Source organism: Pseudophryne corroboree, chromosome 1 (assembly GCF_028390025.1).
Source record: "Pseudophryne corroboree isolate aPseCor3 chromosome 1, aPseCor3.hap2, whole genome shotgun sequence".
NCBI lineage: Eukaryota > Metazoa > Chordata > Amphibia > Anura > Myobatrachidae > Pseudophryne > Pseudophryne corroboree.
The window spans coordinates 343,698,326-344,275,041 of NC_086444.1; the positions used below are offsets into that span (position 1 = coordinate 343,698,326).

Below are 576,716 nucleotides of genomic sequence, written 5' to 3' on the forward strand. Positions count from 1 at the left end.
AATATTAGAACCTACAAGAATGCATCCCTTTCTATGGGTTGTTTTTTGTTTTCTTTTTCTAGAAGTGTTATACTCAGAATGTTTTTTAAAGACAGGCCACATTATGACATAGGCGGTGGGGAGGGTGGACCAGGAGATGATGATGACAAACCCTATTATTGGAGGTAAGCAGTAGCCGTATCATGCACCCTCTCACCCAGCATCTCACTAATATTCAGCAGGCTCTGGATATGAGATGTTGTGAGTCTGCAGTGCTTCCCTCCAGTGCAGGGTGGGCTGGGGTCAAAAATGAGGTCGACAGCAGCTATGCCCTCCATGGGGCTAGTCACATGCCACCCCCCCCCCCCCCCTTCCTGTGCAGACCATGCTGATCGCACCCACCGCAGCAGTACACAATAGGCCCTTCTTAAATTTCAGCTCCAGGCCCATGTGGACCTTAATCTGGCACTGTGTATAGACATGTCTCCTTTAAAATTGTTGTTAACTGTGTATTGACTTTTTTAATATATACTGTACCATTAAAAGTTGCATTTAAATGTTGATTTGAACATATATTGCACCTCCTAAAGAGTACTTGTACTTTGCCTTCCTTTGGCTAATTCTAGATATACTACAATTTACTCCAGGGATCACCATCATCTACTTTATTATTAATAAAATTACAGTTGATTATTAGGTGGTTAATAATGTATGTTGCCTCAGATATACTATATGCACACTTTATTGACAACCAGTCTAAAAACCTATTTGGATATCAACGTCCAAATATGCAAGAGATCTCCCATCCCTGTAGAACAGTAATAAAAGACACCTACTGTACCACACCCATAATTACCACCCTTCAACTTCTGATAGGTCAACTCAAAACATTCCGTAACAACTCTGTCCCCTTAATGTAAGAAAATAACTTGAGAAAGGCCAAATGAGTTACTGAAATGATTGTACATTTTACCTGCAGTTAGATGTTCTGTAAGCAGAATGGCACATTCATAATATGGCTGACTACCATTGCTGTGCAACAGAGCAATGCAAAATTGGACTTTGGGACATCAGGTCTGTCCTTCACAGCCTATTAACAACAAGTAACTTTGTACGCCAGTGAAGCTGTCCATCACTTCTGTTTTCTCACCACATATTCCCATTGTCGGAATATGACTGTCTTGTACAATCCTGCAACTGCTCTATTGTGCCAATAAATGGAAAGCCAGAAGATTATTAGGCAGAAGGTTTGTAAACATCTTCCGCTGTTTTTTTTTTTCATTTTCAACTGCAGGCTCCAGCCTTTTTACTCATCTGATTATATTTCTTCTTTACAATTCAGATCGGGAATGAGATATAAAGAATGTGCTCTGAATAAGTAGAAGGAAGTAACAGTGCTATGAATACTAAACCACACAATAATGGGAAGTGTGTAGCAATAAGTCCGAGGGAAAAAAATGCCCATAAAATCTGACTAGGTAAGCAGCATTCTAAAGAGCATCTGCTGACATTCTCCACGTTCTTGAATAGATAAATGCCTTTTAATGTTCGCTGTCCTCTGAAAATGATGGCTCGTTGGGTCTTCAGGTGCTAAATATAAATCACTCAGGCATGGGATTCAAATATTGCTATGTGTCTGAACCTGCCATCTGTGGCTCACAATGTAGTCTTCTTCATATAGTTTTGCTCTTAAGTTGATGCAATGCTGCATAGTCAATAAGTCACTACAGTATGTGCTAACTGAATGTTGTCACTTTTGGGGTCAGCCAGAAGGTATAGATGCCGCAACATGCTGTACTGTTGTACTGTATGTAGTTTTCCATCATAAGTATGAAGTTTCCATTATGAAGTTATAGGAAAAAGGTGACCTTGTAATTTATGTACTTCGGCTCTTTTCTACCAGAAATATTTATCTTTGTTAGAAAAAAAAAATGTCTTAATCATATTTTAATGGTGGAGTGCTGGCTCTATTATTGCCATGCTAATCCATTTGTGTCCAACAGTTCCATGAATTTGGCTGAGGATTTTTATGACAAACAATGAATCCACTACATGAGACATACTGTACAGCAGCGGTGGCCAATCCGTGGCTCTTGAGCCGCATGTGGCTCTTTCTTTATTCAAATGTGGCTCCTGACACTCGAGGTACACAACAGTTCCGGAAACCGCTGCACTCCAGCCAGACACACAGCAGCACTATGGGTACTGACAACTGAGGGAACCAGATACTAGAAGTGAGACACCCACCGGCAAATAGAGGACAAATAAGGTGCTGCTGCAATGGCAAGAGTTGGGGGGCTGTAGTGACACATGAGAGTGGGCTGGAGTGACACAGGAGGGTCCTGGCAGGAGTGACACATGGGGGAGCTGGCTGGAGTGACACAGGAGGGTCCTGGCAGGAGTGACACATGGGGGAGCTGACTGGAGTGACATACTGTAGGAGGATCCTGGCAGGAGTGACACATGGGGTAGCTGGCTGGAGTGACACAGGAGGGTGCTGGCAGGAGTGACACATGGGGGAGCTAGCTGGAGTGACACAGGAGGGTGCTGGCAGGAGTGACACATGGGGGAGCTGGCTGGAGTGACATAGGGTCCTGGCAGGAGTGATACATGGAGGAGCTGACTGGAGTGACACAGGAGGGTCCTGGCAGGAGTGACACATGGGTGAGCTGACTGGAGTGACATAGGAGGATCCTGGCAGGAGTGACACATGAGGGAGCTGGCTGGAGTGACACATGGGGGAGCTGGCTGGAGTGACACAGGAGGGTCCTGGCAGGAGTGACACATGGGGGAGCTGGCTGGAGTGACACAGGAGGGTCCTGGCAGGAGTGACACATGGGGGAGCTGACTGGAGTGACACATGAGAGTGGGCTGGAGTGACACAGGAGGGTCCTGGCAGGAGTGACACATGGGGGAGCTGGCTGGAGTGACACAGGAGGGTCCTGGCAGGAGTGACACATGGGGGAGCTGACTGGAGTGACATACTGTAGGAGGATCCTGGCAGGAGTGACACATGGGGAAGCTGGCTGGAGTGACACAGGAGGGTGCTGGCAGGAGTGACACATGGGAGAGCTGGCTGGAGTGACACAGGAGGGTGCTGGCAGGAGTGACACATGGGGGAGCTGGCTGGAGTGACATAGGGTCCTGGCAGGAGTGATACATGGGGGAGCTGACTGGAGTGACACAGGAGGGTCCTGGCAGGAGTGACACATGGGGGAGCTGGCTGGAGTGACACAGGAGGGTCCTGGCAGGAGTGACACATGGGTGAGCTGACTGGAGTGACATAGGAGGATCCTGGCAGGAGTGACACATGGGGGAGCTGGCTGGAGTGGCACAGGAGGGTGCTGGCAGGAGTGCCACATGGGGGAGCTGGCTGAAGTGACACAGGAGGGTGCTGGCAGGAGTGACACATGGGGGAGCTGACTGGAGTGACATAGGAGGATCCTGGCAGGAGTGACACATGGGGGAGATGGCTGGAGTGACACAGGAGGGTCCTGGCAGGAGTAACACATGGGGGAGCTGACTGGAGTGACATAGGAGGATCATGGCAGGAGTGACACATGGGGGAGCTGACTGGAGTGACAAAGGAGGGTCCTGGCAGGAGTGACACATGGGTGAGCTGACTGGAGTGACACATGGGGGAGATGGCTGGAGTGACACAGGAGGGTCCTGGCAGGAGTAACACATGGGGGAGCTGACTGGAGTGACATAGGAGGATCATGGCAGGAGTGACACATGGGGGAGCTGACTGGAGTGACAAAGGAGGGTCCTGGCAGGAGTGACACATGGGGGAGCTGACTGGAGTGACATAGGAGGATCCTGGCAAGAGTGACACATGGGGGAGCTGGCTGGAGTGACACATGGGGGAGCTGGCTGGAGTGACATACTGTAGGAGGATCCTGGCAGGAGTGACACATGGGGGAGCTGACTGGAGTGACATACTGTAGGAGGATCCTGGCAGGAGTGACACATGGGGTAGCTGGCTGGAGTGACACAGGAGGGTGCTGGCAGGAGTGACACATGGGGGAGCTGGCTGGAGTGACACAGGAGGGTGCTGGCAGGAGTGACACATGGGGGAGCTGGCTGGAGTGACATAGGGTCCTGGCAGGAGTAATACATGGAGGAGCTGACTGGAGTGACACAGGAGGGTCCTGGCAGGAGTGACACATGGGTGAGCTGACTGGAGTGACATAGGAGGATCCTGGCAGGAGTGACACATGAGGGAGCTGGCTGGAGTGACACATGGGGGAGCTGGCTGGAGTGACACAGGAGGGTCCTGGCAGGAGTGACACATGGGGGAGCTGGCTGGAGTGACACAGGAGGGTCCTGGCAGGAGTGACACATGAGAGTGGGCTGGAGTGACACAGGAGGGTCCTGGCAGGAGTGACACATGGGGGAGCTGGCTGGAGTGACACAGGAGGGTCCTGGCCGGAGTGACACATGGGGGAGCTGACTGGAGTGACATACTGTAGGAGGATCCTGGCAAGAGTGACACATGGGGGAGCTGGCTGGAGTGACACAGGAGGGTGCTGGCAGGAGTGACACATGGGAGAGCTGGCTGGAGTGACACAGGAGGGTGCTGGCAGGAGTGACACATGGGGGAGCTGGCTGGAGTGACATAGGGTCCTGGCAGGAGTGATACATGGGGGAGCTGACTGGAGTGACACAGGAGGGTCCTGGCAGGAGTGACACATGGGGGAGCTGGCTGGAGTGACACAGGAGGGTCCTGGCAGGAGTGACACATGGGTGAGCTGACTGGAGTGACATAGGAGGATCCTGGCAGGAGTGACACATGGGGGAGCTGGCTGGAGTGGCACAGGAGGGTGCTGGCAGGAGTGCCACATGGGGGAGCTGTCTGAAGTGACACAGGAGGGTGCTGGCAGGAGTGACACATGGGGGAGCTGACTGGAGTGACATAGGAGGATCCTGGCAGGAGTGACACATGGGGGAGATGGCTGGAGTGACACAGGAGGGTCCTGGCAGGAGTAACACATGGGGGAGCTGACTGGAGTGACATAGGAGGATCATGGCAGGAGTGACACATGGGGGAGCTGACTGGAGTGACAAAGGAGGGTCCTGGCAGGAGTGACACATGGGTGAGCTGACTGGAGTGACACATGGGGGAGATGGCTGGAGTGACACAGGAGGGTCCTGGCAGGAGTAACACATGGGGGAGCTGACTGGAGTGACATAGGAGGATCATGGCAGGAGTGACACATGGGGGAGCTGACTGGAGTGACAAAGGAGGGTCCTGGCAGGAGTGACACATGGGGGAGCTGACTGGAGTGACATAGGAGGATCCTGGCAAGAGTGACACATGGGGGAGCTGGCTGGAGTGACACATGGGGGAGCTGGCTGGAGTGACACAGGAGGGTCCTGGAAGGAGTGACACATGGGGGAGCTGACTGGAGTGACATAGGAGGATCCTGGCAGGAGTGACACATGGGGGAGCTGGCTGAAGGGACACAGGAGGGTGCTGGCGGGAGTGACACATGGGGGAGCTGGCTGGAGTGACACAGGATAGTGCTGGCAGGAGTGACACATGGGTGGAGCTGGCTGGAGTGACAGAAGGATTCTGGCTGGAGTGACACATGGTGGAGCTGAAGTGTATTATGTGAATCTTTTTCAATATATTTTATGTGGATCTGGTTTTTAAATGTATTTTATGTGGATCTAGCTTTTTCAATGTATTTTTTTTACCAGGGGTGTGGCCTAGCAGGCACAAGGCCACACCCCATTTTTGTACACGCAAGTTTGGTTTGTTGTCGGCTCTTAGATGTACCTAACCGGATTTTTGGTCTCTTTGTCTTTGACTGGTTGGCCACCCCTGCTGTACAGTATATAAATGGTTCTCAAGAAACTCACGTGACTGTTCTTTAAACTGAGGAGGAGGCTTGAGGCCTTTAATTGCTTTAATAACTAAACACAGTGAACTGGTTGTTCATTGGTTAATGCAAGTAACCAGTGAGGAAGGGAAAATTTCATGCAAAACAATCACTGATTTATGAATCAATGGGAAGTTTGGATGTGATAGAAGGATTTTGACACCCATCACCGTGATCTACTATTAAATCTACAAAAAAGCTACATCATCCTAGAGATTGGTATCAACCATTTAGTATCTCTCTCTCTCTCTCTCTCTCTATCTGTTTATCTGTTCTCTTATATATTTTTCTATGTTTGACTCTTCTCTTCCTTCTGTCTTTATAGTCTGCCACACTGCCACCTTTCTGGCTCTTTCCTCCCCTCTTTCCCCCTCTGTTAATAATAAAACTGGTCACTATAGTGTAATCTATATTTCGATTACTATTACTATTTATTCTTGCATATAATGATGTTTTTATGTATCAATGTCTTTATTCACTGTGACCTTTCAATAAACTTTATAATTAAAAAAAAATATCACTGTATCATATGAAGAATAAAAGTATCTAAATGAAACCTTTTCCTTAGTCATCCAACGTACTGCTCATTTGACTCTTAGTTATTGTATAACTCATAAAAGTAACGGGTCCTCTGGGCTGACTTTATTTCAAGAGTAATATTTGATTCTCAGCTCTTAAATGCATTGATTTGAGTCAACCTAATTATGTGCTTACAGTACATTATATTACGCACCCGGAAGGAGCAATTAGATTCCCAGTGAGTGTTCTGTCTAAGGTAAGGATAAAATGCCTTCATGGTGATAGAAAAATCTGGGCTTTTGCACATTAAAAAGCTTTGTGGCTCCCCACAAACTGGAAAATAATTCCAAATTTCTTGACTTTGCCTTGACTACTGCAAATTTATCCTACCTGGCTTTCCCCACCTATCTGTCCTCACCGCATGCCATTTCGAAATGCTGCAGTAAGCCGTATCAACCTCTCTTCCGGTTCTACACCCGATGCATCATTCTGCACATGCCTTCACTGGTTACTGACATTCTACAGAACTACAGAATCTGTTTCAAATCACTCACTGTCATATACAAAGACCTCTCTGACACTCCTCCTTAAATTAACTCTACATACTCTCTTAGCTTGGCCTTCCATTAGCCATCTATGACATCAATACCACACCTGATCAAACTGTCCCCTAGCTTCCAAGCAGTATAATTAGGAAGCAGAAGCCAATGAGTTTGACCTCAAGATTTAAAATGCAATTAATAATAAGTGCAATGACTGGCGGGGTTTTCACTTAGTGCCATTTTAAATTTTGAGGGCATACCAGCTGCTCTGTAAATATACTGCAAAGACTTTCAACTCTCTAAAAACTAATTTTACTAGACCCTCCCATTCCTACTAGTCACACTAGTACACAATAGCTGCTATTCCAATAACTACAGGTCTTTGAGTCATACCTGCTCCACTTTTATCAGCTCTGCCCTCTTCCTGCTAGGGTTTAAGCTCACACAAGCAGGGTCTTATCTACTGTTTATTTTCATGTCTGCATTTTTTGACTACCCTGTATGCCCCTGTTTTATGTGTGTTCTATATCTCCCATTATGCAGCTCTGCGTTCTACTATAGTCCCTTAAAAATAGACAACCATAATAGTAATAATATTCATAATAAAAGTACGTGGCATATTCATCCCTTGCAGATGCATAAAAAAACATATTTTATTATGGAAGTATTATGGATGTGATTAGTAAAAGTAGGAGACATATTTTATTATGGATGTGATTAGTAAAAGTAGGAGACAGAATCAAAAGTTACACTAAACATACATTCTGCTGTATCACTGGTTCTCATCTCCAACCATCAAGCTCTCCCAACAGGTCATGTTTTGAGGATTTCTGTCTGTGGAAGCAGTTGGGATAATTACTGACCCAGCAAAATGGATAAAATCATCTGCGCATGATTGATGAAACCCACAAAACATGAATTACCGTATTGGGGAATTAGAGGACTGGGGTCAAAAACCACTGAACTACATATGTTTAAAGTTTGCTTAACATCCCCATTAAACAGAAATCAACAATCATCCTGAAGAACAAAATCTTCTTTTCTGAAAGACTCAGTCCAGTTAGTTGGATATGACATGTATAGCTCTAGCCATTTCCTAAAGCAGTGGGGACACAGCAGATCATTACAATGGTGCTCCTGTGCACGAGCCATTACATACTGTATATGGTTCATCTTGAATATATAGTAATTTGGTCAACAGAATGCCTTGTACATATTATGTTAACTCTTTAAGGGGGTATTTATTTGTCAGAAGATTAATTTCTCTGCCCAATGTAAAAAAAAAATAGTTTGATGCCTGGAATGTTAGTATTTATTTTGGTAATATTGGGCGTGCTAATTCTAAATACAAAAACAGTTTTTCTCTATCAGCTATACTTTGTGCACATGCGCAGGCCGTGGCACATCACCATCTGGGTGACCTTCAGTCTGAGCAGGATGTCATTCATCCTGGTTGTCAGAAACTTTCTGGGCAACCACAAAGCTCAAAACTATGCTAAGCTAAAGTAGTAATCAACATGCTCATTAATTTCAGAGACCTTGGATGTACTATGAGCATAAAAGTTCATTACTTACACAGCCACTTGGACTGTTTCCCAGAAAATTTGGGTGATATGAGCGAAGAGCAATGTGAAAGATTTCACCAAGACATTAAAGCAATGGAAGATCACTACCAGGGAAGATGGGATATACATATGATGGCAGATTACAGCTGGAATTTACAAAGAGACTGTCCAAACAAAGTCAATTCAAGAATGTCCCACAAAAGAAGCTTCCTAAACTTTTTTTCCCCATTTTATTATTTTGAAGAAAAAGTGTTATTTGAGTCACTATAGTGTTACTATAATGTTAGTATGTTTTATTGATGTCACTAAAATATTCTAGAAAATATATTTAACGTTTTGTGTTTTATGTGAATCATAGGCCTATATGAAATAGGGTAACTCAAATCAAATTATGTTTATATCTCAAAAATTAGAGATGATATGCAAAAAATGTATGTTATGTTTGAAATCAGCACACCAAATATACATAAAATCAACTCAAAATCTTCGGCACCAAAACACGTGTTGGGCTGTGTTATCTATAGAGTAACAGAAGTTGACCTAAGATTGTGTTATGCTGACCTACATTGGTGAGATATCCGATTATTCTATGTGAGCAAACATTTCTATTTTTTTTTTTAATTCTTTATTTTTGCGTGGTTAAACAGAGTGGGCAAACAATACAATAAGAAAAGGGACAAGCGGTCTAGAAAACCAGCATCCAACAAAAAACAAATTTTTAGAATAAAGAACAAAAACAATCAAAAGTAAAACATTGGTAACAAAGTATCAAATATGGGGGGGAAGGGGGAAGAGGGGGATAAGGGGAGGGGAGAACCACGGTGTAATCAAAGCACAGTACATATCCTGGAGATAGTTAGATCAGAAAAAGAGAAAGAAAAGGAGGGCAAGGGAGAGACGAGAGAGGATAAGAAAAAGAAAAAGAAGAAGAAAAAAGAAAAGGAGAGAAGAGATGGAGGAGGAGCGGTAGTCGAGGCCCATGGGTCTGCGGATGGAGCTAGGAACAAGAGGGGAGAGGCGGCGATCTACGTTCAGCAACGAGCCAGGGGGCCCAAACCTGCTCAAAAACGTGACCCCGATCGTGGAGATAATATGTAATCCTCTCCATTGATGCAATATGCCAGATTTTGGCTTTAAGGGACGGGAGAAAGGGGGGAGAGGGGTTTTTTCGAATTAAGAGCTATCAGCGATTTTGCCGCAGTTAGAATGTGTGTAGTCAGTTTTTGGGAGAATTTATCAAGCATCTTTCAGCACGGGGGATTCCAGAAGGGAGTTAAGGAGGGAGTGGTCTAGATTCCAGAAGGAAACGATGATTGGGCAGGTCCACCATATATGAAACATAGTGCCTCTACATCCGCAGTTCCTCCAGCAGTTAGGGGAGGAAGACGGAAATAATTTTTTATCAGGGGTGTAGTACCAACGGTAGTAAATCTTGTAAGCCATCTCTTTGAAAGCAGTAGCAATAGAGCACTTAGCAATCCCCTGTCTCATGTCCTCCCAGTCTTCGCACTCCGGGGGAGGCCCAAGATCACGCTCCCATGCGAGTTTGTTGGACCAGGAGGAGGGAAGGGAAGAATCCAGTAAAAGGGAGTAAAGTTGGGAAATTAAGCCTTTGGAGAGGTGGCAGTTTATGCATAAACTTTCAAAGGGGGTATGGTCACGGAGCAAAGCGGAAGAGGGCAGGGAACCTAAGAAGTGACGGATTTGTAGGAATTGAAAGGGATTAAGTGAGTGCGAGGGGGTCTTCTGTTGGAGATCAGATAGGGACAACCATTGACCCCAGTCGGCAAAATCAGTCGGGAATTTGAGGCCCAGCTATATCCATGTACGGAACCTCGTAATCGAGAATCCAGGAGTAAACATAGGGTTCTGCCAGACAGGGGTCAAGGGTGAGGGGGTAGTGGTAAGACCCATCTTCAGAGAGTGAGAATCCCAAATTCTAAGATTAAATTTAATAGTGGGGAGGAGTTTGGAGGTTGGGGGTCGGGAGGTAGAGGGCAGCTTCGATATCCAACCAGGATACGGACCCCAGAGGAGCATAAGAGGTGACAATAATGGAGAGATGGGAGGCTAGGTAATAGAGTTTGATATCAGGAAGACCCCTACTGCCAGCAGAGGTTGGTCTTTTCAGAGTGTTGGCAGCGATGCGGGGGGGGGGGGGGGTCTGTGGTTCCAGATAAAACGCACGAGCGCTCACTGGATAGTACGAAGGAAGGAGGCCGGGACAGCCACAGGGAGGGTCTGAAAAAGATAGAGCCATTTGGGGACTATGCTCATTTTAACCGCTATGATCCTACCCAGCCATGAAATGAAGAGACTGTTCCAGGACGCCAGGTCAGCGTGTGTTTTGGTGAGAAGGGGTGGAAAGTTTTCACGGAAGAGAGAGTCGCAATGGGAGGTCAGGTAAATCCCCAAATATTTGATCTTTGTAGGCTGCCATTTAAAATTGAAGTTGGCACGAAGGGATTCAGCTTCTCGGTGGGGGACATGAAGCAGCATAGCCTCGGACTTGGAATAATTGATCTTGTAGCCTGATATAAGGCTATAAGAATGCAAGACTGAAAATAAATTTGGGAGCGAGATAAGGGGCTGGGTCAGCAAAAATTTTTAAGTCCAGGTTCAGGAGGGATATAGGTCGGTAGCTAGCGCAGTTAAGGGTGTCCTTGCCTTCCTTAGGGATCACAACAATTCTGGCCTCTAACATCTAAGGAGGAAAAGAGTCGCCATGGATAATCCTATTAAACAGGGACTGGAGGTGGGGGGAGAGAAGATCGGAATTTTTTTTGTAGTAAAGAGCTGTGAACCCATCCGGGCCAGAGGATTTACCAATCTTTTGCATGAGTATAGTTTTGGCAATTTCTTCCACTGAGATCTCACTGTTAAGATGGTCCATGGCGTCCTGAGGCAATCTAGGCAAGTTAGAAGCTGAAAGAAAGTGAGAGACTAGGTCAGAGTGGGACGGAGAGGAAGAACCAGGTGAGGGGGGTGGCAGGTTGTACAAGTCAGCGTAGTAGGATTGGAAGGCAGCCCAAATGGCGTTAGGGTCATGAACTAACTGATTGAGAGGGTCTCTAATAGAGATAATATTAGTTTTGGCTCTCTTGGAACGGAGTCGTGCCGCCAGGATCTTGTCTGCCTTATATCCTTTCTCATAAAAAGACTGGCAAAGCCATTTGAGACGTTTAGCCACCCATCTAGAGAGAAGGAGATCGAGTTCTGCTTTGACAGTACGGAGTTCAGACAAGATAGCCTGGTCGGAGGACGCCTTGTGCTGGGCTCAAGGGTGTGGAGTTTAATAGAGAGTTTGTTAAACTGGGTGAGAGACTGTTTTTTGGCTTTCGAGGCCAGGCTGATGATGTGCCCACGAAGAACTGCCTTGTGTGCCAGCCAGAGAGTTGACCTAGAAATGTCAGGGGAGTCGTTCAGGGTAAAATAGTCAGAAAGCTTGTCCCGAAGATAGGAGCCTATCTCCGGGTTGTGAAGGAGGGAGTCGTTAAGACGCCATGTCATGGGGCGGGGGCAAGAGAGCAGGCCCGAGAGGTTGCAAGAGATAGGGGCATGGTCATACCAGATTAATGGGTGTATATGGGCAGCGTGGAGATTCAGGGCAAGTTCATGGCTGAGCAGGACCATATGGATGCGGGAGTAGGAATTATGAGGAGCAGAATAAAAGGTATAGTCACGTGCAGAGGGATCTTTTATCCTCCAGGAGTCATAGAGAAGCTGGGATCACATGAGACGGATGAGGGATCTAGAGCGGAGAGAGTCTGACGGGGAAGCAAAGGGCAGAGAGGGAGAGCGGTCTATATTTGGATTTAAAACAGAGTTAAAATCCCCAGCAAGTATGAGGTCGCCTTGCCAGACTTGAGTAAGGAGGGTATCTAGTTTTGCAAAGAATAGCTCTTGTCGTTGGTTAGGGGCATAGATGTTAGCTAAAGTGCATAATTTGTTGTTAAGTTTCCCCACCAAAACAAGAAACCGGCCATCCTTATCGGCGTGGGAATCTAGAAGCTCAAAGGTGAGGTGACGGGCAAATAAGATCGCGACCCCCCGTTTTTTGGCCGAATGATCACAGGCATGGAAAGAATCAGGGTATGGTTTACATTGTAGCGTAAGGTGGGAGTTATGTAGGAAATGAGTCTCCTGGAGAAAGACCAGGTCGTCCTTATGGAGTTTAAGGGAGGTAAAAAGCTTACTTCTTTTTTGAGGGCTATTCAGGCCCTTCACATAAAAGAGAGTACCCGAGGACCCATGGGCAAACAGCAAAGAGGTAGGCAGAATAGAAAGAGTGTAGAGCTCTGAAAGTAGGGTAAGGAGGAATAGAAATAGATGAGAGGGATACAAAGTGTAAGATAGCATGGTCAGAAAGGAGGGAGGAAGGAAAGTAAACCAGAAGGGAGGGGAGGGTAGTTGGTCATCCGGCGGTAGGGGCCAGGACCGGTGGTGCTCACAGGGGGAAGGGGTACTAGGTGTCGGGAAGGAACCTAGGTCAGCAAGAGGGCTAAAAGCCCTAAGGGGGCGCAGCAAGGCATCCAGGCGATGCATCACAAACCACGTAGCAATGGGTAGGAAACAGACCCCCCCCTGGAGAGACCTGAGGGGAAAAGCTAGAGAGAAAACAGGAATGAGGAACAGATGGAGCGCCAGCTCCAGAGAGAAATCGAAGAAGAGAAAAACAGAGCATGAAAAAACAGATTATCACATTGTAACAAGGGGTAACAACATAACAGTTGAGAACCGACTAAGGGATCGGGAAATCAGGACATGGAGGATCTAAAGTTAAACAGCTCCCCGGCTAGGGAGTACGACCAGGGAAGGTCGACACAAATATAGATACAGGACATCAAATCAGAAAGCTTGAAGTCCATCAGGGAACTGGAGGTGGAGCCGGAGAGGCTGTAGAAGCTGGAACCGTGAACCACTTTGAACGGGGAGGCGGAGGTGGGTTCCGCTGTGTCCGCAGAGGCAGGCATGGAGCAGAAAGGTCCTGTTCAGCGGTGTGGATACCCGGCTTGGAGAGCAGCGATTGAGCCTCGGGTAGGTTTCTGGCCGTGAGCAGCTTCCCTTGATGCCAAACCAAGATACGGAAGGGGAAACCCCAGCGGTACTTAACATTATGTTTGGAGAGCAGGGAAGTGATAGGCTTAAAGTCCCTACGTTTGGCCAGAGTAAGCGGGGATAAGTCCTGGAAGATCTGCAGGGAGACATTCTGAAAGGACACAGACCCAAGTAGCCGGGCTTCTCTCATAACGGCCTCTTTCGCAGTGAAGTAGTGCATTCGGAGAATGACATCCCTGGGCTGGAAAGAGTCTTGGGAGCGAGGTCGAAGGGCTCGATGTGCTCGGTCCAGGAGAAGATGGTCTTCAGGGGTGTCAGGTGATAGGTGGGCAAAGAGGCGCTTAAGGTAAAGATCAAGATGGGCTGCTTCAACCTCTTCAGGAATACCACGAATCCTCAGATTATTTCTCCTCGCCCTATTGTCCTGGTCTTCATGCTCCTCCCACAATTGGGCAACATCTTGGCGGAGTTGATGGAAGTCGGTCTTGACTGATTGTTGGAACGTCACCACCTCTTCTACTCGCCGTTCAAGTTGATCAGTTCTGGAGCCAATTTTGGCAATATCGGACTTCAGGGAGTGGAGAGCCTGGACAGAGGTCTTAACATCCCGCACCTCCTTAAGGAGGGAGAGAAAGTCCCTGCGGGTAAGGGGTGTGAGATTGTCATCTTCAGGATCAGAGTCGGAGGGACCATGGGGGTGTTCAGGAGCATCGGACCTGTTCTTGGCTGGAGTGCTCTTTTTAGTAAGGAATGGTGTAAGGTCAGATCCCTGCAATTTTTTGCCACCTCTGGGCATCTTGAACAGATGAGAAAGGGGGTAGTCAGCAGAATGGGAGGTAGAGAAGGCGCTCCAGCAGTATGGCTCAGGACCAGGGGGGGTAAGGCGGGGGTTCTAGAGAAGTGTCATGACGTGGCTAGCAAAGCAGCATAGGTGGGACAGGGCCGGGGAGCTTCGGCAGAAAGAAGGGTCCACGTGGTCCCGGAGGGGAGTCAGACAGTCAGAGGTGCAGGAGATGGGCTGGTGCACTCTGGAAATCCACCCCTATCCACGATCTGCGGGGATGAGGCCCGGACACGGACCAGCCAGTGACCGGGGCAGTACCAAGATCAGGCGGCAGGAAAGGGGTGTCTGGTCCCAGCAGTAGTAAGGGCCCTCAATGGGACCAGGAGAGGCAGGAGCCTGTAGGGGGGCAGGAGTGTGCAGGGCCAGAGCAAGTGCTGGGTCCCTCAGGCAGGCTGAAATACAGGCTCCGGAGGGCCACAGCAGGGGATCTCCAGCGTGGGGTCCAGGGCCGCAGGGGTGCTGAAGAGACACAGGCTGCCAGGGGAATGGGGAAGGCAGCGCTAGGCAGGGGCAGCTAAGGGCCCGCACGGAGTGATATTTTGGGCAGGGTCTCAGCTATAGCCTGCAGCCGAAGGGTCCCCACTCAGCCTCCAGATAATATTAGCACAGGGGGGGGGGGTTCGGTGAAATGACCCAGGAGGGGCAGGTTATATAATGCAGTCCCAGGGGAGACTAAAAGCCAGCCCCAGGATAAGCATGCAGGAGGGATGGGACTGCGTTCAGCCTGGCGTCTCAATCAGGGCCCCTGGCGGCTGCTGCGCACAGGCAGTAAGTACAAGGCTGCAGTGGGGGGGGATCACCGCTGGGCCAGGGGAGCAGCTCACATCGGCAGGAGGAAGTATTACTTGGACCGAACGTCTCCTGCATCCCTCTCCGGCTCCCGAGGCTTAAGATGGCCGCCGCCGGGACTCCGGACCTCCCGCACCTGCATTTGGCCGGTCTCTAAGTCCTCCTGCAGCGCCGCCGATCTCAGCAGCCCAAGCGAGGTGGTCCGGTCTCAGGGGTTCAGAGCGAGGGTCCCCCATCAGGCGCTCCACAGGTAAATACTTTGAGCGGCTGGCAGCGCCGGTCCCAAATCGAGGCCCTGGCTTCTGGGTGGTAGACAGGCCTCACCCGCAGGAGCCAGTAGACCGGCTCCCCGATTCTGCAGCACTAGTCCACCATGGAGAGGGGTCCCCACAGCTGCAGGGGCTGAAGTTAGGAGGGTTATTAGGCACAAGGGGAGAAAAACGAGGGTATTTTCTCCTCAGCTATAGTGGAGCTCCCTGCTCGTGCTGCCACTCAGTTCGGCCTCCAGGCCATGCCCCGTGAGCAAACATTTCTGATACAGTCTGTCCCAATAGCAACAGCTTACATGCACGAAAGTTTTCAGAAATGTTTGAGCATGCGCAGTTGTAAAAAGTCGTTCAACTATGAATTGCATGCAACTCACAATCAGGGCCAGTACTGTGCATGTTAGGGAGAAGTTGTGCTCAGTAGTGATGTATTTCACCTCAAAGGTAGGTTTGCAATAAGGTGGCTTAGAATAAATAACAAACTTAAGCCCCATAGAGAACTTGCTACTTCTCCCTCTCTATAAAGTTGCCAGCTAAGCTGCTTGCAAGTTTTCCCTGTTGCAACATACAGTAACACACAATTTGCAATCATTTTCATCCCCTTGTTTGCCTTGGTTTCCTTAGAGAGTCCTCCAAAACTCCAAAAACACACTGGTAGGTTATTTGGCTGATGACTATAAATGTGCCCCAGTGCACTTGTGTGTTATGGAATTCAAACTGTAAGCTCCAATGGGGCAGTGAATAACAAACATTCTCTGTACAGTGCTATGTAACAGATGGAAGACAAGAGGTGGCAGAGGAAAAAGAGCAGAGTGCTAGTAATAGAGAAGGAAGAGAGTGATAAAGAGGCATGTCATAAGGAAATTGACGATCGAACAAATTAGAGTAAGAAGAGGAGTAATAAATAGACAACCCAAAAGGAATAAAAACATGTTGATAGGAAAATGAGTGGATGAAAAGAAAAAGCTGCAAAAAGTGATAGTTGTAAAGAGTAGAGTTTTGGGATGCAGGGAATAGATAGGAAAGGGGAAAGATAGAGATGGTTTAGAAGTAGAAGTGACAGGGAGGGGGGGAGGTTCAGGGGAAGTTTGAGGAAAAATGAATTCACAGAAAGGGTAGTGGACAAATGGAATAGTCTCCCATCAGAGATTGTAGAGGCTAAGACAGTAGAGCAATTTAAACATGCATGGGATAGACATAAGGATATACTTACAAAGAAATAAGGATCAAATAAGGTTTAACGTAAAAATATGGTAAAAAAAAGGGGCAGACTAGATGGACCAAGTGGTTCTTATCTGCAGTCAAATTCTGTTTCTATAACAGTAGTTTCAGATAAGGGGATTCACTGTGAATTCTAAGGAGATAGGAAGTAGAGACAGAGAAGCCATCTTCCACTTACTGCGAATCTTCAGGACCACTGAGAGCAAGAAAAGCATCTGGGCCAGGAACACTGCCATGTATTATCCGCCTGAGATCACTTGTCCAAGTGAATAGAACACATTTATCTGACACATTCTTCAAAGTCAAGGAACTCTCTACAGCAGTATTCTTAGCAACTAGGGCTTCTGAAGCCTAGGATCCTACAACATAGTAAAATTATACTATATTCTGCTACAAAATATTCATTTTACATTTTAAAGAAAATTAAACAATAATTAAGTGTTAGATACACTGATACTGATATACTGATATTGTAAAACATGATAACAATATATTAAGAATCATTTACAACAAATATATTGATCTCATATTGGAATACTAGATTGTTAATTTACAGTTTCTCTGCATTTTACAGCAATAATAAAAAATATCCATTCTAATTATTCTGCATTTCTTCCACCTCTTCCTTACCTACCTTTCTTTAATAAAAATCTTGACCTTTTAAGGAAAGTTTTTTTGTGGTCTTGCCTTGGTCAGGGTACCAGGACACTCTCTGTGCGTGGATGGAGGCGTCCTCTCTACACAGAAATAAAGAAGTGTCTACATAGGAGAACCTCCTCAGAATGATATACCCCATGCCCTGAGCTCCACATGCTTCCAGTCAACATTGCAAATATAAATATATGAAAATACACTAATTCAACCCTAATGCATGCGATGGGTATGTCTACACAGTTATAATTACTAATATACAAAATAAGAAAAATATAAAAGTAACACTATAGACAGTGAGTAGCACCCTTCCACATCTCCTGCCCCAAGGACCATGTCTATGCAGTCTTTTATTAATATCTGGGATTGATATCTTGAAAGCTTGAAATGTCAGTGAGATAGAAGAAGAAAGGTCAGAAGACCTGGTCATGGGAGTGACATTCAGAGTATATATAGGTAATGTTCCATGTATCAGATCATTCAACTTAATCATTTCTGTGATGGCGCACTCCTCTACAAAATGTGAAAATAAATGTCCATTGAAGCTAATGCTTAATAAATTACTGCATTTCAATTACAGTGACTTTCTCCCAAAGAAGTTTAAGTTCACTTTTCTCTGTTTTGCATATGCCAACTTTTAATGGTGTTGTAATGAGCAATTAAACCCAAATGATGGAAGACTAGCTTAGATAAACAGCCCTTGTGTAATGAAAGTAATGAACTAATATTTATTATGAGCTTGGTTATTGCCTCTCAGCTCTGTTATTTGCCGCACTGATATATGAACTAAGGACAGATGATGTATGAGGTTGGTTTATTCTCTTCCCACATTGGGAGCAAGATGTATCAGGTCCATTTAACTGTCTGCTCCTGATAATGTCAGAGGATCTGCAGAGCTGGGCTTTGTGCACACAATTTCACAAACTCTTTAGTAAAAAAATGAAATAATCTTTCAATTTTGGTTTGCAGGTTATGGTCCATGAGTCTTACTCCTTAACTGTGCTGTCCTTTAAGAAATCATAAAAAATGTTGCCCCATCAGAAAGTAAATTGTCTCGTATAACATGCATGGCAGTAATGTAAGGGTATCACTTTCAGGGCCTAATTCAGCATGGATCGCTAATCAGAGAATTCGCGAACAGAGCGATTATTCAATGACTGCACCTGCATAGTGTTCACATTGCGCATTCGCGTGGGGTAATAGCAACAGAAAATCGCAATATAGCCGCTGTTTGACTGACAGGAAGCTGGCATTTCTGGGCGAAAACCTGCCATTTTCTGGGTGTGTCAGAAGAAGTGCAGGCGTGCCTGGGTGTTTTTACGGAGGGTCTCTGATGTCAGCGCAGACCAATTCCTTCCCGTCTCAGTCGCGGATTAGTTGCAGCCTTAGACTTATTTACATTTGCTCAGATGGAAAAAATATCTTCAATGCTCCAGAATTTGCATATGCATTTACGAATGGATAGCGATCTGTAATGTATTCGCAAACTTACACAGGGATTTTTTTCTTCCTGTCGGGGCGCTGCCTTTCTACTCGCAGACAGTTGCAATTTCTCAGAATAACGATCCTTGCTGAATTAGGCCCTCAGTACAGTATTTTGTACACTAACATTTTCCAATAATTGTAAAAGACTAGCATGAAATGCAATGCAGCCATGTGATCAATACATTTAGTGATATTACAGTGTAGTATTAGAAGTGAAAACACCAGATTTATAAATACCATTACCCATCTGTTATGATTGAACACATTATGGTGATTAAATTGGTGAGTTATTTTTCCTAGCCTTATGCTACAGAGGATGATCACACAGTCACAATAAAACCTTAACAAATTTGCACCTGGACAAAGCATTTAACAATGCCAGGGAGCAGATGCAATTTTATTTATTTTGCTTGCATACAGTGAATATACTGCAGGTTTTTGAATGTAGTGCTGGGAAGCTTTGTTTTTACATTACTGTACGGCTTAGACCTGTGCTAGCTTGTCCCAACTCTAAACCTGTATGCACCCTTTAAATTCCAAATGGGAAAAATTATTCCCATAAAAACATTACTCATCCACACATTAGTGCCAACTTCCACTAAACGAGGAAAGAAGGAAGACTTGGAGCTCCCATGCTGCAGCATCCAATAACAAGCTTTCTCCCCACACAAGTCACGTTTGATTTGCCTGTTGATTAAATCAGGGTGGAGTACTTTTTTTTTTTAATGCCAACAATTACTAGATGTAATATTTGAGTTCTCTGTGTAGCCTGATAGAAGACTTTTGTTACAAAAGTACAGTAATTTTAGGATTGTTAGTCTTTTGAACATGGATAATAAAACTTTTGTTGAAACCTTTGTTGAAACCTTGGTTTTACTGTACATCTTGGTTTATTTGTCCTCACTTGTGTATCAGGAATAAACTTTTTCCATCATGCCAGACCTTCTAAAGTGGATGTAATGTTGTTGTATATATTTAACACAAATAACATTTAGTTTGACACAATCTCCAGTAGACATTTTAATTGTGTGCAGAGTTTCATGATTTGAAAGGTTTACTCAATTAACATACTGATTTAAAAGTACCTCTTGTAAGATTTATGTCAGTCCAAGCAATATGAATCACAAGGTTTAGAAAAGTGACAAATGCTTTGTTTTTGATGATAACACAATAATCTCCATTGGACAAGTGTATAAAGGCAGGTTAAGATACTGTTGTAATTGTATGGTTGAAAAAAAAGCAGAAAAACTGATTTAAGTGAAAAATATGTTCTATACTGTATGTGGTGCTACAATGTTTGTTTTAATGAAACGCCCTTGGCATCCAATACAAATGTTTCTCTTTATTTGTGAAGGAAGCAGCAACCATCGCTTGATGCAATTTGAAATTTGTGGCCATATTTATCTCAGTACTAGAGAATGATTAGTCTCATTTCCTTGGTTGTTTGGTGTTTTTTTTGTCCCACTGAATGAGTCTCTTGCTCCCGGGGTAGAGCAACTTCTTACATGGGATTCACACTGCTCACTTTCAGTAGTAAGATTTAGATGACATGAACAGTGTGTTATGCAGGGGTCTTCATGCAGCTGAGGGATGTGTAAGCACAATGACACTGCCAATCCCTGACAGATACGGCTAGCCGGTTCCTTCACTAAATAACTACTTATTAGGAATTAAGGGGACAGGATGTGGCCCTGCCAGATAATTTTTGTATGTACAGTATTGAGCTGTTCTTATTTTCTTATATGACACATTAAAAATTTACATTGCGTTGTGATTTATAAATAGTATCTTTAACAGCTCACTGCATCAATATTGTCTCATATTAATAATACGGATTGATGCTTTATGTGAGATGACTGGTGAATAATCCGACTTGTACTTATTAAGTGGTAAATAAAGTACTCCCTACTACACTGATGAAGATGCTGGTGTTTATGAACCTATGGGGGGAGAGAAAGAGAGAGAGAGACAGGTAATGTGATTGTATATAGCAAGTGTAAGCATTATCTCATAGAAAACAATCTTTACTTTAGAGTAAATCTGTATCTGAGGGCACAAATATGTTTTGCGACTAACTGCAGAACATAAGAGGATCTCCGTTCTCTGTGTCCTAATTATTTCTGAGCACTGTCTGCACAATTAACACTTGCAGACATTTAATAAAACTCTGGGGTATTAACAGCAAATAGATTCCTTGCCCATTGGTGATTATTGCTTACTTACATTTGCATCTTATTTACATATTATTTAGCACAATAAATCACACATGCTGATGCGAGGGATGCTCTGTTCTTTTGTATAGGAAGTACAATAAAAAGGCACATGATAATTGTAGGAATTGTGCACCAGTTCGTAACACAAAATCTACCAGCAGAAAGAAGCTTTTCACTTATATCCTTCTAAAATACAAACATAAACTCTTCTGTCTACTAAACCTCCAGCTGTGAAGTGCTCGGCCCTTCTCTTCCTTTTGGTATTTCCACACATGATCCATGACAGCTAATCCACTTAGTGGAGGAGCTAGTATCATGTGATGTTCAGTGGTCCATGAACAGATGGTGGAAAATGTCCTCTTCTCTTGTGTTTAACCAAGAAGGTTTTCTGTATGTATAGTCCAGGTCTAAATGGAACACCCCTTTTTTCCATAAACATCAATTCCGACCATGTTTTATCCAGTTTCTTATAATCCATTTCTGTCCTGAGCATCGCTGCACCACCAGTCTAAGTCCAAAATTTGCATCCTTGGACATCTCGACCTCTAGACAGCGACCTGTGTCTCTACTGACAATGGGGCTATTCTGTATACAGGAGAGAGAATAAAGGCTGTCATTATTCTCATAAAACTACATTCTGAGAGAATTAATTATTGGAAAATGAAAGTATAAGTAATGCATTTGTAAAACTTGTATAAAAGAATTAGTAGCATAAAACATTTGTATTTTATTTTCTATTGTATGTTGCTTAATTAATCTTGCACTGAGACATGCTAATTAAACTATCCACGCACAATGTCATAAAACAGTGCTATTATATGTTTATTAAGAATTGTCTACAATGGAAACAAACCACCTATACAACATTAAGAATTCAACCAGAAGCCTTCTCTTTAACCCTCAAGATCTACAATATTTGTCCTTTCGACATCATTATACCCTCACAGTTTTGTGAACTAATTCATCCCCCACAGTCCAGGAAATCATGAAACACTTAAGTGCTTTGAGGATAGGTTTGGCAGACTCTAAGGCAGTGTTTCCCAACTCCAGTTCTCACAGAACCCTATCTGTGCACGGTTTGTCTCTCCTTGCTGGAGCACAGGTGTATCCATTGGTAACTGACACACTTTAAAGGGGTCGTATTCATGTGACCGACGGTCGGGAGACCGACGGTCACATGACCTCCTCCAGCATCCCGACCCCCACTATCCCGATGGTCGGCATGCCGACCAACAGGGACTATTTCCACTCGTGGGTGTCCACGACACCCATAGAGTGGGAATAGAACCCGTGGCGATCGTGGCTTGCTGCACTCGCCCCTCCCCGCCGGGATCCCGGCGTCGGTATGCTGCCGGGATCCCGGCGTCGGTATGCTGACCGGCAGTCAGGAGACCGCCGGTCAGCCATACTACACCCCTTTAAAGATACACAAATGGTACTGATTATTTAACTTGTGATCATGAGAGGAAAACATACAGTGTTAGGGTACCCCGAGGACTAGGGTTCTCTAATCAGAAGAACATGGAGGTACCTTTTTCCCATAGATAGCCCAGGCTGCTTTACCTTGCGGCTGGCTGAGGGGTTGTGTGGAAGGGTTGGGTACAGAATTCCAGCGGTTTGGATCCTGACAGAGTACTGTCAGCGGGGTATTAGGCGGTCAGAATCCCGGCAGATCGAGATAAGTATTTTTACCGTAACTCTTTCCATTAATCCTACCCCTAACCCACCCCACCCTCAGCCTAACCCTAACAGCCCCCACCCCACAGCCTAATTGTAGCCTCCCGCACCCCACAGCCTTACCCTAACCTCCTCCACCCCAACAACCTATCCCTAACCCTCCCCTAGTGCTTACTCCTAAGCCCCCCCCCCCCCTCCGGGCTTGCACTCGAGTTCCATCAAGATTCTGACTGGTGGAATCCCACTGTCTGTATTGTGCTGGATTTCTGACTGCTGGGATCCTTATGTAATTTCGTGGGGAAACGCGGAGCAGAGTTGCTGTTTTTAACGTATTTATTTTTCATATAGGGCACTAGACATTGAGACTATTTTATCACAGGTAGCAAGTGTGCCTGTAACTGCTAATCTGCCAAACAGGACCACTAAATGTATAGAACTTCAATGGAGTAATACATTTCTATACACCATCCAAGCAATGTAAAGAAAAAAACTTTATATACATGAAAATGATGTCTGCAATTAAATACATGTCCACTCACTCTCATAGTTTATTTACTTTATAAAACTTTATACTATCGAAAACAATGGTAGGTACTAAAGGGGTAGGAAGTTGAATTTTGATTTGATGCTCAAAGTGCACCTTCTAATGACTTTTCTGTATCTCTGCCAATAATGGAAGACTTCTAGGGGGGAATTCAATTCTTTTAGGCACAGCTATAATTAATGGGCACCCAATGATGCAATTCAATTGTTCCAGATGCCCATTAATTATTGCACTGTTCAAGACCAAGTAGCCGGGTTTAACTGCCATTTGGACCCCCGAGCTAAGAACATTTTATATATTTCTTCTCGCCATCCCAATAGGCTGCGAGAAGAAATGTGCCCCCACTTGCACCTGAACAGAGCAACAGTTAAATAGCTCTGTCCGGCGCTAAATAATAGTAGCATGTAATGAGGTCCTTTGTACCAAAACAAACGTATCTCTATTGTATGGATTTCTATGGAAGATGATCCTTTGAAACAGATGTATAAAATACAGTAGCTGTCCATGAAATAGGCCAGTTACGGTATATGTACAGTATAGTACTGCTCAAGAACTTAAATAATTACTATTTTTTGCTTTCCGAATAATTTCTTCATGTGTAACAACCTCTCACCTGTGTAAAATCCCAAAGTTTCTGTGTCGGTCTCGGGATGTCTTCACATTTCTTGAGAGTGGGGATTCTTCCTTTGCCGTCATCAATCAGACACTTTGTATCAGGTAAGAAGGCAGTAGAGCCCAGGGGACCTAACTGCAGCAGACCCTCTGAGCTGTAACGTACCAGCTGCACCAAAACACATGGAGAAAACAAGTCACAGTCTGTTCTGCCAACTGTCAGCAGTGAATGTTGTATCACATTGGTGTTCATAAAGCAAGTACATCTGCAAAATAATTATTTTACTTACTCTGAAGCAATGTGTACATAATATATTTATATGCGTAAAATAAAATGTATATGTGTGAGTGTGTTTCACCACAATTACAGAGAGCACATCAGGTGGTGGTACAACAGTCTTTTCTCCTTACATTGGGTGCCATGCAGTTACATCCATTGGCACAGTAGACTTGTCACAACTTATATGGTTAGATATTATGGAGACTTAGTATCTAGAAGCTTTTACATTAGAATGATTACAGTAAAGGTTTGTTTATGCACAATGCAAAACCACTTTATCTATAATTTATCTATAGTCTGTTTTCTTAATACAGATTTTGATAGGAGGTAGGAGCATTCTCCTCAACTGACCTTGCAAGACAGTTTGGGGCAAGTACAGTAAATGTGTTACACCAATACCAAGTGTGGTTAGAACTACTGTTTTGAAGGGGCATTGATTACTCTATGAACACACTGTTCTGTCTTATACAAGTTTGTTGGTTTTATGCTTCCTGTTGTTTGCTTTGAAATGCCACATAAAAAGTTCAAAGTCCATATCATAAAGTAATTCAGATCTTTGCATAGTGTGATCAAATTTCTGCTTCTAAAGGGCACATCAGAAGCTGAAATTCATTGCCAAGGTTGAGGTGTTCTGTTCAGTGATAATGTCATGTCACGGAAACAGGTTTGGGTTTGGTGCACTGCCTTCAATAATGGCAGTACAGACGTTCAAGATGAGCCGTGATCTGGACGGCCAAGCACAGCCGCCACAGGCGATGAAATTCAGCTTTTGATGTGCCCTTTAGATGCCAAAATCTGATCACACTATGCACCTTAATGTTTGACCATATTTCCACCATCCCTCCCATCTTACAACTGATGTTGGGACAGTATGACTGATATGAGATGCAGTCTAATGGCTGTGAGGGGAAGCAGCGGTCTACCTGCTCTGCCCTGGTGGGAAATTAAATGAAAATGAAATAGAGAACATTATACACATGATAGGTCTTGTTACCTTATGTATTGAACCACCCCCGTATAATAACTGTCCGTTATCAGCACACATTGGGCCTAATTCAGACATGATTGCTAGGGTGCGTTTTTTGCATCCCTGCGATTAGGTAGTCGCTGCCTAAAGGGGGAGGGGGAAATCGCTGTGCAGGGGTGCGATCGCATGTACAGGAGAGCTGCACAAATGCAGTCTCTGCACAGCCCAGGACTTACTCTTCCAGTGCGATGATTGGGGCCTGAGCTGACATCAGAAACCCTCCCTACAAACGCTTGGACATGCCTGGATTTTCCGGACACTTCCTGAAAACGGTCAGTTGCCAACCACAAACACCCTCTTCCTGTCAATCACCTTGTGATCGCCCGTGCAATCGCTTTTCTCGTACATCCCGTCGCTGCCAGGCGATCCCCGTCACTGAGGACCGACGCGCCTGCACATTGCGGTGCATATGCATGCGCAGTTCAGACCTGATTGCAGGCTGTACGAAAACGCAGCAAAGCGATCAGGTCTGATACTTACCATAGGGGATAAGTCCGCACCAATCACAGGACAGGACATCACCAAACACAAGTCAGTAATTATTGTAGTCTTTCTGAAGCTTTTAAACACAGCAAAACATGGAACAAATAGCATTATGAAAAATGCCAATACACACCCCTCAGCTACCTTGCTTTAGGCAAAACAATCCTGTTTTTGGGAGATTTTACCAGCAGTCAGAACTTTTGCCCAAATTGCTGTGACTGTTTAGTAGTATGTCCCAATCACCGACATCTTGCTCTGGTGAGTATGCACCTGCCACTGGTTTGCTAGACAACACGTGGGTGCTCTTAGAATAGGAGAGGATGTTAGGCATGCCCCCAATGAGGTGACAAACTGCGGCCCACATGCAGTGTACAGCTGAGTTGTTAAAATGTAAGGAAGAGTGCTACAAAAGGCAAAGGTGCATAAACTCAACTAAATGCACCAATGGATATGAAAATGCTTGAAGCATTTTTATATCCATTTACATACATTTAGAAAATGCTAAAATTACATTATAAAAAATAATGTGGGTATGAGGGCTTATGCCGCAAGCAGGCCAGACAAAAATGGCTTTGTATTTTAAGTATTAGTGGTCTTTCCTGGGCTCCCAAACTTTTCATGCAAAGCCCCTAGCCACAAATGCCTCATACACACTAAATAATTCGTCTGTATTGTCCTATCCATGTACCCAGTACAATTTTTCTGGAGATATAGGTTAAGGAACTGCAGGTCTGGTGGTGGAGCTATTGAAAAAAAGTAAGAAATAGATAGTTCTTAGAAAAGTAGGCACTCAAAATGGACTTTAAAATAAAACTTATCTTATAGAAAATACATTTTGGACCAGGACAGGTTCAGGAACCCAGTTCCTGGTTACATCATATTTAATGAGAGGTTCAGTAACTGAGTTCCTGCTGGTTCCTGCTGAAAATTAGCACTGCATGTACCCTACAATGCTACCATAGCTTTCAATGACTATGGGGGTCATTCCGAGTTGATCGTAGCCCTGCAAAAATTTTCAGGGCTACGATCATGTGCATAGACATGCGGGGGGACGCTCAGCACAGGGCTATCCCGCCCTGCATGTCAGTGCCACCTCCCCCCCACAGAAGTGCAAAAGCATCGCACTGCGGCGATGCTTTTGCACTTTAGGACTAGCTCCCGGCCAGTGCAGCTTTAGCGTGCTGGCCGGGAGCTACTCGTCACTCCCCAGCCTGCAGCGGCTGTGTGTGACATCATGCAGCCGCTGCGGCCCACCCCCCGCATGGTGCAGCCATGCCTGCATTGGCCGAACCGCGCCCCCTAAATGTCGGCTTAACGCCGCCGTCCAGCCCCTTCCCGCTCAGCGACCGCCTCTGCCTCAGAGGCGATCGCTAGGCAATGAAGGCCTTCGGCCGCCTGGCATGCACCGGTGCCCTGTGGCGCCAGCGCATGTGCAGTTCTGACCCGATTGCTGCGCTGCGATAAACTGCAGCAAATGATCGGGTCGGAATGACTCCCTATGTGGCTACTAATACCAATGTATCCTGTCTGCATAAAATAAATATATAAAAGTAACTCAGGATAAAACTTTGGGGTCTATTTACTAAGCCTTGGATGCAGATAAAGTGGATGGAGATAAAGTCCCAGCCAATCAGCTCCTTACTGCCATGTCACAGGCTGTGTTTGAAAAATGTCAGTTAGGAGCTGATTGGCTGGTACTTTATCTCTGTCCATGGCTTAGTAAATAGACCCCTTAGCCTATGGGCAAAAAAAAATAAAAAAAATGTGCAAAGTAAATACCTTTGGTAATGCAGGCATAGAACAATGTGGTCTTTCCCCACATCTTGGCTTGTGTATCTTCAGCAATTTGTGCAGAACAATAAAGATAAAGTAGGTGCAGGCAATGGTCATGGGCCATCTGCACTCTGACTCTTTTATGGGGAGGCAGTAAAGACAATATCATAACTGCCAACCTTCTCAATTTCAGCAGGACAGTCTTAATTTCAGGGCTCCATCTCACTGTCATGATCAAGACTGCAGTGCCCTGATCTGCCTAGCAATTAATAGGAATGGCACAGTCACTGATGGCCTGCATAGCAGAACAGCGGTGAATGGGTGTCACACACAGCAATGAAATAGTGATTGCATGGAACAAAAAGGGAAGGAGGGGCACTTTTCAGTGCTAGACATACCTCTGAAGGCATGACCAAGATGGACTGGAACGCTTTAACGCCAAGTAAGAATTTAAGTTAGTATCCGGCTGTGGTTGCAACATACCCAATTCCTCTCTCCAAGTAGAAGTAATACTACAGAAAGTTTCCTAAATATGCCTTACCACAAGTTCAGATTTGGGTGTGGAACTATCATAGATTGACTGTGGTAGCAAATACCATCCGTGCTGAAGTTTCATTTAGTCATATTTTTCTTTCAGATTATATAAGACTAATAATACAAAGATTTGTATGTGAGCAAATACTTAAATACTTCCAAATTCGCTAGTTTATGACCTCTCTCCAACTCACATATGAAAGCTAACCTGTAAATCTGGTAATAATCTTCCCTTTTTTGCTTACTTTGTAAGAACCGGACAAAGCATGGCTTTCTAAGTGATCCTTCAACATATGCCACTGATTTATTCTTTGTGGGTGGATGGGAATTGACAATACAAAGCTGCAATACTCAGTCTAATCCCCAAGCATTGCATACAGACCAGGATCTTAAGAAAATATGGGCTCAAGAACTAGTGGAGTGGATCAATCAAGATAAATGAGTCACTGGCTGCTTGAGCCATGTGCTCAAGAAGGGATTATGGTAGGACTCTTGAGAGTACACTTGGTCACTGTAGGTTGACAGGCATTCTTTAGCCCAGCTCAGGCACAATATCTGCAGTCCCTCACTTTGCATGATGCTATGGCTAGATCTGAGAACCACATCAGCAGAAAAATGCTGTAGGTTACAGTTTCACTATGACTTGCTTCTCTGGCAAGAAATAGTCAAACTCTTCTATTTTCTCTGATAATATTCAGCTAAACATGCAAATGTAACCTCTCCAGTATCTGTCAACCTGAATTTCCCCTCAAAAGGAAGAATAAACAACAGCGAGAAATTTCTTAGCTGAGAAGACGACACTCACAAATAGCCATTATGAAAACAAAGTGTTCAGCTGAGCGTTATCTTAAATTTATAGGGCAGCACTGCTGTTGGTAATAGGCCAATTTATGCTTGGGTAAATATAGCTAAACAGACAGCGAATGCTATTAAGATATGTTGTGACAATAAACCAGAGGAGAGAGTATTATTTTATAGATGCTGAAATGCCCAAGTTGGTATTTTTCATGTCTTAATTATATAAATACACATATCTTTTCATTGCCTGAATAAAATATTATCCTTTAAGTTATGCATAAGTCTTTTTAAAGTCATATTCCATGATATGTTACAATTATTGTTGCCTGTGTGGAACACAAGTGATCTTAATTGGAAGATTTTAAGTGAAAAGATCTTTCAGCAGCATGATTGTACAGGTTTAAAAGACGTGATCACCCAAAGCCCGAATACAGTTGTAACTGTGTGCATGGGTAGAGTGAGCAATCCTAATATCTTTTCTTCACTTGCTGAGTAAACTTTATCAAATGTAGATTGTTCTAACTGCATACAAGTTGTTCAATGTAAAGACTGATTGCAGAGGTGTAATTACACATTTGTTTTCCAATAAAAAGTTTTGTAAGGAGAAACATTCCTAGCCAGCAGCTAAATGTAATAGCCTCCGAGTTTTGGAGGGGCAGGAATTTTGTGCGAGTCTGCCTATTTTTTTTAAAACCGCAATCATTTACAAGGCACAGTGTTAGTAGTTTTAACAAACATTCTGCATTTAGCACATCTATCCAACTTCTGTCACCTTAAAAAATCTGCAAAAACATACATATGTTTAGTCAGATACATTTCACAAGGGATGTGGTTATGTGACAGACGGCGGGATCCCTCACGATGAATAGCCCGCCAGCCGGCATGCCGACCAACAGGGACTGTTCCAACTCGGGAGTGTCCACGACACCCATAGAGTGGGAAAAGAACCTGTGGCAAGCGCAGTGAACCACCGAGCCCACTGTGAGGCGAGCATAGCTTGCCCGCAAGGGGCTTTGTTGCGCTCAACCCCCGACCATCTAACATTCAGGACCCCCCATGTCGGTATGGTGACCGGCGGTCTCCCGACTGCTGGTCACACGAACCCAGCCCTTTCACAGTGTATCCAGCTCTGGAACGCTAACAAAGGTGCCGGGTTTTCAGTAGCATGTACATACACACTATGATACTGTAGAGGGAGCATAGCAATGTGCTACGACAGTGATAGTAATAGATTTGAAAGTCACATTACCCTATTTGTACACTACTCAATAATGTGATGAAGTATCACAACAGAGAATATAGGGGGTCATTCTGAGTTGATCGCACGTAGTAACTTTTTGCTGCTCGTGCGATCAACCTGACGGCGGAGTGTATTTTAGCATAGCAGGGCTGCGAACGCTTGTGCAGCCCTGGTATGCTAAAAAGTTTCACGTAAAACAAGACCAGCCCTAGACCTACTTACCATTTGCGATGGATCCATCGATACAGGTCCCGGATTTGATGTCAGATATCCGCCCTCAAAACGCCTGGACGCGCCTGCGTTCGCTGGACCACTCTCGGAAAACGGTCAGTTGATTCCCCCAACACACCTTCCTCCTGTCAATCTTCTTGCGGTTGCCGCTGCGACCGCTTTCCTTATTCCCAGCATTGTTGGCCGGCGACAGCAACGACGTGCGTGCGCAATGCGCACGCCGCACATGCGCAGTTTCGACCCGATCGCACCGCTGCAAAGAAGTACAGCGTGCGATCGGGTCGGAATGACCCTCTTAGTCTTGCCAGTGTTACAAATACATTCAAAAGTAGCATTTTATGTATAAAATATAATTCAATACAAGTACAATCCATACATACAAATTAAATTAAATTAAATTAAATACAAACATCAGTTATAGTCCCCTTTAAACATTCTCTTTTCCAGTCCAGTTCAAGTAGAAATATCACTTAAGAAATGTACAGAGCTGGCCACAGCTCCATATAATATCACAGTTAATCTCATAAAATAAGATGGGGAGGTCAATCTGAATTCAGGCAATCAGCAGCAGCTGAGCTAGTGCTGCTAATAGTCATCATTACCACCATCCTCATTGCATGTGGTTTCCCTTGGTTGCCCCATCCTTCCAGCATCCAGACAGGTATATACAGTATGTATACAGTATGTGTCATATTTACATGAACAAGTCATTACTGGCTTAGCCTACATTCACCCACCATTATCTCCCCATTACTGCATCAAACTATGCATAGACATACATGTTTCAACCTTCTTGGTGCACATATGCAGTATGGAAATGCCTATTTTATGATTACATATGTGTGAACATAACAGTTGTCTCTGCAATTTTACACAAGCCCCATAGCGCCCAGATTTTAACGTTGTGAGTGTTATCTGCTGACTGTCTAGCAAAGGCTGATACCCTCTCCTGCTGCATCATCAAGGACCATCGTTACTGCTCCCAGACAAAGCTGTCCAGGTCAGTGTCATCTGATCAAACAGGCACGTTCTTAGAGGGGAGGAGCCATATTCTAGGGCACAATCAGGGTGTTCATAATCTGGATGAAGAAACATTACAGCTGCATTGCATGATCTAAATTTGTATACGAGAAATGCAGTGGAACATATACGTTGTTAGGTGGGGTGTGACTAGAGACATGGCATTTGTGTGAATATTTTGCGCAGATTTGCATTTTTTTCAGGTTTAGAAGGATGGGTGGCATGCAGTATAGTGGTAATATGTGCAATAAAGATAGCCATTAGTGCACTTAAAATCCAGATACAAATATCCAAATATGAGATATAATAGGAAGTCTGGAATGCTTACTAACTGTACGATAACCCCAATCATTGTTACCTGTGAGGACATGCCATGGCAGGGGTACAAAATGGCTTTATTGTCATCTTCAGAGCCTTGGTCCAAACAATAACCCGTTGCTTTACTGTTACGAAGCTGAAATTGATTAAAATAAACATTTTGAATCAACTGTTACCAGTTGAAGTAATGCAAATAATCTGAAATGATAACCAAAAAGATAACGAAGATTTTCAAAAACTTTCATTCATTTTACAGTTTTGGGTTGAGACTCTTCTACTAAATATGTAGAATGATACCTGAATGACAAAAGCGGAGAAGTGGACCAGTGGAGAAGTTGCCCATACTGTAGCAACTAATCATCCTTGAGGTAACATTTATCAAGTACATACTATAGAATGTTAGGTCGAAACTGACTGGTTGCTATGGGCAACTTTTCCATTGGTCCAATTCTCCATTCTTTTCACTGCTTTGTACATAAACCCATAGGGGGGAATTCAATTGTTTGAAAAGTAAGTTGGGTGTCTGTTTTTTCCTGTCTATTAGATAGGAAGAAACAGACACCCAACCGACTTTTCAAACAATTGACTATCCCCCATAGTCCTTTACATCAATTGACATTACCTGACCATGTCCAAGTAAGACTGAAAAATATGTATTATGTAGCAATGACAAAGAACAAAACTGAGTATGGGAATGATGTTTATGGCACAATGCTCCTTCTGCATTAATTCTACTAAAACAATGCTGAATTATTCACGTACACTTTCCTTTTATCATACTAAGACACACAGCATATAATATAAATGGAATATACTGTATTTAGGGGGTCATTCTGACCCGATCGCTCGCTGCAGTTTGTGCGCAGCAATCGGGTCGGAACTGCGCAGTCATCGGTGCCCAGTGATCGCCTCTGAGACAGAGGCGGTCGCTGGATGGGAGGAGGCTGAACGGCGGCGTTAAGCCGCCGTTTAGTAGGCGTGGTCCGGCCATTGCAGGCGTGGTTGGACCGTTGGGGGGAGCGTGGCATGGCGGCTGCATGACATCTCACGCAGCCGCTGTGGCCAGTGGCAGCGGCACACAACTCCCGGCCAGCCGCAGGAGCTGCGCTGGCCGGGAGTTACTCCACAGATACAAAGGCATCGCCTCTGTGCGATGCTTTTGTATTTGTGCGGGGGGGGGGGGGGGGCGGCACTGACATGTGGGGTGGACTAGCTCTGTGCTGGGCGTCCCCCCGCATGTCTGGAAACATGATCATAGCTGTGCTAAATTTAGCACCGCTACGATCAACTCGGAATGACCCCCTTAATACAGTGCGTTGAGGTGTACACTTATTCACAGATATGATAGTATGATTATTTTTTTGTTGGAGGCCAAAAAATTATAGTTATAACAAACTCTTAATAAGATGAATTTGCTTAGTGATTGTACTACAATTGATCTTATTTTGCCTTCTGTCGTCCAAGAAATAGACTTCTTGAACAAATTATGATGATGAAAGGTAAAATATAAAATGCTACTGTATAAATTTTTTTAAGACATACATGAGAAAGGAACTCTTCATTAGTATCAACTAGGGGCTAACTGACATGGACCAAGAGTTTATTAACTCTTTCCCATCATCTAATGGTGGTAGTTTCCAAAATAGTGGTAACTGATTTATTTTATTTCCCAAGCAGATAAATGTTTGGCTACTTCAACCAATCAGAGAGGAGTAAATCAGACTATTGATGTCATTTTCAGTGGTAGCTGTTTTTACTAACCCCCTCCCTCAGTGTAAACCACAGACACCCTCCCTCAGTGCAGGGGCGGATTTAGCGGGGGGCGATCAGGGCGAACGCCCCCCCTAGATTTACCGGCAGCGGGATGGAGGCCGGGTCCCGCCGCGGTATTGGGAAGGGGTTGTAGAGCGATGTAGAGCGATGCAGCGCGGCGGCGGAGGAGGAGAGAGAGGAGCGTCCTGACGCGCGTACAGTGGCCTCTGTTGTGAGCACGCCCCCTCCTCCCTGTACGCACGTCAGGACGCTCTCTCTGTCTCCGTTCCTTGGCGCGCTGCACAGCTCTCCAACCGTTCCGAATACCGCAGCGGGACCCGGCCAGGTCTGTACGGAGGAGGTGTGTGCTATGCTAAAAGGTTGATTTAGGATCATTTACTGTGCTGCTCTGTTTTTTTTTTTTTTTGCCTTATTCAGTGTGTGCTACAATCTGAGTTTTGGATCATTCCGTGTGCTATCATGTTAATTTAGGATCATTCCGTGTGCTATCATGTTAATTTAGGATCATTCTGTGTGCTATCATGTTAATTTAGGATCATTCTGTGTGCTATCATGTTAATTTAGGATCATTCTGTGTGCTATCATGTTAATTTAGGATCATTCTGTGTGCTATCATGTTAATTTAGGATCATTCTGTGTGCTATCATGTTAATTTCGGCTCATTCGGTGTGCTACAATGTGAATTTCGCCTCATTCTGTGTGCTATAATGGGAATTTCGGCTCATACAGCGTGCTATAATGGGAATGTCGGCTCATTCGGTGTGCTATAATGTGATTTTCAGCTCATTCTGTGTGCTATAATGTGATTTTCAGCTCATTCGGTGTGCTATAATGTGATTTTCAGCTCATTCAGTGTGCTATAATGTGATTTTCAGCTCATTCGGTCTGCATTATTTTGTCTCATACAGCGTGCTATAATGTGCATTTTGCAGCATTCACTGTGCTAAAAGGTGAATTTCGGATCATTTAGTGTGCTACAATTTTATTTTGGCCTTATTCAGTGTGTGCTACAATGTGAGTTTTGGATCATTCCGTGTGCTATCATTTTAATTTCGGATCATTCAGTGTGCTACAATGTGAATTTCGCCTCATTCAGTGTGCTATAATGGGAATTTCGGCTCATACAGCGTGCTATAATGGGAATTTCGGCTCATTCTGTGTGCTGTAGAAACAGAATTTGTCGGCAGATAAGAACCACTTGGCCCAGCTAGTCTGCTCCTTTTTTTTCTTTCTTTTTTTTTACATTATTTTTTATCTCTAACCTTATCTGATCCTTATTTCTTTGTAAGAATATCCTTATGTCTATCCCATGCATGTTTAAAATGCCCTACTGTCTTAGCCTCTACCACCCCTGATGGAAGGAATGGCGATTCGCCAGTCTGTATCACCAGTGCGCAGGGTTCTCTCCACTAACTGGCAACATTTTATTAGTAATGGCAACAATAGGAAATTTTAGAAGCGAACGGGAAGGGCATTACTAAGTGGGAGGGGCTATGATTAGGGGGAGGAGTCATAATTCTTAAACCGCCCCTCCTAAAAGTTTAAGTCTAGATCCGCCACTGCCTCAGTGTAAACCTGCTGACCCCCTCCCTCAGTGTCAGATCAGCACATCAAGCTAACGCCCTATGGCCAACTGCTTTTTTTATTGTGGTTAAAAAACATAGTTGAGCCATTCATTATTTTGGACCACAGTGAGTAAAAACATAATTCTACTTTTCAATACAGAATTTACAAACATGTGTCATGGAGCCTACGTTTTTAATTGCCCCCACCTCCAACCCACACTTACAAACATGATGTTAGTATGACAGCCAGGACCTTTTTTAAATTACAGACAGTTTTGCCTTGGACAACATAACCAATATTGCAACATTCACAGAAACATCTCCACAAAGAAACATTCTGAACAATAGCCAAATGCTGTTCACACACGCCAAGACAGGTCACCACAACACACTGTGGATCTCATTTCGAGTTGATCGCTAGCTGCCGTTGTTCGCTGCGTAGCGATCATTGAAAAAAAATGGCAAAACTGTGCATGCGTATGCACCGCAATGCGCATGCGCGATGTACGGGTACAAAGAGCATTGTGGTCTTGCACAGGTTCTAGCAACGCTTTCAGTCACACTGGCGAACGCAGGGAGATTGACAGGAAATGGGAGTTTCTGGGTGGCAACTGACCGTTTTCTGGGAGTGTTTGGAAAAACGCAGGCGTGGCCGGGCGTTTGCTGGGCGGGTATCTGATGTCATTACCATGTCGTAGCAATCAGCGCACAGAATAAGTAACTACAGGGCTGGTCTTGTTCTGCACAAAATGTGTTTGCTGCCACTCGGCTGCACAGGAATTTGCACTCCTGCAAAGCGAAAATACACTCCCCTGTGGGCGGCGACTATGCGTTTGCACGGTTGCTAAAAGTAGCTAGCGAGCGATCAACTCGGAATGAGGGCTTGTGTACAGTATAAAATTAACCAGGCAGTGTATGGTTTTTGCCATTTAGGCTCTTGGCTAAGATCAGAACGGTGCACTAATTGGAGTTCCTGGATATGTCATGCAAAAAAAAACTATACCAAAAACATGTAAAAATATCATGTCGACCTTTTCATGTGTCGACACGTCGCGTGTCGACCTTTTCAATGCGTCCAACTTTTTTCCATGTCGACCATGTTCATGTCGACCAATAGTGGTCGACCTTATCCAGGTCAACCCATTGATCCATAACCACCTCGGTTCTGGTCTCTGGTACTTTTACATGCTATGAATAGTTAAACCAGTTTTCAATGTTCTATTGAATTTTTTTGTAATCTGTTGACAGTTACTTATTCAAAAAGCTAAGTGTTTCAGTGAGCAACAAAGTGTGAACTGGAGTCTAAACAAATCTGTTTGAAAACAAAGTGATGGACATATGTGTTAAATGAAATACACAAATAATTTCTTAAAACCGTTCCATTTACAATGCATCTGCTCATAATTCCATTTGCAAGTCAAGATCCACTGTTATGTGACATTTTGGAAAGTTTATTGTACTTTTTCTGTCATTTGTTTGCCATCATTGCACTATTGCATAGCATGGAGTAAATTATATATAACTAATGTGATTTAAGGCTCATCTTTAACCCTAATCTTGCAAAACATGTTGCAATATTGGTCAATTGTGCTAATATTGCAGCATAAGTCATTCTAGAACAACTCTTCTGCCCTGTAGTAATCCAAATGAAATGGACTGAACCATTATCAGACATGTTGGTATATGGCTGGTTACCTCTATAGTACTTTGGGGGTCATTCCAAGTTGTTCGCTCGCAAGCTGCTTTTAGCAGCTTTGCACACGCTAAGCCGCCGCCTACTGGGAGTGAATCTTAGCTTATCAAAATTGCGAACGAAAGATTAGCAAAATAGCGAATAGACACCTCTTAGCAGTTTCTGAGTAGCTCCAGACTTACTCGGCATCTGCGATCAGTTCAGTGCTTGTCGTTCCTGGTTTGACGTCACAAACACACCCAGCGTTCGCCCAGACACTCCTCCGTTTCTCCAGCCACTCCCGCGTTTTTCCCAGAAAAAGTAGCGTTTTCCGCCCAGAAACACCGACTTCCTGTCAATCACATTACGATCACCAGAACGAAGAAAAAACCTCGTAATGCCGTGAGTAAAATACCTAACTGCATAGCAAATTTACTTGGCGCAGTCGCACTGCGGACATTGCGCATGCGCATTAGCGACTAATCGCTCCATTGCGAGAAAAAAATACTGAGCGAACAACTCGGAATGACCCCCTTTATTTGCTATGATTGCACAAACAAGACACAGTGACACTGGAATAGACTTGGCTATACAACCTGAATATTGAATGCCCATCACATTATCAAGCTGCAAGATCCTACTTTAGGTGGCACCATTACACTCAAACTAAAGCAGGTGGTTGAGACTACTTAGATACAGGTTGAGTATCCCATATCCAAATATTCCGAAATACGGAATATTCCGAAATACGGACTTTTTTGAGTGAGAGTGAGATAGTGAAACCTTTGTTTTTTGATGGCTCAATGTACACAAACTTTGTTTAATACACAAAGTTATTAAAAATATTGTATTGTATGACCTTCAGGCTGTGTGTATAAGGTGTATATGAAACATAAATGAAATGTGTGAATGTACACACACTTTGTTTAATGCACAAAGTTATAAAAAATATTTGCTAAAATTACCTTCAGGCTGTGTATATAAGGTGTATATGAAACATAAATGCATTCTGTGCTTAGACTTAGGTCCCATCACCATGATATCTCATTATGGTATGTAATTATTCCAAAATACGGAAAAATCCGGTATCCAAGATACTTCTGGTCCCAAGCATTTTGGATAAGGGATACTCAACCTGTATTGTTATTGTTGGGGATACTCTGTGCAACGGATTCGGTATGATATACTGATGGATGGGATGCCGGCGGTCAGAATAGCGACAGCGGCATCCCATCCATCAGAATCCCGAAAGCCCCCCAGAAAGTACCCTAACCCTCCCCTGCCTCCTACCCTAACCCTCCCTTGTGGCTGCCTAACCCTAACCCTCCCCGGTGGTACCCAACCCTAACCCTCCCTGGTGGTGCCTAACCCTACATTCCCCGCTGCCTAAACCTAACCCTCCCCGCTTGGTGCCTAACCTTAACCTCCCCTTCTGAATGCCCAACCTGAAACCACCACCCTGGTGCCTAACCATCCCCTTCTCGTTCCTGCATCCTAACCCTAACCCCCCTTCTAATGCCTTAACCTAACCTCCCACCCCCGCGGCAGGACGCAAATGCATCCCGCTAAACGAACGGTCAGGATTTGGGATTTTGATGCTGGCATTATGCCACCGTTCGGTTATGTAGATCGCCGGGATCCCGTCCGGCGGCATTTTAACTACATCCCCTGTGTAACAATATTGATTAGTTTATATAATTGTTGCATCTATCTTGAATTAATATTCCAGGCACTGGGGTTCATTCAGAGTTGATCGTAGATTTGCTAAATTTAACACATCTGCAGTCAGTTACTCTGGCATGCAGGGGGATGCCCAGCACAGCCCCCGCCCCCCCCCCCCCCCGCACAGGTACACTAGCAGTGCACGGCGGTGATGCTTTTGTACCTGATGAGTAGCTACCTGCCAGAGCGCAGCTCCTGCACTCTGGTAGAGAGCTACCCACCGCATCCCAGGTCACAGCGGCTGTGTGTGACATCACGCAGCCACCATGGCCTGCCACCCAAGGGTCCGGACTTCGCCTCTGTTGTCCGAACCACACCCCGCCAATGTCGTTCTAACGCCGTTGGCATGCCGTGTCCCGTCCTGCAACCACCTCTGCCTGTCAATCAGCCCAGAGATCCTCATAATATCTCACTGGCTTCCCAGGGTGCACACGGCTGCTGCGTGTGCGCACTCCACAAAAAGATTCAGACTGCGGCGATCCAGTCTGAATTAGCCCCACAGTTGTTTGCATTTCTCCCTTCACTTAGTCTTGAGCTACATTATTATACGCTGTGGAGTTGATGTAGGGACAGACAAATTTTTATTTAAAAAAAAAGCACCTTACACAACAGAATACTTCTCAGGATGTGTTCAACTCTGCACCAGTTACTGATGCTAAGATAATGCTGCAATTGGGACATATTAGGACACTGGGAGTGTGTCGTTAATAATATAATTGGGATCTATGGATACAGGTGTGGAGACTAGAGGTATAATGCTTAAATGGGCATCAATAATACAGTCTGGGGGCATATGCTACAGGGAAGGGGATTCAATTACAACAGGAAGATCTAAAGCGCAAGGGTAATGGGAAAATGCTATAGGGGTTTGGGGATAATGCTAATGGAGTCTGATAGACCTAGTTGGTTATCATCACTCTTTTCTTTTTTTTCTGCTAAAATAGTACTATAAGTTTTAAATACTTTTTTTTTTAAACTTAAATAATACAATTCTGAGGACATTTGTCTAAAAAAATATTTGTCAGTTAAATGGTTAATGAAGTGCCATATACATACATATATCCTGTCTGGACAGTGTTATTAATAAACAATAAAATTGCTTTAACCATGCAAAATACAATTAAGTACAGACACAGGTACAAAATAAAAGTCATAATTAAGTAAAAATAAATAAAACAGTTGTCTTAAAACAAATCAGTAATTTACTTTCCTGCTGTCGACTGAAAACAAATATCAATTAAATAATGTGAATAGACACCGTAGCGTCACTAGGGTGTGTAGACCGCATCAGGTTACACCAACCGTGGGGATGACACCAAAATAGCAGAGATGCTCTGCTATATTGGTGTCATCCCCTCAGATGGTGTCACTGAGCAAGGGTGATAGTCTATACCCAATGAGCTATGAAGAATAGTCATACAGTATGTGTAGGCCTATTACTTACCAATACTTAACAGACATTTTTTGGTAGGCAAAGCTAGAGGTTTACTGCTGTTTCACGAATTACATTACCTTTAAAAAGGGCGCTTAGTGTCATGTGCTTTATAATCTACTGTATGCAATTTGCCAATGGCAAAGCATCTTCGAACACAGAAATAGCAACAGTGACATCTACAGGTTTTAATGAATGTTATGTAACATGAAAAAGAATATACTCAACACAACAAACAGAAGTGATGCAAATATTATTTTAACAATTACTATCTTAATCCAGGGTAGTTTTAGTTTTTCAAAGTGCTAAATTTAAATTGTTTTTGAATCAGTGAAGTAATAATTGTATAATATTGAACAGCACATGTATAATTGAACATGAGAATAGCATGTTGCATCTCAAATACTTCTAAACACTCAAAAGAGCTCAATGTAATTTACACATCTTTAGGTCCGTATGTTTTTAAGTACACTGGAAGTTGGTTGGCTGGATAAATAGAGCCAAGACTGATAATCCCTGACATGCCTGAAGTCATGTACAATTACAATGACTTTGGCAATAGCACTATGGGACAAGTATCTTTGTCGCTGTCAGGATCTTTGGAGTAGACTGTCATACAGTAGCATGCTGAATATAATTCTCTTTGCAGCCTGAGGACAGGCACAGAAAGGGGGATGATTGTATCATGTAACCAAGTAACATTACATAATGATGAACTGTAATACTTGAGAAATCTAAGTGGACAGGTCTTCTGTGAGCCTTTAGCTACAACATAACCCTTCTACTGCTACAAGTGACTGTGGTGAACATGATGTCCAACCATTTAATTGTCAGAACTGTAGTACTTAGCTCTACTATACTAAAAGCTAGAGAAAGTATTATTCAACAGTTATATGCTGGAGAGTTTCAATGATATTTTATGCGAGTCTGGTATGTTTTAGCCATTTTTTTTCTAGTATAATGTAGAGGGCTCCTTAAGGTTCTAGAAATCATATCAACAGAGTAATGGTCAGAAGAATGATGGAGAATAGTACCAAGGATTCTTGGTTACATTAAGTTTGTGTTGGTCAGCAACAAACGTGGAGTACAGTTATTTAAGTTTTTTTGAAACATGTCTAACAAGGTATTTGGAAAGCCATTTATGCATTTCAAGTTTATATTAATTATTTGGGTAGAAATGCCAGGATTATATGTGTTATAATCTTGTTAATTTGGGCAGTCCCCAACAGCCCAGGGGGTTCAAAACTTATCCAACACTTTCCATCATGGGGCTAGTAACCTTTGGGAAGAGGACACATATTTTTTTTGTTTTGTTGGTTTGTTTTTGAGGTCCCCACACTCATACACAGAGACACAAGCCCAGGGCTAACCAGTATCAGGCTAATCCTCATTATGAATAAGGGACCTTACATTAGTGATCTCCCTATTTTAGAGAAAACTACTCCACGTCAAATAATTGGGCCCTCGGGGCTGGATCTTGTGGTCAGATGGCCTCTGGGTACAAAATTAATGACTGCCATCACCCCCCTATTTTATTATTTTAATTATTAGGTTATAAGGCCTAATTTGCCAGCATTATATAATATATAATATAATAATAAAACAAGCCATGAGCTATGATATTTCTTGATATGTGTGCCACTTGCTGAGGCATACTTGTCAACTTCCTGGCTACACCCTCTGTGAGGAGGCAGCCAGATCAGCTCAGTGGGTGGAGCATGTCACAGGGGAGTCGGCAGGACGGTGGGTGTGAGTACTCGATTGTGACCCCTGCTACATAATGACACAATTACCGGCATTGTGAAGCAGGGGACAGGGCCACAATGATGTGGTTCAGCACTAATTGCATCATTGGCAACCTGGAATACCTACTTTTGCTTGGTAAGTGGGTAGCTGTGGGTAGATTACCGCTGGCTCCAGGAAACTCGCCCACTCTTCCAGGGGGCCAGGAGCACCACATTATTTTCAGGAGCCTCCTAGCCATTCCAGGAGAGTAGTCTAGTATGTGCTTGGAGTAAGGCAGCACTTGTTCTATTACTGTTATTGTAATAAAACAAGCTGATACTTGGTGACAGTCAGTCAGTTTAAATTTGCCAGTGTCTATAAATTATTTACACTGTACTATACACTATCTACAGTGGAGTGTGCACAGGTCATGTATCCCACTGCATCTGCAACTCAGATGCATCAGATAACTAGGCAGCCATCAGCCAGGTATGTCTGCTGATTGGTCAGCCTCCAAGCTGGAGTATATGCCAGTGGCAAACGCAGGATTTGCATGGGGGGGTTTCCAGAACTGGGCGGAGCCAATCACGGGGGTGGGGACTGAGGTGACCCAGTATATGCTGGGTCCGTAAAACTAGTGTGTCTGTGTGTGTGTGTGTGTGTGTGTGTATATATATATATATCTACACACATATATATATATATATATATATATATACATACACACACACATACATATACACGGGTGGTCTTCAGTATGCCGGCGGTCGGGCTCCCGGCGACCAGCATACCGGCGCCGGGAGCCTGACCGCCGGCATACCGACACTTATTCTCCCTCGTGGGGGTCCACGACCCCCCTGGAGGGAGAATAAAATAGTGTGGCGCGCGTAGCGTGGCGAGCGCAGCGAGCCCGTAAGGGGCTCATTTGCGCTCGCCACACTGTTGGTAAGCTGGCGGCCGGCCTCCCGGCGCCGGTATGCTGGTCGCCGGGAGGCCGGCCGCCGGGAGATCGTAGTGAACCCATATACACATATACATAGCATATTAAACATGCATACATATATATATATATATATATATACACACACATACAGTACACATATATATACACATGTATATATATATATATATATATCATATGTGTGTGTGTGTGTGTTTATATGTATGTATGTATGTATGTATGTATATACATGTGTATATGTATGTAGGCACATGGATATATATGTACTATAATTAAAATAAAGTAAACTTTTATTGCACTTGCAAGTGCCACCAGGAAGACAGCAGGCTGCAGAGGACGCTAGACAGTCATTAATAATACTCATGCAGCTAAAAAAAAAAACAAAAAAAAAATTTTTTTTTTTTTTTTTTAGTGGAGGGGGGTTTCTGGGTACTCGGAAACCCCCCCCTGGGTGCGCCACTGTATGCTGATTGGTCCATCCATTTCCCAGCACTACTAAATATTTCTGCTGTACCATAATGAACACAATCTTGAGTGGAGTGTGCACTGGTATAAGATGCGCAGATGGTGTACTGTACAATATAGTAAAAATATTTTGTAGTTAGAGCTTCCCAGGTATAGATCAGGAGCAAGATACTGTAGCTAGATGCAGTGGCGGAATTCCCATTAGGCACGTGACGCACGTGCCTAGGGGCGGGACTTGCTGGGAGGCGGCACAACAGACTAATAAGGGTCAGGTGAATCTTTTTTTCGTCATCACAACTTATTTTTTAAAATATTTTATTTAGAAAATGACAGGGGTGAGACAATGGGCAGCAAATTGTGCTTCAGGAGTTGGTAGTAGGGTGGGACTGGGGCTGCTTTGGTCACGAGGCATCCGGACAGGCACCCGAAATGAAGTGGGCAATGACGTGACAGGCGGTGGGGGGGGGGGGGGAAGCAATAATGTGCCTAGGGGTGGCCTGACCCCTAAATCCGCCCCTGGCTAGATAGCGCTGGGGGATTGGATCACTTACTTGACTGGTAGTGGCCACAGTCCTACCTGGGGTTGGACCCTTGTTGGAAGCAGGTCTGCAAAATTGAGGTCATTAAAAATTTTCTTACGGTGTTTGGCATGCTTATATCAAATATGAACACCAAATGTCTCTTTCACCCAAGGTTTTTCACATAGTGAAAGCAAAAATATGGGGAAATAGCATAATAATATGTATTCTGATTAAAACATATTATTAATATGTAAAGAACATTAACAATAGTTATATGCACATTTACAAGTGCTTATACTGTCTTTCCTTTTCCCCTCAAAATTCCTTTTGGCACTTTATCTCTTATAGACAGCTTGCAACTCTACTATTACCCCTTTTTGTTCCTAGAATGCTCCTTCTTCAAAACTTGATCAAGTGATAGTATAAAAAATGTTCTCAAAGCGCTATAATACATTTTTAATTTTAAAGCTTAATGCAGTATTTCTGGAAATAACGAAAATGAAAATTTGAGTTTGCAGAAAAATGGTATGCAATGGAACTTTTTTTTAATGTTTTCTGACAGTAGCACTCAAAAACCTTTAAAAATCAGCTATCAGACAGTTTTCCCATTGCAGGCCTGTGTAATCGCATATGGCTGCTCATAGGCAACCCCATGCACATTCAGCATGGCTGTGAGAGTCTAAAACAAAATGTAAACATTATAGTCAAATCTCCTCCAGCTGCAAAGCAGGCGAAAATATGGTGCTCACAAAAGATTTATGGCAATACGGATACACGGACATTTGAAGTGGAGGAGTCTGAGTTTGAACGCCAAATTTAAAAGTGCCTAAGCTCCTCAACCCAAAGTCCCCCAGTGGATGAAGGAGAAATAAGTATAATATAATAATATTATATGAAATGTATATGTTTTTTCCTGATGTAGTTGTCTGGGGGTTTCAGTCATTGATGTAAAATAGCCATGGGAAGAATCATGCACAGAAATTATGTTTTGCTTTTTTTAAATACATTTTCCTGTTTTCATCTATCTAATAAGTGTTAGAGTTCTTGCAGGTATGCAGCAACTACGGCACTGGAGGTGATGGAGACCCAGCAATGTTGGGTCACTATACTGAGACCCCTGCAACTCATCTGAGCATTGAAAATGGAGCATAAGTAGTGAAGCCCCAAACATCATTGTACAGTACATGGACAGGTCCATGAAGATGCTCTAAAGAGCCAAGCATGGGGTTCCACAGGGTGGACCGGCACACAAATTTTGCTTTGAGGCCCAGGAATGCCGTGTTCTGTATGTAAAACAAACACAAATATAAATACTATGACTATACTACTAAAAGAAAGCATTGTCTTTCCTGATAAACACAATGTGAGATTTAGTTGGGCATATAAAGCAATGGAAAACCTTGTGTATATAAAGAAATGTTAATAGTTCCAGACAAAATGCTGAAAGTGCAGTTTAATTACGGGAACCAATTGTAAGCAAATAGTGTTGGTTTAACAAGTACAGTACAATGCATGTTGTTTCTCACAAACCATAAGAAAATTTATGAAAATACAAGAGTTTCTTACCTCTCCATAAGTAATAGTGTTATTGTACACCCTCATTTCTGGGTAAACATTTTCCAGATACCACTTAAAATTACGACACTGCAGTTTGTGACGGAGAGCCAGCCTCTCAGAGACATCACCAAAATCCACCCCTGGGTTCTGTCAAGAGAACATAACATTACATATTACTTAAGGGAAAGGGGTTCTCTTACATGGCTAGGTTTCTGGAAAACATTATAACATACCTACAATCTATAACTTACCTTTGTCCTAATTCCAAGATAAATGTGAGATAGGTCAGGGTGATGGATGCCAAGTGCATCTTCTGCTGTTGATTGCATCATTCTGATTTTAGAGCTGGGGTTGTGGGAGGCCCAGTGCTCTATCAGAGCTAGGCCAGTGGCGTAACTACAGGGTGGCTAGACTGAACAATATCCACAAGGTGAAGGGGGCCCACCCTGAAATCAATCACTAAATACTGTAGACTAAATACATTATTCGGCAATTAATTTCTGTGTACACGGTACTATTCAGTTACTAATCAGTTACAGTTGTGACTTCTAACAATACGATGGCCACTGCTACACTCAGGATGTTACAGCACTCAGCTTCTGCTTCATGTGTAAGCCCGCCCCCAGACTCCTGTGCAACTAGCCAAGCCTTGGAGAGTGATAAATAGCACTGTGATAAAGTACCAACCAATCAGATCCTTACTGTCATTTTTCAAATACATGGGTAAATGACGTATTATAGCTGCACGCCTCACTACTGAGACGAGGCAGGAAGGGACATCGGCAAGATGTAAGAACATTTTGTCTGCCAAAGTGGAGGAATGAAAGCTCGCCCTTCCGGCGATGTTTCCTGGAGCACACAGCGCATCAGCTCAGTGCTGACGTGATGTGTCTACTTTCCAGCCGGCTCTTGTGCGCATGCGTGGGATCTCGCTACTCACGCCACAGGGACAGCTGCACCATGCAGCTACTGAAATAGACAGCTGCAGGTGTAGGAACGGTCAGCGATCCTGACCGTCGTACATTGCCTAAGCATATCAACCTGCTATCTTACAGATAGCAGTGCCGATGTGGACAGGGGCGCATAGTGCCCCTATCACTGAGCCGGAACAGCTGTCATCATACATGGGGGAGAAGTGGTATAGCGCACATAACATGGGTGGCACGAGAGAAGGGGGTGTGAGGACAAAGGGGAGTTGAGGGTGAAGGGGTGAGGAATATGATGCGGGAGGTAAGAGGGGCACAGGTCTGGTCCCAGATCTCGCAATAACTAGCCACTGTAGGGATTGGAGCTGGGTGCAGGTGGAAGTAGGGCCCTGGAGGCAGACAGAGAAGGGCTGTGGGGAGGGAGGAGGTGGAGCAGCCAAAAAGGGTATTATCTCCATCTTGACACTGGCCATATTAACTGTGTATGGCGTCAGCATCGCACCCCGCAAGCCAGTACTAAGACTAGCTCCTCTCAAATATTTTTTGGGGAGAGCGAGCTACCCCCTTATCCCCCCCTGTTCCAGCACCTGTGGGTTAGCAGCTGCCACTGATAATGACAAGCAGCTGTGTAAGCGTTGCCGGGATGCGGTCAAGATGCCGCCGGCCGGAATCCCGGCGGTCGAAATACCGACGCCGGAATCCCGACCGCCGCGATCCCGACCGCCACAATCCCGACATATTCTCCGTCTGTGGGTGTCCACGACACCCACAGAGGGAGAATATAATAGTGTGCCGAGCGTAGCGAGGCACAGTTCCCGCAGCGTGGCGAGCGAAGCGAGCTCGCAAGGGGCTGCGTTCCGCTCGCCACCCCTGTCGGGATTCTGTGGTCGGGATTCCGGCGTCGGTATTTCGACCGCCGGGATTCCGGCCGGCGGCATTTAGTACTGATCCAGCGTTGCCGATATACTAACAAAGCTTTTTACACTATCTTACTGCACTGCCTCACTTAGGGGGACATGTACTAAGCAGTGATAAAAGTGGACAAGTGAGCCAGTGGAAAAGCTGCCCATGGCAACCAATCAGCTGCTCTGTATACTTTTAAAGTAGGCAAATTATAAATGTTACGTCAATACTGATTGGTTGCCATTGGCAACTTCTCCACTGGCTGACTTCTCCACTTTTATCACTGCTTAGTAAATGTTCCCCTTATTTCTACTTTGCAAGATACAGAAATTATTCAGATATGAAAAAACATGTACGGACCCAGGGATTCTTCACTCACTATCACTTCTATAGCTGAATGAAACAGAATAGGAAGTCTATTTAAGATGGTATGTTGCCCATAGCAACCAGTCAGATTCTACTTCTCATTTATCTAGCACCTTCTAGAAGATAATACCTGGAACCTGATTGGTTGCTATGGGCAACATCCCATCTTAAACAGAACTCCCATCTTTGTAAAGTTACCCCAAGGACTTTAATTTTTCAGTTGCTACATTCATAGCTGTTCAGTAATATTATACAAGCAATCTGTTATTTTAATTATAATGGGGAAAATGTAATGGGGTCTGAGTTTGCCAAGGTCTGGGATTTTGGCCAAGATTGCCCATGTTTTAAAGTGGCAAACATTAAGAATGCTAACCCAACGGGCAGAGAAATAAGTTTTCCTGAGCAGGGAGAGATAAACAGTTTAAAATGAGCAAATTAATTAAGTAGAGTATATTTTTCTTTAATAATATTGAAGCATACAGTAGGACTTTTTCATGCCATTATTAAATAATTTAAAGGATAAACAGAACAGCTTACATGGCAAGCTACCGAAAACCATTTATACAAAGTGACTGACACACTACTCACCGCCATCGGTATGTTCCACGCCATGTAGACATGGGACTTGAACTCATCCATCCACACCTCAGCAGCTCGCAGGGCATTACGCTTTGCATAGTAATCAATGTCGTTGTTGTAAGGCTTCTTTGTGCGTTCAATGTGGGCAACCCTGGAGCAAGGCAAAACTTCCATACTTCCCCCACACTGCCAAACCTAGGACGCAGAATAGTCAGATGCTTTTATTCCATCCTTCAGCACAGCAAAAAGTGCAGTCCCACAAAATGACATGAGAGTGACTTAAAAACTTCACATTTTATATTAATAATGTGACTTTACTCTCAGTTGTTCTTTTCTGACTCCCCTTACTTACATGGGGTACTGATTGCAGACAAGTAGGAACATGATGAATAAAGTTATGGGGGATTATGTAATATCCTACGAGGTGCAGACATGAGCGTGATTCCAATTAATTTTACCTTATTTTTGTACTATAAATAATTTAAAAGGCAGACCCATCCTAGTTTACAGGAAAATTGGAATCACAACCCCATGCCTGCATCTAGCAGGCCATTACATAAGTCCCATGAGTTAAAAATACAGCAGCTGTTTATGTTTATTACAAGGGAATAAGTGGTTAGTGCACTAGTATCTCAGTTATATTCTGAAACTGATCAACAGAAAAAGTATTTGCCCTGAATGCTCCCTAAACCAGCCCTGCACAGCCAGGACCAGAAAGTAGCTTAGCTTGGTCTAGGCAATTTCAGGTGTCACAGGGAAGTGACAGTTCCATCCCCTAGGCCTTGCAAAATGAGCAGCGGCACCGCTTGCATACTCCTAGTTACTAAGGGGGACATGTACTAAGCAGTGATGTGTTACATTCAGTGGTTTCTTTGCACCAGTGTCAGACTGGGGCATGTAGGGCCCACTGGGGGAATGCTGTGGTAGGGGCCCATATTTAGGGGTGTGGTCAGTCCACAGAGGGGTGTGGCCTGCCACCTTATTGGTTTGATTAACCATTAGAGAGTGCAACGTCTGGGCCCCTTCATAAATATATACAGTAAATTCATCTACTGCATGCATGATAATGTACTAGATTAATAACAGCAATGCACTGTAGAAAATACACCATAGTCCAGTATAAGGTAACATATGTATAATGTATAATTCAAGTGCACAGTCTAGAACCTGATCCTTAGAGCAGGAGGTGGGCGCCCAGGCAGTGGGGCCAACCGGTGTTTTTCCCTGTACCCCTGTAGGTCAGTCCAAGCCTGCTTTGCACTGACTAATAATGAATACAATATTTTTCCCATGTATTACATTTACCATTCTTCTTCTGCAAGCATCAGTTCAAAACACAAATGGATTTATCTGTACAATGCTTTCTCCAGCACAGGGCTTAGGGGGGCACGTACTAAGCAGTGATAAAAGTGGAGAAGTGAGCCAGTGGAGAAGTTGCCTGCGGCAACCAATCAGCATTGACGTAGCATTTATAATTTGCATACTATAAAAGTATATAGAGCAGCTGATTGGTTTCCATGGACAACTTCTCCACTGGCTCACTTCTCCATTTTTATTACTGCTTAGTACATGCCCCCCTAAGCCCTGTGCTGGAGAAAGCATTGTACAGATAAATCCATTTGTGTTTTGAACTGATGCTTGCAGAAGAAGAATGGTAAATGTAATACATGGGAAAAATATTGTATTCATTATTAGTCAGTGCAAAGAAACCACTGAATGTTACACATGTGTGAAGAGGTTACTGTGAATATTTTGATGACACTATGGCAACAGAGCAGGATACATTTATGTGTTAAGGATTTATCTTCATTCACAGTATTATACTGTAGATGATGTGACCTTTAATATTCCTGTGTACTTGATCATAATATATTGCTAGTATTGCAGTTTTATATTTACAGATTGCAGCAATAGGAAATTAAGGAGTGAGGAATACAACAATGTCTGAGCGTTCCACTAGCAGATCAATCAACCAGAAGAACAAATAGAGGATACGGCTTGCAAAGATTGTGCATCAGGGGCTAAATTTGCATTAAGTCCTTTTGGTGATGCCCCGAGCCCAAACTAAAGCTATCATCAAAAGAGCATTCAGCGTTTCCACCTGCAGCTGCTCCCTCCTTCCTCCCTGCAGGAGGCCAGCAATGTACAGCAGACAACTGCAGGCTTCTCCCGCAGCTCAGAGATTAACACAAACTTGTTAAATCAAAACATCACCATTAAAAACAACATGCAGTTTAGCTGTTGGTAATTTGCCAGCAAAATAATAATGTCTTTCTCAAAGATGCAAATAGGATGAAGTAGATATGTAAGACGGTAAATATAATATTTTGTGAATAGAGAAACTATTTATAGATGGATACAAATGCAGGCCTGCCTATGTTGACTTTCGTTAGAACAGCTATTACTAAATCTCAAGCAACCAACCTTTAGATGAGGGTAGATGCTAGAATCAAGTGGGCTAAGGGACCTTTTCCGTAAGGGGGAGGAGTTACGACACAAGGGGGAGGAGCTAGGCCAGCGGGATAGTTCCTCTACTATCCACGCCACCAACTATTACCTTTAGTAATTAGGTGGTGAGCGGAGCGGAGCGGAGCTAACCACCGTGCCCGAAGCGTGGCGAGCGAAGCGAGCCCGCGAGGGTACTTTTCGGGTACCCTGTTCGCCCGTAGCTCCTCCCCCTGGTGACGTAGCTCCTCCCCTCAATACATCACAAGGTCCCTTCAGCCCCTCCGATATAGAACCAACCTTTAGATGAGATCTTATTCAGAAATGTTTTACTGATTTACATAACTAACTATATACAGGACATTTCACCCATTCTTATAGTTCTCTAAATTAAGTGGATTCCACCAACAGCATCCACCATATAACATAATCAGTATTGTATTTCATTTTTATTTATTATGCCTACTGGGATATATTTACTAACGTATGATTTTCAGTTTTGAGGGGTTTGGCATTTGATTTCCATTCGTTTTGACTTTGGAGATTCGCTAAAGGTAAAATCAAATGTCAAATCAAACTTAAAACCGAATTCAACTCAAATCCCACTCAAAATCGAATGTCTGAAAAATATTGATGTTTCCCATAGTCGACTATAGGATCTCCTCATTTATTAACATTTGATTTGCAAATCTAACGCAAATTAAACTGAAAATCAACCATCAAATCCCCAAATTAATAACGAAAGACATCCGATTTGAGCTTCTAAACATCATTCTATTGGGTGGAAATTGATTGTGATGATTTTAAAAGTTCCCATAAGCTTGTGGGGCTGTTTGGCTGTAGGATAATGGATTCTCAATGCTATGCTATGATGTGCACCTACCTGTGGTATGAAAACTATCACCTTAGAGAACCCAGGAGCATCAATCAGAGCAACATCGGCAGCTTCATGAGGTACCACACAAACTACGCAGGCCTAGGTTCTTTCATTGTCAGATAAACCTCAATGCATTTTCTGCTGGTGAGGTCATACAGATTTTCCGCCTCTCATGTTCCAACATAACGATGCTGTATGACCCCTTGAGTCAGACACTTCATGGTCACATGCCATAACAGGCCTGCACAAGCTGCTGTATGCTTTGCATTTCTTTGCTACTGGCTCCTTTTAGTCAGTTTCAGGTAGAGTGCTCGGTATTTCCCAGCCTTCCTTTAGCAGGCACCTGACCTAAGTAATGCAGACACTGATCCCCCTGTGAAAAACCTACATCTGCTTTCCCAGCCAGGAGTCACAGTGGCATGAACTTAAGGTAGCTTTGTATAGTTTCTCAGGCATGCCTTATGTTCTGGGAGCTATAGATTGCACACACATTGGGCTGAGACCACCCATGAGTACTGCACATGTCTAAATAGGCATCATACCTATTCCATAAATGTGCATGTGGTCTGTGATGCAAAACTAAAAATCATGAGTGTTGTCACTGGCTATCCTACATCCTCAGCAATCAATCCCCGTCTGCAAAATTTGAGGCAGGTCAAATGCCATACGGATGGTAGTTGGTAATGAAGAAGACAATAGTACTTGTATCTTTATTGTTTTCATTTGTCCCCACCCCCCAACAGGTGATTTAGGCTATGGCTGTTGCTCCTGGCTTCTGACTCCATTATCAGATCCGTAAACTCCTGCTGAGCATAAGTATAATGAGGCATATATAACGAACCAAATCCATGACAAATCCACTTTTGGGCTATTAAAAACAAGGTTGATAAATCACCACAAAAAGTGTTCATGTACAAAATGGGTGTGGATACTAGGTCGACAGTAACTAGGTCATTAGATCGACCACTATTGGTTGACAGTAACTAGGTTGACACCTGAAATAGGTCGACACGGTCATTAGGTCGACATGGAAAAAGGTCGACGTGCATTTTAAATATTTTTTGTGCCGTTTTCTTCAGAAAGTGACCGGGAACCCCAATTAGTGCACTGTGTCCCCTCGCATGGCTCGCTTCGCTCACCATGCTTCAGGCAAGGTGCTTTGCTCCGTTACCACTGCACTCGGCACAGGTTACTATTCCCAATCGTAGTCCACATAGATCATAAAGTATGAAAAAAGTTCACTTTAAAAACAAAACCTCATGTGTCAATCTTTGCCATGTCGACCTAGTGGCCATGTCATCCTAATGACCATGTTGACCTAATGCATGTCAACCAATAGTGGTCAACCTAATGAGTGTCGACCTAGAGACCGGATACCGTATAAAGCAATGTAAAGAGAGTTTTTCCCCTTTAATTAGTGTGCATGTGATACATTTGGCCCAATAGAAAGTAATGAGGATGTTGTGTTAGATTTTGCATTCAGTTTTGCATTACATTTTAATGGGGATTTGAGATTCAATTTTGGAAGGGATTTCATAAACTAAACACAAAATCCCTAATTAAAATCAACCAAAACGGATTTCGATTTGAAAATCGAAAGCAAAATTGATTATTAGTAAATGAAGGATTTTTAAAGGGATTTTGTAGTTCGAAAATGGTCAGTTGATTTTTTTGATTCATAAAATAGATTAGAATCCCGTATCAAACTTTTGTAAATATACCACCTGGAAAATGCAAAAGGGACTGGATTTCTTGGTAACTTCTAAGTCATCACAAATGGCAGTGGTTTTCCAGTGACTTTGGTCTCCAAATTGCTCATTGTAAAGACAATTTGGAAAATGCGTATATAATTATACATTATTTGGTTGTTGTCCCCAATTCTCATGAATCTGGAGTTATTCTTACTACAAGACTGGAATTATGTTCACTCTTCTTTTGTATAGAGATAAGCGGTTCGGATTTGGGGATTTGCGGAGGGTCCCGACTTCCCTGCTGTGGATGTTGGGAGGTATGTAATATGAACTATGGCACTGTGGGATATACCACTACTGACATGGTATTAGGGCTTTTCACATGTCTGGAGTAAGCTGAAGCTAGCTAGGTACAGATCAAAGGATATTTTTTCAGTATAGCCTAATCACTGGTATTAAATACAACTTGATGTGAATAGTTACCTCTTTATTTTTCATTGTGTGTCATTACCGCAATACAGCAGAGATGCAAAGTAATAATTCTGACACCATTGCATCACTGCAAGGAGCTCATATATAAATACCATATTTTTGTTATTTATAAGCACACAGGGAATATTAACAAGGAGTGATACTCACATATACTATAACCTCATAAAAATGGATTATAAAAGAGCATATATAGCACTGCCCAGGCGACTGGGACCGCCCGACCATTCCTCCCTCTCCACCCTTCCCAATCCTCCCTCCCTTCTTTTCTCTTCCCACTCCTTGCCTCTTTTCTCTTCTACCTCTAATCTTAAGCTTACTCTTTGCTTTTCTTTTATAAGCTATAATGCTTCATTAAGAGTTATTCCTTCGCCCTTAGCTACGGTACACACCAAATGTATTACACTATCTATTGACAGCTTTCTATACATCGGCATGCATGCCTGTTTGATTCTTCACTCACTCGATATTGTATATAGATAGATATCCTGCCACTGCTATTTAACAGTTAACTGCGAGATGTACCAATGTGTGATACCTGTAATGTATATCTTACGAATATCTTGTTAAAAGTATAAAATTCAATAAAAACTTTTTCTCAAAAAAAAAAAAAAAAAGAGCATATATAGGGGGGTAAGTAGAAGCCAGAGGAGCATAAAAAACATACAACGTGTGAAGAATGTTAAAAATTATATTAATACAATACCATAACTAACGATATATCTATCTGTCTATCTATTTCGAGTATATACCTATACCCATCAAGATGCTGTGTGTAGTATACAGTGGTCACTGGTACTGTCTGTAGTATATGAGGGTCACTGATGCTGTCTGTAGTATATGGTGGTCACTGATACTGTCTGTAGTATAAAGAGGTCACTAATGCTGTCTGTAGTGTATATGGGTTACTTATGCTGTCTGTAGTATATGTAGATCACTAATGTTGTCTGGACAAGTACACTGTGGTCATCATGCTGTATGTAGTATATGGAGTCACTAATGCTGTCCATAGTATATGGGGTCACTAATGCTGCTTGTAATACACTGCAGTCACTGATACTGTCTGTAGTATGGTGTTCATGTAGTTAAAGGGTTACTGGTATCCACTACGATGGGTGTCGCCATAATGAGAATTTGCTAGAAAGGCTAGCTTCACTTCAGGAGATGAGGTCAATGAGGGACCCCCTCCCCTTTACTTCCATCATTTCTCCAAATCTCTATCTCTTTCTCTCCATTCCGCTAACAGGCAGTCCCACTCTTGCCATCAGGGGAGGAGAGGAGGAGACACCTCCATGCGCTGCAGTTCTGGTGTGTACTCAGGTAAGTAAAGACCCTTCAGAATCTAAGTCCACCCTATTCACACTTCTACTATGCAGTCCAACCCATTCCCTACATACACAGCACTCACTCCACACAGGGTATAAATATTATCCAAATATGATGCAAAACTATCTTATCCTGATTTGATAGAAGACTTTTTTGTACTGTACATGAATAATACTGATACCCGGTGTGCAATGTGGCCATGCCCCTTCCCAGTTTGGCACACAAAAAAGTCTCAAACTTGGGGTTCAAGGTTATGGCCGGTAAACCCAAAGCATATTGTTGCACCTGGGCCCACCACTGGCAAGTATGTCTGGGAATGTTAGGGTTGTTAGGTTTAGGCACTGGGGGGTTAAGGTTAGGCTGCAGGGGGAGAGGGTCAGGCTGTTGGGAAAGGGGGTAGGGTTTAGGCACCACCAGGAAGGGTTTATGTTTAGGCTGTGGGATGGGGCGGTTGGGTTTAGTCACTGTTGGGGAGGGTTAGGCCGTGGGAGGGGTTGGGTTAGGGTTAGGCTGCGGGAAAGGGGGTTGCGGGGGAGGGGGGAGGGTTAGGTTTTGGGGAGGGGGGTTAGGTTTAGGCGCCACCAGGAAGGGTTAATGTTAGGATATTGGGGGGGTTCAGGTTATGCTGCAGGAAGGGAGGGCTAAGGTTAGGCTGCATGAAGGGAGGGTTAGGATTAGGGGAGTAGAGGGAGATCCCTGTCGGGATTCTCACCATCAGGATGCCGCTGTCGGTCTTCTGACTGCCAGCATCCCGACCGTGTATGTATTCCTCTTAATCAGCTGGCCTGTACCTGCCATGGACCTGATGATGGGGTGCCCTCCACAAAATGGGTCTACCCGGCCCCATGATTTCTGTGTCCTGGACACTAATGTGAACTGGGGACACTACAGTGTAGTATAATGTGAACTGTGGATATTACAGTGTGTCATAATGTGTGCTGGGGGCACTACAGTGTGGCATAATGTGAACTGGTAGCACTACAGTTGCAGAAATACATATTTCACTAAAATCATTTGGGTGGGACCAATTTTAAATGTAGCTATGGGGTCCACAAAGTTCTATTTATGCCCCTGGCTCTTAGTAGGGAATTCAATTGCTGGTGAAGGGTGCCCATTTTGCACCCTTCGCCCGGCCGACCGGATGCCTGATCCACTGCCGTACAGCACCATGCCTACCACGCTGCTTCTTGCAGAGCGAATGCATTTGTCTTAATTTAATCCCCCCTGTTAAGTATGCTCTACCACTCATCGATGTTGTTACAGTACAGCCAACAGCAAGCATACTAAGCATGCCATAATATCTGCTTTGCCTATCCAGGCCTTAGATTAGTTACAGCTCAAAAGAGATATCCACTCTCAAATAAGAAAATGGAATTCTCATCATGAAGAAAATAGAATCCCTTCATAATAAATACTATATGAATATTCATCAATTGTTAATGGAATTCAGTGTGTCACAGTCACCCTGCAGAGTACATTGCAGAACAGATCAGTTATTAAAAAAAAGATCAAGTACTACTCACAGTGACACAAGGGACTTTGTCCTGACACCTTGCAAAAAATATGCCACTTATGCATTAAACTTGTTTGGTAACATGGCTGCCTGTGAATATCACTGCGCTAAAGAGAGGTTTTTAGCATCCGTTCACACACCTACACAGTCCCATAGGGCTGAGACAGAGATGGCAGGTTATAATAGGAGCTGGCAAGGAATTCTGATTTAATTTGTCTAAAAATATTCATGACAAGAGACATTCACCTTCCGTGCATGATATTAAGAGGCAGATTAGCAGCAAGCTTATTATTACAATGACAATTTCTGGCATGAACTTGCCTCACTCAAGAGTCTCAGTCCAGACAATTGTGTGACATTAACCCCTCGTCTTCCATTGCAATTGTACCTGCATGGACAAATCAAATGCATGTACACACAGCATCCTCTCACTTCAATTACAGCCCATTACAGTAATAGCGTAATCATTCATGTTACGATTCAAAATGAAACCAAATGAATCATATACTGTTGCGGTAGAAGGGAAGAGATACCCCGCACAGGTTAACACAATGTTTATATCAGTATATGATACAAAGTTCTCTAATTATTTGCAAAATATACCACACACCACAATTATCTGCAGATTTTAAACATGCCTGAGTAAAGCAGCAATTATTCAAGCTTTTCACGTCTTTTTTTATTTTTAACACTATGAAGTTCACTTTGTGTTTTGTGCATTGTATTGTGGCCCTCATTCAGCTTCATAAAATCACAGGCTGGAGGCCACCCAGCACAGGGAAAGGCCGCCCAGCATGCAAATACCTGGCAGTGATGCGATTGCAATGTAACTGTGATCGCATTGCTGATTTACGGAAGCCCCCTGCCTCTGCACTCAGGCTGCGAAGGCAGGCGAAGGGCAGCTATTTTTCAGGTCGCAGCAGCTGCGTGTGGTGTCATGTGACCACCCCGAACCCGCCCCCATTTTGGGCAACACGCCCACCCAAAGCTGAGTCGACACCTCCTCAACACTGCCCAGTACCACCATGGGAATGCATTTGCCTGTCAATCAGGCAGAGACGTTCGCATCAGTGAGATGCGACCACATCTCCCCGGTCCATGTATGCACAGTGCGGGTCCCAAGCATGCGCACTATGGTGGGACATGGGGAAATGCGATCGCAACGCAGCAGCGTCTGCTGCTGAATAGGGTCCAGTGTGTATTGCAGAGATCTGTCTTTTCTTTGCCACATTCATTATTAACTGCATATAGGGGGTAATTCCAAGTTGATCGCAGCAGGAATTCTGTTAGCAATTGGGCAAAACCATGTGCACTGCAGGGGAGGCAGATATAACATGTGCAGAGAGAGTTAGATTTGGGTGGGGTGTGTTCAATCTGCAATCTAATTTGCAGTGTAAAAATAAAGCAGCCAGTATTTACCCTGCACAGAAACAAAATAACCCACCCAAATCTAACTCTCTCTGCACATGTTTTATCTGCCTCCCCTGCAGTGCACATGGTTTTGCCCAACTGCTAACAAAATTCCTGCTGCGATCAACTTGGAATTACCCCCATAGTTATGTGTTATATAATCTCAAAGATAACTCAACCAGCACAATCTACATTGTCACCCGGAAGCACCATTTGCCGTGTCTTTTTTTTGTGGTGCTTTGATAGCGCTAATTGTAATTGACAGTGCGTAACGTATGATTTGGCTGAAAGGTAAAACACCCAGCCGATTCCTATGCTTTTTGTGGATGACTAGGAAAGTTACTGGTGATGGATTTTATGATGCATGACTCCTAATAGGGTCACTGAGAGGTTGGATTTGTAGGTTTTATTCCATATAACTGTGCATGATTGCCACCATCTCCTTAATACACGGTCAGGCAGTCATTGGACGTTTATAGCATTTAGAAGTGTAATCTCTTGCATAACATGTCAGCTCACTGCTGTCAAGCCCCTGAGCTGCATTATCGCCCCCCCCCCCCCCTCCTCCCCAGCACTGAAGAGTAGAGTGGAAACACATGAGCGCAGTCTAGAACATTGCATGCAGGGTACTGAAATGAGAGCAGTGAGTTATGTAGCCTGTGTCTCATGCACCGATGGGCAATAAATCATAAGTAGCCCAGGGCTAAGTAATTCTTTGTGCAAAACAAATTACAAATTAGAACGGATTTTGATGACATTTAACAGTTTGTATTGCTTTATAACTTCACAAGCTGTAGTTTGTATCTTTGCTATGTACAGTACATTTACTTTATATGTGACTGTTTTGAGGCACTTTTACATGTATTTTTAGGACATTTCAAGAAACACATACTGTAAGTAGCCATTTTCCCTAAAATAATCAGGTAGCTCTTAAAAAGGATCTACACACATTAGCATACTTGCCTACTTTCCCGAAATGGACGGGAGGCTCCCGAAAAATCGGGTGATCCTCCCGGCCCCCCAGAAGAGCAGGCAAGTCTCCCAATTTTTCAAGAGCCCCGCTGCCCGGCCGCCCACTTAGTGAGTAAAGTGGGCGGTCCAGGCAGTCGATGACGCGATTATCGCGGCATTACAGGGCAGGGGCGTGGCTTAAATGATGTGCAGCAATAACCCCACCTCCATCTGGCCCCTGTTCCGCCCCCCACTCCACCTCTGCCCCACCCCCTATGCACATCATAGCCCTGCCCCGCTCCCCTGCTGAGCCGACCTGGCTGCTCTCTCCCGGAGAGAGCAGTCAGGATGTCACCATTTATGCATAAGTATTTTTGAAAAATAAATAAATGTTTATCTTCATTCCTGTAGCAAGTATTATTGTTGATTTCTATGTACAGTAGGCAGAATTCAGCTATAATGCTTGCTATCGATACATATAATAAAACTGTAAGGGTTGTATCTGCACATACTGTACTGTGATTATTATTTTTTTTTAAATATACTTCTAGGGACTGTTTTTGAATTATGGAGATAAAAAAAATATTTTCAGAATTTTCTTCTGTTTATCTGTCTGTTTGTTACGGCATCATGCGAAAAAACTGGATAAATTTGGATTGTGTTTTCACAATTGTATAGCTTAGTGACCAAGAAAGAAACGGAGGTATGTACAGTATGATCTCCATGTGACAGCTGGGAGAGGAGCAATAAAGGAAAAACCAAAAACAAACAGACGCTTGATACTCGTCGTACTGAGAATTGGTGTGCCCATCATGCTTCTGCGGAACTTGACTCCACCCAAGTTATGCAACAGAACTAGTGATGAGCGGGTTCGGATCCTCGGAATCCGAACCCCCCCGAACTTCACTCTTTTTACACGGGTCCGAGGCAGATTCAAACCTTCCCGCTTTGCTCGGTTAACCCGAGCGCGCTCGAACGTCATCATCCGGCGGTCGGATTCTCGCGAGATTCGTATTCTATATACGGAGCCGCGCGTCGCCGCCATTTTTCACTTGTGCATTGGAAATGATAGTGAGAGGACGTGGCTGACGTCCTCTCAGTTTTATTCAGGTGGCTGCAAATATCTGTGCTCACTGCTTTATTGTGGGGACTGGGGACCAGCAGTATTATATAGGAGGAGTACAGAGCAGAGTTTTGCTGACCAGTGACCACCAGTATTATACGTTCTCTGCCTGAAAAACGCTCCATATCTGTGCTCAGTGTGCTGCATATATCTGTGCTCACACTGCTTTATTGTGGGGACTGGGGACCAGCAGTATTATATAGGAGGAGTACAGTGAAGAGTTTTGCTGACCAGTGACCACCAGTATTATACGTTCTCTGCCTGAAAAACGCTCCATATCTGTGCTCAGTGTGCTGCATATATCTGTGCTCACACTGCTTTATTGTGGGGACTGGGGACCAGCAGTATTATATAGGAGGAGTACAGTGCAGATTTTTGCTGACCAGTGACCACCAGTATTATACGTTCTCTGCCTGAAAAACGCTCCATATCTGTGCTCAGTGTGCTGCATATATCTGTGCTCACACTGCTTTATTGTGGGGACTGGGGACCAGCAGTATTATATAGGAGGAGTACAGTGCAGATTTTTGCTGACCAGTGACCACCAGTATTATACGTTCTCTGCCTGAAAAACGCTCCATATCTGTGCTCAGTGTGCTGCATATATCTGTGCTCACACTGCTTTATTGTGGGGACTGGGGACCAGCAGTATTATATAGGAGGAGTACAGTGCAGAGTTTTGCTGACCAGTGACCACCAGTATTATACGTTCTCTGCCTGAAAAACGCTCCATATCTGTGCTCAGTGTGCTGAATATATCTGTGCTCACACTGCTTTATTGTGGGGACTGGGGACCAGCAGTATTATATAGGAGGAGTACAGTGCAGAGTTTTGCTGACCAGTGACCACAAGTATTATACGTTCTCTGCCTGAAAAACGCTCCATATCTGTGCTCAGTGTGCTGCATATATCTGTGCTCACACTGCTTTATTGTGGGGACTGGGGACCAGCAGTATTATATAGGAGGAGTACAGTGCAGAGTTTTGCTGACCAGTGACCACCAGTATTATACGTTATCTGCCTGAAAAACGCTCCATATCTGTGCTGCATTGTAGTATATAGTAGGAGTACAGTGCATAATTTTGCTGACCACCAGTATATAATATATAGCAGTACGGTACAGAAGGCCACTGCTCTACCTACCTCTGTGTCGTCAAGTATGCTATCCATCCATACCTGTGGTGCATTTCAGTTTTGCACAGTTTGCTGACCACCAGTATATAATATATAGCAGTACGGTACAAAAGGCCACTGCTCTACCTACCTCTGTGTCGTCAAGTATACTATCCATCCATACCTGTGGTGCACTTCAGTTTTGCACAGTTTGCTGACCATCAGTATATAGTATATAGCAGTACGGTACAGTAGGCCACTGCTCTACCTACCTCTGTTTCGTCAAGTATACTATCCATCCATACCTGTGGTGCATTTCAGTTTTGCACAGTTTGCTGACCACCAGTATATACTATATAGCAGTACGGTATACTATCCAGAGGCGGAACTACCGCCAGTGCGTTGCACTGGGGCCCGCCTCTGTCCAGGGGCCCAAAGCATGTAATGAGTCAAACTGAGTCATTACATGCCGCTGTGCGCTGCGGGCAGGAGGAGGGAGCGGGGGGGGGGGGGAGCCGCAGCAGCGCTTTGTTACCGGTGGAGGGGGAGGAGGAGGAGGGAGGTGGAGGAGGGAGCCGCAGCAGCGCTTTGTTACCGGTGGAGGCGCTGTTGCTGCTGCTCCTCTGCTTCACTATAGGCTGTCTTCCGAGAACAGCCTATAGTGAAGCAGTGGGGCAGCAGCAGCAGCGCCTCCAACAATAACACAGCGCTGCTGCGGCTCCCTCCTCCACCTCCCTCCTCCTCCTTCTCTCCTGCCCGGGAATCGTCAAGCTGCACTGAGGAGCCTGTGCCAGCGGAGAGGGTAAGTATAATTCTTCTTTCTTTCTGTCTCTTTCTTTCTTTCTTTCTTTCTTTCTTTCTTTCTTTCTTTCTTTCTTTCTTTCTTTCTTTCTTTCTTTCTTTCTTTCTTTCTTTCTTTCTTTCTTTCTTGGGACTGCCTGCCGCAATGTGTAAAAATGGGGGACTGCCTGCCGCAATGTGTAAAAAGGGGAAATCTGCTTGCCGCTATGTGTAAAAATGGGAGACTCCCTGCCGCTATGTGTAAAAAGGGGGAATCTGCCTGCTGCAATGTGTAAAAAGGGGGAATCTGCTTGCCGCTATGTGTAAAAATGGGGGACTACCTGCTGCTATGTGTAAAAAGGGGGAATCTGCCTGCTGCAATGTGTAAAAATGGGGGACTGCCTGCCGCAATGTGTAAAAATGGGGAATCTGCCTACCGTAATGTGTAATAAGGGGGACGCTGTCTGCTGTAATGTGTAACAAGGGCACGCTGTCTGCCGTAATGTGTAAGAAGGGGACGCTGTCTGCCGTTATGTGTAAAAAGTGTACGCTGTCTGCCGTAATGTGTAAAAAGGGGATGCTGTCTGCCGTAATGTGTAAAAAGTGTACGCTGTCTGCCGCTATGTTTAACAAGGGCACGCTGTCTGCCGTTATGTGTAAAAAGTGTACGCTGTCTGCCGCTATGTGTAACAAGGGCACGCTGTCTGCCGTTATGTGTAAAAAGGGGACGCTGTCTGCCGTTATCTGTAAAAAGTGCACGCTGTCTGCCGTAATGTGTAAAAAGGGGGACGCTGTCTGCCGTAATGAGTAAAAAGGGGACGCTGTCTGCCGTAATGTGTAAAAAGAGGAATCTGTCCGCTGTAAGGTGTAAAGGGGTCTCTACCTGGTGTAGTGGTGCTACTGTGCGGCGTAATTTGAACAATGGAGACTACTGTGCACCGTTTTATGAATTGGTATTATTTTGTGGCCACACCCCTTCCCCACGAAGCCACGCCACTATGTATTTTTGCGCACGCCTACGGCGCGCACTGCCCCTGTTTTGCATGCAGGGGTGGGGCTCCGATGCCGTTTCTTGCACACAGTGCTAAAATGTCTAGTTACGGCACTGTTGCTAGGTATCCATTTCTCTGGCCCTGAGCAGGTCCCCCTCACCAGGTCCTCTCCAGGGGTGAGGGGGTGGACTTGGATGGGATGTGGGGGGGGGGCAAAGCATTTTGCCGCACCTGGGCCCACCGCTCGCTAGTTCCGCCACTGATACTATCCATCCATACCTGTGGTGCATTTCAGTTTTGCACAGTTTGCTGACCACCAGTATATAATATATAGCAGTACGGTACAGAAGGCCACTGCTCTACCTACCTCTGTGTCGTCAAGTATACTATCCATCCATACCTGTGGTGCACTTCAGTTTTGCACAGTTTGCTGACCATCAGTATATAGTATATAGCAGTACGGTACAGTAGGCCACTGCTCTACCTACCTCTGTTTCGTCAAGTATACTATCCATCCATACCTGTGGTGCATTTCAGTTTTGCACAGTTTGCTGACCACCAGTATATACTATATAGCAGTACGGTACAGTAGGCCACTGCTCTACCTACCTCTGTGTCGTCAAGTATACTATCCATCCATACCTGTGGTGCATTTCAGTTGTGCGCAGTATATATAGTAGTAGGCCATTGCTATTGATACTGGCATATAATTCCACACATTAAAAAATGGAGAACAAAAATGTGGAGGGTAAAATAGGGAAAGATCAAGATCCACTTCCACCTCGTGCTGAAGCTGCTGCCACTAGTCATGGCCGAGACGATGAAATGCCATCAACGTCGTCTGCCAAGGCCGATGCCCAATGTCATAGTAGAGAGCATGTAAAATCCAAAAAACAAAAGTTCAGTAAAATGACCCAAAAATCAAAATTAAAAGCGTCTGAGGAGAAGCGTAAACTTGCCAATATGCCATTTACGACACGGAGTGGCAAGGAACGGCTGAGGCCCTGGCCTATGTTCCTGGCTAGTGGTTCAGATTCACATGAGGATGGAAGCACTCATCCTCTCGCTAGAAAACTGCAGTGCCACTCCTAGATGGGCCAGGTGTTTGTGTCGGCCACTTGGGTCGCTTAGCTTAGTCACACAGCTACCTCATTGCGCTTTTTTTCTTTGCATCATGTGCTGTTTGGGGACTATTTTTTTGAAGTGCCATCCTGTCTGACACTGCAGTGCCACTCCTAGATGGGCCAGGTGTTTGTGTCGGCCACTTGTGTCGCTTAGCTTAGCCATCCAGCGACCTTGGTGCACCTCTTTTTTTCTTTGCATCATGTGCTGTTTGGGGACTATTTTTTTGAAGTGCCATCCTGCCTGACACTGCAGTACCACTCCTAGATGGGCCAGGTGTTTGTGTCGGCCACTTATGTCGCTTAGCTTAGCCATCCAGCGACCTTGGTGCACCTCTTTTTTTCTTTGCATCATGTGCTGTTTGGGGACTATTTTTTAAATCTGCCATCCTGTCTGACACTGCAGTGCCACTCCTAGATGGGCCAGGTGTTTGTGTCGGCCACTTGGGTCGCTTAGCTTAGTCCCACAGCTACCTCATTGCGCCTCTTTTTTTCTTTGCATCATGTGCTGTTTGGGGACTATTTTTTTGAAGTGCCATCCTGCCTGACACTTAGCTTAGTCATCCAGCGACCTCGGTGCAAGTTTTAGGACTAAAAATAATATTGTGAGGTGTGAGGTGTTCAGAATAGACTGAAAATTAGTGTAAATTATGGTTATTGAGGTTAATAATACTATGGGATCAAAATGACCCCCACATTCTATGATTTAAGCTGTTTTTGAGGGTTTTTTGTAAAAAATACACCTGAATCCAAAACACACCCGAATCCGACAAAACATTTTCAGGTAGGTTTTGCCAAAACGCGTCCGAATCCAAAACACGGCCACGGAACCAAAACACAAAACTCGAAAAATTTCCGGTGCAAATCACTAAACAGAACCTGATTTAAAGTGACTGTAGTGCAGAGGAACCTAATTGAGGCAGAGATTCTAACAGGGATATGGCGCAGGTGAGACTGTGTTTATTACCAACAATTTCCCTTTTCAATTTAAGCTCCTACAGTTTCCTGTAAGCATCTGCTTCTCTAAGACAATCAAAAAGTTGCAGGGTCAAATGTTCAGGGATGTCAGGACCAGCTGCTTCTCCTATGGGTAACTTTACGTCGTTTGTTAAGGAGTTAGTATCCCCAAGCATCTTTTTGTGCTAATCCCTAAGGTAAAACTGCAAATATTGTTTATACAGAAATTTTGTGATCAATGTGTACAATATAAAATATACATCACAATATTAGATGGCAATACTGTCTTTGTGAAACTAGTATAACAGACATCCATGTGAGCGAAGCGCAGGCAAAAGCTAGTTATTATTATTTTGATTATAGTTATACACTGTCCATACTCTCATTTGCATATATTGTGGCTCACATTGAGGGTCAGTTTGGCTACAAGGGGAGATGTATCAAACCTTGGAGAGAGATAAAGTACCAACCAATCAGGTTCTTGCTACCATGTTACAGGCGTTGTTTGAACCATGACTGTTAAAACTGATTGGTTGGTATTTATCATACTCCACTTTATCTCTGTTAGATTTGATAAGTCTCCTCCAAAGAATGAGAAAATACAAGTCAAACAACTAGAGCAGTTAACAGTTATGGAAGGCTATACATGATATATAATTTTGTATCCTACTTATATTGCTCTACTAATAGGGAGTTTTTGTAGTTACATATAACATTTAAATTAAAATAGTTAAAAATTGTGTTTTGGTGAATCTTTAAATTCTATACTTGTCTACTCTTTCCGGGTCACTGATGAATTTTGTTAAGTTTTCCTGGAAAAGCAGACTTACCTCTGGACTCTGTCCACTTCCCAAGTGAAGAGGGTGGTCCAGGGACTGGATGGCGCTATTCACAGTGAATTATGTCATTAAGTCCCACCCCCTGCTTCAAAATGCCCCTTAAAAATATAACTTGGACCTACCCTCAAGGGTCTCCCAGCGGGGAGGCATACACTGTTGGTAAGCAGGCTGAGCATAAGTTAAGACCATATTAGGAGATATTTGCAAATAAAATAGAAAATAAATAATTTTATATATTACAGGGTATCAGCTGCATGTTAATATAAATCCCTTTGTAGCAGAAGTTCTGGAACTTGTCATTAACAGCACAGCAGTTGACAGCTCCCAATACACTAATTACAGTAGTTAGTAGCTTGTAGCTGCTTATGCAATGGACTGTTGCTTGTAACCTAAACAATACATGTCTGCATCTAAAGCATAAGCAGGTATCTTCACTCCCATATGATTAGCTCTAGCTTCAACACTATATATGTTTTGTCAATTGATGAAATAGAAAAAGATGGTGCTGCAGTCATAGAAGCACCAGAGTACAAATACATACAAATAATAGTGCATCCCAGTGTATAAAAGCATACTTAGGGGTTATCCTATCAGAGATAAGCGGGTTCGTTTCTCAGAGAACCGAACCCTACCGGACTTTGCCTTCCGAGTTCGGTTCCGAGCCCGGCTCAGGTTTTCCCGCCTAACTCGGAAACCTGCACGCAGCAAAAAGTCATCATTCCGCTGTCGGACACTCGCGGGATTTGGATTCCATATAAGGAGCCGTGCGTTGCGGCCATTTTCACTCCAGTCTCGGAGAGTGTATTGAGAGGACGTGTCCTCAGTGTTCAGTGTCTGTGTGGGGGCGGAAAAGTGGGGTGGCGACTCTTGCGCTGTTTGTGCTGTCCAGTCCAGTGTACTCAGTGTATTGTGCTGCATCAGTCCAGCCAGTCACAGTGTTGGTGTTCGCTGCTGCCATATATCCAGTGTAGCTGTATAAAGTGGTGCTGTGTTGTGCAGACCAGTCCAGTGTAGTCAGTGTATTGTGCTGCATCAGTCCAGCCAGTCACAGTGTTGGTGTTCTCTGCTGCCATATATCCAGTGTAGCTGTATAAAGTGATGCTGTGTTGTGCAGACCAGTGGTAGTGTCCTGTCTCATCAGTCAATCCAGTGACGATATACGCTGCTGCTATATGTCCACTGCTGCAGTATAATAATTATAACAACAACCTATTATGCTGCATCAGACCAGTGGTAGTGTCCTGTCTCATCAGTCATTCCAGTGACGATATACGCTGCTGCTATATGTCCACTGCTGCAATAAAATAATTATAACAACAACCTGTTGTGCTGCATCAGACCAGTGGTAGTGTCCTGTCTCATCAGTCATTCCAATGATGATATACGCTGCTGCTATATGTCCACTCCTGCAGTATAATAATTATAACAACAACCTGTTGTGCTGCATCAGACCAGTGGAAGTGTCCTGTCTCATCAGTCATTCCAGTGACGATATACACTGCTGATATATGTCCACTGCTGCAGTATAATAATTATAACAACAACCTGTTGTGCTGCCTCAGACCAGTGGTAGTGTCCTGTCTCATCAGTCATTCCAGTGACGAGGCAGTCACAGTGGTATACGCTGCTGCTATATATCCACTGCTGACGTAAAATAATAATAACAACCAGAAGTCCCTTAGAGTGTTGTTGTGTTGTGCTGCATCAGACCAGTGGTAGTGTCCTGTCCACCAGTCATTCCAGTGACGAGGCAGCCACAGTGGTATACGCTGCTACTATATGTCCACTGCTACAGTATTATAATAATTATAACAACACTCAAAAGTCTCTTACAGAGTTGTTGTGTTGTTCTGCATCAGACCAGTGGTAGTGTATTGGCCATCAGCCATCAGTCATTCCTGTGCCGCATATTGTGTTATATAACTCCCCAAAAAATAATGGAGAACAAACATTTGGAGGATAAAATAGGGAAATATCAAGAACCACTTCCTCCTAGTGCTGAAGCTGCTGCCACTAGCCATGACATAGACAATGAAATGCCATCAACGTCGTCTGCCAAGGCCGATGCCCAATGTGATAGTAGAGGGCATGTAAAATCCCAAAAGCCAAAGTTCAGTAAAAAGACCCAAAAAAAGAAATGTAAATGGTCTGAGAGAAATGTAAACTTGCCAATATGCCATTTACGACACGGAGTGGCAAGGAACGGCTGAGGCCCTGGCCTATGTTCATGACTAGTGGTTCAGCTTCACATGACGATGGGGCCTTGACACTTGGTGTTAGACGTGTGCCCGTTATCCACCATTAGTGCAGTGGGATTTAGACAATTGATGGAGGTATTGTGTCCCCGGTACCAAATCCCATCTAGATTCCACTTCACTAGGCAGGCGATAGCGAGATTTTGCCAATTAATTCCAGTGATTTGGACGTATAATTAATTACAGTGATTTTGCCAATTAATTTCAGTGATTTAAAATTAATAATTACAGTGATCTTTCCAATTAATTCCAATGATTTGGACGTATAATTCCAGTTGGAATTGTTTGTGTCGCTTGGCTTAGTCATTCAGCTACCTCATTGCACCTCTTCGACATCTTTGCATGAGGTGCTGTTTGGTGCCTAGTTTTTTAAAAGAGCCATCCTGTGTGACACTGCCGTATGAGTCCAGGGGTACTGCTGTATTAGTCCTGAGGTACTGCCGTATAAGTCCACCAATTGCAGATTTTTTTTAAAAGTGACTGGAGCGTGCTGGAGATGCTGTCAGTGGACCGAACAATTGCGGCCCACTCTCGACATTCAGCCACTGCGTGACACTACTAGATGGGCCAGGTGGTTGTGTCGCTTAGCTTAGGCCTACAGCAACCTCGGTGCACCTTTTTTTCTTCTTTGCATCATGTGCTGTTAGGGGCCTTTTTTTGCATAACTGCCCTCCTGTCTGCCACTGCAGTGCCACGCCTAGATGGGCCAATTGTTTGTGTCACTTGGCTTAGTCATACAACTACCTCATTGCAATTCTTTTTCTTCTTTGCATCATGTGCTGTTTGGGGCCTTTTTTTTTGCATGTCTGCCCTCCTTTCTGCCACTGCAGTGCCACGCCTAGATGGGCTAATTGTTTGTGTCGCTTGGCTTAATCATACAACTACCTCATTGCAATTCTTTTTCTTCTTTGCATGATGTGCTGTTTGAGGCCTTTTTTTTATATCTGCCCTCCTGTCTGACACTGCAGTGCCACTCCTAGATGGGCCAGGTGTTTGTGTTGTCCACTTGTGTCGCTTAGCTTAGTCATCCAGCAACCTCGGTGCAACCTTTTGGCCTAAAAACAATATTGTGAGGTGTGAGGTGTTCAGAATAGACTGGAAATAAGTGGAAATTATTGTTATTGAGGTTAATAATAGCGTAGGAGCCAAATTACCCCCAAATTCTGTGATTTTAGCTATTTTTATGTTTTCCCCCCAAAAAATCATCCAGATCCAAAACCAAAACCAAAACCCGAAAGGGTGGTTTTGGCAAAACCAAGCAAAAACCAAAACATGAAAGTGGAATTAGAGCCAAAACCAAAACACGAAAAGTGCCAGCCGCACATAGCCGTGATATCGCAGTTCCACAATAAATTATCGCAAATGCGATAATTCAGTATCAGTATAAGTTATCGACGATAAGTCTCCATGGGGTCTATCACAGATTCTCTTCACAATCTCAGAGCTGGTGGTAAGTAGTGCAAAATCGCTATTTTAAGCTAAATAATGTTGGCATCTGGTTCAGAAATCCTGGGACAACCTCCCTAATAACAAATTGGGCACTTAAAAGTTTTTCATTATTTTTAATTAGCCAATAATGACATGTCATTTTTCGGGTCTAAAAATGCAAGTGGTGATAATTGGGGTACCTCGATAACACAATTTTTTGGCAGATAGATGTGATAACATTAGCCACAATCATGTATCGTGTTATCATGGCTAATAAGATACCCCCCTAATTCTGGACATTAATCAGAAAGCAGGAAAAGTGAAAGAACAATAATATTAGAAGAGGAAGAGCCAACATATTTTGCAACTGGAAAGTTGCTTCATCGGGGCATGGCACCTCGCCATAATGACCCCATATTTACATAGTTCTATTAAGGGTATATTAACTATTCCTGTAGTAGGAAAACATCAAATGAAAATATTGTATTTATCTCTGTTAGGGACATTGCAAATGGTATCAAAGGGAAAGTATGCCTCTTTGCAGATGACACAAAAGTATGCAATAGGGTAGACACACCATGTTTTTCAATATACAGTATATATTCTTTTTCATTATTATCTGTGTGTTGACTGTTGGGATACATGTAACTCAGTGAGAGGCTAATCATGTTTTCCAATATCTTTTAACGCATATCAATGAAATATAATTTTAATTAAAAGAAGTGCCCCAACAAAAATAGTCTCCTTTTCCTCTCATATGTCTAGATACATTGGGGTCTATTTACTAAGCGTCGATGGAGACAAAGTAGACAGAGATAAAGTCTCAACCAACCAGCTCTTAACTGTCATTTTTCAAACACATCATGTGACAATCAGTTAGGAGCTGATTGGCTGGTGCTTTACCTCCGTCTACTATATCTCCATCCAAGGCTTAGTAAATAGACCCCATTGTACACTTGGGAGCACCACCAACTATGTAATTATATTTAGAATACTACTATCAAGTCTATATCCTAAGATTATGTTGGTTTACCGGTATCATGTTTTATAAATAATTGTGACCACAAGGACCTGATCCGTGCAGAAACTCCTCTATCTGTATACAAAATAATATTTGAGATACTACTTTTAGGCAATTTATCAAAAAATTTGTAGGTACTGTACAGCCACAGCCGCACATGCCATCCGGGAATTCTGGTCTGGTCATCTGGAGGCCTGGCTGAGCAGTTCTGCCTCCTGACGCTCTGCTTGCAGGTGTTTCTATCAGGCGCAACTAATGTCATGACATTGGGGCAGATGTATGAAAGTGCGCTGTGGTTTCCGCTGACCACAGCGCACCTTAAGCCTGCATTTAGCACTTCCTCTTAATGTATGAATGGCGTGTTAACGCCGTATGGCCTCTCCGCCGCGCGCCCCCGCCACTTACCGCTACCCCGCTGAAGTGAATGGGAGACGAAGAGCAGAGGCAATGTATGATTGCCTCTGCTGTCACTTTTCGTCTCTTGTGAACGCCGGGCGTAACGCCTCCCCCGGCCAGGCGCTGTGTGTTACCATCAATCATGGATGTGCTGTTGTTTTTTTTTTTAAATGAAATTGAGATGAAAAAACTTTATTGTTCCTGGACAAACCTCCGGCGGCGCATGAGCCGGAGGCTGCTAGCAGTGCCTGCTGGAAGGAGGGGAGAAGGGCGCATGCGCACAGACTGCTGCGCCGATAACAGCCTCGCCGATGTGGAAGAAGGCATATCACACTACAGGTGACATAACGCCCTCCCACATCGGCAGGCATGCAAATAATACATTGTGGCGGCGGGTGGGGGCGTATCACCACGATAATGTGGTGATACGCCCCCAGGCACATAACGTCCGTTAGGACGTTTTTCATACATCACCCCCATTATGTCATACAGCTGCATAGTGGGGAGTTGCTCGAAAACAGGATATGACATGTGGCCACACCCCCTTTCCTGTGCATGTGCAGGATGAATGCTAGGACCGATTGCTAATACCAGTCCTTCCCTGGGTACAGCTATCATTATAATTCCAGAATTTCTCTAAAGCCTTTTAAATCATAGAACAGTGTATGACATTTTTGTAAATATCAGATGCTGTCAGGAATCAAGATGTTTTATATTGTACATAACCTTGTTATTGAGCTCACTGCTAGTAACTGTCCTCGATCATTTTAAGCTTAGACTGACTGACTGTAATGTGCTTTATTGGTATACTGATGTGCCTTACCATTAAAACCTTATATGATAGGTTTATATAACTCTCTCTCTCTCTCTCTCTCTCTATATATATATATATATATATGCACATGTACATTTTCTCTTTATCTAACTCTCATAATATCAGGATAAAGGGGGTAATGTATTAAAAACGTACTAACGGACGTTATGTGTCCATGGGCGTATCACCACATTATCGTGGTGATACGCCCGCAGCCGCCACCACAATGTATGAAGATGGCCCCTGCCGATGTGTGAGTGCGTTATCATACCTGTCCGCCGATAGAGCACTTTCCACATCGGCTGGGCTGGCCTCATCGGCAGCATATTTCTGCGCATGCGCTCTTCATCCGTTCGGCCTGCTCGCGCCGCTGGCAGCAGGAGGCGCATGCGCATATAGGCTGTGCGCTGTTCGGCGCCGGCTGTGTGGTGGGTGTCGGAAGTCAGCCTTAAGCGCGCAGGGGATTCATAGAGGAAGCTGGCAGCCTGCCAGTGAGTGTCGTGGCTGCTGCCTTTAAAGGGGGGGGGGGGGGGGGTTTGCCTAATAATGGGGGTTATGTATGAAAAAACGTCCTAACGGACGTTATGTGTCCAGGGGCGTATCACCACATTATCGTGGTGATACGCCCGCCCCCGCCGCCACAATGTATTATTCAGGCCCCTGCCGATGTGGGAGTGCGTTATCTTACCTGTTCAGCGATAGCGCACCTTCCACATCAGCTGGGCTGGTATCACTGCTGCTGGCTCTCTGCGCATGCGCCCTTTTGCCCTTCGCCCGGCTCGTGCCGCTGGCGGCCGGAGGCGCATGCGCTCGCCGGCGCCGGATGTGTTTGGAACAATAAAGTTTTTTTTTTTAAATTACAAAAAAAAAAAACACCCACTTTTTAGTACCTGCAGTGCTGTAGCGCCAGCCCTGACCTGGCGAAGCGATGGAGGGGACTTAACGAGCGGTGAGTGACAGTCCCGCCGTTAATACATCAGGGAGGCAGCAAAAAGGTATAGGCACAGCGCTCAGGACGAAGCGGGACCATGCACAATGTAAATTCGTTAAAGTGCCGCATCATACATCGTGATGATGCGGTACCAGCAGCAGTTAGCGTGCGCTATTTGCTGAATGCACATAGCGCACCATGGGCCAGATGTATGAAAGTGCGCTGTGGTTTCCGCTGACCACAGCGCACCTTAAGCCTGCAATTAGCGCATCCTCCTAATGTATGAACGGCGTGTTAATGCCGTATAGCCTGGTCGCCGCGCGCTTCCGCCACTTACCGCTACCCCGCTGTAGTGAACGGGAGACGAAGAGCAGAGGCAATGTATGATTGCCTCTGCTGCCCCTTTTCGTCTCCTGAAGCCGAGTGTCCAGAACGCCTCCCCCGGGCAGGCGTTGTGTGGCTGTAGTGTTTTCTTAACAGAGCTCTTGAACACTAAAGCTTTATTGTTACTTCACAAAAGCAGTTTTAACTCCCAGCAGCGTTCGAGCTGACAGCCTGTCATTGGCAGTTTATGATGGCTAAAGTTGAATGTGTGAGAAAGTTTGCACAAGGTAGTTTTTAGTGTGTAGGGGCAATCACTGTTAATACCTGTGACACACCATTATATTTGTGTATATTGGGGCAGATGTATGATGGGGGCAGATGTATGAAAGTGCGCTGTGGTTTCCGCTGACCACAGCGCACCTTAAGCCTGCATTTAGCACTTCCTCTTAATGTATGAATGGCGTGTTAACGCCGTATGGCCTCTCCGCCGCGCGCCCCCGCCACTTACCGCTACCCCGCTGAAGTGAATGGGAGACGAAGAGCAGAGGCAATGTATGATTGCCTCTGCTGTCACTTTTCGTCTCTTGTGAACGCCGGGCGTAACGCCTCCCCCGGCCAGGCGCTGTGTGTTACCATCAATCATGGATGTGCTGTTGTTGTTTTTTTTAAATGAAATTGAGATGAAAAAACTTTATTGTTCCTGGACAAACCTCCGGTGGCGCATGAGCCGGAGGCTGCTAGCAGTGCCTGCTGGAAGGAGGGGAGAAGGGCGCATGCGCACAGACTGCTGCGCCGATAACAGCCTCGCCGATGTGGAAGAAGGCATATCACACTACAGGTGACATAACGCCCTCCCACATCGGCAGGCATGCAAATAATACATTGTGGCGGCGGGTGGGGGCGTATCACCACGATAATGTGGTGATACGCCCCCAGGCACATAACGTCCGTTAGGACGTTTTTCATACATCACCCCCATGGTGCGCTATGTGCATTCAGCAAATAGCGCACGCTAACTGCTGCTGGTACCGCATCATCACGATGTATGATGCGGCACTTTAACGAATTTACATTGTGCATGGTCCCGCTTCGTCCTGAGCGCTGTGCCTATACCTTTTTGCTGCCTCCCTGATGTATTAACGGCGGGACTGTCACTCACCGCTCGTTAAGTCCCCTCCATCGCTTCGCCAGGTCAGGGCTGGCGCTACAGCACTGCAGGTACTAAAAAGTGGGTGGTTTTTTTTTTTGTAATTTAAAAAAAAAAACTTTATTGTTCCAAACACATCCGGCGCCGGCGAGCGCATGCGCCTCCGGCCGCCAGCGGCACGAGCCGGGCGAAGGGCAAAAGGGCGCATGCGCAGAGAGCCAGCAGCAGTGATACCAGCCCAGCTGATGTGGAAGGTGCGCTATCGCTGAACAGGTAAGATAACGCACTCCCACATCGGCAGGGGCCTGAATAATACATTGTGGCGGCGGGGGCGGGCGTATCACCACGATAATGTGGTGATACGCCCCTGGACACATAACGTCCGTTAGGACGTTTTTTCATACATAACCCCCCATCATACATCTGCCCCAATATACACAAATATAATGGTGTGTCACAGGTATTAACAGTGATTGCCCCTACACACTAAAAACTACCTTGTGCAAACTTTCTCACACATTCAACTTTAGCCATCATAAACTGCCAATGACAGGCTGTCAGCTCGAACGCTGCTGGGAGTTAAAACTGCTTTTGTGAAGTAACAATAAAGCTTTAGTGTTCAAGAGCTCTGTTAAGAAAACACTACAGCCACACAACGCCTGCCCGGGGGAGGCGTTCTGGACACTCGGCTTCAGGAGACGAAAAGGGGCAGCAGAGGCAATCATACATTGCCTCTGCTCTTCGTCTCCCGTTCACTACAGCGGGGTAGCGGTAAGTGGCGGAAGCGCGCGGCGACCAGGCTATACGGCGTTAACACGCCGTTCATACATTAGGAGGATGCGCTAATTGCAGGCTTAAGGTGCGCTGTGGTCAGCGGAAACCACAGCGCACTTTCATACATCTGGCCCAAAGTACTGTATAAAACAAGAATTTGAAATAATTTGAGATGTCAATAGTTGTCCTGTATTTTCCAAGAACAGTTTCGGCTACTGGAGATCTATGACTATGTTACTGAATGCTTATTTTCCTACAACCAAGGAACTTAGATTAACAGAATGTGTTTCATTTATAATTCTGTTTTCTATAGCTGTTTAAATACTCTAAGTAATGTCCTAATGGGCTGAATAAACATCATGTTATATGGATTCACAATTTCCATAGAGTAAATATTGAAGCCAGGAATTTGAGTAACTCTTACACATACACTCTTCCCACATCTTCTCTGAACACACAAGATATTGCAGTCACTTGGGACATACATGCGCAGATAACCCATAAAAACAAATCACATGGACAGAGGTAGCTGACAATTATGGTTGCCAAATCTTGTAACTAAAATCCCCAGAACCTTTACTAATATACAACATTTTTGTATGTCTCCTGCCTCTCCTAAGATAGTGCCCTCTGAGATTAGGTTTTCTAAGGAAAATGCAAACTTGCTATACACAGTGGTGCAAGTAGAATTTTTTTCTTAGTGGTACTGATAGTACAAATGTGTGTCATGAATGGGCGTGGTCACACAGAACTAGGGGAGTGGCTACATGACAATAGGGGCATGGCCACATTATGCCACACACCGTAAAGCCCCTTACACATTATGCCAATCACCATAATGCCCACTACACATTATGCCACACACTCTAATGCTTATTACACATTTTGCTACACACCGTAATGCTTATTACACATTATGCCACACACCGTAATGCCCATTACACAATATGCCATACACCGTAACACCCATAACACATTATGCCACACACCGTAATGCCCATTACACATTATGCCACACACCGTAATACCTATTACATTTTATACCACACACAATTATGCCACTGACACCATTTTACAAAAATGCCCCTTATAAATTACCGTATGCCCCAGCAGTGGGCTGGTGGTACTGCATACCACCACCATATTTCTTAATGGTACTCCGTACCACCCTACTTTCACCACTGGCTATACCACAAACATATTTTGCACAATGATAAGTCCCCAGTGCAGTCTTTTGAAAGACAATAATTTCATTTAGAAGTCTTCGGGTTTTGTTTGTGGGCAATTTGTTTTAAACTGTAATATGCACTAATGTAGTTCTGGATAGTAAATCTGTAAAATATGAAGGAATCAATGAAATAAGCATCCTAATGTCAGTCTAGAAATTGGTCACTAGAGATGAGGAGAGTGTCCCCCCCCCCCCCCCCGATTAATGGCTGCTAGGCTGGCCTCCTTTCACGGATCACAGCCACACAATGTTAACAGTATAAAGGTACATGTACCTCCTCTTCCTGCAGCTTTCAATGACAGTCACCATAGCCAGGACACCTACCCAGCCAATTTTGTCAGGAATGTGATATGCGAGCATTGCAGACTATGCACATGGAGACAAGCACTCATGTAGTGACGTGCTTACATCAAACCAGCATATGTTAATGCAGTCCACTGGTTGTATTGTTCCAAAATTACTTTTGCCTATGTGATACATGGGGGAGAAAGCATGGAGGAGGGCATGAGGCTATCCAGACACAGAGGTGGCATAATGCTGGATAGACACAGGAGGGAGCTTGAGGCTGCAGAGACATATGGCTGCATGAGGCTAGAGAGACACAGGCAGGCATGAGGCTGGGGAAGCAAAAGTAGGGGGAATGAAGCCACAGATGGGGCATAAAGCTGGAGGGACAGAGGGGCATAGGGCTGGAGAGACATGTGGTTACATAAGGATGGAGAGACACATGGTTACATAAGGATGGAGAGACACATGGTTACAGACTTGAGAGATATAGTGGACATAAGGCTAGAGAGACAAATGGAGAAATAATCTGGAGAGATATATGGAGACAAGAAGCTGGACAGTCATGGGAAGGCATGAGATTGGAGGGACAAAGGAGTACATGAGATGAGAGAGATACAGGAGGACATAAAGCTGGGGAGACATGGGGGACATGAGGCTAGAGAAACATGGGAGGCATGAGGCTGCAGAAACACAAGATGGCTGTGGGAGATACTGTGTGTATGAGGTTGGAGAGGTACAAGGTAGCATTGAGCTGGACAGACACAGAGGGGCATGAGGCTGGGTCACACAGGGAACACATGAGGGTGGAGAGACACAGGCGGCATGAGACTGGAGAGACAGGGGGCAAGAGGCTGGAGAGACATGGAGGGAATGAGGCTGGGGAGACACCGGAAGTAAATGAGGCTGGAGAGACATAGGTGGTATTAGGCTGTAGAGACACATGAGGACATGAGGCTGGAGAGACACAGGTGGTATTAGGCTGTAGAGACACATGAGGACATGAGGCTGGAGAGACACAGGTGGGGCTTGAGACTGGAAAGAAAATTCAGGCATGGGACTGTAGATACACAGGATGAATTAGGCAATATGGTGGCTACAACAGCTAGCAACCTGGTGAATAACAGGTTGAAATGCTAGTATAATTTATGGGTACTGTAAGGATATCTCTAACACCTATCCCTGCACCTTCATCAACTAACTTGATAGTAAACTTGCATGTACAGCAACAACATTTAATTTTAAACCTGATAGGATGACATGGGGATAATTGAGCTAGTTTGAGACTGACTGATCCAGAGGTCAATTAATATATATAGTATAACATGGAAATACAGTATATATTGTGACAAGATCACAGGAATAATGATGGAAGGCAGGAATATTTGCCCCAGGTTTATTACCTACAGTATGTGTTTTAAAACCCCAGTAATATTGTGTCGGTTCTGCTGAAAGCTTTTGGTAAGAACCAGATAAGGGTCCTATTCCTTTCAACACCTCTGATTGTACAGTGATACTACACCTGTGTCTGCATGCTAACCAAGGAACCTGTCACCAAACCTGCATGTGCAGGCCAGGGCCCCTGTTCACTCTGAATCCACCAGAACTGAGATGAGGAGAAATTAGTTTGCCTGAGAATGACTAATTCACAATGAATAAAAAACGGAACACTAAAACAAGCAGTAAATTAGATAATATAATGGACAGACTAAATGAATAGTTGATTATTTTCACAGCTAATTTGAATGTTTAGTTTATTTCTCTCTTCTGGTAATAATGATAAGTAAACACAGATGATTATGTCACGTTTGGCAACTAAACAAACATTCAGTATTTAATTAGAGTTTTTCCATACCCACTATGCTTTTATAGTGGTTTATGTAGAGTACATAGCGCCTCTCAGCTCTACCTCTAAATATATTTTCATTCAGTCTGCTTAGCTTGATGTTAATGTAACCACTAAGTCCAAGCAGGATTTAAATGATTAACTTAAATATCTATTGGAAATATGTTTAAGAGTTATATCTGGTATTTTTTATGAACTTTACTCTTATTCACTAATTCATAGGAAAGTTTTTCCTGCCTAAAAGTGAAATTCTTCACACGTCTAGTTTGATGTTCCTAAAGACAGTACATGATATCAAGATCCTAACTGAGCCACTTGTGCTGCCTCCTCTCTCCGCCATACATCACATCCATCACAGCAGAGATCTATAGTAACAATCCCTATCACATCCCATCTGTATAGAAATAATCATTTCTTAATATGGGGTATTATGACTGTTTACAAGCAGCCTCTCTTTCTAGTATGTTGCTGCTGTAGACCCTAGACCAGTGTTTCCAAACTCCAGCCCTCAGGGAACCCTAACAGTGCATTTTTTTCAGGTTTCCTCTAGAAATGAGCGGGTTCGGTTAACCGAGAACCTAACCCCTCTGAACTTCACGTGGTTTACACAGGTCCGAGGCAGCCTTGGTTCTTCCCGCCTTACTCGCAAAACCCGAACGAGGGAAAATGTCATCATCCCGCTGTTGGATTCTCGCGAGATTCGGATTCCATATAAAGAGCCGGGCGTCGCCGCCATTTTCACTTGTGCATTGTAGATTGAGCGGAGAGGACGTGGCTACATTCTCTGCCTGAAAAGCCCATTATCAGCTAATATCAGCTCAGTATCTGTGCTCAGTATCAGTGCTGCATTGTGGTGACCAGTATACTGCAGTACAATAGTCCATTGCTGTATCTTGCTGCTCCGTGTCAGTTCTAGTATCCTCAACAGTGCTCAATATCTGTGCTCCGTATCAGTGCTGCATTGTGGTGACCAGTATATAATACTGCAGTACAATAGTCCATTGCTGTATCTTGCTGCTCCGTGTCAGTTCTAGTATCCTCAACAGTGCTCAATATCTGTGCTCAGTATCAGTACTGCATTGTGGTGGTGACCAGTATATAATACTACAGTACAATAGTCCATTGCTGTATCTTGCTGCTCCATGTCAGTTCTATTATCCTCAACAGTGCTCAATATCTGTGCTCAGTATCAGTGCTGCATTGTGGTGACCAGTATATAATACTGCAGTACAATAGTACAGTGCTGTATCTTGCTGCTCCGTGTCAGTTCTATTATCCTCAACAGTGCTCAATATCTGAACTCCGTATCAGTGCTGCATTGTGGTGACCAGTATATAAAACTGCAGTACAATAGTCCATTGCTGTATCTTGCTGCTCCGTGTCAGTTCTGTTATCCTCAACAGTGCTCAATATCTGTGCTCAGTATCAGTGCTGCATTGTGGTGACCAGTATATAATACTGCAGTACAATAGCCCATTGCTGTATCTTGTTGCTCCATGTCAGTTCTATTATCCTCAACAGTGCTCAATATCTGTGCTCAGTATCAGTGCTGCATTGTGGTGACCAGTATATAATACTGCAGTACAATAGTCCATTGCTGTATCTTGCTGCTCCGTGTCAGTTCTAGTATCCTCAACAGTGCTCAATATCTGTGCTCAGTATCAGTGCTGCATTGTGGTGACCAGTATAGAATACTGCAGTACAATAGTCCATTGCTGTATCTTGCTGCTCCGTGTCAGTTCTATTATCCTCAACAGTGCTCAATATCTGTGCTCAGTATCAGTGCTGCATTGTGGTGACCAGTATATAATACTACAGTACAATAGCCCAGTGCTGTTCTCGCTGCCCAGTGTCAGTTCTATTATCCTCAACAGTGCTCAGTATCACTACTCATTGTCTTGTGCTGCATTGTGGTGACTAAAAGTCCAGTGTCTTGTGCTGCATCTTGCTGCTGTAGGGTGCTGTGGTAGTGTCCTGTCACTGTGCATAGGTCATCATCATTCCAGTCACAGTGGTATCTGGTATCTGTCTAGTGGTATCTAATTCCAGACATTACTGCCGTCTAATTCCAGATATATTACTGGCATATAATTCCACACATTAAAAAATGGAGAACAAAAATGTGGAGGGTAAAATAGGGAAAGATCAAGATCCACTTTCACCTAGTGCTGAAGCTGCTGCCACTAGTCATGGCCGAGACGATAAAATGCCACCAACGTCGTCTGCCAAGGCCGATGCCCAATGTAATAGTAGAGAGCATGTAAAATCCAAAAAACAAAAGTTCAGTAAAATGACCCAAAAATCTAAAAAGCGTCTGAGGAGAAGCGTAAACTTGCCAATATGCCATTTATGACACGGAGTGGCAAGGAATGGCTGAGGCCCTGGCCTATGTTCATGGATAGTGGTTCAGCTTCACATGAGGATGGAAGCACTCATCCTCCCACTAGAAAAAGTAAAAGAGTTAAGCTGGCAAAAGCACAGCAAAGAACTGTGCATTATTCTAAATCACAAATCCCCAAGGAGAGTCCAATTGTGTCGGTTGCGATGCCTGACCTTCCCAACACTGGACGGGAAGAGGTGGCTCCTTCCACCATTTGCACGCCCACTGAAAGTGCTGGAAGGAGCACCCACAGTCCAGTTCCTGATAGTCAAATTGAAGATGTCACTGTTGAAGTACACCAGGATGAGGATATGGGTGTTGCTGGCGCTGAGGAGGAAATTGACAAGGAGGATTCTGATGGTGAGGTGGTTTGTTTAAGTCAGGCACCCGGGGAGACACCTGTTGTCCATGGGATGTATAAGGCCATTGACATGCCTGGTCAAAATACAAAAAAAATCACCTCTTCGGTGTGGAATTATTTAAACAGAAATGCGGACAACAGGTGTCAAGCCGTGTGTTGCCTTTGTCAAGCTGTAATAAGTAGGGGAAAGGACGTTAACCACCTAGGAACATCCTCCCTTATACTTCACCTGGAGCGCATTCATCAGGTCATTAACAAGTTCAAAAACTTTGGGTGACAGCGAAAGCAGTCCACTGACAACTAAATCCCTTCTTCCTCTTGTACCCAAGCTCCTGCAAACCACCCCACCAACTCCCTCAGTGTTAATTTCCTCCTTAGACAGGAACGCCAATAGTCCCGCAGGCCATGTCACTGGCAAGTCTGACGAGTCCTCTCCTAACTGGGATTCCTCCGATGGATCCTTTAGTGTAACGCCTACTGCTGCTGGCGCTGCTGTTGTTGCTGCTGGGAGTCGATCATCATCCCAGAGGGGAAGTCGGAACACCACTTGTACTACTTCCAGTAAGCAATTGACTGTCCAACAGTCCTTTACGAGGAAGATGAAATATCACAGCAGTCATCCTGTTGCAAAGCGGTTAACTCAGGCCTTGACAACTATGTTGGTGTTAGACATGCGTCCGGTATCCACCGTTAGTTCACAGGAACTTAGAGAATTTCATGAGGTAGTGTGTCCCCGGTACCAAATACCATCTAGGTTCCACTTCTCTAGGCAGGCGATACCGAGAATGTACACAGACGTCAGAAAAAGAGTCACCAGTGTCCTAAAAAATGCAGTTGTACCCACTGTCCAGTTAACCACGGACATGTGGACAAGTGGAGCAGGGCAGACTAAGGACTATATGACTGTGACAGCACACTGGGTAGATGTATTGCCTCACGCAGCAACAACAGCAGCGGCGGCAACAGTAGCAGCATCTCACAAACGCCAACTCGTTCCTAGGTAGGCTACGCTCTGTATCACCGCTTTCCATAAGAGGCACACAGCTGACAACCTCTTACGGAAACTGAGGAACATCATCGCAGATTGGCTTACCCCAATTGGACTCTCCTGGGGATTTTTACTAATATCCACTAATATTGTGCGTGCATTACACGTGGGCAAATTCCAGCACGTCCCATGTTTTGCACATACAATGAATTGGGTGGTGCAGAATTTTTTAAAAAACGACAGGGGCATGCAAGAGATGCTGTCGGTGGCCTGAAGAATTGCGGGCCACTTTCGGCATTCAGCCACCGCGTGCCAAAGACTGGAGCACCAGCAAACACTCCTGAACATGCCCTGCCATCAGCTGAAGCAAGAGGTGGTAACGAGGTGGGATTCAACCCTCTATATGCTTCAGAGGATGGAGGAGCAGCAAAAGGCCATTCAAGCCTATACATCTGCCTATGATATATGCAAAGGAGGGGTATTGCACCTGATTCAAGCGCAGTGGAGAATGATTTCAACGTTGTGCAAGGTTCTCCAACCCTTTGAAGTTGCCACATGTGAAGTCAGTTCAGACACTGCCAGCCTGAGTCAGGTCATTCCCCTCATCAGGCATTTGCAGAAGCAGCTGGAGAGATTGAAGGAGGAGCTAAAATGTAGTGATTCCGCTAGGCATGTGGGACTTGTGGATGGAGCCCTTCATTCGCTTAACCAGGATTCACGGGTGGTCAATCTGTTGAAATCAGAGCACTACATTTTGGCCACCGTGCTCGATCCTAGGTTTAAAGCCTACGTTGCATCTCTCTTTCCGGCAGACACAAGTCTGCAGATGTTCAAAGCCCTGCTGGTGAGACAATTGTCAAGTCAAGCGGAACATGACCCGCCAACAGCTCCTCCTTCATTTTCTCCCGCCACTGGAGCTGCCAGGAAAAGGATAACATTTTTAAAACCACCCGCTGGCGTTGATGCAGGGTAGTCAGGAGCGATAGCTGACATCTGGTCCGGACTGAAGGACCTGCCAACGATTACTGACATGTCGTCTACTGTACTGCATATGATTCTGTCACCATGAAAAAAGGGTGGAGGATTATATGAGTGACAGCATCCAAGTAGGCATGTCAGACAGTCCCTACGTATACTGGCAGGAAAAAGAGGCAATTTGGAGGCCCTTGCACAAACTGGCTTTATTTTACCTAAGTTGCCCCCCCTCCAGTGTGTTCTCAGAAAGAGTGTTTAGTGCAGCCGGTAACCTTGTCAGCGATCGGCGTAGGAGGTTACTTCAAGAAAATGTGGAGAAGATGATGTTCATCAAAATGAATTATAATCAATTCCTCCGTGGAGACATTTACCAGCAATTGCCTCCAGAAAGTACACAGGGACCTGAGATGGTGGATTCCAGTGGGGACGAATTAATACTCTGTGAGGAGGGGGATGTACACAGTGAAAGGGGTGAGGAATCGGATGATGAGGAGGAGGTCGACATCTTGCCTCTGTAGAGCCAGTTTGTGCAAGGAGAGATTGATTGCTTCTTTATTGGTGGGGGCCCAAACCAACCAGTAATTTCATCCACAGTCGTGTGGCAGACCCTGTGGCTGAAATTATGGGTTTGTTAAAGTGTGCATGTCCTGTTTATACAACATAAGGGTGGGTGGGAGGGCCCAAGGACAATTTCATCTTGCACCTCTTTTTTTTATTTATCTTTGCATCATGTGATGTTTGGGGACTATTTTTTAAGTGCCATACTGTCTGCCACTGCAGTGCCACTCCTAGATGGGCCAGGTGTTTGTGCCGCCCACTTGGGTCGCTTAGCCCAGGGTCGGATTAACAATGGGGCGGATTGAGCTGCAGCTCCAGGCCTCCCCATGAAAATAGGCCCACAGGAGATTGGCAGCTTTGACAGGAAAAAAAAATTTCTATCACAAGCTGCCAGCAGCCGGCCTCCCAGGCCCCCATGCAAACCCTGCAGAGCCACCACCTCCCCTACCTGCCCGGGAGAATACCTCCGTTCGCTTGAAGCCGCGTCCCTGGCATTAAAAACAGCGGAGCTGTGAGGAGCTCCACACTCAGCCCTGCCTGCACTGTATGACGTCACATAGGGTCCACCCCGGGGGCGGAGATAGCAGGGGAAGCCAGAGTGGATGGAAGAATGTGCACAAACGGCTTAGCAGCAGTAAAGGAATGATGAACTTTCAACTCTGCACTGTGAGCATCCGTGCAGAGAGGACACTCACTGACACTGGACACAGAGTGGAAAGAGGGAAGTCATTTGTCCTCTGTACTACCGCTGATTTGATTATTTTATGGTTGTAAAAAAAATGCTCTAAGATGGGTGCAACGCTGGGGACTTACAGCACTGCACACATAGCTCCTACCTCCTCCTGGTGGCCCCCATAATAGGATTAACATGATCTTCAACAGGTGAGGGGACTTTAATAGAAAAAAGCAGCAGTTTGTGAGCACCTGAGTGGGGGTGGAGGGAGAAGTATAATAAGGGAAATGCTATTGGGAATAATGGGGTTAGTTAGTTATGGTTAGACGCTCCCGGTATTATATGGCATCACTGACGCTCTCTGTATTATATGGCGTCACTGATTCTCTCAGTATTATATGGCGTCACTGATTCTCTCTGTATTATATGGCGTCACTGACGCTCTCTGTATTATATGGCGTCACTAATGCTCCCTGTATTATATGCATCACTGACGCTCTCAGTATTATATGGCGTCACTGATTCTCTCTGTATTATATGGCGTCACTGGCGCTTTCTGTATTATATGGCGTCACTGGCGCTCTCTGTATTATATGGCGTCACTGGCGCTCTCTGTATTATATGGCGTCACTGGCGCTCTCTGTATTATATGGCGTTATTGACGCTCTCTGTATTATATGGCGTCACTGACGCTCTCTGTATTATATGGCGTCACTGACGCTCTCTGTATTATATGGCGTCACTGACGCTCTCTGTATTATATGGCGTCACTGATGCTCTCTGTATTATATGGCGTCACTGATGCTCTCTGTATTATATGGCGTCACTGATGCTCTCTATTATATGGTGTCACTGATGCTCTCTGTATTATATGGCGTCACTGGTGCTCTCTGTATTATATGGTGTCACTGGCTCTCTCTGTATTCTATTGTGTCCCTGATGCTTTCAGTATTATATGGCATCACTGGTGCTCTCTGTATTATATGGCATCACAGATACTCTCTATATTATATGGCATCACTGATGCTCTCTGTATTATAAGGCGTCACTGGTGCTCTCTATTATATGGCGTCACTGATGCTCTCTGTATTATATGGCGTCACTGATGCTCTCTATTATATGGCGTCACTGATGCTCTCTGTATTATATGGCGTCACTGACGCTCTCAGTATTATATGGCGTCACTGATTCTCTCTGTATTATATGGCGTCACTGGCGCTCTCTGTATTATATGGCGTCACTGGCGCTCTCTGTATTATATGGCGTTATTGACGCTCTCTGTATTATATGGCGTCACTGACGCTCTCTGTATTATATGACGTCACTGACGCTCTCTATATTATATGACGTCACTGACGCTCTCTGTATTATATGGCGTCACTGACGCTCTCTGTATTATATGGCGTCACTGACGCTCTCTGTATTATATGGCGTCACTAATGCTCTCTGTATTATATGGCGTCACTGGTGCTCTCTGTATTATATGGCGTCACTGACGCTTTCGGTATATGTCGTCACTGATTCTCTCTGTACTATATGGCGTCATAGATGCTCTCTGTATTATATTGCGTCAGTGAAGCCCTGTGTATTATGTAGCGGTCACTGATGCTCTGTGTTAAGTGAGTTAGTGTAGTACAGGCAGCAATATTTACCTTTGAGTTTTGAGACGGGTGTGGTATGTTAGGTAGATTAGATTTAGGTCGACTGTGTCTAGGTCGACATGGTTTCCAGGTCAACAGGGACTCTAGGTCGACGTGTACTAGGTCGACATGAGTTTTTTTACTTTTTTTGTGTCATTTTCTCTGTACAGTGACCGGGAACCCCAATTAGTGCACCATGTCCCCTCGCATGGCTCCCTTCGCTCGCCATGTTTCGGGCAAGGTGCCTCACTCCGCTACCGCTGTGCTCGGCACAGGTTACTATTCCCAATTGTAGGCCACGTGGATCGTAAAGTATGAGAAAGTTTAAAACAAATGAAGAAAAAAAATCTGAAAAACTCATGGTGACCTTTTGTCATGTCGACCTAGAAACCATGTTGACCTACTTACTGTCGACCAATAGTGGTCAACCTACTTACTGTCGACCTAAAGACCAGATCCCCTTGAGACAGTGCTGACCGCAATGTTGCATTTAAAGAGAATACACCCTGGAATCACAGAATAAGTGCACCAGATTCTGGCACCTTCATTTAATACCCTCACTTAAAAACATCACAATGTAATTGTCTTTATGCAAGGTAACCACTATCTACAGGGAAAGGGGGGCGCAGCCCAGACTTACCAGTGGCCTGAACACTGAGGACTAGGCTGTCCTCCTTTCTGCAACCACCTCACCTTAAGCTGCTGCTGCCACCAGACACTTACGTAGTTTGTTTGAAACAAGTAAGTGCGCATATAGCGCGCCAACTACATAGAACTGCTGCTACGCCCAGTCCACATAGTCTGCAGTCCAGCTACACATGATCGCCGCAACGCCAATACAGTAGTTCAGAACAATGGTAAGAAGGGGTTTTTCCTACCTGCCACAAAAGGGACTCCATAGAATAGAAAGAACACTTGACTGGTATGTTCACGCTGCTTTCTATTTTGTTACCCTGTATGACCAGCACTCACAGCTGCCGATGATTTAAAGCTGCTGTCCTTACTACTGCAATTTACAGTACTTCAGGAAACTGCGGTGATCTTTTTCGGGTGAATGGCTCAACCCTAGAATACTGTAAATGCAGGTTAAGCGCTTTGTATGCCATTAAACATACCAGGACCCTATATTCATTGCTTAAGATGGTTGACATTTTTTGAGATTAAAAGATCTATTTTTTACCACTTTTATGACCAAGTTTTATTTTATTTGTTTAATGCAGTATGATGTCATAGATTTGTTATTACTGTTTGCATTTAATTGTAAAATGTTATAAACATATGTTGTACTCATATTACTGTATCTGACATATTTAATTTTCAGTCACGTTAACAATCGGCATTTACTTTTATAGACTCACATTACACTGTTGATTTAAGGCAATTGAGGTGACTGTAGAAAGGTACTAGCCACAGTCCATAACTCAGACCACACCCCCTTTTCAGACCACATCCCCACAGCACTGGTCATGTCCCCCACATCACTAGTCACACCCCCTGCAGCAGCACAAAATAGGCCCTTCAGAAATTTCAGCTCCAGGCCCATGTGGACCTTAATCTGGCACTGGCGCCTAGTCATCCAGCGACCTATGTGCAAATTTTAGGACTAAAAATAATATTGTGAGGTGTGAGGTGTTCAGAATAGACTGGAAATGAGTGGAAATTATGGTTACTGAGGTTAATAATACTATAGGATCAAAATTACCCCCAAATTCTATGATTTAAGCTGTTTTTGAAAAAAAAACACCCGAATCCGACAAAAATTTTTAAGGGAGGTTTTACCAAAATGTGTCCAAATCCAAAACACAACCGCGGAACCGAATCCAAAACCAAAACACAAAACCCGATAAATGCCCGCTACACATCTCTAGTTTCCTCACAGAATCACTAGTGAAGTCATTAATAGCAGTGGATCTTTTAACATGCATCAGTCAGTAATAAATACACCTGTGCTGAGTCGAGGAGTATGGAAAATATGCACTGTTAGGGTTCCCTGAGGACTGCAATTGGGAAACACTTTTACAGACCCAGGCTTGTATGCTCATTCCACAGTGAACAAAGATTCTTCAAGGCTATTTATCAATTTATTTATGCCGCGACAGCTTAAACAAAAATTAACAACTGTCCCAGTGACTGGTAACCTGCACTTTAGCCACTGGCATAACTAGGGGGGTGCAGACTGCCCCGGGTGACACCCTCTGAGGGGGTAACACCAAAATACAGGCTCCACCACAGTGACTAGGAGCCAGGTGCTGTAATGTGATATTACTGTGTAGCACACAGCTCCTGTCACTAAGGAGGAGTTGGCAGTGCAGGAAGAGTCTCTGAGGGAAGCCCAGCATCTCCAAGATTGCTCAGAGTGATTCAAATGGGGCATGCCATGGCCCCTTTTTTGAAGCAAGGCATAAGGGGAGCTTTCGGCACACGAGATGACACCGACTTCAGTGATGCCTCTTCTTTAGCTATTAATCAACGGTTGCGCATGTGCAGAAAAAGAGTTGGAAGGTACAGAGTGCTCTGAAATGACCCTTGTTCATAACTCAATAACTGTACATTCCTGGCATTCGCTATCTAAGACAAGCTCTGAAAAGCTACACTTTTTTGAGGCTTGTTTAATTGGGGCAGGAAGTTATTTCTGCAATGAAACATGTTGGATGGTTTTGTGATGCTGTCCAATGGTTATCTGTCTGGAGTCCACAAGCTGGCTGGGAGCTCATACTTGCCAGATTGCTTCATTGGATGTGGGAAGATTTCATCCTCTAGGAACTGGTGAGCTAATGTAATATGTGCATTAAAAATGTTTTAATATTTGAGGTTTAAATATTTCTGTATTACATTACTCAGACTACAACACTAGAAAGGGACATATTATGTGTCTGGTGCTGGGCTTTAAACCCAGATCCTAAATGATTAGAAGTTCAAAATTCTAGTCCATTGCCGTTGAGAGAACAATGATCCAGATGCTAAAGACGTCACAGAATTCTTAAAGTTTGTGATTAAATCTGTATGTTACTCTACTCAATGTACTGTAGTTCCATTTTCACAAAAATACTATGCTAAAAGTACCCTCCAGCATTTGTTCTTCTTTTCCAGATCCTATCCAGGCATGTGAGAGGTTTTTATGTTCCTGCCAAAAACACTGTATTTGTTTTAGTAAGTGACGAAGCACTGCAAGGTATATCTTTATATTTGTTTCTATGTTGTAAGTTTCTGTACTACATTATTATTTGTATTGTACTCATTTTTTTAATGTTTTTAAATTATTGTTTAGTTTTAAACAGTCTTGGTTCACTATGTTAATACCCTTAGTTCAACCCTCAGATTACATTCACTAGTCCTATACTCATTGTCATTATTTTAAAGTATCCTCATATCAGTAAAATGAAGTCAGTATGTGTTTCATGGTAATACCACCCGGTGTACTATGAGTGCTACAGTATGTGCTGTACAGATGGGTCAATGGTTATCTTGACTAGTTTTCTGCACCTAGGCACAACATGACTTATTAGCATAAACCCTTCATCTACTGTTCTCAGCTGCAATACAATACAGAGAACAATACAGCAGGGGATTAAGTAATTACAGCAAAGGATTAAGTCCGATTGGCCAGTCTCAGTTAATCCTATTAAAGGTCAAGATAAACGTGGACCCATCTGTATGCACAGCGTGAACTTTGCTGTTCAAGGATCTCATCTGCATACCCACATTCTGAGCAACAAGGTCCATTGACAACATGGATAAGAGTTTTGTGCTCTCTGTGCAGCCACTGGTCGGGTTGAGTTTAGAAGGGCTTGGAGAAATGATGGGAGAATAGGATTGTGAGCTACTGTTTGTAGCTGGGTCACAGTAAGAAGAAAGGAAAGGCAAAGATACTCAAGAAAGTTAAACCTAACCTAAAGCGGTGGACAGCGAAGACTGAATTACTGGAAGGGCTGCAAACAGATACACTGCATGTCCATCAGTTTGTGGCTGTTCCTTCTATTAAGTGTGTTTGCGGTTTTCAGAATCACCTATTGCTAACGGGAGCATAAACTAAAGCATACAGCTATACAATATCTACAGTCAAACATTAGCATTAGAATGAGTCAAGACTTTCAATGTGGCATACAATAGAACATAGATGGCTTGTGTTAGAAATTGAGGCTATGAAGACTTGGGCTTTCTGGATCAGTGTAAGTAATGAAATCACATCTGGAACCCAGAAATGGAAGGGAGTGGATCAGTGGCCTGCAGACACAAAATCATACTATTGGAAGACAGGTGAAGTCCCCATCCCCCATTCTAGAAGAGGCTGCTGCATGCAGGCAGTGTAGATGCTCAGACAAGAAGAAATAATTTGAAAAACAAAGAAAACTGTCTGTGTTTTTCCTGTGCTGGAATAATAATAGAGGATCCAACAGACCCTGGGTTATTGTACTAGTACTAAAGCAACAGCAAATCTTCCCCTTCAGTGGTCCCAATATTGTAATTGACCAAACTCTCAGCCAATGGAGTTCCAGTAGAGACCTATAATCTCTTGGAGATTGGAAGAACAGACTGATACAGTATGTGGTTCTGATTCCATAGACAGTACTACCAACTTTGGACTATGCAAAGGGGATACCATGCTCATAGACTCCATGCAAAAGCAGCAACCATATAGATAAGGTTGAATGTTCTGGGGTAGAACCTGCCCATTTTGTATTTTTTAAGCACTGCACTGTTCATGGGGACAGTTTTTCTGCAAAACAGATCCAACTAGGAATTTTGGTCTTTGGTGAAGAAACACACTTCTCAGGGCATTCTGTGCAATGTAATAAAAAGCTTCACACATGAAAATAATGCATGTAATAGAAACAGTTCTGATGTTCCCCAGCTATCATGATTTATTCAAAAAAGGAAACAAGGTTACACTGACCAGTATTTTAGGAGAAAAATTGAAAAACTTATGTTCACTTGAGGTTAGTAGTAAAAGGATAGTAGGTTGGAATTCACAATTCCACCGTGTACTTTCTAAAGATGTTTTTGCCTCTTTGCTAGTGATGTGCATCGGAAATTTTTCGGGTTTTGGGTTTTGGGTTCGGACGCGTTTTGGCAAAACCTCACCGGAAATTTTTTGTCGGATTCGGGTGTGTTTTGGATTCGGGTGTTTTTTTCAAAAAACACTAAAAAAACAGCTTAAATCATAGAATTTGGGGGTCATTTTGATCCCATAGTATTATTAACCTCAATAACCATAATTTCCACTCATTTTCAGTCTATTCTGAACACCTCACAATATTATTTTTAGTCCTAAAATTTGCACCGAGGTCGCTGGATGGCTAAGCTAAGCGACACAAGTGGCCGACACAAACACCTGGCCCATCTAGGAGTGGCACTGCAGTGTCAGGCAGGATGGCACTTCAAAAAAATAGTCCCCAAACAGCACATGATGCAAAGAAAAAAGAGGCGCAATGAGGTAGCTGTGTGACTAAGCTAAGCGACCCTAGTGGCCGACACAAACACCTGGCCCATCTAGGAGTGGCACTGCAGTGTCAGACAGGATGGCACTTGAAAAAAATAGTCCCCAAACAGCACATGATGCAAAGAAAAAAAGAGGCGCAATGAGGTAGCTGTGTGACTAAGCTAAGTGACCCTAGTGGCCGACACAAACACCTGGCCCATCTAGGAGTGGCACTGCAGTGTCAGACAGGATGGCACTTGAAAAAAATAGTCCCCAATCAGCACATAATGCAAAGAAAAAAAGAGGCGCAATGAGGTAGCTGTGTGACTAAGCTAAGCGACCCTAGTGGCCGACACAAACACCTGGCCCATCTAGGAGGGGCACTGCAGTGTCAGCCAGGATGGCACTTGAAAAAAATAGTCCCCAAACAGCACATGATGCAAAGAAAAAAAGAGGAGCAATGAGGTAGCTGTGTGACTAAGCTAAGCGACCCTAGTGGCCGACACAAACACCTGGCCCATCTAGGAGTGGCACTGCAGTGTCAGACAGGATGGCACTTGAAAAAAATAGTCCCCAAACAGCACATGATGCAAAGAAAAAAAGAGGCGCAATGAGGTAGCTGTGTGACTAAGCTAAGCGACCCTAGTGGCCGACACAAACACCTGGCCCATCTAGGAGTGGCACTGCTGTGTCAGACAGGATGGCACTTGAAAAAAATAGTCCCCAAACAGCACATGATGCAAAGAAAAAAAGAGGCGCAATGAGGTAGCTGTGTGACTAAGCTCAGCGACCCAAGTGGCCGACACAAACACCTGGCCCATCTAGGAGTGACACTGCAGTGTCAGGCAGGATGGCCCTTCAAAAAAATACTCCCCAAACATCACATGATGCAAAGAAAAATGAAAGAAAAAAGATGTGCAAGATGGAATTGTCCTTTGGCCCTCCCACCCACCCTTATGTTGTATAAACAGGACATGCACACTTTAACGAACCCATCATTTCAGCGACAGGGTTTGCCACACGACTGTGACTGAAATGACTGGTTGGTTTGGGCCCCCCCCAAAAAAGAAGCAATCAATCTCTACTTGCACAAACTGGCTCTACAGAGGCAAGATGTCCACCTCATCATCATCGTCCGATTCATCACCCCTTTCACTGTGTACATCCCCCTCCTCACAGATTATTAATTCGTCCCCACTGGAATCCACCATCTCAGGTCCCCATGTACTTTCTGGAGGCAATTGCTGCTGGTGAATGTCTCCACGGAGGAATTGATTATAATTCATTTTAATGAACATCATCTTCTCCACATTTTCTGGAAGTAACCTCGTACGCCGATTGCTGACAAGGTGAGCGACTGCACTAAACACTCTTTCGGAGTACACACTGGAGGGAGTGCAACTTATGTAGAGTAAAGCCAGTTTCTGCAAGGGCCTCCAAATTGCCTCTTTTTCCTGCCAGTATACGTACGGACTGTCTGACGTGCCTACTTGGATGCGGTCACTCATATAATCCTCCACCATTCTTTCAATGGTGAGAGAATCATATGCAGTGACAGTAGACGACATGTCAGTAATCGTTGGCAGGTCCTTCAGTCCGGACCAGATGTCAGCACTCGCTCCAGACTGCCCTGCATCACCGCCAGCGGGTGGGCTCGGAATTCTTAGCCTTTTCCTCGCACCCCCAGTTGCGGAAGAATGTGAAGGAGGAGCTGTTGACGGGTCACGTTCCGCTTGACTTGACAATTTTCTCACCAGCAGGTCTTTGAACCCCTGCAGACTTGTGTCTGCCGGAAAGAGAGATACAACATAGGTTTTAAATCTAGGATCGAGCACGGTGGCCAAAATGTAGTGCTCTGATTTCAACAGATTGACCACCCGTGAATCCTGGTTAAGCGAATGAAGGGCTCCATCCACAAGTCCCACATGCCTAGCGGAATTGCTCCATTTTAGCTCCTCCTTCAATCTCTACAGCTTCTTCTGCATAAGCCTGATGAGGGGAATGACCTGACTTAAGCTGGCAGTGTCTGAACTGACTTCACGTGTGGCAAGTTCAAAGGGTTGGAGAACCTTGCACAACGTTGAAATCATTCTCCACTGCGCTTGAGACAGGTGCATTCCACCTCCTTTGCCTATATCGTGGCCAGATGTATAGGCTTGAATGGCCTTTTGCTGCTCCTCCATCCTCTGAAGCATATAGAGGGTTGAATTTCACCTCGTTACCACCTCTTGCTTCAGATGATGGCAGGGCAGGTTCAGGTATTTTTGGTGGTGCTCCAGTCTTCTGTACGCGGTGCCTGAACGCCGAAAGTGGCCCGCAATTCTTCGGGCCACCGACAGCATCTCTTGCACGCCCCTGTCGTTTTTTTAAATAATTCTGCACCACCAAATTCAAGGTATGTGCAAAACATGGGACGTGCTGGAATTTGCCCAGATGTAATGCACGCACAATATTGCTGGCGTTGTCCGATGTCACAAATCCCCAGGAGAGTCCAATTGGGGTAAGCCATTCTGCGATGATCTTCCTCAGTTGCCGTAAGAGGTTTTCAGCTGTGTGCGTATTCTGGAAAGCGGTGATACAAAGCGTAGCCTGCCTAGGAACGAGTTGGCATTTGCGACATGCTGCTACTGGTGCCGCCGCTGCTGTTCTTGCTGCGGGAGGCAATACATCTACCCAGTGGGCTGTCACAGTCATATAGTCCTGAGTCTGCCCTGCTCCACTTGTCCACATGTCCGTGGTTAAGTGGACATTGGGTACAACTGCATTTTTTAGGACACTGGTGACTCTTTTTCTGAGGTCTGTGTACATTTTCGGTATCGCCTGCCTAGAGAAATGGAACCTAGATGGTATTTGGTACCGGGGACACAGTACCTCAATCAAGTCTCTAGTTGGCTCTGAATTAACGATGGATACCGGAACCACGTTTCTCACCGCCCAGGCTGCCAAGGCCTCAGTTATCCGCTTTGCAGCAGGATGACTGCTGTGATATTTCATCTTCCTCGCAAAAGACTGTTGGACAGTCAATTGCTTACTGGAAGTAGTACAAGTGGTCTTCCGACTTCCCCTCTGGGATGACGATCGACTCCCAGCAGCAACAACAGCAGCGCCAGCAGCAGTAGGCGTTACACTCAAGGATGCATCGGAGGAATCCCAGGCAGGAGAGGACTCGTCAGACTTGCCAGTGACATGGCCTGCAGGACTATTGGCTTTCCTGGGTAAGGAGGAAATTGACACTGAGGGAGTTGGTGGTGTGGTTTGCAGGAGCTTGGTTACAAGAGGAAGAGATTTAGTGGTCAGTGGACTGCTTCCGCTGTCACCCAAAGTTTTTGAACTTGTCACTGACTTATGATGAATGCGCTGCAGGTGACATATAAGGGAGGATGTTCCGAGGTGGTTAACGTCCTTACCCCTACTTATTACAGCTTGACAAAGGCAACACACGGCTTGACACCTGTTGCCCGCATTTGTGTTGAAATAATTCCACACCGAAGAGCTGATTTTTTTTGTATTTTGACCAGGCATGTCAAGGGCCATATTCCTCCCACGGACAACAGGTGTCTCCCCGGGTGCCTGACTTAAACAAACCACCTCACCATCAAAATCCTCCTTGTCAATTTCCTCCCCAGCGCCAGCAACACCCATATCCTTATCCTGGTGTACTTCAACAGTGACATCTTCAATTTGACTATCAGGAACTGGACTGCGGGTGCTCCTTCCAGCACTTGCAGCGGGCGTGCAAATGGTGGAAGGCGCAAGCTCTTCCCGTCCAGTGTTGGGAAGGTCAGGCATCGCAACCGACACAATTGGACTCTCTTTGGGGATTTGTGATTTCGAAGAACGCACAGTTCTTTGCTGTGCTTTTGCCAGCTTAAGTCTTTTCTTTTTTCTAGCGAGAGGATGAATGCTTCCATCCTCATGTGAAGCTGAACCACTAGCCATGAACATAGGCCAGGGCCTCAGCCGTTCCTTGCCACTCCGTGTCGTAAATGGCATATTGGCAAGTTTACGCTTCTCCTCAGACGCTTTTAATTTAGATTTTTGAGGCATTTTACTGATCTTTTGTGTTTTGGATTTTACATGCTCTGTACTATGACATTGGGCATCGGCCTTGGCAGACGACGTTGATGGCATTTCCTCGTCTCGGCCATGACTAGTGGCAGCAGCTTCAGCACGAGGTGGAAGTGGATCTTGATCTTTCCCTATTTTACCCTCCACATTTTTGTTCTCCATTTTTTAATATGTGGAATTATATGCCAGTATCAATAGCAATGGCCTACTACTATATATACTGCGCAAAACTGAAATGCACCACAGGTATGGATGTATAGTATACTTGATGACACAGAGGTAGGTAGAGCAGTGGCCTACTGTACCGTACTGCTATATACTATATACTGGTGGTCAGCAAACTGTGCAAAACTGAAATGCACCAAAGGTATGGATGGATAGTATACTTGACGACACAGAGGTAGGTAGAGCAGTGGCCTACTGTACCGTACTGCTATATACTATATACTGGTGGTCAGCAAACTGTGCAAAACTGAAGTGCACCACAGGTATGGATGGATAGTATACTTGACGACACAGAGGTAGGCAGAGCAGTGGCCTTCTGTACCGTACTGCTATATATTATATACTGGTGGTCAGCAAACTGTGCAAAACTGAAATGCACCACAGGTATGGATGGATAGTATCAGTGGCGGAACTAGCGAGTGGTGGGCCCAGGTGCGACAAAATGCTTTGCCCCCCCCCACACACACACACACATCCCATCCAAGTCCACCCCCTCACCCCTGGAGAGGATCTGGTGAGGGGGACCTGCTCAGGGCCAGAGAAATGGATACCTAGCAACAGTGCCGTAACTAGACATTTTAGCACTGTGTGCAAGAAACGCATCGGAGCCTCACCTCTGCACGTAAAACAGGGGCAGTGCGCGCCGTAGGCGCGCGCAAAAATACATAGTGGCGTGGCTTCTTGGGGAAGGGGTGTGGCCACAAAATAATACCAATTCATAAAATGGTGCACAGTTGTCTCCATTATTCAAATTACGCCGCACAGTAGCACCACTACACCAGGTAGAGACCCTTTTACACCTTACAGCGGACAGATTCCTCTTTTTACACATTACGGCAGACAGCGTCCCCTTTTTATTCATTACGGCAGACAGCGTCCCCCTTTTTACACATTACGGCAGACAGCGTGCACTTTTTACACATAACGGCAGACAGCGTCCCCTTTTTACACATAACGGCAGACAGCGTGCCCTTGTTACACATAGCGGCAGACAGCGTACACTTTTTACACATAACGGCAGACAGCGTGCCCTTGTTAAACATAGCGGCAGACAGCGTACACTTTTTACACATTACGGCAGACAGCGTCCCCTTTTTACACATTACGGCAGACAGCGTACACTTTTTACACATAACGGCAGACAGCGTCCCCTTCTTACACATTACGGCAGACAGCGTGCCCTTGTTACACATTACGGCAGACAGCGTCCCCCTTTTTACACATTACGGCAAGCAGATTCCCATTTTTACACATAGCTGCAGGCAGTCCCCCATTTTTACACATTGCAACAGGCAGATTCCCCCTTTTTACACATAGCGGCAGGCAGTCCCCCATTTTTACACATAGCGGCAAGCAGATTCCCCCTTTTTACACATTGCGGCAGGCAGATTCCCCCTTTTTACACAGAGCGGCAGGCAGTCCCCCATTTTTACACATAGCGGCAAGCAGATTCCCCCTTTTTACACATTGCGGCAGGCAGTCCCCCATTTTTACACATTGCGGCAGGCAGTCCCAAGAAAGAAAGAAAGAAAGAAAGAAAGAAAGAAAGAAAGAAAGAAAGAAGAATTATACTTACCCTCTATGCTGGCTCAGGCTCCTCAGTGCAGCTTGACGATTCCCGGGCAGGAGAGAAGGAGGGAGGTGGAGGAGGGAGGTGCAGCAGCGCTGTGTTATTGGTGGAGGCGCTGCTGCTGCTGCCCCTCTGCTTCACTATAGGCTGTTCTCGGAAGACAGCCTATAGTGAAGCAGAGGAGCAGCAGCGCCTCCACCAGTAACAAAGCGCTGCTGCGGCTTTTTAACCTCCACATTTTTGTTCTCCATATTTTTGCGCACAACTAAAAGGCACCACAGGTATATAATGTAGATGGATGGATAGTACACTTTATGGATGACGAGTGACGACACAGAGGTAGGTACAGCAGTGGCCTACCGTACTGCTATATACAGTATAATGGACCTGGTGGACACTGTCAGCAGACTGCTAAACTACTAGTATAAAAAAAAAGTCACCACAGGTATACAATGTAGATGGATGGATAGTATACTTTATGGATGACGAGTGACGACACAGAGGTAGGTACAGCAGTGGCCTACCATACTGCTATATACAGTATAATGGACCTGGTGGACACTGTCAGCAGACTGCTAAACTACTAGTATAAAAAAAAAGCCACCACAGGTATACAATGTAGATGGATGGATAGTATACTTTATGGATGACGAGTGATGACACAGAGGTAGGCACAGCAGTGGCCTACCGTACTGCTATATACAGTATAATGGACCTGGTGGACACTGTCAGCAGACTGCTAAACTACTAGTATAAAAAAAAGCCACCACAGGTATACAATGTAGATGGATGGATAGTATACTTTATGGATGACGAGTCACGACACAGAGGTAGGTACAGCAGTGGCCTACCGTACTGCTATATACAGTATAATGGACCTGGTGGACACTGTCAGCAGACTGCTAAACTACTAGTATAAAAAAAAAGCCACCACAGGTATACAATGTAGATGGATGGATAGTATAATTTATGGATGACGAGTGACGACACAGAGGTAGGTACAGCAGTGGCCTACCGTACTGCTATATACAGTATAATGGACCTGGTGGACACTGTCAGCAGACTGCTAAACTACTAGTATAAAAAAAAAAAGCCACCACAGGTATACAATGTAGATGGATGGATAGTATACTTTATGGATGACGAGTGACGACACAGAGGTAGGTACAGCAGTGGCCTACCGTACTGCTATATACAGTATAATGGACCTGGTGGACACTGTCAGCAGACTGCTGAACTACTAGTATAAAAAAAAAGCCACCACAGGTATACAATGTAGATGGATGGATAGAATACTTTATGGATGACGAGTGATGACACAGAGGTAGGTACAGCAGTGGCCTACCATACTGCTATATACAGTATAATGGACCTGGTGGACACTGTCAGCAAACTGCTAAACTACTAGTATAAAAAAAAAGCCACAGGAGTGTTTTTCAGGCAGACAAACGTATACTGGTGGTCACTGTCAGCAAAACTCTGCACTGTACTCCTGCTATAGCTGCTCCCCAGTCCCCACAATTAAGCAGTGTGAGCACTCAGCACAGATATATCATGCAGCACACTGAGCACAGATATGGTATGGAGCGTTTTTTTCAGGCAGAGAAGAGAACGGATAAAAAACTGGTGGTCACTATCAGCAAAACTCTGCACTCTACTCCGAGTCCTAACAGCTGCTCCCCAATCCTCCCCACAATAGTAAAATAAACAAGCAAAGCAATCAGATCAACTGTAGTGTCTTGTATAAACGGAGAGGACGCCAGCCACGTCCTCTCCCTATCAATCTCAATGGACGTGTGAAAATGGCGGCGACGCGCGGCTGCTTATAGAATCCAAATCTCGCGAGAATCCGACAGCGGGATGATGACGTTCGGGCGCGCTCGGGTTAGCCGAGCAAGGCGGGAGGATCCGAGTCTGCTCGGACCCGTGTAAAAAAAGGTAAAGCTCGGGTGGGTTCGGTTTCTCGGAAACCGAACCCGCTCATCACTACTCTTTGCCCATGAAGACTCACTTTTCGTTTGCGGAGGCTGTTGCTGAGAGGAGAGAAGAAGCCTCTGTACCCTGTCTTATGCAGACCACCAAGACACGAATGTGTAATATAAAGTTGTTTTGGAGCCCACTATGGTGCACTTTGCTAATTACATCCATGCTGCTTGAGTACTAATAAATGTATAGTCTATGTCATATTGCTCAGTCAGTAGTATAAAGAAGTCACTTCACAGCTAGAAGAAAGTTTGGCTGGCGACGAGAGGATGGAGGGAATGACATAAAAAGTCAAGCTAGGTTGCTTTGCTGTAGGGAATTGTCTGCAATTACCTGCGCCATATATGAATAAAATAAATCATAGTTTGCATTTCACAGTGCTTTCAACGTTCTTTTATTGAGCACTAAACACACTAAAGGAAAATTTAAATGACAATACAGTAGAATCTAACTATGTATGGCTGTTCATTTCCATACTATGCAAGCATTATCAACTCACTTCACCAGCAAATCCAAATAAATGAGAGATTTTTTCCCCCCAGTCAGATTACTTAATTTGCACTGCATCTAAGAGACTTAATTAAAATATGCTAATTAAATTGTTGCTGGCTAAAAATCAGCATCTGAAATAGAGTGGTGGGGGGGACAGGACCAATCGGTATGCGAGAGGAAATCTTTTCACAAACCGGCTAATTGGAAATTAAACAGAATGTGTTGCAGCTCAGCTGGTAACAACAATTAACTTTCAATTACAATTTGTGAGTTTTGTGTAGGTACAGTACACAGAGGAAGCGCAGAACATAGAGGAGACAGCTTCGAAGCATTGCGATAAACACAGATCTGTCTTTCCATCATCTCCTATTGTGGACAGTTGATTCTGAAAGATTATAAATGTTTGCCACTACTGCATTCCAGCGCCAATACTGTTGTACACTAATTATCCAGGCCAGTCTTTCTTCCTCTACTACAACAAATTTGCTGACACAAAGCTGAGGTTTAATGGATTAACTGGTTTCAGTTTAAACATGATCTTACTTGAAATATTGTACATTATTGTTGCAATGAGCTTGTCAAATACTGTCAAATACTTTACATTTTATTAACCTCAATGTGTTTTTACTGTGGTGAAATGTTGCAGAATTATATTACACTTCTTTCTTCTTGTTCATGTGTAAATTCAGGTAATGTTGAGGTCTCCTTTTACCAGTTACAAGTTGAGGATAATGAAGAAATTAGAATGACTACAGCAATTCTTCGTACCTTTTCATAACATACAGTATGTAAGCGTTATGGGGATCTGGTTGTAGTGAGATTGGACAAAGGACAAAAATGTACTGTAATGGCTATTTAATTAAGATGATAATATTTTCAAAGCCTCCTCCTGTATCTACTGGCTCTTTTTTCTGTTATTATTATTATTTAATAAAATTACAATATTTGTAACAAAAGTCAGAGAATTTCATGTGTGCATTTGTGTAAATTAAGCTCCAAAGCAATTGTCAAACCACAGAATAATGCCTATATTTTATTTACACTAATTAGCAAAGGGTTAACTGCGACGATAATGCAATTACCTTCTCCATGAATACCTCTCTCACACAATATCGCGCTGTAGTGAGCAAGTCATTGCTCTGTACAGCTTTAACTTTTTCTGATATTCAGCAAACAAGAAGAAAACACCATCTCAGAATGGTGTTATATGAAGATAACCCTTCACTATATGAAGTTATATGAAGATAACCCTTTACAAATACTGCAGGGACAGAAGAACATTTCACCATCGGTCCCTGCAGGATATTGAAACCCCTGCTACAGCGCAGTATCCTTGTTTATATACTATCAAAATACACCAATTTGAATATTGAAAATAAATATATATATATATATATATATATATATATATATATATATATATATATAACTGTCCCAAATATACAGCGGCACTCAGAGACTCATAATAGGTGAAAAAATGTGCCAAAATTTATTCCATGCTACAAATTGTTCAGGCCTGAACAATTTGTAGCATGGAATAAATTTTGGCACATTTTTTCACCTATTATGAGTCTCTGAGTGCCGCTGTATATTTGGGACAGTTGGATATCGATTACTCACAGAGGGCACCGGAGCAAAGTATTTATGAGAGGTGAGTGCCGGTCCTATACGACACATATATATATATATATATATATATATATATACATACAGTGGCGTATCTATAATAGGTGCAGAGGGGGCCCACACCATACACAATGCACCCATTTCTTTTATACTTACCTTCCTGGTGTCCATGTGTGGGCTCCCTCCTCTCCCGAGTCCCGTAGCCGGTAGTGCTGCTAGCGCCCTGAGTGGGGTTCACTACGATCTGCCGGCGGCCGGCCTCCCGGCGACCAGCATACTGGCGCCGGGAGGCCGGCCGCCGGCTTACCGACAGTGTGGCGAGCGCAAATGAGCCCCTTGCGGGGTGGCGCGCTACGCGCGCCACACTGTTTTATTCTCCCTCCAGGGGGGTCGTGGACCCCCACGAGGGAGAATAAGTGTCGGTATGCCGGCGGTCGGGCTCCCGGCGCCGGTATGCTGGTTGCCGGGAGCCCGACCGCCGGCATACTGAAGACCACCCCTCTGAGTGAGCACTAAAGACTCAAGCACAGTGACAGAGTGTACAGCGCATGCGCAGGTCTAAAAAAAAAAGGCGCAGCGCCCATTTCTTGTGGAGACCTGCGCATGCACTATACACTCTGGCACTGTGCCAGAGTCCCTAGCGCTCAGAGCGCTAACAGCACTACCGGCTACGGGAGAGGAGGGGGCCCACACACGGAGACTGCACATGGGTCCCCTCTTCTCTTGATATGCCCCTGTATATAAACAAACACATATATATATATATATATATATATATATATATACTGTATATGTAACACTGCTGAAAAGCTGGGCAATTAGACTGCACATGACTGACTAGAAGTCAGAGCAGGGGCAGGATAAAATACAGGAGTCCATCTTTTCAAACTTCCTAAAACAATGCTGCTGAAAATTTCGGAGGGACAGTGTGTTAACACGACCATTGTCTTTGCATATTTTATTTTATTGCTGAATAGGGGAGAACGTATTGAGATTAAAAAGAAAAAATATTGGGCTCTATTCTGGAAGTTTATTTTCACAATAAAAATGGGAAAATTAGTGTTTCTGCATTTTTACGTAACCCCGTTATTCAGCAAAGGGTTAATAAAGAAGGTAACACAATTATTTTCTCCGTCCATACCTATCTCACTGTATATTGCACAGTAGGGATCAATCTATTGATCTCTATTGTGGTTTAATATTTTACGCTATTCAGCAAGCATTAAAACGTTAATCTGCGCTATAAAATTTTACTTTATATAATGTAATTTCAGAATGGCGTTATATAAAGAAAATCGATGAATCTGACAAAAAATGCAGGGATAGAGGGACATTTTCCCATGAGTCCCTGCTAGATCTTGATACTATGCCCAGCTCCAGCTTCTGGGCTGTTTACCCTGTCACCTGTTTGCGTTGTCTCTATTGTGTTCCTATTGTGTGTGAGTTAATTCATAGACACAGCTTTATGTAGCATTGTGCTCGAACCTAGTGACACAGAGTTTTGGGTGTCAGTCAATAAAGTATTACTGTAAGGAAGTCCCTATACACTGTATTAAATATAAGGGTCAAGGTCATTAGGTCGACAGTCATTAGGTCAACCACTATTGGTCGACATGCACTAGGTCGACATGGTCACTAGGCCGGCATGGACATTAGGTCGATATATACTTGGTCAACATGGAAAAGGGTCGTCATGAGTTTTTCACATTTTTTTTCTTAATTCTTTTGAACTTTTTCATACTTTACGATCCACGTGGATTACGATTGGGAATGGTAAACTGCGCAAGGCACCCTGCCCGAAGCATGGCGAGTGAAGCGAGCCATGCGAGGGGACACGGTGCACTAATTGGGGTTTCCCGTCACTTTACGAAGAGGACGACACCAAAAAAAGTACAAAAACTCATGTTGACCTTTTTCCATGTCGACCTAGTACATGTCAACCTAATGGCCACATCGAGCTAGTGACCATGTCAACCTAATGCATGTTGACCAATAGTGGTCGACCTAATGACTGTCGACCTAAGTCTTGTCGACCTAATGACCCATACCCAGATATAAAGCCCTGCACTGAAGTCTGTATTGGGTTGGGTGCTCTGATAGTAAGTTACTATATACTATATTGAATACATGACTCTGTCCTTAAGTCTGTATCGGGAGGGGATGGGGGGTATAAGTTCCCATACATATTAATTTGTTTTTTTTTCTCAAGGAGCAGGGGGAGCCAGGATCACATTTTTTTTTGTCAGGGGGCACATATAACTGGGAGGCACTCTTCAAGATAGAATTTTTAAAAAACTTTTACAGGCTTTCTGGCATTAAATAATACTACAAAAAGAAAAAATACCTATCAATGCAGCTGTCCAATTGCTAGCATAGAGAGAGGATGATTTTTTTAAAATCTTTTAATGCAAACTATACTATTTTTTTCTGTTATCTAATATTCCTATAGATTGTAGAATGTCATTTTTTTTAAGGATAACAGATTGAAGAACATGGACATATTTTTTCTTCATAGCTATTTTGGTTATTTGTACACTGAGGTATGCATATGTTTTAATTATTGTTAATCCTGTATACTGTATGCTTGCCACAGTTTTACATCCCATTTACTGAATATATATTCTGCTCAAGATCTATCATAAGTGAATTTTTATTAAAAATAAATAAATATAGTATGTTTTCCTTTAAAGGGTACTCATTAGGACTGGCCAGTTCCTGTTTTAGTGTTCATAACTCATGGTTAAATAAACTTCTTGGATTTAAATCAAGTAACCTGGCATTTTTATATCTTTTTATATAGAAGTCTTTGCAGATAAAAAAAATGCAAACAATATATTCTGAGCACTGCAATACCAGATCCATGTCCTATGAAGCCATTCAGGGATGATACAAATCTCATACAGGTGCTTATCTATGGCTTATTCGGGTGGTAGACTGCTGACTACATGCTGTCAGATTGCCAAATCTTTATGCAATAAAAGTGACCAAAGGCTATTCAAAGTCATTAGATGTTACATAAGAGTCTTCCTTTTTCAATGAAGTTACATACATGTAATAGTTAAGATTATGAAGTTTCCATAGTGTATATTTTCACTTATGCCGCAATTTAGTAATTCAGTAAATAATCCCAACAAAAGTATAAGGTTCCTCCATGACTGTTTTAGCCATGGCGGTTGAGCCACACTTCTGAGATATTGGATGTAGGCATACTTGGATTAACGGTGACAAAATCAAGGAGTGCAGTTTAAGGTGCCCCCCCACTCCCCTTCACCAAGAATCAAATGTTGCCCATAGTAGCAGATGAAGCCACCCTCTCTGTAGTAGCCCAGAAAGGATGCACCCCAGGAATGGTACAGAGGTTTGCTGAAATATAAATTCTTCAGTCTGCAGTATGGATGATTCTTCCTAAGGTATTGCAAACTTTTCTGAATATCTCATTCATGAAGTTTTGGAAAACATCTAGATAATTGCTTAAGTCATTGCCATTACTATCTCCATTATAAAATGCTGTTTTCCACTCATTGTTAAGTCTGATGTGAATGAAATTATAGGCAAGCTGCACATCCAGTTTAGTACAGATTTTGGCCCCTTTTAGGCGGTCAAAAAGTTCAGAGATAAGACTACAGTAGTTCTTGATGGTGGTAACATTCATGCCCCTGTCTTTTTGCAAGTTGAGTACTTATGAAGTTACTGACAGCTCCAGAATCCAGGAACACTGAATGTACAGAGGTTAAATTGGGTATAACCAAAGATATCCAGGCAGCAAACCGAGAAGATACATTTCATTGTGTCTTATTTGCAAAAAATATAGCAGCGTTTAAAGTGTCTACTCACAGTGTAGAAAATATGTATGCGTAGGCCACAGAAAATAAAATAACTTCACTCAATGTGAAATTTTCACCTTTTGGAAGGCTACCAGGGGTAAGAGTCTAGAATGGGTCAATTCCTTTCCTTACAATATCCTCTTGAGCTGAAGGTGTTCAGTGGAGTAGCTGTTGGGTAAAATTCTTTAGTTGTGAACAGGAAGTCCCAGGAGAAAGATCCCCCCTTTATTTCTATAAGGGTCTTCTAAATAGGAAGAACTTTTCTCTGAGCTCTAAAAGGATGATGATTGGACTGAATAATAGAAAACCATTTTACCACTAGAGGTTTCAGAAGGAAAATGTGGAATGAATTGGCAATCAATAGCGATTTGTGCAGTTCCAGGTAGATTGCTCACCTGAGGTACCTTGAATGGCCCAATAAACCAAGCTTAAACTTAATGGATGAAACTTTCAAATGAAGGTGACATGTAGAAAGCCAGACTCTATCACCAGGATTGTGTTTCAGAACTTCCTTCTTTTCTTATTAGCAGAGGTTTGTAGTATTTAGATACTATAAAAGGATTATTTTTACCTTGAGCCTAACTACCGGAGAATTTTCGGTAAACTGGTTTACAACAGGAACTTCAGGGGTTGAAAATGAGGATGGCACCAACAATTGCGGATGCATACAATAAACACTATAAAATGGGACATATTAGATAATGTGAGATAATGGTTGTCATGAGCAAATTTTGCTCATAGTAGCAGATGTGGCCAATTTCTCTATAGTAGCCCAGAGAGGATGTACCCCAGGAATGTTACAGAGGTTTGCTGAAATATAAATTCTCCAGTCTGCAGTACAGAAGATTATTCCTAAGGTATTGCAAAACTTCTTGGGTAGATCTCTAAATATCTCATTCATGAAGTTTTGGAACACATCTAGATCATTGCTTAAGTCAAATGCCATTACTATCTCTGTTACTGTATAAAATGCTGTTTTCCACTCATCACTAAGTCTGATGTGAATAAAATTATAGGCAAGCTGCCAATCCAGTTTTGTACAGACTTAGAGATTAGATCTTGATGGTTGTAACATTCATGCCCCTGTCTTCTTGCAAGTTGAGTACTGATGAAGTTACCGACTGCTCCAGAATCCAGGAACACTGAATGCACAGAGGTTAAATTGGGTAGAACCAAAGATATCCAGGTAGCAAACCGAGAAGATGAATTTCAATGTGTCTTATTTGCAAAAAGTATAATTATAATAGCAGCATTTAAAGTGTCTACTCACAGTGTAGGAAATATTACGTATGCTTAGACCACAGAAGATAAAATAACTTCACTCAATGTAAATTTTTCACCTTTTGGAAGGCTACCAGGGGTAAAAGTCATGTTGGGTCAATTCAATTCCTTACAATCTCCACTTGAAATGAAGGTGTTCAGTGTAGTAGCTGTTGGGTAAAATTCATTAGTTGTCAACAGGAAGTCCCAGAAGAAAGATCCCCACTTTACTTCTACAAGGGTCTTCTTAATAGGAAGAACTTTTTTCTAAATAAGTTAGATAAGCAGCAAAGCTCTCTTTTTATCATAGGACATCTCACTAAGGTCAGCTGCCAGTAATTAGATAACTAATTATAAAAGAGGTGCTCTCCAAGGTGCTTACAGAAACTTTGCTGGATGCACTGAGGATTCTGGCGTCCTTTTCACAATCAATGACACTTTGTTAATAGGAGAGCATTTTTAGTATCCTAAGTCTTTAACTTGGAATTCCCAGTTAATTTTATTAAAGTAGAAATACTATAACATTGACCAATGAAAATCACATTTAATACTGTATTACAAATAAACTACCAGCAAGTAATTCTATATTGCAAGTCTCAACATTGATTTTCTTTGTTTAAATATACAAATATTTTGGCAATTTACCGTAAAATGTATGTTCAGTTATTCTATTTATACAGTATTCCTTTGTATTAATATTAACAGTGGGAAATTTTTTGATAGGAAATATTGTAATTATTGCTATTAGGTAACTGTCATGTCCAGGTCAGGAGCTGGCATTAGATTTCCTTTAATTAGCTTTACAATCCAGCTCATTATTAGTCAAGCTTTGAGCTTTTTTATAGACCTAAAAACAGTCTGAATAATTTTAATGAAGCTGTTTTAATTAAGACAGAATGGAGAGGTCTCTGCGTGTGACCACACGGACTCAGGGGTAGATTTATTAAAATGCTGATAAGGATCTTTATATGCAGGGTCCCACTTCACATTATCGTGGTGAAGCAGGACCTCATTTATTAAGGCTGCTTTGTTCGTTATGGGAGCGCGGTATCTCACGCCTCTGGGGATAGGCGTCTTCCCATAATGGCTGTCATTCTCGGCAGCATTATCTACATCTGCGTCTGCGCCATCCCGTAACTCCCAGCCTTCCTTTCGGGAGTTATGAGAGGTGCATGCACGGTTTGAAAGCGTATATTAAAACAATAAAGTTTATTGAGAGAAAATCAACAAAAAAAGAGTAACTGTTTGGAGACCCGCAGCATCGGATCTTAGAGGCGGAGAGGAACAGGGTAGGAAAGACTAGCGTTTGGGCACACTGAACGTTCATAAGTGAGCAGGCTTATCGGTGCTTTGTCTAACAGATAAAGGCGCCGATAAGGCAGCGGGCGCAAGTACAGTAATGCAGCCTTGTTAACATGTCCTACTATTACCAGCTGCAGATTAAAGCAGGCTCCATAAGCACCTTATCAAATGTAATCTACCACTAATGCTGCCACACTAGTCCAAGTACCAGCAACATTATTGTAGTTATTAATTAAATGGTTCAAGCAAAACATAATAAGAACACACAGAAGTCAATCAGACGATCTTGGATTGATTGTTGTTGGTAATGGAGCATCACTGCTCTTTGTGATGTGTTAGTAAATAAGCACTCACGGTCCCTGCTTTCCATGAACTGAGTGCAATACCATCCAGAAATGCCAGTTACTGGTTACCCTGTTTTTCTCCTTCATACCTTACTATCATGCCCAGATTAAGGGAGAGGCAACAGGGGCAGTCGTACCAGAGCCCTCTTACACAGAGGGCCCCCCACACATTATTGGTCCGCCGAGAGCTGTCTCTGAATGCATAGTGTATACATAGCAGCAATATGTATTCAGAAGCAGTGGAGTGGCTGGGAGCCTGGCCCCCAAACCCCTAATCTGGGCCTGCATTCTATATACATTCTACTAGACTCAAATGAAGTCTCAGACAATTTCAAAAGAAACAAAAAAACTGCAGCAAATTCAGAGGTACACTTTTATATTATTTGAGGCAATGGAATAGGATTTACCTGTGTATTAAAACCCAAAGTCATCTACTCAATGAACTTTTTTTTTCATATGTATTATTGTGACAAGAAAAGTCAATGCAAGGTAATATAAACCACAGGGGTAAAATGGATTTCCAATATGAGCCAAGCAAACTAAGCTCAGATCCAACATTCTGTCACTCGTTCCACCAAGGGCTGCCGTGTTTATGGTATATCATTATTCAGCCACCCAATAGTCCCAGGGATGCAACTTTTTCTTATTACCTGGCATGACTGGAATCATCTCACACTCTCATGGATGGTAGGAAGAAGTGGTAAAGAGAGGTTCCTAGTCTCTAGGGAAATCACTGTCTCATTTCAAGGAATTTCTGATGGCGCAATACTACTAAAGCACACATGTCACCGACACTAAGTAATAGAAAGTGACAGTTAGAGCTATTTAATGCAAAGAAGTCACTAGGATGGAACATTCTTTGTACCCAAATCATGCTACCTGACAGTTTTCTGCTACAGAGTAACACAAAAAAATAGGAGAAAGGATTGAGTAAAAATACATCTGAAAATTGTATTCAGTTATTGGTATAGAAAAACCTAAAATATGCTGCTTTTTCCATGCACTCCAACTTATTGTAAAAAATAAAGATGAAATAATGCCTCTCTTAGACTTTTTCTGATGAAGTACTGTTTTTGTGTTTGCGAGCTGTGTTCAACTGTTCGCTACTTTAGCTTATATTGTAGGAAGTACTTTCTTTTGCATTTTTTCTAGTACAGAATTAGCTTTGACTGCCCTCAACAATGCTTGTAGGACTATATTCAAAATACAAAGTCCTATGGCCAAGAATGAATGAATAAAGATAGTCAGTAAAGAAAGATTTTGCCTGAAGATGCTTGATTTAGTGCTTGACCTCTTAATTGAAAAGACTGTAAGAGTGCCTGTCAGGGAAAGATTCAAATCAAAATTCATACAGTGCTCAGTAGAAAGCTGCCAAGCGGGTTTCAAAGAAAATTGCTGTGTAAATTGAAATCTTCAAAACAGATCAGTTTTCAACATAACAACAACTAAAAAAAAAAACAGTCAAACCCTGTATCCAGAACCACAAAATGCAATTACTTCTGGTGAAGCATTTAGGGAAGCCAAGCTGTTAATAAACACCACTTATTAAGTTTCATAAAATAATTAATGTGTTCTTTCAACACATATAAAACAAATCCAACAAATGTGATATTCATTTTTAATTAACATTTACATAGATAATAAGTATAACAGTAATGAGTGTATGCACAGCAAGGGTCTTATCTAAAAATAAAAAAAAGCTTCATAACATAGTGGGTAGTAGCTAAATATCTATGCAGCACAAAACTACGTGGTCCACTAGTAAATAAATAGACCAAGCATCTGTCTGGTCACTTCAGCCGATCCACCCCCTCCCATCCCCCATCTTGTTATACTCACCCAACTTCTTGGTCCTTTTCTATCCCATCATGAATTATAGGTGTATCCAGGGGTACCACAGTCTTTTTGGTTGTGGGGGGGGGGGGAGAGGTTATATAATTAAATTTTGGCACTACTAAATTGATGATAGCTGGACTTACTTACCACATCACCTACCTGATGACAGAGATATCTATCTATCTATCTATCTATCTATCTATCTATCTATCTATCTATCTATCTATCTATCTATCTATCTATCTATCTATCTCTGTATACTGTACATACACACATATTTACGCACACATTTATGTAAAGAACAGCTTAGAGGACACTATACGGAATGCAGATAATAGTGTATTAGAAGAAAAATGTAACAGTAAAGGCCCATTTACTGTTCATTAAGATTTACACTCGATAAATAGAATTTCTTATTTCCACTATTTGAGCAACAAGAAATTAATTTCCGCCGAGATGAATTAAAAATCACAAGCAGGGACAGGTGCTCCAATTGGAGCACATCCCAGCAATGTGTATTGCATCAGGGATCACTTTACTTTATGCTGCAGGCCTACTGCACAGGCATGGTCATTAGATAGACATAAAGGGTGGAATTCAAATGTTATTCCCACCGGCAGCCACTAGGTGGCGTCGAACTGAGCTTTTCAAATGCAGCTCCCTTTGTACACGATCGGTTGCCGGCGTCTACATTTCAACTCGCACCCGCTAGGGACGTGGAGCTGAAATGTGTGAAAAGTGATATGGTTGGGCGCCCAAAAGGCACTTTTCCTGATCGCACCCGTTAGTTTAGTTGGGTTAAGCCGCTTTATGCACTAAACCCAACACTAATGGGCGTGATCAACGCGATAGGAGACATCAATTGTATAGCACCCCCTGCGATCTTCCATCACTTTAGATGGGAGATCAGGGGCGATAAAATTTTAATTCCTCCCAAAATCTCAAAATGGTGTTAAATGAAAAATAATCCTTATTTCAGGTGAAAACTGCAGGGACAGAAGGAATTTATCCAATCAGTCCCAGCAGCCAGCTGGAATTCTGCTCACTCTCTGACACTGCCAGTGTTCCAGCAGTGCAATTACACAGCTTTGTAAAAATTAGATAGATATATATAATGTACAGATTTATTTGTTCATTTTATATATATAGCATCTTCTCTGACTTCATTTCATATTGTGGAATCTTATAACAGTCTTGGAGCTGATTTAAAGACATTAACAAACAATTGTATGTACTAACCTGTAAGGTTACCACTTCATTGCCAATTAGCAAGGTAGAGATTTGCAATAAGACAGGCTAAACTGATGGAAGGATTTACGGAAGGCAAGGGGTCTCCTAAGTGTATAGTAAGTTTTTTTCCAATGCTTTTAAGATAGCTAAGTAGCTTAGATGTCAGAGAGATTTCTGCCTTTTAGAGGGAGTCAAAATAGATCCCTTATCAAGAATGAATCAAACATATCCATTTCAATCATTCCCCAGTACTTAGAAAAATCACTAGCTTGATTTAATAAAATTGCAATTTGGCATAGTTGTAAATTAGGGAAGGCCAAACCACTATCTAATTTGGGTAAGGACATGATTTGACTGGTGTTTTGTTGACTCACATAATTATGCATTTAAAAATCATATAAACAGTTTATATAAAAAAGTGTAAGCATAGGAATGGCTCTAGCGGGTGGGCTGGATACTTATTACCTGGGTCTGTCTGAGGGACCCACCTAGCATAGACCTATACCAGCCATTCAAGCGAACAGACCCCCCCCCCCCACAACGGTGCATGCAAAATTCACAAGGAACTTAGAGCAGACATGGCTATACTACAATCATGCCACGCCCCCTCCTTTAGCACCTGTTCTGTAAAATTTTGCGCCAGCCGTGTCATTAAGGACATTATTTCAGGTATCAACACAATTTTTATTGCTGCCAAACGACTTAGACTGCAGTTAATTTGAAACAATAAAATTAAATTTTTGGGGGTTAATGTATTTAAGTATACTATTGTGAATATTCTGCATTCCATGAGGAGCTATTTGCTACACAACTGTGAATGCATAAATACAGGAACAAAGGTGAATGTCTATTAACTAAAACAATACTTTAAATGCCCTGTATTCTATTCAACGATAAGGCAATTTTTGCCCTTTCTCTAAAAGAAAAGTGCTCCATTTTTATTATACATGTTATAGAAATGGCCATAATATTTGGCCTGATTCAGATGTGGTTGAAGAGTACATCACTGCGGCTTACATTACATGGAAGCAGCAGCGATGCTCAGATATGATAATGCAGCAGGAGGCATCTAATATAAGTACACGCCTCTTTCTTGCAAGAGGCCAGGAAATCTCTGCTGTAAGATGGAGATTCTGGTCTCGGCACTCCCACAAAATGGAGGCGACACACCAATGTTTTGTGAAATGGCTACCATCAGTGCACTCTCCCCGTCCCCAAACAGCTGCAGACTGTCAATTACTTGACGTTTGCAGCTGTAGTGCATCCGACGACTCAGGGCCTATAGTGCATATGCACAGCATGGGTTCACTACGATCTGCCGGCGGCCGGCCTCCCGGGCGACCAGCATACCGGCGCCGGGAGGCCGGCTGCCGGCTTACCGACAGTGTGGCGAGCGCAAATGAGCCCCTTGCGGGCTCGCTGCGCTCGCCACGCTACGGGAACGGTGGCGCGCTACGCGCGCCACACTATTTTATTCTCCCTCCAGGGGGGTCGTGGACCCCCACGAGGGGGAATAAGTGTCGGTATGTCGGCTGTCGGGCTCCCGGCGCCGGCATGCTGGTCGCCGGGAGCCCGACCGCCGGCATACTGAAGACCACCCCACAGCATGAGTCTAGCACATGCGCAAAGTAACGAACATCAGTACTTTGTATCTGGAGCAGCAAGAGCATCAGGACCTGAATCAGGCCCAATAAGCCTTAGTGCTACTTTTTTCAAATTATGATAGAACTAATACTTGTTTGCTCCGTTCTCTTGTTAAATAGCGGATTGTTAGGTTACACTACAGAACCACAAATCCAAATCAGTATTTAGCCCATGGGCCATCATATGAATGTCCAGAATACATTAATACTTTGTGTGCCTTGTAAAGTAGAAAGCTAAATTATTTTACCTGTTTAAGCCAATATCAACTATAAACAGATCAATGAACTATTTACATGCATATTGTATAATTAATGCACTAAAAAGATTGCAAGATTAGATAATTCCCTAACCTAACTCATATTTGCTTTTTATTGAGCATTCTAATAATTCAGTTTGGGGAAAACAGTTTAAAATCCCAGTTACATAGATTTTATAGAAACCTAAATCCAGCACTTTATGCTATCACAGCAACTTAAATCTATAACCTAATTGCTTTGGGTATTGATTAGCCATAGCTTTCTAGAGCTCTTACATTATAACAGCAGTGGAATGGCAATGGATAGAAGGGAATGAGTTCTCTAAAGTGCTTGAAAACTAAGCTGTACAAAAATGCAATATTATATAGTACCATCTATATTTATACCACAACTAAATGCATTTATACATTTTTGCCCAGCTCATTCATGCCTGGTCAAGGTAATGAGCAACCTAATTAAAAGTATCAAACTGACTCCTTTTCTTTGCTCGCAGAAGTCTGTGGACTGGACTTTTACAATGTACAGTATTAAATTTATATAGCTACATTCTGTAGAAGATAAGACATGCCAGATTATTTTAGTCTTGCCCAGGGCTACTATCTCAGACTTGACATACGTACAAGAAGCTTTTACTTGAAATCAGTTCCTACTATTGACAAAAAATAATTATGTCCTTTCGGTGCTTTACACCCCAGTGGATAATACAAGTGAACAATATTTATGCATTTAGAAGTATGATATTAACTAGATTCCACAATGTTCATTAGAAGCCCTCAAACTACAATGCATCTATAAGCACTATAATGAGAAAACAATACTTATTTGTAGTTTAGCCACTCCAATCTTCTTTTCCAATATTCTGCTTAGGTTATTTATCAGTAAAGGTCACTGGGGCATCTGAGCCATGCTCAACTTCTGATGACCATAGGCACCAGCTGCCTGAGCAGTCATACTGCTTGCCAGGCCCCATGACTCCAGTTGCAGAATCAACAAAAAAAGTTATAAAAATAGAAAACAAATAAATAATACAAAAAAAAGTGTTCTTTATTTTAATCAAGCTCATTTTGTTCCTGTGGACACCCTCAGCATAAAGACATCTTCAGATGGATTAGCAATCAAAAGCATAGCGCAATCCATGAAACATTGGGGGTTGTTATAGAAGACCTACAGTAATTAGATAGACAGTCATTAGGTTGACCCCATATGAATGACATGCATTAGGTTAACAGAGTGAAAAGATTCAAATATTGACATGGAAAAGATAGACAGTAGAAAATGCTGATAGGCACAAAAGGTTGAAAGGGTCATAAGGGCGACATGGAAATGGTAATAACAAAAAAGGTCAACCCAAGTCTTTTCAGCTTTTTGGGTGTGATTTTTTTATGTTTCCTCATATGTAACAACAATTATTGCAAACGTGTACACTAGCGGGCTTGCTTCGATTGCCACAATTCGGGCAAGGTGCCTCGCTCTGCTACAGCTGTGCTTGGCACAGGTTACTATTTTCAATCATAGCCCACATGGATGGTAAATCAAGCAAAAGTTGAAAAATATGTACAAAATCCCCCAAAACCTTGTGTCAAAAATATTTGTTTCGACTAATTTCATATAAACCTTTTGAACCTGTCGACTTTTTATACCTGATGACCTTAAACACTGTCTAGCTTTTACATGTTAACCTTTTTACCATGTCAAAGATATGGTGATGACCAACTGTCTATCTATACACTGGAACCGAAAAATTGTCTACCTGCAGCAAGGTATTGATAAACAGGCAAAAGATTTAGATTCTACCAAAGTGGTATTTAGGGTTTTGGGCCCTTAATAAATAGACTCTTTAAACATCACGGGATTTCATACCATTATGAGTCTAATAACATATAAGCAAACAGTATTCATCCAATCATTCAAACATTATCTATCACTGTTAGACAAATATTTTTTTAAAACAGCATATAAAACCCAAGATAAAATGTATGTCATTTTAAAAGTTTGTATAAATTACATTTTAGAAACATGTCCACTTCTGATAAACATCTGGTGTAACTTTATTTTGGCAAGTTTAGTCCCTTTTCTGCATACAGTAGTGGGGCAGATGTACTAAGCCTTTGAGAGTGATAAAGTTTAGGGAGATAAAGTACCAGCCAATCAGCTCCTAACTCCCATTGTATAGGCTGTTTGAAATATGACAGGAGTTGATTGGTTGGTACTTCTCTCTCCACTTTATCACTCTTATACCCCTTTCACATCGCACAAATAACCCGGTATCGACACGGCAATATTGCCGTGACGACACGGGTCAGTGTGCGATGTGAAAGCACTTTCGGCGAATTAGCGGGTCGCCTGACCCGGTAATTCAACCCGGTATAAAAGAAGGATTATACCCGGGTTGAATACCGGGTCAGGCGCAGTGTGAATGGGAGCCGCGTCGATGCGACACGGTTCCCATTCACAGCATAGGGAGAGGCGGCCCCCTGCTGCTGCTGTACCCCCCCCCCCCGCTGCTATGGCAACCGACCCGGTATATTGACGGGTCGGAAAGCCATCAAAGGAGACCAAATGCCGGATTCCACCCGGTAAGGACACGTTTCTCTTACCGGGTGGGATCCGGCATTTGCGATGTGAAAGCGGTATCAAAGGCTTAGTACATCTGCACTAATTAGGGCTAAGACGCCTAGAATTTTGCTTTAATTTGCTAACTACTGTCATTGACAATAACAAGCAGTACACTTTAATGTGAGTAAAAATTAGTTGAGGCTGCATAAATAATGAGGTGGCATATTTAAAAATTATATAAGTGGTGAATTTCTGCATTGAAAAGAAAATTAACATTATGTGTCTATTTACAAAAATTTTTTTTGTGTAGTTTGAAAACATAAAACAGAAATACTTGTTACTTTGTTATAAAATAACAGCAAAGGAGCGCTAATAAAATGCTTAAAATTAGGTTTAATTACATACTGTAATTACATATAAAGATTGCAATATAACAATACATTCATTAAAAAAGCATATATAAACAACCTGTCATATAGGCAGTAGCAATATTTGAACACAAGCAGTTGCCGTTTGTAGATATAAATAACCACAGTCAGTATATAACTGGTTTTGTGTCTGTTTGGTTAGAATGATTCAGTTTGTAACAATATATCCAATAAGTCTTAAACACGGTCTCAGACAGCGTCCGCAGCTGTATTGGAGTCCCAGACTATTGTTTGTTGTCTGGCCAGGTACGCTATGCTTCTACCCCTATAAAAACTGATATTTTTCTCACCTACCCGGTATAATGCAAACGTGGTCAATCAGTCCTGTCGGTGGCAATGGGGCTCAGTCTCTTGTAGCGCTTGCAATCTGACAGTGGTGGCTGTTTAGAGCTCCCACGATGGCTTGCCGCCCAGCGTGGAGGAGTTTCTAATGACAGTAGTGAGATAGCTTATTATGATCCCGGCAAAGTTCACCGGAGGGGGAGGGTGTACCTGTGCTTGACGATGCTTACACTGGTTTGTAGTGATGGACAACGGCTACTGCTTGGTTAGCTCAGACTCAATGCATTTCTCCGCTAGTTTGAAAACACTGACCAGATTTACAGGACAGTGTTTAATGCGTTCAGTGGAATACCCGATCAACTAAATTCTTTGGCACTTTTAAATGCTCCAACATAAAGGGTATTGTTTCTTTATGGTTACGTATTATCAGTGACTATAGTTGTGAAATTGTGACAGAATCCAGCAGGTTTTTAGCATGATTCTAAATAAAATGATATTTACTAATTGAAATAAACGAGGAATAAACATTTGTATGACATACATATAGCAGATATAATGTATCATATTTTAGACAGAATGGTGGCACATTATTGTCTCATAGTACTGGGGCCATGAACTGTATTTCCAATCAGAGGGCCAGGGACGTGCAGTCAGGAGAGGCAGTGCCTCCCCTGTGATTAATTATTAAAATAATAAAAAGAAGATACTTATGCCACATATTCTGGATCTTAAGGATCTTCTTTATTTTATTCAAATTATTTTCCATGTTTAAATTAGTTTGGGAGGCACTGATAGCAGTGCCTACCGTGGATAATGGGAATGGGGACAGAGCAGGGGGCGGGGCCAAGCACTGGGCTGTAAAAGCCCATTAAAACAGATCAGGAAAGCGGCACTGAAACAAGTGCCTCGCTGACAGTGACACCACCCCCATGTCAGCGAGGCACCTGTGATTGGACAGCGGATCCAGGGCTGGATCCGCTTGTCCAATCACCCACACGCGGCGCTGGAGGCGGCGGGTCCCGGCGGTGTTTGGAGTTGGAGGGTCTGCAGAGTGTGCGGCTCTCCCCCGTCCAGCTCTCCCTCGTCCTCCTCCGCCGGCTTCCGCAGACCTTGCAGCCAACTGTCATGGCCCTGCGGAGTGTGCGTCTCTCCCCCGTCCTCCTCCGCCGGCTCCAGCAGCAGCAGGTTAGTTCATCTCTCTCTCTCTCTGTCTCTCTCTCTCCTTTCTTCCTCCTGTGGATGTGTAAGTGTAATGTTCATTTTTACAGGTACCCCTACCCTATTGGATTCTACTGGACAAGTAGACGTGATCGGCGTGGGATGTAGGTAAGTCATCTGTCTCTCATTTTTACAGGTACCCCTATTGGATTCTACTGGACAAGTGGACGTGACCGGCGTGGGATGTAGGTAAGTATGTGTGAGTGTGTAAGTGTGTTTTAATAAAATTTTACTTTCACGGTGTGTGTGTTGTGTTTTTGTTTGGGTATTTTTGTTGTTGTAGAACTACAGGTACCAGCGAGCCCGTTATTTCCCCGCATGCTGGTATTGAGGTTCTTCAAGTACCAGCTAGTGGGGGAGGCTTGCTGGGCCTTGTAGTTCCACAACAAAAAACAATATTCTTTTTTTACACACATGGCTATCAGCCCGGCACCCACCGCCCATGGGTGCTGGAGACAGCCTCAGGCTTCACCCCTGGCCCTTGGGTGCCTGGAGGGGGGGACCCCTTGATTTAAGGGGTCCCCACTCATCCAGGGAACCTCGGCCAGAGGTGACTAGTTGGGGGGGGGGGCAATGCCACGGCTGCAGGGACCTGCATAAAAGTGTCCCCCAGCTGTGTCATTATCTCTCTGGTTAGTGGAGCCTGGTGCTGGTTTTAAAAATACGGGGGACCCTTACATCTTTGTCCCCCGTATTTTTGGAACCAGGACCAGACTAAGAGCCCGGTGCTGGTTGTCTAAATACGGGGAACCCCTGTACAATTTTTTCCCCAGTATTTAAACAATCAGGACCAGCTCAAAGAGCCCGAGGCTGGTTATACTTAGGAGGGGGGACCTCACGCATTTTTTTTATTTTTTTTAACCCATTCAGACCCTTCTCCATTAAGTTAATGGAAGCCCTGGAAAACAAAATTGCATTCATGTCCTCCTCCCACTCCCTTCCCAGTCCCAAACACTAATTTTTTTTTCTATAAAAATGTACAATATATCACAAGTATGATGAGAAGGTAGGCAGGGGGCATTGGCGGTATCGGACTGAGATGCAAATTAGTGGCGGAGGGCTGGGTCAGTTGATGGTGGGAGAGTTTGTAAGCCATTGGCGGTGGCAGCAGGCATTGGCTCAGAGGCAGTAGCGGGCATTGGCTAGGGGTCATCGGCAGGATTCGGTGAACATTGTGGCTGTAGTGCCTCACCAGCCACTGACCTCACTGCACACCACTTTAGAGGGCTGCATGTGTTTGTATGTCCTTCTATTGTTTGAGAAGGTTTCCTTCCAGCACTCCTGTTTCCTCCCATATTCTTAAAGCATACTGGTAAGTTAATTGGATGCTGACTAACATGTACAGTAAAGTATGTGTACAGTATGTGTTGGTGCATTTGTGTGGTAGGGAATTTAGGGGCAGGTGTATTAACCTGGAGAAGGAATAAGGAAGTGATAAACCAGTTATAACTGCAAGGTGATAAAGGCACCAGGCAATCAGATCCTAACTGTTAATTTACATATTGGAGCTGAGTGGCTGGTGCGTTTATCACCTTGCACATATCACTGGTTTATCACTTCCTTATGCCTTCTCCAGGTTAATACATCTACCCCTTAGGGTGTGTACACATGGTGAGATTCGGGCTATGCCTGATTCTCACTATGCGACAGGGGCCGGATCGGCACATAGTCAGTATCGCAAGCACATAATGACTGTGCTTGCGATACTGGCTATGTGCGATTTTGGCTAAGTGTCAATTTTGACTATCTCTTCTACAGAGATAGTCAAAATTGACTTGCCTGCACAGTCTATCTTTTCTTTCAAAGCCGACCGCGCGGGGCCGCGCATCGGCATCGAATCGGGATCGCAAGATGACTGTCACCTTGCGATCTGCACTAACTTTTCTTCCGATTCTGACTATATAGTCAGAATCGGAAGAAAAAATCTCACCGTGTGTACACACCCTTAGACTCTAACCACCAATGTGGCAGGGACTGGTCTGAATGACAAATATTCTCTGTACACAGCTTTGTACTGGTGAAGCTACTGTACATAAATGTATCCTGATAATAAATGAATAAATATTAAGATATTAATAAGTGCAACACAGTTATATATATTCAGTATGAGCAATGTGAAAGCACACTTATCACTTTTTTTTATTTTTACATTTTATCAGTTATACTCATTTATGTAAATTATGATAGCTCACTGATACATTTGCATTCATCACATTAATTCTTCTATGTTAATAAAAAGCTAAAATATCCTGTTTAAATAATAACTAATAAAAAGAAGAAAATATTCCATTGCCATACCCCTTTTACACTCGCACTCCCGGGTCACTCCCGGGATGCTTCCCGGGATGCGTCCCGGGATGCATTCCCGGGACTGACCCCTTTCACACTGCACTAAGACCTGGGATCGACCCGGGACAGCCCCATTTACACTGATCCCGGGATATCCCTGCAAATGCATATGTATGTCATTAGGAATGGCCTTTTTCTGGATCACATAGATGAGGTCACACTAGTCAACAAAGGGAGGGGTGAAGAAGAATCAACACAACATGTTTGGCAAATTATTTTATTTTTATTTTTATAGGGTTTACGGTGTATCTCTGGGTGTTTTGCGCTGTGTGTGTACTTTGTACCCCCAGCGCGGCGTTTGTACACAAAGTCCGTACACGGTACGGGACTCTGTACGCAAACGGTGTACAAAGTACGTAGGTTGCGTACAGAGTATAGCGGCCGCAGCGGCTTTCTCTTACGCTTCCTGGACGCTCCCCAGGGCTCAGAAAGATGACATTATCTTTTCTGAGCCCAAGAAAGCTCCAATCCGAGGCCTTTTAACAGTCCCGGGATAGTGAATCCCGGGACGGACCCTTTCACACTACACAGCTTCCCGGGACGGTCCCGGGACCAACCCTGGTCGAGACCTGGGTTGAAATCCCGGGATGCTCGTCCCGGGAAATTGACCCTGTACCCTTTCACACTGAGAAAAATCCCGGGATGATGCGCGTTCACGTGCAAAATCCCGGGATTTTCATGCGAGTGTAAAAGGGGTATTAGTTAGAGTATAGTTGTTGAGTGCGTGTGCCTGTTGTGACCATTAGTGAATGTTGCCACCAGTTACTTTAAATCTCAGGCCACAAGAATAAACAACAGGTTACATGAACATTATGGATACTACAAAAGAAAAAAACGAAATAGACATTGCGCAGTTCAGCTTTAGATGGATTTTAATATCAGGTTTTACCGCTGCAGTCATCTACCCAACTGGATCACTGTAATCATGTTTAGATTTGTTGTGTTTTGAACCTACTGAGAAATCCATTTATGGATAAATCAACAGCCTAAGGTTTTATGAAAGTGGAAACTGAAAAAGCTTCCCACATCACATAATTCATGAAGATATCAGGTTCCTTTTGTTCATTTCTATACACTTCAGGTCAGTAATTTTGTGTGTATGCTGCACCCAGGGAGACATGCACAAAACACAAAGCTAAGTGACAAAAGAGCTAAGTTCTGTCAGAATCTTGTTGACAAATCAGGAGCTGAGACATGAAAGCTGAGACAGTTTTTTGTCTACTGAGACAGCTTGTCTTCAAGCGTCTAATGCTTTATCTTTCTATCACCATGTTTCCTTGTTTATTTTATTGTCTTTGCTCCCTTTACAATCAACTTGATGAATCTGGTCTTTTCTGTGCCTGGGCTGGGATTTGTAGTACGTGCAGTACTTTAATTGTCACTCCTCTCCTTTTTAGCATTTGAATACTTAAATTAATTGTGGGTATTATCCCCACTGCCAATTATTACCTGTGTTGTAATTTGTTGTATGAACATGGTCAGCCTGATTGCTAGGGGTTAATTATGGGCTAATCAGACAGGCTGATTAAAGTGATTACTTACACTCGCTTGTGATTATCAAACTGTAATCAGTCATAAAGTCAGTTAATCAATACAACCAAATAGCATACCATTACATCTTAAAAATACAGGTCAGCTAAACCTTGCAAATATTATCAGTTAATGATCAGTTTATATTTTGAAGGAATCATTTACTCCCAAAGAATTGGTGCAGCATTTGCACTAACTAACTCATAGCAATGCAATCAGTCACTGCCTTTCATTGTCTAACTCAGAGATGTGTAAATGTGCATACACAGTGAGATATTGGCTAAGGTGGTCATTCCGAGTTGATCGCTCGTTATTTTTTTTCCGCAATGGAGCGATTAGTCGCTAATGCGCATGCGCAATGTCTGCAGTGCGACTGCGCCAAGTAAATTTGCTATTAAGTTAGGTATTTTACTCACGACAGTGCGAGGTTTTTTCTTCGTTCTGTTGATCGTAGTGTGATTGACAGGAAGTGGGTGTTACTGGGCGGAAACTGGCCGTTTTATGGGTGTGTGCGAAAAAACGCTGCCGTTTCTGGGAAAAACGCGGGAGTGTCTGAAGAAACGGGGGAGTGTCTGGGTGAACGCTGGGTGTGTTTGTGACGTCAAACCAGGAACGAAACTGACTGAACTGATCGCAGTGGCAGAGTAAGTCTCGAGCTACTCAGAAACTGCTAAGAACTGTCTATTCGCAATTTTGAGAATCTTTCGTTCGCAATTTTGCTAAGCTAAGATTCACTCCCAGTAGGCGACGGCTTAGCGTGTGCAATGCTGCTAAAAGCAGCTTGCGAGCGAACAACTCGGAATGAGGGCCTAAGTGCCGAATTTGACTTTACGATTTCCCTTGAACTCCCCGGAGCCCTGAACCACCGATATTGACTACTGTTACTTGCGATTTTGACGAAGTGTGATTTTGACTATATACAATTTTGACTATACTAGAAACTAGATTGTACACAATATAGCCAGGATTGACTTGCCTGCACAGTCTATTTTTTCTTACAATACCGATCCCGCGGGACCGCGCATCGGTATCGCAAGCTGTGTACACATGGTGCGATATGTGCTAACTTTTCTTACGATTTTGACTATGTAGTCAAAATCATAAGCAAAAAATCTCACCGTGTGTATTCACCTTAAGATGTGGGTCATGAACAGTGGTGGCTGCTGCTCATGGGCTGCAGCGCAGACCACACATTACATGGGTTAACACATATAAACATATATGTAATGTATGTAATATATGTACCGGCTTCCTTATCCCGCTGTGTTTTTCACTGAACTGCCGGTGCACCCGAGACACACCACTCAGCTCGTCTTTTCTCTATAAGCGTGCCCCCAGACAGGGGTGTATCTAGGGGTCCGGGCACCCCTGGCAAAGTAAGGGACTGGCACCCCCCATATTTGAAATAGGGATGGTGCATGCACAAAAAAGGGACATGATCTTGTGGGAAAGGGGCATGACCATATAATAGTACCCCCGATTCAAATTACGCTACACGGTAATAACTCTTATACACATTATGCCCACACAGTAGCAGTTCCCTTTACACATTATGCCCACACAGTAATTTTTATAACACTGAGGAGACATCAGCAGTGCATGGCCTGGCTGAGGAGGCAATGCCACCCAAGGTCAGGTAGTATAATCAAATAGTAGTGCAAAGAAGTGCAGTGCAGCGCACTACCCAGTGGTGCATGTAGAAAATAAATCTTAGTGGTACTGTGTGCTCGTGCCAAAAATGGGTGTGTCTACATGCCACATGGGGCGTGGTCAATGAAAATGTGGGTGTGATACACATATGACCCCCATAGTGCCAGTTACACATATGCTCCCACAGTGCCAGATACACATATGTCCCCACAGTGCCAGATACACATATGCCCTCACAGTGCCAGATATGCCCCCACGGTGCTAGATATGTCCCCACAGTGCCAGATATGCCCCCACAGTGCTAAATATGCCCCCACAGTGCCAGATACACATATGCCCCCAAAGTGCCAGATATGTCCCCACATTGCCAGATACACATGCCCCCACGGTGCCAAATATGCCTTCATAGTGCCAGATATGCCCCACGGTGCCAGATACACATATGCCCCCACAGTGGCAGAAAAGCCCCCACAGTCATATAGTTATAGTCCCCATCCCCCTCCCAGCATATAGCCATAGTCCCCTCCCAGTAAATAGCCATAACCCCCACCTCTCCAAGCAATAGCCGTAGTCCCCACAGCACAAAGCTGTAGTCTCCACCTTTCCCAACACAGTCATACAGTAGTCCCCACCCCCTTCCCATCACATAACACTAGTTCCCTGCCAGCATAGATAGCCCCTCACCTCCCCAAGCACATAGCTATAGTCCCCATCCCCCTCCCAGCACATAGCTGTAGTCTGCCCTTAGCACATAGTAGTAGTCTTCCCCACTCCCAGCACATATATAGCCTCCTCACACAGCACATAGTTCTAGTCCCCACCCCACAACATCCCAGCAGATAGCCCTAGTGTCTAGCAATACCTGCTGTGCCGAGCTGCCTGGGATGGAGGGCGGAGGATTGCTGAGCAGACAGGAACTGGCGCCGGTGTCCGGCACCGCACCAAACTACGTGAATAAACTGAAAATAAACTACAGCTCCCAGCAGCCCTTCCCGCTGGGACGTCCCGACAGGAAGGGGTGCTGGGAGTTGTAGTTTATTTTCAGTTTCTATAGTGCATTCACTTCCCTGTAGTGTATTGTGGTGCTGGACACTGGCGCCAGCTCCTGCCTGCTGAGCAATCTTCCGCCTTCCATCCCAGGCAATACACAGGTAGCTCGGCACAACAGGTATTGACAGACACTATGGTTTAAGAAATTCCACCCATTGGCCGAGGATGGCACCGTCGGGCGGCGCCCCCTGCTTGGCTGGTGCCCCTGGCGAGTGCCATCCTGGCCAATGGGTAGATACGCCCCTGCCCCTAGATTCCTGTGAAACCAGCCAATGGGAGTCTGGGGGCGGTCTTATACAGGAGAAGTGAAGCCAAATGCTGTGTCCTGGCTACAGCAGTGGTTGTAAAACGCACAGCGCTGCTGATCCCAAAGGTCATGACCCTAAATGAGAATCTGTTTGGGGTCTCCTGACTGCCAGCTATGGAATATATTGTTTTGAAAATCACCTCTTTTGTGCATAGCAGAATAGTGCCATACTGCGGAATGATAATGACTCTCTGTCACTAGGGGGGGGGGGGGGGGGGGGGGAGCTGAGCACCATTTATGTAACTTGCACAAGACAGATAAGAGCTAATTGCTGTCTGTTGTAGTACAGTGCACATGTAGCATCTTACTCCAATGCTAGTAAATGAGCTGCACAATTGAAGTAGTTCCTATTTTGGGAACATAGTCACAAAGGGGTTTATTCAGATTTGCATGCAAGTTGGCCGCAAAGATACTCACACTGCATACACAGACAGAACTAAATGAAGATATTTGTCTATACAGTATGCCAAGTTGTACCAGTCTTTATGATGACACCAGCCCTATACCTGATGTAAGAGGTTCAACTGAAATAAGATGGATCTCAGCGTGTGTACAACTCAGCATAACCCTCAATTCCAACTACACGCCATCCCCCCAACCTAGCCTATATGCACAGGTCACATTGCCAGCCAATTATGCCTATTCAACCACATGTGAATGATGTGATATATATGACCCTGAATCGCCTGTAGATCTGTCCACAAATTGGACTTGCGTGCAACTCTGATCCAGCATCATACTAATGGTGTGTGCACACGTTTTTTCTTTCGATTTTGACTATATAGTCAAAATCGCAAGAAAAGTTAGTGCAGATCGCAAGGTGAAAGTCACCTTTCAGTCACGATGCGATACCGATGCGCTGTACCACTGGTTCGGTATCGCAAGCCTAGAGAGACTGTGCAGGCAAGTCAATTTTGACAATCTAGTATAAAAGTATAATCAAAATTGACACTTAGCCAAAATGGTACTTAGTATCGCAGCACAGTCATCTAGGCTTGCGATACTGACCTAGTCCCTATCGCACAGTGAGAATCGGGGTTAGCCTTAAGGCCTGTGAATGTGTAATATACCTACATAGAGTAAATCTCTAGTCTCATCTGGACCCCATACAGATGGAGCCTCCCTCATCATTGCAGTTTTTCCACCTAAATGGAGTATTTGTCGTGACGAAGCTGCTTGTGCATCCTATTTAGAGATGAGCGGGTTCGGTTCCTCGGAATCCGAACCCGCCCGAACTTCATGATTTTTTACACGGATCCGAGCGACTCGGATCTTCCCGCCTTGCTCGGTTAACCCGAGCGCGCCCGAACGTCATCATGACGCTGTCGGATTCTCGCGAGGCTCGGATTCTATCGCGAGACTCGGATTCTATATAAGGAGCCGCGCGTCGCCGCCATTTTACACGTGCATTGAGATTGATAGTGAGAGGACGTGGCTGGCGTCCTCTCCGTTTAGAGAAGAAATAGATAGGAGAGTGAGAGTGAGACAGTGACACTTCATTTACTGGAGCTTAGGAGGAGTACTCAGACAGAGAGTGCAGAATTTTGCTGATAGTATTAGTTAGTTATACTAGTGACAGAGTGAGACAGTGACACTTCATTTACTGGAGCTTAGGAGGAGTACTCAGACAGAGAGTGCAGAATTTTGCTGATAGTATTAGTTAGTTATACTAGTGACTGACCAGTGACCACCAGTGCAGTTTTATATTATTTAATATAATCCGTTCTCTGCCTGAAAAAACGATACACAGTGACTCAGTCACATACCATATCTGTGCTCAGCCCAGTGTGCTGCATCATCTATGTATAATATCTGACTGTGCTCACACAGCTTAATTGTGGGGGAGACTGGGGAGCAGTTAGGTTATAGCAGGAGCCAGGAGTACATATTAAAATTAAACAGTGCACACTTTTTTTCTGCAGGAGTGCCACTGCCAGTGTGACTGACCAGTGACCTGACCACCAGTATAGTATACTATATTGTATTGTGATTGACTGTCTGCCTGTAAAAGTTAAACACACGTCGTGTGACTTGTGTGGTGTTTTTTTATTCTATAAAATAAAAAACTCATTCTGCTGACAGACAGTGTCCAGCAGGTCCGTCATTATATAATATATACCTGTCCGGCTGCAGTAGTGATATATATATATTTTTTATATCATTATTTATCATCCAGTCGCAGCAGACACAGTACGGTAGTTCACGGCTGTAGCTACCTCTGTGTCGGCACTCGGCAGTCCATCCATAATTGTATACCACCTACCCGTGGTTTTTTTTTTCTTTCTTCTTTATACATACTACATCTCATTATCATCCAGTCTATATTAGCAGCAGACACAGTACAGTACGGTAGTCCACGGCTGTAGCTACCTCTGTGTCGGCACTCGGCAGTCCGTCCATAATTGTATACCACCTACCCGTGGTTTTTTTTTCTTTCTTCTTTATACATACTACATCTCATTATCATCCAGTCTATATTAGCAGCAGACACAGTACAGTACGGTAGTCCACGGCTGTAGCTACCTCTGTGTCGGCACTCGGCAGTCCGTCCATAATTGTATACCACCTACCCGTGGTTTTTTTTTTCTTTCTTCTTTATACATACTACATCTCATTATCAACCAGTCTATATTAGCAGCAGACACAGTACGGTAGTCCACGGCTGTAGCTACCTCTGTGTCGGCACTCGGCAGTCCGTCCATAATTGTATACCACCTACCCGTGGTTTTTTTTTTCTTTCTTCTTTATACATACTACATCTCATTATCATCCAGTCTATATTAGCAGCAGACACAGTACAGTACGGTAGTCCACGGCTGTAGCTACCTCTGTGTCGGCACTCGGCAGTCCATCCATAATTGTATACCACCTACCCGTGGTTTTTTTTTCCTTTCTTCTTTATACATACTACATCTCATTATCATCCAGTCTATATTAGCAGCAGACACAGTACAGTACGGTAGTCCACGGCTGTAGCTACCTCTGTGTCGGCACTCGGCAGTCCGTCCATAATTGTATACCACCTACCCGTGGTTTTTTTTTCCTTTCTTCTTTATACATACTACATCTCATTATCATCCAGTCTATATTAGCAGCAGACACAGTACAGTACGGTAGTCCATGGCTGTAGCTACCTCTGTGTCGGCACTCGGCAGTCCATCCATAATTGTATACCACCTACCCGTGTTTTTTTTTTCTTTCTTCTTTATACATACTACATCTCATTATCATCCAGTCTATATTATCAGCAGACACAGTACAGTACGGTAGTCCACGGCTGTAGCTACCTCTGTGTCGGCACTCGGCAGTCCGTCCATAATTGTATACCACCTACCCGTGGTTTTTTTTTTCTTTCTTCTTTATACATACTACATCTCATTATCATCCAGTCTATATTAGCAGCAGACACAGTACGGTAGTCCACGGCTGTAGCTACCTCTGTGTCGGCACTTGGCAGTCCGTCCATAATTGTATACCACCTACCCGTGGTTTTTTTTTTCTTTCTTCTTTATACATACTACATCTCATTATCATCCAGTCTATATTAGCAGCAGACACAGTACAGTACGGTAGTCCACGGCTGTAGCTACCTCTGTGTCGGCACTCGGCAGTCCGTCCATAATTGTATACCACCTACCCGTGGTTTTTTTTTTCTTTCTTCTTTATACATACTACATCTCATTATCATCCAGTCTATATTAGCAGCAGACACAGTACAGTACGGTAGTCCACGGCTGTAGCTACCTCTGTGTCGGCACTCGGCAGTCCATCCATAATTGTATACCACCTACCCGTGGTTTTTTTTTTCTTTCTTCTTTATACATACTACATCTCATTATCATCCAGTCTATATTAGCAGCAGACACAGTACAGTACGGTAGTCCACGGCTGTAGCTACCTCTGTGTCGGCACTCGGCAGTCCATCCATAATTGTATACTAGTATCCATCCATCTCCATTGTTTACCTGAGGTGCCTTTTAGTTGTGCCTATTAAAATATGGAGAACAAAAATGTTGAGGTTCCAAAATTAGGGAAAGATCAAGATCCACTTCCACCTCGTGCTGAAGCTGCTGCCACTAGTCATGGCCGAGACGATGAAATGCCAGCAACGTCGTCTGCCAAGGCCGATGCCCAATGGCATAGTACAGAGCATGTCAAATCCAAAACACCAAATATCAGTAAAAAAAGGACTCCAAAACCTAAAATAAAATTGTCGGAGGAGAAGCGTAAACTTGCCAATATGCCATTTACCACACGGAGTGGCAAAGAACGGCTGAGGCCCTGGCCTATGTTCATGGCTAGTGGTTCAGCTTCACATGAGGATGGAGGCACTCAGCCTCTCGCTAGAAAAATGAAAAGACTCAAGCTGGCAAAAGCAGTAGCACCGCAAAGAACTGTGCGTTCTTCGAAATCCCAAATCCACAAGGAGAGTCCAATTGTGTCGGTTGCGATGCCTGACCTTCCCAACACTGGACATGAAGAGCATGCGCCTTCCACCATTTGCACGCCCCCTGCAAGTGCTGGAAGGAGCACCCGCAGTCCAGTTCCTGATAGTCAGATTGAAGATGTCAGTGTTGAAGTACACCAGGATGAGGAGGATATGGGTGTTGCTGGCGCTGGGGAGGAAAGTGACCAGGAGGATTCTGATGGTGAGGTGGTTTGTTTAAGTCAGGCACCCGGGGAGACACCTGTTGTCCGTGGGAGGAATATGGCCGTTGACATGCCTGGTGAAAATACCAAAAAAATCAGCTCTTCGGTGTGGAAGTATTTTACCAGAAATGCGGACAACATTTGTCAAGCCATGTGTTCCCTTTGTCAAGCTGTAATAAGTAGGGGTAAGGACGTTAACCACCTCGGAACATCCTCCCTTATACGTCACCTGCAGCGCATTCATAATAAGTCAGTGACAAGTTCAAAAACTTTGGCCGACAGCGGAAGCAGTCCACTGACCAGTAAATCCCTTCCTCTTGTAACCAAGCTCACGCAAACCACCCCACCAACTCCCTCAGTGTCAATTTCCTCCTTCCCCAGGAATGCCAATAGTCCTGCAGGCCATGTCACTGGCAATTCTGACGAGTCCTCTCCTGCCTGGGATTCCTCCGATGCATCCTTGCGTGTAACGCCTACTGCTGCTGGCGCTGCTGTTGTTGCTGCTGGGAGTCGATGGTCATCCCAGAGGGGAAGTCGGAAGACCACTTGTACTACTTCCAGTAAGCAATTGACTGTCCAACAGTCCTTTGCGAGGAAGATGAAATATCACAGCAGTCATCCTGCTGCAAAGCGGATAACTGAGTCCTTGACAACTATGTTGGTGTTAGACGTGCGTCCGGTATCCGCCGTTAGTTCACAGGGAACTAGACAATTTATTGAGGCAGTGTGCCCCCGTTACCAAATACCATCTAGGTTCCACTTCTCTAGGCAGGCGATACCGAGAATGTACACGGACGTCAGAAAAAGACTCACCAGTGTCCTAAAAAATGCAGTTGTACCCAATGTCCACTTAACCACGGACATGTGGACAAGTGGAGCAGGGCAGGGTCAGGACTATATGACTGTGACAGCCCACTGGGTAGATGTATGGACTCCTGCCGCAAGAACAGCAGCAGCGGCACCAGTAGCAGCATCTCGCAAACGCCAACTCTTTCCTAGGCAGGCTACGCTTTGTATCACCGCTTTCCAGAATACGCACACAGCTGAAAACCTCTTACGGCAACTGAGGAAGATCATCGCGGAATGGCTTACCCCAATTGGACTCTCCTGTGGATTTGTGGCATCGGACAACGCCAGCAATATTGTGTGTGCATTAAATATGGGCAAATTCCAGCACGTCCCATGTTTTGCACATACCTTGAATTTGGTGGTGCAGAATTTTTTAAAAAACGACAGGGGCGTGCAAGAGATGCTGTTGGTGGCCAAAAGAATTGCGGGACACTTTCGGCGTACAGGCACCACGTACAGAAGACTGGAGCACCACCAAAAACTACTGAACCTGCCCTGCCATCATCTGAAGCAAGAAGTGGTAACGAGGTGGAATTCAACCCTCTATATGCTTCAGAGGTTGGAGGAGCAGCAAAAGGCCATTCAAGCCTATACAATTGAGCACGATATAGGAGGTGGAATGCACCTGTCTCAAGCGCAGTGGAGAATGATTTCAACGTTGTGCAAGGTTCTGATGCCCTTTGAACTTGCCACACGTGAAGTCAGTTCAGACACTGCCAGCCTGAGTCAGGTCATTCCCCTCATCAGGCTTTTGCAGAAGAAGCTGGAGACATTGAAGGAGGAGCTAACACGGAGCGATTCCGCTAGGCATGTGGGACTTGTGGATGGAACCCTTAATTCGCTTAACAAGGATTCACGGGTGGTCAATCTGTTGAAATCAGAGCACTACATTTTGGCCACCGTGCTCGATCCTAGATTTAAAGCCTACCTTGGATCTCTCTTTCCGGCAGACACAAGTCTGCTGGGGTTGAAAGACCTGCTGGTGAGAAAATTGTCAAGTCAAGCGGAACGCGACCTGTCAACAACATCTCCTCCTTCACATTCTCCCGCAACTGGGGGTGCGAGGAAAAGGCTCAGAATTCCGAGCCCACCCGCTGGCGGTGATGCAGGGCAGTCTGGAGCGACTGCTGATGCTGACATCTGGTCCGGACTGAAGGACCTGACAACGATTACGGACATGTCGTCTACTGTCACTGCATATGATTCTCTCACCATTGAAAGAATGGTGGAGGATTATATGAGTGACCGCATCCAAGTAGGCACGTCACACAGTCCGTACTTATACTGGCAGGAAAAAGAGGCAATTTGGAGGCCCTTGCACAAACTGGCTTTATTCTACCTAAGTTGCCCTCCCACAAGTGTGTACTCCGAAAGAGTGTTTAGTGCCGCCGCTCACCTTGTCAGCAATCGGCGTACGAGGTTACATCCAGAAAATGTGGAGAAGATGATGTTCATTAAAATGAATTATAATCAATTCCTCCGCGGAGACATTGACCAGCAGCAATTGCCTCCACAAAGTACACAGGGAGCTGAGATGGTGGATTCCAGTGGGGACGAATTGATAATCTGTGAGGAGGGGGATGTACACGGTGATATATCGGAGGATGATGATGAGGTGGACATCTTGCCTCTGTAGAGCCAGTTTGTGCAAGGAGAGATTTATTGCTTCTTTTTTGGTGGGGGTCCAAACCAACCCGTCATATCAGTCACAGTCGTGTGGCAGACCCTGTCACTGAAATGATGGGTTGGTTAAAGTGTGCATGTCCTGTTTATACAACATAAGGGTGGGTGGGAGGACCCAAGGACAATTCCATCTTGCACCTCTTTTTTCTTTTATTTTTCTTTGCGTCATGTGCTGTTTGGGGAGGTTTTTTTGGAAGGGCCATCCTGCGTGACACTGCAGTGCCACTCCTAGATGGGCCCGGTGTTTGTGTCGGCCACTAGGGTCGCTTATCTTACTCACACAGTCAGCTACCTCATTGCGCCTCTTTTTTTCTTTGCATCATGTGCTGTTTGGGGTGGGTTTTTTGGAAGGGACATCCTGCGTGACACTGCAGTGCCACTCCTAGATGGGCCCGGTGTTTGTGTCGGCCACTAGGGTCGCTTATCTTACTCACACAGTCAGCTACCTCATTGCGCCTCTTTTTTTCTTTGCGTCATGTGCTGTTTGGGGAGGGTTTTTTGGAAGGGCCATCCTGCGTGACACTGCAGTGCCACTCCTAGATGGGCCCGGTGTTTGTGTCGGCCACTAGGGTCGCTTATCTTACTCACACAGTCAGCTACCTCATTGCGCCTCTTTTTTTCTTTGCGTCATGTGCTGTTTGGGGAGGGTTTTTTGGAAGGGACATCCTGCGTGACACTGCAGTGCCACTCCTAGATGGGCCCGGTGTTTGTGTCGGCCACTAGGGTCGCTTATCTTACTCACACAGTCAGCTACCTCATTGCGCCTCTTTTTTTCTTTGCGTCATGTGCTGTTTGGGGAGGGTTTTTTGGAAGGGCCATCCTGCGTGACACTGTAGTGACACTCCTAGATGGGCCCGGTGTTTGTGTCGGCCACTAGGGTCGCTTATCTTACTCACACAGTCAGCTACCTCATTGTGCCTCTTTTTTTCTTTGCGTCATGTGCTGTTTGGGGAGGGTTTTTTGGAAGGGACATCCTGCGTGACACTGCAGTGCCACTCCTAGATGGGCCCGGTGTTTGTGTCGGCCACTAGGGTCGCTTATCTTACTCACACAGTCAGCTACCTCATTGCGCCTCTTTTTTTCTTTGCGTCATGTGCTGTTTGGGGAGGGTTTTTTGGAAGGGCCATCCTGCGTGACACTGCAGTGCCACTCCTAGATGGGCCCGGTGTTTGTGTCGGCCACTAGGGTCGCTTATCTTACTCACACAGTCAGCTACCTCATTGCGCCTCTTTTTTTCTTTGCGTCATGTGCTGTTTGGGGAGGGTTTTTTGGAAGGGACATCCTGCGTGACACTGCAGTGCCACTCCTAGATGGGCCCGGTGTTTGTGTCGGCCACTAGGGTTGCTTATCTTACTCACACAGTCAGCTACCTCATTGCGCCTCTTTTTTTCTTTGCGTCATGTGCTGTTTGGGGAGGGTTTTTTGGAAGGGACATCCTGCGTGACACTGCAGTGCCACTCCTAGATGGGCCCGGTGTTTGTGTCGGCCACTAGGGTCGCTTATCTTACTCACACAGTCAGCTACCTCATTGCGCCTCTTTTTTTCTTTGCGTCATGTGCTGTTTGGGGAGGGTTTTTTGGAAGGGACATCCTGCGTGACACTGCAGTGCCACTCCTAGATGGGCCCGGTGTTTGTGTCGGCCACTAGGGTCGCTTATCTTACTCACACAGCGACCTCGGTGCAAATTTTAGGACTAAAAATAATATTGTGAGGTGTGAGGTATTCAGAATAGACTGAAAATGAGTGGAAATTATGGTTTTTGAGGTTAATAATACTTTGGGATCAAAATGACCCCCAAATTCTATGATTTAAGCTGTTTTTTAGGGTTTTTTGAAAAAAACACCCGAATCCAAAACACACCCGAATCCGACAAAAAAAATTCGGTGAGGTTTTGCCAAAACGCGGTCGAACCCAAAACACGGCCGCGGAACCGAACCCAAAACCAAAACACAAAACCCGAAAAATTTCCGGCGCTCATCTCTAATCCTATTACAGTACTTTGCGTCTAAGATGTATTTTCACGGGGAAAAAACAAAGACGAAATACGATCAGCGCTACCGAGTCCTTCCGCGGCATGGTGTGACTTCAAGGGCTGTTTAGCGTGACTGCAGCAAGGATGTAAGAGGACACATCTGTAAGATGTATTTACAGCAAGAAAAGATGCCCAACATTAGCAGAGCTGCCCGGCAAATGATGGCTCACCTAGACGCCACAGAAGGCACATTCATTTGTAAAGCATGTTAGCATTGTGCATGCACCTAGAGATCAAGAGATGCCTGGCACGAGTGAGTCATCATTTGCTGGGCAGCTCTGCTGACCTCACGCACGCGCAATGGGGATTTTCAAAAGCGACATCTGGTGGATGATTACTGGTATTACACTCACTGGTAACGTCATATGCCTCTCTAAGCTCTATGCGCCACCCTGAGACAAAACATGCTGCCTTGCGACCAGGCACACTGCGACTCCGTGATTGGGACAAACGCCATAGACAGTATAGATGAGCGAGGCTCCATCTGTATCTCTCCGTTCCTCTTTCCATTCATTATCCATTCCAGGGGGATGATGCTTTGTTTCTTTAGTGTTGCACACTAGCCTTGCATATGTTAAAATGATGAAAGTGTGAAGAAGCAAGCATGGTCCTATAGATGAGCCAAATAAATCTCGTTTTATCAGGATCTCCCACTGATGAACATGTACTGGTATCATACATAAATACATAAACTGTTCTGTTTCATGTGATACATTCAGATAACTTTTCATTTTCTGTTGAATGTTCTGGAAGAGTGGTGCGACATGTGCCTCCGCACATTGCACCTTTTTGGTGTTTTAATTCATCTCACTTGAAAATTCCTCCTTGTTTATCCCCTGAATCACCTAGCTGCTCACATCTCCCCCGCTCATCCCTAGGCACCTTCAGTCACTCACTCCTTTATTTAAGGTACACATTTTAAAATACTCTTATACTGTACTTCCCATACAGGAGCAAATAGTTCCATAAGTAAGGTGTCTTATTGCAATATGGAAGTTTATGTGTTCGAATCCTGGGTATGACAGCATTTTGCACCAAAATGTCTAGTTACAGCTCTGTGTTTTGGGAATAAGAGTTCATAGCATTGTAATGATTAACTATGACAACAATGGATTAAATCTTACTATACACTGCATGACCAAACAACTGGTCTGAGCGATTATCATTCAGTGGGGGAGATTCAAATGTTTCAAAAGTCAGTTGGGTGTCTGTTTTTTTCTATCTAATAGACAGGAAAAAACAGACACCCAACAGACTTTTCAAACATTTGAATTCCACCCAGTGAGTGCAACTGAGCTGTGATTAGTCATAGCCTGAAACTGACAAACAGTCTGGACTGTTCGCTGTGGTTTTCAAATATGTTGAATATACCAGACAATTGCTTAGCCAGTGGCATTGAATGGAGATCATCATGTAGTGTACAGTATGTACATGCTCCAACTATCTGGCAGTCATCTCCTCCCCTGTCCCTGTCAGTTGGTCTCCAGCATAATTGTGTATGGCCAGCTACAAATGCATTCTGTGTTCTTTCAATTGTTTACAAGTGAAACAGCAATATTTCATGCAACATATTGGGGGGATTAAGATGTGGTTGGATTGAGCATTGCGGCTGCTTACTTTGAAGCAGCAGCGATGCTCAGATATGTTAATGCCGAAGGTGCAGAGCCGGATTATAGGCAGGGCGGACGCCATGGTCATCCAGGGCCCCCACACTGCGGAAAATATTACCCCGGCCAACTATACCCTACCTGGCCGACTCCCGTGTCCTGGCAGCAGGGTATTGCAGTGCCGCAATTTGCAGGTGAGAAGGGGGCAGAGCTTAATGATGTGAACTGCCCGTCCCATCAGAGACCTGTTCTGATTGCTGAAGCCTAGACAGGCTGTAACAGGTAGTGTCTCTCCCGCTCGCTCCTCCTCCCTCTCGCTATCTCTCCCCCTTTCTATCTCCCTTACACACACTTTCTCTTGCTCCCCTCTCTCTCTCACTGACATCCTCTCTCTCATCCTCCTCTCTCTCTCTCTCTTTCGCCATCACCGTACCTTTCTCTCTTTCTCCTCTCTCTCCCCTTTCCTTCTCTCTCTTGCTCATCTCTCTCTCTCTCTTTCTCTCTCTCCCTAACACCCTCTCTCTCTGTCTCCCCTCTTCCCCTCATTCCCTCTCTTAACCTGACATCCTCTCTCTTTTGCTCTGACACCTCTCTTTCTCTCCCTGACTCCTCTCTTTCTCACTCGTCTCTCTCCCTGACACCCCTTATCTCTCTCTGATACTCTCTTTCTTGCTTTTCTCTTTCTCCCTAATACCTTTTCACTCTCTTTCTCCCTCTCTTCCCCCTCATTCTCTCCCTTGCTTCCCCCTCTTTCTCTCTCTCTCTCCCTGACACCCTCTTTGTTTCTCTATCACAAACCTCACTCTCCTTTTTCCATAACAGGCAAAGTAGTGACAGCAGCAGGGAGCAGTATAAATTTTATTAGTGCCCCTTCCCTACCTTTGTTGCCCCACTAGCCTTAATCCAGTCCTGAGGAGGCGTCTGGAATAAGTAGATACCTCCTGCATGCATGTATGATCCACTGCACTCTGCGACACCACTGAGTAACACTGTCACGCAGATTAGCCACCTCAGCTCCATCCATGAGGCCAGGAAATCTCCATGGGAAGATGGAGAGCCTGGTCTTGGCACGCCCTCAAAACGGAGGTGACATGCTTCCATTTTGTGAAATGGCTACCATTGCCACTCCCAAATGGCTGCAGACTGTCAATCATGTGTAAATCACTTGAAATCTATTCTACAAGTTATTTTTTGAGAAAGTTACATTTTTCATGGAGGACAGTACACAGCACTGTGTGTTTTTAGTACAAAGTATTTTGATGGCTCTATTATTTTCTCTCTGCATTTATTTTGGTAGGTTTTAGTAAAATAACAGACTAAATTATTGTTTTCTGTACTTCCTTTTAAATTGTTCTTTGTTACTACTATGACAAAGATGCCATCCAAAGTTATTATAACAATTGCAATACACTCTAAGGCATAATTAGGAGAGAGCATTAATTGGAATGTTATTATATTATATAATCTATGCCATTATGCTTGAAATAATAAGTATAAGGACCCACATGCTTGAGGAACACAGTTGAAAAGATACTATTATGAACAAATTATTATTGTTGTATGTGTTTCATTATTCACAATTATAAATATAAATGAATTTCTATATTCTATTAATGCTTTTAACAGAATTGCCCAGAACATGTTTTTCACAGCTAAACAATAGGCCTATGTGACAGTACTGCAGCCATTGCTTGCGATCACACTTGGAATTACACCGCTATGCCCTCACATTCAGGAGTAGCCCACATCTCTTAGCTAATTCATTTTGTGTAGGAGTCTAGCAACAATGAATATTTACTGTAACCTAATACAGTATATCATTGTCAATTTCCATGGCAGTCAATTATATTGGATTTAGGCAGACACACACACACACACACACACACACACACACACACACACACACACGGACTACATTTAATGTAATAGATAGATAGACAGACAGACAGATAGATAGATAGATAGATAGATAGATAGATAGACAGACAGACAGATAGGGAAATCACTCGTTTTTCCCCACCGTCACCACTAGATGGAACACGTTGGAGCAATTCAATTGTTTCTTTGTTTGGGCATGATTAGCTGCAGAGAGACACATTTCAGCTGCCAAATCCGTTTGATTGTTATAAAGAAATAGTCATTTTAGAATAATCACGTGTATGTGTGTAACACAGAATGTAGCAGTGACGTAAAGGTGGAGAGGGGGGGGGGGGGTTACACGCTTGTTCACCCCAACCCCTCCAGCACTCACTGACAACAGCACCTCCACCACTCACTTACCCCAAGCGACTGCAAGCTCCGGAGGGGAGGGGGCGCGTGTGTCGGTACCCGTGGCTGCAAACTCCATGGGGTTGGGGGGGAGATCAGGCACCAGTTCCTGCGGCTGCAAGCTCCAGGAGGTGGGCAGGTATAAATACCCGCACCCGCGGTTGCAAGCACCAGGAGAGGGGGGTGTGAGGAAGGGTAAAAGTTCTGCAGCTGCAAGCCCCGGGAAAGGGGGGAGTCAAGGTCATTAGTACCCGGCGGCTGCAAGCTCCGGCGGGAGGGGGAGGTCAGGTTTCCGTACCTGTAGCTTAGCACAGTGACGCAGGGTAGGGAGAGAGACAGCTCAGTGCTGTCCAATCACATCTGCCTGACTGACAGGGGCATGCTTTCATGTGGGCTGAAGACACGTCCCTGTCACTGAGGCAGATGTGCTGGTGCCGCTTCTCATGATTTTTTGAATGGGCTTTATCTGGCCGCAGCTTAGCGCCGCCCCCTGTCCACCTCCAGCCTCAACCATTTTATCATTGTCAGTGGGAGGCAGAGCTCTCCCTGCCTCCCACCATCATTTGTCTCTGTTTTCCACATCAAATAGGGTTGGAAAAATACAAAGAAGATATTTAAGACACAGAACATGTGTTATAAATATCTTCTTTGTATTATATTAAACATTATGACAGGTGAGGCACTGCCTCCCCTGCCTCCCCTGACTGCACGTCCCTGGAATGTAGTGTATGAAAGTGCAAATATTTTTATTTATCTGAGCACATACTAGATGTACAGTGAGTCAATGACCTGCTCAAATCATTAAGAAAATCTGAAAAGATAAGATGGATATTCAGGGTTGTTCTTAGCGGTGACAGTTTTATAGACCCATTGACTATATATTCTTGCACTATAAAGCAATTATAAAGCTCAACCGAATATGCTGTGCAATATAAGAAACTGTACATAAATAAATGACATACAGGTGCGCATCTAGAGAGGAGGAGGACCGTGTGCAGACTCCATCTGGGCCTCCTCTTCTATAGCTGACAGCGCTGTAGACTTAGGGCACTAGGGTTACTAGGGGACCCTAGCGCTGTCCCAGAGTCTAGAGCGCGGCTGCAATTTTCCCAGTGATTTTCTTACAGCGCATGCGCAAAATCGCCACCTCACCATTTTCCTGGTGATTTCTGCAGTGTAGCTGCTACCTATATGGGACTGCGGAGGTTAAGTATTGAAAAAAATATGTCACTAATGAATGGACCACTGGTCCTATAGATAGACAAAAAGACCCAATTAAATGGTCTAATTTATAATATGTATAAAATATACAGTATATGGTGGTCAGTCAAACCCATGTTGTAGTCTCATATATCCCCAAAAATCAATATGTGGAATTTATGGGCCAAAAAATGTAGCTGTAATCGTCAATACATAATCTTTTCACTGTCAGGGAACTGACCTGTGAAATACTTAAATAGTATTGATTTTAAACATATAACATATATAGCAATGAAACATAAAATCAACCATAGCATGCGGTATAATATATGCATGTAATAATTTGTAGAGAGAAAATGTGATAAGTTATCCAGTCCAGTCTGAAATGGTGGAAAAAAGGGTTTATATAGGAATGTCTTAAATTCCAATTAATGATTAATACATGCATGGAGGGTGACATCACACTGTGCTTCAATGTGAACCTGACACTGCAGTTTTTTCCTTTCTTCACTCCTCCTCCACCGTTCCCTGTCTGATAACAGCTTCATGCTTTCCACTAATGGTACAAATGGGACCCAAAAGAGGCAGAAATGTGCAAAACTCTGGGTAGAATTATTATTTTAATATATGTTAGTAGTACATAGATGAAATTTACATGCTTCTACTGCAATTGTTTAGATCTAGTCTCTTCCTCAATAGAATATATACCTACAAAAGGGCATATCTGTAATGGGTGCATGCTGTGTATTGCACATGTGCCCCGGGGTTCAAGGAGGCTCACATGGCACTTATTTTAGTTACTTACCTATGCTGCCTCAAGTGCCATTATTTCCTTGAAATCTTGGTACAGTAGGTGCACACTAGAAATATTACGCTGGCACCATATTTCTGAAGACAATACCGGACTGTTGCGCAGGACCGTAACTAGGTGTGTGCAGAGGGGGCACTGCACATAGCGCTGCAGTGTAGGGGGTGCTGTTGATGGCACTTGTCAATTATCTGTTTTAATTAATTTCAGTTTCAGCTTCCCCCTTTTTGAAGCACAGCATCTCCTGACCACCCCAGTCTTCTACCCTGACCCCTTCTGTTGCTAATACCTATACAACATTCATGAACTCAACTTTAGATTTCTTTGTTATTCAGTCACTGTTCTTTATTACATTTCAAGATGCTGACAAACCCATGCTGATTCAAATCCATTGCCTGTGGCATTGCAGTCAGACAATCTATTCATTGAGCTATCTGCCCTAGCATAGAAAGGTAGATAATGCTAATAATACTAAAGGCCAGTACTCACTGGCAAATGTGGGGAGAGATGTGTGCTGAGCAGACCGCTCAGCACACATCTCTCCCCCCGCTCAGCACAGAGCGATGTGTGCTGAGCGTGCAGGGGGAGCCGGGGGGGGCGCTCATTTCACCCAGCGGGTGAAGTGAGCGACCCGCTAGATTGGCCAATCTAGCACCAGCGATAGCGATGCGCGGGGCTGTGCATCGCTATCGCTGTGGAGGGTACACACGGAGAGATCACTGCTTAAAATCTAAGCAATCTAATCAGATTGCTTAGATTTTAAGCAGCAATCGCTCCGTGAGTACCCCCCTTAAGCTAGAGAATTTTAACTATTTGAAGCTTTCCTGTACTTTGTGAATAAATGATCAGGATTGTAGCTGAGCAGATCTATGTAGTCTGTGGTTGGAAGGGATTGGATGTGTGGCTGCACACTACATAGATCTGCTCAATTGCGATGCTGACAGACCTTGGAATACCCTTGGTAAAGACCAGGGATGCTGACTCAGAACACCTAAATGCTTGGTGTAAAAACAGGATTTTGATACCTCTACCGGTAAATCATTTTCTCCTAGTCCGTAGAGGATGCTGGGGTCCACTTCATGACCATGGGGTATAGACGGTTGCGCAGGAGCCATGGGCACTCTTAAGACTTTTCAATAGGTGTGAACTGGCTCCTCCCTCTATGCCCCTCCTCCAGACCTCAGTTATAGGAACTGTGCCCAGGGAGACGGACATTTCGAGAAAGGATTTACTTTAATACTAGTGGTGAGATACATACCAGCTCACACCTCAACTATGCCGCACAACATGGCATTCAACATAACACATGCCAACAGGCATTAACCAATTACAGCAACATGCTGAAAACTAATATAACACAACATGTGTAACCTAATGAACAAAAAACTGCAGGTAAAGTACGCACTGGGACGGGCGCCCAGCATCCTCTGCGGACTAGGAGAAAAGGATTTACCGGTAGGTATCAAAAGCCTGTTTTCTCATACGTCCTAGAGGATGCTGGGGTCCACTTCATGACCATGGGGTTTATACCAAAGCTCCAGTACGGGCGGGAGAGTGCGGATGACCCTGCAGCACCGATTGACCGAACTTGAGGTCTTCATCGGCCAAGGTGTCAAACTTGTAGAATTTTGCAAATGTGTTTGACCCCGACCAAGTAGCTGTTCGGCAAAGTTGCAATGCCGAGACCCCCCCGGGCAGCCGCCCAGGATGAGCCCACCTTCCTAGTGGAATGGGCCTTCACCGATGTCGGTAACGGCAATCCAGCCGTAGTATGAGCGTGCTGAATCGTACCTCTGATCCAACGCGCAATAGTCTGCTTGGAAGCAGGACACCCAATCTTGTTGGGAGCATACAGGACAAACAAAGACTCTGTTTTCCATATTCGAGCTGTTCTAGCGACATAAATCTTCAAAAGCCCTAACCACATCTAGAGACTTTGACTCAGTGAATGTGTCAGTAACTACTGGCACCACAATAGGTTTGTTTTATGTGGAAAGATGAAACCACCTTTGGAAGAAAATGTTGACGAGTTCTCAACTCTGCCCTATCTTCATGGAAGATCAGGTAAGGGCTCTTGTGAGACAAGGCCCCCAATTCAGACACCCGCCGTGCGGATGACAATGCCAAAAGCATCACCACTTTCCAAGTGAGAAACTTCAACTCTATCTCTTGTAGAGGCTCAAACCAATCAGATTGAAGGAACTGCAACACCATATTAAGGTCCCATGGTGCCACTGGAGGCACAAATGGAGGCTGGATGTGCAGAACCCCTTTCACAAAGGTCTGAACCTCTGGAAGAGAGGCCAATTGTTTTTGGTAGAACACTGACAAGGCCGAAATCTGGACCTTGATTGATCCCAATCGGAGGCCCGCCTCCACACCAGCCTGCAGAAAATGGAGAAAACATCCCAACTCAAACTCTTCCATAGGAGCCTTCTTGGATTCACACCAAGACACATATTTTCTCCAAATACGGTGGTAATGTTTCAACGTTACTCCTTTCCTGGCCTGAAAAAGGGTGGGGATGACTTCCTTGGGAATACCCTTTCGGGCTAGGATCCGGCGCTCAACAGCCATGCCGTCAAACGTAGCCACGGTAAGTCTTGATACACGTACAGCCGCTGCTGCAGCAGGTCCTCGCGAAAAGGAAGAGGCTGAGGATCTTCTATGAGCAACTCCTGAAGATCTGGGTACCAAGCCCTCCTTGACCAGTCTGGTGCAATGAAGATTGCTCGAACTCTTGTTCTTCTTATGATCCTGAGCACTTTTGGGATCAGCGGAAGTGGAGGGAAGACATACACCGACCGGAACACCCACTGGGCCACTAGCGCATCCACTGCTATTGCTTGAGGGTCTCTCGACCTGGAACAATATTTATGAAGCTTCTTGTTGAGACGAGATGCCATCATGTCTACTTGAGGAACTCCCCAAAGACTTCTCACCTCTGCGAAGACTTCTTGGTGGAGGCCCTACTCTCCTGGATGGAGATCGTGTCTGCTGAGGAAGTCTGCTTCCCAGTTGTCTACTCCCGGAATGAAAATTGCCGACAGAGCTCTTACATGTCTTTCTGCCCAGAGGAGGATCTTCGTCACCTCTGCCATTGCCGCTCTGCTTTTCATTCCACCCTGCCTGTTTATGTACGCGACTGCTGTTACATTGTCCAACTGGATCTGCACGGGATGATCTTGAAGAAGATGTACCGCTAGTTGAAGGCCGTTGTAAATGGCTCTCAATTCCAGCACGTTTATGTGAAGGCAGGCTTCCTGACTTGACCATTTTCCTTGGAATCTTTCCCCCTGAGTGATAGCTCCCCAGCCTCGGAGACTTGAATCCGTGGTTACCAGGACCCAGTCCTGAATCCCGAACCTGCATACCTCTAGTAGGTGAGAACTGTGTAGCCACCGCAGGAGCGAAATCCTGGCTTTTGATGACAGGATTATGTTCCGGTGCATGTGTAGGTGGGATCACGACCACTTGTCCAACAGGTCCCACTGGAATACTCTGGCATGGAACCTGCCAAACTGTATGGCCTCGTAGGCTGCCACCATCCTCCCCAACAACCGAATGCACTGATGGATTGACACACTTGATGGTTTCAATATCTGTTTTACCATTTTCTGGATTTCCAGAGCCTTTTCCACCAGAAGAAATACTCTCTGAACTTCTGTGTCCAGAATCATTCCGAGAAAAGACAATCATGTCGTCGGTTCCAACTGTGACTTTGGATAATTTATGATCCAACCGTGTTGTTGGAGTATCGACAGGGAGAGTGTGATGTTTTGTAACAACTGCTCTCTGGATCTCGCCTTTATCAGGAGATCGTCTAGATAAGGAATTATATTGACTCCTTTTTGATGCAGGAGAACCATCATCTCCGCCATCACCTTGGTGAATACCCTCGGTGCCGTGGAGAGACCGAAAGGTAACGTCTGGAATTGGTAATGGCAATCCTGAACCGCGAATCTTAGATAAGCCTGGTGAGGAGGATAAATGGGAATATGCAGGTAAGCATCCTTTATGTCTACAGACACCATGTAGTCCTCCTCCTCCAGACTTGAAATCACTGCCCTCAGTGATTCCATTTTGAGCTTGAGTCGTTTCAAGTAGAAATTCAGATTTTTTAGGCTTAGGATCTGTCTGACCGAGCTGTCCGGCTTCGAAACTACAAAAAGGCTTGAATAAAACCCCTCCCCTTGTTGTGACAAAGGTACCAGGACTATGACCTGATCCTGACATAATTTTTGGATTGCCGCTGTTACTGCTACCCTTTCCGGAAGAGAAGCTGGCAAGGTCGATTTGAAAAATCGGCATGGAGGAACATCTTGAAACTCCAGATTGTATCCCTGGGACACTATTTGCAACACCCAGGGATCCAGGCCAGACAGAATCCAACCTTGGCTGAACAGTTTGAGACGTGTCCCCACCTGAGCGGCCTCCCGCAAAGGAGCCCCAGCATCATGCTGAAGATTTGGCAGTAGTAGAGGTAGACTTCTGCTCCTGGGAACCTGAAGCAGCTGTGGACTTCTTTCCCCTTCCCCTACCTGCAAAGAAGGGGGAACCTCTCGCTTTTTTGTATTTATTGTGCCGAAAGGACTGCATGTGCGGGTGATATGTCTTTTTTGCCGGTGCAGGCGCAGAGGGCAAAAATGTCGACTTACCTGCGGTAGCCGCCGAGACTAACGCATCCAGTCCATCGCCAAATAAGGCCTCACCTTTATATGGGAGAGCCTCCATATTTCTTTTGGAATCTGCATCCGCGTTCCACTGGCGAATCCACAACACCCGCCGAGCCGATACTGCCATGGTAGCAGCTTGTGAACTCAAGAGTCCAATATCTTTCATCGCTTCTAGCATGTATGCGGCAGCGTCTTTGATATTCCCTAACTTAAGGAGTAATCTCATCTTTATCAATCATGTAAATTTCTGATGACACGCTTTCTGACCATTTTTCAATAGCGCGACTCACCTACGCGCAAGCAATTGTGGGCCTGAGCAGTGTACCATTGGCAACATAAATGCATTTCAATGTAGTTTCCATCTTTCAGTCTGCCGGCTCTTTTAGTGAAGCCGTGCCAGGTGCAGGGAGAATTGCCTTCTTTGTCAACCTGGACAGTGCACTGTCTAACACAGGGGGTGACTCCCATTTTTTCCTGTCCTCCACCGGGAAAGGATAAGCTATCTGAATTCTCTTACAAAATTTATTTTCGTGATTTACCCACATCCCTTCAAAAAGAGTATTAAGCTCGTGGGAAGGAGGGAAAGTGACCTTGGATTTCTTTACTTTATATAAATAAGCCTTCTGCTGACGTACAGGAGTGGCTTCCGTGACTTCCAGAACTTCCCTTATAGCTACAATCATATATTGTATATTTTTTTCCAATTTATGATCTATTTCTCTGGAGTCACTATCGTCGACACAAGAATCAGTGTCCGTGTCGGTATCAGTATTCACAATATTCGCAAATGGTCTCTTATGTGACCCAGAGGGCTCGCCTGTGGATGGAAGAACAGAGCCCTGAAAAATCACATCTTCCACAGATTTTCTCCAGCACTCAGCATGAGATTCAGACTTATCTAATCTCCTATTGATATGATGCATACTATCACATATTTCTTTCACCCATGCAGGCTCTTGGTGTGCCGGCAGCGCCGGTATCCGTTCACATGGTCGACCATGTTATGGTCGACAGTCATTAGGTCGACCACTATCGGTCGACATTGACATGGTCGACATGGACACATGGTCGACACATGAAAATGGTCGCCACATGAAAGGTCGACACATGGAAAGGTCGACATGAGTTTTTTAACTTTTTTCTTTTGGGGAACTTTTCCATACTTTACGATCCACGGGGACTACGATTGGAACGGTAATCTGTGCCGAGCGAAGCTAAGGCACTATGCCCGAAGCATGGCGAGCGAAGCGAGCCATGCGAGGGGATGCGGTGCACTAATTGGGGTTCCCAGTCACGCAAAAAACTACACCAAAAAAGTAAAAAAACTCATGTAACATGGTCGACCATTCATACCGGAACCGGCAGCGCCACCACATTACAACTCTGTGTCCCTAAAATGGTTTCCTCCGGGGAGGAACTCCCTGCCTCAGACATGTCACACACGTGTACAACACCCACACAGACACACTGGGACTTATAGGGGACAGACCCACAGTAAAATCTGTCAGAGGGACACAGTTTAAGAGCAGCCAGTTCACAACCCCAGCGCCAGTATCTAATGCCTGTGAACACAGAATGCCCACTGACATGCAGCGCTTTTTACACAGTAAAACACACTTGTAAAGCACCAAAACCGCTTGTGCCCCCCTTTATGCACCCTGATACTTGTAGTCAGAAGTGGAGGAGGACCAGCGTTGTCTCTGCAGCCTGAGGAGAGAGAGAAAATGGCGCTGAGCAGTGTGCTGGAAGAAGAAGCTCCACCCCCGCAATGGCGCGTTTTTACCTCAGAGACTTTGCATAATATTTATACTGGCGGGGGTAGAGCTGTGCCTGGGCATCTTATGCCCCCTTTTTGACAGTTTATATAGGTATTTTGCTGCCCTGGGAGCCCCCCCCCCCCCGCGCCCTGCACCCTGCACCCTGCAGTGCCTGTGTGTGTGTGGGCAGCAATGGCGCGCTGCACTCCCGCCAGCCGCGCTGTACCTCAGCCGTCACTTTACTTGATAGAAGATCTGTCTTCTTCTACTCACCTGTCTTCTGACTTCTGGCTCTGTGAGGGGGGTGACGGCGTGCTGTGGGAGTGAGCATCTAGACACGGCTAGCATTCAGCACCCTTCAGGAGCTAATGGTGTCCTGTCAGCCAGAAGCAGAGCCATGAAACTATTCAGGAAGTTGGTTCCTACTTCTGACCCCTCAGTCCCACGAAGCAGGGAGACTGTTGCCAGCAGTTCTCCCTGAAAATAAAAAACCTAACATAAGTCTTTTCAGAGAAGCTCAGTAGAGCATACCCTAGAGTGCATCCAGTATGCCTGGGCACATTTCTAAAACTGAGGTCTGGAGGAGGGGCATAGAGGGAGAAGCCAGTTCACACCCATTGAAAAGTCTTAAGAGTGCCCATGGCTCCTGCGGAACCGTCTATACCCTTTGGTCATATGAGAAAGGAGTATTAGAGACATTTTGGGAGAATCTGTCTCTGATATAATAAACAGCAAAATAATTCAGCATAAGCTACTGTAGGTTATACAGTGTGGCCTTGTATGTTTATTTACCAAACAACTAGGCATACAATTAAGACAGTTATGTTCCCATTGTGGGCGATGGCCATAAAATGTCTTTGAACAGTTTTTGCAGGTAACCTTTTTCTTTTACTGAAATATGTCCGAATAAAAGACTCAATAAATAGACCCTACCCATCCGTGTAGCAAGACTCATTTTGCAAACCTAGGAATAAGAATCACTTCTTGTAAATAATTTGCACAGCCTAATATTTACACCATCCGAGAACTATATAAACCCTTCTGGAAGCTGCACTCCGCTTTGTTTCTCCATTGTAGAATAACAGAATGAATAATAACCAATATTTCACACTTCTAAGAGCTCTGGATGGAGGATAGATTTAATACACATATATTGCATTCAGTAATATTTTTTCTGCTTAGAACTCAATATCTCCTTGAGAATGCAACACAACTTCAACTGCTTTGCTTTAGAAAACAAACGTTCTTCAAAGTGAGAAGGAGTAATCATATGCTTACAGCTCTGTGTACTGAGAAAGCCAACAGTATCTTAATCATTTCATGATTCATTACCAGCCAAACAACTGCAGCTCCCAATCAATCAATAGCTTTGCAAGGGGAATCAGGCCATGCCTGGCACACTCTCTGTATAGAACAAAAGGAGTCTATACTACTATCCATCACTACGGAGCCTCAATATCAAAATTTAAATCTCATTCCATTGAAATATCTCTTGGCAGAGGATTTTATTTTTTATTTTTTTCAGAAATGTCCTTCTTTAACATTTGTTTTTTTGGATTCAGTAGTCCACTTTATCTGCAGGACCTGTCAAGACCAATTTATTCCTAAAATCTTTCTGTATTCAAAAAAGTGACAGATCAAGGGCCCTCATTCCGAGTTGTTCGCTCGGTATTTTTCATCGCATCGCAATGAAAATCCGCTTAGTACGCATGCGCAATGTTCGCACTGCGACTGCGCCAAGTAACTTTGCTATGTAGAAAGTAATTTTACTCACGGCTTTTTCATCGCTCCGGCGATCGTAATGTGATTGACAGGAAATGGGTGTTACTGGGCGGAAACACGGCGTTTCAGGGGCGTGTGGCTGAAAACGCTACCGTTTCCGGAAAAAACGCAGGAGTGGCCGGAGAAACGGTGGGAGTGCCTGGGCGAACGCTGGGTGTGTTTGTGACGTCAAACAGGAACGACAAGCACTGAACTGATCGCACAGGCAGAGTAAGTCTGAAGCTACTCTGAAACTGCTAAGTAGTTAGTAATCGCAATATTGCGAATACATCGGTCGCAATTTTAAGAAGCTAAGATTCACTCCCAGTAGGCGGCGGCTTAGCGTGTGTAACTCTGCTAAATTCGCCTTGCGACCGATCAACTCGGAATGAGGGCCAATATACGAGAGAATCCTTGACATTACTCAGGCACCAGCAAAAATACTTTGCCCTTGAGCTATAGGGGCATAAGCTGGACTCTGCATGTTATATATAAGATCAAATGTAGCTACAGTGGGGGTAATTCCAAGTTGATCGCAGCAGGACATTTTTTAGCAGTTGGGCAAAGCCATGTGCAGTGCAGGGGAGGCAGATATAACATGTGCAGAGAGAGTTAGATTTGGGTGTGGTGTGTTCAATCTGCAATCTAAATTGCAGTGTAAAAATAAAGCAGCCAGTATTTACCCTGCACAGAAACAAAATAACCCACCCAAATCTAACTCTCTCTGCACATGTTATATCTGCCTCCCCTGCAGTGCACATGGTTTTGCCCAACTGCTAAAAAATTTCCTGCTGCGATCAACTTGGAATTACCCCCAGTATGTGTAACTTTCTAAATTAAATAAAATACACAGCTAAACTGCTGGATTACATGGATTTCTATTGGTGTCACCGTAAACTGCATATTGCAGTCACTATATACAATATTTCTTGCATAATAATCAGGGACATGCAGTCAGGGGAGGCAGTGCCTCCCCTGTCATTAGTGGCTAAAATAATACAAAGAAGATACTTATGACACATACTGTATTCTGTGTCATAAGTATCTGCTCTGTATTATACTAATAATTTTTACATTAAAATTAAGTTTGGGTGTCACCGATAGCGGTGCCTCCCGTTGATAATAGGAAAGCTGCGGGAGTGGGGGGTAGGGCCAATCCATGGGCAGTAAAAGCCCATTGAAAATAACAAGAAAAGCGTCACTGGTATAAGTGCATCGCGGGCAGGGATGTGTTTTCACTGCACCTGAAAGCACGCCCCTGTCAGTCAGACAGATGTGATTGGGCAGCGAATCTGTCACTGGATACAGTTGTCCAGTGATGGATCCGCTGTCATCACTGGTTGGACAGCGGGATGTGCAGCGGAGGTGCGGGCGTTTGCGGCGGCGTGACCCAGCAGCGATAGCTGGCATGACGGCAGGCCTGGATCCAGTCCCTTTTGCAGAGTTAGGCAACAGGATGGAGCGGGTCCATATTCAAAAATAGCACCATTAGCTTTATTTTTTAAATGTAAGATGGCCACTGGCATCGCCACACCTCTCGGGGCAGGCTTATAGATGTCAGCGCGAGGCAAGTACTGTCAGTCCGTCGGCAGGGAGAGAGCATGCAAGAGCTCCCGAAGCTAGAAGATGCTGGAAAGCTCTGGAGAGGCGGCGGCCATGGAAAAGAGCTGCCCAAAGGGTGCCGCCCCCCAGGTGCAGACACAGAAGCCCTGGGGGGGCAGCAGACCCCGAGGTGAAGATATAAAACTCCAGAAGTCCTGGGGATGCGGTGGCCATGGAAAAGAGCTGCCCTAAGGCCAGGAGAAGACCCTGTGCAATAAACTTTTTTTTTTAAATGTGTCATTTATTTAAATATTTTCTTTACAGGTGGACTACAGGTGCCAACGGGCATTGAATGTCCAGGCATGCAGGCACTTGTGGTTCTCCAAGTGCCGACATGCTGGGGCAGGCTTGCTGGGACCTGTAGGCCACATGTAATGAACAATATTAGGATGTCATGAACCCCACACCCACCGCCACCAGGGCTGCGGGGCATAGCTGGTTGTTGATCGGGAGGGGGGGACTCCATTTATTTTTTTCCGGGGTCCCCACTTTCTGAGGAATTCCAGCCCTGGACTGACTGGTTTGGAGGGAGTTTAATGTGATGGCAGGGGGACCCCACAATGAGTGTTCCACCTGCTATGGCATTACTCCCCCTGGCTGGTTCAGCCTGGTGCTGGTTTTGGTTAAATATGGGGAGCCCCAATTTTTTTTATTTTTTATATATATTTATGGAGGGGGTGGGGGGGGGGATCATCCCCAGCGACGGTCCTCACCGCACGTCACTGATTATAATGGCACATAGAGGTTGTTCCTCCCATATTTCCGTGTAGTTGCAAGAGGGAGAACTATGGTTATAAATGTTTTATACTTTAAATAAATATATATTGACTTTCCAAGTAGAGTCCTTTAAAACTCTGAGCCGAAGAAACATTTTTTTAATATAGCATTGAATGCCTGTGTGGATTCTGTTTAAAGATATTTCCTCTGAAAGAGCTACTGTATCATTTATTGTGATTGTCCATAACAAACAATATGTCCATCACAGTGAGCTTTTTAAGTCTTGACTTTGAATTATATAATTGTAAAAAATGACATGAACATGCACATTACACACAGCCCGAGGTGCGGAAGCACTATGTACACACAGGCCTGTCATAATATACCATTTAATCCAGGACACCTATGATTTACACAGGTTCTGTGGTTGACCAAATTCAAGACTGCATTTCACCTGATTTTAATCAGATACAGAACCTGTGTCAATCATAGGTGTCCTGGATTAAAGGGATATTATGGCAACAACTGTCTATACTGTATATATCATACCTCCTGACTGTCCAAATTTTGGTTGGACAGTCCAGTTTTTTCGTACAGTTTTTGGGCACCATCACGCCCATCCCGAGGGTCACTGTCACTGTTCCGCAGTGGTGGTGGTGGGGAGGCCCCCTCTCACAAGCAGTGAATACACGCTGTGTGCATGTACATAGTGTCTTTTCACCTGGAGAGAGGGACTGAGGGCAAGGTCAGCAGCTCACAAATATAATTGGTATCCATTTTAGATTTAGCTGCCTTTCATTTACTGCTGTGCTGAATCCTTGGGGTCTTAGAGCTGTATTCAATTAAAGTCGGAAGTTCTGACAGGGTGGAAAGCCGACACTTTCTGCTGGAGATTGGAACTTTCCGACACTTCAATATTCAATTGAAGTGCCAGTTTTCCACCCCGCCAGTAATTCCGATAAGTTGAAAAACACATGGATGAGCGCTGTTGAAAATGGGCCGTTTTTTACCATTCATTTTCGCCCATAAGAGATGGCAGAAATTAATGGTCGAAAGGGAGGGGGAAACGAGCAGAAATGACCCGCTACTGAATAGGCTGCAGTCGGATCCTCTCCGTCGGAGCGGATCCGACTGTAATTGAATATAACCCTTAAGGTCTCATCTATCAGGATGTGAGATGGTTAAAGAAATATAACAAAAACAAATATGAAAGAACATTTATAAATACTTATGCATAATTTTAATATGTCATAAAGTACTTATGTGTGGTTTTATATGAAGGGAAGTGGCAAAATAATCGAGAAATATGGATTTGCTCTGTACTACTGCTTCAGTTAAGAAGAAGTCTGCTAGACACATTGTATAGCATTTATCTGTCAGGCCTTTATGCACCATGCCTTGTTTAACACGTCTACTTTTATGAATTTTATACTCCCAGCTGTAAACGAATACTCATATGTGGGACATGACCGTGAATTCAAGCAGGTGAAGCTTGGATAGAAAACGTGCATCTTAATTGAACTTCTGAGATACTTCAAATCTTGGCTGGCAAAGCAGGGCGTGAATTGAAATTAAAGATGCTTCAACATAGGCGCAGGCACCTGCAGTAACCACTTAGCTGATTCACTCTGCCTGCAGTGCGCTCAGAATCATTTTTCTATTTGACTGAACCTGAACAGGCAGACAGAGAAAACTCTTGTTCCCTATCGAAAAAGCAACAGCAATTCAGAATAAAGCAACACAGTACTGGTCCTACACTGCTGAAAGCTGCTAACACATGGAGCTGAAATGCTTTAACAAAGAAACATAATATTGTCATTCAGTCAGTTTTGTAAAGAGAAAATCCACTTATACTAAAGTTAGAGGCAGGATATACTGATTATTCTTTCTGGCAAGATGCAAAGTACTAGTATTCTGTACGCAGTTTTTAGGGTAATGTCTGGATGTAGTTAAGTGGAGGTGCCAGTAAGAAGGTATGCAGTCAAAAGGGCAACAATGACATTCATTGGGGGAGATTCACATGTTTGAAAAGTCGGCTGGGTGTTTGTTTTTTCCTATCTAATAGACAGGAAAAAACAGGTACCCAACTGACTTTTCAAACATTTGAATCTCCCCCCTTATTATGTCAACACCACAATTTCGACAGTTATCATGTCAAAATTGCTACCAGGCAACATGTGAATATTCTCAGAATGTCAACATATTACATGATGACTGTCAGCATGGTAAATGTCAAAATTATGACAATGTTGACATTCCCATATTGACATGGTGACTGTCCTACTGTCAACATATTATATCACACCGAGAATAAAAAATCTTATTTTTTATGTAGTGTTTCCAGAATAGTTTGACACCAGTGTTATTTCTTTTAATATGAATTGCAAAATGTAGTCACAATGTCAGCAGTTATAATGTCAATATTGTTGAAATGTCACCATTCAATATGTTGACACCATGCGAAATGTCAACACTGCATGAACCGGCAGCAGAGGGTAAAAGTTAGGCTACGGAAGAGGAGGCTTAGGGTCAAAGCCGGTTATAGACTAAGTGGAGCCATAAGGTGAAACTTTTCTTTGTTGCCCCTCAGGCCGCCGCTACTTAGGGTTAGGCATTATCGCGAGGGTTAGGGTTATGGTTTAGGATTAGTCATACCTCCAGAAGCTGCACAGGATGTTCCAGAAGTCATCCTTACAGATAGATCCACAGTTATCTTGGCTTCTTTGCTGCGCCTAGGCACACCATGGTTTCATCTATTATTCTCAGCTGCAATACAATACAGAGAACAATACAGCAGGGGATTAAATCCGACTGCCAAGTCTCAGTTAATCCTATTAAAGGCCAAGATAAATGTGGACCCATCTGTATGTCACTACTGGAATCGCTGTACCAGGTAAGTCACTACTAGAAAACTAGGGATGTTTTGTCAACTTTCTGACATTTTATCAGTGTTGAGATGATGACTATCAATGTGGTCTGTGGTCAACGTCGACATGCTAAGCTAGCATATTGACATTATGACAATGTTGATATTCTCATGGTGACATTATAATTGTCTGCAAAATATATCATATCCTGCTGTAATCATGCAGTTAGCTATTTAAATATTGTCTAATGAAGCACATTCATAAGGTAATAAACAGGCAAAGAGACAATCTTCATTAAACTTGCAGACCACTTTAATATCACATGATTAACACTTGGGTTCTATAAGTTTGACAGACATATAAGACAAAATTTATGGTATAGAATGCTGGATGTATACCTGAATAGTTAATACACTACAATATAATGTTGTTTAAAAAATAATTTTATGTTGGAATTTTTCCATATGTTTATTTTCCATGGTAAAAAAACCCAATGTTTTGTAGACCTTTAATATCCAAATTAGAAATGTCCTACAGATTTTATTATTTAATTATGTATTTCCGCTTGTTTGACAACCAAATAGAAATGCAGGAGATGCCAAGAACAGCATAGCTGTACACATGAAACATCTTGGTAATGAGCAGACACAAAAATATCAATTAATATAAAAGCTGTTTTCTTCCAGACCAAACACTCTCTAAACTAATGTGTGTGTGTATATATATATATATATATATATATATATACACTGCTCAAAAAAATAAAGGGAACACTAAAATAACACATCCTAGATCTGAATGAATGAAATATTCTTATTAAATACTTTGTTCTTTACATAGTTGAATGTGCTGACAACAAAATCACACAAACATTATCAATGGAAATCAAATTTATTAACCCATGGAGGTCTGGATTTGGAGTCACACTCAAAATTAAAGTGGAAAAACACACTACAGGCTGATCCAACTTTGATGTAATGTCCTTAAAACAAGTCAAAATGAGGCTCAGTAGTGTGTGTGGCCTCCACGTGCCTGTATGACCTCCCTACAACCCACACAAGTGGCTCAGGTAGTGTAGCTCATCCAGGATGGCACATCAATGCCAGCTGTGGCAAGAAGGTTTGCTGTGTCTGTCAGCGTAGTGTCCAGAGCATGGAGGCGCTACCAGGAGACAGGCCAGTACATCAGGAGACGTGGAGGAGGCCGTAGGAGGGCAACAACCCAGCAGCAGGACCGCTACCTCCGCCTTTGTGCAAGGAGGAACAGGAAGAGCACTGCCAGAGCCCTGCAAAATGACCTCCAGCAAGCCACAAATGTGCATGTGTCTACTCAAACGATCAGAAACAGACTCCATGAGGGTGGTATGAGGGCCCGACGTCCACAGGTGGGGGTTGTGCTTACAGCCCAACACCGTGCAGGACATTTGGCATTTGCCAGAGAACACCAAGATTGCCAAATTCGCCACTGGCGTCCTGTGCTCTTCACAGATGAAAGCAGGTTCTCACTGAGCACATGTGACAGACGTGACAGAGTCTGGAGATGCCAAGAAGAACGTTCTGCTGCCTGCAACACCCTCCAGCATGACCGGTTTGGCAGTGGGTCAGTAATGGTGTGGGGTGGCATTTCTTTGGGGGGATGCACAGCCCTCCATGTGCTTGCCAGAGGTAGCCTGACTGCCATTAGGTACCGAGATGAGATCCTCAGACCCCTTGTGAGCCCATATGCTGGTGCAGTTGGCCCTGGGTTCCTCCTAATGCAAGACAATGCTAGACCTCATGTGGCTGGAGTGTGTCAGCAGTTCCTGCAAGACAAAGGCATTGATGCTATGGACTGGCCCGCCCGTTCCCCAGACCTGAATCCAATTGAGCACATCTGGGACATCATGTCTCGCTCCATCCACCAACGCCACGTTGCACCACAGACTGTCCAGGAGTTGGCAGATGCTTTAGTCCAGGTCTGGGAGGAGATCCCTCAGGAGACCATCCTCCACCTCATCAGGAGCATGCCCAGGCATTGTAGGGAGGTCATACAGGCACGTGGAGGCCACACACACTACTGAGCCTCATTTTGACTTGTTTTAAGGACATTACATCAAAGTTGGATCAGCCTATAGTGTGTTTTTCCACTTTAATTTTGAGTGTGACTCCAAATCCAGACCTCCATGGGTTAATAAATTTAAATTTCCATTGATAATTTTTGTGTGATTTTGTTGTTAGCACATTCAACTATGTAAAGAACAAAGTATTTAATAAGAATATTTCATTCATTCAGATCTAGGATGTGTTATTTTAGTGTTCCCTTTATTTTTTTGAGCAGTGTATATATATATATATATATATAAAATGGTCACAGAAAAGAGATCCGGGAAGCCGCACTGACACTCTCAGAAATATGTCCAAGGTGTCCGGTCAATAAGTTGATATAGCATCACATGTCCATCCCGCAACAGAGTCACTAGTGTAGACAGGACCAGCACACTGTAGTTTAGTCAAAGTGCAATATTTACTCCATATGCATGAATAAAGATACAAGGCTCAACGTATACTCATCGTAAGCAAGTACAAAGAAACACAGTAGACCTCCTGAACAGCCGTTTTCGGACTTAATCCATCATCAGGGGAACAGTCATCCAAAGTGCCATAGTGCCTTGTGCAAAAAATGCCTGTATAAAGTGCCAAAACCAACCTCACTTGTGTGCTCTATTTAAGCACACCTAATGGCGCTTACCTGCCGCACCTGTGATCTCCACCACCGCCCCTTGATGATCAGACCCACCACACTGCCTGTCCGGGTCCCTCGCCGCTGGAACGCACGCCGGCGCACCACATGGCCGGAAGTCCGGGTTCGTGATACACACACGTGCGCGTTGCCTAGCCGGAAGTCCGTACCCATGGACCGCATCCTGTGCTCCACCAGCAGCGTTGTCACCCCTTATGCAGCATAGCAGTATTACAAGCACCCAAGGTGCATGTCCGAGATCCGGTACCCGCAGGCTGTGTCCATAACAGTATATCAATGTTATCCAACATAAACATAACAAAACGGTGCACACCATATTAGTGTATAAGTGAATACCCCACAATGCTGTCATGTATCTAGTTGAATAATCAATAAAAGGTATCACCCCTCAATCTTAAAAACGGGGGAACCAGAATGATACACCACGATACCAGGCAGCATTGATGAAGTTAACTTTTAACATTATATACAATCTAAAAAATAGAGAATGATCTCAAAACAACCTATTAGTTAAGCCCAAAGTAAACACATGTACTTATTGTATATAGCGATCTATCATTTGAGGGTCAACAATCTATCACCAGTGCCAGCCCAATAGAAAAGAAGCAAATGAACATTCCTCATTTAGTCCATTAGGGACCATCGCATCCAGCATGTAAATCCATCGACATTCCTGTTGTAATAGAAGTCTGTGTCTATCCCCTCCTCTTCTCAAAGGGGGTACATGATCTATGGGCATGAATTTAAATTCGCTTAACTTATGTCCAGTGGTTACATAATGTCTTGCTACCGGTGGTGTGCTTCCAACCATTTTTTGGTACGCCTTCTTTATGGAAGATCTATGCATGGTGATCCTCTCCTTTAACATACGTATCGTTTTCCCTATGTAGATTTTCCCACAGGGACAAAGAATCATGTATATCACAAACTTAGTGTCACAAGACATCCGGAATCGTAACGGGTACACTGTCCCTTTAGTTGGATGACTACACGTTTTTCCTGTCATCATGAAGCTGCGATTCACACAGCCATGGCACTTAAAGGCACACTTTTGTAGATGCAACCATCTGTTTCCCCTGCCCACTCTGGGGCTAATGTCAGAAAAAGTCACCTCCTCTTTCAGATTATGGCTACGCCGATAGCCAAATAAAGTTGGCTCTTCACAATAGTGCTTCATCACTGGGTCAGACTGCAATATATGCCAGTGTTTCAAAATAGATTGACGAGCCTTGCCTGAAGAGATCGAATATGTGCTGGCGTACACCAACTGGTTACTCTTAGATTTCTCTTGGGGTTTCAATCATTCTTCCCGGGGTAGTTGCAAACAACGGTTTATGGCCTCTTTCACCTCCCTTGCATCATAACCCGTATCAATGAATTTGTCCCCCATCGATTCTAAGGCTTCAGGTAGTGCAGCTCTATCCGAAATAATTCTTGCAACACGAATCAACTGAGAGTACGGTAGTCCCTTCTTTAATGCTACTGGATGGAAGCTTGAAGCGAGCAAAAGAGAGTTTTTGTCAGTGGGCTTCCTGTACATGCCAGTAGTCAATGTCTCATTTTGTATATGCACCAAAACATCCAAAAAACTAATCTCAACATCACTGCTGGCACTGGTGAATTTGGTAGACCCCGGTAATTTATTGAGCTTATCAATAAATTCATCTAATAATTGCTGGCCCCCAGTCCACAGCATGAATAAATCGTCGATAAAATGTACGTAAAATTTAACATACTGTGAAAACATAGGATCACCCATAATATGCTGTTGCTCATACTCATACTCATATGAGCAACAGCATATTATGGGTGATCCTATGTTTTCACAGTATGTTAAATTTTACGTACGTTTTATCGACGATTTATTCATGCTGTGGACTGGGTGCCAGCAATTATTAGATGAATTTATTGATAAGCTCAATAAATTACCGGGGTCTATCAAATTCACCAGTGCCAGCAGTGATGTTGAGATTAGTTTTTTGGATGTTTTGGTGCGTATACAAAATGGGACATTGACTACTGGCATGTACAGGAAGCCCACTGACAAAAACTCTGTTTTGCTCGTTTCAAGCTTCCATCCGGTAGCATTAAAGAAGGGACTACCGTACTCTCAGTTGATTCATGTTTCAATAATTATTTTGGATAGAGCTGCACTACCTGAAGCCTTAGAATCGATGGGGGACAAATTCATTGATACGGGTTATGATGCAAGGGAGGTGAAAGAGGCCATAAACTGTTGTTTGCAACTACCCCTGGAAGAATGATTGAAACCCCAAGAGAAATCTAAGAGTAACCGGTTGGTGTACGCCAGCACATATTCAATCTCTTCAGGCAAGGCTCGTCAATCTATTTTGAAACACTGGCATATATTGCAGTCTGACCCAGTGATGAAGCAGTATTGTGAAGAGCCACCTTTATTTGGCTATCGGCGTAGCCATAATCTGAAAGAGGAGGTGACTTTTTCTGACATTAGCCCCAGAGTGGGCAGGGGAAACAGATGGTTGCTGTTAGGCGCGGCGGTCTTCGGCCGTGCCCTTACTGAGCAGCGGTCACGGGCGCCGCGCCTCTCTCCTTCCCTGTCCCCCGCACGGCGCCTAGCAACGCCAGGACGCCGTGCGCACGATAGCCGCCAGGTCCCTGGCAACGCAGGACGCCGTGCGTGCAGGACCGCCGGGTGCATAGCAACTGGGACGCCACAGGTGGACCGCGTTCCCCGTTGCTAAGAAAAGTTAATTAGGTTGCTCGTGCAGCATGGCAGCTGCACGACAACTAGTAATTAGGGTCTGGGGGCTGGTCCTGCTGGCCCTCCTGTTATTGGCCAGCAGGGCCTTTTTATGTGAGCCAGCACACTGCAGCCCCGCCGGTCATAGCTTCTTGTATGCTGTTCCTGCCTTGCAGAACTCTGTTCCTGTCAGCCGTGTTTGGTGGATCTTGCTCCCTGCCCTTTGGTACTTTGGAGGTCCGAAGCCGGTCCTGGGAATCCTTCTAGTCCTTGCGAACCTGTTTGTCATCTGGGGTTCTCACCCGGTTTCGTGAGTAGCGGCTTCTGCCGCGTGTTGCGTCCTATGCCGCTTAGTGTTTACTTTACTGTGAATTGGTGCATTTGCGGAGGTTTCCGCTTTCACTGTCCTCCCCGGAACTCGGCGGTGCCGTGTAGGGGAGTGGACAGTGGTTTCTTTGTAGTTCTTTTCCTTTGGCGGCGTGCCGCACATACGTTTAGTTTTTAGGTAGTTTATAGCCCCTAGCGTGGTTGTTTCAGTTAGAGGTCCCCTTGTTTTTACCCTGTCTCAGTTCACGCCTTGTCTCTCTTTAAGACCTGAGGGGGCATCGGAGTTGGGCAGACCTAATCCGCCCTTCAAACGCGGCTGCCATGGGCCCAAGAAACCATAGTCGTTCAGGCGTGAATTGATAACACGGGTAAGACAACGGAGGTAGGGTGCTAGGGGCTATTTCCTTCCCATTTCCCAATCCCAGCATTCCATCTTGGTGCTCAGGACTCACTACATAAGATCTCCCCTGTCCTGAGCATCAGGATCGTAACAGTTGCAGCTACATAAAGGTGCCTTTAAGTGCCATGGCTGTGTGAATTGCAGCTTCATGATGACAGGAAAAACGTGTAGTCATCCAACTAAAGGGACAGTGTACCCGTTACGATTCCGGATGTCTTGTGACACTAAGTTTGTGACATAAATGATTCTTTGTCCCTGTGGGAAAATCTACATAGGGAAAACGATACGTATGTTAAAGGAGAGGATCACCATGCATAGATCTTACATAAAGAAGGCGTACCAAAAATGGTTGGAAGCACACCACCGGTAGCAAGACATTATGTAACCACTGGACATAAGTTAAGTGAATTTAAATTCATGCCCATAGATCATGTACCCCCTTTGAGAAGAGGAGGGGATAGACACAGACTTCTATTACAACAGGAATGTCGATGGATTTACATGCTGGATGCGATGGTCCCTAATGGACTAAATGAGGAATGTTCATTTGCTTCTTTTCTATAGGGCTGGCACTGGTGATAGATTGTTGACCCTGCAAATGATAGATCGCTATATACAATAAGTACATGTGTTTACTTTGGGCTTAACTAATAGGTTGTTTTGAGATCATTCTCTATTTTTTAGATTGTATATAATGTTAAAAGTTAACTTCATCAATGCTGCCTGGTATCGTGGTGTATCATTCTGGTTCCCCCTTTTTAAGATTGAGGGGTGATACGTTTTATTGATTATTCAACCAGATACATGACAGCATTGTGGGGTATTCACTTAGACACTAATGTGGTGTGCACTGTTTTGTTATGTTTATGTTGGATAACATTGACATACTGTTATGGACACAGCCTGCGGGTACCGGATCTCGGACATGCGCCCTGGGTGCTCGGAATACCGCTACGCTGCATAAGGGGTGACTACGCTGCTGGTGGAGCACAGGATGCGGTCCACGGATCCGGACTTCCGGCTAGGTGACGCGCACGTGTGTGTGTCACGAACCCAGACTTCCGGCCATGTGGTGCGCCGGCATGCGTTCCAGGGGCGGGGGACCCGGACAGGCAGTGTGGTGGGTCTGATCATCAAGGGGCGGCGGTGGAGATCACAGGTGCGGCAGGTAAGCGCCATTAGGTGTTCTTAAATAGAGCACACAAGTGAGGTTGGTTTTGGCACTTTATACAGACATTTTTTGCACAAGGCACTATGGCACTTTGGATGACTGTTCCCCTGATGATGGATTAAGTCCGAAAACGGCTGTTCGGGAGGTCTACTGTGTTTCTTTGTGCTTGCTTACGATGAGTATACGTTGAGCCTTGTATCTTTATTCATACATATGGAGTAAATATTGCACTTTGACTAAACTACAGTGTGCTGGTCCTGTCTACACTAGTGACTCTGTTGCGGGATGGACATGTGATGCTTTATATATATATATATATATATATATATATATATACATACATACACATACACTGATTTTCTGGTGTATATGTGCAGTTAGTGGTCAAAACATTAGTTGGAAAGTAGTGAACATTGATGAATCTGGTACACAAAAAATATATTCCGATTGTGTGCAATGTCATTTACAGTGACTATGTGATGGTTTCTGCTAACCTACACCCATCATATCTCCCAATACTTAAAAGCCAAATTCAGAACCAAAAAAAGCCTCACCTCTGTTCTACCCAGATCAAACTTTCCAATCCCAGTTTGGGTGAAGCCTGATCCATTTTCCAATTAGGCAAACAACTTTCCAGTTCCCAAAATCGGAACAGTCCTGCAAAGATTAGGACTATTTTATGTACATCTTCTCTAGAAATCTCTAACCCTGTGTCTGGTCTAACATGATGGGTCCTGTGCTATATTCCTTGATCTATATCGCTATAGCTCCTCAGCATTTCAACAAAGGAAGAACACAACATGTCTACTTAACCATCTCTACATTCAGAGAATAGAATTTTTTTCCAATGCAACATTAATTTCTTTAGTTATTCAGTTGAATCTACATCTTACAGTATATATATATATATATATATTGTGTATATATATATATATATATATATGTCTTTGCAACTTATTATCTGTTATCCTATCCAGCTTCCAAAATGTCAGTCATATCCCTAATTCAGTAACTGGGGGTTGGTCTTCAGTTTTATGGCTGTCGGGATCCCGGCGCACAGTATACCAACACCTTTTCTCCCTCTTGGGGGTCCACGAGAGAATAGATAGTGTGGTGCGCGTAGCATAGCGCGCCACCGTGCTCGCAGCATGGCGAGCGCAGCAAGCCCGCAAGGGGCTCATTTGCACTCGCCCACCTGTCGGTAGGCCAGCAGTCAGGATTCCGGCACCGGTATGCTGGCCGTCGGGAGCCTGGCCGCCGGCATACCATACTACACCCTAACTGTGTACAAGCAGATTACATCACAATAACATATTGGCCTTACTATGTGATCTCATCATCCAACAGTCATGTGACAGAAATTCTTCCCTTGCAGTTTATATAGAATACTACATATCTTAGTCTCACAAATGCGGATCATCTCTGCAACTTCTGACTGTTCACATAATATAAAAGAAATCTGATCTCCATAGAGAGCCTATGTAAGTCGGGCTCTTGCCCTGACTCAATGCTCATATCCGTTAGGTGGATCATCCTGTTGTTATCCTCCATTGTGCAATGAATTCTGGACTATTGTTGCCGATTTATAGTCTTGGTTTATAAATCTATGCATGTGACAGTTAATCCTTAACTACATTTATTGACAAGTCTGCTTAATGAGGACAAGTCAATCTTGGAAGAGCTGTATTTAATCTTCTTAATAGTGGTGAAGTGGTCAAGTGGAGAAGTTGCCCATAGCAACCAATCAGCTTATACAGTACCTATAATTTTATAGAATGTACTTGATAAATGTTAGATGTCTATTAGTTCATATAGGCAACTTAAGCACTTCTCTACTGTTTAGAAGGCTTGATATATTTCCCCCTTTGTACCTTCTAGACCAGTGTCCTATTGTGCTGTATGCAATAATTTCACCAGGTATGGCAGTGCTGATGGTTTTTTTTTAATGAAGCAGAGATATGGGTTATTAAAGTTGCTTTCCTTACTCAGCTCTGTTGACTGCACTAATTCAAAGAATTGCCTATCCCATCATGCCTTCCTTTGAGTTTGTGCATATCTGAAGGCAATTATCTGGGCTTAAGTACTGATATGGAGCACAAATCATGCTTAAATAACCATTCAATTATTCACCTACAAAAGCACATTCTTTAATCTTATTAATATTTTTTTAAATACAGTATGTGTTAAATATTGTATTTTTTCTCTCTCACCTTCATCCTCTTCTCAATGTCATTTGATATCATTATCATAAAGACTTTTAATCATTTGTATTTTTTAAAGCTTAGACTATTACAGTACTTAAAAAGTCACTATCAAGACCCATGACTCACTCGGGGTTCTTACTCAGCTCTGGAACATCAAATTCAGCATATCTGCACTGTGCAGATGACTTTGATATTGGATTAAGCTGTTTTCTGAAACCTTTGTCGCTCATCATTTTAGGATCAGTCAAGTGGCTTCAACCTACACAAATATATTAGGATAGAAAAAGCAAACAAACCCTCTAGCTGTTTGGTGTAAAATATGTCTTTCAAGTGAACTACTGTAAACTTAAAAAATATTTATGCTCTATTAAAATTTAATAAAGGAAACATCTTCATACAGTGAAAGTGATACTTATTTGATTATTATGAAATTTTATTCATTCTTTAAAATACATGGGGGTACAAAATGAAAAGATGGAAGGAAGGAAAACATATGGGAGGGTACAGGTATGACTGAGATATATCATTAAGAACAAAGAAGCGCCATTGGCTAAAACAAGAAAGAATATAGCAGGCAATGCTAGTGGACAGGGGAGATTGACCGCATTAATGGCTTAGGGCAAGGGGACCCTTGTAGAAAATTCTGAAAAAATGACCACTTTATCAGAGAGAATTTAGCAGAAGAAGAATAGGAACAGTTCAAAGTTCCCATAAAAATATGATGGAGGCTTATCCTATTTCAAGGATTGGGCAATAGCTACCTAAAAGGTACTGTATCTGTGATGTACTGGGACATATTCAGTAAAGATATATATAAGGGCCATGGTACTATTAAGGAGTTGGAGTCAGCTCTTTCAGCTACAAGCACGGGGGAGAAGCCCAGGACCCGATGGATTCCCAATAAGTTATTATAAAACCTTTCGTATCTCTCTTATGCCTCTTTTTCTGAAAGCATGTAATGCGATTTCTGATGATGTGTCTTTTTCACCCCAGAGCCTTGAAGCACATATCTCGATAATCCCTAAGAATGGTAAGGACCCAGCTCAGTGCTCGAGCTACAGGCCAATTTCTCTCCTGAACACTGACTTAAAGCTTTTCACCAAGCTACTTGCCAATTGCCTGGTTTGGTGCATGGAGACCAGGTGGGTTTTGTCACTGGCAGAGAAGCCAAAGATAATACAACCAAAATAATTGATTTTATCCATCTCTCCAGACTTGGCAGATCCCATGTGGTCCTCCTATCCACCGACGCAGAGAAGGCATTAGACAAAATTGATTGGCACTTCAAGGAGGTCTTTGCACCTGGGCTTGGGTCAAAACTGTCTTCGATGTATTCTCGCTTTATACTATGCTCCCTCTGCTTGAGTTCATATCAATGGGGCTATTTCAGATGCTTTTCCCATTTGGAATGGCACCCGCCATTCTGTTCTCTGTCAAATGATAACATCTGTCTGTTATCTCCAATATGAAAAGGCTGGGTAGGCACTGGCTAATAACAGGGTTGGATTTACACCAATGTACAGTGTATGAACTTGATGGTTCTGTGGGCATTTTGCAAAGGTGCAATGGATGGTATTTGATATGCCGGCAGTTGTGTCCACGACCTCCCTGGAGGGAGAATAAATAGCCGTGCCGCAGTGTGGCAAGCGCAGCGAGCCTGCAAGGGGCTCTTTTGCGCTCTGCTCGCAGGTTCGGTCTGCACTGAGGGCACTATGGCCCGGTAGCGGGCACTCTGTGCCAAGACCCCTGGCAAAGGAAGCCAGAGCAGCGCAGCAGCCCCCTCTGACCCTGGCAGCGGTCATGTGACCGGGGAGCCAGAGGTCAGCGCTGCACCGGGAGCTGTCAGGGGCTAGTTGGATATCCCCCTTAGACATTTTGAATACTGAAAGGAATATTCACTAGGTTCCATGAACAAATTCAGGTCTCATTCCCATTTTAAGTAAGAAGGAGTCTTGTCGGGTTAGTTTGAGTACAACAGTAGAAAATACCAAAAGTATATGCCACCTTTACCTTTAGCCAAAAATAAACTAAAGCGGTGTTGAGCAGGAATAATACCAAGGGACCCAGGGCCTAATTCAGCATGGGTTGTAGATGTGTGAAAAATCGCACATCTACAACCAATTACACTGACACATGCGGGGGGACGCCCAGCACAGGGCAAGTCCACCCTCCATGCTGGGTCCAGACCTTCCCTCCTACGAACATGTGAGCGCATAGCACAATGACGATACTCTCACATGTTTAGGGTTGCCCTCTTTTGGGTCACATCGGCTGCGCATGACGGCATGCAGCCACCATGGCCTGAGACACAGCTGCTTGTCCGGACCCCCCCCCCCCCCAACTCCGCCTACAAGACACCAAGGCAACTGACTATGACTTATGTAAGGTATGTTCCTGCGCACTCTGGATGCTGCCTTTAGTGGGATCCTACCCTAGTGTGTCACCACACACACCTGGGAAAACTTACAAAAACAAACAGTGGGATAGGAACCCGCTGGTGGCGCAAACACTGTGCGGTTACCGTGATGAGTTGCCGCAATGGTCAAATGTCCATGAGAGAACGTTGGGAAAGTCCAGAAACTTCTTATAAGTGGTTCTCATATAGATCCAAGTCCATAAGGTAATATGTAAAAAAACACAAGTGGTATACAGAGATTCAATTGAGATCCCAGAGTCAATGGATAATAAGGAGGTGACTTCTTCCAGGATTCCTTATTCTGTAGTGACTTTAGGGGTGTGTTTCTATCTGTAAAGGTTCACCCTGGTGTTGAGGGAAAAGGAGGCTCCTCACATGTGTGCTTACTTTAAAGTACCCCAGAAAAAACATATAAAGGTTTCTTTAAAGCCTCTGAAAGTGAAGTCTCTTCCACCCGGTACCAGTGTATCACGGATAATCTCGTGCAATCTTTATAGAAACAAATGCTCGCATTCGTGCTTTCTTTGAAAGACGCCGTTCTTCCATATAACGGTTTCTTTTTCAGTAGGCCATCCTTCCGTCTTCATACACTTCCTGGCTTCGTATTAGGCTCGGTATTAAGCATAAACACGAAGGGATGTGTGAAGATTCATATAAATTTATTGTAAAATTACTTAAAAAGCCAATTTTGGTAACTGCCTGTCAATCAGGTATGAAATGTATGAAACGTCGAGCGCACGCAGTGTTAGGTCTGAGAGATCTGCGTGAGCTTAATAACTGTTCTAGAATTAAAAGAAAGTCAGACAGATAGTGTACAGCATATGTACTGCACCTCTCCAAAATATCCAAAATATGTCTAGGGAGTATTTCTGGCTTAATGTCTATAATTATAAATAAAAATATGCTTGTTTCAACACATCCGGGGCTAAATTTGTGGAGAATTAATATGCATCTTCTAAAGCAAGAAATAGTAACTGAAAAACAGATTGTGCTGGATGTCATTTCTTAATTGACTTGCACTAGTATTTAAATCTATATTTCTTAAGTTATTCCGATAATGTAGTGCCAATTTCTGACTGTTATTTTTTTTTTAATCAGCCAATTCTTTTTAATTTATTATGCTGCATTCAGGAGTAAAGACAAGCTATTTCCTGTCTATAGGCCAGGGACACCACTCTATAAGGAACATGTTCTTTAAAGGTGAGGCTTTGCCCCAAGCTCTACAATCCATTTTAGTGCCATTAAAAATAATTCTATTAATGCTGCAGCTTAATTATTACCAACCTTGAATTATATTTCTTTTTCATTAACATTAAGAAAATAATAAGAGATTTATAGCAGACAAGTTTGAAATATTTTGAGGAGAATGAATACGATTTAACAATCAAAGTAAATGACAAGTTAAGAAAAATATGAAATTGAAAAGAAAAATGAATTTTTGATATGCGCCAGAAAATAACAAATTAAATTAATATTACATTAATATTATATTAGTGATTTACAGAGATCATTTATATAAAAAAGGTGATATCTGGTGCTTAATGGCAAAACAATGTGCTGAATTAAATCTGTGCTATTCAAAGGGGATTGATATGACCTTACTATATGGTGAATGACTATTCCAATGTTCTGCTTGGATCTTTATACGCAAACTAGGAAAATCTACCAATCCCCCCATTTAAGGTCCATACACACTGGGCATTTTTGCCCAACGTGCATGAACAGCGATGATCGCTGACATCGCTGGGCTGAAAAGCGCTCAGTGCATACACACTGAGCGCTTTTCCCCCCTGCCCAGCGATGTCAGCGGGGGTGAGCAGCTTTCCATAGCAGGACGCTATGGAAAGCCGCTCACCCCGCCGTTCATCTACTAGTAATGGCCCTCATTCCGAGTTGTTCGCTCGCTAGCTGCTTTTAGCAGCCGTGAAAACGCTAAGCCGCCGCCCTCTGGGAGTGTATCTTAGCTTAGCAGAAGTGCGAACGAAAGGATCGCAGCGCTGCTACAAAAAAAAATTGTGCAGTTTCGGAGTAGCTGCAGACCTACTCCTACTTTGCGATCACTTCAGACTATTTAGTTCCTGTTTTGACGTCACAAACACGCCCTGCGTTCGGCCAGCCACGCCTACGTTTTTTCCAGCCACTCCTGCGTTTTTATCTGGCATGCCTGCTTTTATTCACACACTCCCCGAAAACGGTCAGTTACCACCCAGAAACACCCACTTCCTGTCAATCACTCTGCGGCCAGCAGTGCGACTGAAAAGCGTCGCTAGAGCTTCTGTAAAACTACATTGGCTTTCATGAAAGTACGTCGCGCGTGCGCAGTGCGCACCATAAGCATGCGCAGAAGTGCAGATTTTTAGCCTGATCGCTGCGCTGTGAACAACGGCAGCTAGCGATCAACTCGGAATGAGGGCCAATACCAGTAGATGAACGGCGGCTGCCAGCGATGAAGCAGGAGCGCACATCAGCGCTCACCGCTCATCGGTCATCGCTTGCTCATACACACTGGGCGGCTTTGAGCTGAAAGCAGCTCAAAACACCAAAAGTGAGCTTCTTTCAGCTCAGAATCGCTCAGTGTGTATGGGCCTTTACAGTTCCAGTAAAATGGAAATTTCAAAGACAGATGAGGGCACATAAACAAACTGAATTTCAATGATTAAAGCTTTATTAGTTCTTTTTAAAATACTATGATTAAAAAGTGAAATATTCAAAATGATAATGGAAGAAAAATTATTGTTTTAAAATATTGAAAAAAATATGCAAAATCATTTTGCCATGCCCGAAAATTGGCGGACGCTCACATATCTATACCTGCGTGAATCTGACACTTGTGCCTGCTTATGCTTGAAGAGGAAAGGCATGGAAATCTGTTAACTTAGTGTTATATTTAAAGAATAGAGAATTGAACCTCTGCTTAGAAAATGATGGCTTAATGTACGTCAAGTACAGCTCATGCTTAAGTGTGCCTTTTCTTAGCGTACACAACAGTCACTATGCATTCAACTCCATATTCAAGTGTGTTTTTTAGATTTTGATTAATAGAAAAAATATATATTCTTTGCCTGATCTATATTGGAGCTACCTGTCCTGTGGCATACCACTTAAAGGAGACCTATAGGTGAAGGTGAAATCGGCTTTAATACTTTAGCAATACAGGTTGAGTATCCCATATCCAAATATTCCGAAATACGGAATTTTTTAAGTGAGAGTGAGATAGTGAAACCTTTGTTTTCTGATGGCTCAATGTACACACACTTTGTTTACTGCACAAAGTTATTAAAAATATTGGCTAAAATGGCACTCAGGCTGTGTGTATAAGGTGTATATAAAACATAAATGCATTCTGTGCTTAGTCTTAGGTCCCATCACCATGATATCTCATTATGGTATGCAATTATTCCAAAATACGGAAAAATCCCATATCCAAAATACCTCTGGTCCCAAGCATTTTGGATAAGGGATACTCAACCTGTATTAATAAAGTATACAGAGAACACTATATATTGGGGGTAATTCCAAGTTGACCGCAGCAGGAATTTTGTTAGCAGTTGGGCAAAACCATGTGCACTGCAGGGGAGGAAGATATAACATGTGCAGAAAGAGTTAGATTTGGGTGGGTTATTTTGTTTCTGTGCAGGGTAAATACTGGCTGCTTTATTTTTACACTGCAAATTAGATTGCAGATTGAACACATCACACCCAAATCTAACTCTCTCTGCACATGTTAAATCTGCCTCCCCTGCAGTGCACATGGTTTTGCCCAACTGCTAACAAAATTCCTGCTGCGATCAACTTGGATTTACCCCCATTATTTCTTGTCCTTTCAGAAACACTTATACACAGGACTATTGTTTGGCTTTAGTATTTTATAAGTCATTAATAATTAGGGTATTACTTGCATATAGAAAAACAGTAGGAATCACTTTTACTCTGCCTAGCTAGCTGTACTATAGATTGAGATAGATACAGTAAGCAAATAATTCCAGATTCATCCAAATACTGTATAACAGAATTAATAATGTTCCTTGGAGAATCAGGCCAACCAAAGTGCATGTAATGAATCCATTAACAAGGATCAACAAATGTCACATGCCTATAGCCTTATAGCAGAAAATGCAATCAGAGCAAGTGCATGCAGATGGAGTGAATACTTTAAATATGCTAGTTATTAGCAATGACCATATAATGTAGGTCTAATGAAAACGTTAGCGTATATGATAAAACTATAAACTGTCTCATATGTGCATATATGACTATATGTGGCTAAAGTTTGCAAAATATACAAATATTACACTTCAAGTTATCACTGTAAACCAAATATAATCAACATACAAAATGTATCAAATCTCTGCTCACAAAGTTCAACTGATCCGGTGATGGACAGACTCCGTATCATAAATATAGTATGACCAGCTGTTATGTAACACACCATATGTATAAGAACAAAGAACTGTAGATTTCAGATCAGGTATCCGTACAGATCAATAAACAGAGAGGATCATGTGCTGTACATTTATTGTATAACCATATATACAGTGAAAACTTTTTATCTTTTAAATAAAATGGAATAAATTAATGTATTATTTGCCTCCTTATGTAGTTAAACCCTTTACTTAAAGCCCTTCTGTTAGGCTGGGTACACACTTGCCAATGGCACATTAGATGTGACATCGTGCAAGATTCACCCCCACCCCGCAAACAATATCGTTCATACACACTGAACATTATAGTGCTTCTTGTCAGTGACGGCATGCACCCAAATCCAGGTGCATGGCGTTCTGTACAATGGGGGTCATTCCGACCCATTCACACGCAGCGGTTCTTCGTTGCGGTGCAAATGGGTTGGAAATGAGCATGCGCGGCGGATGCATTGCGCAAGCATGTTGTTGCCTGGCGTCGTTCGTAGCCGGGCAACGCCGCCACCAGCGACAAATGTGACCGCAGCGGCAATTGCAAGAAGATAGACAGGTGGGAGGCGTTCCGGGGCGGATACTCACTCTTTTCCAGGCATGGTGAGTCCAACGCAGGCATGTCGGGGCGTTTGGAGGGCGGATGTCTGACGTCAGGACCGGGACCTTCATCGCTGGATCCGTCGCACAGGTTAAGTAACTCTTACCCTGGTTTTGTTTTGCAGGAAACTTTTTTAGCATAGCAGCCCTGCTGTGCTAAAATACACTCCCCATAGGCGGAGATTAGTTTATCGCACCATCAGCAAAAAGTTGCTTGGTGCGATCAACTCGGAATGAGAGCCAATATCTTTAGATTTCAAGGTGAAAACTAAAAATATTGTACAGATGGAGCCACGCTCATTGAGGGTGGCTACATTGCAGGCTGGGTCGAGCGACGTGCCTAGACGCGCCTCAGCCCGCCAAGCGCACACAGACGCTCCTATTCACTTTGAATGGGGCGCGTGCGTCTAGGAACAGACGGAGGCACGATTAGCTGTCATTGTTAATGACCAGTGTCTGTACATTGTTAATGACCAGTGGGAGCGTGCATCGTTAACGATATAGTGAATACACACTGGACGATGTAAACGATATCTCGTCCAATCCGCTGGATCGAACAATATATCGGGTGCATATCATCAAGGGTATGCGGTCAGCATACCGATGGATGGGATCCCGGCTGTCACAATACCGACGCGGGATCCCACCAGGTGAGGTCGGTGACTCCCCTTCTGTCCACGACACCCATAGAGGAAGAATAGAACCTGAATAGAGCCTGAAAGGGGTTTCGTTGCGCTCGCCACCCTGCCAGCAATCTAATGACCGGGATCCCGATATCAGTATAATGACTGTCGGGATCCCTGTCGCCGGGATCACATACTGATCCCTCTACAAGTGTGTACCCAGCCTTAGCTCTGCCGTCCTGTACTGACAGTCCTACTTGCAATGCAGTGCATATAGACTAAAGGACAGATAAACCATGATATGGGTCTGTAACTGAGAAGATATGCCCCCAGTGGGGTGAACCAAAGCCCTAGTCCATAGAAATGACTGGCATGTGCCTTAACCTTAAGATACCTGCATATAAATGCAGTATGGTGCTGACAGGCAGAATCGGCAGATATATGCTTAGTTCCAGATGCCAGAATTGCAGGTGAGGATGACTGCTGCTACTCTGGGGAAATAGATTCATGTATCTTAAGATAGTTGCCACTTTGCATATGCATGAAATTGTGGCTTTTTAATAAACGCAAAGTGTGCCTGTGATTTTGGGAGCAGTTGTGACCAGCTCTACTAGGTACACATAAGCATTACCTGATTTAACCAGTGGTGCATGCAGGCAGGGACGGATTACGGCTTGTTGGGGCCCAAGGACAACGAAGTTGTGGGTGTCCCCACTAATAAAGTTGCTGCCAAATAGCCCCCCCTCCCTCCTGGTGCGTGATGTGACTGCACAGTGCGGTCTCCATACTTACAGAAGAGGTGTCCATCCGTGTCTCACGCAGGGTCAACGAGGCCACTACAGTGGCTGCATGGCTGCACAAGGACAGGTGAAAGAAGCAGCAGCAGCACAGGTAAAGGATGGGAGTTGATGACAGAGCCCATGATCAGGGAGCGGTAGAAAGAGCACAACGGACCTTTGCGGCGGTTGCGGGCAGCTCTGGGTCACTGTCTCGCAGGATTTCACTATCCTGCGAGATAGTATATGGAGTAGCTTCTCAGCGGCCGCTGTTATGGAGCAGCTGAGCTGCCAAGGAGAATGAAGAGTGCACACTGCACCATTTTAAATAGCAGTGTGTGAGTGCCCTTAATGTGTGGTGGTCCCGGGACAAACACCTCTGTCGCCCCTCTTATAAGCCAGCCATGCATGCAGGAGGGGTTTTAGAACCTAGAACCACCCCCCTCCGACAGATAATTGTTTTACACAGTGACCATGATATGAGCCTTGCGATTTGTGTGTCAATGGGTAGGGGGGTGGGGCTAAATATGATACAATTTCATTAGAATTGCATCGTTTTGTCCCTGCCCCCTCAAGATAGACCTGTGAATCACAACATTTTACAGTAAGTGGGCAGGGCCAGCTGCCTCCTTATTTGTACCAAGGATTAGCACACATAAGGAGTGCACAATAGGGGGTCACTGAGAGCGGCTTGTTTAGTGGCCAACAGGCATTCCAATATTGCAGCTGTAGAGTTCATCCACTGCACTGCCCCAGCAGCCAGCTCTCACTAACTATATGAGAAGAGCTCTTCCAATTGGAGCTCAGCGCACAATGCTCCAATGCTCTGACAGGACACATGAGCCAAGAAGGATAATAGTATAGTAAAAGGGATACAGAAGGATAAAGGAGGGAAAGGTCCAGTGTAGAGAATGAGGAAAAAGAAGGAAGAGAAAACTGAGGGATAGAAAAGAAGGAGGAGGACAGAGAAAAGTGAAGCAGGCAGAAGGAAGAGATGGAAAACGTATCCATTGTATGGAAGGACAGAGGTGCAGTGGCAGCATGTTACTTGGTTTCGTCCCTATCTACAAACTGCTCCTGCAGGGATAAATGAGGGAAAGGTCCAGTGTAGAGAATGAGGGAAAAAAAGGAAGAGAAAACTGAAGGATAGAAAAGATGGAGGAGGAGGACAGAGGAAAGTGAAGCAGACAGAAAGAAGAGATGGAAAAGAGGGGAGAGGGCTTTCTGTACCCATACTGAGACTAGGCCTAAATGAGCACTATTCTTGGTGTGAATGAAGAACCCTACAAACGTATCCATTGTATGGAAGGACAGAGGTGCAGTGGCAGCATGTTACTTGGTTTCGTCCCCATCTGCAAACTGCTCCTGCAGGGTAAGTGTTTGTGTCATGTATGTGTGATATTCAGCATTGTCTTACACTGTAAGTCACTGTTTTCTTGTTCTGATCATTTATTTATGTTAGGTGATGCAGAAGCCTTCTGGCACCCATGGCTGTCTTAACAGCAGTGTACAGTAGGCCACTGGACAAAGCAATGCACTGAGGCCCCAACCCATCTTCCAGCATAGGGGTGGGGGCAGATTTGATGTCCCATGGTAGGGGGTGTTCTCTCTTACTCCTTTACTCACAGATGGTGGGAGATGGGGTGGCAGGGAGAAAACAAAACTTTAGAAGAGGACATTTGGCTGAATGAAGGGGCACCGGAACATAACTTCCAGGGAGGGGAAGGAGTGTTTACTATATAGGGGAGGAGTGAATAGTGGAGTGGGCTTAATATTCATCATTTTCAGGTGAGAGGGAGGCATGCTTGACTGCAGATATCGCCAGTTCCTGGAAATAGATTGCTTAGCAATGGGATACAAAACTAGAGTCCCACCTTTCAGGAGATATTGGGGACTTGGAGATGAGAGTTCAGGCGCCAGAGCAATCCACTGATGAAAATATAAAACTGCATACAAGGCGTGTGGAGCTGGAATAAGGACCAGTTGCTGGAATGCTGATATCTCTGGTTGTAGGCATAGAAGAGACAAGCTGCCAGTATTGATTAAAAGGAGAGAGTCCCAGCTTTTGGAGTATGCCTTCAGAAAAATTCAAGGTCAGAGAAAACCCGAGATATCTGGCTGGGAAGAGCAATTAACAGGCTCGAATGAGGACCTCTGCTTTTAAGTTGGATATATCCCTTTCCCCAGTGCTAATTTTCAAAAACCTGGAAAAAGGGGACCCTCAGCTATCAGCCTAGGGCCCTTATACTCCTGGGGCCCTTGGGCAACTGCCCATTGAGCCCATCCGAAAAGACAGTATGCTGGCACCATAAACCCCCCCTAAAAATTCAGCATTTGCTCCAGTTACATATTTTATTACTACATCCTTATTCTTATAGTGACACAAAATATATTAGAGTATTTGTGCAGGGTTTACTTCCATTATATAATTTGCTCAGATTTTCTCCCTCTATTATATTTTATTTAATTCAGTACTGAAACCCATTGTTGCTGTACTTATTGCAAATGTAAGTGTTCAATTATCCAGACAGCAATTTATTGTTTACAAATGCAAAATGCAAACACAAATTGTATATTTTCCAGTCACTTTCACTAGTCAGTCTGTCCATTCCTTATACTTGAAGAAATTATTGTATTACGAAACCTCTATATCCAGTTTATTGTGTTGACTGTAACTTACTTTACAGTAAAAGTGTTAAGGACATTTTTGTACCTCTAGCAACTATTATGACCTTCCCTTAAGCCTAAGTGTCACTGTTTTATATATGTGTCATACACGTAACATTATGGACTAGTACACATTGGCAGTTCAGATGATAACGAAATTTGTGAATCTCTATAGTTCCCTTTATAAAATTGTCATGGAGAGCTTTTTTTTTTTTTGGTTAATGTAGTTTAGCTTTGAAAATAATGCCTTTTATGTTTGTTGACATTTCAGGATTTAATGATTATGCATAACGAGATGTCAAGTACTTAGTCAGAATTATTTTCCAAAGCTCTACCCATTTTATATGCCAGTACTAAAAAAGCCTACTATTAGACACCCTACAAGACACCCTATATGTACAGTGGTTTTCTATAGCTCTATGTCACTGTAGATGGCTGAAGTAGTTGGGGTGAGTCTGTGGTCAGATTTAGGAAATTTAGATGAAGCTAAGCAAATCAAAGTGAATAGTAATTCGCAGGCAGAACACAAAACAGGTATTCAGTGTTTTTTTCAAATTTGGGGTTGAAAATCATCTGAATAACAGTGAAAATAATTTCTGGTTCTTCATACAACCCTTACCCTACTTAAGAGTTAAGAAAAATAAGGCTCAAACTTAAAGAATATCATCGACTGGCTGGCACGCTGTTACCAAATACTGCTGTTAAAGGGCCCCATACACTTATCCGACCGCATGTCGGAGGCGATCGCAGGCGATCACCCCGGCAGCCTCCTGGGAGGCAGGATTGGCAAAGATACATCATATGCTGCCCTTTTGCATCCGATGTATCCTGGGAGATTCCAGCCATGCCCCCAGTTCGGACTTGATTGAATGTGCAGCACATTGAATCTGGAGGATCCAATCCGATGCTCACGGGAACGCGCATCGGATCAGATCGGACCGGAGACACCTCAAAAATGCCAGATTTCACCCAATATATCGGGCCGAATGCCCGAATTGGGCTGAAATCAGTCATAATCGCTCTAGTGTATGGGGCCCTTAAGATTTACGGGTTGATGTTTCAAGCAGTGAAAAGAGTGGGGAGTGGACCAGTGGAGAAATTGCCTATAGCAACCAATCAACTTTTACCCAGTGTCAGACTGGTACATGAAGAGCCCACCCAGGAATATAGTGGTAGGGGCCCAGGCAATAGGGGTGTGGCCAGATAGCAAAGGGGGTGCGGCCATCAACCACAGAGAGACGTGACTAGCCATTAAAGAGAACATGCAAATAACAGGTCTATTTACTAAGCCTTGAACGGAAGTAAAGTGGACGGAGATAAAGTACCAGCCAGTCAACTCCTAACTGCCATGTTACACGCTGTGTTTGAAAAATTACAGAAGCTGGTTGGCTGATACTTTATCTCCGTACAAAGCTTAGTAAATAGACCCTAATAAATCCCATTATTCAATAATTGCTCCACTTGAATTCCTTAATTGGCTACAACAGAAATATGTTGATGACCATCCTTGGTCTCAAGAGTAGCGGGTAAGACTAAGGGCCTAATTCAGACCTGATCGCAGCAGCAAAATCATTCTCTAATGGGCAAAACCATGTGCAGTGCAGATAAAACATGTGCAGAGAGAGTTAGATTTGGGTGGGTTATTTTGTTTCTGTGCAGGGTAAATACTGGCTGCTTTATTTTTACACTGCAATTTAGATTTCAGTTTAAACACACCCCACCTAATTCTAACTCTCCATGCACGTGTTATATCTGCCCCACCTGCACTGTACATGGTTTTGCCCATTAGAAAAAAAGTTTGCTGCTGTGATCAGGCCTGAATTAGGCCCTAAATTCGGAGCAGGAGAAGATTTCACAAGATGACCTAACCTGACTCCTCCATTACAGGTTAGGACTTGAGCACAGGTTTTAGTGTCTGACTGACACTAATACCCCTTTCTCACCGCAAAAATAACCCGTATCAACCCGGTCGACATGGGTCGCTGTGCGGTGTGAAAGGGCCCATGGCAAAATCCCGGGTTGCCTTACCTGGTAATTCAACCCAGATTATAAAAAGGGTTTTTCTCAGGTAATTACTGGGTCAGGCGCAGTGTGATCAGGTTAACCGGGTCCATGCAACCGGTACCCATTCACAGCATAGGGAGAGGCGGCGCGGAGATGATATCATCTCCAGCACCGCCTCTGCACCCACCACTGATGATGACGCAGTCCCCGCCACCGGATGGCAATCCGATCCAGCATATTGCCAGGTTGGGATTGCAGTGTTTAGGGTCCAATGCCGGGTCCCAACCGGGAAGGATCCATTTCCAATTCCCGGGTGGGACCGAGCACTGTGATCTGAAAGCGGTATAAGTATGTTAATATTGATGCCGTAGCACATTGATTAGAAATAGCTTCACATGTTTACAAAAACTTAATGTGAATATGGTAGATACACTAATGGAAAACAACCTCTGTAATGTTGTCATCTATCTTAATAAAATGAACCAAAATAATATGAATCTGAATACTGTACATATATATTTCTATTTCTATAATAATAATTTTTGACATTAGAGCTTACTGTATCTATTATGGACTGTAACATTATAAATTCACCACAACTGATACACATCTTAACCAGTTTTATCAAGCAACACTTCAAAGTGAATGATATGATTTAGGTGACTGTTTTTGTTCTTCTTAAGTACAGCTAACAAATAGATCAGTTATAATGTAAAACGAATGATTGCATAAACAAATACATACTGTATAAATAATAATAATAATAATAATAATAATAATAATAATAACAACTATAATAAATATGATTATTATTATATGAGCAAAGTACATTTCCCATATTACTTCTGCACAACACTATAATCAATATAATTAACAAGATTCGCAACCCTCTTGTGACTTTAACACATTGACTTATATGTGCTTTTGTGCAATGTTTACAAAATGCCTTGTTTTTTCTTTGTAATTCATTTACTTTGCTTTAAATAATATATTCATCCAATTAGACAGATTTTTCTATTCCGTTAGCCTGGTATATGATACAAAAATGGCCTCTGTTTGCAACGTTGCTGAATGTAGTGGGCACAGCAGACATGGGTCACATCCCAGAGTAATGAAAACAAACATCAGTACCTAATATTATAAATGTATTTCTGATAAGCACAGAGGGAAGCTAGCTAGCTTGCAAAAGGCATGTATAACCCAATAAATTAAAGTCACCTGAAGGTAGAAAACTAATTTAGGGGGACATTTACGAAGCAGTGATAAGAGCGGAGAAGTGAGCCAGTGGAGAAGATGCCCCATCAACCAATCAGCAGCTCTGTATCATTTTATAGTATGCAAATTATAGATGTTACTTCAGTGCTGATTGGTTGCCATGGGCAACTTCTCCACTGGCTTACTTCTCCGCTCTTATCACTGTTTAGTAAATATTCCCCTTAGTTTGCTAAAGCATTGCATTTTAGATTGTCACTGAAATGATCACTGATTTCTAATATACTTATAATCCACAGTATAAAAAACGTTACCACCTATATCGTACAGGGAAGCTTTTAGTATGCATGCTCATAAAAATCTCAGGTACACATAATGACAGATACTTACATTACACATAAAACATACCTACCAACATGACCCTCTCCAGGAGGGACAAAATGCTCTGCTTATGGACTTTTCTCTTAATTTATGATTGCCAGCAACCGTTTTGAACAGGTTAATGGATAAGAAAGGTGTTTCAGCACAGGTGATGGCAATCATACATTAAGAGAAAAGTCCAGGAGCAGAGCATTGTGTCCCTCCTGGAGAGGGTCATGTTGGGAGGTACTTTATGCATAAAAGTAGGAGGGGGTATGACTTTTTTATTAGGTTTAATCAACCACAGTTCAGGGGATTATGTAATATGATGAGTCACACAAAGAGACTGAAACCAAGCTGAGCCATATCTAATTTACTGAATACTCAGATGACTGTTAGGAAGTCTGAAGCTAAGTACACACTATACAATCATTGGGCTGATCTATCAATAATTAGGACATCGGCCAGATTTATCGTATAGTATGTTGGAACAATTATTTTGCCGATAAATCAGGAAAATCATGCCCAAAAACACTACCGATTGATTTTCCAATCTGTTGTTCCAAAGCAAAATTCTCGCCCACAATCTCCCGGTAATTCTCCCATAATTCCACATAGAGGAGGGCCAAGCAAGTATAACGATTATGGAGGGGGGAGATGTTAAATCAAGAGTTTTATTTTTGTTATATTTTCACTGCCACAAAAGTTGATTCCTGATGTATAATATCCAACATTCTTTACCAGCAGAATATATTTTGACTAGATTTCCTTCAGGGGAACTACCCATTAATACCCCTTTCAGAAAGAAAGTGAAATTACCGGGTGAAGCAGTTCCACCGGTAATTTCATGAAACACGCGGGTCCTTTTTCTGTGTGAAAGGGTCAACCCGTGTTGTAATTCCCGGGACTTCAACCCAGGAATTTACCAGGGTCGGAGACACGGGACTTATGACACGGGTTGACCCTTTCACACAGACAAAATATTCGTGCTGATCTGCAAATTACCGGGTTGAAATTTTCGACCCGGTAATTTGCATGTCTGTCTGAAAGGGGGGTTCAGGCAGGTCCCGGCAAAATGACCCGGCACTGAAATACTGGGTTATTGCCGGGACTTTCAGACTTTTCTGTCTGAAAAGGGTATAATAGAGCAACTGCAGTCTCTATGGCTAAATGCATACGTTCCAACATGACCCCCTCCAGGAGGGACAAAATACTCTGCTTCTGGACTTTTAACGTATAATTGCCAGCACCTGTTTTGAACAGGTTAATGGATAATAAAGGTGTTTCAGCACAGGTGACGGCAATCATAAATTAAGAGGGGAGTCCAGGAGCAGAGCATTCTGTCCCTACTGGAGAGGGTCATGTTGGGAGGTATGCTAAATGTAAGTGACAGCGTAAGTATGTTTTTCTCATACCTCTCATTATCAGTTAGTCACATAGTTCATCTGTCTATAAGCATAGGAGAAAGACCAATCTACCATTTAGCAAATCGACAGACTCTCCACTACTATAAATCTGTGTAGTGTTAAGCTGCTTGCAGTGAGTTATATATTAAAATCGGAATCATTCCACTGTGTTCAGTCATTATGCCCATATTTTACCAAGAACAATGCTTATACTTAGAGAGGAGATCTCAAAAATGACACTGAGATAATGCTGAAGTCTGCTGAGCACTTACTCTCATGCCAAGCTCAATATTCTCCCCTCCATACACCTCCATTCCAGGATCGAGCAGCCCAATGTCTCCAAAATATGCTCTGTCCACCACAAAGGAGCAGCCAATCATTGCCGGAGTTCTGTGGGAAGAAACACAGCACACCATTGCTGAATTACATGATTGCATAATAATAAAAATTATAAAGTCTTTGCAAGGAAACAAACAGCTCAAATCGCACTTCTAAAGTTGGATTCTGTTCCTGTACCCAATTTTGTGCATATTTAATTCAGAACAAATGTTTAATATTGCAATATAAATAAAATGGACATAATTATATGACAGCAAAAGTTTTATCTGTTACATAAATGTATATTTACGCATTGTCAGAAGCGTATCATTTTACTGACAAACACTGAATTTATGCTGGACAGTTGAATAGAGCATTCAGTGTTTCCTCCTTGTACACCAGTAGAAAAAGTATTAGAGCATTATGCAGAACAGTGCCGCAGTAAATCATCTGCTATCCTTTTTCAAGGTCACAGTCAGTTTGCAGGACTGTACGCTGCATTATAGAACTAAAGGAGGCAGATGTGTTTTATATCTGACTTCCTGTAAGCATTTGTTTCACACATCCTCAGTATGAGCTGTGAATTTCTGATGAGCAAAGGGCACTGATATAATGTGTGTCTGGCCTGCTTGTGGTCCCCTGTCAATTCAGGACTAATTCATCCTAGATCTCTGTTAGTTTTGTAATAAATCATGTTATTTCAACCAGCAGCATGGTAATACTTAGGCCAAAGAATCAAGGTCAAAGTTTAAATATTCAAAGGACTTGGATACAGGTAGAAAATAAAATAATTTGGATGCTAATATAGATTATATTACGTTATTTATATTGCACCTGCATAGTATACAGTGCTTTAGATGCAATATTGAATCACTCACTGTGGTTACTGCAACAGTGGAGTCAACAATCTATGGGGCAGATGTACTAAGCCTTGGAAAGAGAAAAAGTCGAGATAGAAAAGCACCAAGCAATCAGCTCCTGACCGTCGTTTTTCAAACACAGCCTGTAATATGGCAGTTAGGAGCAGATTGGCTGATACTTTATCTCTATACACTTTATCTCTCTATGAAGAGACATGGGGGGTCATTCCGAGTTGATCGTAGCAGCAATTTTGTTAGCAATTGGGCAAAACCATGTGCACTGCAGGGGGGGGCAGATATAACGTGCAGAGAGAGTTAGATTTGGGTGGGTTATATTGTTTCTGTGCAGGGTAAATACTGGCTGCTTTATTTTTATACTGCAAATTAGATTTCAGTTTGAATACACCCCACCCAAATCTAATCTCTCTGCACATGTTATATCTGCCCCCCCCTGCAGTGCACATGGTTTTGCCCAACGTCTAACAAAATTGCTGCTGCGATCAACTCATAATTAGGCCCATAAAGTGGAGGGAGATAAAGTATGTTACAGTTGCATTCACAGTTACTACATATGTGGCCGCTCTCAGTGTACCTCAGAACGAGTCCTGTGAATGGCCACATCGTGATTATGACTAGCACACTGTTACCTGTTCATGGGAGCGTATGCACCATGCAATCCTATGGATCGTGGGTGCGTGTGAAGTGCATTCGCACACCCACAACGGGCACTCAAGTTGTGGCAAATGAGTTGCGCTTTCCACGAATAGAATGTAAAGTGACAGAGGACAGATCTGTACATCTGCCCCTACTGTATATCCCCTACTGCACACACATCTGTGGTTTGCATATTGTCAGAAAACAAGTAATCTAGCAGTGGATTTTTGAACTGTGGGAGGAAACTGGAGTCCAGAGAAAACTCATACAAACATGGGGCGAACATACAAATGCCACACAGTGCCTACAGAAAATCATCACATGCTGTAAAAATCCTTACATTACACCCTGAAACACAAAATAAATTAAATCAAACCTTTTCCAGCTTTATATACACATATCATAATCCTCAACATAGAATTACTAAAATGCCCGGTTTGGATAACTGATCACACCCTTAGGGCAGTGTTTTTCAATCATGGTCCTCAAAGCACTCTAAAGGCCAGTACTGACGATGGAGAGATTTCCCCAGAGATGTTTGCTGAGCGATCTGTCACAGAATGCTCAGCACACATCTCTCATCCCGATCAGCACAGTGCGATGTGTGCTGATCGATTGTGGGTGGGTGGAGGGGCTGCTCATTTCACCCAGCGGTGAAATGAGCGACCTGCTAAATTGTGCCTGCATGCAGGCCAATCTAGCACCGGCGATAGCGACACAAGGGACCGCGCATCGTTATCGCTGTAGGGGATACACATGGAGAGATCCATGCTTAACTTCTAAGCAATCTAGTCAGATTGCTTAGAATTTAAGCACTGATCTCACGTGTGTACCCCCCTTAACGGTGCAGAGTTTCAGAATAAAGGGGCTAATTCAGATCTGATCGCTGCTGTGCATTTTCGCAGAGCGGGTGATCAGGTATGAACTGCGCGTGCGTATGCACCGCAATGCGCAGGCGCGACAGTCCGCAGCAAGGGGGAGCACCGGGAAGCAACGGGATGGTGTGAAAAATCCCATCGCAGCAGCGATCGCAAGAAGATAGACAGGAAGAGGGCATTTATGGGTGGCAACTGACCATTTTCAGGGAGTGTCCGGAAAAATGCAGGAGGGACTAGGAGTTTTGTGGGAGGAATCGTGACGTCAGCTCTGGCCCTGATGATCAAAGTAGCTGAGTAAGTCCTGGGCAGTGCCGAGACTGCACAAACTTCTGTTTGTGCAGCTATCCTACACTTGAGATTGCACACCTGCACAGCGAATTCCCCCTCCCCCTGTAGGCGGCGACTACCTGATCTCAAGGATGCAAAAAACGCACCGTAGCGATCAGGTCTGAATTACGCCCAATGTCTGTCTCACAAACTTTGCACAAAGCTGACCTGTAAGGCAAGTTGGCAAGAAAGTGATCATACACAGTCTCATTTGCTGTTCGGAAAAAAACTCAGAAAAAACATTAGGAAGATTCTAATGCCATGGGCTGTAATAGAGTTCGAGTTTGCCTGACGTGTGGGATGCTGGACATACTCTGACTTTTCTTAAAAAGGGGCAATCATTTACAAGGCATAGTTTTACGTTGTAATTGACTGCCCCTTTAAAAAAACTCGGTCAGTAACCCGCACGTTGACCAAACTCTATTACATCCCACCCCATGTGGCAAAAACGTTGTATGGTCAGATGAGACTGATGAGTTATATGGTCTGGATTAAACTCCAAGCACTATGGCCCTCATTCCGAGTTGTTCACTCGCTAGCTGCTTTTAGCACAGTGCACATGCTAGGCCGCCATCCTCTGGGAGTGTATCTTAGCTTAGCAGAAATGCGAACGAAAGATTAGCAGAATTGCACGTGAAAAATTTCATGCCGTTTCTGAGTAGCTTCAGACCTACTCCTATCTTGCGATGAATGCAGTCTGTTTAGTTCCTGGTTTGACGTCACAAACACGCCCTGCGTTCGGCCAGCCACTCCCCCGTTTCTCCAGGCACTCCTGCGATTTTGCCTGGCACGCCTGCGGTTCTTAGCACACTCCCTGAAAACGCAGAGTTGCCGCCCAGAAACACCCACTTCCTGTCAATCATACTACGATCACTCGAGCAACTGGAAAACGTCGCTTGAGCTTCGGTAAAACTACAAAGTTTTGTGTGAAAGTACTTAGCGCATGCGCGCTGCGTACCATGCGCATGCGCAGAATTGCCATATTTTCACTTGATCGCTACGCTGCGAAAGTCGTCAACGAGCGATCAACACGGAATGACCTGCTATGTTTGGTAAAAACCAAACACACCACCCAAAACACCCCATATCTACCGTGAAGCATGGTGATGGTAAGATTAGGTTGTGGGGTGCAATGAATTGGTCAACATTGAGTGGAAGATTCATGCTGCCAAGTACACCCAAATTCTTGAGGGAAACCTACTAGACAGTTGAAGACAGACAGGTGGTTCACCTTCCATCATGACAATGACCCTAAACATACTGCCAAGAAAACAATGCAGTAGCTGAAGGATAGAAAGGTGAATGACATTGAGTGACCAAGTCAGAGCCTTGACCTAAATCCAAATGAAATCAGTAGATGGATTTGAAGAGAGGGGTCCAAGTACTGCAGTACAATGGAAAGCTGATTCAATGCAAGATCACTGAAACTCTGTTCTTCTAATACAGCAAGGTCTTGCGATAACCCTATGCAGCCCTTATATTGTACAATTATTATGGAGAAAACATTTACAAAATAAAGGGGAAAAAAAACGTGTACAAAAAATGTGCATCTTGTAAATAATCCCAAAATGTCGAACATTAATAATAAATTAAAATTAAGGTTGACTAATTGGAGCCATTCATTTGAGTCCCTAACATGAAATAATTGAGAAGAACCTCTCTCTAATGGTACACAGTGCACACTAGAAGATATATCCAGAGGTGTAGCAAGGTGTCATGGTGCCTGGAGCAAGGTATGTTTCTGCACCCCCCTCTCCTGTACTGAATTGGGGAAGTGGCCAGCCACCTGGGCCGGTTCTAGACCTTGTAGCACCCAGGGCGAAAGTTTCCTTTGGCAACCCCCCCCCCCACACACCCCTAGGTCAAACATAGTGCGCGCCGAAGGCGCTCTGCAAAAGATAGGAGCGTAGCTTCTTAGGGAAGGGGCATGGCCACAGTTATGCCCCCTGTAGTTATGGACCCAATAGTTGTGCCCCCTGTAGCTGTGCCCTTGTAGATTTGCCCCCAGTAGTTGTGCCCCTGTAGCTGAGCCCCCTGTAGATTTGCCCCCAGTAGTTGTTCCCCCTGTAATTGTGCTCCCTGTAGCTGTGCCCTCAGTAGTTGTGCCCCTTGTATCTGTGCCCCCTGTAGATTTGCCCCCAGTAGTTGTTCCAGCTGTAGCTGTGCCCCCTGTTGCTGTGCCCCCTGTAGATTTCCCCCCAGTAGTTGTGCCCCCAGTAGCTGTACCCCTGTAGATTTGCCCCAGTAGTTGTGCCCCCTGTAGATTTGCCCCCGGTAGTTGTGCCCCCTGTAGTTGTGCCCCCTGTAGCTGTGCCCCTGTAGCTGTGCCCTCAGTAGCTTTGCCCCAGTAGTTGTGCCCCCTGTAGCCGTGCCCCCTGTAGCTGTGCCCCCTGTAGATTTGCCCCCAGTAGTTGTGCCCTCTGTAGCTGTGCCCCCTCTAGTTGTGCCCCTGTAGCTGTGCCCTCAGTAGATTTGCCCCCAGTAGTTGTTCCCCCTGTAGCTGTGCCCTCCTGTAGCTGTCCCCCTGTAGTTGTGCCCTCAGTAGATTTGCCCCCAGTAGTAGTGCCCCCTGTAGATTTGCCCCCAGTAGCTGTGCCCCCTATAGCTTTGCCCCCAGTAGTTGTGCCCCCTCTAGTTGTGCCCCTGTAGCTGTGACCTCAGTAGATTTGCCCTCAGTAGTTGTGCCCCCAGTAGTTGTGCCCACTGTAGTTGTGCCCCCTGTAGCTGTGCCCTCAGTAGATTTGCCTCCAGTAGTTGTGCCCCCTGTAGATTTTCCCCAGTAGTTGTGCCCCCTGTAGCTGTGCCCCCTGTAGATTTGCCCCCAGTAGTTGTGCCCCCTGTAGCTGTGCCCCCTATATATTTGCCCCCAGTAGCTGTGCCCCCTGTAGCTGTACCCTCAGTAGATTTGCCCCCAGTAGTTGTGCCCCCTGTAGATTTGCCCCAAGTAGTTGTGCCCTCAGTAGATTTGCCCCCAGTAGTAGTGCCCCCTGTAGATTTGCCCCCAGTAGTTGTGCCCCCTGGTTTGTGCCCTCTGATAGTGCCGCTTACATACACTAAAGAAAAACAACAACAAAAAATACTCACTTGCCCCGCTCCTGCTTGCCATTGCTGCTGCTCTATCTCCGCAGTCCTGTGGAGTCTGGCCGTGTCTCCACCCATCTGGCGTCTGACGTCAGACGCCCGTGCATCATGGAGCACGGGGGGGTGGAGGGAGGGAGATAGCTGACGCTGCTAAGACTCGCAGCTGTCAGTGACTGACAGCTGCGAGCTCCATACGGCCAGGCGGATGTTCCGGCGGAGTCGAGCTGCGGCGATCTGTACTGTCTTGGGCGCCTGGAGCTCGAGCTCCACCGGAACCGCCCTCCCTATGCCCCTGGATATATCTACTAGAGATGAGCGGGTTCAGACAGGGCACCCCTGGAATTATACAGCAGCACCTCTGAACTTATACAGCAGATAGGCAGCACCCCTGGATTTATACAGCAGATAGGCAGCCCCCCTGGACTTATACAGCAAATAGGCAACATCCCTGGATCTATACAGCATATGCAGCACCCGCTGAGAATTACACAGCACAGCAGCCAGGCAGCAGAACCCCTGTACTTAAATGGCAATGGGGCAGCACCCCTGGACTGATAGGGCAGAGAGGCAGCACCCCATATAGGGCAGCACCCCTGCAATGATGTGGCAGACAAAGAAAAGACATGCAAGATGGAATTGTCCTTGGGCCCTGCCTCCCTTATGTTGTATAAACCGGACATGCACATTTTAAACCAATCATTTCAGTGAAAGGGTCTGCCACATGACTGTGGCTGAAATGATTGGTTTGTTTGGGCCCCTACAAATTAATAAGCAATTAATCTCTCCCTGCACAAACTGGCTCTACAGAGGCAAGATATCATCCTCATCCTCCAATTCCTCACCCCCTCCAGTGTTTACATGCTCATCCTCACAGAGAAATAATTCCACAACGAAGAGGTGGATTTTTTTGGTATTTTGCCCAGGCATGACAATGGACTTTTTCATCCCATGGCCAACAACTGTCTCCACTGCTGCCTTATTCAAACAAACCACATCACCATCAGAATCCTCATCATCAACTTCCTCCTCAGCGCCAGGTACACCAATGTCCTCATCATCTTAGTGTACTTCTACAGTGACATCCACAATCTCAATATCAGCAACTGGACTGGTGGTGCTCCTCCCAACACTTGCAGGGGGCATGCAAATGGTAGAAGCCTCCTATTTCCATACACTCTTAGGAAGGTCAGGCCTAGGCATAGCAACCACGGACACACTTGGACTCTCCTTGGGGATTTGTGATATCTCTGAACGCACAGTTTTTTTTTTCCTGTGTTTAACAAACTTTATTTTTTTCAATTTTTTGAGAGCGAGGAGGGCTTCCATCTTCATGAGAAGCTAAATCACCAGTCATGAACATAGGCCAATTTTACGTTTCTTATCAAATCATTTCTTTTTTTTGGGGGGTTATTAAGTTTTACTTCTTGGATTTTAAATGCCCTTTATGACATTGGGCATTGGCCTTAGCAGACAACGTTGATGGAATTGCATCGTCAATGTCATGACTGGTGGCAGCAGCAGCTTCAGCACTTGTACTAGGAAATGGAAGTGGTTCCTGATCTTTCACAATTTTTTCCTCCAACTTTTTGTTCTCCATTTCACAGGACAGCACCCCTTTATTGTTACAGCACACAGAACAGTGCCTATTTATTTTCACAGCACCCCTGTATTTTAACAACACCCCTGTATTTTTACAGCATACAGGGCAGGGCCAGTGTATCTTTATTTTAACAACACCCCTGTATTTACAGCATACAAGACAGGACCAGCACCCCTGTATTTTAACACCAACACCCCTGTATTTTTACAGCATACAGGACAGGGCCAGCACCCCTGTATTTTAACAACACCCCTGTAATCTTACAGAATACAAGACAGGGCCAGTGTACCTTTATTTATACAACACCCCTGTATTTTTTACAGCATACAGGACAGGATCAGCACCCCTGTATTTTCACAGCACCACTGTATTTTTACAGCATACAGCACAGGGCCTGTGTACCTTTATTTTAACAACACCCCTGTATTTATAGCATACAGGACAGGACCAGAACCCCTGTATTTTAACAACACCCCATTATTTTTACAGCATACAGGATAGGGCCAGCACCTCTGTATTTTAACAAAACCCCTGTAATTTTACAGCATACAAGACAGGGCCAGTGTACCTTAATTTATACAACACCCCTGTATTTTTTACAGTATACAGGACAGTGCCCCTGTACAGCACAGTGACAGGACAGCGACACCCATGAACAGCACCCCTAGCAGCACAGAACACCACAGAACAGTACCCCTAAGAGCACACAGGACAGCATCCCTAAAGAGCACACACTGACCCCACCCAAAGCCACCACCCACAGAGAGACAGAGGTCTGTCTCCCTCACTCTCCAATATTAATATTTAACACTATAGATGCTCTATAGTATAGTCTGTATCAAACATATTTGAATAATATAAATAAGATAAGTGGTCAGGAAAAGATTAAACATACCATAATAAATATATAAATACATAAACATAATAGAATCAGTACTGCATTTTCTAAGCATACATTCTCCCACCACATAGTGAGGCTCCTGTCTCTTCTTCCTGGTAGCTACTCTCTGGCCCAGTGCACTGATTGAAGACTCAGATCCACACACACACACACACACACACACACACACACACGCACACACACGCACACACACGCACACACACGCACACACATGCACACACAGAGCAAACTTGGTAGAAGAAGCTCTGCTCTGTCCCTTAAACTGCTTGATGTGGTGGCAGCTCTAGTAATAGTATTACAGTATATACCATTGCTATTGTTGTCATAATTTGAGCCACTTAACAAGAAAAGAGGGGTTTCCGGGCAACCAGAACTCCCCCTCCTGTGTTTGCCTATGACATATATGGGGACAACATTTACCAAATATATATATTTAAAATCTCGATCTGGCAGAGGAAATAAGAGCCAATTACTGCTATCAATTACCTTACAGCTGCTACAATGTAGTACTGTTTGTAAGAAAATGTTATATATATATATATATGTGTGTGTGTGTGTGTGTGTGTGTGTGTGTGTGTGTGTGTGTGTGTAAAATAGGACAACTACATAATTAGAAAGTTAATAAGTTGATGAAAAAGGGGTTGACATAATGACGCCATCATCAATATGTGGCTTGCGTCGCATGAACTATAACGCCCAAAAGGACAATTGGATCAAAATTTGGATTGCACCTCCAGTGTGTAGAATGTGATAAAACTACAAATATGGTCCTGTCACTTTTTACTGTATCTGCTACAGGTGCTCCTCAGGTGACGCCAAGAACAATGGATTAATATTTACTTACATTAAGATGTCTCAAATTTACATCTCTACAGATTTACCAAATTTTTACACTCATTTATATTTACAACCGTGAAAATCAGAAACTCCCTTGCTAGGAACGGGAAGAACAGCTAGTGTATGTATATATATATTTTTATATATATATATATATATATATATATTTATTTATTTGTGTCTTAGCTATTGTACAGTAATTACTGTATATATGCTGTATATATATAGAGAGAGGGACAAAAGATATTAATATTTAAATGACAAGTTCCTTACATTACATATTAATGTTTGTTTTTTTCTAAACATCTGACCTCTCAATAATACCACCCATTTAACAGAGTGAGCAAACATGTTTAGATTTATATAGTGTAAATTGCAAAGGTAATGAATAATCCTGTATTTGGATATTTCCATAAACCCAGCACAATGTCACCCAGTAGATTCATTAAACAAACCAATGCTCTGGAAACATGATGTATGTCCCATCCATACAGAGAGTGCAGATGAGGTTCTCTTGACAGGCTCTTAAAGAGCATCATATCCTTGTAGCCAGATCCAGCTACAGGATAATTCTACAGTAAAATCAGATTCTCTCATGATGCTCGGTGTTGTTCACAAAACAAAATGCTTTTTTATTGACTATTTACAGAAATAATGATGGATATGAGATAAGCACAGGACCGTCTATTCAGTAAATAGTGGGATTGATGAATTACATTAGATGTCTTTATAGTCTGGCATAGTGAAGCGTGGGAGTTTTACAGTGTCACTCTCAATACATTGATTGATAGGATATATTTTATGTTTAGGTGTAAGTACTGTACTTTATTTGTGCACCCTGGAAAGCCTGTAGAATACAGTGGGCCTGATTCAGAGGTGTGGGCTGCTGCATCCGTGCTTGTGTGGAAACAGGGGCGCCGACATCTCTGCTGGGCCCTGGTAAAGGGAGAGGGCATCGACAGTGTGGAGAGGAGTGGCCACACACCCTACCCAAAAAATCTTTAAAACCTAAAGTTATGTTCATCCACAAAGCAGCCACACATGCCGCATGGGAGGGGGGGGGGCACTGTGAAGGATCCAGTGGGCGGCGGGGAGAGGACTGAACACTTGCTGCTGCCTCTCTCTCCAGCGCAACACACATCAGCAGCATTTGCTGTGTACTGAACCGGACTGAACTGAACAGTTCTCTCTCTGTTTGCTGTCTGCAATGTAGATGGGGAAGGGGGGGGGGGGGGTAGTGGGAGCCGGGCCTGGGTAAAGAGTACCCGCACCCCACTCTCTCTGCACCATTGTGCAGAAGCAGTAACATACAAATGCTAGTTTCAACCTTTCCACAGTATACTACTGTACCTGGAAGTGCTGACAGTGAGATGTCCTCTTTCTGCCCCTCTGCATGCTGTAACACCACCGGTGATTCAGGACATGCTGCCATTGGTGCACTATCGTACGCCTCATCGACACTTGCACCAACCCTAAATTGCAGATTCTCTGTCTGAACATGGCCTCTACGGAAGTGGCTGTGCATCCGATAAGGCAGACACTTTTACTGACATACCCCTGACACTCCCATAAAGCACCCACAAGACAGACTTTTTCTTTAGTGTTCACTTTAGGCCACCTCCCAGTCACCCCCCAGGAATGCCCATCATTTTGCTGCTCCATTTCTGATAACTTTTTATGTGTTTGGCATAATCAACAAAAAAAGAAATGCAGAATACCATGGAATTAAATTATGTAATTTACAGTACAAACTGAAGAGCTGATAAATCTAAAACGTTTCACTTAGACGGCTATACGGATGTGCAGTAGGTTTGAGCTTTTTAAAGCTGTATGCTAGTTTTTTCCTTATTCCTTCCTTCCTTCCTTCCTTCCTTCCTTCCTTCCTTCCTTCCTTCCTTCCTTCCTTCCTTCCTTCCTTCCTTCCTTCCTTCCTTCCTTCCTCTCCCTCCCTCCCTCCCTCCCTCCCTATTGTGTATACCCATTTATTGAGATAACACATTTAGGGAAGATTTATCAGTTTGGAGAGAAATTAAGTGGAGTAAAATAAAGGGGGTAATTCAGAGCTGATCGTAGATGTGCTAAATTTAGCACATCTACGATAATTTACTCTGACATGTGGGGGGACACCCAGCACCGGGCTAGTCCACCCCGCATGTCAGCCCCCCCCCCCCCGCACAGGTACAAAAACATTGCACGGCTGCAATGCTTTTGTACCTGACAAGTAGCTCCCTGCCAGCGCAGCTCCTGCTAACTGCTAACTGCCGCATCCCGGGTCACAGCGGCTGCGTGTGATGTCCCGCAGCCGCCGCCCTGCCCCCCCAATGGTCTGGACACACGCCTTCATTGTCTAGACCGTGCCCCGCCAATGGCATTCTAATGCCATTGGCACGCCCCCTCCAAACCCGCGACCACCTCTGCCTGTCAATCAGGCAGAGGCGATCGCACCAGTGAGATGCTGATAGTATCTCACTGGCTGCACATGCGCAGTGCGGCCGCTGCGTGTGCACACTGCGCATAGTAATTCAGACTGCAATCACTGCCGCTGCAGTGATGCAGTCTGAATTACCCCCAAAGAACTGACCACTCAGCTCCTAACTGTCATTTTATAGGCTGTGTTTGATAAACAACAGTTAGGAGGTGACTGGTTGGTACTCTCTCCACATTTTGGGGTCTATTCATGTCTGAAATGAAAACTGAATTGATACTTATCACTATAAATCGCATTGGTCTGATGCGATATATAGCTGTTATAGATAGCAATTCATGTATACTCACCCTTCCGGCGAATCGATGCAGTATCCCGGGGTCCAGCGACGCTGTGTTCTCTAGCAGTGCCCCTCAGCTGTGTTGAAGTCAGCAGGGTGGTCTCTCCCAGGAGGCTGCAGTGGCTGATGGGAGGTCAGGGAGGAGAAGCCAGCACGGGTGCCGAACGTAGAGCAGGGAAGCATTGAGCTTCCATGCATTTACTGCACCACAGTTTAGGTTGCACCATTCTGAGATAGCGGACCTGAACTGCATGGTGAAGTGGAAAGAGGATATTTCCATTGCATCATGAATCGCACTGACCATACTAAAGTATTGTTATGCAATTCAGCCACGGAGTGGGGGCGCCGCTCGAGAAGTCAGTAACTTCTCCACGTGAATGGCACAAAGCAGAGAAAAGCCCTGTTTTCTGCGAAACAGGGTTTTTTTCTGATAAATGAATAGACCTCTTTATCTCTCTCCAAGCTTTGATAGATCCCCCCATTAGTGGGATATCTCCTAAGCAGCAGTTGTCTGTGTTTTGTAACAGATTTTCTGGAGACTGAACACTAAAACCGCATGTGATATGTTGTGGATTGAATAGCAGTTTAGTCCAAATTGTACGGGGCTTTAGGGCACAATGCATTTGTGGATTTGGTAACTGGCCAGTTATGGCAGTTATGACGGCTTCACTCTGCCATCGGGGCATCAGGATCCTGCCATATCTGGACGACCTGCTTATCCTGGTCAATTCCCAGGAAGTTCTTCTCCGTCATTTGGATCTGACGGTCCAGTTTCTGCAAGCCCACGGGTGGTTCAACTGGAAGAAATCATCCCTGGTCCCTGCCCAGAGCATGGTGCATCTGGGAGCGTTGTTGGTCACTCACAAACAGAGGTTATTTTTGTCACAGGAGAAAGTCCTGAAGCATCAGGACAAGATACGTTGCTTCCTCTCTCATCCGCGTGTGTCGATACACTCGGCGATGCAAGTACTAGGCCTCATGGTGTCGGCTTTCTAAATCGTGGAGTATGCTCAATTTCATTCCCGGCCTCTGCAGAAACTGATTCTTGCCAAGTGGGACGGCCTGAATCAGGTCTCAAATGATCTCCTTGTCTCCGGAGATCCGTCTGCCACTGACCTGGTGACTGCAGGACCAACGATTGAGCAGGGCTCGTCCCTTCTGGATCTCTAACTGGTCCTTCTGCTTACGGGTGCCAGTCTGAGGGGTTGGGGCATGTTGTTGGAGCAACACTCTCTTCAGGGTCGGTGGACCAGGGAGGAGTCTCTCCTACCGATAAACATTCTGGAATTGTGGACAATGTTCAATGCTCTGAAACTGGCCCGGCATCCGGTACTGAACAGGGCTGTTTTAGTACAGTCAGACAACGCCACCACAGCAATGTACATAAATCATCAAGGCGGCACTCGAAGCAACATGGCAATGATGGAAGTGTCAAAGATTCTTCAATGGGCGGAACGCCATCTGCCAGCCATATCGGCTGTGTTCATTCCTGGGGTCCTCAACTGGGAAGTGGACTTCCTCAGTCGTCAGGACATACACGCCAGAGAGTGGAGCCTTCATCCAGAAGTATTTCAACTCCTAGTGGACAAGTGGGGCCTACCAGATGTAGACCTGATGTCGTCTCGACACAATCACAAGGTTCCGGTCATCGGAGCAAGAACAAGGGATCCTCAAGAGGCGTTTGTGGATGCACTGGCAATTACTTGGAACTTCTGGCTGCCGTACGTGTTCCCTCCGGTGTCACTCCTGCCCAGAGTAGTGGGGAACTTCAAGCAAGAAGGAGGAATCCTTCTTCTAATAGCTCCAGCGTGGCCCAGACGGCATTGGTTCTCAGAACTACAGGGTCTCTTGCTAGAGCATCCTCTTCTACTTCTGCAACAACCAGACCTCCTCATTCAGGGCCCTTGTGTTTACCAGGATTTGGCCCAATTGGCTTTGACGGCGTGGCTCTTGAAGCTTCCGTACTGAGGACCAAAGGATTTTCTGAGGCGGTCATTCAAACCATGTTGAAAGCCCGTATGCCGGCTTCTGCTTGGATTTACCATAGGCTCTGGAATGCTTACTTTACTTGGTGCGCATCTAACAATCATGATGTTTACAAGTTTAGTACGGCCAAACTTTTGGGCTTCCTACAATAGGTCCTGGACTTGGGCCTTTGGCTGGCCCCCCTCAAGGTTCATATTTCTGCCTTGTCGGTATGGTTTCAGAGGAAAATTGTGACTCTGCATGATGTTCATACATTCACTCAGGGTGTTTTACGGATTCAACCTCCTGGGATTTGTCGATGGTTCTGGAGGCTTTGCAAGAGTCTCCATTTGAACCTCTTGCATCTGCGGACCTTAAGTGGCTTTCCCTTGTTTGTACTAGCTATTGCCTCTGCTAGACGGGTATGAGATTTGGTGCCTTGTCTTGTAGGTCCCCCTATCTGATTTTTCACCGTGACAGGACGGTTCTTCGAACACGCCCTGGTTATCTACCTTAGGTGGTGTCTTCTTTCCACCTTAACCAAGAGATTGTGGTTCCGGCCTTTGTCTCTCCGGATTTATCCTCCAAAGAGTGGTCTTTGGATGTGGTACGGGCTTTCCGTATCTATGTGAAGAGGACAACCTCCGCTAGGAAGTCTGATTCTCTCTTTGAGCTGTTTGGTTTTCACAAACGTGGCTGGCCTGATAACAAGCAGACCTTGGCCAGATGGATTAGAATGGTGATGGCACATGCTTATGTACAGACTGGCCGTCCAGCTCCTACTACCATCAAAGCCCATTCTACTCAGTCTGTTGGACCTTCTTGGGTGGCACGCCGTGGTGTGACCCTTGAACAATTGTGCAAGGCAGCTACATGATCCTCAGTGAACACGTTCATAAGGTTCTATGCCTTTGATACTTCCGCCTCCCGGGATGCTTCCTTTGGACGCTGGGATCTTCTGCCTGCTACAGTGCGTCCCCTCCCATAAGGAACTGCTTTAGGACATCCCCGATGTTATTCCCTGTGGAATACCAGTGTACCCCGCTGCAGAAAAGGAGATTTATGGTAAGAATTTACCGTTGTTAAATCTCTTTCTGCGAGGTACACTGGATACCACAGGGTGCCTACCCTGACACACTTAGCTTCTTTGGGTTGGTATGGCATTAGTCTCTGATACCTTCTCCTGTTGTGAGAATGTGGTGTCTGTGGCTACTAACTGTTGTCGTCTCTTTTACCTGCTACTGCATTGGATTAATTAACAAAACTGAGCTCCTGTGCACGGAGGCGGGGTTATAGAGGAGGCGGTGCTCAGCATCTTGGAAACAGTCAAAGATCTTAGGGGTACATTTACTAAGCAGTGATAAGAGCGGAGAAGTGAGCCAGTGGAGACGTTGCCCCATCAACCAATCAGCACTGAAGTAACATCTATAATTTGCATACTATAAAATGATACAGAGCTGCTGATTGGTTGATGGGGAATTATCTCCACTGGCTCACTTCTCTGCTCTTATCACTGCTTAGTAAATGTACCCCTTAGCCTGTTGGTGCCTCGGATCAAGATCCTACTCTACACCCTGATGTTATTCCCTGTGGAATCCAGTGTACCTTGCAGAAAGAGATTTAACAAGGATAAGTTCTTACCATAAATCTCCTTATATATATATGTGTGTGTGTGTTTGTGTGTGTATTATATATAATTATATATGTGTGTGTGTGTGTGTGTGTGTGTGTGTGTGTGTGTGTGTGTGTGTAATTACACATATATAATTATATATAGTGCAGCTAGTTCTTATAATCATACAGGCAGTGGCACCATACCAATATGTTGCAGCCAGGCAGAATTGACTGGGTGCCTGCTTCTGTTTTCTGTTGTTGCTCCTATTGTTTCTAGCAGGGTAGGCTGAAGGTGGAGCCATTAGTCACAGGCCAGGCTCTGTAAGCATAGACTACCCTGGAAGCTGCTGCGTCAACCAGACCAGCCAACTAGGATCTGGTCCGGAGTCCCAGCATTCCAATCGACCCCTGGGTGTCACTGGCCCCAGTGATGCTCCTGCCCAGAACCACTTCTTTGTTCATTTTTATTTTTCTGATGGTTGATGTATGATTATACTGACTGCAGACTAATGCATTGAGTGATTTATAGCCATGTGTAAGCATCAGAATAACTATTTAAGAACTAATACTTTGAAATAATGTGGTTTGATAGATGTTTTCTTTTTAATAAATTGCATAATTTACAAGACATGCATAAATCCGCCAAAATATGAATTTAGTACATTTCCCCCTCTCTGTCTTAGTGCCTGATTCAGGTTTGTTAGCAAAGAAGCAAAAACACACACAACTGGGTAAAACCATGCTGCACTGCACTGCAGGTGGGGCAGATGTAACACATACCTCCCACTATTCGGACACTGTCCCGCTGTCCCTCTTGCGGGTCGCAGTGTCCCACGGGCGGGGGAGCAGTTGGGGAAGGCTCTGATCACCCGCTGCTTTACTCTGCAAAGCAGCCGGTGATCACTGAATAGATGCCATACGCACGCGCATGCCATCTATTCAATGCTGGGAGGGGAGCAGGGGGCTGGCCAGCTGGGTGGGGAGCGCTGGGCACGCCCCCAAAAATGGGTCCACGGTGCTCGGCCACACCCACTCGACTGAGGCCACGCCCTCCTGTCGTAGGTCACGCCCCCTTTTCTGGCCGAACGCTGCTACGCTGCACAAGCGTCCCGCCTTGTTGTTATGATAAGTTGGGAGGTATGGTAACATGTGCAGAGAGAGTTAGATTTGGGTGGGGTGTGTTCAAACCGAAATCTAATTTGCAGTGTAAAAATAAAGCTAACATTTTTGGGCTACATGCAAAAGCAGCCAGTATTTACCCTGTACAGAAACACTATAACCCATCCAAAACAAAATCTCTCTGCACATTACATCTGTCCCACCTGCACTGCAATATGGTTTTGCCCAGTTATGTGCTTTTTTACTTTGCTAACAAATCTGACCCTTCGTCTGTATCTTTTAGGATAATTGTGATTCAGCAGCTGTTGCTGAGAAACATTTTTGGCATGTTCTGCAGGCTAGTGGTGTTACAATGTAATACTTGCCCTTTGGTTATGCTTAGTGAATGAAAATAACATTTTTGGTCCTTTAGTAATGAATCAATGTAATGTGTATTGTTTTTGTATCAACTGTATAGTGAATCACTGTAATGTTTCCTTTGAGGGCAAATATAGATAACCACTGTGACATTTATGTGCTTATATTGAGAGCCAGTGTGATATTTCCTCTGCTGGTAAATAAAAGAAACACTTTAAAGTGTTTCTACTGTGAACAATATTAATTTTGTATCATGTTCTTAAACTTTTGTACTTTGTCTTTTAAAATCAATCAGTGTCCCAGGCATGGGAAGTCAGTGCTAGCCACTGTTTCGTCCCCTTTTCCCAAATATTTATTGGCTGGCAGTGTCTTTAACATTACAGGTGAAACTCAGAAAATTAGAATATCGTGCAAAAGTTTATTTATTTCAGTAATTCAACTTAAAAGGTGAAACTAATATATTATATAGACTCATTACATGCAAAGTGAGATATTTCAAGCCTTTATATGTTATAATTTTGATGATTGTGGATTACAGTTTAAGAAAACCCCAAATACAAAATCTCAGAAAATTAGATAGAATATTTCATAAAATCAATAAAAAAAGGATTTTAAATACAGAAATGTCGGCCCTCTGAAAAGTATAATCATGCATATGTACTCAGTACTTGGTTCGGGCCCCTTTTGCATGAATTACTGCCTCAATGCGGCGTGGCATGGATTCTATCAGCCTGTGGCACTGCTGAGAAGTTATGGAAGACCAGGATACTTCAATAGTGACCTTCAGCTCTTTTGCATTGTTCGGTCTCATGTCTCTCATCTTTCTCTTGGCAATGCCCCATAGATTCTCTATGGGGTTCAGGTCAGGTGAGTTTGCTGGCCTATCCAGCACAGTAATCCCACGGTCATTGAACCAGGTTTTGGTACTTTTGGCAGTGTGAGCTGGTGCCAAGTCCTGCTGGAAAATGAAGTCAGCATCTCCATAAAGCTTGTCTGCTGAAGGAAGCATGAAGTGCTCTAAAATGTCCTGGCAGATGGCTGCGTTGACTCTGGACTTAATAAAGCACAGTGGACCAACACCAGCAGATGATATGGCTCCCCAAATCAACACAGACTGTGAAAACTTCACACTGGACTTCAAGCATCTTGGATTGTGTGCCTCTACATTCTTCCTCCATACTCTGGGACCTTGGTTTCCAAATGAGAAGCAAAATTTGCTTTCATCAGAAAAGAGAAATTTGGACCACTGAGCAACAGACCAGTTATGTTTTTCTGTAGCCCAGGTAAGACACTTCTGACGTTGTTTGTTGTTCAGGAGTGGCTTGACAAGAGGAATATGACATTTGAAGCCCATGTCCAGGATCTGTCTGTGTGTGGTGGCTCTTGATGCACTAACTCCAGTCTGGGATTACTGTTCTGGATTGGCCAGCAAACTCGTCTGACCTGGACCCCATAGAGAATCTATGGGCATTGGCAAGAAAAAGATGAGACCGAACAATGCAGAAGAGCTGAAGGCCGCTATTGAAGCATCCTGGTCTTCCATAACACCTCAGCAGTGCCATAGGCTAATAGAATCCATGCCACACCGCACTGAGGTAGTACTTCATGCAAAAGGGGCCCTAGCCAAGTACTGAGTACATATGCAAGATTATACTTTTCAGAGGGCAGACATTTCTGTATTTAAACCACAATCATCAAAATTATAACAAATAAAGGCTTGAAATCTCTCATTTTGCATGTCATGGGTCTATATAATATATTCGTTTCACCTTTTAAGTTGAATTACTGAAATAAATGAACTTTTGCACAATATTCTAATTTTCTGAGTTTCACCTGTAGAAAAAGTGCATAGACTGCTAACAGAAACAAGAGTTTTTTTTCTAATGGTAGTCACCGGTGGATTTGTAGACGTGTCCAGAGCTACTTTGGATGAGTGCAGCTACCCTTTTTTTCTGAGTATAGGTACATTTATCTACTGTGTGTAGGTACATTTATTCTGAGTACCAGTACCTTTTATCTGAGTACTGTTACCTGACGTTTTGAGCACTGACACCTTTTTTCATAGAAAAAGAACTCTGGTAGAAACAGTCAAAAGACTGTGGGGGGAAAAATGGGTAAAATCCTTACATTCTGGAAGTTAGGGCATAGTGAAATTTTTTACAGCCCACTCCTTTGAACCTTGCTTGTGATGACCAAACTGAGATGGGATATCACAAAGGGCCATACTGGTCAAGATTCCAGTTGCCAGAGTCACCAGTTGAGAGACATTGGATTCTGCCAAACTCAGTCACCCACAAATTTAATCCCTTGTGGGTCCACTGCTGCCTTATGTCAGAAAAAACTCTCCTAACATTCATTACCCCAGTCTTGCCTTTTGACAAGCTCAGGAGCTGGGCAATATCACAGAACTTCCATTATGATGTAGCCCTGAAGCAGGGACGTGCAGTCAGGGTAGGCAGGGGAGGCAGAGCCTCACCTGTCATACTCAACTGAAAAGAACAGATTTTCCCACTAAGCTATATCATATTTACAGTATTGTGTGTATATATAACACAGTGATATTATCTGAAATAGTTGCTTTCCTTGATCCTCATGGGTAACCCACAATATGGCTGTACTTATACACTGTATGGTGCAGGCTTACCTGATTGGAGCTGACTCATCCCCCTTCTCTAGCCAATCCTGTGGAGGAGTGATGTACATGCACCACAAGCCCCAGTTATAGCCATGTGCAGCATTTGCGTATTGCTGCACCTCAAATGTGTTGTACTTGATGTTGTCAATTGCTGGTAGAAGAATTCGTCTTCTGTCTTCTTTGATTCTAGTGATGACTGGTTCAGCCCTGCATACAAAAGAGTGTGTCAGAGAAGATTCACATGTTACCACACTTTTTCCTAGACTCTGTTAGATAATGTATGCCAGTCTTACTATAGACTAAACATGTAACTGGTGCTTACCTTCTGCAGAGTGGCTGTACCACAATACATGATACTGTACAGTAGCCTGCTGATTTACTAGGAACTAGTGACTTGAGACATGACACTGCTGTGCTTTGTTTTATTGGAGTTTCCAGTTAATTGCATCTCCCCAGTGTAAACAGAATATGTGTATACAAGTGGTGCATATGCTCGGTGAGTATATAGAAACCCATCGCTGAATGACAGCAATGCAAGGCCCACTCCAAGCAGAATAATGCTGTGACTTGCAGAAAAGTTGCTGTAATAAATAACACTTTTGGTGTTTGGAACCGATCCTGGACAGCCACTCCCATGTTCATAAACAACAACCCTGGTGTCTCCGTAGGTGCCCCAAGCGGAGCTCCCAAATAAATAGTCAGTGGCAGCACTCAGGTATAAAATCAGGACTCATGTGCAGGGATTATTGAGCATTATATATATATATATATATATATATATATATGTATGTATATATATATATATATATATATAAATAAAATGCAGATCAGTCCGGCACTCTTCTTACTCTCTTAAATCTGGCCCTGGTGCCCTCCATAAATGATATGTTACAGGATTAAAATAGATAGCGGCACTAAGGGACTTCTTGTCGTGGAAAATGTATTACAAATATGTCACATTACGAATCCAACATTTTGGGGCGCGTAGACCCTTTGTCAAGGTTCACCTTGACAAAGGGGCTACGCGCCCCAAAATGTTGGATTTGTTATGTAACATTTTTGTAATACATTTTTCACGACATGAAGTCCCTGAGTGCTGCTGTCTATTTTATTCCTATGAACTATATATATATATATATATATATATATATACACTGCTCAAAAAAATAAAGGGAACACAAAAACAACACATCCTAGATCTGAATGAATGAAATATTCTTATTAAATACTTCGTTCTTTACATAGTTGAATGTTCTGACATCAAAATCACACAAAAATTATCAATGGAAATCAAATTTATTAACCCATGGAGGTCTGGATTTGGAGTCACACTCAAAATTAAAGTGGAAAAACACACTATAGGCTGATTCAACTTTGATGTAATGTCCTTAAAACAAGTCAAAATGAGGCTCAGTAGTGCGTGTGGCCTCCACGTGCCTGTATGACCTCCCTACAATTCCTGGGCATGCTCCTGATGAGGTGGCGGATGGTCTCCTGAGGGATCTCCTCCCAGACCTGGACTAAAGCATCCGCCAACTCCTGGACAGTCTGGTGGAAGGAGCGAGACATGATGTCCCATATGTGCTCAATTGGATTCAGGTCTGGGGAACGGGCGGGCCAGTCCATAGCATCAATGCCTTCATCTTGCAGGAACTGCTGACACACTCCAGCCACAAGAGGTCTAGCATTGTCTTGCATTAGGAGGAACCCAGGGCCAACCGCACCAGCATATGGTCTCACAAGGAGTCTGAGGATCTTATCTCGGTACCTAATGGCAGTCAGGCTACCTCTGGCGAGCACATGGAGGGCTGTGTGGCCCCCCCAAAGAAATGCCACCCCACACCATTACTGACCCACTGCCAAACCGGTCATGCTGGAAGATGTTGCAGGCAGCAGAACGTTCTCCTTGGCGTCTCCAGACTCTGTCACGTCTGTCACATGTGCTCTGTGAGAACCTGCTTTCATCTGTGAAGAGCACAGGGCGCCAGTGGCAAATCTGCCAATCTTAGTGTTCTCTGGCAAATGCCACAAGTCCTGCACGGTGTTGGGCTGTAAGCACAACCCCCACCTGTGGACGTCGGGCCCTCATACCACCCTCATGGAGTCTGTTTCTGATCGTTTGAGTAGACACATGCACATTTGTGGCTTGCTGGAGGTCATTTTGCAGGGCTCTGGCAGTGATTCTTCTGTTCTTCCTTGCACAAAGGCGGAGGTAGCAGTCCTGCTGCTGGGTTGTTGCCCTCCTGCGGCCTCCTCCACGTCTCCTGATGTACTGGCCTGTCTCCTGGTAGCGCCTCTATGCTCTGGACACTACGCTGACAGACACAGCAAACCTTCTTGCCACAGCTCGCATTGATGTGCCATCCTGGATGAGCTGCACTACCTGAGCCACTTGTGTGGGTTGTAGGGAGGTCATACAGGCACGTGGAGGCCACACACACTACTGAGCCTCACTTTGACTTGTTTTAAGGACATTACATCAAAGTTGGATCAGCCTGTAGTGTGTTTTTCAACTTTAATTTTGAGGGTGACTCCAAATCCAGACCTCCATGGGTTAATAAATTTGATTTCCATTGATAATTTTTGTGTGATTTTGTTGTCAGCACATTCAACTATGTAAAGAACAAAGTATTTAATAAGAATATTTAATTCATTCAGATCTAGGATGTGTTATTTTAGTGTTCCCTTAATTTTTTTGAGCAGTGTATAAAGTCTGTGGCAGGTACACATTAAATCTAGCAGGCAGATGAGTTGTGTAACAGCAGTGAAGTAGTCAGGTTTTAAGACTCTGTGATAGTGTAGGACCTGCATGAAGGTGGGGTACCTTGAAAATCGGTATGCAGGCTTCCGTGCATTGGTCAATCCACCAACTAAACCCCCATCATTTATTTATTGAATTGTTGAGGATAAGTGAGTTTACTTTGGTGAGTGCTGGGTTCTTTGTTTGTATTTATTAGAGCGATGTGGTCATGGGCTACATGCACCCCACCCTGTGAGTGGTAAGTACAGCTGTGTACCCCGCTTTTGTGGTGGAGAGTGCTGTGTTACATGCACCCCACCCTGTGAGTGGTAAGTGCATAGCTGTGCCCCGCTTCTGGTGTGGTGAGTGCTGTGGTTTTTTCTCTGTGTGTATACGATGGGGTTAATCTATGGTTAGCTCTTATTAACCGTGGCCACTAGCTTTCTCATGCACCCCTGTGTGGACTTTATTATCCTGAACCTGTCTCAGCTGTTTCTTAGCAATCATCTTTGAGCCAGTGCAATAGGTGACTAGTGTGCCTTTAAAAGCCATAAAGTCTGTGGCAGGTACACATTAAATCTAGCAGGCAGATGAGTTGTGTAACAGCAGTGAAGTAGTCAGGTTTTAAGACTCTGTGATAGTGTAGGACCTGCATGAAGGTGGGGTACCTTGAAAATCGGTATGCAGGCTTCCGTGCATTGGTCAATCCACCAACTAAACCCCCATCATTTATTTATTGAATTGTTGAGGATAAGTGAGTTTACTTTGGTGAGTGCTGGGTTCTTTGTTTGTATTTATTAGAGCGATGTGGTCATGGGCTACATGCACCCCGCCCTGTGAGTGGTAAGTACAGCTGTGTACCCCGCTTTTGTGGTGGAGAGTGCTGTGTTACATGCACCCCACCCTGTGAGTGGTAAGTGCATAGCTGTGCCCCGCTTCTGGTGTGGTGAGTGCTGTGGTTTTTTCTCTGTGTGTATACGATGGGGTTAATCTATGGTTAGCTCTTATTAACCGTGGCCACTAGCTTTCTCATGCACCCCTGTGTGGACTTTATTATCCTGAACCTGTCTCAGCTGTTTCTTAGCAATCATCTTTGAGCCAGTGCAATAGGTGACTAGTGTGCCTTTAAAAGCCATAAAGTCTGTGGCAGGTACACATTAAATCTAGCAGGCAGATGAGTTGTGTAACAGCAGTGAAGTAGTCAGGTTTTAAGACTCTGTGATAGTGTAGGACCTGCATGAAGGTGGGGTACCTTGAAAATCGGTATGCAGGCTTCCGTGCATTGGTCAATCCACCAACTAAACCCCCATCATTTATTTATTGAATTGTTGAGGATAAGTGAGTTTACTTTGGTGAGTGCTGGGTTCTTTGTTTGTATTTATTAGAGCGATGTGGTCATGGGCTACATGCACCCCGCCCTGTGAGTGGTAAGTACAGCTGTGTACCCCGCTTTTGTGGTGGAGAGTGCTGTGTTACATGCACCCCACCCTGTGAGTGGTAAGTGCATAGCTGTGCCCCGCTTCTGGTGTGGTGAGTGCTGTGGTTTTTTCTCTGTGTGTATACGATGGGGTTAATCTATGGTTAGCTCTTATTAACCGTGGCCACTAGCTTTCTCATGCACCCCTGTGTGGACTTTATTATCCTGAACCTGTCTCAGCTGTTTCTTAGCAATCATCTTTGAGCCAGTGCAATAGGTGACTAGTGTGCCTTTAAAAGCCATAAAGTCTGTGGCAGGTACACATTAAATCTAGCAGGCAGATGAGTTGTGTAACAGCAGTGAAGTAGTCAGGTTTTAAGACTCTGTGATAGTGTAGGACCTGCATGAAGGTGGGGTACCTTGAAAATCGGTATGCAGGCTTCCGTGCATTGGTCAATCCACCAACTAAACCCCCATCATTTATTTATTGAATTGTTGAGGATAAGTGAGTTTACTTTGGTGAGTGCTGGGTTCTTTGTTTGTATTTATTAGAGCGATGTGGTCATGGGCTACATGCACCCCGCCCTGTGAGTGGTAAGTACAGCTGTGTACCCCGCTTTTGTGGTGGAGAGTGCTGTGTTACATGCACCCCACCCTGTGAGTGGTAAGTGCATAGCTGTGCCCCGCTTCTGGTGTGGTGAGTGCTGTGGTTTTTTCTCTGTGTGTGTACGATGGGGTTAATCTATGGTTAGCTCTTATTAACCGTGGCCACTAGCTTTCTCATGCACCCCTGTGTGGACTTTATTATCCTGAACCTGTCTCAGCTGTTTCTTAGCAATCATCTTTGAGCCAGTGCAATAGGTGACTAGTGTGCCTTTAAAAGCCATAAAGTCTGTGGCAGGTACACATTAAATCTAGCAGGCAGATGAGTTGTGTAACAGCAGTGAAGTAGTCAGGTTTTAAGACTCTGTGATAGTGTAGGACCTGCATGAAGGTGGGGTACCTTGAAAATCGGTATGCAGGCTTCCGTGCATTGGTCAATCCACCAACTAAACCCCCATCATTTATTTATTGAATTGTTGAGGATAAGTGAGTTTACTTTGGTGAGTGCTGGGTTCTTTGTTTGTATTTATTAGAGCGATGTGGTCATGGGCTACATGCACCCCGCCCTGTGAGTGGTAAGTACAGCTGTGTACCCCGCTTTTGTGGTGGAGAGTGCTGTGTTACATGCACCCCACCCTGTGAGTGGTAAGTGCATAGCTGTGCCCCGCTTCTGGTGTGGTGAGTGCTGTGGTTTTTTCTCTGTGTGTATACGATGGGGTTAATCTATGGTTAGCTCTTATTAACCGTGGCCACTAGCTTTCTCATGCACCCCTGTGTGGACTTTATTATCCTGAACCTGTCTCAGCTGTTTCTTAGCAATCATCTTTGAGCCAGTGCAATAGGTGACTAGTGTGCCTTTAAAAGCCATAAAGTCTGTGGCAGGTACACATTAAATCTAGCAGGCAGATGAGTTGTGTAACAGCAGTGAAGTAGTCAGGTTTTAAGACTCTGTGATAGTGTAGGACCTGCATGAAGGTGGGGTACCTTGAAAATCGGTATGCAGGCTTCCGTGCATTGGTCAATCCACCAACTAAACCCCCATCATTTATTTATTGAATTGTTGAGGATAAGTGAGTTTACTTTGGTGAGTGCTGGGTTCTTTGTTTGTATTTGTATATATATATATATATATATATAGCATGCAAAGTCCTGCACTCACATCAGAAAAATTAACAACAGTGAGGTGCTCCCTAGTGCGGATCTCCCTACACGGGTAGACCCACAATATTTAAACAAAGTCCAACAAAGTGGAGGTGCACTCGTCGAATTCAAGCAATCGGCAACTTCATTTTGTTCACAATAGCTTTATTTCTGTCGATATTCGGCTCTTTAGGTCGACGTTTCGATCCTCATTCTAGGATCTTTATCAAGACAAGCTTCCATTTATACACAATATTTTGAAAGCATCATATATTGATTACTACAAAGAAACAAAAGATGAATGGAATAAATACATACATAAACAAAAAACAAAAAGTGTATGGACTACCTCGCCCTTCAAGCATTTTTAGAACAAAACTCCATTAACACCATGTGTGGTTGAAAGAACAACACCGCGTCTCTGTCCGTAGTGTCCAATGGTGAATACCAGCACCAAAACATTAGTCAGCCTACACCAATGTAAGGTATAAATATCTCCAGAATGTACTGGAGCTGTTGGACAAAAGAATGTCAGTAACATCACACACTTACTCAAGAAATCAATATGTCATGTTCAGACAGTATCAAGGCTGCACGGTTGATAAGGCTTTATTCAAATGAGTTTCTGTAAGAGTGAATCAGAGAATGTAACTGCATGTACATAGCCACAGACACTTACTAGGATGAAAAATCACACATAGAGGGGACCAACAGTGAGACAGCACAGTCTGTAATACTTACATCTATATTTACTTAAACTCTCAATCAAAGAGCAACTCAGACAACCCGGGAAATCACTGTAGGGAAAATACCAAAAGCTCATATTTCCATCCGTTGGCTACCCAGATGTGTAAACATTATAACCAATACTAGACGCGTGGTTCAGTACTCACCCGCAGTGATGAGATCCTGACAACCTCTACAGCCACACAACCTAGCAGCTAATGGAGTGTCCTTATATACCCCTACACAGGAAATCGGTGGTGCACGCCCCTGTAGAGACCCCTTTCCACTTTCCCACTCGTAGATAAACCTGCCAAGTGCACAAATATACCCTCAGAGTCAGTCACGCGCAGAGCCGCTATACACGCAATCCGTGCAGTTTAAACACAGCGCGGACGTCTCACTCCGCTGATCGCGCCGCCCGTGGAATGCAATGCGTTCCACGGCCCGGAAGAGCGGAAGTACTATGCACTACAGCATTTGACTCAACGGAGGCCGCTGTAAAACAAAAAGCTAATGCTAAATGCAAACAGACTACACACCGCCAACACAAATACCTATATTGGCAAACACAAGCAGAGATATATAGGCATACATCAGCCACAGTGTAGTGGAACAGATAATTAAAAATATATACAATAAAGTACGGTGCCAGGTGAAAGTAGGTCACTTAATTACACCTCTGTCACATTTGGATTACTACATTCCATAACATAGTCAAAGAGACATAACCATGCATTTCAGTGCCTGATCAAAAAGGAGTACAAAAACAATTATAGGGAGTACAGAAACAATTATTCATATGAACTGGCTCATCTACCAAATCATGCCGGTACTATCACACTCAGGATCAATACGCTCAGAGACAAATATCTAAATTAATGCTATTAGGGGACGTGGTCATACTATACGAACAGGAATTCACAAAATAGTATATTTATAAAAAATATAGAATTAATGCGGCACAACACGGAACACTGAACCTAATACTCCATCTACAATCGATACCTGAACATCTAGAAAGTAAACCGAATGGTGGGAGCTTTCACAAGTGAATTTAACCGGGCTAGATGGTTCACAATATTAATATGCTCAATAGCCCGGTTAAATTCACTTGTGAAAGCTCCCACCATTCGGTTCACTTTCTAGATGTTCAGGTATCAATTGTAGATGGAGTATTTGTTACATCTGTATACAGAAAGCCCACTGATAGAAACACTACTTTATTGACCAGCAGCTTCCATCCCCCCTCATTAAAGGATAATTTACCCATCTCGCAGTTTTTTGCGGGTAATGCGCATCAACAATGATGGAATAATTAGGGAGAAACAGATGGACCAAATGAAGCAACGGTTTAGTGAAAGAGGGTATTCAACTAAAGTGATCAATAACAGTCTCCATAAAGCCAGGAATATATTTAGCGGTACAGTATCTAGGGTTGCAGCTAATGATAACCGTATGGTCTTCACCACGAAGTTCGACAATTATGCACATTTTACGCTCAAAACATTGCGCAAACATTGGCCGATTCTAAAATCTGATCAAGGGTTACCCTTTACACATATGGATCCACCAATGATGGCTTATAAACGGGGATCCAATCTTAGACAAATGCTGATGAGGCCTACAATGGTACCAGAAACTAAACTTAATTTTCTCCAGATTATGAGTAGTAAACCAGGTTGTTTTTCATGTGGGAAGTGTACGACTTGTAGATCCCTACTTACAGGCTCTACTTTTCCCCACCCACACTCTGGCAGGAATATAAAAATAAGGTACCATTTGCATTGTAGGCTTGACTTTGTGGTCTACACTCTCACATGTCCCTGTGGACTGTGTTATGTAGGGCTCACAACCCGGTGTTTTAGGGAACGGATGGCAAACCACCGGTTATCTATTAGAACAGCGATCCAAACAGGTATCACTGACAAGCCTGTTGCTCGACACTACCTCCAAAGAGGTCATCAGGTGGCAAATCTGAAATGCAGGCTAATTGATTGGGTTCCACCACTACCTAATGGTGGGGACCGGACTTTAGCCTTACGTAAAAGGGAAAGTTTCTGGATCACACACCTCAACACTGTCTCACCGAAAGGGCTTAACGAGCATTATGCTATGAATGCCTTTTTATAATTTATTCCTTTATGAGCCACCTACTTTAATGGTTCTATATTGGGTCAGACCCTGGTATTCTGTGACTATACGGAATTAGATTTACCATGAATGTAGTTTTGTGCGGCACATCTTGGACCACAGCCTGATAACATCTATGATCGTAGATTGCATGATATATATTATATTATGTTATGGTTCATTCAGTTATTGAATTCCTGTTTGTATCTTATACTACCCGGAGGATTAGGTTCAGTGTTCCGTGTTGTGCCGCATTAATTCTATATTTTTTATAAATATACTATTTTGTGAATTCCTGTTCGTATAGTATAACCACCACGTCCCCTAATAGCATTAATTTAGATATTTGTCTCTGAGCGTATTGATCCTGAGTGTGATAGTACCGGCATGATTTGGTAGATGAGCCAGTTCATATGAATAATTGTTTCTGTACTCCCTATAATTGTTTTTGTACTCCTTTTTGATCAGGCACTGAAATGCATGGTTATGTCTCTTTGACTATGTTATGGAATGTAGTAATCCAAATGTGACAGAGGTGTAATTAAGTGACCTACTTTCACCTGGCACCGTACTTTATTGTATATATTTTTAATTATCTGTTCCACTACACTGTGGCTGATGTATGCCTATATATCTCTGCTTGTGTTTGCCAATATAGGTATTTGTGTTGGCAGAGTGTAGTCTGTTTGCATTTAGCATTAGCTTTTTGTTTTACAGCGGCCTCCGTTGAGTCAAATGCTGTAGTGCATAGTACTTCCGCTCTTCCGGGCCGTGGAACGCATTGCATTCCACGGGCGGCGCGATCAGCGGAGTGAGCCGTCCGCGCTGTGTTTAAACTGCACGGATTGCCTGTATAGCGGCTCTGCGCGTGACTGACTCTGAGGGTATATTTGTGCACTTGGCAGGTTTATCTACGAGTGGGAAAGTGGAAAGGGGTCTCTACAGGGGCGTGCACCACCGATTTCCTGTGTAGGGGTATATAAGGACACTCCATTAGCTGCTAGGTTGTGTGGCTGTAGAGGTTGTCAGGATCTCATCACTGCGGGTGAGTACTGAACCACGCGTCTAGTATTGGTTATAATGTTTACACATCTGGGTAGCCAACGGATGGAAATATGAGCTTTTGGTATTTTCACTACAGTGATTTCCCGGGTTGTCTGAGTTGCTCTTTGATTGAGAGTTTAAGTAAATATAGATGTAAGTATTACAGCCTGTGCTGTCTCACTGTTGGTCCCCTCTATGTGTGATTTTTCATCCTAGTAAGTGTCTGTGGCTATGTACACGCAGTTACATTCTCTGATTCACTCTTACAGAAACTCATTTGAATAAAGCCTTATCAACCGTGCAGCCTTGATACTGTCTGAACATGACATATTGATTTCTTGAGTAAGTGTGTGATGTTACTGACATTCTTTCGTCCAACAGCTCCAGTACATTCTGGAGATATTTATACCTTACATTGGTGTAGGCTGACTAATGTTTTGGTGCTGGTATTCACCATTGGACACTACGGACAGAGACGCGGTGTTGTTCTTTCAACCACACATGGTGTTAATGGAGTTTTGTTCTAAAAATGCTTGAAGGGCGTGGTAGTCCATACACTTTTTGTTTTTTGTTTTTTGTTTATGTATGTATTTATTCCATTCATCTTTTGTTTCTTTGTAGTAATCAATATATGATGCTTTCAAAATATTGTGTATAAATGGAAGCTTGTCTTGATAAAGATCCTAGAATGAGGATCGAAACGTCGACCTAAAGAGCCGAATATCGACAGAAATAAAGCTATTGTGAACAAAATGAAGTTGCTGATTGCTTGAATTCGACGAGTGCACCTCCACTTTGTTGGACTTTGTTTATATATATATATATATATATATAATACTTAAAGGGCGCAAACAAGTGTTATGTTTAATACAAACTGATACAGTTTATTACCAATATACAGTATATTAATAAAATATTGATAAAATATCAGTAAAATGTTCAGAATGGGGATACCACTGAAATCTTTCAGCAAATATTATTATTGGAGAATTCTTCTGATATAGCCACCAAGGTTCTTTATTCAATCTGCGAGATGTACATTCGGTTCTGTGAACATGCCCTCTCACCAAGAAAATCACCCAACGGTATGACCAATGGCCAGATATTAGTACTTCAGAATAGTTTTATTCTGGATACAACATAAAATTCTAAATTAAAAGCAATTGCTTACATCAAATATGTAAAAGAGGTGTCATTGGTAATGTCATTAATGAAATATAAATTAACCTGATGGTTATCCATTTGATTTTTGGAATCCAAGGTTGAAAATTAACATCAACATGGACGTAATGAGCAGCACCCTGACCCTACGCATTTCATCCTTGGATGTATAAATCCAGGGAAAATGACAGCAACACTAATAGATGGTGCAAACAACCAGAGTCAACTGTGGACATGGCAAACACCACAATATCTCAGGGAAGCCCAATGTGTAATGGTATGGGCAAAACTTTCACATACAGAGGTCTTGAATTTAGTGTCCCACACTTGGACCAGACAAAACTTTAGAACTTCTTTGTGTATGGGTCAAAGATAGCACTAAGGGGGTAATTCTGAGTTGATCGCAGCAGGATTTTTGTTAGCAGTTGGGCAAAACCATGTGCACTGCAGGGGAGGCAGATATAACATGTGCAGAGAGAATTAGATTTGGGTGGGTTATTTTGTTTCTGTGCAGGGTAAATACTGGCTGCTTTATTTTACACTGCAATTTAGATTGCAGATTGAACACACCACACCCAAATCTATCTCTCTCTGCACATGTTATATCTGCCTCCCCTGCAGTGCACATGGTTTTGCCCAACTGCTAACAAAGATCCTGCTCTGCGATCAACTCAGAATTACCCCCTGAGTGCAAGGCAGCTACCAGAATAAAGAACCTTGGTGGCCATATCAGAAGAATTCTCCAATAATAATATTTGCTGAAAGTTTTCAGTGGTATCTCCATTGTGAACAATTAACTGATATTTTATTAACTGATATTTACTTGTTAGTGCCAAGAATGTTCACTTCCTTCTCAAACTCATTATGGAGCTTAGTAGAGGCCACTGGAGAGCCATGACCTTCTACTACTACAAGAGCGGTTAGTGACAGCAAGAGAGTAATGACCAACTGCAATCTGCTTTTGGTCCCTGGAAGAGGAGGAGTGCTGCATCCGACCTGTGTTCACCATCACCGAAGACAATGTTGCTGTCATGCAGGTCACAGTTAAGATGGATGCAAGGGTGACCATGGCCCACTTAGGGAAGGAGATATGCATCTCATAGGGATCCATCTGCTTGATACTTCACAGAAAGCTTCTCCTGAGTAAGGTTTCTGCATGCTGGGTGCCCCATCAACTGACTCAAGAGCAGAAGTAGACCCGGGTCACTTAGTGCTGGCCAGGTGTTATGCGGACTACAGTGTGCTATGGGCTATCTGATGGTTCTTGGTGACGCTCATGCAATTACCCTTGCCCAGCAGTCTTTTAGCCTCTTGCAGCCAAAGACTTCACCTATAGCAGCCGCCTTTCCTGGGCGGATTAGGTCCACCCCATACTCAGATGCCCCCAAGTTTTATGTGTAGACAAGGCGGCTATTGGAGGCTGGGCAAGAGTAGGTTACAGTATGGTGAGACATACACTGAACCCTATCTAGATACCGCTGCACAACACAAGGGCAGAGAGAAATACCCAAATGCACATGAGTGCAACAATGCACAGGTTGGAATATAATCTTAAATAATTTAGCAGTGAGTTCCTAAAGGTACAGATAACAAGATTACTTAGCTGCAGGAGACCCCTGGATTCCAAGCAAGGCAGGATAAAGCAAGACAAGGCAAGGTGAGGCAGGAGCTGTCTGAAAGTACTTCCATGCTAGGTCTCACATGCACAATCAGGAACTCAGGTGACCGGTAATGAACTCAGGATTCTGGCAGGACTGAGAATACAGGATTCTACCTGAACTGGGTATCACCAGTGATCTAATAGCACAACTGTACAGATTCTAGATTCACAAAGGAACAGGGACCGGACACAGGTACTATCAGGAATCATAAGCTTCAAGCTATAACCAAAGGGCCGGTGACAGGGGGGTCAAAGGGTACTTCCGTACCGGGCCCTGAGGTTCAGAGTGCCTGAGATTCAGGAGGACATAAACAGAGACACAGAACTTTTTGCTTAAGTAAGCCAGCAACCCGGCACTCTAACCCCTCCCCTTAATACCGTGGTCATTTGGTCCTGTCCAGGCGTCTGTACTGACTCGTGTCAGTCATATTATGAATGATGTTGTGGCATAGCAACGTCATTACACATGATTCTGCACATCTTCCATCCACTGCAGCCAAAGCCAAGTAAGCAGAGGAGTAGCACAGCAGAACACAGAGGCTATTTCAGGTAACTGCAGCCTGATCACTGTACCGCTACTTACAGACACTCTTCTTGTCTGGCCTGGCAGTCCACTGTTTCACCTTTTATGAGGCTGGCAGCCTGTCTGAACTAAGTGGTGTGGCACTGTAAGTCACAGTGTAATTTTTTTAAAACTTTATTTCATTATTTATTACATGTAGGGCAGGGATGTGAGGGGAGGGTTGAAGGGGGGGGGGGTGCGTTTGGAAGGGGTCCCCCAGAGATATCAATGCATGGGGCCCTAAAATTTCTGTTGTCGGCACTGTATAACCGGCATCAGATTCAGGGCAGGCTGGGTAATATTAGGAGCAATTGCCAATCAGAGCAGCCAGGAAGACTAGGCCCTCTGATGAGGAGCCTCAATGCATCTGTTCAGCTACAAACACACAGACAAAACTGCTAATTATACTGCAGCTGAAGCTGAACACACAGGGAACCTGCAGGGATATGAAATGCACTGAGAATGCAGGAAAACATGGCCTAATTATCTGACAGGTCAAACTGCACAGACCACACATACAGAAGACAGGCTGCAGTTACACTTAACACAAACAAGTACATAAGAAAACCTGGAAGCTAACAGAAATACAACAGACTCACAACATAAAAACATAAACAGGAATGAGCCACAGCTGTGGCTCATGACAGTAACCCCCCTTGAGGGTGGACTCCGGACACCCCATCAGGGCCAAGGGGAACTGAAACAAAACAAGTACACTCAAGATCTCCGAAGAGACGTCTTCTTCTTTTTACGTCTCTAGTGGTCTGACCAAGGTAAGTCTCCAAACATTATCTGAACTGATAGTAGCTTCCAGCAAAGGAATTTAATCGGCTTCAGAATCATAATCCGAGTTGGAGTCTATGTACAGTGGATGGATCATGGTGTTCCTCTTGGAGACAAATGATACTGAAGAAACATGACTTAATTGAGCATAGGCAGACCGGACATGTACTGAATACAGTGGATCAGGCTTTTTCACAACCACTTTACAAGGTGCAGACAGTGAGGCAAAGCCAACTGTTAACTTCCGGATTGGAGATCTTAATGAAGATGAGCTTGTGTTGTGATCAACTTCAGACAGAAAGTCCTCAGAAACCTGGTTCTTAGGAGCTCAATCCTTTTTGTTGAACACTGGGTTCTTGTCAGAACTTGCAGGAGGCTCCAAAGGAACAGCCTCCAATCCACCAAATCTCTTGACCACAGCATGGGTGAAAGCCTCCAAGTCCTGCATAACAGAGTCTCTGGATGCAATTAACTGGTCAGCCCATTTCCTAGCTTCCCCTCTAAAAGACATGGGGAGAAGCAGCAGCAGCGATTGAGTACAGAGTGAAGCTGCATCTAAGGACTGTAACATGAGTTCATGAAATTGTACTATCTTCCCATGGAAGAGAATCAGCTCTGGATCTTGGTGGGTTGAAAGAGATTGTGAACTCCCCCTTGAGGTAACTTGTTGGGATTGTTCCCTGGATTTTACAGGGTCAGAAGTTCTTTCAGAAGCTGAGTGTCTAGAAGTCTCTTTAGGGGACACGGCATGAACAACTTCATCTGAGGTCATGACTGGACTCTCTCCTTCTGGAGACATGACATTATCTACTCCTCCTGCGGTCTTGACAGAAATCTCCTCTACTGGGAAGTCAGCAGTATCTGATGCTCCACAAGGAGCTACAGGGATTGAGAAACAGAGACAGACACACCTCCTGGGGCTACTGGACTTGATACTAAGACAGATGCACCTCTTCAGGCTACAGAACTTGACACTGAGACAGACGCCCCTTTTGGGGCTACAAAACTTGACACTGAAACAGATGCCCCTCTTGGGGCTACAGAACTTGACACTGAGACAGACGCCCCTCATGTGGCTACTGGACTTGATATTAAGACAGACACCCATCTTGGGACTACAAAATTTGACACTGAGACAGATGCCCATCTTGGGGCTACAGAACTTGACACTGAGATAGACCCCCCACCTGGGGCTACAGGACTTGATACTAAGACATATGCCCCCCCTAGGGCTACAGGACTAGGGACTAAGACAGATGCCCCTCCTGGGGCTACATGACTTGATACTAAGACAGATGCTCCACATGGAGCTACAAGACTTGACATGGAGACAGACGCCTGTTCTGTTGCTTTGGAGTCAATTGTCCCTCAAGGGGATGCAGATTCAGATGATCTTTCCAAGGCCACAGATTCAGAAGATCCTTCTGGAACTGACCCATTAGCCATTATATCCGATGCCCCTCCTGGGGTAGGCACCTCGGACTTCCCTATTGGGGTAGGCACCTCGGTCTCCCCTCCTGGGGTCAGCACCTCAGACTCCCCTCCTGGGGTTGGCACCTCAAACTCCCCTCCTGGGGTCGGCACCTCAAACTCCCCTCCTAGGGTCGGCACCTCAGACTCCCTTGCTGAGACCAGAACGTTGGACTCCCTTGCTGAGACCAGATCGTCGGACTCCCTTGCTGAGATCGGATCATCGGACTCTCTCTCTGGGACTGTATCATCGGACTCTCTCTCTGGGACCAGATCATCAGACTCTCTCTTTGGGACCAGATCATAAGACTCTCTCTCTGGGACCGGATCATCAGACTCTCTCTCTGGGACCAGATCATCAGACTCTCTCTCTGGGACTAGATCATCGGACTCTCTCTCTGAGATCGGATCATTGGACTCTCTCACTGGGACCGGATCATCGGACTCTCTCTCTGGGACCATGGCTATCGAGATCCCTTCTGGATTTATGACCTTTGAGACCCCTTCTGGGGCTAAGGCCTTTGGGACCCCTCCTGGGGTTATGGCCTCCGGGACCTTTGCTGAGGCTGTGACCTTCGGAATCGCCCCTGAAGCTGTAGCCTTCAGAACCTCCGATGAGGCTATGCTTCTTGAGTCCTTTCCTGAAGTAACTGCTTCTAGAACCCTTCCTGGAATTGTGTCTTGAGTGCCCTCCTGGAGATGCAGGTTCAAAGTCCTCTCCTGGAGCAGTGCCTCTTGAGTCCCCTCCTGGGAATTTGGCATCAGCGACCCATCCTGGGCTTGGCAGCTCAGGCACCCCTCCTGGGGTTTTGCCACCCAAGACCCTTCCTGGTGTTTTGCTACTAGAGACCCCTCCTGGGTCTTTTGCTATGGTGACATCTCCGGAATCTAAGACATCAGACTCCCCATCTAGGGCCGGCATCAGAGACCTCCCCCCTGGGGTTGGCATATTGTACACCCCTCCTGAGGTCAGTATATTGGACGTGGGTCCTGTACTCAGAACATTGTACGCAGGTCCTGCGCTCTGAACATTGGACGCAGCTCCCGGACTCTGAACATCGGGCACCGCTCCCGGACTCTGAACATTGGACACCGCTCCCAGACTCTGAACATCGGATTCTGCTTTTGGAATCAAAACATCGAATACCCTTCCTGCGACTTGAACATGGATTATTTTTTCAGAAGCTGAAACATTGGATTCTGCTTTGGAATAAAAACATTGAATACCCCTCCTGGGACTTGAACATAGAATGATTTTTTCAGAGGCAGAAACATCGGATTCTGCTTTTGGAAACAAAACATCGAATAACCCTGCTGGGACTTAAACATCAAATGTTTTTTTCAGAGGCAGAACATCGGATTCTATTTTTTCTGTATTAAGAGAAATAAACTTCCTTTTCTGATTCCCAAACCTAGAATATGACCTTACAGGACCCCAATTCTGAATTAAGAGTTCTTTTCAGAGCAAGTTCAATAGCAAGTTCCTCTGTCACAGTGGAGTCTGGAACAAATTGCAGTGTAAAAATAATGCAGCCAGTATTTACCCTGCGCTGAGACAATATAACCCACCCAAATCTAACTCTCTCTGCAAATGTTATATCTGTCACACCTGCAGTGCACATGGTTTTGCCCAACTGCTAACAAATTTGCTGCTGCGATCAACTCTGAATTACCCCCCCGAATGCACATGAGTTGGAATATAATCTTAAATAATTAAGCAGTGAGTTCCTAAAGGAGCTTGGCAGAACAAGGCATGGTACAGATAACATGATTAATTAGCTGCAGGAGACCCCTGGATTCCAGGCAAGGCAGGACAAAGCAAGACAAGGCAAGGTAAGGTTGGAGCTGTCTGAAAGTATTTCTAGGCTAGGTCTCACATGCACACTCAGGAAGTCAGGTGACAGGTAATGAACTCAGGCTTCTGGAAGGACTTTAAAGGATTCTACCTGAACTGGGTATCACCAGTGATCTAATAGCACGACTGTACAGATTCTAGATTCACTAAGGAACAGGGACCGGACACAGGTACTATCAGAAATCATAAGCTTCAAGCTATAACCGGCATCATATTCAGGGCAGGCTGGGTAATATAAGGAGCAACTGCCAATCAGAGCAGCCAGGAAGACTAGGTCCTCTGATGAGGAGACTCAATGCATCTGTTTAGTTACACACACACACAGACAAAACTCCTAATTATACTGCAGCTGAAGCTGAACACACAGGGTACCTGCAGGAATATGAACTGCACTGAGAATGCAGGAAAACATGGCCTAATTATCTGACAGGTCAAACTGCACAGACCACACATACAGGAGACAGGCTGCAGTTACACTTAACACAAACAAGTACATAAGAAAACCTTGAATGCTAACAGAAATACAATAGCCTCACAACATAAAAACATAAACAGGAATGAGCCACAGCGTTGGCTCACGACACTAGGTTTGATAGCATCGCTCAAACTCTGTCTGGGAGATCATCAGTGGTTATGAATCCTGGATCTACAGTTTTGACCCAGAGACCAAACAACAGTCAGGCCAGTGAACCCCAGTTGGAGATATGCCACCACAGAAGTTCCGCCATGAATGCAGTGTGGTCAAGCAGATAGTGGCTGAATTTGTGACAACTGTACAACTCGTGTAGCAGTGCACCCTCACTGGGGAGTGGTATGCCAACCAATGCCTACCGCAAGTGCTGGAAACCATTTCCAGATGCCATCCAAGAAGTTTGTGCTTATGGTGCCCTTATCCATCACAAAAATGCACCTGCCCTAAAGTCCAGGAAAATGGTGGATTTTCTGTATTTAATTAAATACAGTTACGAGTGTAACGAGGTAAGTGCAGAGCATGTATGATTTTTTTTTTTAAATGGTGCGATCACATATCTCAGGCACCAAAGATAGTTGAGTAGCATGGATTAAAGCTTATTGTATCAGAGAGAGAGACCCCCCCCTTCCATACACACACACACACACACACACACACACACACACACAGTGGCGTCATGACGGGGGTGCGGGGGGTGCGTCCCGCACCCGGGTGTCACCCTTCAATGGGGTGACACCAAAACGAGCCGCATACAAGGTCCGCGCACCGCACCCCCTCCTCCTTTTCACAAAGCGCCGCACACCCGCCGACCCCATGTCAGTCCCACCCGCCTGTACAAGCAGCAGAACGCCGCTGCGGGAGGGTCCGGACTCTGTAGAACAGCCGGGCTGTTTCAATAAATAAACTCCCTGGATCCCGGGCGCTGTGACGTCACCATGAACTTCAGTGCCGCTTGCAATGCTGGGAGGGAGAAGTGGAGGACACTGCAATCTGTAGCACTGCCGCTGTTTTAACGGAGAGGATCTGTTCTGCAGTGGCGATTGTCTCCTGCTGCTGTCACACCCTGGCTGGCTGCCAGTCGTTTCACCTGCCAGTGTGGTAAATTTTATCAAGTAATTTAAATATATATTTTTGTATATAAGCGGCTCCAATAAATAAAAGCAATAATAACATTTTCAATAGGAGCGCTGAATAGATATGAAAGTGCTAAAACCTGTGAATAAAAACGGTGGTTAGTAAAGCAATGTTTAACAGCCCTTTTAGATGCAGGTGTTTTGAGTCCGTCATTGATCCGTTTTTGTGTGTTTAAGGGTTCCGTATATTGCCGGGGGTCAGGACCGCATGTAGGTAGTAGGGACAGAAAGTTAGGATCCCTTTGCTAACCTCTGCATACTACCTACATGCGGTCCTGACCCCCAGCAATATACAGAACCCTTAATCACACAAAAACGGATCAATGACGGACTCAAAACACCTGCATCTAAAAGGGCTGTTAAACATTGCTTTACTAACCACCGTTTTTTTTCACAGGTTTTAGCACTTTCATATCTATTCAGCGCTCCTATTCATATTTTAATATATTTTTAACCCCCTCAGTGCTCGAAGTGGGCCAGTATATAACGGTATGGCATACCGGCACTTCGAGCACCGACCCCCGCTGCCGCCTTTCAAATTCTGCGCTGTCAAGCATTGGAACTGATCTGCGGGAGATTTCAAATGGTGGCGCCACGGTCATAGGGACCGAAGGCCATCTCCACATCACTGCTGTTCCCCCGGGCTTTCTGCCCTTCGCCGCTGCTGCCCACATCCTCCCCTGCTGCAGCCCACGTCCTCCGCTGATGCCTGCCGCCGACGTCATCCTCCACACCGCTGCCCAGGGCCTTCTCCTGGTCACCGGCGCTGCCCAGGTCCTTCTCGCCTCCGCTGACTTCAGCCTCTGCACCACCGCCGAGTACAGCCTCATCCGCTGCTCATTAGGTACTGTCCCTCTGTCACTGCTGTCACTCTCCCTCTCTCTGCTGTCACTGTCTCTGTCACTCTCCCTCTCTCTGCTGTCACTGTCTCTGTCACTCTCCCTCTCTCTGCTGTCACTGTCTCTGTCACTCTCCCTGCTATCACTTTCTCTGTCACTCTCCCTGCTATCACTTTCTCTGTCACTCTCCCTGCTGTCACTCTCCCTGTTGTCACTCTGTCACTCTCCCTGCTGTCACTCTGTCACTGTTACTGCTGTTACTCTGTTCCTTCTGTCACTACTCTGTTCCTTCTGTCACTTTCCCTGTCCCTATGTCCGTGCTGTCACTCTCCCTGTCCCTAAATTTTGGATCATACGGTGTGGAGTAATGTGAATTTTGGATCATACTGTGTGGGGTAATGTGAATTTTGGATCATTCTGTGTGTCGTAAAGGGAATTTTGGCTCATTCAGTGTGGCATAATTTATAAGGGGCACCAGTACTAGATAGTATAAGGGGTCCTACTATTGTGGTGCATAATGTGTATAAGGGGTATATGGAAGAGGACATAATACAAATTGAGGATTCGTGTGTGGAAGTGGGACAGGATGAGGGTGAGATGTGTGTACTATCGGACAGTGAGAATGTTGATGATGATATTGTTTGTGTAAGTCAGCCACCAGTGGCTGCAGTTATTGACCGTGGTAAAAAGAAAGACATTGGATGCCAGGGCATGAGACCAAAAAAGCCACCTCTTGGGTGTGGGATTATTTTTACTCCAATCCTGACAATGTTTATGAAAGCATCTGCTCCATTTGTGAGGCCAAATTTAGTAGAGGTAGGAACGTTAGCCATCTAGGCACCACCTCCGGGTTCACTACGGCTGGCCGGCGGTCGGGCTCCCGGCGACCAGCATGCCGGCGCCGGGAGCCCGACCGCCGGCTTACCGACAGCGTGGCGAGCATAAATGAGCCCCTTGCGGGCTCGCTGCGCTCGCCACGCAACGGGCACGGTGGCACGCTACGCGCGCCACACTATTTTATTCTCCCTCTATGGGGGTCGTGGACCCCCACGAGGGAAAATAAGTGTCGGTATGCCGGGTGTCGGGCTCCCGGCGCCGGTATACTGAGCGCCGGGAGCCCGACCGCCGGCATACAGAAGACCACCCCCACCTCCATGTTACATAATTTGCGGCGAAGACATTACATTTATTATACAATATTATAATGCAATTAACACCTCATCATTAACATCCTCAGAGTAATTACTTAAAGGAGGAAGTCCTTCTAAAAAATTGTTTTGTGGGGGCCCAAACAAACCAATCATTTGAGCCACAAGTGACGGTCCCTGTCGCTGAAATGATTGGTTTGTTAAACTGTGCATGTCCTGTTTAATATATACAACATGGCAATTCCATCTTGCACCTTATTTCTTTGCATTAAGTGCTCTTTGGAGCATTTTTTGGGCATAGTTTCTAAAACTGCCATCCTGTCTGCCACTGCAGTGCCACTCCTAGATGTGCCAGGTGTTTTTGCCGCCCACTTCTGTCCCTTAGCTTAGTCATCCAGCTACCTCGGTGCAACCTTTTGGCCTAAACTGGTTAAAAACAATATGGTGAGCTGCGAGGTGTTCAAAATAGTCTGGAAATGAGTGGAAATTAATGTTATTGAGGTTAATAATACTGTAGGAACAAAAACAGGCCCAAATTCTTTGATTTTAGCTGTTTTTATGATTTAAAAAAAAAAATTAGAACCAAAAGCAAAACACACAAGGGCGGTTTTGGCAAAAATGGCAAGGTGCACATATCTACTAAGTATTCCATGGGGTGTGAAGCGGAAGGAGGTCCATAGGGGGGGAGGGGGGTGACACCATGAGTTACCACACCGGGTGACACCAACCCTAGTGACGCCTCTGCACACACACACACACACACACACACACACACACACACACACACACACACACACACACACACACACACACACATTCCTTTCAAATACTGCATTTGCCCCTGTACACAACATAGAAATCTCTATGTTGCAGGGATTTACTACGTATGTCTTATCAAGTATATGGATTTGCAATGAACACCCTACCCCCAGTACCAATAATGACATGAGATGAGCCACTCTTACTCTGATGCATGCAGATAGAGAAGCTCAATAAATAAACGGAGACACATCTATTCTGACTTTAATTCAAGTGAAATTGATTTCTTCTCTGTAGTTTTCATAAAGCAGAGTATTACCTATAAATGTCCTAGAGGTTAACAGAGCTGAGCTTTGCTTTATGATCCCAATTTTGCCCTATTATTATTTGCATTTTGCCCATATAGCCTCTTCATACTTCTTATTAATATTTCAAGGAAACATCTCTGGCACCACAAAATGTGACTGCAGAATGTGACTGACGGAACATTAAGCCATGCTCTAATGGGTGTAATAAGCTGTCACATCTAGGACATCCAAAGTAAGTAATTATCTCGTTCTCAGCCTGCTCATTCAGGCAACGGCAACTTCATGTTCCATACAGAGAATGAGATGCTTTGGTCTGTTTTATTGTAATTGTTATGTGGATTTTTATCTCTGCAAATGCTATATGAAATCCTTTATTTAGGCATAAAGTGTTAACTTCGTCAGCCAATGGTTAGCAAGTCTCTGCATGGTTCTGTTGGATGCTAAATTGGAAATGCAAACTGTTTTGTGTTTCCTTTGTCTGTTAATTAAACCAATGTCAGTAGTATATGAATGCTATTATAGAAGAATGGTGATAAAGTCTGTATACATCCCCTTTTAAACAGTAAAGGTCAGATAAACTGCAATAATGCTGTTCCTGATAAAGACAAAATAGTTATACTTCACCTCCAGGCAAACAGATGGAAGGACATATGTGAGGACCACCAGGGACCCTAGCAGCTACCCAATACTCCTCTCAATTAGTTTTCACACCTTGCATTAGGGCTGTTGGGAGATGAATTTTCATTTATCGGTTGAGAGATGGAAGATAGTTTCCAGCTAAGTGTACAATTAGTATTTGTGCAGTTTTAGGTCTTTTATTTGATATTCTGTCTTGACATAATTGCAATTCACCAGTATGAGTAACAGTTTATTAATTCTCTTTTACCATTCACAAATATTTTTTGTGTATTTTTGCAGGCAGTATATTAATGATAATTAAATGTATTATTGCCCTTAAATAATAGAACTCTGTATAAAGAAAGTGAGTGTCTCTCAGGTGTGTCTTTTTATGGATTATGTTTCATCTGAAGACCAATTAAACTCAATATTGCATGATACATAAGCAATTTCGTAGTTGAAATGCAAATAACTCAACCTTCATTATTTGTATTCAGAATTCCTTACTACGACAAATGTAGTTAAATAAATGTAAAAGCAACAAAGTGCTTTGAAGAAAATACAGGTCGACTATTTACTGTATGCATTTTACTATAACCGTATCTATAAAATAAAACTGATGAAAGAAACATTTTAAATAAAATTTCCACTGTGAATGTTTGCTCAGGAAACAATGATGTATACAATTTATTGTAATTACTTAAACTGGCATCTATACCTAAAATCCCAGCTTATGACCCATACACACGCTTCTTGCAAAAAAAGATTTTACATCTTTTAGTCATGTATTGTACAATACTTTGGTTGCTCTCTGATATTACTAGTTAGAACAAGCTGACAGTCAGGACCACATTGTAAAGTGCATACTTTCCTAAGCTCTTACCATCCGGTGTTGAATTCTACATGAGCATCAAAAAAGCCAACAATTGGTGCACTGGCCGCCTTCCAACCTTGTATCCGAGCTCGAATTAGTCCTTCTCGCCTGGTATTACGAACAATTTTCACAAGTCCCGGGTACCTCTTATTCACATATTGGTCCAAGTTAAATTTTAGTTCAACTGTTAAGCAAAAAAGAGAAATAGTTCAATGATGAGGTCTGTTTTAAGGTTTTTATGAAAATATTGCTACTGTATTTGAGTGTATTTTGTAATTTTTTAGTTTTAGATAAACATTGTTCCTTTCTGCAAATTTTAAGCATTTTGGTTTATATGAGAAGGTAGTAAGTGTTGACATGTGGATAAATCGTTTGTAACAATTCAGTAAATGGCAAATTGCAAGTACTGTAAATCTAAAGCTAAATACATTGATCTATATTACATTAAATATAGTGGTCATCACAACTGTACAGATTTCAGTGAGTAAACATGCAAACAAATGAACACTTAGGTTCAATATTAATATTGATTGTCAATTAAATTCTGAATTTATATTGAGAAATACTAGCAGGATCCTTACAGATACATATCCTACAAATTGTTAATGGTATAGAGACTCAACATGATGGTCATCAAAACATATCGTTCATACAGCGTTTAGTGAAACATCACTCTTATACCCTTCCATCAAACTCACATCACACCAACATGTCCTGTAGAATCTCAATTCCAAACTCTGGGACTAATGTAGAGTTATGTTGGAAATTGGGATATATTGCTTCCAAACTGTGTGCCCAAAATGAGTATACTCGCAGTATGAAGAGCTGCCGCGGTATGGCCTGAGAGGAGTAGCATACAATATGTTTCATAAAATTGTTCATCTTAGTCACATCGCAGTCTCCAGAAAATGTGGCTCACAGTGTACCAGAGATGCCGGGCTATGAATTTAATGGCACAGGAATTGGTTTTACATAGAGATGAATGGGTTCGGATTTAATGTCAGAATTAATGCCAGTTCGGTTTTATTCGGATTTTTCCTATTGGCTATCCAAAACACGTGACTTGCGTGAGCTAATAAGATGCCGTTTTGAGAACCGAGTAAATCCGAGTAAAACTGAAACCGATCATCTCTAGTTTTACACACATACTCAGTCACAGATGAAGCACAATGAAGCTCTGTGTAAGGAAAAGCAGCAGCCTCTTTTATTTGTGCCCTTTTTACACAGATTCGGACTCAGTCGCACACAGATTTACAAGTGTCAGTGCAGTCTAGCTACGTAGTTTGCTGCTGTACAAACTGCATCCATCTTTGGTTCAGGCCCAATATCAGTCACAATATTTTGGAATGTTTGTTCTTTTAATAATCCTTTTCCCATCTTTTGGGTAATGTACAAAGTTTGCTTTTTTCTATTTTACATATCGGAGAAAATTTTTTCAGTAAGGACCATTTTTCTCCATCAAGATTATACAAGACTTCTCCTTATACTGGCCTTTATAATTGTGGCAGTGGACTTTGTGAACTTTTAGAACACTGATTATCCTTTGCGCTCTCAGATTTCAACCACCTTTTGCTTCTCTATTATAAAAGTGTAGGACACTCTTTTAGAGAAATTGCAAAGAATACCACGGTGTCAAAGAGTAAAGTTTCCTAGACCATCAAAAGGTACTTAGACTGGGAGCCGCACCGTCTCCCTGTGGAGTATCCACCATACCTAAATATGTTCTTGAATTAATTACTAAAAAGGATAGTAGGGGGTGTATAACACGGTGGTATAACCTTGTAATTGGATCTCGAACCCCAAATAAATTCTCATCTCAGGTTACATGGGAAGCTGATCTAGCCTCATAGGCAAATGCAGGGGGAAGGGGGGGGGGGGGTTCTGGTTGCACAGAAACCCCCATCCTCTTGGCAAGTGGCTAAAATTATGACAACAATAGCAATGGTATATCATACGATTACTAGAATTGCTGCCACATCATGCAGTTTAAGGGACAGAGCAGAGCTGCTGCACATGCCTAGTGTGGCAGCTTCTTCTACCAAGTTTTCTATAGGTGCGGATCTGATAATCAGTGCACTGGACCAGATAGTAGCTACCAGGAAGAAGAGACAGGAGCCTTACTATGAGGAGGGAGACTGTGTGTTTAGAAAGTGCAGTACTGGTTCTATTATGTTTGTGTATTTATTTCTTATGGTATGCTTAACCTTTTCCTGACCACTTATCTTATTTATATGATTTAAATATGTTCGATACAGCCTATATACAGCCTTCGATACTATAGACAATCTATAGTTTTAAATATTAATACAGCATTTTACACAGTTATCAGTATATATAAAAAGACCATTGTTTACATTAATATCCATGGTCATTACTGGGTTTTTCTACCACTCCCCCAGACTCCCGCTCTTGCTCTAATGTTCCGCAGAGTGGGAGATTATGGATTGCATTTAGAAACCCCCCTCTAGAAATCCTGCGTTTGCCACTGAGCCTGTACTATTTCAGATGAGGACTGGAAGTCAATATTCCAAACCAGTTTTTGACTATCAAGATGTTTGTCCCGTTCTCAACTGTTTTACAAACTTCTCCACCATTTTTATTTAACGCCTGCTTGCTTACATGCCATGCAACCCTCTACCTCTAACCAATGTTGGCAAAATTGTGGCAATCACTAGTCTATGGAACTCAGTATTTATTCTTATAACAATAGTCCTAGGATTTCCGATGTCGCCTCATCCAAAGTTAGCTATTCTCCATGTATAAATTGGTGACCTTTCATCCAACGACCGATACATAATGGGCCATATACTTATCACAGCTAAACCCTTGATAGCCCATCACTGGCATACACCAATGGTCCCGCTATTGAAGCTATCGAAAATATGATCCAATCCCACTATGAGTTTGAAACAGCAGAGGCAACTTATTATTCTTCAGCTGCTTGTCCCTGGCTGCGTTGGTTCTTGTGGAGCAGTTATTGGCAAGCGAGAGCCCATAGGCTAGATGTTAGAACCCCCTCACCAAATATGAACCCGTAATTGTATACTTATTTGTGTATTCCCGGGATCAGGCCGGCAACTTGACATTTTATTATACTTTTACATTATGCGAAACGATTTGTATGTATCTCCATGTGATTCTCATTTTGGACCTGGATGCATTATGTATGATTTTTTGTATGTATCTTTTGTACCTCCCAACTCCTTCCCCTCATATTCCCCTTCTTATTTTCTGTATCCCTCCCTTCCCCCTCCATTACTATTAAAATTCAATAGAAAGTATAATATGAAAAAATAAAATAAAAAGGTGTTTGGACACTGGAGGAAACTCTGACAAAAAGGAAGTCTGCCCCAAAGCTACAACAAAATCAGAAGACAAGTTCCTGCGAGACAACAGTCTGCATAATAAGCAGCTCACAGAACAGCAGCTTCAAGCACAGCTTAATTCTAGTCAAAGCAAGCATGTCTCAGTTTCAACTGTGAAGAGCAGACTTCCAGCTGCAGGCTTGACAGGTCAAGTGACAGTCAGAAAGTCACTGCTAGGATAGCAAAATGAGGAAAAGCGACTTGCCTGGGCAACGAAGCACCATCAGTGGACAACAAAACACTGGGAAAAGGTCTTATGGCCAAATGAATCAAAATTTTACATCTTTGGCTCATCATACATTCAGGGTTCTTCTATCAAGTAGACAAAATGTTAGTTCCTCAGTGTGTGACACTAACTGTCAAACAAAGAGGAGGAAGCATGAGAGTCTTGAGCTTTTTTGCTTTATCCCAATTTGACGACTAGCATAGAGTGATTGGCACTCTGAACTAAAAAACTACCATAGGATTTTGCAGCACCATTCAAAATGCTTGTCGGTTAAGTGTTTATTTTATAGCATGATAATGACCCAAAACATACAGTGCCTTCAGGCTATTTCAGAGCTACCTACAAGAAAAAGAACAAGACGGTAGGCTTCAAATCATGGAATTCCAGCACAGTCTCCAGACTTACAGTATTTGATTTCCACTGAAGAAAGAATTCCACATGTGTGTTCAGTGGTTGTATCGGCAAAACCAGGCTACTTTGATGTGTCCAAAATTTTGATTACATTTTGTTGAACAAAATGACTCAATTATTTCTTTTTTTATCTCCAATTGTGTGTTCTGTACTTTCATTTCAGAGTACATTGAAAGAATAAACTGTGTCAATTTCAACACAAACACGAAAAATGGGGCTGTTCTAAAACTTTTGACCAGTAGTATACACTGAGTAATCTGTAACATACATGCAGCAAATGAGCCAGCATCTCCGTGCCACATTTTTGATAACTTTTTGAATTCTTGTCATCACAAATTTCTACTTATCCTATGTCAGATGGGGGAGTAACTGGTTAATAGCTGGATGTGCTCAGTACAGTGACCATGTAGCTTCATAATGCTTCCGTGACGTATATATCTTGCCTTATTTTGGTGTACTGTATTTTAAGTAGATATGAGCAGGTTCGGTTCCCTGAAAACCGAACCTCCCCGAACATCACGTCACAAGCCCAGATCCGAACCGGATCCCACCAGACTCGGAAACCAGAACGAGGCAAAACATCATTATCCCACTGTCGGGAACAGCCATGCGTTGCCGCCATTTTCACCTTGGACTTGGAGAGTGAGGGAGACAGACCTCTGTCTCTCTGTGGGTGGTGGCATCGGGTGGGGTCAGTGTGTGCTCTGTAGGGGTGCTGCTGCAGTCACTGTGGTGTACCTGTGCTGTGTTAGAGGTGCTGTCCTGGCTGTCACTGGTGTTTCATGTGCTGCAGCTGTACATGCTGTCCTGGCTGTCACTGTGTTGTACAGGGGGCAGAGGCACTGTAGAATATAGACTGGCCCTGTCTGCTATAAAAATTCAGGGGTGCACTTCTTACAAATTAAAAGCACACTGCTCCTGTATGCTGTCAAATATAGGGTGCTGATGTCTTAATAACTTTACACTGGCCCTGTCTGCTATAAAAATAAAGGGGTGCAGTTCTTACAAATTAAAATCACACTGCTCCTGTATGCTATCAAATATAGGGGTGCTGATGTCTTAATAATATTACACTGGCCCTGTATGCTATAAAAATTCAAGGGTGCAGTTGTTATAAATTAAAAGCACATTGTTGTATGCTGTCAAAGGGGTGTTGCTGTTCAAATAACATTACACTGGCCCTGTATGCTATTAATATTCAGTGGTGCAGGTGTTAAAAATTAAAAGCACTTTGCTGTCTGCTGTAAAATATAGAGGTGCTGATGTCTTAATAACATTACAAGGCCCTGTCTGCTATAAAAATTCAGGGGTGCATTGAAAATCAATGTACACTGGCCCTGTCTTGTATGCTGTAAAAATTCTGGGGTGCAGTGAAAAACAATGTACTCTGGCCCTATAATAATTCTAGGGTGCAGTGAAAATCAATGTACACTGGCCCTGTCTTGTATGCTGTAATAATTCTAAGGTGCAGTGAAAATCAATGTACACCAGCCCTGTATTGTATGCTGTAATAATTCTAGGATGCAGTGAAAATCACTGTACACTGGCCCTGTCTTGTATGCTGTAAAATTACAGGGGTGTTGTGAAAATACAGGGGTGCTGGCACTGTCTGCGGTTACGATGTCTAGGCCTGACCTCCACAATAATGTATGGGAAGAGGAGGCTCCTACCACCATTTGCAAGCCCCATGCAAGTGCTGGGAGGAGCACCGCCAGTCCAGTTGCTGATATTGAGATTGAGGATGTCACTGCAGAAGTACACCAGGATGAGGAGAATATGGGTGTAGCTGGCACTGCAGAGGAAATTGATGGTGAGGATTCTGATGATGATGTGGTTTGTTTGAATAAGGCACCAGTGGAGACAGTTGTTGGCCATGGGATTATAAAGCCCATTGTCATGCCTGAGCAAAATACCAAAAAAGGCACCTCTTTGGTGTGGAATTATTTCTCCACAAATCCAGACAACAGGTGTCAAGCCATCTGTTGCCTTTGTTAATCCATAATAATTAGGGGAAAGGACGTTAACCACCTAGGAACATCCTCCCTTATACGTCACCTGCAGCGCATTCATCATGTTATTGTCAAGTTCAGAAACTTTGGGTAATAGCGTAAGCAGTCCACTGACACCTAATTGATGTGGTTTGTTTGTTTGAATATTATTTCTCTGTGAGGATGAGGATGTAAACATTGAAGGGAGGGTGGGATCTGAGGATGAGGACGACATCTTGCCTCTGTAGAGCCAGTTTGTGCAAGGAGAGATTAGCTGCTTCTTTTTTGGTGGGGGTCCAAACAAACCAATCATTTCAGCAACAGTCGAGTGGCAAACCCTGTCGCTGAAATGATTGGTTTGTTAAAGTGTGCATGTCCTATTTATACAACATAAAGGTGGGTGGGAGGGCCCAAGGACAATTCCATCTTACACCTCTTTTGTTTCTTTGCATGATGTGATGTTTGGGGCCTAGTTTTAAAAACTGCCATCCTGTCTGACATTGCAGTGTCACTCCTAGATGGGCCAAGTGTTTGTGTTGCACACTTGTGTCGCTTGGCTTAGTCATCCAGTGACCTTGGTGCAACCTTTTGGCCTAAAAACAATATTGTGAGGTGTGAGGTGTTCAGAATAGACTGGAAATTAGTGGAAATGAATGTTACTGAGGTTAATAATACAGTAGGATCAAAATTACCCCCAAATTCTGTGATTTTAGCTGTTTCTGTGTTTTAAAAAAAAATCATCCAGATCCAAAACCAAAACTCGAAAGGGTGGTTTTGGCATAATCAATCCAGATCCAAAACACAAGCAGGGATCCAGATCCAAAACCAAAACACAAAACACGAAAAGTGCTCGCCGCACATCTCTACTTTTAAGTATGTGATATTAAAACAACTGGACAACAAACATCAAACACAGTTAAAAGTAACTTTCTAGGTTATGTGTAATATGTAAGTGTGATGTATGAATAATAATAAGTTATTATTGTATTACTCAGATGTTCATGCCTGGTGTATTATACTGTACTTCAGTAATCATTAAATCAAGATGTGATAGCACAGGAAAGCCTGACTAGTAGTATTATGCACAGCTATACAAACAATGCTTTCATTAACCTATACCTGGAGAAAAATTGAAAATCAAGACATATTCCTTCACAAATCCTGAAAAACTCATAACTTATAATAAAACAAATATTTTAGGCATTATAGTTCTTTCAATAACTACACTACAAATCCAGTGCTGTCAACAATTTTTCATATGTATATAGACAATGCGCAATGTTCTGTGACTGGAATGGGAAAATTAATTTCTGTAGAGTAGTTGGAAATTCTTTTGTGTTTTGTAGCAAAAGTTTCACTTACCATTGTCACTGTTGTCATCTACTAGTATGATCTCTTTCAGGAGATGAGATGGAGTGTGGTTGACCACACTGTGCACAGACCGTAGGATGACAGACAAAGCTTCATTTACAAAGATGAAGACTACGGCAATCTGAGGCAGATCATCAGGGTAACTCATCAGCTTACATCTGTAAGGATGAAATGAAATATTATAAATTAACAAATTAGAACAGGTTAGTAATAGAACGCATGGTGCCTCTACCACAGACTTTACTGATGACCTCCAAGTAGGATTCTATTGTCTCAGAGTAAAAGTGTCCCTATTCCAAGGAACCTAAACTCTCTAAAAGTTGATTCACAGCCCAGTAGACACCTTAAAGATCCATCAGATAAACAATTACAAATTTTATTTTACGTTTGTATATTTTAATGTTACATGTTAAACTTGGTATACTACAATATGCAGTTATGGATAAACAATCAAGTTACCATTCCAGTGGAAACATATGTGGAAAAGACTAGTAAACAGATAGATATAGATAAGCACACCTGCACCACTTAATAAAGTATTATTATTATTACATTGCACTAGTAAGCACCTGGATTATCTTAATGCTATAGATTGTATATTACCTGATCACAACAGGCAGTTTGAGGCCAGTAACCACCTGACCACATCACATTACAAGGAGTCTCACTGTATCACATACAGTTCAATGTCACAAGTAAGGTCAGCACCACTAATATTGCCCTTTACAGTATATGCAATATATATATATATATATATATATATATTAGTATATTGGTGATGTGATGGATCACTAGCACTGACAGGTCCGTGACATTGTTTTTTTGTTAATGTTCTCTCCCCCTTTTCCTCTACCTTCCCCTCTCCCGATATGTCCCTTGTCCCCCCATTTCACTCTTACTCTTTCTGTTTCTACCCTTCTCTCCCCCATCTCCCTCTGCCATTTTCTTTTTTTCCTATGTTCCCCGTTTTTTTCTCTGTCCACTTCTTTATTGGCAGCACACTTGTGTATTACACAGTCAGAGGGTAGCTGCTGGGAAAGGGGGCAACTGCAGTGCATTCCTACCTCTGCCTGTACCCCACCACTGCATTCCTACCAGAGTCCCCCCACAACCATATCCCCAACACAGCCTGCCCCCACAACACCACATCTCCAACTCAGCCTCCCCTCACCACTGCATCTGAACCACACCCTGACCTCCACCACTGCATCCCAACCACCGATTGACCCCAACACTGCATCCCCAACACTTCAGCCTATTATTTAACAAAAAATAAATCTACCAAGCCAACACACCAAAGATATATGCAACAAGAAGAATACAATATTTATTGCCACACAGAAGTATGGCTTAGTATCATTATACTCTACAGAATCAAATGAATCATTGATATTTATGATCTGACAGCTGTTTTGGTGCAAAAGCATCTTTCTCAAGGATACCATACTGTACATATAATCAATAAATTAACTGCATCCATAGTGGATGCAGCCTGGACAGGCCTCTCGTCTATAATCACTAAGACACATTGGGGGAGATTCAAATGTTTGAAAAGTCGGTTGGGAGTCTGTTTTTTCCTGTCTATTAGATAGGAAAAAACAGACACCCAAATGACTTTTCAAACAATTGAATTCCACTTATTGTCTCCGTATTATGATAATACCTAGGAAGCTAAAGAGTAAAAATATAGAACATGCTCAGGGGCATCTTCTCCATGGCTTCTAAACAACACTTATAAATGGCAATGAAGAACATTTTGCTCGCTGCTAGATTCTTACAAACATTCACAAAAGTATAGTTCAGCTTTCCGAGAGACCTATCATCTCTTTATCTCACTTACTGTGCTAGCTGATGTCACAGTTTGTTGAATTTAGAGACAACCTATTGCACAAAAAATTAGACATGTATTCGATATACCACTGTTTTCTTAAACCACCTTACTGACTAATATTCCTGAAAATGGTTTGTTGCAGTGTTTCAGCTTTGTATACCAACGTTTTCCATGATTTCTAATCTAGACAGTGAGGGAATCCAGTTCCAAAAGTGCATTTTATGAAAGCCCCCGTGTTGACTATTTAATATTACTAAGTGATGTGATTTTCAATAACCCTCTTTTTTTTTTAAACATTATTTTTATTTACAGTCACTGGATAAAATATGGCCCTAGATCACTGGTGTATCTATAATGGGTGCAGTGTGAAGGGACCCCCACTGTACATGCTGCACCCATTTTTTGAATACTTACCCCTTCGGAGTCCCGTGCCAACATCCGCAGGGATATGAAATCACAGTGAAAATGGTGCAGCAGACATTTTTACAGTGTTCTGCGCATGCTTAGTAGAGAAATCACTGGGAAAATGGCCGCTGCAACATTTTTCTGGTGATCTGCACATGCACATTAGAGTCTTAGCCCTCTAGTGCTCAGAATCTCCAGCGCTGCTGGCAGAGAGGAGGGGGTCCAAACGGAGGATGCAGCACATGGGCCTCCTCCTCTCTTAAAATGCCCCTGCCCCAGATATAGTCATGCATTAGTTTGAAACTAAAGACATTATGGATATTTTTTTTATTTCTCTGGGTAAACTCTTTCTTACGTGAGATTCATAGATGATTTATTTATGAATATGTTGTTTATAGTATACTTTTTTTTTACTGAGCTCTAGTGCTGTTTATAAGATGTGCTTGGCAACTATGGACAAGACACCCTCCCATACACAACGCCTGCTGTGTAATATGTTCTTGCTTCTTAGTAACAGTAGATGCTTTAGTTGTTGACATTATAATATTGAGACAGTCTTACTGACCTATCTGGATTCTGCCCGCTGTGTACAATACTTCCTAACAACCACTAAGGTGACGTCCTTCCAGGCCCTGTCCCCCATGCATGATAGGGTAGGCTTATGTTGTATGGCAATGTTAAATTCAGATATTTTCAATTGTTGGAGTTCTATCATGGGTTATTTATGCAAGCAAGTGTTGAGCTATTGATTGTGTTGCATCCTTTGAGAAAGGTGGTTTTTTTGCACTGAGACAAATGCCAGGTCACCCATATTATAGCTAGAGATGTGCGGCGGACACTTTACGTGTTTTGATCTTGGATCTGGATCCCTGCTTGTGTTTTGCATCTGGATTGGTTTTGCCAAAACTACTTTTTCGGGTTTTGCTTTTGGATCTGGATGATTTTTGAAAAACCCCCCACATAAAAACAGCTAAAATCACAGAATTTGGGGGTAATTTTGATCCTACGGTATTATTAACCTCAATAACATTAATTTCCACTAATTTCCAGTCTATTCTGAACACCTCACACCTCACAATATTGTTTTTAGGCCAAAAGGTTGCACCAAGGTCGCTGGATGACTAAGCTAAGTGACACAAGTGGGCGGCACAAACACCTGGCCCATTTAGCAGTGGCACTGCAGTGTCAGACAGGATGGCAGTTTTAAAATCTAGAACCCAAAGAGCACATAATGCAAAGAGAAAAAAGAGGTGCAAGATGGAATTGTCTTGGGCCCTCCCAGCCACTCATATGTTGTTTAAACAGGACATGCACAGTTTAATATACCCATCATTTCAGCGACAGGTGGTCGCCCTGGAAAAAGCTCACAAATTTCTCTGAATCATATCTAGCTACAAACATACCACCTCATTCTTTGATGACTTTTCACATTATGAGAACAGGCAAAAGGAAGAGGACAGTGTCATGAAGGTGATTAAAAATTAAAGAGGCACACGCAATCAGGAACAACACACAGGCTTTCACCTCCACTCCTATAGTGGGGTGGAACAGAAAGGACTTCAACCAAGCAAACATATAATTATTATTTACCAAATTACTGGACAAACTGGAAAACTAGGGGCCAAAGCCTCCAAAATTGTACCCCCTTCTCCATTTCAGGGCTTAAGATAAACTCGGATTTAATGTTGGGATGCAAATAAACTGGCATATACAACAGGATCAAGATTGGATATTTTCCCCTTCAAAGAGTCTGGAGACTTATTTTGTGAAAATCTTGTGGGTTTCTTTTTTTCCATTTTTTATTGCATTTTTTTACATATTTTGTGGCAGGTGCCTTATTTTTGTTTTTCACAGCTCCCAGTTACATGTGAGTATACCTGTGTGTCCCAATTATACTCACGTGAGCATACCTGTGTGTCTTGCGTATTTTATTCCTATTTTATATTTAAATAAATCAGCCCCTTAGATGTTTTATCAGCCCCTCCTGAACCCCCACAGCAGCCCCATATGGGGTAAGTTGAGTTCAGGTGGGTTCGGTAAAGTACGCCTCTTCAGCAAAACTCATTTCGTACTATAAGTAGGACTGTGGGAGGAAGCAATGCTAACCTCTGTGCCCACAGCATGCCTCAACCTGGCAAGCCAGACATACTCCTGGCTATAAGCCACCATGAGACTCCATACTGGGCCTTATACAGTAACTGTTTGTGCCTCACAGAAGCTCCTGGCCCGTCTACTACTGCAGTGCAATGGAAAGCTGATACAATGCAAGATCACTGAAACTCTGTTCTTCTAACACCGCAAGGTCTTGCGATAAACCCTACGTAGCCCTTAGGAAAAGCAGATCCATGTACAACAAATGCACATCTTCTAAATAAATAATCCCAAAACTTGGAACATCAATAATAAATCAAAATTAAGTTGTACTATTTGGAGCCATTCATTTGAGTGAGTTCCTAACATGAAATAATTGAGTAGAACCTCTCTATAATGCTCCGGCAGAAAATATCACTTTTACCTCTTGACAGTTGCGCTGGATTAAGATTCAGTGTCTTCTGAGTCACACTGAATTTGTCCACAAATGTGGACTCTCCCCACTTTATTTAAAAACAGCAATTTCCATTTCCAACTTTGCAGCTAGTTTTCACAAATATGTTTGTGATGTTGAAGCTTGTTTCATATCTGCTCTAGGCTTCCATTTAAACCTAGGATCAAGTACAGCAGCACCACTGGAATTATATGGCTGCAGCCCTGGACTTTTACAGCATAGGCAGCACCCCTGGAGAATTACACAGCACAGAAGACAGACAACAGCACCCCTGGACTTAAATGGCAGTGGGGCAGCACCCCTGAACTGATATGGCAGAGGAGCAACACCCCATATAGGGCAGCACCCCTGGAATGTGGCAAAGAAAAGACGTGCAAGATGGAATTGTCCTTGGGCCCTCCCACCCACCCTTATGTTGTATAAACAGGACATGCACACTTTAACAAACCCATCATTTCAGTGACAAGATCTGCCACATGACTGTGGTTGAAATGATTGGTTTGTTTGGGCCCCCACCAAAAAAGAAGCAATTAATCTCTCCTTGCACAAACTGGCTGTACAGTGGCAAGATGTCATCCTCATCCTCAGATTCACTCCCCCCCTTCAGTGTTTACATCCTCATCCTCACAGAGAAATAATATTCAAACAAACAAACCACATCATTTAGGTATGAGTGGACTGCTTATGCTATTACCCAAAGTCTCTGAACTTGACAATGACTTATGATAATTGCGCTGCAGGTGACACACTGTATATGGGAGGATGTTCCTAGGTGGTTAATGTCCTTACTCCTACTTATTATGGATTGACAAAGGCAACAGATGGTTTGACACCTGTTGTCCGTATTTGTGGAGAAATAATTCCACACGGAAGAGGTAGTTTTTTTGGTATTTTGCTCAGGCATGACAATGAGCTTTTTCAGCCCATGGCCAACAACTGTCTCCACTGGTGCCTGATTAAAACATTCCACATCACCACCAGAATCCTCATCATCAACTTCCTCTGCAGCGCCAGCTACACCCATATTCTCCTCATCCTGCTGTACTTCTACAGTGACATCCTCAATCTCAATATCAGCAACTGAACTGGCGGTGCTCCTCCCAGCACTTACAGGGGACTTGCAAATGGTGGTAGGCACCTCCTCTTCCCAAACAGTGTTGTGAAGGTCAGGCCTAGACATTGCAACCGTGAACAGTGCCAACACCCCTGTATTTTCACAACACCCCTGTAATTTTACAGCATACAAGACAAGGCTAGTGTACATTCATTTTCACTGCATCCCTATATTTTTACAGCATACAGGACCAATGTACATTTATTTTCACTGCATCCTAGAATTATTATAGCATACATATCAGGGCCAGTGTACACTGATTTTCACTGCACCCTAGCATTATTACAGCATACAAGACAGGGCCAGTGTACATTGATTTTCACTGCACCCCTGAATTTTTAAAGCATACAAGACAGGGCCAGTGTACATTGATTTTCACTGCACCCTAGAATTATTACAGCATACAAGACAGGGCCAGTGTACACTGATTTTCACGGCACCCTATCATTATTACAGCACACAAGACAGGGCTGAAGTACATTGAATTTCACTGCACCCTAGAATTATTACAGCATACAAGACAGGGCCAGTGTACATTGAGTTGCAATGCACCCCTGAATTTTTACAGCATACAGGGCCAGTGTACATTTATTTTCACTGCAACCTAGAATTATTACAGCATGCAAGACAGGGCTGGTGTACATTGATTTTCACTGCATCCTAGAATTATTACAGCATACAAGACAGGGCCAGTGTACATTGATTTTACTGCACCCCTGAATTTTTACAGGGCCAGTCTAATATTATTTTAACAGCAGCACCCCTATATTTTTATAGCATACAGGACCAGTGTGCTTTTAATTTTTAACAATTGCACCCTTGAATTTTTATAACATACAGTGCCAGTGTAATGTAATTTTAACTGCAGCACCCCTATTGTTACAGCATACAGGAGCAATGTGCTTTTAATTTTTAACAACTGCACCCTTGAATTTTTACAGCATAGGGCCAGTGTAATGTTATTTTAACAGTAACACCCCTATATTTTACAGCATACAGGAGCAATGTGCTTTTCATTTTTAACAACTGCTCCCTTGAAATTTTACAGCATACATGGTCAGTGTAATGTTATTCTAACAGCAGCACCCCTATAATTTTACAGCATACAAGACCAGTGTGCATTCATTTTCAACAACTGCACCCTTAATTTTTTACAGCATACAGGGCCAGTGTAATGTTATTTTAGCAGCAGCACCCCTATATTTTGACAGCATACAGGGCCAGTATAATGTTATTTTAACAGCAGCACCCCTATATTTTACAGTATACAGGAGCAGTGTGCTTTTATTTTTTAACAACTGCACCCCTGAATTATTACAGCATACAGGGCCAGTGTAATGTTATTTTAACAGCAGCACCCCTATATTTAACAGCATACAGGAGCAGTGTGCTTCTCTTTTTTAACAACTGCACCCCTGAATTTTTACAGCATACAGGGCCAGTGTAATGTTATTTTAACAGCAGCACCCTTATATTTTACAGCATACAGGAGGCTAGCTACACCCATGTACTGCTGCAGCACACGTAACAGCACATGAAACACCAGTGACAGCACAGGCGCACCACAGTGACTGCAGCAGCACCCCTACAGAGAACACACTAACCCCACCTGGCACCACCACATACAAAGAGACAGAGGTCTGTCTCCCTCACTCTCCAAATCTAGAGTGAAAATGGCGGTGATGCGTGGCTGTTTATATGGAATCCAAAACCTGCGAGTATCTGACAGTGGGATGATGAAGTTTTGCCTCGTTCTGGTTACCGAGTCTGGCGTGAAGTCCCGAGCCGGACTTGGATCCCGGCCCGTAACGTGATGTTAAGGGGGGTTCGGTACTCTGTGAATCGAACCCGCTCATCTCTAATTATGACACATTGATTCTGATGAGTTGACTGCTACTAAAACAAATTTCTATGTGGCAATAAGTATATTAATCGTTTTGCTGCATGTGACTATTGTGTGCTGGCTTGTCAGATTTATTTAAAGTTGGACTGTATGTATATATATATATATATATATATATATATATATATACATAAAATTATATAAAGTGTGTTAGATCAGTCACCTGTTGGTAATACAGTACACTCAAAACAACAAATCCAATCCAATGAACATTCACAGGGTAAGTTCCTTTTAGTCCATCAGCCTGCAAAGTGGTGAAATAGGGCACTATATACCACTAGCAGCTTTCCTGTAGAAATAGCCAATTCCCTCAGTTAACAATCTGTCTAAAAAGAATACTAATACAGGGGGTGCCCCTGTAGTGCATAAAATAATTTATTGATAAATTGAATCCACAAGCCACACTTCCCTAAAAGTAATGCAAGTATTGATAGTAAAATGTGTCACTCCAATAAAGTGTCCGGAACCACGTATTTCATCTCAACAAACAGAGGCTCCGGGTCTATTTTGTGGACTATGCCTATTCAGAGCCACCTTTACTGTATCTTGATCTAACAATCTGAACATCACCAAATTAGTGTAGGGAGACCAATTAGGACATGGGAAGCATAATTCCATGACATTTTTTTTAATGCAAAATAGTTGCTGATAGGTGGAATATTGAGCTGTACAATGTTAACAGCGTAACAAATGAATAACATGACTAAACTGTATTTAACAATGATAAAACAACAATAAAACATTTGTCTGTTCATTTTGTATAATACAAATATATCCCCAACCTTTTCATATGACGGCTTAACTAATCCCATATGGGCCAGTGTTGAACAGAAGAACAAGATACTGTATATAAATTGATTTTCTTATTAATTAATAGTTTCTTTCAAATTTCTAAATAATGTTGATTACCTGATTTATGATATGACGTATGGAATAAAATGATACTTTACCAAATATGCATTTCCTGAATGTAAAAAATGAAACACTGATTTAAGATAGGTGTTTCTATAGACATTCTGAAATATTTCAGGTTCCAGAGTCAAACAATTGAAAAGCCTTATCAAAGCCTCAAATCTATTTTTTTGCACCCGACTCCCAGATCTCTTGAGCAATAAAGAAAAGATGACACTTTAAAACTGTCAGCCTTGGTTACGGATCTCGGTAACTCACATATGGGCTTTCATATCTTTACATTTTTACTAGGGACTCTTAACTGGAGAAAACATTTGGTGTGCCTATCAGTCAAGAATTCCTTGGGTTTCTTTGGGATTAATTTCAAGTCTGGTACTACTCACTACTTATATGTGTACACACATTATACGTTTTATATATATATATATATATATATATATACACTGCTCAAAAAAATAAAGGGAACACTTAAACAACACAATGTAACTCCAAGTCAATCACAGTTCTGTGAAATCAAACTGTCCACTTAGGAAGCAAAACTGATTGACAATCAATTTCACATGCTGTTGTGCAAATGGAATAGACAATAGGTGGAAATTATAGGCAATTAGCAAGACACCCCCAATAAAGGAGTTGTTCTGCAGGTGGTGACCACAGACCACTTCTCAGCTCCTATGCTTTCTGGCTGATGTTTTGGTCACTTTTGAAAGCTGGCGGTGCTTTCACTCTAGTGGTAGCATGAGACGGAGTCTACAACCCACACAAGTGGCTCAGGTAGTACAGCTCATCCAGGATGGCACATCAATGCGAGCTGTGGCAAGAAGGTTTGCTGTGTCTGTCACCGTAGTGTCCAGAGCATAGAGGCGCTATCAGGAGACAGGCCAGTACATCAGGAGACGTGGAGGAGTCCGTAGGAGGGCAACAACCCAGCAGCAGGACCGCTACCTCCGCATTTGTGCAAGGAGAAACAGGAGGAGCACTGCCAGAGCCCTGCAAAATGACCTCCAGCAAGCCACAAATGTACATGTGTCTACTCAAACGATCAGAAACAGACTCCATGAGGGTGGTATGAGGGCCCGACGTCCACAGGTGGGGGTTGTGCTTACAGCCCAACACCGTGCAGGATGTTTGGCATTTGCCAGAGAACACCAAGATTGGCAAATTTGCCACTGGCACCCTGTTCTCTTCACAGATGAAAGCAGGTTCTCACTGAGCACATAAGACAGACGTGACAGAGTCTGGAGATGCCAAGGAGAGCGTTCTGCTGCCTGCAACATCCTCCAGCATGACCGGTTTGGCAGTGGGCCAGTAATGGTGTGGGGTGGCATTTCTTTGGGGGACCGCACAGCCCTCCATGTGTTTGCCAGAGGTAGCCTGACGCCATTAGGTACCGAGATGAGATCCTCAGACCCCTTGTGAGACAATATGCTGGTGCGGTTGGCCCTGGGTTCCTCCTAATGCAAGACAATGCAGGACCTCATGTGGCTGGAGTGTGTCAGCAGTTCCTGCAAGATGAAGGCATTGACGCTATGGACTGGCCCGCCCATTCCCCAGACCTGAATCCAATTGAGCACATCTGGGACATCATGTCTCGCTCCATCCACCAATGCCACATTGCAGCAGACTGTCCAGGAGTTGGCGGATGCTTTAGTCCAGGTCTGGGAGGAGATCCCTCAGAAGACCATCTGCCACCTCATCAGGAGCATGCCCAGGCATTGTAGGGAGGTCATACAGGCACGTGGAGGCCACACAAACTACGGAGCCTCATTTTGACTTGTTTTAAGAACATTACATCAAAGTTGGATCAGCCTGTAGTGTGTTTTTTTACTTTAATTTTGAGTGTGACTCCAAATCCAGACCTCTATGGGTTAATAAATTTGATTTCCATTGATAATTTTTGTGTGATTTTGTTGTCAGCACATTCAACTATGTAAAGAACAAAGTATTTAATAATAATATTTCATTCATTCAGATCTAGGATGTGTTGTTTAAGTGTTCCCTTTATTTTTTTGAGCACTGTATATATATGTAGAGAGAAAGAGAGAGAGACATACAATACACGATGTAGACAAAAGCACAGCACAAGAGGAATGGTGTGCTCCTACAGCAGACACATGTTCATGAAGGTATAAAACAGGTAGACGGGCACTGATTAGATCATTTGCTAACAAAATTGCTTGCCGGAAGGAGCTAATAGAGTTTGAAAAGGGGATCATCGTAAGCTGCGTGATGTCATGTTTCCAGAGCGACACTGAACTGGTAAACAGGCAATTTGGTAACCCGGATGGACTGGCCAGCTCAGAGTACATATCTTAACCTCACTAAGAACCTCAGGGACGAATTGAAGCGACTGACTTGGCCTTCTTCAGTGTCGCAGCTGGTCACTGTACTTCAGGCTGTTGCACAGGAACTTGTGGACAGTTTGCTAAGAAAGGTCTCTGCAGTAATCACGGCTTGTGGTGGACCTACAAAGTAGTGATGAGCGGGTTCGGTTCCTCGGAATCCGAACCCCCCCGAACTTCAGCCTTTTTACACGGGGCCGAGGCAGGTTCGAACCTTCCCGCCTTGCTCGGCTAACCCGAGCGCGCCCGAACGTCATCATCCCGCTGTCGGATTCTCGCGAGGCTCGGATTCTATCGCGAGACTCGGATTCTATATAAGGAGCCGCGCGTCGCCGCCATTTTCACACGTGCATTGAGATTGATAGGGAGAGGACGTGGCTGGCGTCCTCTCCGTTTATAGAGAAGAGAGTAGAGAGTTAGAGACACTATTTAGTATTTACTAATTTTGGGGAGCATATTAGGAGGACTGGAGTACTACTACTTGCTGATAGTGTGACCATTGACCTCCAGTTTAATTAATCCGTTCTCTGCCTGAAAAAAAACGATACACAGTGTGACACAGTCACATACCATATCTGTGCTCAGCCCAGTGTGCTGCATCATATGTAATACTGTATATCATTATCTGACTGTGCTGAGTGCTCACTGCTCACACAGCTTAATTGTGGGGGAGACTGGGGAGCAGTTATAGCAGGAGTACATATTTTAAGTACAGTGCACACTTTTGCTGCCAGAGTGCCACTGCCAGTGTGACTGACCAGTGACCACTGACCACCAGTATATTGTGATTGTCAGCTGACCACCAGTATATTGTGATTGTCTGCCTGAAAAAGTTAAACACTCGTCGTGTGGTGTTTTTATAAACGCATTCTGCAGACAGTGTCCACTGTCCAGCAGGTCCGTCATTACATAATATATACCTGTCCGGCTGCAGTACTAGTGTGATATATATATATATTTTAATTTTATCTCATTATCATCCAGTCTATATTAGCAGCAGACACAGTACGGTAGTCCACGGCTGTAGCTACCTCTGTGTCGGCAGTCGCTCGTCCATCCATAATTGTATACCACCTACCCGTGGTTTTTTTTTCTATCTTCTTGATACTAGTAGCTTACTTTAGGAGTCTGCAGTGCTGACAGACAGTGTCCAGCAGGTCCGTCATTACATAATATATACCTGTCCGGCTGCAGTACTAGTGTGATATATATATATATATTTAATTTTTATCTCATTATCATCCAGTCTATATTAGCAGCAGACACAGTACGGTAGTCCACGGCTGTAGCTACCTCTGTGTCGGCAGTCGCTCGTCCATCCATAATTGTATACCACCTACCCGTGTTTTTTTTTTCTATCTTCTTGATACTAGTAGCTTACTTTAGGAGTCTGCAGTGCTGACAGACAGTGTCCAGCAGGTCCGTCATTACATAATATATATACCTGTCCGGCTGCAGTACTAGTGTGATATATATATATATATTTTAATTTTATCTCATTATCATCCAGTCTATATTAGCAGCAGACACAGTACGATAGTCCACGGCTGTAGCTACCTCTGTGTCGGCAGTCGCTCGTCCATCCATAATTGTATACCACCTACCCGTGGTTTTTTTTTCTATCTTCTTGATACTAGTAGCTTACTTTAGGAGTCTGCAGTGCTGACAGACAGTGTCCAGCAGGTCCGTCATTACATAATATATATACCTGTCCGGCTGCAGTACTAGTGTGATATATATATATATTTTATTTTTATCTCATTATCATCCAGTCTATATTAGCAGCAGACACAGTACGGTAGTCCACGGCTGTAGCTACCTCTGTGTCGGCACTCGGCAGTCCATCCATAAGTATACTAGTATCCATCCATCTCCATTGTTTACCTGAGGTGCCTTTTAGTTGTGCCTATTAAAATATGGAGAACAAAAATGTTGAGGTTCCAAAAATAGGGAAAGATCAAGATCGACTTCCACCTCGTGCTGAAGCTGCTGCCACTAGTCATGGCCGAGACGATGAAATTCCATCAACGTCGTCTGCCAAGGCCGATGCCCAATGTCATAGTACAGAGCATGTAAAATCCAAAACACAAAAGATCAGTAAAAAAAGGACTCAAAAATCTAAAATAAAATTGTCGTCGGAGAAGCGTAAACTTGCCAATATGCCATTTACCACACGGAGTGGCAAGGAACGGCTGAGGCCCTGGCCTATGTTCATGGCTAGTGGTTCAGCTTCACATGAGGATGGAAGCACTCAGCCTCTCGCTAGAAAAATGAAAAGACTTAAGCTGGCAAAAGCACAGCAAAGAACTGTGCGTTCTTCGAAATCCCAAATCCACAAGGAGAGTCCAATTGTGTCGGTTGCGATGCCTAACCTTCCCAACACTGGACGTGAAGAGCATGCGCCTTCCACCATTTGCACGCCCCCTGCAAGTGCTGGAAGGAGCACCCGCAGTCCAGTTCCTGATAGTCAGATTGAAGATGTCAGTGTTGAAGTACACCAGGATGAGGAGGATATGGGTGTTGCTGGCGCTGGGGAGGAAATTGACAAGGAGGATTCTGATGGTGAGGTGGTTTGTTTAAGTCAGGCACCCGGGGAGACACCTGTTGTCCGTGGGAGGAATATGGCCATTGACATGCCTGGTGAAAATATCAAAAAAATCAGCTCTTCGGTGTGGAAGTATTTCAACAGAAATGCGGACAACATTTGTCAAGCCGTGTGTTGCCTTTGTCAAGCTGTAATAAGTAGGGGTAAGGACGTTAACCACCTCGGAACATCCTCCCTTATACGTCACCTGCAGCGCATTCATAATAAGTCAGTGACAAGTTCAAAAACTTTGGGCGACAGCGGAAGCAGTCCACTGACCAGTAAATCCCTTCCTCTTGTAACCAAGCTCACGCAAACCACCCCACCAACTCCCTCAGTGTCAATTTCCTCCTTCCCCAGGAATGCCAATAGTCCTGCAGGCCATGTCACTGGCAATTCTGACGAGTCCTCTCCTGCCTGGGATTCCTCCGATGCATCCTTGCGTGTAACGCCTACTGCTGCTGGCGCTGCTGTTGTTGCTGCTGGGAGTCGATGGTCATCCCAGAGGGGAAGTCGTAAGACCACTTTTACTACTTCCACCAAGCAATTGACTGTCCAACAGTCCTTTGCGAGGAAGATGAAATATCACAGCAGTCATCCTGCTGCAAAGCGGATAACTGAGGCCTTGGCATCCTGGGTGGTGATAAACGTGGTTCCGGTATCCATCATTACTGCAGAGCCAACTAGAGACTTGTTGGAGGTACTGTGTCCCCGGTACCAAATACCATCTAGGTTCCATTTCTCTAGGCAGGCGATACCGAAAATGTACACAGACCTCAGAAAAAGACTCACCAGTGTCCTAAAAAATGCAGCTGTACCCAATGTCCACTTAACCACGGACATGTGGACAAGTGGAGCAGGGCAGGGTCAGGACTATATGACTGTGACAGCCCACTGGGTAGATGTATGGACTCCCGCCGCAAGAACAGCAGCGGCGGCACCAGTAGCAGCATCTCGCAAACGCCAACTCTTTCCTAGGCAGGCTACGCTTTGTATCACCGCTTTCCAGAATACGCACACAGCTGAAAACCTCTTACGGCAACTGAGGAAGATCATCGCGGAATGGCTTACCCCAATTGGACTCTCCTGTGGATTTGTGGCATCGGACAACGCCAGCAATATTGTGTGTGCATTAAATATGGGCAAATTCCAGCACGTCCCATGTTTTGTACATACCTTGAATTTGGTGGTGCAGAATTATTTAAAAAACGAGAGGGGCGTGCAAGAGATGCTGTCGGTGGCCAGAAGAATTGCGGGACACTTTCGGCGTACAGGCACCACGTACAGAAGACTGGAGCACCACCAAAAACGCCTGAACCTGCCCTGCCATCATCTGAAGCAAGAAGTGGTAACGAGGTGGAATTCAACCCTATATATGCTTCAGAGGTTGGAGGAGCAGCAAAAGGCCATTCAAGCCTATACAATTGAGCACGATATAGGAGGTGGAATGCACCTGTCTCAAGCGCAGTGGAGAATGATTTCAACGTTGTGCAAGGTTCTGCTGCCCTTTGAACTTGCCACACGTGAAGTCAGTTCAGACACTGCCAGCCTGAGTCAGGTCATTCCCCTCATCAGGCTTTTGCAGAAGAAGCTGGAGACATTGAAGGAGGAGCTAACACAGAACGATTCCGCTAGGCATGTGGGACTTGTGGATGGAGCCCTTAATTCGCTTAACAAGGATTCACGGGTGGTCAATCTGTTGAAATCAGAGCACTACATTTTGGCCACCGTGCTCGATCCTAGATTTAAAACCTACCTTGGATCTCTCTTTCCGGCAGACACAAGTCTGCTGGGGTTCAAAGACCTGCTGGTGAGAAAATTGTCAAGTCAAGCGGAACGCGACCTGTCAACATCTCCTCCTTCACATTCTCCCGCAACTGGGGGTGCGAGGAAAAGGCTCAGAATTCCGAGCCCACCCGCTGGCGGTGATGCAGGGCAGTCTCGAGCGACTGCTGATGCTGACATCTGGTCCGGACTGAAGGACCTGCCAACGATTACGAACATGTCGTCTACTGGCACTGCATATGATTCTCTCCCCATTGAAAGAATGGTGGAGGATTATATGAGTGACCGCATCCAAGTAGGCACGTCAGACAGTCCGTACTTATACTGGCAGGAAAAAGAGGCAATTTGGAGGCCCTTGCACAAACTGGCTTTATTCTACCTAAGTTGCCCTCCCACAAGTGTGTACTCCGAGAGAGTGTTTAGTGCCGCCGCTCACCTTGTCAGCAATCGGCGTACGAGGTTACTTCCAGAAAATGTGGAGAAGATGATGTTCATTAAAATGAATTATAATCAATTCCTCCGTGGAGACATTGACCAGCAGCAATTGCCTCCACAAAGTACACAGGGAGCTGAGATGGTGGATTCCAGTGGGGACGAATTGATAATCTGTGAGGAGGGGGATGTACACGGTGATATATCGGAGGATGATGATGAGGTGGACATCTTGCCTCTGTAGAGCCAGTTTGTGCAAGGAGAGATTAATTGCTTCTTTTTTGGTGGGGGTCCAAACCAACCCGTCATTTCAGTCACAGTCGTGTGGCAGACCCTGTCACTGAAATGATGGGTTGGTTAAAGTGTGCATGTCCTGTTTATACAACATAAGGGTGGGTGGGAGGGCCCAAGGACAATTCCATCTTGCACCTCTTTTTTCTTTCATTTTTCTTTGCGTCATGTGCTGTTTGGGGAGTGTTTTTTGGAAGGGCCATCCTGCGTGACACTGCAGTGCCACTCCTAGATGGGCCAGGTGTTTGTGTCGGCCACTAGGGTCGCTTAGCTTACTCACACAGCTACCTCATTGCGCCTCTTTTTTTCTTTGCGTCATGTGCTGTTTGGGGAGTGTTTTTTGGAAGGACCATCCTGCGTGACACTGCAGTGCCACTCCTAGATGGGCCAGGTGTTTGTGTCGGCCACTAGGGTCGCTTAGCTTACTCACACAGCTACCTCATTGCGCCTCTTTTTTTCTTTGCGTCATGTGCTGTTTGGGGAGTGTTTTTTGGAAGGGCCATCCTGCGTGACACTGCAGTGCCACTCCTAGATGGGCCAGGTGTTTGTGTCGGCCACTAGGGTCGCTTAGCTTACTCACACAGCTACCTCATTGCGCCTCTTTTTTTCTTTGCGTCATGTGCTGTTTGGGGAGTGTTTTTTGGAAGGGCCATCCTGCGTGACACTGCAGTGCCACTCCTAGATGGGCCAGGTGTTTGTGTCGGCCACTAGGGTCGCTTAGCTTACTCACACAGCTACCTCATTGCGCCTCTTTTTTTCTTTGCGTCATGTGCTGTTTGGGGAGTGTTTTTTGGAAGGGCCATCCTGCGTGACACTGCAGTGCCACTCCTAGATGGGCCAGGTGTTTGTGTCGGCCACTAGGGTCGCTTAGCTTACTCACACAGCTACCTCATTGCGCCTCTTTTTTTCTTTGCGTCATGTGCTGTTTGGGGAGTGTTTTTTGGAAGGGCCATCCTGCGTGACACTGCAGTGCCACTCCAAGATGGGCCAGGTGTTTGTGTCGGCCACTATTGTCGCTTAGCTTACTCACACAGCTACCTCATTGCGCCTCTTTTTTTCTTTGCGTCATGTGCTGTTTGGGGAGTGTTTTTTGGAAGGGCCATCCTGCGTGACACTGCAGTGCCACTCCTAGATGGGCCAGGTGTTTGTGTCGACCACTAGGGTCGCCTAGCTTACTCACACAGCTACCTCATTGCGCCTCTTTTTTTCTTTGCGTCATGTGCTGTTTGGGGAGTGTTTTTTGGAAGGGCCATCCTGCGTGACACTGCAGTGCCACTCCTAGATGGGCCAGGTGTTTGTGTCGGCCACTTGGGTCGCTTAGCTTAGTCATCCAGCGACCTCGGTGCAAATTTTAGGACTAAAAATAATATTGTGAGGTGTGAGGTGTTCAGAATAGACTGAAAATGAGTGGAAATTATGGTTTTTGAGGTTAATAATACTTTGGGATCAAAATGACCCCCAAATTCTATGATTTAAGCTGTTTTTTAGGGTTTTTTGAAAAAAACACCCGAATCCAAAACATACCCGAATCCGACAAAAAAAATTCGGTGAGGTTTTGCCAAAACGCGGTCGAACCCAAAACACGGCCGCAGAACCGAACCCAAAACCAAAACCCGAAAAATTTCAAGTGCACATCTCTACTACAAAGTACTTGAGTCAATAAAATCTCATTGATCTATTTGTTGTCAGTGTTCAATCACTTTGTCTACATACAGTAGTGCGTGTGTATATATATATATATATATATATATATATCCATACTGTGCCGGCACTCACTTGTATACAGCAGCTTGCTCTGGTGCAGCAGAATCCCCAATAGATAAATCCATATAATGACGGCACTCGGAGTCAGCAATAGTGCAAATAAAACTGTATTTGGTTGAGTACTTTTGGGAACAACACCCCGTCCTCAGGACCACACAAATATACTGTACACATATATACACACACACACACACACACACACACACACACACACACACACACACACACACACACACACACACACACATAATGGGGCTATAAAACTATGTCCCAGTATGTGTCAATGCTTTATATATTGTGGTAGTTCAAAATTATTTCATGCTTTACAGCAGGAAGCAACAAAGAAATATAACACCAGATGTTCGTGCACTTTCCTCCTGTGATTTTATCATTCTTTGTACTTGATTAAATCTAGCTGCAAACATTATTATTTTTATTATTGTTATTATGACCCTTATTGTTATATAAAACTGTCGGCTTTAGTCAGAGCTGTATACAGAATTATAAACACAGGGCCGATGCCAGGTTTCTAGACGCCAGATAAATAACTTCTAATGCCACAGCTCCTTGAATACCCTCTCCTCCTAGCCCCTCACGCACACACTTTTTAAATATTATCAAAGATGCATAAAGTATGTGCATGTGTGACCTGGCTTTGCTGTTTCCCATATAAAAAATACTGATATACTAGGGTGCTGTGAGTCAAGAAAGTTTGGAAACCACAAGACTACAGTGTTTCTATTCCAATTAGCTCATTTATTAGAAGTTGATTTCGAGTTCCATTTTAAAATTACTGGGTGATGTGAGTTTTATTTGAAGTTCTAAATGTGTTCTAGTCACCAAAAATTTACCAATTTTTTTTAAATAGAACAATAATAAAAAAATAAAAAAATTGACCCAATTTAGATAAAATTATACAAAAGCATTCCTATAGGCCACATGCACTGTCACATGCACTGTATTACCCACAAACACCTTTTAAAAAAAAAAAATCAATGTTGTGACTTACAGTAAATGCCAAGATTCATGTAGCCACAGTGCCCCGCATGCTTCTCTCCCATGTTTTTCCAACATAATGAGATTTTAGACAATTGCACATGATTTCAAATCAAATAGGAATGTTTCTGATGGTTCTAATGAAAATGGTGATTTGTTGTCGATTTTCAAATAGACTATTGGTAAATATGGGTTAGGAAATGAACTTTATTTGAAAGTATTGAAGGCTCTATTGCTGTTCTATTTAAGTGTAAAGTTCTATTTCAGTCAATTTTGAGTCAATATTGACTTTAGTAGATACCTGTCACACAAAATTGATGAAAACCAAAATAAATTTTTATTACAAGTACACAATGGTTTTTTTATGGCTTTTAAGGGTTATATTTAGGGTTAGGTACCTGAGGAAAAGGTAAGGGTTAAGCTACAGGAGGGTACAGTTAGGGTCAGGCATTAGGGGGAGGGTTAGGTTTAAGCTAAAATAACAAAAAAAAATCATATGTCAACTGTTTTTGTGTTGACCCTTTGAATGTCGACCTTTTACACCTGTCGACCTAAGTCACTGTCAACCAATTACATGTCAAACTTTTCACCCTGTCAACATATTGACTGTCAATCTTTTTACTGTCAATTTATCAATCTACAACAGAACAAATATGGTGAAGAACTAAGAGACTAAGAAAATATATATTATAAAGCAAGACAGTACAACTTGCTATGGGCGGGATGTACTATGGTGTTACGCTGCGCTAACTGCACTCTTACCGCACACTGATCAGTCATCACTTCCTTTCAGTTTCCGCATCATGTGACTTTTTCCATCAGGCTCCGTTTGTAGCAACCAAATAAACACAAGTACAAGTTACAGGAGCAGGGAGCTGTAACAAGCCGGAGTTACTAGACGTTGCTGTGAAAAATGGAGGTTACAGCTCCATTGGTGCATATGGAGCCTGCGGTGGACGAATGGGCAGCTTATGTGGAGAGGCGACCTGACGAAAAAGGTGACATATTGCAGAAATTGAAAGGAAACGATGACAGTGCCGGGAGGGTGAAGATGATCAGAGTGGGAGAAGATATAGATGCGGTAAGAGTGCAGTTAGCGCAGCGTAACACCTTAGTACATCCCGCCCTAAATGATGAAACCAAATTATATTTGGGAACCTGCATAGAGCCATTGGAAGGGGCATTGTGTTTATACAGTATGCCTGTTTGTGAGTATGGATTTTGTGTGCAATTTATGTTGTTCTGGGTCAAACTTGTGCATGTACAGTAGGATTTGGTTCACTAAGAACACAGGGAATAATAGATACAAATAAAAATATAAACTTTTGTTTGGTTTGAAGATGATCACAAAGACTCTCCTATCACTGTCAAGTATTTACTAGAAACAAGATATAATCAATAATGCTGATGTAATACAATATAATTAAATAATCCACTACATTATCAGTCAGTAATTCCCTATTTGCAGGGATTATTTTTTATAACCTAAGTGTGTGTTTTTATTGTTAGTAACAGACACTTTCAGTTGGTAATATTGATTAAGAGACTACTGGTTTGCAATAAAAAGTGGGGAGTTAAATATTGCCATGCCAAGAGGGTGGGTAAAATGCTGCGTTAACTACAGCCAATGGGAAAGTGTTGCCAGGTAGAATACTAGTGCCTGCAAAAAAACAAAACAAGGAAAGGGATTGGAGGACAAGCAAAGGGTTCATTGTGATCACTCCTCATAATACACACCCCATTTCCCTGCAGAGTAGTGCAGCCCATGATGCAGGCCCATGCTGTACAATAGGGCTACATCACAGATTATCATGCACACTTCTATGGGCTATGAAGGAATATTGGGCCTGATTCAAATGTGTTTGGAGTTACAATAACTGCTGCTCACTTGGAAGCATCAGTGATGCACTAGTATGGTAATGCATCAGGAGTCATCTGATAAAAGTAGACGCCTCCTACATGCATTAGTGACCTAGGATGTTGTCACCCCGTGGTGCTACTACTAATGTGCGGGTATTGGCCTGAGCACTGTGAATGTGGGTAGATGAGGAGAGAGGAGGAGCCCAGCACAATAATTCAATCCTGCCAATTTAAAGCTTCACCGTGCTGGGTACCCGAAGCCCCACCCAATCATTCGTGGCAGTCTGAAGCTCCGTCCCGTAGTTGGTCATAGCCATGCCCACTATCCCGCGGCTATCTAAAGCCTCACCTCCAACCATTCAATACTTTTGGCCTCCTTAAGCTCTGCCTATTCACCTCCTTTACCCATAGCTCCCCCATCCCAATGGCTGCTATAAACCTTGCCTCCATCCACCTATAGTGCCACCTACTCACGTTTCCTGAAACCACACCCCCAGCTGTGAAGCAGAGCCACCCAGCCGCTCAGTGGAGCCTAGTGTAAGTAGTGGAAAATACAACTAGCACTAGTAAGTTCATATATTTATATATATATATATATATATATATATATATATATTTCTCAATATCAGAATTATTCCTCATGCATAGCATTACAATTATTTGTAAACTGATGTGTTTCTCCACATTTTTTTGTTTATGATGTTTGCTTCAGCTACGTGTCCTATACCTGCATGCTATATGTGCCTGTGTACAGTGTGTCTTAAACCTCTATATTATATGTGCCTCTGTGCAGCGCGTCCATTACCTGCAAGTCACATGTACCTGTGTGCAGCATGTCCTATAACTGGATGTCACATGTGCCTGGCCGCAGCCTTTCTGTGTGTGGGGGGCTGCCTATTTTATCATTCCCTGGCACCTCAATTCAATTGACAATTTCTGAGCTATTGCTCTCACACAACTGCGGCACTAAAATGTCTAGCCACTGCTCTGATTGTACAACGCCATTCTGAGTGTTGTCAATAATCTTTTTTGTTGACATACTTAGCTGGCCATCTGTGACACATGGCATCTCTGAATGAACAGTCAATGCCAGGTGACACAAAGCAGAAATCAAAATACATGAACCCTCTGTTTGTTTACACAGAATTATTTACTGGAAATCAATTTATCTAAAGCAACTCCAGTCTGTATCTGGCCCCATTAATATATATATATATATATATATATATATATTTTTTTTTTTTAACTATCCTGATTAGGCTACAGTCGTGATACTCTACATAAAAGACATAAAAATACAGCATTACAATATCCAGATTGAGCTATATAAATCCACAACAAAATAGATGATACTGTGCATTTTAAAGTTGCCTTCAACAAATATCAGTATCACATACAGTAAATCCCAGTTTTGGCAGGGCAGGCCCGTTTTTCTGGGTCTGTGCCGCTGTCCCACCTGCTGGTCATAGTGTCCCACAGCAGCGAATTGATGCTCTGCGCACAGCATCTATTCACTGTGAGAGAGGTTCTGGGGGCATGGCCAGCACATTGGTGAAAATGGGGGTGTGGTCTGTGATATTGGCACTTTGCACGAGGTCATGCCCCCTAGCCGTGAGGCCGTGCCCCCTAATTTCGGGCGCGTGCCTGTGTCCAGCATTCCAACGAAAGTTGGTATGTTATTAGATATAATTGTAAACAGAGGATTAGACCAGGACCTTAAAGCTGGTGTGTGGAATAGTTAGGAAAGATTTAATTGCAGCTAGTGCACTAGGGGTTTACATTTATTTGTACAGGTTGAGTATCCCTTATCCAAAATGCTTGGGACCAGAGGTATTTTGGATATGGGATTTTTCCGTATTTTGGAATAATTGCATACCATAATGAGATATCATGGTGATGGGACCTAAGTCTAAGCACAGAATGCATTTATGTTACATATACACCTTATACACACAGCCTGAAGGTAATTTTAGCCAATATTTTTTGTAACTTTGTGCATTGAACAAAGTGTATGTACATTCACACAGTTCATTTATGTTTCATATACACCTTATACACACAGCCTAAAGGTCATTTAATACAATATTTTTAATAACTTTGTGTATTAAACAAAGTTTGTGTACATTGAGCCATCAAAAAACAAAGTTTTCACTATCTCACTCTCACGCAAAAAAGTCCGTATTTCGGAATATTCCGTATTTCGGAATATTTGGATATGGGATACTCAACCTGTATTACATCTTCCATTAACGTCTTCAGTAAAGGCTTTTCTATTACTAGAAATATTTCTATTTTAGTTTACAATAAAACTCACTATGCTTTGTGTATAATTAATGCAGAAATACAGATTTATTTTAAGGTCTCTTATACTTTCCGTCACACACACATAAGCTACAGTAAACAGAAGCAAATGTTAATTTGCAACATGAAATGTTCACACAGTAAGAACAACATGCATTGTGCTACCGTATTATACTGCTTATTGAGGAATATTAATATAAAATCTACTTGTTCCCTTTAATACACTTTCTCTACCCATGTCATTATATTTGCAATTTGGTGAAAAGTATCAACCCTTGTCTTGAATAATTTCTCTTTTATCTATATTTATAACAAATTAAGCCACTTACACAGCATCAATGCAAGCTTACTGAAAGTATAATTTCCAAATACTTAGAACAATCCAATATAGAAGAAGGTATCATTAAGTCAACAGCCAAGGAGAAAGCTTGAAAACAAATGTTATGCCTGAGAAGAATAATAAAGAAGCAGTGCATGCTGGGATTTATTGTAGACTTTCCAACATTTAGAAGCAAACAAAAATGCAGACAGAGCCAATAAATCCTCTGACGTATGGCTGTGGAGTAAAGATACTCTTGTTATTGTCACCAACTTAAGGGGGGTACACACAGAAGATTTCTCCTGGAGATGTGTGCTGAGCAATCTATCACAGACCGCTCAGCACACATCTCTCCCCCCGCTCAGCACAGCGCAATGTGTGCTGAGCGAGGGGGGAGGACGGACACACCACTCATTTCACCCAGCAGTGAAATGAGCGATCTACTAGATTTGGCATGCATGCGTGCCAAATCTAGAGACGGCGATAGCAACGCATCGCTGTCGCCGGCACCCCTTCACAAGGAGCGTTGTGTTCTTAATTTCTAAGCAATCTAGTCAGATTGCTTAGAAATTAAGTGAACATCACTCCATGTGTACCCCCCTTTAAGGATGCCGGTCATATCTTTATTTTTTTGTAAAAAACAAAGATAGATTAAACAGATCAGTATAGTGTAGCCTCCTTTTACAAAGTAAACAGTACTAAAACTGAAGCCTTACCCTTTCATTTGAGACCTGAGACTCTGACCCGACTGAAACTCCTTTATAAATATAATTGGAAGAAAGACTTTATTTTGTATTTGGGTATTAACATTCCCAATTCTGCATCTACATTAGTGGAGATGAACGATATGCTCCTATTGACTCAGGTTGAAGCCTTGATACAGAGGTGGATGAGCTTCGAGGTATCCTGGCTAGGTGGACTGGCGGCGTTCAAAACGTTAATGTTACCAAATTTAATGTATCTGTTTCATACGATGCCCTATTTGGTTTCCCACAGATTTCATAGTCAAGTCCATAACCTGCTCTTGAGCTATATTTAGAAAGGCAAAAACCCCACAGATCGCTTATAGCCGTTTGTTCCAGGTAGATGTATGGGGGCCTTAGAGGTATCTGACTTAATGGCGTACCAGTATGCCTGTTTAGTAGCACAGATCAGTGACTGGTCTTTACCCCCTGGCATCAAACTCAGGGTTGATTTGGAGAAAGCGATGCTACCTCACTTCCCTCTTTTAGATTTAGTGTGGACTCCTAAACAATTATGCCCCCTGGTGTCAGATGCTCCTTGAGCCATATCTTCCCTTAGAGCGTGGGTTGCCACTGTGGTTTCTACTAAATGTATTTCTCTACCCACTCGCAATCTGTCCCTATATGCTATTTCTTATCTAGTCCCTGATTTGAATGTTGCAGTATGGCTTTTATGTGGATTTACTACCATTGCTGATGTTGTAGATATTATCTGCATCACCCCTTTCTTTTCCTTGGAATCATGTACAATCTGCCCCACCGGGAATTTGCTTCGATCCTCCGGATCACTACACCTCTCGCCACCCAACATCCTATCTAAGCTATCAGTTGGTAACTCCAGAGGTTTCATATAGTTTTGGGGTTTCATGTATCAGGGTAATGAGACAGGAAGTAAATTACCCGCATAATTACAGTGGGAGTTTGATCTACAAACTACATTTACACCTCAGCAATGGGAGTCGATCCTCCTTACAGCGTATCATTTCTTTAAATGTTATAACCATCTGGAACTACAACTCAAATTGTTACATAGGTTTTATCTCACGCCAACCAAACTACATCAAATTTGTCCCTCTCAATCTAAATTTTGTTGAAGGAATTGTATGGAGATAGGGGACATTTTCCATGTGTTCTGGACTTGGGTATATAGGGAATAAACCTAGAAAGGGTGACTCATGAAAGCATATATGAGGAACTTTGTGGGCTAGGGCAAACACTTCCCTCCACAATGTGCGAACCGCACATTGTGGAGGGAAGTGTTTGCCCTAGCCCACAAAGTTCCTCATATATGCTTTCATGAGTCACCCTTTCTAGGTTTATTCCCTATATACCCAACAGATTTGTCTATTTCAGATCGTTATGTTTTAGGGCATATTTTTATCGCTACTAGGGTGGCTATTGTGCAAAATTGGAAGTGTTCCTCTCATCCACCCCTCCTTAAAATCATAGGTAAAATCCACTTTGCTTCCTAGATGTAGACTTTGGGAGTACCCTACTTCTTTACTGCATTCTCCCCCTGGACCAAATGCTTTAGTTGGCATGAGTTCACTACAGTTGGAGAAGGCGCAACATTACTTCTTGACACCTTTTAATCTGCTAGGGAGAGTTGTCCCCTCTTTGCCACAAATGTATTAATTACTCTACTTGTTATATTTGTGACCTGTTTTTTTCTCTTTTTATTTCTCACTGTATCTATCGCTGGAATTGATGCCATTGATCTTGACTCCTTACCTGCTCTCCCTTTTTCCTTTTCCTTTTTGTACCCATCACCCTTTTCCGTGCTTAACGGAACAAAACCTAAATAAAAGTTATTGATGCTAATAAAAAACAATTAAAAAAATGAATTCTCCTGCCATTTACTGTACATGTGATCCTGTCCTGGGGATGGTAATCATTCTTAACCCATTTCATCAACAGAGTTCAGTCTACTAAATAGGTCATTACATTAAATTGCATAACATTCTAAGATGTACAGATATTCTGTTTGGATACCATGATTTAAATCCATTATACCATTTGCTACCTTTAGTACAGGATAGGAACCCTATACATTCATTTTTGTACCAAGTTACAAAATCTATATCCTTTATAATGAATACATATATTTTTCCAAGCTGAATTATTTTATTTTCAATCTACACAATCCAATGTCATCCTAGTATAAAGTTTTTTTAGTAAGTTATAAAAGTTACAGAAATGTAGTATTTATGGATATATGACATTTAATTCATCTTGCATCATGTTTCATTTCACAATCTTACAATAAAAAAAATTTCTGTATTTTTGTTACATCAATATTCCATATTTTTGATGAGCTACATTGTTTCCACTATCCCTCAGTCAAAGATATATCCCTCTTTCCTACATTTCCCTCATCCCATTCCTTAGCCAAACTGCTTTTCTCTTACACAATCACACAAATGGCGTGCTTGCCGTCTAGCACAAAATCAGTGCCCACCTCTCCTAAAATACTTTGCTGCTGTTAGAAAATGATAGAATCTGATTGGTTACTATAGGCAGCGCCTTCTCTTGTCTTTTTTAGAAGCTTTGGTACTATAAATATCCCTCATACTTGGCTACAGGTTGTTCCGTGACTTCTCACTTCAAAGTGGGGCACACACAGATAAGCAGGAAATGGCGGTATGACTCTAATGAAACTCACCATTAAAAAAAAGTAAAATCAGGGTGGGGGTTGGATATCGAGTGCAGAGGGATTTAATGACTTTCTATTCTCTCAGGGGGCGGAATTAAATGTAATCCATCCCATCCCTTATCACATGCATAGGCAACTGGGGAACATAAAGGGATATTTTGGATCCCTCTCAGGGGAATTCTATGGTAAGAAACCCATAGGCTTCTACAGGCAATACTGGCAGATCACATCTCCATAGCATCCTAAGGGTACTGCAGTGCTGGGGGCACTGCAACCCACTTTAATGCATATGGGAATTGAAGCAAACTTCTGTATATGTCATTTTTTTTTTAAGTTTGACTGCATTTTGAGCTTAGTACATCCTGGCCATAGTAACTGAAATCTGCACAAGACTACATATTGCTCTTTTAAGTGACTAAATAAAACTATTTGAGTTTACACAATATGTAAAAAGCAGAATGAGCTTTACAAGAAGTAAAATGTCAATTTCTTGTTGTTCTCAGTGACCCAAACTCATTGGTTTCATACAATTTGTCTTGCAGTTGTGTTCCTCCTCAGCTGTTTTATCATGGGCATCAAGAGCTATTATTATTCTACATATAATAGCTAGTTGAAATGAGAAATCCCAAGCAGTTCTCATCCAGGCTGACCTCCTCTTCCAGAGAGCAGAAGCATTTCTGATAGATTACTCGCTGTTACCGTGGTTACCCCTGGCCTCCATCACAGTAATGTGTTTGAAGTAAAATTTCAGGTGCATAAACCGTGCAGTTACAATACTGTTAACAGCTGACACTTGTTGGATGCATGTGAAATATGAATTGCGTGATGCTTGGATCCACATGACTAAATTTGGTGACCACACAATATATTGCAATTGATTGAATCCCTGAAATTATTTACCACAATTTGCATGCCAAGATTATGTTTATTTTAGTAATACAACTTTGGTGTATCAATAATATAATTCTGAATACAGTACCTGACTACAATTTTTAAATGGAATGCTAAAATTATTTCTATTTCCTCTAAAATATAACAAAATTAAATATTGCCAATTCATTATTTTGCTACATCTAAATATTCCAACATTTTTATTTATTTTTATCCTTTTCCATTTTGACTAAAGTCTGGCTTTAGTATATCTTTTATAGTTTAACAGTAATCTCTATTAATTAAGAATAACACTTATCTCATAAAGTCTCACAGTACAGTATGATTGCTCGTATTACACAGTACTATAGCTCATTCCAGTGGGACCTCTAATATTGACCTCTGCCACTTGCTAGAGATCAAGGGAGCACCAGGGTTTGTGTAACTGACCTTTCTTTGAAGGATTCTAGCAACAATTAATTACTTACAGTATATTGATCAAGGGTGCAAATCTGCACTTAACCATAGATCCCAGTTACACATTTGCTTTTATTATAAGATTGGAAATGTTCGATAATTACCCTCAGTGCATAGATAAAGATTTAAGAAAATGCTAAGGCCATATAACAGAGCTCTATAAGAGATAAAACTGGTTTACTAAAATGACTGAATGTAGTTAACTTACTTATTATATGATAACTAATGTGTGATATTGCTGAAAATATATCACCACAAGTGTACATGGTGAGCGGACAGTACATGGTGAAATAAAAGCTGTTGAGAGACTGCTCTCCACTTCTTCTATATCAAGTTACTGCTCTTGTGTAGATTATAATGCAGATCAATTTGATCTTTATACGCACAAAATGACATTATTCACATGGCCACTGGGGGGCAGAGCAGGGTTAAGCGCAGATGCATCATGAAGCATTTTCCCCATACATGCTGCTGCATTGTGAATCTTGACTAGTAATGTGAAATGCCCTTATGATCCTCAAAGGAATCAAAGATACCTTTATGACTTTCTCTTTTGGCTACATTATATTCCATTCAACACCAGCTGAACATAAGGCAGCTAAAGCCGGACAGGGACAAGCGGTCCAAAACAGCTGTCGCACAAAAATGTATCTTAAAAACTGCCTACTGGTGAGTGATGGTCACTAACATGCAAGACCTGCAGCTTCTTAATGGATTGCTGCTCCAGCCTTTTGAGGAAACTGAGGAAAAGAAAGGTGCTACACCCCAACCCCCACCTGCTGAGGAAAGAAATGTCAAGAGGAAGGGGCCTGATTAAAGGAGGAGCGGCAGGGGCAGTCCTACCGGTGGGCCCCCACATATTAGTATTTGAAGTGGAGGAGTGTGACCCACACCCCGGCGGCTCAGCTGTTTATTAACAGCTGCCGCTGAGGAGCTCTGACTCCATGTACATGCAGTCTTGCGGGATAGTGTAGTTCAATCCCGCGATACAGACACAGAGATGGGCGCATATCTGGCGCTACTGCTGCTGCTCCAGGGCATTTATCTAGGTAGGGGGAAGGGGGGGGGGGGGTAGTTCATCTAGGTGGGTGGATGGGAGGGTTTGGGTGTGTGTGTGTGTGTGTGTGTGTGTGCGTGTGTGTGTGTGTGTGTGTGTGTGTGTGTGTGTCAGTCTGTGTATGTCAGTCATGGGGCGAGGCTCAGGGGTGTTAAACAACATATATAGTGGTGCCCCTCCCCACAATTGTATTGCCCTTGGGCCTGCACCTTCCTTAATCTGGCCCTGGAAATGGGGCAGTACCAAAGGGGGAAGAAGAGCTGCATAGGGCACCCACAGACATGGCATCTGTCCTGCTATCCAAAATTCCAAATTTGAAGATTTCAGTAAAGTGAAAAAATTACAAATCCAATTGCTACCCTATGAGTCTCATTATAGTATATATACCAGCAATTAAAAATCTAATTGTCTGCATTCTTAAACCTATATCTAGACAAGTTCATATAGATAATGCTTAACATGAAAAGGAACAAGGAATTTCACCAAACTAAATAACCATTCATTTGATTAACATGCTTACATTCCTGAATATCCATGGTTTCAAAGGAATTAGTTTCCTAAAAATACTAAATTATACCATCAAACTTCCAGAAGCTCTAGGAAAAGCTTTTCTGAAAAAGTCAAAACATTTTACTTTGTGTCAGTTAATTAAAAATGTTTTACCTTAATAAAATAAAATCATTGATTTCAGCATGCGAGTAGCTGATAAAGGTCTGTTACTAATAACTAGCTCTTGTGAACAATGATACAGGGAACTCAATGTCCATAATGTCTACAGAAATTGTCATAGCGCTTTTTTGCTAATTGATGGTATCAACATCTTAAAAGTATAGCTAAATGTGAAGGTTGTATTTCTATTATAGCATATGGCTTTTGCTGAAGATAAAAGTGGATACTTGTATATAAACAAATGTAATGAAAGTCCTGAATATCCAATTTTCCCCTTGGGAAAAACGGCTGCTATTTGCTAGTAGCACAGATGTACTTCCAGAACATGAAGACCTAAGGCAAAATTATGGATTTAGTAACTGCTGGCATTTATTCTAAATTATTGGTCTTGAACAAGGTGCAAGTGTGAGAACCAAGATAATTCTGCATGTTTTTTTTATATGCTGTTACAGTAGGTATCAAAGATGGAACAGTATTTTTATTTTTATACACAGTATATTTGAAGTTAGCGTGTTCTTTTAGCATCTGGTTGCAAATTCTGGGGGGTATTCAATAGCATCTCCCCACTCTCCCCCTCAGGGTGCACGCGCAGGACCTGCTCTGCATGTGTGCGTGCAGGGATGTGAACGAATCTCAGGCGAATGCCTCTGCCTGATTGAGAGGCGTTTGCGGGATGGTATGGACGGCGAGGCAGCATTGTGGGGGCGGTGATGCAGTGTTTGGCAGGCATAGTGTGGGAAATGGAGGCAAGTTTGGGGCAGTCACGTGACGTCACAAACGGCTGTTACTGCCTATGCATAGGTGGCCAATCTCAGATGGAGAAAGTGCACCTGCCATAGTACTGGTGCAAGGTTCGATGGTACACCATGCTGCGTCAGAAGTGAACCCTTATAGAATTGAATGCAGTATTAACATAAAGATACACATGGGACTGCAGCAAAATGCATAGATGCAGCTGCGTCTTCGTCCACCTCAGAATCAGCCTCGTAACCTCCTGGAGGATACTTGTAAAGATACAAAAATGTGTCAGTAGTCACTAAAGGGTGTTAGCAATGTTGTAGTAAGCTGCAACACATTCATATGGTATTAACATCAAAGTCAAATAGAAAAGAGGAAAATATAAAAGTGATGAAAGTTTAAGGGCTCCATTTAACAATGAGCCATAATGCCTTTAGCACTAGTTTCCAATGTTAAAAGGGGTTATGACAGCGATCCAATATTTATGAAGCCTGTTTCTGATTATGAAACAGTTAAAGACAGTAAACAGAGTACTGCAGCGTATCAGTGAGCCCAGCTAAAATATATATATATATATATATATATCTGATGTCTAACAAACTGCAGTAAGCTTAACTGTATTGCTGTTTAAGTAGAGATCATTCCGCACTCTATACATGGCACTGGCGGCCGTGGTACAGTCCGTATTGCTGGGGACTGTGATGGGGACTTTCTAGCTTTAGCGAAGCCTTTTCCAGCTTTGCAGTATCTCACATTACTAAACACACCTATGATGGCATTGGCAAATACACTGCTCAAAAAAATAAAGGGAACACTAAAATAACACATCCTAGATCTGAATGAATGAAATATTCTTATTAAATACTTTGTTCTGTACATAGTTGAATGTGCTGACAACAAAATCACACAAAAATTATCAATGGAAATCAAATTTATTAACCCATGGAGGTCTGGATTTGGAGTCACCCTCAAAATTAAAGTGGAAAAACACACTACAGGCTGATCCAACTTTGATGTAATGTCCTTAAAACAAGTCAAAATGAGGCTCAGTAGTGTGTGTGGCCTTCACGTGCCTGTATGACCTCCCTACAATGCCTGGGCATGCTCCTGATGAGGTGGCGGATGGTCTCATTAGGGATCTCCTCCCAGACCTGGACTAAAGCATCCGCCAACTCCTGGACAGTCTGTGGTGCAACGTGGCGTGGATGGAGCGAGACATGATGTCCCAGATGTGCTCAATTGGATTCAGGTCTGGGGAACGGGCGGGCCAGTCCATAGCATCAATGCCTTCGTCTTGCAGGAACTGCTGACACACTCCAGCCACATGAGGTCTAGCATTATCTTGCATTAGGAGGAACCCAGGGCCAACCGCACCAGCATATGGTCTCACAAGGGGTCTGAGGATCTCATCTCAGTACCTAATGGCAGTCAGGCTACCCCTGGCGAGCACATGGAGGGCTGTGCGGCCCCCCAAAGAAATGCCACCCCACACTATTACTGACCCACTGCCAAACCGGTCATGCTGGAGGATGTTGCAGGCAGCAGAACGTTCTCCTTGGCGTCTCCAGACTCTGTCACGTCTGTCACATGTGCTCAGTGAGAACCTGCTTTCATCTGTGAAGAGCACAGGGCGCCAGTGGCAAATTTGCCAATCTTGGTGTTCTCTGGCAAATGCCAAACGTCCTGCACGGTGTTGGGCTGTAAGCACAACCCCCACCTGTGGACGTCGGGCCCTCATACCACCCTCATGGAGTCTGTTTCTGATCGTTTGAGTAGACACATGCACATTTGTGGCTTGCTGGAGGTCATTTTGCAGGGCTCTGGCAGTGCTTCTCCTTTTCCTCCTTGCACAAATGCGGAGGTAGCGGTCCTGCTGCTGGGTTGTTGCCCTCCTACGGCCTCCTCCACATCTCCTGATGTACTGGCCTGTCTCCTGGTAGTGCCTCCATGCTCTGGACACTACACTGACAGACACAGTAAACCTTCTTGCCACAGCTCGCATTGATGTGCCATCCTGGATGAGCTGCACTACCTGAGCCACTTGTGTGGGTTGTAGGGAGGTCATACAGGCACGTGGAGGCCACACACACTACTGAGCCTCACTTTGACTTGTTTTAAGGACATTACATCAAAGTTGGATCAGCATGTAGTGTGTTTTTCCACTTTAATTTTGATGGTGACTCCAAATCCAGACCTCCATGGGTTAATAAATTTGATTTCCATTGATAATTTTTGTGTGATTTTGTTGTCAGCACATTCAACTATGTAAAGAACAAAGTATTTAATAAGAATATTTCATTCATTCAGATCTAGGATGTGTTATATTTATTTTTTTGAGCAGTGTATAAATCAGTACAATAACCACAGCAATTGTGTACATTAAGTATGGGGCCACAGCAATTGGACGTATGGCGCTACATACTGTAACCCACAAAGCTGTTGGCTGCACCTATATATCTGACACTTATTTATATTTGTCTTGTAGGGACAATCAACCTAAAAATGCTCTGTGAATTTATAATTGTGTCATTGTCTAAATATGCATGACAATGTCTACAGGAAAGAACAGATGAGGAAGGAGGAATTAGCAGAGCGAGAAAAAGAAACATTGTATTTAACTGATTTACATCTGTATATTTGTATTACTTAAAAACTCTTTTTAGCTGCGAGAGGATTGTAGTGTGCAGGTTTCAGCCAAGGATTAAGTAACACCTTCTAAGCTTTGTGCCAGCTTTTCCCTCCAGACAGAATGCAAGCGGAATTAAAGCGGCTTCATGAATCTTTTAAGTGTCTAATACCAAATATGTTTTCAAATGAAACTTTGGGTTTAGAGTCATATTTATCTCATCCTTCAAAGTGATTCACCTTTCCTATGACTATCAACTGTGGAGTCTCCAATACACATAGGGGGAAATTTACTAAGCTCCCGATTTTGACCGAGATGCCGTTTTTTCATCAAAGTGTCATCTCGGTAATTTACTAAGCACTAATCACGGCAGTGATGAGGGCATTCGTAATTTTTTGCAAGTTCAGGTAAAAAATTACGAATGAATACACCATCGGTCAAAACGCGGCTGTTTAAGTATGAATCTCGGTCATTTACTAAGAAGTGCAAAGCAAAAAAACAATCAAACACTGCCGTGAAAAATTACAACTCGTAAAAAAGTGCTAAAAAAAACAGACCTTTTTTTTTTATTCGTGATTGGATAGGCATGCACGGATCCATGAGATCCGTGCATGTATATCAGTGGGAAGGGGTGGGAAAGTGCTTATTTGTTAAAAAAAAATTGCGTGGGGTCCCCCCTCCTAAGCATAACCAGCCTCGGGCTCTTTGAGCCGATCCTGGTTGCAGAAATATGGGGAAAAAAATGACAGGGGTTCCCCCATATTTAAGCAACCAGCATCGGGCTCTGCGCCTGGTCCTGGTCCCAAAAATACGGGGGACAAAAAGAGTAGGGGTCCCCCGTATTTTTAAAACCAGCACCGGGCTCCACTAGCTGGACAGATAATGCCACAGCCGGGGGTCACTTTTATATAGTGCCCTGCGGCCGTGGCATCAAAAATCCAACTAGTCACCCCTGGCCGGGGTACCCTGGGGGAGTGGGGACCCCTTCAATCAAGGGGTCCCCCCCCCCAGCCACCCAAGGGCCAGGGGTGAAGCCCGAGGCTGTCCCCCCCCATCCAATGGGCTGCGGATGGGGAGGCTGATAGCCTTTGTTGTAAAAGAAAAGATATTGTTTTTAGTAGCAGTACTACAAGGCCCAGCAAGCCTCCCCCGCATGCTGGTACTTGGAGAACCACAAGTACCAGCATGCGACGGAAAAACGGGCCCGCTGGTACCTGTAGTACTACTACTAAAAAAATACCCAAAAAAAGACAAGACACACACACCGTGAAAGTATAATTTTATTACATACATACACACATACATACATACTTACCTTAAGTTCCCACGCAGGTCGGTCCTCTTCTCCAGTAGAATCCAAGGGGTACCTGTTGAAGAAATTATACTCACGAGATCCAGGGGTCCAGGCTCCTCGGGAAATCCAGGGGTAATCCACGTACTTGCATAAAATAAGAAAACGGAAAGCCGAGCCACGAACTGAAAGGGGCCCCATGTTTTCACATGGGACTCCTTTCCACGAATGCCAGAAACCCACTCTGACTGATGTCTAAGTGGGTTTCTTCAGCCAATCAGGGAGCGCCACGTTGTAGCACTCTCCTGATCAGCTGTGTGCTCCTGTCCTCACTGACAGGCAGCACACGGCAGTGTTACAATGTAGCGCCTATGCGCTCCATTGTAACCAATGCTGGGAACTTTCTGCTCAGCGGTGACGTCACTTTAGGTCAACCGCAGGGCAGAAAGTTCCCACCATTGGTTACAATGGAGCGCATAGGCGCTACATTGTAACACTGCCGTGTGCTGCCTGTCAGTGAGGACAGGACCACACAGCTGATCAGGAGAGTGCTACAACGTGGCGCTCCCTGATTGGCTGAAGAAACCCACTTAGACAGAAGTCAAAGTGGGTTTCTGGCATTCGTGGAAAGGTGACCCATGTGCAAACATGGGTCCCCTTTCAGTTCGTGGTCGGGACACCGTTTTGTTTTTTTTGTCAAGTACGTGGATTACCCCTGGATTTCCCGAGGAGCCTGGACCCCTGGATCTCGTGAGTATAATTTCTTCAACAGGTACCCCTTGGATTCTACTGGAGAAGAGGACCGACCTGCGTGGGAACTTAAGGTAAGTATGTATGTATGTATGTGTGTATGTATGTAATAAAATTATACTTTCACGGTGTGTGTGTCTTGTCTTTTTTTGGGTATTTTTTTAGTAGTAGTACTACAGGTACCAGCGGGCCCGTTTTTCCGTCGCATGCTGGTACTTGTGGTTCTCCAAGTACCAGCATGCGGGGGAGGCTTGCTGGGCCTTGTAGTACTGCTACTAAAAACAATATCTTTTCTTTTACAACAAAGGCTATCAGCCTCCCCATCCGCAGCCCATTGGATGGGGGGGGACAGCCTCGGGCTTCACCCCTGGCCCTTGGGTGGCTGGGGGGGGGGGGACCCCTTGATTGAAGGGGTCCCCACTCCCCCAGGGTACCCCGGCCAGGAGTGACTTGTTGGATTTTTGATGCCACGGCCGCAGGGCACTATATAAAAGTGACCCCCGGCTGTGGCATTATCTGTCCAGCTAGTGGAGCCCGGTGCTGGTTTTAAAAATACGGGGGACCCCTACTCTTTTTGTCCCCCGTATTTTTGGGACCAGGACCAGGCGCAGAGCCCGATGCTGGTTGCTTAAATATGGGGGAACCCCTGTCATTTTTCCCCCCATATTTTTGCAACCAGGATCGGCTCAAAGAGCCCGAGGCTGGTTATGCTTAGGAGGGGGGACCCCACGCATTTTTTTAAATTATTTTACAGTGTTTAATTAAAAAAATAAAAAAAAATAAACCCCAGCACGGATCACACAGATCCGGCCGAGATTGATTGTAAAAAAAGTCGGCAGTGTTTTGCTAATCACTGCCGTAAAAATAGGTAAAAAACCACGAATGACATCGACATCGGAACAAAAGAAAAACCCGAATACGACAGCTTAGTAAATCCATCGTAATCAATTCAAAAAGTTGCAATTTTACACTGTCGATGTCATTCGTGATTGAACTTGGACATGAATTTGGAAAATACGAATCTTAGTAAATGTACCCCATAGTAGGGAATAGTGAAATGAATGGTCTGAGAAGTACAAGACTGCATGGATATGCAATTCCCAAACAATCCACTGACAATATGGTACTTGGGTGCTTACCTTAATGTGATTATGCAACATTCAAGACAGCACTGGAAATGTCATGCTAAGCTCTACATAATTTAGTCAGGTTCAGATACACTGTCACACTGAATGGTATTTCAAGAAGATTTAACCTTGAATAAAACTGATTTCTATTGAGCCTTTGTTAAGACACTTTTTCTGCTGGTCAAAATCTAAGTAAATATTCTAACTTACAAACATGCTATATATTACAGCACATTAAAACTCACCCTAGCCAATGATCCCCTTGCTTATGCTCCCGGAGCCGATTTACAATGACAATCAGTCTCAGGGTTAACTAGGAGTACAGCACTAAGGGGGTATTTATCAAGACTAGAGAGAGATACAATTGTGAGAGATAAAATACTAGCTAATCAACTCCTTCTTTACATGGGCCCTCATTCCGAGTTGTTCGCTCGTTATTTTTCTTCGCATCGGTGCGATTAGTCGCAAACTGCGCATGCGCAACGTTCGCAGTGCGCCTGCGCAAAGTAAATTTGATAAAAAGTTTGGTATTTTACTCACGGCTTAACGAAGAAATCTGTTCGTTCTGGTGATCGGAGTGTGATTGACAGGAAGTGGGTGTTTCTGGGCGGAAACTAGCCGTTTTATGGGTGTGTGCGAAAAAACGCAGCCGTTTCTGGGAAAAACGCGGGAGTGTCTGGAGAAACGGGGGAGTGTCTGGGTGAACGCTGGGTGTGTTTGTGACGTCAAACCAGGAACGAAACTGACTGAACTGATCGCAGTGGCAGAGTAAGTCTCGAGCTACTCAGAAACTACTAAGAAATTTCTATTCGCAATTCTGCTAATCTTTCGTTCGCAATTCTGCTATGCTAAAATACACTCCCAGTAGGTGGCGGCTTAGCGTGTGCAATGCTGCTAAAAGCAGCTAGCGAGCGAACAACTCGGAATGAGGGCCATTGTTTGAAAAATAACAGAAGCTGATTGGTTGGTACTTTATCACAATTCTCTCTCCAAGCTTTGATAAATCCCTAAATGTGTATGTGGTGGTTTGTATTTCTGTGTTTTATACAGTATTTTGAACACAATTAAATTCTACATTTAAAATCATCACCAATATAATTCTAAGGCATTGTCTGTAAACTATTACACCATGTTCCATTACTGCATTCAGATAGCTATCCCAAATAGCTATTTAACATATGTACAGTATGAGATGTCTCAAGAGAGCAATTTTTTTAAGAATTTGAGACTGATCATGTGATCAGCTGGGTGGCTATCTGGTATCATGTTGTCATGATTATGAGCTCATTATTGCTAGTTTCATCCACCCCATTGCTAATCTAGCCCAGAAGTAAGAAGATATACAGTACTGCATCATGCTATTTACTAGAGATGAGCGGGTTCGGTTCCTCGGAATCCGAACCCGCCCGAACTTCAGTTTTTTTTACACGGGTCCGAGCGACTCGGATCTTCCCGCCTTGCTCGGTTAACCCGAGCGCGCCCGAACGTCATCATCACGCTGTCGGATTCTCGCGAGGCTCGGATTCTATCGCGAGACTCGGATTCTATATAAGGAGCCGCGCGTCGCCGCCATTTTCACACGTGCATTGAGATTCATAGGGAGAGGACGTGGCTGGCGTCCTCTCCGTTTATAGAGATTCGAGAAGAGAGTGAGACAGAGAGAGACACAGTAGTAATTTTGGGGAGCATTAGGAGGAGTACTACTACTACTAGTACTTGCTGAAGTGATAGAGATAGTGTGACTGTATTATCTGACTTGTGGGGGAGACACTGACAGTGGGGAGCAGTTAGAGTCTGAGAGCAGGACTCAGGACTCAGGAGTACATATAACGTACAGTGCACACTTTTGCTGCCAGAGTGCCACACTGCCATTGTTTGTGACCACACTGACCACCAGTATAATATATATTGTGATTGTCTGCTTAGGACTCAGGAGTACTACTTGCAAGTTGCTGATAGTGTGACCAGTGACCTGACCACCAGTTTAATAATCACCACCAGTTTATGAGTTTATATATATATATATATATATATATATATATATATATATATATATAATTGTATATAATATATATATAATATTGTATACCACCTAGCTCCTACCCGTGTTTTTTTTTTTTTCTTTCTTCTTTATACATACTACTATAGTAGCTTACTGTAGCAGTCTGCGGTGCTGCTGAGCTGACAGTGTCCAGCAGGTCCGTCATCAGTCATTACATAATAAATATATATACCTGTCCGGCTGCAGTACTAGTGATATTATATAATTATATATATATATATATTGATTTCATCTCATTATCATCCAGTCTATATTATCAGCAGACACAGTACGTTAGTCCACGGCTGTAGCTACCTCTGTGTCGGCACTCGGCAGTCCATCCATAATTGTATACCACCTACCCGTGGTTTTTCTTTTTCTTTCTTCTTTATACATACTACTATAGTAGCTTACTGTAGCAGTCTGCGGTGCTGCTGTGCTGACAGTGTCCAGCAGGTCCGTCATCAGTCATTACATAATAAATATATATACCTGTCCGGCTGCAGTACTAGTGATATTATATATACATATATATTGATTTCATCTCATTATCATCCAGTCTATATTATCAGCAGACACAGTACGTTAGTCCACGGCTGTAGCTACCTCTGTGTCGGCACTCGGCAGTCCATCCATAATTGTATACCACCTACCCGTGGTTTTTTTTTTTCTTTCTTCTTTATACATACTACTACAGTAGCTTACTGTAGCAGTCTGCGGTGCTGCTGAGCTGACAGTGTCCAGCAGGTCCGTCATCAGTCATTACATAATAAATATATATACCTGTCCGGCTGCAGTACTAGTGATATTATATATACATATATATTGATTTCATCTCATTATCATCCAGTCTATATTAGCAGCAGACACAGTACGGTAGTCCACGGCTGTAGCTACCTCTGTGTCGGCACTCGGCAGTCCATCCATAATTGTATACCACCTACCCGTGGTTTTTTTTTTCTTTCTTCTTTATACATACTACTATAGTAGCTTACTGTAGCAGTCTGCGGTGCTGCTGAGCTGACAGTGTCCAGCAGGTCCGTCATCAGTCATTACATAATAAATATATATACCTGTCCGGCTGCAGTACTAGTGATATTATATATACATATATATTGATTTCATCTCATTATCATCCAGTTTATATTAGCAGCAGACACAGTACGGTAGTCCACGGCTGTAGCTACCTCTGTGTCGGCACTCGGCAGTCCATCCATAAGTATACTAGTATCCATCCATCTCCATTGTTTACCTGAGGTGCCTTTTAGTTGTGCCTATTAAAATATGGAGAACAAAAATGTTGAGGTTCCAAAATTAGGGAAAGATCAAGATCCACTTCCACCTCGTGCTGAAGCTGCTGCCACTAGTCATGGCCGAGACGATGAAATGCCAGCAACGTCGTCTGCCAAGGCCGATGCCCAATGTCATAGTACAGAGCATGTAAAATCCAAAACACCAAATATCAGTAAAAAAAGGACTCCAAAACCTAAAATAAAATTGTCGGAGGAGAAGCGTAAACTTGCCAATATGCCATTTACCACACGGAGTGGCAAGGAACGGCTGAGGCCCTGGCCTATGTTCATGGCTAGTGGTTCAGCTTCACATGAGGATGGAAGCACTCAGCCTCTCGCTAGAAAAATGAAAAGACTCAAGATGGCAAAAGCAGTAGCACCGCAAAGAACTGTGCGTTCTTCGAAATCCCAAATCCACAAGGAGAGTCCAACTCCAATTGTGTCGGTTGCGATGCCTGACCTTCCCAACACTGGACGTGAAGAGCATGCGCCTTCCACCATTTGCACGCCCCCTGCAAGTGCTGGAAGGAGCACCCGCAGTCCAGTTCCTGATAGTCAGATTGAAGATGTCAGTGTTGAAGTACACCAGGATGAGGAGGATATGGGTGTTGCTGGCGCTGGGGAGGAAATTGACCAGGAGGATTCTGATGGTGAGGTGGTTTGTTTAAGTCAGGCACCCGGGGAGACACCTGTTGTCCGTGGGAGGAATATGGCCATTGACATGCCTGGTGAAAATACCAAAAAAATCAGCTCTTCGGTGTGGAAGTATTTCAACAGAAATGCGGACAACAGGTGTCAAGCCGTGTGTTGCCTTTGTCAAGCTGTAATAAGTAGGGGTAAGGACGTTAACCACCTCGGAACATCCTCCCTTATACGTCACCTGCAGCGCATTCATAATAAGTCAGTGACAAGTTCAAAAACTTTGGGTGACAGCGGAAGCAGTCCACTGACCAGTAAATCCCTTCCTCTTGTAACCAAGCTCACGCAAACCACCCCACCAACTCCCTCAGTGTCAATTTCCTCCTTCCCCAGGAATGCCAATAGTCCTGCAGGCCATGTCACTGGCAATTCTGACGAGTCCTCTCCTGCCTGGGATTCCTCCGATGCATCCTTGAGTGTAATGCCTACTGCTGCTGGCGCTGCTGTTGTTGCTGCTGGGAGTCGATCGTCATCCCAGAGGGGAAGTCGTAAGCCCACTTGTACTACTTCCAGTAAGCAATTGACTGTCCAACAGTCCTTTGCGAGGAAGATGAAATATCACAGCAGTCATCCTGCTGCAAAGCGGATAACTGAGGCCTTGACAACTATGTTGGTGTTAGACGTGCGTCTGGTATCCGGCGTTAGTTCACAGGGAACTAGACAATTTCTTGAGGTAGTGTGCCCCCGTTACCAAATACCATCTAGGTTCCACTTCTCTAGGCAGGCGATACCGAGAATGTACACGGACGTCAGAAAAAGACTCACCAGTGTCCTAAAAAATGCAGTTGTACCCAATGTCCACTTAACCACGGACATGTGGACAAGTGGAGCAGGGCAGGGTCAGGACTATATGACTGTGACAGCCCACTGGGTAGATGTATGGACTCCCGCCGCAAGAACAGCAGCGGCGGCACCAGTAGCAGCATCTCGCAAACGCCAACTCTTTCCTAGGCAGGCTACGCTTTGTATCACCGCTTTCCAGAATACGCACACAGCTGAAAACCTCTTACGGCAACTGAGGAAGATCATCGCGGAATGGCTTACCCCAATTGGACTCTCCTGTGGATTTGTGGCATCGGACAACGCCAGCAATATTGTGTGTGCATTAAATCTGGGCAAATTCCAGCACGTCCCATGTTTTGCACATACCTTGAATTTGGTGGTGCAGAATTTTTTAAAAAACGACAGGGGTGTGCAAGAGATGCTGTCGGTGGCCAGAAGAATTGCGGGACACTTTCGGCGTACAGGCACCACGTACAGAAGACTGAAGCACCACCAAAAACAACTGAACCTGCCCTGCCATCATCTGAAGCAAGAAGTGGTAACGAGGTGGAATTCAACCCTCTATATGCTTCAGAGGTTGGAGGAGCAGCAAAAGGCCATTCAAGCCTATACAATTCAGCACGATATAGGAGGTGGAATGCACCTGTCTCAAGCGCAGTGGAGAATGATTTCAACATTGTGCAAGGTTCTGATGCCCTTTGAACTTGCCACACGTGAAGTCAGTTCAGACACTGCCAGCCTGAGTCAGGTCATTCCCCTCATCAGGCTTTTGCAGAAGAAGCTGGAGACATTGAAGGAGGAGCTAACACGGAGCGATTCCGCTAGGCATGTGGGACTTGTGGATGGAGCCCTTAATTCGCTTAACAAGGATTCACGGGTGGTCAATCTGTTGAAATCAGAGCACTACATTTTGGCCACCATGCTCGATCCTAGATTTAAAGCCTACCTTGGATCTCTCTTTCCGGCAGACACAAGTCTGCTGGGGTTCAAAGACCTGCTGGTGAGAAAATTGTCAAGTCAAGCGGAACGCGACCTGTCAACATCTCCTCCTTCACATTCTCCCGCAACTGGGGGTGCGAGGAAAAGGCTCAGAATTCCGAGCCCACCCGCTGGCGGTGATGCAGGGCAGTCTGGAGTAACTGCTGATGCTGACATCTGGTCCGGACTGAAGGACCTGACAACGATTACGGACATGTCGTCTACTGTCACTGCATATGATTCTCTCACCATTGAAAGAATGGTGGAGGATTATATGAGTGACCGCATCCAAGTAGGCACGTCACACAGTCCGTACTTATACTGGCAGGAAAAAGAGGCAATTTGGAGGCCCTTGCACAAACTGGCTTTATTCTACCTAAGTTGCCCTCCCACAAGTGTGTACTCCGAAAGAGTGTTTAGTGCCGCCGCTCACCTTGTCAGCAATCGGCGTACGAGGTTACATCCAGAAAATGTGGAGAAGATGATGTTCATTAAAATGAATTATAATCAATTCCTCCGTGGAGACATTGACCAGCAGCAATTGCCTCCACAAAGTACACAGGGAGCTGAGATGGTGGATTCCAGTGGGGACGAATTGATAATCTGTGAGGAGGGGGATGTACACGGTGATATATCGGAGGATGATGATGAGGTGGACATCTTGCCTCTGTAGAGCCAGTTTGTGCAAGGAGAGATTAATTGCTTCTTTTTTGGTGGGGGTCCAAACCAACCCGTCATTTCAGTCACAGTCGTGTGGCAGACCCTGTCACTGAAATGATGGGTTGGTTAAAGTGTGCATGTCCTGTTTATACAACATAAGGGTGGGTGGGAGGGCCCAAGGACAATTCCATCTTGCACCTCTTTTTTCTTTAATTTTTCTTTGCGTCATGTGCTGTTTGGGGAGTATTTTTTGGAAGGGCCATCCTGCGTGACACTGCAGTGCCACTCCTAGATGGGCCCGGTGTTTGTGTCGGCCACTAGGGTCGCTTATCTTACTCACACAGCTACCTCATTGCACCTATTTTTTTCTTTGCGTCATGTGCTGTTTGGGGAGGGTTTTTTGGAAGGGCCATCCTGCGTGACACTGCAGTGCCACTCCTAGATGGGCCCGGTGTTTGTGTCGGCCACTAGGGTCGCTTATCTTTCTCACACAGCTACCTCATTGCGCCTCTTTTTTTCTTTGCGTCATGTGCTGTTTGGGGAGGGTTTTTTGGAAGGGCCATCCTGCGTGACACTGCAGTGCCACTCCTAGATGGGCCCGGTGTTTGTGTCGGCCACTAGGGTCGCTTATCTTACTCACACAGCTACCTCATTGCGCCTCTTTTTTTCTTTGCGTCATGTGCTGTTTGGGGAGGGTTTTTTGGAAGGGACATCCTGCGTGACACTGCAGTGCCACTCCTAGATGGGCCCGGTGTTTGTGTCGGCCACTAGGGTCGCTTATCTTACTCACACAGCTACCTCATTGCGCCTCTTTTTTTCTTTGCATCATGTGCTGTTTGGGGAGGGTTTTTTGGAAGGGACATCCTGCGTGACACTGCAGTGCCACTCCTAGATGGGCCCGGTGTTTGTGTCGGCCACTAGGGTCGCTTATCTTACTCACACAGCTACCTCATTGCGCCTCTTTTTTTCTTTGCGTCATGTGCTGTTTGGGGAGGGTTTTTTGGAAGGGACATCCTGCGTGACACTGCAGTGCCACTCCTAGATGGGCCCGGTGTTTGTGTCGGCCACTAGGGTCGCTTATCTTACTCACACAGCTACCTCATTGCGCCTCTTTTTTTCTTTGCGTCATGTGCTGTTTGGGGAGGGTTTTTTGGAAGGGACATCCTGCGTGACACTGCAGTGCCACTCCTAGATGGGCCAGGTGTTTGTGTCGGCCACTAGGGTCGCTTATCTTACTCACACAGCTACCTCATTGCGCCTCTTTTTTTCTTTGCGTCATGTGCTGTTTGGGGAGGGTTTTTTGGAAGGGCCATCCTGCGTGACACTGCAGTGCCACTCCTAGATGGGCCAGGTGTTTGTGTCGGCCACTAGGGTCGCTTATCTTACTCACACAGCTACCTCATTGCGCCTCTTTTTTTCTTTGCGTCATGTGCTGTTTGGGGAGGGTTTTTTGGAAGGGCCATCCTGCGTGACACTGCAGTGCCACTCCTAGATGGGCCAGGTGTTTGTGTCGGCCACTAGGGTCGCTTAGCTTAGTCATCCAGCGACCTCGGTGCAAATTTTAGGACTAAAAATAATATTGTGAGGTGTGAGGTGTTCAGAATAGACTGAAAATGAGTGGAAATTATGGTTTTTGAGGTTAATAATACTTTGGGATCAAAATGACCCCCAAATTCTATGATTTAAGCTGTTTTTTAGTGTTTTTTGAAAAAAACACCCGAATCCAAAACACACCCGAATCCGACAAAAAAAATTCGGTGAGGTTTTGCCAAAACGCGGTCGAACCCAAAACACGGCCGCGGAACCGAACCCAAAACCAAAACACAAAACCCGAAAAATTTCAAGTGCACATCTCTACTATTTACCCAAATCTACAATAATGCAATATGTTTCATGAGATCTTGCATTCTTGTACTGTTGTATGTAAAGGCAGAAATAACACAACTTTTTATACATGTAATTCATTTGGGTGTAGGCAATGGCATCACAAGGGGGGTGCAGCCCACACCCGGGTGTCACCCGCTGAAGGGTGACACTAAAGTGCCGGCTCCTGCTCAGTGACAGGAGCGGGGTGTTGCACTGTAACATTACAGTGCAGCAACCCAGGTCCTGTCACTGTGTAGAAGACGGCACTTCAGCAGGAGCACTCCCCAGGTGCAGCCCACACCCGGGTGTCACCCGCTGAAGGGTGACACTAAAGTGCCGGCTCCTGCTCAGTGACAGGAGCGGGGTGTTGCACTGTAACATTACAGTGCAGCAACCCAGGTCCTGTCACTGTGTAGGAGACGGCACTTCAGCAGGAGCACTCCCCAGAGGCAGCCCGCTCCTCCCGGACCCCCGGCATGATGAAAATGGGGGTCGGGACAGCTAGCCACGCCCCATCTCACAAGATCACACCCCCATCCTGCAAAGCCATGCCCTCATCCTATGAAGCCACACCCCATTTTGTGCCAACCGCACAGGGTGTCAGGGGCTTAGTGACGCCTCTTGGTGTAGGGACTAAGTCTACAGTACCTTTATTTTTTTTTTAATGGAAGTGAAAAGACTGTGACTACAGTACCTCCTTTACTTTTTTCCTATACTACCATCATATTCTTATAAGGGAATGATCACAATTGTATATCTATTTTATATTTGATATCTATCATCTTACCATTAATAGTGGGATCTCACAAGACCATATACACACCCCATTTACATAGTAAATTGAGTCCAGTTATTAGGGCTTTCAGTGAGGTCACCTGTTTAATTTGTTGATTCTGCATAGTAGTATTTTCAATATGTGGCTCTCAAATTAAAATTTTGAGAGTTACTCCATGTATGAAGGTTTTCTGTACAATGGGGGCTATTCAGAGATGGACGCAGATCTCGCACCTGCAGCAAGATCTACATCCATCTTCTCACATGCTGGGGGCCACCCAGCACAGGGTAAGGCTGTCCAGCATGTGTATGGCACCACCCCACAATGTGTCCGCAATTTAATTGTGGATGCATAGATTAGTGGTAGACCCCTGCCTGCACAGCCTGGCCGGTGCCATTTTTTTTCTCAGCGCGTGACGTCACTCAGCCACCCTGAAAATGGTCCGGACACACCTGTGTTGTCCAGACCTTGCCCACAAAATATTACGGATCTGCCCCTCCAACAGCCGCCGCTGTCAATCACCTTGGGGCCGGCTGCATGGTTAAGGGTTGCAAACACGCACTATGGCCAGTGCGCGTGCGCAGACCCGGTGGATGCGGCCTCTGCATGTGAACGGATCAGCTACATCCATCTCTGAGTGAGGTCCAATATGTGATTATAATAGTGTGGTATGGTCAGACAGGAGAGGACAGGACACACATGTTACCCTTTTTATTAGCAGTTAGTCCCGGCTTGTGCTGTAGCTTCAGGGACAACAATTAATTGCCATCTGTGAAACAGGCTTGTACATGTCTAACAATTTGAGGATGCTGATAATGATACCATTAATTAGTCACTTCATATTAAAATCTTCCCAATCTGGGAATGGGTCCATTATATACAAAGTGATTAATGTCACTAGGGGACATGGTTTTAATAATACTTTGTCCCTTTTAACTTATTGTGAGGGACTTTGCAGAGTTTCAGTATTGCAAGCCCTAGTGCAATGCATTTACTTTAATTAGAATCTGTCAAAGAGTTTGAAGTCCATCTGAATTTTAATTAATGCTTAAGAGACCCAAATTCATATGTTATAAATAATATATAAATAATATTACATCTGATGGATGTCTTGGCTCATCAAGGGCTGGTAAAAGGGCCTGGATTGGGGAAAAGCAGTAACATTATGTCCTTATGAAATTAACTGTAGATGAAAGGGGTACAGGAGTTTATTTTATAAGCACTTGCGTTTGTTCATTTTAATGAAGTTGCCCAGCTGCTAAGGTGGTACAGGAAAAGAGTGAGCAGAGAAATGGCATGCCAGATGGAAAGGAGTAGGAAACCCAATTAAAATGAACCACAAATCTCCCCCTGACAATTCTGGTAGAAATACTCTTCTTTGAGATCAGAGATTTACAACTGAAAGTTTTAATTATTGTAACTGTATTTTTTATAAGCTTTACCCTTCCTGTTAGAATTAATAAAAATGTTTTTTAATATTTTACAAAAAGCGACATTACCACACAACTACACAGTGAAAACATAAACAAATGTTATATGTAATTTACTCCTGAAGGCATAGGCAGTATACACAATAGGCAATATTGTAAACTATATCGCTCATTTTTACACTCCTGAGCGATATTGTTTACAATGTGTGTTCACTGCGGACGAAAAATGATGTGCCGTCCCGTGCATTGTTATCATCCCTCTCCCTCTTCTGTGCATGCAGCTCAATTCGAACTATTGTCCAAAAGCTGCATTTACAGGCCAGCTGCGGCATGATGTCATTGTGCGATATCGCACCGTGTGTATGCACACTGTCGGCAGCCTGGGCCAGAAGGGGAAACACTATGTGATATCGCTCCTGGTGCAAATCGACTAGTGTGTACGGGCAATAAGGCCAGCTCTGACAGGGGCAGAGGGAGGTCAGATGCATTGACATATGATACCCTAATGGCCCATACACATTAGACGATGTCGCTCTGTGAGCGACATCGTCTAACGTTTCCCCCTCCCGGGCCGGCCGGCGGCCGCCTGTACGCACTGAGCGATATAACCGCTCATATTGCTCAGTGACGTCACGCCCCCGCCAGCCCTGCATGAAGGTCGTGGACGACAGTCCACATCCTTCATGCATGCCCTACCGACAGCAACGATCGTTGCCGACCCGCGGGGCCGCGCATCGGTCGTCGCTGGCGGCATACACACTTAACGATAAAATGAGCGACGTCGCTCAAGGAGGGGGAAAATGAGCGACGTCGCTCATTTTATCGTTAAGTGTGTATGGACCTTAAGGGCTCATTTACAAGGGAACTGAAAAACAATGCTAGTTTAAATATTGACAAAACATTAAAAGTTTGTCCTTGTTTCTACAGTACACAATCACTGAGTATTTATTTTTTTGCTCAGGGCTATCGCTTGTGAATGCTGCAGTCAACATTGACATTGAAGTGCACACATCCATTCACTTACATTAGGGCCAATTCAATTACATGTGAGCTGCCATTGGAAGGGCTTCTGGCAGCTTTGCAGAATGTGTCTCTCTAGCTGATTTCTGCTTGCATCCTATAGCGGTATGAGCAGAAATCAGGCTTACGCAGTGTAACCTGCAGGCGACAGCTTGCATCTACTTGAATTTGCCCACTTTTTAACAAGATGTTTACTTTGCATGTTAAATAAGGCCTATTTGTAGGCGGTGTATGGAACAGGAGTAGCCATGATTAAAGGCAATGAAAAAGACTGCTTCTTTAAAACTATTCAGGTTACAATAAAATTGGATATTTTTCATGTGTGTTAACATAGCACTGATTATACCCCTGAATGTATTCATTGACCTGCTCCTTCCTATTAGTAGAACCCTGGAGTTTGTACAGTAATACAGTTTTCCTGGTCGTCCTCCATTTCTGTAGTTCACATATCCAACAAACTCTGCAGCAGGGCTGCTCTATATCCTAAATGGGTGTGCTTGGGTGGGACAAATAACCATGGGCGCAATGTTTTCAGTTTCCTATTGTTCCATCCACTCAAACCCATCTACACAGGCATTTTTTAATGGCAAGCAAGTAACTTTAAACCCACAGAATACTATCATTTGACAACTTTAGTAGGAACCCTAGCTTGGCAAAAATTTCTGTTAAACACTACTTTAAGCTTACTCTATTTGTAGCTTTAGAAATGTCCAGAATTTACATTTAGCATACTGTATTCAGCTTTATAAAGTTTCAAAATTCTTGCATGGAAGCCACATTAAACGCAGGTGTCTGTAAATATAGGTATCATGGGAACAGGAGGATCATGACAGTTATGTGGTTTAGGGCGGGATGTACTAACCTCTCCTGCTATGGTATCTTGCTTTTCTCTGTGCTCCCTGTGTTATCTCCGCATCTATTGGTCTCCTCCCCACTACCCGGCGCTACCTGTTGCTCCCCCACACTGCCAGTTTATTTTTTTCCTCTCACCGTGGTCCGCCTCATCACCGCGGGCAGGGTCCAGGATCCGGCATCCCACAAGCCATACAAACAAAAGCCAGTGTGCGCCTGCCAGGAAGATGACACAGGGGCGCATGCGCAACTGACAGGGGAAGCGCAGTGCTGACCAAGCGCTACGGAGAGCGCAGGACTCAGTGGCCGCAGTGGTGATGAGTTGGCCTGCGGTGAGAAGAGAAAAAAAGCGGGCAGCGTGGGAGAGCAATGGGTAGCGCCAGGCAGCAGAGAGGAGACCAGTTACCGTGGAGATAACACAGGGAGCGCAGAGAAAAGCAAGATACGGCAGCAGGGAGGTTAATACATCCTGCCCTTAGAAGGAGGAAACAGCTTCTAGGAGCCTTCCAGTTAGTGCCAGCATTAAAGAAACTTTAAACACTTCAGGTGGATGTAATGAAATTCCCAGTTGAACTCAGACTTTTTTTTTAAAGCGGCAATCATGTTCAAGGCAAAACCATGTTCTGTAAATGATTGCTGCTTTAAAAAAACATCCAGGTTCGGCTGGGAACCCACACCTCCGGCCAACTTGAACTTCATTACATCCGGCCCCTGGTAGGCAACCTAAGACCAGTTTTTGTGTTGTTCTGCCTATTTTTCATTAAAGTTTTTCTTAAACAAAATGACTTCACTTATTGTTACTGAACTTGTGGCTCTAGTTTATAGGGGGTCATTCCGAGTTGTTCGCTCGCAAGCTGCTTTTAGCAGCTTTGCACACGCTAAGCCGCCGCCTACTGGGAGTAAATCTTAGCTTATCAAAATTGCGAACGAAAGATTAGCAAAATAGCAAATAGACACTTCTTAGCAGTTTCTGAGTAGCTCCACACTTACTCAGCATCTGCGATCAGTTCAGTGCTTGTCGTTCCTGGTTTGACGTCACAAACACACCCAGCGTTTGCCCAGACACTCCTCCGTTTCTCCAGCCACTCCCGCGTTTTTCCTAGAAACGGTAGCGTTTTTTCGCACACACCCATAAAACGGCCTGTTTCCGCCCAGAAACACCCACTTCCTGTCAATCACATTACGATCACCAGAACGAAGAAAAAACCTCGTAATGCCGTGAGTAAAATACCTAACTGCATAGCAAATTTACTTGGCGCAGTCGCACTGCGGGCATTGCGCATGCGCATTAGCGACTAATCGCTCCGTTGCGAGAAAAAAATACCGAGCGAACAACTCGGAATGACCCCCATAGTTCCTACTTTTGCTTTGGTTCTAATGTTTCTATACTAATACAGAAAAAGAAAATGCAACAAAAGTTGTGCTATGCTGATGTTTATTGGCTTCTAAGAGTTATGTGAAGCACTGGGTGAGTAACCGTAACACTAACTGTAATTGTATTTATTTAATTAGCTGGATACTTCAGTTTTGTATTCATTTTGTACAGTTACATTTACAAGATTGAAATTAATTTGTAAGATGGTCAATATTGCTATATTTTTTTAATGTACAGCCTACATTATGCCTCATTCTTTTTCCTTATTTAATATGTTTATACATTTACATACAATGTATTTTTCTACTTCATTATTATTGCAACCACTTTTTTTGTTTTTGTTTATTTGTTTTTTTTGCATTTTATTTGCCAATCAAGAATTTGAAAATCCTCTATAGAAATCCTGTGTTTGCCCCTGGATATAGTTTTTTTTAATTATCTTACACATAAATACTGTATGAACTGAGAACTAAAATGCAATTGTATGGTTTGTTCCTGTACAAGTAGAATTTAATCCTACTTCTGCTGCACTGTTGGCACTTTGTCAAAGTTTCTCAAATATATATGGGACGTTTTCTGTGTGTAGCAATCTAACATTACAGGCTTGAGGCCTTTAATTATGTTTTCTTCCTTTCTAATACTGTATTACAATTTTTTCTTAGTCTACTCAGGTTTATTTACATTTTTAGTCCCATTTCACAAGCTATAACAACAACTTAGTGGTCCAAACTCGCTGTCTGTAGTAGAGTACTGAAATCCTTCTATATCCAGGGTAGCTGTACAAAGGCTACCTTCTATTTTTCTCAAACAGAACACAGAAAAACCATAAGACACTATAATCAGAAATAAGGTACATCAAAGAACGGTTTCCCTTTATGTTCACACTCACCTCAACACAGTGAGATACTGTGTGTGCACTTAGAGGTTTCTTTAATCCTTCTTAACAGGAATTTTGAATGGACATCAGTCTTCTAATACTGTGCCATAGGCTCTGCCATGTTCTTTCTTTAAAGCAACACAGTCACGTAAGAACAGGTGCACTAAAAGGTTTCTTTAATGACTGGTCACCCTTTACACTGATATGTTGCAGAAAGCTTATGCTGCTATCTTCTTATTTCTTTCAAGGTGAGCCACAGCTCTCTTCTATGGAAAGGTGTCTTCCAAAGTAGAAAAAGTGTTTATTAAACTATGAACCTTATTCATCTTCAGTAGCAGATTCTGCTAAAAAGCAGAATCTGCTACTGCTAACAATCGCATGCTGCCCAGCACAGGACAACACCACCCAGCATGCACAGTGCCATCCAGCGATGCAATCGCAATTCAAGTGCGATCGCATTGCAGACCAAATAAACAAACTAAGGAAGCCCCCCAGCATACGCATGTGACATCACGCAGCCGTCCCGAACACAGTCCAGAATGCCTGCACTGTCTGAACCACGCCCACGCAATACCGCATCGACAGCCACCATTGTCAATCATAGTGTGATCACATCCTTCCGGTATGTGATTGCACTGTTAGGGTATGCATATGTGTGCTGCGCACCAGCAGATTGCTGAAAATAGCTTGTTCAGATTTTCAGCAATCTGTGATCCAACCTGAATAAGGCCTAATATCCATAAAAAAAAACTTTCTCTCAAGGGTATTAAATATCTGTCCCACAAGATACAGAGCCTTAGGTATAATCAAATCTGCTCCTCCAAGTACCAGATAAAGGTGAGGGGGATGAGACTCCAAGCAGATGAAAAAGCAAAATAGTATGGCTTCCCTAGATATAGGAGGGTTTCAGAACTTTTGGACCACTCAGTGTTCGTAAAGGACCTGTACTCTTGAGTGTATTGTTCAAAGCAGCAAACTATAAATTTGCGTCCTCCCTCCCATATGTAATAAAGGGACAGTGCATGCCCAAAAAGGGGTGTGGTCTCACAAGGAAGGAACATGGCCATGCAATACTCCCCAATTCAAATGACATCATACAGTAGCACAATCTTATTCACATTACACTGCACATAGTGACCCTGATTCATATCGCTGATTCATATTGCACCACATAGTACCTTATTCATGTTACGACACATGGTACTGCTCCTAATTCACGTTCAACCCACAGTAGTTGCCCTTTTTCACATAACGTCATATAGTAGTGCTCCTTAGTCATGTGAAGCTACACAATAGTGTTTCTTATACACGTTATGCTACACAGTAGTACCTCTTATACACAATGCTCACAGTAGTGTCACATTTACATATAATGTTTATAGTAGTAGTGCCACTTAGACATGATGCCCATATCAGTAGTTCCACACCTAATACCCACAATATTAGTGCTCCTTACATATAATACCAACAGTAGTAGTGACACACATAATGCCCATAGAAGTAGTGTTCATTACACTTACACCTACAGTTAAGGGATGTGTGGTGAGCTAAATGGCTCAGGAGGCACTGGCTAGCACCAGAGCCAGTTTTACACACAATTTATGAGCCAAAGGGTACATGTGGGCATTATACACAGGTGCAGCATTATAAACTCCTGGAAATTTGGTGAGTATTGATCAAAGATGTGGGGAAAAGATAGGCAGGTGAGGACTGCCTCACCTGCCATAGACTTTTTAATCCAGAGTTTTGGCTATAAAAAATGATTTGAAAAATGCAAAGAAGATATTTCAAACAGTTTCTTTGTATTTTTCATATACTTTATACAGTCAAAACTCAGGCACAAATGTTAGTACAGTATAACAAGAAAGGCTCTGTTCACCTGCCTCACCCCACCGCACATCACTGCTACAGTAATAGTGCCACATATAGAGACCACAGTAGTAGTTGCCCTTACACTTAACACCCACAGTAATAGTGCAACACATAATGCCCACAGAAGTAGTGCCCCTTACACTTACAGTATGTCCACAGGAGGGGAGAGAGTGAGGAGTGTGTGGTACTTTCTCAGGAGATCAGCTTGAAGCTGCTACCACTGCTTCCTGTCATAGAGCTTGACAGGTGCAGCGGGGAGGAGAGAGGAGGGAGCCGGCCTGCCGGAGGGACCTGACACTGAGAGACATGCTTCCTGCTGCCAGTGCCCCACTCCTTCATACAGTGTGGCACGTTATGCTACACAGTAGTGCCTCATGTACACAATGTTCACAGTAATGTCCTTATGCACATTATGTGCATTATGTCCACGGTAGTAGTGCCCCTTATGTATAATGCCCACAGTAGTAGTGTTACACATAATGCCCACAGTAGTAGTTCCCCTTACATATAGCACCCACAGCAGTAGTGCCAAACATAATGCCCACAGTAGTAGTGCTACACATAATGCCCTCCGTAGTAGTGGCCCTTTAACTGAACACCCACAGTAGTAGTGCCACACATAATGCCCATAGACGTAGTGCCCCTTACACATATGTCCACAGGAGGGGAGAGAGGGGGGAATGTGCGGTCTTACTCGGGAGATCAGCTCAAAGTTGCCGGCACTGCTGCCTGTCATAGAAATTGACAGATACAGTGGGGAGAGATGAAGGAGCTGGACTGCCGGAGGGATCTGACATTGAGAGGCATGCTTTCCGCTCTTTAATACAGTGTGACAAGTGCAGCAGCAGCTGGTAGTAGGGTAACAGAGTGTGGAGAGTGCCTTCTCAGCCCGGTGCCTCCCTGCACTGCATGCCCTTGCTGTGTGGGTTGTGCTGTCTCTGGTTCTAAGCTGCGGTCAGGGGCTCAAGTTACATTGATTGTTCAATTTCACAACCTGTTGTGCACAGGAATGATTTCAGTTGTGCTCCTTATTTGCATATGTACACGGTCGAGTCACATTATTATGACCACCTCCTACATTTGACAACAGTAGCGCCTAGCCCATAAAGTACGTCATGTGTCGTGCGCAGGCTTGGTGGGTATATAACGTGTGATAGGCTATCTGCACACATATCAGTCATTGCTGTCATGGGTAAAAGGGGCAATATATCTGAGTTACAAAAAGGGATGATAATTGCACCAAAGGTGGCAGCATTTCTGAAACAGCACAGTTTGTGAACTGTTCGCATGCTGCTGTGGTGAAGGTATATCATGACTGGAAATGGCCCCATTGCAAATAGCCCTAACCAATATGATGCCCTAGGCAAGATTAGGGCTGGTGCCCCCTAGCACCGCTGCTAGTTCTGCCTCTGACCCTGCACCCCTTTCCCATCATCATCACCCCTTACCCACAAACAGTCCTCATTTTGGTGTTCCTACCCCCTGTATTTTAAAAAGGGAAAAGTGCGCATATTTGGTGCACAGTCCAAAATGGGGCATCTTCTTGCTGGGATGGGGCATGGCCACACAATAGTACCCCCAATTCAAATTACACCACACAGTAGTGCAACTTTATTCAAATTTTATCATGTGATAGTGTCCCTTATTCATGTTACATCACACAGGAGTACCACTTTACCTTATATAAGGTACTCCTCACAGTAGTGCTCCTTATTCACATTACATAACACTGAATGGCTCCTTATTCACATTACACCACACCATATTGCTCTTTATTCACATTAGACCACACAGTAGTGCCCTTTCTATACGTTATTCCACACAGTAGAGAACCTTATACATTATGCCAACCTTTATTAATGCCCTTATACACATAATGTCCCTTACACATACGTTGCACATTATTAATGCCCTTATACACATAATGACACTCATAATGTCCCTTTCACATATGTAACACATTATTAGTGCACTTATACACATAATGACACACATAGTGCCCCCTACACATTTGCCCACATTTTTAAAGTATTTATACAAAAGACACACAATGCCCCTTACACATATGCTGAACGCTACTGCAAAACGAACCCACCCACACACAGCACTCACACAGCTGCTAACACTGTGACCTCTGCCTCTGCTTGGATACAGATGTGTCCTCATATATCTTGCTTCAATATACCATGCAGCAGGAGATGCCTGGAGTGAGTCAGCTGGCAGCTCTGCTAACGTCGGTTGCCTTTTTTTGATGAAAATGCATCTTATTTGCATCACTACGTGGCTAGGATGCACAAGCAGCTTCTGCTGATTAAAATTATACGTGGCATGCCTATATACTGTGTGTGACTGTGGCTGTATCTGCATACGAAATGCTATGTTACAGTGATTTCCAGGAATACACTGTAACATAGCATTTCATATGCAGATACAGCCACACACAGAATATAGGCATGTCACATATCATTTTAATCAGCAGAACCTGTTTGTGCCCCCGGGCATACCAAATGCCCTAGGCATTTGCATAGTTTGCCTATGCCTAGGGCCGGCTCTGGACAAAGGTGCATGAGGGATAACTGACACGCTACTGTGGAGCAGCTCACCATCAAAATTAACCTGGGAGCTATCAGACGTGTGTCTAATTGACAGTTCAGCAAACCTTGCTGCATATGGGGCTCCAAAGCGTTTACTCTGGCAATCAGCTGGTGGTCATAATAATGTGTCTCGACTGTGTATGTGGGTGTGATACTCTAATGCATTTAAATGACTACATGCATTTTATATGCGTTCTGGATTGATAAGAACAGATCATGCTACTGTTACAGAAAGCCAGTGCATTAATACACTTACAAATCTCTGTGTTATCATAAAGGGAACATCTTGTTCTTTTTGAACAATGTAATGATGTTGTGATGACTTACAAATAAAAACCCTCTCCACATCCCATATTATGGAAAATAAAACAAAATTAAAATACATACATTAAAAACACATATAAAACCAAATACCTTTTAAAAAAGACACTGAAACAGGCGTAGTTTATGGACCAGTCTGTTTCAAGGGTTAAATTCTATGTTCAAATTTATATGGGTTCCTTTTTTGTCTTGATAACCTGATATAAATGGTTGTTTTATCTATGCTATAGATGACAGCTTTTTTTTTCTAAGAGCTTAGATCTAAGTCTTAGGGACATATACTGTATATTAAACAATAAATGTGGGATATCCCCAGAAAACAGGTGTACATGCATGTTTTAAGGAACCCTGGGATTTACCATGAATGGACTGTAAATGCAGATGGCGTTAGCCTATAGTCGTCTATGGGCTACTCATTGCATATTCTTATTGGGAGAGATCCCCTGGATCCCTCCCTGTCACACCAAAGTGACACATGCACTGGCCGTCAGCCACGCATGCGCAGTACATGCGTGCACAGCTGCCAAAGCAGGGAGGAGTGATAGTGTAAACTATATCACTCTGCCCATCCCTACTATCAAGAGCCCGTGTCTGCAAGAGCTATTTCATAAATTCATATGAAAATATTGATTTTCACATTGTGAATTTAGGCATCCGCATTAAAAATGTTGTTTGTGATTAATATGCCACCTAGAATGCTGGAGACAAAACCATAAACATTGTGGTCAAAATACAATTAACAAAACTCTGTAAGTACACAAAATTGTACAGGTTTTAATAGATGCTACAGAGGGAACTATACTGTAGCTAAGCCACAAAGAACCTCGATGGACTAAAACAGGTGGACAGCCACATAAGAGAGGCAACATAAGAGAGGCATCCTGGGGTCAGAACCCTTATAAGATGTGACTGCAGAAATGTAGCACACATACCTTGGGGAATAGCAGAATGGAAAAAAACCCATGAAAGTGATTTGGAATAATTTAAAATTAAGTCACCCCATTTGCTCCAGTAAGAAGCAGAATGTAGAATAGATCACAGGGGAAAGAAGAACAGATGGGAGTTGATGGGACACAGTAGAGTAGTAGATTTCTTAGATGAGAAGAAAAAGCTGAGGGAATGATTGAAAAATTTGATATACTTGCCCGAAGAGGTATATTTGAAAGGGACGCTTATGATTGTTGCCTAAAGAATGTCTAACAGAGCAATGTAGGCAAATCCACCTGGTGAGTACAGGATACTAAATTCGTGTAAATGGGATGGGAGCATGTTATAAGAGAGGAAAAGTTTTTTGGATATGTGGTTTGTTGTTTATGTAAGTGCAGACATGATGGCTATTAAAGATAATCTATATTATTGACTCATGAGAAGTGTAGGCATTTCAAGAGTGACAAATAAGGAAAGTTAATCAAACAGTAGATTTTCATATATTATTGCTACATGCTACATGAACAAAGTAAAAAGTACAGTAACATATTAATTACAACGGTAAGCATCAGTAGTGTTATAAGGTGGTCTAATGCCATATATAATACTGACATGTTATCACACAGATGTAGAATATGTTATTTGTAATTGCTGAGCTGCTGGAGGCTTATTACGCATCTTGAGTCAGGTGTAAATACAATTTCCCCAGTTCCCAATGGATGTTCCATTTGAGATGTCATATGAAGGTGGATTGTGAGAAGTTATTTTATTAAAATGTTAATTAAACAAAAGTTATTACAAAATAGCTTTCATATTTCAGGGAAATGAAAGCTCCCATTTATCAAAAGAAGTAATTAGAATGGGTCAAGTTAAATTTACTTTCTTGGTGCACTTGTAGAATCTCGTAAGTTTAGTAAAAGTAGAGTGACTCCAGCTACCCATCACACTCCACATAGGCCTAGATGTCAACCATGGCACTCCAAATTAACAAGACAACTACAAAAACTCACGAAAACTTGAACGTCAGTGGCGTAAATCTCGTATTTCAAGTGACTTCCTCACATATAAGACTGTCTACCACTCTTATAAAAATGCCCTGGGCACTGCCAAACAAACATATTTCCAAACTCTTATCTCTGCTCAAGCCTCTAACCCCAAATTACTCTTTAATACATTTAAATCACTTCGGAATCCTCCCTCACCTACCCCACCAGCCACTATCAAGGCACAGGATATTGCTTCCTACTTCAAGGAGAAGATTGATAAGATCCGAGATGAAATGGTATGCTCTTCGGCAGCCAGTGACCTGCTCCGTACTTTACCTGAACCCTCTGGCACTCTCTCTTCATTTGATCCCACAAATGAAGATGAAATATCATCACTCTTCTCATCCTGCTTCTCTACTACCTCTTCTCTTGATCCTTTAACCTCACAAATAAGTAAAGCTCTGTCTCTGGTGCTCATCCCTACCTTAACTAACATCTGTAATACCTCTCTCTCTACTGGTATTTTTCCTTCACTCTTCAAGCATGCAGTGATTACTCCCATTTAAAAAAAAAAAATTCTGACCCTAATGCTCTCTCAAACTACCGCCCTATCTCTCAGCTCCCTTGTCTCTCTAAGCAACTTGAAAGACTTGCCTACACTCGACTCACACACTTTCTTAATGCATACACTTTATTGGACCCACTTCAGTCAGGCTTCCGTTCCCAACACTCCACAGAGACAGCACTGACTAAAGTGGTTAATGATTTGGTCTCTACGAAATCTAAAGGCCATTACTCACTACTTATTCTTCTAGATCTATCTGCTGCATTTGACACTGTAGACCACTCTCTTCTCATACAGACACTACAATCCCTAGGTCTTAAAGACCCAGCCCTTTCTTGGATCCTATCCTACCTATCTAATTGCTCCTTCAGTGTTCGCTTCTCTGAATCTACCTCCTCTTCGCTACCTCTTTCAGTTGGAGTACCGCAAGGCTCAGTCTTGAGTCCTCTGCTTTTCTCTATCTATACCTCATCTCTTGGTAAACTAATCAGCTCTTTTGGATTTCAGTATCATCTGTACGCAGATGATACTCAAATCTACCTATTCTCCCCTGACTTGTCCCTATCTGTACTGGGCTGTGTCACTGAATGCCTTCCTGCCATTTCATCCTGGATGACATCTCGCCACCTCAAACTTAATATTTCAAAGACAGAGTTAATTATATTTCCACCAGCCAATAGTAGGTACCAACCTGATATCTCTATCACTGTTGAAAATTCGACTATCTACTCTACCCCACAAGCTCGCTGCCTAGGTGTCATCCTTGACTCTGATCTGTCCTTGGTTCCCCACATTCACTCTGTCTCAAGATCATGTTACATGCATCTAAAAAACATATCCAAAATATGACCATATCTTACACAAGACACTGCTAAAACTCTAATGCATGCTCTCATTATCTCCCGCATTGATTATTGCAATAGTCTCCTACCTGGTCTTCCCAAAACGAGACTCTCACCACTACAATCCATTCTGAATGCAGCGGCGAGGCTAATCTTCCTCGCTAGATGTTCATCGTCTGCAGATCCACTCTGTCAGTCCCTCCATTGGTTACCTGTATTCTACCGCATTCAATATAAAATACTTTTACTCACACACAAGGCCATTAACCAAACTACACCAACGTACATCACTTCGCTCATCTCAAAATATCTCCCAACCTGACCTCTTTGCTCTTCACAAGATCTGCGTCTCTCATCCACACTCATTACTCGCTCCCACTCACTATTGCAGGACTTTCATTGGGCTGCACCCACTCTGCGGAATGCCCTACCATGCACAATAAGACTCTCCTCTAGTCTCCAAACCTTCAAGCGTTCCCTGAAAACTCACCTCTTTAGGCAAGCATATCAAATTCCAGAACCGCCCACATAACTTTCATAAACCTTCCTATCAAATTGCATCCACTCTGTACAGTCCACACATATCCTCACATGTCTTCTCATTCATCACTTTCCCTTCCTCTTGAACCCGTTTCATCATTGCTGTATGACCATATCATACAGCCCACCAAGAACCTTTGCAATCTGGCGGACAACTATGCAATAGATAGCACCTTTCCTTGTGTATACATGCCTATTTCCCTATAAATTGTAAGCTTCCGAGCAGGGCCTTCCTACCTCTTACTGTTTGTTATTACCCAGTTTGTTATATCATTGTTATTTCCAATTGTAAAGCGCAACGGAATTTGCTGCGCTATATAAGAAACTGTTAATAAATAAATAAATAAATTGACTGTCTTAAAACTAAAGCTGCCCACACATTCAACAGTTTAATGAATTTTAACCAAATCTAAGAGACCTTTTCAATTAATGTTCTACAGATACAGAAAAATCAAATTATTATCTGCAGTAGTTGACATTTTGTGCATGCATAGAAAATAGGTAAATTAATTATGATTGTTCAGTCTGCTTACCCACTCCATCTTACAATTGTTTTCAAGAACTTCATTATCTTGCAGATTAGATCTTTTGTGCCACACAAGTACTAATAACTATAAGATCTCATCAAATATGATTTCATTGTGAATAGACATCTATTCAGCCCATATATAAAAGCCTGCAGGATGCTAGAAACAGGGTAATATAGCCGCTAAATTTAAAGTCTGGTTTTACCTTAAAACAATTTTCCATGTAACTCTAACAACTACATCACCGAAACACCTCTGCTGCCCGCATCTAGCAGACTATTACATTCGGACCTCGATGTGTATCCAATTTAATATCAACCAGAGCTAGAAAACTCAAATTGTTACCTTATTGTTTTACATTCATTTTACTACCTACAGTAGCAGCTTGATGGATGAGTTTCCTTTCTTACATGTGGCACAATATGTACTGAATCATTGTCTATATTGTATCACAAACAATTATAAGTTGAAGAGATACTGGAGCTTATTAAATACAATTAATAAATAAGGAGGTGCAAAGAGAAATGGTAGTCTGTGACCCTTAATAACCAATCAGATAACAGCTTTTAGTAGTCTAGTTAAGACAGGCAACCAAGAGCTTATATTTGATTGCATGTTGTATTTACTGCATAGGTGACATGTTTTTAATATCTTCTGAAAATACTTCACATTGTGGGTTTTTGAATGATGAGATGATAGTATGAAGAAAATACAAAAACTCTCGTGGAAATGGTGGGATATGTGGTAGTAGGGCCACAGGAGAAAGATAAAATAACGAAATATGGAATCATTGGCTACATGAAGAATGAACAACCAGCAATCACTAGATGCAAAACAAAAAAAGGTTTATTCAAAAGTAAAGTACATCAGAGGATACATCTTTTCACTCTACTTTTAAATAAATCCTCTTTGGCAGTGCCCTGGCTTGTGTGTGAAAGGTATGACTCGGGTTTTTGTGAGCCAGGACATGCCTAAAAGAAGTTCATTGGCAGCCACAGTGGCACTTGTAGATGGCATCATCTCAAAGCATCCACTGCTAGATGGAAGATCCGGATTCAACCTGTGTTCTGTGTTCAGGGTTCGAGCTGGGTTAAAGCCAGTGTTTATATCTGAAAGGGGTATAACAAATGCTCAAAAAGCTAATAAGCTAAACCAAGATGAGACAGTGTTTTAGTGAAATGAATGTTCATTCAGTGTAGATTTTGTACACATGGGGGAGGGGGGGGGCAGCTACAGCTAATCCCAGGGGGTAGTGGCTAGGGTTAAGGACACAGTGGGATGTGGCTACAGCTAACCCCTGACCGTCGGCATCCAGTGCGCCGGTATGCTGACCCCATCCCCTGATAACCACCCACCCATGTTGGACCCGCTGTAACATCAGGACACCAGTGCTGCCAGACCCAGTTAGTGAACATTGGGCTCCGGCATGATGTGACATTAGCCTCCACCATTTAGGGTGAAGAAACTGAGGAGCATTAATATCTGAAGCCTTCACCCAACAATCCAGGGTCTGTTTTACCTGGTATTCCTCTTGATGGTCAACTGGAATGGCGGAAGGAGGATTGATGTCGAGTATGGATTAAGGACCTGGGGTTTCAGAAGAGAAACATGGAATACATTTGGAATCCTGCATGTGCCTGGAAGTTTTAGATGAAACCCCACTCCTTTTTTCCTTTCCGTACTCCCCCCCATGTTTTATACTTCTGAATATCATTCACAAAATACAGTTATAAAAAAAAAAAAAGATGAGTGGTCTATAGCTCACAGGCCAGAGCTTTCAGCTTGCCCACCAGGTTGTAATTTACCAGCCTTTGTTTAAGACTAACTATTAAATAGGCAGTTGTCAAATAGAGTTACAGATTACAGATTATGTAGCCATGCTAATCTTGCTGCATCGCGGCATGCCTTATGACCGACCGGTCTGTGACTAATTGCAGACGGGAATCGCTTCATTAATTCCATTAGGAAATAATGAAGCGATCACTGGCTGTGAATACTCGCAGCCTGGCATGCCAAGCAGCAAGCCGTGTTGCTGCATGCCGCATCGTAGCAAAGATGAGCATGGCTACATCTGTAGTTCTAAAAACAGACCTGCACTTATAAAGAAATAGATTTATTATTATTAAAGATTTAACATTTTTGTAAATAATAAGCATATGAGTGATGTTGATCTAAAAAATTATTTTTGTGGGCAACAATAAGTGACACATTGTAATATATTAGAATGGACCCTTAGAGAGTCCCAAGCCCTGTGTGCAGTAAAACTTATCTGACAACCAGACAGCACCTATACTCTGCTGATGCCTCTTTTGACGCCATATAATCTCTGATTAAAATTTCCAGCACACTGACACACTGACAGTCTCTCCATCGCATCATTCATCTGACACCAGGGACTACAACATTTTAGAGATTCCCACTGGCAATTTGACTTCCCTGACATCAGATGTGATGCATCAGTGGGGGAGGCGACTCTATGTCAGTCTACTTAAGCGCTTCACACCAGGCAAAAAGTTTAAAATAGATCTCAGTAACAGGTACCTATTAAGATGTAAGGGAGTTAGTTGGAGTGGTTATAATAGTAAAAATATAATTTCAACATTTAGTAAAATGGAGATAAAAAGGTAGATTTTGCTTTTCATAATACAATTTATTTATTACCAGTTATTTATATAGCGCACACATATTCCGCAGCGCTTTACAGAGAATATTTTGACCATTCACATCAGTCAACAATCAAATGGAAGCGGAAGACCTGCATTGTCTTTGCTAGGCCTGCATTGGATCTAATCTACTCTGTATTTTTCTCATAAAGATGACATAGCTGAAAGGGTGTGAAATTAGAGATGAGCGGGTTCGGTTTCTCTGAATCCGAACCCGCCAGAACTTCATGTTTTTTTTCACGGGTCCGAGCGACTCGGATCTTCCCGCCTTGCTCGGTTAACCCGAGCGCGCCCGAACGTCATCATGACGCTGTCGGATTCTCGCGAGGCTCGGATTCTATCGCGAGACTCGGATTCTATATAAGGAGCCGCGCGTCGCCGCCATTTTCACACGTGCATTGAGATTGATAGGGAGAGGACGTGGCTGGCGTCCTCTCCGTTTAGACACTTGATTTACTAATTTTGGGGAGCATTAGGAGTACTCAGTAGTGTACAGTGCAGAGTTTTGCTGATAGTGACCAGTGACCACCACTTTTATTTATAATCCGTTCTCTGCCTGAAAAAAGCGATACACAGCACACAGTGACTCAGTCACATACCATATCTGTGTGCACTGCTCAGGCTCAGGCCAGTGTGCTGCATCATCTATTATCTATATATAATATTATATATCTGTCTGACTGCTCAGCTCACACAGCTTATAATTGTGGGGGAGACTGGGGAGCACTACTGCAGTGCCAGTTATAGGTTATAGCAGGAGCCAGGAGTACATAATATATTATATAGTGAGTGACCACCAGACACACAGTGCAGTTTATTTAATATATCCGTTCTCTGCCTGAAAAAAGCGATACACACAGTGACTCAGTCAGTCACATACCATATCTGTGTGCACTGCTCAGGCTCAGGCCAGTGTGCTGCATCATCTATATATATTATATATCTGTCTGACTGCTCAGCTCACACAGCTTATAATTGTGGGGGAGACTGGGGAGCACTACTGCAGTGCCAGTTATAGGTTATAGCAGGAGCCAGGAGTACATAATATTATATTAAAATTAAACAGTGCACACTTTTGCTGCAGGAGTGCCACTGCCAGTGTGACTAGTGACCAGTGACCTGACCACCAGTATATAATATTAGTAGTATACTATCTCTTTATCAACCAGTCTATATTAGCAGCAGACACAGTACAGTGCGGTAGTTCACGGCTGTGGCTACCTCTGTGTCGGCACTCGGCAGCCCGTCCATAATTGTATATACCACCTAACCGTGGTTTTTTTTTCTTTCTTTATACATACATACTAGTTACGAGTATACTATCTCTTTATCAACCAGTCTATATATTAGCAGCAGACACAGTACAGTGCGGTAGTTCACGGCTGTGGCTACCTCTGTGTCGGCACTCGGCAGCCCGTCCATAATTGTATATACCACCTAACCGTGGTTTTTTTTTCTTTCTTTATACATACATACTAGTTACGAGTATACTATCTCTTTATCAACCAGTCTATATATTAGCAGCAGACACAGTACAGTGCGGTAGTTCACGGCTGTGGCTACCTCTGTGTCGGCACTCGGCAGCCCGTCCATAATTGTATACTAGTATCCAATCCATCCATCTCCATTGTTTACCTGAGGTGCCTTTTAGTTGTGCCTATTAAAATATGGAGAACAAAAATGTTGAGGTTCCAAAATTAGGGAAAGATCAAGATCCACTTCCACCTCGTGCTGAAGCTGCTGCCACTAGTCATGGCCGAGACGATGAAATGCCAGCAACGTCGTCTGCCAAGGCCGATGCCCAATGGCATAGTACAGAGCATGTCAAAACCAAAACACCAAATATCAGTAAAAAAAGGACTCCAAAACCTAAAATAAAATTGTCGGAGGAGAAGCGTAAACTTGCCAATATGCCATTTACCACACGGAGTGGCAAGGAACGGCTGAGGCCCTGGCCTATGTTCATGGCTAGTGGTTCAGCTTCACATGAGGATGGAAGCACTCAGCCTCTCGCTAGAAAACTGAAAAGACTCAAGCTGGCAAAAGCACCGCAAAGAACTGTGCGTTCTTTGAAATCCCAAATCCACAAGGAGAGTCCAATTGTGTCGGTTGCGATGCCTGACCTTCCCAACACTGGACGTGAAGAGCATGCGCCTTCCACCATTTGCACGCCCCCTGCAAGTGCTGGAAGGAGCACCCGCAGTCCAGTTCCTGATAGTCAGATTGAAGATGTCAGTGTTGAAGTACACCAGGATGAGGAGGATATGGGTGTTGCTGGCGCTGGGGAGGAAATTGACCAGGAGGATTCTGATGGTGAGGTGGTTTGTTTAAGTCAGGCACCCGGGGAGACACCTGTTGTCCGTGGGAGGAATATGGCCGTTGACATGCCAGGTGAAAATACCAAAAAAATCAGCTCTTCGGTGTGGAGGTATTTCACCAGAAATGCGGACAACAGGTGTCAAGCCGTGTGTTCCCTTTGTCAAGCTGTAATAAGTAGGGGTAAGGACGTTAACCACCTCGGAACATCCTCCCTTATACGTCACCTGCAGCGCATTCATAATAAGTCAGTGACAAGTTCAAAAACTTTGGGTGACAGCGGAAGCAGTCCACTGACCAGTAAATCCCTTCCTCTTGTAACCAAGCTCACGCAAACCACCCCACCAACTCCCTCAGTGTCAATTTCCTCCTTCCCCAGGAATGCCATTAGTCCTGCAGGCCATGTCACTGGCAAGTCTGACGAGTCCTCTCCTGCCTGGGATTCCTCCGATGCATCCTTGCGTGTAACGCCTACTGCTGCTGGCGCTGCTGTTGTTGCCGCTGGGAGTCGATGGTCATCCCAGAGGGGAAGTCGTAAGCCCACTTGTACTACTTCCAGTAAGCAATTGACTGTTCAACAGTCCTTTGCGAGGAAGATGAAATATCACAGCAGTCATCCTACTGCAAAGCGGATAACTGAGTCCTTGACAACTATGTTGGTGTTAGACGTGCGTCCGGTATCCGCCGTTAGTTCACAGGGAACTAGACAATTTATTGAGGCAGTGTGCCCCCGTTACCAAATACCATCTAGGTTCCACTTCTCTAGGCAGGCGATACCGAGAATGTACACGGACGTCAGAAAAAGACTCACCAGTCTCCTAAAAAATGCAGTTGTACCCAATGTCCACTTAACCACGGACATGTGGACAAGTGGAGCAGGGCAGGGTCAGGACTATATGACTGTGACAGCCCACTGGGTAGATGTATGGACTCCCGCCGCAAGAACAGCAGCGGCGGCACCAGTAGCAGCATCTCGCAAACGCCAACTCTTTCCTAGGCAGGCTACGCTTTGTATCACCGCTTTCCAGAATACGCACACAGCTGAAAACCTCTTACGGCAACTGAGGAAGATCATCGCGGAATGGCTTACCCCAATTGGACTCTCCTGTGGATTTGTGGCATCGGACAACGCCAGCAATATTGTGTGTGCATTAAATATGGGCAAATTCCAGCACGTCCCATGTTTTGCACATACCTTGAATTTGGTGGTGCAGAATTTTTAAAAAAACGACAGGGGCGTGCAAGAGATGCTGTCGGTGGCCAGAAAAATTGCGGGACACTTTCGGCGTACAGGCACCACGTACAGAAGACTGGAGCACCACCAAAAACTACTGAACCTGCCCTGCCATCATCTGAAGCAAGAAGTGGTAACGAGGTGGAATTCAACCCTCTATATGCTTCAGAGGTTGGAGGAGCAGCAAAAGGCCATTCAAGCCTATACAATTGAGCACGATATAGGAGATGGAATGCACCTGTCTCAAGTGCAGTGGAGAATGATTTCAACGTTGTGCAAGGTTCTGATGCCCTTTGAACTTGCCACACGTGAAGTCAGTTCAGACACTGCCAGCCTGAGTCAGGTCATTCCCCTCATCAGGCTTTTGCAGAAGAAGCTGGAGGCATTGAAGAAGGAGCTAAAAGGGAGCGATTCCGCTAGGCATGTGGGACTTGTGGATGCAGCCCTTAATTCGCTTAACAAGGATTCACGGGTGGTCAATCTGTTGAAATCAGAGCACTACATTTTGGCCACCGTGCTCGATCCTAGATTTAAAGCCTACCTTGGATCTCTCTTTCCGGCAGACACAGGTCTGCTGGGGTTGAAAGACCTGCTGGTGACAAAATTGTCAAGTCAAGCGGAACGCGACCTGTCAACATCTCCTCCTTCACATTCTCCCGCAACTGGGGGTGCGAGGAAAAGGCTCAGAATTCCGAGCCCACCCGCTGGCGGTGATGCAGGGCAGTCTGGAGCGACTGCTGATGCTGACATCTGGTCCGGACTGAAGGACCTGACAACGATTACGGACATGTCGTCTACTGTCACTGCATATGATTCTCTCAACATTGATAGAATGGTGGAGGATTATATGAGTGACCGCATCCAAGTAGGCACGTCACACAGTCCGTACTTATACTGGCAGGAAAAAGAGGCAATTTGGAGGCCCTTGCACAAACTGGCTTTATTCTACCTAAGTTGCCCTCCCACAAGTGTGTACTCCGAAAGAGTGTTTAGTGCCGCCGCTCACCTTGTCAGCAATCGGCGTACGAGGTTACATCCAGAAAATGTGGAGAAGATGATGTTCATTAAAATGAATTATAATCAATTCCTCCGCGGAGACATTGACCAGCAGCAATTGCCTCCACAAAGTACACAGGGAGCTGAGATGGTGGATTCCAGTGGGGACGAATTGATAATCTGTGAGGAGGGGGATGTACACGGTGATATATCGGAGGGTGAAGATGAGGTGGACATCTTGCCTCTGTAGAGCCAGTTTGTGCAAGGAGAGATTAATTGCTTCTTTTTTGGGGGGGGTCCAAACCAACCCGTCATATCAGTCACAGTCGTGTGGCAGACCCTGTCACTGAAATGATGGGTTGGTTAAAGTGTGCATGTCCTGTTTTGTTTATACAACATAAGGGTGGGTGGGAGGGCCCAAGGACAATTCCATCTTGCACCTCTTTTTTCTTTTCTTTTTCTTTGCATCATGTGCTGATTGGGGAGGGTTTTTTTGGAAGGGACATCCTGCGTGACACTGCAGTGCCACTCCTAGATGGGCCCGGTGTTTGTGTCGGCCACTAGGGTCGCTAATCTTACTCACACAGTCAGCTACCTCATTGCGCCTCTTTTTTTCTTTGCGTCATGTGCTGTTTGGGGAGGGTTTTTTGGAAGGGACATCCTGCGTGACACTGCAGTGCCACTCCTAGATGGGCCCGGTGTTTGTGTCGGCCACTAGGGTCGCTAATCTTACTCACACAGCTACCTCATTGCGCCTCTTTTTTTCTTTGCGTCATGTGCTGTTTGGGGAGGGTTTTTTGGAAGGGACATCCTGCGTGACACTGCAGTGCCACTCCTAGATGGGCCCGGTGTTTGTGTCGGCCACTAGGGTCGCTAATCTTACTCACACAGCTACCTCATTGCGCCTCTTTTTTTCTTTGCGTCATGTGCTGTTTGGGGAGGGTTTTTTGGAAGGGACATCCTGCGTGACACTGCAGTGCCACTCCTAGATGGGCCCGGTGTTTGTGTCGGCCACTAGGGTCGCTAATCTTACTCACACAGCTACCTCATTGCGCCTCTTTTTTTCTTTGCGTCATGTGCTGTTTGGGGAGGGTTTTTTGGAAGGGCCATCCTGCGTGACACTGCAGTGCCACTCCTAGATGGGCCCGGTGTTTGTGTCGGCCACTAGGGTCGCTAATCTTACTCACACAGCTACCTCATTGCGCCTCTTTTTTTCTTTGCGTCATGTGCTGTTTGGGGAGGGTTTTTTGGAAGGGCCATCCTGCGTGACACTGCAGTGCCACTCCTAGATGGGCCGGTGTTTGTGTCGGCCACTAGGGTCGCTAATCTTACTCACACAGCTACCTCATTGCGCCTCTTTTTTTCTTTGCGTCATGTGCTGTTTGGGGAGGGTTTTTTGGAAGGGCCATCCTGCGTGACACTGCAGTGCCACTCCTAGATGGGCCCGGTGTTTGTGTCGGCCACTAGGGTCGCTAATCTTACTCACACAGCTACCTCATTGCGCCTCTTTTTTTCTTTGCGTCATGTGCTGTTTGGGGAGGGTTTTTTGGAAGGGACATCCTGCGTGACACTGCAGTGCCACTCCTAGATGGGCCCGGTGTTTGTGTCGGCCACTAGGGTCGCTTATCTTACTCACACAGCGACCTCGGTGCAAATTTTAGGACTAAAAATAATATTGTGAGGTGTGAGGTATTCAGAATAGACTGAAAATGAGTGTAAATTATGGTTTTTGAGGTTAATAATACTTTGGGATCAAAATGACCCCCAAATTCTATGATTTAAGCTGTTTTTTAGTGTTTTTTGAAAAAAACACCCGAATCCAAAACACACCCGAATCCGACAAAAAAAATTCGGTGAGGTTTTGCCAAAACGCGTTCGAACCCAAAACACGGCCGCGGAACCGAACCCAAAACCAAAACACAAAACCCGAAAAATTTCAGGCGCTCATCTCTATGTGAAATGTTCAAAATATGGAACAATATGTTTTTTTTTTTACTTACTTGCTGAGAACATTAAATATTGGAAGAAGTTAGGGGTTGCGCAGAGAATTCTTATATTGACTAGATGGAAACAACCCCAAACCAGTTCCTCTCTAAAGCTGTAGCTCTGTATGCAGAGAGAAGCTGAACTATCTGCTACTTCCAGTCTACAAGAAGGCCCCAGGGATCCATCACATTTCTTTCTTTGGAACCTGCTGGCACTTTGATAACAGCACAAATCAGCACACTTGCACAACTCTTACAATCTTCCCTGTAACAGTTTGCCTTTGAAGTATATAACAAGCATTTAGGAGATTCTGGATGTGCCAAAAACAGTGCTGTAACTTAATCCATAGGAAAATAATTTGATGTTTTAAAATGCTAATTTTCCCAGGAGCAAACAGATTTTTTATTTCAAGCTGATCCGGGGCACAAAGTATTTAGCAGAGGAAAAAAATAACATTCACAATGTCTTTTAGCTCTTATTTTCTCTTTGCTCATCACTACTAATAAGCTAATGATGGGTTTACATACTGCATTTATATGGAGCTACAAGGGTTAAAATGTAAATTTAAAAATGTCGCTCAAGAAGTAAATTAGCAATACGATCTTTCTCTATCATGTAACTCTAAAAACCTTTTTTTTTCTTTTTTTTTTTTAAAGAGCCGCAGGGAGTTGCAACCCAATAATTTACTAAAGTGTGGAACGTTAGGCGCAGGTCATTAATCGGAGGGCTCTAACTGTTCAATGCATCTGCCAGTATTTCACTATGCTCAGTGTTGTTACACTCATAATCTCTGTTTCATGTGTCAATATGTGAAATGTCATGGCTGTATTAAAATATGCCTACAGAAATATCACAATGTATGAATCTAGGGCCCTCATTCCGAGTCGTTCGCTCGGTAAATTTCTTCGCATCGCAGTGATTTTCCGCTTAGTGCGCATGCGCAATATCCGCACTGCGACTGCGCCAAGTAATTTTGCTATGAAGTTAGTATTTTTACTCACGGCTTTTTCTTCGCTCCGGCGATCGTAGTGTGATTGACAGGAAATGGGTGTTACTGGGCGGAAACAGGCCGTTTTAAGGGCGTGTGGGAAAAAACGCTACCGTTTCCGGAAAAAACGCGGGAGTGGCTGGAGAAACGGGGGAGTGTCTGGGCGAACGCTGGGAGTGTTTGTGACGTCAAACCAGGAACGACAAGCACTGAACTGATCGCAGATGCCGAGTAAGTCAGAAGCTACTCTGAAACTGCTAAGAAGTTTGTAATCGCAATATTGCGAATACATTGTTCGCAATTTTGAGAAGCTAAGATTCACTCCCAGTAGGCGGCGGCTTAGCGTGTGCAATACTGCTAAAATCGCCTTGCGAGCGAACAACTCGGAATGACCTCCTATATACATTTCTGTCTAGAGCCATGCATTTCTTTAGCCTAAAATAAAAAGTCAATTTACAGTATGCGGAATTGAGAAGAAGTAGATGACTCAAAAATTATGTGCAGGAATGTGACACCTATGCAATAATGGTATTACCATATGCAACTAGGGCGCAGTAATATAGACACAGAGGGATATTTATGTTTGTATGTATTTATTGATATATTTATTGATTGATTTTGCTAATAGATTAACTAGTAACCAATCAGTAATCAGATTTATCTCTCTAGTGCAAGTTAACATATTAAAAATTATATTTTCTAAATATTTATTGATAAACTAAAGGGCCCTACACACTTAAAGATTATCTGTCCAATCTGGCTGATTGGAAAGAAAATCTGGCAATGTCTGGGAGCAAATGACAATTGACTATTTGCTCTCAAAGTCCATTTTTGTCTGGAAAACAGACACAAATGGACTTTCAGACAAATTGGTTATGTTTGTTTCATTAAATCAATTTATCTGAACAACCGTTTTTGTCTATTTTCTTGATTTTGGGAGCAAATGGTTGATTGTCATTTGCTCCCAAACATTGCCAGATTTTCTTTTCAATCAGCCAGATTGGACAGATAATCTTTAAGTGTGTAGGACCCTTTACTCAGAAAAACATTCTAAACATGAGTAGGCCAATATTTTTACAAATCAGGCCCCAGTTAAAAAATGACTATGTGTCCTATGTATAGGACATTGGGCCTAATTCTGAGTTGATCGCAGCAGCAAATTTGTTAGCTGTTGGACAAAACCATGTGCACTGCAGGGGGGGGGGGGGGGGGGGCAGATATAACATGTGCAGAGAGAGTTAGATTTGGGTGTGGTGTGTTCAATCTGCAATCTAAATTGCAGTGTAAAAATAAAGCAGCCAGTATTTACCCTGCACAGAAACAAAATAACCCACCCAAATCTAACTCTCTCTGCACATGTTATATCTGCCTCCCCTGCAGTGCACATGGTTTTGCCCAGCTGTTAACAAAGTTCCTGCTACGATCAACTCAGAATTACCCCCATTGAGTCTTTATGTATTCAAATATATATGAATAGTATTTTGTTGTGCACAAATGTATATCATAGTAGAACAATGGGTCTTAACAGGTTAACATAGAAACATAGAATTTGACTGCATATAAATAACACTTGACCCACCTAGTCTGTCCTTTTTTAACCTTATAATACCCTCAAAGACTATTTGATCCTTATGGGGTTATTTAGGTTTGTGAGCAAACCGAAAAAGCACTCTAATGGGCAAAACCCTGTTGCACTGCAGGTGGGGCAGATGTAACATGTGCAGAGAGATTTAGATTTGGATGAGTTATATTGTTTCTGTTCATGGTAATACTGGCTGCTTTATTTTTACACTGCAATTAAGATTTTAGTTTGAACACACCCCACTTAAATCTAACTCTCTCTGCACATGTTATATCTGCCCCACCCGCAGTGCACATGGTTTTGCCCATTAATGTGCTTTTTTGGTTTAGTAACAAACTTGAATTAGGTCCTTAGAGGTAAATGTATGAAGCAGTGATAAGAGTGGAGAAGTGAGCCAGTGGAGAAGTTGGTCATGGCAACCAATCAGCACTGAAGTAACATTTATAATTTGCAAACTATAAAATTTTACAGAGCAGCTGATTGGTTGCCATGGGCAACTTCTCCACTGGATCAGTTCTTCACTCTTATCACTGCTTCATACATTTACCCATTAGCTCTTTGTAAGGATATCCTTATGTCTCTTCCAAACATGTTTATATTGCTTTATCGTATTAGCCTCTACCACCTCTAATAGGGCTATTTCACTTATCCACTACCCTTTATCCTTCTAATTTACCCTGAACCTGCTACCCTCCAGTTTCAGCACATGTCCTCGTGTTCTAATATTTCTCTTTCATTGAAGAATGTTTCCCTCCTGTACCTTATTAAAACCCTTGATATATTTGAATGTTTCTATCATGGCCCCCACTCCCCACCCTTTACTTTTATCTGCTCCAAACTATTCATATTAATATCTCTTAGTCTTCCCAGGTAAGTTTTGTGATGTAAGCCATGCACCATTTTAGTTGTCCTTCTTTGTACTGTTGCTAATGTATTTATATATTTCTGGAGATATGGCCTCCAGAACTGAACACAGTATTCTACATGAGGCCATACCAATGACTTATACAGTGGCATTATTACTTCTTTCTGCTGCTGATTCCACTCCTTATACAAGCAAACATCTGACTTGTCTTTCTCATTGCTTTGTTACATTGCTTACCTGCCTTTAAATCAACTGAAATAGTGATTTCTAGCTCCCTTTCCTCTTCATCAGTTTCAATTATATACTATATTTCGTCTTTAGGTTTTTGTGACCCAAGTGCTTGATTTTGCATATTATGAATTTATGACAATGCTAATTGTTAAAGTTCGGTATGACCATATTATAAGACTACATACAAGTACAGTATTTTAGACCTGTCATTCACTGGGTCACCAGCTGTCATGCTTGTCATTATAGGGTTTATATCCTCTCCACAAACACCAGTCCCTTCTTTTTACTTTCTCTCTAACTCGCTCTCATTACCAACTTCTCTTATCCTATCTTTATGTCTACACCTTTTTCCCTGTTTCTCTGCCCCATAACCCTGCCCTCATCTCTTTCTCCTTCTCCTCACCTTCGCCCAGTCTCTCTTTCCCCTTTCTTTCTCTTTTCTTTTTCTTTCTTCATCTTGGTCTTTACCCTTCTTTTTTCTCTCCTCCTTTTTTCTTTCATGCTCTTTTCTCTCTGTTCAATTTCTTTTATTATGTTTTCTTTTGTAATTGAATTATATTAATGAATCCATGGGCAATACGAGTGGTAGCAGGTTAGTGGGAAATGGGCTGTAACTGCACAAGGAGTGCTGAGTCGCATGATACAACTAATTTTGATATAAATGTAATGGGCATGTCGATTGTTTTACAAAGACTCAGCACGGGAAGGGAAGGTGGTGGGCACTCCCAAGTGAAATGCAATACAATTTAATTTTGGGTGCCAGAACAAAAATCAATAAAATTACTACCATAAAGTTACCACCCTAACTCCACTCCCACATAATAGTGATTAAACTGCCAGTACCCACTGCCCATCTTCACTGCCAGTTCCCACCACCCCAGAACTGAGAAGAGAGGAATATACTGGATAGGAAGTTGCTTCAGCTGGGTATACACAACATTTTCTACTTGGGCATCTACTTGAATGCAGTTAACAGATTGAATAGCCTCCTGGGGGGTTTAATTAGCCATGGTAAATTACCGCGGCCAATTGAATATCTCCCTCAGTGTTGAAACTATCTGCTTACAGAGTAAGCTTGGGATAAGTAAATTGCAATATATTTCAATGAACTTGGGGAGATGACATTACTGTTTATTACAAAATATGTAGAAGTATGAGGCATGCTGCATAAATCACAACACTTGAGTGAATCTCATGCTGTGCGCTCTAATGAAAATAAAAAATAATTCAATGGAGAATATTTAAGTAATATAACTATAGCAATGAATACATGGGGACATAGGGGCCTAACTCTGAGTCAGACACAAGGGGAAATGTGCATCAATCTCAAGTATTTCAGCATAGATCAGTAAAATAAAAAACACATTGACTGCACATGAGCTGAATCAGGCATATGCATAATGACTGAGATTACTAGTTGGTAGGGATTGATCCGCCCGTTGATATACCACACTTTCCATGAAATGGACATTTCTGGGCATTAACTGGGCAGCAATTATGTGAATGCTTTGTCTTATTTGAGTGTCGTGGGCATGTGAGCTAGCCTCTATGCTCAATCGAAGCATGCAGAAGGATATTGCATGTCTGTTTCAAATGGATCTTATGTATCCAGCATTTCCAGTCACAATGATGATGGCTGTGGTTGCAGCCAGGGCTGGATTAAGAAGTGGGGGCACTGGAGTCAAGTACCACTGTGCCGTCTGAGAGGGCCACACCGCCATGGCTCAGATCTTTGTTACGATCCAATCCGCAGCAGGGCAGCCTGCACCGCAGAGTAGTGCTGGGCTGGTGTTATTTTTACACTGCGATTTAGATTTCAGTTTGAACACACCCGATCCAAATCTAAATCTCTTTGCACATGTTACATCTGCACCACCTGCAGTGCACATAGGGGGTAATTCCAAGTTGATCGCAGCAGGAAATTTTTTAGCAGTTGGGCAAAACCATGTGCACTGCAGGGGGGGGGGGGGGCAGATATAACATGTGCAGAGAGAGTTAGATTTGGGTGTGGTGAGTTCAACCTGCAATCTAAAATGCAGTGTAAAAATAAAGCAGCCAGTATTTACCCTGCACAGAAACAAAATAAGCCACCCAAATCTAACTCTCTCTGCACATGTTATTTCTGCCCCCCGCTGCTGTTCACATGGTTTTGCCCAACTGCTAAAAAAATTCCTGCTGCGATCAACTTGGAATTACCCCCATGGTTGTTACCAGTTCTGTGCTTTTTTTATTTTTTGCTTACAAACCTGAATCAGGCCCAATATGATTCCCACAGTACTTCACCTATGTCACATCTTGCAGCTGCAGGTATTCATTTGATAATTATGTTTTTCTGTACTCCTCACCCTCTCTATTAGGACACAGTGTGCAGCAATGCTGCATCCCTGCCATTGGACCATACTGATGTCTTTCCTCCATATGTTGTTTAAACCCAGATAATATCTGCAAGCAGCAACTTTAAAGAGATTCATTTGGGAGTTTCCAATGTGAAATAAATGGCTGATTATAAGCAGACAGATGGACTGACATCTGCCGAAGCTTCAAACTCACCAGACTCACCACCATTTTGAAAGGTTTCAGCATGAAAAATGTGCTTGTTGTGTCTGCTGAAACATTAGTACAAGGCAGGCAGAATACAGGGAAAAGAAAAAGAGGAACACAGACACACACACACACACACACACACACACACACACACACACACACACACACACACACTAAGACTATAACAAAATATGTAGAAAATAGGCATTGACAATAAGCTATTTACTAAATTGGATATAACATACGACCCACAGTAAGGCCAAATAAAGAAGCATTTCCATTCTGATACAGAATTACAGATGTTATTGTGATTCACGTTATATATTCTCATAAGGTGAAAACTGGAGATGTACGAGTCTGCTGATCATAAAAGCTTGACACTGGGCAAATCACTTTCCATTTCGTCATTGCAAGCAGGAATAAAGCTAGAGATTGTCTGTCACTGCATTCCATTAAGCCTGCATTACTCTATAAAGTAGGGTCTTGTGTATGTAACATTATTCAGCTGTACACAAAGTAAGGATCAAACATAATGTGCATAGCCAATTACTGAGTAAATTGGGGTTTCATTGACACAATAGCAGCAGTATTGCTTAGCTGGGAAAACATACTGAGATAGATGACAATGGGCCAATGATAACATGTCTACAGGATTTGCAACAATGATATATTGTTGAGTATGAGTAGATATTATGCCAGTGTCACAGCCTATGGTGTATACATCAATTCAGCTGGATGTTCAGTAACAAGCGCACACAGAATAATAAATTAGATTAACCTGCTCAATTTCAGCCAATGTAAAATGATGAATATTAAGTAGATCTGATTATTTAAATTCCTCAGTTTTAACAATCATTTGTACTGTACTAATAGTTTTTAAAACCCTGAAAAAAAAGATGTTGATAAACTGTTACTTGACATAATATAATGACATAAAACATAATAATCTACATTGTCATCTGAGTATACGATGACTGCACAATATTTTGATACGTATTTCCTGAGTGATACAATGCAACACGACTCCCATCACATCAGGGTAAGTAAATTAACCAATATTATCAACACAGCAGCGATTATGGATTTTTTAGGCATCTGTTGCCAGCTAACTTCTGTTATATTAATATACCCAAATTACATTTTGTCTGGTTGACTGGTGATAAGTGAAACATCTGAAAGCAAGAGAATGGTTCTATCTGTGTAACAGGATCTATAAAGCTGATTACCAATGAGCAAAACTATGTTCTGGGCATGATTTATGCAGTCCCTTTATCGGTTATTCTTAGAATAACCATTACCAGTTTCACAATAGTACTACTTGAACTAGTTGCATTATTTTGACATTCCTCAGTGCGCTGTCTATATTCTCCAAGGAAAAGTCAACAAGATGAATTAGTAAATCATAAAAATCTAGCAAGTTGCCGAAATAGGATACATTTACTTGATAATATGTGGATGATAAGGTATGGTACTCTCGCTGTGTTTTATTCCACATATTCTATTATTTCTGAAAATTGGCCTACCCTATTTGTACAAACATATATTTGTATTAATGCACACAAGCTATGACAATATTGCCCCCCTCCCACACACACATTGACATAAATCAGACCTAAATCACTTGGAGGCACATTTATTATCATTATTTTTACAAAAGAAAATGTGAAAAAAGGTGTTTTTTCACACCCTTTTCACATTTTTTTAGTATCACTCCAATGTATTAAAGGGCATTTGGAGCAGTTTTCATGAAAAATTGCTCCAAACCCTTTAATTGTAATTTTTTTAGTAACCCACATTGCATTTCCAATACTTATAATGGAAAATGCGATGTGGCCAAAATGACAAAAAACACTGCAGTGTGCCCTGTGATAATTTTGCCAGCTCAGCTTTGTGTTTAAGACAGTGATAGACATCTTTAGAAAATTCAGGGCCTGCATAGGGTGGCAGTCTTGCCATCAAAAATACCACACATTACTCCAGGGACGTGCAGTCAGGGGAGGCAGTGCCTCCCCTGCCATTAATGATTAAAATAATAGAAATAAGATACTTGTGACACATATTCTGTGTCATAAGTATCTTCTCTATATTACAGTTTAATGCATTCATTTAGTTTGGGAGGCACCGATAGCAGTGCCTCCCAGTGACAATGGTAACGGAAATAAAATGGGGGATGGGGCCAAGCCATGGGCAGTAAAAGCCCATTAATAAAAGTGGCGGAAGCGGCACCTATACAAGTGCCTCAGTGACAGGGGCGTACTTTCAGCTCACACGAAAGCACGCCCCTGTCAGTGATGCAGATGTGATTGGACATGTGGATCCAGGGCTGGATCAGCTGTCCAATCACCCATATGGAGCGGCCAGCGGGGTAACAAGGAAGCAGATGGCATACACGCCAGGCAGCAGGGGATGTTTTAGAAATGTGTCCTGTGTACATACAGTATGTACATACAGTATGAGGGTGCTTCCTGGCTAACAGTCTCCCGGGCAGAGCCATAACTACAGTAGGCTGGGGCGAGCGGCTGTATGTTGGGGTCGGAGCTCCGGACTCAGCCTGTCAGCGCTGCCGCCAGCACACTTACAGCATAGGAGGCAAGCCCCACCCCATACCTGATAGATGTGGTCGGAATGGCAACGGCGCTGCCTTCTCCCGGCACGGATCCCAGCAGCATCATCGTTGTGTGTGCTACCTGCAATACAGGGTAAAAGAAGTGGTGGCTGCGGGAGAGAGGTGATGAGGCTGTTGAAATGAGAGGTGGTTGTCAGCACATGTCATTGTGAGGTGGAGGGGCGCTGGGCAGACAGCAGCACACTCGATACGCTGTCCATATTCTGCCTGCATGTGTGCTTGTGTGTGTGTTGGAACAGCTACTGTACTGTTACATTTCTTTTTAAAATGTGTTCAGCAGGGATCATAAACAAGGTGGTGAAGGGGACTATGGCCTGGTGAGACCCAGGGGGCAGCTCTGTCAGCTGCCACCACATAGTTGTGTATGGTGAGGTTTTTTTCTCCAACGTGGCCACAAGCAGCGGGCGTGCGAGCCGCAATTGAGGAATGTGGGGTGAGCAACAATCTGGGGGGGAAGTGAGCAGTGATAGGGGCAATGGGGTTATACTAGCTGTGGGGGTGACAATGTTTGGATCAGCCCCATAATGCGAATGTCAACAGGGCTCTCCCCTACAGTCCAACATTAGCCAAAGCCATCATTAGCTCTGCTGCCAGTAACTAGACTCGCCTAGTGGTGGTGGGACCCTGACAGCAGCAGTCACGGCCTGGTGATCTCTCTCAGTTACCCTGCCGCAGTTGGAACTGAGGAGGGGCAGAGCCAAGTGCAACTAATCTGCGGCAGCCCCGGATGCAGCGGGAAGCCCAGAGCTGGGGGTGCGTGCAGCGTCTGATGCTCTTCCCCCTCCTTCCTCCTCTGCCCTCCCAGCCAGCGGCAGCAGCACCGGCGCCTGCATTCTCCCAGAGCGGGGTCTCTGCACAGGGCATTTCTGCCAAGGACCCAGGTGAGAGAGGCGGGTAGCTGGGCTGGGTAGGAAGTGACTGGGCAGCTCACCCTCAGACCCTCTACACCCACCCAGCTGACATGGGTTGCAGGGAGGTGTTGGGGAGGGTGGGTGCAGAAGCCCATGGGTGGTGCTGCCCATGCCATCCTGTGCTGTCTGGGTACTTTAGGTCTGTATTGTGACTACAGTATATACACAAGGCTGCAGTACCAGCACATCTACCATGCACTCTATTGTATCTGCTGTTCCTTAAAAGTGAGCTGTGGTTTGTGTTCTTGTACTGCTGGGATGTAGTGAAGAAGGGCAGAATCCAGTGCCTCCCCAGCCATTGAACTCGCCGCACATCACTGCATTACTCATATTCTCAATCTATATATAAAAATAGATCTATGGGGTAAATTTACTAAGATGGGAGTTCTATTTAAGATGGGATGTTGCCTAGAGCAACCAATCAGATTCCAGGTATTATCTTCTAGAAGGTGCTAGATAAATGAGAAGCAGACTTTGATTGGTTGCTATGGACAACATCTCATCTTAAATAGAACTCCTATTTTAGTAAATTTTCCCCTATATGTGTTGTGTGTGTGTGTGTGTGTGTGTGTGTGTGTGTGTGTGTGTGTATGTATGTATGTATGTATGTGTGTATGTATATATGTTCCAGCATAACTATGGAATGCCTGGAGCAATTTACACCAAACTTGGTACACATATGACTTACAATCTGAGAAAAAATAATGTGGGGATAAGACACCCCTAGCAGACCTATGGGTGGGAGTGGGAAGGGGGTAACATGTAAAAATCCATAGTTTTCGCAATAACTCTGGAATGGCTGGAGCAATTGACACAGAGGCACACATGGGTAGGGGCAGAGGCATCCATGTGTAAGGGCAGAGGCACCCAAGGGTAAGGGCAGAGGCACACACAGGTAGGGGCACAGGCACCCGTGTGTAAGGGCAGCGGCACCCACAGGTAGGGGCAGACGCACACATGGGCAGGGCAGAGGCACCCACAGGTAAGGATAGAGGCACATGGGTAGGGGCAGAGGAGCACATGGGTAGGAGCAGAGGCACTCACAGGTGAGGATAGAGGCACACACCGGTAGGGGCAGAGGTACACACGGGTAGGGGCATAGGCATACGGGTAGGAGCAGAGGCACCTATGGGTAAGGGCAGATGCACACACGGGTAGGGGCAGAGGCACACACAGGTAGGGGCACAGGCACCCATGTGTAAGGGCAGAGGCACCCACGGGTAGGGGCAGATGCACACATGGGTAGGGCAGAGGCACCCACAGGTAAGGATAGAGGCACACAGGTAGGAGCAGAGACACACATGAGTAGGGGCAGAGGCACCCACAGTTGAGGATTGAGGCACACACGGATAGGGGCAGAGGTAAACACAGGTATGGGCATAGGCACACGGGTAGGAGCAGAGGCACCTATGGGTAAGGGCAGATGCACCCATATGTAAGGGCAGAGGCGCCCACGGGTAGGGGCAGATGCACACATGGGTAGGGCAGAGGCACCCACAGTTAAGGATAGAGGCTCACGGGTAGGGGCAGAGGCACACATGGGTAGGGGCAGAGGCACCCACAGGTGAGGACAGAGGCACACACGGGTAGGGGCAGAGGCATACTTTAGTGTCGAAGCTAAGCAAGAAGACCTAGAGCCCTTTGACATACAGTAGCCTGCAAACCTAACATATTTAACATACAGCGGGCAGAGCTTGGCCTGTAGTCCCACCATGTACAGCACTGAGCAGGGCAGCATCCGAGGCAGGACAGGGCAAAGAAGGAGGCAGATTATTCTCCTCAGCACCAGCATTTTGGCAGCATCAATCCAGGGTAGCCCAGAGCTGCAGCCTGACAAAGATTGTCATTATTCTTTAAATTCCATAGCGAAGCACGGGTATTCAGCTAGTACAAAGACAAATGAAAATATTTAATCAATGAAAAAGAAATCTCTCTGTAATAGAGAAAATGATTTGTAAGGCGGCCTAATGATCGTCACTGATTTAAGATTTTAGAACACTTGATGGACATCATGTTTATATTTAAATAAGGAGAAAAATAAAATAAAACAAATATAAAACAATCTATTCCATTTTAAGCACAGAAAGCAAAGTGGTCATGCAATATCCCAGACTATTTATACAGTAAGATTGACAGATAAATACTTATTCTTTATGTCAACTGACAGTAATGTGATTTAGGGGTCTAATTATCAATACTGAATGGGATCGCATTTCAGTATGCCTGGATGTAACAATATATACCAGCGGTCACCAACCCATCGCTCGCGGGCAATGGATAGCTCACAGCCGTAATCTGGGTTGCTCAAACCCCGCTGTCTGTTGCCACTGCCCGAATTTGGGGGGAGTCCACAATTGACTCCCCCCACTGGTCCATAGCACTCCTCTCGCCTCGAAGGAGACAAATGCTAGAGGTCATACTTGACCTCTAGCTTCTGACAGGCAACACAGTACTATAGCTACCCGGAAGTGCCGGGTGCGCACAGCGCTAGCACCAACTACAGTTTTCTACAAAGCGGCATCTTCCATGACACCCTTAACAATGAGCATGAAATCTCTGGCAACGAGCACGGTACCCCTGGCAACGAGCATGGAGTCCCTGACAATGAGCATGGAACCCCTGACAATGAACAGGTAATTTAAATGTAATTAAAAGCCTTACTGTGGGGCATAATGTGTATTGGCCATTACGGTGTGTGGCATAATGTATCACAGGCATTATGGTGTGTGGAATAATGGCCCTCATTCCGAGTTGTTCGCTCGTTAGCTGCTTTTGTCAGCATTGCAAACGCTAAGCCGCCGCCCTCTGGGAGTGTATCTTAGCTTAGCAGAATTGCGACCAAAAGGTTTGCAGCATTGCTACAAAAAAAGATTGTGCAGTTTCTGAGTAGCTCGAGACCTACTCCTAGCTAGCGATCACTTCAGACTGTTTAGTTCCTGTTTTGACGTCACAAACACGCCCTGCGTTCGGCCAGCCGTGCCTACGTTTCCCCAGCCACTCCTGCGTTTTTATCCGACACGCCTGTGTTTTTACACACACTCCCCGAAAACGGTCAGTTACCACCCAGAAACACCCACTTCCTGTCAATCACTCTGCGGCCAGCAGTGCGACTGAAAAGCGTTGCTAGACCTTGTGTGAAACTGCATAGGCTTTTGTGAAAGTACATCATGCGTGCGCACTGCGCCCCATACGCATGCACAGAAGTGCCGCTTTTTTACCTATTCACTGCGCTGCGAACGAAAGCAGCTAGCGATCAACTCGGAATGATGGCCAATGTGTCAGGGGCATTACGGTGAGTGGAATAATGTGTCAGGGACATTGTAGTGTGTGGCATAATGTATCACAGGCATTATGGTGTGTGGAATAATGTGAAAGGGGCATGATCAGGATTTTTTTTTTTCCTGTTGTGGCCAATGTCTACACGTGCAGGTTGTAAAACTGGGGTATAAGGTAGTAATTTCTTGCAATACCACGCCCCTTGCAGTGAAGCCACATCCCCTTTTTGGAGCAAGCATGCGCTACTTCTTTACTTTTCATATGTCAAAGGGATGGGGTGCCAGAAAATTTTTTTGCAGATGGGGGCAAAATTTATAGCTACGTCACTGCCCATAAGCCCTGTCTCAACACTGTAAGAGCACCAGCACCCTTTCAAGTACAGCATTTTTTTCAAAAACTTTAGTATCTATTCAGCAGATTTCATTTTTCTCGATTAGCTCACACCCCAATTAAGGTTTGAAACCACTGATCTATACCTTACTTTTGCAATCTATAGCCCATAGGCTACAATGGGCTACCAACATCTTCGCACTCCACCGCTTAGTAAATCTGACAGCAATGAGTTCCGCATAAAAACCTATCTGCTGTCAGAAATGGAGGAATTTCAGCAGATATTGGAGATATTTGCTGAGACCCCTATTTCATACATACAGTACAGGTGATATTTTATATTCGCAGTGTAATGGAATAAGCTGCAAACATTTTATGATAAATGGGCCCCTTAAAGTGATGACATGTTTTACAGGGATCGGTATGAGTTACCGATGGCCGGGATGCCAGCCGTCATTATACAGGCGCCATCATTATACAGACGCCGGCATCCCGGCCACTAGGATGCCGGCAGAGTGGCGAGCGATAGTAAGCCCTTTGCGGGATGGTGGCTTGATGCTCTCGCCACAGTTTATATTGTCCCTCTATTGATGTCATGGTCATGGACACCCATAGAGGGAGAAAAGCCTGTGGTGCTGGCATTCCGGCGCCAGTATTGTACCGCTGTGCGGGATCCCGGCATTGGCATTGTGATTGCCAGGATCCCGTGCGGCGGTATGTTAACCGCATACCGTTTTCAACTATTTATTAATCTTCTCCTCGTTATCTGCAGCTATAAATGGAAGAATACAGGTGAGTCCAGAGCTTTTCTCCTTATCTTGCTCAGCCATCTCTCAGCACTAAAACATAGCAATTAATAAGCCAGGATATATTGCACAAGTGTAACATTAGGGACTTGGGGTAAGGTCATTTAGTTTTATGATTCTGTTTAATTTGTATTTGCCAATCCACAGCTCATTCTCCCATAGGCCAGACTTAATAATCAAGATCCATGCTCCGTGCTTTGTGCTCTAATTAAGGCCACTGTTTAATTAGAAAATCTAGCTGGTGCCAAACAAAGAACAAAATCAATAATGAATCCAATGGAGGGGAAAGAGGCAACTTGTATTTTCATATTGAAAATGGCTATAGGCTATATCCAATACAACTTTGTTAAGAGTTGTGTAATAGGTGGGACATGACTTAACCCCCATGAAAGAGTGGTCCGTTTGCAGCAGTGACACAGTTATTCAAATGTCCCTTTGATTCAAGTTCAAGAGCAGGAGATGAAACCTGCAGAGATTTATTTTAAGACAGCATCAGCATTTGGTTTCTTGAAACTATGCATATATGCCCAGGTCATCAGAACGTGCAGAGCAAGGGCTTATGCAGGAAGCTGGGGAATCTCTGACATTGTGGAAGGTAGCAGAAGGCTGCTGCTGTAACGGCAGTTTTAACAGTTGAGAACAGCAGTTTGCTAAATATGGCAGTCTCCTCAAAGGATACCTTCTGCTAGATGAACAAAGAAATAGTGAGGGGGCTGTGCATGAAACCGCCAGGCATCAAAAGTACCACTCTTGTGTACATGTTAGTCTGTAGTAAAGGTTACTATACAAATAAATAAGTGATTTAAAGACTACAATTCAAATGGGACATTGTGTTTCAAAAACAGCAACCAAGCACAAAGTAATCTGTGTAAAAGTGCATTATATGTTAAATTGTAGCTTTTCATAATGGGTCTGATTAAGGTTAGTACATAAATTTGATGGTTTAATCCATAGGTTCTCAAACTCGGTCCTCAGGACCCCACACAGTGCATGTTTTGCAGGTCTCCTCACAGAATAACAAGTGACATAATTAGCTCCACCTGTGGACCTTTTAAAATGTGTCAGTGAGTAATTAATACACCTGTGCACTTGTTGGGTTACCTGCAAAACATGCACTGTGTGGGGTCCTGAGGACCGAGTTTGAGAACCACTGGTTTAATCCGATGGTGGGTAATCTGCAAATGCGCAGGACCCATTGTGACGCGTAAATTAGTCACCAGTGTCTGCTTCTGTCAACAAAGGTTTCCTTGTTTGCGGAGCTGACGTGGCCGGTCTGCAGAACCTGAAGGTCTTGCAGAGTGATCCGATGCAGTGTCCTCAGACCCAGCAGCAGACCACACATACAATCAGGAGGCCAGTGGGGTAAGGCAGGTGAGGCAGACCCTTTCCGCTCATACTAACGTATACGCCAGAGTTTTGACTACATAAAGTATATGAAGAATACAAAGAATATATTAGATATATGTTCTTTGCATTATTCTATTAATTTTTATAGTAAAAAGCCTATGGGCCTAATTCAGACCTGATCGCAGAAGCAACATTTTTCTCTAATGAGCAAAACCATGGCCCTCATTCCGAGTTGATCGGTCGCAAGGCAAATTTAGCAGAGTTACACACGCTAAGCCGCCGCCTACTGGGAGTGAATCTTAGCTTCTTAAAATTGCGACCGATGTATTCGCAATATTGCGATTACTAACTACTTAGCAGTTTCAGAGTAGCTTCAGACTTACTCTGCCTGTGCGATCAGTTCAGTGCTTGTCGTTCCTGGTTGACGTCACAAACACACCCAGCGTTCGCCCAGGCACTCCCACCGTTTCCCCGGCCACTCCTGCGTTTTTTCCGGAAACGGTAGCGTTTTCAGCCACACGCCCCTGAAACGCCGTGTTTCCGCCCAGTAACACCCATTTCCTGTCAATCACATTACGATCGCCGGAGCGATGAAAAAGCCGTGAGTAAAAATACTTTCTTCATAGTAAAGTTACTTGGCGCAGTCGCAGTGCGAACATTGCGCATGCGTACTAAGCGGATTTTCACTGCGATGCGATGAAAAATACAGAGCGAACAACTCGGAATGAGGGCCCATGTGCATTGCAGCGAGGCAGATATAACATCTGCAGAGAGAGTTAGATTTGGATGGGTTATTTTGTTTCTGTGCAGGGTAAATACTGGCTGCTTTATTTTTACACTAGAATTTAGATTTGTTTCAACACACCCCACCCAAATCTAACTCTCTGTGCACATGTTATATCTGCCCCCCCCCCCCCCCCCCTTCCCTGCAGTGCACATGGATTTGCCAGTTAGAGAACAATTTTGCTGCTGCGATCAGGTCTGAATTAGGCCCTATGACAGGTGAGGCTGAGGCATGCCTATCTTTTCCGTACATTTCTGATCAAAACTCACCAAATGTCCAGCAGTATAAATTGCTGCACCTGTGTATAATGCCCACATAAACCCTTTGGCCCATAAATTGTATGTAAATACTGTATGGCTCTGGTACTAGCCAGTGCCTCCTGATTAATTTACCTCACCGCACGTCCCTGCAGGAGCCGTCTATTCACACCAGATGTCTCCTGCTGCATTGGTATATTTAAGCATCACTGCAGCATGCAAGGATACAGCAGCGATGCTAGAGTGTCCACATCTGAATCATGCCCAATGTACAATAGTGCTTCACACCATGCTTAGTCCTGATACTGTGATAAAGGCAACTTTACTTTGATAATTTGTCAATTAAAATTTATTTTGCAAGTATTATAAGTATCATAAACCTTTAACCATGTGCTGAATGGGTTCCGGACTCTGGACAGACAGTCAATAGGTCGACACTATATGGTCGACAATCATTAGGTCGACTGAGTGAAAAGGTCAACAGGCAAGAGGTAGACAGGCCAAAAGATTGACAGATTCAAAAGGTACACATGTGTTTTTTGGTTTACCATCCACGTGGACTATGATTAGTAATAGTAACCTGTGCCAAGTCCAGTGATAGTAGAGCGAGGCACCATGCCCAAAGTGTGGCCAGCGACAAGGGTCTTCATTACCACTAATTGGGGTCATAGGTGATGAAACATACAAAATGACACAAAAACAACATAAAAAAACTTGTGAGGATCTTTTTGTTTCGACCTTATCCATGTCCACCTTTTGCCCCTGTTGACCTTTTGGCCATGTCAACCTTTTATACCATTTGACCTTTTTGTACTGTCACCTTTTACCTGTTAACCCTTTATCCCTGTCAAACTAATGCATGTTGATAATATGGTGTCAACCTATTGACTATCTATTAACTGTACATCTTTTATACCATACCAGTGCGGAATTATGTGCATTTAATTGATACATATGGGGTTTTGGGCCTGATTTACAGTTGTACGCAAACCAGATGGTATTCATACAACTACAATGGTGGGTGGACTGTGCAGGCACAGTACCCATTCTGCACATGTGTCATCACACGTAGTTCCCACTAAACCACAACCTGGCTGCGGTCGTATGGGGGCAGGGAGGGGATGTCGCTGGGCAGCATTCCCGAAAACATTCTGACACAGATTTACTGGTCTCAGTAACACAGATGAGGCTGCCAATCTGAGGTGCCTAAGGTTTACTCAGATGGCCAATGCTGCAAACATCCCTTCAGATGCACCATTCGGATCTGCGATGCCAGCAGTAGGCATCTCTTTCTGTCAGACGCCTCCTGCGGTATTAGCATATTTTAGAATCACTGCCGCATCTGTGCAATTAGCGTCGATCTCTCAATCACCCCCTTTGGCACCAGCATGGGCAGTGACAATAGCAGAATAAGAGACAGCACTTGAAAAGTAACTTTAGGATTAAAATATGTAAGAGCCCAGGCATTATCATGCCCTCTAAAATGACCTGGGTTCAGGACTAATTGCAAACATTTAAAAGGACCATGTAAAGAATAAAGGTGAATAATTTCTAATGCGCAAACTCTTTCATTAATGTAGCAATGCATTTGACACCACAGTTTCTCTGCATCAGTATTGTAGCACTACACTATATTATTATATGACCCTTGGGAAGTCAACGGCATGACTAGATCCCATAGCATTGTGTTCTATAGCACCTGCACCAGGGGCGTAGCCAGAACTTTGTGGGCCCCATAGCAACATTTTGAAGGGGCCCCCATCCCAATGCTTCTAGAGAGACACTTCTCTGTAGTTGTTAATTTTATGCCCTATAATAGTGGCCTAGTTCATTTTCTGAACCATAGTAGTGCCTTATTTAATGTTATTTCCCATAGTAGTGCCCTAGTTTCTTTTATGAATCGCAGGAGTGCTTAAGTTCACCCTATGTCACATTTCAGAGCTGCCAGTACACATTATGCCGCACAGTACCCCCAATTCACATTATGATATATAGTGCTCCCCATTCATATTGTGCCTCATTACAGTGCCTCGGATCATATTATATAACATTAAAATGCCCTCCAGTTCATTTTATACCACACTACAATAAGCAGGTTCAGCGGCATACCTACTGTAGATATATTGCAGGCCCCAAGGAAAACATTTGAAAGGACCCCTATGTACCACCCAATGGTGAAGAATGTATATAACACATGTAACTCTGACAGGGAAGGTGGGCCCCTCTCAGCTCTGGGTCCCATAGCAGCTGCACTGCCTGCCCCTATGGTAGCTACGCCCTTGACCTGCACCCTATGCGGCAGGCGCTGGCTGGGATATCTTAGCTTGGGGACCAAGCATGCAGCACTGGCCAATAAGCAGCGTAGACATGCAACTGCATGACCCAGCGAGCTGGTCAATCTTTCAATATTTCATCTATTCAAATATTTAAATAATTTAAAGGATAAGAAATGTAAAAAATGATTTTCACTTTTTATCGCCTTCTTGATATAGCAATAACAGAACAGGTATTGCAACGATACAAATTACCCTCACAATACTTAATAAATAGGTGAGGAGAGTCAGTCAGTGTTGAAAATCTCTCGTAACCTTGTGTGCTAATTCAATGTGGTGGGACCCCCTCCCCTCACTTACAGCAACGAAAGCTCATGTTTTTTAATACCTTTAGAAACGACTCTTCTGAGCACTCAACACTGCAAACAGCAGTGTGCCTCTATCATTTTGAAAACATAGTGGTTCAGATTTGTTATTTAATCAAATGTGGCAGAAGGAATTCATAGAATACTAAAAGATAAGCTCTTGCCTAACCAGACAGCATAGAGAAAGAGATTGTCCACAGGATCTAGAGGGAAACCATAAACCCATTAAAGATATATGTAAAGCCGGCTTAGTCTATATACTGTACCATAGTCAGGCATACACCATGCGCTAATTTGTTTTCACTCAGCATGGTGCAAGAGTACAGAGGCTGTTCTTGTCTGTCCCAAACTGTCACAGAATGGACAAAATGTCAGTGAGAAGTAGGGATGGAATTTGATTCCGAATACCAGACACATTTCCTCGATCTTATGGACATGTCTGCTGTGCACAGCCAGTTTGGAATCAACTTTTTTTGGGGGAACACTGGCTCCCATCTGGCTGAGTTGGCCAAAAGAAGCATCAAGGGGAAGGAAAACAGGATAAGTAGAGGTGTGTGTGATGCTGCACAAGTGCACCATAAAAGTTTAGGACTGGTTTACAGCTGAGAAGAGCGGCACAGACTCTATATGGCAACAGCTCTGACACCTAGGGTGTAACTAGAGTGGGTGCAAGGGGTGCCATAGCTATGGGGACCAGAGGCTTAGGGGGGCCTGGACCTAGATTATAAAGTTGCATACCAATTTCCCAGATTTGCCTGACAAGCAATAGGGTCTGATCCAGCCTGAACTGTGTGACATTACATTTTCAGTGAGAGTAGTATGTAGTGGATGTTATAATGGTAAGGGGGCACTGTAATGTACACAGTGGAGAGGTATCTCTCAATAATCATTGGGACAGGGGCTCCTTCAATATGTTGCTATGGGGCCCCCAGAGGTCTCGTTATGCACCTGCATAAAAGCCTACAGCTGTGGCTGATATTACTTAAAGTGGCCTCATGTTGATGGGACCACATGAACTGTAGGTCAGACCAACACTAAAGAAGGTGGGGACGGCAAACCAAAATGCTGGTTAGCAAGGTCAATGTAACATAGTAGGTGAAGTCAAAGAAATTCTAGACTGAGCCTGACACAGTAAGTGAATGTAACATACATGTACAGAAGTGTCTTCATACATCATTGCTGCAGTCGTGTCAAACTGTCCTTCTTGGCAAGCCAGGTCAGGTGAGACTCTACTAGCGTCTGCCGCCTCTTTGCTTTTTTTTATGTCGAAAATACGTGTTAGTCATAATGTGATGCAGCTAAAACACATCAGACTTTGCTGGTTAATTTGATATGTGAAATTTGTATAACTGTGTTCGACTGAGTCTCTGAATCTGTAAACAAAGTACTTCAATGTAACAGCCGCAGCTTTTTTTCCAATACAATTTCTGTTCTGCTCGGTTACACACAATATACAAGTGTCATATATCAAATTAATCAGCACTGTCTCCTGGTGCTTCCTGGTCGTGTTGAGTCTAAGACGCATTTTTTTGGGGAAAAAAAAAAAAGACGCCCAATGCTAGCACAGTTGCACAGGACAGGACCAAGCATCTTACGCTGCATGACATATTGAGGCTAGATGTACGAGGACACATATGTGGCCAAAGCAATGTACTAGTTAGGCTGAGCAAGCTTGAACCAGAGTCAGCAGGTTATGAGAGAGGTGCAACTCAATCCAGAAGCAGAGAGTTCACAGAAGTAGTATTGAAATTATAGTAGTGGAGTCGGGGAAGTCCTTGCTGTTACGGGTAGGTGGGTCACCATAAGATGCATAATTCTTGCTGTGGTGACATCCTCTGCCAATCTTTGGTTGGTTCTAAATTTCTCCTTGCATTATAAACTAAAAAGTGTCATATTGCTTCTACTTACAAAAGACTTTAGATTGCAATTGTGCTGAGCATGCCATTAACCAATGTATACAGGTTCTCCCCTCCCAATGCCCTCTAAAACTCTTTTTACAGGTGGGGGTAATTTAAAAATATAGTAAACATATACCTTTAACTGCTCTACTGCGAGGACAAGTTGGGCTCATCCTCCAGATATACAACCATACTGTAAAGGTCGAGACCCACGTTTCCTCCACAATAAGAAGCTGAAAAGTTTTTACCGGTTTACCGGTCCCAAATCTGTTGTTAGGACAGCTGCCAATATGGAACATGAGGTGCCATCAGCATGATCTCATTTTGTAAAAAAACAATAATTAAAAATATGGGGTAGGGACTTTAAGTCCCTCTGTCTCCCTAACCTGTACACCTAGAAATATGGCAACCCTTGTTTGAAAGAGGGCCTCCCCAAAAACAGTGCCTTTATTTTGTTGATTAGAGTGGTCACCAAACAAAACACCCTGCACTACAGATCAGGGATGGGGTAAAAACCTCCCCAACCTGGCTTCAAATAATTAAGGGGCATCCATTTTAGAAAGAGGTCATCTCCTTTAAATTATGGATCCCCTAGTACTTACTGTCTGGTGGTCACCTATGATTCACCAGACAAGTTACCCTAATGTAAGTAAGTGTTCAGTATATGGGTGGTAGAGCATACGGTAAACCCCCACAATGATTAAAAAGAGGAGTCCCCTCTTTCAAATTATGCTGTGCCTAGTAGTAAGTTTTTACTCACTTGTGATCACCAACCATATTACACTGCATTATGGAAAATATACATTTTCCATATGTGGACAGGAGGGCACTCCATGCTGTATCACGCCCATAATTACACATGTGAAGATAGGGACACCTACATATCACAATTATGTACCCTTTAGAATTAATTCTCTGGTGATCACCTTGAAAATATAGTTATCATAGTAGGGGGAGGGTACATTGTGCCCTATATCCACCATACTGGCCCATACATACGGAGGTTATCCTTGTTTAAAAGAGGAAAGTCTCCTCTTTCAAACAATGAGAACCCTTAGTAGTTCACTCTGGATAACATCTGCCAATGACTGAAATACAAGTAATAAAAATGTTCCCAGATCGGGGGGGGGGGGGGGGGGGGGGGATCTAAAGTCTAGATCTTCCCAATTGTTGAGTCAAATAAAATAAAGTGGTCCCCATTAAATACAGTAGGTTCATAGGTGTACCTTTCATAGGTGCAGGGTGTGCAGTGCAAAGGGCACCTGGGTCCATGTGGGCAAGTCCACACACCCTGCACCCATGCTTAATCACTTACCTCTCCGGAGTCCCATGTTGGCGCTGCTGCTGTAGGAAAAGTCACTCAAAAATTGGCACAGTGGCTTTTTCCTGGTGATTTGTGCATGCACAGGGGACTATGTTTTAGGAGTCCCATGCATGGGCACTGGATATTAGTTTCCAGGAACATGGTGGTGGGCACCACTGCAGAGAGGAGGGGGCCCACACAGAGTGGCCCCCTTTTCTCTTAAAATGTCCCTGGGTAGGTTCTCTAGTTTGGGAAATGGTAGGCCTTGCTGGGCTACCATATTTTTATGACACATAGTAAGCATTTAAATTGAATATCAGAATAAAAAATGCAATTTTATTTAAAGTGCAGATTTTGTTGTCAAATCCTATACAAACAATCTTGTTTTTTGCTATTTTGGGTTGATTATTAACCAAACAGGAACCACAAAATAAATTTTTACCCATTCTAGTTACATTTTGTTTAACATGTTAGAATGTGCAAAAAGACTCATGATATGTTCTGAAAATATAAAGTGTTATGAAAAACAAGCTATAATTTATATATATATTATAAAAATAATAAAAATTCAGTGACATTGAGTTTGGAATGTAATTGAATTGAATTTGAATTTATTATCATTAAATATTCACATATGAACAAACAATGAAATTTCCGTATGAATGAAACAGATATCACAAATACAATACCATTAAAACACCATCAAATATTTGTAAAATATTTTTAAAAGCCGTAGGAACACAAATAGACACATAAGCAGGTACTACACTCCTATCTACTCCCTAAACCATTAAGCATATTGATTGCCTTAGGGAAAAAACTTTGTTTCAACCGACTGGTCTTACACAACAAAGATCTATAGCGTAAATTAGAAGGAAGCAGGATAAATACCCCATAATTGGGGTGGGTTTCGTCATTCAATATACTCCTGGCCTTCTTAAGAAGCCTCTTTTCATAAATGGACTGGATATTTGGCAATGATAAGCCAACTATTCTTCCGGCAGTTTTAACAATTCTGTCAAGCGATTTACGCTCTGCTACCTTACAGTTTCCATACCAAACGGAAATATCGTACGTAAGCACACTTTCAATAATACAAGAATAAAAGTTAACTAAAATTGGCTCAGATATTCCTGCCAAACGCATTTTTCTAAGAAAATATAACCGTTGTTGGGCTTTCTGTATGACATTGAGCACAAACATAAAGTAATGGCCTCAGCAAAGTGGTTAAATATAAATAGGGTTATTTTCAAGCATTAGTATTTTAAATTAAATAACAATACTCCCATAAATGTGCCAGACAGAGCATATATTATACTGTATTACATAATGATTCACCTACTAGTACTAGTGATAATATTCAGTGCATTAAAGAGAGCACCCTAGAGAGCAATATGCAATACAAAGAGCATCCTAATGACCACCACATAATACAATACAATACAATACAATACAGAGAGTACTCTAGGGACATATATACAATGACCATCCAAGGAGCATCATAGCACTATATAATACAGAGCAATCTAGTAACTTCAATACAATACAGACAATATCCTAGTGACTTATAACACAGAGAGCATCTTTTTAAATATTATACAACACAGAGAGCATCCACTTGCCTGATATATAACACATACACTGTAAAACATTATAGTGATAACTATACAATTCAGAGACCACACACTACTTGCCTGCCTGATGCCAGACACATTTTCTCTGCTTCAAACACAGGTCATCAGCCCCTCTTCCCTTAATTATAATGAATCAGTAGGTAGACCTCACCCATCTACAACAGTCAATGAACAAACCCTCCTCTTCTTTCTTCTTTCACTTCCTTTGTCCATCTATTTTCTCCTCTATCTTTCCCCTCTTCATCCTTCCTCCTCTGCTTTCCTTATAATAAACAGAATTCCCAAATCATTCAGCCTCACATATTTGAGGCTGAGAATCAGAAAAGTGTGTGCTGAGCCCTGGTTGGAGAAACTCAGCATATGTGAGGCCACATGGCAGTGCTTGTTCCATCCCTGCACTATAAAGGCAATGGACCAGCAGTATGCTACCCATTGCTTATAAAACCATGGGGTGCACACACTTCCCATTGGCAGGGAGCTAGGTGACCAATCAACCCAGGGCCGATCTGAAGCACATACAGAATAATAAAGTATGTGAATATAAAGTGAATATAGGATGGTCCATCCTCCAGGAATTAGACCAGTATTGGGGAAGACCACTACACATGGCCAATTGGTTTCCCCGGGCTAAAAATAATCAAATGTAAAAAAAATCTGAAGGAAATAAAGCCATAAAGCCCCCCCATGAGGGCCATAATGTTGATGGCCTGACCACCCTAGATAGGGTATAGTTCTGCCAGTAACATTGTTCATTCCATTGTCTGTAGCTTTCTTCCATTCCCTTCCTCCTATCATGTCATCATGAACCCACACCTTGTTTACTCTCATACAAATAAATGGTTTACTGCCTACTATAAGATATCAAACACTTAGCTTGATGTGCTGCTGTGAGCATTGTGATGATTGGTCTAGCTACAGGGATTTTCTTTATTTATTTATATCCAGCCATTTCAAAACAAGGGATACATGGACAAACAGGAGATAGGAAAGATAACAAACAGGTGCACTGAGCCCAGTTCACTTAAGCACTGCATAACCCATATACTGCAGCTCTGCTCAGACACCTAAATAGCTGCTGCCACAGTTTATTTAAAAGTGTAGAGGCAAAACATGTAACAGCTTGTCATTAGGAGGACTGACTCCCAGTATGACATCTCTGCTTAGCTATGTCTAAAATCTAGAAAATAAGAATATAGGTGTTTTATGATGTCAGAAGCATTGAAAATAGTTGTGTGGTGATGTCAGATAACTGTTTATTTAGAAGCAAGGGATCATGCATTAGCATATCAGTAAAGAATCATTCCCAGCTACAGACAAAAAGATGTTACTGGGTTACCGTATCAGTAATGTATTCTTTAACATGGAAAGTGATAATACATTCAATGACAATGAAAAAAATATTCTAATTGAGGAATATGTTCAATAACCTTGAAAAATCTATTTATCATCTTGTATTAATTAGCAGATTTTAAAAAGTGCCACATATTAGAGCCTGTTACAATATTCATTAAACTAGATACTTACTCTAAATTATAATGTTAGAAATATGTGTGAGGAAGGTGTGAATGCTAAATGTATATAGTTAAAGCATTGTGAGTATTTTCGTAAGTGTCAAATTTTGACTGTTACAATGCTGTGAGTGGAAAAACCCAACATAATTTGCATTTAAAATAATAAGTATTTATGTTTCCTATAACACCTAACTGTACTGTTTGCAATGTGCATTAAATATACACAAGCAAATGATCTCTTAGCTAAACTGTAACTTTTTTGTTTTGTTGCTTTTTGGGGAGTAAAATAGAACCAAATTTACAAAAGTGGTGTTTTTATTATTTAAAATGTATACAGTGTACAGTATAGTTGCAGTCATTCAAAAATGACAAGAACTTTGTGAAATTTTCCATTATCTTAAAGGGTGACAGAGTTTTGAGAAACATATATTGTTTAGAACTGTACATTTAAAACTTCAACATAAAAAGCATTGTTTCAGCTAAAACAGCTAAAGCAGTTTCCATTTTTACAGTCAGAGATAAATAATTTGTTACAATATTTTTTAAAATGGACTAGTGAAAATGAATAATTACTCACTTATGCTTCAGAAATTCACTGGTTACGCAAAGATTAAACCAGTGATTTCACAGCAGCTTAACTTACTGTAACTGCATATTGTAACATATTTTGCCCTAGCATTTCTGTGTCCCCCCTTATCTTCTGGACCTGTGTTGTCCACACCCTATGCAGTTACAGTATACCTGCAACTGTATAACAGAATAAGGACTGTCGTAAGGATGTTGGATGCAGGAAAAATGTTATGGCAGCTCAATCACAGTATCTGCCCTGAGGTTATTCACTAATACAAACAAATCTCATTTGATGAGTTGCTGCTTTTGTTACCATTCATTCTAAAATACTGTATGTACTGGACACTCTAAATCTAGGAAGCGCTCACATTTAATGGTTTTTCTAATCATGTGTCTAAGCACAGGTTATTATCAGTATTTTAAAATGCTTTGTTAAACTACTTTTCTTTTTAACTTCATTTTTTTATATTTGATGATTTCACTTGATGGTTCTGTGGTCTACAGACTGTTCCACTAAATGAGCGGTGGATAGACAGAACATAAAGAAAATGTGATTACTAAAAACTATCATACTGCAACTATACTTGGGAAAAATGTAACACTTTTACAGATAATACTTGTAAGAAGAACCTACTGTACACACAAAACCTTAAATCTGTATTACATAATCACTTACTTTTTGGGTCTGTAGTCTGGAATCGATCTGTCCAGAGAGATTCTATCACTAAGTTGGGCATTATAACCATATTCTTCATATTTGGTTTCTGATTCATGGCTGTCATCCCTCAATGTAGCAGCCATCCCACCTTGTCCAAGCCCTCCAGGTCCTTCCACAAGCCCCATGGGTTTAGCTAATCCTGTAAGGATGCAAAATAATATTAGGGCAACAATACTATACTTTTAGCAATAGTCTCACAATAAATGATGTATTATATTAGTTAGAACAATAGTTTATGTCAAGGTAGTAAGTAAAATTCCAAGTGATACTTAACAATGCTATTTTTATGTTATGGTGATCTAGGCACCGGAAAGCACAGTGTGTCAGAACGAAAATAACACTTCATCTATAACCTCACCCCTATACATCTCCATCCTTAGCTCTGTCCACACTTCCTCCTGTCCCCTCTGCTCCCATTTTAATCAATGCTTCATCTCAATTCTGGTCATTTACTCATACACCCGTCTACAAAGATTTCACCCACAGTGCTCCTCTCCTCTAGAACTCACTCCCACACCCAGTCAGACATTCTACCAGTGTTTCCCAGCTTTAAATGCTCCTTAAACACATCACTTTTTACTAGAGTCTACCTACCTCCTCACTCAGTCATTTCCTCCATTTCTCTACTTTATCATCATTCCACTGTTCACGCCTTCCTCTTCCCTCTTGTACTACCACACCAGTGGCTCTCCTCTGTCTCCTTGTTCCCATCAGTAACTCTGATACAGTTTGCATGCACATATAATGGGTATTGGATAGAGATGAGCGGGTTCGAATGTAACGCCAGAATTAACGCCAGTTCGGTTTTATCCGGATGTTTCTTATTGGCTATCCAAAACACATGACGTCCGTGAGCCAATAAGATGCCGTTTTGAGAACCGAGTAAATCTGAGTAAAACCGAGTAAAACCGAACCCGCTCATCTCTAGTATTGGATCATTTAGAGCTGTTGCTCCCATTGCGACTCACTGCTGCCTACTGCCATAGTAAATTGCTCTACAATTTCTCTGTCATCGTCCTTCCCTGTCAGTATTTTCTTGCTATGAACAGTACTTATGTCATGGTAAACTGTATTTATGCTGTGTTATTTGTTTTCTTATCTAGCCTATGTTGCATACACTGTGTGGCTCCTAATAAATAAATGATAATAAATAGATCATGTCCAGTTATACTTCTGATTGTGATTAATACCCTAAGAGAATGAGTCTCTTCAGTGGGAATATTCTGTTTAAGCACACAATAAATGACATGGATTTTAAAGGTAAAAAAAGACAATGTGTCAAATGAAAGAAATCACATACTATGTCACTATGTCATTCAAACCATTTGAGCTGTATTCTTTCAGGTTACAGTTGTATCCCATTACAGTGACAGGCTTCTGAGAAGTCAAATCATGGCTCCCATAGGGAAAGGTTGCTCTGCTTATCAAGGGTTTTTCAGGGGATTATTAAGCTAATGGGATATCACAGAAAATCCTCTCTATTCAATATTTTATTATGGGGTTAGTAAAACTAAGAATAATTATATGAGCATGTGATGTAAGCCTCCTGGGTACTGCAGACATAGGAGTTATACACCTATTGTACTCCAACAGTGAGCATTAGTATATGCAAAGTGTTTACTCTAGGACACAGGTTCTCAAACTCGGTCCTCAGGACCCCACACAGTGCATGTTTTGCAGGTAACCCAGTAGGTGCACAGGTGTTTTAATTACTCACTGACACATTTTAAAAGGTCCGCAGGTGTAGTTATTTATTTCACTTGTGATTCTGTGTGGAGACCTGCAAAACATGCACTGTGTGGGGTCCTGAGGACCGAGTTTGAGAACCTATGCTCTAGGAGATGTGCAGCTAGTATCTCCAATTAATAAACTACCAAAAAGGGGTGTAGCTCACTAACTCCATTAAATGTAACATCAATCTTTCAGTGTTTTTATATTCCCTGCCTCTTCCCCGGTTGTTTACATGAAAAAACAGTTATCTGCTACTTCTCCAGGTCGTTGATGTGCTGGATTAAGAGTATGGAACTGGGCTATGATGTTTACAGTCCACCGCCATATTTCAAGCTTGTCAATGCAACAGAAGATGCCACTTCCACCTTCTCCATGTAAGCTAAGAAGTGGAGGGGTTGGTAGTACCTGGGGGAGTGTGTACAAGGAGCAGGGAGCCTAGGGAACCAGGCAAGATCTGTGACACACAATTTGTGTATGGCACATTTCATGACTGTCCTAGTTGTTTAGAGGCTGTGTGTGTGGCAAGGATTATGTAAGATTTATTAATCATCACCAGATAAAGTCCTCTGCGCAATCACAGGTGGCACCACATTTCAGCACTATAACCTTGATCTAAACAGCTGATTACAATTACCCCACCTTATATTGTTGTTGTGACAATACTAATTGGCAGACACTATGGTGGAAGACGGCAGTGGTGTGCAATGGAGGCTGGTCCACATCACAGAATGATAGAGTAAAATGTACTGACTGTGCTGTCTTAGAATGTGCTCTTAGCCCTGCAGACCTATCAAAGAGGATTCTCCACTATGAATACACTAAAGTGGTAGCTTATAGTGGTGTTGGCATTGGGCTTGTGGAATTACGGTACAATGTAATTGTCACTACTATATTATATCACTGATACGGTAAAAGTGTTTTGTCAAGTACTGAACAATTACATGAGTATATCATAGGGATGTGCGCCAGATGAAATCATGGGTTTTCGTATTGGATCTGTATGGTTTTTGTGTTTTGGATCTATATTTGGTTTTGCCAAAACCACCCTTGCGATTTTGGATGTGTATTTTTTTTTTAAATCAGCTAAAACCCCCCAGCTAAAATCACAGAATTTGGTCCTGTTTTTATTACTACAGTATTATTGACCTCAATAATATTAATTTCTACTCATTTCCAGTCAAATTTGACCACCTCACAGCTCACAATATTGTTTTCATCCAGTTAGGCCAAAAGGTTGCACCAAGGTAGCGGAAACAGTTAGCAATGCTCCAATCAGCACATAATGTAAAGAAAAGAGGTGCAAGATGGAATAGTCCTTGGGCCCTCCCACTCACCCTTATGTTGTATATATTAAACAGGACATGCACAGTTTAACAAACCAATCATTTCAGCGACAGGGACTGCCACTTGTGGCTGAAATGATTGGTTTGCTTGTGCCCCCACAAAACAAGCTGGCATTGGGCAGTTCACAAACTGGCTCTACATAGGCAAGATGTCATCATCAGTATCTGATTCCTCACCCCCATCAGTGTGTACATCCTCTTCACACACTATTAATTCGTCCCCACTGGAATCCACCATTACAGGTCTCTCTGTTTTTTTGTTTTTTTTAATGTAATTGCCGGTAAAGGTCTTCCTTGTGGAATTTGTAATTCATTTTGATGAACATCATCTTTTTACCACATTTTGGGGAAGAAACTCCTACACCGATCACTGACAAGGCTCCCGGCTGCGCTGTAAACTCTTTCTGAGTACAAACTTGTGCAAGGGCATCCAAATTGTTTTTTTTAGTTACCAATATTGAAGCGGACCGTCTGACATGACTATTTGGATGCTGCCACTGAAATAATCATCCAACATTCTTTAAATGGTGACCATATCATAGGCAATGACAGTAGACAAGTCAGTAATTGTAGGCAGTTCCTTCAGTCCGGAAAAGATGTCAAAAGTTTTTGCTGATTGATCTGCATCACTACCAGCGGGTCTATTAGGAAAATTTTGTTTTTTTCTGGCAGCTACAATTGCCGGATAAACTGAAGTAGAAGATGTTGCTGTGTCATGTTCCACTTGAACTGACAATTTTCACACCAACAGCTCTTTGCATCTCGCAGATTTGTGTCCATTGGAAAAAAAAGACACAATGGGGGTTATTCAGACCTGATCACACGCAGGCATTTTTTTGCAGTGCTGCAATCTGGTAGATGCCGCCTACAGGGGGAGGGGGTAGTTGATGTGCAGGGGTGCGAATGCTTGTGCAGAGAGTTGCACAAACAAAAGTTTGTGCAGTCGCTGCACAGCTCAGGACTTACACAGCTGCTGCGATGATCTGGCCAGGAGCTGACATCAGGAATACTCCCTCCAAACGGCTGGGCACACCTGTGTTTTTCCAGACACTCCCTAGAACCGGTCAGTTGACACCCACAAACGACCTCTTCCTGTCAATCTTCTTGCAATCGCCGGTGTGATCACTTTCTTCATTAAATTCTTTGCTGTCCGGTGATCCCCGTCGCAGGCGGCCGAAGAGCCTGCGCATTGCGGAGCATATGCATGCGCAGTTCAGACCTGATCACACTGCAAAAAAAGCTAGCATGCGATCGGGTCTGAATGACCTCCACTTTACGACTTAAACTTAGGAGCAAGTATGGTCACCAAATATGAGGATCTGATTTCAAGAGAATGCTGACCCTTGGATCATGGTGAAGCAATTAAAGGGCTTGATCTACAAGTCTTACATACTTAGTGGAATTTCTTTATTAGAGCTCCTCCTTCAGTTTCTCCAGCTGCTTTTCCAAGAGTATAATTAGAGAATTACTTGACTCAAGCTGGCAGCGTCTGAACTAACTTCCCATGTGGCAACTTCAAAGGGTTTGAGAACCTTGCACCACACAGAAAGTATTCTCCACTGTGCTAGGGTGCATTCCCCCTCCTTTCCCTAAGTCAGAGCCGCAACTGGGGGGGGGGGATGCACTTGCCCCTAAGGGCAGTATCAACCTCTATTTTGCCTCCCAGATAGGGGGATTTGGTGCAGCTTATAGGGGGATGTAGTGTAGTGATGTAGTGTACCATATAGGGTATGCAGTGTAGTGCACTGATGTGGTGTAGCATTTAAGGGGATGTAGGGGGTAATTCAGACCTGATCACTAGGCTGCATTTTCTCACAGCCTGCGATCAGATCTGAACTGTGCATGTGTATGCACCGTAATGTGCAGGTGCGACAGACTGCAGCAATGGGGATCACCAGTCAGCGCCGGGATGGTGCAAAAATTCCAAATGCACCGGCGATTGCAAGAAGATTGACAGGAAGAGGGAGTTTGTGGGTGGCAACTGACCATTTTCAAGGAGTGTCTGGAAAAATGCAGACGTGTCCAAGCATTGGAAGGGAGGGTGTCTGACGTCAAATCCGGTCCCAGACAGGCAAAAATAATTGCAGCGGCTAAGTAAGTCTAAGTAAGACTACACAAAATGATTTTGTGTAGCTCTGCTACACATGCTTTCGCACACTTGCACAGCTAAAATACACTCCCCCTGTAGGCAGCGACTATCCAATCACAGGGCTGCAAAAATCTCTACCCAGCGATCAGGTCTGAATTACCCCCGTAGTGTGGTGTTGTAGTGCAGCATATAGGGTATGTAGTGCAGTGTAAAGGGGCATGTAGTATAGTGATTAAGTATTATGATATAGTGCAGTGATATAGAGACACACGGGGGGGCATATAGTGGAACAGGCTGCTGGGGGTCATGTGATGCTTAGGGCATTTGGGGCACATAGGGGAATATTGGCCCTCATTCCGAGTTGTTCGCTCGCTAGCCGCTTTTCGCAGCAGTACACACGCTAAGCCGCCGCCCTCTGGGAGTGTATCTTAGCTTAGCAGAATTGCGAACGAAGTATTCGCAATATTGTGAAAAGATTTTTCTGTGCAGTTTCTGAGTAGCTCGAGACTTACTCTTCCAGTGCGATCAGTTCAGTGCTTGTCGTTCCTGGTTTGACGTCACAAACACACCCAGCGTTCGCCCAGACACTTCCCTGTTTCTTCAGCCACTCCCGCGTTTTTCCCAGAAACGGCAGCGTTTTTTCACACACTCCCATAAAACGCCCAGTTTCCGCCCAGAAACACCCACTTCCTGTCAATCACACTCCGAACACCAGAACGAAGAAAAAACCTTGTAATGCCGTGAGTAAAATACCAAACTTCTTAGCAAATTTACTTGGCACAGTCGCAGTGCGAACATTGCGCATGCGCAATTAGTGGAAAATCGCTGCAATGCGAAGACAATTACCGAGCGAACAACTCGGAATGAGGGCCATTGTCCAATAGTATCCCCTTTTTTAAAATTTTTGATAATCTGGTTATCTGTTTACTGCCTTGCCCCGGGTGACAAAAATCCTAGTTTCGGCCCTGCCTATGTCATAGGTTGTTGTGTAGCCTGAAGCATATAGAGAGTTGAATTCCACTTTAATACTACCTCTTGCTTCAGCCGATGGCAGAGCAAATTCAACAGTTTTTGCAAGTGCTGCAATCATCTACATGCACTTGCAGAATGGCAAAAATGTCCCGAAATATTCTGGGCCACGGACAACATCTACTGCATGACCCTGTCATTTAAAAAAATATATATATACCACCAAGTTAATTGTATGAGCAAAACATGGGACATGTTGGAATTCACCCAGATCTAATGCTCTCACAATATTGGTGGCACTGTCAGAAATTACAAATCCCAAGGAGAGTCTAAGCTGGGTAAGCCATTTTGCAATGATTTCCCTGAGTTTTTCAAAGAGGTTGTCAGTGGTATGCCTCTTAATGAGCTAGCATTTGTGAGCTGCTTCTGCTGTTGGTGCTGCTGAAGGCAATATATTTACCCAGTGGGCTGTGACAGTCATGTAGTCTTTAGTATGCCCTGTTCCGCTTGTCCACATATCTGTGGTTAAGTGGACACTGGGTACAACGGCATTTCGCAGGACAATAATAACGCTTATTTTAATTTCCTTGTACAGGCTGGAAATTACCTTTCTAGTGACGTGGAATCTAGATCGTATTTGGTACCGTGTACAAAGGACCTCAATCAACTGTCTAAAACCCACTGCATTAATGTCAGATAATGGACGCACATCTAAAACCAGCATAGTTGTTATGGTGTCAGTAATCCGCTGTGCAACTGGGTGACTGCTGTCATGTTTGATCCCCCTTGCAAAGGATTGTTTAACAGTCAATTGTTTTGTTAAACTACTACAAGAAGTTTTCATGATCCCCTTCCAGAATGAAGATCCACTCCCAGCAGCAGCAGCAGCAGCAGCAGCAGCAGAAGGTGTAGCACTCAAGGATCCTTCTGAGGAATCCCATATTGGAGAGGAGTCACTCATGCTTATGAAATTGGATGCAGGATTACTTCCGATCATGATTGAGGATGTTGATGATTAGGGTGTTGTGGTGGAGTTGTAGGTGCTTGGATCTAACAGAGATAAGGGAGCTAGGTGACGCTGGACTGGTTGTTACATTTTTAAACAAAGTTTCTGAATTTGACAAAAACTTTTGATGAATGCATTACAAGTGTCATAACAGGGTGGAGACTCCTAGATGGTTAAGGTCCCTACCTCTAAGTATGATGGATTTACAAAGGGTACAGATGGCTTGACAGTTGTTGTCCGGATTTGGGTAGAAATAATTGCACACATAGGAGGTGGATTTTTTTGTCTTTTACCCAGGCATAACAATGGGCTTTGTCATGCCATGGGCAACAACCAGGGACGTGCGGGGAGCTAAATGGCTCAGGAGGCACTGGCTAACCCCAGAGCCAGATTTACATGCAATATATGAGCCAAAGGGTACATCTGGGCATTATACACAGGTGCAGCAGTATAAACTCCTGGAAATCTGGTGAGTTTTGATTAGAGATGTGTGGAAAGGATACACAGGTGAGGCACTGCCTCACCTGCCATAGACTTTTTACTCCAGAGTTTGGGCTATAAAAATTATTAGAATAATGCAAAGAAGATAATTCAAACAAATTATCAGTATTTTTCATATACTTTGTTCAGTCAAAACTCTGGTTTAAACGTAAGTATGGCAGGAAAGGCTCTGCCTCACCTGCTTCACCCCACCGCACGTCACTGGCAACAACTGTATCCACTGGTGCCTGATTTACAGAAACAACATTATCATGATCAACATCCTCTTCATCAAAATCCTTATTAGCACCAACTACACAAATATCCTCCTCATCCTGGTGCACTTCTACAGTAGCATCGGCAATTTATATGTCAGGATGTTGACTTGTGCTGCTCATCCCCATTTTTGCAGTGGGTGCACAAACGGTGGAAGGAGCATCCTATTTGAGTACAGTATTGGGAAGGTCAGGTTCACACATGGCACCCGCAGACACACTTAGTCTCTCTTGAGGGATTTGTGATGTTTCTGAGCACACAGCTGGTTCTTGTGCCTTAAAGAGTTCAATTTTTTTTGGCCTTCTACAGGGAAAAAGGCACATTAGTCATAAATAAAAGCCAAGCCCTTAGCCTTTCCTTCCCACAGTGTGTGGTGAATGACATGTTGCCAATTTTTTTTGCACCAAACTTTCCCATGATTACATGTGTTTTTTTCTTTTCAACTGTATATTGTTGTCTTGATTTAAGATGCCCTGAGTTAGACCATCTATCAGATTTAGTAGATCACGTTGAATGTCTAGTGTCATCATAATGACTGGTAGCAGCAGCAGCTGCAACAGTATTTGGATGCTCTTCTGTAAACTGTTCGTTATCTATTCAATTTGCAGATCACCATGTGAGGTCACAGGAATTTGAACAAAGTTCACCAGGGTAAAGGGGGTCATTCCGAGTTGATTGCACGTAGCGATCCGTGCTGTCCGTGCGATCATCTAGACGCCGCCTATGGGGGAGGGTTTTTTTGCAACGCAAGGCTGCGAACGCTTGTGCAGCCAATCTATGCAAAAACATTTTGTGCAGTTTCTGAGTAGCTCTGGAGTTACTTACCCGCTGCGATGTCTTCAGCCTGTCAGGTCCCGGAATTGATGTCAGACACTCGCCCTGCAAACACCTGGACACGCCTGAATTTGCCGTACCACTCCCAGAAAACGGTCAGTTGACGCCCCGGCACACCTTCCTCCTGTCAATCTGCTTGAGATTGCGGGAGCGATCGCTTTCTTCGTTCTTCTTGTCGTTGCCAAGTGACGGCCGTCACTGGGCAATGATGCCCCTTCGCATTGCGGCTGCCACGCATGTACAGAACTGACCCGTTCACACCGCTGTGAAAAATAGCAGCATGCGAAAGGGTCGGAATGACCCCCAAAGTGCACCAAACAATACAGTCAATAGATTTATAAAAAAAAATTTACTTTTATTTGTTGAACTTGCAGATCAATACAAACTGTGTGGAGTCACTGGGCTTTAAACAAAGAGTCTAATTCAGACCTGATTGCAGCAGCAAATCTGTTCTCTAATGGGCAAAACCATGTGCAAAACATATGCAGAGAGAGTTAGATTTGGGTGGGGTGTGTTCAAACTGAAATCTAAATTGCACTGTAAAAATAAAGCAGCCAGTATTTACTCTGCACAGAAACAAAATAATCCAGCCAAATCTAACTCTCTCTGCAGTTGTTATATTTGCCCCCCCCCTCCCCCATGCACATGGTTTTGCCCATCAGAGAACAAATTTGCTGCTGCGATCAAGTCTGAATTAAGCACAAAGTGCACTAGGGTAAAGTGCACCAGACAGTACAAACATTAGTTTAATTAATAAAAATACCTTTAATTTGTTGAACTTGCATCTCAGTAGAAACTGCATGGAGTCACGGGGCTTATAGATGCATGTGAACACAGTGCAATAGCGCACCAAACAGTGCAAACAAAACAATAGAAATCTATATTTTTATATTTATTCTTTTGAACTTGCAGCCCAGTTCAAACTGCATTGAATCACAGAGCTTATAGATTCATGTGAACAAAGTGCAGCAAACAGTGCAATTTACAGCAGAGTCTTGCACAGCATACAGCAGCATGCACCCTATACACAGTAACTTTAGACATAGCCCCCTGTGAGTCTGGACACAGAACAGTATATACAACAGAGTCTAATGCAGCATGCAGCATACAGCAATGTGCCAGTTATACACAGTAACTGACTATACACAGCCCCTTGTGAGTCTGGGCTCTGCACAGTATATAGCAGAGTCTAGCGCAATATACAGCTGCGTGCCCCCTATACACAGTGACTATATACAGCCCCTTGTGAAACTGGAAACAGCACAGTATATAGCAGCACGCCTCTTATACACACAGCCCATACAGCAGATTACAGCACAGCTAACGGTAGCGTGAAGTAGACGGAAACGGCCACAACACCTTTTATGTATCTACCAAGTCCTGCAAAAAATCCAATGATGGGAGGATGACGTTTGACCTCGTTTTGAATTCCAAAAATGGTGTGGAGATCTGAGCCGGGACTCGGATCTCGCCGAAATTAGAAAGTTTTGGTGGATTCGGTTTTCCAGAAACTGAACCCGCTTATCTCTATTGTCTAGTATTTAAAATTAGAGCAGAGCAGGTCCAGTACTCTGAGAGACCCACGCCTTACTCGGATCCCAAAATGAGCCACAATGTCATCCACCCGCTATCAGATTCTTGTGGGATTTGGATTCTTGCGCCACCCCCCCCAGTCCCCCCCCCTCGCGATTACGCCATTTTACTCCAGCTGTGGAGGTTTTAGTGATCAGTCACTTTCGTGCGGTGTCCATCCGGAGGTGCTCCAGGGATGCTTAGTTTTTGTCCATCAAAAGGACTGGGGTTGCTAGAGGGGTACCTGTGTCCTCCAGGGGTGCTGTGTTCCATCAAGTGGCTGGGGCTGCTGTGTTCGTGGGTACTCTCTCCTCCATAAATGGGCTGCTTTATAATCAGTGTACAGTGTACTAACATCATACGTGTATTGTGAGTGACACTGTAGGTGGTCTATGCTTTGTTGTACATAAAGGTATCCTCTGCCAATCTGGGGGTTCTCTGCACAAGTTATAGCTAAATAATATAACATTTTTTTAAAAAATATATTTTTGGGTGCTAAACCCCAGTGTACTATACTATTATTTTTCTGTGACACTTTCGATTAGACCGCAGTGTATAATCATACACGCATTGAATTTGTAACTTTGTGGGTGAAAATAAACCGTAGTGTTAGATTACAATTTCTGACTCATACACGTATTCTGTGACACTGTAGCTAAAAGTGAACCGCAGCGTTATTATTTCTAACTCATACACATATTGTGTGACACTGTAGGTGAAATTGAAATGCAGCATTAGATTATTATTTCTGATTCATACACATATTGTGTGACACTGTAGGTGATACGTTTTTTGTACAAATTATGGTGTGTGCTATACCCCACTTGGTTCATGTTTGTTGATAGATATGTAGGAAGAACAACTGAGAGGAGAGCAGATAGCACATACTAATGCTGTATGTGCTTGTAATCTCCGATATGCTATTCCTTAATAAATGGAGTTGGTAGTCGTACCTTGTTTTCTTTACAGTTGTCCGCTTCTTCAATAGTGGGTAAGTATTCTCAAAGTACTCCAGACAAGATTAAGTTTCTTTTTATTTCCAATAAATAATTCACTTTATTCACAATCTTCACTGGGTTTCTAAGAAGCCCTTCGGGATTTTAACCCTTCCCCAGTTATATAACTCTAAATGGTAACAATATATTTATACAAGTAGCTATATAAACATTCTATGCATTTTATTTTATCCACTACTGAGAATCCACGTAGTTCATTCTTTGACCTGCGGGATTCAAATGTTTTCTTAAACGATATGCAGCACTTTCACTAAATTCAACCTACTCAATTGAATATAATTACAGGTAAATACTGAAAACAATAAAATATTCAGTAATAATACAGACCCCGGGAAGGAATACTCTTATTTCCTTTTAGTCCCTACCTCGAATGTGGTTACCTTGTTTACAAATGTCTACGCTGCGCAATGTCTAATGGCCATGTCGTTGGTGCACATGAAGTTTCTGTTATGGAATAACATCCAAATTTTCTGGTATTGAGTAAGATAAATCCTAAATAGGTATTTGATACAATTCCGGTGTTAACAAAGCCTTATCCTCCAGTTCGATAACCCCTTATACGATGCAATTCGAAAGCGTTCAAAAATGTGGTAATATCTAGAAGTTGAAGTATATTTTGTCTCAGTGCAGGGGTATCTAACTTTTGTATCCCCTATATAAATGCTGGTCTGTATTGTACTCAATCTTCTTTATCAGGGTGGCAGAGGGTTGATGCTAACAATTTCTATCTGTTTGTTTTTCTTGCAGCTATATAGGAGGCTGGTAAGCTTGCACACAAGAGAACAAACTGGTACCGTATCTGCGCCCGTTATATAGAGTTTATGCTAGAGGTGAGTCTATCTCTTTCTTTAATCGAGAAGTCCTCTTTCTTTAACTACATCCACTTTATTTCAAATATATTAAAGACGACTCTGTCTCTTTCTATCCTGTCTGCTGCTTTTATCCAGTAAATATCTGACTTGCTGCTGGAGGACAGGTTATGTGTAGGCTGGAGATTCTGTGATATATCCCCTGCATTAGAGGATACTTTCTATCCAAATTATGCTGGCCCACCTCCTTCTTTATATGGATTGACTGAATCCGCCCCTCTCTGTCCCTCTGCTGCGCCCTGAATGTTCCTGCCTCCCTCTTACTGTGATCGGGTTGGCAGACTGATGGATGCAGCCGCCCAGAAGGCGTATCTGCGGCAAAGTCTTTTACTAACTAGCCTCTCCCGGCCCTCCTTCTTTAGCAGGTCACAGTGTAAGTTTTAACAGAAAGGCTCCTGCTGTCGGATGTACTCACTGCGGGTGTCCTCCGTCTATCTGTGCCTCTAGCGCCTCCTTTCAAACGCGGGACGGGCTTTAAGTCGCTGCGTCACACCCGTCGGGCCGCCTCTATTTAGAGTTGAGGGAGAGACGGATATCTCAACCCCGCCTGCCGCAGTCACTTATGGATCACCTCCTGAACAGAGCCCCGTTCAGACACCGGACCCCGGAGTCGTCAGCAGACCGATAGGTAGGGCTGTACATGGGGAATTTATGTCCATTCACAGGGTACACGGGTGCAGCGTGCCTCCCGCTCTCCTCCTTCTCCAACGACGACCAACTGACAACCTCTTGAGCCTCTTATTTATCCTTTTTTTTTCATTGGGTGCCCGGATTAGCCTCACCAACTGTCTCCTGCACGAGTCAGACTCTCTCCTGACCAACTCCCATATGAATCCCCCTTCTTGAGTATATGGGTTTATCCCTCCTGCCTGTTTTACCTACAGTCCCATTTGTTTGGGGTATTCCCACTCTCCTATATGAGGGGAAGACACATATACTGACACCTTCTCTCCATGAGAGCATCCCCATCTGAAATAAGTTTTCCCTCTGTGAGGGTTCACAAATCATATACATGTTATACAATGTACCAATGAATTTAATACCTTAGGGTATCACATATACCCCTCCTAGAATTATGCGTGTCCTCACGCATATAAATTCACCTAACCAGATTGGGACAGATCAGAACTGATTCTCTATTGTATAAATTTACGAATATCTTCCTGATTATCAAACAGTCAGATAGGTATACATAACTCTCACTAGGTTGTAATAAGACTTCGTATATACATCTTACATGACAGATCAGTTAGTCTTGATATCGTAAGGGCAGAACGCCTTTGGTACTGCGCTTTGACCGTCTGACCTCCACCGCAGGTAAATTATTCTCTGAGTGGCTAGTGACCATCGAGGAGTCACTTCTAAGCTCGATAGACCTTACTACGGTCGGCTCTAGGACTACATTCTCGATACAAGGGGACGAAGCTGAGCTACTCATGAACATTAGAAGTTCAACTGGATCCTCCAGTGGGATACATCCCACCAATTTTCCTGTTTCTCCTACTGGAACACCCTCTTTCCGTGTGGTAGAGACTTCAGCAGAACAGATCTTTAGTTGGTCCCTAGCTACAGTGCTGATTCGTCCATCTTGTTCCCTCTTAATTTGATAGGCGTACAGACCATCACACGGAACACGGACTATGGTGTAAGGGGTATCCTCCCACATAGCATCCAACTTACTGTTCCGATGGTGTCTCTTCCTCCACACTTTATCTCCAACCTTCAGAGTGGTAGGCCGGATGTGTGCATTGTAATATTTTTCCTGACGCTGATGTACCATTTCCATCCTTAACCCCACAATCTTCTGAGCTGACTTTATCCGATGCTGGTGTTCCCGCACCCAATCAGTCTGTAGATCAACGGACTCATGTAGTTCTGGATATAATTCTAAATCTTTAGGCAACTTGCCCTGTCGACCGAAGAGTAAGTAAAAAGGTGTGAACCCCGTCGAGCAGTGTTCAGTGTTGTTGTATAAATATACCAATTCGGGTAGAAAGATTGGCCACTTGGCTCGTCTTTCCGCTGACAAACTCCGTAAGAGTCCTATAATGGTCTGATTGGCCCTCTCACATAACCCATTCCCCTGCGGATGGTAGGCCGTCGTTCGGATTTTCTTGCATCCGTATAAGGAACAAAGTTCGTGGAACAACTGGGATTCAAAGGCTGGTCCTTGATCCGTTAAGATTCTTTCGGGATATCCATATGGGCGGGCAAAGTGTCTCATAAAGAGGTCAGCCGTAGTTTTGGCGGTCAGATCCCGAGCTGGCACGACAACTAGGAAATTACTGAAGTGGTCAATAATAGTGAGAGCATATTGGAAGCCGCTTTGACTGGATTCAAGTTTGACGTGGTCCAAGGCCACTGTCTCTAGTGGCCGGCGGCTTTCGATGGGATGTAGTGGATCTCTTTGTCTGGTATCCGGGTGACGTTTTAAGCTACAAACCACACAATCACGACACCATCTTTCAATGTCTGTTTTCATTCCGACCCAGAAGTACCTCCTCCTAAGGACAGCCTCGGTTTTCAGAGTTCCAAAGTGTCCTGACTGATGGTGGTAGGCATCCAAGACAAGGTTAATCTGTGCTCTGGGTACGATAACCTGCGTAATAGGTTGATGAGTGGCAGGATCCAGACTGGTTCGCACTATTAGTCCTTGCTTGACCTGAATCCGATCCCGGTGTCGAAGCAATCGTACTAATTCTGGATCTGCCTTGTCCCTCTGAGCCTTATTTAACCGTCTTTTCCGTTGAACAATGTCCATCAATCGGACTAATACTGCGCTGGCCTTTTGAATTTCTTTCCAATCGCATGCCAGATTGAGTTCAGGACTCCCTGGCCTGAGGGTGGACTGGACAACAAGCGGTTCCGAGATAGCTGTTCGACACGTTTGCCCTAATGGTTGGAAGCGCGGGATTTCTACATCTTCGGTGTGATCTTTCTCTTCTTCCACCAGATCGGTCGTGGGCAATCTAGACAGGGCATCTGCATTCCCGTTGGATCGACCCTGTCTGTAGGTGACCGTGTAACGGAAATTTGCCAAACGAGACACCCATCTTTGCTCGAGTGCCCCCAGTCGAGCGTTGGACAAATGAGCTAATGGATTATTATCCGTGACTATTACAAAGGGGGTGGCAGCTAAGTAGTTTTTAAACTTCTCAGTAATAGCCCAAACAAGGGCAAGCAGCTCTAATTTAAACGTACTATAATTTTCACTGTTCCTTTCGGTCTTACGCAGGCCCCTGCTGGCATAGGCGATGACTCTTTCCTTTCCTTCTTGCACCTGGGACAACACTGCTCCTAGTCCACGATGGCTCGCGTCAGTGTATACTTGGAAAGGTCTGTCATAATCAGGATAAGCGAGTAATGGCGCTTCAATCAGGGCGGCTTTCAGTTGATCAAAGGAGCGTTGGTGTTCTTCTAACCAGACAACCCAAGTCGAGCTTCTTTTCTCCTGTCCTGATCTTCCCCGTAGGAGTTCATGGAGTGGGGCAGCTGTTTTAGCAAAGTGTTCTATGAACCGCCTGTAATATCCTACAAAGCCTAAGAAACTACGAACTTCTTTCACTGTCGTGGGCACCTGCCAGTCACGTACTGCTCTAATCTTCTCCGGATCGGGCTTTACGCCTTCCGCGCTGACTACATGTCCGAGATACTGTACTGCTGGCTTCAATAAATGACATTTCGATGGTTTGAGCTTGAGCCCGGATTTGGTCAACTGGGAAAACACTTCCTCCAGGTGTCGAAGGTGTTCCTCGTACGTTTTTGAAAATATGATCACATCGTCCAAGTATAGCAGGACCATTTCAAAATTACGATGCCCAAGACAGTGTTCCATCACCCTCTGGAATGTAGCAGGGGCATTACAGAGTCCAAAGGGCATCCGATTGAACTCAAACAGCCCCATCGGGGTGGTGAAGGCAGTCTTTTCTCGGTCTTCGGGAGCCATCGAAATTTGCCAATATCCACTCGTAAGATCCAGCGTGGAGAAATAGGTTGCCGTCTTGAGGGCTGTTAGCGATTCCTCGATTCTGGGCAATGGGTAGGCATCCCGATGTGTGATTGCATTCAATTTGCGATAGTCAACGCAAAAGCGGAGACTGCCATCTTTTTTTTTTACAATGACGATTGGAGCTGCCCAAGGGCTATGACTCTCCTGTATCACTCCTGTCTCTTCCATTTCTGCCAGCATATTTCGAACGGGTTGATACATAGCAGGGGGTAGGGGTCGATGTCTTTCCTTAATAGGAGGATTCGTTCCAGTGGGAATGTGATGTCGGACATTCTCCGCTAGTCCAAAGTCGGCGGGAAATTGGCTGAAAGCCCCAGCATTACGTTGCACCACTTCGAGTACTCCTTTCCGTTGTTCTTCTGAAGTGTTTATATCCCCAACTTGAATCTCGTGCCACCATGGCAACTTGTTTTCGACTGCGGGGAACTGCTCCACCATGGTGGTTTGAGTTGCCGTTGTCACATCCTTCTCTAATATATCTTGAAAGTCTACCCTTAACATACGGGCTACTGGACAGTGTTTGACAAGTCGAATTGGATAATTATGTGGGTTGAGGATGCGGACCGGTACTCTCCCTCGCTCTACTTTTGCCAAGGTCCTGGCTATAGCGAATGGTTGTTGTCCATCCAAGTCACACGACTCTATCATGGCCTCATAGTCCTTGCCCCCTGGGCCAATTCTGGCTTTACACCAAATTATTTGTTCTGAGTTTGGCAGAAGGAGTATCGGGCATTTATCTGCGATCCTGACCTTCCCAACTTCTCCGAAGGCGTTGGCGAATTTCTTATGTCCCTCTATTAACCGCACCGTCTGCTGTAACACCTTCCGTTCCCCTGGAGCTGCCGTTTGCATTTCCATCTTCAAAGCCTCTACCAGTTCATCTGGGCAATTCTTTAAGACGTTCATGCCCAAAATCACTGGGGGTAAGTATTCATTCCAATTGGTTGTTATTAAACACCCCTGTCTCGGGAGCTCTGCCTGGCCAATCCTCAGTTCCGCCTCCCAATAGCCCCGGTAGACGATCGGCTGACCATTACTCGCCAGCAGTTGTAACCAGGTGGTGGGTGGTGTTACTATTTCTGCCACGTCCCAATGTCGAGAAAACTCCGGTAGTTGAATAGTGGTGACCTGTGAGCCCGTATCTAATAGGGCCATTATTTCCACATTATTAACTTTAATCTTCAACCGAGGGCATTCTCCGACATACCGGGGCCACAATTCCTGTGACACGGGACCTACTGAGGTGTTTCCTCCCGAGGGTCGGTCCCTCGCCTCGGGGTTCCTCCATTTAAATCACTCTGGGGGCAGTTCCTTTCAATATGTCCTGCTTGCTGACATCCTCTACATATGGGTCTCCCATTCTGGTCAAATTGATCAGTTGGTCGTCGACCTGTTTCACGTGGCCCATCCCATCGAGCCCTATTCCTTACCCCAGGTTCCTGGCGCCAGCCCCGCCGATGAGTCCCAGCCTGTTCCAGGCGAATTTCTTTTATTCCTTTCATAATTTCGGCCACTGCATTGGTCAGAGCCCCGATTGGATCCTGGCCTACTTGTACTTGCTGAGTGACAAATTTTTTTTTAAACGCCAAGTCGGGAGTCATATACGCGCTAACTTCCTCCAACTCTCCACTCTCCTCTGACTCTGCAGACGTGTTATAATCTATATCCGGGTTCTGGTTCAATCCCAGAATATCCAGAACAGCTTCTTTAAATTCTGGGAATGTACACACAGGGTTCTGTCGCCTCCACATTCGGAGTTGAGCTTTGATTGAATCACCCTGAGCCCCCTCGATGAATAAATTGATAAGGGTCTCGTCAACTCGCTCTACTTCTTGTGTCCCATGCGACTGGATGGCCCGCATGGCCTCTTGTAAGCCTAGCGCAAAATCCCTCAGTGACTCCTGTGGTTGCTGTTTCCTCGCGTATAGTCTACTCTTAAGATCAGCAATGGTTCTGGAGTTGAAGATACGTTCCAGTTTTTTAAAGATTCCCTCCGCTGTTTTCCTCTCTTCGTCCTCCCACGCTTTGGCTTCTCGTAGGGCCGAGCCTTGTAATTGCCCCAATACTATCTGCACCCTCTGTTCTTCCTTAATTGGGTAAAGTTTAAACATTGAGTGCATTTTGTCTTCAAAGTCTTTAAAAGTACTGGTACCCTTGGACCGAGTATCCCCCGAGTAAATTGGAAGCCACGACGCACCAAAGTAATACGGCATAGTGATGGCAGCTGCCTGTGTTGTCGCTACCCTTTCCTCACTCGCCGTCTCATTCATCGGTGTTAAAGACCTCGGTCCCGGTGACGCTGGTAGTCGTCTTCGGCCCGAAGACGATGCAGGATTCTGGGGTTCCGTCATTTTGCCGCTCCGATCCTGTTCGTGATGCCACAAATGTAATCTCCGATATGCTATTCCTTAATAAATGGAGTTGGTAGTCGTACCTTGTTTTCTTTACAGTTGTCCGCTTCTTCAATAGTGGGTAAGTATTCTCAAAGTACTCCAGACAAGATTAAGTTTCTTTTTATTTCCAATAAATAATTCACTTTATTCACAATCTTCCCTGGGTTTCTAAGAAGCCCTTCGGGATTTTAACCCTTCCCCAGTTATATAACTCTAAATGGTAACAATATATTTATACAAGTAGCTATATAAACATTCTATGCATTTTATTTTATCCACTACTGAGAATCCACAAAGTTCATTCTTTGACCTGCGGGATTCAAATGTTTTCTTAAACGATATGCAGCACTTTCACTAAATTCAACCTACTCAATTGAATATAATTACAGGTAAATACTGAAAACAATAAAATATTCACTAATAATACAGACCCCGGGAAGGAATACTCTTATTTCCTTTTAGTCCCTACCTCGAATGTGGTTACCTTGTTTACAAATGTCTACGCTGCGCAATGTCTAATGGCCATGTCGTTGGTGCACATGAAGTTTCTGTTATGGAATAACATCCAAATTTTCTGGTATTGAGTAAGATAAATCCTAAATAGGTATTTGATACAATTCCAGTGTTAACAAAGCCTTATCCTCCAGTTCGATAACCCCTTATACGATGCAATTCGAAAGCGTTCAAAAATGTGGTAATATCTAGAAGTTGAAGTATATTTTGTCTCAGTGCAGGGGTATCTAACTTTTGTATCCCCTATATAAATGCTGGTCTGTATTGTACTCAATCTTCTTTATCAGGGTGACAGAGGGTTGATGCTAACAATTTCTATCTGTTTGTTTTTCTTGCAGCTATATAGGAGGCTGGTAAGCTTGCACACAAGAGAACAAACTGGTACCGTATCTGCGCCCGTTATATAGAGTTTATGCTAGAGGTGAGTCTATCTCTTTCTTTAATCGAGAAGCCCTCTTTCTTTAACTACATCCACTTTATTTCAAATATATTAAAGACGACTCTGTCTCTTTCTATCCTGTCTGCTGCTTTTATCCAGTAAATATCTGACTTGCTGCTGGAGGACAGGTTATGTGTAGGCTGGAGATGCTGTGATATATCCCCTGCATTAGAGGATACTTTCTATCCAAATTATGCTGGCCCACCTCCTTCTTTATATGGATTGACTGAATCCGCCCCTCTCTGTCCCTCTGCTGCGCCCTGAATGTTCCTGCCTCCCTCTTACTGTGATCGGGTTGGCAGACTGATGGATGCAGCCGCCCAGAAGGCGTATCTGCGGCAAAGTCTTTTACTAACTAGCCTCTCCCGGCCCTCCTTCTTTAGCAGGTCACAGTGTAAGTTTTAACAGAAAGGCTCCTGCTGTCGGATGTACTCACTGCGGGTGTCCTCCGTCTATCTGTGCCTCTAGCGCCTCCTTTCAAACGCGGGACGGGCTTTAAGTCGCTGCGTCACACCCGTCGGGCCGCCTCTATTTAGAGTTGAGGGAGAGACGGATATCTCAACCCCGCCTGCCGCAGTCACTTACGGATCACCTCCTGAACAGAGCCCCGTTCAGACACCGGACCCCGGAGTCGTCAGCAGACCGATAGGTAGGGCTGTACGTGGGGAATTTATGTCCGTTCACAGGGTACACGGGTGCAGCGTGCCTCCCGCTCTCCTCCTTCTCCAACGACAACCAACTGACAACCTCTTGAGCCTCTTATTTATCCTTTTTTTTTCATTGGGTGCCCGGATTAGCCTCACCAACTGTCTCCTGCACGAGTCAGACTCTCTCCTGACCAACTCCCATATGAATCCCCCTTCTTGAGTATATGGGTTTATCCCTCCTGCCTGTTTTACCTACAGTCCCATTTGTTTGGGGTATTCCCACTCTCCTATATGAGGGGAAGACACATATACTGACACCTTCTCTCCATGAGAGCATCCCCATCTGAAATAAGTTTTCCCTCTGTGAGGGTTCACAAATCATATACATGTTATACAATGTACCAATGAATTTAATACCTTAGGGTATCACATGCTGCCACCAGTCATGACGATACAAGTCCGTCAATATCATCTACTAAGGCTGAAGCCAAAGGGCATAGAGGGCTTAAGTCAGGGCATGTAAAATCAAAGAAAAACTCTCATGATGATACAAGAACTTTTCACCCAGAGTTGAGAAGAGGTATGAAAAAATAAAAACCACTAAGGCAGTATAACAAACTGTGCATTCAGAACCGTCACACATTCCTGAAAAATGTTTAGGGGTATCCATTTCAGCTATGTATGAGTCTGACATTTCTCACATTGTCCTCATAGAAAAGTCTGTTTGATCTCATTCCACCATTTCTGTACCACCTGCACATGTGGGGAGCAGTACAATTAAAGATGGTGATTACAAGGGAATAATAGAAATTGAGGATTCATGTGTGGAAGTGGAACAGGATGAGGGGGATATGTGTGTACTTCTATCTGACACTAAGGATGTTGCCCGTGATAAAAAGAAAGCCAGTGTAAAGCCTGGGCATAAGACCAAAAAAGCCACCTCTTGGGTAAGGGATTATTTTTACCCAAATCCTGAAAATATTTGTGAAAGCATCTGCTCAAAGTTAGTAGAGGTAGTGATGTTAACCATCTAGGCAACTCCTCCATGTTACATAATTTGCGTAGAGTTCATGAAATTTATTGTACAAGATTATAATGTAATTAACACCCTATTTATCAACCTCCTTATTAGTGATCGGAGGTAGTCCTTCCAGAAAATTGTTTTGTGGAGGCCGAGACAAAGCAAGCACTCCAGCCACAAAAGTGTCAGTCCCTTTCACTGAAGTGCTTGGTTTGTTAAACTTTGCATGTCCTTTTTAATATCCATCATAGGGTGGGGGGGAGGACGGGTGTCCCAGGGTGAGGAGAACAATTCCATCTTGCACAACTTTTCTTTTCTGTCACTGCTGTGTGGCATTGTTTCATAGATGTGCTATAAGTTGCCATGTGTTTGTGCTACTGCTCTGTCGGTTAGTAACCAGCCAGCTCGCTGCAGCCTTTGGCCAATATTGGTGAAAACAATATTATGAGCTGTGAGGTGGCCAAAATTGACTGAACATGACTGGTAATTAATGTTATTGAGGTCAATAATACTGTAGGAACAAAAATGGGCCAAAATTATTTGATTTTAGCTGTTTTCATGATACAGATACAAAACCAAAACACACAAGGGCGGTTTTGGCAAAACCAAATCTAGATCCAAAAACACAAAGGGAGATACAGATCCAACGCCAAAAGCAAAACATGGGGGTCGGCGCAAATCTTTATTTAAAACTTTTATTGTAATAAAAGATGACAAAAAAAAACAACGTACAATTTGCAAAGTGAAAACCACTCCAGTATAAAAAAAAAACTTTTCTGAAGAGTACATCCAGGGTTGGACTGGCCCACAGGGGAAACCCCCGGTGGGTCCCACTGTCTGGGGGCCCACCTCCTCTAGGGATTAGGCTCCAGACTGTTCACTTGAATTAGACGTTATACATACTATGTTACATTATACTGCACAAGACTATGGTGTATTTTCTACAGTGCATTGCTGTTATTAATCTGGTACATTATTATCATGCATACACTAGCAGTGTTTACTAAATATATTTATGATGGGAGTCAGACCATGAACTCCCTAACAGTGAGTCAAACCTCTGTAGTGGTTGGACACCCCCCCTCTGGAGACTGGCTACACCTCTACACATGGGCCCTTATTGCTGCATTCCACTGGTGGTCCCTTCATGCCCCAGTTCAACACTGGGTACATCCACTGTACCAAACACTGTATGTAGACAGTTAGCCAAACTGCAGTGGAATAAGTTATAATAAGATAGAATCAGATAAGGCCATATGGTCTCATGTATTGCCATTATTTCTTCAGGCACCTTGGAGTCACTATGGAGGTATACTGTTTTATCTCTGTAAGTGTATTTTTAGTGTCTCAATTCAGTAGAAACTATGGAGGTCATTCCGAGTTGATCGTAGCTGTGCAAAATTTTGCACAGCTGCGATCAACTTTCCTGACATGCGGCGGGACGCCCAGCACGGGGATAGTCCGCCCCGCATGTCAGTCCGGCCCCCCCTTCGCAGAAGTGCAAAGGCATCGCACAGCGGCGATGCCTTTGCACTTCAGGAGTAGCTCCCGGCCAGCGCAGCTTTAGCGAGCTGGCCGGGAGCTACTCTTCGCTCCCTGTCCTGCAGCGGCTGCGTATGATGTAACGCAGCTGCTGCCGCCCGCCCCCCATTCCGTCCGGCCACGCCTGCGTTGGCCGGACCGCGCCTATGAAACGGCGGACAAACGCCGCCGTTTTGCCCCCTCCCGCCCATCGATTGCCTATGCCTGTCAATCAGGCAGAGGCGATCGCTGTCCTGCCATGCCCATCGGCCATGCCGCATGCGCAGGCACCGGCTCTTGGGCAGCAGGAACCCATTCACTCTGCTGCGTGAAAACGAACCGAGCAAACAGGTCGGAATGACCCCCTATATACAAATAATAGCAAAGTCCTGCTATCTTCTTACCAGTAAGTAAAACTACTCCGCTTTCTGTGCTCAGTGTGAACGGGTCAGAATGACCCCCTAAGTACTCTCCCACTGTAGTCACAGAAGGCGCAGATCGGAGTTTGTGTATCCAGGAAAAACAGTGCTAATAGTTAATACCTGCAGGCTCCATCTATACATTCTGTACTCACACCTGAGTCTACATAACTGCATAACAATTGCAGCTGTAGACTAAACTGTTTCCACTAAAGAAATCTCCACTTTCTAGCAGATATCTGATTTACTAAGAGACTGCGGGAAAACTAAAGATAAAGAGAGATTACTCTAATACACAGGTTCTTAAACTCGGTCCTCAGGACCCCACACAGTGCATGTTTTGCAGGTCTCCTCACAGAATCACAAGTGAAATAATTAGCTCCACCTGTGGACCTTTTAAAATGTGTCTGTGAGTAATTAATACACCTGTGCACTTGCTGGGATACCTGAAAAACATGCACTGTGTGGGGTCCTGAGGACCGAGTCTGAGAACCACTGGTCTAATAAGACTGGTTCTTCGCCAGGGGTAATTTTCTGGGGAGTTATGCAGAGCTAAGAAATTCACCTCTGGTCTTTGCTACAGTATACATGTCATGATTTTCTAACAAACTGTAAAGTATTAAGAATACTTTACCAGTACTTAAAAAAATGCCCTATGCTGCTGTGTGACATTTCAGCATAAAAATTCCTTTGTAAAATATAGCAATGGAAGGGTTAGGTCTGATTCTATGTCCTGTTAGTTGTCTAGTAGGCTATAAAGAGCTTGTATTATTAGAAACAGTTCAAAATGACAAAATTATATTACAGATTTTTGTGCTAACTTGATGATTATATAATATATGGTAATTAAAGTATCATTAGTTATAAAACAAACATGTAACACTGCTGGAGATATTAAAAAAACATGTAAAAGAAAACCCATAGCTCTGATTACAAGAGACAACCTACATACTACTGTAGGTACCCACAATGTGAAATCTATATATAGATATTAATTAGTGACTGACACATGCTATAGGCAAGGCACAACATTCAAACTATTAATCATATATTCTTCATCATTAGGACCAATCATTTCACACTTATTTTCAATTGTTTCATTACTCCTATTTTATTTACAACAGCGCCTACTGTATCTTGACTGTAACTGCACACAATTAATGTTTGACTCATTCTATTGGTAATACGGAGGTCCCCATGATGCTCTTTTTCAACCCGCGTGTGTTATAAAACTAATAAACTAATGAATATGAATTTTTGTATGTAATTTTGAACATACTGGAATGCTAAACCTGGTGTATCACCTGTCTTGAAAAAGGTCTGTGAACAGACCGAAACGTCGACAATAAAAGCATCTGGTGATTAAGAAGAAGTAATGGCTAATTGAATACAGTATGTTGATTTAGTATATACCAGCAAGAGTGCACCCACCACGTTGTGGAACTTTTGCGATATATATATATATATATATATGAAATATATATTAAAAAAAATCAATAAATAACATTTCCACTTAATTCAATCAACAGGTGCTATACCAGGAAATAATGTAGACATGCCCTGAAGGTGATAATACAAAATATCTAGATATGTTCATACATGATGTATGGCAGGCCCAAGTTGGTAATTCCTATGGGTATAAGTGATTTGGCTATATCGAGTCACATATTTTTTTTAAACCATGAAATATTCTGGTAGTCATAAAATTATGTTAGGTGATTTTATTATCTCCAGGGCCAACAAATGTGTTGCCGATTAGTAGAATACTAGAATACTACACTCTCAATACAGTTGGATCCCAGTAACTTATCTAGACAAACATCTCATTTTAAATCAAAGCCCATTCACTATTTCTACAAGTATATAGGAAAATGTAATGTCTCTAGACTGTTGGCAGTTTATCATGTACTGGCATCCAGCCTCCTTCCTTAACCCCAGCCCAGATGTGCCATAATCCTTTGCAAATGAAAAGCGTGCTCAATCTTATTGCTTCATTATGTTCCTTATTATTCATCTTGCTTCACAGTCACAACTCATCCTGAGAATGAGCTTTGGCTAGACAATCTCTTCTGTCCTCCTTTTTATATGGCAATTCTATTTTTTTTTTTCCTCTACACTTTCACCTTTCATTTACATTTTTTACACTAATTATTTTCTTTCACCTTCAAAGTTTCCCTATACATCTGTTCCCACCTCAACTGCAGTATTCCCAGACAGATCAAAGGTTTGCGCAAAGCATGGGGGGCATGCCATTACTGATTCTGCCCCATCCCCCCCAGCTGCTTCCACAATTTAGGTAAAACAGGTGTTACTACATTTACCAATAGAAAGCTACTGACATGTGCGAATAGAAAGCTACTGGTCTAAATAGTCATTCAACACTGGTCACAATTCAACTCTAATGGAGCAGCAGGGGAAGCAGGGTACAGGGCAGAGAGGCAGCAGGATACAGGGCAGAGTGAGCAGGGTACAGGGTAGAGTGGCAGCAGGAGGAACAGGGTATTATTGGGTAAAGTGACAACAGAGGGAGCTGGGTACAGGGCAGAGTGGCAGCAGTAGGAGCAGGGTACAAATAAGAGTGGCAACAGGGTACAGGGCAGAGTGGTAAAAGGGGGAGCAGGGTACAAGGCAGAGTTGCAGTAGGTGAAGCAGGGTACAGGGCAGAGCGGAAGCAGGGTACCAGACAGAGTGGCAGTAGGTTGCAGCAGGGTACAGGGCAAAGTGGCAGCAGGGTACAGGGCAGAGTGGTAACAGAGGGAGCAGGGTACAGGGCAGAGTGGGAGCAGGGTACAGGGTAGAGTGGCAGTAGAGGAGGCAGGGTAAACAGCAGAGTGGCAACAGGATACAGGACAGAATGGTACAAGGGAATGGAGGGTGCAGGTAACTCCCCCCTCCCCCCATATGGTTGGCATACATGGGCTATGGCCACTTAATATTCATGATGGGATGCCAGTGTAGGTGTGTCTGGATGAGCAGCAGGGCACAGGGGGATGAATCGAAGCAGCCTCTGTCATTTTGCACACAGTGGGTGAAGATGCAGCTGCCCCTGCTTTTCCAAGCTCCTGTGGTGAACTCACAGTTGCAGAACTTCCCACTTTGCGGCTGCTGGAGGCAGAGTCATGAGGTTTTTACTCTGCAAAGACCCATGAAAGTAGCAGTTGTGGTTCGACATGCACAGTCGCTTCCCCGTCATCTATTTTTCTGTTGCCTCAATGATCTTCTGCACATGCTCAAAAGCTATTTACTAACACTACCCAATCAGAACTGAGTACCAAATGCGGTAGCCAGCTGGCAGAGGGGTGACAGACTGGGTCAGTGAAGGGGCGGCAGCCACTGAGGGGACAACATGATTGGCCTAGCTGCATGACTGGGTGCAGTGGAGCAGCAGGCCCTGCAGGCATCCCATGTCCCATAGCACCACATCCCCTGGATCTATGGTAGTTACGCCACTGTTTAACCAACATTATGGTTGGGCATTGTCAATCTGGCCATCCCTTGCTAAAGATCACTGCAGTTTGGAAGATCCACAGCATATGACTTTCACAAGTGAAATTGTTCTCATTAAGCATGGCCTATGACATTGGGCTGCTTAGCAACTTATTTTAGTCACAATCAGTGTTTTAAATAGTGTTGTCCCCATGCATTTTAGAATCCCATGCCACATAAGCCTTGTGTCAATATCTCTGTCCTGGCAATATGGCCCATAGTCAAATACATTGATAGCTAGATGAAAGTCAAACTGTGTGTGCTGCCAGTCAGTCTTTCTCGGCCCAGAGCTCTGCCCTCTAGTGGTTTAAAATGAGATCTCATCTTGGGGTCAGTGGGGGTAATTCTGAGTTGATCGCAGCAGGAATTTTGTTAGCAGTTGGGCAAAACCATGTGCACTGCAGGTGGGCAGATATAACATGTGCAGAGAGAGTTAGATTTTGGTGGGTTATTTTGTTTCTGTGCAGGGTAAATACTGGCTGCTTTATTTTTACACTGCAATTTAGATTGCAGATTAAACACACCACACCCAAATCTAACTCTCTCTGCACATGTTATATCTGCCTCCCCTGCAGTGCACACGGTTTTGCCCAAGTGCTAACAAAGTTCCTGCAGCGATCAACTCAGAATTACCCCCAGTGTTAGGTGATTGTGCTAAGCTCTTGTATACAGTAGTACTACTTTGGAAAGTTAATCTTTTCCTGACTGGCTTGTCACCTAACTGTTGTCATTAATGAATATCTGGTGTACTGGCACCGCTATGTTTAAGTTAATTCTTCTAGTGTACCAGTTTTTCTAGATTGTGCCTGCTCTAGTTTCTGCCTGTTTCTTTGTACCCTATACTGTGGATCTTTGTAGTTGAATATCGGACTCTGTTTTGGCTCATCCTGTTCTACCCTTAATTACCTTGCTGTATATTGAATCTGGACTGTCTGACAATGATCTGCTATACTCCTGATACGACAATGAGCAACATTTCTTTGTTATATTATTGTGGTTGCTCATCTCCTGTTGATATACTGTACTTGAATATTGTCCCTGTCAATGAAGTACAGTTTAATAATTAGAATAAACTGCAAACTCACCAGCTTTTACAAAAATCAATACAATTAATAACCAATCTTCTGAACCTTAGAGATCATGTATAGCTCGACCCTTTTTCCATGGCTAAAATGACAGTATAGAGACTTGCTGAACTGAGAATACCCCTTTTAAATGCCTCTTTTTTGGGGGGGCAAAAAAAGGTTTTCATTGAGATCACCGTAATCATCAGTGGAAACCACTCCTATAAAACAATGTGCCATCAATAACAGTATAGTATACATTAATAAATTGATCACAATGAAGAGACAAAACAAATCACTCCATAGAGACCAATTTATCAGGGCAATTAGTGATATTAGCATCAAGAAAAAAGCGCAAAAAAAAAAAGCACCAAAATGAGGGAGACTTAGAACAGAGTGGAGATACAGAGGACAAAAAGGGGGAGAGGGGGACCACCCGAGAAGAAGTTTGAGGAGGTAATAACACCACCAAGTGAATTGGCATCCACCCTAAACATTATTGAGGTAGAAAGGAGAATCTTTGAACAAGAGCCATAGGTTCCAAATTGCACTAAACACTCTAAATTTAGTAGATCCTGATATCATAAGGTCGTCCATGATCATATAGAACTCCTGACTAGTAAAGCAATGAACTGGAATTACAGCTGTGGCTGTACTATTTAAATGTTTCAGAAGTGACTTTTTATAAGATGACACAGAGCCAGTTATCTTATTGAGGAGTCAAAATACAGGTTCCAAACTAATGTCCGGGCCAAATATCTCCTTAGACAAATATATCACTAAGTTCCAAAAGGGACAGAGCACAACACAATCCCACCAGATATGGAGTGGGGAGATTACCACTGAAGCCTAATGCCAACAAGTGGCAGGATACACTGGGAACATTTTGGCAAGCACTGAGGGGCATCTATATCAGCGGGCAGGGATTTTAAACTGAGTCTCCACAACTGAATAGCCAACCGAGCATGACATAGTGGTCTGGAAGATCTTGTCCTAGTGGTTATAAGTTCTAATTGTATAACAAGATCTTTCTCTCAATAAGCTGCAAAGTGTGGCAGCGTGGAAAAGTATCTTCTATGAGGATTTTGTAGCCTAAAGAGAGAAAGTGCTGAGGGCGACCCTAGGATTCGCAAAGAGATTCAAAAAGGGTAGGTGGTCTATGAGAGGCCTTCTGACTCTGTATCTTAACATTCATATAGTATCATGCAGCTTAATATATTTTTCCTATATGGACACTGAATACGGTACATCAGTGCCCAGTGCACCACCTGTTCCCATGAGAATAACCAAAACTCCTGCAGATGCCATCGTCTCCCACAAAGTCATGAAGTCACTCATGAAAAGGAGCAGTTAATATAGCCAATGGCTTGTTTCTGTAACACAAATTGAAACACCATCAACTTGCAATCTCCAAGCTTTATGTGTATCATACAGTGTATATTTATATTAGTAAATATACTAAAGGAAAAGTAAGTAAGTCACATCTACATAAACACCAAGAGCTGGTTGCCCTCCTGCTTTTTTTCAATGTTTGTGAATTTTAACAAATTACATCCATAAAGCAGCACAGACCGTAATGAGTGGGAGTTTGAGGCTGTCAGTAAGACTCTCCAAATGAAGATAGGCAAAGACTATATTGTACCTAGGAAGATGCATTTCAGCTTAGATATATATTTTTAATAGACACTTTTCGAAACCAGAAAGAGATAATCAATTGTTATTTGCCCCTGAACACAATATCTGTCAGCACCAAGTGCATCATTATGTGGTTGGTGTATTTCTAGGTGGTGATTATGTTCAGGTCCAGGCTGACAAAACATGTTCATAGCTATATTTCTTTCCTATTTCTCTTGCAAGAATATTTTTTTGTTTTGTTGAGATGTTTGTACTTGATGTCTCTTTGGAAAAAAACTCTTCTGGTGAATCAGAACAATGTATTGATTTTACAGATAACCAGTAGTATCTGAGTGATTCTGCTCAACATGGGATAACAGTTGTAGAAATATCATCACAGTGGAAATATATGTTTACAGTGTTGGTTGAACCAAAGTGATGAACAAATTAGTAGTAGCTTGGGTTGTGTTACTTTTCAGATCTGTGCAAACACACAGTGCAGAGGTCAGATTAATAGATACAGAGCAAGTGGCAAATTAAAATTGGTTTCCTGTTGTCATACCTTATTACAGTGAAAGCACAAGTCACAACTAAAAATAATATACCTGAAGTAATTGTATGTTATTTTCCTTAAAGATTGCCCATTATATTTGTAATTTCAGTTTGATAATTTGCTTTTTCAGTGTTTTCACTTAGATGTACCTAATCTATAACCTGCAATGTTATTGATATTGGCAATACCTCCACTTGTACTCTTTAAATGGAGTAGCCGGCTATTGATAATTGCAACACAAATAAATTAGTTCATCATGGTCAATAAGGACTTTTACTTATTTCTATATTTCCTATTTATTTTTATTGAATAGTGGCAGGGGCACTTTAAGAGAGGAGGAGGTCCGGGTGCAGCCTCCTCCATTTGGGCCCCCTCCTCTCTGCCGGCAGCGCTGAGAGTCTAAGCACTAGAGCGCTCAGACTCTACTACGCATGCGCAGATCTCTGGGAAAATTACATGATTTTTATACTGCGCATGCGCAGAATTCTGTGAAAATGGCTGCTGCGCTATTTTCATGGAGTTTTAACACCACTGCGGACGTCGACGTGGGACTCCAGAGGGGTGAATATTTAGAAAATGGGTGCGGCATGTGCGGTGTGGGCCCCCTCTGGACTCAGGGCCCGTGTGCACCGCACACACTTCACCCATTATAGAAATGTCAGTGAATAGTGCGTATGAATATGACCTTTCTGATGCAGAGTATTTGTCGATATGTATGTAATTACGCATTTGTATATTTTACATTTACAACGTGTATTAGATTTTTACTGGGAACTGGCATATTAAGTTTGCAATATCCCAGGGACGTGCAGTCAGGGGAGGCAGGGGAGGCAGTGCCTCCCCTGTCATAATGATTAAGATAATACAAAGAAGATGCATATGACACATATTCTGTGCCATATGTATCTTCTTAATATTATTCTTAGTGTTGCTGTTTTTTATATGTGTTTGGGAGGCACCGATCGTGGTGCCTCCCGTTGTCACTGGGGAAAGTATGGGGAGCGGGGGGCGGTCACGGGCGGGGACTAGCCATGGGCTGTAAAAGCCCATTGAAAATATATGGGAAAGCGGCACCATTAGTGGTGCCGCTTTCATACAGGGACGTGCTTTCAACCTATGAAAGCACGTCCCTGTCAGTGAGGCCACAGTGATTGGCCAGCGGATCCGTCACTGGATCCGCTGTCAATCACTGTGTGGGCGACGCTGGCAGAGGAGGTGCGAGCGGCTGGATGCGGCGATGGTGCGGGCGGCGGGATGCGGCGGTGGAGCGGGCGTCGGCGGTGCGGGTTGCGGCGGCGGAAATTACCTTTATCCTGCAGAGTTTGGCAGCGGAGCGGTTCCAGTTTCAAAAATGGCGCCTCAGCGTCATTTTTGAAATTCAAGATGGCCGCCGCGAGCCAATCATGGCTCGTCGCGTCATCGCCCCGCCCCCTCCGGCTGACTTATATAAGTCAGCGCGAGGCGGAGGAGAGTCTGTCCGACGGCGGAGGAGGAGCAGTGAAGAGCTCCTGAAGAATGAAAACGCCGGAAGTCCTGGCTGGGCGGCGGCTATGCAAAAGAGCTTAGCAGCCGCCGCCCACCAGGTGAAGACGCTGGAAGCCCTGGGGAGGTGGCGCCCCCCCAGGTGAAGACGCCGGAAGCCCTGGGAAGGCGGCGGCCACGCAAAAGAGCTTGAAGGCCGCCGCCCCCCCCAGGTGAAGACCCAGTTTAATAAAGCTTATTTTCAAGACAGTGTGGTGTTTTTATTTTAATATTTTCTTTACAGGTGGACTACAGGTGCCAGCGGGCACTTTATGTCCGGGCATGCTGGCACTTGTGGTTCTCCAAGTGCCAGCATGCTGGGGCAGGCTTGCTGGGACCTGTAGGCTACCTGTAAAGAACAATATTACTATTCTTTGCAGGTGGACTACAGGTGCCAGCAGGCCCTTTGTGTCCGGGCATGCTGGCACTTGTGGTTCTCCAAGTGCCAGCATGCTGGGGCAGGCTTGCTGGGACCTGTAGGCCACCTGTAAAGAACAATATTAACACACAATGAACCCCGCACCCACCGCCACCAGGGGTGCGGGGCATAGCACTGGGCTATCAGCCCAGTGCTGGTTATTGCTCGGGAGGGGGAACCCCATTTTTATTTTTTGGGGTTCTCGCTTTCCGAGGAATTCCAACCCTGGGCTGACTGGCTGGGGGGCAGATTAATGTTATGGCAGGGGGACCCCACACTGAGTGTCTCCCCTGCTATGGCATTACTCCCCCCCGGCTGGTTCTGCCTGGTGCTGGTTTTACTGGTGTGTTGGGGGACCACACTTTTTTTTTTTTTCGGGGAGGGGGGGGGGGGGGCTTGTTAGCTGCCAGTGCCTCCCCAACCAGTGACCTCACCACACGTCACTGCAATATCCATATGTACAGCCAGATGGAGGGAACATAAAAGGTATATACCTGGGTGCTGAGCCTTTTGCTCTGTGGAAACTCCGTAGAGAAGCGTCTTGTGCTGTAGAATCTGAGTGAGTAATACTGTAGTTTCTCATTTCAGTGATCAAAGTACTTTTATCAACCATTCACTGGACATTGGGGCTAATTCAGTAATGATAGCAAATTCTGGTAATAATAGAAAATTTTAGTATATAATTTTTATTCTATTATTACATAGCGACACTGTTCTGTTCTATACCATTCAGGTTATAACAACAACATTTGTGAATAGTGCTCACAAGTCCACTCACAAAATTGGCATAGGCTACTGTACACTGTGTGAACACCTCTCTGATTATAGACTTTGAGGGAGATGAACTAAACCGTGAAAAGAGTGGAGAAGTGAGCCAGTGGAGAAGTTGCCATGGCAACCAATCAGCATTGAAGTAACTTTTTGCATATTATAAAATTATACAGAGCAGCTGATTGGTTGCCCCCTAAGTCTCGCACTGGGGTTTGGAGCTCCCTAACTTTCCTGCTAGCGTCACACTTTTTCCTGCTTGCTCATTCACTTTTCTGTTCTGTGAATGCTCGAGTGTAGACTTTTTATTTTCCAGGATACAAGAAGATGATTAAAGAGGAGCTGCTGAGCACTCCCAGCTGCAACAGAGCCATGGAGCTCTTTTCTCATTCAGCGGGCTCCGGCAAAATTGAATGAAAACACCTTTTAATAATACTGTATACAGAAACTTTATGTTCATATTCTTAGCTGGAACCAGGGACGGACTGGGTCTCCCAATTGGGCCGGACAGTTGTGAAGGCACGAGCGCTCATCACGGGGAGGGGGGGGGGGGCGATCGGACACGACACATGGAGGCGTTCTGCGAGTCAGGGGGCGTGAAATCGTGGGAAGCCACCATTTCCATAGAGACACTTGCTTCAGATAAGGGCACGCCGCGTGTCTGGGGAGCGTGGACTTGCGGCATGCCCCCATTTACACGGAGACTGGTGGGGGTTGCTAAACCAGAGAGCTGGAGGCTGTGCTGTGTTCGGCTGTCCCGGCTCTCCATGGGACTGGACTGGCCAACCAGCCCGTCGGCCCTTCTGGCATATGTCAGAAATGCCAGATGGGCAGTCTGGCCCTGGCTGGAACTATCCAATTCTATGTAAGCTGGCTAACTCCAGTTGTCATTCTATTTAGACTGCTGTCATGGTGATTACTGATATGTGTGTACATTTGCTAGATTTAAATCTATATATATTAAAGCGTATGTATGTGTGTATATATGTGTGTATATATGTTCCAGCATAACTCTGGAATGTCTTGAGCAATTTACACCAAACTTAGTACACATATGACTTACAATCTGCAAACAAATACTGTAGGGGTAAGACACCCCTACAGGGGGGGGGTGGAAAGGGGGTGACATGTAAAAATCCAGAGTTTTCGGGCATAACTCTGGAATGCCTGGACCAATTTACACCAAACTTGGTACACATATAACTTACAATCTGGAAAAAAATACTGTTGGTGTAAGACACCCCTAGCACCCCTAGGGTTGGGGGTGGGAATGGGGTGGCATGTAAAAGTCCACAGTTTTCGGGCATAACTCTGGAATGCCTGGAACAATTTACATCAAACTTGGTACACATATAACTTACAATCTGGAAAAATATACTGTGGGGGTTAGACATCCCTAGCACCACTAGGGGTGGGAGTGGGAAGGGGGTGACATGTAAAAATCCATAGTTTTCGGGGTCGCTGAGATGATGAATAATGACACTCCTGATGCCGTTTTTGTTCAAGTTCAGCCCCCATCAGCCTGGGAGGGGGTGAAAAATAAAATGTCCAAAATGACTGACATTAGTGTCAAATCCATAGTTTTTGGGGTCGCTAAGCTGATCGCATGTTGAAAATTGATCTGTCCTTTAACATATAGGCTATGGATCTTCACGCAAAATCTTTTAGGGGTTGGGTAGGGAACTTAAACTTCAAGATGGGCGTAATGAAAATAGTGGTACTGCGTTAAGATTTCCATGCAGCCGATCTATCTCTCTCTCTCTCTATATATATATTTATATATATATATATAAATGCGGAAGCCCTCACTCACTCACTGACTCATCACTAATTCTCTTACTTCCCAATATGTTAGGAAGCTGAAATGTAACAACATAAGTATTCTTCAGCTGGGAAATAGGAACACTACATAATGAGAATTTTAATAAATCTCCCCTACGGGGATGAAAAGGGGTGGACATAATGACATCATAACTGATGCAGGGCTTGGGTTGCGTGAACGATAACGCCCAAACGGACAAGATTGGATCAACATTTGGATTGCACCTCCAGTGTGTAGAATGTAATAAACTACAAAAATGGTCCTGTCACTTTTTACCGCAACTGCTACACGTTCTCCTCGGGTATTGCCAAGAACCATGGATTAATATTTACTTACATGAAGACATCTCAAATTTACATCTCTATAGATTTACCAACCCATGAAAATCAGAAACTCCCGTGCGAAGAACGGGTAAAACAGCTAGTTACATATAAAAGGGAAACAAATGATGGGACAGTGAAATAATTGCTTGAAAGAGGGAGGGTGGCAAATAAATTGTGGTTGAAGATGATGATTTTTTTACTTAGTTCATCTGTTTTAGCCAGGACCGACAGCAGTGCAAGTGGGAGATATGTCTTCTATTTAGAGATGAGCGGGTTCGGTTCGTCGAGATACGAACCCCCCCAAACTTCACCTATTTTACACGGTTTCGAGGCAGCCTCGGATCTTCCTCAAATATCTGTGCTCAGTGTGCTGCAAATATCTGTGCTCAGTGTGCTGCAAATATCTACGTTCTCTGTCTGGAAAGCTCCATATCTGTGCTCAGTGTGCTGCATTTTGGTGACCATATAGTATATAGTTGTACAGTACAGTAGGCCATTGCTGTATCTTGCAGCTCCGTGTCACTGCAAAAATCCATTCCATATCTGTGCTGCATTTTTGTGAGCAGTATATATAGTAGTACAGTGCAGCATTTTGGTGACCAACAGTATATAGTTGTACAGTACAGTAGGCCATTGCTGTATCTTGCAGCTCTGTGTCACTGCAAGTATCCATTCCATATCTGTGCTGCATTTTTGTGAGCAATATATATAGTAGTACAGTGCAGCATTTTGGTGACCAACAGTATATAGTTGTACAGTACAGTAGGCCATTGCTATTGATATAATAATATTACTGGCATATAATTACACACATTAAAAAATGGAGAACAAAAATGTGGAGGGTGAAATAGGGAAAGATCAAGATCCACTTCCACCTAGTGCTGAAGCTGCTGCCACTAGTCATGGCAGAGACGATTCAATGCCATCAACGTCGTCTGCCAAGGCCGATGCCCAATGTCATAGTAGAGAGCATGTAAAATCCAAAAAACTAAAGTTCAGTAAAATTACCTAAAAATCTAAATTAAAAGCGTCTGAGGAGAAGCGTAAACTTGCCAATATGCCATTTACGACACGGAGTGGCAAGGAACGGCTGAGGCCCTGGCCTATGTTCATGGCTAGTGGTTCAGCTTCACATGAGGATGGAAGCACTCATCCTCCCGCTAGAAAACTGAAAAGAGTTAAGATGGCAAAAGCACAGCAAAGAACTGTGCATTCTTCTAAATCACAAATCCCCAAGGAGAGTCCAATTGTGTCGGTTGCAATGCCTGACCTTCCCAACACTGGACGGGAAGACGTGGCTCCTTCCACAATTTGCATGCCTCCTGGAAGTGCTGGAAGGAGCACCCACAGTCCAGTTCCTGATAGTCAAATTGAAGATGTCACTGTTGAAGTACACCAGGATGAGGATATGGGTGTTGCTGGCGCTGAGGAGGAAATTGACAAGGAGGATTCTGATGGTGAGGTGGTTTGTTTAAGTCAGGCACCTGGGGAGACACCTGTTGTCCGTGGGATGAATATGGCCATTGACATGCCTGGTCAAATTACAAAAAAAAAATCACCTCTTCGGTGTGGAATTATTTTAACAGAAATGCGGACAACAGGTGTCAAGCCATATGTTGCCTTTGTCAAGCTGTAATAAGTAGGGGTAAGGGCGTTAACCACCTAGGAACATCCTCCCTTATACGTCACCTGGAGCGCATTCATCAGAAGTCATTGACAAGTTCAAAAACTTTGGGTGACAGCAGAAGCAGTCCACTGACAACTAAATCCCTTCCTCTTGTACCCAAGCTCCTGCAAACCACACCACCAACTCCCTCAGTGTCAATTTCCTCCTTAGACAGGAAATCCAATAGTCTTGCAGGCCATGTCACTGGCAAGTCTGACGAATCCTCTCCTGCATGGGATTCCTCCAATGGATCCTTGAGTGTAACCCCTACTGTTGCTGGCGCTGCTGTTGTTTCTGCTGGGAGTCGATCATCATCCCAGAGGGGAAGTCGGAAGACCACTTGTACTACTTCCAGTAAACAATTGACTGTCCAACAGTCCTTTGTGAGGAAGATGAAATATCACAGCAGTCATCCTGTTGCAAAGCGGACAACTCAGGCCTTGGCAGCTGTGTTGGTGTTAAACGTGCGTCCGGTATCTGGCGTAGGTTCACAGGGACTTAGAGAATTTCTTGAGGTAGTGTGTACCCGGTACCAAATACCATCTAGGTTCCACTTCTCTAGGCAGGCGATACCGAGAATGTACACAGACGTCAGAAAAAGACTCACCAGTGTCCTAAAAAATGCAGTTGTACCCAATGTCCACTTAACCACGGACATGTGGACAAGTGGAGCAGGGCAGACTCAGGACTATATGACTGTGACAGCCCAAAGGGTAGATGTATTGCCTCCCGCAGCAACAACAGCAGCGGCGGCACCAGTAGCAGCATCTCGCAAATGCCAACTCGTTCCTAGGCAGGCTATGCTTTGCATCACCGCTTTCCATAAGAGGCACACAGCTGACAACCTCTTACGGAAACTGAGGAACATCATCGCAGAATGGCTTACCCCAATTGGAGTCTTCTGGGGATTTGTGACATCGGACAATGCCAGCAATATTGTGCGTGCATTACATGTGGGCAAATTCCAGCACGTCCCATGTTTTGCACATACATTGAATTTGGTGGTGCAGAATATTTAAAAAAAACGACAGGGGCGTGCAAGAGATGCTGTCGGTGGCCAAAAGAATTGCGGGCCACTTTTGGCATTCAGCCACCACATGCCGAAGACTGGAGCACCAGCAAACACTACTGAACCTGTCCCGCCATCATCTGAAGCAAGAGGTGGTAACGAGGTGGAATTCAACCCTCTATATGCTTCAGAGGATGGAGGAGCAGCAAAAGGCCATTCAAGCCTATACATCTGCCTACGATATAGGCAAAGGAGGGGGAATGCACCTGACTCAAGCACAGTGGAGAATGATTTCCATGTTGTGCAAGGTTCTCCAACCCTTTGAACTTGCCACACGTGAAGTCAGTTCAGACACTGCCAGCCTAAGTCAGGTCATTCCCCTCATCAGGCTTTTGCAGAAGCAGCTGGAGAGATTGAAGGAGGAGCTAAAATGGAGCAATTCCGCTAGGCATGTGGGACTTGTGGATGGAGCTCTTCATTCGCTTAACCAGGATTCACGGGTGGTCAATCTGTTGAAATCAGAGCACTACATTTTGACCACCGTGCTCGATCCTAGGTTTCAAGCCTATGTTATATCTCTCTTTCTGGCAGACACAAGTCTGCAGATGTTCAAAGACCTGCTGGTGAGACAATTGTCAAGTCAAGCGGAATGTGACCCGCCAACAGCTCCTCCTTCATTTTCTACCACCACTGGAGCTGCCAGGAAAAGGATAAAATTTCCAAAACCACCCGCTGGCAGTGATGCAGGGCAGTCAAGAGCAAGTGCTGACATCTGGTCCGGACTGAAGGACCTGCCAACGATTACTGACATGTCGTCTACTGTCATTGCATATGATTCTGTCAACAATGAAAGAATGGTGGAGGATTATATGAGTGACAGAATCACTGTAGGCACGTATACTGGCAGGAAAAAGAGGCAATTTGGAGGCCCTTGCACAAACTGGCTTTATTTTACCTAAGTTTCCCCCCCTCCAGTGTGTACTCCAAAAGAGCGTTTAGTGCAGGCAGTCACCTTGTCAGCGATCGGCGTAGGAGGTTACTTCCACAAAATGTGGAGAAGATGATGTTCATCAAAATGAATTATAATAAATTCCTCCGTGTAGACATTTAGCAGCAATTGCCTCCAGAAAGTACACATGGACCTGTGATGGTGGATTCCAGTGGGGACGAATTAATACTCTGTGAGGAGGAGGATTTACACAGTGAAAGGGGTGAGGAATCGGAGGATGATGATGAAGTGGACATCTTGCCTCTGTAGAGCCAGTTTGTGCAAGGAGAGATTGATTGCTTCTTTTTTTTGGTGGAGGCCCAAACCAACCAGTCATTTCAGCCACAGTCATGTGGCAGACCCTGTGGCTGAAATTATGGGTTTGTTAAAGTGTGCATGTCCTGTTTATACAACATAAGGGTGGGTGGGAGGGCCCAAGGACAATTCCATCTTGCATCTCTTTTTTTTATTAATTTTTCTTTGCATCATGTCATGTGGTGTTTGGGGCCAATTTTTTAAAGTGCCATCCTGTCTGACACTGCAGTGCCACTCCTAGATGGGCCAGGTGTTTGTGTCGGCCACTTGGGTCGCTTAGCTTAGTCATCCAGCTACCTCGGTGCAAATTTTAGGACTAAAAATAATATTGTGAGGTGTGAGGTGTTCAGAATAGACTGGAAATGAGTGGAAATTATGGTTATTGAGGTTAATAATACTATAGGATCAAAATGACCCCCAAATTCTATGATTTAAGCTGTTTTTGAGGGTTTTTTGAAAAAAAACACCCGAATCCAAAACACACCCGAATCTGACAAAAAATTTTCAGGGAGGTTTTGCCAAAACGCATCCGAATCTAAAACACGGCCGTGGAACCGTATCCAAAACCAAAACACAAAACCCGAAAAATTTCTGGTACACATCTCTACTTCTATTGTGCTGATCCACAATGGAAAGCACAAATAGAAAGCGGCATGCAATACACACGCAGGGCCGGTGCAAGGCTTCTCAACATCCTAGGCAAAATTTCAGCCTGCTACACCCCCCCCCCCCCCACCTTGTAGCACACCGAATGAGCCGACATTCACATTGTTGCACACTGAATGAGCCGAAATTCACCTTGTAGCACACTGAATGAGCCGAAATTCACATTGTAGCACACTGAATGAGCCGACATTCACATTGTAGCACACTGAATGAGCCGAAATTCACCTTGTAGCACACTGAATGAGCCGACATTCACATTGTAGCACACTGAATGAGCCGAAATTCACCTTGTAGCACACTGAATGAGCCGACATTCACATTGTAGCACACTGAATGAGCCGAAATTCACATTGTAGCACACTGAATGAGCCGAAATTCACCTTGTAGCACACTGAATGAGCCGAAATTCACATTGTAGCACACTGAATGAGCCGACATTCACATTGTAGCACACTGAATGAGCCGACATTCCCATTGTAGCACACTGAATGAGCCGAAATTCACCTTGTAGCACACTGAATGAGCCGACATTCACACTGTAGCACACTGAATGAACCGAAATTCACCTTGTAGCACACTGAATGAGCCGACATTCACATTGTAGCACACTGAATGAGCCGAAATTCACATTGTAGCACACTGAATGAGCCGAAATTCACCTTGTAGCACACTGAATGAGCCGAAATTCACATTGTAGCACACTGAATGAGCCGACATTCACATTGTAGCACACTGAATGAGCCGACATTCCCATTGTAGCACACTGAATGAGCCGAAATTCACCTTGTAGCACACTGAATGAGCCGACATTCACATTGTAGCACACTGAATGAGCCGAAATTCACCTTGTAGCACACTGAATGAGCCGACATTCACATTGTAGCACACTGAATGAGCCGAAATTCACATTGTAGCACACTGAATGAGCCGAAATTCACCTTGTAGCACACTGAATGAGCCGACATTCACATTGTAGCACACTGAATGAGCCGAAATTCACATTGTAGCACACTGAATGAGCCGAAATTCACATTGTAGCACACTGAATGAGCCGACATTCACATTGTAGCACACTGAATGAGCCGACATTCACATTGTAGCACACTGAATGAGCCGACATTCACATTGTAGCACACTGAATGAGCCGAAATTCACCTTGTAGCACACTGAATGAGCCGAAATTCACATTATAGCACACTGAATGAGACGAAATTCACATTATTGTACACGGAATGAGCCAAAATTGACATTATAGCACAAGGTATGAGCCGAAACATGGGGGACAGGGTGTCACATGCAGGGGGTGTACAGACCACCATACATGGGCAGGAGGGTCATCACACAGGACAACAGGGGTAGGGGAGCACTGGGTGACATACACACAAAGGCAGTGGGGGGACGGACAGGGGGGCACAAGGTGTCACGCACACAGAGGGAGGGTCCACACACATGGGGAATGGGGGGGCAGGAGGGCACAGGGCTCTCCAGCAGTCACTCACCGCCGCCATGTCCAGTCAACCTTAGCTTGAGCTGCGGGCTGTCACTGTCAACAAGGGAGTCCCACAGCGCGGACCCAGGCAGAGCCCGAAGAGGAAGCCGGCAGCAGGAGGATTCGAGCGCCAGCGTCTAAGCAGACCCATGGTGACGTGGCCGCCCGGTTGAATAATTGAAGGAATCTTGGCACTGTGCATGGACGGCTGCTGGAGAAGGGAAGGGGGAGTGTGTGTCCGCTGTAACTGCTGGGGAGTAGTGTGGTACAGAGCTCCGGCACCGACCGCCGTGACTGGGAGCAGCGGTGGGGGGAACATGAGCACGCTCAGCCATTTAAAAAACAACAAAAAAACTTCCGGGTCTGTGGAGAAGTGCCGGTATGCCATGCCGCCGCATACCAGCCCACTTCGACCACTAAATATATATATATATATATACATACACCCACTATGTAATTAAACACTAATGCTGCTCCTCATCTGTATGGGGGGAATTCAAGTGTTTTGTGTGCTGGCAGTGACTATATGGTGCCCGATCGAGTAGTTCAAGTGTTGCTCCATTTGGGCGCACACAGTCACCAGCTCTGACATTACGGTTACGATGTTCCGTCATTTTCACGGGCCGTTACCTAGTTTATTATATATATATATATATATATATATATATGTGCATGTGTATATATGTGTGTATATATATATATATATATATATATATATATACACACATATATGTGTCATTCCTTTCCCCCTTCCTGCAACCCATCACCTCTACCTTTTATATATTTAAATATACACCCTAACCCTCGCCCTTTACTATATAGATTGAATGATTCCCCCACTCCCTAAGTATTTCCCCCCTTCCACCCTGACCCTTTATATATTAAATGGAGCTCTTACAATTCACGGGGCGGGTGTAATGTCCTGGGTGAGTTCGTGGCAGTTTCTCCTCATGGTGCAGCCAGGGCGGGAGTATGATGGGCATTAACAAGGCGAGGAGCGGAAGACAGTTGCTACAGCAACTGTAACAATATCCGGCAGCACGCTGCTTCCTCTTTGTGCATAGAGTATTAGAGCCGCTGTCGATGGGTTACACTGACACTGCCCGTGCTAAAGGGATGACGCGGCCGCCCATCTGTTATCAGCCGGCTGCACGGACAGTGTCAGTGTAACCCATCGGCAGTGGCTCTAATACTTTATTCACATAGCGTAAGCAGTGTGCTGTCGGATATTGTTACAGTTGCTATAGCAACTGTCTTCCGCTCCTCGGCCCGCTAATGCCTGTAATATTCCTCTTAAAGAAGAGGATGGAGAAGGGTTCATCGGCAGCGTGAGCTGCCGCCCTCAAGTGGCCGGCGCCCATAGGCAGCTGCCTAAAGCTGCCTAGTGGTGGCGCCGGCCCTGTACACATGGGCGCATGTGGCAATACAAAGGAGAATGGAGATGGCTGGAATGGGTTACATATGTTATCCTGGCGGTCAGGATTGCTGGCTGTCAATATCCAGAATGCCGGCAGCGGGACTAGTGCTAAGAGTCCCCTTGTGGGCTCGCTGCGCTCGCCGCACTGCAGGTTCAGTGGCTCACTGCGCTTGCCACAGGATCTATTCCCACTCTATGGGTGTCATGGACACCCAGGAGTGGAAATAGCCCTGGTATGTGGGGATTACTGCTGTTGGGATTTAAACATCAGTATCCTGAACGCCGGGATCCTGACTGCCAGCATTTTAACTGCATCCCCCTGAAGTGCTAGTCTTGTCCTCTGATTGTGTTGAACACACCCCCTCCAAATGTTAATATTTAGAAACCCCCGTAAGAAATCCTGTGTGTGCTGTCCTCACATACATCTGCATGGACGGACATTCCACAGCCACTCATAAGAACAGCGCACACCTTTCCTATAATAATACCATGAGCTGCTGTGAAACTGTTTACCGCTCTCTGATGCAAGGTGGCAATTACAGTACAGAGACTACATATGGAAATTTCTAGTCACTGAAAGAGAAACAGTAGCAGTATCACTGCAGATGCAGAGGGGGTGACAGTGAATTCTTCCTCCATGTATCTTCCTGTAACAACTCTATTTTATTTACGTCTACAGACACTGGAAACCCCATTTTGACTGCCAGGGGCGGATTGGGATCAAAAACCAGTCTGGGAAATTAATAGAAGCAGCTCTAATAGGGCGGGGGGAGGGGTCTGTTGAGGGGGTGGAGTCTGTCAACTGGGTGGGATTACTGCTCAGAAGGCCTGACTAAATGCAGGGATGGAAACTGGGAACTAAATGCAGGGATGGAAACTAAAATTTTAGGGGCATGGCTCTGTGGGGAAGGGGCATGGCCACATAATAGTGCCAATTCACATTACACCACACAGTAGTGCCGCTTATACACACTGCACAAGGTAGAACCTCCTATACACACTGCGCCCGGTACAGCATGTTATACATATTGCGCCAGATAGAGCATGCCTACACTTTGCGCTAGCTAGAGCACGATATACACATTGTGCCAGGCAGAGCACATTATACACATTGCACCAGGTAAAGCACATTATACACTTTGCGCCAGGCAGAGCACGTTATACACATTGCACCAGGTAAAGCACATTATACACATTGCACCAAATAGAGCACGTTATACACTTTGCGCCAGGTAGAGCACGTTATACACATTACACCAGGTAAAGCACATTATGCACATTGCACCCGGTAAAGCACATTATACACATTGCCCCAGGCAGAGCACGTCATACACACTGCCAATCCACCGCTGCACAGGCAGATAAAATGCCTATCAGACTGACAGGCATTTTATCTGACGTTGCAGGGTGAGGGTTAGGGTTAGGCTCCGGGAAGGGTCAGGGTTAGGATGCAGGGGGAGGTTAGGGTTAGGCTGCCGGGGGAGGGTTATGCTGCGGGAAGGGGGGTTAGGCTGTGGGTGGGGATGGTTAGGGTAAGGGACTAGACTAAATTGCGCACACAGTAGTAATAATGCCTTTTATAGTATATTGCACAAACAGTAGTAACATCCCATGAACATTTAGCAGCACTGCCACTGTGCCACACAGTAGTGGCCTGTCACTGCCTCCCCCCCGCTCCCTATTAACCCATATGCTGCAGCAGCATCTCTCACCTGCAGAGCCGTCAGCAATGTTGCTTGTTGCCCCTCATTGGCTGGCCGTCACCACCCCCTATGCAGGCCGCAGCAGCTCAGACGGTGGCCATTTTTTAAATGCTTCTGCGGCAGCTGGCGGCAGAGGCCTGCATAGGGGGTGATGGCCAGCCAATGAGGGGACCACCGCACCATATCACACAGCATTACACACAGGTCCCCCTCCCCCATGTTACCCCCAGTACACACATCACACTGGATTATACACAGCGTCCCACCGCCGTATTACCCCCAGTACATACAGCACACAGCATTACACACAGGTCCCCCCTCCCCATATTACCCCCAAGTACATATTGCACACTGCATTACACCCCCCCCATATTACCCCCAGTACATCTATATTACACAGGTTCCCTCCTCATATTACCCCAGTACACACACAGCACCATATCACTCTTCATTACACACAGGTCCCCCCTCCCCCAGATTACCTCCAGTAAACACATCACACTGGATTATACACAGCGCCCCACCCTCCCATATTACACCCAGTACCTACAGCACACAGCATTACACACAAGCCCTCTCTCCCCATATTACCCCCAGTACATATAGGGCCTAATTCAGACCTGGTCGAAAGCAGGCGTTTTTTGCACTGCTGCGACCAGGTAATCATCGCCTACAGGAGAAGGAGGTAATCGCTGTGCGGGGTGCGAACGGATGTGCAGAGAACTGCACAAACAAAAGTTTGTGCAGTCTCTGCACAGCCCAGGACTTACTCACTCGCTGCGACGATCGATGCTGACGCCAGAGACCCTCCTTCCGAACGGCTGGGCACGCCCGCGTTCTCCCGGACACTCCTTAAAAACGGTCAGTTGCCACCCACAAATGGCCTCTTCCTGTCAATCTTCTTGCGATCGCCGGTGCGATCGCTTTCTTCGTAAAATCCGTCGCTGCCCGGCGATGCCCGTCACCACCTGCGCATTGCGGTGCATGCACAGTTCAGATCTGATTGCACCACTGCAAAAAAAGCTAGCGTGCGATCGGGTCTGAATGACCCCCAGAGCACACTGTATTACACACAGCCCCCCATTACACAAAGGCCCCCCTCTCCTCATATTACCCCCAGCACATACATCACACCCCCCAAATTACCTACAGGGATGGGCTGAGCTGCTCTGAGCCTGGTGGGAGGGGCCAGCCTGTGTATTCATGGCATTGTATACAGGTTACAGTACCTTAACATGGAGCAGTGTCACTGGCTGGTCCTGTCCCCGACTCTGCAGCCACTTCAGGGACTTCTCCCCTCCCTCTAACAGCGGCTGCAATGCTGAGCCAGAGCCTGTGTAGCCCCGCCCCCTGCTGAGCCCGTGTAGCCACGCCCCCTGCTGAGCCCGTGTAGCTCCACCCCCTGCTGAGTCCCCGACTGCCTCCTAGCAACCACAGGACCTACACTGCAGCCTCTACCGTTTCCGGCTAGTGGCACCCGGAAGTGTGCAGCTGCCGCCAGGGTTGATTCTATATCGGAGTGGGAGAAGGGACCTTCTGACGTACCTAGGGGAGGAGACCCATCACCAGGGGGAGGAGCTATGGCCGAACAAGGAACCCGAAAAGTACCCTTGCGGGCTCGCTTCGCTCGCCACGCTTCGGGCACGGTGGCTCGCTTCGCTCGCCACCTAATTACTAAAGGTAATAGTTGGTGGCGTGGATACTAGAGCAACTGTCCCGCTGGCGTAGCTCCTCCCCCTTATGTCGTGGCTTTTCCCCCTGACGGAAAAGGTCCCTTTGGCCACTTGGATCTAGCCTCAACCCTGCCGCCAGCCCAGCAGTGTGAGCTGGCCCGACTGAGCTGTCTATGGGACCGGTTCACCGGAAACTAGCATGGCACCCCGGTGGCCCAATCCATCCCTGTTGACTGCAGTAGAAAGAACAAATCCATTTAATTGTATCACTATGCACTTGCTCTTGTCATGGCTTGTGGAAACACTGAATGCCACTGTGCACTTAGCATTGGGTGGGAGGGGTCATGCAGGGGCCATTGGGTCAAAGCTCCATTTATGCTAACAATATATATCAGTAAATAGACCTGTTTAGGTACCTTATGCTGAATAATCTCTTCTTCAGGGGAAGGGGTCAGGGACAGTTCTAGCCCTTGTGGCACCCCGGGCGAAAATAGAGGCGTGGCTTCATAAAGGGGCGTGGTCAATTATGCCCCCTGTAGAGTTTTGCCCCCATTTGTGACCCCAGTAGAGTTGTGCCACTTACAAAAAAATAAATAAAATAAAAATAAATTAATTAATACTCACCATCCCCGCTCCTGATTCCCGACCGCTGCTGACCTCCATCTCCGGCTGCCGGCGCCGCTCCTCGGATCTATGGGAAAGACTGTGCTGTGCTGAGAAACGAGCCGCTGCATAGCGGGGGCGGAGCTACGATGACGCGATTCAGCGCGAATCGCGTCATCGGACCCCCTCGGGCCGCCCGCTTGTTCTCTGCTTTGGGCGGCCGAGGGGGAAAGCGGGAGGCTTGCCCACCTTTCCGGGGGGCCGGGAGGGTCACCCAATTTTCGGGAGCCTCCCGGCCATTCCGGGAGGGTAGGCAAGTATGCCCGGCAGTAGGGGGCAGATATAGACAGAGACCTACATACAATCCTTCCCTATGGAGAGAAGAGACTACTTTAGATAATATTAGGTATGCAATGCTAGAAAAGTACACAAAGCAGACTAATCCTATAAATGAAATAACATTAACTGACTTTGCTGCAGTCAAACCTTTTTTACATACTCAGTTTTCCTAGGCCAGTCCCATTTTCCTAACTGCAATCTTCAGCTCACAGTGCTTATTGCGCCGTAATACTGGCTGTGGTAGCATCTAAACAAAGGCAATTTTTATGGAATGAGCATATTTTAGGAGCTTGAAACCAATACATGATACAGTAACCCTGTTTTCTACTGATAAACGATACTAAATAAGGCTCAAAAGATAAAACCATTAAATACTGTATAATCCAAACTATGTAGGTTTAAAATTAAATAAATCTTGTTGTTTAATTACTGTATATTTAATTTGAAACAAAATCCTAAAAGAACAGATTTCAGAATGGAGTTTGATAATAGATGCAAAATAAGTAAAGTGATTACCTTGGTTAATTTAAATGCGTCACTTGAATATTACATACCATTCCTAAAACTGGCCTATTTATCAATTACTGATTGGATAGTGTATTCTGTATTACTAATAAGAGTGATTTAGTAAAAAAATTAAAACTGTCTTAAAAAGGTGACATACGATCAGGGCCGGCAACAGAAATCTTGGGGACTTTTTTTTAATTTTTAACCATTTCATTACAGTGTACACTAAAACCTGCACAGATCATAGTTTCACCTCCTCAACAGATTGACGACGGCTTTGCCATAAGATCTGCTGTAGAGGTATCCAGCGGGTAACAATGTTGCTTATCAAATGACAGTAAAAACAGATGCATAGTAAATGCTGGTGTCATAGGCAAACGCAGGGTGGGTTTCTGGTTGCCCAGAAACCCCCCTCCATTTGGAAAGTGGTTCAAATTATGACAATAGCAATCTGAGAGCCGCTGCTACAGCATGCAGTGTAAGGGGCAGAGCAGAGCTGATGCACATGCCCAGTGATAGCAGCTTCTTCTACCAAGTTTGCTGTGTGTGTGGATCTGAGTCCTCAGTCATTGCACTGGACCAGAGAGTAGCTTCCAGGTAGAAGAAACAGGAGCCTTACCATGAAGTGGGAGAAAGTGTGCTTAGAAAGTGCAGTACTGGTTCTATTATATTTGTGTATTTATTTATTTATTATTGTATGTTTAACCTTTTCTTAACCTTTTCCTGACCACTTATTTATATTAGTGATGAGCGGGTTCGGTTCCTCAGGATCCGAACCCCCCTGAACTTCACCCATTTTACACGGTTTCGAGGCAGACTCGAATCTTCCCGCCTTGCTCGGTCAACCCGAGCGCGCCCGAACGTCATCATCCTGCTGTCGGATTCTCGCGAGATTTGTATTCTATATAAGGAGCTGCGCGTCACCGCCATTTTCACTCGTGCTATGGAGATGATAGCGAGAGGACGTGGCTGCGTTCTCTCAGTTTCTGTGTTCAGTGTGCTGCAAATATCTGCTCAGTGTGCTGCAAATATCTGTGCTCAGTGTGCTTGCAAATATCTGTGCTCAGTGTGCTGAAAATATCTACGTTCTCTGCCTGAAGAACGCTCCATATCTGTGCTGCATTGTAGTATATAGTAGGAGGACAGTGCAGAATGTTGCTGTGACCACCAGTATATATATAGCAGTACGGTACAGTAGTCCACTGCTCTATCTCTGTGTCGTCAAGTATACTATGCATCCATACCTGTGCTGCATTTTAGTTGTGCGCAGTATATAGTAGGAGGGGACAGTGCAGAATGTTGCTGTGACCACCAGTATATATATAGCAGTACGGTACACTAGTCCACTGCTCTACCTCTGTGTCGTCAAGTATACTATGCATCCATACCTGTGCTACATTTTAGTTGTGCGCAGTATATAGTAGGAGGACAGTGCAGAATGTTGCTGTGACCACCAGTATATATATAGCAGTACGGTACAGTAGTCCACTGCTCTACCTCTGTGTCGTCAAGTATACTATGCATCCATACCTGTGCTGCATTTTAGTTGTGCGCAGTATATAGTAGGAGGGGACAGTGCAGAATGTTGCTGTGACCACCAGTATATATATAGCAGTACGGTACAGTCGTCCATTGCTCTACCTCTGTGTCAAGTATACTACAAAAGTTCAGTAAAATGACCCAAAAATCTAAATTAAAAGCATCTGATGAGAAGCGTAAACTTGCCAATAATCCATTTACGACACGGAGTGGCAAGGAACGGCTGAGGCCCTGGCCTATGTTCATGGCTAGTGGTTCAGATTCACATGAGGATGGAAGCACTCATCCTCTCGCTAGAAAACTGCAGTGCCACTCCTAGATGGGCTAGGTGTTTGTGTCGGCCACTTGGGTTGCTTAGCTTAGCCACACTGCTTCCTCATTGCACCTCTTTTTTTCTTTGCATCATGTGCTGTTTGGGACTATTTTTTAAATCTATCTGCCATCCTGTCTGACACTGCAGTGCCACTCCTAGATGGGCCAGGTGTTTGTGTCGGCCACTTGGGTCGCTTAGCTTAGTCACACAGCTACCTCATTGCGCCTCTTTTTTTCTTTGCATCATGTGCTGTTTGGGGACTATTTTTTAAATCTGCCATCCTGTCTGACACTGCAGTGCCACTCCTAGATGGGCCAGGTGTTTGTGTCGGCCACTTGGGTCGCTTAGCTTAGTCACACAGCTACCTCATTGCACCTCTGTTTTTCTTTGCATCGTGCTGTTTGGGGACTATTTTTTAAATCTGCCATCCTGTCTGACACTGCAATGCCACTCCTAGATGGGCCAGGTGTTTGTGTCGGCCACTTGGGTCGCTTAGCTTAGCCATCCAGCGACCTCGGTGCAAATTTTAGCACTAAAAATAATATTGTGAGGTGTGAGGTGTTCAGAATAGACTGGAAATGAGTGGAAATTATGGTTATTTAGGTTAATAATACTATGGGATCAAAATGACCGCCAAATTCTATGATTTAAGCTGTTTTTGAGGGGTTTTTGTAAAAAGACACCCGAATCCAAAACACACCCGAATCCGACAAATTTTTTTCAGGGAGGTTTTGCCAAAACACGTCTGAATCCAAAACACGGCCGTGGAACCGAATCCAAAACCAAAACACAAAGCCCGAAAAATTTCCGGTGCACATCACTAATTTATATTATTAAAATATGTTTGATACAGCCTATACTATAGACCATCTATAGTGCTAAATATTAGTACTATATTCCAGACAGTATCCAGTGTATAAAAAGACCAATGTGTACTGTAATGTCGGTTCTTCTACCGCTCCCCCAGACTCTTGCACTGGTGCTAATTTTCCACTGAGTAGAGATTGTGGATTGCATTTGGAAACCCCACTCTAGAAATCCTGCGTTTGCCACTGGGTGTTTTATACTGCAAACTGACATTGATCATTGTCGATATGGCGGTTTTGAAGTACACCCAAAGCATGGACATATGTAGAAAAACAATATGGATGACAATAAAATTATAAAAGAAAGAATTGTATGCAGAAATCCTAGAAATTGGGGGTAATATAGTGTTGGATGTACAGATGTAGCCAATGTTAGCTTTGCCACAGAGAGTCTTACCCACGGCAAAGCTGGTACAGCTAGTGCGCCTGTGACCATGACGCGTGCATATGCCCATAGTGTACCTAGTCGCAGCTCAGTATACTAAATCGCACCAGTGGCACAGCGCAGCACGCTTGCCTGTACAACCATGCCGAGGATATGATGAGTGTGGCTACATCTGCATGTCTGTTTTATCTGAATAATATGTATATTTAGGTACAGTACACATTCCATATCCAGATTGTTGTACATATTACACTCAAGAGATTAAGAAGTGGAGCTGCAGAGGAAGGGGCTGGCAAGCATAGGCCAAGTAAGGGTACTGTAACTACAACTCAAACAGCAAGTAACTATTACTTCTTTAATATATTAATTTTACACTTTGGCACAAAATAATATTCTTATTTGATTTTTAAAGCGGAAATAAGATATTTGTATGTAATGTAAAAATAATTTAGCATTTTTGTTTGAATTAAATTTTAGATTGTAAATGTGTATATTACTATATGTACAAATAGGGTAACTGCTAATGTTTTAGCATTTAGTACTATCTTATTGTAGAGTATAACTATACACACTTGTGTCATACTTGCCGACTTCTTGGCTGCCGGCTCAGCTGGGGGGCCACCTGGACCACCCACCTTCACTCGTTAAGTGGATGGCTGGGAACGGCTAGCTCTGGGAAATTTGTCCACTCTTCCAGGCAGCTGGGAGTGCCACCCAAATATTGGGAGCATCCTGGCCATTCCAGGAGTGTAGACAAGTGTGACTTGTGTGCCTAACATATGACAGGTATAAATGGTAATGTTGTCCAACTGAGTTGCGCCCGAACAACATCATGTACATTTATGCACTTTCCTTATGGGTGTCTATTCTCCAGCATGATCTTCCAAATGTGTGTATCATACAGTCACAGAGCAGTGGGTAATTATCACTATTATGCACTCTACAGTATGTTTTCATGGTAATTTGTGGTTTCATTTCTGTGTTCCTTCATTATTTTACGCCTCATCAGTACAAAATCACAATAAAATCCTCTTAAGTTTACTAGGCATGGTCATATTTTCTCTCTGTCAAATCTCCTGAGGGAGAAATGATATTTCTTTTTAGCATATGACAATTAAGCAGTATAATGTGATCATAAAGTCATTAGCATCCACATGAAACCAAATTAACATGCTCTGTGGTGGAAATCTGTGTGCTTTGTGTCTGAACAGATTACAGTAACATTAAACTGAAATCCTTTCCTGGACTGCTCATCAGCATTGTCTATGCTTATAGTCTGAGACCAAAGAGAATACTGACAGTCAGACATTTTCATTAACAATCTCAATAAAGAAAACTCCATGGTGCCTAGTCTTCTTTTGGAATTTCTTATAAATTCTGATATAGGCCCTGATGCAGAGCTGAAAGTAAATCATGCATATTTTGCACAGAAAAATTGACACCCAGTTCTGTGTTTGCTACTAGTCATCTTCATTAGTGTGCACTTGCATCTACCCTATACTAGGTGCAAAAGATACACCTTGAAACATTCATGGTTTCACTTACAGAGCCTGAAGTTGTGTCAACACACTCTCGTTGAGCTTTTCCCCATTACACATCTTCATTCTTACAGTAAGTATAAATGCAACTAAAAAGAATATGGATCTACAATACCCATACTTATGTACACTCAGTTCTGGAGAATGCACACTTCCAGAACACACAAGATATGCTCAACAAACAGGCATCAGCCGCATTGTACATAACAAAAGTACATCAACAAATCTGCATGTGCCAGCATAATGTCTTGTGGAAAAAGTTAATTTTGAATTTCAGGTGCTGGCGCAGCCACAATGACAATAGTGACTATGACAAATGAATACTGAGTAATTGGAATGCCTTTGAACAATCTGAGATTAGATTAAAAAAAAAAAAACAGATTGTAGTTTATAAGGTATATTGCTATCCAGGCACATGAGTGCAGGGGTGGATTGGCCTGGTAGGCTGACGTGTCTGAGGGCCTGTTTTGTGTGTTGTCATGTGGCCCCAACACCCACATTACAGCAGGCCACTGCACTCAGTACACTGCATTGTCCCTATTCATTCTGTTATTCTATCTTGCAGTACAGCAACTCTGCCATCCAGTGATGCTGCCATGGCTACACGGTGTGTTATACCTCTTGTGCTGCCCATGTCGGGCCACTTCTAGAAAATTTTACAGGGCCACTTTTAGTTCCCAATCTGCCCCTGGTCTCAGACACAACTTCAGCAAAGTACACAAGGAAGGCAGCAATTGTGTACAATCTGGCCCTATAAGGAGGGATCCCGTCCCCATCAATAGACGCCACCCCTTAATAAGACCACACCCCCATTAGGGCTACTTCCATACATTTCCTGGGCTGGTTTTCCATACCAATCCCCCCCTGCATGAGTGCACCTCATGTTATTCTATATAATGGTGAATGCATAATCATGGGAATGTGTATGCTACATTACTGTCTACATACCTGTATAGCCATCTTTTCTGCCATTCGTTAGGATATATAACTCCAAGTCTGCCTTGTTAGTACTACAGATGTCTTTGTGCCTTCTATTTAGACAACTCTGCTGGCAGCAATTATGTTCCTTCAGTTGGATTTTCAGACCTTGCATACTTAGTTGTCACCTTACTCATCTGTATGTGATGGGTTTTTCTGAGGGTATATGTAGAAAAATGTGGTACAGGCAAGAACAAATGCACTTTCTATTGCAAGAAAGCCCATAAGGAACAGACCATGGCATGTTGAGTCCTGGGTGTTTCTGTACTGATACTGGAGTGTAGCTGATAGGTAAGGGTTTGGTTGTGAAACACATGACCTTTAAGTAAGGACCAGCTCTGGCTCTGTGGATGCCATATGTGTACTCCCACAGGTGGTGGCATCATTCTCTGCTCCTCCAGCTGGGAGTGTAGCACTTAGCTATGACTTACCAATATATCACTGATATTGAGGAGCGGCAACCAACAGCTTCATAGGTGAAGAGTTTTTGGTTGATTCCACTCCATGCTGGGCACCACAGAAACATTGAAAATATTGCATGAATGACTTTATGTACCTCACTCAATTGTTTAAGTGTCCTTTAAAAATTGGTGCCCACTGTGACTACTTACGTTTGCGTAATGGTAGAACTGGCCATGATTTAAGTTCTACTAATGTTGAATTATACCCCATTAGTTTTGGCTATTATTACATTTAATTTACTAATCCAGTACTTCCTCCCACTTATGATATGTTTGGAATAGATGTTCAATAATGTGGTCTGGTGTTTTAGCAAGTTTTAAGGTAAATATTAGAAACATTTTATATCTAGATTCTAGGGTTTAGAGGGTTACTATAAAAGAAAACAACACCTTTAACATTTTATATAATCCAAAGGATTATTGATATAGTCAAAATACTTACATGGATATGTAGTATATGTCTGTAAGCTTTTTAACTAAGGCCCCCATTGATCAAGCATTGAAGAGTTATAAATAGCACGGAGATAAATTGCCAGCCAATCAGCTCCTAAACAATAATTTTTTAAACACAGAATGTGACATGGCAGTTAGGAGCTGATTGGTTGGTACTTTGGGGGTCATTCCGAGTTGATCGCTAGCTGCCGTTGTTCGCAGCGCAGCGATAAGGCTAAAAATCGACACTTCTGCGCATGCGTATGGTGCACACTGCGCCTGCGCAACGTACTTTCACATAAGCCGATGCAGTTTTACACAAGCTCGAGCGACGCTTTTCAGTCGCACTGCTGATCGTTGAGTAATTGACAGGAAGTGGGTGTTTCTGGGTGGTAACTGATCGTTTTCGGGGAGTCTGTGTAAAAACGCAGGTGTACCAGATAAAAACGCAGGAGTGGCTGGGGAAACGGGGGAGTGGCTGGCTGGACGCAGGGCGTTTGTGACGTCAAAACAGGAACTAAATAGTCTGAAGTGATCGCAAGGTAGGAGTAGGTCTGCAGCTACTCTGAAACTGCACTATTTTTTTGTAGCAGCGCTGCGATCCTTTCGTTCGCACTTCTGCTAAGCTAAGATACACTCCCAGAGGGTGGCATCTTAGCGTTTGCACGACTGCTAAAAGCAGCTAGCGAGCGAACAACTTGGAATGAGGACCTTTATCACTGTGCTATTTGTCCCTCTCCAAGGCTTGATAAATGGTGGCCTAAGTTAAAAATGTGCTATGTGTGAACGTTTTGTCAAATGACAGATATCAATACAATAATCCAGTTTATTCCATATACACTGGAGTATGGGCCTAATTCAGACCTGATCGTAGCAGCAAATTTGTTAGCAGATGGGCAAAATCATGTGCACTGCAGGGGGGGCAGAGATAACATGTGCAGAGTGAGTTAGATTTGGGTGGGGTGTGTTCAAACTGAAGTCTAAATTGCAGTGTCAAAATAAAGCAGCCAGTATTTACCCTGCACAGAAACAATATAACCCACCCAAATCTAACTCTCTCTGCACGTTATATCTGCCACCACCCCTCCTCCCCCGCAGTGCACATGGGGGGTCATTCCGACCCGATCGCTCGCTGCAGTTTGTCGCAGCACAGCGATCGGGTCGGAACTGCGCATGCACTGGCGCCGGCGCATGTCAGTCGTCGGTGCGCATAACAGTCGCTGGGCGGGAGGGGGAGCAGTCCGGCCGGACTATTGGGGGGGCTGGCCGCGGCAGCTGTGTGACGTGTCACGCAGCCGCTGAGGCCAGCGGGAGCGACGAGTAACTCCCGGCCAGCCACAGGAGCTGCGCTGGCCGGGAGTTACTCCTCAAATACAAAGGCATCACCGCTGTGCGATGCTTTTGTATTTGTGCGGGGGGGGGGGGGGCGGCACTGACATGCGGGGCGGGCTAGCCCGGTGCTGGGTGTCCCCCCACATGTCTGAGTTTGATCGTAGCTGTGCTAAATTTAGCACACCTACGATCAACTCGGAATGACCCCCATGGTTTTGCCCATCTGCTAACAAATTTGCTGCTACGATCAGGTCTGAATTAGGCCCTATGTCCTCGTCCGCACTCGCATCAGCTGCTGTGATGCGTTGTTTCAGATCGTTTATACTCACAGGAAGTGGAGGAACAAGAAAAAAATCACACCTGGGATGAACGTTTTAATGACTGCAGCTGTTAGTCACATCAGCATTGTGTGAGCAGCCTTTGCATCATGTAAGCAAAATGGCAACTATGCCAGTAGAGAAGGTTTTTTGTGTGCTGGACGCAGCAAAAACAAACTCTGCTACCATTGTACAGTGGCATTTTAGAACATGTTATGGGAAACCTCCATCTATGATATGTGGCATGCCTATATTCTCTGTGCGTCTGCGGCTGTACTGCATACAAAATGCTACGTTACAGTGTTTTCCAAGAAAATACCATTTCATATGTAGATACAGCCATGGTCGCTCACAGAATATAGGCATGCCACATATTTTAATCATCATAAGCTGCTTGTGCATCTTATTCACATAGTTTTGCCGATAATATGCATTTTAATGGAAAAAGTTACATGTGAAGATGCTCAGCACTACGGAGTCATGCCACAGCATGGCATGACTAGAAGGGCTGTTTAACGTGCAGGGAAGCTTGATGTAAGTGGACACATTTGTATTTGCATACCATAATGAGATATCTTAAAAATTGGATCTAAGCCTAAACACAAAATGCATTTCATATACACCTTATACACATACCCTGAAGCTAATAATATTCAACATTTTGAATAATTTTGTGCATGAAACAAAGCATTGCATGTGTACATTGAACCATCAGTCACGCTAAAATAAATTGTATTTCAGAATATTTCGGATATCGGTTTCGGATTTGGGAGACTCAACTTGTATCCATTTTTGCATTTTCCATTTTTGCAATTCTTTCCCCCCAAAAATAGATGTATGTTGTATAGAGGCTTTCTTAGCTATACTGTGAACAGATTTATTTTAGAACTACAAGCATAGTGCCTAATTCATGTTTGTACACAAATGCAATTGTAGGCAGGCTACGGTGCTGCTAATGTTAGCAAGTGAAGCTGCCACCCAGGAATGAAAAGAGACACCCACCCAGAGGCGGAACTACTATTGATGCAGCAGGTGCATTGCACCAGGGGCCCTGAGGACTAAGGGCCCCACTGCTGGCAGATAAGCAATGAGTTATCCCTGGTGCCCCCACAGACCATTTTGAATAATTTCGGATGAATGGCTCAGTGTAGAGAGCAGGATGGGTCCCACTGTCTGAGGGACCTGCCCCTTATCTTAGGTAGGCAGGACTGACCTTGTGTGTTCCGGACTGATAGAGGAGTCCTGCCACCTACTGTATCAGCACTGCTGATCACAGCCACATACTGCCTCTAATTAACAGACAGCTGCACATTTTTCTGATTCACTTCTGTCTGTGAATTAAAGGCAGCTCACATCCGGTGTAACTGGCACTGTCAGAACTGCTTGACCAAGTGCCAAACTGAACAAAGCATAAGGGGTAGGGGTCCTTGTCGCAGATAGGGCAGAGGCCACTGTGTTCCTGCCCCCACCAAGGTACATGCCCCCTGTTTTTGCAGGACATTGTGCTTGTACCCCTCTCACCCACTGTCTCTCCCTGTCACCCTCTGCCTCCCACTATCTCCCTCTGCCATCCATTGCTTTCAGATGTCACCATCTGCCTCTCCTTGCATTACACTGTCACCCTCTGCCTCTCCCTGTCACCCACTGCCATGTAGCATATTATGAACTTGGGTTGGGGTGGAGGAGGGGGACCCAAATTATATTTCTTGTATCTGGGCCCACCACTCACAAGTTTTGCCATTGCCCCCACCGGACTCATTGGAAGCTCTCACAACTGCATACACATTAGTGAACTATACGCAATTAGGAAGAACATCTAAGCTATGGGTTGGTCTATGGCTACACAGACTGGCCACAGCAGTAGCGACTTAGACGCCATGTATTTGCACATACTGTACCTGTCATATAGCCATTAGAAGATACATGCCCCAAAAACTACGATGATAACTATTACCTTTGGGCCTGCAGTACTAGTACTATTAATAGCCTTTTCCCCTCTCTGTAATCACTAGGTTAATGTGCGCTAATCCTTTGATTCTGTGGAGAATATGGATTTGCGATTTCCACACGGATTACAAAACAGAATCTGCATTTTTACAGAGTTTTCCTTGCAGCTCCTGCATTTTCCCAACCGCGCTCCTTAACTCCTCATTATCACATCCAAACGGCCACTTCCTGTCACTCTGCCACAAATTTCTTAGTGTGAGCGAGATCACAGTGGCACCCTTGTGTATGCGCATTGCGATCGCAGCACATACGCAGTTTGCAGATAATCACTCCGTTGTGTGAATATCAGCCATTGTGGGCAAACATGACTTATTCCCACAGTGCAGAATACTGAGATGTAACACCATGAGCATCTGTCCAGTTCCCACTCACCGGACTGGTTTACAAAGGATACGCATTGTATACTGGTTACAAAACCCACACTTGCTATTTGCTATATGTTAAAAATGAAAAGCACAGTAGCTCAACATAAAAGAGTTACTGTGCATAACACTACACTATACCAGACTAGTCTACATATGGGGCTAAATTAAATAGTCTATGAGCTGGTTTTGCATTGTAAATGATTGGCGCTTGAAAAATACGGGCAGTCTTGCACAAAGTCCCGCACCTCCAGTAGCACGCAGGTTTTTACATTTAGCCCATCGTCTTAATGTAATCATCCATCTTTTCCAGACTATTCTACACTATGCACTTATGATGATCACTTCAAGTTCTAACTGATCACACTTGAACTAAATCAGTATCTACAAGGTGTTACTCCTTAGCTTTTTAGAAAACTATTCATTCACACTTCGCTAATTGTCATCCTTTGGCAGTTCTTAATGAACTCTGCAGTGTCTCCTTTTTTTTCAAAGCTGCCTCTTGTCTATTGTCTTCTCTCATGCCATAAAGAATAAGTAAATACTCTGAGCTCAATAATGTGCATGAAATAACTGGAATGTTTATACTTAGCTAAGTAAGCCCACCACATTCTGCTTTGATCTTCTGCAGTAGGTTGACATGTCAGGAAACAGGTGTTTTCTAACAGATTAAACCCAAAGGGGCGAAAACAGAGAAAGTTGTACACCAGTTAACACAACATATTTTGTAGAATTTCACACTGCACTGTAAGAAGGCAAACTCAGGCAAATACATCCTTGTGTTGAACATAGATGTTCTTATAGCAGGAAAAGCAGAATGATATAGGAAAGGAACATTCTCACACCACCTGAGGACAGTAAGGGCAAGCTATGTTATCACAAATGTGGTCAAATGCAGCCCTGCAGAAACTAGCAGAAATGCTTGTCACTAGATATATCAGCTGGGGTTGCCTGAGGCCGCCACGTATCATCATCAGTATGGATATTTGCAGTGGTTGTTTCTGATCTAAAAAAAATATATAATAATTTAAAAAATTACGTCTCCTCCTCACTGCCGCACTGGTTGTGCGAAGATATGCAAATGCTGCAGCTGGCGGGATTCATATTGAGACACCCACTGGCAGGGCATCTCTGAACCACTGCTTGCAAGTAAAGATGCAACCACTGGATACACATCGATCAAACAATGACCTTCTGAACAACCCTACAGTCATACAGCATGGCCGCTGGAAGTAAGACACAATGGAGCTTTTGTAAATGCATATAGGATCACAGTCACAAGCTGTGACATAACCCCAAAAAGGCCACAACATGTCTGCATTTGAGTCACCGCTCCCTTATTACATCCCACAAACGGTCACTGACTTGCAATCACTTTGCAAATAAATCCTCACTGCAAACGTTGTCGCAAGACCATCGTGGTACAAGCACATTGCAATGTAATTATTGTATGTTTATTATGTTTGGAGCAGTAAAATTACAATATCTATTTCTGACTTACTGTATACTTACAATGTAATATATAGATATTCTGCAGGCACTAAAACATGCCTTCATGTAGACTTCATCTCTCCTTTGTGCTCCTCCCAACTTAAGTTTCATTATGTTCTTGCAACCAAGCATCAACATGCAGCCAAGCGGCTAATTCTAATATAAATGCTATATAATGCTTGTGTTCATGTATTAGCAAGTGGCACAAGCTCCAGTTGTTTTATGCCATGAGAGGTTCCCCAGAGATTGTAATTTGGACCAGCATGCTATTTTTAATGTTTTCTTAATGATCTGGAAAGCAAGATAACATATTTTTTTTTTTTGTGCTGAAGGTACCGAATATAATTATAGTTCTATTCAAAAATATTTAAGAATCCCTTTATTTTGTTTTAATTGCATGCAGGAAACATCTAAACTTTGTACTTACCTGAAATGTTTTGTATTATCTTGTGTCACCTTCATTATTGGATGACCATGTAAAGTCATAAAGTGGTTTACTATACCCCCTTGGGCTAAGTAATGTATTGAGAAAACAGACAGAAGAGCTATGTTTATCTTTCCGTGGAAAAGTATTGTATGGGTAAAAGATTTCAAATTTATATGCATTAGATCAAAAAAATCTCAAACTTGGTCCTCAAGACACCCCAGCGGTCCATGATCTAGGTATATTCATGGCTCAGCACAGATGATTAAATCAAATTGACTGTGGTGCTAATTAAGTCACATGTGGCCAAGCATGGATAAACTTAAAACCTGGACCATTGGGGTGCCTTGAGGGCCACGTTTGAGATCCTCTGCATTAAACAGAACATTTTAATGACAGTTAATGTTATTGTCCTACTCAGAGGCACCATGAAAAATGTAAGCACATGGTATTTAGGGATGCATTGCTGCGGCATGCAGAGAGCGTGGTCACGCCCCGTCATGATTAAGTGCACCAGGAGGGGATGTGACTACAACAACTTGGGAGGCATGGCTATACCTTCTTGGCAGGGCCAGGCACCATACAGGCCAGGGTCTGGGTACTTTGCACATGATGCACCCACTCTCGGTGCCTCTGGTCATACTGTTATATTTTGGAACCTATTTTCAAAAATAATAATAAAAAAAATGAGAAAGCAAGACAGCAAATACTCTTGAACTATGTCTAATAATTACATGCTGTACAATGAGTTACACAGATAGTACTGGGAAGAAATGGTAAAACTAGAGGAGAAAAGAAGCCCGATTGACAGTAAAATATGCATCTGACCAAAAGCTATGATCTTGTTGGAAAATAGTGTTTATTTTACATGCATTTACGACCTATTAGCAACAGTAAGAAGAAAGAAAATGATAAGGGAAATAAAGAGAATTATAGTCCCACTGCAGTTCTTACTAAAGAAAATATCTAGGAGTAATCATACTGGCTGCCAGCTACCTAGACACCCTACCATCCTGGCTATTAACTTAGATTTGTCCTATTTACATGTGAGATGAAAATATTAAGCAAATGTGTTGGCTGCCTGTGTAGGTGTTAGGAAAGGAGTCGTTTTTAAGTCTAAAATATCTACTATGTTCAAAATGGACCAAAAAAAACAAACCACTTCACACAAATACGCTGTGAAAACAATTAACACGCACATCAAATAGAAGGTATAATGAGAATTGCAGGGCAGGTGAAAAAAATAATGTTTGTTTTTTGCACGTGTGTTTTTAGAGTAGTATATTGTAATATCTTTACAACACATCTTCATCAATTATTATTATATCAATTATAGCTATATATTTATAAATGCCTGTTTAATGGAATAATAAATCTTGTGACAAAGACAATATGGGTTTATCTAGAAAAGACAGAAATACACAAGAAATCCTCCAGAACATGAATACTGCATGTGATCCAGTACAGGTGTTACACCCCAGGGTTGGCAGGTATGCCTAAGTGGTTGAGAGAGGTATCACAGGTGTTGGGTGGCTATGTGACAGACCTTTCCCCTTCAATGTTTCTCCTCGTACCTTTTTCTGTAGTACAGTGTTCAGAGAGGTAGGATAGATTAATATGAAACAGAAGTGAGTCAGCAATTCCAACAGGATGTCTTTTTATTGAGCCACAATGAACTCTGGATTGATGATGATGATTGGTTAATTGTGGCATTAAATAAGACAATTGGCTACAGTTCACATCACTATGGATCATTCAAAAATGCAAAAGACAATCAACTGAATCACAGATATTGGCAGTTTAGAATCACAATTACAATCTATAATGTGGTAATGTGGAGAGTGATGAAAAACACATTAACAATAACAATTACTACATTACCGCTCTGTAACAAGATGGCCGCAGCATCCACGCCTTTCACTAGGACTGCCAGTGTCTGGTCTCGAGCTACGATGTCTCACACTTGCTCACCTGGCACTTGTCATCCTGGCAGCACTTCGTAACTGTCACTCTGCAGTTGGCACCAGTTATCAGCTACTGGTCTGCTTCTCGCTTAGCATTCATCCAGCACCTCCAGTCCTTCCAGCCAACTCTTCTTTCTTCCAGAAAGGCTCTTCTGCTCCCCGCCTGCCTTGTACAATCAACTGTCAGCATCCGAACCATGTGACAGGGACCAAGGTCCACACTTAACTACCGCTGTGCCAGTGCTTCCCCTTTGCTGCTGAAGACCTGTAAGTGAAACTTTAAGGACATACACACCATTTTCCGGGGAACACATAGGAACACTCATTGCTCAAAGTTAGGTCCACTGTATTAGCAGGAGCATAATGGCATGTTACTCTGCATGTTACCCCCTCCTCTGCATGGCACTGTAGACTCCGGCAATGTGCCAGAGTCTACTGCACATGCGCAGGTCTCCGGAAACACGGCACCCGCCATGATCTGGAGACCAATTTGGCTACCGCGCATGTGCGGCGGCCATTTTGGTGGCGATTTCCACCGCGATTGCAGCTCCCGGCGCTCGACTCCGGAAAGGTAAGTATTAAAATGGGTGCGGTGTGGGCCCCCCTGGACCCAGGCGCCCGTGTGCACCGCACCCATTGCACCCATTATAGAAACGCCAATGGATATATCCCTTTCAGACATCAGAGCCAGGAATTACAGTAGCAGCTGGCAAATTCCTGAGTCTCAGCCTCGACTCTGGTAAAGAGCAGTGTAGTTTGCATTCATACACACAAAAATCTCAGGTTGATGCGGGTTCACATCAAAAACCCGGCACTTTTGTTCTACTGTGAAAGAGGTATAAGAAAAAAACTGCTGCATTCTATGTAGCATTAGAATTACAGCTTTTTTTTACAGGTCCACAGTGGAATGCTGAAGGAGTTTTCTGTGTGTCTATTTTGTAGATACTGTAACCCCTCAATTTTTAGCACCTGCTATAAATGGGGCTGTCTTTTCCATTGAACATAATGGGCATTTGCCCAAGGGCCCCACAATTCTAATGGCCAATTTTAAGGCAGCAGTCCCAGTCTGAGCCTGCTAATTGCTCATTCCAGGTTAAGGTTCTATTTGACTTGGAATTTTTCTGAGGGTGTCTTCTAAAATCTGAAACTCTCCTCTTTCGGTAGACACTGGCAGCTGACCTCTACCATGCCCAGAATAGGTGATATCTGCCTTCCAACAGTCAGTCCCTGCTCCACACACTTGGGATGCGGTTTTATATTTTCATCACTGGATTACTCTGGCTACTGATCCCCAATCCTCAAGACTCTCTAGTTTTTATACTATTAAAAGCTGAGACATCCACCCTTATGAACGAGATACTGTATATCTGCAGTCAAGCAAGCTGCCCACCCACTGTACAATTATGAATATTTAGCACACTCCACTGTCCACCACTCCTCCACAAATTAAACAACACTTAACACCCTGAAAGTCATGTGCCAAGGCCCCTTCATTCAGCTCAAATGACCCCCTTCTACAGTTTAGTGTTCAGTCTCCCACCCCATCTCCCTAAATCTCCCCACCTGTGCAGTAAAGGAGTAATTAGCAGAAATGTTGAGCAGAAGATAGAAGAACACCCCCTACTACCCACGGGGCATCACAGTCACTGTGGATAGCACCCCCACCGCTGGAGGATGGATAGGGTACCAATTGCATTGCTTTGACCAGGGGCCTACATTGCTGTTAAGATGGCCCTGGCTGTGAACCTAAAATTGTTTGCGCAACTTTTATTTCTGTATTTTCTGTAAATTGACCCTTTTGCACAGTAAACCTCTGAAAATGTTGCTGCCTCTTTGCACAAGGCTCAATTTTCTCTCAAGAGCAAGTGCATGTGCTAGGCCAACCATACAGGCATACTGGTGCAAATCCAAGCGGTTTTGTAGAACACAATGGGTGCACTTTAAAAATTACATCTTGGTGTCTATTCATGGAGCATAGAAAACCCTTTATGAATAATGAGCCACAATCATAAGGGTTTTTTTTTGCCTCGTCTTATTCATAAAGGGTGTCACCACAGAGGAATCTATGATTTCTCTAGCAATTCTCACTCTTCTTACCTATATTGCATATCCACTCCTTAGATCAGGAGCTGGCTTGCTATTTATAGACTTGTGGAAAGCTCAGTTTTGAGAGGAAAAATGTCACCATATTAGGATGGCATTCTGGCTGAAAAATGCAAGTTACCTGAGAAGAGGCAAGCTTCCACATCCGTTTATTTGCCTATCGATTTTAATGTTTCCTGTCTTTATTAATGTGTAAGTATTTGTAGTTATCCATTATGCATATATATATATATATATATATATACATATATATATACACTGCTCAAAATAATAAAGGGAACACTTAAACAACACAATGTAACTCCAAGTCAATCACACTTCTGTAAAATCAAACTGTCCACTTAGGAAGCAACACCGATTGACAATCAATTTCACATGCTGTTGTGCAAATGGAATAGACAACAGGTGGGAATTATAGGCAATTAGCAAGACACCCCCAATAAAGGAGTTGTTCTGCAGGTGGTGACCACAGACCACTTCTCAGCTCCTATGCTTTCTGGCTGATGTTTTGGTCACTTTTGAAAGCTGGCAGTGCTTTCACTCTAGTGGTAGCATGAGACGGAGTCTACAACCCACAAAAGTGGCTCAGGTAGTGCAGCTCATCCAGGATCAATGCGAGCTGTGGCAAGAAGGTTTGCTGTGTCTGTCAGCGTAGTGTCCAGAGCATGGAGGCGCTACCAGGACACAGGCCAGTACATCAGGAGATGTGGAGGAGGCCGTAGGAGGGCAACAACCCAGCAGCAGGACCGCTATCTATGCCTTTGTGCAAGGAGGAACAGGAGGAGCACTGCCAGAGCCCTGCAAAATGACCTCCAGCAAGCCACAAATGTGCATGTGTCTACTCAGACGATCAGAAACAGACTCCATGAGGGTGGTATGAGGGCCCGACGTCCACAGGTGAGGGTTGTGCTTACAGCCCAACACCGTGCAGGACGTTTGGCATTTGCCAGAGAACACCAAGATTAGCAAATTCGCCACTGGTGCCCTGTGCTCTTCACAGATGAAAGCAGGTTCTCACTGAGCACATGTGACAGACGTGACAGAGTCTGGAGACGCCAAGGAGAACGTTCTGCTGCCTACAACAACCTCCAGCATGACCGGTTTGGCAGTGGGTCAGTAATGGTGTGGGGTGGCATTTCTTTGGGGGGCCGCACAGCCCTCCATGTGCTCGCCAGAGGTAGCCTGACTGCCATTAGGTACCGAGATGAGATCCTCAGACCCCTTGTGAGACCATATGCTGGTGCGGTTGGCCCTGGGTTCCTCCTAATGCAAGACAGTGCTAGACCTCATGTGGCTGGAGTGTGTCAACAGTTCCTGCAAGACGAAGGCATTGATGCTATGGACTGGCCCGCCTGTTCCCCAGACCTGAATCCAATTGAGCACATCTGGGACATCATGTCTCGCTCCATCCACAAACGCCACCACAGATTGTCCAGGAGTTGGCGGATGCTTTAGTCCAAGTCTGGGAGGAGATCCCTCATGAGACCATCCGCCACCTCATCAGGAGCATGCCCAGGCACTGTAGGGAGGTCATACATGCACGTGGAGGCCACACACACTACTGAGCCTCATTTTGACTTGTTTTAAGGACATTACATCAAAGTTGGATCAGCCTGTAGTGTGTTTTTCCACTTTAATTTTGAGGGTGACTCCAAATCCAGACCTCCATGGGTTAATAAATTTGATTTCCATTGATAATTTTTGTGTGAATTTGTTGTCAGCACATTCAACTATGTAAAGAACAAAGTAATTAATAAGAATATTTCATTCATTCAGATCTAGGATGTGTTATTTTAGTGTTCCCTTTATTTTTTTGAGCTGTGTATATATATATAGTGGCAGTCCTTTCATGATGCTCACATCTTTTCATGTGATACCAGCAAGTCCAGGCATACACCTTATCATAGAATCTATATATTCTGGTATTTCTAATTCAGTGGCACTTAGGTACTTCGCAGAGAGGCACAGATTTTGGAGGCTCATGCAGCAGGTAACACTGTACCTGAAAAGCAAAATGTGTTTGAAACCAGGCACCTGCAACTAGTTTTCCATGATGTTTATGCATGTGCACATGTTATTCACACCAACTATAAATTTGCGCCCTCCCATACTTTACAAATGGACAGCGTTCATCAAAAAAGGGATGTGGTCTCACAAGGAAGGGGCATGGCCACACAATTGTACACCCATTTAAAATGCCCCCAGTAGTGGTGCTGCTTACACCTAACACCGCAGTTGTAGCACAGCATACACATAACGCCACAGTAGTAGCGCCGCTTACACATAACGACCCCAGTAGTATCGCCTCTTACACATAATGACCCCAGTAGTAGTTCCGCTTACACATAATAAACCCAGTAGTAGCACAATTTACACATAACGCCACAGTAGTAGCGCAGCTTAATGTAATGCCCCAGTAGTAGCGCAGCTTACACGTAATGCCCCAGTAGTAGCGCAGCTTACACATAAGGCCCCAGTAGTAGCGCAGTTTACACGTAATGCCCCAGTAGTAACGCCCCAGTAGTAGCGCAGCTTACATGTAACGCCCACAGAAGTGCAGTTTATTCAAATCATCCCCCTCCCCCGCAAACATACACATACATAAATACACATACATACATATACACATACACACACACACAGACACACACACACACACACACACACACACACACACACACACACACACACACAGACTTTCTTACTTACTCTCCCTGGCTGGCAGGATCTGGAGCAGCATGTCCTCCTCTGTGGCACTGCAGTCTGATGGTCCCGTGTAACACCGACCCCCTCTGCCCATTTAGCTCTACCCCCTCTGTCCATGTAGCTCCGCCCCCTCCATCTGATCAGTCACTGTCACAGAAGGGGAGGGGGAGAGGAGAGGAGGCTTTCAGCTGCTGGTGCCACTGCCTGTCATGCAGTGACAGGCACAGCAGCCGGTAGCAGCAGGGGGCCCAGGCGCAGCAGTGGGGATGCAGAGCAGGTAGAGAGTCTCTCCTGCCTGGCGCATACCTGCACTGCATCCCTTTGCTGAGCGGGTAGCACCGGGACTGATACACACCCATGGCCCATAGACATTACATTGCCTAGTCACAGGGGCGAATAGTCTTAGCTGGGTGCAGCAAATTGCTACCTCGATGAATATACATTATGGCAATGATGAACACAGCTACATCTGTATATGAAAACAGGCAGCAGCTCCTACCTGCTTGCATATGGGGTTGCCGCTACTATGCCCTGAGAGGAGGAGGGGAGGAGACAGATGGGTCCCAGCACCTGCGCAATGGATCTAGCAGGCACCAGGATCAGTGCATGCACACAAATGGCAGCTTCACTACACATGCAGTCCATAGAAGCTGACTAGGGCTGACGATCAGGCAGGGAGTGTCTTACTACTGGAAGCACGCTCTCTGCTAATCTCAGCCTGGTCTGGCAGTCCCAGAGGGAGGATAATTTCCCATTGGGAGTGCCTCTCCTGCAGGTGACTGGTAGTTAGCATGTTCAATATGAAGTCATTGCCAGACTGCAGGGCCGAAACTACAATTTTCGTTACCCGGGGGAAAGCAGTAGTTTGGTGCCCCCCCCCAAATAAATAAATAAATAAATAAATAAGTACACAAAACAAACCCTGTGAGACTAAAATTATCAAATTATCAAAAAAATTTAAAAAAGGGGATACTAATGGACAATATTTCCCTATGTGCCTCAAATGCCCTATGCGTCACATGCCCCTCAGCAGCGTGTTCATCTACATACTCCTCTGTGTGTCCCCATACATTGTACTATATCACTGCACTATATCATAATACTTAATCACTGCACTACATTCCACTATCCACTGCACTACATCACTATACTACATCCCCTGCATACTGAACTACATCACTACACTGCATGCCCCTATACACTGCACTACATATCCTATATGCTACATTACATCACTACACTACATCCACTTATATGCTACACCACATCAGTGCACTACATGCCCCTATATACTGCAATACATTACTACACTACATAAACTATACACTACATCACTACACTACATCCTCCTATAAGCTACACCAAATCCCCCCATCTGAGATGCAAAGCGGAGGTTGATACTGCTAACTGGAAGCACAGTGCCGATAATAAAGTCTGTCTATAAACTCACCACAAAGCTGCTGTACTGATACTCGGTGACAGTTGGAGGTTGTCCAGGCTCTTAGTTTCCACTGTCAAGTGGATAGCTTGCAAAGTGAACCTTTGATTTCTGTAACATCGATGACTGCACCTGTTAACAAGCAAGAGCCTGGGGCAGCGTGTCCTCTCAATGGTGTGTAGCTGGCAGCTTGTTATCAGTTGGTGCTGGGCAGGCAGCCGGGATCATAGCCTGCTGAAAATCACTGCACCAACAGCTTGCTTCTATAGCTTGTATGGTGCACCGCATGCTAGTCGCAGAATTGCATGGCAAAGAAGAGAGTTTTAAGACAGTAACCGGCAAAGGAGAGATCCCAGATACTGGAGCTCACCTGCACAGTGTCGGAGCCAGCTGAGGGCAGACGGGTGGGTCAGAGACATTGCCCCGGGAGCCGTCTGCTGTCTTACTGGAGCAGCACAGCACTGCCAGTAAAAAAGAAACAACTGCTCCTCTGTAACTCCTCTGCGGCCCCTGAAATCCTGCACCCGGGGCACATGCCCCCTTAGCCCCCCCCCCTAGTTGCGGCCCTGCAGACTGCAACCGGCTCAGCTGGGCTCACTGAAAGGGGGGATTCTACTGGGGCCCATAGGTAAAATCCACCACGATGAAAACCTATGCTTTGCATTTTCAAATATTGCCTTTTGTCTAATTTCTGTTACTTGAGATTTAGTGTTTGTACAAACATTTTTCCAATACACAAAAAATGACAGTATATACAGTATGTGACATTACCATAAATAAAAAAGAAAAATAATGTACAAACTTGTAGCTTTCATAAGATAATCATGTATGTTTTATTAATACATAATAGGAATATAGAAAAGCTGCAGGCAGATAGTTTGTAGAACAGAGTATAATTTATCTTTTTGTATGCTACAATGAGTGACAAAAATGTACCAGGTTATGTAAAACTCACTACCTTTGACCTTTCAATGTATTTAATTTGAAAAATACATTTATTTTCTAATAAAAGGAAAAAACACATTCATACCCAAGGCAATGAGCTAGAAGATATTCAAGAGATCAATATGAGAACCAAACCAAGCTGCTGTTAATAGTATGCCAGCCGGTAACCAAAAACAAGAAAAGCATATTTAACAGCGTTGCATTCACTGTATATAAAATTATTATCCACAAGGTGCACAAGCATTTCTAAGGAAATATTGTTAATGGGAAGAAATGTGTTACAGACATCATCTCTACTTTTGGTAATCCTCCTATAAGGGCTGCCACTATCATTGCCACTGCTGCTTTTATCCAAATACCCTTTTGAGTTCCCCATTTCAGCTTATTGATGTATGGACATGGCACTGCTATCAGGTAATTGTTGCGTCTGTCCTTATGGAAGCTGCCTGTGCACTGAGCAGCCATAGAATGGAGCTGGCAGCAAAGACCTCAGCAGCAGGTGCCGGGTACTCCCTGTCCGCCACTTACTGGGACCCCAGCACTGGCGGACCCAGTAAGTGAACGCTGGGGTCTGGCATGCTGTGACACTTTTCATATGTTCATTTGAACTTTGAATATTAACTCATTGCAATTTTTTACATATAGAGATATTTTATTGGTGTAATTGTATAGTTGTACACACTGCTATATTATAGTATAGCATGATTGTATTAGTTCTATTTGTCTAAATTGTTGTTCATTGTTGGTAATGTATTATCATTATTATTAAATATTGTTTTTATGTTGTTTCTCACAGCTACAGCATTACCTAGTATTTTTTTTATTAATCAGTTAATCATTCTTTCATCTAAGGAACATATCCAGAAAGCACTAATTCCCTCTGAAGATCTGCCAAAAGCCATAGATGCATTTGTATCATCTCGATTAGACTACTGCAATGACCTCTACCATGGTCTCCCAGTAAAAGAATTGCACTGCTTACAGGTGGTACAAAACATAGCTGCCAGGCTGTTAACCAACTCATTCTGTACTCCCTCCACTGTCTGCCTGTAAGATGGTGAATCGTTCTCAAGATTGGCTTAATGACTTTCAAAGCTCTACATGACCGGTGTTCAAGGTACCTGAAGCAACTTCTGTTGTCATACTGCCCCGTTTGATTACTGCGATCTGTAGATGAAGGTCTTTAGCAGTACCTAGAATATCCCATAAATCATATGGAGGTCAGGCTTTTAATCATGACTATTTGGAACTCACTTCCCCACACAGTTTATGAGGCCCTCACTATAAAATCCTTCAAAAACAGACTGAAGACTTTCTTTTTTACTCAAGAATTTGTTTAATGTCCTTTTAGTATCTCCATGCTCTCTGTGTTTTATAAAATCTTTTCTGGACTGTACTATGTTCATTCTATCTGTTAAGCTCCTAGCGTCACGATGGAGAAAGAGCACTATATAAATACAATTATTATTATCATTAAATATGCACTGAATGCAGCACTGTTAAATATATTTCTTATTTATTTTCTTATACTGTATTGCAGTGCTTGGGTCCTAAGTTTAACGCCTATCACTCTATTATCTAGGGTTTAATGTCCTTCTTGTGTCCTTCCTTCCTGGTGGTTTCCTCCAGTTTCATCCCATTATCCAAAAATATACTGACGGGATATTGCATCCAAGTAAATTTTACCCCAGTGCATGTGATTGCGTGTTTGTGTTATGTGATAGGAAATCAATGTGAAATATAAAAATAATTTGATGACACATCACTACATAATGTTTTGATTCAATTAAAAGGATAATAAAATGTATTATTTTGTGTCTAAAAGTTATTCATAGAAACAGAATACTAAATCACACATTATTTGTTTTAATACAGTGCTAATTTCAGTTATGTTCCTTTATACTTGTCTAATTGGTGACTTTTGTGTTGAAGGTCTACAGTGGCCCCATATGCAAGCTGTAATACATAAGAATGTTATGATTTAATAACATGATCCAAAAGAAGGCGGATGTACACAATAATCCTATGCCAAAAGCATAAAAACTTTGATTTTTTTAAATTTTATTTTAGTTGATTCACCCTATCACCTGCATACTTCAAAATGTAGTTACACAAACATATCCCAGTACTGAAAAAGTTACAATAGGTGCTCCCACTCTAGTGTAATCTCTAGTGTAATATGCTTACAATGCAAATGCTGGGTAGTGCAAGCTGAACTGACATTTTCAATGTCTGTTGCTGGGGTTAATATTGTATAATAGTGGCACAGGAATTTTAGCTAGGACATCACAGGGGCTAATTCTAAGTAACATAGTAACATAGTAAATGAGGTTGAATAGAGGCAAAATTCCCATTGTGTTCAACCTGTATTCTGTATTAAGCTGAGTTCATTATAATGTACCTGCTGAAGTAATGTTTTATGTCTAGTTAACAACTATACATCATGTTCCTCCATGATTATCAATGTCAATATTTTAAATGTTATAACCTTGGATATCTTTTTCAATCAGAAATTTATCCAATCCGTTTTTAAATGCATTTACAGAGTCCACCATTACCATATTCACTGGCAGTGAATTCAAAATCCTTTTTGCCCTAACAGTGAAGAACCGTTTCCTACGTTGCATACCGAATTTTCTCTCTTCTAGCCTCAGCGTGTGCCCTTGTGTCCTATACAGATTTCTTTTAATAAACAATTCCTCTGATAACTCTTTGTAATGTCCCTTTACATATTTGAAGATATTAATAATGTCTCCTCTTAGACACCTCTTTTCCAGTGTATACATATTCAATCTAGTAATTATTTCCACTGCTTTTCCCTGGTCAAGATTGTCGCTCACTTCCTCATAGAAGCTAACTAAGTTAGTTTGACATGATCTGTCCCTCACAAACCCATGCTGGTTCTTGCTAATAATCTTAGTGGTCTGCAGAAACTCCTCTATGCTATCCCTTAAAATTCCTTCCAATATTATTCCCACTATAGATGTCAAACAAACCGGTCTGTAGTTACTGGGATGATTTTTAGATCCCTTTTTAAATAATGGCACTACCTCAGCTATATGTAAATCCTTTGGTAACATGCCTGATCTAATTGAACTATTAAAAATCAAGTATAGGGGTCTTGCTAGTTGTGACCTAAGGTCCATAAGTACCCTCGGGTGAAGTCCATCAGGGCCAGGTGATTTATTAATCTTCATTTTGCTTAGTCTCTCCCAGACTACTTCTTCACTTAAACAAGTATCTAGCCATGAATCACTGCCAGCACTATTGTTATGCACTACTTCCACCATCAGTTCTTCTTTGGTGAACACTGATGAAAAAAAAATTGTTCAGTATTTCTGCTTTTATTTTTTCATCATTTATCAATACTCCAAATTCATCTTTTATTGGACCTACATTCTCCTTTTTTTAACCTTTTACTGTTTATGTATTTAAAAAACGTTTTAGGATTGGTTTTACTATCTATAGCGATTTGCTTTTTGTTTTCAATTTTAGCTGCTCTTATTGCATTTTTGCGTCTTTTATTGTATTCCTTGTAGTACTGGAATGACTCCTCCTTTCCATTAGATTGAAATGCTTTGAAAGCACACTTTTTTTTATCCATTTCTTCCTTGACCTTCTAATTAAGCCACATCGGTTTGAGTTTGGTACTCCTGCGTTTACTGCTCATGGGAATACATTTGTGAATATTGCTATCGAGCAACCCTTTTAAAGCATCCCACATTTCAGAAGTGTTTTTGCTATGAAACAAAACTTCCCAGTCAATGTTGTTTAGTGCACATCTCTGCATACTGATGTTAGCCTTCCTAGAGTTAAATGTTTTGGTTGATCCCTTATAGCTATGTTTCTTGAAACTGATGTCGAAAGTGATCATATAGTGATCACTGTTACCCAAAGTCTCCCCAACTTTAGTGTTTGATATAATGTCCACATTATTAGTAAATATTAGATCCTGAGTAGTTTTACCTCTAGTTGGGTCCTCGACTAATTGAGACAATTAATGATCCTTTAAAGTATTTAAGAACCTGTTGCCCCTAGCTTTAACGCATGAATCGTTACTCCAATTTATATCAGGATAATTAAATTCCCAAATCACTAGGATGTCTCCCAATCCCGCAGCCCTTTCAATTTGCTGCAAGAGTTGTTCTTCCTCATGTATGCTAATATCTGGCAGTTTGTAGCACGTGCCTATGACTATTTTTTTTGCATCAATAGCCCCACTTGAGATTTCAACCCATAGTGACTCCACATTATCACCAGTCCCCTCATAAATAACCTCCTTTAAGTATGGTCTAAGAGATAGTTTAACATAAAGACATACACATCCTCCTCTTTTGTTTGCCCTGTCCTTCCGAAAAGAGAATACCCCTCCAAGTTTGCAACTCAGTCGTAAGAGTCGTCCCACCATGTTTCCGTAATACCTATAATATCATACTCAACCTTTGATGCTAACAATTCCAATTCCCCCATTTTACCTGCTAGGCTTCTTGCATTTGCAAGCATACATTTTAGTTTAGTGTTTCCCTTGTCATTTGTTTTTTTAAAGGTATCCTATCATGGTTTCCTAATGCCTCCCTAGAGTTACTCTTACTGACTGTCCTTCTCCCTCCCTCTCCACCTTCATCATACTTAATACTGCCCACCTTACTCTTCTTTTTGATCAACCCATTGTTTCCTTCTAAACTCTCCGCCCCGACATAAGTATTTTCCGTTATGCTACGTACATCATTTTCTATATGCTGTAATGATGACACATAATTGTTGCTAGTTAATGTTTTGGCAATACCTTTGGTAATACCCTTTTTAGAACCAATGTAAATACCCTTGCCCTTGCCGGCTGCTCTTACCCTCCCCCCTCCCCCCCCCCCATTTAGCTCACTACCACCATTCTTACTATTCTCACTGCATGACCCATAGTTTCTAGCTATGATATAAAGTGACTGTGTTTGCATGATGCTGCTGCAGTTTGAGTTACTACCATAGGCTAATGCGAGTTTCAGTATGTCTAAGGTGAGGCCCCATTCACCCACTGTTTTTCCATCCACAGATGCAACTGACATCATTAGTATAGACACTTGCTAGGTGCAAGAGATTGGCGCATATTATGGCACTTGGGCCCACCAACCACTAGTTCTGCCACTGATTTATAGGTTTACTGACTCAAAGTATTTATTTTCAGAACTTATGAATAGATACATTTGTATATGTCTCTTCCACTTTAAGCAAATTTTTTTTATATTATTTAAGTTTTGTCAATCTTTACAGCTTCTCTTTTAGGACACGTATGAGGAAGTACAAAGACAGTTGCAAACAATAATAGAGCAATTTTAAGATGCCTGACATAATAAAGTAGTTATAAATAAATATGACAATAATCTAAAGACTATTGTTATGATTTTAAGACATATGATTTCTAAATAGGTTGGCATGCTGTGAAGCAGACACAATATGATTGCAGTTTCCAGTAAGTAAAGGTTCTTGCCAAATAAGAAGTTGGAGAGACTATACCTAAACAGTCTTGAAAGTTTGCAATTAAATTCTTTTCATTCACAAAATAAATATATTGCTTACATATTCTATGTATAAATAGTATAGATTCACATTTATGTATTGTTTCTCAGTCATAGGGTGGGCTCATGTTAGTTACAAAATAGATAAGATAGTGGTTTGCCACTATAATTAATGGTAACCATATCAAATCACTGTATGCTCTAAAGCTCTTGTGTATATTAATTTACTTATTGCCAGTTATTTATATAGCACACACATATTCTGCAGCGCTTTACAGAGAATATTCGGCATTCGCATCAGTCTCTGCCCCAGTAGAGCGTACAGTCTATATTCCCTACTACATGTACATGCACGCACATTCATGCTAGGGGGTTAATATTGTTTGGAGCCAATTGACCTACCAGAGTGTATATATATATATATATATATAGAGAGAGAGAGAACACCAGAGTACCCGGAGGAAACCCACGGGGAGTATATACACACTTCACACAGTTATGGCCATAGTGGGAATTGATCCCATGACCTCAGTACTATGAGGCAATAATGCTAACCATTACACCGTCCATACTGACCTCAGTACTGTAAGGCGATAGTGATAACCATTACACTGTGCATGCTGCCCCTAAGGCCCCTCTGTGGAAAAAGCATTACATATATTACATATACATATGTAGCCATGTTCATCTTTGCCGCAATGTGGTATGCTCATCGCATGCCAGGCTACGACTATTCACAGCTGGTAATCACTTAATTAATTCCCAATGGAATTAGTGGAAATATCGCCGGCTGTGAACAGTCACAGCCTGGTGCACCATGTAGCATGCAGCGATGCAGCAAGTGGCTCACAGCAAAAATGAACATGGCTACATCTGTGTATATATATATATATATATATATATATATATTATTATTACCAGTTATTTATATAGCGCACACATATTACACAGTGCTTTATAGAGAATATTTGGCCATCCACATCAGTCCCTGCCCCAGTAGAGCTTACAATCAATATTACCTACCACATGTATATGCACACTCTAGGGTTAATTTTTGTTGGGATCCAATTAACCTATGAGTCTATATATATATATATATATATATATATATATATATATATATATTAATATCCCTGACCTGTGTACAACCCAGAAGCATACATTACAATTTCACAGAGCCTTTGCTGAGGACACTGTGGGAAACCCCTATGAATAATTGTTTTTTCCGTCATATGGGTTTGAACCTGAGAAATCAGCATCCTTTGTTATAGAAGAGGATCCTGCATCAATTAATGCTCACAACCTAGAAGGGAATTTCATACTTATGTAATAAACACCCCTGAAGAAGTCGTGATTGACATTAAATGATACTTGACTGGAGTGGGCCTAACACAAGTGACAGAGAGTTTTCCAAATACTTAACCCACAAGGGCCAAAGACATGTTTGTGATGTAAGAGGTTTTTAAAAATTCTATTTTAACATTGTTGTTTTTAATAAAAAATGTACCATTGAGAAAAACAGATTCACTGACATATTTTATTGATTTTTTGTGTATACTCTGGTACAAGGGTCTTACAGTAGATGAACCTGGAGAATCATCTTTTATTCACAGTTTCTGAAAGTAGTATAGTTAAGGATGCAAAGTGTTTAATATTTACTGAGCGCTCCAATATAAAGGTCAATTTAGGGGGTCAATGGAGGTCACTTCTTTGACCTCAATGTATTTTATTAGAGTTAAATGTATTGACTGGAGCAGGCACCATTCAGAAAACTGCAACAACTGATGCAATGCTTCTGAACGAGCAACATTGTAAGTTGATATGGAGCAACTGGTTACAATTTTTTTCCATTTTAAGACACATTTTTGTGTATTGTACTTGTGTTAAAACTGTAGTACAAAACAGAAAATTAATGTTACTTGTTGCAATGTGACTTTCCATGAGGACTCACAACTGGAAAACTTGCAGTGATTGCCATTATAGGTATCATCCTGAGAAACTTGTTTTTAGTTTCACAAACATACCACTCACTTGATGTTTTATATATATATATATATATATATATACATACATACATACAGTGTATATATATATATATATGTATAAAACCACAGCACTCGCCACCCCAGAAGCGGGGTACAATGTCTGCACTCACCACTCATAGGGTGGGGTGCATGTAGCCCATGGCCACCTACTTAAATATATACAAACAGAAAATTCAGCACTCACCAAAGCAAGCTCACTTATCCTCACAACATCAATAAATAAATGATGTGAGTTTAGTTAGTGAATTGATCAGACTCTGTGATAGTGTAGGACCTGCAAGAAGGTGGGGTACCTTGGCGATCTGTTTGCAGGCTTCCGTGCATTGGCCAATTCACTAACTAAACCCCCATCATTTATTTATTCATGTTGTGAGGATAAGTGAGCTTGCTATGGTGAGTGCTGAATTTTCTGTTTTTTATATATATATATATATATATATATATATATATATATATACTTGCATTCTCACATTTTCTCCATCCAATTTATCCTAGATTTACAGTATGATGATTATGGTCTTGAAAAATGCCCTATATAGTGACAAACGTATGCATGAGTTAATGTGTATATTTGGCTTTAGATGGGTGCAGTGTTACTATTATTTTTCATTCATATTTTCATATTGGGCTAGGAGCTCTGTATATGAGGATTTTAAATCCACTTTCTAAAAAAACATGCATATGAAATTGAGAACTAGTAAATATACACTTTTATGCAACCTGTAAACTGCTTTTTTTTTTTATAATACATGTGTAACAAGAGACATACAGTATGTGCCAGTTGTGGGCTTAGGCAATAAGCATACCAAGTGTTTGCTTTGAAAGCAGTAGTTTCTCCATAACAGCTGTTGAAGTTTGATTTTGATTAAAAATATGATCATTTAAGGATATTGTAATGTTAATACTTTAGCATTGTCTACACACTATATTTTCACCAAGCATCTCATAGGTGACATGAAATACTGTATATTTATTTGAAAGTTGTAAAATGCTTGTGCACACTTGACAATACTATATAATAGAGCATGCCAATAAATCAATGCTTCTGCATCCCTGTTATACACTCCAGTGAAAAATATAACTCAAATTGGCAGCCTTGTTATCATTAACCTCATTGGTGTCTGGAGGACATTGTAAAAATTAATTATTAAATGGTTTAAGGGCACAATTATTTGTTAGCTCAAAACCTTTTAATATGATGTGCTGAGGTAAATACATTGGTCCATAGGGCTCTCTAGTAATTGTGGCTTTACATAAGACGAACAGGAGTTACTGAGTTTGTTATATAAAGAAGACATTTTCAATGACACAAAACTAAAATCATACTGTAACTACTATACATACATCTTACCAAAACAGCGCATTAATAGATAACGGTGAAATCTAACCGGGTACAATCATTGACCAAAGTGGCAGCTTGCTTTTAAACCTACTGTATTTTCACCAAACGAATAGTAATGCTCCAGAGCACACGTAGAGCTTTTATAGCATTAAGTGAATGTGTCCCCAGATCAGGGAGAAGGATTCTGGTAAATTCTCTGTTGCTATTATATTTTAACTTCAGTCTTACAACTCTCACTAATCGCTACATGCAATAAGGTCCCTGAAACCGTAACATGTACTGGAGCAGGCACTTGGCCAAGGTTAGTGGACGTGCGCGCATTGAGAAATAGAATGCTATCAATTATGTGCGATATGGACGTTGAGTTTACTTAGCTTCTGCATGAAAGGTCACACACCACATCTACCCGTCACTAGCTCAGCGGGAAGACACTGACACTTTTTCATCTTCTGATTATTTTTGTTTAGACTGCAAACAAAATGCATCTTCCACACAGCAACATAAGCACATGCTATATCCATAGTGCAGCCCTTGACATTTTTCTTCAGGTCGCACATACTGTACAAAGGGCTTCAATATTCAATATATTATAGCTCAGTAATAATATATTTATTAATCAAAGGTATTTAAATGTACTGCATAGTACATATCATTAGTTTAATATAGTCATGATATATTTCTCACAATTTAATAAGCAAAATAAAATGTAAAATAATGGCTTTGTAATTCAGAGACAATGAGAGGCCCAGAAAAGTAGCTAAGATCATTGCTAACAAATCTACATATGATGCTACCATTGCAGTTATATATGAGTGACATTTTACCATTGAGTTGGTTGTAAACTACTTCTTCTAGGTGATCCAGTCTTTGCAGAATAGACTCTCTGTCCACCAAAGAGCCCACTTTGGTGTTCCTGCTCCTTACTCTGCGGTCAGAACTTCTGACAATCTGCACCAGCTCCTGGGACCTGTCCTGGATCCTGCAGTAAACGGAAAACAGGATGATCCCCACGAATACCAGGATATTCACAGTCAGCAAAGTTTTGATTTTCCGTGCCACCGCCATGAAACCTGCGGAGATCCAGCATCAGGGCATCCCAGCTGAGGTCAAGCATTTACTCCGAGCCCCAATAGAGCAGTCCAGAGAATAGAACACCAAGTGGCATATCACGTTCAGCGAGACAAAGGATCTGCTACATTGGAAACTGACCCTTCAGCGCCATAGACAGCTACTGAAAACAGATTCTACCTCAGCCAGCAGAGGTAAGGGCTTCTACAGGAAAGCATTGCTGGCAATCTTCAGGGACTGTATACACATGGGTATAATAACTAGAGGGTGGAACTGGGCATCCGGCTTTGCCAGTGGGTTAATACAACACGTTCCGCAAGCCACAGGAGCTGTTCTTTCAGCACCACGTCCCTCCCGTAGCTCCGGTGCTCTGTGATACTCTGGTATAAGGGAAAGAGGGAGCTGTTCTTTCAGCACCACGTCCCTCCCGTAGCTCCGGTGCTCTGTGATACTCTGGTATAAGGGAAAGAGGGAGCTGTTCTTTCAGCACCACGTCCCTCCCATAGCTCCGGTGCTCTGTGCTGTTCTGGAATAAGGGAAAGAAGGAGCTGTCTATTTCAGCACCACCTCCCTTGACTGCTTTTCTGATGTGGAGGCTAAGCCCGGGCTCTCCAGATAGCAGCCTGTAAATAATGCTTGCTGCACATGTCACCGTGCCCTATGCTATTGTAGACACAAATATTTATTAGAAGGTTATCATAGATCATATAGGACTTGGAAGCAGAGTCCCTGTCATATTGCTTTTTGAGGTTTGAATAAAATATTCTGATTGTCCATATATAATCACTGCTGTATGCATTTAAGCATGTATGTGTGAGTATGTATCTGTGTGTCTTTGTCCCAACATAGAGCGCCTGTGCAATGTGACGTAGTCAAAGAAATACTCATCAACATTCACAGAATACAGCCAGCCTGAAATCTCGGCAAGCTTGTGTTTCTCTCATGATTGCACTTGTTTTGTAAGCAAACAGATATCCACAATATTGGTACTCACGCTCCCGTTTCTCTGAGTAATAGTAATGATAACAACACCAAAAGTACAATCATGGCAGTAATATATATATATATATATACATATATATATATATATATATATATGTATTTACACTGCTGGTAATACTGTCAGTGTATTTACTGAATGTGGGGCAGAGTTGGAGGAATTTCAGCCAGCTGCAGGGTCTGTTTGTATGAGATCCACCTGTTCCCTCAGTTTTCAGCTGAAATAAGAATATTCCTTATACAACACCATTCTAAGATGGCGTTATATACTGTAAGGCAGTGTTTCCTAACCTCGGTCCTCAAGGCACACTAACAGTGCAGGTTTTAGTGATATCCAGGCTTGAACACAGGTGACTTATTAGTACCTCAGTTATTTTGATTTAACCATCTGTGCTGAAGCCTGGATATCACTAAAACTTGCACTGTTGGTGTGCCTTGAGGACCGCGGTTGGGAATGCCTGCTGTAAGGTAAGCCTTTAAGGATTTTTTTTTCTGCAACCTAAATATCAGAAAATGTTAGGCACTGTAGAAAGCAATGAATTGTTCTCTACAGTGCAATGTTGTAGGAGTTGTGCATTAACGGAGAAGATAATTGTGTTATCATTTCCGTTAACCTGGACCCAAATAGTTGGGATAGTTAAAACATGCGGGCAATATTTAAGTGACATCTTTTTGCTAAATAGAATGCATAACCTGTAGCAGCCTTACCCCACTGAACCCATGATAGTCAGGCAACTGGTTACAGCATTGTGTAATGTGCATATCCAGACTCATGCTAATTTTGCCATTAAAAACTGTGTATATACAAACTTGCGCACTTCTAATATATATGTGTGTGTGTATGTGTACACTATATATATAGCTCTTTCCAACACTTGTCTGCTTTGCAGGGGTATTTTAACAGAGGAGGGGGCCAATGTGCACTTCCGGGTGGGTCCCCTCCTCTGTTTGGTGCAGTAGTCTCCGGCATTGTGCCGGAGTCTACTGCACATGTACAAGTCTCCAGAAACATGGCGCTCACTATGTTCCAGAGACCAATTTGAATACTGCACATGTGCAGTGCCCATTTTGGCTGCGATTTTTGCTGCGACCGCAGCGCCCAATGCTGTACTCCAGAAAGGTAAGTATTAAAATAATGTGTGCAGTGTGTTCGGTGTGGGCCCCCCCCCCTGACCTAGGGGCCCACACACATTTCACCCATTATAGAAACGCCAATGCTGCTTTGAATTCATACTGCTCCAATCTTCCACCAGCTCCTCCATGGAAACTTCACCGTGGAGACAGTGTGTGTGTGGGAGGGAGCAATATGAATTCATGGCTGACAAGTATATGTATTTATATGTACACTACACATATAGCTCTTCTGGACCCTTGTTGGCTTTGAATTCATACTTCTCCCTCCCCCACCAGCTTCTACATATGGAGCAGGCACAAAGCAGGGTTTTTTTGGGGAACAACCGAAAAGACTGCCTGTGGGGACTTTGCAGGGACAGGGTGTTAACGTAACTTTTGTTCTTGCAATAATTTTTACTCAAAGTAAAAAATGCTAATAATTACAACAATATAAGCTGAAAATATTCATGCCAATATTGCGATTAATGGTAAATAGACATGCTGTGCCATTTTTCACCACACATGCTCATATTGCCTAAAATTCTCACTAGCAGCATTAGGTTGAAGGTGGGGTGGAGAAATGACTGCATATGAGTGGGGTTTTTACCAAAGCTACAAAGGGATTTCAGAAAGGGTGAATTAGTAACAAAAAATATTCCATATTGCTGCATTGTTACTTTGCATGGGGATATCATGAACCAAATAAACTTCCTAATGTTAATATTCCCAGCAGTACTACAGTAATATAATTCTCCTAAAAGAGATATAATGCCAGCATTTGACAATTATAACAGAGAAGCAGTTGGTTGAATAGATATGTGCTTCATTCATACAATGAAATGTTTGTTCAATATTCTCATTCACAGTAATACACAAACAGAAGATTTTATCTGATAAGACGCACTGCACAATCTGGTGTTGCAGACGTTTAATAAAGTCTTTGGAATATAAGAAGGAAATATACATTGACATAAAACTAGTAATTACATTACAAATTAGTATTCTCTGTTTTTAAATATATTTGTGTCAATCAGAAATGTAACAAAATGCAATGGAGGGCAAATTATGCAAATTCATTATCCTGATCCTAAAGATCATTATTTCCCTGCAACAATAATGTGCAGGATACAGTGCTACCGTATCACTTCTAGGAGATAACATGGCAGATATGATTTCATAATTTACATTATGCCACAGTTTGCTGTTCACTATGCAAAAGCATTTTGCATACAAGTTTCAGGTATTCAGCATCCCTAATTTTAAACAGGGGCTGTGGTGTCATGATCATATATGTGTCTTTACCCAGGAAAGAATGTGAAGACAAGAAGAACAGCATATATCTTGGAAGAGTAACATTTCTAGTAGTAAATAGTAAACATGCACTCCCTTAAATGCACTATTCTTTAATTCCAATACCATATACAGTTCGGTTTGGAATTTCAAAGGAAGGTAATCTAACAATGGGTAGTATTCAGTAATATGGCTTGCCTTGATAATTTTTTTTCTGTAATATTGTAAGCAGATGTTTCCACCATGGTGTTTCACCTACCGTGTACAAGCTGATAACAATCAATGGATCTTGGTAGCAGCAAAGGCAATTGAAAAGCAGGTCAACCCTATTGGGGGAGAGTTTCTAAACATTCCACTAATCTGTATCTATGAATGGTCTGTACCTACTACCAGACATGCATTTTCTATTGATTTATGCGTTATCTTTCAAGTTACCATTTTTCTCTTTCCATTCCTCTTTTACCAACCAAAATTTATGTAAAGTACTTGTGTTTTATAGTTTTCCTAATTAGCTTTTTAGAGCCGCTCTATCTAATTGTTCTCATGTCCTATAGAATGTTATTTTGTATGGTATTACTTTTATCTGAAATATGGTAATATTGTGTCTATCTACTGCTTTAATCTGATGTGTGAAAGTCAATACAAATTAAATGTGGAAATTAAAATTGTCCACATAAAACATCCCTTTCTCTGAAAAGGATGTATACTCACCTCTATTAGTGAATACATATCCCATGCTAAAATCAATAGGGCTCTTTCCAACATCTCTGTGAGGTTGTCATTATGGTAATAATGTGAGTTTAAAAATTTGTGAGTGGCGCAACCGGTCCCAAAAGCCATAAACTGCTTAAGTATGCTGACATTTGTGGCAGTACAAGTGGATGCATATCTATAATTGCCAGAGCATGCTGACACTTGCAGAACTAAAAACACCAGCATGCCGTTGCAACAAGGTCCCAAAGACCTGTAATGCTATCTATAAAAACATAATAAAAAAATATGGGCATACACGAGATAAGCAAAACCTTTATTTAACTAAACTTTCTAAACCCCTTATTCACCTAATTAATAAACTACATGGCCAGAAGTAAGTGGACAATTCTTGAAATTAGTGTTGGGTCATTTCAGGCGCAATCTTTTCTAACAAGTGCATAAAATGAAGCTTAGAGGCATGCAGTATCCATAAGCAAACATTACTGTACACCTGTGTCACAAAGAGAGTGCATTAAGCGCTGCATTGCTGGGTGCTCTCTTACCTCTCTCGCTCTTGCTCTGTCCTGGTGCGCCTAGGTCTCCGTGCTGGCGGTCGCAAGTCCTGACTCTCTCCTCATTCTGCTGCTGTGGCTGGCGTTCCACATGGGGGTGGCTCCGGGTGACGCCATGTTACTTCTGGGTTCTTCTCCACTAAGCACCAATGGTCATTCATAGGAAACAGTATAAGCAGAGAGGAACCAATCAACTGGGACCAGGGATATAAATATTCTTCACTATCACTTCCTGGTGTCAGTGCTTTGTTGTCCATAGCCTGGTAAAGGATCCAGCAGTGTGTTCTGGTCCCAAGTATTTTGGATAAGGGATACTCAACCTGTACAGGAATTTACTATTCTCCCATGTTTTAGTGGTGTATGTACTCTTTTTTCTTAACCATGTTTCAGTCCTGAATGACCAAATACTCCCGTAAATGGTTGGTTTTAGATCTGGTTCGTGTTTTCCAATTACGCCTGTATGACGGTTCAGTAGTACATGGAAGCTGCTTGCGATCATGTTTTATTGGTAGAAAGTGTCCATGTGCTAGAGACATGCCAGAGCCTTATATATGTACCCCAAACCATCCAGACCTCATGGGCTTAGTTAGGGGAGATGAGAGAAGGTGCATCAAGAGAGTCATCTAAGGAAAAGTTTCCCGACTGTGCACTTGAATTATAGATTATACATATGTTACCTTATACTGCAGAGGACTATGGTATATTTCTACTGTGCATTGCTGTTATTAATCTGGTACATTATTATGCATGGACTAGCAGTATGTACTATATATATATATATATTTATCAAGGGACCCAGAACATGCACTCTCCAGTGGTTAGCCAAGCCTTGATGTTGGCTGGCCACACCTCTGAGAATGGGCCCCTACCACTGCATCTCCCCGGTGGGCCCTTCATGCCCCAGTCTGACATTGTCTGTGTGTATTGCTGAGGTGAGAATATTAGGGGCAGAAGGTAATGGGGTGGAGGAGGTGGCAGCCCAAGATCCCCAGTCCTATTGATGAGGATAGTGTTGACCAGCCTTTGGCGTGCAGTAGGACCAATACGGGTCACACATCAAGATTTTTTTTGTGGAGTATATGGTCCTGGTGACTGAAGTGATGATGTATCACCGGCAGCTGTCCCGCATATGGGATAAGATTGTGGCAGCAGTGAATGCAGAGGGAACCGTACGCAAGAGTGATGACAAATGTAAAAATCAGCTTTCTGACATCAAATGCCGGGTCAAGGATAAAATAGGGAAGGAAATGAAGGTGATACGGCAGACTGGCAGAGGCTCCCCTAATGAAGCTAACTATCTATGAGAAGCCGCTAAAAATTCCTATCCCATCTGAGGTCATCCAGCAGCATGGTAAATGTGAAGCATAACCATATTTTGTGTGGTGGCTGGTAATGTTATTTAATGTTGTAGTTGGTACTTAGGCCCTCATTCAGTTTGGATCACAAAACGAGATCCAACCGCAAAATTACAAAGAGGATACTGGCGCATGCACAGGGCCTGTTCTGCGCATGCGCCTGCATTTTCTGCAGGCACCCCACAGTAAATGCGGATGCGGGAGGGGGGCCAGTGCTCCATTTCCAAGGCAGAGACAGGGCGTTACGGGGGTAGCAACTGGATAACAGAGGTATGGCGGCCCGAACGGTGGAGGTGGCATGGGTGTGATCGGGGCAGCTGCGTGACATCACATGCAGCTGCCCTGATCAAAAAGATGGCGGTGGGCCTCCTGCGGTCACAACCAGGCTACGCTGGCAGAGGCTTCCTTACTTTTAGTGATTGCGCTGATGGTGGTGTTACCATGCTGGGCAGCCTTGCCCTGCGATGGGCAGCCCCCAGCATGTGATCAAAAGGATTGCAAGTTCTGCTACTTAGCAGAATTTGCAATCCTTACTGAATCGGGTCCTTAGCATGTGTTTTTTAAATGAACTGACTGCATCTCTTGTACGTGCTAGTAATCATTGCTATATAAATAATGTTAAAGGCATATAGGTGTTGAATTCCATACATACTACCTACATTGCTCAGCATAGTTTATGATAATTTTCTGTTTAATTTGTTTATATCTAATGCATTAAAGTTAATGACCAGTATGTAATAGGAGCTGAGCTTTGCATCCGGAGAAAAAGTCAGAAAAACATTATAATGTACGACTTTTTCCGGAATTCGGCCAATGTAATGAAGGGGTGTCCTTTTATCCTCCCAATGCAAATCGGGTCCGACTTCTCATGAGATTTTTAGACCAGGAAAAGTCTTGTTTTTTCAGACCAACTGGAAAGCGTCTTTTAGTACAGTATAACAGCTGCACAGTGAGGGAGAAAGTCATCCATTAGCACCCAAAAGTGCCATTATTGAAGCACACACACCCTATATAAACCCAGATCCAGGATGTACAAGCAAATCCTGCTGATTAAAATGATATATACTGTAGCATGGCTATTCTGAGAGATCAGAGGTTTTTTTTTATTTTAAGGTTAGAAATAACTATAAAAATGATTATTTGTTGTAAATGTCCTGTAATTGTGTACTTGAAATTGATTTTCAATATTAACAAATACAACTCACCCAAAAAAAGCTCTATTTATGTGAGACTTTGTAGAGCAGTTTTGTGTGAGATTTTCAAAAACAGACTCCATTAGTTTGGCTGAGTTGTATGTTTAGTATGGAGTAAACATCTGGATCCAACTTTTTACCAGATGCTCTTGTTCTTAGTAGAAAAATATATGACTTTTCATTAACTTTGATGCTATTACATTGGCCGTCTACAGTGCTGCCGGCTAGAGAGTAGGGGGCCCAGTCGGAGTCTGCACACGGGCCTCTCCCTCTCTTGAAGTGCCCTGTTTGGGAGTAACACCATTTTTGCAGATAGATACTGTAAATAGGATTGTTATTTTCAAACTGTTGTGCCTTTGTGAGCATTTTGGTTTGTGTTAGCTCTGCAACCTTATATTTTTAAATATTGTGTTTGCAACCTGTTGTTGTCATTTTATTTTAGTAGAGTGCAGTTAGGCAACATGTGGAGGTAACAGTTTTAAAAGAAATCTTTTTAGGTCCTTCTTCAGCTCCAGTAAAAAGAGCACCCCGCCTGCCAGTGGTCTCATCCTGGCCACAACCAGAGGACACAAGGCCACAATCTCCACAGGTTCTTCGTGAGTCTGTTTAAAAAAAACAAAAAAAACTATTTAGCATTATACAGTACCACACACTACCACATGCAAATAAGCACTGTAGTGAAAGGTAAACACTCTATATATAAAATGTACAACAACACGACAAAATATATTCTTGCACACATCTCATCCTTAGTTGCAGAGGAGGATATCCAAACCACCCAGCAGCCTGCACAAGTCAACCAACCTGAAACAGAAGAAGAAATGGTTACTTTAAATTGACGGCCATCCCTCATCACCAATGATGCCGACACAAACACAACCACATGCCAGCCAAATATCACCACCGGCACAGAATGCTGAACAATTGTTTTGGCCTGGCTGGTCACACCTTAAAAACCAGCTGGAATGTTTAAAAACAAAAGTACAGCAAACTGTCACCCAAACAAAAAATACTCACCATATCAGCCGCACTTTACAACAGAGATGACCAGAGTTGCAAATACATTAAAACCCACGAGGAATGACAACAGCCACTTCCATGATTCCATTCTACGAATAATGGAGGACAATCAGAAGTTCCACCAAACAAACCTACACCAGACTGTTATTAGATTAATGGAGTCACAGAATATTGCAACCAGGGGCTTAAACTCCACTATTGCTAATTTGGGCTCAGAAATATTGCACACCTACCATAGTCAACCTCAAGCACTTTGTGGGGTACCACCGCACACTCTATACCCATGCAACCCCAAAAAGGCATTCATTGCACACTCATGATCCAAGTGCTTCCCAACACAGTGGGCGCTCTACATCCAGGGTTCGTCAGGGTAGACAATAAAAATTTTTTTTGCAAAAGTACACAAACATTTTTTGAGTTTTAAAAGATAATCTCTACTGGTATACAAGTTCACCTGAGCACAACATTGTATTTATTTATTTCATATTCATGATCACTATATGGGCCCTTCTAAAAAAAGTTTTCATTAATTTTTCTCATTTTGTAGAGACAGCCAGATTAAACAAGGCTGTAGCGAGGGGATATCACTCATATCTCCTTGCTACAGCCTTGCCACAATTATTTCCACACAGCCCATCAGTGGTGGATTTTGCCTATGGGCAGAATTATTGGAAGTCCTACCTGCCAGTCACTCGCAGGATAGGCAGTCCAATTGGGAGGTGTATCCTCCCTCTGGGACTGCCAGACAAGGCTGCAATAAGCAGAGAGCTGGCTTCCGGTTGAAAACCACTCCCTGCCTCTTCATCAGCCCTACCCGGTTTCTATGGGCTGCAGTTGATGCAGCCCATAGAAGCTGGGAATATGCGTATGCACACCCAAGCTATCGCTTGTGCACATGCTCAGGTCCCAGCGCCTGCAAGAACATTGCACCAGGACCCGGGATGATGGGGATGGCGGCTCTCATCTCTCTCTCTCTCTCCTACATGGGCAGTGGCAGCCCCCCTGCCCACCAATGGTAGGAGCTGCTGCTGCTGCTCCTCATACTAAAGTCAGGGGATGTAAAAATTGTGAAATTTATTAAACTCCAAAAATGCATTACTTTCGGAATTTGTAGGTGAATCTGTTCACATCCTAAGTTGGCATTAAGTTTCCTGAATGTGCTTACAAGCTGCCAGCATCTTGTGTTGCAGTGTGTGTAGCGGTGGGATCCAGAGATGTAGCTCTACCAATGGGGGCCCCACAGCACAATCCCAATGGGGTCTCCCTGGCTAGCTGCTCAGATTGCTGCCCCCTCCCTCCCCCCTCCCCGGTGGACTACTCACAAACACCGAAGTTCCCCCCTTCCCCCATGGACTAACCAAGGACCCCACCCCAAGTGCCAGCAGGCGGGCACTCACCATCAGTGCCCCTGCTTTTCATTTCTCAGCAGTGTGCTGCTCTGCTCTATGTCCTATCCATCTCCATCTTGTCTCTCCTTACTGATGCTGGGAGGAGGTGTGGTCACTGTCCGGGGATGTCCCTGCAGGCTCAGCCATGCCTCGTCCCAGCATCAGTTATAGCTGAGGAGACAGGAACGGCCACCAGAGAAGCAGCACACTGCTGAGAAATAAAAGCAATGGGGCTCAGCAACTAGGTGCAGGAGGAGGGCTGGGCCCCTCAGGCGGCCTGGGCCCCATAGCCGCCGCACCTCCTGCACATATAGCAGCTACGCCCTTGGTGGAATCTATACAGATCCCTCACCGCTGTATTCAGCAATATTGTGCCCCCTGCTTGCACACCTATTTTTGGTTGGGAACTTCACAGAACACCACTCCTGCCAGTCCTTCATTATGTGGCTCCGGCTTAACGTTGGCTTTCGCTTCTAAGTGCTGCGCATTCACAGCATGAAGAATCCTCAAGCTGAAAGTTCAAGTGACAGCAGACTGCTCGATCACTTTCCTGTTCGGGTGCTGTGCATGTGCAGAATGAAGACTATACAGGAGACAAGTGAAAGAGACGCCACTGCAGAGGTGCCAGAATTCTGACACCGCTCACCATGCTGAAGCAGAATCCCAACTGTCGCCATTCTGAACATAAGTATGCCAGGGCTGGTCAGGCTTAGGCTGCAAGGGAGGAGGGGTGGCAGGGTAAGACAGTATAGAGAAGGTTGGGGTTATGCTATCGGTGAGGGGTTAGACTGGGTTAATTATGATTAGGGTTAGGCACTAAAAAGGGAGGGTTAGGGTTAGGCACTAAGTTGGTATGGTTAGGGTTATGCTGAAGGGGGCAAGGGTTAGGGTTAAGCACTAACAAAGGGGTGTGGGTTAGGTTGTGGGGGTGGTGTGTTAGGGTTAGGCATTAAGGAATGGGGTTACGGTTAGATTGCAGGGGGGTTAGGGTTAGGCTGCAGGTGGGAAAGGTTAGGGGGATAGGGGAAGCCGCTGTTGGTCTTTTGACCGCTGGCATTCCAATTGCCAACATCCCATACCCAACCCTGTTGTGTTGCATAATCATGTAATTGTGTAATTTGTTTGCATGACCATGACCTCTATGCTTTGTAGCAAGATGTGTATACTAATCAGTATTAAGTTTACATTTGTTCATACTTATATCAGATATAATGATTATTTAGTAATATTTTGTCCTAATACGTTGTTTGTTGCAGGTAACATTTTTTATTTATTTATTTATGTACAGTATATGTTAATTATGGCACTTTGCTAATGTTCTCTGGGTCATGATTTTATTTAGCATCACCTGTTATGTAAAACATCTTTGTATATCTCAAGGCTGGTATGCTTGCTGTGTATCAGGTGCATGTTGTACTGGCAGGTGTGCGATATTGATTGTGATGACATGTTTCCCAGGTGTGTGGGGTGTGGGTATGCTTTTTCAATTTATACTCTGTCCCTGACGAAAATAGTTGCTTGCTGCTGAAATGTTGGAATAAAGACCTGGGTCTGAGACTCTGAGTGCCGTTTCTCCTTTACATTTTATATACTGTATATAAAACCATGCTTTTGCTAAGTTTTCATTATTTACGTGAAACTGCACTGCCACATAAAATGGGTGAGAAGGAGAACCTATGAGAAGTGGCAGTATTGTAGTCATGGCTTCTTATCTGCCCTCCAGCAAAAATGTCACATCTTCAGGACTATGAGTCTAATCATGGAGCCCGGAAAAAAAGACAGCTGCAAGGAGGCCCTCCCACAGTTTTTTGGCACAATTATGATTCAACTACAAGTACATTACTTGGCAATTTGGCCGCACACATTCATGGCTGCACTGATCTGCAGCATTACAGTACAGGACATTGTGCTTGTTCCTGCACTATTAGGTGAAAGGGTGATTCCTCACTTGCAGAGATTAGCTTCATGACTTAACATAGCTTTTCCCAATACAATATCAATTTGTTCCATTAAAGTTGCATTTAGCTGTAGGGTTACCACACATCTAAAGTGAAGGTAATTAAAACTGGCACTGTGCTAAATCATGCTACTATTATTATCTGGTGGAAGTATGGTAACTGCCAATATTGCTTGGGGCTGGCACATAAAGTCGCATGAGTGGGATCTGAGATAGCACCTAAAGGGGCATTTTGGGGATCTGGACTGGCAGATAAATGGACATAAGTGTCCTTGAGACACAAAAAGGGGCATGAGCAGGCACTGGTCGAGCACATAAAGGAGCATGAGTAAGCTCTGAGCAGGGGCCTAGCTAGAGAGGAGGAGGCACGTGTGCAGGCTCTGTCAGGGCCCCATTCCCTCTAGCCGGAGGCAGCGCTGTGACTCTGTGCATTAGGGTCCCTAGAGGACCCTAGCGCTGTCCCAGAGTCTAAAGTGCATGCACAGATCTCTGGGAAAATGGTGTGCGTTCCCAGTGATTTTCCTACTGCACATGCGCGAAACACCAGGAATGGCGCAGCTCCATTTTTCAAGTGATTTCTGCAGCACTGCTGCTTCTCTGGGGGACTCTCGAGGGTAAGTATTAAAAATTATGGGTGCAGGGTATGCGGTGTGGGTCCCCTTTATCCCAGGGGGCCCCTTCTGCACCATGCACACTGCACCCATTATAAATATGCCAGTGGCTCTGAGCTGACACATGAAGAGGCACCTGAGGGATCTAGGCTGGCACATAAAGGGGCATGAGGAAGCTCTGAGTAAAAATAAATGAGTGGGATATGGGCAGGAGTAGAAAGGGGCAGGAAGGGGATCTGAACTGGCATATAAAGGGGCATGATGGTTTCTGAGGTAAATAATGGAGCATGAGGGAAATCTAGATAGACTCAGTAAGGAGTGAGGGGACTCTTGGCTGGCATATAAAGGCATGAGGGAGCTCTGTGTCAAATAAAGGGAAACAAAGGGTATGTGGGCTGGCACAGTAAGGTCCATGAAAGGGCTCTGGGCTAGCATATAAATGGGCATGAGGGTGGCTTTGGGCTGGCACATAAGGGGGCATGAGAATATCTGAGATATATAAAAAGGCATGATGGGTTTCTTGTTGGCAGAGTGTTCTGGGCTATCTGGTGCAGTGACGTCAGTTCACACACTTAGCTGACTTAAACAGTAATGCAGGTTTATTTAGTGTACACAGGTGACTCAGATGTAACACTGATAGCGGTAATCAGGAGCCCATATATCACACAAGGTAACAGCATTAGGTAGTGGTACTTATCAGGAGATGTCTGTGGTGGTGAAGCATGGAGGACTGCACAGCCATGCAGTATGACTCCAACTGTAGAGAAGATGATGCATGCACCGGAACACTGTGAGTTTCTGTAGCTGAGATCTGCTCCCAGTCTCAGCTCTGCACACTTATACACCAGGACTCTATCTCTCAGTCTCTGTGCGTGTGTGTGTCATACTCTCCTCACTTTCACTCTGAGATGGAAGAACAGAAACCTACATCATATAACTCCGCCTCCGAGTGACTCCTGGCACTAGAGGTCTAACACTAGGGGATGCACCCATAAACTGATACACAGAAGGAGAAAGGTACAGAGCGCACCATATTCTAACACTCTCCCTTGATCGACTATCTCCGGCCACAAGTTTAAAGAACATTACATTTCATCAAACAAATCAAAGTCACTCCTGTAATTAAAAACATAACGTGAAGTACAACTGTAAGAATAAATCAACATTAACCATATTCTAGTCCACATTCCATCAGGAATTCAAGTAGTAAGTGTGATGACAGTCCTTTTGTCAACATATCGGCAATATTTTCTTCATTTGATACATATTCAACATTGACGGACTTGTTTTCCACCAACTCATGAATGAAATTATGTCTTATAGCAATGTGCTTAGAACGTCCATGATGCTTTGTGCTACAAGAAAGATCAATTGCTCCCTTGTTATCACACTTTATGTTGATGATCTCACTGTGGTAAAGAAGACCTAATTCGCATAAACTCTCTCTTATCCAAAGCGCTTCTTTTAAAGTTTCTGTGAGCGCCATGCACTCTGCGTCTGTTATAGAAAGAGCAACTGTGGGTTGTTTCCTACTTGCGTAGCTTACGGCTGTGCCTGCTAGTGCAAACAGGTATACAGTATAAGAACGTCTATCATCCTCATCTGATCCCCAGTTGGTGTCACAGAATACTTTTAAGATGGTATCTGATGATCTTGTAATTTTCAACTTTAGTGACCTTATACCTTTGAGGTACCTTAGTATTCTCTTTACTGCAATCCAATGTTGTTTCATAGGATTATTTGCGAACTGGCTTGCTCAACTCACTGCATGTGTGATGTCTGTACGTGTCCCAATGCTTGCATACATCAAACTACCAATGGCATTTTGATAAGGGATTTCTTGCATTTCCTCTATCTCCCTTTTGCTGCTTGGTGACATGGCCTTGACCATCTTTGTACATTTATCAATGGGAGTACTTACTGGTTTTGCATTTGTCATTCCGTACTTGGAATTTATTGCCTCAATGTATGTTTGTTGGTCAATTGTGACAGTTCCGTCTTGCAAGTTTTGTACAATTTTCATACCTAATAGATGATTTGCAAGGCCTAGATCTTTCAGCTTGAATCTTTGTTTAAGCTGGTGCTTGACATCAGTGATGTGTTCTTCTTGACCTGCCAAAAGTAAATCATCCACATAGACAGTTATTATGAAAAACTTTTTTTTAATGGTTTTGAGGTATAGGCAGTGATCAGTCTCTGATCTAACAAAGTTCATTTCTAGTAACACTGCATCCAACTTTACATACCAGCAATGACCACTTTTCTTGAGCCGGTATAGTGACTTCTATAAGAGACAAACTTTCCCAGTTTGGAATATGTCCATATCATAATGTTCAGGTGGTTCCATGTAAATTTCCTCAATCAAATCTCCATTAAGGAATGCATAATCAAAGTCTAGTTGATTTAACAGTAAATCATGTAGTGTAGCAACAGCATTCACTACCTTTAAGGTGCTATACCTTGCGACTGGTGAGTAGATCTCTCCGTAATTGATTCCATACTTCTGGGTATATCCCTTGGCAACAAGGCGGGCTTTGTAATGAGCTACTGTCCTGTTTGCGTTCAACTTCTTGCAGAAAACCCACTTGTTCTAAATCATTTTACGGTCGCTTGGTCTATCAACCATAGTTCATGTACTATTATCATTTAATGCTGACAGTTCTGTATCAATTGCTGGCTTCCACTCTTTCCAATCACTGCTTGACTTTGCTTGCTGTATGTTTTGAGGTACACAGTAAGCTATGTTTGCATACTCCTCACTGTATTTCTTGGCTGGAATATCTTTGTTGCTCCTCATGTAACTTCTGTTCTCTGACTTGTTGTCTGCTTTGACACTCTCAGATTCAGACACCCTTTCTGCTGCCTGTACATCCAATAATACATTCTGTTGTTGCTCCACTGCTCCAGTTAGTGGTGCTGTCTCATAGCATACCACATTCTCTGGATTTAAGAAGACATTTACTTGTAATATCCCGAAGTCTGTATCCTTTGCTTTTATCGCAGTATCCGAGCATTATACATTCTATGGATTTTGGATCTAGCTTCTCCTTTTCTCCTTTGGCATATATATTGCTTGCCTTTTATGCAACTCTCACACATGGGTCTTTCAGTGTTGCGAACGGTGATCCCAGTTATCATTCCATCTAGCAGTTTCTGGACGTTGTCATAACCCAGATGACCCAAGCATTTGTGCCACAGCTCCATTGACTGTTTTTCCTCAGTAGCCATCATTGCAGTACACTCCTCGGTGTCCAAGACATATAGTTGGTTGCACCAGGTTGCTGAAGCAATAACAGTCCCTCTTTTATTATGCACCATTCATTTGCCCTTCTGAAATTGGACTTTGTAGCCTTGTTTCTCTAGGACGCTGATAGCAATGAGATTAATTCCTAAATCAGGCACGTACAACACATCTTGGATATCTGTAACAACTGTCTCGCCTCCAATTCTTAAACGTACTGTGATTGTCCCAGCTTGTAATGCAGTAAAGGCCTTGAACCAATGCTTATTGCAACTGAAATGTCTAGTGGCCCCCAAGTCCATGTACCAGAAATCCTTCCTGTGACTGTCTGCTACATTCAATGCTGACTTTGGTTTGGTTTGTCAGGCTGCTTCTGCGCACCACTGGAATTTCTCATTCTGCAATCTGAAGCTTTATGTCCTATCTTGTGACATACAAACACTTGCATTTGTGCTTCCTGGACTTTGTGCCCTTTGTGATCAAGGCAGAACCCTCAGCTATGGTATGGGAATACGTTCTTGGAACTGCAGCAACTTGGCTCTTACAATCTTCGTTGTCAGTTTAGTATCATTTGACTCTAACGCAACCACCAAAAAATCCAATTCTGGCATCAGATTCTGTAACACAGCCATTGCAACTTCTTCCTCGTTCACCTGTGCCCCCACAGATGCCAACTGCTGAGCTATTGATAATAACTTATCAATGTAATCATTCATGTCCTTGCAGGCACTCAGTTTCATTCCATACAGCATGTATCTTAAACTTATCCTTCTCATTAGACCTTTATCTTCATATGCATTTTGCAGAGCTGTCCACATGTCCTTAGCTGACACTTTCCCACTGACTATTGAATAGACATGATTCTCCATAGCTAAACCTATTGTCCCAAATGCTTTGTATATGTCATCTGGGTTTGGACCTGCTCCCGGGTCTATAGTAACCTTCCACAACTTTTCCCGCTTAAGCTGCATCTCCATGGCAAACTTCCATGTAGCACAGTTCTCTGAACCTTTCAGCTTAGCAAAGTTCATGCTGTGTCCTGTGCTATACATCCTTTCTGCACTTGTATAAAATGTCACTTTAAACTGTGTCACTGTAATTATTCAACAGCACTCAGGTGGTTAATCTTCAATACACATGGGTCTGGGCGTGGGACTGGGCCCATAACCTGTTGGATTTCTCTGAGATGGAGGAACAGGAACCTCTGAGTGACTTCTGGCACTAGCTGTCTAACATTAGGGGATGCACCCATAGACTGATATACAGAAGGAAACAGGTACAGAGCGCACCATGGCCCTCATTCTGAGTTGATCACTAGCTGCTGTTGTTCGCTGCATAGTGATAATTTGAAAAAACGGCAAAACTACGGATGCGTATGGGCCGCAATGTGCACACGCGGCGTACGGGTACAAAGAGCATTGTTGTTTTGCACTGCTTCTAGCGACGATTCCATTCGCACAGCCGATCGCAAGGAGATTGACAGGAATGGGAGTTTATGGGTGTCAACTGACTGTTTTCTGGGAGTATTTGGTAAAATGCAGGCGTCTCCAGGTGTTTGCAGGGCGGTTATCTGACGTCAATTCCGGGACCTTTGTCGCAGCAATTATCTCACTAGAATAGTAACTACAGGGCTGGTCTTGTTTTGCACAAAATGTTTTTGTTCCTCTCGGCTGCACAGGCGTTCGCACTCTTGCAAACGAAAATGCACTCCCCCATGGGCGGCGACTTTGCATTTGCATGGCTGCTAAAAGTAGCTAATGGTCTGGATCCGCCCTGGAACGCCTTCTTCCTGTCAATCTTCTTTGCGGTCGGCTCTGCAACCACTTCCTTCGTTAGACGCGACGTAACCCGGCCACCCCTGTCGCCGGGCAACATCGTGCCCTGTCACCAGGCAGCATTGCACACGTGCATTGCGGCCACCATGCATGCGCATTCCAGACCCATTTGCACCACAGCGATAAACCGCTGTATGCGAACGGGTCGGAATGACCCCCTTAGTCACTACCAGCTGTTCTACCCGTTCTTCATACAGGAGTTTCTTATTTTTACGGTGGTAAATATAAATTAGTGTAAAGAATTTGGTAAATCTATAGAGCTGTAAATTTGTGAAGTCTTAATGTAAGTAAATATTAATCCATGGTTCTTGGCATTACCCGAGGAGCACCCGTAGCAGATATGGTATAAAGTGACAAGATCATTTTTGTAGTTTATTTAATTCTACACACTGATGGTGCAATCCAAATTTTGATCTGATTGTCCATTCGGGCGTTACCGTTCACGCAACGCAAGCCACGCATTGGTAATGACGTCATTATTTCAACTCTCTTTTCATCCCCTTAGGGGAGATTTATTAAAATTCTAATTACGTAGTTTTCCTATTTTCCACCTGAAGAATATCTATGTTAAATTTAATCTTCCTAACATATCGGGAAGTAAGAGAATTAGTGATCAGTCAGTCAGTCAGTCAGTAAGTAAATGAGTGCTTTTGCATTTATATATATAGATTTGTTGATACTGGAGCAGGGTTGCTAGTTTTTAAAAATAAAAATATGGGACACACCTCGACATCTCTCTCTCACCCCAGCATTTCTCACTCCATCCTTTCCTCTATCACCCATACACCTCTCACTCCCTCCTTTTTTCTATTACCCTACACCACTCCATCACCCCTGCACCTCTCACTCCTTACTTCCCTCTATCAGCCATACACCTCTCCTTTCCTTCCTCACCTCTGCTCCTCTCACTCCCTCCTTCCCTCTATCATCTATACACCTCTCCTTCCATCCCTCACCCCTGCACCTCTCACTTCCTCCTTCCCTCTATCACCCCTACACCTCTTCTCCTTCCCTCCCTCACCCCTACACTGCTTGCTCCCTCCTTCCATGTCAGCCCTACAACTCTTGTTCCCGCCTCTTTCCTTCTCTCACCCCTGTAGTGCTCACTCCCTCCTTCCCTCTATCAGCCATACACCTCTCTTTCGCTCTCTCACCCCTGCACCTCTTCTTCCCTCCCTCACCAATATAATGCTTGCTCCCTCCTCCCCTCTGTCAGCCCTACAACTCTCCTTCTCTCCTCTTTCCTTCTCTCACCCCTGTAGTGCTCACTCCCTCCTTCCCTCTATCAGCTATACACCTCTCCTTCCCTCTCTCACCCCTGCACCTCTCCTTCCCTCCCTCACCAATACAATGCTTGCTCCCTCCTCCCCTCTGTCAGCCCTACAACTCTCCTTCTCTCCTCTTTCCTTCTCTCACCCCTGTAGTGCTCACTCCCTCCTTCCCTCTATCAGCCATACACATCTCTTTCGCTCTCTCACCCCTGCACCTCTTCTTCCCTCCCTCACCAATACAATGCTTGCTCCCTCCTCCCCTCTGTCAGCCCTACAACTCTCCTTCTCTCCTCTTTCCTTCTCTCACCCCTGTAGTGCCCACTCCCTCCTTCCCTTTATCAGCCATACACCTCTCCTTCCCTCTCTCACCACTGTAGTCCCCACTCCCTCCTTCCCTCTATCAGCCATACACCTCTCCTTCCCTCTCTCACCCCTGCACCTTTCCTTCCCTCCCTCACCAATACAATGATTGCTCCCTCCTCCCCTCTATCAGCCCTACAACTCTCCTTCCCTCCTCTTTCCCTCTCTCACCCCTGTAGTGCCCACTCCCAACTTCCCTCTATCAGCCATACACCTCTCCTTCCCTCTCTCACCCCTGCACCTCTCCTTCCCTCCCTCACCAATACAATGCTTGCTCCCTCCTCCCCGCTGTCAGCCCTACAACTCTCCTTCCCTCCTCTTTCCTACTCTCACCCCTGTAGTGCCCACTCCCTCCTTCCCTCTATCAGCCATACACCTCTCCTTCCCTCTCTCACCCCAGCACCTCTCCTTCCCTCCCTCACCAATACATGCTTGCTCCCTCCTCGCCGCTGTCAGCCCTACAACTCTCCTTCCCTCCTCTTTCCTTCTCTCACCCCTGTAGTGCTCACTCCCTCCTTCCCTCTATCAGCCATACACCTCTCTTTCGCTCTATCACCCCTGTAGTGCTCACTCCCTCCTTCCCTCTATCAGCCATACACCTCTCTTTCGCTCTCTCACCCCTGTAGTGCTCACTCCCTCCTTCCCTCTATCAGCCATACACCTCTACTTCCCTCTCTCACCCCTGCACCTCTCCATCCATCCCTCACCAATACAATGATTGCTCCCTCCTCCCCTCTATCAGCCCTACAACTCTCCTTCCCTCCTCTTTCCCTCTCTCGCCCCTGTAGTGCCCACTCCCTCCTTCCCTCTATCAGCCATACACCTCTCCTTCCCTCTCTCAACCCTGCACCTCTCCTTCCCTCCCTCACCAATACAATGCTTGTTCCCTCCTCCCCTCTGTCAGCCCTACAACTCTCCTTCTCTCCTCTTTCCATCTCTCACCCCTGTAGTTCCCACTCCCTCCTTCCCTCTATCAGCCATACACCTCTCCTTCCCTTTCTCACCCCTGCACCTCTCCTTCCCTCACCAATACAATGCTTGCTCCCTCCTCCCCGCTGTCAGCCCTACAACTCTCCTTCCCTCCTCTTTCCTTCTCTCACCCCTGTAGTGCTCACTCCCTCCTTCCCTCTATCAGCCATACACCTCTCCTTCCCTCTCTCACCCCATGCACCTCTCCTTCCCTCCCTCACCAATACAATGCTTGCTCCCTCCTCCCCGCTGTCAGCCCTACAACTCTCCTTCCCTCCTCTTTCCTACTCTCACCTCTGCAGTGCTCACTCCCTCCTTTCCTCTATCAGCCCTAAACCTCTCTTTTCCTCTCTCACCCCTGCACCTCTCACTCCCTTCTTCCCTCTGTCACCCCTGCACCTCTCCATCCATCTCTCACCCCAGCACTTCTCAATCCTTTTTTCCCTCCCTCACCTCTGCACCTGTCACTCCCTCCTTCCCTCTATCAGCCCTACACTTCTCCTTCCCTCCCTCTCACCATTTGTACATCTTTCCTCTATCACCCCTGCATCTCTCACCCACTCCTTCCCTTCAACCAATCAGCTTCTAACTGTACCTGTGCCTTCTGCACCTCTCCATTTTGAAAAATACTTAAATTAAAATAATAGAAGATGAAAAAATAATAATAAAACTGGAAAATCTGAAATATAATTTTCTACAGGCAGTGTAATTCCATACAAACAGTTGCCATTTCATACTTTATAGTACCCTACACCCCACAGGACACACACACATGCAGCTGTAATTTCTTCCCCCACAGAACACACACACGTAGCCGTCATTATTTCTTCCCCTGCAGCACACACACATGCAGCTGTAATTTCTTCTCACCATGCTGCACACACATCCACAGCCATCAGTACCTACCTATGCCCCCCACAGCACACAGCAGTGGGACAGTATGTGAGGAGGCACTTCCGGGTTCAGACAGCAGTGTCTTGACTGGTGGATGTACAGTATGGTGGGGGTGCACCTGGACACTGTCAGTGGAACAACCAGACCACCCTCAGTGACAGAATCCATAAAAGTGCCTTCAACAACTGCCCTTCCCAGGAAACTGGGACATTTGGGATCACCAGAACAGGGAGGGACTCCAATTCCGGTATGATCCCTGGAAAACTGGGACATAATGCAACCCTTTACTGGAGGACCAGTGCTTGCATGAATCTTATATTTGAAAGAAAAAAAAGAAAGGAAAAAGAATGATGGCAGTGTGCATGCCCCCCTGGACAGCAGGGCTGCCATCAGAAATCGTGGGGCCTGGGAGATACAAACTAGGAAGGGCCCCTGACGTGTCTTGTGATGCCTCCTGAGTCTGCAGCATGGGCCGCAATACTCTAACTCTACATTGCTTCAAGGGAAATTATATTTGATAGACTGAAGGGTTCATTTTGCTAACAAAAGATCCTTCCTAACCTATTTCATTGGTCAGAGACTGTATCTAGCAAAGTTTCTCTTATAGAATACAAACAATTTGAATATTTCCCATAGCCATCTTTTCTGCGCCATTTGATGTTATGTCTATGATGCCCAGAGCTAAAACCAACTTTGCCTTTGTTCAGAAAACATCACACTCTTCTTATCAATACACATATAATGCACCAAGATACTGGGAGTGGGTGATGCTTTATTGTGGCTTAAGGAAACCAGAATTGATGGTCATGCTTAGAATAGTGTGTCAAAAGGAAAAAGTGCAAGATTGAGAGATGCTCTAAATTTATGATATGATATCAGATATGATCTGAATTGAGAATACATAATGGCCCTCATTCCGAGTTGTTCGCTCGCAAGCTGCTTTTAGCAGCATTGCACACGCTAAGCCGCCGCCTACTGGGAGTGAATCTTAGCTTATCAAAATTGCGAACGAAAGATTCGCAATATTGCGAAAAGACTTCTCTGTGCAGTTTCTGAGTAGCTCGAGACTTACTCTTCCAGTGCGATCAGTTCAGTGCTTGTCGTTCCTGGTTTGACGTCACAAACACACCCAGCGTTCGCCCAGACACTCCTCCGTTTCTCCAGCCACTCCCGCGTTTTTCCCAGAAACGGTAGCGTTTTTTCACACACTCCCATAAAACGGCCAGTTTCCACCCAGAAACACCCACTTCCTGTCAATCACACTCCGATCTCCAGAACGAAGAAAAAAACTCGTAATGCCGTGAGTAAAATACCAATCTTCATAGCAAATTTACTTGGCGCAGTCGCAGTGCGAACATTGCGCATGCGCAATTAGCGAAAAATCGCTGCGATGCGAAGAAAATTACCGAGCGAACAACTCGGAATGAGGGCCAATGTGCCTGTTCTACAAGTAATAAAAGCCAGCAATCTGTAGAGACTGAGGGGTATATTTACTAAGATTCGTGTTTCTCCCGATTTGGTTAGCGTTTGGACTCAAATATCATCGTTCGGGTTTTTCTGCAACTTTTTGTGGTCATAATCGGTAATTTACTAAGCTACCGAGTTTTCGCATTTTCCAATGTCGATGGTATTCGTATTTTCAAATACATTTCTTGGCCAGTTTAGTGTTGTTCGGCTGCACATGGGTGGTTGTTCCTTCAGATTCATAATTTTACTATCGCAGCAGTGTTTTTTTTGTTTGCAGCCAAGTTTCCACTTGTACTTTCATTTTTGTCACTTGGTCGTGGTTGGTTGAGTTTCATAGGTAGGAGTGTTTTTGTGTAACCATATAAATACGCCCCAAACCACTCGAACCTCATGGGTTTAGTTAGTGGAGAGGTGAAAGGTTGTGTTCTGTGGAGTTGGTGAGTAGGTTGGTGGATTGGTGTTTTTTGTGTGTGTCTTGTCATCGTTGTGTAGTAATTTATTAGTTTGTCTGAGTTTTGGTCCTCGTCTTATTTAATTTAAGTCTCTTGTCAGTGTGTGTGTGTGTGTGTGTGTGTGTGGTTGGTGTGTGCTGTGTAGTGATAGTGGAGGAGTGTGTTGTTTGTTCTTTTATTTCTCAATGTTCATTGTTGTTTGTCTTAATGATGTCTGACTCTGAGGTGGGTGAGGTGGAGGAGGTGTGTGAGAGGGAGGAGGTGAGTGAGAGGTAGGAGGTTAGTGAGGTTGAAGAGGTAGGAGAGGTTGCTGCTGCAGCCTCTAGTGACAGTGACAGTGATGCATCTTCGCAGCCATGCACCACTACTAAGACTGGACGCGATGTGAAATAGAATTTTTCTGAGAATGTGCCTTTGGTGCGTGAGCTGATGAAATATCATTGTCAGCTGTTTGGGCCTGAGTCATTGAAGGTGACGTCGTGCAAGAAAACTCTCTTGTGGTCCAAAGGTGTGGCGGCCTTGAACAGTGAGGGCGTTGTCAAGCGGACAGAGTACACATGCTGCAAGCGCTTTTATGACATCTAGCGGCATGTCAAGGCTAAAATGGCCAAGGAGGCTCGACAGACAGGTGGTGGTCACCCTACATATCTGGAGTACGAGGAACCTATGAGGAGCCTAATACCTCCAGAGGTTGTAAGGGATACCTATGTCCGGGATTCGGACTGGCCCAGGCAGTATGGTGCGTTTTGGTTCTTTTTTTTGGTGTGTATTTTTGTCCCCATGTATTGCATATTTTGAAATAAAATGCTGCAAGTCAATTTCTGCATATGTGTATTGTAGTTGTGCTGGGTTTTCTTTTAATTAATTGATAATTTTTCATTTGGCACTTAATAAGTATATTTACATTAGTGCAGTAATGTTTTGGTGTGTAATGCATATATTGCAATACTTGTTTTTTTTAATGTTCAATGATGTATGGTAATTAAATTGGCCATAGTTTATGCAATTACATGCTCCTTCCCGTCTTGCACCTGCACGAGGACTGCACCTAATCCTCGGTTGCTAGCATCAGTATAAAGGCGGAATGGTTTCCCATAATCGGGGCAGGCCAGTAGCGGGGCTTCTGTTAACCACTTCTTAAAATCGTTTAAAGCCCACTGGCATTCTTCAGACAACTTCACTGGGATGCGCTTGTTGTACTTCTCCTTGGGTATCCCCCTGAGTAACGCAAGGATAGGAGCTGCGATTTTAGTGGCCTTTAATAAATCTCCTATAATAGCCCACGAACCCTAGAAATCTTCAAACGTCCTTAACAGTCTGTGGGGTAGGCCAATTCCGTTACTGTCCTCACTTTGTTCAGGTCTGGTGCCACCCCTGACGAACTCACTATGTGGCCCAAGTAATGCACCTTTGGTTTAAGAAGATTACACTTTGAGAGCCTTAACTTAAGTCTGAGTTGGGTTAACTTCTGGAAAACCTTGTGTAAGTGGTGTAGATGTTCGTCATATGTCTTGGAAAAAATGATGATATCATCCAAGTATAGCAACACCATCTCAAAATTCCGGTGGCCTAGACAATGTTCCATTACCCTTTGGAATGTGGCTGGTGCATTACACAGTCCAAAGGGCATCTGATTGAACTCATGCATGCCCATCGGAGTTATGAAGGACGTCTTCTCCTTATCAGCTTCTGCAAGTTGGATATGTTAAATCTAGTTACTTGTTAAATCTAGGGTCGAAAATAATTCTGTTCTAGGTAAGGGATAGGCATCTTTATGTGTCACCTTGTTTAGCCTCCGGTAATCGACACAAAAGTGGAGTTGCCATCCTTTTTCTTCACCAGCACTATAGGGCTAAAACTCTCTTGTATAATCCTGCCTGGCTTCATGTCCTCCAGCATCTGAGGTACCAGCTGGTATAGTGCTGGCGCCAAGGGGCGGTGCCTTTCCTTAATAGGAGGGGTGTCTCCGGTGTTACTAGCATGCCATATTTTGGTGACGAGCCCAATATCGGTTGGGTGGTGACTAAAGGCCTCTCCATTGTTCTTCACCACTTGTAGAGCTCCCCGTATCTGTTCCTTGGGGGTTTCTGCATCCCCGACCACTCCACCACTCCGGCCCTTCCATAAGAGCCTGCTGCACTCTGGCGGTGGTGCTTCCCTGTTCTACATCCAATTTTAAATAGAACACATCCTGAAAGCAGGTATAAAGCAACTGGGCATCCGGTTGGTGTCGATATAAATTCACATCGTGGTTGTGTGGATTCATCACGCAGACAGGTACCCTTCTATTTTCCACTGTGACCAAGGCACTAGCTACCACTACTTTGCTTCTAGCTGAAATAAGGCAGGGTTCAATTAAAGCTTTGTACTTTTGTCCATTCAGCCTGCACTATGCTTTTCCCCATAGAATAGTTTCAGAATTAGGATTTAGTTTAACAAGCTTAATGTCAGCTAGCCTGACTTTTCCTACTGTTCTGGCATTACGAATAAACAGCTGATGTCCTCAGAGCACCTTTATTACTTTTTTTAAGACTTGTTGTTCTTGACATGACACTCTAGGTAGTTGACTCTTAAGGATGGTGACCAGTTCTTCTGGGCAGTTCTGCAACACATTAATTCCCAAGATGATGGGTGGGACCCTTTGGTCCGAGGTCTCAGTAACTGTATACCCTTGACGCTCTAGAAGGGTATTCCCTACCTGAAGGTTAGCCTCTCAATAACCGGCACAAGCTATACCGAGTCCATTACTCGCAATAAGTTGGAGCCACGAAGGTGGAGGTGACAATAGCTGCTCAAGGGTTCCTCAGGATTGGACACTTTCTGTCTGGCCAACTGACGCTTCTTTCTGCACATTTCTGCCATGCCCATGGTTCAGTCTTCCATCTGGCTTTTCAGGCTGTGTACAATATCCTACATTGGGGTCTGAGCACTCTGTACAGCTGGGTCCTTTACCTTCTGCGAATTCTTCTCACTGGCAGAATCTCTTCCAGGTAACAGAAGGTCTACTTGAAATCCCGGCATTTCTGGGAATGACACTTCCTGGTCATTATTAGAGCCTATTACTTTAATGGTTGCTTCCTTGAAGTCTAAAAAAGATGGGTCTTTGAGTTGGGTTGAGTTGAGTCTTTCAGCTGGGCTTTAATTGCTTCTCCATGAGCTCCCTTGACCAGTTGGGAGATCAGAGCTTTGTCCTTATTACTTATTTCCAACCCGTCTACTGCCTGCACTGCTTTCAATGCCTCTTGAAGGCTCAGAGCAATGTCCAGAAGGGTTTCCCCTGGATGTTGCTTTCGGGTGTAAAACTTCATCTTAAACTCCGAGTGCACAACTCGAAGGTGGTAACCAGTCACTGAAAAATCTGTTCCACTTTCTGCCTCTCCTTCCCATGCAAGGAGGTTACCTCCCTAAGGGCCAAACCTTTAATTTGCATTATTAGTATCTCCACTTGTTGTTTTTCACTTAGGGGGGATAAACTGAACTTGGAGTTCATCTTATTCTTGAACTCCCTTAAGGTATTTTCCTCGGATCCTGGGACATTCCCACTGTACGTTGGGAGCCATGGGGCCCCGAAGTAGTAGGGCAATGTAAATGGGTTTAAGCTGGCCATAGCTGGGCGTGGGTTTGTAGAATCCCCCGCAGCTTGTTCGTCGGATGACATTTAGGTTCAAATCCTGTTCTTAGTGGCGCTTATTGTGACAATGCCAAGAAGGTGCCATGTTAGATTCAATTTATGGGTAAGTATGACAGGTTCCTTGGATTTCCTGGAGGGTGACTTGAGATTCAGACTTCTGACCGTGGTTGCTGGTAAGGTAGTTTTCATAGTACAATTTGGGGACAATTAAGTGTCTAACATACCATTTGTTCAACCATTAATGACGACATTTAAAACTAGAGTTTTATTCAAATGGAACGCTTCTTTCACTGTGAAAACTTAGAAGTGGTTAAACCATAAACAGAGTTTGCAATTCACTCAACACATGTCACTGACATAAAATACATTACATTACACAATATAGCATGAATAACAATCTTATTAGGCTAAGATTCGGGATTGCTACTGCCTACACATTAACATTTACTCTTCAATTGGGGTACCCCTTTGTGACCGCGGCAATATATAGAAAAGTTTATATATATATATATATATATATATATATATTGACGTATTGACATCTGCCCAGACGAAGTCCACTGTGACGAAACCGGTCGGGATGTTGGAACAGAGCATTGGACAGACTGATCCTGTTCCTGTGATTCGAGTGCAGCACAGGTGAATGATGATTACCTGCGTTCCCACCTCACGACACTGCTAAGTACGCTCCGGAGGTACTTATACGGAGGATTGAGATTGGAGCCAGTGAATTTTTACTTTGATGTTTGTGAGCTTGTTACCTTTTTCCAGTAAAAGTTTTATTTTTTACTCACATATGCGCCTTCCTTTTTTCTGCTTTCTTCACATGTATTGAGCCGGTTGGACGGCTCTAAGGAATTGGCTGCATAATACATCAACTAAAGACTTTCTATTGGACTGGATTTGTTGAGAGCTGATTCAACTGCAGAATTTTTGTATTTGTATATATATATATATATATATATATATATATCCTCCAATGGCGGCACTCAGGATGAATCAATAAATACTCAGACTACATCTTGGTAGGCAGTGTTCCAGCGCTTGCCAGCACTTTTATCAAGCCAAATATTTGGCTTGATAAAAGTGCTTGCAAGTGCTGAAACGTTGCCAACCAAGGTGTAGTCTGAGTATTTATTCATTTATCCCGAGTGCCGCCATTGGAGGATATATTACACACAGCTCGTGGGCCAATGTTGAGGAGGGCACCAGGTACAGCATACTGCCATTTCCAGAGAGTGACAGAGCTGGGAGATTTTATATATATATATATATATATATATATATATGATCATAGAATTTAGTTGGTGCGCTACTTTCCTTCTTGACTAGTATAATGTGTTCAGAAAATGTCTTAGGTTTATCAAACTTGCACTCTGGTTCCACAGGGTATCCTGTAGATGGCAGCTCAGTCCTTCAAAGTGTCACTAGGTTTAGTGACAAATAAATCTGGAAAAGACAAGGGGGGGGGACAAGCGCCTAATAGTGCAGTAACTTCACACCAATTTTGGTTGTTTGTAATGACGTGTCTATAGGTAATCTGCGTACCGGAAATATGATCTTTAGTAGGCACATCAAAGTTATAGTGGCTGATACTCTGCACCGCGATTGGTCACCAGGTTGAACGTCAATAGATATCTTAATAGGGATATTTTCCAAACGGTCAATTCGCAAGTGAGCTGGTCTGTAATTAATCAGAGCGAGAGACGCCTCTCATAGTGCAGAGATTACTTTCTAAATATATTGGAGTTCATATAGAGCGATAGGTATTAAGCGTACCAGAATATAAACACCAATCAGCATTTAAATAAAGGTCTTTTTTTTCCCAAGAACGACTTTCCTTCATGCAGTTAAAGAATACCACACTTCGTGATTCGCCGTGCATAAATAAGTATCACAGGCTAAAAGACATGGGTTTTAATTCATATACTAAAAAGAAATCATAAAAAACTTTTTTCTAAAAAAGAAGTTCATAAAGCTTATCTGGATAATCCGATATTTTTTCCAGTAGTCCGGGGTATATCCGCCGTGAATGCCTGGATCAGGGGTGTTCAGAACAGGTCCTCAACGCGTTTCACCTGTAAAGGCTTCCTCAGGAGTGTCTATAGGGACTAACCATGTTCTAACTGTTTTTATCCCCTTTTGAGGTTAATGGGTGGCGCCCAATTATGTAAATCACTTCCGGTTTGGATATCTCGTCGGAAGTATCAAAAGAAGTGATTCATAACCATATAGAGTAGCTAGCAACAGAATACACTTATTGACATCGAAGAGAAGGAAATTTTTGTAACACTAATAGCTCCACCCACTTCCACCTATCTAGGATTTAGAGCTGCCTCTGGACACACCTTTAAGGGAGGAGATGCTCCATTACCTCCCCTCCTGCAGCTTGCCTCTGGGTCGGGGCCATCCGTCTGAGCTCTGCCCTGGGGTGGGGAGACAGTGATTTCAACGCCTCCACTCCACCCCCTTCGATCGTGACTTGGTGTTTTGCTGCTGGGAGTTGGGAACACTGCACAGGGACCCGCTGTGAGGAGCGGGTTGTCTCTCTTCTCCTCTGCTAACACCGGGGGCCGGGAGCACACATGGACCTCCACTGCACCAAACCTCTGGTAAGTACTGAACACCCTCCGCTCTCCTCCTCTATGTTTAAGATGGCCACCCAATGGATCACCGTGCATTGGTTCTGTGGCTGTTGACCCACCAGTGCCCCCTCTAAATGCAGTCTGAGGGTGATGGGGGTCACAAAAGGGCACAGTTACTTCCATGGGGGATCACACTTGTACTGTCAAGTGTCCAAACAGAGAAGCACAAGAGTAAATAAGATATTGCAAATAAATATATATATATATATATATATATATATATATATATTTTTTTTTTTTATCCTATTTCGCTAACCTGATACCTATGATTTATTCAGTGATAAAAAAAGGATTTAATTACCTACCGGTAAATCCTTTTCTCATAGTCTGTAGAGGATACAGGGAATCCATTTAGTACCATGGGGTATAGACGGGTCCACTAGGAGCCTTGGGCACTTTAAGAATTTGATAGTGTGCACTGGCTCCTCCCTCTATGCCACTCCTGCCAGACTCAGTCTAGGAAACTGTGACCAAGTAGATGGACATACTTTGAGAGAAGGATAGATAAGGAAAGTGGTGAGATTACGAACCAGCACACAGAAAAATAGGAAAGCCATGCTTACACACTTGAAACATGAAGAGCAACAGCTGAATCAACCATAATATTTCACCAAGTAACAGTGCGGGGAAAAACAAAGCACCAGGCAGGCGCCCAGTATCCTCTACGGACTACGAGAAAAGGATTTACCGGTAGGTAATTAAAATCCTATTTTCTCTTACGTCCTTTAGGATACTGGGAATCCATTTAGTACCATGGGGAAGTACCAAAGCTCCCAAACCAGGTGGGAGAGTGCTGAGGTTCCTGCAGAACTGATTGACCAAACTGAAGGTCCTCCGAGGCCAAAGTAAAAACTTTGCAAACGTGTTCGAACCTGACCAAGTAGCTGCATGGCAGAGCTGTAAAGCCGAGACATCCCAGGCAGCTGCCCAAGAAGTACCCACCGACCTAGTAAGAGTGAGCTTGTACAGAATTTGGAACCGGCAATCCTGCCGTTGAATAAGCATGCTGGACAGTGAGCCTAATCCAACATGCGATAGACTGCTTTGAAGCAGGACACCCAATTTTATTGGAATCATAGAGAACAAACAACGAGTCGGATTTTCTGTGATGAGCTGTTCTCTTTACATACACCTTCAAAGCCCTCACAACATCCAAAGACTCTGAAGTAGCAAAGGTATCTGTCACAGCCGGAACCACAATAGGTTGGTTGATGTGATAAGCAGACTCCACCTTAGGAAGAAATTGCTGACGAGTTCTGAGTTCAGCTTTGTCCTCATGGAAAATTAAGTAGGGACTCCTCTGAGACAACGTCCCTAGCTCTGACACACATCTTGCTGAGGCCATGGCCAACAGTGTGACGGTCTTCCACGTTAGGTACTGTTCTTTACATCAACCTCCTGTAATGGTTCACACCAGTCCAATTGGAGGAACTGCTGCACCAAATTGAGATCCCAAGGTGCCGTGGGAGGCACAAAGGGTGGCTGGATGTGCAGAACACCTTTCAAAAACGTTTGGACCTCAGGGAGAGAAGCCAATTGTTTCTAAAAGAAAATAGACAAAGCCAAGATCTGGACTTTAATAGAGCCTAGGCGTAGGCCCACATCCACTCCCGACTGCAGAAAAAGCAGGAAACATCCCAGATGAAATTCCACCATGGAATATTGTCTGCTCTCACACCAAGAGACATACTTCTTCCATATACGGTGGTAACGCTTAGACGTTACCCCCTTCCTGGCTTGGATCATAGTCGGGATGACCTTGCCAGGAATCCCTCTCCTGGCTAGAATCAGCCGTTCAACTTCCATGCCATTAAACATAGCCGCAGTAAGTCTTGATAGACGAATGGGTCCTGTTGCAGAAGATCCTCGCAAAGAGGTAGAGACCACGGATCTTCTATTAGCATCTCGAGAAAATCCACGTACCAGGCCTTTCGAAGCCAGTCCTGAGCAATGAGGATTGCTTGAACCCTTTCCCTTTGTATTTTTTTTAGAATTCTTGGGATCAGAGGAAGTAGCATTTCGCATACACCAGTTGGTAGACCTATGGAGTTGTCAGAGCGTCTACCGCCACTGATTGTGGTTATCTCAACCTGGAACAATACCGCTTCAGCTTCTTGTTGAGTCGAGAGGCCATCATGTTGATCTGTGGATATCCCCACTGATGTGTCAACCACCGAAACACCTCCGGGTGGAGGCCCTACTCCCCCGGGTGCAGGTCGTGTCTGCTGAGGAAGTCTGCTTCCCAGTTGTCTACTCCCAGAATGAAGACCGCCGACAATGCCACAGCATGTTTTTCATCCCAGAGGAGAATTCTTGACACCTCTGACATTGCTGCTCTGCTTTTCGTTCCGCCCTGTCTTTATGTACGCTACCGCTTTTATATTGTCCGACTGGACCTGAATGGCCTGATTCTGAAGCAGAGATGAGGCCTGCAGAAGGGCATTTTAGATTGCCCTGAGTTCCAAGATGTTCATTGGAAGGACGACTTCCTGACTTGACCATATTCAAGTCACCTGGGTGACTGCTCCCCAAATTCTGAGGCTTGCGTCTGGGGTTAGCAGAATCCAAATTTGAATCCCGAACCTCTGACCCTTGACGAGGTGAGAAGTCTGTAGCCACCACAGAAGGGAGATTCTGGCTTTTGGCGACAGACAGATCCTCTGGTGCATGTGAAGATGTGATCCGGACCATTTGTCCAACAGATCCAGCTGGAAGGGCCTCACATGAAACCTTCTGTACTGAGGCACCTCATAAGAGGCCACCATTTTCCCCAGAAGGTAAATGCACAGATGCACCGAGATCCGGGTTGGTTTCAGGACAGCCCGAACCATCGACTGGCAATCCATAGCCTTCTCCAAGGGAAGGAACACTTTCTGAGACTCTGTGTCCAGTATCATTACCAGGAAGGAGAGCCTCTGCGTCGGTTCCAGGTTAGATTTTGGTAAGTTCAGAATCCACCCATGATCCAGGAGTAGTTTGATGGAGAGGCCAATGCTGTCCAACAACCGCTCCTTGGATGGTGCCTATATCAGAAGATAGTCCAGGTACGGAATTATGTTCACTCCCTGTTTGCGGAGTAGAAACATCATTTCTGCCATCACCTTGGTGAACACTCTCGGTGCCGTGGAGAGACCAAATGGAAGGGCCTGGAACTGGCAGTGGCAGTCCTGCAGTGCAAACCATAGATAAGCCTGATGAGGCGGCCAGATCGGAATGTAAAGGTGCGCATCCTTGATATCCAGAGACACTAGGAATTCCCCCTCCTCCATACCTGAGATCACCGCAATCAGAGACTCCACCTTGAATTTGAACACTCGTAAGTATGGGTTCAACGACTTTAGGTACAAAATCAGTCTTACCGAACGGTCCAGCTTCGGTACTACAAACAAGTTGGAATAATATCCCTTGTTCTGCAGATGAGGTGGGACTGGAACACTGACCTGAGTCTGTACCAGTTTTTGAATGGCTTCCTGTAAGGTTACATTTGCTTCCTGTGAAACTGGTAAGCCTGATTTGAAGAATCTGTGAGGTGGGAGCTCCTGAAACTCCAGTCTGTAGCCCTGGGAAATAAGATCTATGATCAGGGCCGGTTCTAGACCTTGTGGCGCCAAGGGCAAAAGTTTCCTTTGGCGACCCCCCCCCAAGATGGCAAAATAGGATTAGTGCGCGTCGAAAGCATGCATAATAATTGGGGGCGTGGCTTCATAGGAAAGGGGCGTGGTCAGTTTTGCTCCCTGTAGTTTTGCCCCCTGTAGCATTGGGCACCCTGTAGTGCTGTGCCCACAGTAGCTGTGTTGTGCCCCCTGCAGCTGTTGTGCCCCCTGCAGCTGTGCCCCCAGTAGCTGTTGTGCCCCCTGCAGCTGTGCCCCCAGTAGCTGTTATGCCCCCTGCAGCTGTGCCCCCAGTAGCTGTTATGCCCCCTGCAGCTGTGCCCCCATTAGTTGTAGCCCCAGTAGTTGTGCCCCCTGCAGCTGTGCCCTCATTAGTTGTGGCCCCAGTAGTTGTGCCCCCCTTAGTGTGCCCCCATTAGTTTTTGCCTAGTAGTTGTGCCCCCCCTTAGTGTGCCCCCTGCAGCTGTGTCCCTATTAGCTGTGCCCCCATTAGTTGTGGCCCCTGCAGCTGTGCCCCCATTAGTTGTGCCCCCTGCAGCTGTGCCCCCATTAGTTGTCTAAAAAATACTTACCAGCCCCGTTCCTGTTCCCGACCACTGCACTGTCTCCACCGCCGGCGCCGCTCCTCTGATCTATGGGAGAGACGTCATGACGTCTCTCCCATAGCGCTGCACAGAAAGGTCCTCTACACGAAGGGAAACTAGACGCTACCTCACTGCGCGTTTAGATTCCCTTCGCGGAGAGGACCTTTTCAAACCAGCAGCGCCCCGGGCAAAAGTACTGCTTGCCCATGGCAAGAGCCACTACTGTCTATGACACAGGGATCCTGGCATGATGTTATCCAGATGTGACTGAAAATTTTTAGTTAGGCTCCCACCTGCCAGTCCTCCAGGCATCGCAGCCCACCGTCATGCTGAAGGCATTGAGGAAGCAGAGCTTGAGCTCTGCTCATGTGAACCGGCAGTTGCTGGTTTTTGTGGTTTATCTCTAGCGCCTCTGGTGGCTGTAGAAGAACCTCTGGTTTTGCCCTTAAACTTGGCAGTCCGAAAGGACTGTACTGTAGATTAGGTCATGAGTAGGTCTTCCTGGCCTGGGGAGCTGCAGAAGGAAGATATGTAGACTTACCCGCAGTAGCTTTAGAGATCCAAATGTCTAGTTCATCTCCAAATAAGGCCTCTCCTGTGAAGGGTAGACCTTCCACACCTTTCCTGGACTCTGCGTCAGCAGTCCACTGGTGTAGCCATAAGCTTCTGCGTGCTGACACTGCCATAGCAGTGGTGCGTGCATTAAGCAATCCTATTTCCTTTATGGCTTCCACCATAAAATTTGCAGAGTCTTGTATATGTTGTAGGAGTAAAATAAAGTCCCCCTAAGGCAAGGTACCTAACCCTTCAATTAGGTTACCCAACCATTTGGGATGGCCTTAGTACTCCACCTACATGCTATAGTGGGTCTCTGGGCCACCCCAGCAGCTGTATACAAAGGTTTGAGTGTATTCTCAATTCTACGATCAGCCGTGTCTTTTAGGGAAGCTGCACCCGGGACAGGCAATACAATTTTCCATGACAGCCTAGATACTGATGCATACACTATCAGTGGATTTTCCCATTTTTTCCTATCCACAGGAGGAAAGGGAAAAGATGATATCAACCTTTTAGGGATTTGAAATTTCCTATCAGGATTAATCCACAGTTCTTTAACAGGGTATTTAGTTCCTTTGAAACAGGAAAAGTGGCTGAGTATTTCTTTTTATATTAAAATAAGATTCCTCAGACTCCTCTGTTGCCTTATCAGGGATACGTAGAACTTCTCTGATAGCTTCTATGAGAGCTTCTATTCCCTGTGACAGAGTAGCCTCCCCCACCTCTGAGTCCACCTCCCCCTCCTCCATGTCTGACCCCTCATCATCAGAGTCAGACTGCAAGATATGGGCCAAAGGACATTTTTGCAAACAAATGGTAGGGGACTGAGATGCTGGTTTGGGTGCTGAGTCTCTGTTTATAAATGCAGTCATCGATTTTCTTAAGAATTGCATCTCTTTCTCATTGTGGGACAATTTAGTAGAAATATTGGAAATCATTCCCCTAACGGAATCCAGCCAAGCTGGCTCTGCCCCACTAGCCTGGGAAGGTACACTGCACTGAGTACACCGTAGTGATCCCCCTGTAGAAGAGGAACACTGTGCCTTACATGAAACACACTCTTTGTCTGACATACTGTGACAATGACAGCACACACACACACACACACACACACACACACACACACACACACACACACACACACAGGAAAAGGTTAAATGCACAATTAACCCACAAAGAGCCCTTCAAGAGAGACACAGAGATAGCCTGGAGCCAGCACAAAGCGTCCTTACTGCTAATGCCCAGATTGGGGACTTAGGGGGTAATTCTGAGTTGATTGCAGCAGGAACTTTGTTAGCAGTTGGCCAAAACCATGTGCACTGCAGAGGAGGCAGATATAACATGTGCAGAGAGCGTTACATTTGGGTCGGTTATTTTGTTTCTGTGCAGGGTAAATACTGGCTGCTTTATTTTTACACTGCAATTTAGATTGCAGATTGAACACACCACACCCAAATCTAACTCTCTCTGCACATGTTATATCTGCCTCCCCTGCAGTGCACATGGTTTTGCCCAACTGCTAACAAAGTTCCTGCTGTGATCAACTCAGAATTACCCCCTTAGTACACTAGTAAGCGCCTCCCCCCCCCCCCCTGCTATGACCCCCTGGTACCGCTGAGTTAAACTGGAGTCTCTCCGGAGGGGCTGCATGTCCCTGACAGTCAGCGTCTGTGTCCACTGTAGAGGGAAAATGGCGCAGGTGAACTGCTGGATCCGCTCATACTAAAGCCCCGCCCCTTCAATGGCACGTGGTCTTCCCGCTTTTTTATCCCGGCTGAGGTAATTTTAGTGCTTAAAATGGAGTCAGTCGCCTTTTAAGTCTGTAATGCCAGTCTGGGTACTGCGTGTACACTAGAGATGAGCGGGTTCGGTTCTCCGAGATCTGAACCCCCTGAACTTCACCTATTTTACATGGTTCCGAGGCAGCCTCAGATCTTCCCGCCTTGCTCGGTTAACCCGAACGCACCCGAACGTCATCATTCCGCTGTTGGATTCTCGCGAGATTCGTATTCTATATAAAGAGCCGTGCGTCGCCGCCATTTTCACTCGTGCATTGGAGATTGAACGGAGAGGACATGGCTGCGTTCTCTACCTGAAAAGCTCCATAATCTGTGCTCAGTGTGCTGCAAATATCTGTGCTCAGTGTGCTGCAAATATCTGTGCTCAGTGTGCTGAAAATATCTACGTTCTCTGTCTGAAAACACTCCATATCTGTGCTCAGTGTGCTGGAAATATCTGTGCTCAGTGTGCTTTATTGTGAGGACTGGGGACCACCAGTATAATAGTAGTACAGTACAGTAGGCCATTGCTGTATCTTGCAGCTCTGTGTCACTGCAAGTATCCATTCCATATCTGTGCTGCATTTTTGTGAGCAGTATATATAGTATTACAGTGCAGCATTTTGGTGACCAACAGTATAAAGTTTTACAGTAGGCCATTGCTGTATCTTGCAGCTCTGTGTCACTGCAAGTATCCATTCCATATCTGTGCTGCATTATTGTGAGCAGTATATAGTAGGACAGTGCAGCATTTTGGTGACCAACAGTATATAGTTGTACAGTACATTAGGCCATTGCTGTAGTATCTTGCAGCTCTGTGTCACTGCAAGTATCCATTCCATATCTGTGCTGCATTATTGTGAGCAGTATATAGTAGGACAGTGCAGTATTTTGGTGACCAACAGTATATAGTTGTACAGTACAGTAGGCCATTGCTGTATCTTGCAGCGCTGTGTCACTGCAAGTATCCATTACATATCTGTGCTGCATTATTGTGAGCAGTATATAGTAGGACAGTGCAGCATTTTGGTGACCAACAGTATATAGTTGTACAGTACAGTAGGCCATTGCTGTATCTTGCAGCTCTGTGTCACTGCAAGTATCCATTCCATATCTGTGCTGCATTATTGTGAGCAGTATATAGTAGGACAGTGCAGCATTTTGGTGACCAACAGTATATAGTTGTACAGTACATTAGGCCATTGCTGTAGTATCTTGCAGCTCTGTGTCACTTCTAGTATCCTGATCAGTGCTCAATATCTGCTGCATTGTTGTGACCAGTATGTATACTGTACTGTGCGACGTGTGTTATACACCTGGTGATTATACATCCTGTAATCTGTACTGAGCGTTGTGTGAGATACACCTGGGGATTATTCACCCTATATACTGTACTGTGTGATGTGTGAGATACACCTGGGAATTATACACCTTATATTATTATTATTATTATTATTATTATCCTTTATTTATATGGTGCCACAAGGGTTCCGCAGAGCTCAATTACAGAGTACATAAATAATCAAACAGGAAAACAGCAACTTACAGTTGATGACAGTATAGGACAAGTACAGGGTAAATACACATAGTTACATCAGCAGATGACACTGGAATAAGTATCCGGTGGCAGAAGACTGCTGGATGTGGTACAGTTGAAGATTATTAAAGTAAAACAAAGGATAAGCACATGAGGGAAGAGGTCCCTGCGCGTGAGAGCTTACAATCTAAAGGGGAGGGGTAGACAGACATGGGTGACACAGATGGGGTACATAGAGAACATGGAACAGAGGGTTAGGATGAGATTTGGCTGGGTTTGGTGAAGAAGTGGACCCCCAGAAGGCACAAGTCAATACTTAACATTGCAACATTTTACTGGGCTATGCAGGAGAAAATTAAAAATAGGGGAAAATAAAAATAAAAAAAAGAATCGATAACTTCTAACGCTTTCAAAAAGGTCAATGGAAGCTGAAATAATGGACAACTACCTCATGGAAGCCAGATACAGTATACCAAACAGTACTTTACAGAGTTAGGAATGAGTGCTTATGAAATACAGTAACATTTTGTCATAATATTTCAGAAACTGCATGGCTGGTCTCTTGCACTCTTTTGCTCTAATACACCACCTGCTTTAGGATTTATATTCAAAAACATTATGTCTCCATAATCCCAAAAACGGCAGTCTTCTTCCAGTGATTTGGACCAATAATACCATTGATTAGAACGAATAATTCCTGTGATTTGTCATTTTCTTCCAGTGATATGGACCAATAATACCTTTGATTAGAATGAATAATTCCAGTGATTTTGTCATTTTCTTCCAGTGATTTGGACCAATAATACCATTGATTAGAACAAATAATTCCAGTGATTTTGTTATTTTCTCCCAGTGATTTGGACCAATAATACCATTGATTAGAACGAATAATTCCTGTGATATTGAGGTGTTTGTGTCGCTTAGCTTAGCCGTCCAGCGACCACAGTGCACCTCTTTTTCTCTTTTCTTTGCATCATGTGCTGTTTGGGGCCAATTTTTTTAAGTGCCATCCTGTCTGACACTGCAGTGCCACTCCTAGATGGGCCAGGTGTTTGTGCCGCCCTCTTGGGTCACTTTGCTTAGTCATCCAGCGACCTCGGTGCAAATTTTAGGACTAAAAATAGTATTGTGAGGTGTGAGGTGTTCAGAACAGATTGGAAATGAGTGGAAATTGTGGTTATTGAGGTTAATAATACTATAGGATCAAAATTACCCTCAAATTCTATGATTTAAGCGGTTTTTGAAAAAAATCACCCAAATCCAAAACACACCCAAATCCGACAAAAAAATTTTCAGGGAGGTTTTGCCAAAACGCGTCCAAATCCAAAACACGGCCGCGGAATCGAATCCAAAACCAAAACACAAAACCCGAAAAATGTCCGGTGCACATCTCTAGTTACACCACACATTGGAGCTGTTCATACACCTTACTCTACACAGTAGAGCTGCTTATACATGTTACTCCACAGTAGAGTCGCTTGTACACCTTACGTCACAGTACTGTAGAGCTGCTTATACACATAATGCCACAGTAAAGCCCCTTATACACGTTACACCATAGTAGAGCCCCTTATATACGTTAAACCGCAGTGACCGCAGACAGACGTGATAACTCCACCAATCTCTCAATGAAAATAATGCCCCAAAACTGCACCCAAGATCTGATAAGCTCCCAATGCCTCATTGAAAATAATGCCCCAAATGTGACACTCACACAGACCTGAACCCCTCCAAACTGCACCCCCCCCCTCCCGACTTGATATTCGACCAATGCCTCCATGAAAATAAAACCCTAGAACTGCAATCCCAGACCTGATAATCACATTATTTCAATGAAAATAATGTCCGAGAATTGCCTGAGGGGCAGAGAGAGCTGCTCCAGTTCAACTTGGGGTCCAGAGAGCGGTGCTGCAGCTGCCTGAGAGGCAGAGTGAGGTTCTGTAGCAGCATCTGGGGCAGAGAGAGGTGCTTCAGCATCAATATAGAGAGAAATGCTGCTGCAGCTGGGGCAGAGACAAGTGCTGCAGCAGCTGGGGAGGAAAGAGGTGCTGCAGCAGCTCAGGAAGAGAGAGGTGCTGTAGCTTCCAGGAAAGAGAGAGATGTTGCAAAAGCTGGGGCAGAGAGAGATTATGCAGTAACTGCGCAGCAGCAGAGGCAGATAGTGGTGCTGCAGGACAATAACCCTGCTGCACAGCTACAAGCATACAGTGAACCATATAAAGAGGATGGGCAGAGCTCCAGCATGTGTCGGCTGCCAGTATCTCCTGCTGTCGCCTCTGGCCTGTCCTGTTCCCTACCTAGTCTCAGAGTCCGAGTCAGTGTGCATCCCCTCTGCTCCTCCTCCTCCTGCTCTGCTGCTACCTGTACAGCGGTCCGTGGCACAATGGGGGGAAGCGCGTCCTCTAACTTTTATGGTGCTGGAACTCGTGCCCCACTGGAGAGACCCTAGCTACAACCCTGCTTATTATGGTATAAATGGTGTAGCAGTTTAGTTCAAGCGTTGTAAATCTTCGATACCACAATTTGCATATCTCATTTGTCTATAAAATGTATGTATAACGTCACTAAAAGCACAGAATAGTTATAGCGTTAAAAAATATACACTGTTAAAAAATATATCAAAATATATTTAAAAAAATGACATTCACAAGCAAATAAACTAAGCAAGAGCTAAAGGCACATGAGAAATTAATTGTTTCTCACTTCAAAAGCTTAAGGTCAAGTAGAATGTCCCAGAAACACGGCCTTTGTTAGTAATGGGGGTCATTCTGACCCTTTCGCTCGCTGCTTTTAATCGCAGCCGAGCGAACGAGTACCCATTGCGCATGCGCCGGCGCATGCCAGACAGCCAAAGGCAGAGGCGGTCGTTGGGCGGGAGGGGGCGGAACAGCAGCGTTTGGCCGCTGTTTCGTGGGTGCGGTCCGGCCAACGCAGGCGTGGCTGGACCGTGCGGGGAGTAGCCTGCAGCAGCTGCATGACGTCATACGCAGCCGCTGCGGGCGGGGGAGCGACGAGTAGCTCCCGGCCAGCACGCTAAAGCTGCGCTGGTCGGGAGCTACTCTTGAAGTGCAAAGGCATTACCGCTGTGCGATGCCTTTGCACTTCTGCAGGGGGGCCGGCACTGACATGCGGGGCGGACTAGCCCTGTGCTGGGCGTCCCTCCGCATGTCAGTGTGAATGATCGTAGCTGTGCTAAATTTAGCACAGCTACGATCATCTCGGAATGAGGGCCAATGTCATTGCACTGCAACATATGACTTCAAAATACACAGTAGCACATCATCTGAAATCTGCCAAGTCAATTCACTATCTCGATGGGAACTACACCGAAAAGGAAGACTCTAATGGCAGTTTACCTGGTTCCATGGTGAATTATAGGGCTTAGCCACTGAGCACTGTCATGTATAATGAGAAGTCTGCTGGGTTTTGAATTCTGCTCTGCTGATTCTGTAAAAATGCATTGAATGTTCTAAGTTTTGTATGTTGTGTTTTGTAAGCATCCTCAATCTTGTTTTGTAAGCAATTGGTCTATTGGGTTTAGAAAGTATGCTCTATTAAATACTGCAGTAATGCTCCATTGGGCTTTGCAAGTGTGTTTTGTTATGTATTTTATTTGTGTTATAGTGCATTCAGTAAGCTTTTTCTATGAGGAGTTTTAAACATACCAAAGCAAATATTATCATTGCACTGTGGGGTCATTTACAATATTTTATAATATACAATATTTGTTCATAGGTAAGTTTGAAAATATAATATATTTGTTCCTTAGGCTTTTTCTATTTGTACACAAGTTGGCAGCATTTGCTCCTGTATTGCGTGCACATATTTAAATGTGTACATTTGAACATACAGTATGCCAAGTTTTACATACTGTATCGCTGGCTTGCACATGCCAACTATCTGTTCCCTTAATTTGATACTCATCAACATCATCAAGGGCACATTTGCATAAGCCTACATTTGATACAAATGATGCTCCTGGAAACATGTATATTTATGCATTCATCTAACTCTGCATAGACCACAGTTCGATCGACATACCATTTCTGAACTTGTACTGTATGTGGGAATGCCTCATTACAGACAAGTTATGCTTCTTCAGTCACAATCGGACATGTAATTAAAGTTGTAAGTGTCTACAATGTATGTATGTAGGTGCGCTTGGTTTCAGAGCATATGCAGCGGGAAAACATGTAAGGTGCACTTAGCAAGCAGGCATTGTGTGTGCCTTGCTGCCATAGCAACTGACCAACAACAATCTGGCTTACTGATATTTTCAGAACTTATATATAAGTTATACCATATGTTTATTAATAAATGTCGGAAACCCAATACACCAAAATAGGGGTGTGCGGGTGGTGCCGTTGCACAGAGCGCAAGGGCCTGGGGGTGGCACCGTTGCTGCCCCACAGCCTTGCTTCTATCTAGCAGGGTGCCTGGAGTGGCGCCATGCAGCCAGTAGCACTATTGCAGTGCCACACAGAATGTCCTTTGGACGCTCCAGGCACGCACCTTGTACAGTTGTGCGGAGTGTCCACAGGGCAGTGCTGCCCTTCGTGCTGCTGGTGGCCCTGCCCACTCTGCCTGGCATCATGATGTCATACACTTCAACACAGGATGCACTGCTGCCTTGTTACAATGCTGCCTGAACATAATTTAAACTTGAACATAATTTACATCTAACCCATTTTAGGCATTATATCAGGCAAACTATTTAAATTACTTTGGGCACACAGAAACACAGGGTGCAGCATTGGGGTACAGTGGCGATGAAAACACATGGCCATTTGAAGGTTAAAATGACTTTGGGCACACAGAAACACATGGTACATCATAGGGGTACAGTGGCGATGAAAACACATGGCCATTTGAAGGTTAAAATGACTTTGGGCACACAGAAACACATGGTGCACCATGGGGGTACAGTGGCGGGGAAAACACATTGCCATAAGGAGGTTTAAATGACTTTGGGGCCCCTGAAACACATGGTGCGGCATGGGGGTACAGTGTTGGTGAAAACACATGGACATAAGGGGTTTGAAAATGACTTTGGGCCCACATGAAAATAATAAAATGTGAACAATAATTTATAATACATTGGTGGTCAGTGTAATTACATTGGTGGTCAGTGTGAATACATTGGTGGTCAGTGTGATGATTACATTGGTGGTCAGTGTCATGATTACATTGGTGGACAGTGTGATTACATTGGTGGTCAGTGTGATTACATTGGTGGTCAGTGTGAATACATTGGTGGACAGTGTGAATACATTGGTGGTCAGTGTGAATACATTGGTGGACAGTGTGATTACATTGGTGGTCAGTGTGAATACATTGGTGGACAGTGTGAATACATTGGTGGTCAGTGTACTAGATGAACAATGATTGGTGGTCAGTGGAAATACCTACTTGGGCCAATAAAATATCCAATTTGATTGGATTAATCTGCTGGGCTCCCTCCTGCTGCGTCGCGTGCTGCTGATGCTGCTGCTGCCACTGATGGGAGTGTCCTAAGAATGCCAGTCAAACTTCCTACGACGTATCGCAGGCACAAAAAACACACTTTTTTCCATACGATTTCAGGCACGATATATCACGAGTGCAGCACTAGCGATCTGGAGGATCTGATCCGACGCTCACGGGGCTGCGCATCGGATCGGATACACAGCCGAAATACCCAATTTCACCCGAATGCCCGAATTGGGATAAAATCGGGCATAATCGCTCTAGTGTATGGGGCCCTTTACTCTTACTTTAGCTCTATGGCTACTATTATGTGTCACCAGTGTATTTTATGATTATATAAGGCTTTGGAAGAGGTTTGAATTAAAAACACCTTTTTCTTCTTTCCAGAGGCATAAAACATTGTGTAGTGTTGTCCTTGACATTACTCCTTGGACTTTTTATTGGCAACAGCCATTCTGTTATGACCTTGAGAACAGACACACATACTGTAGTCCATTTATCTTTTCCAGGCAGCGAAAGTAAACTGTGCTAATATCAGCTTTCTATCTGTATCCTGATCGCAAATGTAATAGAAAGCAGAAATCAATGCGCACAGTCATCCATATTTGATGATTCATCATGTAGGCGAGGGATAATGTTACCACATGTAGCAGAAAATTTGCATTGTTATAACTCTCTGAAACAATGGTTGTCAGCGCAGGTAGAGTTTTAAATTCTGGAATCTGTGTACATTTTTGTAGTGTACAGATTGTATAACTAATTTGTGGCATACTTAGAGGTTATAAATATGTCTGCGGTATTTCAAATCCCATGAAAATTTGAAATCAATAACAACTAAAGCAGCCGTCATGATTAAGTGTGACCCACTGTGTAGATCAAATGGTAGCCAATGCATCAAAACCCAATCAAGAGTTTTCAAAAGGGGTGTACTATGGCTGACCGGCGGTCTCCTGACCGCCGGTCAGCTTACCGACGCCGGGATCCCAGCAGCATACCGACGCCGGGATCCCGGCGGGGAGGGGCGAGTGCAGCAAGCTCCTTGCGGGCTCGCTGCGCTCGCCATGCTGCGGGCTCGGTGGCGACCTGTGGTCGCCACGGGTTCTATTCCCACTCTATGGGTGTCGTGGACACCCACGAGTGGAAATAGTCCCTGTTGGTCGGCATGCCGACTATCGGGATACTGAGCCGGCGGGATGGTGGAGGAGGTCATGTGACTGTCGGTCAGCAGACTGCCGGTCACATGAATACCACCCTTCAAAAGGCATGTGGAATAATACATTAGTAGAAAAAAAATACTGTCTCAATTTTGGAGCTAATGCTCAGTGCATACTATGCTAGTTGGCACAAGCTCTGCGCTAGCCCAGAATACTGGGCACACATACACTGTATATCATACTTGCCTACTTTCCGTATTGGCTGGGAGGCTTACGAAAATCGACCGCATCAACCAGCAACTCCTCCATGCCACAAGTAGGTGGTCCATGGGGTGGGGTCTAAGGACACGATCCGTGCTGAATTGTGTCATTGTGGCACTGTCCGCTGCCTTACAATGGCGGTAGTCTCTAGCGGGGGTGGAGCAACAATGTCGTGTCATGCTGTCATGCCACCATATTATGTAATTAACAGCTGCCATGCCCCCTCACTGTACCGACCTGCCAGAACATCGGCAAGCATGACAAATATGCACCCATGTGGGTTTGTGTGATTCCGCCACAAATACATGCTTGCACATGCATATACTCTATGGCAAGGGCAGACACAGAATTTATGGGGGGGGGGGGTGTTCTGTACATATATATATATATATATATACATGCCAATATCTTACATATATCTTAAATATATCTAGTGACAGATTTCCTCACTTGTGATAGCTCTAAGATGTAGCCAGCATTCTATTAATCAAACTGGTTTAGGAAGATAACTATTAAGTGATATTAGGCGTTTTATCAAAACCTTTCTTTTACCTCTTAGTGCTTTTTACATGTTATGTTCTGCATACTTGGAACCCAGGAGATTGGGTGGCACCAGGAGAGTTCCAAGTACAGACGTGTGAAGCTGCAACTGTACTGAGATTTGCAGCAACCCCAAACGGAAAACCCTGACTCCGTTGTCCTTCCCTACTGGTTGGTTAACGCCTGAAAGACTATGGTTTCTTGGGCCCACAGCAGCCGTATTTGAAAGGGCGGATCAGGTCTGCCTGAACTCCGATGCCACCCGGTCTTAGTTGGTAACGAGGCGTTAACCGAGACAGAGAGAGAACAAGGGGAAAACTAACTAAGACAGACACAAAAGTGAAAGGGGAAACCACAGAAAATAATAATCTAATTTAAGTGCGGCGCGACCACCAAGAAAAACCGTAACCAAAGTAATGCTGCCCAAATGCCAAATACGAATCCGCCGTGGTTCGGCAAGGACAACAGTGGCGGAAACTCAGCAGAAAACACAATGGCAAGATGATTAGAATAATACGGCCTCAGCCGTAAGGTGCGGCAGAGCCGCTACTCACGACACCATGGAAGGTGCGCACAGGAAACCACTGGAACCCCGAGGCTCCGGACACCAGACCACTCCACTGGAAGACAAACTCGGAGGACATCATGAAACGATCCCTCAGACCGTACTCTGGAAACTGGACACAGGACACTGGAGTACACAAGCTGGATGCAGGAACACACCAGAGGCAGGAAGACAGGCTCCACTGGAAGTTGCTGACTGGGACCAGGAACAGGCTTGCAGGAAGCTAACCAAGAACTGGAATATACAGGTATCATACCAAATGTCTATCACCGGCGCTGGACTGCAGGGCTAGCTGGGTAACAAGGAAAGCACGCCCCAATCTGGATGCCTGGCAGTCAGGCACAAGGTAATGGCCAAAATACTGGCAGGTGAGGCTACACAGACAAGAGCCAGACTGCACTACAAAGACTCACCACATAATGACCAGTTATTTGACAAGTGAGGCTTAACGCATAGAAAACAGGCTGCAGTTACACAGACTCACCACCGGTGGCCAACAAGAGTCTTCTAAATAAGTACAAGAGAATCCTGGCATGCAAACAGAAATATAACAGAAAATTAATGAACAGAAAGTAAAACAGGAATGAACCACTGCTTGTGGTTCATAACATTACGCTTTTATTAACAAACTTACAGATGTGTCCTCTTGCATCTTCGCTCTGAGTGCGGCAATCGAGCCTCCCAGTCCAGGTATGTCGTGGCATGGCATCTTAGTCCCAGCAGGTCATGGCGTGAATCTACACCATACGATACACAGTTTTACTGCTGGGTGGCGAATACTCCACGTACGATAACTACAGTACTGAAAACAATATTTTGTCAGTGGACAGTGATCCCTGAAAAGCTGGCCACTCAAATTCAGGCAGTGTAAAAGGATCCATCTATATGTCAGAATTTTAAACCTATAGCTTTACTTAATTCTGACATCAATTTTTTTCAAAAATGATTACCACCCGTATATCCCCTTTAATCCTTGAGTTAATCCATCTGGACCAGGTAGGTTTTGTCAAGGGTAGGACAACAATCGAAGAATCTCAAATTTGGTAGAGATGGTATTGAAGCGTAGCCAGAAGATGATCCTCCTCTCTTTAGACACTGAGATACATTGGGATTTTTTGAATAAGACAGTGAAACGCTTTGGTTTCCAGGGCTTAATATTGCACTCTATTACTGCTCTGTATAACAACACCACCCCTAGAGTCTTTATTAATGGCATTATGTAATTTCCCTTTTCGATTCGGAATGGAACTAGGCAGGGTTGTCCTCTCTCCCCTTTAATATATGCCTCAGCTATCGAACCATTGGCTTCCACAATTAGACAGAGTATTTTACAGGTGTGACTAGTCATAAAATATGCCTCTTCGCTGATGATATCCTTGTTTGTGAGCAACTCAGAGAATTCATTACCTGCCCTACATGCAATGATTACTGAATATAGTGATGCCTCTTTGTATAAGTTAAACACAAAAAAAACAGAGGCTCTTTCCTTTAATAATGTATAACAGAGGCTACACTGTCTCGTTTACAATCTAGGTATGGTTATAAATGGAAGGGAGATCATCATCTTTATCTGAGGATTAATATACCAAACCATCTGGATAGTCTCACTAAGATAAATTTCAATCCTGTTTTATATCATATAACTCAATTATTGAACAGTTGGATGAGCATTGAAGTCTCTTGGCTTGGTCGTTTGGCAGCATTTTAAAATGGCAGTGCTACCAAAGCTAATGTATTTATTTCGCACTACTCCATTCTTAGGGGGTAATTCAGACCTGATTGCATTTTCGCACAGTGGGCAATCAGGTCTGTACTGCACATGCGTATGCATCACAATGCACATGCGCGATGGACCGCAGCAACGTGGATCACCGGTCAGTAACTGGATGGTGTGAAAATTACGAACGCACCGTTGATTGCAAGGTGATTGACAGGAAGAGGCCATTTGTGGGTGGCAATTGACCGTTTCCAGGTAGTTTCCGGAAAAACTCAGACAGGACTCGGCCTTTTGAAGGAGTGTTTCTGATGTCAGCACAGGCCCCGATCATCGCAGCAGCTGAGTAAGTCCTGTGCAGTGCAGTTATGTTTGTGCAGCTGCAAAAAGGTAATACCCTCCCCCTGTAGGCGGCGACAACCTGATCGCAGGTATGCAAAAAATGCACCATAGCAATCAGGTCTGAACTAGGCCCTTAGTTCCTAATCAATATATTATTTAAGTCCGTAAAATTATTGTGTCCTACATTTGGAAGGGGTGTGGATTATTAGATCTACACTAAAAAGGTCTACAGTCAATAGGTCTACACTAATAGTAGACATGCATTAGGTCGACAGTGTTAAAATGTCGATAGGGTCAAAAGGTTGACATAGAATAGGTAGACAGTAGGAAAGGTCAACAAGGTTAAAAGGTAGATGGTCAAAAGGTTGACATGTAAATGGTAGACACAAAAAAGGTAGACACATACTAGTTTTGTTTTTTTTGGGTGTTTTGTTACTTTTCTGCCACAAACAAGCCTCATTAGTCTACTGCGTCCCCTTACATGGCACAATTTGCTCACCATGCTTCAGGCAAAGTTGGTTGCTCTGCTACCGCTGTGCTCAGCACAGGTTGCTATACCCAATCGTAATCCACGTGGATGGTAAAGTATGAAAAAGTAGAAAAATTTAAAAAACTTGTGTCTACCATATGTTTGTCGACCAATGTCATGTCGACCTTTTGACCATATCAACATTTTGACTCTGTCGATCTTTTGAACTGTCTACCTTTTGCATGTCGACCTTTTGACCCTGTTGACCTAATGCATGTCTGCCATTAGTGGTAGACCTATTGACTTTAGACCTATTTAGTGTAAATCTATAGTTCATCTACTATTCGGAAGGGTAAGGCCCCTCGATTGGCATACTGAAGAATGACTAGACCTAAAAGTCGATGAGTCCTTGATTTTGCAGCATTTCTGGCCGCATGTTTAATTTCACAAATGAGCGATTGGGGTCTCCCAACCAAAATTAATTGTGGGTAGACTTGGAGTCAACACTGCTTAACAAGTTCCCCTTGGTTTATTTAATGTTGTCTCCAAAGCAATAACGTCCACTTTGAGATAATATGCTGCTGAGATGTTCTGATTATTTCTAATAAATATTTAAAATGGCAGCGTTAATATATGCTGCGGATGCAAGGCGCATCTTATTACCATATACGAGAAAAGTGCGCTGTACATCGCAAACACTGCATCCCTTAAGAGAAAACAAGCAATCACACACAGTGGCTGAGGTCCAATGCTCAGAGATGTATATATTTGATATTAAAAGGGTATGCATACAATATAGCACATGTACAGTATATATATATATATATATATATATATATATGGTTACAGAGTTACAATTACACAAGAAGCAGTTGTAGTTTCATAAGGATCAATTACAGCCAGCATACTTCACCCTGTCCCTCAATGAACAGTCCGCTTCATCTTTGAATCTGCTCCAACTGAACCAAAAACAAACAGCAAACAGACCTTCTTGGGTGAGGGGAAAATACCTATATACTGTGTATTGGGGGAAGTACATGTCTGGGACTGAGTCTTCTGTTATTGGTCCAGGGGAGGGTGATCTCTCATTCATGATGTGTTATTGGTCAGTTCCTATGCAAGCAACATCCAGTCTTGAAGAGGGGTTAGCCACTGGTTTTTAAGGAAGTTCTTTGTTCACTTTAGAATTGTGGCTTCATATTCCTACATTTAATCATAACTAATCGTTGCAATGTGCTACAATCTAACCACAGCTATCAAATTAACACACTCATTCCCCTGATCATTTTGACACTAAGCAGGATATGTTTATCTTGTTCTGTTCCAATAACACATATATATGATGTTATACTCTATTATATAATTTAATACATTATAATGTCTGGTGTTTGACATGTTTAATTTATGTGTTGTATGAAATATGTGTTGAATATAGCTTTGTGGCTTGTCTGTGCGAATGTGTATGCTACCGTATATCACTGTGCATGCTACGTGTATGTGCATGCACAGCAAACCATCTGTTTGGAGTTTGTATTTGGTGTGTATGTAATATTTTTGACTTCGACACTGCAGCCAGTGGTAGATTCCCTTAAATTATGGAACGAAATGCTTCATAAGTCAAAGTTCCTTAAACTACTAGCTAGATTATTGTTTTTGGTTGCCCTATCATTTTTAATACCTGTCTCCGCCTGGTGCAAGGAATTAAGACCATAGCAGATATTATGAACTTAATTACAATTGTTCCGTTCAATCATGTTACAAGACCATTTTAATCTTTCAGACAGTGAACTATTTACCTACTTGTGTATTAGACACGTGGTAACTAGTGCTGCTGGATTAAGTGGTCTCTTGGAATCACTTTCAACTGACCACTTGAAAAGAATAATGAAGGGGAATTCTAAAGGGAATATTAGTATGTGGTACACATACTGTCTGTGAGTGGATGTACAGTAGATGGCAAAAATAAGTCTCAAGTTCAAAGGGAAAAGGACCTACAAGAGTCCTTTTCAACCCAAATATGGGAATCCATTTATAGAACGGTTCATAAATTGTCTAAATGCAATAACCATGTAGGTTACAATATAAAGTACTACATCGTTTATCTCTTACTCCAGCAAAAATGCATAAAATGTGGCCTACGTAATCAAAATTTTGTTGGAGTAATTTTATGAAAATGGGAGACTTCTTTCATATATTTTGGGATTACCCCTACATCAAAGGACTATGGGAACAATCATTTGAATTTGCTTCCAAGGTTATCAAAGTAAATGTGCCAGTTTCTCCTCGAGTGGTATTAATGCATATTTACCCACCAGGTTTATGCAAAAATGAAAGTTATATTTTATGCCTCATTTTAATTGCAACTAAAACAGTTATAGCTCAATCATAGGCATGCGCCTCGTGTGCACAGGCACCCACCAATGTCCGGCACCCCCTCAAACATGCGGTACGCCTACAGCAACAGTGATCCTAGTCTCCTCTCCCTCCCCTGACACGTTCACTGCAGCCGGAGTGTCTGGGAGGTCCTCTAAAGGAAGGGAATGTAGCGTCACTACGGAGGCTGGAGCTCACTCCTGAGCTCCGCCTTCTGTTTTCCCGCTCCAGCAGTGTGTGAAGGGAGAGACGTCACAACGTCATGATGTCTCTCCATCACTACCAAGTGCGAGGAACTGCGGGCTGCGGACGGCGCTGGAGCGGGTCTCAAGTGGGTATTGTGCTGCACTGCAGTGTCGGTACTCGGGAATGTGGACATGTGTAAGGGGCTAGGGCACTACTACTATTTGGGGATTGTGTAACTGGCACTACTACTGTGGGCATGTGTAAAGTGCACTACTATTATTGGACATTGTGTAACTGGCACTACTACTATTGGGGATTGTGTAAATTGTACTACTACTATGGGCATTGTGTAATGGCACTACTATTATGGGCATGTGTAACTATCACTACTACTATTCGGCATTGTGTAATGGGCACTACTACTATTAGGAATTGTGTAACTGGTAATGGGCATTGTGTAACTGGCAGTAGTATTATGGGCATTGCGTGTGACACTACTATGGGCATTGTGTAAGGGTTCTACTACCATGGGCATTGTGCATGGGGTACAACCACTGTGGACATTGTGTAAGGGGAACTACTGCAGTGGCCATTTTTAAAGGGGCACAACTGATGTGGCCATTTTGTAAGGGGCCCTACAGCTGTGGGCACTGTCAGTAAGCGGCATTAGACACAGAATGAAAGTAGGTGGAGGTTGAAAGACAGAGTGAAGGAGGCAGGTTGAGAGACAGAGTGAATGGTTGGAAGCTGAGAGGCACACAGTGTAGGGGGGAGACTCAGAGACAAAAAGTGAGGTGGATTGTGAGAGATGCGTGGTAGGGAAACGCAGGCGAAAGATGAAGGTGTGGATAAGAGATAACACAGGGAGGGAATGATGGTGGGGTGAGAGACGATGCAGGGAAGAAAGGAGATGGTGTGGCTGAGAGATGCAGACGGGAGATAAGGGTCTGGCTGAGAGACACAGGGAGGAGATGATGGTTTGGCTGAGAGATGCAGTGGGCAGGAGGTGACACGAGTCTGGTTGAACCTCTGTTGCATGATGATGATATTGGTTATTTCCCTACACAAACAGGCATCTTCTAGACAATGTGATATTCTACATGAATAGTGATTACCGACTGAAGATGCTGTCATCCCAAAGAGAATATTTCTTCAGAGGTTCCACGTTGTGAGAAACCACCATATAGGTAAGGTGCAAATGGAATGGAAAGGTACGCTCCCACAGTGATTAGAAACAGTTGGCATATCATGTTGAAATGCCCCTCTTTGCAGTGGCCACACCCCTTGTGTTATGTGATTTATATTACATTAAGTGCCAATAGGCTGTGCTAGACACACCCAATGGGCTGTGCTAGACACACCCAATAGACGGTGCTAGACATGCCCAGTAGGTGGTGCTAAACACCCCTCCGATGGTGCACCCCCTATTAAAATGTTCTGTGTACGCCTACGAGCTCAATTCTGGAAAAACCCATTTACACCCTCTATATATAAATTAATTTCAGTTTTCCTACCAAATGGAAACAATAGATGTACCATTGTCTGGATCATCATCTATAAATACAATGGTTAAAATGGCATATACTGTAAATGTAACCACAGAGGAGGGTATAGATATGTTATTAGGGGTCATATAATGTCATTCTACTGAACTACTGCACCCCTCATAAAAGCTTGTGATGTGCTTATAATGCCACAAGACCAAACGTTTGATGGTTACATGTAAGCTACAGGTTTAAATTTATGTGACCCACTACACCTGTATCCCCTTTTTTTCCTTGTATTTTTTTTCTCCTCCCCCAATTATTTTTTTCCTTTTTTCCTTTTCTCTTTCTTCTTCTTCTACTCTTATATAATTTGGTACAGTAGTTGAATTCAGTGTAAGATATAAGCTTGATATCAAGTGTAATAAATAACATACTAGATGGTTACCTTTGGAAATTCAATTTAATGTATGACATGGGCCCTGTTATTTCTTGAACAGCCATATAAAAACTAATGGAAATAAAACAATATTGTATCAGTGGATGGTGATCCCTGATAAGCCGGCCAATCACATTCAGGCAGTGTAAACAGTCATTGTGCTTGGCACCTTCTCCCAAGCTTCATTTCTACAGTATGCTACTCTACTATGTGCATAGGCGTGCGCAGGGGGGGTGCCTGGTGCGCACAGGCACCCCCTAATGTCTGTAACCCCCTCACACACACCTGCTGCTGCAGTTTCAGTGATCGCCGAGTGTGCTCATTTCTGTCCTCCCGCCCACTGCGCCCGCCACCCCCTCCGCTCAGTCTGGCTGTCATTCATTTTAATGGTGCAGCATCACTGACGTAATCCTACTCCCAGTTCCTCTAACCTGTGGGATGTGTCGTGATGATGTAATGCCGCGTGCATGCCCACTCATGCTCCCACCCACACTCTCTCTCCTCATCATGTGCCAACGCCACAGAATACAGCGTTCCTCTTGGAGGAGGACAAGTATAAATTCAATATCAATATATATTTCGAGAGATTAGGATATAACCTATGGTAATAAAATATACAAATTGAACATATATTAAACAGATTTTATCTATCTATCTATCTATCTATCTATCTATCTATCTATCTGTATATCTGTATATCTATCTGTGCATCAATTCTCTATATTATTTAGTTTGCATTGAGTGCCAATATGTGGTGGTAGACACGTCTGATAGGTGGTGCGTGTCGCCCATTAGGTGGTGTTACACATGCCCAATAGGCGGTGCTAACCACGTCCTTCTAATCGTGCACCCCCTAATAAAATGTCCTGCGCACGCCTATGACTATGTGTGACTAAGCTGCATTGGGCTCTAAACCACTATTAACCTTGTAGTGGTTAATAAGCTGATCCCGCTATTGACATCGTAAGCAGGCTCGGCGCTACCTGCTCAGCAAAGGGATGCAAGGCAGGTAGGCACCAGGGTAGGAGAGGCGCTCTCACTGCTCTGCATCCCCACTGCTGCGCCTGGCCTCCCTGTTGCTGCCAGCTGCTGTGCCTGTCACACTGACAGGCAGCGGCACCGGCAGTATGAAGAAGCCTCCTCCTCCCCCTGACATCTTACATTTCCATGTCACAGTCCACTGCCCAGCCCGAAAAGGGGGCGGGGCTACACAGCACTGAGGGGCGGAGCTACACTGGACCAGGCTGCAGAGGAGGACAGAAAGAATCAATCCTGCTAGCCAGATGGTAAGTTGGGGGAGAGTGAGTGAGAAAGTGTGTATGTGTGTGTGTGAGTATGTGTGTGTATCTATGTGTATGTGTGTATCTATGTGTATGTGTGTGTATCTATGTGTATGTGTGTGTCTCTGTTGTGTGTGTGTGTGTGTGTGTGTGTGTGTGTGTGTATGTGTATGAATGTGTGTGTATCTATGTGTATGTGTGTGTGTATCTACAGTATGTATGTGTGTGTGTGTATTTATGTGTATGTCAGAGGCGGAACTTCTGCCGGTGCATCCGCTGTATAGCACAGAGGCCCACAGCAATTAAGGGACCTGAAGCAGGCACCATTACAATGAGTCATCATTACAAGCTGCCGTTGCTGCATCAAGCTTCCTGTCCATCCCGGTCCTAGTATAGATTGAGCCTGCTGCTGTGGAAAGATGAGGTCCGCAGTTCGGCCAGAGGAGGAGGGTCGCCAATACCCTCTCTTCCCCACTGCTCCCCTTTCCTCCCGACCAGTCTGGCTCTTCCTATTTTAGGCTTGCTGCCACAAGGGAGGAGCGGGTGCTGAGGTCTTTGGAGGTAAGGAGCGACAGAGCCGGGAAGAGGCAGAGCAGCCACCTGCTGCAGAGAGCCCAGCGCCTGTCAGGCTTCTGGAGCAGCAGCTTCCCTGTCAGCAGCTTCCCCTTACCCACCACCAAGAGCTTACGGCCACATATAGAGCCAATGCAGAGAACAAGGTCAGGCTGTGACAGTAACGTTTTCACTACCCACCAATGACATCTGTCAGGAGCTAGTTGCTGAAGCCATCATAGGTGTGTAGTTTACCTGTCACCCTCTCCCTGTCTCCCATTGTCTATAACTGTCACCAACTACCATGTTCTGTACTAGTCACCCTCTTCCTGTCACCCACTGCCTATACCTGTCACCCTCTCCCTGTCTCCCATTGTCTATACCTGTGCTCGCCACAGGTTCTATTCCCACTCTATGGGTGTCGTGGACACCCACGATTATGAATAGCCATTGGCCCCTGTCGGCACTCTGGTGGTCGGGATCCTGGCATCGATATGCTGACTGCCGGGATCCCGACCGCCAGGATGGTAACTACATCCCTCTTCCTCTCACCCTCTACCTGTCACCCACTGTTTATCACCCACTGCCTATAACTGTCACCCCCTCCCCATCATCCTCTGCCAGTCCTTGTCACCCTCTCCCTAATTCCTAGTGCCTATGTCACTCTTTCCATCATCTACTGCCGTTGCTTGTCAACCTCTCCCTATATCTGTCACCCCCTCCTCATCATTTTCTGCCTGTCCCTGTCACCGTCTGCCTGTCCCCGTCACCTTATCCTTCTTTCCGTCACCCACTGCCTCTCCTGTCACAGATTGCCATGTGGCATATAGTTAACTTGGGATAGGACGGAAGAGGGAGGCCCAAAGCTAATTTTTGCCCCTGGGCCCACCATTCACAAGCTCCACCACTAGTGTATGTGTGTGTGTGTGTGTGTGTGTGTGTGTGTGTGTGTGTGTGTATCTATCTGTGTGTGTTTCTATGTGTATATATGTGTATGGGGCATAATGTGTATAAGTGGCACTTCAGTGGGCATTATATGTAGCTAGCACTACTATTGGGGACATTATGTGTATAAGCAGCTCTACTACAGGGGGTATTATGTGTATAAGTGGCACCACTACCAGGGACATTATCTGTATACACAGCATTACTATGCGCGGGGTGAAGTGAATAAAAGTGTGCTACTCTGGCGTAATTTGAAATGTGTGTACTATTGTGTGGCCACTCCCCTTTCTTGTGAGACCACACCCCTTTTTTGATGCGCACTGTCTCTTTGTAAAATATGGGTGGGCCTAAAATTATAGTTTGCAGGGGGGCGCCGAACACCCTAGCACCGGCCCTGATTATATGCAACCCTTTACCGGGCAATCGGTAAACTGTTGTTACATGACGGAAGGACTCCTGTTGTAAAGACACACAGGATTCAGAAAGAGAGATCATTTCAGGTCAATAGTCTGAAAATACCCTACTCAACTTTATGTGTTGCCCCGTTCTCTCCCCCTCCCTTCCTCCCTGTGTTAGGCTACCCAGCTACATTACACACTATGGGGTCTATTTACTAAGCCTTGGATGGATATAAAGTGGAAGGTGATAAAGTACCAGCCAATCAGCTCCTAATTGTCATTTTTCAAACCCAGCCTGTCACATGGCAGTTAGGAAGCAGATTGGCTAGTGCTTTATCTTCATTCACTTTATCTCCATCCAAGGCTTAGTAAATAGACCTTTAAGCTGCTATTGATGACATTGTATTGTACTCCCTACATAGCGTAATGTGCATGCTCAACATCACATTCCCAACAGGTGTGGAAGCTACTAAGGCTGGCTTGTGGGTGGTTAATGTTAGCACCTTATATAGCCAGCATCTCTGCTTCAAGGTCCAGACAGGGATAGGGTCACTGTGTAAATCATTTTAATATTTAATCATTTTAATATTTTTATCATCAAGACAAGAATAAATAAAGCATTCAGTCATTAAGTGTGTGGGTCTTATGTTTTGTGTGTGGGTTGTGGTGTAACTACTGCACCCGCAGACCCCGCCGTGTCATGGGGGCACCACCACTCCGGAGGAGTTTGAGTGACAAGCTTGGCCTGGCAGCCTACCTGACAGATAGATTTGCCGGCCAATTAGATTGAGGTGAGGGTAGAGCCTCTGGTGAATTGCGGGTGGCTTTATGTATATGATTTGTGACTGAGAGAGGGTGGATACAGCCCCCGGCATGTGGCAAGGCACGGACTCACGTCCTCTCAGTACGGAGGCTGTTAGTGCAGGGTTCGCCTGCAACTCCCTACGTCAGGAAGACATTGAATTCTTCACAAAAGGGAGTATCTTCTTATCAGGATGCAATAAAAAAACATGTAGTAAAAAAGCACATGCGTCACAAATAGGTCTTAGTGCTGAATCAAGCAGGTTCAATTACCTGCTTGATTCAGCAATAAGACCTATTTGTGACGCATGTGCTTTTTTACTACTTTTTTTATTGAATGATATCCTGAGAAGAAGATTAATACAGCCGCCGGCCGCGTGGAGCTCCATACTGTTTGTGTGTGACAGTGTTACATCATGTGACTCTCAGTTAGTCACACATACAACAGGCATAACACCCAGCGCATGAAACCCCTGGCAACGAGCATGACACCCAGAGCATAAAACCCCCCTGGCACCGTGCATGGGACCAAGAGCATGAAACCCCTGGCAACGAGCAGGTAATTTAAAAGTAATTAGAAGCCTTACCATAGGACTTCATGTGTAATGGGCATTGCGGTGTGTGGCATAATATATAATGGGCATTGCGGTGTGTGTCATAATGTGTCACAGTCAAGACAGTGTGTGGTATAATGTGTCACAGGCATTACGGTGTATACTGTATCATTGGCATTGTGGTATGTGGCATAATGTCTCAGCGGCATTGCAGTGTGTGGCATCATTTATAATGGGCATAATGTGTCACAGGCATTAAGGTGTGTGGCATAATGTGTCAGGGGCATTACGGTGTGGCATATTGTGTAATGGGCATTATGGTGTGTGCCATAATGTCTAAGGGCCATTGCAGTGTGTGGCATAATGTGCAAGGGGCATTACTATAAGGAGGAAAAATGACAAATAATGTTAGGGGCATGAATCAGGATTATTATTTTTTTCCTCTGGTGGCCAAAGTCTCGATGTACAGGTTGCAAAACTGGGGTATAAGGTAGTCTTTCCTGGAATGCTACGCCCCTTTGAGTGAAGCCACACCCATTTTAGTGAGGCCACGTGGCGCGCGCATCTTAATTTTTTGTGCCAATTATGGGGGTGGGGGGGGGCAGATAATTTTTTGGTTTCGGGGAGAAAAATTTCTAGTTATGCCACTGTGTGTGGGTCCTGTGTTTGCTTACAATATGCTAAACCAATATTGACATACTTTTACATGTACTGTACAGTGTACACAGTCCTTGGGGTAAGGCTCCTGCAGGCTTGTCCTGCTGTCTGGGTCCCTTCCCCTCAAACCATAGCAAGCATGAGTCATGCATCTGAATCACTGTCCATACAGTAGCAGCCTGTTCAATAGTCAGTAACTGAGGTGTGCATCCACTATTGTTCACGTACTGTGTGGAAGTCACTGCATGCTTCAGCACCGTCTCCAACCATAACTCATTACTATTCAATCCCACTGACCTCAATGTACAGTATGGCTCACCACCTCCCCCCACTAATATTCACTTCTCTTTAATGCCACCATAAGCTGAGTCTGCTATTGACATTGTATGCAACCCTTTACTGGGCCATCTGTAAATTGACATTACATGATGGAAAGAATCCTGTTGTAAAGACGCACAGGAAGTTTTTCAGAAAGAGAAATCATTTCAAGTTCAATATTCTGAAAATTCCCTGCTCAACTTTATGTGTTGCCCCGCACTCCCTCCCTTCCTCCCTGTGTTAGGCCACCCAGCTGCAATACACTCTAAGCCGCTATTGATTAAGTTATACTGTACACCCTACATGTCATAAGATGCATGCTTAATGTTCTCAAGGATTCATGGGGGAAGGGGTTCTGTATATTCAGAAACCTCTACCCCACCCCCCAACCCCTGTGCACGGCACTGTATGACACCATTCTAATGTAGGCTGAGTGCAGAAAGGGAATGTAAACAAAAAGTTGTTATTGAGTAGTGCTGACATGTCAATCTTCATGCATGAATTTAGGCACTCCCAAACACACAGGAAAAGGAAAGGAACCAATCTTTCCAAATAAACAGTTTTATAAGCAAAAGTTGTTACAGGTTGAGTATCCCATATCCAAATATTCCGAAATACGAAATATTCCGAAATACGGACTTTTTTGACTTAGAGTGAGATAGTGAAACCTTTGTTTTTTGATGGCTCAATGTACACAAATCTTGTTTAATACACAAAGTTATCAAAAATATTGTATTAAATGACCTTCAGGCTGTGTGTATAAGGTGTATGTGAAACATAAATGAATTGTGTGAATGTACACACACTTTGTTTAATGCACAAAGTTATAAAAAATATTGGCTAAAATTGCCTTCAGGCTGTGTGTATAAGGTGTATATGTAACATAAATACATTCCTTGCTTAGATTTAGGCCCCATCACCATGATATCACATTATGGTATGCAATTATTCCAAAATACGGAAAAATCCGATATCCAAAATACCTCTGGTCCCAAGCATTTTGGATAAGAGATACTCAACCTGTATTAAGTAGTGCTGTGTTTATGCAGTGCAGGTCTGGACACGGACACATACATAAGAGAAATTTGTGGATTTAAATACAAAGAAATGCAGTCATGGATTCTAGTACCAATAAACAGCTTGAAAATTGGCTGTTTGCAAAGGGTGGTATTCATGTGACCGCCGGTCAGCTGACCGACAGTCACATGACCTCCTCCACCAGCCCGACGGGTCACTGTCCCGATGGTCGGCATGCCGACCAACGGGGACTATTTCCACACGTGGGTGTCCACGACACCCATAGAGTGGGAATAGAACCCGTGGCGACCGCAGGTCGCCACCGAGCCCGCAGCATTGCGAGCGCAGCGAGCCCGCAAGGGGCTTGCTGCACTCGCCCCTCCCCACCGGGATCCCGGCGTCGGTATGCTGCCGGGATCCCGGCGTCGGTAAGCTGACTGGCGGTCAGGAGACCGCCAGTCAGCCGTACTACACCCGTTTGCAAATGCTCTGCTAATGCTGCTTGTTGATCTCTTCATCACACAAACAAACTATGTAAAGGTACAGTGTGAATGTGTGATAGGTGCAAAATCTGTAAATGCGCAAGTTACTGTATGTGCAGCAACTACCACTTCAAAACATGTATGAAAGCGGATATCGAATTTGTCTCTCAGTTGGGGTCTCCATGGCCCTGGATGTAGCAGTTTGTGCATCCTTCATTGACTGATGTATTTGTCTTGGTATTGGGATAAGTTAACAGTGAAAAGGGTGCAAAGGGTTAAAAATGTCAACATACTCAAAAGGTATAAATGTTTTTTGATAAGTTTCCTGTTCTTTATTAATGTATGTCCTATTTGGAAAGTACTGCAATATGTGTTTTTGAAAAGTATTTTAATATATGTATTTTATTTTCTTTCTTTTAGTCCTTGATGAAAAACGGACTTCACAACTGCACATATCCTACAACCAATGAGAATAATTGTTTACATTAATGAGTAACCAATGAGTAACCACAGAGCGGGAGCTATCTGATCCGTTCCGGGATGCACTCCACTGAAGCCAAACGCCAATTCCTATTGGTGAACACTTCCGATGTCATGAACTGGCCCCGTGATGCGGTGAGGGAGAACCTGTGACAATGCGCCTCAACGAGGACTACCGGCATGCGTTCCAAACACCGGAAGCCGCGGACAGAGATATGTATTATAGACTTTTTCCCTATAGATACAAACTATTGATTCATTTCCTCACTAGCAGACCAGCTAGGTGGATATTTAGTTTCAAGGGTTTACATTATTATGGGGATCAGTGCAAAATAAAGTTATTTTCTTCTAGTGATAGCTTGAAACCCTGCCTCTTGATGATGTCACTGTGTGTTATCATGTTTTTTTATATTTATCAAAGAAGTTTTATATTTATGAATTTGTATTTTTTTATTTATCATGTTCCTTTATGGATATGTTATAGATGATTTTTATGGATTGTTAAAGTTTGCCAATTATTGTCAATCAATCATGTGACCGGGGTCAAGGTGTATAAATATGGCTCCCTGGGAAGCACACCTCTGCACTTTGAGAAAGGATTGTGATCCAAAATGCGTCTGTGTATTATCGAAGTTGACTGGGGACATCCTCCATGATTGAACTAATTTTTGCCTCAATGCGAGTGTTTTACAATATTATTATTATTATTATTATTATCCTTTATTTATATGGTGCCACAAGGGTTCCGTAGTGCCCAATTACAGAGTACATATGCACATAATCAAAACAGGAAAACAGTGACTTACAGTTGAAGACAATATAGGACAAGTACAGGGTAACTAAGCATATCTACACCAGTAAATGACAGAGATAAGTTCCAGGTGGCCAAAAAACTAGAGATGAGCGCCTGAAATTTTTCGGGTTTTGTGTTTTGGTTTTGGGTTCGGTTCCGCGGCCGTGTTTTGGGTTCGAACGCGTTTTGGCAAAACCTCACCGAATTATTTTTGTCGGATTCGGGTGTGTTTTGGATTCGGGTGTTTTTTTCCAAAAACACTAAAAAACAGCTTAAATCATAGAATTTGGGGGTCATTTTGATCCCAAAGTATTATTAACCTCAAAAACCATAATTTACACTCATTTTCAGTCTATTCTGAATACCTCACACCTCACAATATTATTTTTAGTCCTAAAATTTGCACCGAGGTCGCTGTGTGAGTAAGATAAGCGACCCTAGTGGCCGACACAAACACCGGGCCCATCTAGGAGTGGCACTGCAGTGTCACGCAGGATGTCCCTTCCAAAAAACCCTCCCCAAACAGCACATGACGCAAAGAAAAAAAGAGGCGCAATGAGGTAGCTGTGTGAGTAAGATTAGCGACCCTAGTGGCCGACACAAACACCGGGCCCATCTAGGAGTGGCACTGCAGTGTCACGCAGGATGGCCCTTCCAAAAAACCCTCCCCAAACAGCACATGACGCAAAGAAAAAAAGAGGCGCAATGAGGTAGCTGTGTGAGTAAGATTAGCGACCCTAGTGGCCGACACAAACACCGGGCCCATCTAGGAGTGGCACTGCAGTGTCACGCAGGATGGCCCTTCCAAAAAACCCTCCCCAAACAGCACATGACGCAAAGAAAAAAAGAGGCGCAATGAGGTAGCTGACTGTGTGAGTAAGATTAGCGACCCTAGTGGCCGACACAAACACCGGGCCCATCTAGGAGTGGCACTGCAGTGTCACGCAGGATGTCCCTTCCAAAAAACCCTCCCCAAACAGCACATGACGCAAAGAAAAAAAGAGGCGCAATGAGGTAGCTGTGTGAGTAAGATTAGCGACCCTAGTGGCCGACACAAACACCGGGCCCATCTAGGAGTGGCACTGCAGTGTCACGCAGGATGTCCCTTCCAAAAAACCCTCCCCAATCAGCACATGATGCAAAGAAAAAGAAAAGAAAAAAGAGGTGCAAGATGGAATTATCCTTGGGCCCTCCCACCCACCCTTATGTTGTATAAACAAAACAGGACATGCACACTTTAACCAACCCATCATTTCAGTGACAGGGTCTGCCACACGACTGTGACTGATATGACGGGTTGGTTTGGACCCCCCCCAAAAAAGAAGCAATTAATCTCTCCTTGCACAAACTGGCTCTACAGAGGCAAGATGTCCACCTCATCTTCACCCTCCGATATATCACCGTGTACATCCCCCTCCTCACAGATTATCAATTCGTCCCCACTGGAATCCACCATCTCAGCTCCCTGTGTACTTTGTGGAGGCAATTGCTGCTGGTCAATGTCTCCGCGGAGGAATTGATTATAATTCATTTTAATGAACATCATCTTCTCCACATTTTCTGGATGTAACCTCGTACGCCGATTGCTGACAAGGTGAGCGGCGGCACTAAACACTCTTTCGGAGTACACACTTGTGGGAGGGCAACTTAGGTAGAATAAAGCAAGTTTGTGCAAGGGCCTCCAAATTGCCTCTTTTTCCTGCCAGTATAAGTACGGACTGTGTGACGTGCCTACTTGGATGCGGTCACTCATATAATCCTCCACCATTCTATCAATGTTGAGAGAATCATATGCAGTGACAGTAGACGACATGTCCGTAATCGTTGTCAGGTCCTTCAGTCCGGACCAGATGTCAGCATCAGCAGTCGCTCCAGACTGCCCTGCATCACCGCCAGCGGGTGGGCTCGGAATTCTGAGCCTTTTCCTCGCACCCCCAGTTGCGGGAGAATGTGAAGGAGGAGATGTTGACAGGTCGCGTTCCGCTTGACTTGACAATTTTGTCACCAGCAGGTCTTTCAACCCCAGCAGACCTGTGTCTGCCGGAAAGAGAGATCCAAGGTAGGCTTTAAATCTAGGATCGAGCACGGTGGCCAAAATGTAGTGCTCTGATTTCAACAGATTGACCACCCGTGAATCCTTGTTAAGCGAATTAAGGGCTGCATCCACAAGTCCCACATGCCTAGCGGAATCGCTCCGTGTTAGCTCCTTCTTCAATGCCTCCAGCTTCTTCTGCAAAAGCCTGATGAGGGGAATGACCTGACTCAGGCTGGCAGTGTCTGAACTGACTTCACGTGTGGCAAGTTCAAAGGGCATCAGAACCTTGCACAACGTTGAAATCATTCTCCACTGCACTTGAGACAGGTGCATTCCATCTCCTATATCGTGCTCAATTGTATAGGCTTGAATGGCCTTTTGCTGCTCCTCCAACCTCTGAAGCATATAGAGGGTTGAATTCCACCTCGTTACCACTTCTTGCTTCAGATGATGGCAGGGCAGGTTCAGTAGTTTTTGGTGGTGCTCCAGTCTTCTGTACGTGGTGCCTGTATGCCGAAAGTGTCCCGCAATTTTTCTGGCCACCGACAGCATCTCTTGCACGCCCCTGTCGTTTTTTAAAAAATTCTGCACCACCAAATTCAAGGTATGTGCAAAACATGGGACGTGCTGGAATTTGCCCATATTTAATGCACACACAATATTGCTGGCGTTGTCCGATGCCACAAATCCACAGGAGAGTCCAATTGGGGTAAGCCATTCCGCGATGATCTTCCTCAGTTGCCGTAAGAGGTTTTCAGCTGTGTGCGTATTCTGGAAAGCGGTGATACAAAGCGTAGCCTGCCTAGGAAAGAGTTGGCGTTTGCGAGATGCTGCTACTGGTGCCGCCGCTGCTGTTCTTGCGGCGGGAGTCCATACATCTACCCAGTGGGCTGTCACAGTCATATAGTCCTGACCCTGCCCTGCTCCACTTGTCCACATGTCCGTGGTTAAGTGGACATTGGGTACAACTGCATTTTTTAGGACACTGGTGAGTCTTTTTCTGACGTCCGTGTACATTCTCGGTATCGCCTGCCTAGAGAAGTGGAACCTAGATGGTATTTGGTAACGGGGGCACACTGCCTCAATAAATTGTCTAGTTCCCTGTGAACTAACGGCGGATACCGGACGCACGTCTAACACCAACATAGTAGTCAAGGACTCAGTTATCCGCTTTGCAGTAGGATGACTGCTGTGATATTTCATCTTCCTCGCAAAGGACTGTTGAACAGTCAATTGCTTACTGGAAGTAGTACAAGTGGGCTTACGACTTCCCCTCTGGGATGACCATCGACTCCCAGCGGCAACAACAGCAGCGCCAGCAGCAGTAGGCGTTACACGCAAGGATGCATCGGAGGAATCCCAGGCAGGAGAGGACTCGTCAGACTTGCCAGTGACATGGCCTGCAGGACTATTGGCATTCCTGGGGAAGGAGGAAATTGACACTGAGGGAGTTGGTGGGGTGGTTTGCGTGAGCTTGGTTACAAGAGGAAGGGATTTACTGGTCAGTGGACTGCTTCCGCTGTCACCCAAAGTTTTTGAACTTGTCACTGACTTATTATGAATGCGCTGCAGGTGACGTATAAGGGAGGATGTTCCGAGGTGGTTAACGTCCTTACCCCTACTTATTACAGCTTGACAAAGGGAACACACGGCTTGACACCTGTTGTCCGCATTTCTGGTGAAATACCTCCACACCGAAGAGCTGATTTTTTTGGTATTTTCACCTGGCATGTCAACGGCCATATTCCTCCCACGGACAACAGGTGTCTCCCCGGGTGCCTGACTTAAACAAACCACCTCACCATCAGAATCCTTCTGGTCAATTTCCTCCCCAGCGCCAGCAACACCCATATCCTCCTCATCCTGGTGTACTTCAACACTGACATCTTCAATCTGACTATCAGGAACTGGACTGCGGGTGCTCCTTCCAGCACTTGCAGGGGGCATGCAAATAGTGGAAGGCGCATGCTCTTCACGTCCAGTGTTGGGAAGGTCAGGCATCGCAACCGACACAATTGGACTCTCCTTGTGGATTTGGGATTTCAAAGAACGCACAGTTCTTTGCGGTGCTTTTGCCAGCTTGAGTCTTTTCAGTTTTCTAGCGAGAGGCTGAGTGCTTCCATCCTCATGTGAAGCTGAACCACTAGCCATGAACATAGGCCAGGGCCTCAGCCGTTCCTTGCCACTCCGTGTGGTAAATGGCATATTGGCAAGTTTACGCTTCTCCTCCGACAATTTTATTTTAGGTTTTGGAGTCCTTTTTTTTCTGATATTTGGTGTTTTGGATTTGACATGCTCTGTACTATGACATTGGGCATCGGCCTTGGCAGACGACGTTGCTGGCATTTCATCGTCTCGGCCATGACTAGTGGCAGCAGCTTCAGCACGAGGTGGAAGTGGATCTTGATCTTTCCCTAATTTTGGAACCTCAACTTTTTTGTTCTCCATATTTTATAGGCAGAACTAAAAGGCACCTCAGGTAAACAATGGAGATGGATGGATTGGATACTAGTATACAATTATGGACGGACTGCCACGGTTAGGTGGTATAAAAAAACCACGGTTAGGTGGTATATATTGTAATACAATTATGGATGGACGGACTGCCTGCCGAGTGCCGACACAGAGGTAGCCACAGCCGTGAACTACCGCACTGTACACTGGTTGATAAAGAGATAGTAGTATACTCGTAACAACTAGTATGACTGACTATGACGGTATAAAGAATGAAAAAAAAACCACGGTTAGGTGGTATATATTATAATACAATTATGGATGGACGGACTGCCTGCCGAGTTCCGACACAGAGGTAGCCACAGCCGTGAACTACCGCACTGTACACTGGTTGATAAAGAGATAGTAGTATACTCGTAACAACTAGTATGACTGACTATGACGGTATAAAGAATGAAAAAAAAACCACGGTTAGGTGGTATATATTATAATACAATTATGGATGGACGGACTGCCTGCCGACTGCTGACACAGAGGTAGCCACAGCCGTGAACTACCGCACTGTACACTGGTTGATAAAGAGATAGTAGTATACTCGTAACAACTAGTATGACACTATGACGGTATAAAGAATGAAAAAAAAACCACGGTTAGGTGGTATATATTATAATAATACAATTATGGATGGACGGACTGCCTGCCGAGTTCCGACACAGAGGTAGCCACAGCCGTGAACTACCGCACTGTACACTGGTTGATAAAGAGATAGTAGTATACTCGTAACAACTAGTATGACTGACTATGACGGTATAAAGAATGAAAAAAAAACCACGGTTAGGTGGTATATATTGTAATACAATTATGGATGGACGGACTGCCTGCCGAGTTCCGACACAGAGGTAGCCACAGCCGTGAACTACCGCACTGTACACTGGTTGATAAAGAGATAGTAGTATACTCGTAACAACTAGTATGACTGACTATGACGGTATAAAGAATGAAAAAAAAACCACGGTTAGGTGGTATATATTATAATACAATTATGGATGGACGGACTGCCTGCCGACTGCCGACACAGAGGTAGCCACAGCCGTGAACTACCGCACTGTACACTGGTTGATAAAGAGATAGTAGTATACTCGTAACAACTAGTATGACACTATGACGGTATAAAGAATGAAAAAAAAACCACGGTTAGGTGGTATATATTATAATAATACAATTATGGATGGACGGACTGCCTGCCGAGTTCCGACACAGAGGTAGCCACAGCCGTGAACTACCGCACTGTACACTGGTTGATAAAGAGATAGTAGTATACTCGTAACAACTAGTATGACTGACTATGACGGTATAAAGAATGAAAAAAAAACCACGGTTAGGTGGTATATATTGTAATACAATTATGGATGGACGGACTGCCTGCCGAGTTCCGACACAGAGGTAGCCACAGCCGTGAACTACCGCACTGTACACTGGTTGATAAAGAGATAGTAGTATACTCGTAACAACTAGTATGACTGACTATGACGGTATAAAGAATGAAAAAAAAACCACGGTTAGGTGGTATATATTATAATACAATTATGGATGGACGGACTGCCTGCCGACTGCCGACACAGAGGTAGCCACAGCCGTGAACTACCGCACTGTACACTGGTTGATAAAGAGATAGTAGTATACTCGTAACAACTAGTATGACACTATGACGGTATAAAGAATGAAAAAAAAACCACGGTTAGGTGGTATATATTATAATAATACAATTATGGATGGACGGACTGCCTGCCGAGTTCCGACACAGAGGTAGCCACAGCCGTGAACTACCGCACTGTACACTGGTTGATAAAGAGATAGTAGTATACTCGTAACAACTAGTATGACTGACTATGACGGTATAAAGAATGAAAAAAAAACCACGGTTAGGTGGTATATATTGTAATACAATTATGGATGGACGGACTGCCTGCCGAGTTCCGACACAGAGGTAGCCACAGCCGTGAACTACCGCACTGTACACTGGTTGATAAAGAGATAGTAGTATACTCGTAACAACTAGTATGACTGACTATGACGGTATAAAGAATGAAAAAAAAACCACGGTTAGGTGGTATATATTGTAATACAATTATGGATGGACGGACTGCCTGCCGAGTTCCGACACAGAGGTAGCCACAGCCGTGAACTACCGCACTGTACACTGGTTGATAAAGAGATAGTAGTATACTCGTAACAACTAGTATGACTGACTATGACGGTATAAAGAATGAAAAAAAAACCACGGTTAGGTGGTATATATTATAATACAATTATGGATGGACGGACTGCCTGCCGACTGCCGACACAGAGGTAGCCACAGCCGTGAACTACCGCACTGTACACTGGTTGATAAAGAGATAGTAGTATACTCGTAACAACTAGTATGACACTATGACGGTATAAAGAATGAAAAAAAAACCACGGTTAGGTGGTATATATTATAATAATACAATTATGGATGGACGGACTGCCTGCCGAGTTCCGACACAGAGGTAGCCACAGCCGTGAACTACCGCACTGTACACTGGTTGATAAAGAGATAGTAGTATACTCGTAACAACTAGTATGACTGACTATGACGGTATAAAGAATGAAAAAAAAACCACGGTTAGGTGGTATATATTGTAATACAATTATGGATGGACGGACTGCCTGCCGAGTTCCGACACAGAGGTAGCCACAGCCGTGAACTACCGCACTGTACACTGGTTGATAAAGAGATAGTAGTATACTCGTAACAACTAGTATGACTGACTATGACGGTATAAAGAATGAAAAAAAAACCACGGTTAGGTGGTATATATTGTAATACAATTATGGATGGACGGACTGCCTGCCGAGTTCCGACACAGAGGTAGCCACAGCCGTGAACTACCGCACTGTACACTGGTTGATAAAGAGATAGTAGTATACTCGTAACAACTAGTATGACTGACTATGACGGTATAAAGAATGAAAAAAAAACCACGGTTAGGTGGTATATATTATAATACAATTATGGATGGACGGACTGCCTGCCGACTGCCGACACAGAGGTAGCCACAGCCGTGAACTACCGCACTGTACACTGGTTGATAAAGAGATAGTAGTATACTCGTAACAACTAGTATGACACTATGACGGTATAAAGAATGAAAAAAAAAACACGGTTAGGTGGTATATATTATAATACAATTATGGATGGACGGACTGCCTGCCGACTGCCGACACAGAGGTAGCCACAGCCGTGAACTACCGCACTGTACACTGGTTGATAAAGAGATAGTAGTATACTCGTAACAACTAGTATGACACTATGACGGTATAAAGAATGAAAAAAAAACCACGGTTAGGTGGTATATATTATAATACAATTATGGATGGACGGACTGCCTGCCGAGTGCCGACACAGAGGTAGCCACAGCCGTGAACTACCGCACTGTACACTGGTTGATAAAGAGATAGTAGTATACTCGTAACAACTAGTATGACTGACTATGACGGTATAAAGAATGAAAAAAAAACCACGGTTAGGTGGTATATATTATAATACAATTATGGATGGACGGACTGCCTGCCGACTGCCGACACAGAGGTAGCCACAGCCGTGAACTACCGCACTGTACACTGGTTGATAAAGAGATAGTAGTATACTCGTAACAACTAGTATGACACTATGACGGTATAAAGAATGAAAAAAAAACCACGGTTAGGTGGTATATATTATAATACAATTATGGATGGACGGACTGCCTGCCGACTGCCGACACAGAGGTAGCCACAGCCGTGAACTACCGCACTGTACACTGGTTGATAAAGAGATAGTAGTATACTCGTAACAACTAGTATGACACTATGACGGTATAAAGAATGAAAAAAAAACCACGGTTAGGTGGTATATATTATAATAATACAATTATGGATGGACGGACTGCCTGCCGACTGCCGACACAGAGGTAGCCACAGCCGTGAACTACCGCACTGTACACTGGTTGATAAAGAGATAGTAGTATACTCGTAACAACTAGTATGACTATGACGACGGTATAAAGAAATAAAAAAAAATACCACGGTTAGGTGGTATATAATTATACAATTATGGATGGACGGACTGCCTGCCGAGTGCCGACTGCCGACACAGAGGTAGCCACAGCCGTGAACTACCGCACTGTACTGTGTCTGCTGCTAATATAGACTGGTTGATAAAGAGATAGTATACAACAATATACTACTATACTGGTGGTCAGGCACTGGTCACCACTAGTCACACTGGCAGTGGCACTCCTGCAGCAAAAGTGTGCACTGTTTAATTTTAAATTAATATAATATTATGTACTCCTGGCTCCTGCTATAACAACCTGCAGTGCTCCCCAGTCTCCCCCACAATTATTATAAGCTTTTATACATTGATGTGCAGCACACTGGGCTGAGCTGAGTGCACACAGACTGAGTCACACTGTGTGACTGCTGTGTATCGTTTTTTTCAGGCAGAGAACGGATATAGCAGAGAACGGATATATTAAATAAAAGTTAACTTAACAACAACTGCACTGGTCACTGTGGTAAACTCTGTCTGCACAATCTCTCTCTCTCTCTCTTCTAATCTATTCTAATGGAGAGGACGCCAGCCACGTCCTCTCCCTATCAATCTCAATGCACGTGTGAAAATGGCGGCGACGCGCGGCTCCTTATATAGAATCCGAGTCTCGCGAGAATCCGACAGCGTCATGATGACGTTCGGGCGCGCTCGGGTTAACCGAGCAAGGCGGGAAGATCCGAGTCGCTCGGACCCGTGAAAAAAAAAGTGAAGTTCGTGCGGGTTCGGATTCAAAGAAACCGAACCCGCTCATCTCTACAAAAAACTGCGTGATTTGGGCAGTTGTGGATTATTAAAGTAAGAAAAGGATAAGCACATGAGGGAAGAGGGCCCTACTCGTGAGAGCTTACATTCTAAGGGGAGGGGTAGACAGACAGGGATGACACAGATGGGGTACATAGAGAGCGTGGAACAGAGGGTTAGGATGAGATTTGGCTGGGTTTGGTAAAGAAATGGGTCTTAAGAGCCCATTTGAAGTTTTGTAGAGAGGTGGAGAGTCTGAGGGGGAGAGGTAAAGAATGCCAGAGGAAGGGAGCAGCACATGAAAAATCTTGGAGATAGGAGTGGGAGGAATTAATCAGAAGGCAGGAGAGACGGCGTGCATTAGTAGAGTGAAGAGGACGGGTGGGAGAGTAAAGGGAGATAAGGTCAGAGAAGTAAATGGGAGAGGAGTGAGTGAGTGCTTTGTAAGTGAGTGTGAGAAGTTTGAATTGGATTCTGAAAGGGAAGGGAAGCCAGTGAAGGGCTTGTAGGAGAGGGGAGGTGGACGTAGTGCGTTTGCTGAGGAAGATGAGCCGGGCAGCAGCATTGAGGATAGATTGGAGTGGAGAGAGGTAATTGTCAGGGAGGCCAGTTAGGAGGAGATTACAGTAGTCCAGTCTGGAAATAATCAGTGAGTGAATAATGATCTTAGTGGCATCCTGGGTGAGAAAAGGTCTGATCCTGGAAATGTTTTTGAGATGAAAATGACAGGTTTGTGATAGGTGCTGAATGTGTGGTTTGAAGGAGAGGGAGGAGTCAAGGATTACACCAAGACAGCATACTTGGGGGCTAGAGGAGATAGTCGGGCCATCAATGGATAATGAGATTGTGGGAGGTGAGGTTGTGTGGGAGGGTGGGAAGATGATCAGCTCAGTCTTAGACATGTTGAGTTTAAGAAAGCGCTGGGACATCCAGGAAGAGATAGCAGAAAGACAGTTAGAGAGGGAGAGATTGAAAAGGTGGGCAAGATGGGAACAGGCAGAAGGAGAGAGGTAGCGGAGGAGGTGGGAGGGGATAGGGTCAAGTGGGGAGGTTGTGGGGGGGGGGGAATGTATGAGGGCCATGACTTCCTCGCCAGACACATGGGAGAAAGATGTCAGAGTTGGTAGGAGGGAAGGGGAGGGGGTGGCAAGGGATTGGTGGTGGCTGGTTGCTGGTCTGGTGGGATGTAATGTCCTGACGTATGGAGTCAATCTTGGATGTGAAATAAGTGGCAAAGTCAAGAGCAGACAATGAGGAAGGGAGAGGAGGTGGTGGTGGGCAGAGGAGGGAGTTAACAGTGGCAAAGAGGCGCCGGGGGTTGGAAGACTGCGCAGAGATGAGGATTTTCAAGATGAATAAGGGCACCAACCTGTCTGACTGAATAGGATTGACACAAAGAAACCTTTATGGGAACATAGGGAACTGTATGACGGTCAGTCTGCATTGGTTATGTGATTTTGCTGCCCATTTCTGGAAAACAAGGGATGTCTGTGGGCCACATACGCAAATAAACCTTTCAGTGCACATAGGGCACTAATTTAAGGTCAGTCCCTGACAGGTATCCATTTGCAGTATACATCCGGCATGAATATTTGCTGTATCCTCTAGAAGAAAAAAGGTCTATAGGAGGGATACATAAAGAAACCTTTCAGTGCATATAGGGCACTATTATAAGGTCAGTGCCTCAAAGGTCTCTATCTGACAGATATCCAGCCGGAGGGTACCTTCATATGTTCTCACTTCTTATTTTTTACATGATCTTCTTGAGGTTGTATGAAGAATTTTGGAGGAGCTGTTCTGGAAAAGATCGGGCTCTGGTTACCTGAATTTGATGGCGCCATGGTTCTGTTTCATTTCTGTTGTAAAGTTGTATAGGAGCATTGGTGTGGCTCCGAAATAGGACCTGGCTGCAGTTGTTTGGCGCAAGTGAAAAACATTTTTTTAGGACCCACTGACCATGTCCCTGGAGGCTGCATGACTATCAGCATTGGCTGACTGATGTGTTTGTCTTGCAGCCGGGGACTCCATGGCTCTTGATGCTGCATGTCTAGCAGTGTCAGCAGATTGGCAAGCTAGCCTTGAATTGAGTGATTCTCTCTCTCTCGAGTGGCTGCTTGTTTATCTTGCTGAGCTGCCAAAAGTGCTTGTTCTTCCTCTGTCTTGCCTTTCTGTTACTTCTAGCAACTGTGGAGCTTCAACCCAGCCTGAATCATTTTTTTGCAGGCATGGCTTTTCTGAAACTTAGTCGGTGGTTGTGCTTTAACAATGAATGGTCCTGAAAAGGACCACACTTTTGAGGTTGAGATGTGAAAAGAAGTAAGCTTAGTTTAAATGTGATATACTAAGGGGGAAAGTTTTGAATAGGAACAAAGTCATTCACACCTGAGTAACAATGCAAATTAGGAGTAAATGACAGTGCAGGCAGGCATATTTTCTGGCTGCTTGGAAAGGGGCATATCAGGTGCCGACTGACTTACAGAACAGAAGTCAGGATAATGTAGCTTCCAAAATCACTGTGGTTTCAGCAGAGCCGGCCCTAACCAATATGATGCCCTAGGCAAGATTTTGGCTGTTGCCCCCTAGCACAACCCCTGGTTCCGCCTCTGACTTTGCACCTATTTCCCAGCACCATCACCCCTCACCCATAGCAGTCCTTATTTTGGGGTTTGTACCCCCTATATTTTAAATTGGAACAGTTCGGGGTGTGTTTTTGCTGGCTAGGGGCATGGCCCCACAATAGTAACCCCAATTCCAATTACGCCACACAGTACTGCAACTTTATTCACATTTGATCATGCAATAGTGTCCATAATTCATATTACATCCCACAGTAGTATCACTTTACCTTAAAAGTTACTCCTCACAGTAGAGCCCCTTATTCACATTACATCACACTGAATTGCTCCTTATTCACAATACACCACACACTATTGCTCTTTATTCACATTAGACAACACAGTAGTGCCCTTTCTATATGTAACGCCACATAGTAGAGCACCTTATATACATAATGCCACACATTAGTAATGCATTTATACACATAATTCCACACAGTAATGCCCCTTACACATATGAGACACATTATTAATGTCCTTATAAACATAATGTGCCTTACACATTATGACAACCTTTATTAATGCCCTTTTACACATAATGTCCCTTACACATATGCCACACATTATTAATGCCCTTATACACATAATAACACACATACTGCCCCCTACACATTTGCTGCACATTATTAGTGCCCCTATACACATAATGACACACATACAGTAGCACCCTGTTACACATATGCCGCACATTATTAATGCCCTTATACACATAATGACACACATAGTGCCCCTTACACATATGTTGCACATTATTAATGCATTTTTACATTACACACACAATGCTCCTTACGCATATTCTGAACTCTACTGCACAACCAACCCACTCACATGCACACAGCAATCACACTGCCACTAACACTGTGACCTCTGCCTCTGCTTGGATACAGATGTGTCCTCATAAATCTTGCCTCAATGCTAACGTCGGGCACCTTTTTTTATGAAAAAGCATCTTATTTTCATTGCTATGTGGCTAGGATGCACAAGCTGCTTCTGCTGATTAAAATGATATGCAGCATGCCTATATACTGTGTGAGACTGTGGCTGTATCTGCATATGAAATGCTACACACAGAATATAGGCATGCTGCATATCATTTTAATCAGCAGAAGCTGCTGATGCCCCTAGGCATATCAAATGCCCTAGGCAATTGCCTAGTTTGCCTATGCCTATGGCCGGCTCTGGGTTTCAGAAATCACTGCAGAACAGAAATAATTTCCGAGCAGAAATCTCTGCAGTGCAAATCTATAAAATATAGATTTTTTTGCACTTAAATATCAAAGAGGTCTGATATGTGTATTAACACTCAATCCTTTTAATACTGTATAGCATATACAATTTATATTTTCTTAATACATATAATATAACAATAAAATATTGCAACTGTTTGCTCCTCATCCCATTAAATTCATTATGTAAAAACCTATTAGCAAAAAGAGAACCAATAGAGCTACTTTCAAATGGCTCCCAGGAATAGAGAGTAAAGTGTCCCAGAATAAATCTCTACACAATCCGAGGCTATTATAGCTATTCTCATATAATATAGTAGTTCAGCTACCTTCAAACTCAATTAATGAGGTATCTAATGTCTTCCTTATAATGTGTTGATAAATCCTTGTATCCATGGACTCACAATCCTCAATGGTTCTTGAGTATAATTCAACCAATGGATTAATAACATTAAAGGAAAGTTTCTCACATAGGGGGTCATTCCGAGTTGTTCGCTCGTTATTTTTTTCTCGCAACGGAGCGATTAGTCGCTAATGCGCATGTGCAATGTCCGCAGTGCGACTGCGCCAAGTAAATTTGCTATGCAGTTAGGTATTTTACTCACGGCATTACGAGGTTTTTTCTTCGTTGTGGTGATCGTAATGTGATTGACAGGAAGTGGGTGTTTCTGGGCGGAAACTGGCCGTTTTATGGGTGTGTGTGAAAAAACGCTACCGTTTCTGGGAAAAACGCGGGAGTGGCCGGAGAAACGGAGGAGTGTCTGGGCGAACGCTGGGTGTGTTTGTGACGTCAAACCAGGAACGACAAGCACTGAACTGATCGCACTGGCAGAGTAAGTCTCGAGTTACTCAGAAACTGCACAGAGAAGTATTTTCACAATATTGCGAATCTTTCGTTCGCAATTTTGATAAGCTAAGATTCACTCCCAGTAGGCGGCGGCTTAGCGTGTGCAAAGCTGGTAAAAGCAGCTTGCGAGCGAACAACTCGGAATGACCCCCATAGCCAGCTGTCTAAAACAAATGCATTTAAAAGGACCTATTGCCATTCATCCCAGGTAAATTAAAAATATAATTATTGTGCACCTTAACAATTTTCCGCTTACCATCGGTTCCACGTAATCAGCGGCCGGAGTGTATTGTAACAGGCGTTATTCCTCCGAGCATTTAGCACCCCTGGCTGATTCCGGGTGGTCCGTTTTGCTCCACTCACACTTTGCAGCTGGCATAGATCTCATAGTGCAGTGCTGATATCTGGCCTTGTATCCTTTCTTCCAATAGCAACCAGCAAGGTTGTTAAAGACCAATTAAGGGAGGCTATATAAGGAGGCACCACACGGGTATGCAAATGTTTCCAGGTGTCTTAAAAATGGGGTACCTCTAACACGTTTCGCGCCTGTTTCTAGGAGCTTTTTCAAAGAGTTTCTGCAGAAATCTCTGCAGACCAACGTTGAAGACCATGGCTAGTAAGGAGGACACAGACAGAAGGGAAGGGGGGGTAGATAGACAATGGGTTTTGATTAGAGATGTGCACTTGAAATTTTTCGGGTTTTGTGTTTTGGTTTTGGGTTCAGTTCCGCGGCCGTGTTTTGGGTTCGACCACGTTTTGGCAAAACCTCACCGAATTTTTTTTGTCGGATTCGGGTGTGTTTTGGATTTGGGTGTTTTTTTCAAAAAACACTAAAAAACAGCTTAAATCATAGAATTTGGGGGTCATTTTGATCCCAAAGTATTATTAACCTCAAAAACCATAACTTCCACTCATTTTCAGTCTATTCTGAATACCTCACACCTCACAATATTATTTTTAGTCCTAAAATTTGCACCGAGGTCGCTGGATGACTAAGCTAAGCGACCCTAGTGGCCGACACAAACACCTGGCCCATCTTGGAGTGGCACTGCAGTGTCACGCAGGATGGCCCTTCCAAAAAACACTCCCCAAACAGCACATGACGCAAAGAAAAAAAGAGGCGCAATGAGGTAGCTGTGTGAGTAAGATAAGCGACCCTAGTGGCCGACACAAACACCTGGCCCATCTAGGAGTGGCACTGCAGTGTCACGCAGGATGGCCCTTCCAAAAAACACTCCCCAAACAGCACATGACGCAGAGAAGAAAAAAAGAGGCGCAATGAGGTAGCTGTGTGAGTAAACTAAGCGACCCTAGTGGCTGACACAAACACCTGGCCCATCTAGGAGTGGCACTGCAGTGTCACGCAGGATGGCCCTTCCAAAAAACACTCCCCAAACAGCACATGACGCAAAGAAGAAAAAAAGAGGCGCAATGAGGTAGCTGTGTGAGTAAGCTAAGCGACCCTAGTGGCCGACACAAACACCTGGCCCATCTAGGAGTGGCACTGCAGTGTCACGCAGGATGGCCCTTCCAAAAAACACTCCCCAAACAGCACATGACGCAAAGAAGAAAAAAAGAGGCGCAATGAGGTAGCTGTGTGAGTAAGCTAAGCGACCCTAGTGGCCGACACAAACACCTGGCCCATCTAGGAGTGGCACTGCAGTGTCACGCAGGATGGCCCTTCCAAAAAACACTCCCCAAACAGCACATGACGCAAAGAAGAAAAAAAGAGGCGCAATGAGGTAGCTGTGTGAGTAAGCTAAGCGACCCTAGTGGCCGACACAAACACCTGGCCCATCTAGGAGTGGCACTGCAGTGTCACGCAGGATGGCCCTTCCAAAAAACACTCCCCAAACAGCACATGACGCAAAGAAGAAAAAAAGAGGCGCAATGAGGTAGCTGTGTGAGTAAGCTAAGCGACCCTAGTGGCCGACACAAACACCTGGCCCATCTAGGAGTGGCACTGCAGTGTCACGCAGGATGGCCCTTCCAAAAAACACTCCCCAAACAGCACATGACGCAAAGAAGAAAAAAAGAGGCGCAATGAGGTAGCTGTGTGAGTAAGCTAAGCGACCCTAGTGGCCGACACAAACACCTGGCCCATCTAGGAGTGGCACTGCAGTGTCACGCAGGATGGCCCTTCCAAAAAACACTCCCCAAACAGCACATGACGCAAAGAAGAAAAAAAGAGGCGCAATGAGGTAGCTGTGTGAGTAAGCTAAGCGACCCTAGTGGCCGACACAAACACCTGGCCCATCTAGGAGTGGCACTGCAGTGTCACGCAGGATGGCCCTTCCAAAAAACACTCCCCAAACAGCACATGACGCAAAGAAGAAAAAAAGAGGCGCAATGAGGTAGCTGTGTGAGTAAGCTAAGCGACCCTAGTGGCCGACACAAACACCTGGCCCATCTAGGAGTGGCACTGCAGTGTCACGCAGGATGGCCCTTCCAAAAAACACTCCCCAAACAGCACATGACGCAAAGAAGAAAAAAAGAGGCGCAATGAGGTAGCTGTGTGAGTAAGCTAAGCGACCCTAGTGGCCGACACAAACACCTGGCCCATCTAGGAGTGGCACTGCAGTGTCACGCAGGATGGCCCTTCCAAAAAACACTCCCCAAACAGCACATGACGCAAATAAAAATGAAAGAAAAAAGAGGTGCAAGATGGAATTGTCCTTGGGCCCTCCCACCCACCCTTATGTTGTATAAACAGGACATGCACACTTTAACCAACCCATCATTTCAGTGACAGGGTCTGCCACACGACTGTGACTGAAATGACGGGTTGGTTTGGACCCCCACCGAAAAAGAAGCAATTAATCTCTCCTTGCACAAACTGGCTCTACAGAGGCAAGATGTCCACCTCATCATCATCCTCCGATATATCACCATGTACATCCCGCTCCTCACAGATTATCAATTCGTCCCCACTGGAATCCACCATCTCAGCTCCCTGTGTACTTTGTGGAGGCAATTGCTGCTGGTCAATGTCTCCACGGAGGAATTGATTATAATTCATTTTAATGAACATCATCTTCTCCACATTTTCTGGAAGTAACCTCGTACGCCGATTGCTGACAAGGTGAGCGGCGGCACTAAACACTCTTTCGGAGTACACACTTGTGGAAGGGCAACTTAGGTAGAATAAAGCCAGTTTGTGCAAGGGCCTCCAAATTGCCTCTTTTTCCTGCCAGTATAAGTACGGACTGTCTGACGTGCCTACTTGGATGCGGTCACTCATATAATCCTCCACCATTCTTTCAATGGTGAGAGAATCATATGCAGTGACAGTAGACGACGTGTCCGTAATCGTTGTCAGGTCCTTCAGTCCGGACCAGATGTCAGCAACAGCAGTCGCTCCAGACTGCCCTGCATCACCGCCAGCGGGTGGGCTCGGAATTCTGAGCCTTTTCCTCGCACCCCCAGTTGCGGGAGAATGTGAAGGAGGAGATGTTGACAGGTCGCGTTCCGCTTTACTTGACAATTTTGTCACCAGCAGGTCTTTGAACCCCAGCAGACTTGTGTGTGCCGGAAAGAGAGATCCAAGGTAGGTTTTAAATCTAGGATCGAGCACGGTGGCTAAAATGTAGTGCTCTGATTTCAACAGATTGACCACCCGTGAATCCTTGTTAAGCGAATTAAGGGCTCCATCCACAAGTCCCACATGCCTAGCAGAATCGCTCCCTTTTAGCTCCTCCTTCAATGTCTCCAGCTTCTTCTGCAAAAGCCTGATGAGGGGAATGACCTGACTCAGGCTGGCAGTGTCTGAACTGACTTCACGTGTGGCAAGTTCAAAAGGTTGCAGAACCTTGCACAACGTTGAAATCATTCTCCACTGCGCTTGAGACAGGTACATTCCACCTCCTATATCGTGCTCAATTGTATAGGCTTGAATGGCCTTTTGCTGCTCCTCCAACCTCTGAAGCATATATAGGGTTGAATTCCACCTCGTTACCACTTCTTGCTTCAGATGATGGCAGGGCAGGTTCAGGCGTTTTTGGTGGTGCTCCAGTCTTCTGTACGTGGTGCCTGTATGCCGAAAGTGTCCCGCAATTCTTCTGGCCACCGACAGCATCTCTTGCACGCCCCTGTCGTTTTTTAAAAAATTCTGCACCACCAAATTCAAGGTATGTGCAAAACATGGGACGTGCTGGAATTTGCCCATATTTAATGCACACACAATATTGCTGGCGTTGTCTGATGCCACAAATCCACAGGAGAGTCCAATTGGGGTAAGCCATTCCGCGATGATCTTCCTCAGTTGCCGTAAGAGGTTTTCAGCTGTGTGCGTATTCTGGAAACCGGTGATACAAAGCGTAGTCTGCCTAGGAAAGAGTTGGCGTTTGCGAGATGCTGCTACTGGTGCCGCCGCTGCTGTTCTTGCGGCGGGAGTCCATACATCTACCCAGTGGGCTGTCACAGTCATATAGTCCTGACCCTGCCCTGCTCCACTTGTCCACATGTCCGTGGTTAAGTGGACATTGGGTACAACTGCATTTTTTAGGACACTGGTGAGTCTTTTTCTGACGTCCGTGTACATTCTCGGTATCGCCTGCCTAGATAAGTGGAACCTAGATGGTATTTGGTAACGGGGGCACACTACCTCAAGAAATTGTCTAGTTCCCTGTGAACTAACGGCGGATACCGGACGCACGTCTAACACCAACATAGTTGTCAAGGCCTCAGTTATCCGCTTTGCAACAGGATGACTGCTGTGATATTTCATCTTCCTCGCAAAGGACTGTTGGACAGTCAATTGCTTTGTGGAAGTAGTAAAAGTGGGCTTACGACTTCCCCTCTGGGATGACCATCGACTCCCAGCAGCAACAACAGCAGCGCCAGCAGCAGTAGGCGTTACACGCAAGGATGCATCGGAGGAATCCCAGGCAGGAGAGGACTCGTCAGAATTGCCAGTGACATGGCCTGCAGGACTATTGGCATTCCTGGGGAAGGAGGAAATTGACACTGAGGGAGTTGGTGGGGTGGTTTGCGTGAGCTTGGTTACAAGAGGAAGGGATTTACTGGTCAGTGGACTGCTTCCGCTGTCGCCCAAAGTTTTTGAACTTGTCACTGACTTATTATGAATGCGCTGCAGGTGACGTATAAGGGAGGATGTTCCGAGGTGGTTAACGTCCTTACCCCTACTTATTACAGCTTGACAAAGGCAACACATGGCTTGACAAATGTTGTCCGCATTTCTGTTGAAATACTTCCACACCGAAGAGCTGATTTTTTTGGTATTTTCACCAGGCATGTCAACGGCCATATTCCTCCCACGGACAACAGGTGTCTCCCCGGGTGCCTGACTTAAACAAACCACCTCACCATCAGAATCCTCCTTGTCAATTTCCTCCCCAGCGCCAGCAACACCCATATCCTCCTCATCCTGGTGTACTTCAACACTGACATCTTCAATCTGACTATCAGGAACTGGACTGCGGGTGCTCCTTCCAGCACTTGCAGGGGGCGTGCAAATGGTGGAAGGCGCATGCTCTTCACGTCCAGTGTTGGGAAGGTCAGGCATCGCAACCGACACAATTGGACTCTCCTTGTGGATTTGGGATTTCGAAGAACGCACAGTTCTTTGCGGTGCTTTTGCCAGCTTGAGTCTTTTCATTTTTCTAGCGAGAGGCTGAGTGCTTCCATCCTCATGTGAAGCTGAACCACTAGCCATGAACATAGGCCAGGGCCTCAGCTGTTCCTTGCCACTCCGTGTGGTAAATGGCATATTGGCAAGTTTATGCTTCTCCTCCGACAATTTTATTTTAGATTTTGGAGTCCTTTTTTTACTGATATTTGGTGTTTTGGATTTTACATGCTCTGTACTAAGACATTGGGCATCGGCCTTGGCAGACGACGTTGATGGCATTTCATCGTCTCGGCCATGACTAGTGGCAGCAACTTCAGCACGAGGTGGAAGTGGATCTTGATCTTTCCCTATTTTTGGAACCTCAACATTTTTGTTCTCCATATTTTAATAGGCACAACTAAAAGGCACCTCAGGTAAACAATGGAGATGGATGGATACTAGTATACAATTATGGATGGACGAGCGACTGCCGACACAGAGGTAGCTACAGCCGTGGACTACCGTACTGTGTATGCTGCTAATATAGACTGGATGATAATGAGATGAAATTAATATATATATATATAATATCACTAGTACTGCAGCCGGACAGGTATATATATTTATTATGTAATGACTGATGACGGACCTGCTGGACACTGTCAGCTCAGCACCGCAGACTGCTACAGTAAGCTACTATAGTAGTATGTATCAAGAAGAAAGAAAAAAAAAAACCACGGGTAGGTGGTATACAATTATGGATGGACGAGCGACTGCCGACACAGAGGTAGCTACAGCCGTGGACTACCGTACTGTGTCTGCTGCTAATATAGACTGGATGATAATGAGATGAAATTAATATATATATATATATCACTAGTACTGCAGCCGGACAGGTATATATATTTATTATGTAATGACTGATGACGGTCCTGCTGGACACTGTCAGCTCAGCACCGCAGACTGCTACAGTAAGCTACTATAGTAGTATGTATCAAGAAGAAAGAAAGAAAAAAAAACCACGGGTAGGTGGTATACAATTATGGATGGACGAGCGACTGCCGACACAGAGGTAGCTACAGCCGTGGACTACCGTACTGTGTCTGCTGCTAATAAAGACTGGATGATAATGAGATGAAATTAATATATATATATATATAATATCACTAGTACTGCAGCCGGACAGGTATATATATTTATTATGTAATGACGGACCTGCTGGACACTGTCAGCTCAGCACCGCAGACTGCTACAGTAAGCTACTATAGTAGTATGTATAAAGAAGAAAGAAAAAAAAAACCACGGGTAGGTGGTATACAATTATGGATGGACGAGCAACTGCCGACACAGAGGTAGCTACAGCGGTGGACTACCGTACTGTGTCTGCTGCTAATATAGACTGGATGATAATGAGATGAAATTAATATATATATATATAATATCACTAGTACTGCAGCCGGACAGGTATATATATTTATTATGTAATGACGGACCTGCTGGACACTGTCAGCTCAGCACCGCAGACTGCTACAGTAAGCTACTATAGTAGTATGTATCAAGAAGAAAGAAAAAAAAAAAAAAACACGGGTAGGTGGTATACAATTATGGATGGACGAGCGACTGCCGACACAGAGGTAGCTACAGCCGTGGACTACCGTACTGTGTCTGCTGCTAATATAGACTGGATGATAATGAGATGAAATTAATATATATATATATAATATCACTAGTACTGCAGCCGGACAGGTATATATATTTATTATGTAATGACGGACCTGCTGGACACTGTCAGCTCAGCACCGCAGACTGCTACAGTAAGCTACTATAGTAGTATGTATCAAGAAGAAAGAAAAAAAAAAACACGGGTAGGTGGTATACAATTATGGATGGACGAGCGACTGCCGACACAGAGGTAGCTACAGCCGTGGACTACCGTACTGTGTCTGCTGCTAATATAGACTGGATGATAATGAGATGAAATTAATATATATATATATAATATCACTAGTACTGCAGCCGGACAGGTATATATATTTATTATGTAATGACGGACCTGCTGGACACTGTCAGCTCAGCACCGCAGACTGCTACAGTAAGCTACTATAGTAGTATGTATCAAGAAGAAAGAAAAAAAAACAAAACACGGGTAGGTGGTATACAATTATGGATGGACGAGCGACTGCCGACACAGAGGTAGCTACAGCCGTGGACTACCGTACTGTGTCTGCTGCTAATATAGACTGGATGATAATGAGATGAAATTAATATATATATATATAATATCACTACACTAGTACTGCAGCCGGACAGGTATATATATTTATTATGTAATGACTGATGACGGACCTGATGGACACTGTCAGCTCAGCACCGCAGACTGCTACAGTAAGCTACTATAGTAGTGTGTATCAAGAAGAAAGAAAAAAAAAAAACACGGGTAGGTGGTATACAATTATATATATATATACAATTATATATATATATTAAACTGGTGGTGATTAATTAAACTGGTGGTCAGGTCACTGGTCACACTATCAGCAACTTGCAAGTAGTACTCCTAAGCAGACAATCACAATATACTGGTGGTCAGTGTGGTCACAATGGCAGTGTGGCTGGCACTCTGGCAGCAAAAGTGTGCACTGTACGTTAAAATATGTACTCCTGCTCTCAGACTCTAACTGCTCCCCACTGTCTCCCCCACAAGTCAGATATACATATACAGTCACACTACACTTCAGCAAGTAGTAGTACTCCTAAAAATGCTCCCCAAAATTACTAAATACTGTGTCTCTCTCTACTCTAGTCTCTTCTCTATAAACGGAGAGGACGCCAGCCACGTCCTCTCCCTATCAATCTCAATGCACGTGTGAAAATGGCGGCGACGCGCGGCTCCTTATATAGAATCCGAGTCTCGCGAGAATCCGACAGCGGGATGATGACGTTCGGGCGCGCTCGGGTTAACCGAGCAAGGCGGGAGGATCCGAGTCGCTCGGACCCGTGAGAAAAAAGCTGAAGTTCGGGCGGGTTCGGATTCCGAGGAACCGAACCCGCTCATCTCTAGTTTTGATCAGTGATGGCTGCTGCCTTGTGCTGCAGCGCTGACCATACACTGCAGGCGGGAGACATTCAGCACATATAAACATACTTGTAATGTTGTATGTAAGATATGTGCTTGCTGCCTTACCTGGGGATCAGCATAGCCGTTGTGTTTCACTGAGCTGCCACAGCATGGAACACATCACTCAGCTTGTCCATCTTCTATAAGCCTGTCCCCAGATTTCCATTGGCTAGTTTCACAGCAGTCTGGGGGCAGGCTTATGGAAGATAGACAAGCTGAGGGCTGTGTACCGTGCTGCTGATCCCTGGGCAAGGCAGCCCGCATATATATTATATACATCATTGCATGTATGTTTATATGTGCATACCAGCATCCTCCTGCAATGTGTGGTCAGCACTTAAGCCCATGGGCAGCAGCCACCTCTGGTCCTGATTCAAGGACGTAATCTTCCTGTCCTGATAGAGCCGTAACTAGACATTTTGGTGCCCTGTGCCAGAGTAAACATGGGTGCCTCTCCCAATATTCTGAATAGGGAAAGTGTGCACAGAAGGCATGCATTCAAAAAAGGGGGCATGGTCTTGCAGGAAAGGGACGTGGTCACACCCCACATTTGTGGCACTTATTCACGCTACACCACAGTAGTACCCCTTATACACAGTATGCCAAACAGTAGTACACCTTATACATGTTATTCCACACAGTAGTACACCCTATACACGTTACACAACAGTAGTACCCCTTATACACATTACGCCACAGTAGTATAACTTATACACATTATACCACAATAGTACAATTACACAGTACGCCAAGCAGTAGTAAACCTGCTACACAGTATGCCTCATACTAGTACACTTTATACACAGTACGCCACAGCAGTACCACTTATACACAGCATGCCACACAGTAGTAAACCTTATACACATTACGTCACAGTAGTTCCACCTTATACACCTTATGCCACTATAGTACCCTTATACACAGTATGCCAGACAGAAGTACACCTGTTACACAGTATGCAACACAATAGTGCCCCATATACACAGTACACCACAGTAGTACCCCTTAAAATTTGGCACACAGTATTATTGACAATAAAAAACACTAGTCCTGCTGCTAGTTCAGGCTTAGACAGAGTGGGGAAGGGGGGTATTAGAATTCAACTATTACATTGAACAACAATAAATTATTGTCTATTCTAATAATATTTTGTCATCATGTCTTTCCCTACACTTTTAGTGCACAGTGCAGTAACATGAAAGGCAGAGCTCTGGATCTCAAGCTCCACACTCTGCTAACTATTGACAGAAGGGAGCCAGCTGCAGAGCTGTAATCAATGTATGTAGCAGTGCTACATACATTACAGTGGGCAGCAGCAACACTTCAGCTGGTGGCGGGTGGCGGGTCACGGCAGTGGATACGGGGGTGCTGGTTCTATGCTCTGCTGCCTATGCTCTGCATAGCTGCTGGGGGCTGAGCACACCTGGCACACACCTGTAAGGATTTGGGATATTTGTGTATATGACTCTGTCTCAGAACTGGATGGAGTTGGGTTGGGTTGGGGTGGAGGAATATGAAAAGCTGGAGGGTTTTATTTAGCTTCTTCGCATTCAGGTGATAGTGCCTGGAACAACAGAGAAGGTACACTACTTTGAGTGTGAAAACTAGCAACAGGTAGTTAGCAAAGACCCAAAGCAGGGGTGCGGAATATTACCTGTCTTCACCAGGGATTCCCACAAGGAAATTTGGGCTCAGCTGCGCCCAACTGTCTGGGTCACCTGTGCTAGCACTAGAAAATGAGAATGGGAATCAGTCTAGGGACCGATGACTGTGATGATATTGGACTGGTTCCAATGACTGAAGACCGGGGACTGGTACTAGGCTGAAGTAGACAAAAGATAGACTAGAATTGGATAGGGCACCAATGCTGGATGACTCCGATGATCCATAGAGTACCACTAGTACTGGTGGATAGGAATATCAGAGTTGAACCGATGAGTAGGAATCTGGAGTATCGGACTTGCACTGATGGTCAGGAATATCAGACTTGCACCGATGGTCAGGAATATCAGATTGCACCAATGGTCAGGAAAATCGAACTTGCACCGATGGTCTGGAATATACAATGGATTAATGATGATACCAGATTTAACACAGGAAGAGTATGGGTCATAGGTAATGCCCTTAGAAACAGACTGGTACAGCAGGGGAGCTACAACACTCACGGACAGAGCTGTGTGACTTATGGAACTGGCAACCTTGTCTCTGCAAAGCAGGGCACTTTATACAGTACCTATGAGTCCAGATTGGCTGGAGGAATCAGTTGATTGATAGACTGAGCAGGATTGACCAGGATTACATCCCATGATGCTGAACAAGATGGTGTCATCCAGGCTGCTGTCCCGGCAGAAACGCCACCATGCGGAACATCAGGCCTGCACCCCGAATCCTGCACCATCCTTGTGAGATAACAGCAGCTTTCACAGAGTCCGCCACAGAGACCATCTTAGCAGCAAGAGCTACGCAAACCCCTGACAACTGGGGCACGCTGGCATCTCACCAGCGGTCTACTAGGTAACGGCGTGTCTATAGGACTATTACCGGGAGTTGTGACTACACTTAGTTTTGGCTCTGTGTCATAATTTTTCTTCCAGCTGCCTAACTGCCTAACTATAGTCCCAACACTGGTTTGTTGGAATCACCCCCGGTAGCTACCCTGTGATTCCTCCATAGTCTCTCACTATTCTATTGTCTGTAGGCCAGCTTGTGAGGCTTTAGTCTTGCTATTGACCACTCCTTCTTATGGAAACATTGCTGCAGCCTATTGTTGCCTTTTCTTTTGTATTATCTGTCTTGTGTATCTCATGTGTCTTTCACAATAAAAACATATTCCACAAAATAAAAAGAAAGAAAATAGAAAAAGAAACAAGTAAACTGAATTAGTTGACATTAATATCCCAATAATTGCATATAACGTAATTACTATTCTATTGTGCTATAATAATGGACACTGATCTAATGAACTGTTTGCTCATTCATTGCTCATTTTCATAATCTTATTCAAACTTTTTTCTGTAATAACATCCCAGTGTGAAAACATTTTCCTCTAGCTCAAATGTTATTTTTGAATTGATATATTCAGCCTTGCTGCCCTCCTACAGCAGAAGCCAAGCCACAAGAAAAGAATTGCGGTGACCTCAGTGTCAAAGACACAGTGGATTAAATATTCTAAGCAAGCAGCTATCACTTTGTGCCTTTACCTTCTGACCCAGTGCTGCTAGTTTAAACAATAAAAGTCATGAAATTTTAGATTTCAGCAATCCCGAAACAATACAGGGAACCTGAAAGAAATAGACACGTTTCAGGAAATCGACTTGACATTGACATTTTTAGTGAGCAATGACTTTTCTATGCCTTGTGGTTAGTCAAGGTGCTGGATTTATCTGCTCTGTGCAGTGTACACTTGAAATGATTTCTGGGAGGAATCTATAGGAGCTGAATATAATTCACTCTACAGAGAAGGCCTCATTATGTTTGGATAAACTGCAGTGGAACCTGATTATTTTATAAACCTCCCTTACTTAAGAATATAAAATATTCTTTTCTTGCAGAATCTGAAAGGCTTCTTCTTTCTGATGGGTATAAGGTTGCATGTAATTGGCTATCCTAAGTGTGAAGCATTCCCCTTTCTTCTTTTGTATCTGCTTTTCAATATATAAATAACGCAAATGTCATAAGAGCCAGTGTTAAAAACAGTCAATTTCAGAAGCATTTCCCCATGCCATTACAGCTGTCATCTAACATCAGGAAAAGCACCGATCACATGTCTGCTACGCTGGCATTCTTATGTTTCATTTTGTAATACAGGTTGAGTATCCCTTATCCAAAATGCTTGGGACCCGAGGTATTTTGGATATGGGATTTTTTCGTATTTTGGAATAATTGCATACTATAATGAGATATCATGGCGATGGGACCTAAGTCTAAGCACAGAATACATTTATGTTACATATACACATTATACACACAGCCTGAAGGTCATTTTAGCCAATATTTTTTATAACTTTGTGCATTAAACAAAGTGTGTGTACATTCACACAATTCACTTATGTTTCCTATACACCTTATACAAACAGCCTGAAGGTCATTTAATACAATATTTTTAATAACTTTGTGTATTAAACAAAGTTTGTGTACACTGAGCCATCAGAAAACAAAGGTTTCACTATCTCACTCTCACTCAAAAAAGTCCGTATTTCGGAATATTCCGTATTTCGGAATATTTGGATATGGGATACTCAACCTGTAAAAAGGTTAAGGCAGAGTAAAGCAAGGATGCCAACTATGGGGGGACTTACATATTTCTCAGAACCACAAATGCCAATCAGTCATCGCTTCCCCTACAAGGCAAATACGTTCGTACAAATGGACCCGTCATTAAAAAGCGATCCACTTTACTAAGTAGAATTAGTTCAGGGATCCATGCCAAGTAGGTCAATTATAAAAGGAAGGTAGAACAGACATGCCAAGTCAATGAAAGTGACAGACACCGTCAGTTTAGTCTTAGATTGCCTTGAAATAATGCGCTTCTACTAATATTTCCTGCACGTATTTACCACTTATACATCAATGTCTTATTTGCTTCTAACTTTAATTTTTTTACATTGGTATTGCATTGCTTAACCACATGCTAGACACTTTGGTCAATTGATATTAAACTGCATTCTTTGGAACATTACGTAATTGAATATTTTATAAAACCTGGCTAGAATTTATTTTGCATTCCTAGAATCAAACAATATTTCTGCTGACTGCTCATTAACCGCAAGTTCCTCTAGTTTGTGAGCTAGTTATTGCATGTGAGACATTTTGGAAAATGTTCTTTTATGAAGACAACTACCCTGCTGTGAATGAATTTTACTTTAGCAACAGTTGAATAAACCTAAAAAATGAATTCTTCAATGAACATGGAATGTGAGAAAAAGAGAAGATATAGAGAGAATGCTAAATTAACAGTGAAGTGAAAAAGGGCAATGTAACAAATAAACAAGCATGCAGACTAGTTACACACAGAAGCAACCAACAGTTCATAAGCAGGCAATAAAACAAAATAAAGAACAATGAGTATTTTGGGCTCTACTGTACATACATACAAACATACATACATACATACATACATACATACATACATACATACATACATATAGCTCTGCATATGTGTTTGTGCATAAAGGACCAAATTCTAAGTTGCACACAGTGACTTTGGGCCTTATTTAGGTTTATTAGCAAACAAAAAAAGCACGCTAATGGGCAAAACCGTGTTGTACTGCAGGTGGGGCAGATGTAACATGTGCAGGGAGAGTTAGATTTGGGTGGGGTGTGTTCAAACTAAAATCTAAATGACATTGTAAAAATAAAGCAGCCAGTATTTACCCTGCACAGAAACAGTATAACCCACCCAAATCTATGCTGACATAATGTTGACACCTACAAAAGGACAACATAAAAAATGCTGACATTGTCATTATGTCAACATTTTGATTGATTGTGGTTAGGGTTATTGTTAGGGATAGAATTTCAACAATGACATAACATCAGTGTCGACATGATTAATATTATGAACATGTCGACTTTACGACTTTGTTGAATATCTCATGTTGACAGAATGAATGTCAACATTTCGTATGTCGACATAATATAACACACACCAGCACTGAATAAAATGTTGGAGTATTATAAATAAAAGATAATAATACCAGGAAATAAAGAATACGTGAGTAATATTATATCAAGAAGAGGTTAAAAGGATCAAGTGAAAACAAAGAATAAAAAATTAAACGTTCTCAATAAATTAAAAGCTGCCAAGACAATGCATGGCCATGCCCCTTTAGGGTCCCTTTGCACAAACTACGTGCCGCACTTTTGCTGTACCACGCACAAAGGGGGATATGGAAGCCATCTTAGAGGCATGGCTATGCCCAGGGGCAGATTGGCATGCCGGGATGCCGGACCAGATTCCGTTTGTCTGGTCCAGTCATCCCCTCAGTGGCCGCCTGATCACGGTAGCTTCAACTGGAGGCAACAAGCAAAATGGCCGCTGGCAGAGCTGCTGCTGCAGCAGCTACCCCGTAAGCCTTTGTAGAGCCGGGCCATCAGTCACCAGGTTCGCCTCCAGCTTAGCCTCGTGTCCTTCTCCAGCCCAAGGCCCCCAGCAACAGCAGCCAAAAGAGGAGCAGCCAACCAATTCTGATGCTCAGTCAGCAGGTAAATTACAAAGTATGTCTGTCTACAAGAAATAGATGCACATTTATATATACAGTTGTGCTCATAAGTTTACATACCCTAGCAGAATTTGTGATTTTCTGGCCATTTGTCAGAGAATATGAATGATAACTCACAAACTTTTCTTTTACTCATGGTTAGTGGTTGGGTGAAGCCATTTATTGTCAAACAACTGTGTTTACTCTTTTTAAATCATAATGACAACAGAAACTAACCAGATGACCCTGATCAAAAGTTTACATACCCCAGTTCTTAACATCGTGTATTGCCCCCTTTAACATCAATGACAGCTTGAAGTCTTTTGTGGTAGTTGTGGATGAGGCTTGATAATATGGTGGTCACTGTTACGGTATGTTCTGTTTTATGCAACAGTCATTGTGATGTTCTCAGTATTCTATGGTAGTCACTGCAATGGTCTCTGTATTATTTGGGAATTAGTAGGATGCTCTGTGGTGGGTGAAGTAGTGTAGTACAGGCAGCGATACTTACTGAGTCTGAGACATTGAAACCTGCACGCTCCATTTAAAATTGAAGACATGCCGGAACCGCAGAAAAAATGCAGCAGGTGCTGGCATCTTAATGTAACGGGACAAAAAAAATTGTTTTGCCCTTACCATAAAACATATCGGCTTTTACAAAGTTGCCATCTGTATTCAAGCAAGCCTGGAATGGGTGGGCACAGAGAAGAATCTTTGCGCTGGGTGACAAGCTTCACCCCAGGCTGGCATAATGTGACTGGGGAAGGGCATCATGTGATTGAGGGGCATGATGTGGTAGGGGGCATGATGTATCTGGGGTACAGGGGATAATGGGGTGCTTTCTGTACTGTGTGGCATTCAGAAGGATGCTTTTCATAGATATTACACTTTTCATATATTATATATCGGCTACAAATATACACACATACATACACACACTTTATAAAACCGGATCCACACAGTTTTCATCAAAGCCCATGCTAATATAATGTATTTGTGTTTGTGTTAGTATTAATAGAATGTATGTTTGATGGTATTCAAATAAAATGTGAAATGGTTTAAATATGATGTGCATATCTGTGTGTGATATTTTATTATATTATGTGTGTGATGGTATTAATATGTGTATGTAATACTATTAATATGATATTTATCACTGTGTGTGCTGGATGGTGTTAATATATATGTTATGGCATTAATATAATGTGTGTGGACTCGGTGATATTATTGAAATTTGTGGTGGGGAAATGAAATTATTGTAACGTGTGGGTGCTAACGGTTCAGGGGATACCCACAAAATTTAAGTTTTCTCTGAATGTATTATAGGGGGTCCTATCAGTGCCCATGTATGTGATTTTTAATACATGTGTGTGGTAAAGAATTTATAATTGCTGCAATAATTCCTCCAGTGAGGACTTTCATGGTAATATAGTAGGAATTGTATTTGTGTTTTGCATTATTTAATGAAATTTTCATTTATAATGATTTACTAGGCAATCATTTAATAAGAATATTTTAAGCCTAAATAGTTTTATCTGGTATTTTTTCTTGTTGGGGGGGCGGCGGCGGGAGTCACCCTCTCCAAATATAGTAGCTGCTGCCCACTTTTACTAGACGAATTTAAATTAGTTATCTAAATGTTGAATATTTGTGTTATATAAATTAATAGCTCACACCTTCACCATTGAGAGGTCTTTTTCTGTTGACTTATCAAAATAATATGGTGTACAACTGGTAGGTAACAAATTATGCATCGCAGTGCATAAAATCTTGTACATGACATAATGAAGAAAGTCACAAAAGACTTTTAGGGAGGTAAAATTCATGGCAAGATAAAGACACAAAAAGTAAGATACCATAACATAAAAATACAGAGCAGAGTTACAGGTGTCATCAAAAACCGTGTGGAAACCAAAGAAGAGGGAAACTCCTAACTTTCATTGGATCAACAGAAATTGGTGGGTCATTTAAACATATACAGGTCTCATATGACACAGTAGTGCCAGAACATTGCGTAAGAGCTCCATAAATGAGCAAAGGAGGGTGGCAATGAAACTCTCCCTCTGTACAAGTATCCTTCTTCAACAATCCATGAGAAATATTATAGCTTTTACTAGAATGGTTTAGATATCAAAGGTAAGTATTCTGAATCCACACTTTAAGAAAAAATTTACGGACAGTGGGGGTCATTCCAACCTGATCGCTCGCTGCAGTTTGTCGCAGCGCAGCGATTGGGTCAGAACTGCGCATGCGCCGGCGCATGGCAGCTTTCGTTGCCTAGCGATCGCCTCTGAGACAGAGGCGGTCACTGGGCGGGAGGGGGCTGAATGGCAGAGTTAAGCCGCCGTTTAGGGGGAGCGGTCCGGCCAACGTAGGCGTGGCCGGACCACTGGGGGGGAGGGCCGCGCCAGCTGCGTGACGTCTCAAGCAGCCGCTGCGGCCAGCGGAAGTGACAACTAACTCCTGGCCAGCCGCTGGAGCTGCGCTGGCTGGGAGTGACTCCTCAAATACAAAGGCATCGCCGCTGTGCGATGCTTTTTTATTTGTGCGGGGGGGCGGCACTGACATGCGTGGCGGACTAGCCCCGTGCTGGGCGTCCCCCCGCATGTCAGGGAAGATGATTGTAGCTGTGCTAAATTTAGCACAGCTACGATCAACTCGGAATGACCCCCAGCGATAGAAATGACCTCTCGAAGTTCTAATAACAGAAGGCAAGGTGTCAAAGGAACATAAGTGACTAGATGGTCAGAGAGGTATCTACACTTAGTGTCTAAGCATCAGGCATGCTCAGAAACAATGAAATAAGTTAGCCAAGGATTTGTGATATTTAGGACATGCAGAGCTGTCTAACAGGCCTATTATATATTCTGTATATGGAGGGTAATTCCAAGTTGATCGCAGCAGGATTTTTTTTAGCAGTTGGGCAAAACCATGTGCATTGCAGGGGAGGCAGATATAACATGTGCAGAGAGAGTTAGATTTGGGTGGGTTATTTTATTTCTGTGCATGGTAAATACTGGCTGCTTTATTTTTACACTGCAAATTAGATTTGCAGTGTAAAAATACCACACCCAAATCTAACTCTCTCTGCACATGTTATATCTGCCTCCCCTGCAGTGCACATGGTTTTGCCCAGTTGCTAACAGAATTCCTGCTGCGATCAACTTGGAATTACCCCCATGGTGTGAAAGGTAAGCCCTGTGGAAAATATTAAGGAACATTTCTGTGTACACAACTGAAGGGAATTTGGCCATCGAGTCATGTTACTGTAGCACCATTCATGTGGAGCTGGGACATGGGCACCGCCATCTTGCCAGAGATCAACTGACTGCTGCTCAACCAATTCCAGGCCAGATCTCCCGCACATGACTTCAGACACCTATCAGCAGCCAGGGCTCCCTATATACTGTAAGTCTCTCCCTGGCCACAACTCATTACCAGTACAACTTCTGCTGCTTCCTAGCTACAGAACTTCCCAGTTTGTAGTTTCAAAGTTTGACTCCATAGACCAACTGTATATTCTCCAGTGCTAGCTTAGAGTAACTGGGTACTATCCAATTGTTCTAGTGACTTGCTGAATGCTTCATGTCCACCTAGTTCCTGCATTTCTGGATGAACAATATTCAGAAATTATATTATAAAGGTGTTCTCAGGTCTCCTGTGTGCTAATAGAGATTCCAAGTATTTGTTGTCTGAATCTGCATTTCAGGCCTTATTCAGATGTGGTTATAGTAGCTATAGCTGCTGACATGGAAGCAGCAGTGATAGCACTTATATGTTAATGTCTCAGGAGGTGTTGCATTTGTGATCCGAGCTGTCCTAGGATAAAGCATTAAATCATCTGCAACACCACCGGCTGGCCCGCAAGCCAGCTGCCACAGATACAATAAAGATGCCAGAAAATCTCCATCCTCCGAAACAGATCCTAGCCTCATCCCTCCCCCACAATGGCAACAATTTGCCTCCGTTTTGGGAAGCAGAACCTGTCCCAACCCCTTCCCCCAAATGGTACCAGGATGTTAATCACATACACTGCTACTTTGCAGCATATGCTGCTACTCCAGTGCATTCTGTGGCTCCTGTCTACATCTCAGCTTCCTCCATTCCAGCTTGGTCTTCAACTATCAAGAGCTCCAGAGTGCCACCTTCTAGTAAAGCTGATTACAGTATATTATTCTTTGAACTCTCAGCCTTGCTCCATCCTGCCATTTGGACCCTCTTACTGCTAAGAAGCAAACTGTTATTTCCAGTTATCACAGAGACTCTTGTGTATTACTGGGCACTAATGCTTTCTCAGAACAAGGCTACCCAGATAGTATTCTTAAATCTGCTCTTTGTGAGGCTAGCTCTATAGACAGAGAACAACTTCTCACCAAAACGAACCAAGTATTAGATCATCAGACTACTACAGAGTTTGAATGTACTCCCATATTTATATCTAAGTTTAATTCTTAATCTAAAAGTATTAAAAAGATTATGAAGAATAATTTTGCTGCCCTTAAGGCAGACAAGGTCCTTTCCACAGGTTTAGAAGAGGCCCCTAAGATTGTGTTCAAAGAATAGAAACCTACAAAAATATTTGGCTCCTAGACACTTTAAATCCAGTCCGAGTTCTACAGTACTTCAGTAAATCTTTCTTGGTTGGATAAATTAGCTACTATCAAGGGTTGCTTCAAATGTGGCTGAACAAGTTGTATTACCTGCCACTTCATACTCAATAGAAGCACCCAATTCAACTCAACTGTTTTTGGTACTATTTTTGACATCACCAGCCACATCAATTGCAATTCCACCTATATCATTTATCTTATCACATGTAACTGTGTTTTACAGTATGTGGGACGAACCACCCGTACAATGAAAATCAGATTTTTAGAACACAGACGGAATGTTCTTAGGGGTCATTGTGCACATAGCTTATCTAGACATTTACATCTTAAACATCAGGGGAATGTCAATGTTTTACATCTACAGGGCATAGAAAACATCAGAGTGACAGCGAGAAGAGGGGACAGATTTAATCTTCTTTGTAAAAGAGAAGCTTTCTGGATTTACTTATTAGGTACTCTATTTCCCTCTCGATTGAACGAGTCCATTGAACTTAACAATATTTAATTCCTATAAAATTTGCTACTTATACCTCCCTCATGCTGGGGATACGGTCGTTAAGTCGACACAGCTTACAGTAGGTCGACAGCCATTAGGTTGACCACTGAAGGTCGACATGCATTAGGTCGACATGGTCAATAGGTCAACATGGTCATTAGGTTGACCCAACAACCCATACTCCTCATGCTGTCACTCTGTATTGTACTTTTGTGTTATGTCTTTCTCTAGCATTCTTAAGGGATATTGGGAGAATCTAGTACGATGGGGTATAGACGGGGTCCAAAGGAGCCAGTGCACTTTAAATTTTCTTCACTGGGTGTGCTGGCTCCACCCCTCTATGCCCCCTCCCACAGGCAGTTTAGAAAAAAGTGCCCTCAGGAGAGGATGCACGCTCCAGAGAGTTTTCTTCAATTTATTGTTTTCTGTTTGTTATTTTCGGTATGCTGTCTTGGCAACAGCATACCTGCACCGTGGGAGTTGGGGGAAGGGGGGCGGTCACCGGCCTTATGAGGTGCAGAGCCACTTCCCTGCTGAGGGGTTGTTGTTCAGCGGGGCACTGCGCCTTAGCTGTTACAGCCGCAACACGCCGCAAACACCCAACGCTGCCTGAAGGTGACATCGGTGGTGAGTACACACTGGGGGCCCTACTAGGGGAGTACCCCGGTTCAAAGTGCAGCTGACCATGGGCACGGAGTACAGGACCCTCCTGGGGGGGTCCCGCTAAGATCCCCCGTGTATAACTGGCACTAAAATGCTTGACTAGCACTTGTTGTGATGTTTTGAAATAAAAGGGGACTTTGCCAGTATAAAATATTAGTGTAACTCCGGCGCCAGTGGAGGGGGCGTAGCTACATCAGAGCGGGACCTCAGGCATTTTGGTGACTTCCTCTGCTTACTGCAGCTACAGCCAGCACACACAGTGATTCCTGATTCCTCAGTCACGCTGGATATCTGGTACAGGGTGTAGCAAAGGGGAGAGCCGCTTGTGTACACTATCTGGATCCTATTTAGAACAGAAATTGTTAGTGTTTACTGTAATATAGTGAGCTGACAGCCTCACTGGGGCTGTGCAGCGCAGGGTGTGCTGGTGTCCTCCCTTTCTCTGTGTCTCCTCTCACATACAGTAGGGCAGGCTTGCATTATAACTGTCTGTGTGTATGTGTATGTTATTGTGCTTACTGTGAAACATGGGTAAACACAAACTGTGTGTAACACCAGATTCTCTCCAATATCTACTGATCTGTTTCATGTGAACAATGCAGTCAATATTCACAAACCAGTGAAGGGTACAGAGCCCCACTTGTTATGGTCTCTTAAAACTATGATGTCAGATATGTCATCCCAGCTCACTGCTTATGTGCTTATGACTCAGCTACTACAACAAGATGTTGCAGATTTAGCTGCTAGGGCAGATGCAGCACAGCCCCCCTCTCTCATGCAGGTCCACAGAAGCATGGGTTACCTGCTCTACTCTCTGATACAGATGATGATATACAGGAGGATGGGGATGACTTGGATCCCGTTAGTGGGGATCCTGATTCCGCTCAGAGTATTGTACCCTTAATTCTGGCTATACGGGACGTGTTTGAAGCTCCCTCTAGAGGACGCTGCATCACAGCAGTCATTTTTCTTTATACAAAACAAGCCTAATGTCACTTTCCCTGATTCTACAGCATTAGATGACCTATTCAAGCTGGCATGGAAAATTCCAGTCAGAAAAATTCCAAGTGTACAAAAAATTTTTGCGCACTTTCCCATTTGCTCCTGAAGGTAGGACATTTTGGGAGGAACCCCCTGGGGATGTTGTTGGATACTATGGCCCAGAAGGTGTTCCTACCAGAGGACAAGGTGAGAACACTTCAGGAGATGGTCCGCATGGTGCTCTGACCTACTCGAGTGTCCATCCATCTTTGCATAAGATTGCTGGGAAAGATGGTCACCTCATACAAGGCAGTCCAATATGGGAGGTTCCATGCCAGAACTTTTCAACTGGATCTCCTGAGCAAATGGTCCGGATCACATGTTCAGATGCACCGGATGATACGGCTGTCGCCTCGGGCCAGGATTTCCTTCCTGTGGTGCCTGCAGTCCTCCTATCTACTGGAGGGCTGGAGTTTCAGGATTCAGGATTGGACCCTCCTCATGACGGATGCGAGTCTACGAGGATGCGGAGCTGTCACCCAAGGGGTGCAGTTCCAGGGTGACAGCCCACGAAAGCCTCTTTACGATCAACATTCTGGAACTTCAGGTGATCTACAATGCTCTGCTTCAGGCCTCTCCTCTGCTCAAGGATCACGCGATCCAAGTGCAGTCGGACAATGCCACAGCAGTGGCGTACATCAATCGGCAAGCAGGGACAAAAAACAGAGCCTGCATGCGAGAGGTGTCAAGGATACTCCTCTGGGCAGAAAGAAATGCAAGAGCAATGTCAGCAATTTTCATTGCGGGTGTGGACAACTGGGAAGCGGACTTCCTGAGTCTTCACAATCTTCACCCGGGGGAGTGGGGTCTCCACCAGCAGGTGTTCCAGCAGATCATCCACCAGTGGGGCTGCCCACAGATAGACATGATGGCTTCTTGTCTCAATAAGAAGCTTCACTGGTATTGCTTACGAACCAGGGACCCTTGGACGAGGGCAATGGATGCACTGGCATCGCCTTACCGGCTGGTCTACATGTTTCCTCTGATTTCATTGCTCCCTAGGGTGCTAAAGCTATCAGGAATCAAAGAGTCCAGGCAATTCTGATTTCCCTGGATTGGCTTCAGAGGGCATGGTACGTTGATCTACTGAGAATGTCCATCGAAGACCCTTGGCATCTACCACTAAAAAGCAATCTTCTTTAACAAGGACCGTTAGTCTACCCGGACTTATGGCGACTTCGTTTGACGGCATGGAGGTTGAGCGGAACATCCTAGCTCACAAGAGCCTTTCTAAAAAGGTTATTGCTACCATGGTTTAGGACAGGAAACCTGTGACGTCAAAACACTATCATCATATCTGGAGGAGATATGTCTCTTGGTGCGAGAAATGCAAGTATCCACCTGCTGAGTTTCACTTGGGATGTTTCTTACATTTCCTGCAGGCTGGTGTGGATAAGGGCTTACATCTGGGTTCCATTAAGGTTCAGATTTCATCCCTCTCCATTTTCTTCCAGAAGAAATTGGCAGTGTTGCCAGAAGTTCAGACCTTCTTGCAAGGGGTACTCCACATACAACCTCCTTTTGTGCCGCCAACGGCACCCTGGGATCTGAATGTGGTGTTGGAATTTCTATAGTCCTCCTGGTTTGAACCTGGAAGACGGTGATGTTACTGGTCCTGGCTTCTGCTCGACGTGTCTCAGAATTTGGGGCCTTGTTGTGTAAGAGTACATACTTGGTCTTTTACGAGGACAGAGCGGAGCTCCGGACTAGACAGCAGTTCCAGACGAAGGTTGTCTCTGCGTTTCACTTGAATCAGCCTCTTGTGATTCCATCCAGTTCTGGCGTTTCTGCTCCTCCGGAGGCATTGGATGCTGTGCGAGCCTTGAAGATCTATGTCAAGAGAATGGCTCGAATCATAATGACGGACTCCTTGTTCATGCTCTATGATGCACAGAAAAAGGGTTGTCCTGCTTAAAAGCAGTCCATTGCTCATTTGATTAGGCTTACTATCCAACAGGCTTATGTATCGGCAGCCTTACCTGTTCCTAAGTCTCTGAAGGCCCACTCTACAAGATCTGTGGTATCTTCCTGGGTGGCTGCCCATGGAGTCTCAGCCTTACAACTTTGCTGAGCTGCTACTTGGTCCGGGAAGAACACTTTTGTTAAGTTTTACAAGTTTGATACCCTGGTCAAAGAGGATACCCAGTTTGGGCAGGCGGTGTTGCAGCAGTCTCTGCATGTTCCCGCCCATTCTGGAAGCTTTGGGACGTCCCCATCATACTAGATTCCCCCAATATCCCTTATGGATGCTAGAGAAAATAGGATTTTAATTACTTACCGGTAAAAAATTTTCTCGTAGTCCATAAGGGATATTGGGCCCCCACCTCAGTGCGTTGACTTATCTGCAGGTTCTTGTTGTATGGTTATCTGTTCAACAGTTTGCTGTTGTTGTTACTAGCCGTTGCTGGTTGTTATATGTTAGTGGTGTGCTGGTATGTAAATCTCACCACTCTTTGTTATCATATTTCCTTCTCTCATATATGTCCTTTCTCCTTCAGGCACGTTTTTACCTATAACTGGCATAGAGGGGTGGAGCCAGCACACCCAGTGAAGAAAATTGAAAGTGCACTGATTCCTTTGGACCCTGTCTGTACCCCATCATACTAAGGACCTAATTCAGACCTGATCGTAGCAGCAACTTTGTTAGCAGTTGGGCAAAACCATGTGCACTGCAGGGGGGGGGGGGGCAGGTATAACATGTGCAGAGAGAGTTAGATTTGGGTGGGGTGTGTTCAAAATGAAATCTAAATTGCAGTGTAAAAATAAAGCAGCCAGTATTTACCCTACACAGAAACAAGATAACCCACCCAAATAATCTAACTCTCCCTGCACATGTTATATCTGCCACACCTGCAGTGCACGTGGCTTTGCCCATCTGCTAACAAAGTTGCTGTTATTATCAGGTCTGAATTAGGGCCTAGATTCCCCCAATATCCCTTATGGACTACGAGAAAAGGATTTACCGGTAGGTAATTAAGATCCTATTTTTTGGTTCCCTGAGCATGCTATGTGGACCAAAAAAAAGTCTTATAACATCATTATTCTCTCCTACTTGTTGTAATTTCCTATAAATACTCTGGTGATTCCCCTTTCTTTTGTCTTCAGATTTATTTATTAAAATAACAATTACATATTATAATAAAATAAAAATAAACTATCCATATATGTATATGTGTCTCAGCCTGCAGTTTAAATTTGGCTGTACTCTATATCATATTTGAATATATTTAAATAATAATCATATATTACAATAAATAATAAAAACAAAAAACTTAATCAGTTTATACTTGGTCTCAAACCCAGGTCTCTCTGTGTCAGGCATTAGTGCATATAAATCAGTAGGACTGAAGTAATACTTGAAGCTGGTCTAAATGCTGTGATTCACTAAATATCTAAAGTTGCTGTGATGACATTTTTTAATTAATAAACCAACTAAATTGTGGTTGTTTTTATACTTTAAGGATATAATAGTCTATATTAAACTGCATTTTTGTAATGTATTATTATTAACTTTGCATTTATTGTTAATACTTGAGCACAAAAATCTATTTAAAACTGCACACCTGCAATGTATAATTGTTGCATTCTGTGGATTGGTCAGCAGACCATTTAAATACTGAATATGCTGGAGTCCAATTCATTCACCCCTTCTGAACAAACCGCTTTACTGTGACAGCAGAGAAATGCGTAAAGGGTCACCCCCCGTGGAGCTGAAGACCCTCATCTAGAGACTGCCATCTGGATTTCACCAGCGCTGAACAAATCTTGTTTCACCTCCAACTCAGGGTCGGACTGGCCCACAGGGGAACAGAAGAAACCACCGGTGGGCCCCACTGCCTGTGGGCCCTCCTTCTCCTCTGGGGATCAGGTTCCAGACTTTATCTAGGTACACATGAGTTATGCATTATACACATGTTACATTGTACTTCACAAGAATATGGTTTATTATATATTTATCAAGGGGCACAGAACATGTACTCTGTAATGGCTGGCCGCACCCCCACTGGAGCCTGGCCACACCCTTAAGTATGGGCCCCTACAACAGCATTCCCCCGGTGGGCCCATCATGCCACAGTCCGACACTGCTCCAACTAATCCAGGCAGTGTGCCGCACCGCGGCTGTGATCCCCGTCCTGACGACCGGTCTTTGAAAGCCGCCCTGCCTCTTTACCTCCAAGCGCTCCACGGATGTGCGCTGCATCGCAGCTGTGAGCTCTGGTTTGGCAGCCACTCTCTGACAGCCGCCTCGCTGTTGGTTTCACTACCTTGGGAACTATTACTACACTTTCCATTTCAAACAACCTATTGTGGAGTGCTTCATCATGGCTGTGCTTTGAATATTATCCTGGTACCTGCACCTTGCCAGCTGCCTTATCACCAGAGCCATTATAACAGGGCTATTTTCAGTCCATCTGTGTGTCCATTACCACACTGTGCTAACAGCTGCTTACCTTCAATACCACTGCTGACTTGCATCTTGGGAGTTTCAGAAAGGACCGCTACAGCGATGAGCACTTAATTCTTATTATGAGGTGAATATTGTTACCATATAATATACACAGCCACACTGTTTCAATATTAATCACTCAACACTTTGTGGCAGTATGTAACTGTACACTGGACAGTAGTTCTTTGAACATTGGGACTCCGGATGTTACATATGTCTTCATCAAATGTGCTTTATTTATCCACAGGAGGTGGATTACGGCAGGCAGATTCCCCCTTTTTACACATCACGGCAGACAGTCCCCCTTTTTGCACATGAAAAAAGAGAAAGAAAGAAAGAAAGAAAGAAAGAAAGAAAGAAAGAAAGAAAGAAAGAAAGAAAGAAAGAAAGAAACTGGGAGTGTATTTTACCCACTGGGAGTGTATTTTAGCTTAGCAGAAGTGCGAACGAATGGATCGCAGAGCGGCTACAAAATAATTTTGTGCAGTTTCAGAGTAGCTTCAAACCTACTCAGCGCTTGCGATCACTTCAGACTATTCAGTTCCTGATTTGACATCACAAACACGCCCTGCGTTTTCCCTGGCACGCCTGCGTTTTTCCGAACACTCCCTGAAACCGGTCAGTTGACACCCAGAAACGCCCTCTTTCTGTCAGTCACTCTGCGGCTGCCTGTGCGACTGAAAAGCATCACTAGACCCTGTGAAAAACTACACTGTTCATTGTAATAGTACGCCGCGTGTGCGTATTGGCCGCATAGTCATACGCATGCGCAGAAGTGCCTTTTTTTGCCTCTTCTCTGCACAGCAAACTAATGCAGCTAGTGAACAACTCGGAATGACCACCTATGGTCACCATGTTCCGATCATCAATGGTCATGATGTTCTGACCATCTATGTTTCTACCAATGTTTGCAGAAAAAAAATTCAAAATGTCAATGTTTTTGGACATAATGTAAATATTCTTAAACTAATTAAATCATTAAAAAAAATCTAAAAGGTTTTTGGAAAAAATATTTCTCAGTTAAGAGGTTAACATACCCAATTTGTGTTCTGCTGCTCAATGTCAATTTAAGAGCAGATGGTGTGATTGCTAAGGCAAGATCAGAGTAGATGAATCCCAGTACTGTAGAAGTGGTGGCCGATCTTCAACTAGAGGAAGCAGAATTAGGGGTACATTTACTGAGCAGTGATAAGAGCGGAGAAGTGAGCCATTGGAGAAGTTGGCCATATTAACCAATCATCACTGAAGTAACATCTATAATTTGCATACTATAAAATGATACAGAGCTGCTGATCGGTTGATGGGAAAATTTCTCCACTGGCTCACTTCTCCGCTATTATCACTGCTTAGTAAAGGTTCCCCTTAGTGCTAAGAATCTCAGTGACTTATTACGCTCAGAGTCCTCATTACACCCCTTCACTACAATCAACTTACAATCAAGTGGCCACAGTGGAAGAATCCTTCCAAATTGAGTTAAGTTTTTGTTAAATTAAATTTAAAATTGAGTTTGCTCTTGTGATGGGTGGGGATCATAGGGTCGACGGTAACTAGGTTGACAGTCACTAGGTCAACCACTATTGGTCGACACCTGAAATAGGTTAACATGGTCATTAGGTTGACATAGACAAGGTCGACATGGAAAAAGTTTGACATTGTTTTTTTATGGTTTTTTTTTTGTGTCATCTTCTTTGTAAAGTGACTGGGAACCCCAATTAGTGCACTGTGTCCCCTCGCATGGCTCGATTCGCTCACCATGCTATGGGCACGGTGTCTCGCTCCGCTGCCGCTGCGCTCGGCACATGTTGCCGTCCACGTGGATTGTGAAGTATGAAAAAGTTTTTAAAAAATTAAAAACATGTGAAAAACTCATGTCTACCTTTTTCCATGTAGAACTAGTGACCATGGCAACCTATAGACAATGCTGACTTAATGAGTGTCGACCTAAGTGCTGTCGACCTAAGTGCTTTCGACCTAAAGACCGGATACCCTTGTGATATAAAGGGCATGGGTGTTTATATAGGACTTGTCGTCAAAGAACTTTGGGGTATATTTACTAAAGTCACGATTTTGACCGAGTTGGGGTTTTTTCTTCAAAGTGTCATCTCGGGAATTTACTAAACTCAAATCTCGGCAGTGATGAGGGCATTCGTATTTTTTTTGTGGGCTGTGTAAAAAAATACGAATGAATACACCATCGGTCAAACACTGCTGTTTAAAAATAGAACTCTGTCATTTATCAAAAATTCGTATTTCTAATTACCACCGTGAAAGGACCATTTTGTCCGTGAAATTTAGAGATTCGTAAAAAAATAAGTTTTTCAAATAGACCTGCTTTTGAGAAGCGTGTTTAGATGTGTTTCATGTAAAACCTAAGTTCAGCCTACATTTATTGAAACATAAAACAGTACCTAACCAGAGGCAGAACTATGGGAGGCAATGGAGTCATCTGCCGCCGGGCTCCTGCTCTGAAGGGGGGCACCTCTCCTCCCATTCTGTGACACCATTGAATTGAATTAAGTTAATTGATAGCTGCAAATCACACCCTCTTTATTATATTGAATATACACATTTTACAAGTGTCACACCCAGGATTAGAAACCACAACCTATTACACTGGAAGCAGACCCCATACTGATGAAGCTGTTGCTCCTGTATAGGAAATATGAGAATTATAACTATATGAAGATACTTCTCTGACAATTACACGTAACTTCATATAGTTAGAATTCTCATGCTTTCTCTACAGGAGCAAATAACTCCATCAGTAAAATATCTGCTGTTAGTGTAACACAGGCATTCTCAACCACGGTCCTCAAGGCACACTAACAGTGCAGGTTTTAGTGATATCCAGCCTTCAGCATAGGTGACTTAATTAGTAGCTGAGCTATTGTGATTTAACCATCTGTGCTGCAGCCTGGATATCACTAAAACCTGCACTGTTGGTGTGCCTTGAGGACCGTGGTTGGGAATGCCTGGTGTAACAGGTCATGGGTTCTAATCCTGGGTATGACTGCTAAGAATTGTGTGATTTAAAATAAAAGACAATTAAATGTATAAATACAGTATATAAATTTTTCTCAGAACACACACACACACACACACACACACACACACACACACACACACACACACACACACACACACACACACATTTATCTTAATATAGGAAATAGGGGGGCACCAATATTTATCTTGCCTCCGGGCAACCGGGACGAACTTATGCCACTGTACCTAAGTACATGGCTACAATCCCACACACACAAATGGATGTTGGCCTGTGTTTCATTAAATTTATGTGTTAATTTTTTTTATATTTTTTTTGTAATACACATTTTATCAATAATAACATAATATGTCTTCACTCATTATAACTATATTAATTTGGGCCACAAATCAGGTGTTTATTGTGCAAACAAATGTTTTTTTTTTTTAAATATTCAAAAATATCAAATAGGAACACAGAAAAGCTTAACCCCCCTAACAAACCAACACCTGTTGCTGCTTTAAATTATTTTTTGGTGTGGCCCTTAGAACCGGCAGAGTCGGGGCTAGGGACATTGGCCATCATTCCGAGTTGTTCACTTGTTATTTTCCTTCGCATCGGTGCAATTTTCCGCTAACCGCATGCGCAATGTTCGCACTGCGGCTGCGCTAAGTAAATTTGCTAAGAAGTTTGGTATTTTACTCACGGCATTACGAGGTTTTTTCTTCGTTCTGCTGATCGTAGTGTGATTGACAGGAAGTGGGTGTTTCTGGGCGGAAACTGGCCGTTTTATGGGAGTGTGTGAAAAAACGCTGCTGTTTCTGGGAAAAACGCGGGAGTGGCTGGAGAAACGGGGGAGTGTCTGGGCGAACGCTGGGTGTGTTTGTGACGTCAAACCAGGAACGACAAGCACTGAACTGTTCGCACTGGAAGAGTAAGTCTCGAGCTACTCAGAAACTGCAAAAAAAAATCTTTTAGCAATATTGCGAATACTTCGTTCGCAATTCTGCTAAGCTAAGATTCACTCCCAGAGGGCGGCGGCTTAGCGTGCGCACTGCTGTGAAAAGCGGCTAGCGAGCGAACAACTCGGAATGAGGGCCATTAGCTCTTCTTCTTGATCTTGTAACTGGGGATGAAATAGGCGTAGTTAACGGTGTTGTGGTTTCAGAGCTTGTGCTGGGTTGTTGGTTGTGTAGGTTGGCAATATTGTGGCTGATGTTGCTTAATGTAGCATTCAGTTGGATGTTTGATGCCGTGTTATTTTCCATTATTCTGGCTAGACTTTCACATAGTCGATTGTTTGAATCTAGGAGATTGAGGTACTGTAGTTCTGATGTTGCCTCATTTGGTCGTCCATAATCCTGGCCATGGTGAGCATCATGTTGCTGTTATCAGCCCGCATTTGTTCCATGCATGTGGCAATTCTGCCGAGCTCAGAATTTTGTCTGCACATAGTGCGACTTAATCTGGGGAGATAATGTGGAAGACTTGACAGCAGCTGGGTCTGTCTGCAAAGACACGCCATATGTTGTGGTTGCTTGGTTGTCCAGCTGTCACAAAAGGCCTGGAATGTGTTTTGTGGCAGTGGTGTGGCTGTGCTCAATTGTGGTGGTGGAGTAGTTGGAGGCGGAAGCACAGCCATAGGTTGCGTGTTTGGTGTTGTTGGGTCTACCGGCTGCAGGTTAAGGACATAAGTTTCCTCCATTACATCTGACTTGTGTGCGGGGGTCATGTTGCCTTGATCTGTGTGTGTATGAATGGAATAATATTTTAGTTTTTTTTGGTTTTGTATTAATTTTATTTTGTACATTATGCCAGTGTTTCTCAAACTGTGAGCCGTGGCTCCCTGTGGTGTCTCGGGACACTTGCAGGGGTGTCTTGGGTTGGTGGGCCACGACCAAATCAATTTTTTTATGCTCAATATAATAAGCTAAACTAGTGCTATTAGCTGTCAGTCATAAAACATGGGGAGAAACAGAAGTAAATATTTTCACACAACACACAATTGAGGCTAAGGATGTCATATAAACACAATCTCATTATTTTAATTTTTCATCCTAAATTTCCCAATAAGTTTTTGTTTGGCTATGGGTGCCATGTTTAAATGTAGAAAACTCTAGGGCACCGTGATTAGATAAAGTTGGGATACCACTGCATTATGGCCTGGTATTGTTGTTATTTTGTCCCAATATATTAAGAAACACAACCTTAAGCCTAAACATAATGTCAAGTGACATTTGCAATTCCAAACCCTGGTTTAGTGTGATTCTGACTAAATAACTTGGTTAGTATGTTACAGTACATCTGTGATGGCTATACTAAACTAATGTTAATAAATTTATATTGAAATATTTACTCAAGGTCCCAATATTATTATATGTGCAAACGTTACTTTCACATTTGGTAGTATACTTCTGCACAATATGCTAGTGTTAGCTTCAAATGTACGGACAGAATAATCGTAAACTTTATTTGTCTTTTATAAAGGGTTGGCCATGTCCAAACCATTTTCTTAAATCAGTATAAAGGCTAATCTAATAAGATTACTGTGTGTGTTTTAATTTTTCCCCCTAATTTTTGTAATGGGTTGTGTCTTATTTTTTGGTGTGTATTTTTGGACTCACCTGGAATTTGAGGGGACTGCAGTTGAAGTGGTGGGGAGAGTACCAGCAAATCGGACGATGGCCTTGATGCGACCGTACTGATGTTGGTGGAGAGGCAGATTGTGCTCTGGGCAGATCGTGTCATGGTCTTTTCTGTGCCACGTGTTGACGCGTTGTGGATCCGTGGCCTGTGCGCATTTGCGCAGTCGGATGATGGCGGGATGGACCTATGAGAAACAAATGTACTTGTCTAAATTTGGCAATGATTTGAAGTCCTCCTTACGTTTTAATGTGTTACAAATTTACCTTCTGCAACATCAGCACCGTGTTCAACATTTGAAGGAGTGGTTTGGCGTGTGCGTTTCTGAGCCACTATAATACAAAGAAACATATGATTTGAACACACAAATGCATTTGCAAAAAACAATAACAACAAACAGCATTTCTCAAAAATTATTTACAAACACATACATAACCATACATTATAAAACAAATCATCTAAAATAAAACACAAAAGGGTAATGCAACTTCATCACAATGTTGCAACAACTATGCAACACACATGGCGACACATGCATAGCATACAAAATAAAACAGATTAATGTTACAAACACATATCAGAACAATTTTGACTGAAAAACAAGCTACATACCAAATGCATACATAACATTTTAAAAATACTTTGGAAAAATAAAAGTATTTGTGAAAAAACAAAACACCACCTAGAAAAGCGTCTTTGTTTAAAAAATCACTAAACATCATGCGAACATGTGTCCTTAACAAATAAATCATGAAGACACCACACTTACACCTTTGCAGATAAATGGTGTGTCTGACCAATAACCAATACAATCAATTCTAAATAAGGTACCTTTCACCAGGCACATTAATAAGGACCTTAACTAATTAGTAACACACAATACTAACATACAGGATATTTAACACAAACAATAATGATAGACACAATTACACACACTAATACACACTAAACTAGCATAGTCCAAATATAACACATAGCAGGACTCCAAAGTTTTATCAAAAAAACTATTTTACACAAAAAAATTACCAAAAAAACTACTCACCATTCTGCCTGGGCCGATCTGAATCACGCACATAAGTGGCCCCAACCACTTCGCGAGGAATTAAGCTCCGCACTGGCTCCTCCCACTCCGCATAAGTAGCGATATATGGATGCCCACCACCGGTTTGACGGGCAGACTTGGCCTCCTTGGCCATCTTGGCCTTGACACGGCGCTTTATGTCATAAAAATGTTTACGACATGTGTCCTCTGTCCTGCGAACAACTCCCTAGCTATTCACAGCCGCTACAACTTTAGACCAAATAGCACTTTTTCTGCGAGAAGTGACTTTGGAGGCCCCAGCACCAAATAGCTGCCAATGATGGTGCATCAGCTCACCAACCAGCGCAACATTTTCTGCGTAACAAAGCTTCATGTTGCGCCCGGTCTTCGTAGTTATGCGTGGCTGCGGAGCCACAGCACCATCACTCTCACTCTCACTAGAGTCCGCTGCAGCAACCTCACCCTCCTCCTTACCCTCTGACTCACTACTCTCCTCCCTCTCACTAACACCCTCAGCCTCACTCATCTCCTCCCTCAAACTAACCCCCTCCGCCTCACTCAACACCTCCACTTCACTCACCTCCCCCACCTCACTGACCTCTGACTGAGACATAATTGACACAAACAACAAATAATACGAATAACAAAATACACCAAACACGCTCCTCCACCTTCACTAAACACCAAACACACCAAACACACCCAACCCCCCCCCCCACACACACACACACACACACACAGACACACACACACACACACACACACACACACACACACACACACAACAATAGATTGAAATAAAAACACAAGCACTAAAAATATGACACACTTCAAAGCAACACCACAACAATAATCACAAGACGACTTACAAACCAAATACGCCACTCAGCAATCACTTAAACTCACCTAGCCAACTTTCCACAACTCCTACCGCAAACAACACTACCACTCTCCTCTCCACTAGCTAAACCCACGAGGTCCGTCCGGTTTGGGGCGTATTTAATAGAGATGAGCGGGTTCGGTTTCTCTGAATCCGAACCCGCCAGAACTTCATGTTTTTTTTCACGGGTCCGAGCGACTCGGATCTTCCCGCCTTGCTCGGTTAACCCGAGCGCGCCCGAACGTCATCATGACGCTGTCGGATTCTCGCGAGGCTCGGATTCTATCGCGAGACTCGGATTCTATATAAGGAGCCGCGCGTCGCCGCCATTTTCACACGTGCATTGAGATTGATAGGGAGAGGACGTGGCTGGCGTCCTCTCCGTTTAGAATAGATTAGAGAGACACTTGATTTACTAATTTTGGGGAGCATTAGGAGTACTCAGTACAGTGCAGAGTTTTGCTGATAGTGACCAGTGACCACCAGTTTTATTTATAATCCGTTCTCTGCCTGAAAAAAGCGATACACAGCACACAGTGACTCAGTCACATACCATATCTGTGTGCACTGCTCAGGCTCAGGCCAGTGTGCTGCATCATCTATATATATTATATATCTGTCTGACTGCTCAGCTCACACAGCTTATAATTGTGGGGGAGACTGGGGAGCACTACTGCAGTGCCAGTTATAGGTTATAGCAGGAGCCAGGAGTACATAATATTATATTAAAATTAAACAGTGCACACTTTTGCTGCAGGAGTGCCACTGCCAGTGTGACTAGTGACCAGTGACCTGACCACCAGTATATATAATATTAGTAGTATACTATCTCTTTATCAACCAGTCTATATTAGCAGCAGACACAGTACAGTGCGGTAGTTCACGGCTGTGGCTACCTCTGTGTCGGCACTCGGCAGCCCGTCCATAATTGTATATACCACCTAACCGTGTTTTTTTTTTCTTTCTTTATACATACATACTAGTTACGAGTATACTATCTCTTTATCAACCAGTCTATATATTAGCAGCAGACACAGTACAGTGCGGTAGTTCACGGCTGTGGCTACCTCTGTGTCGGCACTCGGCAGCCCGTCCATAATTGTATATACCACCTAACCGTGGTTTTTTTTTCTTTCTTTATACATACATACTAGTTACGAGTATACTATCTCTTTATCAACCAGTCTATATATTAGCAGCAGACACAGTACAGTGCGGTAGTTCACGGCTGTGGCTACCTCTGTGTCGGCACTCGGCAGCCCGTCCATAATTGTATATACCACCTAACCGTGGTTTTTTTTTCTTTCTTTATACATACATACTAGTTACGAGTATACTATCTCTTTATCAACCAGTCTATATATTAGCAGCAGACACAGTACAGTGCGGTAGTTCACGGCTGTGGCTACCTCTGTGTCGGCACTCGGCAGCCCGTCCATAATTGTATATACCACCTAACCGTGGTTTTTTTTTCTTTCTTTATACATACATACTAGTTACGAGTATACTATCTCTTTATCAACCAGTCTATGTATTAGCAGCAGACACAGTACAGTGCGGTAGTTCACGGCTGTGGCTACCTCTGTGTCGGCACTCGGCAGCCCGTCCATAATTGTATATACCACCTAACCGTGGTTTTTTTTTCTTTCTTTATACATACATACTAGTTACGAGTATACTATCTCTTTATCAACCAGTCTATATTAGCAGCAGACACAGTACAGTGCGGTAGTTCACGGCTGTGGCTACCTCTGTGTCGGCACTCGGCAGCCCGTCCATAATTGTATATACCACCTAACCGTGGTTTTTTTTTCTTTCTTTATACATACATACTAGTTACGAGTATACTATCTCTTTATCAACCAGTCTATATATTAGCAGCAGACACAGTACAGTGCGGTAGTTCACGGCTGTGGCTACCTCTGTGTCGGCACTCGGCAGCCCGTCCATAATTGTATATACCACCTAACCGTGGTTTTTTTTTCTTTCTTTATACATACATACTAGTTACGAGTATACTATCTCTTTATCAACCAGTCTATGTATTAGCAGCAGACACAGTACAGTGCGGTAGTTCACGGCTGTGGCTACCTCTGTGTCGGCACTCGGCAGCCCGTCCATAATTGTATATACCACCTAACCGTGGTTTTTTTTTCTTTCTTTATACATACATACTAGTTACGAGTATACTATCTCTTTATCAACCAGTCTATATTAGCAGCAGACACAGTACAGTGCGGTAGTTCACGGCTGTGGCTACCTCTGTGTCGGCACTCGGCAGCCCGTCCATAATTGTATATACCACCTAACCGTGGTTTTTTTTTCTTTCTTTATACATACATACTAGTTACGAGTATACTATCTCTTTATCAACCAGTCTATATATTAGCAGCAGACACAGTACAGTGCGGTAGTTCACGGCTGTGGCTACCTCTGTGTCGGCACTCGGCAGCCCGTCCATAATTGTATATACCACCTAACCGTGGTTTTTTTTTCTTTCTTTATACATACATACTAGTTACGAGTATACTATCTCTTTATCAACCAGTCTATGTATTAGCAGCAGACACAGTACAGTGCGGTAGTTCACGGCTGTGGCTACCTCTGTGTCGGCACTCGGCAGCCCGTCCATAATTGTATATACCACCTAACCGTGGTTTTTTTTTCTTTCTTTATACATACATACTAGTTACGAGTATACTATCTCTTTATCAACCAGTCTATATATTAGCAGCAGACACAGTACAGTGCGGTAGTTCACGGCTGTGGCTACCTCTGTGTCGGCACTCGGCAGCCCGTCCATAATTGTATATACCACCTAACCGTGGTTTTTTTTTCTTTCTTTATACATACATACTAGTTACGAGTATACTATCTCTTTATCAACCAGTCTATGTATTAGCAGCAGACACAGTACAGTGCGGTAGTTCACGGCTGTGGCTACCTCTGTGTCGGCACTCGGCAGCCCGTCCATAATTGTATATACCACCTAACCGTGTTTTTTTTTTCTTTCTTTATACATACATACTAGTTACGAGTATACTATCTCTTTATCAACCAGTCTATATATTAGCAGCAGACACAGTACAGTGCGGTAGTTCACGGCTGTGGCTACCTCTGTGTCGGCACTCGGCAGCCCGTCCATAATTGTATATACCACCTAACCGTGGTTTTTTTTTCTTTCTTTATACATACATACTAGTTACGAGTATACTATCTCTTTATCAACCAGTCTATGTATTAGCAGCAGACACAGTACAGTGCGGTAGTTCACGGCTGTGGCTACCTCTGTGTCGGCACTCGGCAGCCCGTCCATAATTGTATATACCACCTAACCGTGGTTTTTTTTTCTTTCTTTATACATACATACTAGTTACGAGTATACTATCTCTTTATCAACCAGTCTATATTAGCAGCAGACACAGTACAGTGCGGTAGTTCACGGCTGTGGCTACCTCTGTGTCGGCACTCGGCAGCCCGTCCATAATTGTATATACCACCTAACCGTGGTTTTTTTTTCTTTCTTTATACATACATACTAGTTACGAGTATACTATCTCTTTATCAACCAGTCTATATATTAGCAGCAGACACAGTACAGTGCGGTAGTTCACGGCTGTGGCTACCTCTGTGTCGGCACTCGGCAGCCCGTCCATAATTGTATATACCACCTAACCGTGGTTTTTTTTTCTTTCTTTATACATACATACTAGTTACGAGTATACTATCTCTTTATCAACCAGTCTATATATTAGCAGCAGACACAGTACAGTGCGGTAGTTCACGGCTGTGGCTACCTCTGTGTCGGCACTCGGCAGCCCGTCCATAATTGTATATACCACCTAACCGTGGTTTTTTTTTCTTTCTTTATACATACATACTAGTTACGAGTATACTATCTCTTTATCAACCAGTCTATATTAGCAGCAGACACAGTACAGTGCGGTAGTTCACGGCTGTGGCTACCTCTGTGTCGGCACTCGGCAGCCCGTCCATAATTGTATATACCACCTAACCGTGGTTTTTTTTTCTTTCTTTATACATACATACTAGTTACGAGTATACTATCTCTTTATCAACCAGTCTATATATTAGCAGCAGACACAGTACAGTGCGGTAGTTCACGGCTGTGGCTACCTCTGTGTCGGCACTCGGCAGCCCGTCCATAATTGTATATACCACCTAACCGTGGTTTTTTTTTCTTTCTTTATACATACATACTAGTTACGAGTATACTATCTCTTTATCAACCAGTCTATATATTAGCAGCAGACACAGTACAGTGCGGTAGTTCACGGCTGTGGCTACCTCTGTGTCGGCACTCGGCAGCCCGTCCATAATTGTATACTAGTATCCAATCCATCCATCTCCATTGTTTACCTGAGGTGCCTTTTAGTTGTGCCTATTAAAATATGGAGAACAAAAATGTTGAGGTTCCAAAATTAGGGAAAGATCAAGATCCACTTCCACCTCGTGCTGAAGCTGCTGCCACTAGTCATGGCCGAGACGATGAAATGCCAGCAACGTCGTCTGCCAAGGCCGATGCCCAATGTCATAGTACAGAGCATGTCAAATCCAAAACACCAAATATCAGTAAAAAAAGGACTCCAAAACCTAAAATAAAATTGTCGGAGGAGAAGCGTAAACTTGCCAATATGCCATTTACCACACGGAGTGGCAAGGAACGGCTGAGGCCCTGGCCTATGTTCATGGCTAGTGGTTCAGCTTCACATGAGGATGGAAGCACTCAGCCTCTCGCTAGAAAAATGAAAAGACTCAAGCTGGCAAAAGCAGCACAGCAAAGAACTGTGCATTCTTCGAAATCCCAAATCCACAAGGAGAGTCCAATTGTGTCGGTTGCGATGCCTGACCTTCCCAACACTGGACGTGAAGAGCATGCGCCTTCCACCATTTGCACGCCCCCTGCAAGTGCTGGAAGGAGCACCCGCAGTCCAGTTCCTGATAGTCAGATTGAAGATGTCAGTGTTGAAGTACACCAGGATGAGGAGGATATGGGTGTTGCTGGCGCTGGGGAGGAAATTGACCAGGAGGATTCTGATGGTGAGGTGGTTTGTTTAAGTCAGGCACCCGGGGAGACACCTGTTGTCCGTGGGAGGAATATGGCCGTTGACATGCCAGGTGAAAATACCAAAAAAATCAGCTCTTCGGTGTGGAGGTATTTCACCAGAAATGCGGACAACAGGTGTCAAGCCGTGTGTTCCCTTTGTCAAGCTGTAATAAGTAGGGGTAAGGACGTTAACCACCTCGGAACATCCTCCCTTATACGTCACCTGCAGCGCATTCATAATAAGTCAGTGACAAGTTCAAAAACTTTGGGTGACAGCGGAAGCAGTCCACTGACCAGTAAATCCCTTCCTCTTGTAACCAAGCTCACGCAAACCACCCCACCAACTCCCTCAGTGTCAATTTCCTCCTTCCCCAGGAATGCCAATAGTCCTGCAGGCCATGTCACTGGCAATTCTGACGAGTCCTCTCCTGCCTGGGATTCCTCCGATGCATCCTTGCGTGTAACGCCTACTGCTGCTGGCGCTGCTGTTGTTGCCGCTGGGAGTCGATGGTCATCCCAGAGGGGAAGTCGTAAGCCCACTTGTACTACTTCCAGTAAGCAATTGACTGTTCAACAGTCCTTTGCGAGGAAGATGAAATATCACAGCAGTCATCCTACTGCAAAGCGGATAACTGAGTCCTTGACAACTATGTTGGTGTTAGACGTGCGTCCGGTATCCGCCGTTAGTTCACAGGGAACTAGACAATTTATTGAGGCAGTGTGCCCCCGTTACCAAATACCATCTAGGTTCCACTTCTCTAGGCAGGCGATACCGAGAATGTACACGGACGTCAGAAAAAGACTCACCAGTGTCCTAAAAAATGCAGTTGTACCCAATGTCCACTTAACCACGGACATGTGGACAAGTGGAGCAGGGCAGGGTCAGGACTATATGACTGTGACAGCCCACTGGGTAGATGTATGGACTCCCGCCGCAAGAACAGCAGCGGCGGCACCAGTAGCAGCATCTCGCAAACGCCAACTCTTTCCTAGGCAGGCTACGCTTTGTATCACCGCTTTCCAGAATACGCACACAGCTGAAAACCTCTTACGGCAACTGAGGAAGATCATCGCGGAATGGCTTACCCCAATTGGACTCTCCTGTGGATTTGTGGCATCGGACAACACCAGCAATATTGTGTGTGCATTAAATATGGGCAAATTCCAGCACGTCCCATGTTTTGCACATACCTTGAATTTGGTGGTGCAGAATTTTTAAAAAAACGACAGGGGCGTGCAAGAGATGCTGTCGGTGGCCAGAAAAATTGCGGGACACTTTCGGCGTACAGGCACCACGTACAGAAGACTGGAGCACCACCAAAAACTACTGAACCTGCCCTGCCATCATCTGAAGCAAGAAGTGGTAACGAGGTGGAATTCAACCCTCTATATGCTTCAGAGGTTGGAGGAGCAGCAAAAGGCCATTCAAGCCTATACAATTGAGCACGATATAGTAGGTGGAATGCACCTGTCTCAAGTGCAGTGGAGAATGATTTCAACGTTGTGCAAGGTTCTGATGCCCTTTGAACTTGCCACACGTGAAGTCAGTTCAGACACTGCCAGCCTGAGTCAGGTCATTCCCCTCATCAGGCTTTTGCAGAAGAAGCTGGAGGCATTGAAGAAGGAGCTAAAAGGGAGCAATTCCGCTAGGCATGTGGGACTTGTGGATGCAGCCCTTAATTCGCTTAACAAGGATTCACGGGTGGTCAATCTGTTGAAATCAGAGCACTACATTTTGGCCACCGTGCTCGATCCTAGATTTAAAGCCTACCTTGGATCTCTCTTTCCGGCAGACACAGGTCTGCTGGGGTTGAAAGACCTGCTGGTGACAAAATTGTCAAGTCAAGCGGAACGCGACCTGTCAACATCTCCTCCTTCACATTCTCCCGCAACTGGGGGTGCGAGGAAAAGGCTCAGAATTCCGAGCCCACCCGCTGGCGGTGATGCAGGGCAGTCTGGAGCGACTGCTGATGCTGACATCTGGTCCGGACTGAAGGACCTGACAACGATTACGGACATGTCGTCTACTGTCACTGCATATGATTCTCTCAACATTGATAGAATGGTGGAGGATTATATGAGTGACCGCATCCAAGTAGGCACGTCACACAGTCCGTACTTATACTGGCAGGAAAAAGAGGCAATTTGGAGGCCCTTGCACAAACTGGCTTTATTCTACCTAAGTTGCCCTCCCACAAGTGTGTACTCCGAAAGAGTGTTTAGTGCCGCCGCTCACCTTGTCAGCAATCGGCGTACGAGGTTACATCCAGAAAATGTGGAGAAGATGATGTTCATTAAAATGAATTATAATCAATTCCTCCGCGGAGACATTGACCAGCAGCAATTGCCTCCACAAAGTACACAGGGAGCTGAGATGGTGGATTCCAGTGGGGACGAATTGATAATCTGTGAGGAGGGGGATGTACACGGTGATATATCGGAGGGTGAAGATGAGGTGGACATCTTGCCTCTGTAGAGCCAGTTTGTGCAAGGAGAGATTAATTGCTTCTTTTTTGGGGGGGGTCCAAACCAACCCGTCATATCAGTCACAGTCGTGTGGCAGACCCTGTCACTGAAATGATGGGTTGGTTAAAGTGTGCATGTCCTGTTTTGTTTATACAACATAAGGGTGGGTGGGAGGGCCCAAGGACAATTCCATCTTGCACCTCTTTTTTCTTTTCTTTTTCTTTGCATCATGTGCTGATTGGGGAGGGTTTTTTGGAAGGGACATCCTGCGTGACACTGCAGTGCCACTCCTAGATGGGCCCGGTGTTTGTGTCGGCCACTAGGGTCGCTAATCTTACTCACACAGTCAGCTACCTCATTGCGCCTCTTTTTTTCTTTGCGTCATGTGCTGTTTGGGGAGGGTTTTTTGGAAGGGACATCCTGCGTGACACTGCAGTGCCACTCCTAGATGGGCCCGGTGTTTGTGTCGGCCACTAGGGTCGCTAATCTTACTCACACAGCTACCTCATTGCGCCTCTTTTTTTCTTTGCGTCATGTGCTGTTTGGGGAGGGTTTTTTGGAAGGGACATCCTGCGTGACACTGCAGTGCCACTCCTAGATGGGCCCGGTGTTTGTGTCGGCCACTAGGGTCGCTAAACTTACTCACACAGCTACCTCATTGCGCCTCTTTTTTTCTTTGCGTCATGTGCTGTTTGGGGAGGGTTTTTTGGAAGGGACATCCTGCGTGACACTGCAGTGCCACTCCTAGATGGGCCCGGTGTTTGTGTCGGCCACTAGGGTCGCTAATCTTACTCACACAGCTACCTCATTGCGCCTCTTTTTTTCTTTGCGTCATGTGCTGTTTGGGGAGGGTTTTTTGGAAGGGACATCCTGCGTGACACTGCAGTGCCACTCCTAGATGGGCCCGGTGTTTGTGTCGGCCACTAGGGTCGCTTATCTTACTCACACAGCGACCTCGGTGCAAATTTTAGGACTAAAAATAATATTGTGAGGTGTGAGGTATTCAGAATAGACTGAAAATGAGTGTAAATTATGGTTTTTGAGGTTAATAATACTTTGGGATCAAAATGACCCCCAAATTCTATGATTTAAGCTGTTTTTTAGTGTTTTTTGAAAAAAACACCCGAATCCAAAACACACCCGAATCCGACAAAAAAAAATTCGGTGAGGTTTTGCCAAAACGCGTTCGAACCCAAAACACGGCCGCGGAACCGAACCCAAAACCAAAACACAAAACCCGAAAAATTTCAGGCGCTCATCTCTAGTATTTAACACTATGTTGCACAGACACTCCTCTATCACAAACCCAACCAATCACGGACGAGTGACGAAAACGAAAGTCAGAAAAAACGCGTCCGGGAAGGGAGTCAGATCTCGGGCGTGAAAAAAAATATACGAAACTGTAAAATAAAAAAAATAAAAAAATACGTCCGCAAAACAAAAATCGGCCGCATTAGGACCTTAAAAAATACGAATAACATTAACATCGGAAAATATGAATACCAAAAATACGACAGCATAGTAAATGAGGCGTAAAAAAAAAAAAGTTGCACATTATCACTCCCGATGTCATTCGTGTTTAATCTTCAACCAAATTTTGGAAAATACGAATCTTAGTAAATATACCCCTTTATATTTACAGTAGGAGGATATCTCCAGCCCGACTATTGGGCATGGTGAAAGAACTGTCCATGCATGTAACCATCTGGTAAGAGATTATCAACAGTAATACTTATATACTATAAGTCTGGAAAATAGATTTTATCTATGAGTCCATATTCATACATTTTCACTATAGTTCTGGCACACATATATTAATTATGTGTTGATTTTAGTATCAGACAGTGTTTGTTAAATGTGAAAGAATATATGCATTAAGAGTCTTTTGAGAGGACATTGATTTCTCTACGGTTACTCAGCCATTATTTTACTTTTTATTAGGCACATTAATTACACTGGAACCTCTGTGATGGCAAATTTAACACTCTTGGTTTCTCAATATTTTTTATTAACTAAAACCTAGCAATGTCGGGAAGAACAACAGCAATTTTCAATTAGGAGCTGACAGATACTGCAATCATAGAGAAATCAATGCAAGGTAAGCACAAAGAGCACCATATTCAGGGTTCCATCTGCATACGCATCTCACAATTTCAAGCAGACTATCCATGCTTCGGGGCCTGCATACACAGCTTATAGCACTTACGCCTGATTCAGGGTTGCAAGGAGCTCAGTTGGGTCTCCACTTCTGACTGGGTGGGTGTTACTGGGTGGAAACGTGGTGTGTGCACATGGATTAAGTGTTCCATGGATTTTGTCATGGTCGCTTTTATGGAATTGCAGACTATGGAGAGAGGTAAATCTATGCAGATATCCGCTTTCAGGGGGTAATTCAGAGTTGATCGCAGCAGCAAATTTGTTAGCAGATGGCCAAAACCATGTGCACTGCAAGTGTGGCAGATATAACATTTGCAGAGAGAGTTATAGGCCCTACACACTGGCCGACATCACTGCAAGATATGAACGATCTCGTCCATTAATAAACGAGATAACGTTCATATCGTGCAGTGTGGAGGCTCCAGCGATGAACGATGCTCGGCCCCGCGCTCGTTCATCGCTGGTGTTCTGTCGTCTGTGCATGCAGGCCAATATGGACGATCTCGTCCATATTTGCCTGCAGTTCTATGGAGCCGTGTGACGGGGGGAGTGAAGTAACTTCACTCCCCTGTCACTGCCCCCCCGCCGCCGGGTCACCCGTCGGCCGTATCCGCCGTCGGGCAGCTCGGCGGTGGATCGGCCAATGTGTAGGGCCCATTAGATTTGGGTGGGTTATTTTGTATCTGTGCAGGGTAAATACTGGCTGCTTTATTTTTACACTGCAATTTAGATTTCAGTTTGAACACACCCCACCCAAATCTAACTCCCTCTGCACATGTTATATCTGTCCCCCTGCAGTGCACATGGTTTTACCCAACTGCTAACAAATTTACTGCTGCGATCAACTCTGAATTACCCCCTCAGTTGGACCTCTTGCAAAAAAGATAGGGCTAGCATAAATATGCATGATGATGATGACTACTTTCACCAGCAGATGGATGAAGGAGGTGCAGTTATTTAGATGCCTCTAAATAAGGTGGAAAGCTACATGTATTTCTAAATGCTTAAAGCGGCCACAATTGGAGCTACAGTAAATGAAAAACAAAAATCAAAGCAATGCACAGCTGAGCAGACATTTGACTAAATTGCAGATGTTCCAGGTCTTCACTTATTTCACATGTACAGTAGGAACTGAATTCTGACATTTGCCTAATTGTCACGCATGTGCATTTGTCAAGCTGGGTCCAAATCCAGCAGTGAAAGTGTAAGCTATCATTTTACTATTTATGTGTTGGTATGATGAGCTACTATTCCAGCTGCTGTCCCAGCCATAGGATTTTGATACACTTGCACAAAAATGTATTTCTGCAGCATATTTTAGCAGTAAGGAATGCCTTTTTGTCCAGAGCAGGGAAATGTTTCATGCTTGCTGTTGTTGGGTTGCAGTTGAAATGCCGGCTGTTGGGGTCCCAGCGTTCAGGATACCGACGCCAAAATCCTGATAGCCAACAATACCAACAGCTGGAATCCTGGCGAAACACGGCTACTCCCACTTGTGGGTGTCCACGTCACCCATAGAGAGGGAACAGATCCTGTGGTGAGCTCAGTGAGCCACTGAACCCTTAAGGGGACTCAGCGCTCGTCCTGATGCTGGCATTCTTGCGGATGGGATGCCGCTGATGGGAGATTGACAGCCGGCTACCCATCCGCCAGTAAATAGTATGGATTCCCTGTTGTTATACTCCCTTAGTTTAGCTAATATCCCTAGGCATATCCTTTCTTTGCAAAAATTGAAATTTAGCTTTACCAATTTGCTACTTATATGATCATTTGTACACCATGCCAGGAAAGTAACTTTGCATTGTGCCCGTTTGTCGATGGAATGGATCTGTAATCATGCTTACTCTGAAAATGAATGAATAAATGAATGAGTGAGTGAATGAGTGAAGGCAATGTTTACTAAAATATTAAATGCTAGTCTATAAAATTCTATTAACATAAACAGAAATTGAAAATACTTCTATTAAAATTCCATTTAAGAGGCACTATTTATGGCTCTGCTAGTGATACATTCAGCACCAGATTTAGCATAAGGCACAGAACATTTGTCAAGCTTTTCTTTATTTCTCTTTCATCTAGAAAATTGTAAACTATAAAAAGCAATGAAAAATGAACTGAGTAAATGAGAAAAATCAACTGAGGCAGTTTAACTGATAGTAAGGTAAGGGGATGTTACAATATTTGATTGAACTAGGGTGATGAATTGTGTTTGGTAGCGGCATTGCAGACTGTTCAGCTCTTTAGTAGGACCAGCAAATATTTTAAATGTATTCTAACAGGGGTGGCCAATGTTTATTTTTGCATGCCGGATGTTCAGTAGTGTAAGCCAATATTTAGCTCCCTTTATTTCTTTAATGATTCTGTTAATGATTGTTTTCTCTTTACCAATGCCCAAACCCCTTGGCTTCTGCCTCACAGGACTTTCTCTTTTATTTTCTTTCTAATTATAAATCTTCATCACTGACTTTGACCAGGCTGTTCTTCTTCATGGCTCCTCCCTACTCTTGGCAATGCAACATTATGACATTGTGTGAGATATAATGAAAAATCCTGGAACCAGAAGGAAGAAGGTGGGAGCTTGGTACACCTTTTATTACACTGGGACACCTCTCTATATGGCAAGAGCTGGGGACTGGTGCCATCAGGCATAGGCGTTAAAAGGGGGGTGCGGACCGCTAGGTGTCACCCTTACAGGGGGTGACACCAAAATTCTGGCTCCTCTGCAGTGACAGGGTGCCAGGTGCTGCTCTATAACATTCTCCTGGAGGTCCCTAGTGTCACAACTGAGGGTCTGGGCTGACAGGAGGAAGCCTCAGTTGTAGGGGCTGGGATGAACTTAAACTTAGAAGGTTTAATCAGACCCCTGGACATGTAAGTGTAGTGAAGAAGGATCACCCGAAGGTGTGACCATGACAACCAGGGTTTAAAAGTCAATAAAAGTTTTATTAACAAACTCCGTATTTTGCACAGCAGTAAATAAAGAATAAGCAGTGATAAAATTAGAGATGAGCGCCTGAAATTTTTCGGGTTTTGTGTTTTGGTTTTGGGTTCGGTTCCGCGGCCGTGTTTTGGGTTCGAACGCGTTTTGGCAAAACCTCACCGAATTTTTTTTGTCGGATTCGGGTGTGTTTTGGATTCGGGTGTTTTTTTCAAAAAACACTAAAAAACAGCTTAAATCATAGAATTTGGGGGTCATTTTGATCCCAAAGTATTATTAACCTCAAAAACCATAATTTACACTCATTTTCAGTCTATTCTGAATACCTCACACCTCACAATATTATTTTTAGTCCTAAAATTTGCACCGAGGTCGCTGTGTGAGTAAGATAAGCGACCCTAGTGGCCGACACAAACACCGGGCCCATCTAGGAGTGGCACTGCAGTGTCACGCAGGATGTCCCTTCCAAAAAACCCTCCCCAAACAGCACATGACGCAAAGAAAAAAAGAGGCGCAATGAGGTAGCTGTGTGAGAAAGATTAGCGACCCTAGTGGCCGACACAAACACCGGGCCCATCTAGGAGTGGCACTGCAGTGTCACGCAGGATGTCCCTTCCAAAAAACCCTCCCCAAACAGCACATGACGCAAAGAAAAAAAGAGGCGCAATGAGGTAGCTGACTGTGTGAGTAAGATTAGCGACCCTAGTGGCAGACACAAACACCGGGCCCATCTAGGAGTGGCACTGCAGTGTCACGCAGGATGTCCCTTCCAAAAAACCCTCCCCAATCAGCACATGATGCAAAGAAAAAGAAAAGAAAAAAGAGGTGCAAGATGGAATTGTCCTTGGGCCCTCCCACCCACCCTTATGTTGTATAAACAAAACAGGACATGCACACTTTAACCAACCCATCATTTCAGTGAAAGGGTCTGCCACACGACTGTGACTGATATGACGGGTTGGTTTGGACCCCCCCCAAAAAAGAAGCAATTAATCTCTCCTTGCACAAACTGGCTCTACAGAGGCAAGATGTCCACCTCATCTTCACCCTCCGATATATCACCGTGTACATCCCCCTCCTCACAGATTATCAATTCGTCCCCACTGGAATCCACCATCTCAGCTCCCTGTGTACTTTGTGGAGGCAATTGCTGCTGGTCAATGTCTCCGCGGAGGAATTGATTATAATTCATTTTAATGAACATCATCTTCTCCACATTTTCTGGATGTAACCTCGTACGCCGATTGCTGACAAGGTGAGCGGCGGCACTAAACACTCTTTCGGAGTACACACTAGTGGGAGGGCAACTTAGGTAGAATAAAGCCAGTTTGTGCAAGGGCCTCCAAATTGCCTCTTTTTCCTGCCAGTATAAGTACGGACTGTGTGACGTGCCTACTTGGATGCGGTCACTCATATAATCCTCCACCATTCTATCAATGTTGAGAGAATCATATGCAGTGACAGTAGACGACATGTCCGTAATCGTTGTCAGGTCCTTCAGTCCGGACCAGATGTCAGCATCAGCAGTCGCTCCAGACTGCCCTGCATCACCGCCAGCGGGTGGGCTCGGAATTCTGAGCCTTTTCCTTGCACCCCCAGTTGCGGGAGAATGTGAAGGAGGAGATGTTGACAGGTCGCGTTCCGCTTGACTTGACAATTTTGTCACCAGCAGGTCTTTCAACCCCAGCAGACCTGTGTCTGCCGGAAAGAGAGATCCAAGGTAGGCTTTAAATCTAGGATCGAGCACGGTGGCCAAAATGTAGTGCTCTGATTTCAACAGATTTACCACCCGTGAATCCTTGCTAAGCGAATTAAGGGCTGCATCCACAAGTCCCACATGCCTAGCGGAATCGCTCCCTTTTAGCTCCTTCTTCAATGCCTCCAGCTTCTTCTGCAAAAGCCTGATGAGGGGAATGACCTGACTCAGGCTGGCAGTGTCTGAACTGACTTCACGTGTGGCAAGTTCAAAGGGCATCAGAACCTTGCACAACGTTGAAATCATTCTCCACTGCACTTGAGACAGGTGCATTCCACCTACTATATCGTGCTCAATTGTATAGGCTTGAATGGCCTTTTGCTGCTCCTCCAACCTCTGAAGCATATAGAGGGTTGAATTCCACCTCGTTACCACTTCTTGCTTCAGATGATGGCAGGGCAGGTTCAGTAGTTTTTGGTGGTGCTCCAGTCTTCTGTACGTGGTGCCTGTACGCCGAAAGTGTCCCGCAATTTTTCTGGCCACCGACAGCATCTCTTGCACGCCCCTGTCGTTTTTTTAAAAATTCTGCACCACCAAATTCAAGGTATGTGCAAAACATGGGACGTGCTGGAATTTGCCCATATTTAATGCACACACAATATTGCTGGCGTTGTCCGATGCCACAAATCCACAGGAGAGTCCAATTGGGGTAAGCCATTCCGCGATGATCTTCCTCAGTTGCCGTAAGAGGTTTTCAGCTGTGTGCGTATTCTGGAAAGCGGTGATACAAAGCGTAGCCTGCCTAGGAAAGAGTTGGCGTTTGCGAGATGCTGCTACTGGTGCCGCCGCTGCTGTTCTTGCGGCGGGAGTCCATACATCTACCCAGTGGGCTGTCACAGTCATATAGTCCTGACCCTGCCCTGCTCCACTTGTCCACATGTCCGTGGTTAAGTGGACATTGGGTACAACTGCATTTTTTAGGACACTGGTGAGTCTTTTTCTGACGTCCGTGTACATTCTCGGTATCGCCTGCCTAGAGAAGTGGAACCTAGATGGTATTTGGTAACGGGGGCACACTGCCTCAATAAATTGTCTAGTTCCCTGTGAACTAACGGCGGATACCGGACGCACGTCTAACACCAACATAGTTGTCAAGGACTCAGTTATCCGCTTTGCAGTAGGATGACTGCTGTGATATTTCATCTTCCTCGCAAAGGACTGTTGAACAGTCAATTGCTTACTGGAAGTAGTACAAGTGGGCTTACGACTTCCCCTCTGGGATGACCATCGACTCCCAGCGGCAACAACAGCAGCGCCAGCAGCAGTAGGCGTTACACGCAAGGATGCATCGGAGGAATCCCAGGCAGGAGAGGACTCGTCAGAATTGCCAGTGACATGGCCTGCAGGACTATTGGCATTCCTGGGGAAGGAGGAAATTGACACTGAGGGAGTTGGTGGGGTGGTTTGCGTGAGCTTGGTTACAAGAGGAAGGGATTTACTGGTCAGTGGACTGCTTCCGCTGTCACCCAAAGTTTTTGAACTTGTCACTGACTTATTATGAATGCGCTGCAGGTGACGTATAAGGGAGGATGTTCCGAGGTGGTTAACGTCCTTACCCCTACTTATTACAGCTTGACAAAGGGAACACACGGCTTGACACCTGTTGTCCGCATTTCTGGTGAAATACCTCCACACCGAAGAGCTGATTTTTTTGGTATTTTCACCTGGCATGTCAACGGCCATATTCCTCCCACGGACAACAGGTGTCTCCCCGGGTGCCTGACTTAAACAAACCACCTCACCATCAGAATCCTCCTGGTCAATTTCCTCCCCAGCGCCAGCAACACCCATATCCTCCTCATCCTGGTGTACTTCAACACTGACATCTTCAATCTGACTATCAGGAACTGGACTGCGGGTGCTCCTTCCAGCACTTGCAGGGGGCGTGCAAATGGTGGAAGGCGCATGCTCTTCACGTCCAGTGTTGGGAAGGTCAGGCATCGCAACCGACACAATTGGACTCTCCTTGTGGATTTGGGATTTCAAAGAACGCACAGTTCTTTGCGGTGCTTTTGCCAGCTTGAGTCTTTTCAGTTTTCTAGCGAGAGGCTGAGTGCTTCCATCCTCATGTGAAGCTGAACCACTAGCCATGAACATAGGCCAGGGCCTCAGCCGTTCCTTGCCACTCCGTGTGGTAAATGGCATATTGGCAAGTTTACGCTTCTCCTCCGACAATTTTATTTTAGGTTTTGGAGTCCTTTTTTTACTGATATTTGGTGTTTTGGTTTTGACATGCTCTGTACTATGCCATTGGGCATCGGCCTTGGCAGACGACGTTGCTGGCATTTCATCGTCTCGGCCATGACTAGTGGCAGCAGCTTCAGCACGAGGTGGAAGTGGATCTTGATCTTTCCCTAATTTTGGAACCTCAACATTTTTGTTCTCCATATTTTAATAGGCACAACTAAAAGGCACCTCAGGTAAACAATGGAGATGGATGGATTGGATACTAGTATACAATTATGGACGGGCTGCCGAGTGCCGACACAGAGGTAGCCACAGCCGTGAACTACCGCACTGTACTGTGTCTGCTGCTAATATATAGACTGGTTGATAAAGAGATAGTATACTCGTAACTAGTATGTATGTATAAAGAAAGAAAAAAAAACCACGGTTAGGTGGTATATACAATTATGGACGGGCTGCCGAGTGCCGACACAGAGGTAGCCACAGCCGTGAACTACCGCACTGTACTGTGTCTGCTGCTAATATATAGACTGGTTGATAAAGAGATAGTATACTCGTAACTAGTATGTATGTATAAAGAAAGAAAAAAAAACCACGGTTAGGTGGTATATACAATTATGGACGGGCTGCCGAGTGCCGACACAGAGGTAGCCACAGCCGTGAACTACCGCACTGTACTGTGTCTGCTGCTAATATATAGACTGGTTGATAAAGAGATAGTATACTCGTAACTAGTATGTATGTATAAAGAAAGAAAAAAAAACCACGGTTAGGTGGTATATACAATTATGGACGGGCTGCCGAGTGCCGACACAGAGGTAGCCACAGCCGTGAACTACCGCACTGTACTGTGTCTGCTGCTAATATATAGACTGGTTGATAAAGAGATAGTATACTCGTAACTAGTATGTATGTATAAAGAAAGAAAAAAAAACCACGGTTAGGTGGTATATACAATTATGGACGGGCTGCCGAGTGCCGACACAGAGGTAGCCACAGCCGTGAACTACCGCACTGTACTGTGTCTGCTGCTAATATATAGACTGGTTGATAAAGAGATAGTATACTCGTAACTAGTATGTATGTATAAAGAAAGAAAAAAAAACCACGGTTAGGTGGTATATACAATTATGGACGGGCTGCCGAGTGCCGACACAGAGGTAGCCACAGCCGTGAACTACCGCACTGTACTGTGTCTGCTGCTAATATATAGACTGGTTGATAAAGAGATAGTATACTCGTAACTAGTATGTATGTATAAAGAAAGAAAAAAAAACCACGGTTAGGTGGTATATACAATTATGGACGGGCTGCCGAGTGCCGACACAGAGGTAGCCACAGCCGTGAACTACTGCACTGTACTGTGTCTGCTGCTAATATATAGACTGGTTGATAAAGAGATAGTATACTCGTAACTAGTATGTATGTATAAAGAAAGAAAAAAAAAACACGGTTAGGTGGTATATACAATTATGGACGGGCTGCCGAGTGCCGACACAGAGGTAGCCACAGCCGTGAACTACCGCACTGTACTGTGTCTGCTGCTAATATATAGACTGGTTGATAAAGAGATAGTATACTCGTAACTAGTATGTATGTATAAAGAAAGAAAAAAAAACCACGGTTAGGTGGTATATACAATTATGGACGGGCTGCCGAGTGCCGACACAGAGGTAGCCACAGCCATGAACTACCGCACTGTACTGTGTCTGCTGCTAATATAGACTGGTTGATAAAGAGATAGTATACTCGTAACTAGTATGTATGTATAAAGAAAGAAAAAAAAACCACGGTTAGGTGGTATATACAATTATGGACGGGCTGCCGAGTGCCGACACAGAGGTAGCCACAGCCGTGAACTACCGCACTGTACTGTGTCTGCTGCTAATATAGACTGGTTGATAAAGAGATAGTATACTACTAATATTATATATACTGGTGGTCAGGTCACTGGTCACTAGTCACACTGGCAGTGGCACTCCTGCAGCAAAAGTGTGCACTGTTTTAATATAATATTATGTACTCCTGGCTCCTGCTATAACCTATAACTGGCACTGCAGTAGTGCTCCCCAGTCTCCCCCACAATTATAAGCTGTGTGAGCTGAGCAGTCAGACAGATATATAATATATATAGATGATGCAGCACACTGGCCTGAGCCTGAGCAGTGCACACAGATATGGTATGTGACTGACTGAGTCACTGTGTGTATCGCTTTTTTCAGGCAGAGAACGGATATATTAAATAAACTGCACTGTGTGTCTGGTGGTCACTCACTATATAATATATTATGTACTCCTGGCTCCTGCTATAACCTATAACTGGCACTGCAGTAGTGCTCCCCAGTCTCCCCCACAATTATAAGCTGTGTGAGCTGAGCAGTCAGACAGATATATATAATATTATATATAGATAATAGATGATGCAGCACACTGGCCTGAGCCTGAGCAGTGCACACAGATATGGTATGTGACTGAGTCACTGTGTGCTGTGTATCGCTTTTTTCAGGCAGAGAACGGATTATAAATAAAACTGGTGGTCACTATCAGCAAAACTCTGCACTGTACTGAGTACTCCTAATGCTCCCCAAAATTAGTAAATCAAGTGTCTCTCTAATCTATTCTAAACGGAGAGGACGCCAGCCACGTCCTCTCCCTATCAATCTCAATGCACGTGTGAAAATGGCGGCGACGCGCGGCTCCTTATATAGAATCCGAGTCTCGCGATAGAATCCGAGCCTCGCGAGAATCCGACAGCGTCATGATGACGTTCGGGCGCGCTCGGGTTAACCGAGCAAGGCGGGAAGATCCGAGTCGCTCGGACCCGTGAAAAAAAACATGAAGTTCTGGCGGGTTCGGATTCAGAGAAACCGAACCCGCTCATCTCTAGATAAAATGGTACAGTTCCTGGATCACTAAGACCTTGGCTGGAGCCACAGAGCACTGGTAGGATATGGATTAGATGTTTAAGTCCCATAGATGGATTGTCCTTACCAGGCCTGTCTGTAGTAGTGAGGATAGCCGAGGAACACGTCAGCAGATGTAATTCTTGGAGCTGGATCACTGTAGCTGAAAGGACTGCTGTGAATGCTGGATGGAACCAGCCAGATGATGAAAACACGGAGTGGATGCTGGATGGAACCAGCCCAGTGATAGGATGAAGCTAGGGAGCGTGGATACTGGAAAGATGAAAGGTGGTTACCGATGGTTTGTGGATACTGCTGATATGGAGGTATCCGTTGGAACAACACCGGCACTTTAAGGAAGCTGGATACTGCTGGAAGCTGATCGCTGGAAGCAGATGGTTTGTAGCTGGAAGCTGGAGTAGTCACGGAGGACTGCAGAGTCAGGCTGCACCGCAAGATGGAAAGCAGGTGCGGGTCTCTTATAGAGATGAGCGCCTGAAATTTTTCGGGTTTTGTGTTTTGGTTTTGGGTTCGGTTCCGCGGCCGTGTTTTGGGTTCGAACGCGTTTTGGCAAAACCTCACCGAATTTTTTTTGTCGGATTCGGGTGTGTATTGGATTCGGGTGTTTTTTTTCAAAAAACACTAAAAAACAGCTTAAATCATAGAATTTGGGGGTCATTTTGATCCCAAAGTATTATTAACCTCAAAAACCATAATTTACACTCATTTTCAGTCTATTCTGAATACCTCACACCTCACAATATTATTTTTAGTCCTAAAATTTGCACCGAGGTCGCTGTGTGAGTAAGATAAGCGACCCTAGTGGCCGACACAAACACCGGGCCCATCTAGGAGTGGCACTGCAGTGTCACGCAGGATGTCCCTTCCAAAAAACCCTCCCCAAACAGCACATGACGCAAAGAAAAAAAGAGGCGCAATGAGGTAGCTGTGTGAGTAAGATTAGCGACCCTAGTGGCCGACACAAACACCGGGCCCATCTAGGAGTGGCACTGCAGTGTCACGCAGGATGGCCCTTCCAAAAAACCCTCCCCAAACAGCACATGACGCAAAGAAAAAAAGAGGCGCAATGAGGTAGCTGTGTGAGTAAGATTAGCGACCCTAGTGGCCGACACAAACACCGGGCCCATCTAGGAGTGGCACTGCAGTGTCACGCAGGATGTCCCTTCCAAAAAACCCTCCCCAAACAGCACATGACGCAAAGAAAAAAAGAGGCGCAATGAGGTAGCTGTGTGAGTAAGATTAGCGACCCTAGTGGCCGACACAAACACCAGGCCCATCTAGGAGTGGCACTGCAGTGTCACGCAGGATGTCCCTTCCAAAAAACCCTCCCCAAACAGCACATGACGCAAAGAAAAAAAGAGGCGCAATGAGGTAGCTGACTGTGTGAGTAAGATTAGCGACCCTAGTGGCCGACACAAACACCGGGCCCATTTAGGAGTGGCACTGCAGTGTCACGCAGGATGTCCCTTCCAAAAAACCCTCCCCAATCAGCACATGATGCAAAGAAAAAGAAAAGAAAAAAGAGGTGCAAGATGGAATTGTCCTTGGGCCCTCCCACCCACCCTTATGTTGTATAAACAAAACAGGACATGCACACTTTAACCAACCCATCATTTCAGTGACAGGGTCTGCCACACGACTGTGACTGATATGACGGGTTGGTTTGGACCCCCCCCCAAAAAAGAAGCAATTAATCTCTCCTTGCACAAACTGGCTCTACAGAGGCAAGATGTCCACCTCATCATCACCCTCTGATATATCACCGTGTACATCCCCCTCCTCACAGATTATCAATTCGTCCCCACTGGAATCCACCATCTCAGCTCCCTGTGTACTTTGTGGAGGCAATTGCTGCTGGTCAATGTCTCCGCGGAGGAATTGATTATAATTCATTTTAATGAACATCATCTTCTCCACATTTTCTGGATGTAACCTCGTACGCCGATTGCTGACAAGGTGAGCGGCGGCACTAAACACTCTTTCGGAGTACACACTTGTGGGAGGGCAACTTAGGTAGAATAAAGCCAGTTTGTGCAAGGGCCTCCAAATTGCCTCTTTTTCCTGCCAGTATAAGTACGGACTGTGTGACGTGCCTACTTGGATGCGGTCACTCATATAATCCTCCACCATTCTATCAATGTTGAGAGAATCATATGCAGTGACAGTAGACGACATGTCCGTAATCGTTGTCAGGTCCTTCAGTCCGGACCAGATGTCAGCATCAGCAGTCGCTCCAGACTGCCCTGCATCACCGCCAGCGGGTGGGCTCGGAATTCTGAGCCTTTTCCTCGCACCCCCAGTTGCGGGAGAATGTGAAGGAGGAGATGTTGACAGGTCGCGTTCCGCTTGACTTGACAATTTTGTCACCAGCAGGTCTTTCAACCCCAGCAGACTTGTGTCTGCCGGAAAGAGAGATCCAAGGTAGGCTTTAAATCTAGGATCGAGCACGGTGGCCAAAATGTAGTGCTCTGATTTCAACAGATTGACCACCCGTGAATCCTTGTTAAGCGAATTAAGGGCTCCATCCACAAGTCCCACATGCCTAGCGGAATCGCTCCGTGTTAGCTCCTCCTTCAATGTCTCCAGCTTCTTCTGCAAAAGCCTGATGAGGGGAATGACCTGACTCAGGCTGGCAGTGTCTGAACTGACTTCACGTGTGGCAAGTTCAAAGGGCATCAGAACCTTGCACAACGTTGAAATCATTCTCCACTGCGCTTGAGACAGGTGCATTCCACCTACTATATCGTGCTCAATTGTATAGGCTTGAATGGCCTTTTGCTGCTCCTCCAACCTCTGAAGCATATAGAGGGTTGAATTCCACCTCGTTACCACTTCTTGCTTCAGATGATGGCAGGGCAGGTTCAGGCGTTTTTGGTGGTGCTCCAGTCTTCTGTACGTGGTGCCTGTACGTCGAAAGTGTCCCGCAATTCTTCTGGCCACCGACAGCATCTCTTGCACGCCCCTGTCGTTTTTTAAAAAATTCTGCACCACCAAATTCAAGGTATGTGCAAAACATGGGACGTGCTGGAATTTGCCCATATTTAATGCACACACAATATTGCTGGCGTTGTCCGATGCCACAAATCCACAGGAGAGTCCAATTGGGGTAAGCCATTCCGCGATTATCTTCCTCAGTTGCCGTAAGAGGTTTTCAGCTGTGTGCGTATTCTGGAAAGCGGTGATACAAAGCGTAGCCTGCCTAGGAAAGAGTTGGCGTTTGCGAGATGCTGCTACTGGTGCCGCCGCTGCTGTTCTTGCGGCGGGAGTCCATACATCTACCCAGTGGGCTGTCACAGTCATATAGTCCTGACCCTGCCCTGCTCCACTTGTCCACATGTCCGTGGTTAAGTGGACATTGGGTACAACTGCATTTTTTAGGACACTGGTGAGTCTTTTTCTGACGTCCGTGTACATTCTCGGTATCGCCTGCCTAGAGAAGTGGAACCTAGATGGTATTTGGTAACGGGGGCACACTGCCTCAATAAATTGTCTAGTTCCCTGTGAACTAACGGCGGATACCGGACGCACGTCTAACACCAACATAGTTGTCAAGGCCTCAGTTATCCGCTTTGCAGCTGGATGACTGCTGTGATATTTCATCTTCCTCGCAAAGGACTGTTGAACAGTCAATTGCTTACTGGAAGTAGTACAAGTGGGCTTACGACTCCCCCTCTGGGATGACCATCGACTCCCAGCAGCAACAACAGCAGCGCCAGCAGCAGTAGGCGTTACACGCAAGGATGCATCGGAGGAATCCCAGGCAGGAGAGGAATCGTCAGAATTGCCAGTGACATGGCCTGCAGGACTATTGGCATTCCTGGGGAAGGAGGAAATTGACACTGAGGGAGTTGGTGGGGTGGTTTGTGTGAGCTTGGTTACAAGAGGAAGGGATTTACTGGTCAGTGGACTGCTTCCGCTGTCACCCAAAGTTTTTGAACTTGTCACTGACTTATTATGAATGCGCTGCAGGTGACGTATAAGGGAGGATGTTCCGAGGTGGTTAACGTCCTTACCCCTACTTATTACAGCTTGACAAAGGGAACACACGGCTTGACACCTGTTGTCCGCATTTCTGGTGAAATACCTCCACACCGAAGAGCTGATTTTTTTGGTATTTTCACCTGGCATGTCAACGGCCATATTCCTCCCACGGACAACAGGTGTCTCCCCGGGTGCCTGACTTAAACAAACCACCTCACCATCAGAATCCTCCTGGTCAATTTCCTCCCCAGCGCCAGCAACACCCATATCCTCCTCATCCTGGTGTACTTCAACACTGACATCTTCAATCTGACTATCAGGAACTGGACTGCGGGTGCTCCTTCCAGCACTTGCAGGGGGCGTGCAAATGGTGGAAGGCGCATGCTCTTCACGTCCAGTGTTGGGAAGGTCAGGCATCGCAACCGACACAATTGGACTCTCCTTGTGGATTTGGGATTTCGAAGAATGCACAGTTCTTTGCTGTGCTGCTTTTGCCAGCTTGAGTCTTTTCATTTTTCTAGCGAGAGGCTGAGTGCTTCCATCCTCATGTGAAGCTGAACCACTAGCCATGAACATAGGCCAGGGCCTCAGCCGTTCCTTGCCACTCCGTGTCGTAAATGGCATATTGGCAAGTTTACGCTTCTCCTCCGACAATTTTATTTTAGGTTTTGGATAGAGATGAGCGCCGGAAATTTTTCGGGTTTTGTGTTTTGGTTTTGGGTTCGGTTCCGCGGCCGTGTTTTGGGTTCGACCGCGTTTTGGCAAAACCTCACCGAATTTTTTTTGTCGGATTCGGGTGTGTTTTGGATTCGGGTGTTTTTTTCAAAAAACCCTAAAAAACAGCTTAAATCATAGAATTTGGGGGTAATTTTGATCCCAAAGTATTATTAACCTCAAAAAACATAATTTACACTCATTTTCAGCCTATTCTGAACACATCACACCTCACAATATTATTTTTAGTCCTAAAATTTGCACCGAGGTCGCTGTGTGAGTAAGATAAGCGACCCTAGTGGCCGACACAAACACCGGGCCCATCTAGGAGTGGCACTGCAGTGTCACGCAGGATGTCCCTTCCAAAAAACCCTCCCCAAACAGCACATGACGCAAAGAAAAAAAGAGGCGCAATGAGGTAGCTGTGTGAGAAAGATAAGCGACCCTAGTGGCCGACACAAACACCGGGCCCATCTAGGAGTGGCACTGCAGTGTCACGCAGGATGTCCCTTCCAAAAAACCCTCCCCAAACAGCACATGACGCAAAGAAAAATAAAAGAAAAAAGAGGTGCAAGATGGAATTGTCCTTGGGCCCTTCCCACCCACCCTTATGGTGTATAAACAAAACAGGACATGCACACTTTAACCAACCCATCATTTCAGTGACAGGGTCTGCCACACGACTGTGACTGAAATGACGGGTTGGTTTGGACCCCCACCAAAAAAGAAGCAATTAATCTCTCCTTGCACAAACTGGCTCTACAGAGGCAAGATGTCCACCTCATCATCATCCTCCGATATATCACCGTGTACATCCCCCTCCTCACAGATTATCAATTCGTCCCCACTGGAATCCACCATGTCAGCTCCCTGTGTACTTTGTGGAGGCAATTGCTGCTGGTCAATGTCTCCGCGGAGGAATTGATTATAATTCATTTTAATGAACATCATCTTCTCCACATTTTCTGGATGTAACCTCGTACGCCGATTGCTGACAAGGTGAGCGGCGGCACTAAACACTCTTTCGGAGTACACACTTGTGGGAGGGCAACTTAGGTAGAATAAAGCCAGTTTGTGCAAGGGCCTCCAAATTGCCTCTTTTTCCTGCCAGTATAAGTACGGACTGTGTGACGTGCCTACTTGGATGCGGTCACTCATATAATCCTCCACCATTCTATCAATGGTGATAGAATCATATGCAGTGACAGTAGACGACATGTCCGTAATGGTTGTCAGGTCCTTCAGTCCGGACCAGATGTCAGCATCAGCAGTCGCTCCAGACTGCCCTGCATCACCGCCAGCGGGTGGGCTCGGAATTCTGAGCCTTTTCCTCGCAGCCCCAGTTGCGGGAGAATGTGAAGGAGGAGATGTTGACAGGTCGCGTTCCGCTTGACTTGACAATTTTCTCACCAGCAGGTCTTTGAAACCCAGCAGACTTGTGTGCGCCGGAAAGAGAGATCCAAGGTAGGTTTTAAATCTAGGATCGAGCACGGTGGCCAAAATGTAGTGCTCTGATTTCAACAGATTGACCACCCGTGAATCCTTGTTAAGCGAATTAAGGGCTCCATCCACAAGTCCCACATGCCTAGCGGAATCGCTCTGTCTTAGCTCCTCCTTCAATGTCTCCAGCTTCTTCTGCAAAAGCCTGATGAGGGGAATGACCTGACTCAGGCTGGCAGTGTCTGAACTGACTTCACGTGTGGCAAGTTCAAAAGGTTGCAGAACCTTGCACAACGTTGAAATCATTCTCCACTGCGCTTGAGACAGGTGCATTCCACCTCCTATATCGTGGTCAGTTGTATAGGCTTGAATGGCCTTTTGCTGCTCCTCCAACCTCTGAAGCATATAGAGGGTTGAATTCCACCTCGTTACCACCTCCTGCTTCAGATGATGGCAGGGCAGGTTCAGGCGTTTTTGGTGGTGCTCCAGTCTTCTGTACGTGCTGCCTGTACGCCGAAAGTGTCCCGCAATTTTTCTGGCCACCGACAGCATCTCTTGCACGCCCCTGTCGTTTTTTTAAAAATTCTGCACCACCAAATTCAAGGTATGTGCAAAACATGGGACGTGCTGGAATTTGCCCAGATGTAATGCACGCACAATATTGCTGGCGTTGTCCGATGCCACAAATCCACAGGAGAGTCCAATTGGGGTAAGCCATTCCGCGATGATCTTCCTCAGTTGCCGTAAGAGGTTTTCAGCTGTGTGCGTATTCTGGAAACCGGTGATACAAAGCGTAGCCTGCCTAGGAACGAGTTGGCGTTTGCGAGATGCTGCTACTGGTGCCGCCGCTGCTGTTCTTGCGGCGGGAGTCCATACATCTACCCAGTGGGCTGTCACAGTCATATAGTCCTGACCCTGCCCTGCTCCACTTGTCCACATGTCCGTGGTTAAGTGGACATTGGTTACAGCTGCATTTTTTAGGACACTGGTGACTCTTTTTCTGAGGTCTGTGTACATTTTCGGTATCGCAACCCTAGAGAAATGGAACCTAGATGGTATTTGGTACCGGGGACACAGTACCTCCAACAAGTCTTTAGTTGGCTCTGCAGTAATGATGGATACCGGAACCACGTTTCTCACCACCCAGGATGTCAAGGCCTCAGTTATCCGCTTTGCAGTAGGATGACTGCTGTGATATTTAATCTTCCTCGCAAATGACTGTTGGACAGTCAATTGCTTGGTGGAAGTAGTAAAAGTGGTCTTACGACTTCCTCTCTGGGATGACCATCGACTCCCAGCAGCAACAACAGCAGCGCCAGCAGCAGTAGGCGTTACACGCAAGGATGCATCGGAGGAATCCCAGGCAGGAGAGGAATCGTCAGAATTGCCAGTGACATGGCCTGCAGGACTATTGGCATTCCTGGGGAAGGAGGAAATTGACACTGAGGGAGTTGGTGGGGTGGTTTGCGTGAGCTTGGTTACAAGAGGAAGGGATTTACTGGTCAGTGGAGTGCTTCCGCTGTCACCCAAAGTTTTTGAACTTGTCACTGACTTATTATGAATGCGCTGCAGGTGACGTATAAGGGAGGATGTTCCGAGGTGGTTAACGTCCTTACCCCTACTTATTACAGCTTGACAAAGGGAACACACGGCTTGACACCTGTTGTCCGCATTTCTGGTGAAATACCTCCACACCGAAGAGCTGATTTTTTTGGTATTTTCACCTGGCATGTCAACGGCCATATTCGTCCCACGGACAACAGGTGTCTCCCCGGGTGCCTGACTTAAACAAACCACCTCACCATCAGAATCCTCCTTGTCAATTTCCTCCCCAGCGCCAGCAACACCCATATCCTCCTCATCCTGGTGGACTTCAACACTGACATCTTCAATCTCACTATCAGGAACTGGACTGCGGGTGCTCCTTCCAGCACTTGCAGGGGGCGTGCAAATGGTGGAAGGCGCATGCTCTTCACATCCAGTGTTGGGAAGGTCAGGCATCGCAACCGACACAATTGGACTCTCCTTGTGGATTTGGGATTTCGAAGAACGCACAGTTCTTTGCTGTGCTTTTGCCAGCTTGAGTCGTTTCATTTTTCTAGCGAGAGGCTGAGTGCTTCCATCCTCATGTGAAGCTGAACCACTAGCCAGGAACATAGGCCAGGGCCTCAGCCGTTCCTTGCCACTCCGTGTGGTAAATGGCATATTGGCAAGTTTACGCTTCTCCTCCGACAATTTTAGTTTAGGTTTTGGAGTCCTTTTTTTTCTGATATTTGGTGTTTTGGATTTGACATGCTCTGTACTATGACATTGGGCATCGGCCTTGGCAGACGACGTTGCTGGCATTTCATCGTCTCGGCCATGACTAGTGGCAGCAGCTTCAGCACGAGGTGGAAGTGGATCTTGATCTTTCCCTAATTTTGGAACCTCAACTTTTTTGTTCTCCATATTTTATAGGCAGAACTAAAAGGCACCTCAGGTAAACAATGGAGATGGATGGATTGGATACTAGTATACAATTATGGACGGACTGCCACGGTTAGGTGGTATAAAAAAACCACGGTTAGGTGGTATATATTATAATAATAATACAATTATGGATGGACGGACTGCCTGCCGACTGCCGACACAGAGGTAGCCACAGCCGTGAACTACCGCACTGTACACTGGTTGATAAAGAGATAGTAGTATACTCGTAACAACTAGTATGACACTATGACGACGGTATAAAGAAAGAAAAAAAAATACCACGGTTAGGTGGTATATATTATAATAATAATACAATTATGGATGGACGGACTGCCTGCCGACTGCCAACACAGAGGTAGCCACAGCCGTGAACTACCGCACTGTACACTGGTTGATAAAGAGATAGTAGTATACTCGTAACAACTAGTATGACACTATGACGACGGTATAAAGAAAGAAAAAAAAATACCACAGTTAGGTGGTATATATTATAATAATAATACAATTATGGATGGACGGACTGCCTGCCGACTGCCGACACAGAGGTAGCCACAGCCGTGAACTACCGCACTGTACACTGGTTGATAAAGAGATAGTAGTATACTCGTAACAACTAGTATGACACTATGACGACGGTATAAAGAATGAAAAAAAAACCACGGTTAGGTGGTATATATTATAATAATAATACAATTATGGATGGACGGACTGCCTGCCGACTGCCGACACAGAGGTAGCCACAGCCGTGAACTACCGCACTGTACACTGGTTGATAAAGAGATAGTAGTATACTCGTAACAACTAGTATGACACTATGACGACGGTATAAAGAATGAAAAAAAAACCACGGTTAGGTGGTATATATTATAATAATAATACAATTATGGATGGACGGACTGCCTGCCGACTGCCGACACAGAGGTAGCCACAGCCGTGAACTACCGCACTGTACACTGGTTGATAAAGAGATAGTAGTATACTCGTAACAACTAGTATGACACTATGACGGTATAAAGAATGAAAAAAAAACCACGGTTAGGTGGTATATATTATAATAATAATACAATTATGGATGGACGGACTGCCTGCCGACTGCCGACACAGAGGTAGCCACAGCCGTGAACTACCGCACTGTACACTGGTTGATAAAGAGATAGTAGTATACTCGTAACAACTAGTATGACACTATGACGACGGTATAAAGAAAGAAAAAAAAAATACCACGGTTAGGTGGTATATATTGTAATACAATTATGGATGGACGGACTGCCTGCCGAGTTCCGACTGCCGACACAGAGGTAGCCACAGCCGTGAACTACCGCACTGTACTGTGTCTGCTGCTAATATAGACTGGTTGATAAAGAGATAGTATACAATACATACAACAATATACTACTATACTGGTGGTCAGGCACTGGTCACCACTAGTCACACTGGCAGTGGCACTCCTGCAGCAAAAGTGTGCACTGTTTAATTTTAAATTAATATAATATTATGTACTCCTGGGGGCTCCTGCTATAACAACCTGCAGTGCTCCCCAGTCTCCCCCACAATTATTATAAGCTTTGCCTTTTATACATTGATGTGCAGCACACTGGGCTGAGCTGAGTGCACACAGACTGAGTCACACTGTGTGACTGGCTGCTGCTGTGTATCGTTTTTTTTCAGGCAGAGAACGGATATAGCAGAGAACGGATATATTATATTAAAATAAATAAATGTTAACTAACAACAACTGCACTGGTCACTGTGGTAAACTCTGTCTGACTCTGCACAATCTCTCTCTCTCTTCTAATCTAATTTCTAATGGAGAGGACGCCAGCCACGTCCTCTCCCTATCAATCTCAATGCACGTGTGAAAATGGCGGCGACGCGCGGCTCCTTATATAGAATCCGAGTCTCGCGAGAATCCGACAGCGTCATGATGACGTTCGGGCGCGCTCGGGTTAACCGAGCAAGGCGGGAGGATCCGAGTCTGCTCGGACCCGTGAAAAAAACATGAAGTTCGTGCGGGTTCGGTTTCAGAGAAACCGAACCCGCTCATCTCTAGTTTTGGAGTCCTTTTTTTCTGATATTTGGTGTTTTGGATTTGACATGCTCTGTACTATGACATTGGGCATCGGCCTTGGCAGACGACGTTGCTGGCATTTCATCGTCTCGGCCATGACTAGTGGCAGCAGCTTCAGCACGAGGTGGAAGTGGATCTTGATCTTTCCCTAATTTTGGAACCTCAACATTTTTGTTCTCCATATTTTAATAGGCACAACTAAAAGGCACCTCAGGTAAACAATGGAGATGGATACTAGTATACAATTATGGACTGCCTGCCGAGTGCAGACACAGAGGTAGCCACAGCCGTGAACTACCGTACTGTACTGTGTCTGCTGCTAATATAGACTGGTTGATAAAGAGATGTCTATGTAACTATGGCCCTCATTCCGAGTTGTTCGCTCGGTATTTTTCATCGCATCGCAGTGAAAATCCGCTTAGTACGCATGCGCAATGTTCGCACTGCGACTGCGCCAAGTAACTTTACTATGAAGAAAGTATTTTTACTCACGGCTTTTTCTTCGCTCCGGCGATCGTAATGTGATTGACAGGAAATGGGTGTTACTGGGCGGATACACGGCGTTTCAGGGGCGTGTGGCTGAAAACGCTACCGTTTCCGGAAAAAACGCAGGAGTGGCCGGGGAAACGGTGGGAGTGCCTGGGCGAACGCTGGGTGTGTTTGTGACGTCAACCAGGAACGACAAGCACTGAAATGATCGCACAGGCAGAGTAAGTCTGGAGCTACTCTGAAACTGCTAACTCGTTTGTAATCGCAATATTGCGCGTACGTCGGTCGCAATTTTAAGAAGCTAAGATTCACTCCCAGTAGGCGGCGGCTTAGCGTGTGTAACTCTGCTACATTCGCCTTGCGAGCGAACAACTCGGAATGAGGGCCAATGTATGTATAAAGAAGAAAGAAAAAAAAACCACGGTTAGGTGGTATACAATTATGGACGGACTGCCTGCCGAGTGCAGACACAGAGGTAGCCACAGCCGTGAACTACCGTACTGTACTGTGTCTGCTGCTAATAATATAGACTGGTTGATAAAGAGATGTCGTAGTAGTATGTATGTATAAAGAAGAAAGAAAAAAAAACCATGGTTAGGTGGTATACAATTATGGACGGACTGCCTGCCGAGTGCAGACACAGAGGTAGCCACAGCCGTGAACTACCGTACTGTACTGTGTCTGCTGCTAATATAGACTGGTTGATAAAGAGATGTCTATGTAACTATGTATGTATAAAGAAGAAAGAAAAAAAAACCACGGTTAGGTGGTATACAATTATGGACGGACTGCCTGCCGAGTGCAGACACAGAGGTAGCCACAGCCGTGAACTACCGTACTGTACTGTGTCTGCTGCTAATATAGACTGGTTGATAAAGAGATGTCTATGTAACTATGTATGTATAAAGAAGAAAGAAAAAAAAACCACGGTTAGGTGGTATACAATTATGGACGGACTGCCTGCCGAGTGCAGACACAGAGGTAGCCACAGCCGTGAACTACCGTACTGTACTGTGTCTGCTGCTAATATAGACTGGTTGATAAAGAGATGTCTATGTAACTATGTATGTATAAAGAAGAAAGAAAAAAAAACCACGGTTAGGTGGTATACAATTATGGACGGACTGCCTGCCGAGTGCAGACACAGAGGTAGCCACAGCCGTGAACTACCGTACTGTACTGTGTCTGCTGCTAATATAGACTGGTTGATAAAGAGATGTCTATGTAACTATGTATGTATAAAGAAGAAAGAAAAAAAAACCACGGTTAGGTGGTATACAATTATGGACGGACTGCCTGCCGAGTGCAGACACAGAGGTAGCCACAGCCGTGAACTACCGTACTGTACTGTGTCTGCTGCTAATATAGACTGGTTGATAAAGAGATGTCTATGTAACTATGTATGTATAAAGAAGAAAGAAAAAAAAACCACGGTTAGGTGGTATACAATTATGGACGGACTGCCTGCCGAGTGCAGACACAGAGGTAGCCACAGCCGTGAACTACCGTACTGTACTGTGTCTGCTGCTAATATAGACTGGTTGATAAAGAGATGTCGTAGTAGTATGTATGTATAAAGAAGGAAAAAAAACCACGGTTAGGTGGTATACAATTATGGACGGACTGCCTGCCGAGTGCAGACACAGAGGTAGCCACAGCCGTGAACTACCGTACTGTGTCTGCTGCGACTGGATGATAAATGATATAAAAAATATATATATATCACTACTGCAGCCGGACAGGTATATATTATATATTATATAATGACGGACCTGCTGGACACTGTCTGTCAGCAGAATGAGTTTTATTTTTATAGAATAAAAAAAACAACAACACACAAGTGAAGTCACACGACGAGTGTTTAACTTTTTCAGGCAATCACAATATAAGTATACTACTAACTATACTGGTGGTCAGTGTGGTCAGGTCACTGGTCAGTCACACTGGCAGTGGCACTCCTGCAGCAAAAGTGTGCACTGTTTAATTTTAATATAATATTATGTACTCCTGGCTCCTGCTATAACCTATAACTGGCACTGCAGTGCTCCCCAGTCTCCCCCACAATTATAAGCTGTGTGAGCTGAGCAGTCAGACAGATATATAATATATATAGATGATGCAGCACACTGGGCTGAGCCTGAGCAGTGCACACAGATATGGTATGTGACTGAGTCACTGTGTGTATCGCTTTTTTCAGACAGAGAACGGATATATTAAATAAACTGCACTGTCTGGTGGTCACTCACTATATAATATTATGTACTCCTGGCTCCTGCTATAACCTATAACTGGCACTGCAGTGCTCCCCAGTCTCCCCCACAATTATAAGCTGTGTGAGCTGAGCAGTCAGACAGATATATAATATATATAGATGATGCAGCACACTGGGCTGAGCCTGAGCAGTGCACACAGATATGGTATGTGACTGAGTCACTGTGTGTATCGCTTTTTTCAGGCAGAGAACGGATATATTAAATAAACTGCACTGTCTGGTGGTCACTCACTAGTAAACTCTCTGCACTCTCTACACTTCTACAGTACTCCTCCTAGTCCTAAGCTCCAGTAAATCTCTCTCTCTTATAATCTAAATGGAGAGGACGCCAGCCACGTCCTCTAACTATCAATCTCAATGCACGTGTGAAAATGGCGGCGATGCGCGGCTCCTTATATAGAATCCGAGTCTCGCGAGAATCCGACAGCGTCATGATGACGTTCGGGCGCGCTCGGGTTAACCGAGCAAGGCGGGAGGATCCGAGTCTGCTCGGACCCGTGAAAAAAACCATGAAGTTCGGGCGGGTTCGGATTCAGAGAAACCGAACCCGCTCATCTCTAGTCTCTTAGTGGCTGCTGGTAACAGGAGCTGGAAACCTGGAGAAACAATCACAGGAGAGAGAGAGAGACTGGAACAAGGTTTGACAACCAAAGCACTGACCACTTCCTGGCCCAGGCACAGGATACTTATACCTGCAGCAAGGCAGGCATTGGCTGGGCAATTATGCAGATTCCAGAAGCAGCGGATTGGTGGAAACTGAGGCATGTGATTGAACCCAACATGGCTGCGCCCATGTTAGCACTTGGAGGGAAAGTTAGTTTGAGAAACCATGTGGAGATTTGGCAGTAATGGCGGCACAGACCGCGGAGGGCAGGAGACGTCACACTGGCAACCTGCACACTGGAACCACTTAGATGACAGCGGAGATCGCGGCAGACATGAAACGCCACACTGACAATCAGTAATCCGGAAACACAGGAGCGGCGGCGGAGGCCGCAGAGGCTGGAGACGCCAAACGTGATGCCGCTGTGACAGCGTCTCAGAGTGACAGGAGGGAGATGTAGAGCATGGACATCAGTAACACAGGTGAGATCCGGCCCTGGAACGCAGAGCCAGCCTCAGGAGACATCTAAATGGCAAATAATGGCGTCCAGATACCCGGATCGTGACAGCATCCCCCCCCCTTTTTAGAAGTGGCCCCTGGACACTTCTTAGGCTTCTGAGGAAATTTAGAGTGGAAATTCCGGACCAAGGCAGGAGCATGGACATCCAAAGCATTGGTCCAAGAGCGTTCTTCCGGACCATAGCCCTTCCACTCGATAAAATATTGCAACTGACCGTAACGGAAACGTGAATCCAGAATCTTGGCAACTTCATACTCAACTCCCCGTTGAGTCTGGACTTTAGGAGCCGGAGGAAGTGCAGAGTGAAAGCGATTCAGAATCATTGGTTTCAGAAGGGAAACATGGAATGTCCAAGGTATTTTCAAGAAGGGGGGTAACTGGAGTCTGTAAGCAACAGGATTGACGACTTATTCAACTCGAAAAGGACCGATGTAACGAGTTGCAAACTTCATGCTGGGAACTCTTAACCTCAGTTTCTTCGTAGATAACCACACACGATCACCCACCTTGAGAGCAGGAACTGCCCTACGCTTCCGATCCGCAAACTTCTTGTACCTGAATGATGCTTTGAGCAGAGCCGCTCGTAAATTTTTCCAGTTATTTGAAAACTGGTGTAAGGTGATATCCACTGCTGGTACCGAAGTTGCTGGAAGCGGCTGGAATTCTGGAACTTTAGGGTGGAATCCATAGTTAATGAAGAATGGTGTTGAAGAAGATGAGGAATGATATTGGTTGTTATGGCTGAATTCGGCCCAGGGATGGAGTTGAACCCAGTCGTCTTGAGAGGAAGATACATAGATGCGGAGGAAGGCCTCCAAGTCCTGATTCCCCCTCTCAGTTTGACCATTGGTCTGAGGATGGTAAGCTGTAGAAAACTTTAATTTGACTTGGAGGGCTTGACACAAACTTCGCCAGAACTTGGCTACAAATTGTACTCCTCTATCAGAGATGATCTCTTCAGGAAGACCGTGAAGTCGGAAGATTTCTTGAATGAATACTTGAGCCAACTTGGAAGCTGACGGAAGACCGGTGAGAGGAATGAAATGTGCCATCTTGGTGAATCGGTCAACTACCACCCAGATGGTATTAAACTTGTTGCACATAGGCAGGTCTGTAACAAAGTCCATCGACAAATGGGTCCATGGTCGACGGGGAACGGATAATGGAACCAGTTGCCCCACAGGTGACTGGCGGGATACTTTGTGTTGGGCACATTTTGGGCAAGATGCAATAAACTCCATGACGTCCTTCTTCAGAGTTGGCCACCAATAAGACCTAGAGATAAACTCAAGGGTTTTCTGAATGCCTGTATGTCTGGCGAAACGGGAAGCATGGGCCCAATGCATGAGCTTCTTCCATAATACCGGTTTCTCAAAACTTTTCCCTGGTGGGGGCGTAGAGTCCATCCTTACCGTGGAGAATGCCAACGGATTAATAATAGGATGCTTGTCAGAAGACTCCGACTCATTTTCTTGCTCCCAAGAGCGGGAAAGGGCATCAGCCTTGCGATTCTGAGAGCCCGGACAGAACTGGAGTTTAAAATCGAACCTGGAAAAGAAAAGTGCCCATCTGGCCTGACGAGGGTTAAGACATTGTGCACCTTTCAGATATAAAAGATTCTTGTGGTCGGTGAGTATGGTAACTGAATGAGAAGCTCCCTCCAACAGATATCTCCACTCCTCTAGAGCGAGTTTGATTGCCAGCAACTCCTGATCGCCAATGGCATAGTTGCGCTCAGCTGGGGAGAACTTCCGGGAGAAGAAACTGCAAGGATGTAGATGACCATCTTTAACTCTCTGGGATAACACCGCTCCTACTCCAACGGAGGAGGCATCCACCTCTAGGATGAAAGGAGAGTCGATGTCAGGCTGTTTCAAAACCGGAGCAGAGATGAATCGTTGCTTTAAAAGATGAAAAGCTTGCGTAGCTTCTTGTTATGCACACTAGTGCCTGCAGGAAAGTACTGGTGTCAGAACTGTTATGCACTCCAGTGCCTGCAGGAATGCACTGGTGTCTGAACTGTTATGCAAAACAAATGGACTCACAGACAGACTGGGGAATATGACACAATGCATACAGAAGGTGATAGGGTAACAAAATACACACAAGGTGAACAGAGAAGCCCAGAGGCTAAGGAACTGGGTATCTCCCTTGTATTAGAACTGCTCAGATGGGAAAAGCAAGATGTTGTGTTTTAATACGTAGAGAACCCGAAATGCTGTTGCTAAGGGCAACAGCAAAACCCTAAAGGGTTACCAACGGGTGTGGCAGTAAACTCCTTGGTCAGAGATGGAATGATAGACACAAGGAGAGTCTCCACAATCCTAATTCTCACTTGCAGTGCACAGGTTCAGCTTACTGCCACTAAACTGACCCCTGACACCTAGCACAGTGAGACAGGATTAGACAGGCAAGTCTTAGAATACAGCCGCAAACTTGCTAAGTTCACAGAGTAGTAACAGAACCCCAGCAAGCTAAACGACTGACTCCAGTCTTACTGCTAGGTCTGGATTGGCAGAGTGTAATACCAAATCCCCAGGCCTATTTGCAGTAAGCAACAAACAAATACAAAGCTACACAGTACTGGTTAACTTTCAGGAACTGACTAACCAACAAAGATTCAGCAGCATCTGCTTACCCTGAGAAGAGGCCTTATAAAGCAGGTGCTGTCCACGCCCCACTCAGACCTCACAGACTGTGAGCACAAAAACCAGCACCGGATCCCCTGCCGTGCACAGAGCCTATAACCACTGCACAGCAAAAGACCCGAACCGGAGTATCAGCTGCGCTCAGGTTACTCCGCTAGCACTTGTCTCCCGGTTGCCATGACGACGTGGCAGCACAGGGCAGGAGACCCTAACAGTACCCCCCCTCTGACGAGGGGTCAAAGAACCCCTACCACCGGGTTTATCGGGGAACTGCGAGAAGAAAGAGCGTATCAGTCTGGGGGCATGAAGATCACAACTGCGCACCCACGACCGCTCCTCCGGGCCATACCCCTTCCAGTGCACCAAAAATGACAGCCGACCCCGAACCACCTTGGAGTCAAGAATCCTTTCAACAACAAACTCCCTCTGGCCACGTATCAGAAGAGGGGAAGGTCTTCCACTGGAAGAAGGATTACTAATCGCCCGTTTTAAAAGGGAACAATGAAATGTTTTATTGATACCCAAAGAACGGGGCAGATCTAACTGAAATGCCACCGGATTGATAACCCTGGTGATCTTATAAGGGCCGATGAACCGGGGGCCTAACTTATGAGATGGCTGTCTCAACTTCAAATTCTTGGTAGACAACCAGACGAAGTCTCCTAATTTGAAGCTGCAGGGTCTTTTCCGCTTATCAAAAACCCTTTTGGTCACTAATGACACAGACACAAGGGCTTTCTTCACTTTCCGCCAAATACCTCTAAGGACCGAAACCACAGAGGAACCACCAGGCGTGGAGTCCAGGGGGTCAAAAGAATTGGCCTTAGGATGATGCCCATACACACAAAGGAAGGGAGAGATCCCTGTAGCAGAGTGAGCCGCGTTGTTATAGGCAAACTCCGCCATGGACAGATGAGCAACCCAGTCAGTCTGACACTTGGAGACATAACACCTGAGGAACTGCTCCAAGGACTGGTTCACCCTTTCAGTCTGCCCATTAGACTGCGGATGGTAGCCTGACGACAAGCTGACAGAAATCTGGAGATCGGAACAAAATGCCCTCCAGAATTTGGCCACAAACTGGGATCCGCGGTCAGAGACCACATCAAGTGGCAACCCGTGGAGACGCACAACATGCAGCATAAATAATTCAGACAGGCGTCTGGCCGATGGCAGCCCAACCAGTGGAACGAAGTGCGCCATCTTCGAAAACCTGTCAATGACAACCCAGATGGCTGTCATCCCCGAGGATTTGGGCAAGTCCACCACAAAATCCATTGAAATGTGGGTCCATGGCTTAGATGGGATAGAGAGTGGATGTAATGGGCCAACAGGAACCCCTCTAGGAGTCTTATTTCGGGCACAGATGTCACATGCCCGAACCCACTGATCCACATCCTTAGCCACCGAGGGCCACCACACCGCCCTAGATAGCAACTCCCGAGTTCTGGCAATACCCGGGTGACCTGCCGACTTCTTGGCATGGAATTCCAGGAACACTCGCTGTCTTAACCTAGGAGACACAAACAAAAGACCTACCGGAAGGTCTGGAGGAGCCTGCTCCTGTGCTCTAAGGACTAATGATAAGAGGTCCTGGGTAATGCCCACTTTAATACATGATGGGGAAACAATGGGCAACGGCTCCTCGGTGGTCTCCTGGATTGGAGCAAAACTCCGCGAGAGCGCATCAGCCTTGATGTTTTTTGACCCAGGGCGATATGTTATCAAAAAATTAAAGCGAGCAAAAAACAAAGCCCATCGTGCCTGCCTGGCATTGAGACGCTTTGCTGACTCTAAATATGCCAGATTCTTATGGTCAGTGAGAATTGAGACCACAAACTTAGCCCCCTCAAGCCAGTGTCTCCACTCCTCGAGTGCATCCTTAATAGCCAACAATTCCCGGTTACCCACGTCATAATTCATCTCGGCAGGCGAAAATTTACGGGAAAAGTAAGCACAGGGATGAAGGCGATTATCAGACACTCCCATCTGAGAAAGCACTGCCCCAATACCCATCTCAGAGGCATCCACCTCCACCACAAAAGGACGCTCTGGATCTGGGTGTCGCAGCACCTTGGCCGAAACAAATGCCCTTTTGAGACGGGCAAAAGCCGCTTTAGCCTCACAAGACCAGTGAGCAACATCCGCCCCTTTCTTAGTGAGTGCCACCAAGGGCGCCACTATAGACGAAAATCCAGCGATAAATCGTCTATAAAAATTCGCAAAGCCCAGGAAACGCTGAAGCGCCTTCAAACTAGTGGGCTGCACCCAATCCAGGACTGCCTGTACCTTGGAACCCTCCATTTGGAAACCTTCTGGGGAGATAATATATCCTAGAAATGCGATTTGCTGAACTTCAAATTCGCACTTCTCCAGCTTCGCCCCAAGCCGGTGGTCTCTGAGTTTCTGGAGGACTAAGCGTACATGCTTCTGATGTTCCTCCAGGGAATGGGAGAAGATTAGGATGTCATCTAAGTATACAACTAAGAATCTATCCAAATATTCCCTGAGCACATCATTCATGAAATCCTGGAAGACTGCCGGGGCATTACAGAGCCCAAAAGGCATCACCAAATATTCATAATGCCCTGAGTGGATATTAAAGGCAGTCTTCCATTCATCCCCCTCTCTTATTCGGATTAGATTGTACGCACCGCGTAGGTCAATCTTAGAAAAAATGGTGGCAGTACGAAGCTGGTCAAACAAGACCGAAATGAGAGGCAGTGGGTATGAGTTTTTAATCGTGATACGGTTCAATTCCCTGAAGTCGATGCAGGGTCGCAACGAACCGTCCTTTTTACCCACGAAGAAGAACCCCGACCCAACTGGAGACTGTGAAGGTCTGATAAATCCCTTAGCCAAGTTCTCCTGAATGTGCTCTGCGATAGCCTGAGTCTCAGGACGTGACAGGGAGTACAACCTGCTCTTGGGAAGCTTAGCATTTGGCAACAAATCAATGGCACAGTCATAGGGGCGATGGGGAGGTAGTACCTCCGCAACTTTTTTGGAGAACACGTCCGCAAAATCTGCATAACACCCTGGCAATCCTGGCAAACTTAGCTGCGAGAGCCTGACTGGAAGGCTCAAGCAACTCCTGAAACAATCAGTACCCCAACTAAGAATCTCCCCAGAGACCCAGTCAAATTGAGGATTGTGGGCCCTTAACCAGGGTAACCCCAACACCAATGGGGCAAAAGTACAAACAGTCACATAAAAGGACAATTTTTCAGAGTGTGTGGCTCCAATAAACAAAGAAATCTGGCTAGTGCAAGAGGTAATTTTACCTTGGGATAATGGTTCCCCGTTTAACCCACAAATCTCAATTTCCGATGCCAAGGGTACTAAGGGAACAGAGTGTTTCAGGGCGAATTGGCGGTCCATAAAAACCCCGTCGGCCCCACTGTCCACAAAGGCCTCAGTCTTGACAGTTTGACCGAGGATCTTCAAGGTCACCGGAATGATAAAAGTCTTCTTGGGAAATTCTGACTTCTGGCCTGACAGGATATTTCCCATCACCCTCAGGCCCTGAAGTTTTCCGGCTTTTCTGGGCATGATACTACCACATGACCTTTATTCCCACAGTACAAACACAACCCCTGCTGTCTCTTCCGCGTCTTCTCACGCGAGGAGAGGCGGGTAGCCCCAATCTGCATAGGCTCCTCGGAAAACTCCTCAGAGTCTGAGGTTCCCTTGGGAAGGAAGGAAATCTCAGTCTCCCTTTCAAGCCTACGCTCTCTCAGCCGTCTATCCACCCGGATGGATAACTGCATGAGCTGATCCAAGCTATCAGGCAAGGGATATTGTACCAGTTGGTCCTTTATCTGGTTAGAAAGACCTCTTCGGTACTGGTGTCTCAGGGCTGGGTCATTCCACTGGGTATCATGGGCCAACCTCCGAAACTCCGTACAGTAAACCTCAACTGGCCTTCGCCCTTGCTTAAGGATCGAAATCTGAGCCTCGGCTGAGGCCGTCTTGTCAGGGTCATCATACAACATGCCCAGTGCCGTAAAAATAGCATCAACACTTTTAAGCGACGGACAGTCAGGCTGCAACCCATATGCCCAGACCTGTGGGTCTCCTTGTAGCAAGGAAATCACTATGCCCACCCGCTGAATCTCCGACCCAGAAGACTGAGGCCTAAGCCGGAAGTATAGCTTGCAGCTCTCCTTGAAACAAAAGAACTGCGAGCGATCTCCAGAGAAACGATCCGGGAGATTTACTTTCGGCTCCTTAACCCCTGCAGGTGCTGCTGCTGCGGGAGCTCCGCCAGCAGCCTGGGAGGTGTGCATTTTAATGGACAAATCATTAAATTGTCGAGTCAGGACCTGCACCTGATCGACCACCTGTTGCAACGTATTTTGAGGGGTATGCTCCATATTCCCACAAAATTTCAACAGGAGTATTAGGCTGCTGAATATGTTATGCACACTAGTGCCTGCAGGAAAGTACTGGTGTCAGAACTGTTATGCACTCCAGTGCCTGCAGGAATGCACTGGTGTCTGAACTGTTATGCAAAACAAATGGACTCACAGACAGACTGGGGAATATGACACAACGCACACAGAAGGTGATAGGGTAACAAAATACACACAAGGTGAACAGAGAAGCCCAGAGGCTAAGGAACTGGGTATCTCCCTTGTATTAGAACTGCTCAGATGGGAAAAGCAAGATGTTGTGTTTTAATACGTAGAGAACCCGAAATGCTGTTGCTAAGGGCAACAGCAAAACCCTAAAGGGTTACCAACGGGTGTGGCAGTAAACTCCTTGGTCAGAGATGGAATAATAGACACAAGGAGAGTCTCCACAATCCTAATTCTCACTTGCAGTGCACAGGTTCAGCTTACTGCCACTAAACTGACCCCTGACACCTAGCACAGTGAGACAGGATTAGACAGGCAAGTCTTAGAATACAGCCGCAAACTTGCTAAGTTCACAGAGTAGTAACAGAACCCCAGCAAGCTAAACGACTGACTCCAGTCTTACTGCTAGGTCTGGATTGGCAGAGTGTAATACCAAATCCCCAGGCCTATTTGCAGTAAGCAACAAACAAATACAAAGCTACACAGTACTGGTTAACTTTCAGGAACTGACTAACCAACAAAGATTCAGCAGCATCTGCTTACCCTGAGAAGAGGCCTTATAAAGCAGGTGCTGTCCACGCCCCACTCAGACCTCACAGACTGTGAGCACAAAAACCAGCACCGGATCCCCTGCCGTGCACAGAGCCTATAACCACTGCACAGCAAAAGACCCGAACCGGAGTATCAGCTGCGCTCAGGTTACTCCGCTAGCACTTGTCTCCCGGTTGCCATGACGACGTGGCAGCACAGGGCAGGAGACCCTAACACTTCTTCAGACCACTTGGACGGATTAGCACCCTTCTTAGTCAACGCAGTGATAGGCGCCACAATGGTGGAAAAGTCTCGTATAAACTTTCTGCAGTAATTGGCGAATCCTAAAAACCTCTGGACCCCTTTGAGGGTTAAGGGTATCGGCCAATTCTGGATTGCTTGTAGTTTCTCAGGATCAATCTCTAGTCCGGAACCGGACACAAAGTAGCCTAGAAACGGAATGGATTTGACTTCAAAAACACACTTCTCTAATTTGCAATAGAGATGATTGACTCGGAGACGGGACAGAACCTCCTTTACCCAGAAACAATGTTCCTCTAGATTATTGGCAAAGATGAGTATATCATCTAGATAAACCACGACATGGCGTTATAAGATGTCTCTGAAGATCTCATTCACGAAATGCTGGAAGACAGCTGGAGCATTACTTAATCCGAAGGGCATGACGAGGTACTCATAATGTCCATCACGGTTGTTAAAGGCGGTCTTCCACTCGTCACCCTCTCGGATCCGGATGAGATTGTAGGCACCCCTCAAATCCAACTTTGTAAAGATGGTTGCTCCGCTAACTCTATCGAAGAGTTCTGTAATCAAGGGTAAAGGATATCGGTTCTTAACAGTAATGTCGTTCAAGCCTCTGTAGTCGATGCACGGCCGCAGGCCACTGTCTTTCTTCTTCACGAAGAAGAAACCTGCCCCTGCTGGGGAAGAAGAAGGTCGAATGAAACCCTTCGCCAGATTATCCTTAATGTATTCTTCCATAGAATGCGTCTCTGGTATGGACAACGGGTAAGTTCGGCCTCGAGGTGGAACCTTCCCTGGGATGAGATCAATTGGACAGTCCCATTCCCCATGAGGAGGAAGGATGTCAGCAGAAGCTTTACTGAACACGTCCGTGTAGTCTCGATATGGAGGAGGTGGAACATCAGACGACCTAGAGGAGGAAGAACAAACAGAAAGCACTTTGGACAAACAGGTCTCAGCATTGGAGGAACCCCATGCTAGTATTTGCGTAGTCTTCCAATCAATCGATGGATTGTGGAGACGAAGCCATGGAAGGCCCAAAACCACTGGATGTGTGGCTCTTGGAATCACTAAAAAATAAATAAATTCTGAATGCAGAACTCCTACTTTCAGACGAACTGGTAGAGTCCTTAGAGAAATAACAGCATCAAAAATCTTACTGCCATCCACGGCAGTCAAGGAAATGGATGAGGAAAGTCTCTCGGTGGGTAGGGACCACCGTTTAACATATGCTTCAGTTATGAAATTCCCAGCTGCTCCGGAATCTAGGAGGGCAATGACGTTCCTATAACGTTGAGCAATTTGAAGCGAGACTGGGAGATTACAATCATGAGGAGATGGAGAGGAAAGCATTACTCCTAGCCGGCCCTCTCCTTGGCAAGCTAGGACTTGAAGTTTCCCGGACATTTGGGACAAGCATTGATTGCGTGAGACGGAGCTGCACAGTAAAGACAGAGGGACTCGGAAAGACGTCTTCGGTGCTCAGCAGGAGATAGATGGGAACGACCAATTTGCATGGGTTCATCTTTGGATGGAGACGGTTGACGAGGAGGAGGAGCAGAAGATTTTGGAGTAGAAGACCTTCCCCGCTCAGTTGCTCTTTCTCTGAACCGTAGATCAACTTTTGTGCATAAAGAGATTAACTCATCCAACTTAGAGGGCAAGTCTCTGGTAGCTAACTCATCCTTGATGCGTTCTGATAAGCCATGCCAGAATGCAGCATACAGGGCTTCGTCGTTCCATGCCAGTTCGGATGCCAGGATCTTGAACTGTATAAGATACTGTCCCACAGTACGCGTTCCTTGGCGTAAACGGAGAATCTCAGAAGAAGCTGAAGTTATTCGGCCTGGCTCGTCGAAGATGCGCCTGAATGTTGTTACAAAGTCAGTATAGGAGGACAGCAGGGTATCAGACTTCTCCCATAAAGGTGATGCCCAGTCAAGGGCTGAGCCACTAAGAAGGGAAATAATATAGGCAATTTTAGTACGGTCACTGGGAAAACTGCCGGGTTGTAGCTCAAAGTGAATTTCACATTGATTGAGAAATCCCCTGCAGAATCTTGGAGATCCATCAAATTTTGCTGGCGTTGGAAGATGAAGACGTGGAGCAGAAATGGGTAAGGTGGGTGGGGTTACAGCTGGTGTCACTGTGGTGGACACACCGGATGCACCAGATCCACGGAGGGTCGTTTGGATCCCATCCAGCCGAGTAGAGAGATCCTGGAGACAGCGGATAATGTGGCCTTGTGCAGCCTCCTGATGTTCGAGTCTGGCTGCCAGTTCTTGCATCGGCCTGGCCGCTTGATCCTGGTCTCCGGCTGGATTCATAGGGTCAGTGCTTACTGTCACAACTGAGGGTCTGGGCTGACAGGAGGAAGCCTCAGTTGTAGGGGCTGGGATGAACTTAAACTTAGAAGGTTTAATCAGACCCCTGGACATGTAAGTGTAGTAAAGAAGGATCACCCGAAGGTGTGACCATGACAACCAGGGTTTAAAAGTTAATAAAAGTTTTATTAACAAACTCCGTATTTTGCACAGCAGTAAATAAAGAATAAGCAGTGATAAAATGGTACAGTTCCTGGATCACTAAGACCTTGGCTGGAGCCACAGAGCACTGGTAGGATATGGATTAGATGTTAAAGTCCCATAGATGGATTGTCCTTACCAGGCCTGTCTGTAGTAGTGAGGATAGCCGAGGAACACGTCAGCAGATGTAATTCTTGGAGCTGGATCACTGTAGCTGAAAGGACTGCTGTGAATGCTGGATGGAACCAGCCAGATGATGAAAACACGGAGTGGATGCTGGATGTAACCAGCCCGGTGATAGGATGAAGCTAGGGAGCGTGGATACTGGAAAGATGAAAGGTGGTTACCAATGGTTTGTGGACACTGCTGATATGGAGGTATCCGTTGGAACAACACCGGCACTTTAAGCAAGCTGGATACTGCTGGAAGCTGATCGCTGGAAGCAGATGGTTTGTAGCTGGAAGCTGGGGTAGTCACGGAGGACTGCAGAGTCAGGCTGCACCGCAAGATGGAAAGCAGGTGCGGGTCTCTTAGTGGCTGCTGGTAACAGGAGCTGGAAACCTGGAGAAACAATCACAGGAGAGAGAGAGACTGGAACAAGGTTTGACAACCAAAGCACTGACCACTTCCTGGCCCAGGCACAGGATACTTATACCTGCAGCAAGGCAGGCATTGGCTGGGCAATTATGCAGATTCCAGAAGCAGCGGATTGGTGGAAACTGAGGCATGTGATTGAACCCAACATGGCTGCGCCCATGTTAGCACTTGGAGGGAAAGTTAGTTTGAGAAACCATGTAGAGATTCGGCAGTAATGGCGGCGCAGACCGCGGAGGGCAGGAGACGTCACACTGGCAACCTGCACACTGGAACCACATGGATGACAGCGGAGATCGCGGCAGACATGAAACGCCACACTGACAATCAGTAATCCGGAAACACAGGAGCGGCGGCGGAGGCCGCAGAGGCTGGAGACGCCAAACGTGATGCCGCTGTGACAGCGTCTCAGAGTGACAGGAGGGAGATGTAGAGCATGGACATCAGTAACACAGGTGAGATCCGGCCCTGGAACGCTGAGCCAGCCTCAGGAGACATCTAAATGGCAAATAATGGCATCCAGATACCCGGATCGTGACACCTAGCTCCTGTCACTGAGGAGGAGCCAGCAGTGCAGCCAAAGTCTCTGGGGGCAGTGCGGCATCTGCGGTAATGCTGGGTACACTCCCAGAGTGATGTAACAAGGACTCCCCGCAAGGCCACACCCCATCCCATGAGGCTATGCCCCTATGCTTAAGTAAACCTGGGCTTCCCATGAGGCCATGCCCCTCCCTGTGAAGCCACATCCCTTTTTGGATGTGGGGGTACTATTTACCATACTGGATGTCACCAACCCCAATGCTGCGACTGCTATCAGTATAGCTGTCCCTGCTATAACACCGGTCAACAACAAAAATATTTTTTTTGGAGTCTTATTTTAATGACTATTTTCTGATGCTTTATATCGAAAAATAACAAAAACCTTTGTTTATTTTTGAAAAACTTTGCTTTTGTACCTTTTACAACGATCAATAAATATTAAAGTTTTTGAATGACCATATAAGAAGAAGCGTGTTTTAGTAAGTAAGGGACGGGACAAACGGGGGGAAAGCAAGTATATTCTGACCTTCATTACATGTAAGCAGTGTGTAACTGTTCAGATAGCTAAACCATGTCCATCTCTCAATGCACAGACGATGAGATTTCTAGAACTGTAAACCTTTTATTAATACAAACTGGAATGATTTTCCATATAATATAGCTGTAGTTCTGCAGAATAGATCACTGTACATGTAACAAATAAGAGAATAAACAGTGCACAATATAAGACTCTGGGGTAGAGATTATATTTGGGGGCTAATACGAGAAAGTCCATACAATCACAGCAGAAATACGAAAAATATTAAAATTCATAACAAACGTTTGTTTTATTTTTACATACAATACAGTTATGAAAATAGGGAAATTTTCTTAAAGTCCATAATTTTATTCTGATAGCTACAAAAGCAAACTTTTTCGGGTAAAACTATTTATTTATTTAATTAGTAGTGTGGAAGAAATAAAAATCAGATATGCAGAACCCAGACTCAAAATTCATGTTGACCGGTGTAATCATTCAAATGATCATTTTTTAGTACAGTTGTGACATGACAAAAGTGAAAGACACAAAATAAAAGTGACATGGACAGGGCAAGGACAGAGGTGATGTTATTTAAATATAGAGACAATTCAAAAGGGGACACTCTCCAGACCTCCAAATATGTTTAAAATGGAAAACTTATTAAAGCATACTCAGCTTAGGCAGAACTTTGTGGGCCCCATAGCAACATTTTGAAGGGGCCCCCGTTCCAATGCTTCTGGAGAAACACTTCTCTGCAGCAGTTTTTAATTTTATGCCCATAGTAGTGCCCTAGTTTCATTTATGAATCGTAGTAGTGCTTAAGATCACTCTATGTCACATTTCAGAGCTGCCAATACACATAATGCCGCATAGTATCCCCAATTCACATTATGATATATAGTGTTTCTCCATTCATATTGTGCCTCATGACAGTGCCCCAGTATATATTATGTAACATTAAAATGCCCTCCAGTTCACTTTATACCACACTACAATGAGCAGGTCCAGGGTAAAACCTAGATATATTTCAGGCCCCAAGGAAAAAGTTTGAAAGGACTCCTACGTGTGTCGAGTCAAAAATATTACATAGAAAGAACATACAAACTCTACACACATAAAAGTCGCTATACTTGCAAATACGCGCAGCGAGCACAGCAATATATGGTAACACACGCATTTACACAGACATGCCACAGAGATGGATTCGACACTTATTTCATACAGTACATAATTATAATAATATCAAGCGCCAGACATCATGATGATTTTAAATTATATAATGAAATAATGTCATGTATGTGTATTATTTGAACGAAGCCAGATACACCTGTCATATTTCGTATTAAAGCAAGCAGATTAATGTGTAGAGTAATTTGATAGATGTTATTAAGTTGTAGGACATTGCAACAAATAGTTATGATTAAATGTATGTAAGCTAAAATCACTTTTATTAGAACAATAGATATTCCAAACAGGTAGTGGACAGGAAGCTCAGGCCAGCCCTTTGGATGTCTTCAAGGCACCTGTTTAACATACGGACAAACCAGTGACTCATCATGAATGAGAAAGTCCCCTCCCCCAAAAACTAGATAACACATTGCTGATCACACAGGAGGCAGTTGCTGTTTTGTCTCAGAGGATGATGGAGTTGCTTCTACACCAGTTCCTGCATGATTTTACAGAGAGAGAGAGAGTGATATGGAGAGACGAATTTATATAACTTAAGGATAATGGTATTGTATGCTGGCCTGTAACTGTAACTGTAACTGTATGTTTTAACTGCTTACTGTGTGAGTTGTAACCATGTAACTATAGGTATACTGTACATTGTAATATATTGAATCCATATCCTTTTAATAACAAATATATACATCAATGCTTTGGAACTCAGATAATGTGTGGGTGTATTGTTTTCTCTTATGGGATGCAGTGTTTTGCGATGTACAGCGCACATTCATGGCAAATGGTAATAAGATGTGCAGGCGTCTACAATATATATTAGAGCGGGCATTTTAAATATTTGTAAGGAAACAATTTGGCATTCACACGTGCCACCCAATAGCGAAAAATATATATAACACATGTAACTTTGACAGGGAAGGTGGCCCCTCTCAGCTCTGGGCCCCATAGCAGCTGCACTGCCTGCACCTATGGTAACTACGCCCTACAGGATATTTTGCTTATTCCTGCATGCTAGAAACCTGTGAAATTATTTTGTAGACATAACCCCATGCTTCTTATGTAATTATGTTCAATAAAACTGTCAAATATTATTCCCCAGCAAAAAACATAATGGTTAATCATATTTAAATCTATTCATACTCCATTAAATATATATTTTTGACACAAATAATAAAGGCAAATTAATTGCCTGATTTAACTATTAATATTTTAATGGTGTCCTTGTATTTCTGTATTACAGATTACAATATCACTTACTGATCACCATGCTTAACAGATCCTTGTTACCTTGTTAGCATTCAGCTTCCTCCTATATTAATAGGTAACCTGTCAGCATGGAGAGCTCAGGATGATGACTAAAGTTATTTAACTTTTGACAAGAGGTTACAGTGACTGCCTAGAAGCAGTAATTGTTTGTCAAGTGAAATTGTATGATAGCAGAAACACGAGGAAAACACTATAGAAAGGATGAGGTCACAGTGAGACTACATTTAGTGAATTAGGATATGCACAGTAGGCTTAAAAGGTATTTTATTAATTTAAACGGGTTGGGTTTGATTTGCCAGGGATTGGGATGCTGGCAGTCGGAATAACAAGCACGGCATCCCGATGGTTGGAATACAGATAAGGGTATGTAAGTATACTTACCTTTCCACCCTAACCCACCCTCCCTGCAGCCTAATCTTAACCCTCCTCTCTTTGCAGTCTAACCCTAATCTCCCTGGTGGTGCTTAAACCTAACCTCCTCCTCCCCGCAGCTTAAACCTAACCCTTCCTCCTGCAGACTAACCCTAACCCTCCCCTGGGGGGTGCCTAACCTTAACCCACCCTTCCTGCAGGCTAAACCTAACCCCTCAGGGCGCAGCCTAACCCTAACCTGCACCCACCGGAGTCTATCTGAGCGTTTAGAAGTCGGGATTCTGGCGCCGGGATGTTGAACCTAATCGGGATGCCGCTTTCATCATTCTGAATAGTGTCAAGATTACGGCATCTGTATTCAGACTGCCGAGATCCCGACAGCTGGGATCCTGAACGGATCCCATTTAAACAGGTCACTGTGAATGGCAGGGCTTGGTTTCAATATCTACTACTTCTTCATAAAAATGTTTTTATTAATATTGTGACAACAACAGCTACCTGTAGTCTGCAAACAAAATCTCTCTCAAAAAGTCTCAGTCCTTTCTCTTACAGGTATATCCCCAGGCTGCGGCCTGACTTGGCCTGGCTGCCACAACTACTGTACAGTACTCACATACAGTCTCAGAGTTATTGGTTTCTCTCTGCCTCCTGCAGGTGAAAACACCAGTTTCCCTACCTTCTCACACTCAAGGCCCACTGGCCTTGCTTCTCAGCAACAATAGCTCAGTCACAGAGATTGACGGTCTTCCCAGTCTTCTGCAGCTTTAAACAGACACTAGCCTCCACTGGCTTCCTGGCACACTGTGCTCTTCAACTGCCACTGCAGCCTGACTGGCTTTTGCAACCCCACCTGGGCTGGACACACAGGTAGCAGCCTCACCTGACTGCAGCAGTATTTCCCAGACTGACTCCACTCTGCAGCAATTAGATGTGCTCACTCCAGCCTTTTCTTCCCTGTGTGGGCAGATCCCTCCTGCCCCAGACAGAATCCATGGCTCACTACTGACATTTACCTTATACTGCTACACATATGAAATAGGATGCCATAAGTGATATACTTAATAAGAATTACCTTTTTGCAGCAAGTTTGTTTATATTGAATTAGTATAATCATACCTCCCAACTGTCCCGATTTTTGCGGGACAGTCACGTTTTTTTGGGAATGTCCCGCTGTCCCACCCATGGGCCGCAGTGTCCCACAGTGAGGGGACAGTTGGGAGCAGGGGTGTATCTAGGGGTCAGAGCGCCCCTGGGAAAAGTAAGGGGCTGGCACCCCCCCACCCCCTACACACATTTGAAATAAGGTGTGAGTATTGGAAATGGGGCATGGTCTTGTGGGGGAAGGGCGTGGACACAATAGTACCCCAATTCAAATTATGCCACACAATAGTGTCCCTCATTCACATTACATCGCACAGTAGTATCTCATATTCACGTTACACCATCCCTCCCTCTACTCCTAACCCACCTTTCCTACAGCCTGACCATAACCCGCCGCCCCAGCCTCTTCAGTGGTGCCTAACTCTAACCCACTCTTCCTAATCTCCCTCCCTGCAGCCTAACCCTAGACCTCCCACCCTCGCAGCCTAACCCTAACCCTCCCACGCGGCTTGCCAGTGGAGACTTTGGCACCAAATCGATTTGAATTTTGGCATTCTGCATCGCTATCTATGTTGGGATGCCAGCATCAGCATTCCGAGCAGTTTCGGGGAGGCTGTTGTCAGCTTTCCAACCGCTGGGATGCCAAACGCCGGCATCTTGACTGCATCTCAAATGAAATGCTAATGAGATGCTGTGAGACGAGCCTCAAATGGACCCAGCCATTAACCAAACACCATTAGTTGGATGGTAGAAGTACTTCCTGTTAGAAAAAACACCAGGGTGCCATCACTTCCAAGATAAAATGATCAATTATACAATTAATTGATACACATTTCCTTGAACCTGGCCTTGAAATAGGTAAGATTTGTATTTTCTTTATTAGACTCAACAAGTTAAAGCGTTCGCTTACTTACTGCTTACTTACATCTAACATGCATGAAAATCGTATAGTTTTCCAGGTACTACAGTCCCTTCTTCCAAACACTGACACTTTTTTATTATCTTCAACAACAAATAGATCTATAGCACTGTGCTATATAACAATTGCTGTGTACCTGGTGAGAGTCTGTTACTGCCGGTGCGGCTCCCTTGCTGTCGGGAGCTCCCAGCAACAAGGGCTGCTGGGAGCTGTAGTTTATTTTGAGTCTGATAACAAGTGCGGTGCTGCCGCTCCACCAGTAACAGACTCTCACCAGGTGCAGTCACTGTCTGACAGTACTACATTTCTACCCTTTGGCTGTGGGTGGCACAGCCAGGCGGCGGCCCCTCCTTGCTTGGCGCCCCTGGCAGTGCCATCCTAGCCAATGGGTAGATACGCCCCTGGATGGGAGGCTTCTGTCACTCACTGCTCAGCAGAGCAGCGGTGAAAAGATGCTGTGTGCATGCGCACAGAGTATATTCATAGGCGACAGAAGGAGAGAGGGCATGCCAGCAGCTCACAGAGAGCTGGGCATGCCCCCTCAGTGATGAAAATGGGTGCATGGCTTGAAATTGTGTCACTCCTGCGGAGCCATTCCTCCTCTCACATAGGCCACATCCCTTTCTGGATGCAGGTACAGCTTCGCAACACAGTTGTCCAGCGGACCTATTTACAAATGTTGGATGGTATGATATAATGCCAAGAAAACACTACTGTGGAACTACAGTATACAGCAATGCTACAATTTATTGATTTTGTCAAAGGTTAGAGGTGTATTTTGTGCACACTGAGTGAGGACCTTTGTGCACAGCGAGTAAGGACCAGGGGTAGACAACTGCTTTGAGTGCAGGGCAGTTTAGGGCACACCAAGTATTAAACATAACAGGGGCTATGTAATCTTTTGTGGCTTTCACTCTGAATTATCCAGAAGCAAGCATATGCAAACCAAATGCATCTCCACTTACAAATAAACTGACATATACTGTAGCTGTGTACTCTTCTTCTTCTTCTTCTTCTTCTTATTATTATTATTATTATTATTACCACCAGTTATTTATATAGCGCACACATATTCTGCAGCGCTTTACAGAGAATATTTGGCCCTTCACATCAGCCCCTGCCCCAGTGGAGCTTACATTCTATATGCCCTATCACATGTAAACACACACATACACATTAGGGTTAATTTTTGTTGGGATCGAATTAACCTACCTGTATATTTTTGGATTGTGGGAGGAAACCGGAGTACCCGGAGAAAACCCACGCAAGTACGGGGAGAATATACAAACTCCACACAGTTACATCCTCTTATATCTTTGCTCTGTTACACATAACACGTGAGTGCCGTGTGATCCTGTAGCGCCAAGCGGTTTTTGCATGAAAATGCGTCTTAGACACAAAGTAATAATGTAATAGGATGCACAAGCAGCTTCTGCTGATGAAAGTGATATGCAGCATGTCTATATTCTGTGTGTGACTGCGACTGTACTTGCATACAAAATGCTATGCTACAGTGTTTTTATGGAAAACACTGTAACGTGGCATTTCAGATGCAGATACAGCCGCAATTACACACAGAATATAGACATGCTGCATATCACTTTCATCAGCATAAGCTGCTTGTGTGTCCTATTTTCATGGAAAAAAACGCAAAAAAGGTGCTCAATGCTACCAAGTCCCGCCACGGCATGGTGCGACTTCAAGTGCTCTTTAGCATGACTGCAGCAAGGCTATAAGAGAACACATCTGTACTGTAACTGCTTTGTAATAAGGTGTAGGCTAAATTCACTGAGGACGTGTTAATGGAACTGCAAGCTATGCAGAGTTGTGCGAGGTATAACTATGTCTTTTTTTCAGACAAATCTATGGCAACTAGAATAAGGTTAGAGAAAGTGCCCTTTGATAATGATGATGGCTATGAAACTAAGCATGTGGATAGGACCAGATATATACATCTCTACATATGGGCAAATATAGTGCTATTTAGTCCCACCGATGCAATAGGCAAGCAATTATGTCCGATATTAGCTCCATAATCACTAAACGAACAATTTCTATGGCGTTTTCCACGTACAATCAGATTAATTTCTATTAACACACAGCAGAGGCTAATGAAACAGTGGACATACTTATTCATCATGCACAGACAGTGTAATGACAAGAAATAACATTCTATGTTTGCTTTTGGCTTATCTATACAGTAGTATGTGTCAGGGAAGATGGAGAGCTTTGATGATTTAGACCCATACGAAGTGGGGCGAAAATTTCACTTCTTACAGAAATTGATTTTACCATCTGATTGATCTTCTCTGCACTGACTCATGTAGTTCCTCTTATGATTTACTTGATTTTCCCAGCATCCACCCTGTGTTGGCAGTTCAGCCTTTTAGAAAAGGACACATATGAAAGACAAACGCAGTCGAGGAAAAAATGTGCGCGCACTGCATGCTGCCAATTGTTGCAAAGTAGCAGGTATACCTTATGTAAAGCAGCATACATATTTTATGTGCCAGGTTTTAGATGGATGACCTGACAACCCTAAATTTCTCAGTTTATACTGTGACACAAATAAACTGTATATGCAATAAAATGCATCTTATTTGTTTTTTCTCTCCTTCATATATAGTTCTGCCTGTTTAGTCCTAGCCAGGTTTTTCTTTCCCTTAAATCTTCATAGCTTTTTATTTATATGTGACCTGCTCATGATCACCCAATGGGGGCCTGGAAGTGTATATACCAGCTTATTTAATAGGACAACAGCCAAGCTAAGTGCAAACATTCTCATATTTTTATTACAATTTTGTAACAACAGGTTCAGAAGCTGCATAATTTTGCTACATTGCATCAGCACTTACTGCATATCCTGATTGTGAATTCTTACCATTTTAGCTATGAAATTCTAGCTATGACATTTTAAGTGCTTCTTTGTAAATTGCCCAGAATATTTATCGCATTGCTATATGCAACACTTTTTGTGACCTTGCAAAAATACAAATTAAGATGGACTCTAACTCCAAACATAAAAAGAACTACAGTGATCAGATTTTGAAGCAGAGTGACATCTGAGGTGGCAAAAGATTTTCTCCAACAAAGGGGACACATGATTAATATTTTTACCATGTGTGTGCACCTTCTTCTGCCTCGACTCCTCCCCTCATCTAGCAGATGGCCATACAAAGAAATTGGAGGCAACTATAAAAATAAGCTGACATTTACTCCATGTTTGCTTTAGTACGGGTCATGCACTAAGCAGTGATAAAACTGGAGAGGTGAGCCAGTGGAGAAGTGCCCATGGCAATCAATCAGCTGCTCTGTACACTCTGATAGTATGCAAATTATAAATGTTATGTCAATGCTGATTGGTTGCCATGGGCAACTCCTCCACTGGCTCCCTTCTCCACTTTTATCACTGCTTAGTAAATCTCCCTTAGCCCCCTATACACCATCAATTTTAATACCTTATATATTTTAGCACAAATAATTAATAAAAGCAGAAAACAAGTTTTATTTATGACTTTGTGCTACTGAGGTCCCTGTTATGGTCAATGTTTTCTGTATATCCATGCTTGGCCACAGGTGACTTAATAAGCACCTCAATCAGTTTGATATAACCATCTGTGCTGAGCCATGGATATCTTTAAAACCATGATTGTTAGGGGTACATTTACTATCATTTGTGTTTCAGCTGAGTTTGTCTGAGATCAATCTCACTTGGTATCGGCTGTTTTCATGTGTAATTTTTTGGACTCACATTTGGAAATTTACAATGCTCCCATGTAAAATTTGTGTTTTCCGATGATGTATGCAGTTGCAATCCTAAACCGTGTTTTCCTGCCGCATTTGTTAAACTGTGCTGGATGCGGATGGATTTGAGTCCGGTTCGTATTTTCCAAGTGCGATCACATTCAGAGAAATACGGTCAGTCACAAAAGTAGCTTCAGACTGAGTGTGATTGGTAGAAAGTGTGATATGTGGGAGGATCATATCACATACATACAAATACACCCCAAACTGTCTGAACCTATAGGGTTTAGTTAGAGGAGTGTGGCGAGGTTATGGTTTTTGGAATTGGTGAATTGGTTTGTTCTATTTGTGATTTCTGAGTGCTGTATTGTGTCAGAAAGTTGTCTTGTCTTTAATATTGTATTTGAAAGAAAAAGGAAGGGATAAGATCAAAGGCGCCCAATAATTGGAAAGGAGAGGTGAGAGAGCAATAGACGTGAAACTTGAAAAAAAAAAGAAATAAAGTTTCAACAATACGGTTGGATTCTCCAAACAGAACTCCTTAGGTCGTCCGTCTTGGGCAAGTGTCCTCAATGAATATGCAAAACAAAAATATCAGGAAAAACCAATGTGTAGGTGTGTAAAGAAAAGTCAATAATTATGGTGTCCAGAAAGTGGAGCCCTGGTGGATGGGGAAACTTGATAGAAGAGAGAATAGAATCTCACCACCAATTCTATGCGAACCGAAACTCACATCAAGGAAAGCAAGAAAAGGCACATAAAGGTATCTTTGCCAGGTCAGTAAATAAAGGCACAGCGTACCCCACTCACGTGTTTTGCGTGTGTATTCCGTATATAAAGGTATCTTTAAACGATGGTCCAGCGGAGTCAATTTCAGTAAAAATTCATAATTTTATTATACAAAAAGCCAATTAAAATGAGTGAACAATAAAAGATGCAAAATGACCTTAAGTCTCACTCATAAGGTAACAACAGGGGACATTGGGAGAAGATGTTATTAACTCCAATACAAGAGGGTGATCCAGAATACCCTCTGTAAAAACCCCAGTGTACCTCACAGGTAGAGATGGTGGCCAAGCTTGCTTCAATGGTAAAATGAAAAATTCCACTCTCAGCATGCACCAATGCCATTTCGACCATATAGGTCTTTCTCAAGGTGTGTCAACACACACCTTGAGAAAGACCTATACGGTCGAAACGGCGTTGGTGCATGCTGAGAGTGGAATTTTTCATTTTACCATTGAAGCAAGCTAATAACATCTTCTCCCAATGTCCCCTGTTGTTACCTTATGAGTGAGACTTAAGGTCATTTATTGTTCACTCATTTTAATTGGCTTTTTGTGAAATAAAATTATGAATTTTTAAATGGGGATACGGTCAGGATCCCAGTGGTTGGGATCCCGGCTGTCAAAAGACAGACGCTGGAATCCTGACACTGATCAGAATGCCAGCGCCAGCATCCCAAAGAGGATCACAATGCCGGCATCCCAACAGCCGGGATCCCGATCGAGTGACTGCTGGGACATCAGAGAGATAAGCCGCAGGGGGTGGGGGGTAGGTTTAGGCTGCGGGGAATGGGTGCTAGGGTTAGGCATGCCCAGGGAAAGTTAGGGTTAGACTGCAGAACGGGAGGGTTATAGGGCAAGGGAGTGAGGGGTAGCTTGCTTCCCGACCCCTTTTGGTATTCCAAACAATGTGATACCTTTGTCATGTACACCTGAAATTAGGTGGTGTGGCCTCGCAGGTAGGGGGCATGGCATTGTGGGAAGTGCGTTTGTGAGCCACACCCCCATTTTTGCCACTATGGGGGGCATGCCGAGTTCTCTGTGAGCTGCTGGTATGCCCCCTGTCCCTCTCTCTATATGAATAGAGACCGTGCACATGCTGCTTATCATTTTTTAAAGCTTTAGTAAATGTACCCCTTAAAACAAACACTTTTACAGAACAAAGCAGCTAGCATTAAAATGAATGCTTACACACAACTCTGGTTCCAGAGGAGGATATTACAGAAGGACCATAGCCTGCAAACAAGGGAAAGCTTGAAATGGATTTACTCTCAATTTAACAGCAATTCCTCCACTATTTCCAGCACCATCAACACCACCAATTTTGAGGAATCCAGTACCCAACTTGACTCTAGAATCACGTGCACCACCCAGGAGCAGATTTACCGCTAGGCAAAAAAAGGAGTCCGCTTAGGGCCCCATGGCTTTCAGGGGGCCTGGCAATAGCCATCAAGTGGATGACTGTCAGCCCAGGCCTGGACTGTGCACCCCAGCAGTTTGCTGAAACTAAACTTTAGACCCACTCATTTTCTGGCTTTGATGCGGCCGGGATTCCCCTGCACTCTCTGCCCTCATTGTCTCTCCCAGCCTGCATCCTCCTCCCCTGTTTCGCATGCTGCGGGCAGGAGAAACAAACATAAGGACCCTCCATCCACTCAACAGTGCAAGGAGGACATCTCTGCAAATGCCCTTTGTGTGGTTATGTATAAATTCTGTGTGAACAGGTCATTCCAACAGCCCATTACACTACACAGCAGGAACTCTGCTATGTGTCAAGGTAGCCAAGCTCTGTGATAAGTCAAGCAGAGAAGGCTTCAGGGAAGCATATTGTATCTGCTTCCTCTCTGTTCCATACAAACTATATTAAGTATGTGATCTATTGTATTTTATGTGTTGTAAATGTCTTCTCAGGACAAATGGAAGAATAGTACTGGCCTGGCTAGTATCTCGTTACAGACACAGAGCTTCAAAAGAGGATCTGATGAGACCCTTATCTGAACTGAGATCTTAAAGTAAACACAGGTCAGGCCCTAAATGTGTTTTCTCAACTGGCTTGTGTATCTCCCAACAGGTTGTTTATTGATTCCAGTGGGTCACCAGAGAGTCCAGAAAAGACATGCTGGCTCGGGAAGGCGATAGAAGGTGATAAAAACTTCCCTCCGCTAGCTATAATGGTGTCTTAGTATGATTGCTAAAATCTGATTGCCCAGCTACAAAAGGAATGGGAAAAGTAATTAGCCAGACCCTGCATATATGACCAAGAGACCAAATGTTACAGTTGAGTTTACACAATTAACTCTGATCTGGAAAGGGTTAAGAACCCCCGAGGTGGGGACTGCGAGAGAGAGCAGTTTGAGTTCTTAAATACACCACTCACAGACTGCAAGTTGTCCATTATCAAAGAAGCGAGTCAGGAGAAGCATCCTGGCTCTGTAATGTCCTGATAATATCTGAAGAGGCTTCACTTTATCCCATTGTTCCACTCTGCATGTGTTAGGATCGGTGGGTTTTATCTCCCTATTTTTATTTTTCTTGAAACTATCTTTACTCATATGTATTAGTTTTTTATCATTATATCTTGCAAATTTATTTTCTGTAACATAAACTTTGAAGTGTTTTACTTAAATTGAATAATCTTATTTTAGCTGTGGTTTCACCCAGCTCTCAGAAAGAGGTGTTACCAAAATATTAATAGTTCCTTGGTGCAGGGAAAAGTCATGTTTGCCTTGGGTCATACCCTAAACTTTTGTACTTTGGCTGGTGGCAGTGACTGTGTTGTTGTACCCTGTTTTAGCTTATCACTTCTGCTCTAAAGCAATTAGGACCTGCTCCATTGCCTCGGAACCTGCATGTATCCTCTTGATCACATTTAAACTCTCATACATACATTACACAGACTCCCCTGCCCATTTCTGGCTACTCTGTCTGTGCACCTCTGCCTCAGGTGCTATGGAAACAGACGCTGCCTCTCTTACACATTAATTAGGAGATAGAAAGATTATTAAGAGCACTTGTTTGCTATATATTAAAGTGTTTGCGCAAAACCTGTAAGGGAAAAAAGGGATTAAAAAAAGTTTACAGCTCCTTTATAATCGTTTTGGTACCCAGTGTATTTAGCAGGTTCCGAGTATTTGCCGTGCAGTAAGGCTTGGAATGGCAGGTGCTGGTAAAGACATATACACATAAACACACAGTATACACAGACATAAACACATACACACACATATATACACACACAGTATACACACATTTATTCTCACCAAGAGGGCAGCAGCAGAGCAGCTCCTCATTCTAGCCTGGACAGGAGGAGCTTCTACGTGATTGACCTCCATGGGTAGGAGGAAAGGGAAGGGGTGGCCACCACACTTCCTGCATGTTCCAGATCACTGAATGCAGATACCTGACAGCCAGGAAGGTTCTTCTGACAAGCCTCCAAACCTCCCCTCTTCCCTTACAACACACCACACTGGACTGCACTTGACTCTCTGCACTACAATCAGTGACATGGAACATGCAGGCAGTGTGGTGGCCACCCGTTTTCTCTCTTCTAGTCATCTCCTCCTACCTCGAGTCTCGGCTCCCAGCTCTGTTACAAGGAGCTAGCGTCTTCTGTCCTCAGCGGTGCCTGGAGCTCAAGCTCCACTTGCTCCACCCTCCCTACGCCCCTGGCTGGAAGGTAAAACATCCTAGAACAACAATAAGGATCTTTTTCCAAAAAGCATTCATTACCCAATACTATACACTACACAACATAAGATAGAGGCCAGTGTAAGGAAAAATGGGTATCTCTTATTTAAAGACCCAATTCTAAAACCAGCTATTCCAAAGCAGTATGGACATGTATGGGAACAGGCATTAATAAATGGTCTTATACAGTAGTTCATATTTTGTAATAGTTTCAAAGTATACTATGTAGCTGAGCTGGTGTATTGAATATTTCCTGCAAAAATTCCTAACAATAAAATATCATTGTATATATTTACTTACAATACGCATAATTGCATTTTTTTTCTTTCAATATAGCCTACTAGTGTTATGTGTGGTGCCTATTCACATTTCGCTTATGTTTAGCTGTTTGAATTGTACAGCTCAAACCACATACAGTACACTACTAAATCAAACTAATGATAAAAGTTAGTAAGCATTTCTTATGTGACCTTGTGCAGTCATACTGCTTTATTATCTTGTCAAATATAAATAAACTAGTATTAAAATTTTGACTGACTAACTGATCACTTCCCGATATTTTAGGAATCTGAAATTCAACATAGGTATTCTTCAGGTGGGAAATAGGAAAACTATGTAATTAGAATTTTAATAAACTTCCCATAAGGGGATGAATAGGGAGGTTGACATAATGATGTCATAACCAAAACATGGCTTGCATTGCATGAATGATAACGCTCAAATGGACAATCAGATCAACATTTGGATTGCACCGCCAGTGTATAGAATTTAATAAACTACAAAAATGCAACAGCCCTCACTCACTCACTCACTCACTCACTCACTCACTCACTAATCACTAATTCTCTTACTTCCCGAAAGAGATGTGCGGCTGGCACTTTTCGTGTTTTGTGTCTTAGTTTTGGTTCTAAATCCACTTTCGTGTTTGTGTTTTCGCTTGGTTTTGCCAAAACCACCCTTTCATGTTTTGGTTTTGGGTTTGGATCTGGATGAATTCTGAAAAAAAACATAAAACCAGCTAAAATCACAGAATTTGGGGGTAATTTTGCTCCTACGGTATTATTAACCTCAATAACATTCATTTCCACTCACTTCAGTCTATTCTGTACACCTCACACCTCACAATATTGTTTTTAGGCCTAAAAGTTGCACCGAGGTGGCTGTATGACTAAGCTAAGCGACACAAGTGTGCGGCACAAACACCTGGCCCATCTAGGAGTGGCACTGCAGTGTCAGACAAGTGGCACTATTCAAAAACTAGTTCCCAAACAGCACATGATGCAAAGAAGTAAAAGAGGTGCAATTAGGTAGCTGGATGGCCAAGCTAAGTGACACAAGTGCGCGGCACAAACACCTGGCCCATCTAGGAGTGGCACTGCAGTGGCAGACAGGATCGCAGATTTAAAAAATAGGCCCCAAACAGCACATGATGCAAAGAAGAAAAATAGGTGCAATGAGGTAGCTGTATGACCAAGCTAAGCGACATAAGTTTGCGGCACAAACACCTGGCCCATCTAGGAGTGGCACTGCAGTTACGGACAGGATGGCACTTAAACAGCTAGTCGCCAAACAGCACATGATGCAAAGAAGAAAAAGAGGTGCAAGATGGAATTGTCCTTGGGCCCTCCCATTCTCCCTTATGTTGTACAAACAGAACATGCACACTTTAACAAACCCATCATTTCAGCGACAGGGTCTGCCACACGACTGTGGCAGAAATATACGTTATGGTAAGAACTTACCGTTGATAATGTGATTTCTCTTATGTCCACAGGTATCCACAGGATAACATTGGGATATTGTCGAGCGACAGCGAAAATGTCACCAACACGGACACGAGCTTTCTGGCCTCCCAGGATGCATTGGGGCCTCCACTATATAGTCCCGCCCACTGACTCAGTCAGGTCAGTTTTTCCACAGCGATTTTAGGCAGGAACATTAGGTAGAGACCTGTACAGGCGATAAGAACACACATGCACACTCTTCCATACAAGAAGGAAGAGGTTTTAGTGATTGTCTAGATCCTCAAATCAGATGTGTCAGGGTGGGATCCCTGTGGATACCTGTGGACATAAGAGAAATCACGTTATCAACGGTAAGTTCTTACCATAACGTATATTTCTCTGGCTGGGTCCACAGGATTATCCACAGGATAACATTGGGATTCCCAAAGCCATTTTAGTGGTGGGGACGCTCCTGATTGCACAGGAGGACCTTTCACCCGAAGTCTGCGTCATGAGAGGCAAAAGTATCCAAGACATAATGTCTGATGAATGTGTTTATGGAAGACCATGTGGCTGCCCTACATATCTGTTCTGCTGAAGCACCCTGTTGTGCTGCCCAAGAAGGACCTACCTTACGTGTAGAGTGTGCCGGAATAGGGAGATCTGCGTGAGAATAAGCTTCAGATATTACCATTCGGAGCCATCTCGCCAGCGTCTGTTTACTAGCAGGCCATCCTCTTCTATGGAATCCATATAGGATGAAGGGAGAATCCGTTTTCCTGATGGCACTAGTACGATCTATGTAGATTCTCAAAGCTCGGACCACGTCCAGCGATGCTTCTCCCGCAGATAGTCCCGATACCTGAAAAGCTGGGACTACAATCTCTTCATTCAGGTGAAACTTTGATACCACCTTTGGAAGATAACTAGATCTCGTTCTGAGAACTGCTCTGTCTGGAAAAAAACTTAGGAAAGGAGACTTACATGATAATGCTCCTAAATCTGACACTCTTCTGGCTGACGCCATTGCCAGTAAAAAAAGAACTTTAACCGTTAACCACTTAAGATCTGCTCTCTCAGGTGGTTCAATCAGAGGACCCTGGAGAAATGTAAGAACTAAATTCAAATCCCAGGGAGCTGCAGGAGGAACAAATGGAGGTTGAATATGTGCTACTCCTTGGAAAAACGTACGTACATCCTGTAGGTCAGCAATCTTCTGCTGAAACCATACAGTCAACGCTGAGACTTGCACTCTCAAGGAAGCAACTTTCAACCCTTTATCCAATCCTGTCTGAAGGAAATCCAAAATCCTAGCTACTTTAAAAGATCTCGGATTGTAATTTTTTCCAGTACACATAGGCTTGCCATATTCTATGATCCACACGAGCCGAAGAAGGCTTTCTTGCTCTAAGCATGGTTTGGATTACTTGTTTCAAAAATCCTTTAGCCTCTAAGATAGAGGTTTCAACAGCCACATCGTCAAAGATAGGCGATCCAGATGACTGTGACAACAAGGACCTGCAATAACAGATCTGGACGTTGAGGGAGCAGTATCGGTGCTTCCACGGACATTCTCAATAGATCTGTGTACCAATGCCTTCTTGGCCAAGCTGGAGCTATTAGAATGATTGCTCCTTTTGCCTGTTTTGTTTTTCTCACTACTCTGGGTAACAGAGATATTAGAGGGAACAGATATACCAGATGAAAGCAAAATTCTACTGACAGTGCGTCTATCAGGACCGCTCCTGTGTCCCTTGTTCTTGATCCGTACCTCGGAACTTTGTTGTTTAGACGAGACGCCATAAGGTCTATCTCTGGTAGACCCCATCTGTTCACCATTGTCTGAAACTCTTCTGGGTGTAGTGCCCATTCGGTTTCCTGAATGGTGTGCCAACTGAGAAAATCTGCTTCCCAATTTAGTACACCCGGGACAAATACTGCTGACATTGTCGGGAGATGGAGTTCTGCCCATTTTAGAATGGGAGTTACTTCCTCCATCAGACTCTTGCTGTGAGTTCCTCCTTGATGATTGAGGTATGCTACTGCCGTCACATTGTCTGAGCGGATCTGGACTGGTCTTCCTTGTAGATTGTCCTTTGCCTGAACTAGAGCCAAGTAAACGGCCCTTATCTCCAACAGATTTATCGGCAGGTGACTTTCCCTTGCGGTCCATTTTCCCTGGAACCATAGGCTTCCGAGTACCGCCCCCCAGCCTTGCAGGCTGGCATCTGTTGTCAGGACTTGCCACTCTTTTATCCAAAAGGGTCTCCCCTTGTTTAAATGGTCTGTCTGTAGCCACCACGCTAGAGACCTTTTTACATTTACTGGAATCTTTATCATCTGTTTCTTTATCGTCTGATGATTTCCGTTCCATTCGGTCAGAATAAGGTGCTGCAATGGTCTGGAGTGGAATCGCGCATATCCCACCATGTCGAAGGTTGATACCATCTGACCCAACAGTCGCATTGCTGCATGGACTGACATTGTCTGGGCTTGCAACGCTTCCTGAGCCATGACCTGCACCTTGACTATCTTTTTCTCTGGTAAGAGAACTCTCTGTAGGTCTAAATCCAATATGGCCCCCAAATGAACCATCCGCTGTGACGGATTCAGGGACGACTTCTCCCAATTTATGAGCCACCCGTGTCTCTGTAAACAAACTATCGTCTGTTGAAGATGGCTCAACAGTAAATCTTGCGATTGTGCTAAGATTAACAGGTTGTCGAGGTATGGGAATATTCTTATCCCCTGCTTGCGCAGACAAGCTGCCATAACCACCATGATCTTGGTAAACACCCTGGGTGCTGTAGCTAGCCCGAAAGGCAGAGCTTGGAACTGGAAATGTTCCTGGAGGATGGCAAACCTGAGGTAACACTGATGTGACAGTGCTATAGGCACATGTAGGTAAGCATCCCGTACATACAGAGATACCATGTAGTCTCCCGGTTCCATAGCCAACATTTTGGAGCGTAACGTCTCCATATGGAACTTCGGGATCCATTTGTAGTTCAACATTTTCAGATTTAGAATTGGTCGATATGACCCATTTGGTTTCTGGATTAGAAATAGATTGGAGTAATACCCCTGTCCCTTTTGTGATGGAGGTACTGGGACAATCACACCTGACTGCAGTAATTTTTGGACTGCTTCTTGCAGGGCATTGGCCTTCGACTCTATACGAGACGGGCTGGTGCAAAAAAATCTTTGAGGAGGCTGCCTCCTGAATGGGAACCCATACCCCTGAGATACTACCTTCTGCACCGAGGCATCTGCTGTTGACTGTTGCCATATGTGTGCAAATTGAAGGAGTCGGCCCCCAACCCTGGAATCCTCCAAGCGGAGGCCCGTCTCTTCAGGCTGAGGGTTTCTGTTCAGGTTTGGAAGCTGGCTTCTTGCTAGCCCACTGCTTCCTACCCCTGGATTTAAACTGGGGTTGTTTAGGCTCCTCTTTAGCTTTTGCTTTGCTTTGCCAGCGAAATGAGCGAAATTTTATACCCTTGAACTTAGGGTTATAAGCAGCCGGAAATCTGACCTTTTTCGATTCAGCCTCTGATTCTAGGATATCCGATAAAGGTTTTCCAAATAATATATTACCCACAAAAGGCAATGCTTTCAATTCTTTCTTGGATTCCGCATCTGCCTTCCAGGTACGTTGCCAAATTGCTCTGCGAGCGACTACTGTCAAGGCTGAAGCTTTAGAAGCAACTGTACCTACTGTACGTCAATTGCTGCT

General features: G+C 44.0%; 1 protein-coding gene across 2 annotated transcripts; it reads right to left on the reverse strand.

The window, feature by feature from the left end:
* Positions 1-19,811: 19,811 nt before the first annotated feature.
* GALNT9 (polypeptide N-acetylgalactosaminyltransferase 9) lies at positions 19,812-404,689 on the reverse strand. Of its 2 annotated transcripts, none has more exons than XM_063964678.1 (11): positions 403,684-404,689; positions 325,229-325,409; positions 229,041-229,207; positions 221,698-221,872; positions 198,256-198,453; positions 178,608-178,725; positions 47,731-47,916; positions 44,957-45,094; positions 31,595-31,690; positions 23,852-24,019; positions 19,812-21,602 (listed from the first exon to the last, which is right to left on the reverse strand). In XM_063964678.1, exons 1-11 carry the CDS (start codon positions 403,922-403,924, stop codon positions 21,456-21,458), a joined length of 1,815 nt encoding a protein of 604 aa, XP_063820748.1. In that variant the 5' UTR covers positions 403,925-404,689; the 3' UTR covers positions 19,812-21,455. The 2 variants fall into 2 exon arrangements, with proteins under 2 accessions (XP_063820748.1, XP_063820749.1); XM_063964679.1 differs by lacking the exon at positions 403,684-404,689 and adding an exon at positions 367,018-367,131.
* Between the last annotated feature and the right edge of the window lie 172,027 nt (positions 404,690-576,716).

Coding starts and splice junctions, on each gene's coding strand:
- GALNT9 (XM_063964678.1), bottom strand. CDS start 403,924: ATGGCGGTGGCACGGAAAATCAAAACTTTGCTGACTGTGAATATCCTG. Junction 31,691..44,956: donor ACACTATTACTTATGGAGAG/GTAAGAAACTCT, acceptor AATCAATTTCAG/CTTCGTAACAGTAAAGCAAC. Junction 24,020..31,594: donor GCCATGGCATGTCCTCACAG/GTAACAATGATT, acceptor GTTTTGGTGCAG/CTGGTACGTTACAGCTCAGA.